This window comes from Phyllostomus discolor, chromosome 2, assembly GCF_004126475.2.
Source record: "Phyllostomus discolor isolate MPI-MPIP mPhyDis1 chromosome 2, mPhyDis1.pri.v3, whole genome shotgun sequence".
Taxonomy (NCBI): Eukaryota; Metazoa; Chordata; class Mammalia; order Chiroptera; family Phyllostomidae; genus Phyllostomus; species Phyllostomus discolor.
Window position 1 is genome coordinate 159,973,467 of NC_040904.2, and position 466,032 is coordinate 160,439,498.

At 48.5% G+C, this 466,032-nt stretch overlaps 20 protein-coding genes, 2 long non-coding RNA genes and 4 pseudogenes across 57 annotated transcripts; 13 read left to right on the forward strand and 13 right to left on the reverse strand.

Annotated features, from left to right (window-relative positions):
* Positions 1–4,630: 4,630 nt before the first annotated feature.
* B4GALNT1 (beta-1,4-N-acetyl-galactosaminyltransferase 1) lies at positions 4,631–11,407 on the forward strand. Of its 4 annotated transcripts, none has more exons than XM_028533161.2 (11): positions 4,635–5,024; positions 5,634–5,852; positions 6,393–6,557; positions 6,691–6,797; positions 7,238–7,278; positions 7,421–7,601; positions 8,598–8,696; positions 8,835–9,025; positions 9,507–9,647; positions 9,922–10,162; positions 10,711–11,407. In XM_028533161.2, exons 2-11 carry the CDS (start codon positions 5,635–5,637, stop codon positions 10,926–10,928), a joined length of 1,602 nt encoding a protein of 533 aa, XP_028388962.1. In that variant the 5' UTR covers positions 4,635–5,024; position 5,634; the 3' UTR covers positions 10,929–11,407. The 4 variants fall into 4 exon arrangements, with proteins under 4 accessions (XP_028388961.1, XP_028388962.1, XP_035874644.1 ...); XM_036018751.1 differs by lacking the exon at positions 4,635–5,024 and adding an exon at positions 5,035–5,185; XM_036018752.1 differs by lacking the exon at positions 4,635–5,024 and adding an exon at positions 5,042–5,222.
* An 82-nt stretch (positions 11,408–11,489) lies between these two features.
* On the reverse strand, positions 11,490–18,474 carry LOC114513766 (solute carrier family 26 member 10). 8 transcript variants are annotated; one of them, XM_036018746.1, is made up of 18 exons: positions 17,955–18,473; positions 17,381–17,491; positions 16,706–16,863; positions 16,364–16,528; positions 15,954–16,106; positions 15,023–15,105; positions 14,731–14,878; positions 14,519–14,632; positions 13,716–13,793; positions 13,532–13,627; positions 13,012–13,118; positions 12,832–12,901; positions 12,646–12,759; positions 12,479–12,512; positions 12,317–12,399; positions 12,163–12,224; positions 11,947–12,053; positions 11,490–11,642 (listed from the first exon to the last, which is right to left on the reverse strand). In XM_036018746.1, exons 1-18 carry the CDS (start codon positions 18,295–18,297, stop codon positions 11,524–11,526), a joined length of 2,145 nt encoding a protein of 714 aa, XP_035874639.1. In that variant the 5' UTR covers positions 18,298–18,473; the 3' UTR covers positions 11,490–11,523. The 8 variants fall into 8 exon arrangements, with proteins under 8 accessions (XP_035874639.1, XP_028388960.1, XP_035874640.1 ...); XM_028533159.2 differs by having other exon boundaries at positions 12,170–12,224; positions 12,479–12,509; positions 12,640–12,759; XM_036018747.1 differs by lacking the exon at positions 13,532–13,627 and having other exon boundaries at positions 17,955–18,474.
* Positions 18,475–18,553: 79 nt separating this feature from the next.
* On the forward strand, positions 18,554–20,387 carry LOC118499051. The gene is made up of 2 exons (XR_004901548.1): positions 18,554–19,783; positions 20,206–20,387. It is a non-coding gene; the product is annotated as an uncharacterized LOC118499051 (long non-coding RNA).
* A 214-nt stretch (positions 20,388–20,601) lies between these two features.
* ARHGEF25 (Rho guanine nucleotide exchange factor 25) lies at positions 20,602–27,445 on the reverse strand. 5 transcript variants are annotated; one of them, XM_028532643.2, is made up of 16 exons: positions 27,253–27,445; positions 26,855–26,969; positions 24,393–24,607; positions 24,165–24,260; positions 24,008–24,084; positions 23,758–23,824; positions 23,463–23,566; positions 23,200–23,269; positions 22,999–23,088; positions 22,814–22,906; positions 22,573–22,623; positions 22,302–22,379; positions 21,903–22,103; positions 21,591–21,771; positions 21,089–21,300; positions 20,602–20,801 (listed from the first exon to the last, which is right to left on the reverse strand). In XM_028532643.2, the coding sequence occupies exons 1-16, from the start codon at positions 27,349–27,351 to the stop codon at positions 20,682–20,684; spliced, it is 1,869 nt and encodes a 622-aa protein (XP_028388444.1). In that variant the 5' UTR covers positions 27,352–27,445; the 3' UTR covers positions 20,602–20,681. The 5 variants fall into 5 exon arrangements, with proteins under 5 accessions (XP_028388444.1, XP_035874641.1, XP_035874642.1 ...); XM_036018748.1 differs by having other exon boundaries at positions 21,185–21,300; positions 27,253–27,432; XM_036018749.1 differs by lacking the exon at positions 27,253–27,445 and adding an exon at positions 25,537–26,019.
* Positions 27,446–27,759: 314 nt separating this feature from the next.
* DTX3 (deltex E3 ubiquitin ligase 3) lies at positions 27,760–33,215 on the reverse strand. Of its 2 annotated transcripts, none has more exons than XM_028532046.2 (6): positions 32,715–33,215; positions 31,327–31,390; positions 31,061–31,135; positions 29,958–30,706; positions 28,835–29,052; positions 27,760–28,465 (listed from the first exon to the last, which is right to left on the reverse strand). In XM_028532046.2, coding segments are annotated over exons 3-6 (1,044 nt in total). In that variant the 5' UTR covers positions 31,062–31,135; positions 31,327–31,390; positions 32,715–33,215; the 3' UTR covers positions 27,760–28,389. The 2 variants fall into 2 exon arrangements, with proteins under 2 accessions (XP_028387847.1, XP_028387846.1); XM_028532045.2 differs by having other exon boundaries at positions 29,958–30,687; positions 32,715–32,907.
* Positions 31,798–41,628, forward strand: LOC118499050. 2 transcript variants are annotated; one of them, XR_004901546.1, is made up of 4 exons: positions 31,798–32,169; positions 33,291–33,328; positions 37,509–37,675; positions 41,462–41,628. It is a non-coding gene; the product is annotated as an uncharacterized LOC118499050 (long non-coding RNA). The 2 variants fall into 2 exon arrangements; XR_004901547.1 differs by lacking the exon at positions 31,798–32,169 and adding an exon at positions 32,860–32,991.
* Positions 34,095–45,313, reverse strand: PIP4K2C (phosphatidylinositol-5-phosphate 4-kinase type 2 gamma). 2 transcript variants are annotated; one of them, XR_003685828.2, is made up of 11 exons: positions 45,055–45,309; positions 42,396–42,493; positions 41,625–41,721; positions 41,109–41,252; positions 38,025–38,171; positions 37,801–37,839; positions 37,105–37,218; positions 36,464–36,731; positions 36,193–36,296; positions 34,889–36,010; positions 34,095–34,789 (listed from the first exon to the last, which is right to left on the reverse strand). XR_003685828.2 is itself a non-coding variant. In XM_028532405.2 (10 exons), the coding sequence occupies exons 1-10, from the start codon at positions 45,226–45,228 to the stop codon at positions 35,930–35,932; spliced, it is 1,266 nt and encodes a 421-aa protein (XP_028388206.1). In that variant the 5' UTR covers positions 45,229–45,313; the 3' UTR covers positions 34,095–35,929. The 2 variants fall into 2 exon arrangements, 1 of the variants encoding a protein (XP_028388206.1); XM_028532405.2 differs by having other exon boundaries at positions 34,095–36,010; positions 45,055–45,313.
* A 2,622-nt stretch (positions 45,314–47,935) lies between these two features.
* KIF5A (kinesin family member 5A) lies at positions 47,936–80,502 on the reverse strand. Of its 2 annotated transcripts, none has more exons than XM_036018753.1 (29): positions 80,103–80,464; positions 65,552–65,639; positions 65,384–65,457; positions 64,858–64,962; positions 64,584–64,632; positions 64,141–64,196; positions 63,822–63,909; positions 63,439–63,563; positions 62,847–62,951; positions 62,540–62,688; positions 62,281–62,429; positions 61,788–61,963; positions 60,697–60,765; positions 59,950–60,156; positions 59,515–59,661; positions 58,662–58,850; positions 58,202–58,319; positions 57,761–57,825; positions 57,540–57,649; positions 57,064–57,165; positions 56,480–56,540; positions 56,194–56,265; positions 55,929–56,033; positions 53,146–53,362; positions 52,739–52,892; positions 52,365–52,447; positions 51,933–51,960; positions 51,345–51,497; positions 47,936–50,258 (listed from the first exon to the last, which is right to left on the reverse strand). In XM_036018753.1, the coding sequence occupies exons 1-28, from the start codon at positions 80,229–80,231 to the stop codon at positions 51,380–51,382; spliced, it is 3,138 nt and encodes a 1,045-aa protein (XP_035874646.1). In that variant the 5' UTR covers positions 80,232–80,464; the 3' UTR covers positions 47,936–50,258; positions 51,345–51,379. The 2 variants fall into 2 exon arrangements, with proteins under 2 accessions (XP_035874646.1, XP_028389175.1); XM_028533374.2 differs by having other exon boundaries at positions 48,723–50,258; positions 51,345–51,458; positions 80,103–80,502.
* Positions 80,503–83,193: 2,691 nt separating this feature from the next.
* DCTN2 (dynactin subunit 2) lies at positions 83,194–97,744 on the forward strand. 3 transcript variants are annotated; one of them, XM_028533388.2, is made up of 16 exons: positions 83,194–83,425; positions 84,301–84,369; positions 87,757–87,765; positions 90,792–90,797; positions 93,134–93,230; positions 93,405–93,466; positions 93,754–93,852; positions 94,093–94,253; positions 94,448–94,598; positions 94,946–95,011; positions 95,200–95,238; positions 95,418–95,495; positions 95,587–95,658; positions 96,114–96,216; positions 96,325–96,416; positions 97,286–97,744. In XM_028533388.2, exons 1-16 carry the CDS (start codon positions 83,390–83,392, stop codon positions 97,370–97,372), a joined length of 1,227 nt encoding a protein of 408 aa, XP_028389189.1. In that variant the 5' UTR covers positions 83,194–83,389; the 3' UTR covers positions 97,373–97,744. The 3 variants fall into 3 exon arrangements, with proteins under 3 accessions (XP_028389189.1, XP_028389187.1, XP_028389188.1); XM_028533386.2 differs by lacking the exon at positions 87,757–87,765 and having other exon boundaries at positions 83,195–83,425; XM_028533387.2 differs by lacking the exons at positions 87,757–87,765; positions 90,792–90,797 and having other exon boundaries at positions 83,196–83,425.
* A 156-nt stretch (positions 97,745–97,900) lies between these two features.
* MBD6 (methyl-CpG binding domain protein 6) lies at positions 97,901–107,077 on the reverse strand. 7 transcript variants are annotated; one of them, XR_004901551.1, is made up of 15 exons: positions 104,951–105,144; positions 103,874–103,937; positions 103,566–103,702; positions 103,161–103,263; positions 102,864–103,026; positions 101,603–102,655; positions 100,761–101,422; positions 100,327–100,480; positions 99,983–100,152; positions 99,452–99,862; positions 99,296–99,348; positions 99,014–99,077; positions 98,704–98,873; positions 98,376–98,439; positions 97,901–98,115 (listed from the first exon to the last, which is right to left on the reverse strand). XR_004901551.1 is itself a non-coding variant. In XM_036018756.1 (13 exons), the coding sequence occupies exons 3-13, from the start codon at positions 103,676–103,678 to the stop codon at positions 98,799–98,801; spliced, it is 3,021 nt and encodes a 1,006-aa protein (XP_035874649.1). In that variant the 5' UTR covers positions 103,679–103,702; positions 103,874–103,937; positions 106,946–107,077; the 3' UTR covers positions 97,901–98,798. The 7 variants fall into 7 exon arrangements, 3 of the variants coding, with proteins under 3 accessions (XP_035874649.1, XP_035874650.1, XP_028389183.1); XR_004901552.1 differs by lacking the exon at positions 98,376–98,439; XR_004901549.1 differs by having other exon boundaries at positions 97,901–98,439.
* DDIT3 (DNA damage inducible transcript 3) lies at positions 107,065–111,359 on the forward strand. 2 transcript variants are annotated; one of them, XM_028531657.2, is made up of 4 exons: positions 107,065–107,268; positions 109,744–109,791; positions 110,510–110,682; positions 110,770–111,359. In XM_028531657.2, exons 3-4 carry the CDS (start codon positions 110,545–110,547, stop codon positions 111,136–111,138), a joined length of 507 nt encoding a protein of 168 aa, XP_028387458.1. In that variant the 5' UTR covers positions 107,065–107,268; positions 109,744–109,791; positions 110,510–110,544; the 3' UTR covers positions 111,139–111,359. The 2 variants fall into 2 exon arrangements, with proteins under 2 accessions (XP_028387458.1, XP_028387457.1); XM_028531656.2 differs by having other exon boundaries at positions 107,121–107,268; positions 110,525–110,682.
* MARS1 (methionyl-tRNA synthetase 1) lies at positions 111,299–130,921 on the reverse strand. Of its 2 annotated transcripts, XM_028531654.2 has the most exons (22): positions 130,736–130,921; positions 129,767–129,857; positions 129,531–129,609; positions 129,318–129,452; positions 128,901–128,976; positions 128,485–128,657; positions 128,204–128,310; positions 124,512–124,628; positions 124,158–124,361; positions 123,155–123,356; positions 121,088–121,162; positions 115,431–115,601; positions 115,092–115,187; positions 114,828–114,945; positions 114,232–114,445; positions 113,057–113,188; positions 112,842–112,946; positions 112,568–112,754; positions 111,960–112,031; positions 111,799–111,822; positions 111,622–111,714; positions 111,299–111,516 (listed from the first exon to the last, which is right to left on the reverse strand). In XM_028531654.2, exons 1-22 carry the CDS (start codon positions 130,842–130,844, stop codon positions 111,370–111,372), a joined length of 2,727 nt encoding a protein of 908 aa, XP_028387455.1. In that variant the 5' UTR covers positions 130,845–130,921; the 3' UTR covers positions 111,299–111,369. The 2 variants fall into 2 exon arrangements, with proteins under 2 accessions (XP_028387455.1, XP_028387456.1); XM_028531655.2 differs by lacking the exon at positions 111,799–111,822 and having other exon boundaries at positions 111,304–111,516; positions 130,736–130,862.
* A 106-nt stretch (positions 130,922–131,027) lies between these two features.
* ARHGAP9 (Rho GTPase activating protein 9) lies at positions 131,028–141,906 on the forward strand. Of its 3 annotated transcripts, XM_028533355.2 has the most exons (18): positions 131,028–133,943; positions 134,650–135,337; positions 135,626–135,849; positions 136,803–137,033; positions 137,218–137,331; positions 137,514–137,618; positions 137,869–137,930; positions 138,068–138,158; positions 138,345–138,440; positions 138,579–138,677; positions 138,906–139,041; positions 139,144–139,251; positions 139,578–139,676; positions 139,845–139,922; positions 140,070–140,123; positions 140,385–140,519; positions 140,914–141,019; positions 141,643–141,906. In XM_028533355.2, the coding sequence occupies exons 2-18, from the start codon at positions 135,022–135,024 to the stop codon at positions 141,812–141,814; spliced, it is 2,226 nt and encodes a 741-aa protein (XP_028389156.1). In that variant the 5' UTR covers positions 131,028–133,943; positions 134,650–135,021; the 3' UTR covers positions 141,815–141,906. The 3 variants fall into 3 exon arrangements, 2 of the variants coding, with proteins under 2 accessions (XP_028389156.1, XP_035874651.1); XR_004901553.1 differs by lacking the exon at positions 141,643–141,906 and having other exon boundaries at positions 133,676–133,943; positions 140,070–140,136; XM_036018758.1 differs by lacking the exons at positions 131,028–133,943; positions 134,650–135,337; positions 135,626–135,849 and adding an exon at positions 136,575–136,702.
* Positions 141,907–142,064: 158 nt separating this feature from the next.
* GLI1 (GLI family zinc finger 1) lies at positions 142,065–152,758 on the reverse strand. Of its 3 annotated transcripts, XM_028533175.2 has the most exons (13): positions 152,366–152,758; positions 152,003–152,149; positions 149,096–149,222; positions 148,785–148,877; positions 148,308–148,503; positions 147,911–148,055; positions 147,470–147,559; positions 147,244–147,381; positions 146,776–146,925; positions 145,971–146,135; positions 145,233–145,463; positions 144,397–144,664; positions 142,065–143,979 (listed from the first exon to the last, which is right to left on the reverse strand). In XM_028533175.2, the coding sequence occupies exons 3-13, from the start codon at positions 149,193–149,195 to the stop codon at positions 142,235–142,237; spliced, it is 3,321 nt and encodes a 1,106-aa protein (XP_028388976.1). In that variant the 5' UTR covers positions 149,196–149,222; positions 152,003–152,149; positions 152,366–152,758; the 3' UTR covers positions 142,065–142,234. The 3 variants fall into 3 exon arrangements, with proteins under 3 accessions (XP_028388976.1, XP_035874647.1, XP_035874648.1); XM_036018754.1 differs by lacking the exon at positions 152,003–152,149; XM_036018755.1 differs by lacking the exon at positions 147,470–147,559.
* Positions 152,759–154,974: 2,216 nt separating this feature from the next.
* Positions 154,975–159,003, reverse strand: INHBE (inhibin subunit beta E). Its single transcript, XM_028533028.2, has 2 exons — positions 156,261–159,003; positions 154,975–156,004 (listed from the first exon to the last, which is right to left on the reverse strand). Exons 1-2 carry the CDS (start codon positions 156,565–156,567, stop codon positions 155,247–155,249), a joined length of 1,065 nt encoding a protein of 354 aa, XP_028388829.1. The 5' UTR covers positions 156,568–159,003; the 3' UTR covers positions 154,975–155,246.
* Positions 159,004–160,304: 1,301 nt separating this feature from the next.
* INHBC (inhibin subunit beta C) lies at positions 160,305–170,623 on the reverse strand. Its single transcript, XM_028533319.2, has 2 exons — positions 170,092–170,623; positions 160,305–162,235 (listed from the first exon to the last, which is right to left on the reverse strand). Exons 1-2 carry the CDS (start codon positions 170,399–170,401, stop codon positions 161,493–161,495), a joined length of 1,053 nt encoding a protein of 350 aa, XP_028389120.1. The 5' UTR covers positions 170,402–170,623; the 3' UTR covers positions 160,305–161,492.
* Positions 170,624–177,969: 7,346 nt separating this feature from the next.
* Positions 177,970–334,148, forward strand: R3HDM2 (R3H domain containing 2). Its single transcript, XM_036018759.1, is given in 35 exon segments — positions 177,970–179,083; positions 214,851–214,918; positions 289,901–290,100; positions 294,457–294,498; positions 296,486–296,572; positions 297,091–297,217; positions 298,500–298,578; positions 299,216–299,275; positions 300,077–300,217; positions 300,655–300,763; positions 303,493–303,588; positions 306,469–306,500; positions 306,599–306,652; positions 310,773–311,005; positions 313,725–313,903; positions 318,616–318,717; positions 320,344–320,397; positions 320,399–320,548; positions 320,550–320,594; positions 321,169–321,295; positions 321,544–321,650; positions 321,652–321,708; positions 322,177–322,240; positions 322,243–322,330; positions 323,715–323,815; positions 329,001–329,053; positions 329,055–329,138; positions 329,140–329,172; positions 329,567–329,712; positions 331,738–331,837; positions 332,169–332,253; positions 333,122–333,139; positions 333,142–333,288; positions 333,291–333,397; positions 333,399–334,148. Coding segments are annotated over 35 exon segments (3,339 nt in total). The 5' UTR covers positions 177,970–179,039; the 3' UTR covers positions 333,519–334,148.
* On the forward strand, positions 244,421–246,517 carry LOC118499052 (annotated as a pseudogene).
* Positions 277,597–278,503, forward strand: LOC114514103 (annotated as a pseudogene).
* LOC114514322 lies at positions 292,612–292,695 on the forward strand (annotated as a pseudogene).
* A 2,092-nt stretch (positions 334,149–336,240) lies between the features above and the next one.
* On the forward strand, positions 336,241–342,696 carry STAC3 (SH3 and cysteine rich domain 3). Of its 3 annotated transcripts, none has more exons than XM_036018760.1 (12): positions 336,241–336,471; positions 337,179–337,245; positions 337,526–337,784; positions 338,020–338,117; positions 338,337–338,409; positions 339,271–339,368; positions 340,913–340,979; positions 341,163–341,212; positions 341,495–341,580; positions 341,733–341,784; positions 341,874–342,011; positions 342,236–342,696. In XM_036018760.1, exons 2-12 carry the CDS (start codon positions 337,180–337,182, stop codon positions 342,332–342,334), a joined length of 1,086 nt encoding a protein of 361 aa, XP_035874653.1. In that variant the 5' UTR covers positions 336,241–336,471; position 337,179; the 3' UTR covers positions 342,335–342,696. The 3 variants fall into 3 exon arrangements, with proteins under 3 accessions (XP_035874653.1, XP_028388527.1, XP_035874654.1); XM_028532726.2 differs by having other exon boundaries at positions 336,243–336,471; positions 337,520–337,784; XM_036018761.1 differs by lacking the exon at positions 337,179–337,245 and having other exon boundaries at positions 336,244–336,471; positions 337,520–337,784.
* A 6,587-nt stretch (positions 342,697–349,283) lies between these two features.
* NDUFA4L2 (NDUFA4 mitochondrial complex associated like 2) lies at positions 349,284–351,629 on the forward strand. Its single transcript, XM_028533153.2, has 4 exons — positions 349,284–349,405; positions 349,779–349,867; positions 350,697–350,757; positions 350,875–351,629. The coding sequence occupies exons 1-4, from the start codon at positions 349,349–349,351 to the stop codon at positions 350,929–350,931; spliced, it is 264 nt and encodes an 87-aa protein (XP_028388954.1). The 5' UTR covers positions 349,284–349,348; the 3' UTR covers positions 350,932–351,629.
* Positions 351,630–351,795: 166 nt separating this feature from the next.
* SHMT2 (serine hydroxymethyltransferase 2) lies at positions 351,796–356,791 on the reverse strand. 2 transcript variants are annotated; one of them, XM_028532392.2, is made up of 12 exons: positions 356,640–356,791; positions 355,449–355,646; positions 354,872–354,951; positions 354,493–354,693; positions 354,104–354,185; positions 353,821–353,943; positions 353,556–353,695; positions 353,063–353,228; positions 352,785–352,884; positions 352,544–352,699; positions 352,356–352,463; positions 351,796–352,263 (listed from the first exon to the last, which is right to left on the reverse strand). In XM_028532392.2, exons 1-12 carry the CDS (start codon positions 356,670–356,672, stop codon positions 352,136–352,138), a joined length of 1,515 nt encoding a protein of 504 aa, XP_028388193.1. In that variant the 5' UTR covers positions 356,673–356,791; the 3' UTR covers positions 351,796–352,135. The 2 variants fall into 2 exon arrangements, with proteins under 2 accessions (XP_028388193.1, XP_035874655.1); XM_036018762.1 differs by lacking the exon at positions 354,872–354,951.
* Positions 356,792–359,576: 2,785 nt separating this feature from the next.
* NXPH4 (neurexophilin 4) lies at positions 359,577–369,768 on the reverse strand. Its single transcript, XM_028532766.1, has 2 exons — positions 369,565–369,768; positions 359,577–361,120 (listed from the first exon to the last, which is right to left on the reverse strand). The coding sequence occupies exons 1-2, from the start codon at positions 369,619–369,621 to the stop codon at positions 360,257–360,259; spliced, it is 921 nt and encodes a 306-aa protein (XP_028388567.1). The 5' UTR covers positions 369,622–369,768; the 3' UTR covers positions 359,577–360,256.
* A 3,430-nt stretch (positions 369,769–373,198) lies between these two features.
* LRP1 (LDL receptor related protein 1) lies at positions 373,199–453,641 on the reverse strand. Its single transcript, XM_028531778.2, has 89 exons — positions 453,102–453,641; positions 444,314–444,436; positions 441,470–441,607; positions 439,603–439,722; positions 438,082–438,210; positions 437,698–437,961; positions 428,601–428,763; positions 428,270–428,492; positions 426,181–426,370; positions 425,565–425,708; positions 423,990–424,226; positions 422,424–422,604; positions 421,317–421,539; positions 420,165–420,366; positions 419,621–419,746; positions 417,031–417,171; positions 416,801–416,926; positions 416,222–416,338; positions 415,338–415,418; positions 413,525–413,692; positions 410,303–410,485; positions 409,694–409,894; positions 408,301–408,546; positions 407,231–407,428; positions 405,648–405,852; positions 405,303–405,467; positions 404,456–404,700; positions 404,058–404,189; positions 403,528–403,755; positions 403,148–403,322; positions 402,960–403,054; positions 402,666–402,815; positions 402,349–402,489; positions 401,862–401,996; positions 400,176–400,307; positions 399,797–399,931; positions 399,492–399,621; positions 399,226–399,352; positions 398,731–398,882; positions 398,513–398,637; positions 397,796–398,173; positions 395,989–396,178; positions 393,820–394,024; positions 393,259–393,451; positions 392,603–392,728; positions 392,271–392,399; positions 391,882–392,001; positions 391,575–391,688; positions 391,101–391,250; positions 390,902–391,024; positions 390,458–390,574; positions 390,190–390,318; positions 389,814–389,936; positions 389,578–389,718; positions 389,293–389,483; positions 388,329–388,512; positions 388,089–388,174; positions 387,794–387,913; positions 387,144–387,331; positions 386,820–387,025; positions 386,170–386,358; positions 385,493–385,641; positions 384,962–385,055; positions 384,707–384,823; positions 384,391–384,510; positions 383,731–383,853; positions 383,402–383,527; positions 383,059–383,175; positions 382,305–382,411; positions 382,076–382,208; positions 381,475–381,594; positions 381,248–381,370; positions 380,819–380,959; positions 380,592–380,726; positions 380,380–380,499; positions 379,027–379,295; positions 378,301–378,479; positions 377,717–377,823; positions 377,350–377,466; positions 376,761–376,937; positions 376,472–376,612; positions 376,187–376,360; positions 375,766–375,927; positions 375,225–375,399; positions 374,964–375,065; positions 374,740–374,804; positions 374,549–374,639; positions 374,312–374,456; positions 373,199–374,146 (listed from the first exon to the last, which is right to left on the reverse strand). Exons 1-89 carry the CDS (start codon positions 453,166–453,168, stop codon positions 374,006–374,008), a joined length of 13,635 nt encoding a protein of 4,544 aa, XP_028387579.1. The 5' UTR covers positions 453,169–453,641; the 3' UTR covers positions 373,199–374,005.
* Positions 453,642–453,806: 165 nt separating this feature from the next.
* Positions 453,807–457,916, forward strand: LOC114513217 (annotated as a pseudogene).
* Positions 457,917–466,032: the final 8,116 nt, after the last annotated feature.

The following is a 466,032-nucleotide window of genomic DNA, read 5'->3' on the forward strand; positions in this document are numbered from 1 at the left end:
TTATTACCTTTATTTAATTTATAGTTGTGCAACCACCATGATAATCTACTTTAAGTAATTTCCATTACACTCACAAGTTTCCTGCACCCATTTACAGTTAAGCCCCACTTGCGCCCCTAGCCAGGTACACTTTGATCTGCTTTCTTTATCAATTTTTTTCCTGGCACTTCATGTAAATAGAATGATAAAATATGTAGTTTCCTGCATCTGACTTCTTTCATTTCAAATAATTTTTAAATGTTTTTAATCCTCATCCGAGGATATATTTATTGATTTGAGAGAGAGAGAGAAGCACCAATGTGAGAGAGAAATCTTACAGCCCAGAGTTCTAGTGCCAAGAAAACAAGTCCCCATAACTTCTGACTGTAAGAACCAGTGGGGATTGTGGCTGAGTGAGACCCAGCTGTTCCTCTTAAAGGGCTTGGACATGAACTTACTCAGATTCACTTCCTCTGAGCTCCAGCACTGGGGCAGCAGCTTGAAAGGCACCAGGGACACACGGGAAAAACGGAATTGTCTTGTATTGGGGAGAGATGGGGGGGTGCAGCTTTCTGCCAGGCAAAAGTGCTGGAAGAAGCCACTGTTGCTTTTCTGAGACTTTGCTGCACGCCCCCCTGCATCTCTCTCTCTCTCTCTCTCTCTCTCACACACACACACACACACACACACACGAACACACACAGAGCCAACAAGTGGTGCCGTATCCGAGACTCCATTAACCTGGCTCACACTCTTTGCCCCATCCTGGGGATTCCCTGAGACCCCGTCCCACCCAGCTCACAAGCCCATCCAAGCTGTTTCCAGTAGCTTTTCCATATAACTGGCCTCTCTTGCCTCATGCTTCAGGTTTTCTTAAAATCTCTCAAGTAGTAACTGGCCTCTGAGTACCTCCTACCTCTTGCTAAGTGGCCCCAGGCCTGGCACTGGTGGCAGCCTGCCCTGGTTCACAGCTTGGCCTCTTCTGGCTATCTCCAATCCCAACACAGTAGCAGCCATCTGCAAATTACTCTGTATCTCGTGCTGGGTGGCCCGAGGCAGGGCATAGATGGTGGCTGACTTTGCACCTCTCAGGAGACCCCACGGCCAGTGCACCCCATGGACAACTTCAGACCACATCAGATTATAACCCTATCACCTCCACAAGCAGCATGCTCAAGGGGGGACTCAGTGAACACCAAAGCCCACTGAAGCAAGTCCTGCTCTGTAGGGTCAACTTCTGCACAGTAGCTCCTCTGCTGTAGTTGTAGCTGGTCCTCACAGACTATTGACCTAGGGGGTCAGTCCCTCCCAGTAATGCCAACAGCAACTAAGACTCAACTGCAAAAGCTGTGCACACAGCCCACACAGGGATACACCTGGAGTGCCCAGCTTGGGTGACTGGGGAGGCTGTACCACTGTGCCCTACAGGGCACCTACCACGTAAGACCACTCTCCCAAGTCTGTGAGATGTAGCAGCCCTCCCTAACACATAGAAACAAACATAGGGAAGCAGCCAAAATGTGGAGACAAAGAAACAGTTCCAAAATGAAAGGAGAGAAGAAATCTCCAGGAAAAGAACTAAATGAAATGGAGGCAAGCAAACTACCAGATACACAGTCCAAAACAATGGTTATAAGGATGCTCAAGTGCCCTGGCTGGTGTGGCTCAGTGCATTGAGTGCTGGCCAGCAAACAAAAGGGTCCCTAGTTCTATTCACAGTCAGGGCACATGCCTGGGTTGCAGTTGGGTCCCCAGTTGGGGGCGTGCAAGAAGCAACTGATTAGTGTATGTCTCACACATCGATGATTCTCTCCCTCCAAAAATAAATAAGTAAATAAAATCTGTTTAAAAAAAAGGATGCCCAGGAACTTAGTGAGTACTTCAACGACATGAAAAAGGACATAGAAACCATAAAAAATAACTAGTCAGAAATTAAGGATACATTGGCCCTGGCCAGGTTGCTCAGTTGGTTATAGAATCGTCCCGATGTGCCAAATCTGGGACCCAATATGTGGGTTCAATTCCTGGTTATGGCACATATGAAAATCAGCCAATAAATGCACAGGTAAGTAGAACTAGTCCATGTTTCTCCCTCTCAAATCAATTTTTTTAAAATTTAAAAAAGAACAAGAAAAGAAATGATGAATACAATAACTGAAATGAAGAATAATTTATAGGGAATCAACAGTAGAATAGATGACTCCGAGAATCAAATCAGTGATTTGGGACATAAGGAAGCAAAAAACACCCAATCATAACAACAAATAGAAAAAAAAAATCCAAAAAGAAGATGGTGTAAGGAGCCTCTGGGACAACTTTAAGCATACCAACATTCACCTCATGGGGGTGCCAGAAGAAGAGAGAGAGCAAGAAATTGAAAACCTGTTTGAAAAAATAATGACAGAAAACTTTCCTAATCTTTTGAAGGAAATAGGCATAGAAGCCCAGGAAGTGCAGAGAATCCCAAACAAGATAAATACAAAGAGGGCCACACCAAGACACACTATAATTAAAATGCAAAAGGTTAAAAACAAAGAGAGAATCTTAAATGCAGCAAGAGAAAGGTAGTTAGTTACCTACAAGGAAGCTCCCATAAGACTTCTAGTTGATTTCTCAAATGAAACTTTGCAGGCTAGAAGGAAGTGGCAAGAAGTATTCAAAGTGATAAAAAGCAAAGACCTACAACCAAGATTACTCTAGCCAGCAAAGCTATCATTAAGAATTGAAGGACAGCTAAAGAGCTTGCCAGACAAGGAAAAAGTAAAGGAGTTCATCACCACCAAACCAGTATTACATGAAATGTTAAAGGGTCTTTTTAAGAAGAAGGAAAAAAAATTAAAAATATGAACAATAAAATAGCAATAAATACACATCTATCAACAATTGAATCTAAAAATCAAAGTAAATGAACAAGTAAAACAGGAACAGACTGATAGAGAATATTTTGACAGTTGCCAGATGGGAGGGGGCTGAGGGGCGTGGGTGAAAAGTGAAGGATTTAGACGTACAAATTCTGGTAGGTACAAAATGGTCATGGGAATGAAAAGTACAGCACAGGAAACATTGTCAGTGATATTCTAATAAGTATGTATGGTGTCAGATGGGTATGAGATTTATCAGAATGATCACTTAGTAAGTTATATAATGTCTAATTACTAGGGTTTACACCTGAAACTAATATAATATTGTATGTCAACTGTAATTGAAAAGTGGAAAAAGAGAGAGTCGCATCTGAGTCACCAAATGTGTTACGAAATTCGAGTTTTGCTGCTTGGGCTGCATGGTTGTCACAGGGTAGTTTTACTGACTTGCAGCAAGTAAAGGAGACCAGATTCACATACAAAGCTCTGCGTCTCTGAAGAGAGGCTTAGCCATTGCTTAGCCATTGACAATATGGTCAATTACACATTGATATCTTCTTTGCAATTGGCTACACTTACCAGGGTGAGTTTCTGTGATGTTTACTTTGTTTACAGCTGGTCTGAGAAATACTGTGCTACATTTTAACATTTAGCAAGAATGGCATTTAGTAAGAATAGCCCAGACCAAAGATTTTCAACAGTCATGTGCCCCAAGAGGCACACTGGTGTGCCACAAGAATTTTTAGAGCATGCAGTACCTGACTATTTAGTCAGGGGCACTGACCTCTTTTCCCTTAGATTGTCAAATTTTAAAAAATGACAACAGTGAACACAATAATAGCCATCCAGCATGAATGAATTAAAAGTATACCTAGTTTTTAAAGATTTTATTTATTTATTTTTTAGAGAGGGGAAGGGAGGGAGAAAGAGAGGGAGAGAAAAGTCAATGTGTGGAATGTATGGTTGCCTCTCATGCGCCCCACCCTGGGGACCTGGCCAGCAACCCAGGCATGTGCCCTGACTGGGAATCGAACTGGTGACCCTTTAGTCTGCAGGCTGGCACTCAATCCATTGAGTTACACCAGACAGGGCAAGAGTATACCTATTTTTGTCAGATAGGCAAAAATATATTTTGTGTGTGTGCCAGAGTTTTAGTGACTAGTTGATGTGTGCCATGAGTTGAAAAAGGTTGAAAATCGCTGGCTCATACCCTTGAGGCCCTTGTCCTTTCTAACAGAATGGTAAGTCTTTCTTGCATAGTCTTGTTCTATTCATTGTAGGATATTTAGCTTAGCTGACACCTGCCCACCAATTGCCGGTAGCTTTGCCAGTCCTTGTGACCACCAAAAATGCCCCAAGTACTTCCAAAAGCCTGTGGAAGGTATTGTACTATCACCCGTGCAAAGCCAACACCCCCGCACCACACTGTAAATCACATAATGCCCAGCAATAATCCTCTAGAGTGGTTTCTGTCATCTACAATGAACCCTAACCCACACACGCGCGCGCGGGCACACACACAAGAAACTCGAACAAAAGACAAACCAAGATATCAAAGCTGATGATAAAAATTAACACCAATCAACGCCTACAATCCGTGAGAAGGAGGCTGAGAACGCATAGGGCAGAGAATGGGGTTGGGGGCAGAGGGTTGAGATGCCGGGGTTCAGAAGCGAAGGGCTGGGGGCTGGTGGGGGAGGGCGTACAAGGAGAAGGACCTGCGGGCATCTACTTCGCGTCCCCGCCTCCCCCCACCCCACCCCGCAATGTCCTCGGCTCCCACCAGAAGGCGCCCGCATTCCCCGCGCGTAGCCGAAGCTGAGCCCAGCGGCGCCGCCGTCAGAAGAGCGGGGCGGCGGGCGGCGGTGTGAGCCCTCCTGGGCAAGTGGGACAGGGTGCAGGGGAGCCCTGGCTTTGTTCCTGGGGCTGGTTTCTCGACTCCGTTCGCCACCCTGGCAGAAAACGTCCATAACCGCCCCAGCGCCTTTATCTACAAAGCGCAGAGAATCGGAAGGCGAACAGGGTCGAGCGCTCTGGGGAGGCAGGAGGATCCCGCACGCTCAAAGGCTGACGCGCGGCTCCCCCATCAGGCCGCCTCCAGCCCCATGAAGACCCCCAGGCCGGGGCTGAGAACCTTGAGCAGCCCGGATCAAAATCTTGCGGCGGCCTTAGAGCGTTAGACAGGTCAGTGCCCAGGCCGGGTGAGGACTGAGCTGGAGGTGGGAGGAGTCGCGCTCGCCGGGCTACTGTCCCCTAGCGCAACTGCCGGAGGCCACTCACCCGGTCACCTCCGCCCGGGGCACCTAGTAGCGCGGGAGTGATTCTGCATTTTCATGACAGGCAAGGTGTGGAGCCACCCGTTGTAGCACACCCCGGGGCCAGGTGATGTTCGGACCGAGGAACTGGGGGAGGGGGAACTGACTCATGGGCTAGGAGTGGGGGGTGCGACGGGCTTGGGGACGTCCGCTGCTCTGATAAAGAGAAGCTCTTCTACTCGTGCGCAGCCGCCTCGGAGCCCCCGCAGCCAAAGGTCCCTCGCATCAAGATGCTGGGCCTCGGGTGTGAGAGAAAACCGGGATGCGGGAGAGGGCGAGAAGAAAGGAGGCTGGGAGACACAAGGCCCAGGGAGTGACGGGAGTGTGCGGAGTGGGGCGGGGGCAACCACCGGCTGTGTCAATCCTGGCGCGCAGAATGTTCAGAGCGCTCTGGGAAGCGTGGGCGGGGGTACCAAGGGTCTGCCCACGCCTTTCCTCCGCTCCTTTCTCACCCTGCCACACCCTGCCGCCCACCCAGAATGCGGGTGGGCCGCAGGGCCCTCTGTGTGCTGGTTCTGCTGCTCGCCTGCGCCTCGCTGGGGCTCCTCTACGCAAGGACCCGGGACGCGCCGCACCTCCGGGTACCTCTTAATCTTTGGGCGCCCGCGCAGGGCCCCCCCAGGCCAGAGTTGCCTGACCTCGCCCCCGAGCCCCGCTATGCCCACATCCGGGTCAGGATCAAGGAGCAAGTGGTGGGGTGAGTGCCAGGAGTGGCGGCGGCAGTGCGTCACTCCCTGGGGGGTGGGGGGAGCTCTTGTTTCCTCCACTGCCGAGTTCTGATGCCTGGGTTTTCTCCGCTGGTTGTGGGGGTGAAGTGGGAGGTGGAAGGGGCTACCGAGTCTTGGGCCGGGGGGAAGTCTTCCCTCTCTGAACAATGTCATGGTGATGGGGAAGAGAGTGTGTCCAGTCGGAGGATGGCCCTGAAACACTTGCTGATGTCTTGATGGTGTCCACCTGAGAGGAGAGTCCAGATGCGGCCCCAATGGTGGCTGAGTGGACAACCCTGAAATCCTAGCGATCTGGCCCTGTTCTGCATCTCTGTGAAATCCAGATTTAGGGAATAGGTCCTCTTCTTCGTGGTCCCTCCTCCTGGGGACTCTCTGAAGAGCGGTGTTCAGGGGGACAGATACCGGGTGGGCAGGGCTGAAGGGGCAAGGTGTGGGGCGCCCAGTGAATGTTTTGTGGGACGGAAGGAGCTGTGCGGTCGGGCTCTGATGACCCTCCCTCCCCGCTGCAGGCTGCTGTCTGGGAACAACTGCAGTTGTGAGTCCAGTGCGGGGGGTCTTCGCCTCCCCTTCCAGAGGCAGGTCCAAGCCATTGACTTCACCAAGGCCTTTGACCCTGAGGAGCTGAAGGCTGCCTCTGCCACGAGGGAGCAGGAGTTCCAGGCCTTCCTTTCAAGGTAGCAGCTCGAAAGGAGAGCAGGACTCTGCAGTGGCAGGGCAGCGCGAGGCCTGGGGGTGGGTGTGACAGGAGGGAGAGCCCCGCCCCCGCTGACTCTGCCGCCCACCCTTCTCCCTCTCCTCCACCGTCAGGAGCCAGTCTGCTGCCGACCAGCTGCTCATCGCTCCTGCCAACTGCCCCCTACAGTACCCCGTGCAGGGTGTGGAGGTACAGCCCCTCAGGAGCATCTTGGTGCCAGGTGGGGAAGCAATGTCCTAGGGGATGACCTAAGCCACTGTGGGAGTGGCAGAGCCCAAGGTGGGGTGGGGAAGAATGAGGGAAGTTTGGAATGGGAACCAGGATGTCTGATGAAAGGGGGCTTGAGGTCTGAAGGGGGCTGCAGAGGTGGGAGATGGGGGCAGAAGGGACTCTTGGGTTACAGGAATTGGCTGGAGAGGTTTGGAGACAAGAATCTATTGTTTGCAGACTAACCAGAGGTTACGTGGATGCGGTAAGGCAGACCATATAAGAGCTACTGCTTTGATGGGAAAGAGATAAAAATGTGTTACTCTAGCCTACTTCCCACACTGTGCCCAGCTGCCCAACAAGAGTGATGGGGGAGAGGTTCTGTGTTGTGTGTGGCAAAAGCAGGAAGAAGTCATCAAAGCTGTCTGTGATTCTCGTCCTCCTTCTTCCCAGGGCTGAGTCTGCAGGCTGCTTCTGGTCAGGAGATATACCAGGTCAGAAGAAACAGGAGGGCAGGGAAGCCAAGTGGGCAGGATGCTGGGAGGGAAATATGGCTGTCAAAGGAGGGATGGAGGATTCAGGGAGTTGAAAGGTAGGTCTGGGGCTAACACCGCATTGTCCAATACCCTCTTCCAGGTGAACCTGACTGCCTCCTTGGGCACCTGGGACGTGGCAGGGGAAGTGACTGGAGTGACCCTCACAGGAGAGGGGCAACAAAATCTCACCCTCGCCAGCCCAGGGCTGGACCAACTCAATCGGCAGCTGCAGCTGGTTACTTATAGCAGCCAAAGCTACCAGGCAAACACAGCAGACACAGGTGCGAGGAGCTGGGTGAAGGCAGGGGCAGCCTAGGTGAACAGAGAGAACTCAGAGAGGCTGGAGTGGGCAAATGGCAGAGGGTGTGGGAGACACTGGGCAATGGCCAGAGCTGCCCAGTCACACAATGGGCATTTCAGCTAGGCCAGCGGGGCCAGGGAGGGAGAGAAGAGGCCTTTGTTCATCTGGGGCCAGAGCAGGCCAGAGGGAAATCTGAGCCTTGGATGTGTTCCCTCTTCAGGCCAACCATGGGGGCCCCAGGAAGTGACATGACCCAGGAGCCAGAAGACTCAAACTCCATTCCCAGCCCACCACTTCTACAGGGCAAAGGGCTTTATCTCCCAATGTTTGCACTTCTAGCAAAAGGGGCCTAACACAGCCCTCTTGCCTCTCTCCAAGGCTTGCTAAACCAACCCTGCTCCCACTTTGGGACTTTGCACTTGCTGTTCCCTCTGCCTAGAATGCTCTTCCCCCAGATTTTTGTATGGCTGGCTCCTTCTTGTCTTTTGAATCTCAGCTCAAATGTCTCCTCTTCACTATCACATTACTTGTCTTATTTTCCATTCAATACTTAACAGTATATGAACTTTTTAAATTTACTTAACCCGGAACCAGACTGACTAGGTTCCTAGTCCAGCTTCGTTGCTTAGTAATTGCCTAAATGTGGCAAATTACTTCATTTCTCTGTGCCTTCTTTTTCTGTAGTAGGAATCTACTTACTAAGGCTATTGGGAGGATTAAATTAGTCCATATATTTAAGGTAATTTACAAGGTGCCTGGCCCATAGCAAATGCTCAGTAAAGGTTAGCTTTAATTAAATGTTTTCTTGCCTTTCTCCCACCATTAGAATGTAACTTCCGTTACATTCTGAGGTAAGAACATTGTGTTCTTATACTCCAGGGCCTAGAAGGGCTGAATAAGCACTTAAATATTTATTTACTGAAAAGAGAATGTTGTTCCAGCCTTAAGAGCCACATCTCATGCCCTTTCTTCCCAGTCCGGTTCTCCACCGAGGGACATGAAGCGGCCTTCACCATCCGTATAAGGCACCCCCCCAACCCTCGGCTGTACCCGCCTGGGTCTCTACCTCAGGGAGGTGAGGCTGGTGCACGCAGGGACATGGATGGAGCCCCGGTGGGGAGCAAGTTGGGAGAAGCCTGCATGGGAGAGATGCCTTTTTGCTCCTCACTATCCACTCTCCTTGTCTGCGCCCAACTCTGCCCCTCACTCCCAGCCCAGTACAACATTAGCGCTCTGGTCACCATTGCCACTAAGACCTTCCTTCGTTACAATCGGCTGCGGGCACTCATCGCCAGCATCCGCCGCTTCTACCCGACGGTCACTGTGGTCATCGCCGACGACAGCGACAAGCCAGAGATCATTAACGGTCCCCACATCGAGCACTATCTCATGCCTTTTGGCAAGGTGCGCAGCGCGCGAGTCTGAACCACACACCCGAAGGCACCGGGAGGGGGCGCGCGCGCTCAATCTGCCGTCTCCAGAGTGGTGATAACACTATATCCGCCTCGAAATCACTGGGGTGCCAGTTAACCGAGAGGCTTCCCGGAAGGAATGTAAGCTCTGTGAAAGCAGGAATCGTGTCTATCTTATTCCCGCTGCATTCTTTAAATGGTTCTTAGCACCTAGTGGGTGCGTGAGAAATAGTTGAATGAATGCACGCAGGAATTCAATGCATTCCAAGACTCTCCCCCAAAACACTAACTCAGAGCCTCTGACAGTGGGAAATAGCATTTTTTACCTAGCTCCCCATTTAAAACAATTCGAAGTTTGGAGAGGTATCCAGGCTGTTGAGAGGGGTCAAGAGTGAAAAGAAAACGTGGCGGGGGCGGGGGGCAGGGTATGTCCTACCCCTACAGCTTCACCAACCATACATACCCTTAACCAGGGCTGGTTCGCAGGCCGGAACCTGGCTGTGTCCCAAGTGACCACCAAGTACGTGCTGTGGGTGGACGACGACTTCATATTCACTGCGCGGACGCGGCTGGAGAGGCTTGTAGACGTCCTGGAGCGGACGCCGCTGGACCTAGTAAGGGAAGGGCCGCAGGATGGCGGGGGGGGGGGGGGGGGCGGGGGAGAAGGAGGGCCTCCAGGGCGTTAAGACCACGTTTGAGGAGAGGAGTCGAGAGCAACCAGCCCTGGGACAAGAGAGGATGAAGAAGAGGAGCCTAGGGGACTACCCGGGTCCCGAGGGGTAGAGCGGCAAAGGACGGGGCAGGGTAACCGCCCCGGGGCAGAGGGAGCACAGACTTACCCCCTCCCAGTCTCCGCCCCCTCTGGAGCCACCCTCCTACTCCCGGCAGGTGGGGGGCGCCGTGCGCGAGATCTCCGGCTTCGCCACCACCTACCGGCAGCTACTGACCGTGGAGCCCGGCGCGCCAGGCCGCGGGAACTGCCTCCGGCAAAGGCGCGGCTTCCACCACAAGCTCCTAGGCTTCCCAGGCTGTGTGGTCACTGACGGCGTGGTCAACTTCTTCCTCGCACGCACAGACAAAGTGCGCGAGGTCGGCTTCGACCCTCGCCTCAGCCGTGTGGCGCACCTGGGTGAGTGGCTCCCCCTTCCGGCAGGGTACCCGTGGGCGCTGGGTGAGGCTCCACGCAAGGCGCCAAGGGCACCTACTACTCCTTCCTACCCGTGCCCACGGAGCCCACGGCTGCCACTCGGGGCCCCTAGAACAATTCTACGATTTACTAAGACCTGCGCTGGGGCAAGAGATGGAGCTCTCACCTCCGGGCCTGCACAGCTGCCAGGGTTTTGCAACCTGTGGTGGGCCAGCTGCATGCAGCCCCCTATGGCTGTGAATGCAGCCCAACAAACAGTCGTAAATTTACTTAAAACATTATGAGATTGTGTGTGTGTGTGATTATGTGTCCGACACCCCACATTCACACCCAGCACAGCTGGTGGGTCCACCTTGAACTTCCCTACCACTGTCATGTCACCTCTGCTCCACGCCAAGCTACTTCCCCTGATGCTTAGAAATGGAGTCTTTGCATGTTCACCCTCCATATTCCAAATCTCAGTTTCCCCTAAAGGTTAGCCTGCACCCTCAAAGCCTTTCATTGTGTACTCCCCTTCCCTCCACCCCCAGAATTCTTCCTGGATGGACTTGGCTCCCTCCGGGTGGGCTCCTGCTCAGATGTCATTGTGGATCATGCATCCAAGTTGAAGCTGCCCTGGACAGCAAAGGATGCTGGGACAGAGACTTACGCCCGGTACCGTTACCCGGGATCACTGGACGAAAGTCAGGTGGCCAAACACCGCCTGCTTTTCTTCAAACACCGGCTGCAGTGCATGACGACGGAGTGATGGCCACTCAGGGCCTTCCAACTGTCCGGCCCAGCCTGCCTCCTTGTCCCTGACAGGAATTTCTAGCAAACCCCACCACCCAGTGACCACTCCACTGACTGTCCCTGATTCCCTTCTGGAGCTGATCCCAAATAGGGGCTTGTCTTGGTGACACTCCTCCTTTCTGTGAGTGCCCAGGGGCATGATGGAGCCATAACTCATCCCACAGCCAGTGCCAAGTCCTCCCCCCACCCCTTCTCAGGGAGGTTGGGGGTCACTTTCCAAGTGCCAAAGAGCCCAAAGGACTCTAAGAACCTAAAGTGGAAACGCTCATCTCCTGGGGATTGAGTTGGGGGGAAGCCCCCAACACGTACTCCCAGGGCTGTGCCCCTCCCCCATCTCTGGATCCAGGACTGTGAACCGGCTGCAGCCCCACCCCCATGGAGAAAACGAATGGCTGGAGCTGTGGTGAGGGCTAGTGAACACACAGGTGAAAACCATTTTTGGTTGTGTCTCTGCAATGCTGTGGGCATGGAGGAAGGGGCACCAGGGGCCTGGATGCAGACACCCAGACTCACTTCATGAATCCCAGAGGCTCTCAGCTTCGTTTTATTAGTTACATTAGGCAAGGGGGCTCAGGGGCAAGGCCCTCCTCACACACACATTGTTGAGCCCTCCACACTCCAAATAACTGGGTCAGACCCATACCGTGCAAGTCTTCGGACCAGCGAGCTCCTGGAAAAGGGGGGGAACGTTTCAGGAATAGATTAAGTATCCCTCACTTCCTCATCCAGGATCTGGCAGTCCCCTGAGGGGAACACTACCGCCTTTGGAATTTTTAGTTCCTCATTCTTTACCCGTAGCTGGCGCCATTCTCTGTGGCTTAGACCTGATAAAATAACTCACCATTTCTTCCCTCCACCTCACTCCTCAGCCCCCTTCCCAAATCCCTCTGCAGTGTCCTCAGGCACTGACTCACACCTCCCTCGCTCATCCCAGCACCTCCTTGGTCCCATTCTCGTTGCTACTGCCCCCTCACCAGTCTTGCCAGGGCATAGGCAGCTGCATCCTGGACGCTCACAAACAGCTGCTCTGGGGTCACTCTGTCCAGGAGTCCTGCCTGGGTCAGTGTCCCCAGCACTGAGGCTGTGTGGAAAGGGGGTTGGGCTCTCAGGTTCTAAGTCCACACTGTCCTCTTCCCTCCCCAACGAGTCCAGTCGTTTCCCCAGTCTCCAGGTCCTTCCACATGCCACACCTCTCACCATGACACTGAGCCAGGAGAAGGTGGATCCCAGCATCTTGGCATCTGCTGGCCAGCTGCGGAGGTGGGGCAGTGGATTAAAGCCTAAATCCGGTAGTACACGTGGGCTGATAAAGGTAGTCTCTCCTCAACCTACCCCCTCCCTCACCTGTACCACTTCTCTGGCCCCAGCAGCATCTGCAAAGGTGATACCACCACAGTCTAGGACCACTGCTCGGACAGGCTCAGCAACTAGGATGGGAGAAGGCAAGAGTACCCAGATGCTTCCATGGGTCATGCCCAAATCTCTCTCCTTGGCATGCCATCTCACCTGCGTCAGGTGGGCCATCTGTCTTTGGAGTCTTCTGTGGGTAGGAAACGGTGGTCACAACTTGCGAGGCACAAGCATGAACATGCGCACCTCGAGCACAATAATCCCCCTCAGAAACCTTCCTGCCTCCCACTCCCAGAGGAGCCACATTCCCCTCTGACTCTCACCTTGCCTCTTCGAAGCCCCAGATGCCACTCTAGCATACGGCGAAACTCCCCACGGGTCCCAAAGTAGAGAGGTGTTGGATAGCTGAGGATGCAGAGCCCTGGCACCTGGAGGAGCTAAGGGGTCAGAGGGTCAGAGAAACACCCAGGTCTAGCCTTCTCTTCCTTCTCTGGCTGTGGCCCACCTACCTTGGGGCTCTCTTTGAGTGGCCGGTAGAGCTCCGTCCCCTCAGCCAGTCCAAGCGCCACACACTGCACCCTTGACAGGAAGCTGGGGTCAGATCCCCAGCCTGGTCCGGCTGCAAAGTCACCCCAAGCACTCCTTTGTCTCCCCTCCCTCATCTCGGCTCTCCTCATCTCTACTCCCACCTCTGGGTGCGGCAGACCACAGTCATCATGGAGAAGACCACACCTACGGCCAGGCCCAGGTCCACACTCAGGGTCACTACAGCCAGCCATGTGACCATCCACACAGCCTGCAGGACACAGATGGGAATGAAATGCCCAGAAGAAATGCCAGGCCATCACTGCTAAGGAAAAGGAGCCGGGGGCAGTGACTGCCTGGGCAAGTGATGGGGAGGGCTGGCTCAGGAGGAGGCAGAAAGAAAGACATAAGGAAGGGACAGGATTGACCCAACAGTGGATACACACCAGATGTAGTGACCTCAGACCTTGCATCTCTTGGGGAGTCACAAATGTTCAGGTCTGAAAGGGTTCAACACGGACCCCCAACCTTGTCTTGGAGGGAAGGAATTAAGAGGTATGCGTGTCGGAGATGGGTGGATTGCAGAACTCAGGACCATGACACTTAGGCTTTGGTCCAGGACAGAGGCTGGGGATGCTGAAAGAGTGGGAGGGAGCAATCGGGGGTAATGCTGCCATTTCTCACAAAATCCATACGGCTGGTGCGCCATAGTTGTGGAAGTTCCCGCATCTGGAAGAACATCTGGCGCATGCTGGAGATGTTGATGCAGGCCAGGACAGCCTTGGGACAGAGGACACAAACTAGCCACCCCAATATCCTGGAATATAACCGCCCTTCCCGCCACCCCCACACTTTCTCTGCTCCTTACCTTGGGCAGATAGTAGAAGAAGGGTCCCAGCCACAGCAGCACGGATAGGACAACTACACAGGAGAAGAGGCCTGCCAGCTACAGGGAAGAATGGGTAGAAGCAAGGAAGGAAGGAAAACTCACCCGCCTTCGTGTGGGAGGTGGTCTCCCTCTCCACTTGGCCTCATCTTCCTTGAAAACCTCTCTTCTCCTAAATCCCCTTCCGCACAAACATTTCTCTCTCTTCCATGGGCTTCTTGCTATTCTGCCATTCACACCTTCCCTTCCCTTTCCCACAATTAAATGCCTCACTCACTAGTCTTCCCTCGATGTAGTCAACTTCTCTATTTTTAAAGCCACTTAAAAGTCACTTAAGAGCCTCCATCTTAAAAGCCACTGTGGGAATTACCCTAAAAACAGGCAAACCACATGCTTAGTGCACTGACAAAGTAGTGGAAACCAAAAATATAAAAATACTAGGAGGGACTTTGATATGTGATATTTCTTTTTAAAAGAAAAGGTCCTTATGAAAGAAAATCAGAATTTTGTCTCTTAAATTTATTTTACAATTTAGCGTTATTTTTACTTTGAATTAAGCACGGGGCACTGTAAACTGTCTCCGTGCTTCCAGTTTACAAAGGTCTTAATGGAACTTCGTTCTCTTCTTTCTCTCCCATCTAGATAATCCCATCCCCCACGCACCCTCCCTCAGAGTCTGGCCTCCTCTGTATAGCTCCCACCTGTTTCTCTACCACTGCGGCCACCGGCACCTGGACGCCCCCCCCCCTTTCCTTCCATGGATGCACCCAAGGATGCACTCTTACCTGTGTGTTCCCACCAGCATCCACCAGGAGGCTGGTGGTGGCCAACGAGGCCGAGTTGGGAAAGCAAGAGAAGAGGGAGGAGATGAGGTTGGAGGCACCATGCGCCAAGAGCTCCTGGGGATACAGTGAGATGAAGAGAGAGACAAAGCCACAGGGGATAACATAGGGGGTTGTCTCCCGAATGAGGTTGGAGTCCCCAGTTGGAGTCACACCTGGTTGGCGTCAATAGTGTAGCTATGCTTGTCTGCATAGATGGAGGCCAGGGAGGCAGACACAGCAAAAGTAACCAGTGCGATGGGCAGTGAATCATCCAGAACCCTGGGTAGCTCAGCCAGGTTGGGGAAGAGAGGCTGGGGAAATCTGGAGGGACAGGGGTCCATGGTAAGAATGTGCTGGGTATAAGGATTATAGGAAAGATGGAGAAAAAAGGGTGAAGCAGGACAAAAGGTGTCGGGTGGGAGGGGTGTGGTAAGAGAAAGCTTGCATCCTTTCACCCTCTCTTACCCTCCAGGCAGCAGCCCCACTATCTGGACGTTGTATCTCTCATCCAGGGAAGAGGTGAAGCAGAGCACGGAGGCCAGAAGCACCTGGGAAAGACAGCATGAGAGGAAATGGGCCCCCTGGCAGAGGCTAGAAGGGCTCAACATGAGAGAGGATCAACACACAGGATCAGGTGGTTGCCAGAGCCTAGCACCTGGGGGAGCTGGGATGTGTTCCGGATGGGTGCTTGACAACTGATTTAGTGTGAAGGAGAGTGGGGATGAAAAGAAGAATGACACCTCCCTGGGGCTGTGGAGAGAGATGGATGGGAGGAGAAGGGGGGCTCCTAGGAGGGAGGGATGTGGGTATCAGGAGGCAAAACAGAGCCATTCTAAGTAGGGAAGCTTGGCTATGCCTGGAGATATATAGGGTATCTGTGGAGACGTGGGACGTTTATTTGTTGGGGAGAGAGAGAGAGAGAAATGTAGGTGTGGGTGGAGAGGAAAATAAACTGAATTACAGTGAAGGGTCAGGCGAAAAGAGAGAAGGACGTGGATGTGCTGTGCCGAGCGACACCGCGCGGGAGCGCTATGAGGAGGAGGAAGGCGTTCTAAGAGGTGCAGAGGAGACTCCACCAGAGAAGTGGAAACGTGTGTGGGAGAGATTCAGGAGTCAAAGTATTCTTGAAAGAAGCCTAGAAAATAATTTTGCCGTGTATAATGGGCACTTTTTGCCCAAAATTTTTAGGGAAAAATAAGGATGCGCGTTGTTCATGGGTTTAATGAGTACATACCATAGGTATAATAATGTGGGTGCGCATTATACAGGGCAAAACACGGGGTATATGCGTAAGCAGGACCTCTCGGCTGTGACCTCTCTTTACTCCGCTAGAGGGCGGTAACGGCCAGCTCCCACAGGATAGGCAAGGTCTGCGAGGCGCAGGAGCCATCCTCACCATGACGATTTCCCCTGGGATCGGGGTGGGTAGCTTGTCTCGAAACCTCACGTTCAATTCCTTGACTGGCACGAGGAGCGCCAGGCTGAGTGCAGAGATGGTCAGTTCGGCCGGATTGCTCCGAGGCAGCGCTGTCAGCACAGCGGCCAGCGTCTGTGGGCAAGGGCGGGTGAGCCGAGGGCCCAGAGCCAGGGGCGGCTGTCCCCAGCGCGGACCTAGCAGATCCAGGCAAGGCCTGCTCTCCCACCTCCACGGCGACCCTCATTCAGCCTCCTGGTCCTCACCGCCTTTCCCCCGCCCCCGCCCCCACCCCGTCACACACTGTCCATCCGCTCGTCTTCCCTTCCTTGTCGGGTTGCCCTCTTCCCGGGACTGCTAGAAGCCCCTTTTCCGCTGTTCTCCACTCCCACCTTAAAGAGGGCAAAGCAGCCGATCTGGCGAGGGAGGGGCAACCCCAAAAGGCTGGGCAGTTGGGACACGAGCACGTGCAGCGCGGTCCCGCTGGTCAGCGCTTTAACCACTGGCTCTGACAGAAAGGTGGACAGGACGCCGAGCTGCAGCGCGAACATCCCCAGCTGCCGGGAAGAAGATGCGCAGTCACCACCCGAGGAGCAGACCAGTTGCAGCGCAGCGCGCCGGCTTCTTCGCGCACTTCTCCTGCCAAGACCTGCGAGCGGCAGACGCATCCCACCCTTTCCTCTGGCCCGATTCCCCCGGGCGCCCAGCGGGGATCCCGCAGGATCCTCCCTCACCATCAACGCCCCGCTCCCGAAGGCCAAGGCCGCAGCCGCCTGGACTCGCTGAGCGTCCAGCTGTTCCCTCTCGGTTACGCTCAAGTTTCCCCCGAGGGGTTCGGGCACTAGCTGCTCCACGGCCGAGCCCGTCATGAGGCTGAGTACGGCGAACGTTCCTAGGACCCAAGGGCAAACGTAGAAATGACCAGTTGTGCTGTCCGGGGCACAGCGACAGCGCAGGCTGTGCGCTTGCTGCCGGTGTGTGGGCATCAGACCTCGCTCCCGCAGAAGGCAGCCGCTCAGGCGAAAACCGCAGGGCTCGGCCGGTGCAGAAGCCGGGCGCCCGTGGTGAGGGAGGTTAGCAGGGGGCACCAACCGGCAAAAACGGGCCCCAGACTGAATCTCTGCCTCTTCGTGCGGACGCCCAGCGGACTACGTGCCCCTTTGGGTGACTGCGCATCTCTTCTCCCCTCTTGCAAGTCCCAGAATTTTAACCAAATTTCATGGGGAGAAAAAGTCCCAGTAAATTGCCACCTCCTCGCACCCCCAACAAGCATTGCCTGGGTCAGAGGGTCAGGCAAGGGCGTGGTGGCGAGTAAGGGGAAAGGGCTAAGGGGCTTACAAGAACAGAAGCCTCAAATTCCAGTCCATTTTCACCCCACAGAAAAGGATAGATGTCAGTGGGTCACTCACCTGTGGACAGGTGTCTTCCAGTGCCCAACAAGGTGTAGATAAGGACGGGAAAGAAGGACGTGTAGAGGCCGAACACTGGGGGCACGGAGGTCAAGAGGGCAAAAGCCATGCCTGGGGGAGACGTGGGATGAAAGTTCCGTTGCGGTGGAGGGGTGGAGGGTGCCGGCTTCAGGGCGCTGCCCCCTTCCCACACTGTCAGAGGCTGGCGAGGAGACGCTAAACCTCGTCTCAGGAGGGAACCGAGGGGTTAACGGGCCTGGTGGGAGGTCGCTGGGTGGTCAGGGGCACAAATCCGTGTCCGGCCGAGTGCTGGGGGGCAGGGGTTGTGCCTCTCTCCAGTTCGCTGAGCCGGAAAGTGGCCAAGACTTCTCGCCGGACTGCGCAGATGAGGGGATCTGGGGGTGGGGATCTGATGGCGCTCCATAGTCCTTCCCCAGAACCTGGCCTCAGGTCCCCGACTCCGAACCTCAGCCACACAAACCCATCACCTCGCTCCCGGGATCCCAGCCCACCTCGCTTCCCCGAAGCCCTCTAGAGCTTGCGGCCCTGGCAGGTTGGTGTGGGGGCCGCTCACCCTGGGGCACGTGAACGATGCCCACAGTCACTCCAGCCACCGCATCCCCAAGCAGCCAGGCCCTCCAACGGTAGCGGGGCAGCCAGCGCAGTGGGGGCAGCCGCGCCAGCAACAGGCGCCACGCCCCTGGTCCGGAACAGGCGCGGGTCCGCCGCTTCCACCGTCTGCACAGCTCGGACCAGCGGGGCTCCGCCAGTAGCTCCCTCTCCTGCTCTGCGTCCCCGAAGAGCTGCTGGAACCGGGCCTCGGTAAGAGGTTCCCTGAGCTTGGCACTCAGAGGGGACTTAAGGTCGGAGGCCTCTCCTGGCCTCGAGCAGGTCCTGGCGCCCAGTAGCCCACTCATTTTGCTCTTAGCAACCTCCAACTACGCCCAGGCTTAAATACTCCTCCACCCGCTAGCCTTGGGTCCCGCCTCTCTGAAGCAGGGTCCAATCCGGCCCCGGAGGACGCCCTCGGTTGGGGACCCTCTACAAGCAGGACAGTGCTGCTTGAGGAGGGGGTGTCTCAGGCGTTTCCTCAGATGTCCTAGGCGAGATCGCACCCTGTAGCAGGTTCCTACAGGGGTGGCTGTGGAAAGGTTTAGGGACCAGAGGGATAGCCCAAAAGGCAAGCGCACCCAACTCTGACTATTTTCCACTCCTAAGCCTTTTCACTCTCTGCCCCTTCACCCTGAGTTCCCTTTGAATCTACACTTTGGGAGAACACGGAAGCTGGCTCCTCTCGGGTTACAGGTCATTCTTAGAGACACTGCATTCCCTGCCTAAGCAAGAAAATTCAAAGGATTTTAGCCCCAGTCCCTCCATCTTCCGGACCCAAATCCTCTTGGAGCACAGGTTGCCCCCAAGAGAGTGTAATGAGCTCTGTCGGCCTCTTCAGTTTCACAAACAGCTGAAATGAGAAGCAGCTACTTGTGTTGGGATGACAGAGAACCATCACCCCACATGTCCGCGGGGAGAGCCTGGGCCTAAATTCCCAGTTGAGGGCCTCAGGAAAAATACAGAACTGATAGGAAAGTTTTATTTTATTTCTTAGAAACCAAAAAACCTGAAACACCATTTATTACATTCAAGTGCAATTCACAAATTAGGCACTCAAAAGCACATTTGTGGTTAAATTAAGTACAATTTGTTGCCCGTCCACCCACCTCACGGAGTCCTGTGGTCCCTAAAGAGATACAGAGGTTCTGAGCTCCCAAATCCTACTGTTTGCCCCATCCCCTCCTCCACTCACAAGAATCTCAGTACCCCTCCCCATCACCTTCTGGTCCCCATCCCTGACCCCAAAGTCCTGGGGGTAGGGTACAGTGAGGGTGGATCTCCCCTCTTCAATTCCTTCTATTGTTCCCCAGAAGGCTTATCTGGGCTGTACGTCCTGTCCCCCTCCCAAAAGGTCCCTCCTCCCATTGTCAGACAGAGGGACCTCAGGCCCACAGGGAGGCTCCAGCTCCTCCTCACCCCCACCTCCACCCCAGCAGTCTATTGTCTGCTGAGGAAGCCCAAGTACACGTGACTAAGCCCAGGGGACAAATGGACAAAGTGGGCACACTGAGGACCAAGGACCCAGGACAGGGAATCTGGATATCGGTCTCCGCACATTTGGCTTTCTGTCCCAGGGGCTATCCCAGAAGTCGGGAGGGGTGAAGATCCCTTTGGACTCTACACTCTTGGGTCTATGGCTTGAAGAGGAATTCATTCCTGCTCAGCATGGATGTGCCTCATGACTTCCTAGGCAGCAAAAATAAGATCTAGAGCCAGAAGGGGCCATAGTACTCAGCATCCTCTCTACCGTCTCATTCTCCCTCAGCTGAACATGGAGGCCTCTGAAGAAAGGTACATTGGGCATTTGGTGCTTTAGAATCTGGGTGTTGGGGGAATGGTGGGAAGTCAGGCTGCTGTGGGCTTTCTGTGGGGTCTAGAACACAGGCCAGATGGGAGGGGAAGAAGGGCTTGGTAAAGGGGAGGATTTATCAAAAATCTAGGGCAGGGATGTCAAACTCATTTTCACCAGGGACCACATCAGCCTCTCGGTTGCCTTCAGAGGGCCAAACGTAATTTTAGGACTGTATAAATGTAACTACAGGTAGAAGCAAGGTGCAAGCCAGATAAAACAAGGCTGAGGGCCGGATTCGGCCGAGGGCCTTGTGTTTGCCACCTGTGATCTAGGGTGTTCCAGCGCCTGCAAACCCCCTGTCTGGACTGAGCAGTCTGCAGTTGCGGGTGAGAGACAAAGAGCCTTGTCCTTTATCTTACAGCCTGTGCCCTGCTCCTTTCACCAGACCCCCGCTGAAACTGATTCCAAGGGCCAGCTGCTCTCTTCCATACCACTTCGTCCCCCTTACCCCACCACCGCTTCCCCTTCCCTGTGCCAAGACAGCAGCCTCAGTCATATAACAAAACCTTTATTCTCAGAAAACAGGAAAAAAAAAAAACCAAACAAACAATCATTTCTATCTGGCCCTTGCCCCAGCCCTCCCACCCACCCACATATCCTCCTCTTGGGGGACCTGTGATGCATGCATAGGGGTGGGAGCTGAAGGAGCCCATGTTACTGGGACAGAAAGGAGTCCTTCTGAGTCTAGGTACCCTCCTCCAAGTTGACACCACTGCCAGCTTTGCCCACCTCCGACATCAAGAGGGAGGAGTTTCTCGGCAGTGCCAGAAGGGTTGCCCTGAAGTTCCTTGGGGAAGAGAGTGGCTGAGTCAGCACCACCCCCGTGGCCTTCGCCAATTACAGCTCATCTTCATCCAACTTGGCAAGTCTGGCCTGGCAGAGTGGGGTGTTTGGAATTGGTGGAACTGGTGGAACTGAAGGAGAGTCACGAGGAGTCTGGGGGATGTCACTGAGGGCCTGAAGAAAGGCACAAGCTGAAGGATCAAAAAATTTAGGAATCCACCCTCACCCGTTACTCTTTTCAATGGAAGCCCCTATAAAAGCCACCTCCTGCAGACATCTTAGCTGATCTGAGACCATTAGTTAAAGTGCAGGGAGGAAGGTAAGAGATGGGAAGTAGGAAGGGGCAGACAAAAGGAAGGTGGTGGAGAGGAAGGAAATGGGGGAGAGGGATTTGGGGATCCCAGAACAAGAGAGGCCCTTCCCATTCTACCCTTACAACCCGGGAGCACCATTCTTCATACCTGTGTTTCCAGGGGCAGGGGGGCTCTGGCCAACTCTCGTTTGGGTAACAGCAGCAGGGAGGGGAGAGAGCCATTGATGGGTGTGTGTGTGCTGACCTGGGACCGGTCTCCAGGCCGAATTTTCCCAGGGCTTCCTACTCCTGGCCCTCCTGACCGCCCCAGGCTGTTGGTCTGGCTCTCTCGTCTCTGGTACTCAATGGGAGACTGCAGTGCTGGGGCAAGGAGAAAAGCAGAAGGAGGGTCACTGCAGACAGAGGTCCTCTCCCTCTGGGGTCTGCTCAGGCCATCCTCCCATGGGCCCTCCCTCCAAAGCACTGTCATCCATGTATACTGGCCTTGAGGGATTCTGAGTTACTGCTTCTTGAGCCAGTAGTGGAAAAGTGGGAACAGGGGACAAGGAGAAGCTGGGGTCAGAGGGCAGGGCTGGGAGATTGGGCAGTGAGGGATTCAGGAGGTCAAAGGGCTGAAAGAGCAGGTGGAGGTGAGAGGGTAAGAGCTTTACCATTGAGAAAGTCTCGCTGGCTTTCCAGGATCTGAGCCACTTGCTTGACCCAGGCCCGACTAACTGCAGGGTCTGCAGTCTGCAGGACATAGCGCTGGATCCCCCCCTCTGGCCCTCTGGAGGTCAGAGCAAAGCGGCAAGGGTCACCTTGGAGGTTCCCCTCCAGTCCAAGACAGCTCACCTGGATAGGCAAATGGGAGATAGCACCCCCAAATTCCTCAGGCCACCTCTGGTTCCTGCCCTCTCCAACAAATCCAAAAGCCAGACACCGTGTCAGAGGCCTCACTGCACCCTAGCCAAAGCCCTCCCTACCTTGATGCTGCTCTTGTACGCATATCCGGGCTGTGCTCCACCTCGAGCTCCTCCTCCCAGGGCCTCACTGAAGATGACAATTTGCTCAAAGAGGAAGACACGCCGCTCACGACCCCGGGAGGAGAGAAGCCCCCCAGCCTCGGGCTCTGTGACCCAGAATGTGTCCTGGCACAGGAGCTTCCCCTGAGCAGTCAGTTTGCCCTAGAACCAAAGGACAGTGGTTTTCCAGCAAAAAATAAGAAGAGAAAAGGGGCAACTTTCTCCCCGCTCCTTCCCCTGACACTCCCAAACAACGGTAGGGCCAGCACCAGGAGAGGACAGTTCGCATAAGGACTGCCTGAGCACTCAGGCCCAGGCAGAAGAGCACCTGGCCTCAGGTTTCCCGCTCCATCCGCATACCTCAAACCCCCGCAGTCTCCCCAGGGTCATCATGTCGTTGCAGCGCTTGGGCACAATGCACATGACTTCCACTGCTCGCTGGGACACAGGTGAAGAGAGAAGCATCGTCATTATTGGGAAGGAGCAGCATTTTGACTTCAGACCATGTTTTGACCCCTGATGAGCCTCCCCCTAAAAATTGGACAGCACTATACCACCCAAGGAGCTGGGGGATCCAGAAGACTAAGATAAGGTGTGTGTGATGTGCCCTGGAAGACTTAGAAGTCCTCACCTCCAGCTCTTCAGTATCCATCCCAGCTCTACTATAATACTTGAGAAAATCCTAAGACGTAAAAAAGAAATGCTCAGGGAAGGCCCGAGGATGTCCTCAGAGGCTCTCACAGCCTTCCCCAAAGACACAGGTGAAGACTCCTAGGAAGTCTGGAGGAAGAGTTAGGAACCCTGGGGAGACAAGTGAGGAAAGCGCCGTGCCAAGCGACTGTGAGCCCCCGGAACAGGTGGGTGTTCCTGACCTTGAGCAGCAGCTGGTATTTCATGATCCTCTGCACTGGTTTGATGAGGAGGTCACTGAGCTGCAGTCGGTGCCCCAGCTGTTGCCGGAGCTCCTGGAGACAGGGACACGGGGTGGTTGTGCAGCCTGGAAAGCCTGCACACGATGATTCTGCCCCTCTTTCCCCCAAGCACCTCAGCCACTGACCTCGAAGTAGCTGTCCCCAAATTCTGACACCACATGCTCTGATTTTGGCTTATTCTGACAGTATACCACATACATATGCAGCCGGCGTTCCTAACAGGTGTAGAGTTTAAGAAAGAGCAGGGTGGGTGAGGAGGGAGAACACGTCTGCAGAGTCTCATCTACCCCCAAGCCCTCCCCCAGCTCCACCCTCTCAAGCCTCACATGTTTGATGAATAGCTGAGCCAGCCAATCAGGATCCTTCAAACACTGCTGTAGTTCCCCCAGGAAATAGCTAGAGAGATCCGAAGGAAAAAGGTAGGTCAAATATCCCCACCCATGCAACTTAGGGCTGTCTGCCCAGTAGTGTTCCCCATGAAGCCTGTCCAAACATTCGTCAGGCAACAACAGCTCCTGGGCCATGTGTGGGACACCGAGACAACCAGACATACACCCCTCCCCCTTTCTCTCAGGGCTCCACCACTCACTCTCGATGCCACTCGTATATTTGCTGGATGTTTCCAAACACAATCCTGTCACGGCCTCGAAGACTCTCCGGGACCCCCTGAGCAGCCATGGTGGCCATGTAACCCTGTGGGAAGTTTGGGGTGGGAGCATGGGTGTGTGGGGCCAGCCCTTGTGGGAACACCCCCTCTCCAGCAAGTCCAGGATGGAGAGCGGACTGGGAAGGTGGAACAGAGGAGCATCAAGGATATCTCTTAAAATTAGCCCTGGGCAGACGGAAAGGGTCAGGCCAGATCTGGGAAGGGAAAGGGGAGTTACCTCCACAATCTGCCCCAAGTCCTCCACGTACATTTTCTCTGTCTCTACCAGTTCACTGAGGACATACCTGGGAAGAAAGCAGGAGTGCGCATCCTTGATTTAGCTGTGTCCTCCCTCCTGGACTAGAAGTCCCTTCCTTACCACAGCTAACCTCAGAGGAAATTCCAATTCTCAAACCTAAAATGTGAGGGACGTTTCCTCTGGAAGTTGTGCAGTGGCAGGAGGGGAGCGAGGTTATAGGGACACTTACATACTCCTTTCCAGAGCCTTCTTTTTCTGTTCCTCTTCACTCTCAGGGGCTTGGGACAAAGTCTCTTCCTCAGGTGGCTGAAAGAAAAGAACATCCGAGAGTAAACAAATGGATGCCTTTTGGGTAAGGGGAACCACTCCAGACCATTTCCTCAGACCTTCGTCTTATCTCCAGGGCCCTCCAACAGTGTGGTCAGCAGGGTCAATTCTGGCAGCTCCTCTCCTGTGGCTAGAGCTGGTTCCAGCATCCAGTTCTAGGGGCCAAGGTCAAGTGCCAGAGGTCAGGGACAGTAGCTGTGTCTGTCCACTGACCAGTGACCCTCAACCTATTCTCTCTCCCAGTGTCCTTCAGGGATGTCCTACATTCTGTGATGCTCCCTGCTTACCTCATATGGTCCAGCCTGGCTACTGTCTGCTTCGGTTTCCACATTGAGACAATGTTTGGAGTGATCCAACCATCTTCTCAGGCCACCGACGGGCCCTGGAGGGCCCGGGGAGCAGGGGCCAGAGCTGAGGCCAGAGGTGGGGCCAGAGGGGGCAGCCAGGCCCGAGGCACCTGAAGCTGAGATACTCCCCTCACTGCCAGCAATGGAATAGGATTCTAATGGGGTGGGGAGGAACAAAAGGGGTGACAGCTATTCCTCCAGCTCCAGACTCAGGATCTTTAGAAGCTCCCAGAGCCTCCCCTCTATCACGCTCAGCCCCTTTTCCCCAGGCTCTCTCTTGCCATCCTCATTTGAGTTGGCCCAGACAGAAGATTTCACCAGGGCACCCTTGAAAGGAAGGAGAGTAAATATCTGGCTTCCCAGGCTTCGACCCCAGTTACATGTGGAGGTTCCCCCCATCCTGAGCATGGCATAGATATGGGGGTGGGGGCGGCCATCTGGGCAGACACTGGAAGCGGGGGTGCAGGGTGGCCATCTGTTCTCTTACAACCCTCCCCCTTCCCGTGGGTACAGACCATTTTCTGAGAAGGGGGGTATGAGGAGCTAAGAGCCCATCTGCCGCCCCCAGACCCCTCCTCCACAAACTGTAGTAATCACTATAATAAAAAGAAAAGACTTCTGCAGCCCACCTCCCCAACATGCACAAACCCAACAGAGGGGGCAAGCGGGGAGTGCGTCAGGGGGCTCTCTGGCCTGGGCTCAGGGAGAGGAGCAGGGATTTTTGAGAAAGCGTCTGGTAGACCCCTTCATTCCTCAGCCCTCCATCCCCCTGTCCCTGTTCAGAGCTGAAGTAGATTCTCAGCAAAAGGGTTTGAGGGAAGATGCGGTTCTAGGCCTAAAAGGATTGTGGATGGGTCCTCCAGATACCCACTTAACTACAAGAAAGCCCTGCCCCTTCCCCAATTTCCTTAACTAGTTAGAAATTGGCAGGCAGAAGGGATCTTAGAGATCATCTATTAAGTGTTTCCTGGAAAACACAGGTACAGTCTCCAGCTTCTAAATCCCTAAGGCCAGGGCAAACAGAAATCCTGAACCCTCAGCCCGCCCCCCATTCAACACTGAGCCCTGGAGACCTCACACTCACCACGTCCCCCCCGGGCGATGCAGCAGCCGCATTTTGCCAGCACTTTTCGGATCACATGGGGACAGGCACAGCGACCCCCCTTGTGCCCCCCGCGCATGGCGCCCGGGGCCCCCCGAACCCCCCGCCCGAGCCGGCCATGCAGGGGGAATCACGGGGGGCGGGGCGGGGTGGGGACCACGCAGGGCGCACACCCCCCCTCCCTCCTACCCCCGCTCCAGGCTGGGGGAGCGGGGGAGGGAGGGACCGAGGAGGGGGCGTCCAGGGGTAGGCGGAAGTCTAGTCTGGGAGAGGGCTGGGGGCTCTGCGGGGAGGGCGGCGCGCGGCCGGGCCGCGGATCTGGGCGGGGAGGGTTTCCGGAACCCTGTCGGTGCGGGGCCCAGGGTCCAGATGTCCAGCGGGGAGGGGAGGGGTGATGGGGGAGACTGGGCCGGGATGTGGCAGCCGCTCCAGCTCCGTCTCCGGCCTCTCGGGTTGGGGGTGGTTCTAGGCCCGGGCAGGGGAGAAGGCGGGGGCTGACTCCCCGAGTTCACGGGCGCTGCGCGGGTTCCGGCCGAGCGGCGAGCCGAATAACAGGCTCGGCCGCGGTGCCGCTGCGGGGAGGGGCTTCTGCGGCCCAGCTCCGCCCTCTCCCTCCGGTTCCCCCTTTCGCCAGCGCCGGGTTCCCGCCCCAATCCCCCCTCCCCCAGGCACCACAGCGTTCCCACTCCACGTCCCCAACGCCTCCGCCCCTCCTCCGCGTCCTGGGCTCCCCAGCCCCGGTTCCCCCTCCTAACAGCATCGCGGGCTCTGACTGCGGAGGGCTGGGGTGGGGATTAAGTCCAGCGGTGGGGGCTGCCCGGGTCGCCCCTCCGCCGCTGCGGTGGAGAAGGGCGCGGTGGACGCGGCCTTGGCCTGTGCGAAGATGTCCTGGGGTTGGGACCATCCCTACCCGCGCAGGGGTGGACCAGGCCCCTCAGTAAGGGTGCGTGAATGGGGAACACAGCCCAGATGCAGCCCTCTCACCGGACCCTTCTTTCCTCCAGGCCCGGGGACTCCAGCCGAGGCTAAGCACCAATTAAGGCGAAGTCCCGGAGCCTGGGCTGGCGAGGGGCCAGGGGTGGGGCGCGGGGACACTCCGCCTGCGGGGGCTCGAGGCCGGCTGCGTGGGGGACACACAGCAGACTAGAGGGCAAGAAGAAGCGTGGAGGTCTCAACGATTAAATGGGTCTCATGCAAATTAAATGTGCACCTTTATGCCCATAAGAGCATTTAAAAAAAAATAATTCGCCACTTTGCGCAGGATGGCAAACCGAGCCCCACCCCACCGCCAGCTTCTTACCGGGCTGCAGAGCCCAAGCGGGGACCTCACGTTCACGCTCCCCTCTCTGACCCCCCTCCGTACAGGCAGTCTCTGGCTCGGTCCCCTCCGGCCCCAGGGGGCTTCTCTCGGGGGGCTGTGGGGATAGAATGATTGTAAGGAATCCGCCCTTCACGCCCAGCCTTGACCTTCCCCCTCTCCCCTGCTGTCAAAAAATCCACATTGTTATCAAAGGGTCGCCAAGACTGGAGTGGAGGGAACGGTTCACCCAGAACGTGGCTGTGGCCCTCTTAATGGGACTCCTGGATTCCTGAGAGTGCCCCGCAAAATTTCTTTTTCCGTGTGATTGAGTTGTGGAGTGCAGCCCTCCTGAAGCCCCCTAAACACCGCCGAACCCCACCATACTCGCCCTTTCTTACCCCCTCCTGCCCGGGCAGGGCGCATGCGCGCAGCATGCCCCCCATGACCCCCAGTATCCGGTCAGTGCGGCCAGGGGCGGGGCGGTCCGGGGGCTTCATGCTGGACCCCTACTCAGCTCCAAGTTTCAGGGCTGAGGGGCACGGAAGCTGAGGGGCTCTGAGGCCTGCGTGCGTCCGGGGAGTTGCTGCTGACGAATCCGCCCCCTGCCCGGCCCCGCCCCTACTCCCACCCTAGCCAAACTTTTCAAAAGGGGTAGGGTTGTTCCTCCCTGCAACCGTAGCTCAACAACAAACCCCTTAATCCCGATTCCAGTGTGAAGTGTGACCCGGGGCTTCGCAGGGTCATCGTGGCTCGCACAAGGTACAGGCTGTTCCCCCAGGCCCTGTGCAGGCTTAGAGACTGGGGAGGCCCCCGGGGGTTTTCTAATCACTGCCCCCTTCCCCTTCTCAGCAGGTCCTGCTCCCCACCCAACCCCCCCTGGTTCACAGAACAGAATGGGTGTGGCATAGAGTTGCATATTTTACTTTATTTTTATTAAGTTAAAAGCTACAGTTTGGCGGTGGTTCCAGAACAGGGTAAGGAGGCTCCTTATTGGGTACAGAGAAGAGCAGGAGAAGACAGACGGACAGAAACAGAGACAGGAAAGGGCAAGGTTAACGTAGATGGGGAATTGGTTCTGAGTAACACAGCGCGGGCTCCATGGGGGCTCACACCCGCTAGAATCCCCCTCCCCTGCACTGAAGTTCAGCAGTGGAGATGTACTGGGGGGTGGGGGGGTTCAAGACCCCTTCCCCTCCCCACTCAGGTCCTTTCTCAGCTTAGTCACTGGCGCACAGCACATACCAGAAAAAGCCAAGGGCAATGGAGGGGGCAGGAAGACTGGGAGTATGTACAGGGGAGGAGGGAGGCAGAGCCTGAGGAACAGCCTCTGTCAGAAGGGAGCGGCTCACACTGCACTGAAGCACTTGGCCTGCGGGGGACAGAGAAAGGGATGGCCCCCTCCCTCTTTGAACTCCTTCCCCAGTCAGACAGGTCCCCGACTGTGTGGTATGGGGGGCAGAAGGAGAAAAGGACAGAGGCTTCTGTTGGGTCCTAGTGGAGGAGAACGGCAGGGGCCTTGGCAAAGGGGATGTCCTTCAATCGTCTGTGATACCCTTGGCTCTCAGCTCCTCTTGCACCCGGGTCAGGTAGGTGGGGTCCGGGTACCCAAACCTGGGAGCAAAGAGAAATGAGGGTCAGGGTTAGCTGTTGGGCCTTACTCACATTACCCCCAGGCTCACACTCATCTGGGGACCCCCTTGCGGCCCCTCTCGCCCCTCCCCTAATGTCATCCAAGCACAGAGAAAGGGATTGCCCCCTCCCTCTTTGAACCCCAATTCTGCTTATTTTTAGTAGGTTAAGCTGGGCACATCAGGACCAGGTTAAATGTAGGAGACACTGGGACAGGAGAGATGGTTGAATAGTTTGGGCTGGTCCTCTCCAGTTAGGAGGCTCCCAGAGAAAGGGGGTTGATGTTATTCCCTCAGTGGAAATGGACAGAAGGGGAGGAGCTGAGTAAAGGGAAATGAAGGAGTGTCCCACAGCTGGGGTCCCCCTGTGCAGCTGGTCTTGTGGTGGATGTCGTTCCAGGTGATGACATTCGGTCTCCCTGTGGTCATGGACGTGCCAATAGTGAAGGTGAGACGCTGGTCAAACGCCTTTCGGAACAGGGTCAGCACCTTGTTGCCCTCGGGGCAGTCTGGGAGGTAGGCCACCCGTGTGGTGCCAGGGTACCGAACTCCTGGGTTTGGGTGTTCAGCCTGGGAGGAGGGGGAGGCAAAGTGGGCAGTGAGCAGCTGGGCACGGTAAGGTCATGATGCCAATGGAGGGTCACCCTGGCCAGCCTTCTGTCTGCACACCCAGCTGATGCTGACAGGGCAGCGACAGGCTGACGGCCTTTCAGGCCAGGAGAGACTGGAGGGTCTGGGCAGCAGGAGCCTGTTTCTGGACAAAGTCCTTACTGTTAAGAGGTTCCTTCTCCTGGGCACAATCCCTAAGTTTCAACTCAGTAGCAAACAGATGCTCAGAAGTGATGGAAGGTGGCTGGTCCTTACTCCCCAGATAACTCAGCAGAAGTGTGAAGACAGAATGATCTATCTTTCACCTTCTCTTCTCTACCTGAAAACACTCCCAGTGCTGCATCCACTGTCTAACCTGTTCCATTTTCCTATTGCTCTTCTTCAGAGCTTCCTCCTCCTGCTGCAAAGCAGAACTGGAAATTACTCTTTGTCAAGCAGAAGGGCACCCGTGGGCCCTTGACCACTCCCACTGTAACCTTACACTGTCACCAGGGTTCTCCTCTCTCATATATCTGGAATGGAGTTCCACTGCCAGTTCTGTTAGACGGGTTAGATCCCTTCCTGCTGTGCCTGCCTGCGCCTGAGCCACCATCTCTGCAGAATTGGAAATTGCATTCAATTCCTTTCTCCGATACCTGACTTTCATGAGTGCCTTAGGGTTGTAGGGATGGAAAACCTGGGCCTTCAGGGGACCTCCTAGCTTCAGAGCATTGAGTGTGAAGACATACAGCAAAAGGCATGCAGTGGAAACAGCAAAACTGTATCACATCTGACAAACACACTCACCCTCCTCAGCTTTCATAGGTCAGAGGAGGAGCTGGGGGAGGGAGAAAACACAGGGTAAGGGCAGGCAGCAGTCTGCTTACCCCCTGGACACCGGGCGGGAAGACATACTGGATGACGATGGTGCCGTATTTCTCATAGCTGGGCAGTAGGAGTGTGGAGTCCTTAGAGACCAGCATCCGCCCATTCTGGGGCTGGTTGCCCACCAGCTGCCCATAGAAGCGGCCACACATGGGGCAGGCCTTTTTCACCTGCAGGGCCCGGGTGATGCAGCCTTCACAGAAAGAGTGCCGGCACTTCTCCAACGTCTTGGCATTCTGGATCTCCCCCAGACAGATGGGGCAGGTACTCTCTTGCTCTTCTGCCTCCTCCCGAAGGCGGGGAGGGAGAGGAGGGGGCAGGGGAGGAGGAGGTGGGGGAAGACCCCGTGCCCCTGGGGGCAGGAGTGGGGCTGCTCTGAGAGGGGGTGGGCCTGGGCGGTGCAGCTCAGGGTGTTCCCCCCCACCCCCCAAAGCCAGGCAGCCCATAAGCTCCCCCTGCCTCTGAGCTTTCTTCAGCTCTTTCTCCGCCTCTTTTAGCAGCCCCTTAAGAGCCTTCCGGGCCAGGTAGAGCCCATTGGGAGGGGCCGGGGGAGGGCCCTGTGGGGAAAGCTGGAGAACATAGATGTCAGAAGTTTCGCCATCTATGAGGATGGACACACGGTGCTCCTCCCGAAGCCGGGCCAGCCGGGCTGGGGTCTCCTTGCTCAGGAAGTCCCACACAGGCTTGGAGACAGTCACTTTGGTCTTGCAGGTGCCTCCACAGGCTGCCATTCTGGACAGGACGAACGACACTGCCCCCAGGGTGAAAGGCACTCAGGGTTGGGGGGTCCCCGTTTGACAAACATCAGTGCCTCCTACTTCAGGTTTCTTTCCAACTTTATATTACCTCTGTTCTCTGAAAGTCCAACACCCAACTAACTCCTTCCCCAAGTTCATTTTCTCTCTCCTCTTCTCTTTCAAACCCCAGCACCAACTGAAGAGTAAGAAAGTTTCTACAACATTCTCATCTAAACCAAGCATCATTCTTGGTTCTCCTTCCACTCCCCCCAGGGTCACAGCAACAACCTGCCCCTCCCCACTGTGGATGAAAACTGGGTTCTGTAAAAGGGGTGGGGGGAGACTTTTGGACCCTCCTTTTTGCTCACTTTGATCCTGAAGAGCTTAGAAATGGCATGCAGGCTCTCTTTCTGTCCCTGCTCCCTACTTGTAGGTGGTGTGACCTGGTGGGCAGACACGAAAAGGAGGGAAAGTGAGAAACCCCTTGCTCCGTTCCCACATGCCCCAACCCAGCAACCCACATAATACAGATGAGAACCTGAATGTAAATTACTCAGAATGGGATTACTTGGAACACAGATTGGAGGAAACCAATTTAAAGGTGAAAGCTGCGGTTCCCTCAGGATACAGGTACCTTGAAAGCCCATGGACGATGACAGCGGCAGAAATCCCTCTATTCCACACTCAGCTGACCAGGACTAGGGGAAGAGGGAGGGTAGAAAGTTATGATGACGAATGTTACCATCCTCCCCAATCAGCCCATAAAAAAAAGAAAAACTCCTCTTCCATTTCCTCTCCTCTCCTGCAGAATCCCATCCCCCTAGCCTCTTCCCAAGTTGTTAAAGAAGGAATTTCAACATGCCAACTTTTCTCTTTTCTCCCTCAGCTCTGAGGCTCTCAGGAAAGTCTAGGGAACAGATAAGAGAAGTGAGGAAGGGAAAGCCCACACATATGGAGGTCCTCCTTGCCACTTCCCTCAGATCACAGGGACAAGAATAGTTCCTATGTTCCCCCACTCCTCATTCTGCTCCACATTCCCACGGAATTTAGCCCGTTTTGCTGGGGGGCCTTCCTAGAGAATCCGCCCCCTGTCTCCAGCTGAAGTCTGTCTGGAACGCAAACTAAGTGGCAGCAGCCCCTACAATAAAGTTCTCACTGCCACCTTTTAAAGCCAGCACACCAAGTGCAAGCCTGTCAGCAACCTAGGCTGTATTTAGGAGGGGTGGGGCTCTGCTGGAGGAGTCTGATGTTCCCCTAAGTCTCGCCATGCTCAACTGCAGAGGTGTCCCTCCAGCACCCCGGAAGGCAGCTCAAATAGACAGAGGGGCTGTCAGCGTGACCTCAATCCCTGGACTGATCCTAAAGGGAGCAGCTCTCAGTTTTTGCCTTCATCGCAGTCCCCTCAAGGCCAGATGCATCTTGAGATTCAGAAAGTGAAACTGGAACCCTGGAGCCTCAGCTCTCACCGTCTGTCCAGGTGAAACACCCCTCCCCCAGCCCACCCATCGGAAGGAACCCAGGACCTAGGTGCTCTTAGCTCCAAGTCCTGCCCGCACAGAAAAGGGAGGCGGGGCCACAGCTTATGCTGGGTCTCTGATTCCTCTGGGGCAACCCAGGCTGGACACCGGGTCAGTCCCTCCCTCCGGACAGGGGCTGGCAGCCGGGAAGGACAAGGGTCCCCGGGGGCATCCACCGAGGCTGCTTCACCCCTCCCCCCACGACCTCCTGCAAGACACAACCCGGAACCAGCTCCCCACTCCTCCCCTCTCGCAAAGCCCCCAAAGCTCCACCACTGGGTGCGGGTGCATGTCGCACGATCCCTGTCCCCAGAACCTCTAAATGGAGGCCAAGGCTGGAGGATGACAGAAAGAGGCTCCTCGGGGTAAAGGGGGCCCCGGCGCCGCGCACGCACGGGGGAAGGAGGCGGAGGAGGGGGCGCAGGGGCAGCGGGAGAGCGCGTAAGGGGTGCGAGCGGGGTCCGGGGGGCGCGCGGTGGGTGTGGGGGGCGCCGGGCTCACCTACCTCTCGTCAGCGCCGCCATTGCCGATCACATGACTGAGGCTGTTGCTGGGATGACGGCCTGGGCCTTAGCAACAAGGGGGGGAGACCCCGAGAAGGTGGCGGGGGCGGGGGTGATTGTGAAGGGGGTGCAAACTGAGGGAAACAGCCGACTGCACCCCCCCAGGCGCCAATCACCGTCCCCCCTCAACCTTCCATCCTGGAGCCCCTGCCTGCCCCCCCAAACAAAAATGGAGGCTCCGTCCCAGTCTTTGCAGGGAGTGGCGTCGTGGAACTGGGGGTAGGAGGTTAAATCCCTTCCAGACGCCACCCTGCTCGCCACCCGCTCCCGGGACCCTCTCCCTTTTCTTCCCCGGCCAGCTGCGTGGCAGCTACAGGAGCTGGTGGTGGTGGGTGGGCGGGCTAGGAGGAGTGTCGGTCCAGGTGGATGGGGAAGACAGAGCAAATTGCTGTGATCCTTATGCTAGAAGGGCCTTCGAGGAATCATATGGGATAGAGAAAGGCACTGGATCTAAAAAACAAACAAACCACAGGACTGAACTATTTCAATCTCCTCCCTCATCTCTTGCCTTTTTCTAGATCACCTTCTGTGACCCTCACAACCGGCTCCCAGGGGGGTAAGCTGGTAAGTGCCTCTGATTGTTTTCTTTCCAGAGATACTGAGGCTGGTGCAAAAGGGGAAGAGAATACGTTTTTCAAAAATGCATTAGGGTGGGGGTAGTGTCAAGTCTGTGGTTCAAATAGAGTTAAAAACTCTCAAAGGGAAAAAAAAAAAAAGGTCTGCTCAGTTTGCTTCCCACATCAGAGCAATCTCCACCCCTAGTCCAACTTGCTTCCCTGGGGCCACATCAAGCCAGGGTTTTCCACCAGCCAGACCTCTCAGTGCAGCAGCACCGGCTCTCCCAGACTGGCCACAACCTCTGTCCATCACCCCCTTTTCTTCACTCCCCTTCTGGGCTGGCAGGTTTGGTCACTTTCTTCTTCACTTTCCCAGGACCCGTTGTACTATTCCTGCCCTCCAGGCAGAGGACTTCTTTCCCAGGAAGCCTAGGAGAAAACTAAATTTCTTCTTTTAGCTAGTGAGCTGACACTCACTCTCCCCTTTACAGAGCTGGGGATGTGACCAAGCCTAGAACCCTGGAGGACAAGGGAGGGTCACAGCATCTCAGTTCTCCCTAACCTGGTACGGTTTAACTTCCACAAAGTTGGAGACTAAGTTCCCATTCCCATGCACAATCCTCAGAGCCTGAGTTCATTGCCATCTATCTAGAAACAAGCATCCTTAGTTAGAGGCCCACCTTAAAGATCAAAATTCTTCATCTGGTCCCTGAACCCATACGCACAGGCTTCTTCAGAAAAGGGGAGGAAAAAAAGAGGCATTTCTGTGAAGGAATTTGGATTCGATAATTTAATTTCTATACAGCGACAGCAATGGGAGCAAATACACAAGACCTTTTGTATTAGTTAACAAAACAAAAAAGATGAAAGTCAGAAGCAACAAATGAAGACCATACTGTTCATGGCACATCAGCAGCCACCTGGTCAGAAACCCATTTCTAAAGAACAATAGTTGCTGGTGTTATGGAGTTTTATTGCATTCAACTGGGGAAAGGTAGATGGTGGGAGTGAAAGAGGTCTATCAGGCTCTGGACAGGAAGGTGTCACAAGTGCTCTGATCCTTTACTGGGATCCCTCTTGTTACTACCTTTGGAACAGAAGATGGAGGGGAGAAAGGACTTCTTCTTTATGACCTCATGACTTCTTGTGAGATGGATCAATCCAGCCAGATACAGAGCAAAGAATCTTTGCATCCCCACAGGCCAGTGGCTGGTGTCCGTCTTTATATTTTTTAAAAATGTAGAAGCTTCAAGGGGTATGGAGGACAGCTAGAAGAACGGCCGCCTTTACCCCAAAGGCATTGGAGGGCAGGGAGGACGCTATCTGGGCTCATCAGGGTCCTCTGCATTCTGAGAATATCATGCATCAGCTCAGCTGTCTTTGGAGGCTGGGTGACTGAGTTATGACTCTGACTCCTCTGGGGGTGGAGAGAGAAGATGACAAAGAAGGCCATCTGTCCCCTGGGAGAAACAGTAGCAGTAAGATGGGACAGAAGAGAACAGAATAATAAATCCAACTGGAAAAAGAGTTTGGGGGAAGGATATATGCGAGGCACACACCTCTAGGGAGCAGAGGAGGCTCTCATACTTGACACCTCCATCCTCTTGAAATGACCAGGGTGGACCCAGGTAGAGATATTCCCTTCTCCTGGGAATAAAACTTCAGGGGTGGCTAGACATGAAAGGAAATTTAATATGGGGAACGAACCTTACACCCCTGGCTTACCATCTTAGCCTCCAGAACTGGCCATACCACAGGGAAGGGTTCCAGTGCCAGAAGAGGTGTGAGGTCCTGGGGAAGAGCAGCAACACATGCCTCCCCCCAAGCCTGAACACCCTGGCCATCCATCTCTGGGTTCCTGTGCCCAGAAGTACAGAGGTAGGGGTGGAAATGGAGTGAGGAAAGATAGCTTGGAGAGACTAGTCAACCTCTGAGACTGACATTTCTCCAGTTCCCTGCATAATCACGACTCCCCTTAATTCCCACCTCCACGAGGTGTGAGCCCACTGAGCGCGCTCCTCCCCACCTCTGTGTGTAGACTAGCCGTATCCCCTCATATGTGTGCACGCCTGCACCTTCTGTAGTATCGTGTAGTCTTCCATCCCAGGGCCTACCGGGGAGGAAGTCTGCCACAGTGAGTTCTATAAAGTTATCAGCAAAATTCAGACATTCTTAGTTCATCCCACAGAGCAAAGTGCATCCAGAGTAGTGGCTTGAGCCAGGTCCATCTGTCCAGTTAGGTCCTGAAGCTGGCAGACAACCCCCTCCCCGCCGCTCCTCCTGTGTTATAGAAACTACAGAACATTTTACAAAAAAGTCAAGGCACTTGGGAGAGAATCAACAGTAACATGCTAATGAAGCAAGTTGACTTGTTGGAGGCAGAGAGGGAAGAAAACTGGACCAAGGAGAGAAAAGGTGATATATTTCTGAGGGCTTGGAAGAGCCTACTCAATAAGATGGAGTTATTCGGGCAGAAGGAGCTGTAGCCTGGATTCAGCAATGAGGAAGAGAAGACATAGTGACCAGAATATCCATATTTCCCCCAGGCCTCTCAGAACCCCACCACCTTGAACATAAAGCAGCAGTCACCACGAAGTCTCTTAGGCAAAAATGTTGGTAATAAAATCCAAGAATCGCTTAGCATACTGCTCAGGATGGACGGTAGAGATCTCTGCCCCAGCCTGTGAGAGGAGGTATGGAACACAGTGTCAGGCCACCCCACCCCTCCCCCCACCCTCCATCCCCCTCCCCACATGGCCATACCCAACACTTCACCCTTTTGCCACCCCACTGCTCTGGCACAAGAGGCTCTTTTCCAAGGAAGAGTCAGGGCAGGAAAGGAAAGGCCTCGTGGAACCCTCACCCCATGCTTGACAGTTTTGGCTGCATGAGCTGCTTTCTTCTTGGCGTCATACTGCGTCAGGATATCAATGAGGCCCATGAAATACACTTCCTTCTGGGGGGCCCCTGGAGAGAGTAACCACCAATGAAGAGCAAGTACAGTCCCAATTCCCTCTCCTCAGGAACCAGTCAGATCTGTTTCATGAAGCTAACCCACTCTCCACCCGACACCCCGGTCTCCGCCCCACAGGGACCACCTTCCCCACCTGTAACATTTCCAGGATCTCTCTTACCCTCTGCACTCCGGATGGCGTAGACATCAATGAAGGATTCAAACTCTCCAGGGCCCAGGGGCCGATGGGAATGGATGTAGCCGCCAATACCCTCAGGGGAAGTGCCATAGGAGCCCACCAGAGTAGGAGGTCCAGTCAGGCCACAGTCCCCATCCCCTTCTGACTCCTCCTCCCGCACAGGCCCCTCCTCCTCTGGTTCAGAGCCGCGAACTATGTCGTGTATGCCCAGCAGAAGGCTGTAGTCCATGATCTTCAGCTGTACTAGGAACTGAGACCCCACTGACAAATCAGATACCCTGATCTCCCTTCCCACTCCCAGGTACCACCCTTATGCCCCCCTCTACCCTTGAATTTCTGGGGCCGTACTGAGCAAAGGAAGTATACAAATTGAGGGTTGGTAGTATACCACTGCCCTTCAGTACCTAAATGTCCTGGTGTCTAAGATCATCCTTTTAGCTCACTCCAGCGATCCCCTCCATGGGCCACCTCTAGGTGGTTTTCATGTCTCCTACCTAACTCCTTACCATGCAGGAAACCCAAAGGATAAAGAGAAGGGGGGGAATTCCCTCATATCATGAGTGGAGAGACAACTACCCTGAGGAGAACAAAAAAGGAAACAAGGTCATTTCCCACATCATCACCTCCACATCTCTCTTTAGCTTCTCTAGAAATACTTTCTTCTCCTCTTCACCAATATAAACTTTTTGGTTCTTGTTGAGAAAATCCATATCCTTAAGGGTGGGCAATTCCTTAACCTGAGAATAAGTAAAGAGACATCTTAGGAATCTGCCCTTCCCTGAGGGTCCCAGAGAATCCTGCTCTATCCAGGGCTCTGTCTCTAACTCAGTGGTCTCCAGGGGGAGAGATCTTACAGCCCTTCTCCCACTGGACTCCACATAGGGATGCTGCCCCAGAGACTGTTCTCAAATCCAGCAGTCTTCCCGGATTCAGTCACTGCAGCTGTACCCCACAGCACATCCCACTACTTTCCGCTAATGGTTTTCATTGGGGCCCTCCATGCTGACTTTTCTTTCTTCTCATTAAGCAAAGCTAGCTGACTGAATAGGAGAGCCCAGAGTGAGGGATGGAGATTGAGCATTTTGCTCTTCATGTCTGACATCCTTATCCACCCCCAAACCTTCCACATGGAATAACCCTCCACAAAGCAGCTGTTCCCACTGCCCCATCCACACAATCCCTGGAGTGGCATAAGTTTACTTCCCCCCCTCCCCCATCAGGGTTTAAGATAAGAACGAATAGCTGGTAATCCCTGCCTCTTTATCCGAACATCTCTTTCATCAGCCCTCCCCCATCCCTCACCCTAAAATGAGTATCACCTTTTCCTTATCGCTGGCTTCCCGGGACACTAGGGAGCCCTGTGGAGAGACGCGAAGACCAAGTCAGTAGAAGTGGCTGAAAGAACAGTGAAGACGACTCCTGAGACGGCTACTCAAACCCAAAACTTTCTTTCCTTTAAAATGAATCATCCAGTGCGCTCCAAGGCCCTTCCCCACTCTCAGGCCGGTGGCCTTCCCCTCTGCCACAGCCGTCCTCTCCGTACCTTGAGGTCATACTTCCTGTGCACAGGGAGACGGTGGCTAAACATGTTGCGCATCACAAGCATGTAGCTGTCCTCATTGTCCACGCTGACCCGGTACATCCCTAGGAACTGGGGCAGCAGCGTGTTGCCATGACACTTCACAATGTACTGCGGCGGGAGGGGGGGAGGAATGGGGAGAGGCTGAGCGGTAGGTGCACAAACGGCCCAGAGACGGGCATTCGAACGCTGTCTTTCCAGAGTGAGCAGAAAACTTCAAGTAGAGAGGCTACGAGAAGGTCAAAGTGGCAGGAGCTTCCTAAAGATGCCCCTGGTTAACTGTGAAGTTTCTGAATCCTAATCTCCTCTGATTAATTCATTTGTGTAATGTCTCAGTTTTAAAGTATCTTCTCTCAGTTTCATATTTATCATTCTTTTGGATGAAGAATGTAGGTGTCATTATCTGTATTTTAGATGTTCTTTATATGAAAATGGTCACAGGGTTAGAAATTACTTCTGTTAATCAACAAATTGATTTTTATCTAGACCATTGTTTCTTGGTGCGCTAGATTCCTCTAGTAAAAATGTTTGCATGATGGTCTATAATTTGGATTCTTAAAAAATTATTCCTCTTTCAATGTTTCTGCCGCCCTTCCTCCGCACCCCAGTATTGCTGCATACTTCTCTTCCTAGCCAACCTTCTCGGAAAAGTAGTCAGCAATCAGTCTGCTTCCTTTCATTCACACCTCAAATCAGCCAAATCAAATATATTCCTTCACTTCCTCCTCTGAAGTCTTTCTACTCCTTCCTTCTCCCCCAAACCCCTCAGCTGCCAGACACAACGAGCATTCAGTCATTGTCATATGTAAACCGAATGGCACGTTCTCCTGCTGACTAGACCCTCCTTAAAACTCTTCGCCCTCAGTTCCCACTAGACCACTTCTCTGATTTCCCTCTGCTGTGTCCTCAAATCCTGTGTGGAATGGAGTAGGACATAAATAATTAAAATTTTCCGTGGGCTCTTAAAAGTTGACTTTAAAGAATATTTTCTCTAGTTGCTCCTCAAGGCTTTGTCCTCAACCTTCTTTTCATTTCACTCCATACTTCCCTTCAATAATGTTATCTAAGCTCCTGACTTTATTTATCTTTTTTAAAGATTTTATTTATTTATCTTTAGACAGAGGGGAAGGGAGGGAAAAAGGGAGGGAGAGAAACATTAATGTGTGGTTGCCTCTCACATGTCCCCTCCTGGGGACCTGGCCTGTAACCCAGGCATGTGCCCTGATTGGGAATCAAACCAGCGACCCTTTGGTTCGCAGGCCAGTGCTCAATTCACTGAGCCACACCAGCCAGGGCCTAAACTCATGGCTTTAATTACCACCTCTTCACCTATAACTCTCAAACCTAGACTTCTACTCTGATCCTCTTTCTTGAACTCCATTTCCCAGCCACTTAATGGACACTGATATCTGGATGAACTGCAGATACCCCAAACTCAACATGTCTAAATTAGGTCTTCCTACAAAAACCCGTTTCTTCTTCTGCTTCCCAAGTGTTGGTGAATGGGCCTCCAGTTCCCCCTGACTGGGAATTTGGAGTGTTTTTGCCTTAATCCCACAACTCTACCCTAAATCATCCTTTCCAGCTCCATCGCCATTGTTCCTCCAGGCCCTTGTCATTTCTCACCTGAACAATTATAATTACCCCCTATCTGGTACCTCCACTCCCAATATTCCCCCCTCTAATCCATTCTCTATCACATGGATATTTCTAAATTATATACATATCACTCCCCTGCAAATCACCTTCAGGGTAAAGTCCAAACTCTTTGTGTTGCTTATAAAACCTTTACAATCAGCCTTGGCTGGTGTGGCTCGGTAGACTGAATCATGGCCTGTGAACCAAAGGGTCACCAGTTCAATTCCCCATCAGGGCACATGTCTAGGTTGCAGTCCGGGTCCCTGGTTGGGGTATGCAAGAGGCACACACAGTGATGTTTCTTTCCTTCTCTTTCTCCCTCCCTTTCCCTTTCTCTAAAATAAATAAAACCTTTAAAAAAAAAACCTTCACAACCTGGCTTCTGCCTAACTATTTTTCCACAATACCATATTCCAGCCACACTGAATTTCTTGAAATTCCCTAACACTGAGCTCTTTCATGCTTCTGTGCCTTTACAAGTGCTATTTTCCTTTGCCCAGAATGCTCTCTTCCACAATACCCAATAGTCGGTCCCTTTCAGTTTTTCAAGAATCAATTCCTATGATATTCCCTCTTTAAAAATGTCTCTTTGGGCCTCCCAAGTGTATGTCCTTCCTTGAGTGAGTCAGGATGCTCTTCCTCTGTACCCCAGAGCATTCCGTACCAACCTCTGCTACTGCACACCCATTGCTGTGTGCTAATGCTAGCTTACTGGACTCTGCCATTAGAGTAAGAGATCCTCAAGGGCCATTTTATTCACCTCTTTCTCCACAGCCTAATCCAGGGCCTATTAATAAAAGACATTCAATATTTGTTGGATAAACCAAAGATTCCTTTTGGAATCTTTCATTTATTCCTTGCCCATTGATTTTAGTGAAATATTTTCCTTCAGTAGAAAGATATTCAGACAGTGTTTTTATCACCAAGATATTCAACAAACATGCCAGGTTAATCTACTCAGACAGAATAGCACCCTACTCCATTTTAGGGCTGGATATGATCTCGGCTTCTACCTTCCAGTTCATCCCAATTATGCACTCACCCTGGTTTTTCTCCCCAAACTGCATTTACTCCTGACAGAATACTTGGTATTAACACTTTACCCACTTCTAAGTCTATAGTTTATACTTTGTTATACCTGTGCCCTTTATGTATCAATCCACACTGGTTTTGGATGGAAAGTATCAAACAAGAAGGCACAGGCCTAGATTCTATTAAAACAAACACAAGTAGATGCAGAGGCTCTCTTCTGCTGGAAATTTCTAGTTTTTGAAAGACATGATCTTGAGTTTTTCTTGGGGAGCAAAATGGGTTGTAGAGAAGGAAAGGGATGGGAAGTCTCCCTGTGCGCTCCGGCAGCTGAGCTGTGAGAAGAGGGAGGAGGGAGAGAAGGCTGGAGAGAGGCCTGACCTGGTGGTAGTTGGAGAGGTTGCTGTGCATGTCGGCGATGTCCTCACTGGATACTTCTTTGATGACCAGAGTCCGATCATAGGAGATAAGGAAGCGGCCATCACTGCCTTCACTTTCACTCGGGGGACTTCGGGTAAGGGATACCTGTTAGGGACATGGAATAGACCAGAAGTTCTTTTCCTCCCCCTTTATAAGGAGATGCGAGTCCTAGTATAAGGGTCAACTGAGCGTGTCTGAAAGTAGACAAAACCCTGGCATAACAGGATGAGCAGGGGTTCTTAATCTGGTGTCTATATATGGACTGGAAGTGGTGTAAAATTTTAATATATATACATTTCCCCCCCCACCCCAAGGACAGGGTATATAGCTTTCACCAGACTCTTGAGGATGCTTGTGACTACAAGAAGGTAAAGAATCATAGTTACCAAGGTTCTCATTTCTCCAAACATGGCTGTCACAAGGATTCCCCAGTGGTTAGGGAGAAACAACTACCCTCAGTCCATTATAAACTCTCACCAAGTAATCCTGGTCATCAATGCCAAATCGATCACGAAGGTTCCTGAAGACCTGGGGACAATACTCCTTGAACTTGAAATGACTGGGTAGATTTTCCCTGAAATAGGGTTTTTCAAGGTAAGAAAACAAAGTAACAATATTACCTTACATTTATATAGAGTTTGACAGTTTATAAAGTATCTTCACATATACTACCTTATTTGATTCTCATAAAACCCTTCTGAGGTCTTTTAAAGATGCATTATTTCCATTTTATAGAAGGCGAGAATGTGACTCTGGGTAGTCTGCTTAAGTCACATGACTAGCAAATGGCTTAAGTAAAACCAGGTTCTATTCCCCATCCATACCACAGCATTTCCCAAATCTCAAGCAAGCCAAACACATCCTAAAATTGGCAATAGGTGCCACTTTTTAGAATGGCACCTTCTGATACTAGGAGGGCTTAGAGACTCTTTTTTCCCTTTCGGGGAGTCCCTATCAGAAGCTAATGGTAACAGCATCTAAATGTATTGACTCTGCGGAACTGCTAGGCAAGAAGAGAGATAAACTAGTACACACACATAAGGGTCTAAGGAACACTGAAAATTATTTTAATGTTTGGGTTTTTTTTTTGCACAACACTGAATTTCTGCATTGGGAAGGAGGTTAGACAATACAACTTATAACTTGCCTTCCAAGTGTAAAACCTTTAACTCATTGAATCTCAACTATTAAAATTATTTACTCTTTTCTACAAGGGTTGACAACAGAAGGATGGGCATTCCCACATACCTGTGGAAAAGGTGATTGTTGACCTTGATCTTAGAGCTGGCCTTAAAGTCATCTGGCAGCAGCATCACAGGGGGAGGCACCTGGCTGAGCTCATTGATCTGATAAGTCAAAATAAGAATAGGGAAGGAGTGAGTAGGAATGCGGAGAACTACTCATACACTGTGTCCGGGCATGAGTCAGAATACAGCAACTCAAACCTCATTCCTTTAAAAACACCGCTATGCATTCACTGGACAGAGGAGAGAGCCTGCTGCCCAACGAGGCCTGGAAGGACTGCAATAAGCAACCCTCACCCAGAGCCCCTCACACTCCCATCCCCGCGCGACTTCATGCTCACAGTAGTCATTCTATATCAGGCAAACCCTGAAAACAACTCAGGACTATTTTTAAAGCTGTGAAAAATTTTAGAGAGAAAAACCCTCAGCAGACTCAAGACAAACAGTTCCATGCTCCATTAAAAACAAAACAAAAGGCATTTTTAGAAGTACACAAGACAGTTAATGGGACTATGAGGGGTCAACAGCGACAAGAACGAGATGTCCGTGTCCTGCAGGAGGTATCGCCTTACAAACAGGACCGGTCCTTCCAGACCACTCTGACCCAGTTCTTGCAGTAGGTCCCACCTGCCCTGGTGTAAGGTAGAAGAAGAGCAGATTTCAGAAGGAATGCAGGCAGGCAGAGGATATGAGCTCATTAGGCATCTGTTCACTGAAGTCAAGACAACCCACAGCCCAAAGGATGCAAACATCACATGCTCTTCTCAGCCTCCAGAATCAGCATCTAATTCTGGGTGGAAAGGCAGTTACTGCACCAAGAAATCTTAAGGAGATGTGCTTTCTCCCCAGTGCTGCCCCAGTCTCTTTCACCCACCTTTAACAGTGTACCCATTATCTGACTAACCTTGAGTTTATGTAAGTTCCCCACCTAGACTGTGAGCCCTTCCAGCAGTAAGGACCTGCTCTAGTCTCCGGCATCTCTCAGCTGCCTAACTAGCACGGTGTTTGGCATACGGTGGTCCTGAAGTTTATTAACTGAGTAAATGGATGCCTTGTCTATCTTTACCTTAGCTCTCGACAGAGGCTGCTAAATGAGACTAACCTAAATCCCACACATTGCAGTGAAACCCAGATCATCTCATTCTCAGCAGAAAAGGAGGACAGAACGTACTCCTCCAGAAAAAAAAAAAAGCCACTTGAGATTTACAGCCTAAAATTCAGCTACAGTTCTTCATACCCCCTCTTCACCACCTGCTATAAAGTGGGCTGAATCATCACTAAGACATATGTTCAAGGAATTTCTCCATTCCAGACATTTGAAGTAAATGTGTATTGGATGGAGAGTACAGTGTTGAAGCTAAAGTATATAGACCTAGGGAAGCTGAGGCAGGTCTTATGTGTAATTCCCTTAACTCTTACTAAAGGAAAACCCTCCTTGTTAAGCTTTCCAAAAGGATGGATGAGTCACCTGTAATGTACACATGAGAGGCAGCCCTACCTCCATCAGCCTTGCCCATCCCAAGTGCCTTAGATTGGGTACTTGCTAATAAGACATTACTACCCATGGAGCTGGGGGAGCACTGCATAGAACTACAAATGCAAAAGGGGGCAGACAGACCCCAAGCAACATTTTAAATCACAAATTAAGAATGTGACAAAAACTATGCTTCCTCACCCCCTTTCACCTCTACAACCCCACTGTAATTATAACAATTCATGGAAGATGACATGAAATACTGCCTGTCACATTTGAGGTCATTGCAACCCTCCCACTCCAGATCTAAGGCAAGGGGACAACGGCTGTAATTCCTTCACCTGGGTTATCCTCAGGAAAGGAGATGCACTGGCCTTTTGGCCCCCTCCTGATTCCCAGGCTACACCCTCTACATCGGTTTTCTGCTTCTGAAGTTCACCACCACAGTGTGCCCATGGTCAGCACTTCTCAGACATCTCTTCAGTCAACGACGACCCCCACTTACACCAAACACCATCACTCCAGCCAACAATGGGGATGCAGTTAAGACCAAAGGCTGAGTGAGTGCAACCGCTAGGCTCAGGAAGGGGTCGCTTCTCTGAAATGCTGTACCTCTGGAGGGGAAAAGAAGGGACAAGCAGGATTAGAAGGTCCGGGAAGCCCGGAGCTTTCCTCAAAGCCAAAGTTCCAAAGTCAAGGGCGGCAGCTAGAAAGCAAGGCGGAAAGGAAATTGAACGATCCCCCTTATCCAGCTACCCTCCCTGCTCCCCTTCCACACACACTCTCACGGGAGACCTCACCACCAACAACCCAGAGGAGCTACTCCCCCTAACGTCCTTTCAGCGGGAGCCGGGTCCTGGCCGGTCTCCGCAGCCCGCGCGGGGCTGAGGCTGGATCTGGCAGGAAGGAGGCAGGGAGCTGGATTTCAGGTGGGGAAGGCGGAACTAGAGTGGCAGAGTAAAGGGCGGAGAGGGAGACAAAGTCTAGGGTTAAGGGAAAAAAGTCTACAGAGAAGATACACTGGGAGAACGCCTGGAGCCTGGTGAGCAGGGAACAGGACAGCCCGGGGGAAAGTGGCAGCAGCGCGAGGGGCGCCGGAGACAGAGGACAGGGACGCCCGAAGGCTCCGGAGCTTGAGGAGTTCGGGTGGGTCTACCCGGGAGGGAGGGGCGCTAGGGCCGGGTCTCACCGAGTGGGCTACGCCCCACAGGAACACGCCCACCAGCGGGTCAGCCGCCCGGAACACCTTCACCTTCTGCTGCACAAAATGCTTCTTTTTGGTTTTGGAGGCGAAGCCGAAACCCTGGCCGGGGGCCGCTGTACTCGCCGGTACGGTGGCCGGCGGGGCCGAGGAGGACGCCATGGTGCCCCGCGTACCCGACCGAGTGGAAGTCCCGGGATCCGGGCTTCCAACCCCGGAAGCGGTGCTCACCTGCTCTGCCGTCACGTGATCGGAGGCCGGCCCGCAGGCGCCGAAGCCGGCAGGGGTGGGGCCGGGCGAGCTTGGCTCCGCCCCCCGCCGCTAGCTCTTTCCAATGCTGGTGCGTGGCCAGGGCTCACCTGGCGCCGGGGGCGGTGCTTTGGCCCCGGAGGGCCGCGCGTGGTCGGCGCGGTCGCGAATGCTCTGTCAGGACACTGAGGCAATGGGGATGTGGCCCGGGCGGGCCTGTTTCACTCTTCAGTTAGGGGCTTCTGTGCGCTAAGTCGCTTTCTAGGAGTAGCCTCCTGCCGGAGGTTAATCAAAAACATTTATTAAGGTAGTAGAACCCTTAAATGGTTTTCATGTATTTATGTGCTTGTTTTTTAGAGAGGACCACTCTGCATCATTCTGGAGGATGCCTGGAGTACTGCAAAAGTCTAGGCACAAGATGATGAACGAAAACAGTAGCTGTTAGGATGGAAAGGAGAGATTGCATCTAAAGTTATAGTTTGATGTCAACTTGGAAAATTCCTAGTGATTTGTGGGATTTGTTGGAAAGGAAGACATTGAAAATGAATCCCAGGCTTCTGGCTAAGGTGAAGACAGATGGTAGCAACATGAAAAGGAGCAGTTTTGACAAAAAGACGAGTTCAGTATAGAACATGGTAGGGGTACCTGCGATCAATTGGACTTAGGGGGCCACGGCTCAGCAGAATGGGCTGTCCTGCGGGTACAGATTTAATTGTTGTTGCGGAATCTGTGGGCATGCATGACATCTCTCAGAGAGAACAAGGAAGGAACCAAGGGCTGAACCCTGGTATAGACCAGTATTTTAGAGGCTGGTGGGAGAAGGCTGAGGAGGGGTGGCTAGCCAAAGAGGTAAAGGAGCCAGGAGAGCTGGAGCACAGGAGCCAAGAGAGTGGAGTTTCAAGGAGTGAAGAGCAGTGACAGACGTCACAGAGAGGTGAAGCAAGACAAGGACAGAGAAGTGCCTATTGTACTTGTTAACTAGTGACCTTTAGAAAAAGCAGTTTCGCTAGAACAAGAGCCAGATCAAGGTGGGCTGTGGAATGAATGGGAGGTGAGGAAGTAGGGATGGGAAGCCAGGGACATTTTTAGGAAATTTGCTTAAGAAAACAAGATGGGGGGTATTTTTTAAAAGATTTTATTTATTTTAGAGAAGGGAAGGGAGGGAGAAAGAGAAGGAGAGAAACATCAATTTGTGGTGGCCTCTGGTGGGTCCCCTACCGAGGACCTGGCCTGCAACCCAGGCATGTACCCTAGACTAGGAATGAAACAGGTGACCTTTTGATTCCCAGGCCAGGCACTCAATCCACTGAGCTACACCAGCTAGAGTAGATGGGGAGTATCTTAAAGAGAAACACACAGTAAAGGGGGGGACTTTTAAGGGAGACCTTACAAAGAGAAGGAAAGAAATCATTGAGACAGAAGTTAACAAAGAAGATGCAAACTGCCCGAGTCTGCATCACTTTTAGTTATTTTACATGCCAGGTTCTGAGTGCCTAATGAATGAAGGATCTAGAAGGGACTTGCTTTAACCCAGAGAAGGGAGTTTTATCACTTGTCAGAAGGGAGAAAGGAAAGGATCTGTGCAGATATTTAAGTGTGGGTATTGAACATGAAGAGTTTCATGTTCAATAGCCTTAATTTTTCCTCTAAAAAAGCCAACAAAGTTGTTGCCTAAGAGAGGAAGGTGTGAAGGGGTCTTGAGCGAGGGTTAGGGTTCAGACCAGTTTCCCTGGGGGTGGGAGAGGAAACTGTTCGAGGATACAAAGAAGGAAGGTTAAGCATCAAGTGAAGTCTAGTTAGGTTTGCAGGCTCTTTGTTTTTTGTTGCCCCAGTGTGTTGGTTGTGCAGTTTTCTTCATTCATCTCAGCAGCTCTGAGGTATGAGTAGAGAAAACAGATAGGGGTATGCTCTAAAATGGGGGTCAGGAGGGTGACTGTGGTAGATGATCATGGGACAAGAGAACTGAGCTTCTGGCAGGGGCAGGATAGAGACTCATCGGAAAGGGACAGAATTGATGCTGGGATTGAGGTGATGGTCTGGGGGGAAATGAAGAGAACAGGATTCCATTTTTTTTGTTAAAGAATACCAATAATCTAGAGAGATGTCCACCAGTAGTGGAATGGTTGAATAAATTATAGGATAGGCATTATATATATATATATATATATATATATATATATATATATATATAATTAGGTAAATCTATGCATATTGACTTGAAGAGATTCCCCAGGATATATTGTCAAGTGGGGTGGGGGCAAAACCTGTGTGTAAATATATAGAAAAGCATGTGGGCCCTGGCTGATGTGGCTCAGTGGCTTGAGTGCTGGCCTGCCAGCTGAAAAATTGCTGGTTCGATTCCCAGCCAGGGCACATGCCTGGGTTGCAGGAAATTTCCCCAGTTGGGGAGTTGTGATTGATGTTTCTCTTATGCATTGATGTTTCTCTTGCACATCCATTGATGTTTTTCTCTCTCCCTTCCCCTCTCTCTAAAAATTAATAAATAAAATCTTTTTTAAAATAGGAAAACATCTAGAAGAATATATACCACACTGTCAAATGCCATAATATGCAAGGAAAGGAGAGACTAGGGAGGGAAAAGATTTACAACACCAACAAGTCATCACTGAATTTATTTTATTTAAAGATATTTATGTACATCAAATACACACTGGGTTTTGTGCAGTTTGGTTTGTCTTCCACGCTGGCATGCAACATTTTGGCAGCTGTTAAGTGGGCAGGCCAGGTGCCCCTCGAGGAGACCCTGGCTCTCTGAAAGGGATGCAGTGTGGGGGTGTGGGGCAGGAGGAGGGAGATGTAGAGTGAACCTTCTGCTGAAGGCTTTGTGTGAGTGTTGTTTCTGGTTAATGTAAGTGTATTATATTTCTCTTATGTCTTGCTAAAGAGAAGGCTGCTTCCTCTGTTATCTCTCTCCTCATCTGCCCTACACCTTCACATTTTCTTGTGTTTTCTTGTGTGCTACATTGGTGGTAAGATTACATAAAACCCACTGGATTCTTAAATGCCCTCCTGGCAAGTATTATCACAAGTCTACAGGTGCACAGGTATCTCCGTCCTCCCTGACTGGGTCTTGGAGATAGAATCCACGAACTCTCTCCCTCCTTGCTATGAGTTGCAAGCTTGGGACAGGGAAGTCAGACTGAACTCCTTTCCTCAGAGCAGTGGTTTCCCAACTACTATGCAGAACTCTCAGGGTCTCTTAGGACTGTTCAAGGACTCCTCCACGAATGAATGAAGCATTCACCACCAAACAAAGAAAATGCAAACCACCCAGGTCTGTATCACTTTTAGTTATTTCTTCTACTAGGGTTCTATATAGGATTTGTTTTCAAAATGTTTGAATATCACTACTTTGGATTTATTTCACATCCCTCTGGCATTTTCCCCCTGTATTCCTCCTTAATTTGTCAAAGGGGCCCAACAGATCAAGAGAGAAGGGACTTCTTCCCTTGAAGGAATCCTGGGCCAACACAGCCTGTATTTACTGACTCACACTCACACTGAGCTTTCTTTCCTGACTTAGAAACTAGGGGATGGTTGCCCATTGCTAGGAGATCCTGTTCTTCCATCCTAGGTAAGACTGAATAATTGGGCACCAGGCTTTCTGGATTTAGACTTGCTTGTGACCACCATTCTCTATCCCTGCAGTTACCTGGAAAACCGCCTTAGCACCATGTGGAAGGAAAGGCCATCTGAAACCAAAACAATAGTCCTATCAATTAGATGGAGGCTGAGGGGCTTGGGAGAAAAGACTCCCCCCAGTTCATGCCCTGGGGTTCCTCCACTTCTCCAAAACCTGCCCTGCCCCTTTCTTTAAAGTGCACTTACCAGATGGGGACATTATAGAAGGAACTCTTTATCCAAAAAAAGTTTTTAAAATGTATATTGGCTGAAAGGCAGGCTCCAGTATGAAAGGAAGGCATCTCAAGATAGACATTTTGCCAATGAACTGGAAGCCCCCAAACCAAAAGGTGGAGATGGGAAGAAATGCAGCCCAATATGGGACAGAGAAAGGAACCCAGCACATCCCCATGGCAAAATATACTTATGAATTCCCCAGGCTGTTCACCCTCGAACCCAAAGAAGCAATCATTTGACTATGCTCACCTACAACTGCTACCATGGAAAGATGAGCGACCATTTGTCAGACTGTCAGAAAGGTCTGCCTCCTCAGTCTTTCAAAATATTTGAAAACAACTCTAGGTTCTAGTCAGGAGCTCTGGGGTCGAGACCATCAAAAGGAGTTTTGAGGAGAAAGGGAAGTGGTCCCTTGAGCAATCCATGTTCTCGGCCATCCAGGGGAGAACAGGAAGAGGGAGGCCAAAGGCAGACTTCGAAGGGCAGGGGTGCATACCTGGAATCCCTCGGTTTGGGCGAAGGGCGAATGAAGAAAATTCTACATATCATTTAGTAATCCCTCCATTTTACCCTCCCCTGTGCTATATGTGAAAGAGGAGGGAGGAAGAATCTATTTCTGTATCTTTTTATGATGCTAAGACATTCTCCTGCTTAAGGCTTTGTGTGTGTGTGTGTGTGTGTGTGTGTGTGCGCGTGCGTGCGTATGTGTGTGAAGGGTCACAGCTCTGTAGCTTCCATTTTTCCTTTTATCATCTTCATGACTAATGCTATGCATATGAGAGACGCATATGTGAGAGAAAGAAGAAACATTCGCCCTCCTCCGTATTTTCCCAAATAAGGAGGGTATACTATGCTCAGAAATTGCTAAATACATCATTAGATACTTAAAGAGTGAGACAGAAGAGAGAGACATAGCAGCAGCTGTTGATATATAGATACAGAGTACAAAGAGATAAGACATCAAACATAGTACAGTCAAACAACAAGGGTTGGGAAGGGAGTTAGCATCAGAGACCACAGGTTTGCAGCATGCTGAGAGAAGAGGCCTCAGTCCCTCTTAGAAACTGGAGAGAAAGAGAAAGAGGTTGTGAGCGACCCAACTGCGGCCCAGCCACTGAACAGGAATAGCATGGCACTGTACAGACTGGTTTGTGTGCAGTCCTGTTCCTTTAATTCCAACAACCGGATACCACCCTCCCCACCCTCCTCCTCCACCCCTGATCTTCCTAACCCCTCCTCTATTCCTACTCCTTTGCTTCTCATGCCTTTCTGCCTGTGTGTGCCTGGCCTACTGTTCTGGAAAACCCCTGGAGAGGGCTGTGTGTGGATGCAGCCCATTAAGAGACTGGCTCTGTTCTTTCATTTCTAGTTCCCCAAGGATCACAGGATCCTTGATCCTTTCCCGAAGAAACCAAACAGGATCACAGCACCCAGGGCTGGGCCCTAAAGCAGCCATGGTGAGAAGCTTGGTGACACACAAGAACCAAGAAGGTGCCTGTGCTGCTGCAGGAGAGGACCAGGGGACTGAGGCGGGGGAGGGTGGGGAGGGGCTTGGAGGTGGGGACGCAGCTGTTTCCCACCTCTCCTGGGCAAGATGAGAGAGGAGTGCTAACACTGCAGCTGGATAAACAAAAAGTTAGACTGCTGGGCATTTCCTAAAACTTATTGGTAATAAACGGACGAGGAGCATAGGACACAGGTGCAGGAATAAATCAAACATCTCCTTTACTGGAGATGTCTTAGAAAATACCCATCCACCCCAAATTATTTTAGGGTGGAGGCAGAGGGAGGGTTGAGGTGATCTCTCAAAGTCTCCTAAAATCTATTTCGTTCTAAGACCTGTGTGCGGCTCTGGCTCCACCCTCCCTTTCTCACTTCTTTTGACATGTGGCAGTGCCGCCTAGTGGCAGAAGGGCTGTACTGTTGTTACTACTATAACCAAAAGGAAAGTATAACCGGGGAAGGGAGGTCAGTGTCCAGAGGACGTGGGGCAGCACAAATATGGGCGCTAGAAGGGAAAGACAGGAGTTGAGGGACAACAATGTAGTAAAAGCTTTGATATGATAAAAGAAATAGAGGAAGAAACAAAGAGGCTGAGGGCAAGAGAGCAGGTAACCTGAGGCTGGTCAGAGGAAGTGGCCTGAAGCTACCTGAAAGTGCAGGTACGCAGCAGCCTTAGGGGAGATTAGCTGGCTGCCGTCTCTTGGTGGAGAGGGAAAAGCTTGGCCTGGTCCTCAACTTCATAGCCGCATGGCAGGTCACTCCTGAAAGAAGAGACCCAGCCAATCACAGCACTGTCAGCTCTGTATAAATGAAAGCATTCCTTTCACTTTGCTCTCATGGCATTCCTGTGAGATAATGAAGGGCAGGGACTATTCAGATTTTACAGGAATAGAGGGAAAAGCAAGGCCAGAGGGATGGAGCTGATTTGCCCAAGGTCACGGAGTTCCCAGAGTTAGGAGAGAAACCAGGGCCTCAGGTGTCTGTGGCATTTCCCCAGGTCCATAACTGGAATGGGGAGAAGCCACAGATGGGGCTAGAGGAGGGGGTGGCATTCTGCACCGAGGCAGGGGAAGGACAGGATCTCCTGGACAACAGCGATGGCACACAAGATGGATTTTCATTTCCTCCTCCTTCCCCAGAAGGCTCCAGGGAATCTCTAACTAGGGCATGAGGGAAATTTAATCATTTCTTCTGGTCCCACCCAGAGAACCCGAGAGCAGTGGGGACTGGTGTACCTATTGTCGTTGATATCTGTGGCATTTCCTGAAGAGGTCATCATTGGGAAGGCAGGATTAGAAGAAGGAAAAAGAGACTGGGCATTAGTAGCAGTCTCCCGGAACCTGTCTCATCCAAACCCCTTAGAGGGACTGGTAACAATCTTTGGAGACAGCTGCCCTCCGAGTCTCTGGCACTCCATCTACAGCCACCCCACGCTGCAGCATTGTTTTGTCTTGAGAAAAAGCCTCCCTGATCCCTCACAAAGGAGAGGGGAAGGGGTAAGGTGGGGAAGGGTGGGGACAGGCACAGTAATAGGAGGAATCTACTTAGAAGAGGCCAAGACGCTGACAGATGAGCAGTGTTCAAACTGTAGGTACAGAGTCACTCTTCTTATACTTTTCAACATGTCCTGGGGATCCTAAAGGCTGTGCCCCATCTTTCTCACTCACCATTGTCCATGTTGGCCTTCTGGTAGGAAGCCAAGGGGCCACCAGAAGACATGGCCCCACTGCTGGCACAGGAGTTTGCAAAGCTGGATGGAGCAAAGGAAAGAGATATAGCCTCTGGCACCCCCCCTCCACTACGCCTAGGACACACCCACACACCCTCAGAGATGGAGCCATCCCTCCCCTCCCCAGAGAATAGAAAACAAAAATGGTTGCAGGCTTGGTAGGCAATGCCCACTTTCTATGGATTAACAAGAAAGAATCAATGAAGTTACTTAGAAAAAGAGTTGTCTCACCCAATTAACTGACCCAACCTTATGCCTTATAAAGTACAGAGAGCCTTGGCTGGGGTTCTGCCCTCACCCACGGTCACTCACTACATATCTGAGGTGGAGCCCGGCGCCGCCTGCAGGTACAGATTCTGGTAGTTCTGGAAGAGGCTGTTGGTGTAACTGATGCACTCGGGACTCCGAGTGCCATAGGGGTTGGTGGGTGAGGACGCTGGGTAGTGGCCAGGCCGGACGGGTTTGGCTGTGACAAAGACAGGAAAATGACCCTGAGGAGGCTTGTTACTCTGCAGTTGCCTTGGTCCCTGAGGTCCCATTTAGTAGTTGGAGTTGAACTGAGTTGCTTATAAGACAATTCACTTTTATTTGGGGAGGGGGCTGATGATGGGGCAGGTAGAGAAAGAAAGCAATAATCTAGTTACTTGATACTCAGGAATTTGCTGAATTGCCCTAGGTGGTAACCCCACCTTGCCTGCTGTCCTCCACTCCCCACTCACCGATCTGGGCAGAGTGGCCCCTCTTGCCGGAGCTCTTGTACCGAACGGCCTCCTTGATGCGGTCCACCTCCTGCTGGTACCGGCGCTTGTCCTTCATGGCGCCCTCCTTGGCCTCCTTCAGTGCACCCTCCAGGGCCTTAACTCTCTCAGCCGTAGCCCTAAGTCGTTTTTCCAATTTAGGAAGCTCACAACGCAAATCTGCATTGTCACGTACCAGCTGCAGGGTGAGCCCCAGGGAAGAGGTGGAAAGCAAGGCCAGTGACCCAAGTTGGAGCCAGCAGTGGGGTGTGGGGTGCCAGTGGGGAGAAAGAAGGAAGAAAAATCACATCAGAGAAGGCAGAGACCATGTTGTTTCCTCGAAAGCCTCATTCCCTTTACCTAACTTGCTGTCTTAGCCAGTTCTTTCTTCTCTCTGAGCAAATGATGGTCAGGCATTATACAAAGTCACACTGTTTTCTGGGCAGCAAAACGTGCCAACTCCACTGTAGCCCAGAACTCTTGTTATAGCACCCTGTCCCAGTCTCCTCCTGGCCTCGGCCCGCCCCACCCCATATCTTACAGCTTGTGCCAAACCAACAGCCCCAGGGTGACCATGGGGATGAGGTGCCCCTCACTCAGAGATGGCTTTATGGGCATGCACAGGGCAGGGCAAGGCAGCAAGAGCACAGTGGCAGTCCAGAGGGTGGACATGGCGTTGAGAGCAGGTGGGGTACAGTGCAGAGCAGGAGCAGAAGCTGAAATCCAGGAGCCCCCACCTCACGCCCACCCCCACACATACACACGATGCCCCACAGGAAGGAAAGAAAATGTTTGAGGTTCACAAACATTTGTGCTCATTACCTTCACAGTCAAAGATTTTCTTAGCTGTCCCTCCCCCATTTAAATTAAACTACTGTGGGGTAGCAACCACCCTGCAGCCAGAAGAGACGTCCTAATCTTTTTACAGGGTCTCACACATGTGACTGGGGGCACTACGGATTACCAAAGGAGCTGGCCGTGGAAGACAGCAGGGAAGTCAGCGTAGCTAGAAATGCTGGGAGGAAGGGCAGAGCTAGAAACACTTCTGTGCCCCTTTAATTTTGGACAATTTACAGATTATAAACAGTGTTTTGCTGGGACAATAGCTTTGCTTAATTAGTAATAGGGCTGTCGCCCTGGCTATTTGAGATCTGGCTAATGGAGGAGTTTTTCCATCTCTCTCATTTTCCTCTCTAGCCTCAGGTCTGCTAAGGTAGGGAACTTTGAGGAGTTCTCTATGCTATTAGTGAGTACCTTTTGGCTTTGGGATTTGGAGCAGAGGCAGAAGCTTCAGTTGGGGGTAAGGAAACAGCCTGTGGTTTCCTAGCAGTTGCCATGACATGCATGAATGTGGGGGACATTATGCTAAGTGAAATAAACCAATCACCAAAGGACAACTACTGTGACCCTGCTTTGACCAGGTAGTTGCAGTCAGTAGTCAGAATCAGAGATAGGAAGTGGAATGTAGGAGCCAGGGCTGGGGGGACGAGGGGAGGAGTTCCTGTTTAAGGGACGGAGTTTCAGGTCTACAAGACGAGAAGAGCTCTGGAGACGGACGGCGATGATGGCCGCGCGGCATTACCAGTGTATTTAATACCAGCGAATGTACACTTAAAAGTGACCAAGGCAGTCAATTTTATGTTATGTGTATTTTAGCACAATAAAAGAGTTGGGGGAAAGGCGATATAATATGCATTTAGATAGAGAAGGAAAATGAACACACAGAAACTGTAAAGAATGGCAGAACTGATAACAAATGATTCTTCCCCATCTTTCAACTTTCCTATAATGTTGTTATACTGTTTTATAATAAGCAAAGGGAAAGGAATGGTAGGAAAGCTCTCTGCAAGCCCAAATAAAACAAATAAACCCTTCAGACTATCACTGGGCTGCAGTTCTGGGATTTTTGTCACTATAAAAAACAATAATGTATTGTGTATTTACTATATATGCTGGGCAGTATACTGGGAGGAAAATGAGTTTAAGGTCCAGTTTAGCGAGAACATAAGTTTAAATGGAATGTTCAAGTGGATTTGAAAGGAGGAGAATGAAGTACAGGTTGGGGTTTATCTTATGAGTCAGTTAAGAGAGCCAGTTGACACCGTGGCACCTGTCTTCAAGGCTCAGCTATTTGGCTCTGTCTGCACCAAACATTTCCTGTCCATACTCCTTCGGACTGCCCCATCCACCTCCCCGCCCCTACCTTTGAAACCCAGTCATCCACCTAAGGAACCGCAGCAGCAAGGAGGAGGAGGGGGACAGAGAGGCAGTAACTTAACACACAGGAGCTTTGCCTGGCCCTGACCAGGGGCTGTCTGGCCATCTGGAGGACACCACTGAATTCTTCCACATGCCTGCCCCAGGCCTAGGCAGATGGAGTTCTGTCTGTGAGAGAAAGCTCAACTTCCCTGGCTTCTTCTCGTCTTGCTGCTTTCTATCTTTGGCTAAGGTCTGACCCATATTCCTTGTGTACAGTTACAACCCTGTGCTTCTGAAACCTCCACCAGCTCCAACCTTCCCCTCCAACAACGTGGGCCTGGGGGTTCCACTTCAGCAGAGGCAGGTTGGGAGCACTGAGAAGGGAAAATAGGCATGGGACAAAGAACCAGATAGAAGTGGAACCAAATATGGAATAGGGAAGGGATTAGTGGGAAAAGTATGGAAAACATGCAAGCAGACTTTCCTAAATCCAAGGGGCCTCTGAGGATTTGGGGTCCCAGGCACCTGGCCTCGGGAGTTCTCTTCACCCCACCCCCCATTCTTACCTGTTTGTGAACCTTTGTAAGCTGTTCCAGGTTGTTCTCAAGAAAGGAAATCTTCTGTTTTTGGGAATGAATCCCCCCACTGTCCTCGGGCTCCATCTCTGCACTCTGAGTAAAGATAGAGGGGAAGATGTGGCTGTCCCGAAGCCAGACAGGTCCCACCAAGACCAGGCCCAGCCAGCTGACATCAGGCCAAAGGGCTGGAGGGACCTGAGAATGGGAGGAGCAGATGGGGGCTGGGAAGAACCCGAGCGAGGACCGCACTCACTTTCTTGACTCGAGTCGTGACGTCTTGAACGAACAGCTTGCGAAGGTTGTGGAGGGTCTGGAGTTCCCGGGCCTGGAAAGAAGGATAAAAGACTGGGGTAGTCGAATACCAGGCCAACATTTTCACTCTGAAATTCCTGGAACCTTCGGTCTATCCAGTCAGGTGAGTCACTCATCCTTCAGGAAAAGGTGTGTCCTGCTGGCGCTACAGACTGACTCTGCAGAGGGCAGGAGGGAGGAGGTGAGGCGCCCACCCTGTTCACTCAGCACAGACGGAAACTACTCACAACTGTCTCCTCCAGACCCTTGAGGTCCTGCTTGGACTGCTCGTGCCGCTCGTACAGAAATCTGAAGGAAGAGGGAAGCAGAAGACTCTCTCAGGACTCTCCTCCCCCCTCCATCCCTTTTCCGTTTCTTTATTACTTATCATACAAGTTACCCACCTTCACTATGCAGAAATTAGAAAAGGAAAACAAAAGATAAGGAAGGCGAGTTTCATAAAAAGCTCATGATTCTACTACTTACAGATCAAACCACCATTAACATTCTGATGTCCACCTTTCCACACTCTTTTTTCTAGGCATGTGCATCCCACATACGCTTTATGGGATCGGGCCACTCATACTGCCTTGCAACCTGCTTTTTACACACACATCTCTCCATGTCAGCTAATATTCAAGAGAGGTCATTTCTGAAAGTTTCCTTTTTTATTTTCCCTTCCCCATCCCATCAAATTATTCTGGTGAGGCCTCTGCTTCCTATGGTCATCACATTCACATCTACATTGCATCCGGCCTCTGCAGGGGTGGCTGGAGCAGCAGCAGCCTGGGCCTGTGGGGCTGCCCGTGTGCAGGTGGACCTGGGCACTCACGTCAGCTCCTGGAGTTTGGCGCTCTTCTCATGTTCTTCATTCTTCAGCTTCTCATAGTCTGCCTGAAGCTTCTCTAGCTCTAACTGGAGCTTCTGATTCAGGCTGCAGAGGGTGAGCGGTATGGAGAGAAATAAAGAATGCGAATGACGGAGAAAGGGAAGACCAGCTCCTCAGGCATTTTCCCTCTTGTATGAGTCCAGTTAGAATTGATGCATCTCCCTTCAAATATCACAGGCAGACTCAGGCCACTGTTTCCACAACAAAGTAAGGGACCCTGAACTATCTGGTCATAAGAACCTGAAGGACTGGGCCTTACTCCTTGTACCTCCTTGAGCTGGGCTGCAAAATCATGTCACAGTTGGGGGAATGACACATGGAAGTTAAAGACTAAGATCCTGGGCCAAGAGGGAGCATGTGAGTGGGCAAAGCTGAGCCAGAGGTCCGGGTGGAGACCAGAACTACCCTTGGAAACTTACTCTTTGAGCTCATCAATGGTCTTCTGCTTCTCATTGATCTCGTCCCGAAGCCTGGCCAGCTGCCGGTGATGGGCCTCCCGGTGACTCTCCATTTGAAGCTCCAGGGCCTTCTGCAAACAACACCCCACGTCACGTTCAAAGCCAGACTCCCCAGCACCAGCTCAGTGAGGGCCAGCACAGCCCTGCCAGGCCCCAGTTGTCCCCACTCCTTCCCCACTTGCCTTCACTTCATCTGCATCCTGTGTGTCTGGCTCTTTGTCCTTCAGGGCCACTTCGTGCACAGTTTCTAAAAGAGGGAAACACAGTTTACACCACACCTACCTCCACTAGGAAGAACTTCATGTCGTGACCAGCCCTCCAGGCAAGGCAGGGGACATCTACCCAGAATGGGCCCACACAGGGAAGTCCTTCTGGATTAGGACAGTTCAATTTGATACAGCAGGGACAGAGGACAATGGAGTGTTTATGGTTCATGCACAATAAGCTACATGCAAAAGCTTGCTAAGTAGCATGTAAGTTGGTCTCCATGATTTTAGTCTCATGCTGCCGGGGCGGGGGGTGCTGTCAAATGGTTTCTTTTGATGTTTGCCACCCTCCCTTCCTGACCGCTCTGGGATCTCAGATCTCAGGATAGATGGGTTGGAGGTTTAAGGAGGCCTCACCCTGGGCCTGGAGCTTGGCCAGCTCATCACTCAGGGAGTCATAGGACTCTTCCAGGTGCCGCTTCTTTAGCTCCACGCTCTGCATGTACTCTGTGAGAGAGCGGATCTTGGCCTCGTGCTGGTGGGGGAAGGGTTGGTGAGAAGAAGATGGATGGAGCCAAGGCCACCACAGACCTCTGCAAACTCCTGCTCTCTCCCAGGCCCTCTGCTCCTATTATGTCTTCCAAGAGGACACAAAGTCAGGAGCTATGCTTCTAGAGGGAGCCTTTCTTTAGACCCCATCAGCTCAGAGGCCAGTATCCCCCCTGCACCCTTCACTTCTCCGGCCTAGACCCTCCCCTGCTAACCCAAACTCTTCTGTCCTTGACTTCAGTTGACCCTAAGCCCTTGACATAGAGGCAGGTGCTAGGAGTTGCATCTCATAACCACAGAGTCACCCACCTTCTCCCATGGTGCTCACCTGAGAGATGAGGAGCTGGCAGGATGAGAGCTCCCGCCCAGTCACTTCCATCTTGCGATGACATTCGACCTGGAGATTCTCCAGCTGCCGGCACCGCTTGACCACAGACTTGACCTCTGATTTGATTTTGCTGATATAGAGTCGGGCCACAGTGAACTCCTCCTCGATGGCCCCGCTGATCTCCACCGGCTGCGGGGAGCCAGGGACAGAAGAGGTGCTCCACTGAAGGAAAGCTTCTGTCCACTCCCTCCTACTCCGCCTATTCCCGCAAACACCCACGTGCCCAGGGACTCAGGTGGGACAGGTATTCTCCGAACAACTTTTAGCAGCTCTCTATCACCTGGCACTTCACACTAAATCCCTCTATCTGTACTTAAAGGTCCAATTCCGACAGTCACCCTCTTCCATCTTAGAAGGAATATGATTTTCTTTTGCAAACTGTTCTGCTTGATCACCCAGTGGGTCATTGTCCCTGCCACAGATTTGCACATATCATTTCTAACTCTGCTCCCCCCTCTCTAAATCCTGCTATAACCATGTCTCCATTGCTACTTTTTTTTTCCAAGAGAATTTTAATAAGTGTTTATTTGAGCCAAACTGACCACGTATGCCAGGGAGCAAGATCTTGTGTGCTCCTCCACTGCTTCTGTATTCAGCATACTTTAAAAGGTGTATTTTCAGTTGAGTCTATGCAAACCTCTGCTTGTTTTCCTGGGTCTAGTTAGCATGTTTCCCGGATCTCGGCCCCCCATTTTCATTATCCCTGAGGGCCTGAGCTCTCCCATCTTGCATTTTCCAGCAATGTCCAGGACAAAAATGACCTGAACAAAGCTGCTGCCTCTTTCCCACTCACCAGCTTAATCTCTCCGTTGCCCACGATGACACTGAACTCACTCAGGTCCTTCATCAGCCCATTCAGCACCTCAGCAATTCGCTTTCGCTGGTGTCCGCTGACCTCCTGTAGCCGCTGCAACTCAGACTCCAGGGACAGCATGGTGGCCTGGGGACAGCCCCTCAGGTCATCCCACCACCCTCTTCCTGCTCCCCTCCCCAGCCCAGGCAGAAGCCTCTCCCTTCATGCATGACCCTGATGGCTGTGGTGAAGAGAACGCAGGCCCTGCAGAAGGGCCTGGAAGAGAGAAGGGTCAGGAGGGCAAAGTGCAGTGAGCAGCTGTGGGAGGGTCTCACAACACATGGAACAGCAACACAAAGGTGCAAGCACAATGGTCATGCACAGTGGAGCATGTTCTGTGGCCAGGGAGCTCTTGGACCCCAGTTGGACACTCACCACCTTCTGAGACAGCTCATCCACCAGAAGCTGGTTCTGCTGGCTCTTTTCCTCCACTTCCTGAGACTTCTGGTCATAGTTCACAGCCAGCTCCTCCAGGGCCTGCAGCACTTCCTTCACCTCGTCCTTGGCAGCGTCATTCTCTGACTGCAGGTGGCTCAGCTCCCGCTGGACCTTCTCGTTATCTCCTCGAGTGGACACCAGCAGCTTTAAGGGAGAGAGGAGGCATGTGACGGGGTCTGCTGCCGATGACCACTTCTGTGGCCCCTGCTCTCAGGAAGCTGGGCCCCCCAACCCAGGCATAGCTCTAGGAGAGAGGCAAGGCCCAAAGTAAGAGTCAAGAGGAAGTGGGCTTTAGGCTTCTTAGAAATAGGGCAACAGCCCTGGCTGGTGTGGCTCAGCGGCCTGAGGAAGGCCTGTGAACTGAAAGGTCACCTGGGGGCGTGCGAAAGGCAATCAGTTGATGTTTCTCTTGCACCACACATCGATGTTTCTCTCCTTCTCTTCCTCCCCCCTCCCCTCTGTCTAAAACATAAATAAAATCTTTAAAAAAAAAGAAAAGAAATAGGGCAACAGGATGAAGAAGCACCTAGATGCCATAATTAAGTGCCCAGACCTCTACAGTTTTCAGGGTGACTAAACCCTAGCAGAATGACCCTTCTCCCATCCGATTGTAATAAGGTCCTTTCTATGCCTTCCAGGGATGGACACACCCCTCCTCTCACGTCTGGCCCTCCTCCCCATTACCTCTTCCTGGTCCAGCATCTGCTGCTTGAGTTTCTCTATGAGCTGACTCTGCTGGTTGATCTCATCGTCCTGTGGGAGGCAATGGGGAAAGATGGAAGGAAGGGAAGCTAGTCCTGCTGGTCTAGACTCATGGGGTTGAGGGAGAAATAGGATCCTAATAAAATCCAAATAATTTACATTTTGAGTTAAAAAAAAGCCATATCCTAAAAAAAGTCTTTTCCTCCACTTCTTTCCTCAACTCCTGCCCTCATTTTAAAATTCCTTTCTTAGCCCTGGCTGGTGTAGCTCAGTGGATTGAGCGCGGGCTGGGAACCAAAGTGTCCCAGGTTCGATTCCCAGCCAGGGTACATTCCTGGGTTGCAGGCATAACCCCCAGCAACCACACATTGATGTGTGTGTGTGTGTGTGTGTGTGTGTGTGTCTGTCTCTCTCTCTCTCTCTCTCCCTCCCCTCCCTAAAAAATAAATAAATAAAATCTTTTAAAAAAATTCCTTTCTTGCTGGAAGTTGGTATAACCTGGACAATACATAGAAAACTCCTTCAAATATTCATATCCTTCAACCTAGAAATCCTGCTCTAGCACTCCATCCTAATCAAATCATTGAAAAGCAAAATCTTATGCACAAGAGGCAGGTAGTTCTTTCAATAAAGTTAATTATTTGTAATAACAAAAACAGACACAACCAAGAAAACTAGAAGCCCTGTGATAAGTGAATGGTTAAATACGTTCTGATAAACAGACTGTTAGGCAGCCACTTAAAAATGCTTTTATGAAGAATTGTTAACCAAGTATGAAATTACTCATTATATGATATTGAATGAAAAAAGTCAAATGCAAAGTTACATATACGGTACATCTCAGCTGCACAGTATATGCACAGGGAAAAGCAAAATGTTAATAGCATTATTTCTGAATGGTGGGGTGACGGATGATTTTAATTTCCTTCTATGTATTTTTATTTATCTTCCACATTTTTAGTAATGAACATTTACCCCTTTTAAAATAAGACAAGGGCAGTCTAAGCTAATTTGTTAAGTCTCTCTTCTCATTCCACAGGGCTCATCTCTGTGCCCCGCCTGACTGTCCCCACCTTGTCATCAAGCTGCTTGTAGAGGCGGCGGATCTCCTCCTCGTATTTCTGCCGTTCCTCAGGCGCGATGCGCACCACTATGGAGGAGTTGTCGTTCAGAGGAGTTTCCTCGCAGAGCTCGGCTCCCAGCACTGCATCCTCCCCAGCCAGGCGCTCAGTCTCAGGCACGTTCTCTCCTGGGGAAGGGGCAGAACAAGGTGAGGGTTGGGAGAAGGGAAAGCTGTACCCACCAGTCCTTCCTCCCTCACTACTCAACACCAAGACCTCCAGGCCTCCGTTTCACTTGCTAAGTGGACCTTTTCAAGGGTGGAGGGATATGGTAGTCAGGCCCTCTCCCTTTCCCTCATGACTGGTCCATTGCTCGCCTCCAGAAACACGGCCCTCCTTGGAGACTGAACTGCCCTTAAGTGTCACCCCAGGCAGGGCTCTCGCTGGCTCCCTAAGCCCCTTCCTCCTCCCACCACCTGTCATGCCCACAAGACTCCTCTCTAACCATTGCGCCAGCGGCTCAATTCAGCCTCTAGCTTTGCAATGGTTTCCCTCTGAGCCTTTGTCTTCTCCTTCTCCTTCTCATATTTCTTCTTCCACTGCTCAGCTGTCAATTCCAGATTCACTGAAGCAGTGTTCTTAATGGTCTTTGCCCTGCGTGAGGAGAAGGGAACAAGGTGATGAGACCTCCATTACGGCTTGCCTGACGCTGAGGGGAGAGAGCAGCAGGGGCTGGGCAGGGGGCTGGGGACCCTGCCACTGACCGCTGCCCAAACATCAGGGTGGACTTGGTCTCTGCATCATTGTAGCTGGATGGTGAGCAGCAAATGAACATAGTTGTGCGGCAGTTTCCTCCCAGAGAGTCCTGGAGAATCCGAGTCATTTTGCTGTCACGATACGGAACATAGCTTTTCTGGGGGAAGAGGGAGAAGTGAATTAGAAAAATAAATGTAACAGGGGAATCAGAAAGGACAGGGCTGGGCTAGAAATCAGGCAATCCATGAGTAGGGGCATGGTTAGATGGCAGCATGAGGGGGAACTTGAGGGCGAGAGGACCCAAGGAACACTCACAGTGCCCTCAGCCAGGGCAGAGATCACGTTCCCTAGAGCAGACAGTGACTTGTTGATATTCTTTGCCTCATCCAGCACGGCTCCCTCTGCTCCGGTCTTGCTGACCTACCAGGGCATTCAGGGACAAGTGTGTCACGAGCCACTGCACAGGGAGAGGGCTCTCACTACCCCCCTCCACACAGGAGCTTCCAAAGAGAAGGCCCTTTCTCTATCTCCCTAAACTCTTTTGCCGAATCCACCCCCTCCCGCCTACACATCATACATATTATATGATCCCATTTACATGAAATGTCCAAAAAAGGAAAATCCATAGAGACAGAAAGCAGATTAGCAGCTTCCAGGGGATGGGGGAGGGGAGGACAGGAGTGACTGTTAATGGGTGATGAAAATGTTCTGGAATTGGGGGTGATGGTTGCACAACATTGCAAATGTCCCCCAAACCACTCAATTGCACACTCTTAAATGGTGAACTTTATGGAACATGAATTATGTCTCAATGAAAAAAAGTTACTTTGATTTTTAAAAAAGGCCACCTCTCCCCAAGGCTTCCTTCCCTCACTGCCCCTCTCCCTCCCTGCCCAAGACCCACAACCTTCTCACTCCCAGCCAGGTCCACCAAATACAGCTTCCCACTGAGCTTCTGTTCCGTCTCCATGTTCTCCTGCTTGATGTTGATAAGGAAGATGCTGTGGCTGCGAGAGCTGTGTTCATTCATGTCTGCAGGAGGAAGGCAGAGAGAGTCCTGGTACCAGCTCGGCAGACTGAAGCCCTCAGCCTGGCTTCCCCTGACCGCTACCCCACCCGTCGAGAGAGAGGGTCCCGCAACTACATTTCCCAGGCAGCAGGGTCACAGAAACAGGGTCCCTTCTCCTCTGGAGGATGGTCTTCCCTTGCTCTCTTTTGAATCTTTCAATCCCCAAAGGCACAGAGGGGAGGTGGACCCCAGACTCAAAAGTCTCTTATATCCCCACTCACTGGTGACAGCCACATGACGATTCGATTTCCCCTCGTCAATCACATCTAAAATCTCCTCCGGGCTGGACACAAAGCGTTCAGTACAACCCTGCAGGGGGCGAATGGACGACGGCCCATGAACTTTGACCTGCAAATTCGATTACCTACACACCTGACAGAATGGCCTTTCCAGACAATGCCCTTTTCAAGGCCCAAACTCTCCCCAGCTCCTTGGCACATCTCACCCCTCCAGGAGACCCACCCTCAACTTCTGGGTCACAATCCTCCCTCCCCCCATACCCACACTCAAAATATACTGGGTGCCCCTGTCCCCTCTCACCTTGACAAACGGCACCCGATTCTTGTCCTCGTGCACAGACAGATTTGTCTTGGTCACTGAATCAGACAACACAGATGAGGAAGGCCAGCACTTCCCCCTCCGCGCCCCACCAACCCCTGCACCCTGCAGCCCACTCAGATGGTGGTTTCTTCTATGTGCAAAAGGGAAGAAGACCCCTGTGAAGCCTAAACTCCCTGCAGTTTCTCCTCCAGGATCACAGCTCCAGGGGTCCAGCCCATCTCAGGTTATTTACAGATAGGTCTGCACATCTAAATTCCTCCTTTGACCCTCTCCGTTTTTGGAAATCTTGGTGACTGGAGGCAAGGGACTTGAGTATGGATGTGTGGGCCCTCGTGTGCCCTCCGCTTCTCTTGTCAAACAGTACCAAAACCCAAGAGCAATATGATCTTTCTTGTCCTTGCCCTCCTCACACCCTCACTCACCATCCAGAAGGTCACGGATTTTGTCCAGGTAAATCTCAAAGTAAGAAACCTGGTTAGGGAGAAAGGAGGAGTATGAAGTTAAGAGGGCCTCTCTTAAGGAATCTCAAGCTAATGTGACCTGCTCCCCCAGTGGCAGTGGGAGGAGAAGAGAGTATCTTGGGGAAGAAGGACTAAGGTACCAGAGGGAAGAGTAAGTTCGGGTGCCCAGGATCTCAGTGAGTTCATTCCCCACCCAGTCCCCATCTGAGGGCGCCCAGGGCCATGCCCCGATCACCTTGATGTGGAACTCAAGGTTCTCATCCATGGAGTAGATGTGGTTGAAGATATCTCGGGCAATTCGAGGAATGATTCCCATCAGCTGGGGGTCGTGCAGCTTTCCCTGGGGAGTAAGGGTATTCCAGAATAAGGCTGGGGCTCAGGCAGAATGAGACAACTCAGAGGCATGCAGTTGAACACAAAGGTGATAGTCGATGGGAGCCATCCTACGCTGGGAGATGGTCACTGCCTTGTCTAACTTTTTGTGGAAGCAGGGCAGAACTGAGTGACCCTTTGAACTTTCATTGCTGCTGCTTTTCCAGATCAAAAGAAGAAAACTGGAGTAGTGGAAAGGAGGATAAACTACAGCAGGCTGAAGGGACTGCATTAAACTTGCATTAGATTGTTACGCCTCAGTTCATCCTTGGACCCAGTGACCTCTGCACCAGGCAGCCCTTGATTCCTAGCCCTTCCCTCAATGGGATTTCCTGTTCTCCCATTAACACTCCCAGCCTCTCACCCTCCATGGAAGTCAGAGCCCTCACCTCCATGGTATGTGTTTTCCCTGAGGATGTCTGTCCATAAGCAAATATGGTGCCGTTGTAGCCAGCAAGGACATCTGGAAGAGATGGTGGAGAAAGAGCATTGGTGGAAAGAACTGGGGTAGGGAACGGGGAGCCTGAAAAAACACATTCGAAAACTACAGCCATTACCTTTGACAATCTGCATGGCACACGCATGGTAAACTTGCTCCTGAGTCGTGTTTGGGGGGAACACACGGTCAAAGACATACGGCTTCCCCTGGAGTGGAAATAGAAGACATCAGCGGGCAGGGTGCAAGGGATGCAAGGGGGAAGAAATGCTGAGACCTCATCCAGCAGCCTGAGAAGGCATTCGTTCTTCAGCCATCCACATGCATGGATGGTGGCTGGGAGGAGGGAAATTATAGAGAGAAAAACAAAATTTAGTGTTGACATCAAGAGTTGTGCCATTGAAGAATGTCACACAATGGGACTGTGTGAGGGGATCTCAGTCTGGGTGTGATGGTTTAGCGTTCCAATACCTTGGACCCCCTGTCCTCAGAAATCAATGGCATAAGACAATGGGGCCAGCCACAGGCTACAAAGAGTGCAGAACAATTCCTTAATTTTAAAAATCTACCCCTGAGTTAAAGACTATCTTCCTCTATAGCTCCACTATATCCTGATATGGAAGGGCTTTCAAGATGTTTTAAGTGAAAGATGCTAAGTTAGATATATATATATATGAGTGTTCCCTATTGTGTAATGAAATATACATATACCGAGCTGCTGAGCTATTATGGAAACAAGCTCCTTTTAGAAAGGATTACATAAAATCATAAATATGGGTCTCCCTTTAAAGAATTGTAAAGTAAGTCTCTCAGACCTACAAGTACTTTGCTTAATTCAGGTAACATGGTATAAATCGTGTGTGCTGATAAGAATGTTAAAGATACAAAATATTTACAACCCAGGGAGTCAAACAAACAAAGACTATATTTGATATCTAATCATACCAAATGGAGGATCTCTGGTGAGGTTAAATGAGACCATGGTTGTTCTCTGTCATGTGACAAATTTCTTAGTCGTGTTCCTGCCATTCAGTATCAAGAGACTATACCTTAGTCATCAAATTGTTTGACTACAGAGCCCATCTTTACCCAACTGAAGTGCAAGCTGCTATGTCTAAGGACACCAGCATTTGGGGGACATGTCTTAAATAATTAAGGAAAGTCATACAACTGGACTAGAGCTGAAGTTGTGCATCTATACATAGAATTTTTTTTGCTAGAAGGAATGACACGAAAGTATGAAGAGTGGTTATTTTGAGGAAAGAAACTGAAAGGCAGAAGGCTCTCATTTTTCATTCTGTATTCTAGATTGTTGTCATTTTTAAACCATGTTTAATATATTTTTAAAAATTGTAAGGTCAAAGAGGGGGAAGCAATATTGCATTAGCTGGTTTCCTTCTTTTTACTTCTTTGCCTAAAGGAAAATAAATATTATTTTCTAATATTAAAAGGATTAAAAAACTCTGGCTTGTGATAAAAATCTACCTGAAATAGTTAGCTGGTCTCCCTGGTGAAAGCCCATGAAGCCCGAAACCAGAATCCGCCAAGAGAAGGATGCTGTGAGGCGCTCTCTACAATGAAGGGAATACTGTACACCAACAGAGGCTTTCTAGAGCACAATTCCATTAAAAAGTTAAATATCCATACCATTTGTACTTTGTACCAACAACTCCAGTGCTAGGTATTCATTTTACAACCCTTGCTCAAGCACTGAAAGATGTTTGCTGAAGAGGTGTGTATATAAAAAGAGAAACAACTGTATGGGAAAACATATTTGCCAATGATACCTCAGACAAGGGTTTAATCTCCAAAATATATAAAGAACTTACATGACTGCACTCTAAGAAGACAAGCAACCTAATTAAAAAATGGGCAAAGGACATGAACAGACACTTCTCCAAGGAGGATCCAGAGGATCCAGAGACACATGAAAAGGTGTTCAATATCGCTAGCTATCAGAGAGATGCAAATTAAAACCACAATGAGATACCACTTCACACTGGTCAGAATGGCCATCATGCACAAAGCAACAAACAACAAGTGTTGGAGAGGCTGTGGAGAAAAGGCGACCCTAGTGCACTATTGGTGGGACTGCAGACTGGTACAACCACTATGGAAAACAGTATGGAACTTCCTCAGAAAACTAAAAATGCATCTGCCTTTTGACCCAGCAATTCCACTGCTGGGACTATATCCTAAGAACACTGAAACACCAATCCAAAAGAACCTATGCACCCCAATGTTCATAGCAGCACAATTTATAATAGCCAAGTGCTGGAAGCAACCTAGATGCCCATCAGTAAATGAGTGGATCAAAAAACTATGGTAAATTTACACAATGGAATTCTATGCAGCAGAAAGAAGGAGCTCCTACCCTTTGCAACAGCATGGATGGAGCTGGAAAGCATTATGCTAAGTGAAATAAGCCAGACAGTGAAAGACAAATACCATATGATCTCACCTTTAACAGAAACCTAAACAACAAAACAAAGAAACAAGCAAAATATAATCAAAGACACTGAAATAGAGGACAGGCTGACAGTGATCAGAGGGGAGAGGGAAGGGAATTTCAGGGGTGAATGGGAAGGGTTTACAGGAACAAATATAAAGGACACATGGACAAAAACTAGGGGCAAGGTGAAAATGGAAGGGAGGTGGGGAGGGATGGGTGGGTGGGCTGGAATGGGAGTAAAGGACAGAAAAATGTACTTTACAGTGTATTTACAGTGTAATACATTGTACTTTACAATGTATTTTAACAATGATTAAAATAAAATTTTTTAAAAAAGAAAGAAAAACTAGAAACAATTCAAACATCCATCAAGACTTTGGTTTTGACACCTCTGTATTCTACCCCCATCAAAATAAGCCAAGTTAGTTCACATATATTGACACGTCTGTGGTCGGTTGTTAAGTAAAAACATAAAAACAACATATATAATGTGATATATTTTAAAAACTATGTATATAATGCGTATGGATAGAATACCTCGGAAAAAAGATATGAAAGACTATACAAAGAACTGTTCATGGTGATTATCACTGGAGAGCAGAATGACAGGAATTTATACTTACTGCACTTTTTCCTGTGATATTTAAATGTTTTACAATGACAACATATTGCTTTTAAATTAAAAATATGTAGATGATGTTATGCCCTGGCTGGTGTGGCTCAGTTGGTTGGAGCACCATCCAGTAACCTAAGGGTTTCTGGTTTGATTCCAGGTCAGGGCACATGCCTAGGCTGAGGGTTCAGTCCCAGGTCCAGTCACATACAGGAGGCAACTAATCAATGTTTCTCTCTTTCACTTCGATGTTTCTCTCTCTCTCTAAAAGCAATAAAAAATGTCCTCAAGTGAGGATAAAATATGTATAGATGCAATTACATGACAAGGTATATTAAGCTAAAAAAATGGTTTTAAAAATAGTATCAGTGTAAGTGTAAAAAATGTGTAAAGGATGATTCCATTTAGTTAAAAAAGTATATTTTCTATACCTTGCATAACAAAACATGTTAACAAGGATTACCCTTGGAGAATGAGATTTTTAGATTTCTGTTCTTTTGGATTTAGATTTTAAACTTTTCTAAAAGAAAAATACAAAAATTTTAAATAAGAAAATTTTAAGTTTTTAAAACAATGACATTAATTTTCTTTTTTTTAAATCCTCACCTGAGGATATATTTTTATTGATCATTTAGACAGAGAGGAAGTGGGAGAGAGAGAGAGAAACATTGACATAGGAAACATGGATTGGTGGCCACCTACATGCCCCCTGACTGGGGATCGAATCTGCAGACTTCTGGTATATGGGACTATGCTTCAACCAACTGAGCCACCCAGCCAGGACAAGACATTAATATTCTTACTGTATTAAAAAACTCTCATTAATTAGTAAGAAAAACACAAAATTAAACATAAAAAATGAACAAGAACTAGCTACTAACAACAGAAGAAAATACAAATGTTCATTAAACTTAAAGATGTCCAACATTTCCCAAAAAAGGAAAATATAATGGTAACATTATTATTCACCTATCAAAACAAAAACTTCATTGTTATACACAGTGTAGATAAGGACTACAGGGTTCAAGGACGTATAATTTCCTTGAAATGAGCACCCTCATTCTTTTCTGGTAGGACAGTACACCCACACAAGTTTTATGGGTGCAAATCAAAAATACATAATCAAAGCCTTGAATTGTATGTATCCATTGACCCAGATATATTTGTAGCAAATACTTAGCTGCAAGAATGTTTACTATCACAATGACTGCAGCCACCAGAAATTTAAAACAACTCAAAGAGTAACATTTAGGGAACTGGTTTACATTAAAAAGTGATGGAATTATGGCATGTACATATATTTTATTCCTTGCTGCTATGTAAAATGATGTCATACTAGAACATTAATAAATCTCAAAAATGCATTGAGTGAAAAAACTCAAACACAATGAGCACATACTGTATTACTCCCTTTACATGGAATTCAAGAATGGACGAAACTTATCTATAGTGATAGAAGTCAACATAGCGGCTGCCCGGGAGTGGTATTGACAGGAAGGAGGCACAAGGGAACTTCTCAGGTGTGACAGAAATGTTTTAGATCTCAATCTGGGTAATGGTTACATGAATGTCAAAATATGTTATAAAAATCATCCAGCTGTTTGCCTAAGGTAAGTGTCCTCACTGTATAGAAACCTCAGTAAGTGCTATCATGAAATATAAAATCATAAAATAATGTTGTAATGGCTCTTAAAATATGAATGGATGCACAACCTCATTGTTAGTAAGAGAAATGCACATTGAGGCTATGAAATACAATTTGAACCTATCAAAATGGTCAAAATAAAATAGTTTGATAATGTACTGCATTGGTGAGGGCATATATAAATTGGGTCAACTCTATAAAAGGCAATTTGGAACTAGCTGTTAAAAATTTATTTTAATCCTCACCAGAGAATATGTTTATTGATTTAGAGGAAGGAAGAGAGAGGGAAAGAGAGAGATATTGATTGGTTGCCTCCCGTACACGCCTCAACTGGGGATCGAACCTACAACCTAAGTATGTGTCCTGACAGGGAATGGGACCTGCACCTTTCTAGTGTATGGGATGGTACTCCAACCAACTGAGCCACCAGGCCAGGGCTAGCTTTCAAATTTTTAAATACATATAGCTTATAACCTACACTTCCAAAAATTTACCCTACAGAAATACTGTACAGACCCTGGCTGGGCAGCTCAGTTGATTAGAACATCATCCCAATACATCAAGGTTGTGGGTTCAATCCGTGGTCAGGACACATAAAGAATCAAGTAATGAGCCTTGGCTGATGTGGCTCAGTGGACTGAGCACTGGCCTGTGAACCAAAAGGTCACCAGTTTGATTCTCAGGCAGGGCACATGCCTAGGTTACAAGCCAGGTCCCAGGTACAAGAGGCAACCAATCCATGTACCTCTCAAACATTGATGTTTCTCTCCCTCTCTTTCTCATTCCCTTCCCCTCTCTCTAAAAGTAAATAAAATCTTAAAAAAGAATCAACCAATGAATGCATAAGTGGAACAACAAATTGATGTTTCTATCTCTCTCTAAAAATCAATAAATTAAAAATAAATTTAAAAAAGGAAATACTGCACATATGCAAAAAATTATATATACAAGTTCATTTAACTGTTTGTAATAGTAAATGATTAGGACAACCCATTAGGATAACCAAGTTCATCAATGGCATAGCCCTACAACAAATTACACAGCTGTGAAAAGGTTGTCTGAAAGCGTGAGATAGCTCTTTATGTGCTGGTATAATAGGAACTAGGAGACTCATGGTTAAGGGGGGAAAAGCAAGGTACAGAACAGTATGTATAGTATGCAACCCTTTGAGTTTAAAAAAGTACATGTATTTGTATATGTATTTGCCCATAAATATATAGTATGCTTTTAGAAAGATCCACAAAAACCAGTGGCTAGGAGAGAGGGGTAGGAAGGAGGCTTCCTTTTCATTGTATACTATTTTATATCATTTGAATTTGTGACATGTGCATGTAAGACATTCAAAAATTAAACATTCCAAAAATAAAATTATGTAAAATATTTGATAGTTAAATAGTCATATCTTATTACTAAAAAACAGATTATAAAACAATAGTTTATGATACTTACTAAAATTAATATATGTAGGTAGGCAAAAAACTCACTGAAACAAATATACTCAATTGTTAACCGTGTTTGGGGAAAGGGCTTTTGACTGATGTTTAGTTTCTTCCTTGTGCTTTTGTTTTTAACGTTGTCAACAATTAAAATATATTAGTGTGGTAATCAGATTATGTTTAATCTTATTAAAGAAAAATCTACCTTTTTCTAAAGGTTTGAGTGGATTTATGGGTTATCCATAGGACTTTTGTGAATGTCCCATCCTTTATACCTGTACAGTTTGTCATTACATTTCATTAGAAAGAATAAAATCCTTATTACATAGAATAAAATCATTGTGTTACAATAAACAGATTTAAAGTGGCATTGATGCTTCTGCTCCTCAGTGGTAATATCTTTCTTTTCTTTTCTTTCTAACTGAACCTTGACTCCTGAACTGTAATGGAACTCATTGTTTCTTCCATCCTCTGGCCAAGAAATGGAAGCAAACCACCACGTGGGTCTCAGACCCAGACTCTCACCTCCTCACCAGTGAGGTCTACACATGCTTCTTGAAGCCAGGCACATCGCCAAAGGGGATTGACTATAACTCTCAAGCCAACCTTGGCGGCTCCCCCCCACACCGCCCCTCCCTGCACCATCCCCTTCTTCCCTTCTGGGAACAAAGGCGCCAACACACACACACACACACACACACACACACACACACACACACGTACACACTCGGTCTCATATTCTCTGTCCCTAACACTCCCAAGTAAAAGGATTCCACATTAAAATGGAAGGCGCTCTCCAAGTGCTGAAGGCACTTACTGCCTGAGGAACCTCTTCTCCTCAGCATAGGAGAGGAAGAAGGAAGAGATCCAAGAGGGAGCAAAGGTGGCGTGCTCAGTACAGTGAGGATAAAAGATATCCAAGTAGAAATGGGTGCACTTCGTAATTGCATGAGCAGGGAAAGCCACAGGTTATAATTTCAGGGTTCTGGGAAGGCCTGTTTCCACTTCCCTACTCTTAGTTGGGCCCCTAAGTTCCAAGCCTAGCTCTTCACTTCTTTATCTTAAGATTTTTGTTTCTGTTAAAGTGTAACTTTCTTTTAATTTTTATTGATTATACACAGCATAAATTCATTTCATCAGACCTTTTTATGAGAATAACTAGACCAGTGGTTTTCTACTTTTCTGTCTTTTGACTCCTCACATCACCATTATTTACATCTCTTACAAAGTAATTGACATCTGATTACTTTGGTCAGACTTTGAGGGAGGATAGGTACAGTTAGCAAAAGCCATTTCTTTTAAAAAAATTTTAAAATTGCCCTGGCTGGCGTAGCTCAGTGGATTGAGCACGGGCTGGGAACCAAAGTGTCCCAGGTTCGATTCCCAGCCAGGGTACATTCCTGGGTTGCAGCCATAACCCCCAGCAACCGCACATTGATGTCTGTCTGTCTGTCTGTCTGTCTGTCTCTCTCTCCCCCCTCCCTCCCTTCCCTCACTAAAAATAAATTAATAAAATCTTAAAACTTACAGTTTAAAAAATTTTTTTAATTATATTTTATTGATTATGCTATTGCAGTTGTCCCAATTATTCCCCTTTTGCCCCCCTCCACCCAGTATCCCCCTACTCCCTCAGGCAGTCCCCACACCATTGTTCATGTCCATGAGTCATGCATATAAGTTCTTTGGCTACTCCCTTTCCTATACTGTACTTTATATCCCATGGCTATTCTGTGACTGCCTATTTGTACTTCTTTTTTTTTTAAGATTTTATTTATTTATTTTAGAGAGAGGAGGGAGGGAGAAAAAGAGGGAGAGAAACACCAATGTGCAGTTGCCTCTTATGTCCCTCGTTGGGGACCTGGCCTGCAACCCAGGCATGTGCCCTGACTGGGAATCGAACTGGTGACCTTTTGGTTCACAGGCCAGTGCTCAATCCACTGAGCCACACCAGCCAGGGCTTATTTGTACTTCTTAATCCCCTCACCTCTCCACCAATTCTCCCCCAGCTCTCTTCCATCTGGAAACCATCAAAATGGTCTCCATATTCATGATTCTATCTCTGTTCTTGTTTGCTTAATTTGTTTTTTAGATTCAATTGTTGATATGTATGTTTTGCCATTTTATTGTTCATAGTTTTGATTTTCCTCTTTTTCTTCAGTAAGTCCCTTTAACATTTCATATAATAATGGTTTGGTGACGATGAACTCCTTTAGCTTTCTCCTGTTTGGAAAGCTCTTTATCTGCCCTTCTATTCTAAATGATAGCTTTGCTGGGTAGAGCAATCTTGGCTGTAGGTCCCTACTTTTCATGACTTTGAGTATTTCTTGCCAATCCTTTCTAGCCAGCAAAGTTTCTTTTGAGAAATCAGCTGAGGGTCTTATGGGAACTGCCCTGTAGGTAACTAACTTCTTTTCTTTTGCTGTTTTTAAGATCTCTCTTTATCTTTAACTTTTGGCATTTTAGTTATGATGTGTCTTGGAGTGGGCCTCTTTGCATCCATCTTGTTTGGGACTCTGTGCTTCCTGAACTTGCATGTCTATTTCCTTCACCAAATTAGGGAAGTTTTCTTTCACTATTAATTTCAGATAGATTTCCAATTTCTTGCTCTTTCTCTTCTCCTGCTGGCACCCCTATTATGAGAAGGTTGAACCTCTTGAAGTTGTCCCAGAGGCTGTTTATGCTATCCTCATTTTTTTAAATTCTTTTTTCTTTTTGTTGTTCTGATTGGTTGTTTTTTTTTTGCTTCCTTATGTTCCAAGTCATTGATTTGATTCTCAGCTTCATCCACCCTACTGTTGTTTCCCTGTAAATTGTCCTTCATTTCAGTTAGTGTGTCCTTTGTTTCTGACTGGATCTTTTTCATGCTGTTGAGGTCCTCACTAATTTCCTCAAGCATCCTTAGTGTTTTGAACTATGCACCTGGCAGATTGTTCTACCTGCATTTTGTTTAACTCTTCTGGAGTTTTGATCTGTTCTTTCATTTGGACCATGTTTCTTTGTCTCTTCATTTGGGCAGTCTCCCTCTGTTTGTTTTTATGCATTATACAGAGCTGCTTGACTTCATGTCTTGGTAATGTGTCCTAATGTAGTAGGTGTCCTGTGGGGTCCAGTGGCACAGCCTCCCCTATCACCCAAGGTGGGTATTTGAGGTGTGCCCTTTGTGTGGGCTGAGTACACCCACCTCTTATAGTTGAGCCTTGGTTGTTGTTGGCAGATCAATGAGGGGGATTTACCCAGGTCAGTCAGCTGCAAGGACTGGCTGTGACCACTGACCACCAACCTCCACCCTCCATGAAGAATCAGCTGTGCAGAGGCAGGGTGGTGGTGCTCTGATGTGGTCTGTAGCTGTCCACTGGGTACGCTGGCCCTGGGGTTTCCTGGGTGCTGCAGGCCAAGGTCAGCCCCCACCTGTATTTTCCTGGGGCCACCCTGCCAGACATATCTGAAATGGCTGCTACTTGTGCTGGGCTTGGAGATTCCCAGGCAAAGCCAAACTGTAAATCTAGGCTGGTTGCTGCTAGTGCCATGCCTGAGGCTCACTGAAGCCAGCAGCTGCTTGTTTGTTAGGATTTGGGAAATTGTGAAGCATGAGCCAAGACCAGCCATTCAAATGGAAAAGTAGCTTGGGTGGGCCTGTAAATTGGGTAGGCCAAGGCCTTTGGGGATCTCCAAGGCAGATCAAACAGTGTTAGCTAGGTTGGTGGTCTCAGATATGGCACCAGCTTGCCGGCTATGTGGGGAAAGGGTTTAGAAAAGGTACACTGGCCTCTGCTTGTCTTGATGCCAGACACTTTGGTTCCTCCCTATATGCCACTGGTGCCTTTCAAGCTGTTACCCCAGTACTAGGGCTCAGAGGGAGTTAGTCTGAGTAGGTGAGTCCATGTTTGGGTTCTTTAAGAGGAACTGCTTAGGGCTCCAGAAGTTTCTTCCACCGACTCAATTCCTGCTGGCTTTTTCAGCCAGAGTTGTAGGGATTTCCTGGCACTGGAACCCTGAGCTGGGGGTACCTGGTGTGGGGCTGGGACTCCTTGCCCTGAGATATCCCTCCCAAATTTTAAACTACCACATGTGGGTGTGGGACCAGCTCATTCCAAATCTGTGCCCCTCCTACCAGTCTGGATGGATGTGGTTGGTTTCTTTAATTCCATAGTTGTCAGATTTCCATTCAACTTAAATTCTGACACTTCTTAGTGATGGTTGTTCTATATTTTAGTTGTAATTTAATGTTGTTATGTGAAGAAGTGAGCCATGTCTCCTACGCCACCATCTTTACCAGATGTCACAAAAGCCATTTCTAATGCTCCCTCCCAAATGTCTGCCCTGACCACTCCGAAGCCTGGACCACCATGTAGTTCAAGAGATTCTTGAGCACAGAGTTTCCTTCTAAATTCCATTAAATGCAATCTTTGGCTCATAGGATGGTCTTCATGAATATTTGTTTAACAGATATTGATGGAGGAAGAGAGCAAGGAGATACTACAGAACTGGATGTTTGGATGAAACAACCAGTAGAAGGGGAAAATGGTAACCAATTCCTAATTGTGTCAAAGGCTAATTTATAGGAAGATAGCATATATAAAATACTAATAACATCTTACTCTTATTTGAGTTTACTATGTACCTGTCTCTGTGCTAAGCCATTTATATGCATTATCTCATTTAATGCTTACAGCAATCCTAAGAGGTAGATATGTTTATTATCTTACTTTATAGATTCAGATATTGAAGTTCAGAGAAGCAAGGCAGCTTCTCCACAGTCACACAGCTGAGACATGGCAGAGCTCAGTTGCAAACCCAAGCAAGCTGGTTTTAGACTCACACTGCCAAAGCGACTTGAAGCCAACACTGTGTCAGATCCTTATCATGGCTTTTCCTTACTCTCCCCCACATAGCCCTCCCTGACAACTTGGACATTTCTCCTAATGTTCCTGGGTAGAAATAAAGCTCTTTGTCCTTCCCTTTTTCCAATCACAACCTCATTTTTAGAAGTTTGCAGTTCTCCCACCCATCCTCTCTGAGGCGCCTCCCTCACCATCTCTACCTCAGTAATCCAAAGTCCCATGAGCTGGTACAATGTCAGAGAGGAAGACTTGAGGAACTGGAAACACTTGAGGAGACCCTTCTCTGTGGAGGAGTGTCCCTGAGACCCACTCTCTCTCTCACTGACTGCAGTCTAATAGCTCCTCACAGCCTTCTCCAGAAAGCCTCTCTGCATTCTCGAAGCCCAGGACTCTTTGCTGTCTTTTAACCCTACTCCCAGCCTCCTGCTTGTCTCCTTGTCCTTTTGTGTCTCCCAGCACCTTTCTGTAGCTTTCTATTTTGTGTACTGACTAAAGCTAATAGGACAGTCTACAGTTAGGGTCCAAAGACGACCAACCTTTCAACCCTCAGTAAAGTGCTTCGTACAAGCTGAACTTCCCATCACCAGACCTGATTTCCATGGTGACACCCCTGGGGATTGTTGCCATGGTAATGCTGAAGAGACACTGGCCACAGTGAACATTACCTCCCCTCTCCATTTTCCTTTATGAGACTCCCCCAAAGCTAAGGGGAGAATTGCTTGGTCCCTATCTTCAGATATCATAGGAATCCCCAGCCACCCCAAACAATGCTGACTCTGTTCCAATAATCCTACAGGTCCCAACCTAGCTTGAGGTACTTGATGGTTCCGGGATTTTGCCTCCTTAAGAACCCACTTAACCACCAGGAGACCCAAAGGAGGTAAAATTTTAGTGGCTACTTGGATGAAGGAGGGAATGAGGGACACAGAGAGTAACAGACAGAAGGGGGGAAGGAAAGACAGAGAAGAGAGAGAGAAAGAAATGTGTGTGTGTCTTTACTGTCACCCTTCCTACATTTAAGAGAGACACTTAAATGTGTCTGGTGAAAAAGTTATGCTGGATTCTGAGTAACACAAAGAGCCAAACAATACACAGAACACACAGGCAATGACCTGTCTAGGACCCTTCTACTAAGACTAGAGCCATTACTTTGGCTAAGCCCCACCCCCCCAGATTCCTGGGACAAGTCAGGGGAGTGAGGGAAGGATAAGGCTCCCAGATCTGTTCCTTCAGCTTATTCTCCTACCCTTTGCCAAGCAGAAAAGGCCCATGGAAATTAGGGAGTCTGAAGCCCAGAGATAGCCACAGTGCTGCAAAGGCACAGAAGAGAGCCGTTAGAGAAAGGAGCTGGCTGCAGAGAGATCACTCTCTCCCACCTTCACTCTTCCCTCACCTTCCCTCATATCTTGAAGCAGTTTCCTTCATTAATGCCTCAGAGAGTTTCCCCACATACTGAGCTGCAAAGGAAGAAAAGGGGAAGGGGGTAGAATCTTCCTTCCTTTGTTGGTCCCCTCAGGGGTCTCCTCAAAATCACTTACCCTTATAGCCCTCATCCTCCTGAATGACAAATGCATATAGTAAGGCTCAGAAGACAGGCTTCAAGGATGCTGCCTGAGACAAAATGGCCCCCCATAATCATGTATCTTGGAGTGAGAGATTGACAGGAAAGGCTAGGGCAAGGGGAGATACAGAGCAAGACAAAGGTATAGCCCCACAAATATCAGCAAAGCAGACAAGTAAGGGCCAGCTATGGAACTCAGAATCTGAACTGGCAGGGGACCCTGAGACTCTCCTCATCTCTCTTCCTTTCTCGCCTTGCACTGTGTCTCTCCTGTTCAGCTGCACAAATTGGGCAGGTCCATACCACAACTCCTCCCAACATTGCCCCATGCCTCGTGCTCACCACCCCAGGTCAAACAGCCCAGAGAGCCTAGAGGAGATGGTTTAGACTTACCTGAAAAACCTATAGCAAAGGAAACTAGGCTTAAAGGTAGAAACCTTTTGTGGATTTCCTCCCCAATAGCCACCTCCCTCCTGTTTCTCAGCCTTTATATCTCAAAGGGACCTCAAGCCCCAACTCTCACAGGTAATGCCTGCTGTCCAGAGTATTCAGACAGGGGACCCCAAGGGATGATCCACTGACCAGACCACAAGTCCTAAGGTGCTCGAGGCAGAAAGACAGGGCCCTCTCAATGTGGTAAACACACATTCATGAGCACACACACGGTGCCAACACCCATTTGAGTTCACAGTGTGGAAAAGAGAGCTCAGTGTGGTGACAGACTGAGGCTCCTGGACATGTAAGCAGGTCTCTTCCTAAAGTATGTTTACTCAAAGTCCCATTCTCGCTGATTCAAAAAGGCCGGGGCTCCCTCCCCTTCTTTCCTTCATTCCTTTAACAAGCATGACTTGTGCCACGCACGGTTTATCAAAGATACTGAAGAAGTGCTCCTGACCTTGAAGACTGTCCTGTGTGCTCCTCCCTTCTCAAACTGGCTAGTTTCCTGGCCCAGCACCCCTCAAGCCCTATAGACTCCATCCACTCCAGTCCTTTCACTCCTTAGCTTGACAGCCCCAACCAACCTAGGAAAGGAGGGGTGGGTGAGGCGTTCCCTAGGAATTTCCTTTGGGCCATCGAAGATGAAGGACAGAAATCTGTGGAGGCAATGTGACACAGAGGAAAAGACATGAGCTTTGGATTCACAGACTTAGGTTCACATCCATGAATTTACAGTGTGACCTTGAGAAAGACGTCCAACTTCTTTGGGCCTCAATTTCCTCATCTATAAAATGGATATTAATATCAATACCTACTTCAGAGTGTTGTTTTGAGGATTACATATGCAGAGTAACAGGCACATATTAGTAAACATTAGTTCTCCTTCGTAAGATCTGCTCCATGGGCAGGGGCTGTCACTGTGAGGTAGAGGTGGTTTGCTACTTTTATTGGATCATCAAGAGAAAGGATGAATAAGCAAGTACTTGTTAGGATCTCAGAGTCTGATTATTTTTTTTGTTGTTAGGGGGAGTTGGGTGGGTTTGAAATCCTCTTCCTACTACACTTGGGAGGGGAAAGACGGACATTTCCTTAGGATCCCAGAAGCCCCCCCCCCCAACTAGGTGTGGCATCAATGTATTTCTTTCTCAGAAAACCCTTCATCAGACCCGTGCCTTCCCTCCAAGTCCAGGCTGCAACTATATCAGAGAGAGATGGAGGGCTTGGTTCTAGAGCCGGTTTTCTCTTGTATCTCCACAGAGACCCTGCACTGTCCACCTCAGATCTAGCCCAGCCACTAGTCTTACCCCTCCCTTTCTGGGAGGAGGGGGTAGAGATGTGAGCCAATAACAAAGGGAAGATGTGCTTTCTCTAGGGGAGAGGGAAAACATCAGAAAAACACGGGACGAGCTGTAAGGGGTGGGGACGCTGCAGAGGGCAGCAAAGGGGAGTTGCGCGACCTGATCTCAGGGAAGTAGCCCTCTCCCACTCTGCGGAGACTTGGCCGCGGGCCTGGCCAGACCACACCCAGCCATCCTGGTGCTGGGGAGAAAACGGGATGCGGTGAAAAGGATGGAGGTTGAAAGGCGGGGAGGAGGCGCAGAGTGACAGGCAGGGGATAAGGCTCTGTGAAGGGTAGGATTCAACCCCTGCCCCCTCTCCGAAATCCCCTTCTGGAGCGGCACTCACCCCAATAATGACGCTGTCGTCCCCTTGGAAAATGGGGATGAACTTGTCTCCCCGCAGAACCTCGGCCTGGTTCAGGGGCCGAAATCGGCAGAGCACCTTGATGCTGCATTCGTTGTTGGTCTCCGTCATGGTGGTCGCCGGCGTAGGGCTGGGGCACTTCTTGGACAGCAGAAGTGGTGCGTGCTCCGAAGGCGGGAGCTCAGGGGAGGCCAAGGCGGAGGACAAGTGCTCGGTCTCTGTGGGCACCCTGATGAAGGCTGGGGAGCAGGGCCGGGGCGAGCTTCCTCTCTTCTGCGGCAGCAGGATGCGGGAGACCTAGGCGTCTGATGCTCTCCCGGCGCTCTGCCTCTCCGCCCCTAGCGCTGCAGCGCCGCGCTGCGGGCCTGGGCGGGGCGGCGACCGAGGAGCGGGGCGGGGCTTCCCTCGCGGGGGGGGGGGGGGGGGGCCAGCCATTCGTCATCCAGGATTGAATGGAGGCACCTTCCTCCCTTCTTGCCTCTTCTCCCTACATCTAACTCTGGAAGATAACCTTGCCTTCACCCCTTCCTTATCCAAGGCACTCAATGCACTCCGCCCCCCATCACCCGCATCCCTGACCTGTCGGTCCCCCCTTAAAGACCCCACCCCTCTGGGAGGAAAAAGGGGTCCGCGGTGGGCTTATAATCTGGGGAAGAAAATCACCAGCACTTCCACCCCCGTTATACTCCAGGGAATCCTCCACTGCTGTCACAATCCTCCCTCCAAATTGGGAGCATACTTGCCATTCCCTCTGCACACACCCCTCTCACAGATTCCCAACCCACTCACCCTTTAAGGGCAGCTGCCTATGCCACTATAGAGGTGGCTGTCCAGGTCCCATTTTTTTCAGAGAGGAGTACCAGCAAAGGTTTGGCTATTCCCTCCTCCTCTACATCCAGAGGTGCAGTCTACTATGTCCCCAACATATATGCCAGGGCCTCCATTTGAAGGTAGACGAACTCCCATTCTGGGCCATCAGAATTCAAAAGCAGATGAGATTTTCATTTTTGCCTCACAGGTGGGCCTGGGATGAAAGTGGGCTGCAGTAACTTTTTCAAAAGAAAGGGAGTCAGAAAGCAGGGAAGGAGGAGTGATAATGGGGTAGGTAAGGCCAGAAGGACTTTAAGAGTGGACTTCTAGGGCAGACATCTGCATTTGAGTTTTAGGCAGGTTTAAGTACCTATGTAAGTGTGTTTCCTGTCCCAGTTATTACTGGATATGGGCCTAACACTGCAGCCGCTTTCTCAGGCCTTACTTCTGTTTCTCCCCCTTCCCTGGGCCAGGACGAAACCTGGAGATTTCTTGTCCTTGCTGTCCTTAGGTCAGACTTCTGCTGCATCCTCTGAGAAGAACCATCTAGAAGCTGGCCAAATTGATTTTTCTCCACATCACAGGCCTCTGCTGGCCAACAGACTTAGACTGCAGGAGTTGAGGCTCTAGGCCAAGGGGAGGAGCAGGGTAAGGAAGAAGGGAGGAGGGGGTGGAGGTTTTGCCTAGCAATTGTCTAAGGTCAGTTAGACACTATGAGAGAAAGGGAGAATGGACAAAGCCAAAGTGGGTAAGGATGGAGGGTGGGAGGTGGGGAGTAGGGCAGGGGAAAGTTTCTCTCATAGAGAAACTGGACGGTGAGAAAATAGACACAACGGTATTCAAATGTCAATTAAAAAAAAAAAACTTTAAAAGGAGGGGGGCAGAGAATGATGGCCTGGCCAGACAAAACCTAATCACTCAGAACCCAGCTGGGAAGATGGTTTCCCAAATTGGGCTTGTACCTCTAACCCCCTTGAATCTTAAGGAAACCGAAGGCAAAGGGTTCAGCATAGGAAACTGGATGGCAAAGCGATAGGACTATGGAGAAAGAGAGATAGAGGCTTGGGGAGGAGCCATAAATTCTATGTATGCATAGAATGACAATGAGTTTCAAATTCAGGAAAATGGGCATTTCTCCAGTCATTTGGTCTGTCAACATTTCTAAGTTTTGTAGCATCCTGCAAGCGTAGGGGATATCCTGGGAAACATCCCAACCTCAGGTCCTCAGGGTCTCCAGGGTGGCATCCGTTTGTGGGGAAGTTTCAAAATGCTAGTCCATGGAGGGTCACTGGTCTGAGACCAAAATGTATCTGTAAGCAGCCCCAGCAAAACAAACACGTAGTGAGGTTTTCATAAAGCAGTATTTATGAAGTGTCAAAGGATTGTCTTCTATTCTGAAAGTATGTTCTTAAATCATGGCAATAGGAAATAGTAAACTTTCTTTCTTTTAATGTACTTTGCAAAATGAAAAGGTAGCAATACTATGTCTATTCTTACAAAGCTTTGTTCTTGTTTTTATTTTATTGAACCGTCAGATCCAAAAGTCTGAAAACTATGACGTGGCTAAGAGCACAGAGGGTGTTCACACATAGAGCCATCGCTTACCTGTTTATGAACTTGAGACAGGATTGCCAGATTTGAAGGTAAAAACAAGATAACCACTTAAATTTGAATTTCACATTTTAAAAAAATGGTTGTGTGTGTGTGTGTGTGTGTGTGTGTGATATTATGTCCCAAATATGATATGGACATACTTATAAAAAAAACCTATTAGCTATTTATTTGAAATGCAAATTTAACTAGGCATCCTGTATTTTATGAGCCCCCTAAATTGGGATTACTTAACTTGGTCATTCCTTACAACACTACGCCTTTTATTAAAGTTTACGGGATTAAAAAGGAGGAAACTGTATTTGAACAATGATTAAAATATAATAAAAAAATAAAGTTTACTTGTTTGGGAGTCCTAGCTGTGCCATACATAGCATGCATGTCTAGTTGTGTTATTTATATCTAACCATTTAACTTCTGGGGGTCCAAATTTACTTATCTTAAAAATAGGAATTATAAAAGCTCTTCCACAGACTTGACGTAAAAACTAAAGAAAACAGGTTAGATGAAATAACTCCCCAGGCGCGTTAGTGTCGTCCCCGGCCCAAGCCCTGGCCGGTGAAAACTACGTATCCCATAATCCTAGTCAGCGTCCCCCGCCCCCCACTCCCGCCCGCCATTACCTCATTCCCTATCCTAGTTCTCGCCTAGCCGGGCCTCTACAGGGGTGTGGTAGCGCGCTGTTCTCGCGACTGTTGCTTTATCCTGCTCCTGTGCTACAGCTATCGCGAGACTTCGTGCTCCTCCGCCTCCTCCGCCGTTCCCTTGGCCGCCGCCTTAACCCGGGACCCGGACCCAGCCTCTCCCCTACCCGAGCACCGGCCCCCCAAACCCGTCTCGCCGCCGCCATGGCGGACCCTAAATACGCCGACCTTCCCGGCATTGTGAGTACAGGGCCGGCCTCGGCTCCCCAGGACCGCGCCCCTCACCTCCTAAGGACCCCCAACAGGCATCAACCTGTGACCCCCTCCCGCCAGCAGTCCCTCCTCCGCCCCCGGGGCTCCCACCGCTGCCTCCCGGGCGGGCCGCATCATCTTCAGGACTCCTCCGATCCAACTGGGCCAGGCCATGGGACGGCTTATCAGGCCCCTCTTCCGGCAGTGGCCGGTTTCTTGGCCCAGAAATCGTCTCCGGGCCCTTACCACTTATGCCCGAGTGTTTCTGCCATGCCTGTCAACACTACCCATGTCTCTCCAAATCTTCCCATAAGCCCCAACACACGTACCAGGCCACTTAATGATGGCCTTCATCCTGTAAAGGAAGGGTTACTTTGGCAGAACCCTTCTGCTGGATAGAGAACTCTGTCCTCCTGGGAGTGCCCCACCCCAACCACTTAAATCACCTGGCACAGGCCGGCAGGTACCCTTTTGTACTGCCTTGCCTGCATTCTGGGTGCTGAGGTCCTGAGTCACTCTCATCCTTGTGCCGGGGTAGTGGTGTACAGGACCTAATCAAGGATAGCCCTTTCCCTACTTCTGACATATGATTGCCAAGGACCATTCCCCCTTCAGACTCAGAGCAGCATCCTTGTCATCACTTACACTCATCAGTTACTATCAAGTCCTAGTTGTCCCCACTGTCATTCCTATCTCTCTAAGGTGTGGGAACTGACGTGCAGTTAACTGGGCAGGTGGAAGAGAAGGGACAGGACCCTGATATCACAGCCTGCCTTCTTTGTTAACTATTCAAAGGGAATAGAGTCAGGAGTGTTGGTGGAAGCTGGGTAATAAGGTTGGGTGGTCACTACTTCTACCTGCAGGCCAGGAACGAGCCAGATGTTTATGAAACCAGCGACCTACCTGAGGATGACCAAGCGGAGTTCGATGCGGTAAGACTATGTGCTACCTCAGGACTCCTCTGGACTCTGACGTCTCTCCCCTAGGCAGGCCTTTTCTCTTTTCTGGGGAGCCACGGCAATAAGCGGGTATGCCAACCCAGCCTGGGTGGTGTGTAGGTTGCAAGGCCTTGGTGGGCTTGCAGCTACCAATAAGCAATCCTAGTAAAGACAGTCAGTGGAATTACAACTAACAAAACCTGATTCTTGGCCTTTGAAATAAAATTGGAATAGCTCAAAACAGTTAGGTTTGGGGCTAGTGACAGGCCCCAGGGTGCTGGTCTATGGTAATGAATCATGAATTCTGAGCTTTTATAAACTGCTTGAGGTTAAGCCTAGGCCTTCTAATTTTGATAAACTATTTCACTCAATATGTGTTCATTAGTATCCTACCAAGAGCTGAACTTTGAAATATAGAAGATATTCTATATTTCTCAAATACAGAATAGTCAAATATATGACTATCCAGTATCTATTGGGCAAAGAATAAGAAAATGATTGAGAGTTTAGGGACCTCCAAAGGTCCCTAAGGGACCTGGTCAGAGCAAAATAAATTTGAGGAAGAACATAAATGTTTGATATCAGCAGAGGAGAAGCCCTGGCATCACTTTCAAATCCAGGGAGAACTCTGAGGAGGAAGGAATTAACTTTGGATACATTTTAATGAGGGGAACCACTTGGCATTGTTTATCAAATTTGTTTATTGTGTTGATTTTTTTTTTGGTGCAATGCATAGGAAGACATGTCCCTGCTCTCAAGGGTTAGGTGGAGTTAGGATACATATAGGAAACACAGAAGAAAAAACAAAATTGAGTGAATGGAAATCAACATAGTAAAAGTTCTGTATGTAAATGCCAAGGGGGTCAAAGATCTGCTACCCCATAGTGCAGGATGTGTTTTAGAGCTGGGCTAGGGTCCCATGGATGGTGTGAGAGCTCAGTAAACTTGTGACCAAGAGTCAGTGGGAACAGGCTTAGTGTGTGTGTCTGTAAGTCCTGTGGCTATGGCTGTGGGGCTGGTTAGTTCTGGAGAATGCTGGTTGCTACTGGCTTATAATGTATGGCTTGGCGTACTCACTTATTCCTTATTTGATTTCCCCCATGTGGAAATGGTTCCTACTTTGTCATGACACCCACCCTGTCCCCTCTCTCAGTGGTATGTTCCTTGTGGCTTCTGTACTTGCTGGCATGTCAGTCTGTCCCCCAAGCCTGAGTATCTGGAGATAATGCAGATGTTGTCATTGCTCAAGCAACTAGGTGTGCACCTGTCACTCCAAGACATGTTCTGTTAGGAAGTTGTGTCTGATCTCCCAGGGCAGGAATGCATGTGCTGAGGATTACACTCTTACAGCCTCAGTTCAGTTACTGCTCAGCTCTGGCCTCAGCCTCTCCTATAAAACATCAAGCCTTTATGGTGAGAAAATGAATGGAACTTTGTCCCTTTGTCACTGACTATGATACAAACAGGTAGTACCATAGCAATCTCCTTTTCAAACAAAAAAATACATTGTAATTTTCCTTTTGAAGGTATTGGGATATCTCTTTTTTTAAAATATTTTGTTTATTTATTTTTAGAGAGGGAAGGGAGGGAGATAGAGAGAGAGAGAAACATCAATGTACGGTTGCTGGGGGTTATGGCCTGCAACCCAGGCATGTACCCTGGCTGGGAATCAAACCTGCGACACTTTGGTTCGCAGCCCGTGCTCAATCCACTGAGCTACGCCAGCCAGGGCAGGATATCTCTTAATAAAAAGATAACACCCACACCCAGGGGGATGGAAGAACCCAAATGGCTGGCTGTTTCTCCCTACTGAGCCTGAGCAGCGTAGCATCTGGTGGGGAGAGGGTACCATAAGTGTTCATTTCCTCTGGCATATTGCCTAAGATGCCTGTATAGAAGTGTATGGGATCTGGATGGTGAATAATCCATCACTTAAGACTCAGCTAAATGACTCTCACTAGGGAGGAGTGAGTGGAGTGGGGAGACTTTCAGCTGCTACAGGAGCCTTGGTGGGGGGTGGATACTGAGATGTTTCCTGATTTCAGCTAATGTCTCTGGCCCCTGCATGTCCCTATGGACTTTAGGAGGGCAGCTTTCGGGAAGTCAGCTGAGTAATGGTTCTGCCACTGCTCTTAATACTGACGTAAATATGCAACTTGAGGAGCAATGAGTAGTACTTAGACAATCCAGAAACCTCATGTCCGTGAGTCCTGGGTTCTCACCAGCAGCCTGTCCCCTTCTCACTTTCCCTGCTAAGACCTAGCATAGGTGACAGTGCACATCACCACTATTGTGACTGAACCATGAGGTTTTCAGTCATCTTCTTAACCCCTGGCAAAGAGCATGCTCTGCCTTAGTCTCCAGATTATTTGCAACTTTAATTTTATTGGTCTTTAGAATAGGTAATATCTGCACATAGAACAAAAGCTTCTCTTCCACCATCGGTCACCAGTCAGTTCCCTTCCCTGGAGACAACCAATATGACCAGTTTCTTATGGAACATGTGAGGGGGTGGGGACATCTCCAGATTTTTATTTTTAGGAACAGTCAAAAGGTGTTGAACCTCCCTTTTAACTTCCCTCCTCTGTTTGCTCCACCTGGAAGAAATGGGGCTGCCAGAGGAAATAATATCCTGTAACATTCCTTAAAGATCGTAACTGCTAGTTTAACTTAAACATAAAAGCTTTGTGATTCCCATAGTGGGGAGGATGGGGGAGGAAAGTAATAAAAGGTTTTAATTTTGGTAAAGGTGATCCTGTGTTTCGTACTATCCCTTTAAAATGATTTTAGCAGGAAGCAAAATATTTTAAAATGAATGGGCCAGAAAACTATACAGGTTAGCCCTTTCTTCCTCAGTGTAGGAGGATCGCCTTTCTGCATTTCAGACACTCCTAAGTTTTTTGGGGTGATGGGCTTGTTTGGAGACATCTCTTAAAATGTGTCGTCCAGAAAGCTAATTCCCAGTTCGAATTTCATCCCCCTGGGCCCACAGTCTGCCTTGGCTCTGTGAGGCATTCTGCTCATTGTTTTTGAACTGCTGGAGCAAAGGGAGTAAATTTAGAAAACCTTGCTAGATAGAAGTAGGACTTAGTGTCTCCCTTTGTGCTGTAACTATTCTGAACCCTATGTGAAAGGGGGAAAAACAAATGATCTGCCATAGTTTGGTGGGGCCCTGGCAGAGGCCTCAGTTCTTCAAAGGGTAGGTATTGCTGGACACCCCAGCAACTTGAAATGACAGATAGTAAGTTCTCTTCCTTACAGTTTGGGATATCATAGAGTATGCTTGATTGTGTTCATTGATTGTTGGCGCACTTGAACTTACCTGAGTTTTTCCTAATGCTTCCCCCATCCTCCCTCCTCACCACCTTGCCTGGACACTAGTTTGCACAAGTAAGACCATTCAATGCTTCTTCTCTGCATGTTTTTTTCATCTGCCATCTCGCATGCAATGCTCTGTCACTGTGCTATTGTTGTAGCTAATTTAAATTCTAATGAGTTCCTAGCTGGATCACTAAGGAGCCTGTTGGCCTTATGATTAAAGATCAAAAATTAAGGTTTAGAAGCACAATGATGATCCACAGATCATTGTCTCTTCCTCTTGTGAGGTCTGTAGAATAAAACTGTCTAATGGAGGATGGGATAGAAACATGGAGGCTAGGAGTGCTTTGGGAAATAAGGCATTTAGGGTCTAGAGTTAGAAGGGGTTGCTGTTCTTAGACTGAAATAGATTTAAGAGAAAAGGAATGACTCTTAGTAATTCCAGACAGGGGTGGAGAGCAAGGGGAACAACCACAGTCGTCACACTTCTTAGCTATATGTGGATTATGCCTGGAAAACACTCATTTTAATATTCTTCTATGATAAACCTATAGAGAAAGGTAAATAGGATTGAAGAGGGGTGTTAAATGCTAATTTCAAGGTAATAACTTGGGTTATTTGTGCTTCCATGAGTCTTTGTGTTTCTGTACTCCTCCTTTAGAAATGGATGGTTAGTCAGCACTGTGTTGGTCCATCCTGGACAGTTTTATTCTGCAGTACTGTCTATCTTCCTTGTTATCATGGTTCCAAAGTCCCTCTGGCTGCAGTGTTGGCATAGAGCCTGAACAGGCTCAGAGAGCAGCAGTGGCCTCTTCCTCTGTCTGATCTAGAACCTTCTGAGGCACAGCCATTTAACGAAATAGGCCTGGGGAGGCTGGGAGCCCATTAGTGAGTGGGACTGGGAATCATGTACCAGATAAGCTAGTACCTGGGATCAGGGCACTTAGAATTTTCTAGTCAAGGTGGCTGGGTGTAGTAGGTTTCCATGGTTACTGTTACTATTCCAGATTACAGGAATTATGCCTAAACTCTCATCACTCATCATTCCCCCAACCCACCAATAGGACAGATCTGGAGGTGGTGCATACTATTTACAAACTAATATGCCACTTTTCCTTCTCTTTGATTTTCTGTCCTCCCCCCTTCTGGCTGTTCTTCATGATTTGAACTTGAACTTATGGCCCATTGTCCTTCCTCTCTGAGTTTCTTCCAAGCTGGTTTTAGCTTGTTGGGGCAAGTAAGAGAAATGTGTATAGTGTGTGTGCCTCCCTCTCATGTATTTACACATGTGCACCTGCAGGTGCTTACACATACTCTGCAGAGACATCCAGCCTAGGCCACAGGACCCAGGTCCACCTCTACCCTGAGCTGAGAGAGGAGTCTTGGCTAGGGTGGACCCTGGCATCACAGAGAGAGTGGGGATGTTGAGGATCAGATATAGTTAGCTGAAATCTTTGGAGCAGGAAGCACTTGACCCTCCATACCTCTGTCTGTCCCTAAGTAGAGCTCCTGGAGAGGCAGGGTGTACAGCTGGGTTTTCCTTACTGGCAGTTCTTTACTGGTCTTGCCTGGGAGTGGGATTTTTATCTGTGTGGCCTGGACTAAAAGAAGGCCTCTTTGAAATATTCCCACGTTTCCCCCTCGTCTACCCTCCAGCCACTTGAATCTTGTAAATAGAGGGTTGAAGAAACATGTTCTGCACATGGGCTGGTTGCTGTGACTCTTGGTGTCCTCTGCATTCTCTGTGCTAGCACATCATGGCAGAATTGCTCTGGATCCCTCAGGGCTGCAGGGTGAGTTACCCACCACTCAAGATGGATTCAAAGACAGACCCCACGAGGGACCAGGATTTGCCCTGCCTCTCCTCTGACAGCAGAGAATGAGAACGGGGCTGCATTAAGTGCTTCATATAGGGTTGGCCAAAACGTCCCTTTTGTTTTTTCCAGAAGATGGCTCTAGCAGTGCTTTGTTGTCTTTAACTTCATTCGATACAATTTTGTTAGATTGTATTGTGACAGCTATCATATCAGTGCGCATTTTTAAAAAACTTACCAAAATTGGTGGATTTTTGTACAACCATTTTAATATTGAAAATGGAAGAAAATATGCAACTTTTTGGTGTATTATGCTTTATTATTTTAAGAAAGGTAAAAATGCAACTGAAACACAAAAAAAGATTTGTGTGGTGTATACGGAAGGTACCTTGACTGATTGAACATGTCAAAAGTGGCTTACAAAGTTTTGTGGTACTATTGGCATTTTGGCCAAGTAATTTGCTGTGGGGCTGTCTTACACCTTGGAAGAGGTTTAGCAGCACCCCGGCCTCTATCCACTAGAAGCCAATAGTGGGAGATAGCTGACTTAACTCAGAATACCCAAATCAATAAGATTACTGGTAAAAATGAAAAATATGTCTTTTATTTTATGGAAAAAAACTAAACGGACTTTTTGGCCAACCCAATTTTTCACTAAATTCACCATCTTTGTACCTGACATATTTTTTCCTACTGAACGTAAAATCGTACCAGACCACCCACATGAGCACCCTTATTGTGACTGATTCTGCCACCCAAATGTCTAATTCTTCAAAACTAGAGAAACCAGGAGACAGGAAGACCTAAGCCATGAACTCCCCCTTGAGAATTATGGACCCTCAATGAGCTTCGTGTCCTCAGAATCCCCATAGCCTCCGCTTCACATTTTGCCATTTCTGCAGCTCCCCCACTACCTAGCCTTCTCTTCCCCGACTCTCCTATTCCATGCCTCTGGTTTGCAACATACAACTACTAGTTCCCAGATGATCCTGAATTGTTGCTGTTAATGGCAGAGCTTCATGACATCCTCACCACCAGAGAGGAAAGGGACCCAGACTCTTCTTTCTCTTGGGGTATGTGCCAACCCGAGCTGAAATTTCTTGGCCCCTAAATTTTGTTAGGCTCCCCGGGCCCTGTGGTGCAGTGTGTTTGAAGACTGTCATGTAGTGCATGTGACAATTTGCTAATAACAATTTTGTCTTTTTTTTTCCCTCCCTCACCCCATTTCCCCACTCCCTTTCCTTTTAACTCTTTTGATTTTCTCACCTCTGGGGAAACCACAAGGAGCTGGTAAGAAGCCTGACCTTTCATCTGCTTTTTAATGGGGTGTGCTGTGATGGACAGTTGTTTTTCTGTTCCTTTGTCTCTACTAAATCTTTAATCTCTTCAGCTGACAACCTTTTTTTAATCTCACAAGCCCCTGTAATGACACTGCCCCCTATCCATGCCCCCAGATCTCTGAGACACTGGTAGACTAGTAGAGTAGGTGCCCCTGGAGGACTAAAGAGTGCTGTGCCTCTGCGTCTCCCCGGCCGCACCCTCAGAGAGGCCCCTCGAGGATGCCAGTGTCGGGCAGCCCTCCTGATGCAGGATGTGAAAGCCCTGTCCGTCCCTTTTGCTGTCCAGAACCTCTGAAAGTCATGTTTTGTGTGTTCATCTTTTTTAGTTTACCCCATTCCTATTTTTAGGAAAGTAAATAAGAAAGTAGGTTCTTATCTGCACTGTGCCTACCCCATAATAAGGGCTTAATAAATGGTAATTACAATTAATTTCTTTCCTTGGTCTGTAGACTGTCTCCTATTCCTCTTCTTGAGAGGTGTTTGTTTGTTTGTTTGTTTGTTTTTTAATGGATTTCTACTGCATTGGCTTTGCTTGGGTCACTCACAAGGAGGAGTGGCATATTCTTGAGTGTGAACTTCAGAGAAGATGGCTGTCTTTCCTGAGCATGAGTCTTCAGACACTTTACTTACAGAGGCTAGAAACCATACAGTTGCTTGGCTGGTGGGTGCGGGCTGTAACACTTCAAAGGTTAAAGAGGTAATATTTGGGACTCAGTTGTCTTTTCCCCTAGGCCCTTGTATGTGGAACATTGAACCCTTCTGTTTTCCCTTAATCTTTAGCTCTTGTTCCTCTGCCCAGCACTTTCATGAAGAAGAGGTAAAGATCTCTTTACCCCGTCTCCTCCCTTTTTTTCAAAGCTGCCACTCACACCGATTCTTTCTTTAATAGCAGACCAGAGATGAAGAACAGAGCTTTTGTCTGCTGCTCTTTTTCCATCATGTCTCTCCATCATCATCATTCCCCGTCCCTCACCCCCGCAAGTACCCGCAGGCAGAGAATCTTAGTCCTGGCTGCATGTTAAAAACATTAGAATCACCTGAGTAGCTTTGAAACTAGCCTACTGCCCTGGCCCTATCCCAGAACAATAAATCAGAATCTACAGAGGTAAGCCCAGGCCTCTTTTTTTGGTTGTTGTTTTAACATTTTCTAAGTGATTCTATTGTGCAGCCAGGGTTGAGAACCATTATTCCAGTTAAAGGAAAGAAGACTCATTTTGCCTTCCTTCTGTAGAAAGTAGAGATGTCATCCCCCAAAGAAAAGAAGAGGACTCCTAGGTCTCCTTTCTCCCCGCCCCCGCCACCCTCCTGTTTCAGTGATGTAGTGAGAGCTGTCAGACTCCTGATGACAGAAGGGCAGGCACGCGGTCTGAAGTGCCCAGTCTTGGTGTAGTTATTGGAATCTGAACAGTCAGTGGGTACCTAGTAAGGAGGGAACCTCTCTGCCTCAGTTTCTAAACTAAAATCTCATTCACTTTCTCTACCATGTCCCCTGCTTATGGGATAGCTTCAGTCTTGAGAGACAGCAGAGAGGTCAGGGAGAAGGGGCAGGTACTGGAGCTTCTCTTTGACAAGATGCTGGGCTATCTTCATTTCAGGACTCATATATAACTCTTGCCTACAAGTATTCTTGGCCAGCAGATACTGCTTCTAAGATGTCCCTTAAAAAATAATACAGTAATCCCTTCCCTCTTCTGTCTATCCCCTGAATTCCCTGGCTTCATAGCAGCCTGGAAACAGCTTCTGGTCAAGCCCTCTGCCAGCCAACTTTTTTTTTTTTTTTTTTTTTAAATCTAAGTGCTGGTGTCTTCCCTTCAGCAGCAGATTAAAGTCTTAATATTCATCCTTACAGTTAGTAGCTTGAGTCTGCCATCCCTCTTTTCCTCAAGCAAGAATGGAGGTTAGCTTGAAAATGGAATTCCTCAGCTGCAAGGAAATTGACTTTTGGGATGGGGAGGTTAGAAGAGGTCAAGTTGATTTCTTGCCCTGAGTGCACAACATGTGCCAGATAACCGGGAGGGCCCAATTGGGTAGGGTGGGGGAATGGGGAGGCTATGTAATTTCTGTTCCCGGTTGAATCAGGGCATTAATATTTATACGACTGAGACTCCAAATTTACCAGGAAGCTTTCATTTCCTAGGTCAAGCCTGGGTCAGCAGCTTGGAATGGAGCTGCCCCTTCTTTCCTCTTGGAAAGTAGGAACCAGTCTTGTAATATTTGGGGGATTTTGTGGGGAAGCTGTAGAGTGTGACTAAGTCTGCCCCAGGCCTGAACTACCTATTTCTGCAGGAGGAACTCACGAGCACAAGTGTGGAGCACATTATTGTCAATCCCAATGCTGCCTATGACAAGTTCAAAGACAAGAGAGTGGGAACAAAGGGACTTGGTGAGACTGGGCTGTAAATTGGGTGGGAGGAGGCGTGTCCTCGGGCCTTAGTGACTTTTGCTTTGGGAAAGGGTCCCTCAGAGAGATCTCTCCTGGGAGCCCTCATTGTCACCTAAGCCCATGACTACCTTGGGCCTAGATCAGTCCCTCAATTTCATCCTCTTTTGTTGACAGATTTCTCTGATCGTATTGGAAAAACCAAGAGGACAGGATACGAATCTGGAGAATATGAGATGGTTTGTTGTGTGTGTTGATGGGAATGGTTCAGTGATCCTCTCTAACTACAGATCAAGGGATACAGTCTCTCCGGTTGGGGGTCCTGAGGAGCCCAGCAGGATGCTGTTGAGGATGTTTTATCCCTCCTGTTTGCTCTGGAGAGTCTCCAAGCCTCTAGCTATCTCAATTCACTAGGGCATTGTAGATTTTGAGTTGGATATAATACCTTTACAATTCAAGCCCAGGGTTTGAGTAAATTCTTGAGGTACTGGGAAGTATAACATCACCTTCTGTGCTTGCTTTTTAGCTTGGAGAGGGTCTGGGGGTGAAGGAGACACCCCAGCAAAAGTACCAGCGACTACTGTATGAGGTCCAAGAACTGACAACTGAAGTTGAAAAAATCAAGGTAACTATAAACTCTCTTCTCCCCTCTCTGCTATGACTTATATAGCAGAGGAGGACCTCCCAGCAGGAGGAGAAAGATTCCCCCCTAAGCTCCCGAATCGGGACTGACGTTTCCAGTATAAGAATATACGCAAATCTACATTCAGTGCTATAGGTGACTTCCAGCCACAGCTGGATCTTGATCCATTTTTTTTTCCTTAGTTCACCATTGCTACCCTTCACTGTCTGCTTTTCATACCAGACAACAGTGAAGGAGTCAGCCACTGAGGAGAAGCTGACCCCTGTGGTGCTGGCTAAACAGCTGGCAGCCCTGAAGCAGCAGCTGGTTGCTTCCCACCTGGAGAAGCTGCTGGGACCAGATGCAGCGATCAACCTTACTGACCCTGATGGAGCTCTGGCTAAGTGGGTGCCCTACTTGGTTGGGAAGTCATTACTAACTGGGGTATAGAGGGACTCAGCCAAGTATTGAATGGGCTATTAAAGAAAGAGGTGGCCTAGCTCTTCCTTAATGCTGACTACGATGAAGTAGAGATGAGGGTGACTGGGCTGGCCTGCATCCTGAAGTCATGATGTTATTACATGGTCTCCTGACCTAGGCGCCTACTGCTGCAGTTGGAAGCAACAAAGAACAGCAAAGCGGCTGGTTCAGGGGGAAAGACCACAAGTGGAACCCCCCCAGATAGCAGCCTTGTCACTTACGAACTACATTCTCGGCCTGAGCAGGACAAGTTCTCTCAAGCTGCCAAGGTAAGTGTATGTAGTATTGGGGGAAGGAGGAGGCGCCAGGGAGTTGGGGAGATGTGGCCCTAGAGACCTTCCTGCCTTCTTCCAAGGGATCAGTCTTGGGGAGGAGATGCTTCTGATTCCTCTTGATGTCTCATTCCTCATGTTTCCCTCACCCATCTATTTTCAGTTAAGATTAAGATTGTGACTAGGGATACGTTCCTTGGAAAGGCGTCCCTTGGCAGATAGAAGGGAGAGGGGAGGGGAGTTGCAATCAGACAAGCAGGGAATAGCAGGATCTTACCTCCCACTGCTGCATCGGGGAACATGATGGCAAATCTCACCTAAATCTCACCTCTTTCTCCCCCTAGATTGCAGAACTGGAGAAGCGCCTGACAGAGCTGGAAGCAGCTGTACGCTGTGATCAGGATGCTCAGGTCAGGTGCACTCCTACACATAGTCTGACCCTCATATCCTGTACCCTCAGTCTGAGGTCCACGGCATTCCATGGAACCCTGGGAAGAGCCAGCAGGCTTTCAGCTAGAACGGAAATGATGGGAAAAGGTGGTAATCATATGGCGGTAGTAGAACCACTGATTTTTTTTTTCCTCCTTTTCCCCACCAGAATCCCCTTTCTGCAGGTCTACAAGGAGCCTGCCTTACAGTGAGTATGAAAGGAACTGGAGTGTTTGGGTTACAAGGGGATATTAGGGTTGGGTTGCTTGGAGAATGACTTTGAGGTCTATAGCTATATATTTAATTACTTCCAGTGGAATAGGGGGTGGCCTCTTCCTAGTCTTACTCTTTCCCCTTCATGAAGCTTGTCCCAACCCCCTCCTCCAGGAAACTGTAGAGCTGTTGCAGGCAAAGGTGAGCACCCTGGAGCCTGCAGTTTTGGACCAAGTGGAGGCTCGGCTACAGGTATTAAGTGGAAGACAAAGTGAATTAAAGGTAGCTTGGGGCTTTGGAAGCCCTTGATGCACTTACTATCAACCTTAAAATCTGTTTGCAGAGTGTCTTAGGAAAGGTGAATGAGATCGCCAAACATAAAGCCTCTGTGGAGGATGCAGATACACAAAGCAAGGTCAGCAAGACTCCTTTCCCCATCTTCATACCCTTTCCTGCTCCCTTGTGTTCTCCAAGTCATCTGGATGGTATTGGATGAGAGCACTGAATCCTCAGGTCCCTGTTTCTATTTTTTTCATTTTTTATTTTTTAGAAAGAGGGGGAGAGAAATATTGATGTAAGAAGCATTGATAGGTTGCTTCTTGTATGCCCCCAACTGGGACCAAACCCGCAACCTAGACACCTGCCCTGACCAGGAATTGAACTGGCAACCTTTCACACCACCACCCAACTGAGCCCCACTAGTCAGGGCAGTCAGGTCCCTGTCTTCATAAACTTGTACCAGCTGAGAAAGTCAGGGCAGTGCTTTGCTGTCTCCTCCTAGTTGACCTTACCCCACCCTAGTGAAGTAGTCAGTCATGTACTTCACTGACAGCTGGGCCATCCCCTCTGGGCCTTGTCATATCCCCCCAGGTGCACCAGTTATACGAAACCATACAGCGCTGGAGCCCCATCGCTTCCACTCTTCCTGAGCTGGTGCAGAGACTTGTCACCATCAAGCAGCTGCATGAGCAAGGTGAGAGGCCAGCTGCCAGGTGTCCTTAGAGGAATTAAAAAGTGGGCAACTTCTGTTTGCTTTCCTCATCTTGCATTCTAACCTCCCCGTACCTCTCTTCCTTTATAGCCATGCATTTCGGTCAGCTCCTGACACACTTGGACACCACACAGCAGATGATTGCTAGTTCTCTCAAGGACAACACCACCCTCTTGACCCAGGTACCTGCCCCATTATTGGTTTGCTGCCCCCCTTCAGCACTCACACAGACCATGTTTTCCAGCTTCATCTCAGAGGGTTGTGCCTTAGCCCCTTTGGTAGCATAGTTTGTGGCAGGGGCTTGGTGTGAGTCTTCATATGTTTTTCAGTGGTTGTGGAAGCTTTGATAACTTCACCTATGAAATTCTCTCTTGCTCTCTGGAAATTAAACCTACCTCAGAGTTATGTGGACTTAGGTTAAATGACATGGGTCAATTGTTAGTTCAATAAACATCAGCTTTTCTTCTGAAACCTACCCTTTCCCTCTGTAATCTCAGCTTAGCTTTACCCTCCCCAGGTGCTCATCCAGGTGCTCCTGAGCATAGTACAATGGAAGGAATATGGGCTTTCAAGTCAGAAACTAGGCTCCAAGCTGCTTCTGCCACTTCGTATTTGACTCTGAGCAGTGAGCCTCACCTTCTTCCTTCATCCTTTTAGCAGTGTCCACCACGTAGTGAGTCCTTGGTTTCTGTTGAGAGTTTGCAGTGCTGGGGGGAGCATTAAAGTTGAGAGACCAGCATTACAGAACCATCAAAATAAATGAAAAAATGTACTTGGTATAACATTCTTCCTCTAGTTTTCTGCTTTTGACCCAGAGAACCCCTACTTCAACAGTCTTTCTTGGCCCTTTCAAGAGACCTGCCTGCTTGGCAGACCCTGAGCTAGGTCCATGGGACTCCCAGGGTAGTTTGAAAACTTCTGATATAGCCTCCCTACACTGGGGTTCATAAGCTGTGTTTCCATTTCATTTCATCCTAAGAGAATTTCTTTAGGCCCCCATCCAGGTAAGCACCTGGACCTGACAGAATAAAACATCTCTATGACTTTTTAGGTGCAGATAACGATGCGTGAAAACCTGTCCACAATTGAAGGGAATTTTGCCAACATTGATGAACGGATGAAGAAACTGGGAAAGTGAGCCCCTTTGGGAGATGGAGAACAGGGGTAATATCTACCCCTTTGAACTGTTAACAGCTTACATAGTGCTTCCCCTTAATGACAACTCTTGCATCCCCATCCCATTTGACATTGGGAACAAGGGGTTCTTCTTGCATGTGAGGTTTAAACCCCTTCTCTGATGACTCGAGTGGTAGCTGGGGGGTATTACAATAGATGGTGGTCTCCCCTCAGGCTCTGGGGATAAGGACATGGGCCCAGTCACATGCCAGCTCATGTCCAGTACTGCTTTGTCTGGTGTGGGAAGGACTGGGTCCTATTCTCCAGCACAGCTTCTGTGGCTGGGTATAACACTGTACAACTGTTTCTGACCATTAAATGCTGTTGTGCTCTGTGTGGCCTCTGCTGTATTTCCTGGGGAAGAGGCAGCACTGAGAGACATTCATAGTTTAATAGGCAGTCTAAGCTACTCTCTGCTAGAAGAGGGGGATTTAAATGATAACTTGTTTATACCAAAGAACTAAAGAAAAAATGAGTACAGAGTCAGAGCCAGAGTTTCAAAATATTCTCATCTGTTAAATTAAGAGTGTCTCCCATAGAAAAGCAGTGGAGGCCCCACAGGGCAAGTACAAAACAGAATTAAAACTCCCAAGGGTCTTGTCTTTACAAAAGAAAAGGCAGGAGGCAGCCCCTGGACAGCTGGTCATGCTGGCCGCTCCGGTTGGACCATGTTGCATAATCCTCAGTCGCATCATCACAACGTCTCTGAGCATTTTGATGGGGAGGAGAAGGGGCAGTGTAGTGTGTATGGGAGGAGAGTCCCAGAGGGCCCTCTTTGCCCCCTTACCCCCTTTTTCTATCCCAGAGGAAAGCAGATGGAAGCTGGGTACACCTTGAAATGAGGCTATGTGTTTCAAACCTGGGGACAGGGGTAAGAAGGGATCTGTGCTTTGAGTAACCTGAGCCAGAGACAGAGGGGTGTTGGAGGGGTAAGGGGAGGATGCATGATGCTTATTGCTTTGTACCTTTCACTGGGAAGGAGGACAGCAGCCAACAGTAGCTCACAGGTTTGTAAACTGAGCCTGCTGGCTTCAAGAAGGGAGGCAATGAAGTCGAATTAAATATAAAAGTCATTTGTGCAAAAATAACTTAAACAAATAAAAGACCTGGGGAAGGGGGTGTTCCCCTTAGCCTAGTGGGGAGCAGGCCATATACCAATCCCCCCCAAGGCCTTTTCAGTGACATGGCTTTGGGGGGGGGGGGTTGAGCTTCCCTACCCCCTGCAATGGCTCAGGATGGGATTGTAGGGGAAGGGCTTGCATTTGTGCTCTGAGTGGGGAGTAGTGCCCCCACCCACTGTCCACAGGTGCAGGTGGCTGGCAGGGGCTCCCAAGGCTCAGCACTCAGCTTTCCCCAATCAGGGTCAGATCCAGCTCCAGGTATGGCTGCTATGGGGCCAGTTTCCTCCTCTTGTTTTTGGCAGGACGGCCAGGGCGGGCCCGGGGAGTCAGAGGGACAGCCACCTATACAAGAGGGAAAATCGAAAGAAGTGATCAGTTAGGTATCACGAAGTCTTTTTATCTTTCTCCCCCTCCAACCCTCTTTTCCTCTTGCCTTATCCCTTATACATTCCCTCCCTCCCAACCCACTGACACGCACTTACTCGGGTTGTGGTGCTGGGGTCCAAGGTAACGTCCTGGCGGGAGCTATTGCTGTTCCGTGTAGGGCTGCAATAAGGGGCACAGATGATCAGGAACACCTCCCCAAGCACCAGGTGAATTTCAGAGTTTGGGTGGGAAACTTTCTATATTTGGACAGTAAAGGCATAATATTCGTATTCAAAAAAAGTATTTGCCCTTTTGAAAGCTAAGCTACTCTTTAGCCATTTCTATAAACCCAGTAGGAAATGGGGAAAGGCCAGGGTTGTGGTGGGCCCAACACTCACTTGTATTTTCTCCTCCGGCCACGACGAGACTTTCTGATTACCCCTGGGGGCACCTGAGAAAAGATGGACTGTGTATAGGGAAAGTTAGGAAAGTGCACCATGGCTGCACCAATCCTTGGAGCCCTTCAGCCAGACCTCCTATCACTCTGCACTCACCTTAAGGTCCTCAGAATGGGGCCCGGGAGGGGATGGATCCTTAGGCTCAGCACCCCCTTCAGCCAGCTCCCCATTATGCTGCCAGTGGTGGGTCCTTTTTGGAGACCGTTCCATTTGTCCATTGAAGCCACCACGTGCCCACTTAAGGGCTAGTCGGCCAGGCTCCCGCCGGCTGCCAGGCTTTCGACCCCGGCCTGGCCTGGCCTCACCATTAATGCCCCTAAGTCCCCCTCCTCCCCTCCGGCCCCGTTTCCCTGACCCCCTCCCAGTGAGCAGCTCAGAGACTGGGGGGTCAGGAGAACTATGGGGTGGGGCTAAGGCACTGAGGGGAGGTCGGGCAGGCTCTGGTTCCAGGGCTGAGGTGGGGCTCTCAGGGGGCAGACAGGGGGCTTCTGGCTGCTCTGGAGGGATCTGCAGGCAAAAAAATGAAATCTCAGTTTCGAATACAGTTCTTCTGCTTTGTAACTCAGAATGCCCAGCTTTCAAATTCAGGAAAAAATTCATTGACAAAACATACCCCCAAACCCTCACCTGGAGACTCTGTAGCAGGCAGGCGAGGGGACTAGAAGCCTCTGAGAGGGGTGGAGGAGCTCCCCCCCCAGGGAGGAGCTGCAACCCCAGCTGGCCAGAGAGAAGAGAGCCAGGAGGCTGCAACAGGCTGGGGAGGGTTCCAGGGCTGCTGGTCAGTGAAGACAGGTCACCTGTTGAAGTACAGTCACGGATCTGCCTAGGCAAATCAATTAAGTGAAGCAAACCCTATTCTCAGACTTTACCCAGAGGTCAAAGACTTTCTTCCCCAGTTTATCCAGCTGCTACTTCCAAGTTTTACTGCTTCCTTTCTTCTCTTTCATACTAGTATCTCCCCTCAAACTTACCCAGCAGGCTGGCACTCAGCAGAGGGCTAAGGAGTTGGGGGGGTCTCCCTGAGTTGGAGGGGGCCTTGCCCAGAGAGGAGGCTCCCAGGTCAGTAGTTGCCGTGGTGACACTGGAGGTAGGTGGTCCAGGTTGGGGGGCACTCAGGACACAGGGCTAAGGATAAAGAATGGCCATAACACATGTGTAAAGTATCCCATACATTTATAATACTTTCACATGTACAATCTCACTGAAGCCTCATGTGAATGAAGTAGGCCACACTTATTAAATACAGACCCAGTTCCTGCAGCTGCCCTACCCTTAGCCAAGCACTAAGCCCTTCCCAAAGGCCCTGAAGAAGAGCTCACCATAACACCAAACACCTTTGATTTCCCAGTTCCCATCTCTGATTCTACCTCTTATTCTGTCCCACCCAATCACCCTCTATCCTCACCTGGGGGGGTGTCCCCGAGGGGGGTTCCAGGCTGGCAGCCAGCAGCGCAGAATTTAAAGCTATGAGGGTAGGGGGGGCTGAAAGTGGGGGAAAGAGTAGCGGGGACAGGTCTCCCAAACCTGAAAATGTCTCCCCACTTGGACCTCCAGCTCCCTCTGCAGATCCCTCCCCATCCCCAGCTGTGGGGCCTAGGGCCAACAGAGGCAGGAAAGAGGCAAGGAGGCTGCTAGGAGGTGCAGAAGGGGGCGGAAGGAGATCTGAAGGGGGTGGTGGAAGCAGGGAAGCCACCAAAAGCGAAGGCCCTTCAGGCTCGCCTGGGGCTAGGGGAGGGCCAGGTCCCCCTGGGGGGGGTAGCAGGGGCTCAGGAGGAGGTTGTCCCCCTCCCCCAGCCAGCATGCCAAATAAACTCTGACTGAGTAATGGAGAAGGTGGAGGCTGCCCCAGACTCAGAGGGAGAGGCAAGGCCCCTAGCATCCCCGGGAAGCCGGCTCCACTCAGTGCCAGGCCCTGCTCAGGGCTAGGGAAAGGGAAAGCCTCCCCACCAGACAGGGGAGGCAGAGGACAGGCAGGGCCAGCCCCCATCCCGAGCCCTTCAGATGGGCTTTGAAGTACAGGGCTGGGGACTAGAGGGGCTTTGGAGGCAGCTGGTGGGGCAGGGGCACCTGCAAAGGAAAAGAGAGATTCAGCTCAAGGGAGGCTCTTTTCTCCCAGTGTCCAAAGAACCCAACCTCCCTGCCCCTAACCCAGAAAACCACCAGAGAACGCTAAACTCTCCCCTAAATGCCTTGGCTGTGTCTGTTCACCCCAGGGGAGAAGGAGCTCTACCACACTCACTCACATACCTGGCACACTGCTGAGGCTGCCACTGGCGGTCCCAGGCAGGGAGGGCAGGATGGGGTGCCTGGGATGGGGAGGGCTCCCTGAGGAGAGGGTTGGGGGAGGAGGAAGGTGTGCGTCTGACCCCAAAAGGTTAAAGCTTCCATCAGAATGGGAAGGGCCAGGGGTGGGGAGTCCCAGAAGGGACAGCACAGAAGGGAGAATTGGTTGGGATGGCTCAGGGAGAGAAAAGGGTTGGGGGGCAGGAGCAGGGACACGAGGACGGCTCCGTCTAGGGGTTTGAGGGCCTCCCCTTTCTAGCATTCGCAACACAGTTGGGGGTCTGCGGCTACGGCGCTGAGTGGGACGGGGTGATGATGACTGGGAAGCTGAGGGCGCCTGGGCACAGGGCCTTCGGCCCTGTAAAGTGCTGGCAGGGGGCAGCGGGGGACGCTGTGCCTTGGCCGCTGCAGAGAGTAGGCTGCTAGCAAGGAAAGGGGGTGCCCCAGGCCCTTCTACCGTGGGGGCCCCTCCCAGGGGTCCCAGGACCAGGGGCAGGTGCATAGTGGCTGAAGACACTGGTGGCTGAGTGGTAGGACCAGGGGGGCCAGGGAGGACAGGAATATTATTGCTTGGGGGCAAAGGAGGGGGTGTTAAGGCATCACTACAGTGGAAGAGAGGAGGGTCTGAAGGTGGTGAGGAGGAGGTATGGGGGGCTGGAAGAGAGCCCAGGTCAGGGGGTACCAGACTGGATCGGAGGGCAGCTCCCCAGTTGTATGAGGGGGCATTGAGGCTAATAGCAGGTGGAGGAGGTGGGGCTGGAGAGGGAGCATTGCCCCTTGGGAGGAAACAGGGGCTGCTGCTGCCTCCAGAGGGGAGTGGGTCAGGAAGTCTTGGCGGTGGAAAGAGCCCCCCAGGGCCTGCTAGAGGGGGGAAGGCCTGTGGAATTGAGGGTGGTTCTGGGGGGAGGGAGCCAGGACCCCCATTAAGTGGAGTTGTAGGAGGGACAAGACAGGGAGGGCGGGCAGTGGGGGGCCCTGGGGACACAGTGTGGAACATTTGGGGGCTCGCTCCCTCTCCTGCAATAAATAAGAAACGATGGGTTAGCCTGTAGCTCCCCTTCCAAGAACTTTCTTTTGTTCTCATAAATTCCCAACCTGCCTCTGCCCTCTCACCAAGCAGCTCCCCAATCCACCCTTCTTTCTCCCTGTCATAAAGCTCCTCCCACCATTCCTCTTCCAGGCACTTAAGTTGTACTCAGTCTTCTGTAATGTGGAGAAGACTCACCAGGAGAAGAGTGTGAGCAGGTGGTCTCCATGCTGCGGTACAGGGTTGCCATAGCAACAGCTTTCCGGCGGTGGTTGCACAGCTTGGTCATGTCCTCCTCTGATGCTGGCCCCACCCCAGCCCCACCCAGGGTCACCGGGGCCAAAGGGTCAAAGTTGAAAACCTGTAAGGTAGAAGGCATGGACAGGGACCCTGAGGAGGTAGAAGCTATGACAAAGGCTACCTACCATGGACAGTGATTTGCATTAAGTCTCTAAGCTTATCCCTGTACTCTCTGGCACCCCTCATCACTCTGACCTTGGGGACATTAAGTGGACACTCCAGACCGCACTTGCAGGTCCCATCGCTGAGGAGGTAGCTCCGGGTTTGCTCCAAGGAAGACAGCTCTGTGCCACTTGGGCTGGAAAAGGACAGGGTCAGAGAGTATGGGGTTAGTTGACACTGAATCAAGAAACATTCCTAAATGATACTTCCTTAATCAAAGACCTTCCTAGAAAGGATTGAGCGTAAGATATGTATAAAGAGACAGAAAGAGGGAAAACAGATTCAGAGACAGAAACCACAAAGGTTGAGGAAGGAAGGACAAGAAGAAGAGCAACAGGGTACCAGAGACCTGAGCTTTGAGAGATGGAGTGCGAAAGAGAAAACTCAGGCAACTGAAGGGCTTAGGGATAGAATTTGGGGAACTTGGAGGATCTCTACCTGATATAGAGCACAGAACCCTCTCGAACACAGCGCTGCCAGCCGATCGGGACAGATGTGGCCACAGGGCCCCCAGCTCTGTCTGCTCCACTGCTCTCATTGCCCCCATTCATTGTGTGTAATCAGCTCCCACGTGCCTGATAACACATCCATGTGGGCATTAGGATTCAACTGGGCTGGGTACCTGAGGGAGTACTCCAGGAAGGCAAGGTTGTGGGGAGACCCAAGAGAACCCAGAGATAAGGGAGAACCCTCAAAGACCTAGGAGAGAGAAAGGGGGAAGCCCTCTGCCATCCCACCATGGTTACCTGAACATCTCTGCAAACATTGTGGGGTCCAGTCTAAAGCCGGGGCCGCCGGCTTAGCCCACACCTGCAAGCCAGAAGAGAGAAGGGACTGTCAGGAATCTGTCCAACTCAAGAGAGCACAACAGTTCAAGGTGTACTCTCAAGGGAAAGATCCTTAATGAAGTGCCCATAAAAATCTCGGGGACATGCTAGCTCAGTCCACAACCAACCTTTACATGTGCAGTCCCTTAGGGACCAGAGTCAAAGCTTCAACCTCCAAGGACCAAGAATCACAGCCCAATCCCTACATATATAAAGAGCAGGGTCCTTTTGTCCCATCAGAGACAGAAGACTTCACCCAGGAATGTGGGCAAATTCCCATAATGCCAGGCCACTAGGAAGTTTCCCAAAGAGCCTAGCCCCTGATGTTCCAGTACCTCCCCCCTACCACCACCCACACACACAGGCAGATCATATAAAACGTAGAGATTGCCCCACAGGTCACCAGGCCATTGCCTAACTGCCACCTTGGGTGGTACCAACAGAACTGCCCCCACCCCATGCTGATCTGGTTCATTTGGGTGTTCTAAAGAAAGACTAGAATCACAGCTCTTGTCCCAGGATCCTTAGAAGCTCCTGATTTCCCCCCAAGGCTAAGGCAAGGGGTTTCAGCACCTCCTATCCCACAGACTTAAAATTAACTCCAACAAGGGTTCTCCTCTAATATGTGGGGCCGCCCCTCAAACCTGCAAGTATCCTTCTCAACCTCACCATCGCTGCCCCCCCACATTTGCGGCTTCAAAACTTTCCCTCTTATAACAAGGCGCCCTGTCACCCAGACTGCTTCCCTTAGCTTGGGGAGGAGGGGAAGGCGCACGAAGTAGGAAGGAACTTGGGGAGAGGGCGGGCGGAGGGTGGGCAAGGCACTAAGGGGAGGGAGGTGAAGAAGGCAAAAGTCAAGCAGTTAAGAGGGGGAGACGGTGGGGGCAGGTGAGGGCGGGGGAGTAGGGATGGGGCCAGGGAAGGGGGCCGAGAGGACGCGAAGGGGGCAGAGGGGAGGGGGAGGGGCGGGGTGGGGGGGCCGGGCCCTGCACTCACCGCGGCCCATGGTTCGGCCGGCCCCGCCCTGCGCAGTCGCGGCCCAGAGAGTGAGTGGGAGGGAGTGGGAGGAGGGTCGGTGGAGCCCGAGCCTCCGGTACGGCCCCAGCCGGTCCTAGCAGGAAGCGCCGCCGCCGCCGCCGCGGATCACCGAGCGGCCTCCCGCGCATGCGCCATGGGGGCCAGGGGCAGCCCTGGGGATTCCGTTCCCAGAAGGCACCGCGCAGGCTGCTACCGCCGCCGCCGTCGCTGCCGCCGCCGCCACCGCCACAGCCGCCGCCGCCGCCCGGACGGGAGAGGGGCGGGGTCGGGCCCCCGCCCAGCGGACAACGACGAGCCAACAGGAGGGGCCGCAGTGCGCATGCGGGAGCGCGCCTACCCCTCCCCCACAACTCCCCATTAATCCCCAAGAGAACAAACACCCCACGCGCCCCCCCCCGCCCCGCCCTTCCCTCCCCTCTCCTCTGCTCCGCGGAAGGATCTGACTCTCTTCCCAGACCACTGGTGGCCAATCCCAGCTTTCCCCAGGGAGGAACCTTTCCAAAGCCACAATCTGTCGAGAGAGCCAGGAATGCCCGGCCCGGGAGGGGCCAGCCCCCAAAGATGAAAGTCGCGGCTTGCCCTGCCCTGCCCCAAAGGCTTCTCGAGTTCTGTACTGGGTGGGACTTGACCCACCTCCCCAGGTCAACGTGTCACAACACGACCTCGGCCGGTCAAGTCACATGACCTCTGCCTGTCACTGACAATCTGGTCATGTCTTTGAACCAGGAGAGTGCATTTGGTCTAACCCACTGCCAGCCCCATTTACTGAGGAGAAATGGAGGTCTGGAGCAATGGAGCACGCCTGACCAAGGACCTGTCACTGTCAGATCACCACCTATACCAGCCATTCAGCTACACCAGCATTCTGACAGTTTCCACTTGGACAAACTCTGGCTGTCCCATGAAAGTACGACAGGATCTGTAACTGCCCCCACATGGCCTCTGTTTTCTACCTAAAAAAAAAAATATTTTGCGTTTTGCATGGTGCTTTTCACTCTTGTTCAAGCTGCCTCAAAGTTCATAGTCCCCTCTTTTTACTTTCACAACTCATTTTTTATTTACAAACAAGAACAGTGAGGCACAGAGAGATTAGGTGACTGGACTGGGATTCCTGGGCAAGTGAGGGGCAGCTGAAGCTAGAATCTGACATTTCCTAACAACCTCAAGGCCGACGTGCGCTAAAGTGCACGCAACTAGGCTCTACTGTGGCCCAAATACCTTGGTGGCAAGAGGCCTATGCCCATCCCCTCAGATCAGGAAGTCACAGGACTTACTGCCTGGTTCAGTGAAAAGGGTGGGTTTTGGTCTTTGGTGAAGGGCACTAGAGCAACATGAGGGGAGATGAGTGGGGCAACAGAATCAGGCCTCCTCAGGAAAAGAACCTGAGTTCTGGCATGCTAAGGGCTCATACAAGTTAAGGGTGCTCTTCTGAAAGGAGCTGAAAATGACTACCAAAGGGATTCAGGTACCTCAGTCCCTTTTTAGGTAGTTAGGAGACTAAAAGATGAGATCCCTTTAAGAAAACTCGAGGTGTAGAAAATCTTGGCGGATGGATGCAAACTTTCAAAGCAGGGAGGTTTAAAAGACTTCGTGCCCATTATTAGCTGGGAAGGAGCCAAGCAAAAACGGGACCTTTAAGGAGGAAGTAAAACGGGGGCTAATGGGGGGGGGGGCGGGGGGCGGGCCAATAGCTCCTGAGGTAGGCAAGGTACAGTGAGGTTTCTTTCGTCAGCCTATGAGACAGCCAAGGTTGATAGCCGTTGGGGCCGTTGGGTGCAGGGAGCTGGTGCCCCGCCTCCTCTACCCCCCCCCCCGCACCTCCCACTACCCTCGTAGTCCCCTGCGCTTGCGCGCGCAGACACTGGTTGCCAAACATTGCATCATCCCCGCCCCCCTTTCCTCCCCTCCCCCCTCCAGTTCTCCGGTCCGCGCGCGCGCGCATGACTCACTCACCTCCTCTGCGGATCCTCGTGACCCAAAGCCACTTCCGGGTCCAGCAAGACATTGATCCCCAAGAAGGAGGGAGCTATGGGGCGGTACCGCGCGGCTCCTGAGTGGCGGTTGTAAGGGTGAGGCGGGGCCAACGCAGGCGTGCCGCTTTCTGATTAGTTGGCTTCTGGATCCGCCCCTGAGAGGAGGGCAAGGCCCTGTTAAAAGATCACTGCTCTGGGATACCGAGGTCAGAGGCTGGAGTCTAAGACACAGTGGATATAATGTTGAAAATGAGCGGGTGGCAGCGACGGAGCCAAAATCAGAGCTGGAATCTGAGGAGGGAGGTGAGTATCGATTGCCCATCTACCTTTTACCCTTCGGTCTTCGCGACGTTGTCGGCTCAAAGTCGGGCATCCGTTCTTTAGGATGTGGCACCACCTCCTCTATAATGAAGTTAGCGACGATCCGAGGGAGAGATGGCGAGATCCTTTATTCGGGAGAGGTGTTACAGGCTCTGCTTCCTTCGGACGACAGCGTCACCCCACCTCTGCCTGGAGCAAAGGGGCCTAGCTGCTCTTGGGAGATTTATTATATTCTCTATTGTTGCTTACCTCAGGCCTCCTTGTTAGGCCTATGTGGTGGGAGGTGGAGCAGCAAGACACACCCCCACTCCCTAGAAGCATGTTGGACCGCCGATTATGCCGCTGCCTCGGCTCGGCCACCAGCAACCCCACCCCCAGTCCTGTATCGAAGGCAGCGTCTCTGTGCCAGGATGGCTACAACCGTAGCTGGGGTTCGTGAACCTACACAGGACAGCCATGCTGAACTCTAGCAGTGGACAGAACCTTCAGGAGAATGACACAGCCTTTTAGAGGCCAAGTACCCATGGACAGGGAAAGGAGATGGGTTTTTTCCTTTATTCCAGAGGTCCGTGGGCCTCCTGCACAAGAGAGCATCTTGGATTTCTTAAGTGTGGGAAGTCATTTGGAGTCTCCCCAGAGTATTGTCCTTCCCTTGAGATTGGTCCCTGTATCTTTTCCTCTGTCCTGTCTCCAACTATCTCTGTGTAATAATTGCATCAGGCCAGCCCCCGTTTGGCTGTACAGCCCTCTGGCCTGGGGCTCCACTGCTGATGAAAGCCCCGTTCCAGGCACTGGAAGGCAAGGAAGTTTCCCCAGGGAGGACAGTCCTGCAGAGAAACACTTGGGGCGATATTGCATCTACAGTCCCCAGGGATAAGCAGCTGCTGCTCTGCTCTGGACTTCACCCTCCCTTCCCTGTAAGAGAAATTGGGGAGAATTTATCCATTCATTCCTAACAGGAACCTACTAAGTGCAGTTTGGGGCCCAGAATACATCCATGAACAAGAGGGGAAAAATATATGCCCTCACAGAGCTTACAGTTCAGTGGGAAGAGGCATACAGTAATCAGAGAAGCACCATAGAGAAAACTAATGAATGGAAGGATAGAGAATACTTTGAGTGAGGGTTACAGTTTTACATTGGGTGATCAGGGATTCCCTCACAGAGATGACCATTAAATGAAAGACCTGAAAGAGGTGAAGCAGTAAGCCATTCAAGTATGTGGAAGGAAGAGTTTTACAGGAGAAGGAACAGCAAGAATAGAGGTTCCAAGGTGGGAGCATGCATAGTATCTTTAGGGAACAGAAAGCCAATTGGCTGGACCAGGGTGAGCAAGAGAGAGAGTGGCCAATGAGAAATCCAGGGCAGAGAAGGAGCAGACTGTGTGGGCCTTTTAAGCCATTTTAAAGATATTAGTCTTTTTTTAAAAAAAATATTTTATTGACTTTTTAGAGAGAAGGAAAGGGAGGGAGAAAGAGAGAGAGGGAAACATCTATCATTTGCCTCTCTCATGCCCTGACTGGAGACCTGGCCCACAACCCAAGCATGTGTTGTGACTGGGAGTTAAACTGGCGACCTTTTGGTTCACAGGCCGACAGTCAATCCACTGAGCCACACCAGCCAGAGCAGGATGTTAGCCCTTAATATGTGTGAAATTGGAAGTCATTGGATGGTTTTGAACAGAATGACAGGACCTGACTTAAGTTTTAAAAAGCCTACTTTGGCTGCTGTGTTGTGAATAGACTCAGGGAGGGGTGGCAAGAGCAGAAACTGGGAGATGTTCTGCAGTCACCCAGAAGAGCTAGTAACTTGATAACAGTGGAATTGTTGAGAAATATTTAGATTCTGGGTTTCTGGAGAATGAGTTAAGAAATTTTGCTGGTGGTTTGGATTGGATTGTGAGGTGTAAGAGGAGAGGAATCAATGACGATTAAGATACCAAGGTTTTTGGCTGAAGCAACTAGACTTGTCATTTACCAGATGGGGAAAATTTTGGAAGGGGAAGATTAGGATTTTGTTTTTGGCCATATGAAGTCTGAGATGCCAATTAGACACCCAAAGGAGATGGCAAGTAAACAGGTAACAGAGTTGGAGGTCCATACTGGGAATGTACATTTAGAGAATGTCAGTGCAAGAATGGAATTAGGAAAATGTCACTTGATTTGTTCCCTTCCCTGTAGTACAGTCCTTACCCTGGCCAGTTTGAGGCCTGCCTTGAATTTAGAGAAAGCTGAAAGGGCTAGGGCTTTCCTATTATGTAATCCAGACTACAAATGTCAGCAGCTAAAAATAATGGAAATTAGGCTCTCCTCTGTCCTTGGAAATGACCACAGGGACTGTTAACTATCCATACTCTGTAAGACAGGAAGGATCAATAGGAGACTGAAGATAAAAGTAAAAGAACCTGTCCGTCCCCCTTCCAAAAATGGCTAACATATATATTTTTGATCCCCACAGTGTTCCAGGAGGAAGTGTATCTTCATATATCACCACACCTGAAAGCAGGTAAACTTAACCAACCCTTTCCCAAAACCAACTCTTAAGAGATGCTGGTTAGGCTTGCTTTACTGGGACCCTAAGAAGCTATGAAAACACCTAGAGAAGATAAAAGAGGAGGGTTTGAATCTTAGCAGGCTTTTGCTGTCCATCCACCTGGCTTGCCTGTAACAAGGACCAAATCTCTATTCTTAGAGCATATCCTAATTGAAAGCTGGCTCTGAGTAAGCATTGGCCCCAACAAAGATAATTGGTTTGTCTTACTACACATCAATCCCCATCAAGGTTAGACTAACCCATAGGACTCTCCACACAAGAGAAAGAAGCACAAATGGCATGGTAATTACTCCTGGAAACTACCAACGGAGTTCCTCGGTGTGGCTAACTTACCAGGATCCCATAAGAATGTATATCTAGGCACTTGCTGCTTCAAGTGTGGGGCAAAAGCAAGGAGGGAATATTAATATAGACCAGGGGTAAATTTTAAAGGGCCAGATAGTAAATATCTTAGATACAGAGGGCCACACAGTTCCCATCACAACTATTCATCTCCAGTGTTGTAGCATAAAAGTAGCCATCAAAAATATGTAAATCAATTGATGTAGCTGTGTTCTAATAAAACTTTACTGCAAAACAGACAGCAAGCCAGTTTGCCAAACTGTGGTACACACTGTTTGACTGCTTTGAGGTGTTTGTTCCATCCCCCAATCCCCCCCACTATCCCGAGTATATCCTTTTCCAGAGCCTGATACAGCTGCAGTGATGGCAGCCGAGTCTTTGCCTTTCTCCTTCGGGACACTGTCCAGCTGGGAACTGGAAGCATGGTATGAGGACCTGCAGGAAGTGTTGTCCTCAGATGAAAATGCAGGTGCCTATGTCTCACCCCCTGGAAATGAGGAGGTAAGAATGTTACACCTAAGTCCAGGGGTGGGGTGCTGATCTTCCCTTCTCAACTAAAAGTGCATACCTTTCCTTATTCCCTTAAAGGAAGAATCAAAAACCTTTACCACTCTTGACCCTGCCTCTCTGACTTGGCTGACTGAGGAACCAGGACCAGCAGAAGTCACAGGCATCTCCCAGAGCCCTTGCTCTCCGGATTCCACTCAGAGCTCCCTGGCTCAGGAGGAGGGAGAAGAAGACCAAGGAATATCCAGGAAACGGAAACGAAGTGGTCAGTCCCCAGCCCGGGCTGGAAAGCAACGTATGAAGGATAAAGAGCAAGAAAATGAAAGGAAAGCGGCACAGCTAGCTGAAGAGAATGAACGGCTCAAGCAGGAAATCGAGCGCCTGACCAGAGAAGTGGAGGCAACTCGCCGAGCTCTAATTGACCGAATGGTCAATCTGCACCAAGTATGAACACTTGGGACCGTTTACTTCCCCCTCAGGCCAGTACCATCCTTTCCCAGACATGGCTACTAACCACCTTCTCACTAGTGTCAGTGATGTGACCCTCAACTCCATACTTACAATAGGGGGAAAGCTTGGGGTAGACAACAAGAAAGGGTCTTGGCATGTATATAGAGATTGTACATTTATTTATTACTGCCCATATTCATTAAAGTGACTCTATGAGCCAAGTTCTCACTTTCACTTTTTCTTCTTGCTTTTAGGGGTTTCAAGGGGTTTCCCCTCAGCTAGAGCCAACTGCTTCTTCAGATCCAAGAGTTTAGCCACCTCTGCAGCAACCTGGTTCTTGTCTGCCTTTTGTGCTTTCAGTTCTCGGACAATGTTGCCCTAAAAGAAGTGGGAGGGGGTGAGGGAATAACAACAGTAAGACCAGAAAGGATCTGTGTAGGGTTCAGGTTTTCTAGTCTCACCCACAGGGTTCAAGCTTCATACCTGTTTTGTCACTTCATCCATCAGCTCTTGTATTTGCTGTGGTCCAGCTGTTGTCACAGTCTCTACAGCTGCTGGCTTGGGGAACACTTTTGCCTGGAAAACAACAGACTTATCACCTGCTACCATAAATATCTCTTGACCTCAAGTTTTATGTAACATCTAAGGGAAAGTGATTACCTTTAATGCCAAGGACTCTTCCATCTAAGACAGGAAAGAAAAACTGTAAGTGAGGAAGTAGAGAGCCAAAGATGGAAAGAGTGATAAGGCAGGACCACTTAAGGACACCAAGGAGATGACACTGGCTATTGCTGGCTGAGAGCACAGCCTAACTTTCTCACCTGGCCCCCACCGAAGCGCTGCCTCAAACTTTCAATCTGGTCATTTTCCAATTTTTGGAACAAGGGACTGACCTATAAAAAAAAGTTCCAGAATCATTCACTGATTAGGTATAAACTCTACCAGATGATACAGAGGGCCTCTCCAACCCCAATCACTGACACTGAGGGACTCAATCTTTAGAAGGAATGTGAATGTAACACTGAACAAATACTGATTTCAGTAAAGAATCCAGAAAAAACCCTGACAGTCACTATGAAAATCCAAAGTATTAATAGAGTTCAAGACTAAACTGCCTGTTAGCATTATGGAGACCAGGTGACCATGGTATCACTTCAAACATCCGTGTATCAGTTACATGTGCAAGCTCTTTGGTTCTGGCATGAAGGACGATGAGGAAATATGGGCAACAGAAAACACTGGGCTTGTGAGTCAATATATCAGAAACAAGCCCCAATGCAGAATGGGAATGAGTGCAGAAGGGTTTCAGAGAATAGCTGTGCTAATCCCATGCCTAAGTAAGTTCTCTGGCCCTCCCCAAAGGCAGCATGACAAATGTTGCCTTTGGAATTTTAAGAGAGACTGGCTCTTCTGATCCTCAGAGACCTACTGTGCCAATGTGATGTCCTGCTGGTAAGGTGCACAGGAAGTCTGTGGGCAGGACACTGCAAGCAAGAGGTGGGAGCTGCAGCTGGGCCGAGATGGTAGAGCTCACTGTGGGCATGTATGGCTGGAGCATGATGGACAGCAGAGCAGCTATATTCACTGCCAAGCCTGTCACTGTCCCTGCCCGCTGCCTAGGGAAAAAGAGACACTAGTCAGGACCTCCAAGAGGACACAGCCTACCAGATACTTGATCCCTGTAGCCAATGCTACCTCCTTACCTGTCAGCCTCGCTGCCTTTAATCCGCTTCCAGGGTTCATTCACCTGAATGTACTGGTTGCCATGACGAGAGATGGTAAGGATACTGCGTAAGGCATCCCGGATCCTGGGAAGGGGGGAGGCAGGCCAAGGTGTAAGGTCCTGGAGGGACTAGTTAGTATGGGGCTCCCAACATGCTAGCAGATCACTGAGATGAAATGGGTGTAGGTTACTTACCGAACCTTCTCTAGCAGCTGGTGATAGTGCTGGAGCTCCAGGGTGACATGGGCCAGCAGGCGCTGATCATCAGAGGTAAGCACCATCTTGGGCACAGAACCCCCAAAAAACTTAGAAACAAACATCCCAGCTCTTGACAGGAGTAGGGAAGGAGGGGGGGAGAAAAAGAGGAGTTATTTTTCAGTCTCCTTATGGAAATTTGACCTGATTTTCATACTTCCACATTCTCTTGGAACTGATACCTCCTGACTCCCTCAAGCTGCAAGGCAAAGCTTAACCAAGTAATTCCTCATTCTCTCCCCTAAGAATGTGGCTCTGCACAGGAACAAAATGGACAGTTCACATACAGATAGCCCTTTTCTAAAGAAACCTGATTAAGTAACCATTTTATTTTTTAAAAATCAACACTCAGAATGATCAAGTTGAAATACATGTAAGTTGTCATTAAATACTCTAATAGGGACTATCTGTTAAATGCAGTTAATGACCAAATCTGAAAGGATAGGTAGCCATGAAGGATATTTCTTTTTTTTTTTAAAGATTTTACTTATTTTTAGAGAAAGAGGGAGAGAAACATCAATGTGTGATTGCCTCTCCCATGCCCCCTAACTGGGGATCTGGCCTGCAACCCAGGCATGTGCCCTGACTGGGAATTGAACTGGTGACCCTTTGGTTTGCAGATCAGCACTCAGTCCACTGAGCCACACCAGCCAGGGCATGGATATTTCTTTAGATCACAGAGTAGCTAATGTAGGGACCAAAAATGAAATGTGAGCTAAAGTAACAATTCCAAAGAGTACAGCATAAGCTTCCTACCCCTACACTAAAATAAAACCTTTCTTCAGCCAAACTTTTCAACAGTCTGCAACTGAACTATTTTTGTGAGAACACAATTCTAAATTCTACACAGAACATTAAAAGAGAACAACTTGCAAAACTTTGTGACCAACTTTGCTAAATCACATCTCTACAACCAACTTCTCCCAAACATACATAGCCTACTATGTTCCAGTAGCAAGTCTCAATAGAAATCCACTTTCCACATGGTCCTATGCATCCCTCCCAGCCTCCTGCCCATTCACTAGGCAGCTCTGGATTCCCATCTCTCCCACTTCGTGGAGCAGACTTAGCCCCACCCCAGCTCATCTGCTGGATGATCCCTCATCAAGTCCTACCTATTGATGAAGTTGCCTAGGTTGTTAAGCAGCTCAGAATTATTCTTTAGTAACATATCTGTCCATGAGAAGGCACTGTCCTGGCCTTCAGGCCGAATGTATAGCAGATAGAAGCGCCAGATGTCAGCAGGGATCCCTGTGTCCTGGGCCATGTCCCCAAACACTCCTACACCCCGGCTCTTTGAGAATTTTCCATCCTCATAATTCAAATACTCTGGACAAAGAAAGAGAATGAGAGAACCATCTGCTCAAGTCACATTCTTCCCTCTCTGACCTACTAACTCTCCTTTCTTCTTTGAACTCAACTGTGGGTGTCTAGCAACACTTCTTAAGTAGCTGGCCTGCAGAGAACTTGGGATATCTTGCCTCTCCATTCTGGCCTTTCCCCACTTTGCTTCTACCCGTTACAAAGTTTTAGCTTTGGACTCTTGCTTTCTTCAGGTTCTTGTTTCCTTCTGGGTTGAGTTCTCATGTTTAAATTATTTGCTATCTCATCTCCATTCCTAACACAAGACCTACCACCTTTCCAAAATCTTCCAAGTACTGCCTCAGCCCTCATTCCCTAGGAATATGCCTAGTCCAGTATTCCAGGGTACCTGTAGCAATGAGATGGCTGACCAATGTGTAGTTGTCCTCAGCTCCTAGGGCTGAACAAGGAAAGACTAAGCCATGGAAGGGAACATTGTCTTTAGCCATGAACTGATAGAGGTTCACCTATAGAACACAGTTGGAAGAAGAGCTTCTGAGACCACCTTCAAAGACCAAAGAAAGATTAGATACCCAACCCTAACACCACCTCCCCTCCACCACATACACACATGCATGCACCATCCCCACAGACAGGCTAACCAAGAACTTACTTGCTCTGGGTTCTTCCACCATCTCTCCCATTGATCTGTGTAGTTGGCAGTGATGGACAAGTATCCAAAAGTGGCATCAAACCAGACATAGAATACCTGGATGGTCAAGAGAGAGGCATAGGAGGACAAAAAAAGCATTAGAGATACACTTGAAACCTATATAATTTTATTGACCTACGTAACCCCCAAAAAATTTAGTTTAAAAAAATTGGGAAAACCTCACCAACCCAAAGTCTCAGAATGAAACAAGACACATAGTCAACAGTGCATTCTGCTAGCCCAGAGTCTCAACCCCAAGGCTGAATAATACAAGATGTGAGCAAAGCATGGGATTCTTACCTTGTCCTCATAACCTTCCAAAGGTACAGGGGTTCCCCATTTGAGGTCTCGGGTTATGCAGCGTGGCTTCAGGCCATCCCGAAGCCAAGAACGAATGATGAACCGGGCATTGGGTGTCCAGTCACTGCCGGGCAATGTCTTCCCCAACCACTCCTCGAGTTGGTCTTCCAGCTGAAGTGGCAGAGACAGAGGGCTACTCTAGAAAAGTCTCATACGTGGTTTGTGTAACAATAAATATGTACACCCTTTTTGAAGTAGTTTGGCAATATAATATAAAAATTAAAACTCAAAGTGTTGCAGGTTCGATTCCTAGTCAGGGCACATGCCTGGGTTGCAGTCCACGGCCCCCAGCAACCACACATTGATGTTTCTCTCTCTCTCTCTCTTTCTCCCTCCCTTCCCTCTCTAAAACTAAATAAATAAAATCTTTAAAAAAAAAAGAATAAGGTAGATCTATATGTAACTGGCATGTATATATCTCCAAGATTCCTTACTCATTAAATAAAGCAAACTGCAAAACAATAATAAATGCTATAATCCTATTACTACAAAAGTAAATGTTAATTCATAGAATAACATAAGCCCCCAAAAATTTTTGGAGGAAAATATGTATCAGTGCTTTATTCTCAGATACAATTATGGGGAACATCCACTTTTATACCATATACTTCCAGCTGAAATTTTAAAAACAAGCTTATATCATAGTTTCTGGAGCCTGACAATATACTCTGTTGTCAAGACTATGAAGAAACAGACACACTTAGATTGCTGGTAGGAATGCAAAAATGGAACAACATCTATTGAGGAAAATTTGACTACATATGCATTTACTCTTGACATAGCAAGTGATCACTTTTAAGGAATTTAACCTGAAGATACACACCCAGCAATTCAAAAAAATATATGCACAAGGTTATCCACTGCAAAACTATTTGTAACTATAAAATACAGTAAATCCTCACTTAACATCAATAGGTTCTGCAGCTTTCAATGAAATGATGTAACAGAACCAATTTTGCCACAGGCTAACTGATATAAACAAGAGTTAAGTTCTTACAGCATCTCATTAACCTTATAACAAAAAAAACACAGAACAAAACAACATTACTCAAGGCACTGCTGTACTGTCAACTACCTAAATGGAGAACACAGAAAATCAGTTAAACTTATGGAACCTACACAAATGTAGTAGTATGCAGCTGTTTAGGGAAAACCACCACCAAATAAGGATGATCTCTATGAAGTGATATCGAGCAATTTACAGGACATACTGTTAGGCAAAAGACAAAATGCAAAAGAGGATATGCAATATGCTATATTTTGTATAAGAAGGGGGAAAACATATATACATATACACATGTCATATATATATACATGGCATACATACATACATATATACACACAGACATATATAAGCTTATCTTTACGAAAGTAAATACATGAAGGATAAACCAGAAAACAAAGCTGATCACCTACAGGCGATGGACAACAGGTGGCATGGACAGGAAAGAGTATGACACTTCTCTCAGTATAGCTTTTTGTATAATTTTGATTTTTATAAGCATATTCATTTCTACATGTTCAAAGAATTAACAAGTATGAGAGAAAAAAACTAAAAGCAAATTAACTAAACTTATTAACCTATTTCAGTAACATAACTGCACTTAAGGGGGCAAAAACTAAGCTAAGACAATTCTGAACATATTATTGAGTATATGCCCTCAGTTGGTGGAAGGATCACAACTACCAACAAACCCTAAACTCTTTCTAGTAGGTTTTTTGGCAGTGGTCTGGGCGAAGCAATTCTGAAATTCTAAGTGTAATGTGAGATAGAGCAAATGAGAAAATGTTGCCGGGAACCATGGTACTTACTGTGAAATAAGGGAGACGCAAACACGAAATGAGGGAAAAGGAAGAAAAACCCTGTGGGGCTGGACTGGAATTGTAGATGTCTGCATGAACCTAAAACGAATGCCTAAATCTCTGTGCTGAAAGAGCCTAAAAGCAAAGGCACCCCAGTAGCAGTGAGCACACCTGTACTTATTCTTTAGTACTATTCCCTCCTGAAATAAACCAGGGCTTTATGGAGAAATGATTCTAAAGCTAGAATGAGATGAATCCAGAATATCTTGTTATGCCAGAAAATAAAGAAGTGCTTTAAAAATGGTGGGAGATCTCAAAAACACAGAGAAACAATCTTGAAGAGGCTCCCACTGGACAAGTAAGGGACAATTTGAACATGAAAATAATTTAAGAGAGAAATGAATTTTAAACCTTTGAAAAAAACAGGAATCTGTCCACACTGCTAATAGATAATAAGTAAATGAATGAAGGAGAAGGATAAATTTGAAGGGAGTGATAGAGTTGGAAAATCTTTTTTTTTATAAGTTTTGTTTTGTTTTGTTTTCTTATAATGTATTTTTTAAATACTTTATTTATTTTTTTTAGAGAGGGAAGAGGGGGAGAGAGAGAGAGAGAGTAAGCTCAAGCGTGCAAAACATCAATGTTGCTGGGGGTCATGGCCTGCAACCCAGGCATGTACCCTGACTGGGAATCGAACCTGCGACACTTTAGTTCGCAGCCCATACTCAATCCACTGAGCCATGCCAGCCAGGGCTGAGTTGGAAAATCTTAATGAAAATTGGTTCAAGTAAGAATGATTAAATAATAAAGGATGATATATTTAGAAGGGTCTTTAAGCATAGAACAAGGCATCTGCATGGTCTTAAAGTGCATTCCCACAAACTGCTTATAATTGGCCAGGGGGAAAATATTAATCATACATTGGAGAAACTAAATAACACCTTGGCTAAACAAAATGAACATCACCAATGATGGGAAATTGACCAAGATGTGGGTCTGGAAAGGATATAACACTTTCACGGTAGTCCAACTGAGGATGCATAACGTTAATCTAATCACGAGAAAACGCCCAACTAATCCAAAATGAGGAACATGCCCTGGCCAGCTGGTTAGAATGTAGTCCCAATATGCCAAGACTGTGGGTTCCATCCCTGGTCAAGGCACATACAAGAATCAACCAATGAATGCATGAATAAGTGGAACATCAAATCAATGTTTCTCTCTCTCCCCCTTCCTCTCTTTCTCTAAGAAAAAAAGTATCAATTTAAAAAAATGAGGAATATTCTACTTAAAAAAGGGATCGGGTCCTACAGTCTTAAAACTGTTAATGTCATAAAAGGTAAAGAAAGGCTGGAGAACTATTTCAGATGAAAGAAAACTAAAGAGATACAAAAACTAACTGCAATATATGATTCTGCCTTCTGGCCAAGATGGAGGAATAGGTGGTTACACTTTGCCTTCTTGCACAACCAAAAGGACAACAACAAATTTTAAAACAAAAGATAACCAGAACTGCCAGAAAATCGAACTATATGGAAGTCTGACAACCAAGGAGTTAAAAAAAGAAACATTCATTCAGAATGATAGGAAGGGCAGAGACAGCAGTCAGGGGAGAGAGGACATGTGGTAAGGAGGCAGCTAGCAGACTGGTGGTCCCACACTGGTGTGCGGATAAACTGGGAGGAACAACCGGGGAGCAAGACAGACCGAGCCACCCAGGGCTCCAGCGTGGGAAAAGAAAGCCTAAAAACCTCTGGCTATAAAAGCTTATGGGGGAGTGTGGAGGCAGAAGAAACTCTCAGCCTCACAGGAGAGTTTGTTGGAGAGACCCACAGGGTCCTAGAGTATACAAACCCACCCATCCAGGAATCAGCACCAGAAGGGCCCAATTTGCTTGAGGCTAGTGGGGGCAATGACTGAGAGCCGGCTGACAACAAGCAGCACTGTTCTCTCTCTGACCCCTCCCCAACATATAGTGCCACAACACAGCAAAGAGTGTTGCCCCACCCTGGAGAATACCTAAGGCTCAACCCCTTACACCATAACAGCAGTGCAGAGACAAAGAAATATGGCCCAAATGAATGAACAGATCAAAACTCCAAAAATAGACCTAAGCCACAGAGATAGCCAACCTATCAGATGCAGAATTCAAAACACTGGTAATCAGGGTGCTCACAGAATTGGTTGAGCATGGCCACAAAATAGAGGAAGAAGTGAAGCCTATGCAAAGCGAAATAAAGAAAAATATACAGGGAACCAATAGTGAAGGGAAGGAAATCAGGACTCAAATGAACGATTTGGAGCATAAGGAAAAAATAAACATTCAACCAGAACAGAATGCAGAAACAAGAATTCAAAAAAATGAGGAGAGGCTTAGGAACCTCCAGGACAACTTTAAACATTCCAACATCTGAATCACAGGGATGCCAGAAGGAGAAGAGGAAGAGCAAGAAACTAAAAACGTATTTTAAAAAATAATGAAGGAGAACTTCCCCAATCTGGCAAAGGAAACAGATTTACAGGAAGTCCAGGAAGCTCAGAGAGTCCCAAAGAAGTTGTACCCAAGGAAGCACACACCAAGGCACATCATAATTACATTACCCAGGATGAAAGATAAGGAGAGAATCTTAAAAGCAGCAAGAGAAAAGGAGAGAGTTACCTACAAAGGAGTTCCCATAAGATTGTCAGCTGATTTCTCAAAAGAGACTTTACAGGCAAGAAGGAGCTGGAAAGAAGTATTCCAAGTCATGAAAGGCAAGGGTCTACATCCAAGATTACGCTACCCAGTAAAGCTATCATTTAGAATGCAAGGGCAGATAAAGTGCTTCCCAGATAAGGTCAAGTTCAAGAACTTCATCATCACCAAGCCCTTATTATATAAAACATTAAAGGGACTTATCTAAGAAAAAGAAGATGATCAAAAATATGAACAGTAAAATGACAACATACTCACAACTACCAACAACTGAACCTAAAACAAAAACAAAAACAACTAAGCGAACGACTAGAACAGGAACAGAATCACAGAAATGGAAATCACATGGAGGGTTATCAGTGGGGAAGACCAGGGGGAGAGGATGGGGGAAAAGGTGCAGGGAAGAAGAAGCATAAATGGTAGGTACAAAATAGACAGGGGACAGTTAAGAATAGTATAGGAAATGGAGGAGCCAAAGAACTTATATGTACAACCCATGGACATGAACTAAGAGGGGGAATGCTGGTGAAATGGGGGGTATAGGGCAGAGGGGAATAAAGGAGAGAAAGAAATTGGAACAACTGTAATAGCATAATCAATAAAATATACTTTAAATATAAATAAATAGTTTTTTTCCTGTTTAAAAAAAAACTTGATTCTGAACTAGTGTCTGTGCTAAAGAAAAAATAATGCTGTAAGAATATTATTGAGGTAACTGACAAAACTGGAATCTGGATGGGTCAGATGACTATATCAATGTTAAACTTCTCGAAGTTCTTAACTATACTGTTATTATGCATGAATGTCTTTTAGTAAAGAGAGTAAAGAGGACATATATGTGCAGTTGATTCATACACATATGATATTACTGAACAGACATAAAGAAAAATGAATGGCAGTAAACACCTCTGGTAAGCAGCCTGGGGTTTAGTGGGCCTGGGCCTTTCACTTTATGCCATTCATTTGTTATGTATTTGTATAATGTATAATTTTTAAATAGAAATTATAACATTTGAGAGTGATTTGGAATAGATTTGTGGCTGAGGCAGAGGGGGTAGACAAGGCCACGCAGACCAAGTTGAGAGAAAGGTCCACTTACCTTGGGCAAGTCCAGAAACAGGTGCCGAGAGGATTTCACCACAGGGCATGACCGGCAGACTTTACACTGAGGTTTCTGTGAAGGGAAATTCAAGAGAAGGGGTGACCCAAGATGGGACACTCAGGATCAGGCCTGCAGGTCATGGGGAGCGGTCCAGGCAAGGGGAAAGTCAGAGGGATGAACTCTCAGTCTGTCATTTAGTTTAGCATCATGCTCACACTCAGACAACTCAACTGCCTGGGCCTTCTGTGAACTTGGAGACTCAGGTCTCCAGGACATAACATTTGTTATTCCGAGTTTTAGATCTCTGTCCTATCACTCCAGAGGGTAGAAAAGAAGCATCCTCTGAATGCTACACTAAATGCAACTGTGAGGCAAGGCAGGAATGACAAAAGAGAAGACATACAGCTCTCTGCATGGCAAAAAAGTGCAGACCTCTACAAAGCAAAATGTCAGGAAATACTTATTTTCATGGTACAAATTGAGTATAAAATCCCAGAAAGGTGATCATGAGCAGTTACGTGGGGCTAATCAATGAAAGCTTCCAAGTGAATTTTGATCAGGATTTTTGAAGGTGAAAAACTGTAACTCTCTCAGGACCTCTTCTCCCCAACTCCACATGCCTATATCCAACTGCCTACCTAACCTCTCCTTGGGTGTCTAAGAGGCATCTCAAATTTAACAGACTCAAACACATTCTACCAGAAAGCCCATTCTTCATCCAATCGCACTCATGTTCACAGACAGTGCTATCATCTACCCAAGCTGCTCAAGCCACAAACTTACAAGTTGTCATTTTCTTGACTTCTCCTCACCCTGAATTCCATGTATCCAATGCTGGAGTCTGCCTCCACAACATATCTCAAGTCCTTCATTTTTTTCCCCATTTCTACTGCTATAACCTAGTCCAAGCCAACATCACCCCATTTCGGAGCTACCACTCTAGCCTCCAAACTGGTCTCCCCACTTTCATGCTTCCCTCCCATCCGTTTCCCACCAAGCAGCTTGCCATTCAACTCCTACAGTGACTTACTAGGTCTTGGTAATCCAACCTGGTCGCAATCCACTCTCCTTCTCACTCACTATGCTATACCTACACTGGCCTTTTCAATTCTGCCTCTGAGCTCCTTGATGCTTTGAGCCTTTGCATTGGAGCCTTATCCTTCTGCTTGGAATATTCTTAACCTCACTCACTGCCTTGGTTGCTGCTTCTCATTTTTCAGTTAAACTCAGTCCAAATGTTACCTTCTTTGAGATGCTTTCCCTAATCCCCTACCTTAAATTTTCTGCCACAAGTCACTCTCTAACACATATTCCTGGCAATTTATTCTGTAATTCCATTTTTGTCTTTAGGCTCCTCCCTGCACTAAATAAGTCTGTCTTGTTCACGGCTACATCCTCAGCACCTCAGCACTGTGACTACCCTATCATAAGGACTCAAAAAATTTGTTGAATGAGTAAAGTAACAAATAAGTAAACATGGAGTAGAAGAGGAGACAGTATTTTATGGAAGAGAGAATGAACTAAACAAATGTAGATCAGGTGGTCTGAAGCAGGAGCAAAAGTAGGGAAGTGTAAACTCAATTTCCTAGCACAGTGCTACACCCATGGTAAATGTTCATTTGATAGTTATCCAATGAGCTGAATGATGAGTTGCTGAGATGGGTGGAGTAGGAAGAACCACTGGTGAAAGGTCTGGAATACTAAACCAACATTCCTGCATGGAAAAAGATTGGGAGTCCCTTAAGAATAGAGACTGTCACCCTGATGGGTGTGGCTCAGTTGGTTGGGCGTTGTCCCACAAAGCAAAAAGTAACCCGTTTGATTCCTACTGCTGATTCCTAGTCAGGGCACGTGCCAGGTTTGCAGGTTTGCAGGAATGGGTTCGGGGCACCTACGAGAGGCAACTGACCGATGTTTCTCTCTCACATCAATATTTCTCTCTCTCTCTCTTTCTTCCTCTCTTCCCCTCTAAAAATAAATAAAATCGAACCCTAAAAAATAAATTTTAAAAATCTTAAAAAAAAATAGAGATCCTTCTGGGCTCCCATAAGACCCTCTGTTCACCTTGAGCTCAATGGCATTAATGAGTTTGCCACATTTGTCACACTGGTCACCCCGGGCCTCCTCATAGCCACAGAAGGGACACACGCCCTCCACAAAGCGGTCAGCCAGGAAGCGGGCACAGCGCTCACACCGCAGTTGCTCCACAGTGTCTTGCAGCACAAAACCTCGGTTCCACAACCGTTGGAAAATGTCCTGGGTGATTCTGGTGAGGTGAACAAGGGCAGGGGAGGGACAAGTCAGAGAAGTCAGAGGAAGTGGTACACCCCTCCTCACTGCTACTCCACCTAGGACCCAAACTCATTTAGTCCACAAGCCAAAGAAATCAGGCAGAACGCCCTGCAAGGCAAAGGCCATCTAGTCATCTTTAGGGAGTATGACCCCGGACCCCTCACACATATTCTCCAACTCCTCACACAATCTCTTCCCTCGACACTTTAGAATTTCTTTTTCAAATACAAACTATATGTTCTGTATTCATTAACAAAAATCTCCAAAAGTATAGAACTGTGCTGTTCTATAATTTTACCATGTCCTAAAAAATTAAAATTACATCAGTCCACTATTAAACCACACGGCACTATTAGCTGAAAGCCTGTCCACTATGTAGAGGTGTTATCAGGATGAATATCAGGCAAAAGAAAAAAGAGCATATTTGATATAAACACACACAGGAGTGGGAAGGAATGTCCTCAGACTCTGCGGCAGCCAGGGAAGAGAAGGGAGGTGGTAGAGGGACAGCATACTTCCCATAAGCCTGCATCCTGACTTTTCCCTCCCTCAGCAGCTCCTTTAGCCCCTAGTCAGGCTCCTATACAAATCAAATCCCCTTAATACTGCAGGGAATACATTCCAGGGCAATTTCATATCTTAAGTTTAAGGGTGGGGGGGGAATGCCTAGACAGCCATCTTGGTTCCTCTGTCTGCAGGATATTCTCATGGTCCCCAGCCCCAGCCCTAGCCCCAGCCTTCACCCTCCATGTCTGCTCGATTAGGGAAAACCTACTCAGTCTGCTGTGGAGTGGTGGTACGACCAAAAATATCAAAGGAGATGTTAAACCAGCGGTAAATGTCAGCATGGATGACATGGTACTTGTCGCAGATCTCCTGGGGGGTGAGGCCTTCCTCCATAGCCTTGGTCTCCGTTGCTGTACCATATTCATCTGTCCCACACACATAGAGGGTGTTCCACTGGCGGAGGCGGGAATACCTGGAAGAGAATATGGGGGTGGTGTGTCTGGGGGGGGGCATCTCAGTCCCTCCCCATGCCCCCAGGACCCCTCTAGCCTGCACCCTTGAGGCATCCTATTCCTTGGGGCCTGCTGCTCCCTCGGGTCTCCCCCATAGCACTTGGCTCCACCTGGCAAAGACGTCAGCACTGAGCACGCAACCAATGATGTTTCCAAGGTGGGGGACGTTGTTGACATAAGGAAGGGCGCTGGTGATGAGCACATTCCTTTCTCCAGCCACAGGCAACCTGGTAAGGAAGAGAACAGTCCATGGGGGACATGTGAGGGTCAAGAGGAACCCAAAGTGCACTGGATACCCAGATACAGATCTAGGCTACTGTCTTGGCTCATGTATATTTGAAGTCTTTCCTCAAATGGACCCACTAGACCATAATCTTCCCTAAAAGCCCCATGATCCCCTACAGTAGGAATACAGGACCTGCCCACAGTGAGCAGCCTCATGTACTGTCCCCTAAAGAGCCACATTCCAACACAGACATCTGGGCCACTTTATCCTTGTGACTATTTCTTTTCCATTAGTTCATTCTCAGGCTCCAACTTTCTGGGTATTGACAAAACTCTTCCAAGGCTCTGTGCCACCCAAGAACTTTCCCAGGGCTGACTGAACTCTGCCCTTCTTCCCAGATGCTATGTTAATACTATCTCTAGTCATTACCTGAAATCCTTACAATTCGCCACCGGATTCCTCTCTCTAATCCACATCAGTCATTTCTCATGGCCTGACTCAAACCAGCAGCACCAGCTCCCACCTTTATAACCACCCTCTCTTCCCCACTTTTCCAGGATCATTCCTAGTCATGTCACTCACCTTGCTGCCTGAAGCCACTCAAACCACTATTCTTCTTAGGGTTCATCATCCTCAATAGTTTAGCTGCACACATCATGTATCTACCCTGTCTCAGCCCTAACACCTCATCAGGGCCCTCTTTTATCTTTCCAACCATTCACAACCTATAGTCACTGGACACTGAAATCCAGTTTCGAAATCAACTCCTTCCGGAAAGCCTTCCTTCACTGGCCTTCCAGTCTGTCATCCTTGTGTCCCAAACCCCTGAGCACTTGGCAGCATACTAAGTGTTCCTTTGACTGTGTGCCCTATAAGTTCTCCCTGATGATGGGTATACTTGCTACTGTGGCTGATAGAAAGGTATGTCTGGGGTTCTGCCCTCTAGGGAGTTACGGTCTATCCTATAACTGCTGCCTAGAATCAGTGCAACGAGAGGTACAAAGTGACAAAGGAGTTCAAAGGAAAGCAAGCACCAACTCCAGCCTAAGATTAAGAGAAGACTTCACAGACGCAGAACTACTTGAGTTGGGCCTCAAGAATGGTAGGAATGTGCCTGATCAGTGCACTGGGGATGTCTTTTGGTCAGAAGGGAAAGCACAGAAGACAGTTTGGTTCGGCTACAAGATCTTTAATGCCAACTGTCTCCTCTTCTACATATGCATAAACTCATGTTAGCCTATATAAACACCTGAAAAAGTCTGTCTCCTATGCATTAGTACCTCCAAAGTGCTTAGTAAAAAAATGAATCCACAGTAGAAATACTGTGGAAATACTCAATACGAGCAAATGAACAAACGATGGACTTTCATCATTAATGTATTCAAATTTTATCAGTATCTACTGAACTCTTGGCCCTGTGTCAGAAACTGGACTACATAAAAGTGAAGAGATATAGCCTCTACCTTCAATAAACTGATAGGTTAGAGGACACAGACATGAAAAGAGATAATTACAACATATTTTGACAATGGGAGCTCTAAGAAAATAAAGCACTCAAGCTCTGTGAAGAAGAAAATGAGCCGTGGCTGGTGCAGTTCAGTGGATTGAGTGCCAGCCTGCAAACTAAAGGGCTGTCAGTTCAATTCCCAGTCAGGGCACATGCCTGGGTTGCTGTCCAGGTGCCTAGTGGGGGACACACGGGAGGTAACCACACATTGATGTTTCTCTCCCTTTTTCTCTCATCCACCTTTCTAAAAATAAGTAAATAAAATCTTTAAAAAAAAGGAGGAAATTATAAAATTAGTCACTCAAGGAATATCTTACCAGTTAGGTAAGATACAGACATTGTAGGGAGAGGGAACAGCATGTGCAAAGCCACCACGGAGAGAATGTGGTATGTCAGCCTGCCTTCCTCTCAAAACTCATCCTGGCTCATCTGTACCTTGACTGTCTAGCCTCTAGCCACTGTCCTTTTATAGCAATTCCTTAAAAAGAACCAAATTCTGCCCTGGCTGTGTAGCTCAGTTGGTGAGACCATCATCCTGATATGCCAAGGTTGTAGGTTTGATCCCGTCAGGGCACATACAAGAATAAACCAATGAATGCATATATAAATCAATGTTTCTTTCTCCCCGTCCCCATTTTCTTTCTTTCCCTTTCTCTCTCTCTTTCCCATCAATACATTTTTTTTTTAAAGAACAGAAAAAAAAAAGAGCCAAACTGTCTTGCTCCTCAGGCCTTACCTCTGCCTGGCTAACTCCTCCTTACCTTGCAAGTCTTAGTGGAAACATCAATTTTCAGAGAGGCCTATAGGTTAATCTCCTGTGTTATTTATACTCATGGAATCCTGAACTTTTCCTTCATAGGATTTACTAAAACTTGTAATTACACATTTGTGAGTTTTTAAAATACCTACCTACATTTCTAAATTCAAAGATCCATGAGAGCCCTGGCTGGTGTAGATCAGTGGGTTCAGCACTCACTTGCAATCTGAAAGGCCATAGGTTCAATTCCTGGTCAGGGCACATGTCTGGGTTGCAAGCCAAGTCCCCAGTTGGGGGTGTGTGAGAGGCAACTGATTGATGTTTCTTTCCCTCTCTTTCTCCCTTCCTTACCCTCTCTCTCTAAAAAAAAAAAAAAAAAATCCATGAGAGCAGAGGTCTTGTCTGTTTTGTTCCCTTCTGTAAATCAAACACGTAGGGCCTCGCAAGGAGTGGACACTCACATCTTCATCAAATGACCACAATCTCAGAACTACAAATATTTCATTTTGATGGAAAAATGTGTGTGTGTGTGTGTGTGTATTGTCTTAGTGTAGCAGGAGAGTGATAAATATCAAGCCTCAGGCAGAGGCCATATCATGAAAGGCCTTGTGAACTAAACAAAGGAACCATCTATAGAATTGTTAAAAGGAGGGTGAGCTAATACATGCAGCTTTAAGTAGTCGTTCTGGTGGCAGTGTGAAGTATGTGGCAGCAGGAAGAAAGGTAAGAGATGGTAAGGCCTGATATAAGGAAGTAGCTGTGAGGAAGAAGAGGAGAAGGGATAGATTCGAGGACTACTTAGGAGTTAGAATCCATGACTTAATAATGGGATAAATAATACAGAAGGAAGGCATGAGAAAAGAGTAGAGATGACACCAAGATTTCTGGCTTCAATTTTTAGGTAGAAGATGGGGGATTATTTGCTCAAATAAGTGAATAAAGGAATGAAGCTGACAGGGAAGATAATCGGTTTGCTTTTGGACATGCTGTGCTTGCAATGCCTGTGGAAGTGGAGGATTCCAGAAACAGTCTGACAAATATGTCTGGAGTTCAGAGTAGAGATCTGAACTAGAACAACAGATTTGGGTACTATCACCAGGTTAGTAACTAAAACATGGGTGCAGATGGGACTGATGGACAGTGTCCAAAATTATAAGCCAGAGAGAATAAAACTTAAAAAAGAGAGAGAGGGAATAAAAAGGAGATGGGAAATTAAAAAGGCCAGCAGCATAGGGGACCTGGCAGGCAGGCACTGATTTTATCAGCAACTTCCACTTAAGAAACCAAGCCCCACTCATCTGTGCCTACTCACACTGGATTCTGCTTTGGCCGAAGGGGAGGCAAGCTTCCCAGGCCCTTCTCCCAAGTAGTTACGGCCATGGCGATCTCCTCCTCAGACAGGGTGACCAGCTCCTCCTCCTATGAAGAATGGATAGAATCCCTCACCAGCTGAGGAGGGCCCAGAGAGGAAAGAAACTCTCCAACAACTGGAAAGCGTAGTGGCCATGCTCAAAGTCCCTCTCCAAGCCACCCCCCAAACCCCCCGCCTCAGGCACTAAGGCTCTGTGGGGACCACTCTAGTAGGTTCCAAACCTCAGGCTCATTGCTGACAGCCCTCCCTTCAAGTAGGCTGGGCTGGGGCTGCTTTTGGAGGTAGGGCCGGAGGGCCAGGATACCCTGCTGCTTCAACACAGTCTCTGCAGCTCGCTGGCATGGCTCCTGAGAACTCAGTGTTTGAAACCAGCTATGCAGGGCACCCAGCTCCTCTGTGGACATGGGAGAAAAGAGGGAATCAACAAGACCAGGAATGGGCAGGCATAGATGAACCTCCTCCCCATCTTTTTGAAGTTTCTCCAGTTGCCGTCCCCAGTTCCCTTTACCATCTTTCTGTTATGGCTGCAGTGTCAAGTTATACCTCAAGTGGGTACCAATATATTGCCCATTGTATAAGCCCTACACCAAGCTCCTAGGGTTGGGGCTAGGAGTAAAGTAATATGCACAGTGCTCACCGGGGAGGTAGGCTGGGTCTTGGAGTAATGGATACAGTGCTCCCCACAAAACAATGTCAGCTAGAGATTCTGTCTCCTTTGTTGGGGGGAAAGAAAAAAGTATACAGGCAAGACACTCAGTTTCTGCCCAACAGTAACAAAATATGTAACATTTCCTAAGCACTTACTATTGTCAAGTGCTATGTTAAGCAGTTAAAATTATCTCACTTAGTCCCCTCAACAGCCCAATGAGGTGGGTACCAATATTACCCATTTCAAAGATAAAAAAATAGACAATTAGAAAGTTTAATGATTTTTTTCAAGGTTACACTTCTACAAGGTGGCAGTATTGAGGTTTGAACACTCTGAATATTGTCCTCCTTCTTAATTCTTACACCATACAGCCTTCCCCAATTCCCACCTCAAGGCCCAACTTACCCCGGCCAGGAAAGGACAGCTCCGACGACTCAGGCTATGGTCAATGTGAGTCAGGGCTCTCCGGACTGGGCCAAGAACATCTTCCCCCTTCTTGCCTTGGACCACTAAATAGTACAGGGCAGCAGACAAAGCTGGCTAAAATGCGAGGGACAGAGGTCAGGATGGCCATGCAGAGCAAGGGCCTGCCCGTCATCTCCCATGCCTCAGCCTCACCTGCAGTTCAGTTGCTTCCCATTCCAGCCACTGGTTGGTGAGGTCATCTTGCTCCCAGCCAGATAACAGAAAGAAGTATCTGCCAGAGAGACAGCAAGAGAAGGTGGAATTAGGAGCCCATTTGTCTAGCCCATCCTCACCCCACAGTGAAACTATGGTTGTGTATAAGGCCACACAGAGGACAGTAAGCCCTCATTTGATTCAGCCACCTCCCTGCATTGAGCATCAATACTGACCTGCAGATTGCACTAGTGGAGAAGAGGTAGTTGCCACTATCCAGTTGCAAGACAGGGACCTTAGGCCGGGTCAGAAATGGGACCACATGCTCTGATGCAGGAGAGAAAAATGGGTGAAAAACAGGAAAAAGGGAAGAAATACTTTGTCAACTTAGGACAACTCTACAATGATCAGGGGAAAAAGGAAGAAGATGAGCAGTCTCAACCCAGGGGTTCCAGGACAGGACCCCGAAGGAGGTGGGTCCAGAAGGAGCTGGGGAGACCAGCAAGTGCTCTGTGGAGGCTACCAGCTGGAAAGAACAGATGGGGATTGCAGAGAGGAGGTGGTGGTATTGGGATGGTGCTGCAGCCACGAACTGGAACAGTTAACAGTAACTAGCATATTTGAGAATGACCTGGTAGCTATGGAAGAACAAAATTAACAGAAAAAAAAACAGCAAGAGAACCGCTTAAGACATCCAAACAGTTGACTAGGAATGAGAACGAGCCAAAACGAGTGTGAGTGTGTGTGTGTGTGTGTGTGTGTGTGTGTGTGTTAGGAGAGAGTGGGGTTTCCCAGGAAAGAAAAAGGTGTCTGGGGGTTGTACTGCGAATGACTGGGGGTTGTAATGCGAGTGACTGGGGGTTGTAATGCGAGTGACTCTTGTGAGTGTGTGTCGGAAGCGGGGGTGTCTGGTAGGTGTGGGAAAAAGCTGGAAAGGGGAAAGAAGTTCACTGGGGTGAGTAAGGTCCTAGGATGGCGGGGAAACCACAGACAAGGGAAGGGGGCTGAGGGTAATTAGGGATGTGATTGATGAATGAAGTGATTGGGAAGGAAGAGGGGATGGAGTGACCACGGATAATGGGGCAAGAGGTGGACGGCAGTGAGTGGCAGGGGTTAGCGTTGCGCGCAGAAAACTGCGGACTGGGAGTCCGGTGTCTTGGGTCCCGCCCCTCTCCCCCGCCGCCCGCCGGCACCAGCCCGACTACCTTCCGGGCCCACAGTGCTGATGAGCAGCTCCGCTCTGCCCTGGGCCCTCCCCGCCGCGGCCAGCACGGGCAGTGTCCCCGGGGCGCCCTCGCTCACGAACAGTCTCATCTCGCCGTGGATCCCACGCTGATGCAACCGGAACCGGCCTCCCGCCTGTGGGCCGAGGGATCAGCCAGAAGCACGCTGGGAAATGAAGTTCTGAAGCAGGCCGTACACTGTGCACCGCTCGGGGAAACAGGCTATTTCTCCCATCATGCAACACTAGGAAGCAGGAAAAGAGTATCATAGAGAGGAAGAGACCGCCACGGCAGCGCTAAGAGCAGCCCGTTTTAGCTGGGCCGGCGTGGGGAGACTTGAAGGGTAGAGGCCTGCGCACGTAGGTCGTCTAACGCCGCAGGAGGGCGGTGACGGAAACCTGGGTTTACAGCCTCCGGTTGCGAACACTTGACTGTGGCTAGCCACAAGGGCAGACGCTCCAAGTTCATAAGAATTAGAGTCGACGGTTACGATAAACTGACTTTAGTGACGCAGTGGAAATCAGCATAGATATCCTATTAATTTAAAAAAAAGAATGGAACTATTAAATATTGATTTAATATAAGTCTGGAGCTCACAGCTAGACAACCTCATCGAAGGGGAGGGCGCATGCGTAGGGGAAAGTCAGATTGAGGGGTAGTGAGAAGACAGTTTGACAATAAGTATATATTAGACAAGGAAGCACATATGGATAATTAAGAAAGGAATCTTTGTATCCCTTTAAGAGTAGTAATAGTACTTAAGAGCGAGGCACCGTTCTAAGCACTTCACATATATTAATTTAATTCTCAAAAATTCTATTGGGGTTCTGGGCCTTTTGAAGCTAGGTCATAAGAATTGCGGCAGCTTCTCCCCATGCTTCTCAGAACACTATGGGAGCCCTAGGCTGAGAGGTCTCCTGCTGACATTCCCGCTAACGGCTGCGGCTGATCCCAGCACTCCGGTCATCCCCGTCAAGGTTCTCAGACATGTGAGGGAAGCTTTCCGGATCAACTCATCTGCCTGCTGCATACCACACTGGACAGAAGAAATCACCCAGTTGAGCCCTACCTCAATTTTTGACCCATAATAGTATGAGCTATAGTAAAATTATTATTATTTAACAAAATACAAACAAACCAACAAGCCATGAGATAGGTTTTCTCATTCTCGTTTTACAGATGAGGACGCGAGACACAGAAAGGTTACTCTGTATCATGAACTATACAAGACATTAAAGACAGAATTATTAAAAAACAGATATAGGCTTCTGCCTTGGCAGAGCTCACAGACTTCCTGGGACACTTCCCAGGAAGTGTCAATAATCAAATAATATTTAAAGTGTGCCAAAAGTTATGATGGAGGATGTAAAGCTTGCTGTGTAAACTACTGGTTAGGGCCCCTACCCAACTCTCAGGCATTAAAAGAGCCCTTTTTTTGCAAGTGACCTTTCAACTGAGATATGAATGGTGAGTCAGAGTTGGCCAGGTGAAGTTTGGTGGAGGTGTAGAGAGGAAGTGTTTCAGGCACAGGAAAGAACATATGCAAAGGACCAGAGACTTCGGTGCACTTCAGAAGTATAAGGATTTAGTGTGTGGCTGGAGTTTGGAGTGGGGAGTGTGAAAAGGCTAGGATAAAGGAAGAAAGTGTCTGTAAATCAATTGTAAAATTTGGGCTTTACTCAGAGGACAATGAGAAGCCTTTGAAAGGTCAAGTCAGGAGAGTGGCAAGGCATTTTTGTGTTTTAGAAAGGTCACTGTGTCTGCTGTGGCAGGAATGGGCTGGAAGGAAGAATGATTGTATTCTAGGAGACTAGTTATGAGGTTATATCATCCTTGTAAGGAGGATGCTAAGGAGGGTGGTAGTTATAGGGGTTAAAGGAAGTAGGTAGATTGGAAAGGTTTAATAATCGATTAAATGTGAATGGTGAGGAAACAAGAAAAATTAAGGTTGGCTGTCAGGTTTCTGGCACGGACAGTTGGGTACACCCTCTGTGTGCACCAACAGATGATAGTACTTCCCCTATGGTAGTGAATAGCACACTGTATTTCAATTGTTATGAGAGGGCAGGGATTATATTTATCATCTTAATTGACAATACCCAGCCCACAGTTCCTGCCTGGCACAAAAGCTAATAAGCATTCTATAAATATATACTGAATTTAAATTTAACCGAGTAGGGGTACTAGAAGAGAAATGGGTTTGGGGAAAAGCTGACAAGATCAGTTTAGAACATAATGTGTTTGTGGTGCCTGTGAAATACCCAAATGGAGTTTTTTTAGTGGACAGTGAAAAGACTGGAGCTTTAGATAAAGATCTAGAATGAAAATATAGTACTCAGCAGCATATGAAGGTCATTTGAGCTAGAGAGGTTAAGACTACCTAGGATCTACAGAGTGCAAAGGGCACAGGATCTCAGACAGACCAGTGGGGTTTAAGGAACAAGCAAAGGAAAGTCTTTCCTTATGCAACAGAGAAGAAAGTGCTAGAAAGGTAAGAGGGACACTCACAGTTTTTACAGGCGAAAAAAGATCCATTGTTTTGGCAGCTTCTGAGATATCCAGCAGCATTATGAATGCAAAGTGTCCATGCAAACTCAGGGATGACCCAAGTGAAGAGTGACCTTAGAAAGGTGAGAGTCAGGAGAGAGGAAATGAAGACCTCTGTGTGTAGGCAACTCTTTAAGAAGTTTGATTTTAAAAAGGGAGAGGAGATACAATGTTAACTGAAGAGCACAGCCAAGGGATGTTTGTCTAAAAATGGGGAAGACCTTTAAAACCTGATGGGAAAGATTCAAAAGCTAATGAGAAGGATTCTGTAAAGAAGTAGAGGATAAAGTGCAGGAGAGAACTTCAGAAAAGGCAGAGAAGAATGGGATTTGAGTGCTCAACAAATATTAGATGAATGAATGAGTTGGTAAAGTTGGTCACTATTTTGGAAGTGGGAATGAAGAGTTGAGAGGTACGATTCTCCACATTTTGCAAGCCGGGCGAACTGAGGAGGAATGTCACTGGGGCAGAATCCTGGTGCTGGCAACCCAGCCCTCAGATCACACGTCCGGGGAGGAGAGCTGGCAGTCTGACGTCACCAAGGGGGAGGTACCCCTCCTCTCCAAAGCCAGACAGAAAGCCTCACAGAAAGCCTCACATGGTGCTGCGGAGAAACAGAAAGTGGGAAAAGAGGAGTGGTCAGGTAAGGAGGAAGCACAAGTGTGGGTTTTAAACCTCTGACAATGGATGGGGGAGGTCAGCTCCCATCTTCTCGGGAAAAGCTGACATCAGTCACCCATCCACCCCAATATGCTGTCATAGCATCCTGTGCTAGTTGTCCATAGCCCCTGATTCTATTGTAATTAATACATTTATTATGTGGTTAGTTAAGACCTGTCCTTAAGCTCCAAGAGGGCAAGGCGTGTGTCTATCTCCTTCCCCTCCCTTATCTCCAATGTCTAACACTGTTTCTTTCACGTAGGAGGTGCTCAGCCTCCTTGTTAACAGCATGAATGAATGAATCTACATACTAAACTAGAGCCCTCACCAAGAGCTTAAATACAGAGGATTGTATCAAGGCTTCTCAGCTCCCTGAAACATGTCCTAGATTGGGAGGATGGTGGAATTTTTCACCTCTGCCTCTAATTCTGAACCACTCTGTGTTTCTCCCATCCACTCTCTTCTCTCCAGTTTGGTCTTGCTACTTCTCTGGCTCTCTGTTTCTCTGTTTCTGTGTCTCTCTGACTCTACACAGGAGGCACACAACTTTAGGTCTTTAGGTAATGGAAACATTGGTGCCTGTGTCAATTTAAAAAGGGTCATGAACATTTTTGTCTTTGTCATTAGCTGGTTTCTCTTTGCCTGTGTTCTGCCTCAGACCTGATTCTTTTTCCTCTTCTTGTGTACAGCTCAAGAGTCCCACCACCAAACTGGACCAACTCCTCCTATCCTTGGATCTTCTCATGGGCCCCAGAAAGAACTTGGAGGAAAATCACTGAACTATGTCGAGTCTGATTTCCTGCCTTGCTGGCCTCGCAGCCCTGCTGACCACATCCTCTGTCACCTTACATACTTCCTCACCAGTCACATCGCTCAGGAGTTCTCAGCCCCCATAACTTGTCACTGACCCCCACTCAGGTCCTCTGCTTTACCCTCTTCCTGTCCTTACCTCCCTCTGACACTGCTGTTAGAACCATGTTGCTCTACCTAGAAGTAGCCAGTTCTGTCCCTTTCTGGATAGCCAACACCCCTTTTTACCACGGGTGACAGTATTGAACACAATGCAGCTGGGCCAGTGGTGGCCAAGTACCTGGGGGAGCCTAGGGCTGGGGCCCCGAAACACTTCTCGGGGATCCCAGCTCTGTGCCCTCTATGACTTCACTTACACTGCGGCAGATGGTAGGCAGGTATCTATGGCTGAAGGGGACAGGTTCCGACTGCTTCGCAAGACCAATGCAGACTGGTGGTTGGCAAGGCGCCTGGGAGAACCATCCAACTCTCGTCCCATCTTTGTACCAGCTGCCTACATGACGGAAGAATCTGTACTTTCCCCGAGCCCAACCACCGTCACCACCAGGCAGTCCCTCTGGACTCGTGGTAAGTCCTCCCCATCGCTTCCTTACCTCCCTGGCTTCTGTGAATTATTGGAAGTCTCCTTCTCCCTCCTGATCCTGTCCTCTTATTTACCTGTGATCAGCCTACTCCTCATCCCCATCATGGTGTCCCCATTGCCTCTCTTCCCAGTCTCAAGTCTGTGAGGTCTTGTTTTATTTTTCAACATCTCACCCCTGCTCTTGTCTTCCCTGTGAACCCCCAGGATGCAGCACCCAGCCAAGATTACACCTCTGACCACCAGCCCCCTGCTCTCCTCATTTCTGTTTCCAGGTCCAAAGTTGTTTCCTGACTCACCAGAAGAGCTGCATTTATCTCAGGCAACCCCAAGCAGAGCCCAGACTACATCACAGCAGCCTCCTTCTCTTCCCCCCAAAATGTGTAGAAGTGTTAGTGCTACCAATCTGGGGCCCACTCTCCTGATGCCCTTCCAGGATGGGCCAAATGGAAGATCTCTCTCCCAGGAGGACTTGCTGACAGAGACCAGTGCCAATATGGTGAGTCACAGCTCTCCTCCTGAGCACCTGCCGTCAACAGATATTTACTGCTGGGCCCTGTTCTAGGCACAGTGGCAAATAGGACAGACACACTGTCTGCTTTCAAGGGGTTCCCATGGAGTGATAATGCGTAAATATATGTTGGTACTGATTAGAGCTACCAAGAAGGTAAATATGGTGGAGAGTGACCGACGTGGTCTAGGAAGGCATCTCTGAGGAGATCACATTTAGTTGAATCTGAATAAGGAGAAGTCAGAAACAGCCGAGAAGCAAACGAGGGGATGAGAAAGAATTCTAGCTGAGGGACAGCAAATAGCAAAGATCCTTAAGGATACATGGAACCTGGCAGATGACAGATGGATTGCAATGAAGCCAACCTCGGCTATGCTTTCTCTCTCTTCCTTCTGACTGCTGGCCCAAGGCAGGGTCTGTCCTGTGTTGGGTCTTGCCAGCTCAAGTCACCAGTAAGTCCCCTCTAGAGATGGAACCCCCTTGCTCTTCCTGAAGACTCAGCCCCTCCCCTCTCTTAGTTACTGGTGGTTGAAAAATGGCCCCTCCTTTCCCATACCCCCCTCCTCTCTGTCTTCTTTTACTCTGGAGGATGTGAGGGTGGGAAGCACCCCTCAACCACGCCCCCCCCTCACACACACACACACACACACACACACACACACACACAGCCTGTTCCCCTTTCCTGCAGCCCTGGGGTGGGGGTGGTGTGGGGGAGGAGGGAAGTTGGCAACAGGAAGTGAGGAGAAGAGCAAAGAAGACTGTGAGGGAGGGAGTTAAAAAAAAATCAGCTGGGGACCGCTTTCTCCCTCAGTACCTGGGTCACCCCAGGCAGGATCCGGTGGTGAGAAAATGGTGGGGGAGGGAAGGAGGTGGTTAGGTGGAGAGGAGTCTGTGGAGGGCTCAGGCAGAATAACTACCTTTCTTCCCCCCTTTCCTGGCAGGCAGGACCCCGGCCCCTCATGTCAGAGCCCCCTGTGTACTGTAACTTGGTGGACCTTCGCCGCTGCTCCTGCACCCCACCCCCAAACCCTGTATGCCCCCCGCTGCAGAGGCTGGGCACCTGGGAACAGTACCTGGACCCTAACTCCGGACGCTGCTTCTACATAAATTCACTGACTGGCTGCAAGTCCTGGAAGCCCCCACGCCGCCGCTGCACTCGAACCGGGGAGACGGTGAGACCTTCTCTCCTGCTTATCTTTGTGCCCCAATCTCCTCCTTCTCCCTACTGTATCCCGAAGGAGTGCGTTCTCTTTCTGGGGCTTTCAGAAGATCAGAAAAATCAGAAAGTTGTGAGAAGGGTGTTGAGAACTGGCTGAGGTGGCATCTGGATGTAGCGTTACCTCCCCTCCCCCCCAGGACGCTGCCTCCATGGAGGGGACACAGACCTTGAACGGGGACAATGGTGTCCTGCAGCCTCAGGCAAAGGGCTCAGACTCTGACACAGGGTCTCCAGAACTGCCCGCCCCCCAGGTGAGATCCCTTCCTGCTCCAGATTACATGTAGTCGTGAAAAGCCATCTTTTCACGACTTTCTCTTATGCAAGACATTCTTTACTACACCCCTGTCACCCACATCCGCACCCCTCTTCCCCAGCAGCTAGGGACTTCCAAGTCAGTGTTTCCTCCACCTGTTTCTCCACCCCCCTGCCCCAGGGTTCACCCTGCCTCCGGCGACGCACCTCCCAGCTCGACCCCTCCGACAAGCCTTCGGCCTGGCAGCCCCTTCGGCCTCTGCCGCAGGTCCTGGACGACCCCCATGTAAGCCTCCCACTTGCGTGCGAATGCCAAGAATCTCCTTGCCCCATGCCCTGATTCCTGCTCCTCCAGAAAGATCTTCCTCTTTCTGAGTGTTCTCTGGGCATCCTCGCTTCCCCAGCTTCCCTGGCAACTCGAAAGGACCCCGCCCTAGGGGAAAGCCGAGGTGGGGAGCCTTGTGAGGGCCAGTGGGTGACTTATCCATAGCCCCCCCCCCCCCCCCCCCCCCCCCCCCCCCCCCCCCGCTTCCCAGGAGGTGGAAAAGTCGGGCCAGCTCAACGTGACTAAGATCGCTCAGGGGGGACGCAAGCTCAGGTGAGGAGGACTGGGAAGACCTCTGGGGTCTGGGTGGTCGGCCCGTGCGTTGGGTGGAGCAGAGCGTTGGGAGAGGGCCTCTCCTAGTGCTTCTAAATGACCTCTGCACCGCTTCTGCTGCCCCTCCGCCCCTGCAGGAAGAACTGGGCCCCATCTTGGGTGGTGTTAGCGGGTAACAGCCTAGTGTTCTACCGAGAGCCACCCCCCGCCGCACCCTCCTCAGCCTGGGTGAGTGTGAGGGAGGGGAGGGCGGGTGCTGGGGGGACTCCGGCCACCTGTGGGGCGGAGGTGGGCAGGAGGTGTAGAGGAAGGTATAGCATTGGGAAGGAGCACTGCCTCGCACGTCTTCCCGGTCCACCCGGAGACAATGAGGGAAACCGCACGGTTGCCTCGGTTTCCTCCCCGGATTGCCAGGGACCAGCGGGCACGCGGCCCGAGAGCAGTGTGGACCTACGCGGGGCGGCCCTGGCGCACGGCCGCCACCTGTCCAGCCGCCGCAACGTCCTGCACGTGAGTGCCCTCTCCAGCACCCCCAAAGCCCCCTCCCACATGAGGGTGCGCCCTCAATTCCCCGCAAGATCCATCTCGGCCTCCCTGCTTTTCATGCTCGTCCCGCTGACCCAAGCCTTTTCCCCACCGGCTCCCCAGATCCGAACGGTGCCAGGCCACGAGTTCCTGCTGCAGTCAGACCTCGAGACCGAGCTGCGGGCCTGGCACCGCGCACTGCGGGCGGTCCTCGAGCGCCTGGTGAGGCGGGTCGGAAGGGGCGGGACAGAGCGAGCGGCTGGCTCGGGCCGGGGCGGGGCCCTGGGAGTGGGGAAGTATTCAGGGCTGCGGAGGGCAGGGTGGTCTCCAAGCAGAAACCCTAGGGTGGGGCTAGGACGTGGGACCTCAGCAGCCGGTTAGGGTTTCCTCGCTTCAAGCCGCGGGTGCAGATTTCTCTCTTCTCGGCCCACCTCACCCGTCCTTTTCTAGGATCGGGAGAACCCGGTGGAGCTGCGTCTATCAGGCTCGGGCCCGGCGGAGCTGGAGGAGCTGAGCGCTGGGGAGGACGAAGAAGAAGAGTCGGGGTTCAAGCCACTGCGGCGTTTCGGCGTCCTCAGGAGCTCCAGTTAGAGGCGGGCCCGCCTGGGGGGCGGGGCCTGGGGGCGGCTCTCCAGGTTCCTCCTCCGGGCCGCCGCGCTCAAGCTACGATCCCACCTGCCTCCCGCAGGTCGCTGCCCAGAGGGAACTGAGCAGAACCGCGTGCGGAACAAACTCAAGCGGCTTATCGCTAAAAGACCACCCTTACAAAGCCTGCAGGAGCGGGGTCTGCTCCGAGGTGAAGTGGGCTGGGCCAGCTGGCACCTTTTTCCTTTGCGCCTCCCGTAGTGTTTTTACGTTCTTGATCTGGGCACCAGCCCATTTCATGGATGAGAAAACTTCAGTGAAGCTCACAGTAGAATTTCCCAAAACTAAATCAATGGTCTTCTGAGACCACTGCTTTTCCCACCACCGCTGATTGTTGGGAGGTGGGTGTCCCCTTGTCCAGACCCAGGACGGACAGCCTGCAGGGCGAGCCCAACTTTGAGGTGAGGGCCTGTGCCAAGAAGAGCTTCCCTGGGCGACACTGGCACTGGCTTCCCACCTCACTCTGTATCTCCCCAGACCAGGTGTTCGGCTGCCAGTTGGAATCACTGTGTCAGCGGGAAGGAGACACCGTGCCCAGCTTTGTGCGGCTCTGCGTTGCTGCTGTGGATAAGAGAGGTCATTTTCCCGGGGACCCCAGAGTCTGCCCTTTCAAAGGGCCAAGGCCCAGAGTTCCCCCTAGTTGTCATTTTAACTTTTTTCTCTCTTTACCCTCGGATCCCTCACCAGACCTCTCCACACATGCTCGAGCAGCAATTCTTATCTTCTCCTTGCCTCATCTCCTAGGTCTGGATGTGGATGGCATTTACCGGGTAAGCGGGAACTTGGCAGTGGTCCAGAAACTTCGCTTCCTGGTGGACAGAGGTGAGGAGGCCGGTGGGCAAGCGGTGGTACTGAGAACTTCATGTCTCAGAACCAGGTGGTTCTGAACGAGGGAGCTGGCAGAGCAGGGGGGTCTTCTGGCTGGAACTGCAGGCCTTATCTCTTAATCTCTTCCTATACTTGTTACAGAGCGGGCGGTCACCTCCGATGGGAGGTACATGTTCCCAGAACAACCAGGACAAGGTATTTACACGGAGTAAGGATCCCCTTAGATCCTTAAAAGTCCCCCATATCCTCCTTGCTCCCTGTGGGTTTCCCCATGTCCTCCTCCTGGAAGGGTTGTCCCCATCCCTACCTCTGCTGTCTTGCCCCTTGCGGGCCCCCTGGGCATTCTTGTGGTCTGCCTTAGCCGCATTCTTCTATCAAACTCCTGATCTCTCAGTCTCTATGTCCCTGTGGCCCTTCATGAACCCTGAACCCCTCTACACCTACTTCTCCTTCCAGAAGGTCGGTTGGATTTGGACAGTGCTGAGTGGGATGACATTCATGTGGTCACTGGAGCCCTGAAGCTTTTTCTCAGGGAGCTACCCCAGCCTCTAGTACCCTCACCGCTGCTGCCTGATTTTCGTGCTGCCCTTGGTAAGGGATGGGAGCTTTGAGAAATGCCCTTGATATTGGGGGGAGGCATGAGTGGTAAAGAATGGAGCAGAGGTCCCCTTGTACTCTTCTGTCTCATCCTGAAGACAGAGATGGTAAATAACTTTCAACACATGTGCCAACTCTAGTTGTTGTTTTTGTTGTTGTTGTTGTCGTCGTCATTGTTGGTGTGTGTGTGTGTGTGTGTGTGTGTGTGAACGTTTAGAGGGCTGAGGTGAAAAGAATTCTAAGGCTGCAATTGGGCTCAGTGAAAAAGAAAGCTGTGTTGGATAAATGATGTCTTCCATGGGCCTGGGAAAGAGAACTGTTACCCGCCCTGCACTGGCGCCTTCCCTGAGCTCACCCCTATGCCCTTCCCCTTACTCTTTCTCTCCAGCGCTCCTGGAATCAGAACAGCGTCTCTCTCAAATACGAGAATTAATAGTCTCACTGCCAAAGCCCAACCATGACACTCTGCGGTACCTCCTGGAGCATTTATGCAGGTTGGGAAAACGGAACATCTTTGTTCATTCAGGAAGAGGGTGGGGTGGAGCATGCAGCAAGCTGTCTGTTTGAATGGGGCTAAAGTAGGGAAACACCTCAATTTGGAGCAGATTGAAGAAACCAACAACCTCTATGCAAGGGGTCATATTATGAGGCTCTAAAGCTGCTGGTTAGCATCAAATAGGGAAATGGGGACCAATTCAAGCACAGCAATGCTGTGTGAGAAATAAGGGAAATCTAACCTCCTCCTTCCCTCCGCCTCTTTGTTTCCCATTGGAACACTGGTTAGGGCTTATTTGGCTGAACTGGACCTGGGCAGTGACTTCTGAGAGAGGATAGCTGTTTGAATTAAAGCCTTCCAAATTGTGAGCAGAGAGAGCTCTGGGGGAAGTCTCTGAAGCTGGGAAGAGGTAGTCGTATCCTAGCCTGTTTCTTCAAGTTGTATCCTGAAGTTTTGTCCACTGGTCCTATCTCCATCCCCTTGAGGCCCTGTCTCCTTGGTCTCCTTTGGCCCCCACATAGAGGGGTGAATCCTTCCCTGTTCAAATCTTTGAAAGGTTAGATTTATTCGAAGTGGTGAGGCTGATGCCTTATCACCCCTTCTCTTGGCCTTTGCCCGCAGGGTGATAGCACACTCAGATAAGAACCGCATGACCCCTCACAATCTGGGGATTGTGTTTGGACCAACCCTGTTTCGGCCTGAGCAGGAGACATCCGACCCAGCAGCCCATGCTCTCTACCCTGGGCAGCTAGTCCAGTTGATGCTCACGGACTTCACCAGCCTCTTCCCCTGACTGGGGCAAGAAGAGAAAATGTGTTTCCAATGGTGCCCTTTGATGGTATGGTATGTTCTGAGAACATTCCTTTAAATCTTGTGTCTCCCAGATGACTGTCTCATCTTTGTGAGTCTGACTTAAGGGGTTGGGATGTGCTGAGAGAGCATCTCTAAAGAGGAAAGTGTGTGTGTGGGGGGGTTAACCCCTCCCCAAGATAATAGCACATAAAGCAGGGCTCTTTCTGATGCAGTTCCTTTATTAGGAAACAGTGTCATTATCAAATTTCTCCCCCAAATATATACAGATTGTATACAGCCTCCAGCCCCTACCTCCTGTCCCTGGGGCATCCTGGGGAGCCGTGGCTCCTTCTTCCGACTTCTCTGGGGGGATAGACACCCCTTAGGAAATGTGGATCTGTGATGGGTGGGATTCCACACTTTAGGCACTGGAATTGAGGAATTGTGTCTCACCAGGCAAGGATCCCAGTAAGACACTCATGTTGCCCACAGCCATGTTGGGGGCTCCAGAGGGAGGTGGGGTATGTTCAGAGCTGTCCCCCTGACTATGGGAAGGGGGAGGACTCAGCCCCTGGGCCTCATCCAGAATAGCCACAAAGTCCAGCTGAGTGTTGTCAAGATCAAGAGAGTCCAGGGGGTTGCACACCTGCCCTTCAGGAGGAGGGTACAAGGCAGGCCCTCCTCCCAACCTGCCCATCTCAGGGTGGCCACAGCTGGGGTTGGTGCCCCCTGCCTTAAGCGGCCCAAGGCAAGTGGGCAGCGGGGGCAGAAGTCGAGGTGGTGCTGCTACCCTATGGGGAGGCTTGTTTCCTGCCACTGCAAAATTTTCATGGCATGGTGAAGGGGTAGGGTAGGAACCTGACTTGTGATTGGGCAAGTTAGGTGTGAAGCCAGGTCCATATGTGGCCGCTGGGGCCTTGGCAGGGCTTGGGCTAACCTGGGAGCCCCCCAGAAACTTGGGACTCTGGTAGAGAGGTTCCCGGACTGGGGAATCTCCCTGGCCCCCGCCCTCCCACAGCAGCTCCTGCTGGGACTGAACATAATTACACACAAGCTGAGCCTTAAGCTGCCCTGTAGGGTGAGTGGGGCGATCAAAATCCGGGCTGGGCTGGGGTTCCGAAGGAAGATAATCAGGGGGTGGCTGGTTGTAGGGGCCTGACTGGGGATATTGGGGTGGGGGAGGCTGGGGGTAGTGGGAGAACAGAGGCTGCTGGTGTGGAGGCCCCTCATTGGTGTGGGCATTGAGGCAGGGTGCCAGTCCTGTGGAGTCAGAGCCCATTGGACACCCCTGTTCTGGCTTGACCTGCACGTGTCCATAATGTTCAAGACGAGGACACTGGCTGTAGGTTCCAGCTGGAGCCTTGGGGCCTGGGTACAGCCCGGAGTGGGCAGGGTATTCACCCCATGTTTCTGGGGTGGGGTCGGGATAGGAGACCTGCTGGGGACAGGGGTTGTGGCTGTAGTTGGTGGGTGGACCAGGTCCAAGAGGCAGGGAGCCTGGACCCCTAGCTCCATAAGGCTCAGCAGCTGCCCCCTCAGGTCCCCCATAACCCAGAGTATCAGCAGGTGGGAAGTCCATATAAGGGTTCAGACCACTGCCCATCATGGAGGTTGCATTCTCGGTCTGCTCCCGCAGCCCTCTGGTATGCATGGTGACATTCTCACTGATGCTGTGGGGCTGTGGTGAGTAGACAGAGGTTGGGAGCTGAGGATCAAAGTTCCGTCCTCCCCCTGCTGTGGTGGGGTGTGTGTGAACACAGCCCAAGCTCTTGAACCGCTGGACTCTGGCTGGGGCCGGGTGGTCAGGAGCCCGGGCTGGGTCACTGGCCCTCCGAGTAACCCCTGCATTGGGGTTGTATCCTGGATACTCAGTTCGGCTTCTCCAGGGAGGTCCAGGAAGACTCCCAATTCGATCCAGGCTGGATGCTGCAGTGGGTGGAGTACCACCTCCCCTGGCTGAGGCATATCTTGCCCGGAGCAGGTAGTGCTGGGCAGGTGTGAGGCCAGGCAGAGAAGATGCCCCATTCTCTGGCGGGGAGCCCGGGGGGAAAGGGGAGGCCAGGGAGGAGCGGCGGCTGACAGTATAGGCTGAGCTGACGCTGCTGGAGCTGCTGCTGCGGCGGTCAAGAGAAACTGGGGGACCCAGACGGCGGGACACAGGGGTCCCTGCAAGTGATAGAGAGAAAAGGCAGGGCAGTCAGGAAGCCCCCTGAATCTAACCCTGCCTCCCCCATGGGACAGCCTTGTCCTGGAATCCCAGGGAAAGGCTCCTTAACTCCAACCACTAGTTCTGTCTCCTCCATTTCCCATACCCTTTCTGCTCCTGTCCCATCAGCGATTCAGGGCCACTGTGAACAGCTGTGCAGGTGGCACACTGCACAGTCCTAGGGGACAGCATTCACTTCCCACACTTTGTATATCACAGTTTTCTAATGGATGGAAGGAAAGTGTCTTAAAGTAGCGGGACCCTTTTCTAGTGTACAACAGTGCTATATTGCACCCCTAAAGGGTAAAGTCCTCCTTCCACACTCAAGGAAGGTCCAGATCTCAGCCCAGCAACCACCCACCACACTCAGGTCTCACCGGTGTGGGTCAAGCTGGGCAGTTTGAGGCCCCGGGGCCCTATTGGTCGGAGTTGATGTAGCTGGTCCAGCCTGAGGTTCTCAAGGCGGCGAAGAGTGGACAGGCCGGTGCCAGCAATGCAAGGCCCCTCATCCAAGCTGGACAGGTCCTCAGTGCTGCCCCCTGTATTTCCAGTCATTTCCACACCACTGTCGGTATTGGCGGCGCTGCCTGCTGGGGAGTGGTCACTGCTACAGGACGACTGGGCCCCAGGGCTTGGCTGTGGCTTCTGTGGGGAGATATGAGGGCTGAGGGTGGCACCCTTTTCCTTTCCCCACAGCTCCCTGAACTTGGTGAGTGACTAAAAGCGTGTGTCCTGGTGATGACTGCTGGGACTGAGGGGAGGCTTACAGGTGTAGAGGGCTGAGCAGGGGAGGGCAGGGCAACCTTGGGGAGAGACGTTGGTGGTTGGTAAGAAGAACCGAGGCTGGAGCACAGACCACCTGGGCTCAATTAGTCCTCTTAGCTCTATGACCTTGGGCAGTTTCTCTGTGCCTGAGTTTCCTCATCCGAAAATGAGGAAAATAAGTTCCTTTCTCATGAAGTGGTTCTGACAGGCACATGAAATCATACATGTAAAGAGCTCAGAACAACATGATGAGTCCTATATAAGAATTTGCTGAATGAATTAAATAAATACACTAAAATCCTTAGGTGTGGGGTAGCCCAAGGAGCAACACCGAGACATCTGAAGGAGGGCTGGCCACAGGAGAGGGACAGGAGGGGACAGGCGAGTCGGGAAGGTGCTAGCAGGGCAGTCGCAGGCGTGGAGACAGAGGGCTGTCCGGCTGTCTCACCATAGCACCTTCGGGCACAGTCAGTCTACCCTCCTCCCTCACAGGGCCTCCGTCGCGCTCCCTCTTGGGCTCCACTGTGGAAAGGGAGGGTGTGCGGGGCAGGGGGCCGTCCCCTCGGTGCCGCTTGGTCACATGGGCGTCAGGACCATGCACTGTCTTGACATGTTTCCGGAGCGAGCTGGGGTCGGTGTAGCGTTTGGTGCAGCCGGGGAGCTTGCACACGTACGGCTTCTGTTGAGTGGAAGAGGAAGACAGCAGGCAAAGATGTGAAAGTGGGAGAATGCAGAAGGAATTCGATAAGTTGGTGGCAACCAGTGAGGATGAGGGGGTAAGAGGGGGAACACACAGCACCCAAGGAAATGGGAAGAGTGGGGCCCTTGGAGAGAAAAATGAGAGGACTGGGGAAAGATGAGGAAAACTGACTGCCCAGGCCTGGGGAAGATGAGCAGGTGAACCGGGGTCTGTGAGGCCTGACGACTCCAGGGACTGAAGGGGCCAGTGGTCTCCTTTAGTCAGAATGGGTCTTTTTTAGGTTAGCCCTTTGGCTGGTCAGAGGTAGGGGGTAGAAGGTGGTAAGTGGAAATTCTTAGTTTAAAAAAGGCCTTCTCCAGGTGAATTATATAGGTGGGGAGAACTCACCTCCGTGGAGTGGGTGCTGGGCTAAGGGATTTCTCGTGGGGGAGTCTCCCCAGCAGGTGGCTTCTCAAGTGGGGGGAGTCTCTTAGGGAAGGCGCTCACCTCATTGGAGTGGGTTCGGTTCTGGTGCTTGGCTCGGTCGCTGGCATTGCTGAAGGCCTTGCTGCAGCCCTCGTGCTCGCACATGTATGGCTTCTCGCCCGTGTGCGACCGCAGGTGTGTCTTCAGGTTTTCGAGGCGTGAGTAGGACTTCCGGCACCCCTCAAACTGGGGGGTGTAGGGGTCAAAGGATAGCTCTCAGACAGGACATGGAATTAAAGGAACCCTAAATCTCAAAAGGGACATACATCAGAGAATATAACTCAAGATGGGAGAGTACTGGGGCTTTAGAATTCCCATAATTAGAGGACATGGACAGACAACAGTTGGGGAAACAGAAGAAGCTGGAGGCACTCTGCCTGCAGGGACATGAAGCTGAGGCCAGAGCATCTCCTGGCCAGGCCAGGGCAGGTCTCCCTGCATGGAGATCCGAGACTGTTTTAGGATGGAGTAATCTGAGAGTGTCTTCTGCCCTCGATGTAAGGCCTCTCGGTTCAGCAGTGTGGTGTAGTGGGCACAGTGCCTGGAGTGCACGGTGCTTTCAGGGGTCTCACAACAATGTTTCAATTTTATACTAAAAGCAAGGGAAACATTAGCTTGTAGGTCCAAGAAAGCATTCTAATATATAATACCAATGTTTAACTTCATACCAACACAGTCACAAAATATAAATGTTTAAAGTTTGTTTATGGAAGAAAGGGCCTACAAAGGCATAAGTGCCTAGGGCCCCCAAAAGTCACAATGAGGCCCTGCCTTGGTGGGGCCACAGTTTAGGGAGGACCCTGAGCTTGGGAAGAAGGCGCCTCACCGTGCACTTGTGTGGCTTCTCGCCTGTGTGTCTGCGCATGTGGACCACCAGCATGTACTGGGCTTTGAAGGGCCTCAGCTCCCTGGAGCAGCCCCCCCAGTGGCACACGAACTCTTTCCGCTCCCCGTGGATGTGCTCGCTGTTGATGTGCTGAGGGAGAAGACGCGGAGGCTCTCTGAGCTTCCCCTGTGCCTGGAGACCCAGACCTCCTTCCCTTGACCTCCCGCCACACCACATCCTTCCAGGGCTCTGCTTCATGGGGGAGATTGTGTGGGAAGGACATCGTAGCCCACGCCTCTGTTCTTCCAAGTTTGTACAACAAAGCCACAACTCTTGAGTTTCAGCCTGCTCATCGGGGCACACCTGACCTCAGCATCCTCTGACCTCAGCTCTCAGCCTGATCCCCGTGTCCCACTCAGAATTTCCTACAGGTTCCAGCCGGCATTCCTGCCACCCGCTGGGGCTCACATGCACCAGCTGTTCCTGGGAGTCGAACTCCTGGCTGCAGCCATCCCAGCGGCAGTCAGTCTCGTACACAGATTCAGGCTCAGGCTTCTCCTCTCTCTCCACATCTTCCCGCCCATCCAGCATCCCCAGCAGGGGGTCCTAAGGTAGGGGAGGCAATCCTAGGGTCACTTGGATGACAGCTTTTGTTTTACTCGGGTTCCAGAAGTAAAGCCATTCCTGCCCTTACCTGTGTGCCGGTGGAGTTGGGACTGGACATGTCACCTTCCAAGGGCTCCTCTGGGCACTTGCTGACCAGCATGTCCAGCTCAGACTTCAACTTCCCCAAGGAAGAAGTGAGGGTGATGAAGGTAGAAGCAGGCAGAAGAAAGAGAGACCTCCCCAGCCAGGTCTTCTTGCCCCAAGTGCCCCCACCCATGCAGCCGGAACCCCTGAGTTTGGGAGAGATTTCATCCTCAGACTGCACTGGTGAACAGAATGGACTAAAGGTGGTAGCTCGTTTGGAAGAGTCTGATTCAACCCTAAGAGTGAACCCCAGCACCCAGATCCCTTTATTTTTTCTGGTACTAAAACTTTTGTAGCCCCTGCCCTTCCTTCACATTCCCCTATAAAGTCCTCTTTCTGCCCCCCTGAGCTGAGAGAAATCAGGTGGTAACATGAAGGCTCTCACCTGGCAAGTTGGGAGGGGTCCCCGGGACTGAGGATGAGGCATCATCCCTCCCTGGGTGGGGTTATGGGGGCCGCAGGGCTGGACCCCAAAGGATGGTGAGGTCCCTTTTTGGTGATTCATCTGGGGTGGGAATCCCAGAGATGGGCTGAGGAGGAAGGGGGGAAGTGGTTACTTAGGACTGTCACCTCAGAAAATCTCAGGAGTTCTGGGACTCTGTGGGGGTGCCTGGAAGATGGTAAGGAAAGGGACTGAGGCAGTCCTGGGAGGAACTGAGGAGGGCTCCAACCCCTTTAGAATGATGAGGATTCAAATAGGGTCTGGTAGTTTGGAGGGCTTGAGGCTTTGAATCGGGTGTGGTAGGGTCTTTCGGGTCGTCTTAGCCCGAGGCCGTCTGCACCTCATAGTGCTGATAGAGAGGTGACCGTAGGAGCCCCCCGGGGAGGCACAGCGTGAGTTGATGAAGGCCACGAGGGAGCTGGGTGAGGTTCGGATAACTGTCTGCAGGTCCAGGCTGGCGTCTGACAGAGGTGAGATGGACAGTGCCCGCTTCTTGGTCAGTTTGACTGCACTCCGGGAGGGAGGAAAGAGTGGGGCTGGGCAGGAAACAGGGGAGACAGATATAGCAAAGGCATGGGCCTCTCCATGCACCCAACCTGTGCGACCTCTCAGCAAAAAAAAAAAAAAAAAAAAAAAAAAGACACGTGACCCTACCTTGCCCTATTGACCCCATCTGTGACCACCTGATCATACTCTGACCCCTCAATCCCATCTCCAAGTATTTCCTTTTTCAAATTAGATATCCTGCCCTCCCGCTTTCTCCCTCAGGACAAGTCCCAGAAAGGCGAAAGGAAAGAGATGTTGCCTGAAGCCTCACCCTCCGTGCAGCTGTTGGTCTCTCTGGCTGGCCCATAACTGTGGGGGCCAGACATAAGATTGGCCTGGTGGCAGAAGGGCAGACCAGACAGTCCTGGAAAAGAAAGACAGCTGGAATGAGGGATACACAAGGCTTCACTTTCCACACCCACATTAAATGGGGCTGATCCCATATTCCAAGCTCACATTACATGGGGCCTGAAATCTTGTAGATGGAGAACTGGCATGGGGTAGGAGATAGAAGAGGGATCCCTGGGGCTGCGTGAGAGATCTGCCAATCCTCAAGGCCCAGAGATTGGTATGTGTACTGACCTTCTGTCCCCATGCTGGGGGCCCCCTGACTGGGGAGGGGCCTGAGACAGCAGGGCTCGCCATAGCTACTGACTGGCGGTGGGGTCATCGAGTTGAACATGGTGTCTCAAAGGAGAGTGTGGGAACACTGCAGGAGGGGAAGGGAGATCTGCAAGTTATCAAGGTGGGCAGGAAATAGGGAAGGTCAGATAACCAGCTTAGGCACAGAACCCTGGGCAGAGCTTCTCCTGTGCCCCCAGCCCCACCAGGACATCTACAATGGGAAATCAGATCGAAAGGAGCATCACTCAGCCAGGGTGAGGATAAGAAGTCCCAAAGAGGGAGGGGCAGTCTTGGCGATTTTTGTGAGAACTTCATGGGAAGTTTGCCAGTGTGTGTGTGTAAGGAAGAGTGTTGTGGACCAATTGTGCCTATATGAACTTCAAGTGATTTTAAAAGCATAGACCCTCTATTACTTCTTGCTCTGACCATGGGCCAGCTTTGAGGGGTGGGATGGGACTCAGGCAGAGCCTCTGACTCCCAACCCTGAGCTGGCTGTTTCGCCCGAGTTTCTTTCCCATCCCTTCATTTGTTACAGCCCGCCTACAACCCCTCTAGTGTCCAGCAGAGGGAGCCCTCGCCAAAGCCCAGACGGGGAGGCTGGCGGGGCCGGGAGGGAGTGCGGAGGGTCTGCCCTTCTTCAAGGCAGAAAACAAGTAGGACGGGACACCGTTTCTGAGCGGAACCTCCCGGTCCGTCGCGTACAAAGGATGGAAGCTGGTGTTATTCTGGGGTGGTCTGAATCTGGGCTCCCACCTAACTCTTTTAGTCAGTTTTGGGGGACCGGGAAAGGGACTGTGAAGGAAGACTACGGGAGATTTAAAAAACAAAAACAAAAAACAAAGTCATCATCCATTAGGAGCAGTGAGAGAGGGGAGGGGGACGCCGAACGCTTTTCTCCTCAAACTCGGTTTTCACTCCACCTCGGGTTTTCCGGTCTCCCGGGACCGAGGGCGGGGTGGGGCGGGGTGGGGTGGAGAAGACCGGGAGCGGGCCGGCCGGCGCGGTGGGTGATCCCGGGATGCAGGGATTCAGGGTGAGGGCGGGGTGAGATGGGGAGCGGAACCCGGGCCCCAGGACCTGCCCGAGCCCCGCAGCCCAGAGCGCCCCCTTCCTAACTCCTCCTTCCCTAGTGGAGATGCGGATCCCGCATCCGAGACCTCCCAACTCGACCTTGGCACTTTGGGGGGGGGGGGCACAGCTGGCTGGCAGCTGGGTGGGGGACACTTCTCCCGCCTCCTTCTATGACTCACCCAGGGGAAGGAGGCGGGGGGATCGCGAACGACCCCCAAAACGCAAGAGACTCCCCAGAACGTACCCATTCAGTCATCTTTTCGAACCACTGCCCAGCCACAGGGGAGCCGCGATAGAAGCGGGACGACATCCCTCCTCGCCCACGCGTGCCACAGCCCACCCACAACTCCCCTTTACACGAATGAAAGGAAAATTTTGCCAACGTTTCCAGCTTTAGTTACGTTTTTCTGGGGTGTGGATGTGAGCACAGGATGGGACAGGGGGCCAGCTCCAGGGTTCTGCGGCTGGAGCCCTTAATCACTTCTGTGTCTCCCTATTTTCCAGAGCCCCTCTCGCACCCCCGCTCCCCAGCGCCCAGGAGCCGGCCCCGCCCCCTTCTCCGTGTCCCGCCTTCTCCGCCCCCGTGCCTCCTCGGCCCACCCAAGTCGCCGCCGCAGGCTCTGGCTGCAGACGGCTCCGCTTCCCCCGCCCGCCCCGGAGCCCAGTCGAGCGAGCCGCGGGGAAGGGGGGGGGGGGGGGAGTGCTGAGAGGCGGGACACATTCTTCCCTTTCCCCTCAGTGTATCCAGAAAGCTGGCAGCGGCGCCCAGGGGTGGGGCACTGTTGGAGGGTGGGGGGTCCTAGTGGCCGGGTGGAAAAGAAAGAAGAATCCAGAAACTATAGAGAGAGAACGTGACTAGATAAATAAAAGAAGGTGCGTGTGGAGAGGAGAACCCTCAGGACACATTAGGTTCCTGGGTATCCCAGCTGGCTTCCCAAGGGTTAACCCCAACAGACCCCCGGGAACCCCCTCAGTGACGTAAAGGGCGGGGTCTGTGCCGCCAGGCGGGGATGCCCGTGAGATACTGGGGGAGGGGGTCTGGACCCCGCCCCCCTAGGGAAAACCACCCCAACTCCGGCCCTTACAACTCCCCGGAGAAATCGCCCCACCTTCTCCCTCTACCAGGCCGTGAAGACCTATGCTATGAAGACCCCAGTTCTCTAGCCCCCTAAAATCTTCACTTCTCAGTCTCTATGGGATCCCCTTTCCCTAATCCTGTCCCCAAAGCTAGCTGCCGAAGGCGGATTGTTTCGGGGTCACGGGGCTTGAAAGAGGTTTCAGAGCGGGGAGAAAGGGCAGGCAGGGTGGTCTGAGTCAGAGGAGGGGCCTCGGTCCCCAGCTCCCGTTTGGGAGGGGGGCCAACAGGGATGCACCGGCAGGCAGTGGCCAGTGGTCCCGCCCAGTCCCAGTAGGGGTTTCCCTGCTGCTGGCCCCAGCTGTCCTGGTGGTCCTGAGGTCAGAGGGTCAAGACAAGGGCTTATGGGCGCCTCCTGAACCCCCTGTCCACAACCCTTGGGACTCAGGTGTCCATAGCCCTTGAGGAGTCTTTCTAGGGCCTAAACTAGACACTGGTCCTGCCAGCCCCCTTCCTTGTCTGGAAAACACACCTTTCCCTAAAACACATGCACCAGCAAGCACATCTGTCACAAGACAGGTCAGGGGTTCTAGCCCAGCCACCCCCAGTGGTTTTGTCACCTCACGCACACCCATCCCCACTCGACCTGGGGTTCTCTCTTTAGCTGTTCCCTCCTTTCCGAAACACTGACGTCCTCCTGTTGGCGCTCAGAGACACACCTGGAGTTCCCTCTCTACACGCAGACTTCCAGCTAGCCGTCCCTCCAGCCTCTTCATCCCAACCTCATGAAAGTGAGATGTTTCTAATGTATGGGAGAGGCGGAGACAGACAAAGAGATCCACGGTTGCCTGAGACAGACACACAGACTGTCAGAAGAAAAAAAAAAGGTATAGAGAAAGGGAGATACAAATGAAAAAATTCTCCAAACTTTCTAATATCTCAGCCCAGGCTCTCCCACCCCAATTTTGCCTTGTGCCCCAGTTCTCCCTCTAGGCTGGGTAGAGTCCCTGGCCAGCAGAGCATCTCTTCAGACCCCCTCCCCCACCTCTCCCAGGTGGTCCCCCGCCTCCCCCCCTTCTCACCTCCGTCTGGGCGCTGGGCTCGGGATGCGCGGTCCAGGGCTGGATCTGGGCTGGGGGGTGTGCGGTGGCGAGGGGGGTGCGGACTGGGCCAAGGCAGCGCAGCCTCAGTGCCACCCCCACCCCCCCTAACCTGGCCCCCAGCCCTCCCGCCGGCCCAGCCCGCTGGGCTGCGAGCCGGGACCACCCGCGAGAAGCGCAAACTTTTTTTTCCCCTAATGCAAAAACTTTTTCTTGCTCAAGCCTCTGGCGCGCCGCCGCTCTTCCCGCTCGCCCTTCAACTCCCTCCTATTTCCCTCCCTCTTGCCGTTCAGTAGGGTGAGGCGGGGTAGCTGGAAGCAAGAGAGGGGGTGCCGGGCTTATTGCACCCCCAGGACCCCCAGGATCCTCCCCCTCCCTAGAGGGACCCTATGCGGCCTACCCCCCCACCCCCGCCCCACACGCTGCTGGTGGTGGGCAGTAAATCCCGGCATGGATTTTTGGATCGGCTGCCCAGGAGGAGGCCTTCAACCAGAACCAGAAAACATATTGAGAAATATATTGCGGGACGCGAAGGGGACGACGAAAATGTTCATCCCAGAAAGATAATATTGAAGGTAGGGTCGTCGACTTTGTTTGGTGCTAACTGAGCATTCCGCCACCCTGCAGTTTATCAGCTGGCCTCACCCTTTGGAGGGAACCTAAAGGGTTGGGATGGAGTTGGGGTCTGGTGGAAACAGAATTGTGACAGCCTTGGGTTGGGGGGTCCTGGGCAGGAGGTGAAGGGTCTATGGAGCATAAGAAGAACAGAGGCTGAGGCCCTGGGTGCGGAGTGCGTTCTCATTACGTTACTAAGGAACCCTGGCACTTAAGTACTGTCCCCGAGGAACCCCTGCTCTCCCTGGTCTGGAAGCTCTGGAGCCCGCGGACACCTCCGCACCTCTGCGCTGCCCGCTCTTCTTCTGCTCTTCAAGGCTGTGTGCTCCCTCTGCTGGCCCCTTTGGCACACGACACCCCCTTACAGTCCAGGCAAAGGAAACTGAGGAAGCCGAAGGAGTGGGCTTTACAGGTGCCACCCACCAAAGCCCGGTTAGAAGTCCAGGGAGGGAGCGGGTTGTATGAGCCCGAAGACACGGAGGGGCATACTGGCGAAGGCCGCTAGTGCAGAGCGGTAGTGTCTGACAGGGGGGTGCTCTGTTTCTTTGGATTTGTGTTGCCATGGTGACCAGATACAGGGGAAGGGGCAGCTATTTTATTCCCTCTGACCTTCCTTTAGGAGAAAGGAAAGCATAGTGGGGGAAAGGGGTCACTTCTTTTTTGTTACGCCTTAGACAGACCTCCCGCATCCTAACTCTGCTTCCAAGAACCACCTCCTTGGGTCTGGAGGGCTAGTAACTTAACTGTTTAGTCTGAGGGTCAAGGGGAAAAGGTGAAACTAGGAAGAGGTCTGACAGACACATATAGACAGCAGCTGTGCTGAACAGATAAAAAGCCCTATTTGAGCCTCCTCCCCCAGTGACTTTGACCCAGACACAAGTCCTACCCAGAGGGTCAAGCAAGACCAGAGGTCACTGGAGAAGAAGGGACCCTGCACATGCTCCTGTCCCAGCCATGTGCCCTGTCTTTCCGGGTGCTGGTTTAGAGCACAATGCTCTCTCTCCCCACACTGCTTTCTCTAGATCAGCAGTTCTCAAATATTTGGTTCCAAGACTACTTTACAGCCTTTAAAATTATTGAGCTTTTAAAAAAATTCTCACCCGAGGATATATTTTTATTGATTTGAGAGAGAGAGAGACATTGATTGGTTACCTCCTGCAGGTGCCCCCGCTGGGGATGGACCCCTCACCCTAGGTGTGCGCCCTGACTGGAGATCAAACCTGAAGCCTTTTGGTGTATGGGATGATGCTCCGACCGACTGAGCACCCAATCAGGGCAATTATTGAGTCTTTGTTTATGTGGTTTATATCTATTTACCATATTAGGAATTAAAACTGAAAAAAATTGTAACACAAGAATACACAAGCACACATACCATTAACAATGAAGTCAGAAAGATGATGTAGTCACATGTCACATAGCCTCTGGAAAACTCCACTGTACGCTTTTGAGATGGTGAAAATAAAAAGGCAATCAGCCTCCTAGCATTATTATGAAATTAGTTTTGACCCTGTGGACACCCCTGAAAGGGTCTGGAGAAATTCCCAGAGGTCCCCAGACCACACCTTGCGAGTCATTGTTCTGGGCCATCGCCCCAGCCCTTTTTCATAACTCGCACTTGTTGATGCCGCCCCATTTTTATTAGGAAATTATAAATGTTTTTCTCTCCAGTGGTCCTGAGCCCCCACTGGGAAAAAACAAGGAACTTCTCAGGCTCAGCACTCTTCTCCCCTGACTCCCATTTCTGGGGCTCTCCAAACATCCTTCCTTAGCCCCTTGCCCAGCTCCCTCTCGACCCTCCCTTGAAGCACTTCAACTGTCCGACCTTGGCCAGCCTGTTTCCCCTGCCCCCAAACCTGCTGCACTTCTGCTTCTTCCTTGTCTCACTTGAGCACTCTCTCTTCTTGGGAGGGACTAAGTCATTTTTCTCTGCCTGCTCCATCCCTCCTTCCCTCCCTTGCCTCTGCCATTTTCTTATAGAGCTTAGGGTAGGAAATCATGCTTTCTGGGTAGATTCCTTCAGAAGACACACTTTCCCCATCTTTCCACACATCGGTCAGCCTGGAATAGACCAGAATCTGGACAATAAAGTGTCCATTTGGGTCTCATGGGGGTCAGCCCAGTCATACCACCAGGTGGCCCATTGGATGAGGGTGCAGATCAGGAATCTGATGCCTCCAGCCACAGATGCCCTTTACCTAGGAATTCCCAACTTGATTTCTTTACTTCAAATCCTCAGGTCCTCTTGCTAGCTACAGCCACAGGCCTCCACCACCATATCTGGCACATCTGTTTTGACCACATTGCCATCACGGTTCAGGTAGAGGAGAGAGAGAGGTCTTCGGGCAGTAGGGACACAGCAGGAGGTACCCAAGGACCAAGGGTTGTTGGCCTTGAGGAGACTGAAGACAGCAGAATGGAAGGAGGCAGCAATGCCCGGACTGCCAGCCAGGTGGGAGGGGCACTGCCCACTGCAGTAATTCAGCTGGTACCCCTCAGGTTGCAGGATCCAGTCCCGCCATCCCAGTTCCTGGAAGTCTACATAATGGTCTCGCCTACAGCATAAGGGTGTCTCAGGCTCACATGTGTAAGTCCTCCTCCTGGCCCTGCCTGCTCCCAGCTCAGTGGGCCGAATCTTAAGCTCCAGGAAGGGCCGCTGGTTTCCCTCTGTGTCCAGGAGCCGTTGAGCTTGTCCAGCCGCTGTGCTGTTGCCTTCTAGGGGTCTGCAGTCCAGTTGAAGTCTCAGGACAGGAGACTCCTCACCCCTCAAGCCACTAGAGGGCAGAATTAGGGCATGCCAGCCAGGGGTTGTAATTTGGTGTTCAGCCAGGAAGGAGAGGGACCCTCTGTGCCTCCTCCTTAGGCTCCATCGGAAGATCCTCAAGTAAAGAGTGCCCGGAAGGGTGGGGAGCACATGCAACCACAGGCGAGCGTGGTACAGATGGTGGGACCGAGGAGTGGACAGGTGGAAGGTGAGCGTGGAGCTGCCGACTGAAGTGGAGGAGTCTGCCAGAAAGATGGAGAAAGGACTGAGGGGCAGGGCAGAGATAGAGCTCTCCTCTGTAACTCCCCTAAGCCCTGCCCGTTGCTCTCCCCAGCCCCCTCCTGTAGAAGAAACAGCGACAGCCTTGCGTCCTCTGCAGTCAGTCACTGCTCCAGCTTCTCTTCCTCCACCCACACCCGGCTCTGTCTGCCTTTTCCATCAGTCTCCCTCTCTGCCTCCCCTTTCCTTCCGCTTTCTGCCCATCTCTTCCTCACCCACCTGTGGCAGTAGCAAAACTGATGACTTCCTCCCCATTCGTCGGATCCACACTCCCCTGCTGCAGTCTCCGGAGAGCTCTGGTCAGTGCTGCCTGGGGTGGCGGATTAGCTATCCTGGGACGACTGGTCAGGTGCAGCCCCTCCAGGATTTGCTGCTTGGCTAGCTCCAGGACCAGAGCTCGTTCTGCTTGGGGTGGCAGTGTGGGGACCCCACAGGAGGGACACACAGACCTTGCCCCCTGTGCCACCAGTGTCCACAGCAGCACCCACAGCAGCACCAGCTGGAGATGAACACCAGGGACCCTCATGATCCTGGTGAAGGGCCCTGGGTCAGCACAAGAGCCTCGGTTGGCAGTTGCTCCTTGTGTTGAGTCTGATTTTGTGGAGAGGCTAATGAGGGCACAGCAGCAGCAGACACCAGTGCCACACCTACCCTTAGCCAAGGGTAGAGCCACCTGTCTTCTATTGCCTAGCAGAAAGTGGATGGTCCAATGGGTAGCAGATTGTTTAGCACAGTCTGCCAGTTTGACCCTCACAGCTCAAGTCTGGTTACTGACTGGAGCCTCTTTAGAACCTGAAGCCTGGGGCTCCCTCACCTCGTGGTCAGCTGGCAGACCTACCCTCTGAGCCCCAGATTGGCCAGCTCTGCTGCCTATCAAGCCCCTGCAGGGGGTGGATGCCCCCACCACCCCGCCCCTGGAGCTCAGGTTTCACCATCTGGCCCTGGTCACTGAGATTAAAGTAGGGGTATGGGGGTTGGGGGGCAATGTGGACATGCATGATGCAAGAAAGAGGATGATTTCACATGGTCAGTCCTCAAGGTCTGGGATTTGGGGGAGGGAACTCCATATAGCAAGGTGGGGCAGGGCAATTTCCTGTCATCCCTTCAGCCTTTCTAGGTCATTCTGTGGCCACAGCTGCAGCAGTTTCCACAATGCAGCTGTGAGTTCCAGTGGTTATTTCTCTAGGGTCTCTGGGCAAGAAGGAGAGCTCAGGTCTCTATTTCTAGCTATGGATCTGTGGCAGGGGTGAGAGGTTGGGGAGAGGGGGTGGGAGGGACGGAGTCCTTTTGCCCAGGCCAAGGTGGCAGTGCCACGGGGCACAGAAGTCACCCCTTGACCCTGCCTGTGCTGGCTGCCCAGAGTCCAGTTGGACTGGAGCACAGTGTGGAGGAGGGCAGAGGCACGGGGTTGGCATGTTACTGTGATGTCTGGGAAAGCCCAGAGAGGTGGGGGGCAAGGGTGATGCAATCTTAGAGGAAGACAGAGTCCATTCAGGCTGGCAGAGGGCATGGGACTTGGGAGGGCCATAGCCAGCTGCTGGTTCTCTTGCAGGGGACTGTGAGAGTTGCCTAAATGTGGCACATCCTAGAGATGGTGCCAGGGCTCTGTGAACTGGAGTGGGAAATGGGTGGTGTAAGGGCTTTTAAGAGTAGAGCAAAACAGAAAGAGTGCGGCAACCTTAGTTGCAGTTCCAGCCCTACTTAACCACACTTCCTTACTGATTTGAAATGGGAGGGCCAAGTCCCCTTCACCTTGAACTCAAAGGGAAGGCCTCATGCTAGCCTTTCTCCTTATGCCCCAGTTTCTTCAAGAAGAAGGGAGGATGTGAGTGTGATTTGGAAATGTGCCCCCATTCCATTTTATACATCTCTCCACTATTCAGCCAGTGGGGGCTGTCAAGAGAGACTGCTAGATCTGGCGGAGAGAGGTGGTGCTTTGGGGGCTGGGTGTCAGTACCGTTAATGTCCACCATGTGGCAGTGCGGAGCTACTGGACAGCAGCTGGCTTAGAGTTGACCAGTTTCCCAGAGAAGGGGCTAACTCTGGTGAGCAGAGAGATGCAGCGCTTCCCAATCCTCTCACTCAGGGGACTCTGACTCTCCAACAGAAGAGAAGCTGGTCCTTCTGCTCTCTCAACTGGCCACTGCCAGAGAGCAGATGAGGACCCACGTCACTGATACCTTTGGCTTTGGATCTCATTGCACTGACAGGTGGCAATGGAGCTTGGTGATGGGTGCAAGGCTCTTCCTAGAAACTCAGGGCACCATGTAGTGAGGAGCAGAGAGAAGGGACAGTGAGACTTCATAGACCCTCCTGTCCACCCTGCATTTCTACCCATGTCCCGAAACACTCAAGCCCCTCTGTCCAGTGCTCTCCCCAGCTCCCAGCTTCCCTCTCTGTTGGTCAGGCTGGTGACAGCCCTCCAACCCCTGGGGTCTGGACTGTAGAACTCCAAAGTAGAGGTTTCTACCCATGGCAGTGTTTCAGAGGGCTTACCTGTTGGTGCCAGGAGACAGAGCCAAGGGAAGCAGCAAGAAGTGGCTGCAGGAGTTGCTGACCCCACCTCTCACCTACCCTCTCTGTCAGGTGCCCCCAATTTCCAGCTCTTCCTACCCTCTTGCTGCTGTGCCTGGCCTGGCCCTACCCCCCCCACTGACACTTACGTCAGAACCCAGCTATAAATATGCTCTTAGCATCTTAGTCACTTTTCCCAAGAAGAGCTCCTGGGTTATAAATACCCCAGCCATCTGCCTCACAGGCCCGCCCTACCACTAACCTGTTTGGGGATGGGGGGTAGCGACAAGACTTAGAGGTGGGTAAGGAAGTAGAAGAATCCTGAGTGATTATCTTGCCCAAATGAGAAAAGCTTGACAGTATAGAGTTAGGGGTCGGGGACTCCAGAAGAAAAGGTTTGGAAGCAAACAGATTCACTCTTTTTCCTTGTTACAAAAGGCAGAGCCAAAGAAGATAGGGAACAATACTGATCCTGTATTCATTTAAACATTTGACATTTTGTTCACCATGGATTTTTTGCATTAATTTTGATGTTTTAAAAATACTGAAAGAAGATATTATTTATCTTGATTGATGAATCTTTCTGTCATTCCCTCAAAGTTTTGCCCCTAAGGCAAGTGCCTCACTTCACCTCACCTTAGTCTTGGCCCTGGTCACTGAAGTTGTAGTGGGTGGGAGTGAAGTTAGATCTGGGAGGGATGTGGGGTGGGGAAGAGGTACCGGAAGATTTCCTTAGTCTCTCCTTAGATAAAGATCTCAGGTCAGAGGTGGGATGACTTCCATGGAGTTTGCCCCGGAAGGAAGCGCTGCAGCTCAGACCTGCAGTCCCCCAGGGTGTCCCTTTCAGACTTTCTCCCCTAGGGTTCCTGTTCCAGGGCACTCAGACCCTGGCAGAAGGGGATTATAAGCTGAGCAAACACAGACATCACGTAATCCAAAGGACACATGGGTTTTGCAAACACTCGGCCTTGGGCTACAGACAATATTGACCCCATGGTTCAGTGCTGTCCAACTAAAGTGAAGAGATGGTGGAGGAAGAGGGCAAAGGTCTAGAGCAGCGATTTTCAACCTTGTTCATCTCATGGCATGCACTAACTAATCACTAAAATTCTGCTGCATGCCAAGAGTCATATTTTTTGCCAATCTGACATAAAATAGGTATAATTTTGATTGATTAAAAAATATTAGTAATTACCTCCTTTGTTTGCTCCAACATGATTTTTTTAAAAATCAGGTGTCTATACTCGTACAGAGGGATTTCTGCTACCAAGACACAACCTTATTATGTGACATGACCCATAAGATGCAACTCCATTATATGACCTATGTATTTATGGCCCAGTACAGGGCATACACACCAGACAGTTGTTGTGGGTTGGCTATTGTCATTTTTTTATTTGACAATCTAAGGGAAAAGAGGTCAGTGTTCCTTCATGCTTTAAAAATTCTTGTGGCACACAGCTTGAAAATCACTGGTTTAAGGAGAACCCAGTCAGAGCAAATGCCTCCCTCTTTTCACTCCAGGCCTTCCTTTTTTGTCCCCTGCCCCACTCTGGTGGCCCTCAGCCAGCTCCAACTTCCGAGTAGGACTCCCGGATGGAGCCCCGGGGGCTGGTGAAAGGAAGGCAGCCGTCTCTGAGCTATTCTCTGCCTTTCATCATGTGTATGCCCACAAGTCATCAGCCTACTTGCCCATTGAGCAGCGATCTGTCTTAGGTCTTGGAGTGAGTGCAGGACAAGGAGAGAAGCAGGTAAAACTCAGGTCTTTATTAGCCTTGAGACCAGCAAAGATGATTCTGAGAGGATGGAGGGGGCCTAATAAAGAAGGGCAGACAGCCTGGGGAAGGAAGCAGCATGAAGTATGGGATAGACACAGTAGCTCAGCCCCAGGGAACTTGTGTGAGGAGAGAGCAGAAATGGCAGGGAGGGCAGGCTGTGTGTCCTCTGGCATGTCAGTCAGGGTCCTGGTAGGGGACAGAAGACCCACTCAGCTATCTGTGTTTGCACCACTGAGAAGACTTAATGAAGGACTTCTTTACAGAGGTATGGGCAGGGTGAAGGGATGCCGAAATATCTAGGGACTGGCAAGAGTGGAGAGCCATTATAAGCCTCTAGTGTGGAAGCAGTGACATCAGAATCCGAGCAGAGCTAGAGCTGTGGAAGAAGGGAGCCAGACAGGAACTGTAGGGATGTGGTCATAGCCAGTCACACAGAACCCTGGCACTTAGGCTGAGGGAGCAGGGATAACAAAGACCCTGAATTCTTGCCTGTGTCTCCCCTTAGTCAAACTCAGCAGGAAGCAGGGCCCAAAGGAACTCAAGTGAATTAGCCTACAAGGGCATAGAACAGGGAAGAGAAGGACAAAGAATGGATGTGGGTATGCTAAGAGAGCCTTAGCAGCACAACTGGGCAAGCAAGAAGTAAAGGGGCTCAAGACACAGAGAGGAATGAGTCTCATTTTAGAGAGTAGTGATCTAATCTTTAGTGAAACCAAGCGGGGGGTCTCTCTGGAGATCCAGAAAATCAAGAGAAGAGGCTGGGTCAACTTATCCAGAGTGGAGGCCATTGAGTGGACAGGGCAGGGAGGCACAGTGCATTTTGGGGTGGATTAAGAGTGGGCTAGGGAAGTCTGCCTTGGAACAAGATTGCATTGCTCATGGTTGGAGGTTGATCAGAGTCTCTGGGATGGTGGTTGAGCACGTGGGGCTTGCTGGACAGACCATGTTCTAGGAGAGAGACTGGTGGTTGTGAAGATGGTACGGTGACTCTCTGTAGATGAAGATCTCTTCAAGTAACAGTTGGGATAATTTCCATAGGTTGCCCAAGAAGAGGTAGTGCACTTTCTGGACAGAGGCAGTAATGGAATCTGTCCCTCTTCTTGAGGAAGGGCACCTCTGTGGGGTATATTTGTCTACCCCACCTTGGGCTGCCCATGGACTAACTGCACCCACAGGCCTCTACCACCATGTCAGGTATATCAGTCTTGATGATGTTGCTGTCCCTATCATAGTAGAGCAGAGACAGAGGGCGCCAGGCTGTGGGCACGCAGCATGAGCCCCCTCCAGTGGTGCCTGTAGCTGTGTTGGCCTTGAGAAGATTGAGCACTGCTGTGTGAAAGGAGGCAGCAATGCCAGGCATGCCTGCCACATGCACTGGGCACTGCCCTGTGCAGAAGTTCATTGTATAGCCCTCAGGCTGAATGATCCAGTCATGCCAGCCAATCTCACGGAAGTCCACAAAGAACTCTTGTCGACAGCACATCCTGGACCCACCCTGGCAATCGATGCCATGTCGTCGAACCCGGTGTTTGCCCCCAACTCTCACCCGGGCTGTCACAAAAGGTCTACGGGCAGCCCCACCCAGGACAACTGAGCTCTGGGCTACCTGGCCTTCAAGTACAAGTTCCAGGGTCAGGTGTCCTTGGCTGCAGGCAGCCTGAGCTTCAGGTCCCAGGAGGAGCTGGTGCCAGCCACTGGCATCTACCTCCAGCAGATGCTGAGTGGCCAAGGTGAGGTTGGCATCACGTGGGCCTAGCACAAAGACCCTCACCTTCAAAGTCCAGGTGGTATTGGGTGGAAGCTGCACAAAGAACACGAGGCTAGCCTGCAGGATCTCCACACTACCAGCACCTCTATCAGAGAAGTGGAAATCAAGACGAGTATGGTTGATATTGGAGAGGCCTGTGGACATAAGAAGCCTCGGTCATTGTGGACTTCAGAGTGTCAATTTGATCAGCTACCTCTCTGTGCTCAGCATGCTTGAACACTGTGTTCATTCTTGACTGCATTGTTAGCATTGTTAACCACCCTTTCCTTCTTGAAAATCTTTTCTCTCTTGGCATCCATTACACAACTCTCTTACGATTCTGCCTTGATTTTCTTTGCTGGCTTTTCTTTTCCTGACCATCATTTTAATGCAAGAGTTCTCCAAAGTTTTCCTTTTACACTGAGAGGAGCTCTTACCCACACACATGGTCAGTTAAAACAATTTTTATTCTGGTGATTCCCAAATCTGTATGTCCAGTCCAGACCATTTTGTACCTCTGAACTGGAAATAGAGATTTGGGAGTCACCAAGTTTCAGGACACATGAATGTCCTGCCCAAACATTATATTCAGTTTGTCCAAAATGGAAATCCTTATTTTCTTTCTTATAGAATTCTCTTTTTATTCCTAGAATTGGTGGCACCACTGCCTTCCTTGTCATCTCTAGAAACCCTATGGTCACCTCTCTCACTTACCATGACCAGTCCCTCACTACAATGGTTCTAATGTGTACGCATTTCTCCCTACCCCTATTACTTACTATTGCCCCGGTTCCCCTCTGCATCCCTCGCCTGCCCTATTGCAACCCTTTAGTTGGGTTTATATATTCTCCACTCCACTGAAATTACTTTTGTCAGGTTCACCAACACCTACCGTGTTGCTGAGTCCAATGGTTCCATCTCTTTATACTCATCTTACTTGACCTATAAGCAGTGTTTGACACACTTAACTATTCCCTCCTTCTTGACATGTTTTTTTTTCTTTCCCTCCTGGCTTTTGTGACACTGGTCACTCCATCTATGTCTCTTTTGCTGACAACTCCTCTTTCTCTGCCTGACCTCTATGTTTTGGAGGTCCAAACCTCCCTTCTCTTTCTCTTCTGTATCTGCACCCTGTCTCAGAATGGTCTGAGCAATTCCCATGGCTTTAAGTTTCATCTACATATCCCTCCCTGGTCCTGCCCCCTCCCCAAGCCTCAGGCTTTTATATCCACCTACTGATTTGATAATCCACTTGGTTATCCAATGATATCTCAAATTTTTCATGTTCAAAGAGGAACTCTAGTTTTATCTTCCCAAACCTGGTCCTTCTTCAATCTTCCCTTTCCCTATAAATGCATTGCTTAAGCCAAAACGTTGATTGCTATCATCCTCTACTTGGAAATTAGCTGCAAGATCTGTATTGCTACCTCCAATTTATAATATAATTTCACTTATTCCATCTCCTTTACTATACCTTAGTTCAGTGATTTTCAACCTTTTTCATCTCATGGGACGCATAAACTAATTACTGACACACCAAAAAAGATATTTTTGGCTGATCTGACCAAAAAATAGTTCTAATTTTGATTCATTGACACTGGATGACTGTTGTTGTGTTGGCTGTTGTCATTTTTTAAATTAGACAATCTAAGGGAAAAAGGTCAGTGCCCCTGACTAAATAGTCAGATGTTGCATGTTTTAAAAAATTTTTGCAGCACATCAGTTGAAAATCACTGCATTAGTTCAACTCAGAATCATATTTTTCTTGAACTATGTTAACAGCTTCCTAAGTGGTTTACTCTTGCCCTCCAAACCATTCTCCACATATCAGCCAGAATTATCTTTTTATTACATAAATGTGGTCAGCTTAACCTCAGCTTAAAATCTTTTAGTCTTCTCATTGACTATTTGAATACAATAGAAATCCCTTAACATAGAAAACTTATGTGATTAGACATTGTGACATTTTGTGACTATATTCAACCTACAGCTTTTTTTCTGTTCCTTGAACTCACCAAACATGGACCCACTTCATAGCCTTTGAACTTGCTATTTCCCCTGCCCGGAATGTCTTTCCAAGACCGTTTAATGACTGGCTCCTTTTTGGCATTCAGCTCAAATGTCTCCTTTTCAGGGAGGCTTCACCAACTAGCCTGTCTGAGGCAGCCTTCAATTCCATCCCCATCTCTCTGAAACATCATCTTGCTTAATTATATTTGTAGCCACTATCACTCTCTATAAAAATCTTTGTTTTTTATTTGCTTGTTACGTGTCTCTCCTTCCCTCCTCTCCTCCCCCACCCCAAACCAGCTAGAATATAAACTACATGAAGGTAGAGATTGTGCTGGTATGGTGCACCATTGCCTGGTTCACTTAGTACTAAACACCTAGTCTACACTCAATACATTTTTCTGAGTGAATGGTATTTCATTTCTTTAATTCTTATTTTACATTGACACTAGAGTTATTTTCCAAAAACTTGGCTAGATTATGAAATTCATCATCTCAAAAACCTTATTGGTGAATAAAGTCCAAACTCTTTTAGGAAGCAGTCTTATTCCCATTATGATTTGGCCTTAGCTAGCTTTTTTTTTCCCTCTATCAAGTAAAGAGTGCTTTACTGTGGAAATGCCACTGAAACTTTCATGGATATAAAAGGGCAGAAAATAAAGTTCAACTAAGCTTCACGTGAGTTGGAAAGTCAAGAATAAAGCTGCTCTTGACAGCTCTCAGAGCCAACACGATCTCTCTCATCTCAGTCTCTATGTAAGTTTACTTCATTCTTTTCTCTCTGTCAATATACTTCTGCCTCTCGGTCAGCTTCCTAAGCTCGAAAAATGGTGGCCCAGGTCCTAAATCTATAGAACCTTTTACTCACCTCCTCCTAGCTAAGTGAACTAATCTTCCAGTGTCCCAATTCCAAAGTCCTAGAAGAGTCTGATTGGCCCAACTAATCTTTTCTTGCTAGGTCACTAAACACCTTACTGTTAGGACCTCTTGAGTCACCCTAGTCATGGCAAGCAGACACATGATCGGCAAGGGTTGTGGTAGACTATTACATTGTTGGCTCCCAATGAACAACAGCTCCCAATATTCATGGCTTTGTGCAATTTCTTCCCATATTAACTCTGGGCTTGGCCATGTGACTTGATTTGGCCAAAGAGACATAGGCAAGCACAGTGCAAGCAGAAGCTTGATAAGTACACACTGAGACTTCATTGTTTTGGAAGACAACAACCATGCTTCAGAGAAACTTGGAAGAGATACTGAGTGATGAGAAGCCGTGTAGAGAGAGACTTTGGAGGATCAGAGGCCATCTTAGATGTTCTAGCCCCATCTGAGCTCCTGGCTGAATGCAAATACATGAGCAACCTCGGCTAGGCCACATGGAGCAGAACCACCCAGATAAGCCCAGTCAAACCACGAAATCATGAGAAATATTGAGCTTTTTCTTTTAAGCCTCTATATTTGGGCTGGTTTGTAATATTAACAGATAACTAAAACAGAAACTAGCATCAGAAGTAAGGTGTTCCGTAATAAAGACCTAAAATATGTAGTATTAGCTTTGGGAGTGGGTGGCAGGCAGAGGTTGTAAGGATGGTGAGGAGACTGTTAGTAAAGGTAAGAAGAGCACCCAGAAAATTGCTTTTGGAAGCCAGAGAAGGGGGAACTGTGTTATGTACTGGCTATCGGCTCTGGTAACTTGGAAGCTAGAAATGATATCTAACAAAGTTGTGAATTTAGCTGAAGATATTTCCAGGCAGAATGTAGAAAGTGTCATTTGGCTTATTTTAGCTGCCTTATTATAAGAACTGTCTAATTTTCCAGCAGAATTTGGATGCAATATTTTAAACAAGACTTGCTAGATTGAACAATAAAATACTTTTTCATTCCTCGTCTGTCTGGCAAAATGTTCTTCAAGTAAGAAATGGTCTAAGGGCAAAAATCAAATCCAGGGCACTGCCAGTAAAACATGGTCTTGGTATGAAGATCAAAACAAATAAAGGTCAGCCATAAGACCCTTTACTAAAATCTAACATCTTTGTTAAGATCTAAAACCCAAGATGATGTTCTATAGATCCACTGAACAAGACAAAAGGGCTTCTAAGAATCTTAACAGTTGTTTCCCACAATGCCCTGATTTGTAACCTAAGTAGAGGTCTGTCTTGACAGAGTGGATTGCCTTTTGTCTAATTGAGTAGACTATAATTTATGTAAGAAGGTCCATAAAGTTTTTTTAAAGATTTTATTTATTTATTTTTAGAGAGGGAAGGGAGGGAGAAAGAGAGAGAGAGAGAAACATCAATGTGTGGTTGCTAGGGGTCATGGCCTGCAACCCAGGCATGTAACCTGACTGGGAATCGAACCTGTGACACTTTGGTTCGCAGCCCAAGCTCAATCTACTGAGCTATGCCAGCCAGGGCTAGAAGGTCCATAAAGTTTTAAAAAGTTTTACTAGTGAAAGCAGTACAGTTTGGACTAAAGGGACAGAGACAATTCAGAATGAAAAGAGGCCTCTGGGCCCCCAACTTCTTTGGACAGGAAGAAGGCTGAGAAAACTACTCAGCCACAAACACAGGTCATTGCTTATTTAAAACAGAAGACATTGCAGAAAGTTGAGCCAAGGGCTGAGTGAGTGGCTCTAGAAGTCAAGGAAAGCAGTGGTGGGCTGTCCTTTTTTTTTTTTTAAATAAAGATTTTATTTATTTTTTTAGAGAGGGAAGGGAGGGAGATAGAGAGAGAGAGAAACATCAATGTGCGGCTGCCGGGGGTCATGTTCTGCAACCCAAGCATGTACCCTGACTGGGAATCGAACCTACAATACCTTGGTTCGCAGCCCGCGCTCAATCCACTGAGCTACACTAGCCAGGGCTGGAAAGCAGTGGTGGGCTGTCCTTAAGAGGAGAGGAAAAACCTATCAGGGAGCAGAAGCAGACCCTAACCAAGGGAATTATGGATTTGGGATAGACTGAGATATGTACCTGGCTATATTAGAATTTTCATGGATCAGTGACTGCTCTGTGCCTCCCATTTCCCCATCTCCCATTTTGAACAGGAATATCCAGTACAGTTATCCTGGCCCTGTCTCAGCATTGCATATTGGGTGTGTGGGAGGCAGTTAACTTATATTTTTAGGTCATAGGCAATGAATGGTATGCTGGTAAATATTTAACAACTGGGTTTTAGAGGGGGGGAAATGCCCGTAATCTATGGTATCTGCCAATTTCTGTGGTATAAATTCTTTCACCATGACTGATTTCAGACTATCAATGTGATGTCACCGGATGCAGAGTTGGGACATGTTTACAATCAGCCCTCATGAGCCAGGATGAGCGAGTTCCAGGATAACCACTGAAGACCCCTATCCTAGTTTCCCCAGAGCCCCAAACTCTCTGTCTTCATGCCTCTGGCAAGAATAATTTTCAGGTCTTTCTTTCACATTATGGTGTAGATAACTTAGATTGAAATGAAAACTTCAAGCTAAAATACTTAAATGTGAAAGGTGAAATGCAGGCATCGGTCATTCTCACCTTCAAACCTTATCTCATCAGGGCCCCTCTGGCCTGAACATTGTAGTCATTCATTGATTAGCAAATATGTGGAAAGTATACAGACTTTGAAGTCAGAGAGAATTGCTTGAATTCTGCCCCTTGCAAGCTGTATGACCTTGGCCATGTAAATGATCATTTTTGAATCTCAGTTTTTGCATTCATAAGTTGGGAATACTAAAGTCTACTTTATAGGGTGGTTGTGAGAATTATATGAGATGAGCCAGATACACTTAATACCTGGTAACCATCATTATTGTCGCAATGTGCCTGAAACTAGGTTAAGTGTCAGGGATTCAAAGGTGAAAAAAAACCCCAAAGCAGCCAGGATTTCAGTGTTCAAGGGACTCATACATGGTTCATGGCCATCTGTCCACCAATGCTAAGACACTCCAAACTACTTTTCAACTCCAAACGCAGTCTACTTCTTCAGACTTTTAACCATGTTTTCCCCCTTCATTTAAGATGTCATTTACCATTCTCTACTGATTGAAGTAAAATCTGCTCTACAGCCCTGGCTGGCGTAGCTTAGTGGATTGAGTGTGGGCTGGGAACCAAAGTGTCCCAGGTTCGATTCCCAGCCAGGGTACATTCCTGGGTTGCAGGCCATAACCCCCAGCAACCGCACATTGATGTTTCTCTCTCTCTGTCTCTCTCTCTCTGTCTCTGTCTCTCTCTCTCTCTCCCCCTCCCTTCCTTCCCTCCCTAAAAATAAAAAAATAAAAATAAAAATCTGCTCTACAATGGCAGCCCATTTGCAATGTATTTCTGACCAGGTCCCAGAGAGTCACTCCTGGTCCAGCAAGCTCTTGTGACCCCATGTAACATTTATTTCATCCTGCCTTATATTCTAAATTCATTTATTTTTAGCAGCAGCAGCAGCAGCAGCAGCAAAACCCCTCATGGGCAGGAACGGAGCCTTCTATTTCCTGTTTCCTCCCACCTTAGCTTTCTAAGTATACTACTTGTATTAGTTCATTTAATTATCTCAGCTGCCCTTTAATTATCCCCATTTTACACAGGAGAAAACTATTAACAACCCAAGTCATGCAGTAGTAAGTGTCTGACCAAGAATTTGAGCCCAAGCTATCTGGCTCTAGAGTTGTATTCTTAATCATGGACAGATTAAACACATCTTGAACTAGAATAAGTTCTTATCCATCACTGGGACTCTAAGCTGTGGTCAAGCTGACCTACTGTGTAATTTGGCTGTTTAACACAACCAATGTTTGCTGGGTATCTACTATGTTTGGGAGAGGCAGAGTGATGCTGTGCTCAAGGCCATGGATTCCAGAGCCATGGCTGGCTGCACCACTTACCAGTCACGAGACCTTGGGCAAGTTACTCAACTTCTTGCCTCAGTTTCATCACCTCTAAAATGGGGATAACAATAGTACTTGCCTCACTGAACTGTTGTGAGGATCTCAGGGAATTAGTATATGTAAAAGGCTTAGAAAACAGTACAGTAAACATTGTCTAAGTTATTTCTACTATGCACTAGCCTCTGACGATAACATAAGGAATAAATGACAGTTCCTCACCTCAAGGGGTTGATATCCTGTTGGGAGACAGGCTTTATAGAAAACCTGGAAGTAGGCAATTTCACACAGAGAGTTCAGGTTCAATGTAAGAGTGTGGGGGCCACCAAGGAGGGAGCACCTAACCCTGAGGTCAGGGTGGGTTTTTCTGAGGACAGGGGTGCTAGGTCTTGAAGTGCTGACCATGGAAAATGGGCCAGGAAGGGAAGGGCCTTCCAGACCTAAGAAAGCACTTGTAGAAAGCTCAGAGGCCAGACAGATCACTCTGTGTTCTGTGTTTAGGTACTGTCGCCAAATTCTTGATTTTTCCCTCCGTCTGCCGACTAATTCTCCAACTTCTCTCCCCTCTATGGAAGTAACTCTCTCTTCTCTTCTATCTTCTATCTACCTTTCTATGTCTCATTTTGATCCTGTTCAGATGTGGGTGACTGAGGTATCAAGGCAGGAGGGCAGGGGTGGAATGGAGAGGTATTATAGTCCTGGTATTTTTCCTTTTGCCCTTTTACCCAAGCGAGGGATCTGGAGAAGGGAAGATGGTGAGGATGGAGAGGCTGGATCCTGGGCCACAGGAAAGACAGAATCCCCAGCTTACAGTTTCTGGGTCCAGGCTGGGGGAGTGGATGGGCACACCACAGCCTGGGGAAGTTTGTGAGGCCTTTAGAGAGATGAGCTAAAGGTGATGGATACAATGTCTCAAAAGAAGTGAAATTTACCCACTTTCCAGTTGCCCATTGGTCATGGTTTAACTACAAGAGAGAGAGATGGGGCAGGGGGGTGGGAACCCTGGATTAGGAGATTATAGGTCCTGGGAGAAAAGAATTTGGATGGTTTGGGGGAGAAAATCAGGGGTTAGGTTGGGGAAGACAACTGTTCCTTTTCTTGATAGGTCAGATTTTGAGGAAGATCTGCAGATCAGGAACCCACCTGTCTCAGCAAAGCTGATGATCTCATATTCCTGTCCCCTGTGAGCCTCCGGAAGCACCCCCTGTGGGGGCCCAGGGAGGCGCTGCAGCACTGTCCTCAGAGCAGCTCTGGACACTGGCCGGCTCAGCGTTGGGCGCTGGCTGAGGTGCAGCTTGTCCAAGATGCTTCTCTTGGCCAGGTGGAGAAGCAGCTTCCGCTGGCTCTCCACGTCCAAGGCATGCTTCCCACATGCCAGACATTGACTGTCAGCTCTGGGAGTGGCCACTGTGGTCACTGCCAGGAGTAGGAAGGCCAGGAGGAATGAGATCATTTTTGGGGTAGGCCCACCTTGAGTGACACAGTTGAAACACAGCCACAAACCCTCAGGCTCAGGGTCTCAATATCTATGTTCAGGGCTCCGTGCTGGCTACCAGAGGCTCAGGAAGGAGAGTGTGTCCAACTGGCATGACTCCTGTTGCAGGGGATGGAACAGCCAAACATCTGACTTGAGAGAGGAAGTCAGTTACAGGTAGAACTTGGCAGAAGCCACCAATGTGTAATCAGTGAAAGCACAGAGTGGGGGATGATAGGGGAGGTTGTTGGTTTGTTTGGGGAAAGAAGTGTTCCTGGGTCAATGCTGGGAGATGCTGGGTTGCCCATGTGAGCTGACATGCCTGGGGACAAAGGTTAGAGATGAAATTCCTCTTCAGATCAACGGCCTTGCTGGGAAGCCTGGTGGGGAAAGGGAGAGATCACAGGTTTCAGGATAGAATATTAAAGAATGGCTTTCAAACAGGAGGGGGGTCATTGACAGGCACTTTAGGTCACTGTCATGCAGGTAACAGAGTTTGAGAGTTGCATTTTTTAAAAAATATATTTTATTGATTATGCTATCACAGTTGGCCATTTTCCCCCTTTATTCCCCTCTGCCCTGCACACCCCCTCCCACCTGCATTCCCCCCTTTAGTTCATGTCTATGGATTGTACATATAAGTTCTTTGACTTCCACATTTCCTATACTATTCTTAACCTCCCCCTGTCTATCTTCTATCTACCATTTATGCTACTTACTCTCTGCACCTTTCCCCCTCTCTTCCCACCCACTCCCCTGCTGATAACCCTCCATGGGATCTCCATTTCTGTGGTTCTGTTCCTGTTCTAGTTATTTGTTTAGTTTGCTTTTGTTTTAGGTTCGGTTGTTAATAATTGTTTGTTGTCATTTTATTGTTCATATTTTTTATCTTCTTTTTCTTAGATAAGTCCTTTTAACATTTCATATAATAAGGGCTTGGTGATGATGAACTCCTTTAACTTGACCTTATCTGGGAAGCACTTTTTCTGCCCTTCCATTCTAGATGATAGCTTTGCTGGATAGAGTAATCTTGGTTGTAGGTCCTTCCTTGCCTTTCATGACTTGGGATACTTCTTTCTAGACCCTTCTTGCCTGTGAGGTTTCTTTTGAGAAATCAGCTGACAGCCTATGGGAACTCCTTTGTAGGTAACTCTCTTCTTTTCTCTTGCTCCTTCTCTCCTTATCTTTAATCTTGGATAACTTAATTATGATGTGCCTTGGGGTGTTCCTCCTTTGGTCCAACTTCTTTGGGACTCTGAGCTTCCTGGGCTTCCTGAAAGTCTATTTCCTTTGCCAGATTGGAGAAGTTCTCCTTTATTATTTGTTCAAATAACTTTCCACTTGTTGCTTTTCCTCTTCTTCTGGTACCCCTATGATTCGGATGTTGGAATGTTTAAAGATGTCCTGGAGGTTCCTAAGCACCTCCTCATTTTTTTTTTTTTTTTTGAATTCTTGTTTCTTCATTCTGTTCTGGCTGAATGTCTCTTTCTTCCTTCTGGTCTACACCGTTGATTTGAGTCCCAGTTTCCTTCCCGTCACTATTGGTTCCCTGTACATTTTCCTTTATTTCACTTAGCATAGCCATCATTTTTTTCATCTAATTTGCAACCATATTCAATCAATTCTTCAAGCATCTTCATCACCAGTGCTTTGAACTGTGCATCTGATAGGCTGGCTGTCTCTTAGTCACTTAGTTGTATTTTTTTCTCGCGCTTAGATCTGATCTTTCATTTGGGCCATTTTTTTGTTTCAGCATGCCTGCTAGCATAAGGGGTGGAGTCTTAGGTATTTACCTGGGTTGACCAGGGCGGGTCAACCCAGTCGCTGTGTTGTGATGCTGTAGGTAGGGGAGGAGTCTGAGAGGGGACAATGGCACTTGTTTCACTCTCTGCCAGTTTTCCGTCACTTCCCTCACTTCTCACAAGCAAATTGGGCACTTCTGGTGCTGATTCCCAGTTGGGTGGTTTTTTGTACGTTCTAAGACCCTGTGGGTCTCTCCAACAAACTCTCCTGTGAGGCTGGGAGTTTCTCCCGCTGACACCTCAGTCCCCACAAGTGTTTTCAGTGAGAGGTTTGAGGCTTTATTTCCCTGTCTGGAATTCTGGGTTGCGAGGTCTGTCTCACTCCCTAGTTGTTCCTGACAGTTTATCTGCATGCAAATGTAGGACTGCCTGGCCCACCAGCCCTACCTTACTACAAGTCCTCTCCACCCGACTGCCCATCTCTGCCCCTCCTACTGTCTGGATGAATGTTTCTTCTTAACTCTTTGGTTGTCGGACTTCCATACACTTCAATTTTCTGTCAGTTCTGGTTGTTTTTTATTTTAAATTTGTTGTTGTCCTTCTTTTGGTTGTACGAGGAGGCACAGTGTGTCTACCTATGCCTCCATCTTGGCCAGAAGTCAAGAGTTGCATTTTTCTTCACCTGGTACTTCTCACCCTCCCCACCCCATCCTAACCCAAACTCCTTTTAGCCCTTGTTGGGTTTTGCCCAGCAACGCTCAAAAACATCCAGTCTAAAGGGTTGGGAGAGGAGGGGAAGTGTTTTAACTAGGTCTTCTGTGCACTCAGAGGAATGTCTGAAGGTGGGGAAGGGGCTTGAAAGCTAGATTCACTCTGGGGTTTCTTCTGTTTAAGGAAAGACATTTTGAGCTATTTCAGAATTCCTGCCTTTCTCTCTCAAATGTACTGAGTAGAAGATCTTCAGGGAAGGGCTTTTGTTTCCACAAGAGGGATTTACCTGGCAGGAGTGGCAGGTAGAGTTAGGAGCATAGGTTTTTAAGTTGATGATGTTGGTTAAATTCTGTCTTTTCCCTTTATCAGCTGAGTGACTCTTGACAAGTTACTTGACTTTTCTTGTTTTAGTTTCTTTATCAGAGAAATGGGTAAAATTATTACCCATGATTCCAAAATCCCCCGAAATCCACCCGTGTTGTGTGTGTAACTCATATGGTGGTTAAAATTGACCTGAACAGAAATAAAGTTATTTATGGTCTTTTAAAAAAATCATGCTAAAAAATAAAAAAGAAAAAATTATGCTGAGACTATTAGTACATTTTTTTACTCCAAAAACATTATTTGGTTATGAGATGCTACCCCTGGGGATGTATATAATATACATTGTATATATACCATTATACCTTCCTAAAACTTGAAATTTTCTGAATTCTGACACATGTCTGGTTCTATGGTTTTTTAATATGGGATTATAGATCTGATTATTTCAGAGTTTTGAGATCTAAATAATTTTGTAAAGCACTTACAGTGGCTGGCACATAGTAAGTGCTTAATATAAGTTTATTATTATTCTTGCTACACAGGTTTGTGGGCCAGAGTAGCCTCACCTCTACATGTGCTGAAGAAATTCTGCCAATATCTGTCCTTCCGGACTTTCCTTTCCTAGATCCATGTTCCCAATCACCATCTGTAGTGAAGTCACTTAGTAAGTCATCTCTGCTGCTTACCATTATATTCCTAGCACTGCTCACAGCACCTGATCTATAATATAGGTACTTAAAAATATATGCATAATTATATATAATATAAATACATAGCATATTTATTTAGAAATATATTAATATACTAATAATACCAATATACAATTATATATTAATGCATTATAATATAATGTATACATATACCAATAATAAATGATGTATGTTTATCTGTTACTATAAATAAATATATTAATACACACACATATATATATTTATCCTCACTGGAGGACAAGCTTATTGATTTTAGAGGGAGGGGAGGAAATGAAGAGAGAGAGGGAGAGAAACAGTGTGAGAGAGAAACATCGATTGGTTGTCTTTCCTATGCACCCTGACTGGCACTGAAACTGAAACCTAGGCACATGCTCTGGCTGGGAACCGAATCTGTAGCCTTGTGGTTTACAGGATGATGCTCAACCAACTGAGCCACACCAGCTGGGTGGGGGGTGGTAAATAAATAAAGAAATAAATACACACGCGCGCGCGCACACACACACACACACATTTGAGCTCAGGAGGGAGGACACAAAAGTATGTGCCTGGGGGAAGGCAGTGGGGGAGAAGGCATGGGTGGGGTGGATGTGGGGTGATAGAGAGGGTGAGAGGGTCAGGGTAAGAGGGTGAGGAAGAAAGAGAGAGAAAGAGAGAGAGAGGAAGAGAGAGAGAGAGTGCTGTATTTTTTTAAATGTATAAATGACAAAACTTAGGCTGCTTCTCAGCAGTTGTATTCAAGTCACCTTGATTGAATTTTTGTGTGTCACATTTTCTTAACTATCTTCTATAGGGGCTGATTTTTAAAAAAAACTTTAAGGGACATGATAGATGTAGGTTTATTATTTAGTTTCTAGTATAAATTTATTTATTTAAAAATAACAGTTTGTTGAGGTGTAATTCACATAACATAAAATTCACCATTTAGAGTATACAATTCAGTGGTTTTTAGTACATTCAGAGTTTTGCAACCATTACCACTATCTAATTTAAGAACATTTTCATCACCCCAGAAAGAAACCCTGTATCGATTAGCATTAATCCTCCACTCTCCTTACTCAAGCCTACAGGGAATAATCTTATCTCTAACATTTTAATGTTCCTAATTTCATTCTTGGATGATAACCTGATCTCGAGTTTGGGGAAGGTAGTTATATTGTTATTTGTTCCATGTCTTAACTACAATACAATATGTAGTTCCCAGACTCCCTCAAATCCTAGGCTGACTTCAACTACTCTCTTCTCTGGCAAACAGTTGGAGAATGAATGGTAAGCAAAAGGGGGAGAAGCAGAGGAGGGCTTCTCTTAGGGGTGAATGCCTCATGTTTCTGTCTTAGCTGTTCTTCAGTTACTGCATTTGTCTCAGAAACACCCAACTGCCTCATTCTGTATCATGACACACAGGTTGTAACCTGCCCTTTGAAGCTATATTTCTAATAGTGTAGTGATTGAAGAGCAGGCTCTGAAGATAAACTCTCTCAATTCAAAATCTGGGATTTTTGTGTCTCAGGTTTCCTTAGTTTATATACCTATATACTGGGTATAATAATAATACCTATTGTTTTGAGGATTCAGATGAAAAATAGATGTAGAATGCTACATACTGCCCTGGCTGGCTTAGCTCAGTGGATTGAGCGCGGGCTGGGAACCAAAGTGTCCCAGGTTCGATTCCCAGTCAGGGTACATGCCTGGGTTGCAGGCCATAACCCCCAGCAACCGCACATTGATGTTTCTCTCTCTCTCTCTCTGTATCTCCCTCCCTTCCCTCTCTAAAAATAAATAAATAAATAAATAATTTTTAAAAAAGTAAAAAAAAAGATAGTTAAAAAAAAAAAAAGAATGCTACATACTCTTGGGCCATCACTGCCCTCTACCTCCAACTTAAAAACTTGGAATTTGATGATCCTTGAAGGAAAAAAGAATTTTATACCTCTATGACTTACCTCCATTCTTGCCTCTCTGATGAACTCCCACTTATATTCTGCAAGGATAGCTGAAATTTCACCTGTAACTTACTCAATCTTCCTTACCTCTAAGAACTAATTGCTCCTTGTGTTTCTATCTCACATTGAACACCTTCTGTTAACAGCACTTGCATTGTACTATAATAATTATTTTTTACCTACTGCAGTTCTTGTCGCATAGTAAATATTTAATGGTCAAATTCTATCATTGTAAGACTATGATGTTTTTTTGAGGTTGGTAAATTATCTAAATACCAGTAACCAATAACAGATAGATTGATTCTCCCTAGGAGGGACAGAATGGGGGAGTTTGCAAATTTAAGATGACTCAAGAAAAATAACTGTATTTTAGGGGGTGGTGGTAAGAAGCGGTTTTAATAGGATGGACTTCAACCTGCTTTAGTTAGAATTAAGTTTTCACACCTAGAAAAAATGAACATTTACCTACTACATGATCTGTATCCATTGATATTGCACATATTTATTGTAAACATGCCCTTTTGGGCGCAGGAGTTGCTGTCCTAAGTCAAAGGCTTGCTTTGAAAGTGCTCTGTAAATTTAAATTTAGTTACTAGTATTACGTTTAAATCTAGGGTGAATCTGACAAGCTTGACGGGTTTAAGGTGGACTAAGGCTTTCAGTAGATGTGAATCGATAGCTTGAGACACAGATACAGAGGGAGCGAGTGAATGAGGCAACGAGTATGCTCGCGTGTACCAGCTGGGTGGGTGGGCGAACAGATAGGGGGCGTCTGCAGACGTGGAGAGGCACAGGGGAAGCACAGACGCGCGAGGAGCGCAGGACGTGGTGACGATACACCGGACGTGGTGACGTAGCGCGCAGGCCGCAGCGGGGGGCGGACTCTGGGCCTTTCTTCCCCTTCTGATTTCCCCCCTCCCCCCTTTTCTCCCTTTCCGGGTTTGGTTCCCCCCTTTTCTCCCCTCTCCCCCTCCTTCCCGAGCCCCTTTCCCCTCCCCAGTCCCCCCTGCTCCCCTGCCCTGGGCCCTGGGTAAACCCCCGCTGAGAAGAGCCCGCCCCCAGAAGCGCGCCACCGCTGGCCGTCGGGGCCGAGCCGCAGCCGAGCGGCCGTGGGCCCGGGCGGCGGGCGGAGACGGGGGCGCCCTCCCCCCCACGGCCCGCGTGAGGTGAGGCCACCTCCTGGCCGAGGGCGGATGGCACGGGCGGACTGTGGGGAGGGGGCGTGGCGGCCGCGCGGACTCGCAGGCCAAGGTCCTGGGCCTGGGTTCCCCGCGCTGGAGCTGCCCAGGCCGGGGGTGGTGGGATGGCTGGAGCCTCTGGTGAGGAGGGCTGGGAGGCTAGAGAAATCCCGAGTATGTGGGGAAAGCGCAGGCGAAAAGCGGGGTGTGTGTGTGTGGGGAGGTGGTTGCGGGGTGGAGGGCGGTGGGGGGGGGGGGGGGTTAGCGCCACCTGTGGCCTGTGCAGTGGGACCTAAAAACTGTTGCGCCCTTGTGTTTGGGGATGATTAGCTGCAGGTGTATCCTGGGACTCCTTTTTCCTTCGAGCATTGGGAAAATGGGAGGGAAAGGTGTTAGAGTGTTTCACATCATTCCGGTGTTTATGTGGGGATGGAGATTTGAGTTGAAACATACAGGGAGATGTTTCTGGAGCTTAAAAGTTGGGCCTGCACTGAGCCCAAAACTCACTCGAACCTCTGAAAACTTACCGATTTCGGTTTGCTGTAGAGCCAAAAATTTTCTACATTTGTAACCGTTAACCTAGAAGTTCCACAGAATATTTATTTACTCAGTGAACTGATCTTGTATAATGATAAGAAATAACTGATAACAGCCCCAGAGGTTCATTAAACCAAAGAAAGGTGTGGGAAAATTTAAAATAAGATCACAGTTGGACGAATGTTCTTGTATATATTTTTTCCAATAGACAACTAAAATTGAGAAGCCTGAATTCTGGTTGTTGGTGGGAGGCATGGGAACTGGGAAGGAGAGAAGTGACAGGTTCCACTTTAAAAATGTCACAAATTCCTAGCATTTTACTGCATTTTTGTATAGTCATGTTGGCTCTTAAATTAGCTTTGTGGCTCTTCTTTCTTACTAATGCTTTTTTTTTTCATTTTCTTCTTCCAGTATTTTCTTTTTTTCTCTTTGTGGAGCCTGGGGCATCAACACAAAAGTTTAGTGGCAGAAAATGATAGGTTAGGTTAATTCAGTTCACTCTTCAGTTGTGTTTTTTCCTCCTGTTGCTGTTCTCCACAGGTTTGAGATAACTGAGAACCTTTCTTGAAGGTCTGATGAACTGTCAACAAGTCAAATTTCAGAGTTGCAGTTCCAGCTGTCTTTATGTTCATTATATGATCTATACTATAGATTGCCACAATTTGAAACAACTTTAAAAATTTGCATATATAAAAGCAGGGTGCCTGCTATTCTTTAATAGCAAGGAGTCAGAAGAAGAGATGGCTTCTTTTTTCTCTCAGCATAGAAACCACAGGTTTTACAGTTGCCTTTAAAGTCCTAGATCTGAAGCACCCTTTTGCCCTCAGTGTGTGCAGTGGTCTCCTGGCTGTTCCTTGAGCACACCAGGCGCACTTCTGCCTCAGGGGCTGTGCACTTGATCCCTGGATCACCTTTTTCTTAATACAGCTGCACAGCCTTGTGCCCTCAGCTCCTCAGATCTTTCCTCAAATGTCACTCTAACAGTGGCCCCTGCCCCACATACATTTACTTAACTCCCTATCCCATTATCTGTTTTATTTTTCTCCTTACCCCTTATCAGCCTATAACATGCTAGATCTTTAGTCTCCCCCATTGGAAAGTAAGCTTCATGAAGTCAGATTGCTAATAACTGTGTCCTTAACACTTAACCTAGCAGTTGTTATGCAGTCAATGCTCAACACATTTTTTGACTGAATAGGTAAAGAAGAGTTTATTCTTGAACTATCTCACTGTCATGAATTTCTGATCATGATTGGTTGTCCTTGGAGGTGTGGAATGGATTTTCAGTAGGATTTTGTAAGTTATTTATTAGAAGAAATTGAGATTTTTTTTGGTCAGTTGTCACCTCATTTCTCTTGATAGAAGTCTTGTGCTTTCAGGTCATTGAATGAAAGCACTTTGAGGGCAGAGAGGATGAAGTTTGAGGGATCTTTGGCATTGGTGGTCTTTCTTAGAGGAAGATTATCTCAGATCTCATGTGGCTTGATTTTTACCAACCGCTTCAGGCTCTTCCCTTGAGGTTTGTTCACATTCCTGATGAGAGATCACCTCTTTACCTCTTTGGCCCCAGAGAGCTGAGGAGGCTGGTTCCACTTTGAATTTTTCAGTAGACTGAAGATATTAGTATTTATAGCCTGGGCTATATGGATTTGATGCACTTCCCCCTGCCCCTTCATTTATGTAGATAGTTGAGCTCAAAAACTGTAAGAATAGCTTTCTCTAACAATGGTGGAGTGTTCAGTTATGGGGAATATCTTATCCTTTTTTTCACAAATCCATTTTAGGGGCATTTTTAGCAACTAAATTCTATATTAAGTCTGAGGATAAAAGGAACTGGCCCCCTGAGTTCTGTGGATTATCCCTCATTTATTTTATCCTTTCTTGTTTCTTGATTGATGCATTTGTTACCTTCCTTGACCTTCTGGCCAGAGTGACCTGGATGAGATTTCTCTTTGGGACAGTCCTGGCCACTGTTCTCCAGCTTAGGAAGGCAAAGGGGTGAGGTAGTCCTTTTAAGTCTCTGTAGGAATGCTGGTGGCAAAGTCTAAGGTTTTTGCTTAAACTTTGCCCCAGGACATTGAAAGCTGCCAGGCTAAAGAGAGAATGGGTGTGTGTGTGTGTGTGTGTGTGTGTGTGTGTGTAGGATGGGGGTGTGGGCGGAGAATTGGGGATCTTGTATTGGACTAGATCTGGTTTGGATACTATTATTGTAAAGAAGTAACAGCATCAGAAATATACTAGTGCTCATTTTGCAGATAATTTCAGAAATAATTTAGGCAGATTGATAAAAGCTTCTACCAAAACTGTTGTCCACTTTTAAATCCTTTCACAAAGTTTCCAGGAAATCTTTCTCAAGCCCCAGAGATACATAACTCTGCGCCATGTTCTCACCTCTTACAGGTAAATACTGAGTACTGACAACAGTTCAGTGTAGGTAATGGTTTCTGAATGCTGCACTGTTAATTCCTGTGCCAGCTCTCTCCATGAACTCAAGAAAAGCTTTCAGGAAAAAGATTTGGGGGAAGTGATAAAAATTGTTGCATTTTGGTTGCATGGTTCCCAGAAGTGTGGAGGAGAGAATTATGTGAAACTGTGTGTGTGTGGCAGGTTGGGGGGGGGGCACGGTTAAGATTTTTCTATGCCTCATAAGATTGGATGAGGGACTCTTGAGTGTTCCTCTGTGGAATGTGCTGCCAGCTTACAAGTAGGAAAAATAACTGGACTCATGGCTTGAATATGTGTGCATGAATACAGTTGGCAGGTCTAATTTTAGAGACCTTCTTCATACACAGTAGCCTCAGGATTTTCCTCCAGCTGTATTCTTCTCACCCTCTGTGTAGAAAGCATTCCACTTATTGGACTTTTACCGGTTAACTTTCGTTCTTACCATGGTTGCCCTTTTAGCAGTATAGCACCTGTTCCATCTCTCCAGTGAAGTTACCTTGTCCACTGCTTCCTAAGTCTGAGTTTATTTCTGTTAACAGATACAGATAGGAAAGATTTCATAACCTTAATCTGTTTTGACTCTTCTTTGAATTCCTTATATTTCCTTAGCATATTATCTGTTTTCTCCAACACTTTAAAAAATTAATGTAGAAAGCCCTTAATTATAATAATCTGCAGTAATTTTATTATTTTTTTAAAGAAGCTTTTTAACAAAAGATTTTACTTATTTATTTTTAGAGAGGGAAGGGAGGGCGAAAGAGAGAGAGAGAAACATCAGTGTGCGGTTGCTGGGGGCCGTGGCCTGCAACCCAGGCATGTGCCCTGACTGGGAATCGAACCTATGATGCTTTGGTTCGCAGCCCAAGCTCAATCCACTGAGCTATGCCAGCCAGGGCTGATTTTATTATTTTTACTTGGGTTGTATAAAAGGAAAGATTCTAGGATGCTTCCTAAATCCAGGTGTTCTTTTTGCTTTTCTGCAGGGTATCTTGTGAGTTGTTTAGTCCAGGTGTTTGAGCCCATACTGGGAAAGCTGTTTCAGCTTTCTTATTTTGACAGCAAGTTTCCTAGAATACTTTCCTGTGCTAAAAAACAAAAACAAAAACAAAACAACCCCATCAAATTGGGAGCGCCTGGCCTAGAGTGAGTGAGAGTAAGGAGAAAATGTGCAAAAGCTTTAGATAGTCATGTCTTTCAATAGTCAAAACACTTTTTGTATTTTTAAAGGACTCATTTTATTCTATTTCTCTTTAGTTTGTTAACCACAAAAGCATCAAAAATCATTTCATTTCCTTTACTTGCTTACTTAATTGTCATACTGTGACTTTTTCTGAATTGTCAAGAACTTCATTTTTTGGGGGGGGGGATAATTTTCAGGCCTTTTTGGGTATTTTGGGGGGAAGGGGGAGAATGAAGCTAGTTGTTAAATGTACTGGTAAGGTCTCTTCCTTAACTAGACCAATGTTTTGATTATTTCATTTTTCTATAGGTATCAATAGTATGTTTTACAGCTCTTTTTTTAAACATAGAAGACCTCAAAATCTTTTGCAAGCAAATAAAAATTATAGTTTTGCACCCATACAGTTATTCTGAGGTCTTTATCTTATAGAGTGAGAAGTATAAAGATAAGAAAGTTAATCGGCAGGATTTAAGAGGACCCCCAGATTATTTTTTATATTATATTTTATTGATTATGTTATTACATTTGTCCTGATTTTTCCTCCTTTGCCCTCTTCTACCCAGCAGCCCCCTTCCCTCAGGCAATCCCCACACCATTGTTAATGTCCATGGATCATGCAAGATTCTTTAGCTATTCCCTTTCCTACACTGTACTTTACATCCCCACAGCTATTCTGTAACTACCTATTTGTACTTCTTAAACTCCTTACCTCTTCACCCATTCTCCCCTTCCCCTTCCCATCTGGCATCCAGCATAATTGAGACTCTCTGTGCTTCCTGGACTTGCATGTCTGTTTCCTACACCAAATCAGGGATGTTTTCTTTCACTATTATTCAGATGGATTTCCAGTTTCTTGCTCTTTCTCTCTTGGCACCCCTATGAGGTGAATATTGGACTTAATTAAAGTGGACCAGAAGATGTTTATACTATCCTCATTTTTTTAAAATTATTTTTTCTTGTTCTGCATGGTGGTTTTTGGCCTCCTTATGTTCCACATCATTGATTTGATTCTCGGCTTCATCCACTATACTGTGTTTCCCTGTAAATGTTTTTTATTTATATTAGTATATCCTTAATTTCTGACTGGATCTTTTTTATGCTGTTAAGGCCCTCATTAAGTTTCTTGAGCATCCTTATAACTGTGTTTTGGACTCTGCATCTGTTAGATTGTTATCTCCATTTCATTTAGCTCTTTTTCTGGAGCTTTGATCTGTTCTTTCATTTGGGTCATGTTTCTTTTTTTCTTTCTTTTTTAAAAATAGGGTTATTTATTTTAAGAGAAGAAAGGAGGGAGAAAGAGAATGAGAGAAACATCAGTGTGTGGTTGCCTCTCGTATGCCCCCTATTAGGGACCTGGCCTGCAACCTAGGCATGTCCCCTAGACTGGGAATCAAACAGGTGACCCTTTATTTCGCAGTCCAGCACTCAGTCCACTGAGCCATACCAGGCAGGGCTGGGCTGTGTTTCTTTGTCTCCTCATTTTGTCAGCCTCCCTGTATTTGTTTCTATGTATGAGGTAGAGCTGCTATGACTCCCTGTCTTGGTAGCATGGCCTAATGTAGCAGATGTCATGTAGGGTCCAGTGGCACAGCCTCCCCTATCACCCAACCTGGGTACTCAGGTGTATTTTTCGTATGGGCTGAGTACACCCTCCTCTTGTAGTTGAGCCTTGTTACTTCTGGCAGATCAATGGGAGGGATTTACCCAAGCCAGTTAGCTTCAGGACTGGCTGTGACCACAGACCACCAACCTCCGCCCTCCATGGAGGATTAGCCATGCAGGGGCAGGGTGGTGATGCTCTGACATGATCTGTAGCTGTTCACTGGGTGCACTGGCCCTGGGTTTGCTGGGTGGTGCAGACCAAGGTTAGCCCCCATCCATGTTTTGCCTGGGCCACCCTGCCTGACATATAAAGCAGTCTGAGATGGCTGCTATTTGTGCTGGGCTTGGAGATTCCCAGGGGAAGCCAAGCTGTGACTATAATCTGGCTGCTGCTAGGGTGCACCTGAAGCCAGCTGTTGTTTGTTGATAGCATTTAGGAGCCGAGACCAGCCATTTTTTATGGAAGAAAGCAGCTTGGGTAGGCCTATAAGTTGGGTGGGGTAGAGCCTCTGTGGATCTCCAAGGTTAGTCACACAGTGTTAGCCAGGTTGATGAAATCTCAGATATAGCACCAGCTTGCTGCCTCTGAGATGAGGGCCTGGCAAAGAGACAATGACCTCTGCTTGCCCAATGCCAGACACTTTGGTCTGTCCCTTATACCACTGGTGACCTTCAGGCTGCCACCCCAGTGCTGGAGCTCAGAGGGAGGGAGTCTGAATAGGTAAATCCATGAGTGGTTCCTGTGTTGTGATTGTTCAAGGCCCTGACAGGTTCACGAGATTCAGGCAGATGGAATATTCATGGAGCTTTGGGGATGCTTGACATGCCTTTATTCAAGGGTGGGTGAGCCATGAGTGCTGCAAGCTGCATGTCCCCCTGCATGTCTCTGCGTGTCACCTGTCCCCTCTGCATGGCATCGCAGTGGCACACTGCATGTCTCTTATCACCCATTGTGGCCCTTGTCCCCTAGAGTGGCACCCAGCATGGAGTCCCTACCCCCTTAAATACTAGAGATAAAGCCATCAGAGCCAAAACAGATGGAGTAACATAGCAGATTCTGTGCATGCCATCCCACTCAAGGCTATGGGAACACTTATCAGACACAGTGTCAAGGCTATGAGAACACTGCTTATCAGGCCCATTCTCAAGGTTATGGGAAACTGCTTCCCTTAGTTGCCCAGACACCTGGGTGAGGAAGCCAGACTGCCTCCATTTATCCTACAGTTCCCCAAGAGGAATTGTTTAGGGCTCCAGCAGTCTCCTCCACCAACTCAGTCTCCACTGGTGTTCGTAGCCAGAAGTGGGGATTTATCTTCCTGGCATTGGGGTACCTGGTGTGGGTCTGGAACTTCTCGCTCCCGAAATATCCCTCTTGAATTTTTATCCGTTGTAGGTATGGGGCCAGCCCGTTTTGCATTTGTACCCCTCCTACCAGTCTGGATGGTTGTGATTTCTTCAATTGCATAATTGTCAGACTTCCATTCAACTCAATTTCATAGTTGTCAGACTTCTATTGAACTCAATTTCTGATGTTCCTGAGTGATGGCAGTTCTATATTTTAGTTGTAATTTTGATGTGGTTTGTGTAAAGAGGCCAGCCATGTCTGCCTACATTGCCATCCTGACCCCAACTGAGAACTCAGTTTCTTTCTATGTAGTTGCTTTTTGTTGACTGTGAGTCAGTGAGAAAGAAAGAGAAAAAGATGGTCTGCTGGCTAATCAAGTTATATCTTGATCTTTTAGAAGTATTTTTGTGCCATTAGTCTCCTATACAATTCTTGTCTAATGTATAGGATAAACTTTAAATTTCATAACGAGTTCCCTCTGCCACTTAGTCCATTATCTTCCTTGTGTGGATGCTTTTGGAATATATCATGGTGATAACATTTGTGCTGCAGTGTTAATTATTAATGATGATCAGAACTATATTTCATATTTATACTTTTTTTCTCCCTAAAAGCTCACTGGACCTTAAAGTGTTCTTAATAATTATATTAAAGTTTAGATTTCCCAAGTACATAGTTCACATTTTTTGTAGGGGCAGTGTTTTGTTGCATGTCAGTTGTACGAATTATGTGTGAGTTTGGTATGTGAGCAGCATTATGGACATTAGGTAATTCTTCATCCCTTGGAGAAGGTTGGTTCAGACTTGTGAAAGTTTCTGTAAGTTTATGACAGAACTAGGAGGAAAGTAAGGAAGGCAGTGACAATCCAAACTTAATAATGGATAAATTTTAAATACATTTTCTTTCTATACTTAGAAATTGTTCTTTTGCCTTACCCTTCCTTTGTGATTCTGTTGGAAAAGGGAAGAAGAGAATCTAGGCTAGTTCCCAGCCGATAACTTCCAGGAATAATGTGCTAGGGGTAGCAGGTGAATGTAGACCTAAGTGACTGAGTGTCACTTAGGGTTTCTAATGCTATTGGTGGAGGCAACTCCAGCAGCCATCAAAATCAATGGAAAGAACATGGTGAACCTGTTAAGTCTAATGGACCCCTTTTCATCCTTATTCAGTTTTTTTTTTTTTTGGTACCATGTGTCACTGTCCCTTTCTTTCTTGAAATGTTTCATTGACATGACTTTTCCTCTTGCATTCCTGGATGTTTCTTCTGCTCCTCCCTTATATATATGTTTTCCTTAGGGTTTCTTTTGTATTCTCCTTCTCTACCTCTGATTCTTAAACCTTAACAGCATAAATATTTCTTGGAGAATTTGTTACGGATGTGGCTTACAAAAGCCTTCATGATCTGACCTATACCAGACTCTCTGACTTACCTTGTACCACACTTTCCTGTTATTACTAGCTATAGCCATAGTGGTTTTTCTTTTTCTTCCCCAGGACCTTGCACTTATATTCTTTCTCCTTGAAATTCTGTTTCCCACATCTTTACCTGACTTACCTCTTCTCATTCAAGTCACAGCTCAATGATTTCTCCCATAGACTTTCCCTGACCACCTTATCCAAAGTAGTTAACGTAATACTCAGGTTTCTCTTCAGATCATATAAATCTTTCACCTTTTACAAAATAGTTAACCTCCCCCTTGTGCTTCATCACATTCCTCTGTTTCATTATCTCCATGGCACTTTGCCAATATCTTAAATTATCTTGTTTTCCTTGTCTGTAGTCCACACTTAGAACTTAAACCCTGTGAGAACAAGGACCTTATTTATTTATAATTACTATATTCCTAGTGCCTAGAATAGAATAGTCACTCAAACACACATTGAATGAATGAATGAATGAAATGTAGATTCTTGGGTCTTATTGCCAGAGATTTTGATTTAGTAGGCTTGGAATGGAGTCTGGGAATTTGTATTTTCACAAGTATTCCAAGTGTTTCTAATGTCTCTGTTCAGTTGTCTTAAGTGACAAGAAAAACGTTGCTCTACACATCTGTCCATCTCAGCTACCCTGATGACTTATTTAGCATCTATTACTATAAGATGACAATTTGTGAATCTTTCTCTCCAGTTTTATCTCTCATCTGAGTACTAGGCTTTGTCTATCCAGTGGTCTTTTGAATGTCTCCATTTGACTGTCAAACAGTACCTCAAATTCAACATGACCAAGCAAAAAATTATTTTCCTTTGAAATGTATTTTTTTCCTGAGGTATTTTTTCTGTTCACAATGCCACTAAGTTGCATAAGCCAGAGACATGGATGTCATATTTGAGTCTTTAATATAATAACATAAAATTATGTAGACTCTTACTGCTCAGTCTCTCTGAATCTTTCATTTTTCTCAATCAGCATTGTGACTTCCTTAATTCTGGAGACATTACCTCTCATCTGGATAACTGATGCTTTTAACTGGCCTTCCTGCCCTAGTCTTGCTTTTAGTCTTTCATGTAGTTCTTTTGTTCAGAAAGTGAAACCTTTAGCCAAAGAAACTTAATCTGTTGTTCTTCCTCCGGCTTTAAAGCCTTTTTTTTTAATTTATTGATTTTAGAAAGAAAGAAGAAGGGAGAGAGAAAGAAAGAAACAGAGAAACAGAAACATGGATTTGTTGTTTCACTTATTTATGTATTCATTGGTTGATTTCTGTATGTGCCTGACTGGGGAATCGAACCTGCAACTTTAGTGTATCAGGACAGTGCTCTAACCAACTAAGCTACCCAGCCAGGGTCTTGCACATTGGAGATCTGGAAGGGCTGGCAGTGGGTGATGCTCCAGCTGAATCTTAAAGGACTGACAGCAGTTAGCCAGGTGAAGTATGGGGAAGAGAGTTCTAGGGCAGAACTATGTATGTAAAGGGTGGAGGTTTGTGGCAGAACAGCATGAGGCCTTTGACAAACTGCAAGGAGCAGGATGCCCTTACACATGGGCTGCTTATGGGAGTAGTCAGAGAAAAGGCTAGGGAGATAGTCAGGAGCCTGATCTTGAAGGTCTTACATGATAGGCTAAAAAGTCTGAATTTTGTCTTTATGAAACCTATTGAAGGATTTTTTTTTTAAAGATTACTTTTAGGAATTTGGGAACTAGGCTGGGAAATAGAGTGGAATCAGTAAGTAAACTGGAATCCAGTTTAAGGGGAGTCAAAGTAATCCAGATAAGAAATAGGGTCTGAAGTGGGCCTGCCAGGGATGAACAGATTTAAGAGATATTTAGTGGGTAGATCTGTTAGACTTGGAGGGGTGTGTGTGTATGTGAGTATAGAAGTGAGAAGGTTGAGTTTTGGATGACTCCTGGTTTTCTGGGTTCCATCCCAGGGTTGATGGTGACATTATTTATGAATTAGGGCATCCAGGCAGTTGTTTGTTTGGGAGTAAAGATGAAGTATTTGGTTTTGGAGTGGTTGAATTTGAGGTAACTGTGAAACCATGTGGAAATGACTAATAGGAAGTCAGATGTACCAGTTAGGAGTTGGAGAGAGATACTGGGCTGGAGAGACATTTGGTGGTCAACAGTATATACACTGTAGTGGAAGTGATGGGTTTGGACCAGCCAAGGATGGTGTTAAGACTGAAACTCTGAAGGCTGAGGAGACTTGGAGAACAGTTAGTTAGTTAAATGTGTGCTTGGTAATGATGGAGGAAAATGGAAGAGGCCAAGAAGGTAGATTTAAAACCAATAGAGTGTGTTTGATAGGCTCTTAGACGAGAGAGTTTCAAGAAGGAGGCAGACAGTTGTTTCAGGTGTGGAGTGAAGTTCTGGAGTATGTAGAGAAGGTGAAAGCCAGAGCAGAGGTAGAATTATCTCCTTAATTAAGATAGAAGGAAACGGTCAAGAAAGGTGTAGAGGCAAAGGTTTGGTATCTGAACCAAGGGATTTAAGGGAGTTTCTGCCTTAGGGCTTTATTATTCCTTATGATGTGGGGTATTTCTCCTTTTGGGTTAGAGGGCTGGTGTATTAAAACTGAAGGAGTCGGTAAAATAGGGGTCTTGAGAAGAGAGCCCAACTTTAATAGCTGCTTGAGAGAATGGGAGGGATAGCTGACTAGGGGTATGTATGTATGTATGTATGTATGTCTAGGCAGGCAAAGGTAGGGTGGAGTGGTATAAGGTGGAAAAGTTGTTCAAGCAGATAGAATAGCCTGGGCAAAGACTTAGGAGTACTAAAAAAATATGGTACATATGGAGAGGGAGCAGTATTTTGAATGGCTAGAAGGATATATATAGAGCCTGATTTTATATTAGGCTTTAAGAGCTATATTAAAGAATATGGAATATTTTAAGGTAAAGAGGAAACTCTGAAGATTTTAATCAGAGAAATGGAACAGATTTCCATTTAATCAGACATTGTTTTACAAAGGTAATTCAGGTAGCAGTTTGGAGAAATAGGGGATTTAGAGTAGAGGAAGAGATGCTGGCTAGGAGGCTGTTATAGTAGGTTGTGCAGATGTTGAAATCAAGATAGACCCAGGGGATCCTGGGTAAGATACAAACCCCAAATCTCAGTAGCTTGAAACAACAGTTTGTTTCTCACTTGCACTACACGTCCATTAAGGATAGGTTAGAGACTTTTAGTAGTTCAGGGATAGAGGCTGACAGAGCAGTCATCATTGAGAACACAGCCAGTTGTGCTGGAGGCAGAAAAGAGCTCTGAAGGTCTTTCCCTGCTAACTAATTTCTCTGCCCAGAAGTGATTGGAGTAGAGAAGAGGGGACAGGAGCTGAGAAGATCAGAGGGATCCAGGAGATGGTGTCAGAATTTGGAGATTGTTAAATGTGGGAGGAGAGGGAAGGAATTGTGAACAGATGACTGTTTTTATCTTGGATTGCTAGGTAGAATTGCTAACTGAGATAGGAAAGGGGTAGGATTTAGGGGCACCTATATAAGTAAAGCAAATATTAACAGAACTAAAGGGATAAATAGGCAGCAATACAATAATAAGGGGGGCCTTTAATACCCCACTTTCATCAATGGATAAATTATACAGATAGAATATGAATAAGTAAACATTAGCCTTACATAACACATTAGATCAGTTGAACTTAACAGACATATACAGAACATTCCATCCAAAAGCAACAGAATACACATTCTCAAGTGCACATTGAGTATTCTTCAGGGTAGATAATATGTCACAAAACAAGTCTTAATACACTTAAGTTTTAAATCATTAAGAATCTTTCCTGTCCAAAATGGTATGAAACTACAAATCAATTATAAGAGGAAAACTGGAAAATTTACAAATATGTACAGATTACCATAAATATGTACTACTGAACAACCAGTGGGTCAAAGAAGAAAGCAAAAGAGAAATTTAAAAAATACCCAGAGACAAATGAAAATGGAAATATAACATACAAAATGCAAAACCTATTTGTTGCAGCAAAAGCAGTTTTAAAAGGGAAGTTCATAGTGATTAAAGCCCACATTAAGAAGTAAAAAATATCTCAAATAACCTAATTTTACAACATCAAGGAACTAGAGAAAGATAAACTAAGCTCAAAGTTAGTAGAAGGATGAAAATAACAAATATCAGCAAATATAAATGAAATAGGTGGAAAGACAAAAAGATCAGTGAAACTAAGAGCTGGTTTTTCAAAAAGATAAAAAAGACAAACCTTTAGATAGATTCACCAAGAAAAAAAAGACAATTCAAATAAACATGAAATAGGATGTTACAACTGATACCACAAAAAACACACAAAGGATTGTAAGAGGCTACTATGAACAAATATACACCAACAAATCAGACAACCTGACGAAGTAGATAAAGTCCTGGAAACATTCATCGTACCAAGACTGAATCACGAAGAAATAGAAAATACGAACAGACCCATTACTAATAAAAAGTATGAATCAGTAATCAAAAAGCTCCCAACATACTAAAGTTAAGGACCTTATCGCTTCACTGGTGAATTTACCAAATGTTTAAAGAATACCAATTCTCAAATTCATCCAAAAAATAGAAAAGTGGGGAGCACTTCTAAATTTATTTTATTAGGCACGCATGATCCTGTTATCAAAATCAAGGACACTAACAAGGAAATAACAGGCCAGTTTCCCTGATGGTCATATATGCAGAAATCCTCAACAAAATATTAGCAAACTGAATTCAGTAATACATTAAAAGGATCATACACCATAATCAAGTGGTAATTTATTTCAGAGCAACATTTGCAAATCAATGTGATAAACCACATTGGCAAAGTAAAAGATTAAAAATTATCTGATTAACTCAACAGATGTAGAAAAAGTATTTGATAAAATTTCATATTCATTTATGATTAAAAACTTGTAGCAAAGTGGGTATTGAGGTAATCCACCTCAGCATAATAAGGGCCACAAGCTAACATTATAGTCAATGGTGAAAAGTGAAAGTTTTCCTCAGAATTTTCATTCAACATAATATTCAAACTCCCAACTGGAGCAGTTAGCCTAGAAAAAAATAAAAGGCATCCAATTTGGAAAGGAAGAAGTAAAGCTATCACTATTTGCAAATGACATATTATATATAGAAGATCCTAAACACTCTACCAAAAAAATTGTTAGAACTAATGAAAGAATTCAGTAAAGTTGCAGGATATATATTATCAATATACAAAGTCAGTTGTTTATATACACTAGCAATGCATTATCAGAGGAATTAAGAAAATAATCCCATTTACAATTACATCAAAAATAGTAAAATATCTATGAATAAATTTAACCAAGGAGGTGGAAGACCTGTATATTGAAAACTATAAGAAATGGATGAAAGGAATTGAAGACAAATAAATGGAAAGATATTCCATGTTCATGGATTGGAAGAATTAATATTGTTAAAATGCCCACAGTACCCAAAGCAGTTTATAGATTCAGTGCAATCCCTATCAAAATTCCAGTGGTATTTTTCATAAAGGTAAAATAAACTTCTAAAATTTGTATGAGCTACTAAAGTCCCTGAATAGCTGAAGCAGTCTGGAGAAAGAACAACAAAATTGGAGGCATGGCTCTTCCTGATTCCAAATTGTGTTAATAAAGCTGTAGTAATCAAAACAGTATGGTATTAGCATAAAAACAGACACATAGGTTAATTGAACAGAATAGAGCCCATAAATAAACCCATGCATAGAATGGTCAGTTAATTTACAAACAAAGGAGCCAAGCCTAAACAATGTGGAAAGGATCGTTTCTCCAGTAAAATGGTCCTGGGAAAACTGCGCAGCCACATGTAAGAGTAAAATGATCACTATCTTACATCATACACAAAAGTTAATTCAAATGAATATTAAAGACTTGAACTTAAGACCTGAAGCAAAAAACCTAGGAGAAAACAGGCATTTAGCTCATTGATGTCTGTCTTGGTGGTTTTTTGGATTTGACACCAAAAGCAAAGGCAACAAAAGCAAAATAAACAAGTGAGACTACATCAAACTAAAAAGCTACACAGCAAGGGAAACCATCAACAAAATGGAAAGAACCTACAGAATGAGAAGAAATATTTGCAATTTAATTATTTATCTAATAAGGCATTAATATCCAAATCTATAACGAAACCCATACAACTAAATAGATATTTTTCTAAAGAAGACATACAGATGGCTGACAGATAGGTGAAAAGATGCTCAACATAACTAATCAGGGAAATGCACATCAAAACCACAGTAAGGCCGTGGCTGGTGTGGCTCAGTGGATTGAGTGCGGGCTGTGAACCACAGGGTTTCTGGTTTGATTCCCAGTCAGGGCACATGCCTGGGTTGTGGGTCGGGTCCCTGATTGGGGGTGTGTGAGAGGCAACCACACACTGATATTTCTCTCCTTCTCTTTCTCTCTCCTTCCCCCTCTCCTCTAAAAATAAACAAGATTTAAAAAATTTAAAAAATTATTAGACAAAACACAATAGGATGTCCCCTCACACCTGTTAGAATGGCTATCAAAAAGATAAATGTTGGTAAGGATGTGGAGAAAGGGAACTTTGGTGTACTGTTCATGAAAATGTAAATTGGCGCTGCCACAGTGGAAAACAGTATGGAGATTCCTCAAGAAATTAAAAATAGAACTACCATGTGACCCAGCAGTTTCACTTCTACGTATATATCAGAAGGTAATGAAATCACTATCTTTTCAAATGTGTATACTTTATTGATTATGCTATTACAGTTGGCCCAATTTTCCCCCCCCTTTGCCTTCTCCACCCCAGTATCCCTATTCCTTCCGGCAGTCCCCCCTTAGTTCATATCCATGGGTCATCTGTATGATGTTCCTTGGCTACTGTATTTCCTAATCTGTTCTTAACATCCCCCTGCCTATTCTGTACCTGTGAACTTCTACTTAATCCCTGCACCTTTTCCCCATTCTCCCCCTTGCCCCCTCCCAAGAGGTAACCATCCAAATTTTCTCCATATCGTGTTTCTGTTCTGCTTGTTTACTCAGTTTGTTTCTTAGATTCAGTTGTTGACAGGTGTGTATTGTCATTTTACTGTTCATAGTTTCTATCTTTTTCTTAAATAAGTGCCTTTAATATTCTGTATAAGAATGGCTCGGTGATGATGAACTCCTTTAGTTTTTTCCCTTAGTATGGGAAGCTTTTTATCTGCCCTTCAATTTTACATGATAGCTTTGCTGGGTTGAGAAATTTTGGCTGTACATACCTGCTTTTCCTGACTTTGAATATTTCTTGCCAGTCCTAGCCTGTAAAGTTGCTTTTGAAAATCAAAGCAAGCTGAAAGTCTTATGGGAACTGCCCTGTAGGTAACTAACTACTTTTCCCTTGCTGCTTTTAAGATTCTTTATCTTTAAACCTTTGGCATTGTAAGTATGATGTGTTCTTGGAGTGGATCAGAGAAGTTTTCTTTCATCATTATTATTGTTATTATTATTATTTTCTAAATTGTTCAGTTACAGTTGTCCTGTCCTTTTCCCCATTGCTCAGCCTTGCCCTGTACGCCCCACTTCCATAGTCAATTCCCCCCCACCATTGTCCATGCCATGAGTTCTCTATTTGTGTTCCTTGGCTTGCCCATTTCCCTTATTTTCCCTGTTATCCCCTATGCCCCTTCCCCCTGGTCACTATCAGTTGTTGTTCTTTGTTTCCAAGTTTCTGGTTCTGTTTTGCTCATTTGTTGATTACGTTCCACTTATAGGTGAGATCATATGGTATTGTGTCTTTCACTGTCTGGCTTATTTTCACTCTGCATAATGCTCTCCAGTTCCATCCACGCTGTCAGGAAGGGTAGGAGTTCTTTCTGCTGCTTAGTATTCCATTGTGTGAATGCACCACAGTTTTTTGATCCACTCATATAACTGATGGGCACTCTGGCTGTTTCCAGCATTTGCCTATTGTAAATAACACTGCTATGAACATTGGGATGCATAGGTTCTTTTGATTTGTTGATTCAGGATTCTTAGGGTATGATCCAAGCAGTAGACTTGCTGGACCGAAAGGCAGTTCCATCTAGTTTTTTGAGGAAATTCCATCTTGTTTCCACAGTGGCTGTACCAGTTTGCATTCTCACCAACTGCACTAGGGCTCCTTTTCTGCACATCCTCACCAGCACTTGTTTGTTGATTTAGTTATGATGGTCATTCTGACCAGTGTGAAGTGGTATCTCATTGTGGTTTTAATTTGCATCTCTCTCATGGCTAGTGAGGCTGAGCATCCTTTCATATGTCTCTGGGCCCTTTGTATGTCCTTGGAGAAATGTCTGTTCAGGTCCTTTGCCCATTTTTTAATTGGATTGTATGTCTTCCTGGTGTGGAATCATGTGAATTCTTTATATATTTTGGTAACCAAATCCTTGTCCAAGGTATTGTTGGAAAGTATGTTTTCCCATACAGTTGGTACCTTTCCATTTTGTTGATGTTTTCTTTAGCCATGCAGAGCTTTTTAGTCTGATGTAGTCCCATTTGTTTATTCCTTCCTTTATATCCCTTGTCCTAGGGGATGTATCAGTGAAAATTGCTGCGTGGAATATCTGAAATTTTCCTGCCTATGTTTTCCTCTAGCATTTTTATGGTATCACAACTTATATTTAAATCTTTTATCCATCTTGATTTATTTTGGTATATGGTGTACATGGGTCATCTACTTGCATTTTTTTTGCATATACTTGTCCAGATCTCCCAACACCATTTATTGAAGAGGCTATTTTTATTCCACTTTATGTTTCTTCCCCCTTTGTCAAATATTAACTGACCTTATTGACATGGATTATTTTTGGACTCTATTCTGTTCCATTGGTCTATGTGTCTGTTCTTTGCCAACACCAGACTGTTTTGATTACAGTGGCCTTGTGATATAGCTTGGTATCAGGTATTCTGATCCCTCCTCCTTTGCCTTCTTTCTCAAAATTGCTGAGGCTATTTGGGGTCATTTATGGGTCCATATAAATTTTTGAAATATTCTATATCTGTAAAATATGTTGTTGGTATTTTGATAGGGATTGCATTGACTCTATAGACTGCTTTGGGTGGTATGGGTTTTTTAATGATATTCTTCCAATTCATGAATACAGTATACACTTCCTTTTATTTGTGTCTTCCTTAATTTCTTCAGTGTTCTCTAGTTTTCTGAGTACAGGTCTTTTATAAACTGTCCTTATAACTAGTGTTTTGAACTCTGCATGTAATAGATTGATTATCTCCATTTCACTTAGCTCTTTTTCTGGAGTTTTGGTCTGTTCTTTCATTTGGGCCATGTTTTTTTGTCTTTACATTTTGGCAGCCTCCCTGTGTTTGTTTCTATGCATTAGGTAGAGCTGCTATGACTTCCTGTCTTTGTAATGTGGCCTAATAATAGTAGGTACCCTATAGGGTCCAGAGGTACAAGCCTTCCCTATCACCCAGTTGGGTACTTGAGGCGCACCCTTCATGTGGGCTGAGTACTCCCTCCTCTTGTAGTTGAGCCTTGTTTGCTGTTAGCAGGTCAATAGGAAGTTTTTTACTCAGGCCAGGCAGCTGCAGGGATTGGCTGTGGAAACTGACCACTACCTTTGCCCTCTGTGGAGTATCTGCTGTGCAGGGGCAGGGTGGTAGTTTCCCAACATGGTCTGTAGCTGTCCACTGCATTCACAGGCTCTGGGGTTTCCCACATGGTGCAGGCAAGGTCAGCCACCATCTGTGTTCTGCCTGGGGCCTCCTGCATGAGCTGTAAAGCAATCTGAGATGGCTACTACTTGTGTTGTGCTTGGAGGTTCCTAGGTGAAGCCAGACTAGGATCCAGAGCTGTCGGCTGCTAGTGTTGTGTCTGGGGCCACTTAGCAAGAGGTGTAGAGGCTAGGGGCTCATGGAGGCTGGTTGTTCCTTATTTGAGTGGATTTTGAAAGTTGTGAAGCATGAGCCAAATCCAGCCATTCATATGGAAAAGCCACTGTTAAAAGCTTGTTTGGGCCTGTATGTTGGATGGGATTGAGCTTCAGAGCATCTCCAGAGTGGGGCAAACAGTGTTAACCAGGTTGGTGGAGTGTCAGATATGGCACCCACCTGCTGGCTCTGTGATTCTGTGTGTGTGTTGGGGGGAGACATTCAGAAAAGGTACAGTGGCCTCTGCCTACCCTTTTGTCTGGGAAAAAGCTGTCCCCCACTTCTCACCTTGATACTAGACCCTTCAGTTGCTCCCACATGACACTGGTGCCTTCAAGATGCTACCCGGGTGCTGGAGCTCAGAGGGAGTGGGTCTGAGTATGCCTAGTGGGTTCTTTAAGAGGAACTGCTTGGGACTCCAGAAGTTTCTTCAACTGACTCAATTCCTGTTGGTTCTTTCAGCCCAAAGTTATGGGGACTTTTCTTCCTGGCATTGGAACCCTGGGTTGGGAGACATGACGTGGGGTGGGACCAGTCTGTTCTGTGTCTCTGTCCCTCCTGCCAATCTGGATGGATATGTTTTCTTTATTCTGTAGTTGTCAAACTTTCCATTCAACTCAGTTTCTGATGGTTATGAGTGATGGTTGTTCTGTAGTTTACATGTAATTTTTATGTGGTTGTGGAGGAGGTGAACCATGTTTACCTATGCCTCCATTTTGACTGGAAGTCCCTAAAAAATAAATACACACACACACACACACACACACACACACATTCTCTCTCTCTCTTAAAGGTTTTCTTTATTTATTTTTAGAGAGAGGGGAGGATAGGGAGGAAGAGGGAGAGAAACATTGATGGGAGAGAGAAATATTGATGGGAGAGAGAAACACTGATCAGTTGCCTCTCGCACACCCCCAGCTGGGACATGGCTTACAATCCAGATATGTGCTCTGTCAAATGAACAACCTTCGCTTTGCAGGACAACACCCAACCTTTTGAAAGGGGGAAATTGGTCATATCTAGAAGTTATAGATAATATTTTACTTAACACCAGTAGTAACCTATCTGTTGATTATATGGTTTATATATTTCTCTTTTATGTGGATGACTGATTTAAGATTACTTAAGAAATTAGCTGCCTGGTAATATAAAAGTGCAGGTATTAAAATGAGTTGCATGCCTTCCAAGTATTTCTGTTACTTGACTAAATTTAGAACTGTGTAGAACTGCAGAACCGAAGTCTGGGGATTTTAATAGTCAAGACAGACAATATTCACCTTTTCCGAATAAGGAAGAAGAATCATAGGTTCAAATTAATTTTTGCACTGTCACCCAGACTACTTAATTAAGACAGAGTCCAGTGAAAAGCAGAACTATTCTGAGAATTTTATTTCAGTGTTGCTGAAAACTTGTTAGAGCCTAGGCTCTGGGTGTGAAAGGGATAAATTTTTTTCTCCTCCTGGGTAAGTTGCTGGAGGCTGTCCACTGTTCTTTCCCCACTGTCTTCTTCAATAATACTTGATAAGTATAATTCTTATAGTTCATTTGGATGAATGAGTTAATACATCTGACCTAGAGATCAGATGAGCTAAATTACACTTGAATTACTTGTGTGTGAATTTTATGACGCTGGAATTGTTTTGCATGTGTGTGAATTAAGAGTAGTGTAGGATAAATATACACACACAAACACATGCACACATATATACACACACATATATATTAGAATAATAAACACCTTTTTAAAAAAAGATTTTATTATTTTTAGGGAGAGGGGAAGGGAAGGAGAAAGAGTTATCAATGTGTGGTTGTCTTTCACATGCCCCCTACTGGGGACCCAGCCTGCAACCCAGGCATGTGCCCTAACTGGGAATCAAACTGGCATCCCTTTAGTTTGCAGCCTGCACTCAATCCACTGAGCTACACCAGCCAGGGCAATAAACACCTTTATCACATGAGCTAAAATAGAAGGGAGGAAATTTACATCAGGAAATTGGCCTTTCTGGGCCTTGGTTTTCCTCAGCTAAAACTCCAGCTCTTTCCTTCTATCACATAGCCATCTGTGTGGCAACATTTGGCCTGGTCTTGAAGCAGTGCATGCAAGAAGCTTGCCTGCTGGAACTGCTCTCTAGCATACTGCTAATTGTTGCCATTCTTCTTTTTATCATATTTCTTCTGAATTTCTTCAGTTTTGTTTAAACTCTCTCATCAGGAGTCAGCTTGGCCCCCATCTTATGGCTCAGGGACAGTGCCTAGTGGAATGTGTACTGCTGTTGGTAGTGTCCTGTCAATGAGCACAATGTAGTTCGTTTCTAGGGCACTGGTGTATACCAGTTCGTTGTTGGATGCCTGGTAGACCACATCAGTAATCCTTGCTTTGTGTATATAACACTCAGGGCCCCAGGAGAAGTTGCCCACATCCAGCCTCAAGGCATGGACTTCTTGTTGCCTCCCCACATGCAGACTGTGTGTGTGAGGCGGAGAGGGGAGCAGTCTTAGTGTTGGCGGCAGGGCATCCCAGTGCATATTTTGCTCCTGGTCTTGCTGTGCTTGTGCCAGTTGTCCTGAGTGATGCCCATGTCTTGGTACCAGCTGGAAAGATTTAGTATAGGATGTTTTGAGGAGAAACTTAACTGTATATAAAATGTGAAAATCTATTGACTGTTGATAAAGTTGGGTAGAAATTCAACATAAGAAGTAGCAAATAAAAGGAATACTTTTTTGACTAATTTAAATATAGTGAAAAGAGTAAGATTTTACACATGAAGTGAATATGATGTGCTTACTGCCTGCTTTGGCAATTGGAAATTTAAGACTTTGTTGCTACTATAGTAAGAAGTTTTAAGAACACTTGAAAAAATGCCAGAAAATTACCGTAAACCAAGAAAAATCCATAAAAATTGATTATATGTTTTTTCTGATCTTGGATTTATACAAATGGTGAAATGTTGAATATTGAAACCCAAATCTATATATTATTCTTGTTTCCCCTACTCCCCTTTCCTCCTGGGGCTTCCATAGATGAGTTTTAGAAAAGAGGGACCTGTGTTTCTTAGAGAAATGATCTGCCCTCGAAGGACTTACTGTTCAGTGAGGCAAAATGTTATGCAGGAGAGTTTTTATTTTCTTCTTGATTATTTTTATTTACAAAGGACATGGATTTCTTTTATAATTAGAGGAAAAAATGATTACTTAACATTTTTTAAAGGATAAAGGGTTATAAATCAACTCTTAATATTTGAAGTACTCCAAAAGACTTAATTCTTTAGCACTTTTTTTTAAAGAATTTATTTATTTTTAGAAAGATGGGAAGGGAGGGAGAAAGAGAGGGAGAGAAACACCAATGTGTGGTTGCCTCTCCTGTGCCCCCTACTGTGGACTTAGCCTGCAACCCAGGCATGTGCCCTGACTGGGTACTGAACTAGCAACCCTTTGGTTTGCAGCCTGCGCTCAATCCACTGAGCTGCATCAGCCAGGGCTCTAGCACTCTTGATTGATCTCTAGTTAGGTGGCAAATTCTTTGCTTGCTGGGCTTTGTGACTGTTAGGTAATCTCTTTATATTACAGCTGAAGTTTTTATTAAATAACTTGAGTGTATTTAATCAGTCACATAGCTAATAGAATTTCTTTTTAAAAAAAATTACTGCAATTGAATTTTATTGTTTTTTTTTTTAAAGATTTATTTATTTATTTTTAGAGTGGGAAGGGAAGGAGAAGAGAGAGAAACATGAATGTGCGGTTGCTGGGGGCCATGGTCTGCAACCCTGGCATGTGCCCTGGCTGGGAATCGAACCTGAAATGCTTTGGTTCGCAGCCTGAGCTCAATCCACTCAGCTACGCCAGCCAGGGCTTAAAATTTCTATTTAAACCTAGTAATATACAATTCTTTTTCTGTGAAAGAGTTTAAATATGCCCATTTGAACTCTGGGAGGAAAAGCTTGTGCTTATTATTAGCTTGCCTTACCTTGCTGGAAGCTTAGCATTTTGAAGTCACAAAGGCACCCCTGCAAAATTTGAAGACAACAGTATTATATGCTTTTACTAGAGTAAACAGTTAATTTTCTTTATTTTTAAAAAAGTTTATTTATTTATTTATAGGGAGAGGGGAAGGGAGGGAGAAAGAGAGGGAGAGAAACATTGATGTTAGAGAGAAACATCAATTGGTTGTCTTCCATACCTGCCCTGACTGGGGATTGAACTTGCAACCCAGGCATGTGCCATGCTCGGAATTGAACTGGTGACCTTTTGGTTTGTGGGATGACACTCAACCAACTGAGCCACACCAGCCAGGACAGAGTATACACTTAATTTTAGCATAAAGTAGTCTTTGGGGAGGCAGGGGAGAATACTGTATTTTTTCCATAGGTCCCAGGAAATTCAAGACAACTTGAGTGTCAGATAAGGTTCTGGGGACCATTAGAAAGCTTAGTATCATTCTGGGGCTATGGAATCAAAATATTTTTGTGTATTGGAGGACCTTAAAGGTTTGTTGTGGAAGCAAATCATGAATATTTAATGATCAAAATAACAGTAGATAATGGACTAGATTGTGTAATATAGTCCATATTCTACAGAATGCTATAGAATTGAATTGAGCCTTAATTGAGTAGTACAAACAAATGAGAAAGAAGGTAAGAGAGAAATTAATACATAAAAGAAGAAAAACCCTAGCCTTTGTAGTGGGAACAAAAAGACATTAAAAGGCTTTAAGCCCTGGCGAGGTAGCTTAGTTGGTTAGAGTGTTGTCCCAACACCAGGCTGCGGGTTTCATGCTGGGTCAGGGCTCCTACAAGAAACAATAAACTAATGAATGCATAAACAAGTGTAACAATAAAGCAGTATTCTCTTTCTTTCTTCCTCTCTCCCTCTTCCCCCCCTCAAATCAATAAATACAAAATTAAAGAAACAATACCAACATCATTTGCACATCTAAAATAATTAACAATAATTCCTTAGTATTAATCACCACTTAATTGATTACTTATCATTTTTAAACAGCCTATATGTTTATAATAGGATCCAGATAAAGTTTGTAGTTGGTCAGTATATCTTTTTTAAAATTACTTTTTTTTATCTTCATCTGAGGAAATTTTTCATTGCTTTTAGAGAGACAGGAAGGGAGAGAGAGAAACATCGATGAGAGAAAACATCAGTTCGTTGTCTTCCATAGGCACAGGGACCAGGAATAGAACCTGAAACCTTTGGTTATGGGATGGTGCTCCAACCAAGTGAGCCACACCAGCCAGGGCTATCTTTTCGAATTAAACTACAAGTGTGGGGTGGTGAAGAATATTCTATTACTAGTAGAGTTTGATGATCCTGCCTTAATTTATGCTAAGGCACTAAAATTTAGATTGACATTGCTTTTGCACCATGGTGAAAAGTGTAAATAACATGTTAGTGTCATTAGGAAAATGGTTTGATCTCTTAGGTCTGCTAAGACCACACTAGAACTGCTGTTCTAGATGGAAGATGTGTTATATATCCAGAGATCCTGAGGTAAGCAAAAGCATCGCTTTCTAGGTCAACTACAGGTAATTTGTTATGGAACTCAGGATATATGGAAAGAGAGAGAAAAGGTACTCAGGGGGCCAGATCATAAGGGAATTTAAGTACAGAATTTATCTTATTCTGTGCAGAATTTATCTTATAGGCATAGGGAGTGTAGAATTTATCTTATAGGCAATAGGGAGTCTTCAAGGATTTTAAGGGGCGACGGTGGAGGTACACACACACATATGTGTATGGTAGGGGTGTGGGTGGGTGATATCATCATATTTGTATTTTTCAAAAGATCACTTTATCACAGTGTGTCTTGTGGTAAGGAGGCTACTGGAAAATAAGGAGGTCTAAACTAAGCCACTGACTTGGAACTATAGAGGGCCAGGTTACAGACCAGTGCAGGGATTTTAGAGCATGTCTTTCCTAAAGCAGAACTAAGCCTAGCAGGATCTGTTGGTTGCTGGATGGGCAGAAGCACAATCAGCTGCAATCCATTGTCAGGGTCAGTTCTAGGATGTAACCTCAAATATTCTTGTTTAGGTAGTTTTCTCTGGAAACTAAACCTAAACACCAGAAATGCTATAGAATCTCTTTTGTAAAAATGGTTTCCAAAGGTAATCAGTATTCTGACTTCTTTACCATAGATTAGTTTTATCTGTTTTTAAAAAAGATTTTATTGCCCTGGCTGGCGTAGCTTAGTGGATTCAGCGCAGGCTGTGAACCAAAGCATCGCAGGTTCGATTCCCAGTCAGGGCACATGCTTGGGTTGCAGGCCATGGCCCCCAGCAACCGCACATTCATGTTTCTCTCTCTCTTTCCTCCCTCCCGTTGCTCGCTAAAAATAAATAAATAAAATCTTAAAAAAAAAGATTTTATTTATTTATTATTTAGAGAGAGGGTGAAGGAGGGAGAAGGAGAGGGACAGAAACATCAATGTGTGAGAGAAATATTGATCAGTTGCCTTTCTGATCTCAACTGGGGACCAGGCCTGCAACCCAGGCGTGTACCCTGACCGGGAATTAAACTGGTGACCTTTTGGTTTACAGGACAATGCCCAACCCACTGAGCCACACTAGTCAGGGCTGTTTCTTAATTTCAGATTAATAGAATCATAATATATACTCTTGTGTCTTTTTTCCTCAACATTGTCTTTGAAATTCATGAATGTAGTTGTATATAGCAATGGTTTGTTCTTTATCATGGCTGTCTGATATTTCATTGTGTGACTATACCGTAAGTTTTCTATTGAGTTGTCAGTTTTGGACTGTTATGAATAATACTTTCTATGACATTTTTGTACATGTCTTCATAGACATAAACTCACCACTATTGGTTATAAATCCAGGAGTAGAATTTCTTGTTCATGAGATACCTGAAATGTTTAAGTATTGCAATTTTTCAAAGTGGTTATATGAATTTATTTTCTTGCAAGCAGTGTATGAGAGTTCTGGCTGTGCTGTATCTTTGACTACATTTAGCACTGTCAGTTCTTTTCATTTTAGCTAGTCTCTGGGGGTATAGCGATGTCTTCTGTGCCTTTAATTTGCCTTTGCCTGGTGATCATTAATGTGGAATATCTATTCATATGCATATTGGCCTTTTAAGTATGATCCTCTTTTGTGAAATCCCTATTAAACTTTAGTCCATTTTAAAAATTGGGTTTCTTGTCTTCTTATTGATTTGTAGAAGTCCTTTTTTAAAAGTGCTTTTTTTGGTTACCCTTGCCTGAGCATACATTTATTGATTTTAGAGAGAGAGGGAGGGAGACAGAGAAACTTCAATGTGAGAGAGAAGCATTAATCAGCTGCCTCCTGTAAGTGCCTGGAACAGATCTGCAACCTAGGCATGTGTCCTGACCTGGAATTGAACCCGTAACCTTTGGGTGCATGGGACAGTGGTCCAACCAACTGAGCCACACTGGCCAGGGCTGTAGAAATCTTCTGCATATTTTATGTATGACTCCTTTGAGGGATACATATATTTGTACATATCTTCTCCAAGTATTTACATGTGGGATAGGTACAGAGACAAGTTGATGAATCTGAGCATTCTGCTGGGATTCTATGGTATATGTGTTATCAGTGGAGGGTGGTTCTGTATAATGTTCTTTAGAGATAACGGTTTGCTTGTATGATAGGAATGCACATGCTGATTTTGAGTGACCCATTAATATTTTGAATTGGGCTCAGCTGATTGTGGATATTTCTGTTTTCTATCACTGTGGACCAAACCACCCCAAATCTTAATGACTTAAAACAGCTATTTATAGTAGTCCACTCTTATCTACAGGGGATGTGTTCCAGGACCCCCATTGGAAGCCTGAAACTGCAGATTATACAGAACTCTATATGTACTGTTTTTTTCCTATATAGACTGGGGCAGAAGTAAGTTTGCAGTTGTTCAGATGGAAAATAATATAATAATTAATACGTAATAATACAAGAAAAAACTCTGTTTTGTGTACTCTCAAGTGTATACCTACTTATGTGCCACTCTGTACATACACAATTGTAAACCTACTTGAGAGGTTTATACTCTGTAAACCTTTGTACATAGCCCCACTCTGTACATAACCTGGATAAGATTTAATTTGTAAATTAGGCAAAGTAAGGAATTAACACAATAACTATTAATAAAATAGAACAATATACTGTAATAAGAGTTATGTGAATGTGCTCTCTGTCTCTCAAAATATCTTACTATACTCTACTCACCTTTTTACTTAAAGGGAGCATTTTACAGATTCTCTTTGGCATGTCCGAATTGCAACATCATTACTCTTGTGCTTTGGAACCATTATTAAATAAAATAAAGGTTACCTGAACTCAAGCACTTTGATGCCTCAACCATTGATTTGTTAATTAATGGCTACTAAGTGAGGGTAGGTAGCATATATAGCCTGAATATCCCAAGCAAAAGGATGACTCATGTTGTGGAGGGGATGGAGCTGGACAGTATAAGACTTCATCATTGCTACTCAGACTGGTGTACATTTTAAAACTTAAAAATTGTTTATTTCTGGAATTCTTCAGTTCATGTTTTTGGACCGTGGTTGATTGTGGGTAACTAAAACCATGCAAAAAGAAACTGCTGGCGGGTGTAGGGGTATGCTATATTTCCTTATGATTACCTGGGATGGCAATTTGGGCAGGGGCAGCAGTTTGGGCAGGGCTCATCTTGCAAGGCTTGTCTCTATCCCCATGGTATCTTCTGGGCTCACTCATTCTGTGATTAGTTGGCAGGTTGTCTGGGGGCTGGTTGTACCTGGATAGCTTCACTCCAGCATTGTTTAGCATTGAGCTGGAGCTCTCAACCAGGGTGCTATGGCTTCTCCCACAGGTTCTCTTGCCTTCCTTGCATGGTGGCTAGGGTTCTAAGACTGTGAGAGTGGAAGTTCTCTGAAGGCCTAGGTTCAGAAATTGTAGTGTCACTCATGCCACATCCTTTTGGACAAAGCAAGTCACAAGGCCAGCTCAGATTTAAAAGATGGGGAAATGAACTCTACTTCTTTTGTTTTTTAAAAATTATATTGTATTGATTATTCTATTATAGTTGTTCTGATTTCCCCACCCCCTTTGCTCCCCTCCACCCAGCACTCCTGACTCCCTCAGGCAATCTTCCCACTGTTGTTCATGTCCACGGGTCGTGTGTAAGTTCTTTGGCTACTCCATTTTTTGTACTGTACTTTATATCCCCATGGCTACTCTGTTACTACTTATTCACACTTCTTGATGCCCTCACCCATTCTAGCCCCCCCCCCCCCCCAATCTCTTTAACCTTTGGCATTTTAATTATGATGTGTCTTGGGATGGGCCTCTTTGCATCCATCTCGTTTGGGACTCTGTGCTTCCTGGACTTGCATGTCTATTTCCTTCACCAAATTAGGGAAGTTTTCTTTCACTATTTTTTCAAATGATTTCCAATTTCTTGCTCTTTATCTTCTGGCTCACATATGAAGCAAATTTGGATTGCTTAAAGTTGTCCCATAGGCTGCTTACATTCCTTGTTTTTTTTTATTCTCTTCTTGTTCTGATTGGTTGTTTTGTGCTTCCTTATGTTCCAAGTCATTGATTGATTCTCAGCTTCATCTGCTCTGCTGTTGTTTCCCTATAAATTGTTCTTCGTTTCAATTAGTGAATCCTTCATTTCTGACTGGATCTTTTTCATGCTGTTGAAGTCTTCACTAAGTTCCTTGAGTATCCTTATAACCTGTGTTTTGAACTCTGCATCTGATAGATTGTTTATCTCCATTTCGTTTAGCTCTTTTTCTGGAGTTTTGATCTGTCCTTTCATTTGGGCCATGTTTCTTTTTTGTTTGTTTGTTTGTTTGTTTTTCATTTTGGCAGCCTCCCTGTGTTTGTTTCTATGTATAAGGTAGAGCTGCTTTACTCCATGTCTGGTGGTGTGGCCTAATGTAGTAGGTGTCCTGTAGGATCCAGGGGCACAGCCTCCCCTATCACCTAAGCTGGGTACTTGAGGTATGCTTTTCGTGTGGGTGGACTACACCCTTTTCTTATAGTTGAGCCTTGGTTGCTGTTGCAGATCAATGAGGGGGATTTACCCAGGCCTGTCAGATGCAAGGATTGGCTGTGACCACTTACCACCAGCCTCTTCCCTTCTTGGTGGATCATCTATGCAGGAGCAGGATGGTAGTGCTATGACGTGGTCTGTAACTACTTACTGGGTATGTGGGCCCTGGGGTTTTCTTGGTGGTTCAGGCCAAGTTCAGTCCCCACCTGTGTTTTGCCCAGGGCCACCCTGCCTGAGTAATAAAGCAATCCAAGATGGCTGCTACTTGTGCTGGTCTTGGGCATTTCCAGGCAAAACCAAGCTGTGAATCCAGGTTGCTAGTTCCAGGCCTCAGGCTCACTGAGGCCAGCTACTGCTTGTTTGTTTATATGGGAAAACTGCTTGGGTGGGTCCATAATTTCATCGGGGCGGAGTCTCTGGGGATCTCCAAAGAGGGTCAAAGAGTGTTAGCCAGGTTGATGGAATCTTAGGTATGGTACCAGTCTGCCAGCTGTATGAGGGGAGGACCTGAAAAGGGACAATGTCCTCTGCCTGCCTTGATGCCAGATACCTCAGCCTTGCCCTGCACACCACCGGTGCCATTCTAGCTGCCTCCCCGGTGCTGGAGCTCAGAGGGAATGAGTCTGAGTAGGTGAGCCCATGTGTGGGTTCCTTAAGAGGAACTGCTTGGGGCTCCATGAGTTTCTTCCACTGACTCAATCTCCACTTGTTTTTTTAGCCAGAAGTTGTGGGGATTTCCTGGAACTGGAACCTTGGGCTGGGGGGCCTGGTGTGGGGCTGGGATTCCTTGCCCCCGAGATATTCCTCCTGAATTATAATCCACCACACGTGGATTTAGGACCAGCCCATTTCACATCTGTGCTCTTCCTATCAGTGTAGATGGATGTGGTTTTATTTATTCTGTAGTTGTCAGACTTCCATTCAACTTGATTTCTGTTGGTTATGAGTTATGGTTCTATATATTAGTTGTAATGCTTTTGTGATTGTGTGAAGAGGTGAGTCATGTCTGCCTATGCTGCCATCTTGACTGGAGTTTGAACTCCACTTTTTTTTTTTAAGATTATTTGATTATTTATTTTCAGAGATGGGGAAGGGAAGGAGAAAGAGAAACATCAGTGTGTGGTTGTCTCTCATGCGCCCTCCACCAGGGACCTGGCCGGCAACTCAGGCATGCGCCCCGACCAAGGATCAAACTGGCAACCCTCTGGTCCGCAGGCCCATGCTCAATCTACTGAGCTACACCAGCCAGGGCGTGAACTCGACTTCTTTATTGGAATTGCTGTGAATAATTTGTGGTCATGTTTAATATACAACAGTGGGCATTGTTCTTCCTTGTCTCCCCCTTTCTCACTCTCCCTCCCTTTTAAATGAAGTGGATAAGTTGGCGGAGGGGGTGTTTGTTTGTTTTTCTTTGTCATGAATTGTCTTTCTTGGAAGTTCATGTTAGAACAAAACTGTCTTGGTTAAAGGATGTCTTCCATGATTACTTGGTGTGGCCAAGGACCAAATATTTTCAGGTTCTAACTTTCCAACCATTTTCTAAATTACCATAATAAACCAAATATCTGTTAATGCTGAAGAGATTAGGTTCTTCTTCAAGTGATTTTTATCTTTCTTGTTTAAATCCTTTGTAATTAAAAAAATTGGTAATTGCCAAGAGTGAATGCTCTGGTTCTCTTATGGGCTTTGTTCCTTGCCCATCCATGGCTTGGTAGTCATCCAGAGTTACTAACATGGGCCTGAAATGACTACATTTTTTCCTAGGTGCTCTATGAAGTCAGAGAAGGAAAGGCTTTGTAGCAGGAAGAGTTGTTTAGGGCGCAGTTGTCTTGAACAGACAGTGTTTTATATGTATATGAAATAAATAAGAATCTTGGACAAGGTGCAGATGTCACTGACCTGTCAGCCCATCAGGTTGAATCAACTGAGGTCCTAGATGAGGTGACAGTGTCAACATAATGAGCTTCTTCTCCTGAGTTTATTGGTCCTCTCATTAAGGTAGCTGTCATAGCCCTTATTTTAGAGCAAAGTCAGAGTCATTGTTCAAGATTCATCTGGCTTTCAACATTTATTTTGGAGGGGGAAGGTCACTTTCAGTTTAGGAGCATCATCAGAAGTGACATGTGGCTGTTTTTCAGATCACAGCTATTTTGGTGTGCCCAAGTGTTAGAGTTGTTAGGATCTTTAAAACTTGTCTCCAGGTGACTAGAGGCTATTCTGTTTCTCCAAATAGGTTTAATTAATTGTCTTGGTATAAGACAAGTAGATTGTTTAACTGTGGTTTCTGAGTTATCTAATTGCCCCAAATTAATGATAATTTGTGATAGGGGGGGGGGGATAAGTACTCAGGTGGCATTATATGCAAAAAGATGGATGTTCTGCTGCTAAATGCAGCTGATTAGAAGGCTCGGCGAAGTATTCTTTTTCTGGTGACAGAGTCACGATACGGCTTTGTACAATGCACTATTAGTTAGATAGCTGAATTGAATCTTGTATTCCTGTGAATTATCTTTTAGGCATGTGGAGTGCTTCACAGAACTCTTATCCCTGATTCTTTCACAAGTGTTTGCAGCTTGGGTCAGTTTAGCATAGTTGTTCTGGGCTGTGAGGCAGTATTCAGTGCAATTAGTGCTGATAGCCAGATCTTTGGGAATTGCTACTGCCTAAGAACATTGGATTTGGGTCCTATAGACTCAGAGAATAGTGTTGCCATATACAATTGCCATCTCATTTTCTGAGTGCAGTTTTTTTTCCTTCAGACAAAGGGAGCTTCCTAAGAATACAAGGAAATCCTTAGAATGAAAAGGAGAACACAGGATTTTTGACAGCTTGACCACTCTTACTGGCTGTACAAAATAATTCTTAAAAACTAGGGACTTCTGGCCAAGACGCAGATGTAGGTAGATACACTTTGCCTCCTATCACAATGAAAAGAAGGACAACAACAAATTTAAAAACACAAAATAACAAGAACTGCCAGAAAATTGAACTGTATGGAAGTCCAACAACCAAGGAGTTAAAGAAGAAACGTTCATTCAGATTGGTAGGAGGGCAGATGACAGGTAGCCCGGGCAGAGAGGATGCGTGGCAAGGCAGTGGCTAGAGGACCGGGCGGGCAAGGTGGCGGCTGGTGGACTGGGCAGTCCCACATTCACGTGTGGATAAGCTGGGAGGAACAACTGGGAAGCAAGACAGACTGCACAACCCAGGGTTCTAGCTCAGGGAAATAAAGCCTCAAAACCTCTGGCTGTCAAAACCTGTGGGGGTTGTGGTGGTGGGAGAAACTCCCAGCCTCAAAGGATAGTTCGTTGTAGAGACCCACAGGGTCCTAGAATGTACACAAAGCCACCCACCTGGGAATCAATACCAGAAAGGCCCAATTTGCTTGTGGGTAGCAGGGGAAGTGACAGAAAGCTGGCTGAGAGCCAAGCAAACAGCATTGTTCCCTCTCAGACCTCTCCCCCACATATAGCACCACAACCCAGCAACCTGGGTTGCCTTCCCACCCAGCAAATACTTAAGGCTACGCCCCTTACCATGTAACAGGCACACTGAAACAAACAAACAAAAATGGCCCAAATTAAAGAACAGACCAAAGCTCCCAAAATAGAACTAAGCAATAAAAAGATAGCCAACCTGTCAGATGCAGAATTCAAAACACTGGTAGTCAGGATGCTCACAGAAATGGTTGCAGATGATTGAAAAATAGAAGAAAAAGTGGAGGCTATGCAAAGTGAAATAAAGAAAAATATACAGGGAACCAACAGTGAAGGGAGGGAAACCTAGACTTAAATCAATGGTTTGGAGCAGAAGTAAGAAAGAAATATTCAACCAGAACAGAATGCAGAAACAAGAATTCAGAAAAAATGAGGAGAGACTTATGAACCTCCGGAACAACTTTAAACATGGGGTGCCAGAAGGAGAAAAGGAAGAGCAAGAAATTGTAAACTTATTTGAAAAAAATAATAAAGGAAAAGTTCCCAAATCTGGCAAAGGAAATAGACGTCCAGGAAGCTCAGAGAGTGCCAAAGACATTGGACCCAAGGAAGCACACACCAAGGCACATCATAATTACATTAGCCAAGATTAAAGATAAGGAGAGAATCTTAAAAGCAGCAAGAGAAAAGGAGACAGTTACCTAAAAGGAGTTCTCATCAGACTATCAGCTGATTTCTCAAAAGAAATCTTGTAGGAAAGAAGGGTCTGGGAAGAAGTATTCCAAGTCATGAAAGGCAAGAACCTACATCTAAGATTACTGTATCCAGCAAAGCTGTCCTTTAGAATGGAAGGGCAGATAAAGTGCTTCCCAGATAAGGTCATGTTCAAGGAGTTCATCATCACCAAGCCCTTATTATATGAAATGTTGAAGGGACTTACCTAAGAAACAGAAGATAATCAAAAATATGAGCAGTGGAATGACAAACTCATAGCTATCAACAACTGAACATAAAAACAAAGACAAAAACACACTGAGCAAAAAACTAGAACAAGAAGAGATTACAGAAATGGAGATCACATGAAGTGTTATTAGCAGGGATGGTGAGGGAGGAGAATGGGATAAGAGGTACAGGGAATAAGAAGCATAAATGGTAGGTACAAAATAGATGGGAAGGTTAAGTATAGTATAGGGAATGTAGAAGTCAAAGAACTTATATGTACAACCCATGGACATGAACTAAGGGTGGGTAAGCTGGTAGGAGGGGTGGTACAGGGCAGAGGAGAATAAAGGTGAGAAAAAGATGGGACAGCTGTAATAGTGTAATCAATAAAATATATTTAAAAACTGTTAAAAACCTAAAACCTGTTAGATTTTTAAAGGTATTGCTTAGCTTTGTAAATGACCTCAAACAAATATAAATCTGTTTCAGTGCTCATTATGTGTCATGCACTGTTTGGCATTGGTGTTGTAGATAATGAAGAAAACATGCAAGATTTCTTACCTCACTTTTCATAGAAATCCTCAACAGATAGATCTACTTTAATGAAAAGGAGAATGAGGTGATCATGATTTAAGTTTTGAACTAGCTTATCCAGAAGATCAGAAAAGACCTCCCTAATCTTGAATCCAGTGGAGAAACAGCAGGTTAACATTTCCTTAACGTGCTTGGTCACCTGTGCTTGAAATGGGAGTCCCCAAACTTCAAGTGGCCTCTTTATGAATGCCTTGTCCTTTAAAAGGAACAGGCCCTCCTGCTTCTTTCCACATACATCCAGTGAGGGTTTTATTACACTAGGTCTCCCTTCTATATATTCTGACTTTCAGAAATGCTGAGGTATGTTATTCATTTTTTACCTGTGATGAATTTGACCCAGCATCTCTTGACACTCACCTTCAGGACCTTAATAAAGTTACTTACTTCATAAGTCCTGTAAGTGTTCAGGTCGTCTGATCACCCAGAGTAGCATGATTGACTTGCTATTTAAAATTCCTGTGCTCTGCAGAAACAAAACAAAACAAAACAAAAATACTTAAAAACCACTTCTCACATCTTCTAATGAAGCTCTCCTTTCTTCTTTTTTTTTATTGTTGATCATGTAATATCCTTCATTACTTGAGAGTATTAACCCACAAGTGTCTGCCCTTTGTTCTCTAGTCTAATTTGAGATTAGACAAAAGCGTTACCGTATATGAAATTCATCTTAGGGCTCTTCCCTAAATGCAAAATAAGGCCATGTATAATATTTCCCCTAAAACTACAATATATCAATGCATGTTTGACAATTTTTTTAAAGGACCATGGTCAAAACCAAAAGTATATTTTGCATATTTAGACACAGCCATCCATTAAGAACCTATGTTCTCTTGACATATTTATCAAAATAATTTTTGTTCTAAGTAGTAGAAAATAGAAAATCTGTCATCTATATAATTTATCACATTCATTGTAAATTTAGGGGGAAATGCATCATACAATTATCATGATTTTTGTTTTGGCACCTGTGAAAATAAAGTTGCCATTAACAAAAAAAAAAACAAATAACAAAGATTTCTGGTCTCAAAGAGCTTAAATTCTTGTATGAGAAGATAAAAATAAGTAATAAATAAAAACTATAGCATAATAAGTGCTATAAAGAAAAAAGATGTGGTGATGTAACCAAATAGGGTTCAGTAGGATCCTACTGCTCACTGGCAATAGGGAAAAATCTAGAGAGAGAGTTTGGTGGAAAGGAAAAGGCATCTTTTATTTAAAGCATATACAGTTTGAAATAATGGCAGGTTTCTGCCTGAAAGCCTGTTTCCTGTAGGACACCCAGAGACAATCACCCCACCTACCTCTGCCAGCTCAGTTCAAGGTTGCACTGGGAACCTCTTCTTGCACCAAAAGTCACTAGTGTTTAGGAAAGGTAGGTGGTGTAGATGATTTTAAGTTGATGTCTAGCTTCAGGCACCCTTCTGGCTCAGTGTGTTCAGATGTCCTACTCGGGGCTGCTGTCTTCTTTCTCTGGCTTCCTGTGTAGGGTAGGGGTATGGGGCTCATCACCTAGCCTTATGGCTTCCACTGACAACAACTAGTCCGCCAAGTCCTGTCACGCACATTTGTGTGGTGAGTCTGAGGGCCTGCTTGGGCTGGGGTGAGCAGAGCAGCAGCGATGGTGGGCACTGCTGCCGACTGCCCCCACTTGAAGAACGTACATGTGGCAGGCTGGTGGCTGCTGTGGCAGTGTGGGGGATGGGCATGGGGCTTGCGGCCGAAGCCTCCTTCCCTCTCCTCCCCTCCCCTCTCACTGGTCTAACACCTGCTGCACTCCAGGTAGGCCCTAGAGCATTTGGGGAGGGGTGCCGGGAATGTTCCCTGACCACGCGGTCCTCAAGGCCAGGGGCCCAGGAAATCCAGCATTCCCCCATCTCCGGCAGGCAGGAAAGAGGAGAGAACAACGAGCTAGCATTTCTGTGTGCTCCCCTTTTAAAGATTGCCCCCAGAATCCCCTGCGACAGAAGTAGCTGCACCATCACCCTGGTTGCCAGGGCAATATACACTGGTTCAGCACCCACACCATGGCTGCCGCCCTTGTGCCAGCCTTGGCGCTTCCCCACTTCTTACCCATTTGCAAGGCGAGAGGGTCCCCCCATTACAGTGATGTGATTGAGAGTAACGGAGAAGGGGTTACTTCAGGTTGGGTGGTTAGGAAAGCTCTCTTTGTAGTGACATATGTAGTGTTGTTACTTGAGGGGAGACAGACCCATTATTTCCTTAACGGGAGAGGAGTGTTCTCGGCAGAGGAACAGCAAAAATACAAAGGCCTTGTGGGAAGTATGTGGTTAAGTATGTTCCAGAATAGGCGGGTGGCCCTGACTGGTGTGGCTCAGTGGGTTTGGATATCATCCTGCAGACTGGTCGTCAGTTACATTTTTCAGTCAGGGTACATGCCTGGGTTGCAGACCAGGCCCCCGGCTGGGGACATGTGAGTGGCAACTGATCTGTTTCTCTTGCACATTGATGTTTCTATCTGTCTTTCTCCATCCCTAACCCTTCTCTCTAAAAATGAAAAAATAAAATTTTTAAAGAAAAAGGAAAAGAAATAGGCACCCAGCCCCTGGCTGGGTAGCCCAGTTGGTTAGCATGTTGTCTCCACATGCCAAGGTTGTGGGTTCCATCCTGGGTCAGGGTACCTACCGTAACAACAGTCAACCAGTGAATGCATTCACTAGTAGCAGCAGGTTCATATCTCTCTCCCTCTCTCTCTCTTTCTCTCTCTCTTTGTTCCTCTCTCTCAAGTCAATAAATAATTTTTTAAAAAAAAGTATAGGCAGGGGCCACATTTTGTAGGACTCTAGACCAGGGGTGTCAGACTCATTTTCACCAGGGGCCAAAATGGCCTTGCAGTTGCCTTCAAAGGGCTGAAACAATTTTAGGACTGTATAACTGTTAAGGAGTTGAAATCACATTCAACCCTTTGAAGGCAACTGCAAGGCTGATGTGGCCCCTGGTGAAAATGAGTTTGACACCCCTGCCTAGAGCCGGGAGGATGGAAAGCCATTGAGCAAGAAAGCTAAATAATCTGATTTACATTTTTAATAGATTTCTCTTGCTTCTCTGGGTATAACAGATAATAGATTGCCCAGAGTTGAAGTAGAGGGATTAGTTAAAGAAGCTCTAACATGTTATTAAGAAAAACCCTGCAAGCCATTATGAAGGTTATGGAGGTGGGTGGCAGAAAAGTATTGAAATTTTATTTAAAAAGTTCTACTTTTATTTTTTTGTAAAGAATACAAATAGGTTAAGGAAAAACAATAACAACAATAAGTACTAGTTAGTGTGTGCTTTGAATTGTGTTGCTCTTGATTCTGTGACTCAGAGTTGGGGAGTGAACTTGAGGTATGGCAAGCCTCTCAGTGTGAACCTAATATGCCCACTTAAAAACCAGACATGTCTGGGCATGGTTTGAGGGCCTGTGGGGAAAGGTAACCAGTAATTTTTTGTATAGGGGAAAACAAGGCATGTGCGGGGGGAAAAATCACCATACAAGGCAGTGTTTTAAGACCAAGGTTGATGGTGAAAAGGGAAGGGCAGTACCGGCTGGCTATGCCTCCCAACCCTAACCAAACTACCACACTCTCTAATGCCCAAACCCTGAAGTGCAGGGGCTGGAAAGAAACTAGAAGAGCTTTTTCATAGAAATCTTAGTATGGTACTGGGAAGGCAGCTGTTGGTGATGTGATCACAGGTTAGAGTTGTGAAACAAAATGGTGAGTTAAGGATACTCCTCACTTCAGCACAGAATACAGTGGGGCTTAGATATTTTGTGGACTTCCAACAACACTGAGTGGCTTGGGCGTATTAAGGATTCCAGTGGTAGCACCCATCACTCGGGTTTTTAAAGAGGATTAAGCAGCAGCCAGCCCTCAGTTCTGTGGGAGCAATAATAATACTGCATTCGGGGTGAGGAGATATTAAATTATGTGTTTGTAGTAATTATTTATACTCACAGAAGAAAATTCTGTTGTTGGCCTCTCTACTTTTTCTTCTCACTAACTAAAAGATTCTAGATCTGCTAGCCTAGTTCCTAGACTTGTGTAAAAGGATAATGGGTGATTATCCCCATTAAAAAAAAAGCAGCTGAAGAGTATCAAGTAGTAAGACTGGATGATTAATTTCTATCGGAAAGTTGACTGAGAACTACTTATAAGAAAAGGATCAGTAGAGGGAAAAGAGCCAAAGGAGAAGTGAATTGAGTGTGGAGGTGAATATAGGGAGCAAGTATAGAGTTGGGAGAAACATTGTGAGCAGAAGGAATTGGGAAAGGAGACATTAAGAAGCTGCTATGGATTTTGAAATGGATCTCCTTTTATTTTCTTAGAGAGATTCCTGAGATTTAAATTGCTTTTAACTTACTTTTTTTTTTTTTTTTGAGGTTAGACTTGTTTCTTATATGTGATGCCATTCCAGCACTGGACTCATGGAGGCTGAACATTTATTCAGGTAATAATAGGTAGTATTTATAGAGCACTTTTTATGTACCCGGCAATCAACTAAGTGCTGTACTTGTATCTTTATGTAATCCTCACACAACCTCATGGTTGTGTTATTGGAAGTGTTATTGTACCCATTTAACAGGTGAAGAAATTGAGCCCTAGAGGCTACATCAAGATTGTGTTCAGCTAAATTAAAACATAAAAAAGGCTCCTGTATTTAAAGTGAGAGACAAATGGTACCCTTGGGTTAGATGATGTCATACCTCACCTGGCTGGCATAAATATTACAAATGTAAAGTTGTTATGATTGACTGAACTTCATTTCCATAACTTTTTCTCACTAGTGAATATGTTACCAAACCCAACCTGTCGGGGGTTGGGTGTCCTACCACTCACTGTCTACCAGGCAAATCTCCAAAGACAGAGTCGGTGGAAAAGAAAGGAGCATTTTATTTAATGGCAAGTTTCTGCCTAAAATATCTGGGTAACAAAAGTAAGGGGAAAGAAAAAGTATGACATCAAAATTAGCTATTTAAATATTTGTCATCACAGCTACTACATAGGTTCAAGAACTGAAAATAACACAAGAACAGAAGTCTGTTCACAGTGCTGACTGTTATCACCAAGGCCTTTGGAAATAGTGGCAAGTGTCTGCCTCAAAGCCCGTTCCCTCTAAAACACCCAAAGAAAAATCAGCCTGTCACCCTCTGCCAGCTCAGTTCATTGTTGCTCCAGGGACCTCTTCTCCTACCCAAAAATATCATCAATGTTAGGTGGTTTAGCTGGCTGTAGTCACTGTCCAGCTTCAGGCATCTTTCAGAGTCTGTGCCCCAGGCCTCTCTGCTCACAGGCCTGCACTGGCCACTGTTGGCAGGTCTGGTGGTGACTGTTACATGCCCCCCACTGGGTGAGGGAAAGAACCAACTGACGTTTGCTTTCTGGTCCATTTCAGAAGTCCTTTCGCAGAATCGCATGCATGCCAAAAGCCAGTAGGAGAGTCCAGCTCTCCAACCAGTGAAGGCCAGTGTCAACCATATTTGCCTTTTCCCCTCTTCCAGCCACCATGATTGGCAAGGGCGCAAAGGCTCCAAGTCACACAAGTGCAGCTCAAACCCCACCCCCATTTCCGTGGAGGGGTGGTGTCCCCGCCCCCTCCTCCTCCCATTACAAGTACATTATACTTTCTGTTTGTCTTTAAAACAATAGGCATATGTTTGGTTTAAAAAAAAAAATTCAGGCCCTGGCTGGCGTAGCTCAGTGGATTGAGAGCGGGCTGTGAAACAAAGTGTCACAGATTTGATTCCCAGCCAGGGTTGCAGGCCATAACCCCCAGCAACCGCACATTGATGTTTCTCTGTTTCTCTCTCTCTCTCTCAAAGTGAATAAAAAAAATTCCGTTTAGTGTTTTAACCATAAATAAGGCTTTTCTAACTTTTTAGAGTGTAGATAAAATGTTTTGAAATAGTTTAAAATTATTTGAGTAAATATTTACAAAAGGTAAGATATCTATAACTGGGGAATTCTTAAGAGGAGATTAATATACATAGTAGTAGGAGTCCTTTTTGTTGATTTTATCACACTAGAGATACTATTCACAGGTATTTTTTTAGCTTTCAAGAACTTATTAGAGCCCTGACTGGTGTGGCTCAATGGATTGAGTGCTGGCTTGCGAACCAAAAGATCACAGGTTTGATTCCCAGGCAGGGCACATGCCTTGGTTGCAGGCCAGGTCCCCTGTTGGCGTGGGAGAGGCAACTGATTGATGTATCTCTCACACATCAAAGCTTCTCTCGCTATCTCCTCTCCTTTCCCTCTCTTAAAAACAACAAAAAAAAGAACCTTATTAGAGTTTGGTATAGGAGCTTTCTTGGTGTATCTAAATGTTTGTTTACAGATCACATTAATTGTATTACTTGCCAGAACTGGGAGGGTTATAACACTGCCAACTGAAGATCAATCAAAAAAGAAGATTGAGCATCCCTGAAATTATAATGTAGATTAATTAAAGCATTTTTAAGTTTAAAAAGTTCAGATTTATCTGCTACTTTGATTGGTTCTCTGTGTTTAAGTTTGCCAAGTGCTATCTGTACACAGGGTGAAGTAAAAGTGTTTCTATCACTACCTTGTCAGTTATTGAGTGACCAGCATGAGTATGCTGCCCTAGTTTTCTTTTTCCATCTTTTTTTAAACTTGAAGTATGATTGACAGATAGTAAACTGTATATATTAAAAGTGTACAATTTGTTAAGCCCTTCTTAAAGATTTTATTTTTTAGAGAAGGGGAGGGTGGGAGTTAGAGCAAAATATTGATGTGTGAGGGAAGCATCGATTGGTTGCTGCTCGTCACACCCCAGCTGTGGACTGGCCACAACTCAGGCATGTGCCCTGACTGGGAATTGAACCAGCAACCTTCTTTGTGATATGATGCTCAACCAACTGAACCACACCAGCCAGGGCCACAATTTGTTAAGTTTTGACATAGGTGTTCACACATGAAACTATCACCACAGTACAGATAATGAACATAATCATTATCCGCAGAAGTTTCTTATCCTCATTTGTAATGTCCCTCAATGTCTGTGGTCTCTAGGCAACCACTGATCAGCTTTCTGTCAGTATAGGATAGTTTCCATTGTCTAGGATTTTATATAAATGGAATTGTAAAGTGTATGCTCTCACATGTATTTATTTTGGGCTTGGCTCTTTTTTCTTTTACTAAGCATGATTATTTTGAGATTTATCTATGCTGTTGCATGTGTCAATAGTTCATTTCTTTTTATTGCTGAATAAGCAATCTGTTTTATAGCTATAACAGTTTGTTTATCCTTTCACTTGTTGATGTCCATTTGGGTTGTTTTCAGTTTTCAACAACTACAAATAAAACTATGCTATGAATACTTGTGTACAAATCTTTGTATGGACATAGCTTTTTCTCTGAGTTTTTTTTTTTAATTTGAGGTAAAATTCACATAACATACAATTAACAATTTTAAAGTCTACAATTCAGTGTTATTTAGTATGTAAATATACTAAATATGCCATGAAACCACAATCTTTCTTTAGCTTTAAAACTTTTTTTTATCATTCCATAAACCATCTCGTACCCATTAAGTCAGTGGTTTCTACCTTTTGGCACCAGGGACTGGTTTCGTGGAAGACAGTTGTTCCACAGACTGTGGGCAGGGGATGGTTTTGGAATGGTTCAAGCACATTACATTTATTGTGCACTTATTTCTATTATTATTACAGTGTAATATATAATGAAATAATTATACAACTCACAATCATGTAGAATCAGTAGGAGACCTGAGTTTGTTTTCCTGCAACTAGGAGGTCCCATATGGGGGTGATGGGAGACAACGACACCTGAAATGTGTTGCTTATATGTTCAGTCTGCTCCATGATCTTGTTTTGATTGCTCTCACTGCAGAAAAGAAACCCTACATCATGAAGATAGGATATGGGAAATGGAGGCAGACTTTTCAGTGCTTTTGTGGCAATTTCAGGATATTTCACCTTGACTTTAATCCAGAATGTGTGGAGAATTTGAAGTCTCAAACATATTTTAAGGCCACCATCATTTGCCATCTCAAGCAGTTGATCCTCTTCTAGCATGGACAAAGTTGATTCACCTGGCCTATTCACAAATGGGTTACAGATCCATTCCTTCCCAATTCAGGGGTCTTTTGTGGTCGGGAAGTAATGCTCAAACTCTTTTGAAAGCTGAGGTAGGTGATCATGCGCCAGCTGGGAGAAAGAAGGCCCTGGCTCAGTCTCTTTCAAAAATCTCTGTTAATGTTTGAAACATGTCAAAAATCTAATGTTCACTTATCACCCCCATAATTCCAGTTTAGCTTTGAGTGTAGCTGCTTTATCTGCTGACTTGATCACAATTGTTCTTCTCCCCTCTAGTGACAGAGTTTGTTGGGCAGGTTGAATATGTCACACAAGTAAGCAAGTTTTGCGACCCATTCTGTGTCACTGAAATGTGCTACCAGTGGTGACTGTTCTAAAAGCAATCTCTGGAGCGGCCATCATAACTCAAAAACTCTAGCCAGTGATCTTCCTGTAAAAAGCCATCCCTCTTCTGTGTATAAGAGAAGACGTGTGTGCTCTGTGTCCATCTCCTCACAGAGCTGCGCGAACAGATGTGAGTTAAGGGCATGTACTTTAATGTGGTTGATCATTTTAATCACATCCTGCAAAAAGTTAACATTCAGGTGACATTTTTCAGCTAGCCAGCATTTCTCTATGGATGACACAGTGCATAGATTCACATTCAGAAGCAACCTCTTAGACCCAAGTAGGGAAACCAGAACGGTGTCCAGTCATGGCAGCCGTTCCATCGTTCCTTCTGTTCATATACTGACACAAAATGACCAGTTCAGTTTTCCTGATACGTAATCATTTGAAGACTTGAATAGCACTGCAGCTGTGGGGTTGGTTAGCAGCAGAAGTATACATAACAGCCCTAGCTGGTGCAGCTCAGTGGACTGAGTGTCAGTGTGTGGACCAAAGGATCACCAGTTTCATTCCCAATCAGAGCACAAGCCTGGGTTGTGGGCCAGGTCCCCAACTGGGGGTGTACAAGAGGCAACTGATCAATGTTTCTCTCGCACATCAGTGTTTTTCTCCCTCTCTTTCTTTTTCCCTTCCCCTCTCTCTAAAACCCTTACATTTAAGATCTGATAGGAGGCGGAGCTCAGGTAGTAATGAGAGTGACTGGGGAGCACCTGTAAATACAGATGGAGCTTCAGTCACTAGCTAGATGCTCACCTCCTGTTGGTTCCTAACAGGCCACAGACTGCTATCAGTCTGTGGCCCAGGGGTTGGGGGCCCCTGCATTAAGTAATCACTCCTATTATTACATTTTATAGATTAGGAACCTGAGGTTTAGAAAGAATAAGTAACTTTCCTCAAATCCTCCAACTGGAGGATTTGGAATCTAGGGCTGTTTCTTCACTTCTCTATTTAGTTAAATATTATTTGTCCTTCAGGAGTAGCCTTAGACATCTCTTCTGGAAACCTTTTTTCTGGTATGATGTAGATGTGTGCTCCTTCTATGCCCATTTAACCTTGTGAGCAGCTCTAGTTACATTATACATTATAATTTACTCATTTGTTTCCTGCACTGTTGATATTCCTGGTAGGTGCAGAGAGGGAACTTAATTCCTCTGGCACACAAACACTAGATTGCATCCCAGAATATTTGTCTCTAAGAGGATAATGCATATTGGGGACCTTAAAACCTAATGTTACTCGAGGCCTACTTGCTCTGTTCATTCTATGCAAGCAGGTCCCTCAGTTTTGGATCCATAAGACAGGTGGTATTATTTACATATTCCAAGTTTTCAAATTAGTGAATGTATTCTTGTTGTATTACTTTAGAGAAGATTAAATAACAACAACAAAAATAAGAGACATTTAAATAGCATTCCATGTGTTTAAACATTTTACCAATTACCATAAACAATTAATTTTACCATAAACAATTTACCATAAACAATTAATATACAATGTATATTAATTCATTTAATCTCTACAACCCCATGAGATAGTTACTTTTATATTTGTTTTACAGATAAGGGAAACTGAGGCATGAAGAGAGTAAGTAACCCCAAGATTATACACCTTATATGTGGCAGAGCTGGAAATCAATGTCTAAAATTGTATTGTGCAGAATACTGATCAGATTCCTGCAGTTACATCTTTTGCTAGGATAAAGGCGAGTGAGGATTAGAGCTCAAGTCAGATAGCAACAACTCTGGTGTGATGATCTTATAGAAAATGATGATTTAGTATACATTTTTAAAAATGTTTTTTTGTTCACTGATAAGTGACATTTATTTATTTTTGTATTCTTTGTGTTTTCTTTTTAAAACAAAAAGAATGAAAAGATAGTTCTTGTTATCTTTATTTCAAAATCATGATCAAATTTCTGAGCTTTCAGTCTATTTAATTCCCACTTGCCCAGAGAATAACAGCAAAAAGTGTTAATTTTAGTTGAGACTTAGGAGGTTGATAATAATTTTTATATTGGTTGATTTCAGAATCCTGTTATCTTTATTAGAGAGATACATCTGAACTTTATCGTTGTGGTGGGATTTATCTGCACATACCTCCTTTTTTGCCCCTGCAATCCCTTGAGCGTTGCAGTGATGTTAATTTTGAGAATGCTAAATAGCTTCAGTAATTACAGACCTTGCTGCATTTGCATTTCTAGACATTTATATCTTTGTATTTTTGGTCTAGAATAGGATGTATTGGAACTTGTTGGATTTTGTGTCTTTTTTTTTTTTTTTAAAGAAGACTTTGTATTTTGTTCAGGGAGAAGTTATATTAATCCATGTAAGTCCAGCTGTGGAATTTAGGGCTAGTGGGAATTTATTTTGCCAGTGCCCAGGAATATCATACTTTTGCTAATAGTATCTTGAGACCACCAAGAGTAGCTTTTCTTCAAGATAATGCCTTATGTTGTACATGTGTTTCAGACCAACATGGAGGATACAATTTTATTAAAATAAGCTTTTAAATAAATACCCAGGTTAGTTTTGGGATTTATGTGATACAAAAACAAGTCTGTAACATGTTCACCTTATTGACAAACCTTTTAAAAATGATTTTTAGAGAGAAAAGAAAGGGGAGAGAGAGGAAGAGAAACATCAATGTGTGGCTCCCTCTCAAACACCCCCTACTGGGGATTTAGCCCACAACCCAGCCATGTGCCCTGACTGGGAATTGAACCAGTGATCCTTTGGTTTGCAGGCCAATGCTCGGTCTGCTGAGCCACACCAGCCAGGGCAAACTTTCAGTTATCAATCATGCAGGATATACTGCTGAGCTATCTTTTCTTCAGCCATCATTCTCTCTTCCTGAGAATATCATGTATAATGTTGTCAAGGTCATTTCAGTTTGTTTCAGAATAGATTTGACTCCACATTACCTACTTCTGCCACAATATTCTAACCTTTAGTTTGGAACTGAACATTCATCAGAGTGATAAGTATGTTAAGGAAAGTTGAAAACCAAAATAATGTTTTTGACAGTGTGATAGGATGTAGGATATGTTTTGTAGACTTGCTTTGAGTTCTTAGGAGTTGACTGGATTGGCTCATGCAAAACTCAAGGGGTTAGGGATAAAAGCATAAGAGACATGTAGAACGGTACCTTTTCCTAACCTGCTCTTTTGGATTTCTTTTTACTTCCCATCATATTTGGAGCTTAAGAAAGAGCTTTAGGACTATTTAGTTAATTAAATTTCCTCTCTGGTAGGAGTATATGAAATTACTGAGTGTTTTTAGTATCCCTGTACAGGTAGGTAACTAAGTGAAGTTGAAGAGAGCAGAAATGTCCTCATGATAAAAATGCACTCTGTTTTTATTAATTTCATTTTTAAGGAAGCTGTTCTGAAATTAGAGGAAGCAGCTAAATGAAGTAACCATATATAAATAATTCATTTTCTGGTTATGCCAGGCTTGCTTTTATATTATATCAGTGTTGGGGTATCAGATAGCCACTGCGTACTTGCTTTTTGTAGTAATAGTTTATTAACAACTACATATTCGTATGTCAGGAGCTGAGAGTAAGGAGTATAGCAGTGAAGAAAAAGGAAAACTCCTTGCCTTTGTAGAGCTTATATTTTTCCCAGTTTTAAGGAGATGTAATTGACATATGGCTCTGTTAAAGTTTAAGACATACCACATATTGACTTGATATGTATATGAGGTTTATCTGAAAAAGTCCAGCCATTGTTAATATAATAAGAATAGTAGGTAGAAAATAGACAGTAGGAAGTTAAGAATAGTATAGGAAATGTAGAAACCAAAGACCTTACAGTATATGTATGATCCGTGAACATGAACTAAGGTGGGGAGGGGATGTGGGTGGGAGGGGATGTGGGTGGAAGGGGGTGTGCAAGGCAGAGGGGAATAAAGGGGGTGAGAATGAGACAACTGTAATAGCATAATCAATAAAATATATTTTTTAAAAAACCTAGCAGCCAAGGAGAGTGGCCTGGAATGTGCATGCATGAACAATGACAACTTCACTGTACCTAGTGGTGGGGGGCAGTGATAGACATTGTTGAGCGAACATGCGTACAGTGTGGCCATCCCATCACATTCAAAATGACTGAGCAAATAGAGCAATGAATCTGCATCAAATTTTGCATTAAGCTTGAACATTCCTCCTTGGAAGCTATTTGGGTGACTTAGGAAGCTCACCTATGGGCAACTGATGATTGGCAGCTTCATCACAGCAACGCGCCTGCTCATGCATGCATCTGGTGCTGAGTTTTTGGTGAAACGTCAAGTCACCCAGGTGACTCAGCCACCCTACAGCCCAAATTTGGCATTCTGTAGCTTCTGGCTTTCCTCAAACTAAAATCATCTTTGCAAAGGAAGGGATTTCAGACCATGTATAAGATTCAGAAAAATGTGATGGGGCATCTGGTGGCGACTGGGAAAACTGTGAGGTTCCAAGGTGCCTACTTTAAAGGGGCCTGATACATCATTGCTTATGTACAGTGTTTCTTGTATATTCTTCAATAAATGTCTCTTTTTCATATGTGGCTGGATACCTTCTGGACAGACCTGATATTACAGCATGATTACCACAATAAGTTTAGGTAACATTCATCTTTTCTTTATAAGTTAGATAAAATAGAGCTTACATTTCAATGGGAGAAATGTTTGTAAGAAAAATAATACCAATGGACTCGCCCTGGCTGGCGTAGCTTAGTGGATTGAGTGTGGGCTGCCAACCAAAGTGTCTCAGGTTCAATTCCCAGTCAGGGTACATGCCTGGGTTGCAGGCCATGACCCCCAGCAACCGCACATTGATGTTTCTCTCTCTCTCTCTCCCTCTCTCTCTCTCTTTCTCTCTCTCTCTCTTTCTCCCTCCCTTCCTTCTCTAAAAATAAATAAATAAAATCTTTAAAAAAAAGAAAAATAATACCAGTAGACTTTCATTTAGTCAATGACAGAAATCCCTGAAATGATACCCACAGATAGTTGTGTTTTGGTTATGATTTCTCTTGAAATTGGTTCTACTCTTTTGCCCTTAAGGTGTATTTTTGCCCATACTGGGGAAAGGTGGGATGGCAGAACCAATAATAGTTTTAGCTTGTCACATATTTGCTGTGCATTGGGCACCCTGCAGAATTACTTTGAAAATATTTCATTGCATTAAAATCCTATGAAGGTTTATCTAGCTTATTTACAGGTCAGTAACGTGAGACTTACAGAGGTGGTTACTAATCTGATATCAAGTAGCTTGTATGTGATAGGTAGGCCTGCTTCTAATAATTTTAAGTCCCAGGGAAAGATCATGAATGGAAGCACATATTCCATGTCTAAATATTTAAGTTATAAATCAGGATTTTTAAATAACTTAGAAAAATTGTTCTTATTTTACCTAGATAGTGTACTTTCTTTTTCTTTTCTTTTTTTTTATTTTAATCATTGTTCAAGTACAGTTTCTCCCTTTTACTCCCAATCCAGCCCACCCACCCAACCCTTCCCACTTCCCTCCCGTTACCACCCTCCTCCTAGTTTTTGTCCCTGTGTCCTTTAAATTTGTTCCTGTAAGCCCTTCCCATTCTCCCCTGAAATTCCCTCTTCTCTCCCCTCTGGTCACTGTCAGCCTGTCCTCTATTTCAGTGTCTTTGGTTATATTTTGCTTGTTTCTTTGTTTTGTTGTTTAGGTTCCTGTTAAAGGTGAGATCATATGGTATTGTCTTTCACTGCCTGGCTTATTTCACTTAGCATAATGCTTTCCAGCTCCATCCATGCTGTTGCAAAGGGTAGGAGCTCCTTTCTTTCTGCTGCATAGAATTGCATTGTGTAAATGTACCATAGTTTTTTGATTCATTCATTTAAATAGTGTACTTTCATAATGACTTAGAGCCCAGAATTCTTGGACTTCTCAGACTTCTAAGACAGTAAGGGATATTGCAGGAAGACCCCTAAATCTAGGCTTCTATCTATACCTCTCTTATAATCTGTCCCTTGTACACCATTCAGAACATGGAATGTGTATAATAGTGCGTATTATCTATGGGAGGACAGAGTTTGAGAAGAGATCCACTGAAGGCTCTGGAAGTGGGCTTGGGACTGCTTGTGTAGGGAGAGTATAGTTTGGGATGGTAGAGTCAGAGGCTTTAGGTAGGTATGTCCTCTTGGTCCTATAAACATCTTGCCCTGAGGAGATAGGTAAGTTAGAAAGGGGTCAGAGTGGCTCTGTCTAAAGTGGGAGACCAAGAAAATGGTTCTTTTACCACACACATTGGTGGTACTAGTGCCAGGACTCAAATCCAGGTCTGTCCGAGCATACTGTGTGTTGACAACAGTAAGAAAGCCTGAGTTTACGGAGAGAACAGTGACAGCTTGCTGTGTGGGGAGTGGAGCAGGGATGGAAAACAGCTGGTCCATCCATGTTAGGTCATGTCTGGAGAAGTGCTTTATATGGACCATGTTTTAAATGAGCCAGTCTGTCTCTCTGAAAATACTATTTAGTGTTGAGTCTTAGAATCTAGAGAATTTAAGAATTGGGGGGAAAAACTTTATCTTATTCCAAGCACATTCCCATCTTTGTGTAGTTTAAGTTGAGTGGTAGTTATAAGAAGACAGTCAATTTTTCTTCTAAAGGTAGGTGAGGCAGAAGCATTGGGTTTGTTTTATGTATTGGTCTTTAGTTTATACTGAAGAAGAATTTTTTCAGTACTATTTGTTTAGTTAGAATAAAACAGTATATAAAAGGACCAGATTATGGTTTCTTTTATACTTGTATCATACATCATAGGTAGAGTAGGCATCATTATTTGCTCCTAAAATTTTCAGTCATCTGGAATCAATCTCAGACTTATGAAGAGATGTATATTTTGGTGGTTGTGGGGAAATGCAGTTTTGATGTAAAATGTTATTTCTTTTTTCTTTTTTTTAGATTTTTATTTATTTATTTTTAGAGAGAGAAGGGAGGGGAGAAAGAGAGAGAGAGAGAAACATCAGTGTGCAGTTGCTGGGGGGGCCGTGGCCTGCAACCCAGATATGTGGCCTGACTGGGAATCGAACCTGTTGACACTTTGGTTCTCAGCCCACACATCAATCCACTGAGCTATGCCAGCCAGGTAGAATGTTATTTCTTCATCACACACATTGTTGATTCTGGTCATTCGTACAATCCTTAGTACACCAGACTTAAGATTGTCCAGCCACACTCTCCATCAGACCCTATACTTGAAGCATCCTTGAGTGGATTGAAACCTGCACAGTGTACACACGCCCATGATCTTGGCCTGTCCTCATATAACTATAAATTCATCAGTTCTGTCAGACTTGGAGTTTAATTTAAATCTGATGAGAACATGATCATGGCTTCTGTCTTGTTTTCAAGCTATCCTTTTTTGTTAACAGGTGAGAATCTTGTGTTTTTATTGTTGTGTAATCTGATCTGCTAGAGGTACAGAAATAATAGAAAAAATCTTGAGTGACCATGTACCCTAAATACTAGAGGATAATTAGTAGTAAAAGTCTAAGTTGATGTTGGACCTAGAACTTGTTGGTATGTAAAATGGAATTTTAACCCCCTTCTAATTTTTTCTTAAAAACATGTCTTCCATATTGGATTTCCTTTCTCTCTCCTCTTTTTTATCCTCACCCAAGGACATTTTTCATTGCTTTTAGAGAGAGAGAGAAACATTGATATGAGTGAGAGATGCATCAACTGGTTGCCCCCCGTACATGCCCAGACGGGGGATCGCATACTCACAGACTGGGGATGGAACCCACAACCTAGGTATGTGTCCTGACCAGGAATCAAACCCAAAACCCTTCAACTTCGGGTAGACACTCCAACCAACTGAGCCACACTGGCCAGGGCAGGTTTTCTTTTTCTATAACTACTATCCGGATAGCACTAATGTTTATTAGGTCTCTTGTTACCACATTTACCAAGTTCCTGAAGAATACTTGTTTTTTGAAAAAGCGCATTAGAATTCTGGCATCTGTTTTGAGTGACAATTTCAGCAGCATCCTGTATTGCAAAGGGCCTGGGAATTTGTTGACACAAATTTGTCTTCTCTGACTCCTGCCTGATTCTCCCACCTAGGCTCTGTGGCCTATGGTTTATTTTTAAATCTGACCGTTGTGCTCTGTGTTGTGGTTTTTCTTTCCTGAATTATTTATCACTGTTTGGAGCTAAATGGAGCAGTACGTTTCTTCACCACTGCTCATTAGAACCCATGTGTCTGTCTTCAACTTGGTTGACAGATTTGGTTCATGTTAAATCCCACTGGTCCATCCTAGGAAGGCTGCAAAGACAGTGTGTTAACAGGCCACAATGGTGTCATACTTAAGAGTGTTTAGACTTTTAGATTATTTTGTTTTGGCAGCACTGGGAAAGATAGAAGTTATGCCATGCTCTTCCCTTAAACTTCTCAGAGGTAGAGATTGTGCTGTGATGACATTTATTTAATGCTTTTATAGTTTAATTTAGGAGAGGTAAGAGAAGAATACCTATGAAAGCACAGCACTGAATTTAGGTTTCTTGAATTATAAATCGAGTATTTGGGAGCACTTTGAAATTCTCTGGTCTTGGGCTATGGGGTTATAGGATATTTATTTGCTATGTTTGGGAGACTTCTTATTACCTGTTCTCTCAGCTTTTAATGCTTGGAAGAAGCATGGCAAAACCTAAGAGTGGACAATTATTTTGAATGATAGTTTCTGTTTTCTGATGTTTCAGAACTGGTGTTTCTCTTTGGTCTTCATCTATGTTTTTTTTCCTGCATCCTGTCTTTCATGAAAATATTTTTCTCTTTCTCAATGTTGCTGCTTTTTTTTCTTTGTGATATGTGAGCACACTATTACTTGTGTATTCTTATTTTTTAAAATATTTCCCTTTTCATATCACTGTAGGCAGAAAGGGAATACCTGTCAATCATTTTGTCCCCCTACCCTGTTGGCCAGCCCTGAATTTGCTCATATGTTTAAAAAAAACGATGGTATAGATTTGGCTTCCATTCTTGAAGTAATGATGAATACTTTTATATTTCATACCAGAACAAAGTTTTTGGCCTTCTGTTGCTGCTTTTGGTCAGTGCCATTGGCTGAGAAACTGATATCTCACTGCTCAGTGATTCCAGTTTTATTATTGTTGTTGTTGTTATTATTATTATCACTTCATTCCCCTGTGATAGTGGCTCTTAGTTACATAAATCCTACATCTCTCAGCAGGTCTTAGAACAACCCCATTCACTAACTATTCTCCTGACATTTCATTAAACTCAGTTCTTTGGACTGCATCAGCCAGTTTACTAAACTAAATTTACTATCTTTCCCTTGTGCTTCTGCTCTCCTCCAAGTTATCTTTATTTGCTCTTTGTCAATACATTTATTTTTATTTTTTATTTTTTTGCATTTTTAAAAATTGTTCAAATACAGTTGTCTCCATTTTCCTGCCACCACTTTTCCCTGCCCCACCCACCCCCACATCCCACCCTCAATCCTTGCCCCCTTTGGCTTTGTCCATGGACCTTTTATACGTGTTCCTTGATGACCCTTCCTCTTCTTTTCCTGTTATCACCCTCCCCCCTCCCCTCTGGTTACTGTCAGCTTGTTCTTCCATGAGTCCTTGAAAAATCCATTGCAAAATTACTTTCTTTAGGAAACTTAAGGGGAGAATCAGAGATGAATGGACTTGTTTTTCTCGTTTTGAATTTCTGTTGGTTTTAATTTTTCGTATATATTAAAAAATTCTAGATTCTACTTGAAAGGGCAAGAGCAATTATCTTGTTTTCTGTGGTATCTTATAAACTGCTCACTGCTCTCAGCACATGGTAGGCTGCCATTTGCCTTACAACAAGGCAGACTCACTGGATAATAGGGTATCAATGTAGGGAAATAGAGATTGTAAGTATTGGGGATTCTCAACTTTGTGTCCTTTAGAATGATAAGAATATGAAGACTTTACAGTCTTACTTTGAATTATATAATTTTTAGAGACTAAAATAATAACAGATTACAAACTGAAAGTCCAAAAAGACATGCTTGGTTTCTAAAATAGCCATCCAAGCTTTGTCTGCATGACAAAGTTAGAGCATATTTATTATGGGCATGCTAGGAAGATGGCTCACTTGAGCACAAGTCTATCCCTGGCAGTCTGATAGTGTAGTTCTTCATCCTTAATCGGCTTGAATTTACATTAGTCTGTGAAGGTCTTTTAGGTGACATTCAGAACCAGAATTGCATATTTTCTGCAGAGCTATTAACCTTATATTCTACCCCTGCCTTTGACACTTTTCGTGAAAGTTGAGTTTACCTTAGAGATCTTAATTCAGAAATAGGATCCCTGACCTTTTAAAGAAGTAGAGGTATGTTTCATTTCCTGACACTTTTTAGATCATTTGATGGTGTTAAGGTGCAGCGTTTATAGGGGTAGGGATGGGGAACTGGGGCTTCCTGAGTGAAGGCTAGGAAGGAAGAAAGCTACCTGAGGCTTCTTATTTTCCTGATCCTTCTGTATGAAGTCCATCTCTTGACCACTTGTGCTGCCTTCTTAACCCCACCCCAGCCACTCCAGGTGAATCCTCAGTCCCAGCGCTGCTGACTGCAAAGTTAGGAAGCAGTCACTCAAGCCTACCTTCACTTCTGATACCAGTTGTAGAGTTCAAGGTTCCCCAAGACCATCATTAAGTTCAATAATGTGGTAGAAGGACACACAGAACTCACTGAAGGCTGTTACTCTCAAAGTTATGGTTTATTTCAGGAAAATGATGAAAATTAAAATCAGCCAATGGAAGAGACACATAAGATAGAGTCCAGGAGGGTTCCAAATGCTGAGCTTCCAATTATCCTGTCCCAGTGGAGTCATGGACAGTGTTAATTCTTCCTGACAATAATATGTGACAATACACATGGAATATTACCAACTGAATAAGCTCACTCGAGCCTTAGTGTTCAGAGTTTTTGTTGATACTTCATCACACAGGTATGGTTGACTGCCTACATAAGCTGACCTCAGTCTCCAGCTCCTTTTGAGGTCACATTAATACTGTGATCCAAAGTCACATTGTTAGACTATCTGGCCTAGATTGAAGCTCCCAGTAAACACAAACTCTTAACAAGCAGAATATTCCAATGGTTTAAGATTACTTTCAGGGATCCAAGGCAAAGACCAGCTGTCTTTGGGCAAGATTAAATTCTTTACTATGCATTGTGCTAGTTGAGTCCTCAGGCCCAACCAAAAGAAATGGGAAGGGAATGAGTAAAATTTTTGAACCATGTGAATTTAGTTTTTGGTCAAAAAGTTAAATATATATAAACTAAATTTAATTAAAAAGTAGATCCAGCTCTGGCTGGTGTGGCTCAGCAGATTAAGTGCCAGCCTATAAACCCAAGTGTCGTCGGTCGGATTCCCAATCCGGGCACATACCTGGGTTTCGGGCCATGTCTCCTGTAGGGGGCACATGAGGGGCAGCCACACATTGATGTTTCACTCCCTCTCTAAAAAAATAAATAGATAAAATCTTAGAAAGAAAGGTAGATCCAAGTTGATAGAGCTCCCAGGCCCCCAAGAGAAGCCAACTCAGATCATCCCTGGTGTAGCATACACCAGCCCTAGCTTCAAAGAATTCCCAAAGATAGATTACCAATAAATATGTGTTAATAATAATGATAATGATATCACAGATGTCACTGTGAGCAAACATGAGCAGAAACAACTGAGCCAGAGCCACAGAAACTTCAGATATTAAATTATTTGACATAGAATGTAAAATAAGCATATTTAGTGAAATAGAAGAGTGAATAAAAACTATGAATAAGAAACAAGAATAAAGCAAGGCTGGTAGGGTTTAAAATAAGGAATTGGATACTTTACAGATATTTTGCAAATAAAAATATATAATGACTGAATATTTAAAACTCAGTGGAAGAGAGCTTAAGTTTGAGTCATAGTAGAGTAACACAGAAGTTGATTTATGCTCCTGCCTTAAATAACTGGACAAAATATATTTTTAAAATGTCTTAGCTCTGGCTGGGTAGCTCAGTTTGTTAGAGTGTTTGCTTGATATGCCAAGGTTGTGGGTTTAATTTCTGGTCAGGACACATACAAGAAGCAGCCAATGAATACATAAATAAGTGGAACAACAAATTTATGTCTCTCTCAAATCAATTTAAAAAACCTCTTTTAGACATTGGACAAAGGGTAGCACAGAACAGTGATACCTGAGAGGAGTACAAAAAAATAGGTTGAGCCCTTTGATGGCCCCACCTTTTGGCCTGAAGAAAGTGTCTAGGTTGTAGCACCTAGGATGGGAAGGGATACCCAAATAGAGCAGCCATAGAGCTCCCTAAGGCCAGGAGACAGAGGTAAAAGTTTAGGAATGTCAAGGCAGCTAGAATTTGTATGTAGAGTATTTGAGAAAAGAAAGCTTCACATGAGAGAGTAAGAGTTTCCCCTAAACCTGCACTGTCTATCTAGTACAGTAGTTGCTAACCACATGTGGATATTTAAATAAAAATTCTTTTTCTCAGCTGCACTAACCACACTTCAAATGCTCCGTAGCCACAATTCCATCATCAAAGAAAGCTGTATTGGACTTTAGTGCCTTAGCATTTTTAGTTGAGTGCTAATCACTTCATGATTATTGACAAAATTAATCCAGGGCCAGAAAAATACCACTAAAAGGCATTAGACAGAACAGTCCTTGTTATAAAGGCCATATGTATGTTGTGTTTCCAGTAGGTAGAGTAGAAACATTTCTAACAGCTGGGACATTGTTGAGTCCTTAGAAGGATATTGCCCCAATAATGGTGTCATATTCATCCTAGTGTAAAGACTAACAAAGCATAAAACCAAGCCTCAGAAGGATTAAGTTGTTTCTACTTCACCGATTCCTGAAACAAATCTCAAAATTAAAAAGTTAAAGAACTCCAGCAAATAATGCAAAATTTACAACATTTGACACCCAATCACAAATTATCAGGTATACAAAGAAGCAGAGAATACACTGCATATTGAGGAGAACAACCAGTCACTAGGATAGGACTAGAAATGACACAGATGATAGCATTAGTAGACAAGGACATTGTAACAGTTACAACTATTTCATATGTTCAAAATCTAGATGAAAGATTGAGTATATTAAATCGAGACAGAGAGGATACAAAATTACCCACATCAGACTTCTTAAGATGAAAATTACAGTTTCTGAAATGAAAAATACAGTAGGGTTAATAGTAAATAGACATTGTAGAAGAAAAAATTAATGAACCTGAAGACATAGCAATAGAAACATCCAAAATAAAACATAGGGAGCAGATCAAAAATATAAATATATAATGATAAATGAATAATGAATGAACAGTGGGACAATACAGGCAACTAAGAATATGTGTAATTGGAGTCTTGGAAATGTGGGGGTGGGGCTAGAAAAATATTTGAGGAAGTAATGATAGTACCTCTTCTAAATTTAATGAAAACTATAAATTCACAGATCCAAAAAGCTCATTTAAGATTTTCTCTTCATCACTGATTTTTAAGCAGTTTGATTATGATAGCTTTGGTGTAGCTATTCATGAGTTCTTTGAGCTGCTTGGATTCATGAAAACCCAAAAGAGAAAAGTCATGAAGAGAACTTACGTCACGGAACATCTTAATTAAGTTGCTTAAAACTAGTGAAAATAGAGAGTCTTCAAAGCAGACAAAAAACAACAACAAAGAAAAAAATAAGACACCAAAAAATCCTGCACACTTATATACAGAGGTGTTATGGGCTTTACTGTATCCCCCCAAATTTGTATGTTGTAACTAAGCCCCAGTCATACCTCAGAATATGACTATAGTTGAAGAGAGGTCTTTAAAGGGTCAATTAACGTAAAATGAGGCTGTTATAAGTGACCCTAATCCAATCCAATCTGACTGCTTCCTTATAAGATGAGGAAATTTAGATACACAAAGGGACACCAGGGGCATGCATGCACAGGGGAAAGACCATATGAAGACACAGTGAGAAGGTTACCACAAGCAAGCCATGGAGAGAGGCCTCAAAAGAAACCAAACCTATAGACTCTTTGATGAGAAAATAAACAACATGTAAGCCATCCAGTCAGTGTCACTATGTTAAGGCATCCCTAGCAGACTAATATACAAAGTAAGAATTGTGGCAAACTTTTGGACAGAACTCCTACAAGCCAGAAGGAAGATATTGGAATAGTAACATTAAAGTGCTAAATGAAGAAAACCTGTAAACCTAAAGCATATATGCAGTGGAAATACTTTTCAAAATTGAAGAGGAAAATATGCAGAATGGGCATATGCATATCGTCTAGGATCATAGTACATTCATGGTTGGTTAGGGCTGAGGATTGGAAGAAAATGGGGAGTTATTGCTAATGGATATAGGGTTTCTTTTGGGGAAGATAAAAATGATATAAAATTGATTTTGTTAATGGAAGCACAACTCTGAATACCCTAAAAGCCATTAAATTATACACTTTAAATGGGTGAATTATACAGTATGTGAATTTTATCACAATAAAATTAATGAAGATGAAATAAAGCTTTTAAAAATATAAATAAGTCTGACAGAGAGGGTAAATGAAATACTTGCATCCTCCCACAACCACTTCAAAATTACAGCTAAACTATAGAACAGTCATCATTTAGAACTTCCTGAAATCTAGCTGGACAAAAGTCCTATAACTAAAGTTACGAAGAAGAAGCGACTTTGAGACTGGTAGGAGAAGTAGACACACAGGACAGGCCTGGTTTTACACCCACATGTGGGGGTTAGAAATCGGGGGATATCTCAGCTGCAGAGGTCCCCACTGAGGAGCAAGGTGTCCCAGCCCCACACCAGACCCCTGAGCCTAGGGTTCTAGTGCCATGAAGAGAAGACCCCATAATTCTGGCTGTGAAAACCGGCAAGGATTATGGCTGAGTTACATGGAGGGCTTTTGGAGTCCTAGGCATTCCTCTTAAAGATCCCATGCATGTTGAAAGGTGCCAGGGACATACAGAGAAGAACTGAATTGTCTACCATTAGGGTGAGGGCTGGAGGGGCAGCTTTCTTCCAGATAGAAGTGCTGGCAGAGGCCATTGTTCCTTTTCTGAGCCCTGCCCTGGCAGAGTCAGCAGGTGGGTACCATATCTGAATCATCAACCTGGGTAACATTGTTTGCCCCATCCTGGTGATTCCCTCAGACCCTGCCCCACCCAACTTTGACACCCACCTAAGCTGTTTCTACAAGCTTTTCCATATAAATGGCCTGTCTTGGTTCATGCTTAAGACTTTCCTAAAGTCTCTCCAATAAGCAGAATCTGGCCTCAGAGTGCTACATGCCTCTTGCTCAGTGGCCTCAGGCCTGGGACTAGTATCAACTGGCCTTTGTTCACAGCTTGGCCTCTCCCAGGCATGTCCAAGCCCAACACAAGTAGCAGCAATCTGTAGATCTCTAGCTCATGCCAGGTGGGCCTGAGCAGAGCACAGCCAGAGGCTGAACTTTCCCTGCACTTTCCAGGAGGCCCTCAAGCCTGCTTATGTGGTGGACAGCTTCAGACCATGCTGAAGCACCACCCAACCACCTCCATGATTAACATACTCAAGGTGTGGTTTCAGCAGGCACCAGAACCCCGCTGAAGCAATTCCTGTTCTATGAGGTCAGTCGCTGCACAGCAAATTCTCTACAGTGGTTGTGGCCGTCCTCGTTGCCAGTTGGTGTAGAGGTTAATTACCTCCCATTGAGGTGTCAACACCTGCCAAGGTTTAGCTACAACAAGAAGGTACACACAGCCCACACAGGGTGGTGATGGTATACCTGGAGAAATTAGCTTGACCTAGGAGGTGACCTAGGAGGTTGTGCCACTGGGCCCTACAGGACACCTACATAAGACCACTCTACTAACACCAAGAGATGTAGCACCTATATACCTAATACATAGAAACAAACAGGGAGGTAGTGAAAATGAGGAGAAAAAGAAACAGGTCTCAAATGAAAGAACAAAACTCCAGAAAAAGAACTAAACAAAATGGAGAAAAGCAAACTACCAGATACACAGTTGAAAACACTGGTTATAAGGATGTTCAATAAATTGGGGAAGAGTAGATGAATGTAGTGAGAACTTCAGCAAAGAGATAGGAAACAGAAAAATTGAGATTTGCCCAATTAAAAAAATGGGCAAAGGACCTGAACAGACATTTCTCCAAGGAGGACATGCAGAGGGCCCAGGGATGTGTGAAAGGTTGCTCAACATGACTAGCCATGAGAAAAATGGAAATTAAAACTACAATGAGATACCACTTCACACCAGTCAGAATGACTGTCATAACTAAATCAAGAAACAACAAGTGCTGGTGAGGTTGTGCAGAAAAGGGAACCCTAGTGCACTGTTGGTGGGAATGCAGACTGGTACGGCCACTGTGGAAAACAGCATGGAATTTCCTCAAAAAACTAAAACTGGGACTGCCTTTTGACCTGGCAATTCCACTGCTGTTACTATACCCTAAGAATCCTGAAACACCAATTCAAATGAACCTATGCATCCCAATGTTCATAGCAGGGTTATTTACAATAGCCAAGTACTGGAAGCAACCTAAGTGCCCATCAGTAAATGAATGGATCAAAAAACTGTGGTGAATTTACACAATGGAATACTATGCCACAGAAAGAAAGAAGGAGCTCCTACCCTTTGTGACAGCATGGATGGATCTGTAGAGCATTATGCTAAGTAAAATAAGCCAGGCAGTGAAACACAAATACCATATGATCTCACCTATAGGTGGAACCTAATCAATAAAACAAACAAGTAAACAAAATCTAACCAGAGACAGTGAGATTAAGAACAAACTGATAGTAATCACAGGAGAGGTGGGAGAGCATAATGGGTGGGAAAAGGGGGAAGGGTTGTCAGGAACATGTATAAAGGACACATGGACAAAGCCAAGGAGGGTAGGATCAAAGGTGGGAAGTGGAGATGATTTGGATCAGGGGGGAGTTGGGAAGAAATGGAGACAACTATACTTGAACAACAATAAAAATGGAAAAAATAAAATTAAAACATAAAAATTGAAATAGGAAACATCTAAAAGAACCAGTCTGAAATGAAGACTATACTAACTGAAATAAAGGATACATTTCAGGTAATCAGTAGTAAAGTAGATGAAGCAGATGATTAAACCAATGATTTAGAAGATAAGGAAGCAGACAATACCTAGTCAGAACAGCAAAAAAAAGGATAGCTTAAGGAGCCTCTGGGACAACTTCAAGCATTTGAGGTTGGAGGTGTGGTGCTGGAAGGGGAAGAGAGAGCAAGGAATTTAAAACCTTTTGAAAAAATAATGATAGGGGTGGGTAGGGCAGGGGAGAGTAATGGGGGAATAATGGGGACAACTATAATTGAACAGCAATTAAAAATAATAACAAAATTTATCTCACCTGGTGAAGAAAATAATATACAAGTCCAGGAAGCAAGAAAGCCCCAAACAAAATGAACCCCAAGAGGCCCATAGCAAGATACATTATAATGAAAATGCCAAGGGTTTAAGAGAAAGAATCTTAAAACAGCAAGAGAAAAGCAGTTAGTTACCTACTGGGAGACTCCCATAAGACTGTCAGCTGATTTCTCAACAGGAATTATGCAGTCCAAAACGGACTGGAAATACTCAAAGTGGTGAAAAGCAAGGACCTACAACCAAGAGTACTCTACCCAGCAAAACAATCATTTAGAATTGAAAGGCAGATAAAGAGCTTCCCAGACAAGAAAAAACTAAAGGAGTTTATCACCACACACCAGTATTACAAGAAATATTAAAGGGTCTTGAAGAATACAAACTTAAATACAAATAATAAAATGGCAATAAATACATATCCATTAACAATTACTTAAAATGCAGTTGGATTAAATGCTCCAATCAAAAGACATGGTGGCTGAGTGGATAACAAACAAGACCCTTACATATGATGTTTATAATATACTCACTTCAGATTGAAAAGCACACACCAAAAGTAAAGGGATGAAGAAGATATTTTATGAAAATAGAAAGTAAAAATTAAAAAGCTGGGGTAGCAATACTTACACCAGACTAAATAGACTTCTTTTTTTTTTAAAGATTTTATTTATTTATTTTTTAGGGAGGGAAGGGGGGGAGGGAGAGAGAGAGAGAGAAACATCAATGTGCGATTGCTGGGGGTTATGGCCTGCAACCCAGGAATGTACCCTGGCTGGGAATTGAACCTGGGACACTTTGGTTCCCAGCCCGTGCTCAATCCACTGAGCTATGCCAGCCAGGGCGACTTCATTTTTTAAAAAACATTTTTTAATTATATTTTATTGATTATGCTATAACAATTGTCCCAATTTTTCACCCTTTGCCCCAGTCCATTCAGTTCCCCACTTCCCTCAGGCAATCCCTGCTCAATTGTTCATGTGCATGGGTCACGTGTATAAGTTCTTTGGCTACTCCAGTTCCTATACTGTACTTTACATCCCCATGATTATTCTGTAACTACCTATTTATACTTTTTAATCCCCTCACCTCTTTACCCATACCCCACCCTCCCACCCCCATCTGGCAACCATCAAAACTTTTCCATTTCCATTATTCTGTCTCTGTTCTTCTTCTTTGTTTGTTTTTAGATTGAATTATTGATAGATATATATTTTTTGCAATTATATTGTTCATAGTGTTGACCTTTTTTTCTTAACTATGTCCCTTTAACATTTCATATAATAATGGTTTGGTGACGAACTCCTTTAGTTTTTTCTTGTCTGGAAGCCTCTTTATCTGCCCTTTGATTCTAAATGATAGCTTTGCTGGATAGAGTAGTTTTGGCTGTAGGTCCCTACTTTTCATGACTTTGAATATTTCTTACCAACCCTTCTTTTTTAAAAACATTACTACTTTTATTTATTTTTTATTTTTAAAAATATTTTTCAGCCCTGGCTGGCATAGCTCAGTGGATTGAATGCGGGCTGCAAACCAAAGTGTCCCAGGTTCGATTCCCAGTCAGGGTACATGCCTGGGTTGCAGGCCATAACCCCCAGCAACTGCACATTGATGTTTCTCTCTCCCTCTGTCTCCCTCCCTTCCCTCTCTAAAAATAAATAAATAAGATTTAAAAAAAAATACATGTTTCTATTGATTATACTATTACAGTTTTCCCAATTTTTCCCCTCTAACCCCCGCCGCCCTGCCCCCCAACCTTCCAGCATTCCCCCCGCTTAATTCATGTCCATGGGTTGTACATATAAGTTCTTTGAGTCCTCTGTTTCCTATACCATTTTTTATATCTCCCCATCTAGCTTATGCCTACTAACCATGCTGCTTCTTCCCTGTAGCTTCCCCCGCCCCCGATTCTTGCCTTCCCCCTCCCCACTGAACTCCCTCCATGTGATGTCCATTTCTCTGATTTTGTTCCTGTTCTGGTGGTTTGCTTAGTTTTTGTTTTCATTGTTTTTCTTTTCTTTTAGGCTCATTTGTTGATAGTTGTGAGTTTGTCGTCATTTTACTGTTCATATTTTTTATCTTCTTTTTCTTAGATAAGTCCCTTTAACATTTCATATAAGGGCTTGGTGATGATGAACTCCTTTAACTTGACCTTGCCTGGGAAGCACTTTATCTGCCCTCCCATTCTAAATAAAAGCTTTGCTGGGTAGAGTAATCTTGGATGTAGGTCCTTGCCTTTCATGACTTCAAATACCTCTTTCCAGCTCCTTCTTGCCTGTAAGGTTTCTTTTGAGAAATCAGCTGATAGCCTTATGGGAACTCCTTTGTATGTAACTTTCTCCTTTTTTCTTGCTGCTTTTGGGATTTTCTCTTTATCTTTAATCTTTAATCTTGGGTAACTTAATGATGATGTGTCTTGGCATGTTCCTCTTTGGGTCCAATTTCTTTGGGATTCTCTGGGCTTCCTGGACGTCTATTTCCTTCACCAGATTGGGGAAGTTTTCCTTCATTATTTGTTCAGATAAGTTTTCAATTTCTTGCTGTTGCTCTTCTCCTTCTGGCTATAATTCGGATATTGGAGTGTTTCAGATTGTCTTAGAGGTTTGTAAGACTCTCTTCACTTTTTTGAATTCTTGTTTTCTTCATTCTGTTCCTGTTGGATGTTTATTTTTTTCCTTTTGTTCCAAATAGTTGCTTTCAGTCCTGGTTTCCTTCCTGTCACTGTTGGTTCCCTGAATGTTTTGCTTTATTTCATTTTGGGTATCTTTCATTTGTTTTTTTTTTTCATTTTTCCACCAAGCTTATCAGATCTATGAGCATTTTGATTACCAGGGCTTTAAATTCTCCATCAGATAGGTTGGTGATCTCCTCCTCGCGTAGCTATCTTTCTGAGGCTTTACTCTGTTCTTTCACTTGGGCCATATTTCTTTGTCTCAGCACTGCTCATATGTTTTAAAGGGATGGGGCCTTAGGTATTCACCAGGGCATAGCAGCCCTCTTTGCTGCACTGTGGTGCTGCCTGTGGGGGAGGGGCCAGAGAGGGAACAGTGCAGCTTGCCTGCTTGTCTCTAGCACCCTTTCCAACCAACTCTCATGTGAAACTGGGACCTTCTACCGCAGCAACCACCATAGCCCACAGCCACTTCTCAGTCCCCTTAAGTCAGCTCCTCACATGCAACCCGTTGAGTTCAGCAGCCAGTCCCGCTCCCAAAGTCCACTGTGTCACCACCATTTTTCTGAGTCTGCCTGTGCAGTCCACTACCTTACTGGTCTGATTGTTCTGGTTGATTTTTTCTTTAATTCCTTTGTTGTTAGAGTTCCATGCAGTATCATTTTCTGGCACTTTTGGTTGTTTATTGATTTCAGATTGGTGGTTATCCTCCTTTTCATTGTGCGAGGAGACAAAGGGTCTGTATGCCTCCATGTTGGCCAGGACTCTCTTACCAACCCTTCTAACCTGCAAAGTTTCTTTTGAGAAACATATGACATTCTTATGGGAAATCCCCTGCCTTTTGTCTTCCTGCTTTTAAGATTCTCTTTCTCTTTAACCTTTGGCTTTTTAATTACAATGTGTCTTGCTGTGGGCCTCTGGGGGTTCATTTTGTTTGGGACTTTTCTCACTTCCTTTTACATTTGACATTTAACCTTTGACATTTTAATTATAATGTGTCTTGGAGTAGACTAGGGAAGATTTTCTTCATTATTTTTCCAAACAGATTTCCAATTTCTTGCTCTTTCTCTTCTCCTTCTGGTACCCCCATGATGCAAATGTTGGAATGCTTGAAATTGTCCCAGAGGCTGTTTACACTATCCTTGTTTTTTTTGGATTCTTTTTCTTCTTGTCCTGATTGGTTGTTTTTTATTTCAATTAGTGTATCTTTCACTTCTGACTGGATCTTTTTTATGCTGTTGGGCTCCTCACTAAGTTCCTTGAGCATCCTTATACCCAGTGTTTGGAACTCTGCAACCAATAGATTGCTTATCTTCATTTCATTTAGTTCTTTTTCTGGAGTTTTGATCTGTTTAATTTGGGCCATGTTTCTTTGTCTCCTCATTATGGCAGCCTCTCTGTATTTGTTCCTTGTATTAGAGCTACCATGACTCCCTGTCTTGGTAGTCTGGCCTAATATAGTAAGTGTGCTGTAGGGTCCAGTGGCACAGCCTCCTTTATCACCTGGACTGGGTACTCAAGGTGTGCCCTTCGTATGGGCTGAGTACACGCTCCTCTTGTGGTTGGGCCTTATTTGCTTTTGGCAGGTCAATAGGAGGGATTTTACTGTGGCCAGTCAACTGCAAGGATTGTCTCAGCCCACCGACCACCAGCCTCCACCCTCTGGAGGTTCAGCTGTGTGGGAGCAAGGTGATTGTGCTCCAACATGGCCTGTAGCTGTGTACTGGGTGCACAGGCTCTGGGTTTTCCCAGGTGGTACCAGCCAAGGTTGGCCCCCATCTGTGTTTTGCCTGGGGCACCCTGCCTGACATATAAAGCAATCTGAGATGGCTACTACTTGTGCTGGGCTTGGAGATTCCCAGGTGAAGCCAAGCTGTAAAGTTTGGCTGACTGCTGCTAGTGCTGGACCTGGGGCCACTTAGCAAGAGATACAGGGGTTGGGAACTCATTGAGGCTGGCTGTTGCATGTTTGAGAGGATTTAGGAAGTTGTGTAGCATGAGCCAAACTAGCCATTCATTTGGAAAAGCAGTTTGAGTGGGCCTGTAAGTTGTGTGGGAGAGTCTCAGCAGTCTCCAGGGTGGGACAAACAGTGTTAGCCAGGTTGATGAAGTTTCAGATGATGGTACCCACCTCCCAGCTCTGTGGCTCTGTAGGGAGTGCATTTAGAAAAGGGACAGTGGCTTCTGCCCTTGTTTCTGTCTGGGAGAAAGCTGCCCCCTAGCTCTTGCCTTGATGCCAGACACTTTGGGTTCTCCCTGTATGCCCCTAGTACCTTTCAAGCTGCTACCCCAGTGCTGGAGCTCAGAGGGAGTGAATCTGAGTAAGTTTGTATAGGGCTTCTTTAAGATGAACTGCTTGGGCCTCCATAAGTTTCTTATGCCCCCTTAATCCCCACTGGTTTTTCCTTCCAGAAGGTGTGGGGACTTATCTTCGTGACACTTATCTTGGGCTGAGGGCCTGGTGTGGGTCTGGAACTTCTTGCTTGTGAGTTGTCCCTCCCAAATTTTTATATACCACACGTGGATGTGTGACCAGCAGGTTCTGCATCTCTGCCCCTCCTTCCAGTCTGGATGGGTGTGGTTTTTTAAATTCTGTTATTATTAGACTTCCATCAGCTCAATCTCTGATGGTTCTGAGTGATGGTTGTTCTATATTGTATTTGTAATTTTGATGTGGTTGTATGAAGAGGCAAACCGTGTTTACCTATGCCACCATCTTGACTGGAAGTCTCTAGATAGACTTTAAAACAAAGGCTATAACAAAAGGCTAAAAAGGACCCAGTCTTTCCACTACTGGATATTGATGGACAGTGTTCATCGGTAGATGAATGAATAAAGAAGTGATACGTACATGCAATGTAATATTACTTAGTCATAAGAAGAGTGAAATCTTGCCATCTGCAACAACATGGATAGACTTAAGAGGGTGCTGTGCTGAGTGAAATAAATCAACCTTAGAAAGATAATGCCAGTGATTTTACTCATATTTGGAATCTAAAACACACAAAAAATGAACCAGCAGAAAAGAAACAGACTGATAGATAATAGAGAACTTTTTGGCAGTTGCCATATCAGAGAGGATTAGAAGATGGGTGAAAAAGGTAAAGGGATTAAGTACAAGTTGGGTGTTACATAATAGTCACGGAGATGTAAAGTACAGCCAGAGAATATAGTCAGTAAGATTATAATAAGTTTGTGTGGTGTCAGGTAGGTACTAGATTTATTGGGGTAATCACTTGGTAAGTTATATAAATGTCTAATCATTGAGTTTTACGTCTGAAACTAATATAATATTGTATATCAACTATAATTGAAAAATAAACCCCTGGCCAAGTCACTCAGTTGATTGGAGCATCATCCCATTCACCGAAAAATTGAAGGTTCAATCCCTGGTCAGAGCAAGGACCTAGACTGTGGGTGTGATCCCCAGTCAGGGCATGTACAGGAGGGAACCAGCTGGTTTCTCTCTCTGTGTCTGTCTTCTTTACCCTCTCTCTAAAATCAATAAAAATATCCTCAGGAGAGGATTAAAAGAGAAAAAGAAAAATATTTAAATATAAAAATATATGAGCTGGTAGAATGTTTTTTCATTTCTTTTTTTTTTTAAGATTTTATTTATTTATTTTTAGGGAGGGAAGCGGGGGGGAGAGAGAGAGAGAGACAGACAGAGAGAAAGAAAGAAAGAGAAACAGAGAAACATCAATGTGCGGTTGCTGGGGGTTATGGCCTGCAACCCAAGAATGTACTCTGGCTGGGAATCAAACCTGGGACACTTTGGTTCCCAGCCCGTGCTCAATCCACTGAGCTACGCCAGCCAGGTCTATTTTTTCATTTCTTATTTCAGTGGGGAGGCGTTAAGATTCATGCTATAAGTTTATTGGCAAACATCTAATATGTTGAATTCACAGTTGGATCCATTTTGTAATGAGTACACCTAATAAAATGTTTCATGGATTAACTAAACATCCTTATTAAGCAGTTGGTCTCTTAATATAAAGAAAGGTGTGGCAAATCCAGATACAGAGTACATAGTCATCATAACTAGTAACCACGATTTGTTTTCCACTGAAAATGGCAAATAACTTCCTTGGGCCCTCATAGTGACTCCTTTGGACCACAAAGGTTGTGAACCTCCGAATTCTGCCCCAACATTACGTAAAATGTGCAGAGACTGAAAGTGGAGGAAATGGTAGTATCAAACCAAGTCCCACATTTTTCATGACCTTGTTTCCCTGTGTCACAAGAGCTGATAGAATTAATCACCATAAAACTACCACTACAAGATACGTTAAAGGCAGGATAAAACTATACCAGATGGAAACTTAGATCTACAGAAAAGAATGAGGAAAAGCATACATCTATATAAAAAATAGTAGGTTTTTAAAAAGCCACTTAAAAGATAATTAACTATAACAAAAGCAGTAAAACTGTATTGTGTGATTTATAACTTGTGCAGAAATAAAATGTGTGACAACAATTGCCCAAAATGTTGGGAGAAGTAAAATAGAAGTGTACTGTTCTAAAGTTCTTACACGAGCAGTGGTACATTATTTGAAGGTTGATTGTGATAAGTTAAAGACATATACCCTAAATCCTAAAGAAACCACAAAAGGAGATAAAACTGAATTATAAAAATGCTTAGTCTAAAAGACATCCAGAAAAGAGATAAGGTGATTGGACAAATAGAAAACAAATAGCAAGATGGTGGGTTTAAATCTAACCATATTAGTAATCACTACAATTAGTAGGTGGGAATTATCAGATTGCATTTAAAAGTAATACCTAGGTAAGTGCTATTTATAAGAAACCCAGTTTAAATATATTTAAAGACATAGACTGAAAGTATAAGGATGGAAAAAGACACACTATGCAAATACTAATCAGAAGATAGGAGTTACTACATTAATATTAGACAAAGGTTTTACAGCAAGGAATATTATCCATGAATATAGATGGTTGTTTCATGATGGAAAGAGGGTCAGTTCTTCGAGGGGACTATCATAAATATTTATGCATTTAATAACAACTTCAAAATACATGAAGCATAATAAAACAGAAAGGAGAAAAAGAATCCACCAGTTGGAGATTTTCAACATTACTCTCTCAATGATTGATAGAAATTAGACCAAAAAAATCAGTAAATACCTGAACTATTTGACATATACAGACTTACTCCTCCCTACAACAGTATGGTATATATTCTTTTCTAATATTAATAGAATGTTTGCCAAGATAGACCATATTCTGGGCCATAAAAATTTCAATAAGTTTAGGATTTAAATATACAAAATATGCTCTTTTTATCGTAAAGGGCTTAATTTAGGAATCAGTAACAAAAAAATATCTGGAAAATTCCTGAGTCTTGAGAGTCGCCATGGTTTCTTGCTTCAACAGTGCTTGAACTGAACCGGCACTCAACCCCCATCCCAGCCAGCCACTCACATCCATCCTCTACCACCTCCTCACAGCACCCTCAGCTGGCCTCAGGCCTCCTGCCACTGCTCCAGTGCAGCAAAGCTGCATCTCCTTAGCTGCCCATCATGACATCCACATCCACCTTGCAGGTGCACCAGAACTACCACCAGGACTTGGAAGCGGCCATCAACTGCCAGATCAACCTGGAGCTCTACACCTTCTACATCTACCAGTCTGTGTCTTACCACTTTAACCACAATAATATGGCTTTGAAGAGCTTGGCCAAATATTTTCTTCACCAATTTCATGAGGAGAGGGAACATGCTGAGAAACTGATGACTCTGCAGAACCAGTGAGGTGTCTAAATCTTCCTTCAGGATATAAAGAAACCAAGCTACGATGACTGGGAGAATGGACTGAATGCAATGTAGTATGCATTATACTTGGGAAAAAGTGTGAATCAGACACCACTGGACTTGCAGAAACTGGCCACTGAAAAAATGACCCTCATCTATGTGACTTCATTGTGACTTCCTACCAGAATGAGCAGGTGAAATCTATCAAAGGAGTGGGTGACCACGTAACCAACTTGTGTAGGTTGGACCCCCTGAAACTGGCATGGCAGAGTATCTCTTTGACAGACACACCCTGGGAGAGTGAAGGGAGCTAAGCCTTAGACTGGCTTGCAGCAGCCACCTGGCCACCAAAGCAGTACGTGCATGTTGGAGTTACCTTTACCTTTTCTATAACTTGTACCAAATCTTCCACTTATGTCTCCATTGTACCATTCCTTCAGATACAGTAACTTGGTACCCCCCCCAAAAAATTCCCAAATATTTGGAAATTAAATGTTCTGAATTAGACATGGGTCAAAAAAGAATAAGGGAAATTAGAAAATATTTTTAGAAGAATGAAATGAGAATATGACAGCAATATTTGTGGGATGCAATGAATGTAGTACTTACAAGGAAATTTATAACATCAAACGTTATATTAGAAAGATCTAAAATCATTGACCTAAGCTTCCACCTTAAGAAATTAGGAAGAAAAAAAAAGCAAACTTAACATCATGTAAGCAGAGGAAAGGAAATTGTAAAGATTAGAGCAAAGATCATTGAAATAAAAATAGAAAAGCAATAGAGATTATCAATAAAACCAAAAGCTGATTCTTTAAAATGATGAACAAAATCAATAAACTTTTAGCTAGACTTAGAAAAGCAAGGGAGAACACATTACTAATATCAGGAATGAGAGATGGAACATTACTGATGATTCTATAGCCATTATAAAGATAACATTGGATACCTCAAACCATTCCATCCCAGTAAATTTGACAGTTTACATTAAATGGACAAGCTTCTCAAAAGATGCAAACTGCTAAGGCTCAATAAAAAAGGAATAGATAACCTGAGTAGGCCTGTATCAGAAATTGAACTGTAGCTTACAATTTTACCACAAAGGAAAACTCTAGGCCCATTTGGCATCTTCACTGCTGATTCCAACAATATAAGGAAGAATTTATACACTATTTTTATATAAGCTTTTGAAGAACTTAGAAGAGGAGGAAATACTTTCTAACTTATTTTATGTGCCCAACTTACTCTGATACCAAAACCAAAGAGATGAGAAAACTACAATACCGATTATGATATAGATGCAAAAATCCTTAACAAAATTTTAATAAATTGAAGACAACAATATATCATGACCAATGTTGTATCCCAGTATTCAAGGTTGATTTAGCATCAACATTCAAATAATGTAATGCACTGTATTAACAGGCTAAAAAATAACATAATTATCTCAAAAGAGACAGATAAAGAGTTTGAGGAAATTCAACTTTTGTGTTTAAAAGTCAACAAAGTAGAAAAGAACTTCCTCAGTCTGATGGAGGTATCTTTGACAAACCTACAGCTAATACTGTACTTAATGATGAAGTACTCATTTCTTTGCCTCTAAGACAAAGGCAAGAACGATTGCTCTACAACTACTTTTTATCATAGTGCTAAGGATTCTCAATAATGCAATAAAGTAAGAGTGGTGTTGGGGGATTAATAAAAGGTATAAGGTTGAAAATGAAAAACTAAAACTTTTCCTGCTGCAGAGGATAGCATCATGTGTATAAGAAACCACAAGAAATTTATAAGATTAGATTAACTAAGTATAGGAAGTGTAGGAAGGTTATAGAATATGGTCAGTATATAAAAGTAAATTGTTTACTCCTCTGGCTGTGTGGCTCAGTAGATTGAGCATTGACCCTTGAACTGAAAGGTTGCTGGTTTAATTCCTGGTCAGCACACAAGTCTGGGTTGAGGGCCAGGTCCCCAGTTGGGGGTGTGCAAGAGGCAACCACACATTGATGTTTCTCTCCCTCACTTTCTCCCTTCCCCTCTCTCTAAAAATAAATAAATACAATCTTTAAAAAAAAAAACCCTTGTACATGTTTACATCAGGCTTTCTTTGTACAGGTTAAAAGTTGTAAGCAACCCAGATATTATTCAACAGGTAAGTAGATAAACTGTGGTTTATTATACAATGGGGTACTTCCAAGCAGTACAAATGAACTGGTATTGATAAACTAGGATGTGATATTATAAAAGCTATTAATTTTAAAAAAGTTTTTGACAGTCTGTTGGGTATAACATGGTATTTCCTCATTTTAATTTGGATTTGCTTAATTACCAATAGAAAATTAACTCTCTTCACTTTCATTATTGGCCTTTTGGTTTTCTACTTTTGAGTCTTTACAAACTTTTTTTTATTGATGACACTATTATAGATGTCCCCATTTTCCCCTTCTTTGCCCACCTCCATCCAACATCCATCCCCCACACCCTGCCTTCACTACACTGTTGTCTGTGTCCATGGACTATGCATAGATGTTCTTTGGCTAATCTTGTTACCTTCTTTATCCAGACCCTCCCACATCCCTCCCTTCTGACATCTGTCAGTTTGTTCCATATATCCATGCCTCTGGTTCTGTTTTGTTCATTAGTTTATTTTGCTCAGATTCCACATCTCCACAATCATTAGATTCCACATATAAGTGAGATCATATGATATTTGCCTTTGACTGGCTTATTTCACTTAGCATAATATTCTCCAGGTCCATCCATGCTGTCATAAAGAGTAAGTAAGAGTTTCCTTTTTCACAATTGCATAGTATTCCATTGCATAAATGTACCACAGCTTTTTTGTCCGCTCATCTACTGATGGGCACTTGGGCTGTTTCTAGATCTTGCCTATTGCAAACAGTACTGCTATAAATATAGGCTTGCATATATTCTTTCTTTTTTAAAATATAGTTATTGATCATGCTATTACAGTTGTCCCAATTTTTCCCTGTTTGTCCCCCTCCACCTGGTACCCCCATTCCCTCCAGCAATCCCCCCTCCCTTAGTTCATGTCCATGGGTCATACATATAACTTCTTTGGGTACTCCTTTTTCTGTACTGTTCTTAATATCCCCTCTGTCTATTTTGTACCTACCAACTTGTACTTCTTAATTTCTTCCCCCTTTCCTCTGTTCTCCCCCTTCCCTTTCCCAGCTGATAACCCCCCAAATGATCTCCATATCTATGACTCTGTACCTGTTCTGCTTGTTTGCTTAATTTCTTTTTAAAAAATATTTTTTTTATTTATTTTCAGACAGAGAGGAAGGGTGGGAGAAAGAGAGGGAGAGAAACATCAGTATGTGGTTGCCTCTCACATGCCCTCTACTGGGGACCTGGCCTGCAACCGAGGCATGTGCCCTGACTGGGAATCAAACTGGCAACCCTTTGGTTCGCAGGCCTGTGCTCGTTCCACTGAGCCACACCAGCCAGGGCTGCTTTTTTAAGTTCAGTTCTTGATAGTTGTGCATTTGTTGCCATGTTAATGTTCATAGTTTTGATCTTTTTCTAATATTGTTACCTTTAACATTCCATACAACTGACTTGGTGATGATGAACTCCTTTAGTTTTACCTTATTGAGGAACACTTTATCTGCCCTCAATTCTAAGCGATAGCTTTGCTAGATAGAGTAATCTATGTTGTACATCCTTGCTTTTCATCACTTTGCATATTTGTTTCCAGTCCCTTCTAGCCTGCAAAGTTTCTTTTGAGAAATCAGCTGACAGTCTTACGGGAACTCCTTTGTAGGTAATTGTCTACTTTTCTTTTGCTCCCTTGAAGGTTCTCTCTTCATCTTTATCCTTTGGCATTTTAATTATGATATGTCTTGTGGCCCTCTTTGGGTCCAACTTGTTTGGGACTCTGTGCTTCCTATGATTTGGATATTAGTACATTTGGAGATGTCCCAGAAGCTCCTTACTCTATATTTTTTTAATTCTTTTTTCTTCTTGCTGTTCTGATTGAATGCTTTTTTTCTTCCTTATGTTCCAAGTCATTGATTTCAATCTCAGCTTCATCTCCTCCTCTCTTGGTTCCCTGTGGATTCCCTGTTGATTCTCTGTGGATTTTTCTGTATTTCCCTTAATGCAACCTTCTTTTCTGCCTGGGTCGTTTTTATGCTGTTCCGTATCCAATAATTTCTTTGAGCATCATGATAACCAGTATTTTGAACTCTGCATCTGATAGGTTGCTTATCTCCATTTCATTTAGTTCTTTTCCTGGAGTTTTGTTCTGTTCTTTCATGTGGGCCATATTTTTTTGTAGCCCCAATTTAGAGCCCTCCCTGTGTTTGTTTCTGTGTTAGGTAGAGCTGCTTTGACTCCCTGTGTTAGTAGCATGGCCTGTTGTAGAAAGGGCACCTGTAAATTGTGTGGGGTGGAGCCTTAGGTAGTTGCCTCAGTGGGGCAGCCTGTTTCACCACTTGTGGCTCTGTATGGGGGAAGGCTCAGAGAGAGGACAACACTGCTGCCTGATGTCTGGAGATTGCCTGAGAGGAAGCTGTCTATCCAGCGCTCACCCCCTTCCCAGTCACTTCACTTTTCTCCCCTTCTTCTGGTATGCCTCTTGTGGCCTTTGAACTGTTGCCCTGGTGCTGAATCCCAGAGGGGGTGGGTCTGCATGAGTCCATTGTGGGCCCTTTAAGAGAAATCTCTTGAGAATCCTTGGTTTTTTCCACCACCCCAATCCCCACTGGTTTTTGCAGCCAGAAGTTATTGGCACTTATCTTTCTGGCACAGAAACCATGGTCTATGTGGTCTGGTCTGGTGCTGGGATTGCTCACTCCTGTGGTATCCCTCCAATTTTTATCTACCACACATGAATGTGGGACTGCCTCTCCATGCCTTTGCATCTCTGCTCCTCCCACCCATCTGGATGAATGTGGCTTCTTTCAATCCTTGGTTGTCAGACTTCCATGCCCCTTGATTTTCTGATGAATCTGGGAGAAATTTGTTTGTGATGTAGTTGTGGTTTTTGCTGTAGTTGTGTGCAGAGGCGGAGCATGTTTGTTTACCTATGCCTCCATCTTGGTTGAAGTCTTCGGGTTGCATGTATTCTTTCCGATTATTTTGGGAGTGTTAGGATATATTCCCAGAAGTGGAACTGCTGGGTCAAAAGGTAGTTCCATTTTTAATTCTTTTGAGGAAACTCCATACTGTTTTCCACAGTGGCTGCACCAGTCTGTATTCTCACTAACAGTGTACACTTTTCTCCACATCTTCCCCAGCACTTGTTTGTTGATTTATTGATGGTAGCCATTCTGGCTGGTGTGAAGTGATACCTCATTGTAGTTTTAATTTGCATCTCTCTGATGAATAGTGAGGATGATCATTTTTTCATACGTCTCTTGGCCATCTCTGTGTACTCTTTGGAGATGCATCTGTTCAGGTCCCTTTCCTATTTTTTAATTGGGTTGTTTGTTGACTTGTGTAAGTTCTCTACATGTTGGAAATTAACCCTTTATCAGATGTATCATTGACAAATACATTCGTTCTCCCATACAGTGGGTTCCTTTTCATTTTGTTGATTGTTTCTTTTGCTATGCAGAAGCTTTTTAGTTTGATGTAGTCCCATTTGTTTCTTTTTCTTTTGTTTCCCTTGCTCTAGGGGATGTATTGGCAAAAATACTGGTATGAGGGATGTCTGAGATACGCTGCTTATGTTTTCTTCTAGGATTTTTATGGTTTTGTGACTTACAGTTAAAGTCTTTTATCTATCTTAAGTTTATTCTTGTGCATAGTGTAAGTTGGTGGTCTAGTTTCATTTTTTTGCATGTACCTGTACAATTTTCCCAACACTACTTACTGAAGAGACCGCAACAAAAAAACAACAGAAACACTAAAAGGCATTAAAATTGATGAGTTCAAAAACTGTTTTTGAGCAGTGGGAAAAACGTCTTGATAGGTGTATTGCATCAAACAGTACTTTGAAGGTGACTGAAGTTTAAACATGTAAGAATAAATACACAATTTTTATAATAAATTCCAGTTTTGGGGGGCCCTCATATATTTGCTTCTGAAAGTTTTAAGGATTTTTAAAAATTTTTTAAAAATTTATTTTAGGAAGAGGGGGAGGGAAGGAGAAAGAGAGGAAGAGAAACATCATGTGTGGTTGCCTTTCACATGGCCCCCACTAGGGACCTGGCCTGCAACCCAGGCATGTGCCCTCACTGGGAATTGAACCATCAACCTTTTGGTTCTCAGCCCACATGTAATCCACTGAGCTACACCAGCCAGGGAGGATTTTCTTTTTATATGTATGTTTTTAATCCACCTGAAATTTGTTTGTGCATGGTATTAATAGGACCTGACTTTTTTCTGTATGCATAACTAACTGCCCCCAAACCACTTGTTATTGAATATTAATTATGCCTTCTGTAATATAATCAAGTTTTGGGATATATGTGGGTCTGTTCTAGGATCTCTATTTTTTCCCATTGCTCTGCTCAGTTTCCACATGTTTTAATTATTATATTAGAAGCTTACACCTAGTAGGGCAACCTTCTCTAACTTGTTGATTTAACTCAAACTCCATCGGTAGTTTTATTGGAATTGTACTGAATTATATGTTAACATAGAAAGAACTGGCTTATTTGCTATATTGAATCTTTTCACTTAGAGGTATATTCTATAACTCCATTTGTTTGGGTTTTTTTATTTCTTCAATAGTGTTTTATAAGTTTTTCATAAAGCTGTTTTTCTTTTATTAGATTTATCCCTAAGTAGTAATGGTTGTTATGTGTATGGGTTCTCTCTTACCTATTGTTCTTTGAGTATAGATGCATTGTTAATTTTAGTACATTGGTATTGATTTAGCTGAGCTTTTTTTAATGCCAAATGGTTAGTCCTTAGATTTTTTTGGATTCTACACAGTTGCATCATTGCATTTAGGACAGTATGTATTTCTAGTTCTTATACCTCTTATTTCTTTTTTATGCCTTACTGCTTTTGTCTAAGCCCTCGCATTCAAATATTGACCTTAATGAATGTTCTTTCCTGTTGAGCCTAGTAATGATACTAGCTGCAACTTACTAAATTGTGTACTTTGCACCACTTACTGTATGAGTGATTTGTTTCTGTTTTCTGTAATATCTTTACAGGCAGGTGCATTTATCCGCATTTTATAGATGAGGTTCAAAGAAGTAGAATACCATAGCTTGCCAGTTACATGATTAGTGAGTAGTAAGCCTGAGAATTAGTCAGTGTTAGTCCTGTGCTTTACCTTGAGGAAAATTTCTCAGTAAGAAGTGGAAAGCCTTGCTAAAATGAAATACTGACAATATCTATGAACTCTTCATCTGCTGTGTGCTATAGAAATTGTATATACTCCTTCAGTACTTACCATTCATCACCTTACATATTGCTTCCTTTTATATCCTAATGTGAATGAGCACTGTTGGTTTTTAGTCTTAATTATGACTTAATTCAGAGTATGTCTTATTACATAAGCAGATTTTACCAGCATCACCAGCAGCTTCCTGTTCTACATCTTCTCTCTCATTTTATTATTGTGCTTTGGACATCTGTCATAGTTTTATTTGCCACCCAGATGGGGGAAAGTTTTGGAAGTTTACCTAAAGCCTCACTCTCCCCACCCATTTAAACTTTTTTTAAAATTTTTCTTATGGTAGATTTAAACATAAATACAATAGAGCAGCGATTTTCAACCAGTGTGCTTTAAAATATGCAATGTCTGATTCTTTAGTCATGGACACTGACCTGTTTTCCCTTAGATTGTCAAAAAAAAAAAAAAAAAAACACCAACACAACAATAGCCTTTTGGTGTGAACGAATCAAAATCATATCTATTTTTTGTCAAATAAGCAAAAAATATATTTTCTGTTGTGCCACAGAATTTTATTTTATTTTTAATATATTTTATTGATTATGCTATTACAGTTGTCCCATTCCCCCATTCATTCCCCTACACCCTGAACACCCTCTCCCACCCACATTCCCCCCCCTTTAGTTCATGTCCATGGGTTATAAGTTCTTTAGCTTCTACATTTCCCATACTTTTCTTGCCCTCCCCTGTCTATTTTCTACCTACCATCTGTGCTACTTATTCTCTGTACCTTTTCCCCTTCTCTCCTCCTCCAACGCCCCTGTTGCTAACCCTCCATATGATCTCCATTTCTGTGGTTCTGTTCCTGTTCTAGTTGTTTGCTTAGTTTTGTTTTTGTTTTTGTTTTTGTTTTATGCGTGGTTGTTAATAATTGTGAGTTTGCTGTCATTTTACTATACATGTTTTTGATCTTCTTTTTCTTAGATAAGTCCCTTTAACATTTCATACAATAAGGGCTTGGTGATGATGAACTCCTTTAACTTGACCTGAGAAGCACTTTATCTGCCCTTCCATTCTAAATGAAAGCTTTGCTGGACAGAGCAATCATGGATGTGGGTCCTTGCCTTTCATGACTTGGAATAGTTCTTTCCAGCCCCTTCTTGCCTGTAAGGTCTCTTTTGAGAAATCAGCTGACAGTCTGATGGGAACTCCTTTGTAGGTAACTGTCTCCTTATCTCTTGCTGCTTCTAGGATTCTTTCCTTCATTTTAATCTTGGGTAATGTAATTATGATGTGCCTTGGTGTGTTCCTCCTTGGGTCCAACTTCTTTGGGACTCTCTGAGCTTCTTGGACTTCCTGGAGGCCTATTTCCTTTGCCAGAATGGGAAATTCTCCTTTATTATTTGTTCAAATAACTTTCGACTTGTTCTTTTTCTTCTTGTACCCCTATAACTCGGATGTTGGAATGTTTCAAGATATCTTGGAGGTTCCTAAACCTCTCCTCATTTCTTTAAATTCTTCTTATTTCATTCTTTTCTGTTTGGTTCTTTCTTTCTTCCTTCTTGTCCACTCCAATGATTTGAGTCCCAGTTTTCTTCCCATCACTATTGGCTCCCTGTGCATTTTCCTTCATTTCACTTAGCATAGCCTTCATTTGTTCATCTAATTTGCGACCAAATTCAACCAATTCTGTGAGCATCCTGATCACCAGGGCTTTGAACTGTGCATCTCTTGCACCGTGTGCATCTCTTGAACCTTGCATCTCTTGCAGAGATGCAGCCAGCATCTCTGGCTGTCTCTTCATCCCTTAGTTATATTTGCTGTGGAGCTTTGATCTGTTCTTCCGTTTGGGCCATTTTTTTTTTGTCTTGTCGCACCTGTTACGTATGGCGGGGGGCCTTAGGTGTTCACCAGGGTGGGGCCACCCAGTTGCTGGTTTGTGACGCTGTATGTGGGGGTGAGGTCCGAGAGGGAACAGTGGTGCATGCTCCACTCTCAGTCAGATTTCAGTCCCTTCCGCTGCTTCCCCCAAGCAAACTGGGCCTTTCTGGTGCAAATTCCTGTGTGGATGGGCTTGTGCACACTCTAGGACCCCGTGGGTCTCTCCAGTGAACTCTCCTGTGAGGCAGGGAGTCTCTCCCAGCACCTCAACCCCCACAGGTGTCCCTAGTCGGTGCCTGGAGGTTCTATTTCCCGGCACTGGGACCCTGGGTGGTTCGGTCTGTCTCTTTACCCAATTTCGCCTGGTTTATCTGCATGCAACTATGGAACCGTCCGGTCAGCCAGCCACCTTGCACACAGTGCCTCACTTCACAATTGCCTTCTTGCTGGGTCTGCCCATTGTCACCCTGCGCCTGGGGTCTGCCAGCTACCATCTGCATGCCCAGGGTCCACCTGCTGCGGTCTTGCGTGCCCAGGATGCCTTTCGTGCCAGGCACCACCACTTTTTGTGCTGTGACCCCTCTCTGTCCAGCTGCTTAACTACGTCCTTTCTACCGGTCTGGATGAATGTGTCTATTTTAACTCCTTGGTTGTCTGACTTCCATACAGTTTAATTTTATGTCAGTTCTGGTTGTTATTTTGTTTCTAAATCGTTGCCCTTATTTTGGTTGCTCAAGGAGGCACAGTGTGTCTACCTATGCCTCCATCTTGGCCAGAAGTCCTCAGAATTTTAGTAATTAGTTCATGTATACCATGAGATGAGAAAGGTTGAAAGTCACTGCAATAGAGAATATTGTAACAAACTACCAGAAATCCAATATTCACTTTCAAACAATCCACACATACAATTTTTTGTTGTGGTTAATTGAAGTTGAATATTTCTTAAAGTTTTTGTTTATTTTTAGAGAGAGGGAAGGAGTGGGAGAGACACTCCCAACTGGGGGCCTGGACCACAACCCAGGCATGTGTCCTAGCTGGGAATCAAACTGGTGAGCCTTTGGTTCACAGATGGGCATTCAATCCACTGACTCACCAACCAGGACTGAAGTTGAACATTTTAAAGGAAATCCACTTGTCATTTCACCTGTAAATATTAATTCAGGATGCATCTATAACTAATAAAGATTTTTAAAAAATAACCACTATGCCTACTTCTGGCAAAGATGGAGACATGGGTAGATATACATCCCTTCCTCACACAACCAAAAGAAGAATAACAAACAACTTAAAAACAAAACAAAACAAAAAAACAACCCCGGAACTGCCAGAAAATCAAACTGTATGGAAACACAACAACCAAGGAGTTACAGAAGAAATATTCATCCAGACTGGTAGAAGGGGCGGAGATGGACAGCTGTGGTGGAGAGGACGCACGACAGGGTGGCAGCTGTCAGACCAGGCATTCCTACATTCACGTGCAGATAAACCCAGAGGAGCAACTGAGGGGTGAGGCAGGCAGTGCAATTCAGGATTCCACCATGGTAAACTAAAGCCTCAAAACCACTGGCTCTAAAAATCTGTGGGGGTTTCAGCAGAGGGAAAAACTCTCAGTCTCTCAGAAGAGTCCGTTAGAGGGGCTGGTGGGATCCTAGACTATAAACAAACCTACCCACCTTTGAATCAACACCAGAAAGGCCCAGTTCACTTGTGGATAGGGGGAGATGTGACTGAAAGCAGGGTGAGAGCCGAGCAAGTGGCATTATTCCATCTCTGATTCCTCTCCCACATACAGCACCACAATGCAGCAACATGGGTTGCACCGCCTTGGAGAATACCTAAGACTCAACCCCTTACAACATAGCAGGTGCATGGAGACAAATATGGCCCAAATGAAAGAACAGATCAAAGCCAGAAAAAGAACTAAGCAACAGGGAGATAGCCAACGTATCAGATGCAGAGTTCGAAACACTGGTAGTCAGGGTGCTCACAGAAATGACGGAGTATGGACGCAAAATAAAGTAAGTGAAGGCTATACAAAGTGATATAAAAATATACAGGAAAACATCAAAATAAAGGAAAAAAAGAAAAACCAACAGTAGAAGGAGGGAAACTGGGACTTAAATCAACGGTTTGGAGCAGAAGGAAGAAATAAACATTCAACCGGAACACAATGAAGAAACAAAAATTCAAAGAAATGAGGAGAGGCTTAGGAGCCTCCGGGACATCTTTAAATGTTCCAACATCCGAATTATAGGGGTACCAGCAGGGGAAGAGGAAGAGCAAGAAATTGTAAACTTAACTGAAAAAAATAATAAAGGAAAAACTTCCCCAATCTGGCAAAGGAATTAGATTTCCAGGAAGTCCAGGAAGCTCAGAGAGTGCCAAAGACATTGGGCCCAAGGAAGCATATACCAAGGCACATCATAATTACATTAGCCAAGATTAAAGATAAGGAAAGAATCTTAAAAATAGCAAGAGAAAAGGAGACAGTTACCTACAAAGGAGTTCCCATAGACTATCAGCTGATTTCTCAAAGAAATCTTGTAGGAAAGAAGGGGCTGGAAAGAAGTATTTGAAGTCATGAAAGGCAAGGACCTACATCCAAGATTACTCTGTCCAGCAAAGCTGTCCTTTAAAATGGAAGGGCAGATAAAGTGCTCCCCAGATAAGGTCAAGTTAAAGGAGTTCATCATCACCAAGCCCTTATTATATGAAATGGTAAAGAAACTTACCTAAGAAAAAGAAGGTGATAAAAAATATGAACAGTAAAATGACAACAAACTCACAACTATCAACAATTGAACCTAAAAGAAAACCAAACCAAGCAAACAACTAGAACAGGAATAGAATCACAGAAATGGAGATCACGTGGAGGGTTAACTGCAGGGAGGTGGAGGACAGAATGGGGAAAAGGTATAGGGAATAAGAAACATACTATTTTGGTAGGTACAAAATAGACAGGGGAAGGTTAAGAATAGCATGGGAAATGGAGAAGCCTAAGAACTTATATGTATAACCCATGGGCATGAACTCAGGGAAGGCAGTGCTGGTGGGAGGAGCGGTACAGGGTGGAGGGGGATAAAAGGGAGAAAAAAAATGGGATAACTATAATAGCATAATCAGTAAAATACACTTAAAATTGTGTATAATACTCTCATGTATTTTTAATTCCTACAGTATCTGTAGTGATTTTTTTCATTTCTATTATTATGTGTGTGTTTTTTTCAGAACACATAATATTATGTTATTTATCTTTTTATTTATCTTTTTAAAGAATTAGCTTTCAGTGTCTGATTTGTTTTTTATCTTCAATTTCATTGATTTCTGCCTTTTATTATCTTCGAACTACTTGCAATTTATTTTATTATTTTATTTTATTTTTAAATATATTTAAAGTAGAAAATTAATAACATCTTCCTACTTGCATTGGCTAGCTTCGGCTACCATAACAAAATACCACAAACACAAAATTATTTCTCACAGTTCTGGAGGCTGGGAAGTCCAAGATCAAGGTGCTAGCAATGTGGATTTCATTCTGAGGCCTCTGCTTTTGGATAGTAGGCAGCTGTTTTCTTGCTTCTTGTTCACATGACTTCTTATGTATGCTGGGGGAGACAGAGAAAGAGCAAGATCTTTGGTGTCTCTTTTTAAAAGGGTAGTAATTGTGTTGAATCAGGACTCCATCTGTATGACCTTACTTAACCTTAATTAATACCTCAGAGGCCTGTTCCAAAGCAGCACTGGATTAGGGTTTTAACATGTGAATTTTGGAAGGACACAGACATTTAGTACATAATACTGCTTTTCTAATATAAGCATTTAGTGCTACCTATATGTTTCCCTGTATGTACTTAATTTAATTTATATCCCACAAATTTTGATGTGTTTGCACCCTTGTTCAGTTCAAAATATTTTCCAATTTCCTTTGACCTTTGGATTATGTAGAAGTGTGTTTTTTAACTTGCAAGTGTTTGGAGATTTCTCCTATATTTTTCTTATTGATTTCTATTTTAATTTCATTATGGTCAGAGAACATACTTTGTGTGATTTTAGTTCTTTCAAGTTTGTCAAGGTTCTTTTATGACTCAGCATATATGGCCTATCGTGTTGAATGTTCCCTGAGCATTTGAAAAGATGTATTCTGTGTTTAGTTGGAATGTTCTAAAAATGTCAATTAAGTCCTGTTATTTGATGACATTGTTCAGTTATATATCCTTGCTAATTTTTGGTCTAATGGGTCTGTCCCTCCCTGAAAGAGAAGTATTGAAATATTCAAGTGTAGTTGTGCAGTTGTCTGTTTTTCCTTTCAGTTCTCAATTGTTTTGTGTATTTTGAAACTTCTATTAAGTACATAGACATTTAAAATTGTCTTATTGGCAAATTGTCCCTTTTATCATTATGTAGTGTTCTTTTTTATCCCTGGTAATTCCTTTGCTCTGAGATCTACTTTGTCTAATATTAATATAAATACATTTTTAAAATTTATTGATTGATTTTATTTATTTTTATTCCTTTTATTTATTTTGTTACTGTATTTTATTGATTATGTCCCCATTTTCTCCCTTTTGCCCTGCTTCCTCAGGCAATCACCACAACGTTGTCCATGTCCATGGGTCATGCAGATGTGTTCTTTGGCTGCTCTATTTCCTATGCTGCACTTTATATCTCCATGTCTATTCTGTAACTACCAATTTGTGCTTAATGCCTTCACCTTTTTTGCCCATCCTCCCAAACTCCCTCCCATCTGGCAACCATCAAAACATTCTGTATCTGTGATTCTGTTTCTGTTCTGCTCATTTGTTTATTTTGTTTTTCAGATTCAGTTGTTGATAGACATGTATTTGCTGCCATTTTATTGTTGATATTTTTATCTTCCTCTTAAAAAAGATCCTTTAACATTTTACATAGTTCTAGTTTGGTGGTGATGAACTCCTTTAGCTTTTTCTTGTCTGGGAAGCTCTTTGTATGTCCTTCGAGTCTAAAGGATAGCTTTGCTGGGTGGAGTAATCTTGGTTGTAAATCCTTGCTTTTCATCACTTTGAATATGTCTTGCCAATCCCTTCTACCCTGCAAAGTTACTTTTGAGAAATCAACTGACAGTCTTATGGGGTCTCCCTTGCAGGTAACTAACTGCTTTTCTCTTGCTGCATTCAAGATTCTTTGTCTTAAACCTTTGGCATTTTAATTATGATATGTCTTGGGTTGGGCCTCTTTGAGTTGATCTTGTTTGGAACTCTGCATTTCCTGGACTGGTATGTCTGTTTCCTTCACCAAGTTAGGGAAGTTTTCTGTCATTATTTTTTCAAGTAGGTTTCTAATTTCTTGCTCTTTTCTCCTACTGGCACCCCCATGATGAGAATGTTGACATGGTTGAAGTCCCAGAGGGGCGTTATACTATCCTCATTTTTTGGATTTTTTTTCTTCTTGCTCTTCTGAGTGGTTGTTTTTTGCTTCCTTATATTCCAAATCTCTGATTTGATTTTTTGGCTTTATCTGCTCTACTCTTGATTCCCTGTAAATTGTTATTTTAATTAGTGTATCTTTCATTTGTGGTCAGTTCTTTTTTATGGTTTCCATGTCCTTTTTTATGCCATTGAAGTTCTCACTAAGTTCACTGAGCATCTTTATAACTTGTAGTTTGAACTCTGCATCTAGTAGCTCGCTTTCTCCATTTTGTTTAGCTCTTTTTATGGAGTTTTGTTCTGTTCTTTCATTTGGGCCATGTTTCTTTGTCTCCTCATTTTGGCAGGTTCTCTTTGTTTGTTTCTATGTATTACTTAGAGATGCTACATTTCCCAGGCTTGGTCAAGTAACCTAATGTAGTAGTTCCAGTGGCACAGCCTTCTCAAGCTGGGTACCAAGCTGGGTACTTGAGGGCACCCACTGTGTGGGCTGTGTACACTCTCCTGTTGTAGTTCAGCTTTGTTTGCTTTTGGCACATCCAAGATCAGCCACCACTTGTGTTCTGCCCAGGATGACACAGTGTTAACTACAAAGTGAACTGCAGATGTCTGCTGCTTGTGCTGGGCTTGGAGGTGCCCAGGTGAGGTCAAGATGTGAACTAAGCAGTGCCAGGCTTGGGGCAACGTATTGAGAGGAACACGGCAGGCTCAGTGAAGCTGCATGCTGCTTGTTTGAGAGAATTTAGGAAAATCTGAAGCATGGGACAAGACAAGCCATTCATATGGAAAAGCCAGTGGAAACAGTTTGGCGGGAAAGCTGGGTGGGCCCTTAGGGAATCACCAGGGTGGAACAAGTAGTGTGAGCCAGGTTGATGGAGTTTCAGATATGGTGCCTACCTGCCATCTCTGTGGCTCTTTAGGCAGAGGGCTCAGAAAAGGAACAGTGGCCTCTGCCAGCCCTTCTCTCTGGGAGAGAACTGGCCCCCACCTCTCACCCTGATGCTGGATGATTCAGTTCCTCCCCTTATATCTCTCATGCCTTTCAATCTGCTGCCCTGGTGCTGGAACTCAGAGGGAATGAGCCTGAGTGAGTCTATGCTTGGACCCTTTAAGAACTCCCATGGAGTCTAGCAGTTTCTGTCTTTCACAGCCTTAATCCCCTCTGATTTTTATAGCCAGAAGTTATGTCGACTTCTCTTCCTAGCACTGGAATCCTGGGCTGAGGGACCTAGTGTGGGGCTAGGACCCTTCACTTCTTAGATATCCCTCTCAATTTTTATCTGCCACCCATGGGTGAGGGATTAGCTCATTCCATGTCTCCACTCCTACATCACAGTGTAGTTTCTTCTTTAATTCATAGTTGTAGGACTTCCATTCAGCTTGATTTCTGACAGTTCTGAGTGATGGTTGTTCTATAGTTTAGTTGTAATTTTAATGTGAATTTGTAAGGAAGTGAGCCATGTTTACCTACGCCGCCATCATGGCCAGACTAATTTACTGATTGATTTTAGTGAGAGAGAATGGAAGGGGAGAGAGAGAAACATCAATTTGTTGTTACACTTATTTATGAGTTTGTCATTTTCTTCTTATATGTGCTCTGACCAGAGATGTAACCTGCAACCTTAGTGTGTCAGTACAGTGCTCTGACTAACTGAGCTACCCAGCTAGGGCCCATTCTATCGTTGTTGTTTTTTTTATTACTTTTTTTATGGTATATATTTCTAAGTGTAAATTAATAGACTTTATTTTTAGAGCAGTTTTAAATGTTTACAGAAAAATGAGCAGAACCCTCCCAGTACACACATATTTCCCCTATTATTAACATACTGCATTCAGCTCTGGCTGGTGTGGCTCAGTGGATTGAGTGCCAGCCTGTGAATCAAAAGGTTGCCATTTCATTTCCCACTCAGGGCACATGCCTGGGTTACAGACTGGGTCCCCAGTGGGAGGCCTGCAAGAGGCAACCACACATTGATGTTTCTTTTCCTCCCTTTCTCTCTTCCTTCCCCTCTCTCTAAAAATAAATAAATGAAAATCTTTTAAAAAATTTGCATTTGTGTGTTACATGTGTTACAATTGGTGAGCCAGTATTGATAAGTCAGTTATTACTAACTAAAATCTATAATTTATCTTAGGTTTTATTCTTTGTGTTGTACAGTTCTATGGGTTTTAAAAAATGTATGATATTATATATCCACTATTAAAGTACCATACAGAATACTTCATTGTATTTGCTTTTAACTTGCCTATACCATTATATTTGAAGTGTTTCTAATTTATTTAGATAACGTCTGTCTTTTAATTGGTATTTTTAGACTATATTTAATGTAATTATTGATATATTTAGATTTATGTCTACAGTGTTATTTGTTTGTTTCTTTGTTCTTCCTACTTTTAAATCCTCTGTTAATTTCCTTTGCCTGCTTTTTTAGTCATTTGAACATTTTGTAGTGTTTTAACATTTAAATATATCTATTAGGTTTTGGCTTTATCTTTTTGTATAGTTTCTTTAATTGCTGTAGGAGTCTGTCTCCTCAGTACACATATACACACACCCACATATGAGGAGAGACCCAAAAAACCCAGAATTTATTTGTAAAATATTGTATATTTATTCTTACATGTTTAAACTTCAGTTACCTTCAAAGTACTCTTCATTTGATATAATACACATCAAGATGATTTTTCCACCCCTCAAAACACTTTTTGTACTCATCAATTTTGATGCCTTTTAGTGCTTCTTCCATTCTTTGTTTCACCTCTTCCACATCAGCAAAACGTTTCCCTTTGAGGACTTCTTTCATCAGGGAAACAAAAAGTTGCTCGATGTAAGATTAGGTGAATAGGGATGGTGGGGTATGGGGATCATGCTGCTTTTGTTCAAAAACTGCTGAACACTCAGGGCAGTGTGGCCAGGTGCACTTATAAATTACCCATCATGAAATGAGCAAATGCATTGAAAGAGTCTTCAAAAAAAAATTCATTGAAGCTAAATTCAGCCTCTCACAACAGTGCCAGCTGGTACACTGATACAGATGAGTTTCTAGAACACTCACCTAGTGGGGGAGGCCTGTACTATGAGGGGCGTACCCTCCAGAAGATAATTCTGGTTTTTGGGGGTACCTCCTTGTACATATGTATTTGTGTATATACACACACTTTTTAAAGATTTTATTTATTTATTTTTAGAGGGGGAAGGGAGGGAGAAAGAGAGAGAGAGAGAGAGAAACATCAATGTGTGGTTGCTGGGGGCTGTGGCCTGCAACCCAGCCATGTACCCTGACTGGGAATTGAACCTGCAATGCTTTGGTTCTCAGCCTGTGCTCAATGCACTGAGCTATGCCAGCCAGGGTTACACACACCTAACTTTTAATGGTCTACTTAGAATTACTGTTTTGCCACTTCAGGTGGAATGTTGAAACCTTACTGCCACATTGGTGTCTTTCCTATCTGCCTTTATTGTTGTAGTTGTCTTATCTATTATATTTGTTTACATACATTGAAAACTCCATACTACAGTTTTATAATTTTTGCTTTTAAATATATTTTAAAGAACTCAGTAGGGTGAAAATAGTCTTTGTATGTCACCAGATATTTAACATTTATATATATTTTCTTTCTTTGTTCCTACTGTCCCAAGTATAGTTGTGTTATTTCCCATCTTTTTGAGAACTTTTTTTTTTAAGATTTTATTTATTTATTTTCAGAGAGGGGAAGGGAGGAAGATAGAAAGGGAGAGAAATATCACCGTGTGGCTGCCTCACAAGCGACCTGGCCTGCGACCCAGGCATGTGCCCTGACTGGGAATCGAACAGGCAGCACTGTGGTTCGCAGCCCAGCACTCAGTCCACTGAGCCACACCAGCCAGGGCTTTTTGAGAACTTTTTTTGGCTATTCTTTTAGAATAGGTATGCCGGCAGTGAATTATATCAGTTTTCCATCATCTGAGAATATCTTTATGTCATCTTCATTCTTAAAGACTATTTTCTTTGGATATAGAATTCTGTTTCTAGTTCTTTCCTTTTAGCACTTTAAAGAGTTTTACTTCTGCTCTTCTTAGTTTCTGATAAGAAATATGAAGTCATTCAAATCAGTGTTTCCTTAATAAGCAGCACATCATTTTTATCTTTTGCTTTCAATTTTTTAAAAATTTATTGATGAGAGAGAGAAACATTGTTTTGTTTTTCCACTTGCCCAGGCATTCATTTGCTTCTTGTATGTACCCTGTGAGACCATTGAACCCACAACCTTGGTGCATTGGGATGACACTCTAAACAACTGAGCTACCTGGCTAGGGTGCAAAATTTTTTCCTTGTCTTTACTTTTTATCTGTTAGATTATGATGAAATCAGGAGTGGATTTTGTTGTATTTATTCTCTTTGGGGATTGTTGAGCTTCTTGACTCTAGGTTTATATCTTTTGTAAAAATTGTTTTTTTCAGCCATTATTTCTTCAAATATTTTACTACACAGTTTCTCCCCTCCTGGGACACTGGTAGTCCAAATACTAGAGTTTGTGGTATTGTTTTCTAGAGCCTAAATGATTGTTTTTTTCCCCAATCTCTTTTAATTTTCATATTTTATATTGATTCGTATTTGGTATTTCTGTTAAAATTTGATCTGTCTTCAAAATTATGTCTGGTTTGAATTTTAATTTGTCTTCAAATTCACTGATTCTTTTGTCATTTCTGTTCTATTGAACCCACCAAGTGAATGTTTCTATTTCGGTTGTTACATTTTTTAATTCTAAAATTTCCATTTGGTACTTTTTTATATTGTCGATTTCTTTTGTGAGGCATTCTATCTTCCCATTAGTTTCTAGAGTGTTTTTCCTAATTGTTGGCCATTTTTATAATAGCTACTATAATAGATATCAGGTAACTTCTACATCTGTGTCATTTCAGTGTTGTATCTATTCATCTCTTTTCCCATGCAAATTGAGATAATCTTGGTTCTCTGTATGCCAAGTAATTTTGGATTGTATCCTGGAAAATTTGAATATTGTATTACAAGAGTCAGGGTCATGTTTAAATGCCATAGTGAATGTTGACTTTTATTTTAGCAGACATTTGACCTGGTTGGGTTCAGCTTGCAAGTCCTATTCAGCCTTCTTCAGTCAGTGGTAATTCCAAAGCCATTTCCATTTTCTAAGCTATTGCAATGCTGTTTAGATCTACTTTGTATGTATATTACTCATTAACTCATCTGGGATGTGGCCAGTGGTTATTCTCGTAGTTCATAGTAACTTTATTGTTAAGAGGTGCACACTGAATTGTTTCAGTATGAAGGGTCATTTTGAGAACATCTCAAATAGTTCCCCCAAAATTTATACATGTATACATGTACACATGTATTAAATCTATATGTGAATCTAGATTACTATTATACTGTTTTTTCAAAGCCTGTATTCATTAGAAATTTCTGAAAAATTTAGAGGCAAACAAGAGATATATGTAAAGAACATACCATTTCTCTGCTTAGAAACTCCCACTGGGTTCCCATCTTGCTACGTGTGAAAGTCAGATTCCTTTCAGTAGTCTGGCCCTTCGGGATCAGTCTTCTAAACTCCCTAATGTCTTCTCATTTCATTCAGAGAAAAAAAACAGAATCCTCTTTTATTTCTTCTTCTGTATGACCCTTAACGGATCTATCTCATATTCCTAGAGCATATCGTAGTGTCTGGGCCATAGTAAGAACACAAACACACAGCAAATATGTTTTTAACTGACTAGTTGTCTTTGTGACAGGTTTTATTGTTTTCCTCACATGCCTGGGCCCTACCCATATGTTATTTTGTGCTGTTGCAGACCTCGCACCACCTATAATATCCATGACTTGTAGCAATAGAGATCATTACTACTGTTCCTTAGGTTCTTAAAAATTGGGGCCTGGCATCATTTCTATGTCTTCTGTCCCAAAGCCATGCATACTTTCAAGAACTATTACTGTTCTTTCCTGGTGTCCTTTGTACCACCTACTTTATTTTTTTTAATTTATTGACTTTAGAGGGAGATAGGGGAGGGAGGGAGGGAGAGAGAGAGAGAGAGAGAGAGAGAAAGCAACATCGATATGTTGCTCCCCTTATTTATGCATTCATTGGTTGATTCTTGTATGTGCCCTGATCCAGGATCAAACCTGCAACATTTGGTGTATGGGGACAGTGCTCTAACCAATGGAGCTACCCAGCCAGGGCCCACTTACTTTATTTTAATCTATTTATCCTCACCCCCATTCTTATAGTCTGTTCACATCCATTTGCATCAGTTCTATCAATAAGGTGTCTTCACAATTTCCTAATTTTCCCATTTTATGGCCAAAGTCTTCTCACCATCCTTTCAGGGACAAATATAGAAGAAGGAACAGACACTACTAGTATCCTATGTTGCTTACCTTCTTCCCCAAAATGAAAAATGACTTTACTAAATATAGCTTGCTGGAGAGAAAATTCTCTGTAACTAGGTTTGGTCTTAATTTCTCAGCTCAGTAGCTTTTAGGCAAAGACTATTTCTCTGGCCTCAATTATTTTGCAGGTGAGAAAAAGGCAAAGTAATTTTAAAAGTGAACTTTTAATTCAATACATATGCCCAACTCGTTATTCTTCTCTAATAAGACTCTATTTTGGCATCCCAGCATATGCAGCAGAAAAGAGCTGCTGCTGTGTCTTTAAAAACCATCCTCAGATCAGTGTGGAGGCAGGCTTGTCACTGAAGTGCTTGAATGAGAGCGAGAAGAGGAGGTGGGAGGGGGTGTTCTTGCAGCCTCTGTGTGTGTGTGCGCGCGCTCACGCGCTTGCGCGTGCACACGAGTGTGACTGTTGGCAGAGCTCTAGGTGACATCCCTCTGAACAGCTGGGCCATGGACTGCCTCAGAGCTGCTTGTCAGAGCAATTAGCTTGCTGGAGACGCAGCAGCAAGGATCAGTAGCGTTTCATTCAAGGGTGAAGGGAGCAGGAAGGGACTGTGGGTGGGGGAAGAGGCACAGGTTTCCCAGAAGGAATTTCTTCCAGCAAAATTCCGGCAGAACAGATTCTTACAATGAGGTCTCCATTAATAATGTGAGCTCGCTGTTGGTTTAAGTGCAGATCCATCTGGGGTGAGTTTTGGATAATTTTTCTTTCTTTATATAAAAGTCCTTGAACTCCACAGACTGATTAAGGAAGAAGCTAGAAATATAGGTATCTTTTGTATCTTGGCCAATTTAACTGTATTACACACACTAAGGAAATTAGAGAATGTTCAAGTGTTAAGTTTCATGAGGGCTTTGTGGGCATTTTTGTTTGCTGTTTTTTATCTTTAAAATATTTTTTAAATTAGGTTTTCTAGAACTTTTACTTTATCCAGATTCCACCTCTTCCATTGCTATTTCAAGTAATGCTTCATTCAGATTTGGCTTCTGAGAATAGTGGTGATCTCTTTTCTCTTTGGTGATGCTGTTGACGCACATTGCAGGAAGCAGGGAATCCCCTATAAATATCCTTCCCTGTGTCATTCCACAGCTCTCCACACCCAGCTGGTGAATATGTCTCTCTGTCCTATGTCTTTACATAACTGTCCCTTAGTCTTTGAATGTGATGGGAAGAAATGTGTCGCTTTTGCTGTGTCTAGGAAGCTTTTATGATTAGGAACATCTTAGGAGGAATTTTTTCAGTCTTTTTACCGAAACATGCCTTTTGACTTACTGTCATAAGAATTTGACTTGATGTCATTCTCTGTGGGTTTACTGCTTCTTATTTTGGATTACTTGTTTATTTTTCATAATTAGCTTGTTTTTGTTTGCTGGCCTTGGTTTCTAAAGGGTGCCAAGATGGGATTCCCTCTACCTCCAGTGACGTAGTGATTTTGTTTGCAGTCTTTTTCTTCTAAGAGGGAGGGGACAGAGAAGGAAGAAGAAAAATCCATCAGAACTGGTGCGTTCTCCCATCTATGCCTTGATAACTGGGTGCGTTGAACAGAGCTGAAGGCAAAGTGGGATGTTGTTAATGATAAGGGATGCTATTTTGTTTGTTTCCTTTTAGAATAGGCTGAGGCTACAATCAGGATCGCTGAAGCAGCGTGCCTGAATTAACCCTGCATATCCTACTGCTGATGAATTTTACCTAGTTGTTGTTTCTAAATATGAAATGAAAATGGCTCATAATCAGGTTTCTGAAACCTATCATCTATGAATAATTCTAGGTTGAGTTTTGGAATTTGGAATTTATCTTATTTGCACTGGTCCTGAGCATGCAGTTTGTACACACTGTTTAAACAGACCTCAAAAATAGGTAGTTATGTAAAATTCCTTGCCATTGTGGTTAAACTCTCATTTTGAATGTATAGAGCTAAAGCAAAGCTTTAGGAAGAAATTGTTAGATATACTCTTAGGTGTGAACCTAACTTATCGTTTTTAGATTAAGTACTTGAGCTTCCTGCTCCTTTTTATGCAACTCCATTTTGATACCAGTGATCTCTGGAGGGCTGCCTGCAAAGGTCATTGTGAAAAATTCAGTAGACTGGAGCCTGGGAAGATTTAAGGTTTCCTGTCTGTGGATGTTGTTTGGACAGCATATGTGGGAAAGTACCTTTAAGAACTTAATGTTTTATTTCTTTCCCTTTTTTAGATAGGGGAAAAGAGGGAGAAAGCGAGGGAGAGAGACATCCATGTAAGAAACATCAGTCGGTTACCCCTAACCCACAACTTGGGCACATGTCCTGACTGGGGATCTAACCTGAGACCTTTCCATTTGTGAGAGGATACCCAAGCAACTGAGCCACACCAGCAGGGGCATGCTGTTTTATTTTCTACCCTGATACTTTTTACTGTTCTGTGCTTTCATTATTCTAAGTTATACATGTGAAGTGAAAAGAGTAATGTCTGTTTTTCAGTTTATATTATGCAGTCCTATTTTTTATGATTATTCAATTATAGTAATATGTATTACAGCCATAAATATTTCAAACTAACAAAATTCTAATTTTATTTGGAGAGAAGGGTGGGTGGGTAGAGATAATCCTAGAGTACACTAGGGGCATTCTAGAAAATAACCTATTTAGAAACTTGCCAGAGACTGGAGCTTTAAGGGTTAAGAGAAATTCCATTGCATCGTGGCATCTCAATATTGCAGCAAATATGTGGATAATTTCTTGCTAGCTTTTCAGGAAACCCCTGTGGTGGACAACCCTCATTAATCGTTGCTGGGAGACTGCTCTGACGTCACTGGGAGCAGTTCCCTGTCTGCAGCGGGGACAGGAATAGCCAGCCTTTGAGGGGGAAGAAAAACTGCTGTAGAAATTAAAAAGATGAGGGCTTTGTTAACTTGGTTTTCCTCTCATTTGAGAATGGGTGGGATAGACCTAAAGTTTTTCTTAAATATTTCAGTTATTAGCAATAGAAATATTAAGAAGTCTTTTTATTTCAACTGAAAATGACTTCTTTTTTGACCTTTGTTTTCTAACCAAGGTTTTGAAAAGGTCAAGGAAAGAAAAGCTGTTGAAAGGTATTGGAGAAGTTCAGTTTCTTTTCATTATTCCCTTTTTTTTTTCCTTTTTTTTTTTTTAAGAAGGAAGAAAAGATCAAAAACAACTTTTGCAAAAGATATTTAGTATAATCCTATTTGGGATCATTAAAAATGAGATATATGTTGGAACAACTTTTTGGCAAAATTGATAATGATTATTTCTGTGCCTGAGAGTTAGTGTATATATTTCTCTCTGATGTTCTCCTCTCCAAACCCACCCACACCCACTGCTGTATAGTCTGTTAGGAGCTTCTTTTTTGGAAAAGTATAGTGGCTAAATGTTCTGACTGTGGTTTAGGCTGCTTGAGTTCAATTCCCAGCTATGCAAATTGCTGGTTCTATAACCTTGGACAAATTACTTAGCCCCTCCATTTTTTCATATGTAAAATATGAAATGAATATAATAGCATCCACCTACTAAGGTTGTTTTGAGAATTAAAATAATTAATACATGTAAAGCCTTTAACATAGTTCTTGGTCATCTTAAAGGCTTATTTAGCATTAGCCATTATTATTAATATTTATTAAACAGAGTAATACCATTTATATCTTCAGATCACCTATAATTTTTGAGGAAGTAAAGAGATTTTCAAGCCATTAAGGATATTGAATTTTTAAAATGAATGTACCTTATTTAGCCATGTAAAATGTGCACCCACGTTTTAGTGCTAATTTGCATTATACATGAGAATTAGTACTGCCCATGTGTAATGCACATCCCTGTTTTTCCCTTAAAAACTTTGGGCAAAAAAGTGCGCATTATACATGGCAAAATACAGTATGATCAAAATGATTAAGCTTAAATTTGCCACAGTTGATCAGTATCTTTTCTAATTTGATGCTTATCAGCTAAATTGCTAACGTTTCCTCAGATTAACAGCTCTCTTTCTTTGAACTTTTGACTTCTGCAGACAGTGCTTCATTGTTTTTGTTTTGGTTTGGTTTGGTTTTTATTTTCTACCACTGATTCTGATCTACTTTAAAATCTTAGGACACTTACCTTTGTTGTGTATCTCTGAAATTTTGTATCTTCTGCTTTTCTCTGTGTGAATTGATGTGATGTTCCTCTCCACGTATTGGGTTGGCCAAAAAGTCCGTATGGTTTTTTCCATAAAATAAAAGACACATTTTTTTCACCAGTAAACTTTATTGATTTGGATATTTTGAATATGTCGGCAGTCTCTCACTATTGGCTCCTAAGAGGACAGAGACCGTGGGTGCTGCTTGAACATCTTTCAGTACATAAGACAGCCCCACAGCAAAGAATTATTTGGCCAAAATGTCAATGTTACCAAGAAACTTCGCAAACCACTTTTGACACGTTTAATCAGTCTCAGCATCTTCTTCATATATTGCACAAATCTTTTTTTGCATTTCATTTGTGTTTTTACCCTTCTTAAAATAATAAAGCACAATATGCTGAAAATGTTGTGTCTTTTTCCATATTCAATATTAAAATGGCTGTACAAAAATTTACTTATTTTGATTTTTTTTAAATGCACACTGATATGACAGCTGCCACAATACAATCTAACAAAATACTTTTGAATGAAGCTAAAGATTACTAAGCAGTACTAGAGCCATTGTACGGAAAAAATGTAACAGACTTTTTGGCTAACCTAGTATTTGTGAAAGTATTAAGAATATGAAGTACTATGTATTAAAAACTCTTTAGCCCTGGCTGGTGTGGCTCAGTGGATTGAGCACAGGCTTGCAAACCAAAGGGTTACAGGTTCAATTCCCAGTCTAGGGCACACATGCCTGGGTTACAGGCCACGTCCCCAGTAGGGGACACATGAGAGGCAACCACACGTTGATGTTTGCCTCCCTCTCTTTCTCCCACCCTTCCCCTCTGTCTAAAAATAAATAAATAAAATCTTTAAAAAATAAAGATAAAAACTCTAAATTTTAGCTTTAAAAAATCTAGGATCTTAAATGAACCAAATGTCAAATCACAAATACTAACATAGCTGGTATCTCCATGCCCTTTTTACCTTCTTTTAACTTCCCATTAAAGACCTAGTGTTATTTTTTTATGGCTTTTGAGGCTTTCCCTTTAAATTGCTTTCTAAACTACCCAGGTACACCCATAAGAGGTAGTAAGGTGGTAACATTAATCGCAAAGAGAAGACCTCCTTGTGTGACTTTTTTAATCCTTTCCTCCCTATTAATTTTCTTAAGCCAGTGAGTCTTAAGGAGTATGGCATACATATCTTCTCCAGCAGAAAAGTGGGGACAGTCAATATTACTAAAAAGGGCATGAGCTGAAGAAAAATAAAAAGAAGCTTGTCTGGGTGAACGTCCTTAAAGTCCAGGCACTGCCATGGGATGTGCCAAGTGGACTTTATATGTTGCTGGGGGAACAGTTGGAAAACACTGTATTTATATAGTGTGACTGCCCTTTCTTCTGTTACCTGAAGTGAATTAAGAGGGGATTCTTTTTTATTTACAAAACTCCTGAATGTATTTATTCTAGGGAGTTGATGAGAAATGTAAATGAAGATTTAGACAAAGAAACTCATCACAGCATTATTTTATTATAAAAATTAACAGCTGTTAAAAATTTAATAATAAGGAAATAGTTAAATTATGGTATAGGAATGTAGTCAAATATTAGATAGCTATTAAAATGACTGTTAAAAGTAATGAGAAACTGGTTACAGCTTTAATAATAGTAAAAAGCATTGTATAAAAAATATTCTATATAATGTAAATTACATAAGAATTAATTGGATGTGGAAACATATCCAATATGGATACAAACAAATTCCATACAAGTAAGGAAATGAGTTTAGAAAAATATATCTCAAAACATTGCTGATATTAATAGTAGTTATCACTGAGTTATAGATAATGGGTGATTTTTCTTATATGTATGTTTTTTATTAGTATAAAGAAGTCTATAGTACTTTTCTAACCATAAAACAACAATGAAAAATGTTTAAATCTTTACTGTTAGTATCTGAATGTAAATTTTCAAAATGTGTTGTGGTGAAGATATATGTGATGATATATGTAAATCCCTGAGCATAGTGTTTGGAACACAGTAAATGCTCAGTAAGTAGTAGCTGCTGCTGTTAATTGTTTGAGGAAGTTAGCCCCCTGTTACCAGAGCCTGAGGCTTTCATACTGGGAGGCAGTTATCACTGAGAAAATGTCCTCTTCTTATAGCTTCTTGTCCTTCTGAGATTAATAAAGATGCTGTCCTTCTTTGCATACAATACTGGTGCAGGATCTTTAAAAAAAGGAAAAGGTCATAGGACCAGAGGGAAATGTTTTATTTTTCTTTTATGAAGGTATAGAGGAAACTGATGTAGACAGAGATCTAGTAGTGATTTTATTTGCAGTTACTTTTTTAGCTTTGATAGAATTTGTGACTTCCACTACAATTATTTTTACCCTACTTTTTGGGTTGTCTCCTTAAGAGTTCTTGGGGAATTTGAAATAATAACAGGAACGGTTTTGCTGTTCTAGAAATTTCTGGTACTCTGTTGTTGCTTCTTATGTTAATGTGCCCTTATGGATTGGGTCCCCTCGAACTCAGTGCTGACAAAAGAGATATAGACCTCCATCTGCTTTGGACGTGTTTGGAAACTGACATGTACCTATAAGAAACTACATTCAGTGTGTGAAAAACATACACATGTTGATAACTGTTTTTACTAGGCAGTAGTGTCAGATATTCTTTTTTTTTTTCATTTTATTTATTTTTAGAGAGAGGGGAAGAGGGAGAGAGATAGAGAGGGAGAGAAACATCAATGTGTGATTGACTCTCACGTGGTCCCCACTGGGGACCTGGCCTGCAACCAAGGCATGTGCCCTGACTGGGAATTGAACCAGCGACCCTTTGGTTCACAACCCACGCTCAATCCACTGAGCTACGCCAGCCAGGGAGATAGTCTTAACATTGACTGTTTATTCTTCATATTCACTGTAATTCTTAATATGTGCCTTATACAATGAGTACATGTATAGTAAATCATCAGAGAAGGAATGACTGTGACTCAGTGGATTGAGTGAAGGCCTGTGAACAAAAGAATTGCTAATTCAATTCCCAATCAGAACACATGCCTGGATTATAGGCCAGATCCCTAGTAGGGCACACAAGAGACAACCACACATTGACATTTCTCTCTCTCTCTTTCTTCTTCCCTTCCCCTCTCTAAAAATAAATAAAATCTTTTTAAAAAGGAACGAATGACTACAGTTTCTTAATATCATGGAATCCTTGTGCCTAAGACCATTTTCTCTCCTATAATGTACAATAATGTGAATGTACTTAATGTCATTGAACTGTATACTTTAAAATGATTAAAACAAAATGCAACAATGTGAGCCCGGTGAAAATATAGTTTCCAAGCTAATTTTAACCCTGACATCTCAGATTATACTTCTCCTGAGAAGTATACCGCCATATACTGGGAGGTAGGGACCAAAGTTACTTGTAGCCAGAGATACCGCATCAGTTATTGGTGAACAGCATGCCAGGAGAGGGGAATACTTTATAAGTCAGGTGGATTTTAGAATGTTAATGAGCACATTAGGGAGAATGATGATGTTTTTTGTCTAGTCTCCTCATCTAGTTTATAATTATATGTTTTCTCTTCGAGGATGTCTGCAGCTGAGGGAGAAGGAATAGGGGCATATGTATGTGAAGAGCAAATGTATTATTTCCTCATTTGGACATGGCCATCTTTTTCTTATAGTAGGGCAGTGGTGGGGGGAGCAGGTAGTATAGAGAAGAGGACAGACATCATATTCCAAGGACTGTATGAGCTGACTGTGATTTGAGAATATAGAGAATGAGAGCCTGATGATCTGTTTTAATACTCATTTTAATATTCAAAAAAGTTATGGGAAACTGACAAAGGTTAGCAGTCTCAAATTAAAACTTCTAGGTCTCTGTATACTGTGGAATGGGAAGCTTCAATATTGTGATTTTAACTAGGCAGCACTCCCCTTATACTAATCCCTCATTTTGTCCTGGTGTTGGTTTTTCACAGTTCAAGGATTTATGAAATTTTCTACTGAAATTAAACAAGGCAAAATCTCCAGAGTTTCAGAGATCCCTTGTTATTTGAATAGATTCATTGTCATTGCTATTGACTTTTCCCACTATTCATTTTTTTAAAGATTTTATTTATTTACTTTTAGAGAGAGAAGAAAGGAGGGAGAGAGGGAAAAAAACATCAATGTGATGCCCCCAACTAGGGACTTGACTGGGAATTGAACTGATGACCCCTCAGTTGGCAGGCCGGCACTCAATCCACTGAGCCACACTAGCCAGGGCCCCACTATTCATTTTTACTATATCAGAATGGCAGCATTTATCATTTGTAGAGACTATTCTTTAATAGTATTTATAGCAGTTTCTGTGGAAAATGCTTTATTTTTTAAAATATGATAAGGGGAATCTCATCTTGCAGCTCTTAGTCTGTTGCCATGTAGCCCTGGATCAGATTGGCTGACCTGCGGGCCAATGAGCAGATAGAACATAAACACATCATCATTTAATCTGTCAAAATTATTTCCTCAGTGATATATGACATTAATACCATAACTGTATGTAGAGCTGTGAAATAAAATGTTTCAAGAATGGTATATGGTGTTTTATCTTTTCTATCAGAATTTGCTGTTTATTATAAACATTGTAATGATACATTATCTTCTTAATGTAATTTGATTGGAGAGGATGTGGTAGGAAATATCTATCACCTATTTGTAAATCATGCTGCTGCTGCTGCTGCTGCTGCAGTCAGTTGGGCTTATGCCAAGTCTAAGTCAAACTCTGGCCTTCTAGACCAGAAGAAATTTGTCTTTATATCTGAAGCAGCCTTGCTTAATTGGGTAACTTTAAAGCTAAGTCAGGATTTGGCAGCTTTTTCTTAACTTGCTTTTCCTTCTTTTTCTTCCACTCTAATATGATAAATCCCTGTGGATGTTACATTTACATACCACTTGGTCTGGAGTTGGATTCCCTGGGAGTAGCTTCTGTGCTTTCCATAGTCACTTTCCTAGCTTTTTAATCTTTATTGGGAGATTTCACTCAGCTTACTGTGAGTTCGTTGTCATAGCAGATCATAGCATGTGTGTCTTCTACTATACCTTATTGCTTTAGAGACTAAAAATAATTCATTCATACAAAGAAAATTCCCCCTCTGGATCTCGTAAATGAAAGAAGTCAAGAATATTATGTTTCTCTTAAGTTTTACTTCAGGGATACTTGAGAAATTGTAGTGGGTCTTGTTCTCTTCCCCTTTAATGGTCCCATGCATGGATATTTATATATTCGAAGGATTGAAAGAGGCTCAGGTCCATAAATTTGTTCCCTTCTTTTGAGCTACTGTGAGCCTCTATGAGTGAGATGTCAACTTTTTGTTATGCAATTGTCTTTTGTCTCAGAGGAAAACGAACTTCAGACTCATCAATTAAGCAAAGAGGAGCAAAAAGTCTGTTTAGTATCTTTCTGAGTAACTTTTTGTGTGTCAGGCCTTAAGAAGTAGGATAGGAAGTATTTGGTGTTTTGTAACTTTAGTTATTGTAACCAGAGAAAGGCTCACTGGAAAGGCATTTGAGTAAAGACCTGAGAAGACTGAGTAAGCAAGCCATGTTGTTATCTGAAAGATCATTCCAGGCAGAAGGAACAGCAAAAAGCCATCACCCTAAAGTGGGTTCAGGGAACAGCAAGGAGCCAGTTTGATTGGAATTGCATAAGCGGGGTGGGGGGGATGGATAGGAAGATATGGGATCTGAGGGCAAACTAGTGGTAATTTTAAGGTTGTGTAGGTCATTTTAAGGAGTTGAGCATTTGCTCTGAGCCATTGGATGGTGAACAAAGGCATAATATGATCTAAAAATGATTTTACACAATTACTTTGATGCCTATGCTTAGGGTTGAGTTGGAAGCAATTTTGTCAGGGTATAGGAAAAGACAATGTAAACCTTCAAGGTGCTTTTCATCCCTAAGAGTCTATGGTTTTTCTGGATAGTGGCATTACTATGATACAGCTAAAGAAAATGGAAGCAGCAGAAGGAAAACCTCACTGCTGTTCTTTGTTTAAAAGAAGAGGATACTTGGAGACTTCCGGCCAAGATGTAGGTGTAGGTAGACATGCTTCACCTCCTCACACAATCATAAGAAGGATCACAAATAGCCTCAAAACAAAAAGCAACCAGAACTTTCAGAAAATTGAACTGTATAGAAGTTTGACAACCAAGGATTTAAAGCAGAAGTATTCATCCAGATGGATGGGAGGGACAGAAAGAATGTGGTATGGCAGTGGTGAGGGGGCGGCCAGCAGAACAGGCAGTCCCACATTTACATGTGGTAGATAAAAACCAGGAGGGACACCTGGCGAGTGAGTGATCCCAGCCCCAGGCCAGACCATGCAGCCCAGGGTTCCAGCGCTGGGGAAATAAAGCCTCATAAATCCTGACTGTAAAAACAAGTGGGAGTTGCAGTGGTGGAAGCAACTGCTGGTCTCTCAGGAGAATCTGTTTAAAGGACCCCACAGTCCTAGAACATATGAAACCCACACACTCTGGGATTCAGCACCAGGACAACAGCTGGAAGGGTGCTGGTGACACGTGGGAAGTGGGGGAAGTGACTAGAAATGGGGCAAGAGTCAAGAAGTGGCATTCTTCCCTCTCTGATCCCTCCCCCACATACAGCACCATAAAGCAGCAAAGCAGTTGGTTACCCCACCCTGGCAAATACCTGAGGTTCTGCCCCTTAAAATGTAACATGTGCACCAAGACAGGGAATCAAAGCAACTCTACCTAATACACAGAAACAAACACAGCAAGGCTGCCAAATTGAAGAAACAAAGACATATGGCCCCCCCAAAAAGAACAGATCAAAACTCCAGAAAAAGAACTAAGCAACAAGGAGATAGTCAACCTGTCAGATGCAGAGTGCAAAACATTGGTTATCAGGATGCTCAGAGGACTCATTGAGTACAATAAACATATAAGGAAAGAAATGAAGACTACACTAAGTGAATAAAGAAAAGTCCACAGGGAACCAACAGTGAAGAGAAGGGAGCTGAGGTTCATATCAGCTATTTGGAACATAAAGAAGCAATAAACAGTGAACCAGTACAGAATGAAGAAACAAGAATTCAAAAAAACTAGGAGAAAAACTTCCGGCCAAGATGGAGGTGTAGGTAGATACACTTTGCCTCCTCGCACATTCAAAACAAAGACAACAACAAATTTAAGAACAAAAAATAGCCAGAACTACCAGAAAATCAAACTGTATGGAAGTCCGACAACCAAGGAGTTAAAGAAGAAACATTCATTCAGACTGGTAGGAGGGGCAGAGATGGGCAGCCAGAGTGGAAAGAACTTGTGGCAGGATGGAAAGAACCCCCCATGGAAGCTGATGGACTGAGCAGTCCCACATTTGAGTGCAGATAAACCAGGAGGAACAAGTGGGGAGTGAGGCAGACCGTGCAACCCAAGGTTCTAGCGTAGGAAAAGAAAGCCTTAAAACCTCTGGCTGTGGCAGTTCCCGCTTTCCCCGTGTGTGAAAATACTCTCTTCTCCACACCCTCAGGCCCCAGGGCCAGAAGAGGCTTTGGGCCCCGCCACCTCGGCCACGCTTGTGGTGCTCCATCTGCATTGGGGCCCCTAAGGACTCGGGGTGCAGTTCCGAAGGCTGAGAAGTTCCAAATGAAGGCGCCAGCAGGGTTGTTGTCTGACATGGATCATGGCAGCAATGGATGTGTGAGAAAGATTACCCGTGTGAATCTTGACAAACTTATTCATGACTTCTCACATATAGAAAAGAAAATTATAGAAACCACTGGAAAGAACAATATTCGGATATGCAGTTGGAAAAAACTGTTTGTTAAAAGGAATGCAGACAAAGGAGATCTCACTTAAAGAAGAATGTGCTACTCTTCATACTATGATAAAAGGGCTACAACAGACAATTAATTATCAACATAATTTGAAAGTGAAAATGAACAACTAAAAAGAAGTGCTGATCTTATGAAAGAGAAGTTAAAATCTCATGAACAGGAATATAAGAATAATATTGCCAAACTTATGAGTGAAATGAAAATCAAGAAGTACATAAGGTAGAAATAAAGAAACTATCAGGATATGCAAAAAAAGTTGAGTTAAGTGAAAAAAAGAATAAAGAACTGATAGAGAAAATGGAGGTGGAAATTTCAGAGTTAAATGAAAAGTTAAGAATTCAGGAAAAGGAAAAACAAAATGAAATCATCAAACTACAGCTAGAGTTTCATGCCAAACTAGCAAGAGTTCAAAGTCAAAACCGTATCCAGATTCTACTGTTTTGCCACAGAGCATCTACAGAAGGAAGCTTCAGCATCTTCAAGAAGAAAAAAGCAAGGAGATTGCTATTCTTCGTAACACCATCCATAACTTAGAGCAGTGCCTCTCTGTTGGCAAAAATCCTCACCTTAAATATAGACGGTTTTAAGTATAGCAGTAAATCCATTCGCTGATATTTAATATCTTTAAAAGCAGTTGAAAAATTTACTTCTATTGTCAGTATAACATACTGCCTAAATAATAACAATGAATGAGACAGGGTTAAACTTTTTACATTGAATTTATTGAAATAAATTCACACTTTGGCCAAAAAAAAAACCAAACAAACTCTGGATGTAAAAACTTGTGGGGGTTGCGGCAACAGGAGAAACTCTGAGTCTCACAGGAGAGTTCATTGGATAGACCCTCAGGGTCCTAGAACATACACAAACCCACCTACCCAAAAATAGGTGCCAGAAGGGCCCGATTTGCTTGTGGGTAGTGGGGGAAGTGACTGAAAGAAGGCTGCTTACCCAGCTCTTGGCTGGGTAAGCAGCATTATTTGCTCTCGGACCCTGCCCCACATACAGCACCACAACACATTGACGTGGGTTGCCCCACCTTGGTGAATACCTAAGGCTCTGCCCCTTATTATGCAACAGGTGCACTGAGACAAATAGTATGCCCCAAGTAAAAGAACAGTCAGAGCTCCAAAAATAGAACTAAGTGATGAAGAGACAGCCAGCCTATCAGATGCAGAGTTCCAAACACTGGTAATCAGGATACTCACAAAAATGGTTGCAAAATAGAGTATGGTCACAAAATAGAAGAAGAAGTGAAGGCTATGCAAAGTGAAATAAAGAAAAGTGTACAGGGAAACCAAGACTCAAATCAATAATTTGGAGCAGAAGGAAGAAACAAACATTCAACCAGAACAGAATGAAGAAACAAGAATTCAGAAAAATGAGGAGAGACTTACGAACCTCCGGAGTAACTTTAAACATTCCCACATCTGAATCATAGGGGTGCCAGAAGGAGAAGAGGAAGAGCAAGAAATTGTAAACTTACTTCAAAAAATAATGGAGAACTTCCCCAATCTGGTATAGGAAATGTACTTCCAGGAAGTCCAGGAAGCTCAGAGTGCCCAAAGACATTGGACCCAAGGAAGCATATACCAAGGCACATTGTAATTACATCAGCCAAGATTAAAGATAAGGAGAGAATCTTAAAAGCAGCAAGAGAAAAGGAGACAGTTACCTAAAAGGAGTTCTCGTCAGACTATCAGTTGATCTCTCAAAAGAAATCTTGTAGGAAAGAAGGGGCTGGAAAGAAGTATTTGAAGTCATGAAAGGCAAGGACCTACATCCAAGATTGCTGTATACAGCTGTATCTGTCCTTTAGAATGGAAGGGCAGATAAAGTGCTTCCCAAACAAGGTAAAGCTAAAGGAGTTCATCATCACCAAGACTTTATTATATGAAATGTTAAAGGGACTTATTTAAGAAAAAAGAGGAAAATCAAAACTATGATCAGTAAAATGACAGCAAACTCTCAACTGTCAACAACTGAATGTAAAAAAAAAATAGATACAAACTCAGGAAACAACTAGAACAGGAAGAGAATCATATACATGGAGATCACATGGAGAGTTATTGGCTGGTAAGGAGAAGGGGGAGAATGGGGGAAAAGGCACAGGGATTTAGAAGCATAATTTGTAGGTACAAAATAGACAAGGGGAGGTTAAGGATAGTATAGGAAATGGAGAAGCCAAAGAACTCATGTGCATGACCCATGGACATGAACAAAAGGGGGGGAATTGCTGGAGGGAAGGGGGTACCAGGTGGAGGGGGGAGAAATTGGGATGACTATGACAGCACAATTAATAAAATATACTTTTAAAAATATTGATAATGTAAATAATGGTAGTAAACAACAAAAAAAAGGAAATTTGTTCTGTTTTACTCTAGGAAGTAAAATGGGCATTTTGGACCAAGGATGTAGAGAAGCCAATAGAAACTATAAGGAAGACCAACTAACATGTCAGTCCATTGATCTAAGTGCTTGTAGTTCTCATTTCAGGGTGGGCACAGCCATGATAGATAGTGAGCAAAGAAGAAGGTGCATGTCTAAAACATTTTAATCTTGTTTCTTTTTTTTTTAAGATTTTATTTATTTTTTAGAGATAAGAAGGGAGGGAGAGAGGAAGAGAAACACCAGTGTGTAGTTGCCTCTCAAGTGCCCCCTACTGGGGACCTGACCCACAGTTGAGACATGTGCCTTGACTGGGAATTGCACCAGTGACCCTTTGGTTCGCAGTCCAGCACTCAATCTACTGAGCCACACCAGCCAGGCTCTCTCTTTACTTTTCTAAGGAATTGCTCTGGACATCAGCCAACTCCTGTGGCCTTCCTTACCACACCAGTGAATTCTTTTGTATAGAACAGAATGATTTTCTCATGCTTCCCTGCTTTAGAAAATTGACACAATCACTATTTTCTTAAAGATTTTATTTATTTATTTTTAGAGAGAGGGGAAGGGAAGGAGAATGAGAGGGAGAGAAGTATCAATGTGTGGAATGTGTGGTTGCCTCTCATGTGCCCCCCACTGGACACTTGGCCTGCAACCCAGGCATGTGCCCTGACTGGGAATCGAACCAGCAACCCTTTGGTTCAAAGCCCTTGCTCAATCTACTGAACTACACCAGCCAAGGCTTTATTTTTCTTGGCCTAGTACTAGTGAAACCTATGATAGTTGACTTCTGAAGTCCTTCAAGGATTTCGTGACTATCACTTAACCATAGCTTTACATGTTTCATTAAGTACTTTATACCCTGTTCCCCCATATTATGCCTTCTCTCTTTGCAGAGGAAGAAATGTTGATCCCATATCTCTCATTTATAGCTAAATAGGGCCTTCTTTCCTGCCCTTCTCCCAAGGGCTCTTGAGCCATTTATCTCTTTAAGCATGCCATTTTCATACTTTTTTTTAATGTTTTGTCCTTTAGACATTTAATGGAAAGGACATATAATTTTGGAATCAGGAAGATCTGGATTTGAATTCTGGCTCTTTACACATACTTTATAGCCATGAACAATTTTGACTTAATATTTCATTTATATAATGGAGGTAATATTTTATACTTTGTGAAGGTTAAATAAGATACTCTATGTAAACCGTAAAAAATTGAAGTCATGAAGAGTGACCCAGATTGAGTGGAAAGATGGGAGAGTTTACAAACCTAAGTTTGAACCCCAAAATACGTCCCCCATTGACATTCAGAGTCTGAAGGGGGAGGGGCCTTAGATATAGAGACCCCTCCCATCCCACACATCACAACCTAAAAGTCTCCTGAATGTCCATTTTGGGACACTGAGAACTTTGGCTTCGGGATCAGACACAGCTAGGTTGGAATTCTACCTTTGACCCTCTAGTATTAACTTGGAAACATTATCTAATTTCTTCAGGCTTTGATTTCTTTATCTGAGGAAAGCTCTAACAGAGAGTTTTCTTGGGATTAAGTAATGTTAGAAACAATAAATGAGATACCACCTTACACATGTTAGAGTGGCTATTATCATCCTAACTAGTATGGCTTGGTTGGATGTCATCCTATAAGCCAAGGATCGCCAGTTCAATTCTGGTCAGGCCACATGCCTGGATCATGGATTCAGTACCCCACTGGGGCATGTATGAGCGGCAGCTGATTGATGCTTCTCTCTCACGTTGATGTTTCTCTCCCTCTCTTCCTCTCTTTGTAAAAACAACTAAAGTTTTTTAAAAGAATGGCTATTATCACACTGCTGTTGTGAATGTAAACTGGTACAGCCACTCTCGAAAACAGTATGGTGTTTCCTCAAAAAAAGTAAGAATGGAGTTACCATGTGACCCAGCAACCCTTCTTCTGGTTATCTACCCCCAAAATATGAAAAGATTTATTTGCAAAGACATATACACCCCTATGTTTATTGCAGTGTTATTCATGGTGACCAAGACATGGAAACAACCAGAGTGTCCTTCAGTAAATAATTGGATAAAGAAGATGTGGTACATATAAACAATGGGATATTACTTAGCCATAAGGAAAGAAATACTGCCATTTGTGGTAACATGGATGTACCCTGAGAATATCATGCTAAGCAAAACAATTCAAAAAGTTAAGAACCATACATATTATTTCATTCATATGTGGAATGTAAAACTGAAAGAACAAATAAACAAGAAAAGCAAACAAACAAAAACTCGGACACAAAACAGTATGGTAGTTACCAGAGGGAAGACAGTGGGGGGGGGTAGTAAAGGTTAATGGGGGTCAAATATATGGTAACAGAAGATGATCTGACTTTGGGTGGTGGGCACACAATGCAGTATACAGGTCATGGATCAGAAACATATACTTGAAACATATATAATCTTATTAACCAGTGTTATCCCAATAAATTTAATGGGGGAAAAAAAAGAAAAGAAAGTGATAGCAAGAACATAGACTTTAGAATCAGTACCAGAGTTCTGTTGCCTGGTTCTGTCACTTAGTAGTGATGTGACCTTAGGAAAGTTGCATACCTCCTCATGGTGGATGTGAGTTGATGTGCATGAAGAACAAGGTTTGTAATGTTGCTCAAAAACTGTAGTGCTGCCCTGGCTGGCGTAGCTCAGTGGATTGAGTGCGTGCTGGGAACCAAAGTGTCACAGGTTTGATTCCCAGTCAGGGCACATGCCTGGGTTGCAGGCCATGACCCCCAGCAACCGCACATTGATGTTTCTCTCTTTCTCTTTCTCCCTCCCTTCCCTCTCTAAAAGTAAATAAATAAAATCTTAAAAAAAAAACAACTGTAGTGCTTTTTTTTAAACTCCTTATGCTAATGTCAAAGAGGGTAAGAATAAGCTTGTAGCGCATAAGCACCTAAACAGTTTTGTTTTTAACCTGCCATTTTAACCCTGTGGATGTCTTTCCCCCACTGTCTTGACTCCTAAGGGCACTTTTCCTTTGTGTTGGGTGTGTGTGTGTATATATTTAAAGTAACATGCCATCTTAAGCATTCGGTTAAGTTTTGAAAATTGTAGTATACCCCCATATAACCACTACCCCAAACAAAACAGAATATTTCCATCACCCCTGAAGGGTTCCTTATGTCTCTTTCTAATCAGTATTTTATCCCCCAAACTATAATCATCACTTCTGGTATAAATCACTGTAGACTAATTTTGCCTGTCTTGGACTTCATATAAATAGACTTACATTGTATGTATTTTTTTGGAGGGAGATCTGCTCTCTTTTGCTTAGCATAATGGTTTTGAGATGAGTCATGTTTTTGTGTATGTTCATATATACCCATCAAAGTCCCCTTATGTCTCACTGTTGATGATTTAATCACTTGTTCCTTCCCAAATCTGTCACAAAAAGGAAACAGAATTAACCCAACTGATCTACCTAATTAAGATCTGCCTCCTAAGAGCTCAGGGATAGGGTCACTTTCTCTGATCATGAGTCCTCGGAGAAAGGCAAACACCAAAAGTTAATTCTTTTTTATTGTTCTACTGTATTGAATATTCTACTGTATTCTTTGGTACTGAATATACCACAATTTGTTTATTCATTCTCTTGAGTCCCTAGATTTTAATCAACTTAAAAAATATGGGTATCAGCTGCAAATCATTTTCTCTTGATATACAAATTCATAAAGGACAAGAAAGTTTACAGGTATTTTGCCACAGGGTATGTCAGAATTTTTAGCTTCTAGTTACTGTCTTCTTGCTTGCGTTCTCTCTACTTGGCCATGGATTAAAAGGGAGAAATGCAACTGCCCTTCTGTTTCTGGCTGTTCCCTATATAATGTATTCTTCTTGGCCTAATGCCTAGAAAGTTGTTTATGGAGTTGATAGAAGGATATATAATCTCACTGTGCTGTGGAAGGTACTTTGCTTGGTAGTCAAAAAATTTATGGGGAATATGCAGTATTCTCCCTGAAAATTGCCATATCTTGGCTCCCAGTCATCATCCCCTGTATCTTCTTATTTCCTCTCTCCCTCTCTTTGCCCCCCACTTCTGATAGTCCTCTCTCTGCAGCTTTGAGCCCACTCAGTGTCCTCAGGAGACACCTTGCCTTAAAATTGTTCTGTTTGCCTGGATGAAGTGTACAGTGTGCACAAATAGGTTGCAGGGCAGCACAAACCTAAGCTCTCCTGGGAGCTTAATGTCTGTGCTTTGTGTTCTGGTCAAGTTACATATGAAACAGTTCCTTTCTTCTCCCACCAAAAACCTCCCAAGCCTTAGTTTCCCCTCTGTAGTAAATAAAGCTTGAAGAGTGGAAATTATTTCTCTGTGTTTTAACACTTTTATACTGGCTTTAGTCTTGCTTTTTATTTTTTAAGCTTTTTAAAGTATATAAATTGTCTTGTCCCTGAGCTACAACTTTTGCTTGTTTTGGCCCAGAAAAACTTGTTTCCAGGAATCCTTATGCCCTAAAAGTAAGAAGAGCTTTCTACATAGGATTACAGAAATGGAAATGACTGTAGTTAAAGGTTATTTTGGAGAATGAAGAGTACCTCAGCTCAAGAAATTCAGTTTTGAGCTCAGTGTATCTTCTGATGGATCTTGACTCTAGAGTAGTGGCATTCTGACCCCTCATTACTGGCGTTTGTTAGCTTGAGCGCAGCTTCTTTTATCCTAGAAGCAAAATGGTGAGGAGACTTAAGACCACATGATATGAAGCTTGGAATGTTTAGAAAAGGAAGTAAGGTAAAGCTGTCTTCTGTGAGATGCTGATATGGAAGTGAGAGTAAGCTTGTTCTTTATCACTACCACAGAGAACTCAACTGGGGCTAGTGGGAGGAAGTAACAGGAAGATGAGTTTTGCCTCTTTATAATCCCCCCTCCCTCAAAAAAAAAAAGAGAGAGGTTTGTAGAGGTGAAGACTTTCCCTTCCCTAGAGGTATATATAAGCAAGTTTAAATAGCATTTTTCAGAGTTACTGATTATTCAAGAACCAGACTGTAGAGGATTGTGGGTGTAATAGGTTGGAGTTTAGTTCCCTTCCACTTATGAGATTCCATGATTACTTTGTATCTTTGATAGACTTTTCATTTTCTTGGCTGGTCTTTGACCATCTGTCCCCTTAGTTAGAGGCACTATTGCATAAAGGTTAAGAAAGCAAGCACTAGAGCCATGTTTCATAACACTGAACCCTAGCTCTTCTTTGTACCAGTTGTATGCCCTTAAGCAAATTATATAACATCTCTGTGCCTTGGTATTAACATTTCTGTAAAATAGTGATGATGATAATATGTATCTCATAGGATTATTATAAGATTAAATGAGATTCATGAAGCACTTTAGGATAGTACCTGGCACAGTGTAAACACTCCAAAAATTTTAGCTGATTATTATTATTATCTCTGTCCCTGTCAGTTGTTTCTACTTAGGGAGCTGGGCTTCTCTGTCTGGTCCAGGTAATTTCTCTCTTAACATACCATTTCTGATTCTCTCAGGATGCTTTTGGCTAGAAGGAACAGTAAGCTCATCTCAAATAGCTTAAATGATAAGAGAATTTATGACTTTATGTATGAAGAAGTTCAGAGCTAGGGGGATCCAGGCCGACTAATTGTCTGCTGTGCTCTGCAGCATCGAGGATCCAGGCTTATTGTCGCTGGCTTGCCATCCTCCATGTGTTGGTAGGATGTTGCCATAGTCCAGACGTCATCTGCATATAAGACCACTAATCCACATTCAAGAATATGTTTGCTGATTTTAGAGAGAGAGGGAGACATTGTTGTGAAACATCGATTGGTTGCCTCCCACATGTGCCCTGACCAGGGATCAAACCTGCAACCTTTTCGTGTATGAGATGATGCTCCAACCAACTGAGCCACTCAGCCAAGGCAATAACTACCATTTTTTTTCTAGTGGCTTTTTAAAAAATAATAAATTAGGAAGCCGTTCTTTGAAGCCACCCACCCAGCAAAGTCGTCTCATGTCTTACTGTTGATGAATCACTTGTTCCTTCCCAAACCAGTCAGAAAAAGGAAGAAGAATTACCATGATTGGCCCAACTGTTTAAGATCTCTCTCCCAGGTCTCATGAATATGATCGCATATCCTGATCATGTATCCTTAGAGAAAAAGCAGACACCAGAAGAAGTCAAGGCTAGATTGCCCAGAGTAAGAATTACTTTGTTTTACACAGCTCTTCAAGATGCCAGGGATCTCAGTGGAGATGACTGTCAAAATTCTTGAAAATAGATGCATTAATCATTCTCTGTTTTATGGATGTCTTTAAGTAAAGCTCAGATTTTCTATTTCTCAATGACTGAATGAAACCATGTGGCTCCTTAAAACTTGAGTTGGGCCCTAGCTGCTGTGGCTCAGTGGATTGAGCGTTGGCCTGCGAAGTGAAGGGTAGCTGGTTTGGATCCCAGTCAGGGCACATGCCTGGGTTGTGGGCCAGGTCCCCAGTTGGAGACTTGCAGGAGGCAGCTGATTGATGTTTCCCTCTCTCTCTCTTTCTTTCTCCCTTCCCTTCTCTCTAAAAAGTAAATAAATAAAATCTTTTTTTTAAAGGCAAACAAACTTAAGTTTGAATATGTAACCCTATTTCATATATGATTGTTATGAAAAATCATTTTTTGTTTGACTGGGTTTTTTTCCTTAGTGCTTTGACTGAGAAACAGTGCTTAGACATTGTGAAGTTAGTCCAAATGTCCAGATAGTTGAGCCTTTTCTGATCCACATGTAAAGGGCAGATGCAAAGTTGTCTTTCTGATTTGAAGAAATAATACCTAATTGATAATTAAGGCCCATCCTGGATAAAAGACACAACCAGTAACTTTAAAATTTTCCATATCACCTTCTCTCTTTTTTTTTTGGAGATATGATTGGCACAATACAGCTCTGTGTAAGTTTAAAGTATACCACATAATGACTTGACATACATACGTTGTGAAATGATTACCACAATACGTTTAGCTAACATGCATCTCCTCATATAGTTACCAAAAATTTTTTTCCTTATAATGAGAACTTTTCAGATCTACTTAGATTCTTAACAAATTTCAAGTACACAGTACAGCAATATTAACTATAGTCATTATGTTGTACATTACATCCCTAGTAATTAGCTTTACCTTATAGCCGGAAGTTTGTACCTTTTGACCACTTTCATTCAGTTCCCCACCCCTCATCTTCTCTTTCTGACAGAGAAATTTGTTTGAGGCTATTTAAGCCTAAACAAGAAAAATATTGGTCCATCATGTGACAAAAGAAGTAAACTTAATTTTGTGCGACTCTCTGGCAGATTTAAGATAGAGGTTGAAGCAGTTTATAGCTTGTAGTAGGGTGCTACAGTATAACAGTTGAGACTGTTTATACTGTAAACAGTATAAGAAATAGTGAAATTATCTGTCCCTGGTGTTTCCCAGGAGAGGCATGCAGGCCCCTCTCAGGAAGTTACAAAAAGGAGCTCTTCTCTGGGGACATGGGGGAGATTGTATCAGGTTGTATCTAAGAACTCTTCCAATTCTGATCATTAATGATGTTTCCTAGCTAAGAAATATTGAGAAGGCATGTACTGAGTTTTATCATATTTCAAACCCAAGAGAATGGAGGCTTGATTTATCCATGGAGGGGACAAGTATATGTGTGTATGCAGTTCTTATGTACAGCCACTGATCCATAAAGCTCTGTAAGTTATAACTTTTTATAGAAGCCTCTAAGAATGGAAACAATTAATTTAAAAAGTAGAATATCAGTCATTTTCTTTTGTAGTCAGTTTCTTCCATTACATCTCATCTTTAAATTCAGCTGTATGACTGATGGTATCAATGACTGTCTGACCTTTTAAAGGGAATTTATGTAGCCACCTGCAAACTAAGTCTCCAGGCAGCTAGCTGCTCAAGAGCCACCACAAGGGGAACAAAGCAGTGATGTTGCAGACTGTCTGACTTATGCCAGGATGAGGTTATATTGCCTGTGCTTCTGAAGAGCCTCTGGGTCTTAACCTTTAAACTGATTTGAAGAACAGAAAAAATCTGGTGTGACAGTTTTTCTTTTTCTTTAAGCATTATTGTTTAGCTCATTTCTAAGGCCACATGGAATAGACATGACATTTAGGAGGGTTTTCAGTCTTTTTTTTTTTTCCAGTCTTATATTTTTAAAGGAAGGGAAGTATTCAGAGTTAAAATACAGTCATTGGCCTGACTGGGTGACCCAGCTGGTTGGAGCATCATCCTCTGCACCAAAAGGTTTCAGGTTAATTCCAGGTTGGGGCACTTACCAGAAGCAACCAAGTTGTTTCTCTCTCATATCCATATCTCCCCCCCCCCTTTCTCCCTCCTTCTCTCCTGTAAAATCAATTAACATATCCTCAGGAGAGGATTAAAAAATAATAATAAATAAAATGCAGTCATTAACCTTGTAAGGTGAAACCTCTTCAAATCCTTGTTGGAGCTAAGAAAGCTAAGCATGTTTAACTTCAGTGGTTGTGGACATGAATCTGTATAGAGCATTAACTTTTGTTTCCCAGTGTGTGCTTGGAGAACTGTGTGGACTTCATTACAGGACTTCCCAGGTAGCAGCAGTGGGTGATGAAGAGCCATCTACCCCTGCACATCAGAGGCTCTTTACCATTGGAATGCAGTAGATTCACTGAACCCAAATAGTGAAGAGCAAAGCAAAAATTCTCTCTTCCTTCAGGGAGAGACCCAGTCTTTCTGAAAGACAGATGACAAGAGTGCTCCTCTTACTTTTTCAGCTTGCTACTACAGATAAAGGAAAGAATTTAAGATTCTGTAACATTGTTTGATTTTGCTGCCTTTTGATGGGGGAGATGCTTGAACTTGGTAACAATGTTGTGTTTTGTGGTAGCTGTGAAAGTTCTTTAGGAAAGAAAAGAGAGTGGTCCTCTGTGACAGTGAATAGAGCTTTATAATACTATATTTTTCATTCTGGAGAGTCTAGTGAGTTAACTCTTTCAAGTCAAGCTGAAAATGTGTGCATATTATTTCTGTAGGGAACTAGAGTGGGAAATTAGTGCTGAGAGAATTCATACGACATTGCTTTAGAACTGAATTCTGGTGAATCTCAAAATAATTATGTTGCCCTGGATGGGTAGCTCAGTTGGTTAGAGTGTCATCCCAATACACCAAGGTTGCAGGTTTGATCTCCAGCCCAGGCACACACAAGAAGCAACCAGTGAATGCATAAATGAGTAGAACAACAGATAAATATCTGTCTGTCTGTCTGTCCCTTCCTCTTTCTCTCTAAAAATGAATAAAATTAAAAATACTCAAAATAATTATGCTAAGTAAAAGAATCCAGAGAATATGTGATTAAAATTCTAGAAAATACAGGCGAATATGTAGTGACAGCAGATCGGTGGTTGACTTGGAAAGGTAGGGAAGGAGGAAGGGTTTATAGAGGACTAGGGGGAATGTTTTTGGGGTGATAAATATGCTTACTACTTTGGTTGTGGTAATGGTTTCACAGGTGTATGCTTTTGAAACCATTGTAACTCATCAAACTATGCATTTTAAATATATGCAGTTTATTGTATACCAGTTTTACCTCCATAAACCTTTTTTAAAAAGGAAAATAAACATCCAGGGGCAATGTTTATCAAAGGACCCTTGTTTGGGTCACAGGGAGGCTGCTGAAGACTGATATGTGAAATACAAGCCTTGTATGGTGTGTTAAGTATGGATGCATACCTCTTATTTAATGCATTTGATGTTTCTTTAGGAGTCCATAGAGGCTACTATATTCTACTGAAGAAGATGTCTAACAGTAACACTACTCAAGAGACCCTGGAAATAATGAAAGAATCAGAAAAAAAACTGGTAGAAGAATCTGTAAACAAAAACAAGTTTATATCTAAGACTCCAAGTAAGGAAGAAATTGAAAAAGAGAGTGAAGATACCAGTTTGCGTCAGGAGACACAGGTAAGGGTTAGACATGCATCATATGTACACTCTCTATACCTGAATGGAAGTGTCATTGTAGGTGGCATTGGGGATGTATAGGAAGGTAGTCGCTTATGCAAATACTTGATTATCTCTGAAAACACAACTTCAGCTCTCAAGAAATATCTTCTCCCATTTTTGTCATAGACTCCACAACGAAGTCTAAAGAAGACAGTGAAACCCCTAATCCCTTTAGGTCTGAATTACACTGGTTCTTGCTACATTTTGATATTTTTTAACTATCAAAAAATCAACTATACAAACACACTTAATAAGTCATAATATGGCTCATAGCATAAACTCTTAAAACTAGAGCTGCCTGGCTTTACATATAGTGTTAAATCATATCTTGGTTGTGTGAAAGCAGTCAGCATTTTCTGGGTTAGAAATAGTCTCTGAACTTGCCACTTGGTAAATGTGAGAGGAATTTCACTCTTTGGTTGCCATGTTGTTTTTCATCCAGATTCAAATGGCAGTGCAGCTATGATGGCATAGATGACGGTCAGCCATGCTTCCTCTTCTTTGGCACCTGTCCAGGCTAGACTCAAAGCCTCATCTAGCTTACCTGTTCCAAATCCTCCTCTTCTCCCGTAGTCATTGCTGGTTTCCATTGTCACCCTAGCCCAAACCACATAAATCCTTTCCTTCACACCCAGGAGTGAGACTAGTCTTTACTAGATTCTTAGGAATTAGACTGTTTATTTAAAAAGCAGTAGCAACAATATTTTGGAGAGTCTGGAAACTTGAAGCATAATTTCCCTTGACAATTCAATACACCTAGGCCTTGTCTTCTTTAAAGAGTAGAACAGCAACAACATAAAGGGATGAATTAAAATCAGACAGCTCTCTGAAATATTTTGTTCTCTAGCTGCCCGCTTTTCTGTCTTTCCTCTTAACAGTTTGCCAGATCTCTGTCCTGGCTGCTTCTCTTTCCATTATCTTTTGCATGTGAGTTGTCATTCCCCACGCATCCCTCCGGAGTTTGTGGAGACAATCTGCCACTGTCCCATCCATACTTCTAGACTCCACTGGCACGAATAATGAATTTTAAATCTCAGGACAGATATGTGATGAATGTTTAATTATGCGCTGCCATGTTACATAGAAGATAATAATTAAATGAACTTCTCTGTCCAAGTTAACTCTGTTCTCAGGAGACTATTTTAAGTGGTATTCTGAACTCCGGCTGTGTGTACTTCTTGAAGACAGGTAGAAAAGAAAGGATATCTATAGGTTTTATATGCCTTTTGGACACTCTGTTGCTTTAAAAATGTCTTCACCTATATACACAAATAGGCTGTGTAGGAGGTTGGGCAGGGAACCTGTTTGCCCTCTAACTCCTTTTGCAGCTGCTAGAGCAGGTGAAGCTGCTGCTGCCATCTGCTGGAGCTCCTGCTCCTTCTACAAAGTCTTCAGTGTTTTCCGCCACTCTTTCCCCTCTACCATTTCTGAAAAGGTCATGTATCCCTCCAAAAGCACTACAAGTTATGTTCTTTCTCCTGCCTTCCCCCTGACTCACATCCAGGAAGTCTCCCCAAGAATCTTACTGATGCTGTCAAGGGAGTGCCTGTATGAACTGAAGGTAGCAAGTTTGTGGAAAGGGGACTTTGATTTTTTGTACTGTGTAAGACATATTCTTAGAATCAGCAGTTGGAGCTCAGAACATCTTTTGCATGGGAACAGTTCTATAAATGCAGGTTCTGAGATTCAGTTTAGAATGGGCAAAGCTTTGACTTAACACATACTGAACTTAGGTGGGTCCTTTAAATAACCAGCTGGGTATGGCCTCCTAGCTGAGCTTTCTGCCTTTAAACCTGTAATCCCTTCTGATTCATCTACCATACTGCTTTAGAAAGATGGTTATGAAATAAAGATCTCATTGTGTTAATTCCCCTCAAACTTTCTGTGTGTCTTACTGCTCTAGGCTAAGTCCCAGATTTGTCAGCATGACATATTGTGACCCAATTCCTTACCTGCCAGTCACCTGCCTCTGGCATCCTGTGTTTCAGCATTATGTGATTCCTTGGTCCTGTTATAAATGGGGTCTAAAAAGTTTGGGGACAGCATACTTTTGTACATGCTTTCTCTGTCCAGAGGTCCTCCTTGGTATTCTTTCCCTGGCCACCTCTAGCCCTCAAATCCCCCCTGCCAACAGTTGCATAATACCGATTTATCCTTCAAAATTCAATCTAAATGTGCCTTTCTCCTGGAAGCCTTCCTTGACAACATTACTTACCCATTGCAGGCCTACATTGTATAATTCTTCAGTTAATGTCTGTCTCCTTTACAGAACTGTAAGCTCCACAAGGCTCAGGGTTAGGTCAGTTTAGGCTTACCATTGTCTCTCTAAGGCCCAGCTCAGTTCCTTGCAGGCACTCAGTATTTGTTAATGTATGAATTTGTGAATTGCTACGTCTGAGTTAGATACTTGCGCTGTGTGTTCCTGTAGCACTCCACGAGTACCATCTCTAGTGTACTTAATGTATTGTTATCGCTTCTCAGCCTTTTGGCTAAGATCAAGTTTAGTATCTGTTCCTATCAGTTCATTGTAATTGTCTATTTGTCTGTCTTCTTCAACAGGATTATGAGTTCCTTTTTGACAAACTTTGTGTCTTTTATCTCTGTGTCCTCCAGTAGTTAGCATGGTGTCTGGTAGATGTATTAGGCTTTTAACTGTTTGTTTTAACTGTATGTTTGACTGTTAAATGAAAACTGTCTCTTCTGGGAAAGAAGCAGATCTCTACATACATTGCTTATAGGGTTATAACCTCTTTGAAGGACAATTTAGTAATGTTTTATAAAATTTTTAAATGAACTACAGATATACTTTATTGGTAGGTATACTCAGTGTTGTAGTCATTGAAACATTGTTTATATTAACCAAAGATGAGAAACATCCAAAATGGTGAAATTTAAGGGACTGGTAGAGTAAGTTATGGTACAGCCACACAGTGGGATACCATGTACCCATTACTAAAAACAGTAGATCTTCTATAAAATGATATCCATGAAAAAAAGTTCATAAAAGTGAGGTTTAGAACAGTATGTACAATATACTTCTATTGGGTTTTAAAAAATTTGTGTGCATGTAACAAGCTTATATGTACAATAAGCTTATTATATATGTATAAAGGATCTCTGGAAAGATGATAAGAAATTCATTATTAGTTGAGGGAGCCAGGTAGCTGGGAAACAGATGCCCTCATTAATACCTCTTGAATGTTTGTACCGTGTGTGTTATTGCCTATTTGAAAAAAATAATGAGAAAATACTGCTTCATATTTCTGGGCTATGACTTCCCTTACTGTAACAGATCTTGCCACTGACCAGATCAGCCGCCGTTTCTTATTCTTTATGTTCACCCTCCCGTTTCTCCATTTTGCATTGTAGTTGTCTTGTTCAGTAATAAGTGAACAGAACAAAGGAAAAGGAAATCCTTATTTACCCAGGACTATGCTGGTACCCTGACTCTGTCTTACTTTCCCTCCCCCACACACCAGCCTCTGTTCTCTTCTACCTCAGGGGCAGTGAGTTCCATCCCAAACATCTTAGAAACCCTAAGTACCTCATCCCATATATAACTTTACCCAACCTCTTCCCCCGAGCCCCATTTTGACTTCTCAGCTATTCGGAAACCACATTAATCAATCAGTTGTTTCTTCTCTCATCCCACCTCTGGCCCCCATTCTTCATCTTCCTCAGCTTCTATGCTACTCCTTACCCTCTCTCCTTATTTTCCCTTTGCTCTGAAGGTCTTATCCCTATATTCCATTCCCCCTTCTTTTTATCCTGTCCTGTCTTATACCCCTAACCCAGACAGTCTATAAGAGCCACAACCTGGAACTTAGAACTGGGAAAATTCTCAGAGGGAGGCAGTTGGCAAGAAGAGTCTTTATTCTATTTCTGCACTCATAGGGACAGCTGTTTTCAGAGTACCTCAAAATTGAGACTCCGAATGCATTGTCCTATAAAGACGTTATTTGTAAGTGATCGTTAGGGATCATATTTTATGTCCACAGGCATCCTAATCAGGACAAGGTTCTATGGTGTAACCAACAGTAATTTTTATCAGTCTGTGAAATAGGTCAACCATTCAGTATCTTCCCATTTTTAATCTCCATGGCGAGTGCTGATTTGTCTAAGTGGCCTGTGGTGCCTTCCTTGTCATGGTTGCTAGAGCTGTAGCACAGGGAAATAACCACACCAAGGGGTCTTATCATAGTTTGGCTGTTGTAATAGTAGTTTTACAGTTGGTGCTTTTTCTCTGTAAAGTTGTATTGCTTTTAATTTGTGTTTTTTTCCTACCTTTAATATTTTCTAATCCCCTTCTAACAGAGGCGGACATCCAGCCATGGTCATGCCAGGAAAAGAGCCAAGGTGAGGGCTTTTTCTCTAAAGCTTCCTTTCTGGTGTTATTAGTAATACATTTCACAAATGGATTTACCACTAATATCTAGCGTATTTGCATTATACATAGGCAAAGTTTTTTGCCTGCACTTTGTACCCTAGCTGCGTTGCGAATATGCATACACACAAATACACATACTGAGAGACATGCACGCACACGTTTCCTGTTGTAAGTTCTGGCTGTAAGTTCAGTCACATTCTGTTTCTGATACCTAGAAAATTGCCCAGCTGGAGCCTCCCACAAAGTCTCAGCAAACTGGTTCTGGTTCTACTGCAATGCTAGTTTCTCTGCTCAGCTCTGGCTTCTCCAAGAGAATGGCTATTATATGAGTCTTACTTTTTTCTCTCAACATTTTCTCCATATGAAATTTTTCCTTTTTTTTCTATTTTCACCAATAACTTTATTGATTTGGCTATTTCCATATGAAGTTTTTTAGATAAATTGTGCCCCATTAGTAGAAACAACTCACCATTTCGGACGTCCTAAAAATACAGCCATTTTTTTAAATGTTTTACTTTTTTAGCTTGTGACAGGGAGGAAGACTTCACTTTTAATCATGGTATGATAAAATTGGCACATCACAGATCATTTTAAGCAGTGTTATCAGGGACTGTGTATGTGTGCTGGCATATTTATTTTAGTTGGGAAACCATAAAATATTAAACTTTCTTGCAGTGGGAAGAATTATCACCAGAAGTAATAGTTAAGGGTGCCCACCCTTTTCCTCCAGGAAAGTAATGGCAGGATTTGAGAGTGGCCCTGCCATCTTGTTGATTGGGTTGGAAGAAGGCTGCTGTGTGTGGTGCATGAGCTCCGTGCCCTGCCTCACACGGCCTGGTCCGCAGTGGTGGGCTTGGCACTGAAGGTCTCACAGAGGGTGTGCACTGCCATTTTACTTCCACTCAGACTTTTTGAGTTAAGTAAGACGATTACTATCTTGATTTTACAGATGTGAAACCTTGACTTAATGAGATTGATAAGTTTGACAGAGGACATTTATTAGTGAGTGGCAGAACTAGGCTTGAAGTCAGTTCTTCAGACTTGCAAGTTTTTTTCACAATACTGCACTACCTAAAATATATATACCATGTTTTGTGCTTTTGTATTCACTATAAACATTGATTTTACTGTAAGAACTCAGTAAATGTTTTTATAAGTAAATTTCTTATGAGTCACTCTATAATTTTTAGCTTTGGAGATCCCTAGGAGAGCAGTGGTTTGCAAAGTGGATTTCAGATCTTTTGGGGTATTCTCCAGTCAACACAAGTAAACCAAATGGATTCACTTTTGGTGACTTCTCAGTTGTTAGAATGTTTTCTGTCTTTCTCTTTACTCTATTTTTAGATACTTCTTTCTATCTTTACCACCTAAGGTTTAGAGTCATCTAGCATCTATTGTCTACTATATGCTAGGTGCTATTTATGGTACATATGTTTACATACTTTCTGTCATCTAATTCTTACAACAGCCCTTTAACTATTTTTATCCCAGTTTTATTGAAAAACGAGACCCAGAGAGACCAAGTAATTTGTTCAAGGTCTCATAGCTCATAAACAAAAGCCAGGAGTTGAAGCTAGGACTTCTGGCTCTTAAATCCAGTGTCTTTCTGCTAAGATTTACTGCTGTGTATTCTTAATAAACTTCTGAGTCTGAAATTGGAGCACTGGGCTAGAGAGAGAGAAAGAAGAGCCAAGAGAAGTGGTTTTCCTATCATCTGTCTAAAGTAGCTATTTAGTTTTTATATGTCTACTATTATAAGCAGGGGAATTATCTTTCTTTTGCCGTAGGGGCGTGAATTATCTTTAAGTGAATAAGGAACTAGCAAGTAGGACCTGTTTTTTTAAAAGCCCCATTTAATAGAAGCAGCAACTAAAGCCAAAGAGGATGTGTACCATTCAGCCAAAAGCTTTCTGAATGTCTACCAAGGGAATATATATGTTGTTTGTTTTTTCTCAGTCTAATTCCAAGCTCAAGTTGGTACGTAGCCTGGCAGTGTGTGAGGAGTCCTCTGCCCCATTTGCTGATGGGCCACTAGAAACCCAGGTAGGTCCTTTATAAGAGTAAGTGTAGCTTTTGAGTTTGGCACTTGGTTGGTAATCTAGTAGAGCACCCACAATGTCACGTTAGGCTTGGAAATCAGGGTAGAAGGAGCTTTAAAACAAACCATTACAGTAAAGTATGGCCTGGGTGAGAGCAGGAATATAGGTCTTCACACTTGGACCACCCATGATGATGCAGACAAGGAGATTCCAGAGCTGGATCTTATTTTCCCACCCACATCCTTTTTCTCTGGTGGTTAGAACCATGTCCATCCAATTTCTACACCAAGAACAGCCAGTGTAACTTGAGCTGCCCATAAGGCTGTGGTTGTCAGTGGAAAAGGCTTGGCCTTTTACCCTTTTGGTAGAACAAAAGCTGAAGCAATTTAATTTAAAAAATACTCTCTTCTGTAAGAGAATGCTGCTACCCCAAGATTTATCTTCTTTGAAATTTCAAAGGAGCTATGGGAGAGTTAAAACCCATTTCCCCTTTGATTATATTTCTCTCTACCCTTATCCAAGGATATAATTCAGTTGCACATCAGCTGCCCCTCTGACAAAGAGGAAGAAAAGTCCACAAAGGATGTCCCGGAAAAGGAAGACAAGGACAAAAACAGAGAAAAGGTCCCAAGGAAGATGCTGTCTCGAGGTGAGGACTCTCCCCCCATTCTCATCTGTCCTAGGGCTTTGTTCAGCAGTGCCCTTTCCTTCCATTGTGAAGTCTGGTGCCTGCCGGCCTAACTGGCCCAGCAGTTCATTATATCCTACTTACTTCATGGTTGCTTGGGATGGTGCCTGACAAGGTTACTTTTGGGACAGTTACTTTCTTTACTGCTCTAGCTAACTCTGTCTTAGGGGCTCATATGCCACAGATAGCTATTCCATTAACATTGGTGCTACCATGGGAGGACATTGTATTCAATTCTGATTTTATTTTTGCCCTGGAATAAACAGTGACATGGATCATCACTGGTTGCGGCTTTTCCAGATACCATTTATATTTTGGGATGCTTGACGTAATTTTTTTAACAATGCAGATTTGCATATTAAGCTCTCTTTGGTTTTAAACTCTTGGGCTGATAGCAAAAAGACATGGTCCATAAAAATGATGCTCGAGCCCTGGCTGGGTAGCTCAGTTGTTTGGAACATCATCCTGATAACACTAGGGTTGCGGGTTCAGTCCCTGGTCAAGGCACATAAAAGAATCAACCATTGAATGCATAAATAAATGGAACAATGAATTGATGTTTTTCTCTTTCTCTTTCTTCCTTCTCTCTCTTTTTAAAAATCAATTTAAATTTTTTTCTTTTTTTAAATTTTTTATTGTTTATTCTGTTACAGTTGTCCTAATTTTTTTCCATTTTGCCCCCCCCCACCCAGCCCACTCCTCTAGCCCATAGTCAGTCCCATCTCTGCTGTCCATGTCCATGTGTTATTTATACATGTTCTTTAAAAATGTTTTTAATGTGTAAAAAAAATTATAGTTGAGAGGAAAAGGGCAACCTTGAGATTAAAATTTTATAAATGAATACAAATTATCATCTAAATAGTCAACATTTGAGCTTATTTGCTGAGATTCTGGAAAATTCAGCCTTGACTCCCCTTACCTGGAACTTATTTTCCTTAACTAGAATAAAAGCAGCTTTGTTTTGGTTAGGGCATTCAGTGATACTTATCAATGGTAAGGTGGTTTTGCACTATAATTCTGATGCAACACTGTGACTCATAGTCTACTTTCTGTAATTGTCATGAGTAATTTTGGGGGGCTGGTAAATCAAAGTCATTCTGGATTTTAAGCTAAAACCCCTGAAGTTTGATTCTGCTTTCCTGTTCTCACTCTCCTGATCAGTTTGTGGGTTTCTGCTTAGGATTAGATAATCATGCAAGACAGTTTTATTTATTTTAAATTTCTCTTGTTGTGGTGGTTTTAGACTCCAGCCAAGAATATACGGACTCCACTGGAATAGACCTACATGAATTTCTTGTAAATACACTGAAAAAGAACCCAAGGTAATAACATGATTTGATGGAAGGGGGGAAAGGGCCTGTGGCCAGAAGGATGTCCAAGAGGCCAAATAGCTTCTCAGAATTTTTCCATTAGAATCTAGGATACCCATTCTACCCCCCACCATTCCTCTTCAGTGCAGTTTTATATTCTGTGGGGGATGCAGAATACCCTCAAACTGAGGCTTCAGCTTTCAAAAGAATTGAGAAAAAATCTGTAGGAGAAGAATGCAGAGAGAAAGAAATATGTGGCTTGGGAGTACAATTAAAAAGCACAGAAGAAAACAATTGATTTGTACATAAGCTAAATCATAATATTTTTAAAATTCTATAAATAATCATAGAATGTAGAATAATGACTAGATTTCTAAGTATTAAGTATGTGTTTATATGAATATGACTGCCAACAGAATTAGGTTTCTGATAAAGGTAACGAAATGCAGTTAGCGGGGTCTGCAAAATGCGTGCTTGATTGTTTTAGAAAGGCCAGTGAGGTGCAGCAGGCCCTGCACTTCAGTCTGCTGTTGGGGCTTGGCTCTGTTTCTCCCTTTGGTTTCTGTAGTGAGCAGGTTGCGTTCTAAGTCCTCGCTCCAAATGTCTATGGGAGGCTGCTTTTTGTTTTGTTTTCATCTTTTCTAAACAGGGACAGAATGATGCTGCTAAAATTAGAACAGGAGATTCTGGAATTTATTAATGACAACAAGTAAGTTACTTAAATGAAATTCAAATTTAGAGATGGGAGGGGCACCAGAAGAAATTTAGGTACAATTTTAGGATATCCTTCTTTCGACTTTTCCTTGAAGTCTGAATTTTTAAGTAATTATTCACTGGAAACCAAAAGCAGTTAGAGGAAAGTAATTAGAATGGATTAAAAAGTATGTGCAGCGTGGGCTACAAACCAAAGCATTGCAGGTTCGATTCCCAGTCAGGGCACATGCCTGGGTTGCAGGCCACGGCCCCCAGCAACCGCACATTGATGTTTCTCTCTCTCTGTCTCTGTCTCTCTCTCTCTCTGTCTCTCTCTCTCTCTTTCCCTCCCTTCCCTCTCTAAAAATAAATCAATAAAATTTTTTTTAAAAGTTTAAAAAAAGAGAAAAAAAGTGTTTACATTTTAAAAGTATATGTGCAAAAATCAAGTGAGATGTTTAAGTTATTACATAGACTTCAGTTGAAAGAATGTATATCTTTTCAACAGTTAGCCCTTATCTCATATTTTATTATTCTTGAATTTCTCCCTTCTTTCTTTGTCGACTGTCATCCAGGTAGATGAGACCTAGACTTAAGGAGTAGTCTTAATGAGGATAGTAGGTTAGAATGATCTACAAATTACTTAGCTAAAGAAGCTGAGAGAACCTTTTTGGTTCCCAGTGAGTAAATGTTGAATATCTTTCTTATAGTATGTCTATTTCTTCTAAGAAATACCCCACTTTAGATACTTTTTTAAACAATTACAATTCCCCGTTTATCCTTATTTTGCTTTTTTTTCCCCTGGTTTTCCCTTCAGTAACCAGTTCAAGAAGTTCCCTCAAATGACCTCTTATCATCGGATGCTCTTACACCGGGTAGCTGCCTATTTTGGGATGGACCACAATGTTGATCAAACTGGAAAAGCTGTCATCATCAATAAAACCAGTAACACAAGAATGTAAGGGAGGGAACCACAGACTGGGAAGACTTTCCTAGGATGGCTTCTGGGGTGGGAGAGGAAGGTTGTAGGATCAAGATTTCCCTTTCTGGGGAGGGGTGGTAGGGAGGGGGCTATATTATCAGTTGCTCCTCTTTCCTCACTCCAGTGAGGCCTTGGAATTAGATTCCAGAGGCCCTGGTGTTATATGAAGACTGGCTCCTGGCCTCTCTTCACCTTTACTGATAGGACAGATACAGTGTTGGAGGAAAACAAGTTATAGATGTATGAAGAACAGACCCTGAGGATTTCATTAAAACCTTCATGTGACTTTTTGATGCCTGATTATAGAAATCCCCTGAACAGGAGTTGTGGAATTTGAAAGAGCTGTACTAGAAGGTCTGCATCCTAACAAAAGAGTTTTTTCCCTCCCTTCCACATTTCTCTACCAATCCCAGCCCTGAACAGAGGTTCTCAGAACATATAAAGGATGAGAAGAATACAGAATTTCAACAGAGATTCATTCTCAAGAGAGATGATGCCAGTATGGACCGAGATGATAACCAGGTAAAGATTGGAAAGGGGTGGGTGTATAGAGAGGTTGCAGTAAGAGAAACTGGGAGGGCAGAAGAATTTTTGTGGGACGGTGAAAACTCGAAATGTCTTAGTATGGAAAAATACACTGAGCTATACTAAGTTGGCTTTGGCTTAATGTTGAGGGTTGACTACACTTGCTGAGCTGAATGCCACCCTTTTAGCCCCAGAGAGACATGGTGCTGAGGTTTGCTGGGTTTTCTCATTTGGCCTGGAACTCTCTGGTTTTGCCACTGACTTCTAATTCCATGTCATTTAGGGACAAAGCAAAGTCCCTTCCTGCTTCAGCTTTGATTGAGCTGATGGCTTTATTCCTTTTTTCTTTACTACTTAGGGATTTCTTTGGGAACCACCCAAAACTACTTTATCCTACTTCCACTCTTCTCCTAACTCAGGGCTGGCCTTGTACTGGCAAAGTCATGATCTGACTTGCCTACTTATAAAGGTGTTTTTGATCCCTTTCTGCAAATTCTCTTCCCAAGTCCTTCTACCAAGGTGAGTGAGTTCATTTGACTTTTGATGCTGGGAACCACAGATGGTATCCCCTTTTTGATACACTCCTGTGGGAATGAGAAGTGACCAGTCTGCCCCATCCTTTCATGTATGGGCCTGGCTGTTGCCCTGACTTTGAGCCTGCACTTTAGATAGTAAGTGATTATTTGGGGGTTAGTTTTCTAGCCACTTAACAGGGTTTAGACCGAGCCTGCTTCTGCTTGGCCTCCAAAGGAGGTTAGGTGGAGAACCAAGATTAAAGTTTGAAGAGCATGATTGGGTAGCACCAATTTGAGTCTTCCCGATTAATGATTATATCTTACCTCTAGAGTCAAAATTAGTTTCCTTGCGATATCATGTATTCTTGAGAACAGGACTTTTCCTGCTTGTTACAGAATTTGAAGAAGTCCTTTTGAGAAAAGTGCCATTATCTGCTGTGGACAAACCCATTGGGTCTGATTGAAAACAATGAGATACACAAAAAGGCAAAATTTTAAAAAACAAGAAAGAGCCTTTCCATCCTGATGCCCTTCTCTCCATTTTCCCAAACCCCTTTTTCTGTGGATCAGGAATTATTCAGGCCTTAAGGCACATTGAAACGGTGTGGAATCTGTCCCTGTTGCAAACTTTTCATCTCTCAGCTTCAGGCTTGATCCATACTAGGTTAGGCTCTATATACTTTCTGTCTGTGGTATTAATAATAGACACAGTAATTACTTTTTTATTGAGTGTTTTTCCTGACCTAGACTCTTTTCCTAACACATTTTGTACATTATCTCTTAATCTTCTCCACAACCCAGTGTAGATGGGGGGTTATTAGCCCCCCTTTAGATGTGAGAAATCTGAGGCTAAGAGATGTTATTTGCCTGAAGTGAGATTACTCAGAGGTGGCAGAGCTGAGTTCCCGCCTGACCTCAGAGCCCATTATAGTCTTTCTGCTCTGCCACTGGTGTGCCAGTGCTAGGATCTGAGGACAGTATAGCACTGTAAGGTCCTGTGTCTTGGAATGGGATATGTAAAAGGACATACAGTAGAATTTAGGCTCTTAAGCTAGTGAGAAGTAAATCTAGTCAAAAGTTGATACTTCAAAAGTTATGCCTAACTCTGGTGAAATTAGGAAAATCAGCCTAAAGTAGCAGTCTCCCTGGTTGCTTCATATGAAGCTTTTAAAGCCTCTGGACTGAAGGTCAGAATCTTTTTATAACCTGACAACATTCATTTGATGGGTTACCTACCTCAGAGTTCCTTGCCTTCAAGAGCAGTATAGAAAAAGACACTATAATACCCTACCCAGGATAGTGCTCACAACTCACAGGCCAAGAGAGGAAAAGACAGCATTGGAGAGTTGGGAGGTAGACTAGCCAGTGGGGTGATCTGCTCAGCTGTCCCCTCTAGTCACCTCGCTATATCTGTCAGAGAATGTAAGGCTCTCTGTCCTCCATTCCCTTCTTTTCTCTTCCTGTCACTCTCTTGCCTCCCTCCATTGTACCTTATTCGTCTGTTCCTTTCTCTGTCCATCCTTCTTTCTATTCTGTTCCGTTCTTTCTCTTTACCTCTTTGTGTTGCTCTGTTCGCTTTCTTCTTTATTTCTGTAATTTCTCTCTCCCTCCCTCCAAGAGCTATAGTTACGATGAGAAAGAAATTCTTAAGCATTGAGTTTAGCTTCACCCTTGGGATTTTATTTCCAAGGCCCTCTTTGCTGAGCTGTGTGTGACTTGGATCTTCAGGCCATGGCATTCATTCATGACTAAAGAAGGGGTAGTGTCAGATGCTAGATCCGCAAAACTCTTCTTTACATTCAATTCTGCTAAATATCTGTTTCTTCTCCCTCTCTTTCTCCTTTCCCTTGTGTTCCCTTCAGAGCAGTGTTGTTTATTCCCTCAGCTATTCTTTTGATCCTTACTGATTGGAGAGTACCGATTACTATAAGGAAGCAACCCAGTCCTCATAAATAGTTGTTGTTCTTGATCCTCTGGGGATGGGGGTTGGGAGATGGAGAGGCCCCAACTATCCAGAAAACCTGATCTCCCAAACTGCATGGTCAGATGTACCCAGTGAAACCTGTTCAACACTGGAAATTTTATTTCTTTTTTTTTTCCCATTTTTTTTATGGCAACTATAAACTCTCCCGGTTTCTCTTCCTTGCTGGTGTGCAGTGAGCTTGCAGTACGAGGAGAACTTAACTAGCTTAATTCTGCTCATCGATCTAGATCAGAGTTCCATTGCAGGATGGAAGGAGGAGCAAGTCAATAGAAGAGAGAGAGGAGGAATATCAAAGGGTCCGAGAGAGAATATTTGCCCGAGAGGTAAGTGTAGCTTCTGAGAGTTGTCAGCCCATAGCTTTTAGCTCTTAATCTTTGGAACTGTGAATGGAATGAACCCTCCGTAAATGTGTTGTTTTGTGTTTGTTTGTTTGTTTGTTTTTTTAACCAAAATCAGCCAACTCCAGATTTGATCTCTAAAATTAAATGTATCTTATTGGGATGCTGCAGATTTTTATTTGTATTATTTTTATTACATTCTGTAGTACGGAATATAAAGAGAACAAATGGAGTGACTGAATTTGGTGGAGATGAGTAGATGGAAGATAGAAATGGTTTTGGCAGGGCTTACGGAAGGGCTCTGAATCTTGCCTGTCAAACCCTTCTCCCACTTACCCTCTTTCACTTCCACTATTCATTCTAGGCATCTTTGCTTCTAAGTGGAAGGCTCAGTGTCCACACAGCCTGTACATTCCTCTTGTTTGGCCAGCCTCGTTTTTAGGATATGTCGGTGATTGTTAGAGCACAGGTCTGGCATCCATTCTGTGAGCTCCACATTCCATATGCACAGAAGGTACCACTCACTAGTCCCTCCAGTCTCTGCCTGAACAGAAAGTCTCTTTCTTCCTATATTTCTTAACTTGCTTCTTAGAATAGGACTGGCTCCTTGGGCCAAAAGCCAACATGAATCATTGCAAGCAACTTTATTCTGAAAAATTGTGGGCCATATCAAATATACTTGATACCCCTGTCTGTATCTAGTGGCCTTTGCCTACCAGACTGAGGAGAAATATAGCAGAAATTCAGGAAAGGCTGTGGATAGGCAAGAGAGGAACAAATCTCCAGAAAATGAAGGATCCAGATAGCAGCACCATCTTATAGTCAAATTAGGAAACAAAAGAGGAAGAGCCAGCTCCCCTTTATTGTCAAAAGATGGCCAGTTTTAATCCACATACTTTGATGGACAACACTCTCCACTCTCCCCTCCGTCAGGAAGATTGTGCACTCATCATCACCTAGCTCAGAAAAACACTGTCTCCAATTTCAAGAAAACTGACCTGCTCTATGAACTTGTTCCCCTGTCTCAGGACACCCAAGTGCTCTAAGGATCCTCACTGGGGACAGATATATGACAAACCTTCTGGCCCAAAGTCCAAAAAGAAGGAATCTTCTTACCGTCTGTTACATTCTGAGTCAGGAAAATCAGTCCTCTAATTTATACAATCAGGATAATTGGATAATCCTCCAAAGAGGTTCTCTAACCTTTACCTACACACCAGTTACGTGGAATGAGAGGAGAGAGGTCATTTGTACATGGCTGTAGCCACCATGTACAATTCAGTGGTGACCCTGAATTGCAGACAGAGCAGGTTGGTGGATGATAATAGCAAAAACTTACCAGACACTCTTCTTAGCACTTCACATAAGTTATTTAATCCTCATGCTAGTCTTATGAGGTAGATTACATTATTTCCCTCATTTTATAAATGTGGGACTGAGGCAGAGACAGGTTAAGTAATCTAAAATCACACCACTAGTTAAAGAGCTGGTGTTTTAATTCAGTTAGTCTGGCTCCTGAGTCCATGCTCTGAACCCCTAAAGTAAACTGCCTCTCAATAGCTTGCTCTGCTCTAAACTCTTTGGCTTAAGAAGTACCAGTGACATCAGAGCATAGCAATCTGTGATGTGCACCCCTGCTTCACTGACACGTGGAAAATGACTGTCCTGCCATGCCAGCCATTAGCAAAGCCACAGATATTCTGAAAGTACAAGCAACTTCTAATGTATTGGGGCTAATTTTAACAACACTGGAATATGTCTACAACCATAACAGAGTCAGAGTTAGCTCACCTCTCCTTTTTTTTTCTCCTGATGTTTAGTCTTTCACGCCTCTACTAATATGCATATTCTTTGTTAAATCCTTGCGGATTTATCACTTTCAGCACTTCCTACATCTTGCTGTGGTAGAGGCATCAGGAATCCCAGAAGTTCTGGACAAGTGAAAAAGGCCAAAGCCCACCATACTACAAAGATTCCCGTGTGGAGAGGAACCTGGCCAGTCAAAGGGAGATGATTAAGGGTGGAGTTGTAGGTTGGGACAGAGGGGAGGAAGACGCAGTGCAAACAGAAAGGGAAGTGGCAAGAAGGGTGTTTGGATGGAAATGCTAGTGCTGCAGCCTTCTCTGGAGCCTGAGCTGTATGTTGGGGAAACTGCCCCCATACAGGCTCTGCTCTGTGTGGAGCCCACCCTGCTCAGCAGATGGACACTTTTGGTACCTTTTTCTAAGGCATGGGAGTCCGCCAGAATGCTTACCTCACTCAGCTCAGTGGCTTTGTCAGGAAATGATCCCCAAAAGGAATGTTTCGGGCTTTTAATTTTCTCATTTTTTTAGGCTTTAAAAAGTACCTGCTTCCCCAATTTCTTACTCTCCTTGGGTCTCAGGTCAGAATGCCTTTCATTTTGGCCCGTGTAGAGGGCAGAAATGGAATAATCATTGAGGATGATTTCCAAGACAACTAAATTTCTTTCTCTTATCTACCTTTTCCCTTTCTTTGAACACACTCTTTACTTTAGTGCACCAGTTATTATGTTAAGTTTACCTCTAAGAGAGAATAAATTGAGAGCTTAAAAAGGAAATGATATAGGTTAATCACTTTCTTCTTCCTCCTTTCCTTCTAACTTTATCAACCTCTCTTTTTAAAAATTCTGAGAAGGCTAAAAATGCTTAATGCTCTATCCCGTTAAAGGTGAGAAGTCAGGTTGGGTGTGTGGGTGTGGGTCATCCTGTCCCTGCTCCCTCTCTCCCTGTTGGGGGGTGAGCTTGGTTTGAGGACCTTGGGTATTCATAGCATCATGGACACCCTTTTCGGTTATGCCATGCTGTTTTCTTATAAGTTATTTTCCGTTTTCTCCCCCTCACCTAGACTGGCCAGAACGGATATCTAAATGACATCAGGTTAGTACCACCTAGCATGTTCCCTGCTTCTCATTGAGCTTTGTCAGTGAGGTTAATATAATCCTGTAATGATGCTTTTCTTTGATGTTAACCAACAGACTCTCCAAAGAAGCCTTTTCTTCTAGCTCTCACAAGAGAAGGCAGATTTTTAGGTACTTCTGTGTAATCTTTATCTCTCCTTGTTTTGTTTTGTTTCATTTTTTTAATTGTTTTGTTTTGCTGTAATCTTTTCAGCGGAGTGAGTTTGCTCCATGCATGGCTGCTTGTGGAATAAATCAGTCTGTGGTTTTTGCAACATTGGATATTTTTCCTCATTAAGACAAAGGCTTCTGTTCAGTGACTTTATTTTTATTGTTGCTGATTTCATTTTAAGTTCTAGATAGGTGGTGAAGGGGACCAAATAGTTATATGGGATAGGTACAGTTTCTTCCCAGAAATTTGCTGGAACTGGGCATTTTTGGAGGATTTCAACATACTAAGGTAAAAGAATGGGTATCTTCTAAGCTTCCTTTTCTGAATCTGTGGAAAGATGTGAACAGCTTATCCCTGACCCAGCATAGGGAATGTTTTGTGTCTTTAAGAAAGAATAATACAAACATATGTGTAAAAACATACCAACACCTCTCTTTGTCATTTTCTCTTTGAAACATTGTAATTGGTAAGATAACCCATTTCTGAGGCGCTACAAGGACCTCAGAAAGGCTTTGTCTGCCTTAGACCACCTTTACAGCATGTCCTTCACATCATTGCCCATGATAAAAGTTGCTGTATTAACTTCTCCAGTGCTGAATACTCTCCATTCAAAGGAGTCGGGAGAGCATCCCTTATATTGTCTCTCCATTCCACCCCAGCAGGTTACACAAGGTGGTGGTGAGAGAGACACTACTTTAAGACCTGTCCTGGCACCAACTCATTTTTAGTATGTTCTTCCCATTTACTCGAAGGAAACTCTAGAGCACAGAAAACCTGAGTATTTAATGCCAGAATTCAGGTCTAACCCTTTCCAAAGAGCTGCTCTTGTTGAATCCTAAGCTTGATAGGACCTAACTAACTCAGATTAGTTAGAGCTGTCATCCCCAGTATTTCAGTTGTCCCTTCCCTGTTGTCCTTTGTAAAGCTAGTCACACCATCTGCAGATTGGAATAGAGAGATTTTCCATTCTTGGGATGGAGGATTTCTCTCCCTTTCCATATCTTTTCCTAGACTGTCCTACCCTGAGGTCCATCAGAAAGCCTTAACGGGGCAGAGGGTGCTCTGCGCTGGTGGTGGTGATCAAGATAGAGTCCCCTTTGTTAAAAAAAAAAAATTAATTTCTGTTTCATTTTGTATAGTTCAGAGTCAAAAATCATCCCAGAATACCTATAATAAGAAGTTTTAAACTAGCTTCTATGTGTGACTTCATGCATAGTGCTTTACAATTGCTAAAGTATACTGTGTCTGATTCAGTCCTGATTTGGTAAACTGGTTTAAATGTAAGAAAACAAAAGCAGAGAGATTAAGTGGCCAACCCAAGTTTTTAGGGTTATTAGTGGCAAAACTAGGACTGACTCTTTTTCCAGTGTACTTTTCATCACACCACACCAGCTGTCTACAAACATCATCCCTTCCTATCTGAGTAGTATTCCATTCAGAGCCCTAATTCAGGTTTACTTAGTGCTGTGGAGCATCAAACTATATCAAACTATGCAGATAATACCTTGAAGGATCTAGTGAGCAGGTGCAGCCCTCTCCTATCCAGACCTCTTTTATGTTGCTGCTTTCTATACTGAGTTTTGATTAAAGATCTAGATCATTTAAATGCAGTTCCATGAACTCTTAAGGGGGTATTTCTTTTTCTATTTGGGTACTAGTCCAGAACTCTAATGATTAGAAGATGATCTTCTTTAACTGCTTTATACCTTTATTCCCAAATTTGTGAAACAAATACTGGTATACCAGATTTACTCATCCACAATTGGCAATAACTATGGCAACTTCCCCATTCTTTGAAAGATTCTACTCCACTGATAAAAAAGCCACAATGAGTGTTCCTGATGTTTGTTGCCACCTCTTCCACAAACCTCTCTACCCACTCCCTGGATGCAATAAACTAAACTTTTGGCAACACTAAATCTACTTGTAAAAACTAAGTCGGCTCTGATTTCACAGGAGTATGAGTGTGAATGTTCTCTGTCCTTCACCCCCCTCTCTCTAACACACACAACCCGATCCAGTGCTCAGAAATGAGTTTGGTAGTTTTCCCTAACTGTCTTATTTTTAGTGAAGTGGAAAGACATGACCAGAGATTGGGTTTAGTTGTAAGGAAGGAAAACTGATCTTTTTCCTGGCCAAGACTCACCTCAGATTCTCTAACTCTCAGGTTAGTCAGAAGATCATCAGACAAGCCACATTGTGAGCACTTGGCCATCACTGTCTTAAGGGAGGGAACTAATGAGTACAGAAATGCTGCCACTGTGACCCAAGCTTCCTGGGTGTTTGGTTTAAATTTGATTCATTCACTGTCCTCTGGTAGAAAGAAAAAGAAAATAGGAGAATTGTCCTAATACATACTGCAGTATTTGATTTGGGTATAAAAGGCCATTAGGACTTTCTGCAGAATTCAAGCTCTATTGTCTGATAAGCAGCCTCATCCATTGCCAGTGCTATATCCCGTTATTCCCACAAATACACACACATCTTCATTGAGTCCTCTCAGCAGACTTGCCTTTGTCCATTGAGACAGAGCTATTGGCTCTCTCTTGGGGGCCGGTTCTGTTCCTGGAGACCCCCTCATTTATACTTCTTTCTTGTTTCCTATTCTACTTTGACATCCCCAAGAAAAGGGGGTAAAGTTTTGGAGAACCAGGAATATTTTCTAGTCCTCTATTCTAAATATACAGAGAGAAGTTTTGAGGTTCCATATAAATCTACATGGGATTTGGAGAGCAATTAGCATGTTCCTACCCAGCTGTGCCTATGTGTTGTTAGCCTACCATGATTGGCTTGGCTAAAAACTAAAATAGTTACCCTAGCAAAGATTTTGCCCATCTTTTCTGCAGTATCTTTGGAGCAGATATTCTAAAAGAAAGGTATTTTCTTTAATATTACTCCCTTAAGAAAAATACCTTATATATTAGAATAATTCTGAGCCTCGTGTCTTTGAAGCTAAGGGGATCGGGATGGGTTTTCTATTTGCTTTAGGTAGAATGGTGGTGAAAAAGAGGGAGTCTGAGCTGCTGTGAGTTTTGCTTAATTGTTCCCCAGTACATACACAACATCTTTGTAATTGTTGACATTTGGTTTCCTTAGGTCATCAGTTGTTGGGAGTGAGCGATGTGAAAGGAAATCTCTGATTCTTGGTTGCTTATTAAGCAGCAGTAAGAGCTCAGCAAGACTTAGGGCTTTCAAGCTAATGCTGTCTACCTTGAGGATAGCAATTTATAGACACAGGCAGTGATTATAGCATCAGGACAACCCTGATATTTCTAGAGCAATATAAGAGAAGACAAATCCCTTTTCTCCATAGTCTTGTGCCTTGCCTAGGGCAATAGGGCTATTAATATGGAGACACCTAGGCACAGTCAGCCTCCTGCTGCTTGCCATCCTGAGTCCCAAGGGCATATTTGCTTGATCATGTGGAGGACTTCAGTCCTTAGAGACCCTGGAACCAGTTGTTCCCAGATACCAACAGAATATCCACAGAATAGGTTAGGTCAATTCTAGACTATGACATTGAGTTCCGGAGTGCCCCTTTAGTGCACCATACTCCTCTTCCCACCCTTGGAACAGTGGTCAGAAGAAACACCTCTGCTGGCTTAGGCATGTTATGTGGACGACCTGTTGTGGGATTTATCCGTGTCATGGGCTACTCTTGGCTTCTGGCACTAGTATTTCCCAGGAGTCCTTTTGTTTTAGGAACTTCCAGAAAGAGCTGGTACGCCTCTCCACTCTCCACTATTTCCTGCATGTGTGGGATCCCTGCAGTGGGAGGTTGGGGGAAGAGACCACAGCCAATCTCAGCATCATGTGTGTGGTTTCCCATCCACCTCTGGTCTGACGTATTAAATTAGTTGCCAGTACACTGTCTTCCAGATTTGCCCCTGTGCTCTTTGTTACTATAGTGGATATTGTTCTGTCTGCTCTCATCAATTCTTGGTGGGCCAGCCAACTAACAAGAAGTTAGTGTCCATCCTCACCCCTTCTTTGTTATTGAAAGAACAGAAATGAACTCTCTCCTAGCCCTTCTGCAGAAGTGGTAGGTGGGAGGTGCCCTGACCACTGTGGTCTCTGCAGGGGGAATCGTGAGGGGCTAAGCCGCACCTCAAGCAGCCGCCAGAGCAGCACAGACAGCGAACTCAAATCCCTGGAGCCAAGGCCTTGGAGCAGCACAGACTCTGACGGATCCGTTCGGAGCATGCGGCCCCCTGTTACCAAAGCCAGCAGTTTCAGCGGAATCTCTATCCTCACCCGGGGTGACAGCATCGGGAACAATAAAAGTGGCAGTGCAGGAAGGATCTCCAGGCCAGGTACTACAGTTTCTCGCCCTTTGTGTCATGCCTATCATTTCTTGCTTGTCTTCTATAAAATATCACGGATACTTGCCCTGGCTGGTGTGGCTCAGTTGGTTGGAGTGCCGTCCCGTATACCAAAATGTTGCATGTTTGATCCCCGGTCAGGGCACATATTTAGGTTGCTGGTTCAGTCCCCAGTCGCGGTGCATATAGGAGACAACAAATTGATGTTTCTCTCACATTAATATTTCTCTCTCCCCGACCCTTCCTTTCTCTAAAGTCAATAAACTTATTTTAAAAATAATAAATAATAAATATCACTGATACTTTTAACAAAACACTTGTCTCAATATTATGTCTTAGAAACCTAACACAGCCAAATGAGGGGGAATTTTATTTCTTGAATGAATCCATTCTCCTTTAGAGTCCCCTCTCTGATTTTCTTTCAAACCTACTTTCCTAATTGAAAAACACTGACTGGCCTGGCTGGCGTAGCTCAGTGGATTGAGCACGGGCTGGGAACCAAAGTGTCCCAGGTTCGATTCCCAGCCAGGGTACATTCCTGGGTTGCAGGCCATGACCCCCAGCAACCGCACATTGATGTTTCTCTCTCTCTCTTTCTCTCTCCCTCCCACCCTTCCCTCTCTAAAAATAAATAAATAAAATCTTAAAAAAAAAAAAAGAAAGAAAAAGAAAAACACTGACTGGGATTAGGTTATTTTATCTGATTTCTAATTGAGGTGGGCCATCCCTACCAGCCCAAGTTCAGGTTACATACTGAGATGAGAATGATAGCTGCTTTTATTCTGTGGCATCTTTAGAGTTTAACTATTTGTAATTCGCTGGCAGCAGCCAGTAGGCTAGAACTCTGAGAGATACTGCTGTGACTGCTTCTCTGGAGCTTAGTCACTGAGAAATAGCTCTGTTTCACATGCCAGCCCTGTAAACAACTTCTTAGCTCTTCTGATCTGCTGTGTATCCTTCTCCATCTATTCCTATTGCACTGTTAGCAGAGAGATATTTAGCTCTTTATGCCCAATGGACCTTTGTTTTACCATTCTCCTGCCAATGAAGAATTGCTTGATTCTCATCCCAGGAGTTCTTTAGGTCTTATCCTCAGAAGACATCGGTAGTGGTGAAGTGCCCTGGCTGGGTAGCTCAGTTGGTTAGAGAATCGCCTCAGTATACCAAAGTTGTGGGATTTAATCCCCGGTCAGGGCACGTACAAGAATCAACCAATGTGGGGGAGGTGAGTATAAAGGAAGTGAATGGTAATGGAAAAGAAAATACAGTAAATAACTCCTAAACTATTAAAAAAAAGAACCAGCGAATGCATAAATAAGTGGAACAACAAATTGATGTTTCTCCCCCCTTTCTCTCTCCCCTGTGTTTTTCTCCCAAAATCGATCAATCAGTTTTTTTCAAGATTTTATTTATTTTTATTTTTTTAAGATTTTATTTATTTATTTTTAGAGAGAGGGGAAGGGAGGCAGAGAAATATCAATGTGTGGTTGACTCTTCCGTGGCCCTCACTGGGGACCTGGCCCGCAACCAAGGCTTGTGCCCTGACTGGGAATCAAACTGGGGACCCTTTGGTTTTCAGCCCGCACTCAATCTATTGAGCCACACCAGCCAGGGCAAAAAGAAAAAAAAATTTTTTTAAGAAAGTATTGGTGAAGATTTTTGCCTCTAACTGCTGGATCTCTGCTTCCCTTCCCTGTCTTTATACAGGCCTTTATCTTCTCTTATTTAATTATGACACTAGCCTCCAAGCTGGTTTCCCTACTCCATTCTCAGCCCCTCTTAAAGCCAGTTTACGAATCTGTAACATATATCTAATCAAATCACTCTTCTCTTTAAAACATTCATGTTTCTGCATTCCCTGCATAGTATAATCCAAATTACTTAATAAAGCATAACTTCCTGGCTCTGGTTTGCCATCTTAGTCTTATTTCCAGATATCTGTCTTCCTCTGACCCTCCTATGATTTCTTGAATATGGCATTAAGTTTGTCCCCTCTCAGTCTTACAAGCTTTCTGTTTATCCTTCAAACCCATTTCTTCTGCCATTTCCTTTTAAACCCTTCCCTCTAACCCTTCTAGGAGTTATTGCTTTCTTGCCTTTGCTTTCATACAACTTGTTCATATCAGTGATGCATCCCTCAGTTCATTATACAATGCCTGGCACATAGGAGACATTCAGTAAAAATGCTTTGTGTGAATGCATGCATGACTTGGAAAGCTTGGAAATGGGGAAAATAGACAAAGGTTGGGTGTATTTGTGTAGATAGGCATGTGCTTGGAAAGGCAAGACTACCTTCTCAGCAGCTTTTGTGAGATGCATGTTGAAAAGATGTCAAAGAGATGACAGGTCTCTACCTTCCAGGAAACAAACAAACATGTTTTTGGCTATCTAATCATGATGGACATATTCTAGACACTTCAGGGGAGGTGACTAAGCCTCCCATTTTGTTTAATTCTACAATCAAAACTCATAGTCAAGGTGGTTACTGTCCTTAGGGAGCAGGAACCTACTAAAATGAGGACTTCCATTATCCAGGCAGCTGAAATGCATCTATACTAATATGTGGATCTCCCCAAGACAGTTGGGGAAATGGACAGAAAAGTAAGGAGAAATGGCATGGAAAGACTACAACCCTGCAACTGGGCCTTCCAGGGTTGATTTGTTCATGACTTATGCTTACAGCTCTTGGTGGGTCTCTTCTTTGCCTTAGGTATGGCACTAGGTGCCCCAGATGTTTGCAACCAGGTCACCTCATCCCAGTCTGTCCGAGGCCTTCTCCCTTGTACTGCCCAGCAGCAGCAGCAGCAGCAGCAGCAGCAACAGCAACTTCCTGCTCTCCCACCCACGCCTCAGCAACAGCCACCCTTGAATAATCACATGATCTCACAGGTGAGTCACCACTCGGTGCCAGAGCCCTCTCCTCTGAGATTCAAACAAGCTCTGGAAGTACAGTCATGCCTCTTGTGCTGTGGGTGGCAGGAAAGATCTGTTTTTGGAGACATGCCGCTCCCTCCCCCATTTCTCACTTGTTAGTTTTGGGGAGAGAAGAGTGAGGGTGAAGAGTGGCCCAAGAGCTCTTGGTAGAGTCGGTCTGGGAGATTTTTGCTTTATATTTTTCTTCCTCTTCCTCCTAAAAATTGACAGTGGGATCTTTTAGCCCATTCCACATTTCTGCCATACCCCATCTCCCTCTACATCATGTATAATTAATAAGGTGAGTTTGCTCACTGTATCTATGTATGGAGCTTGAAAAGATCACAGCTCCCACCATAGTCTTACTGAACATGCTTATGTGACTATTGATCCATAAACATATTTATGTGTTGAGGTTGCGGGGAAAGGAAATACCACTCAAGACCCCTGCGGTACCTATGCCATAAAGCACAGAAACCCTCCAGTGTTTCCTTTGTTCTCCATGCCATAAAAGAGCTCTCTTTCTCCTTCTGTTGCTGGATGTGTAGATGTTGGTACCAACTAGGATGTGAGTAAAGTTTTGCCTCTGGGAGCCATCCAAGCCATCAGCATGAGATCAAATCCTATTCTAAATGAAACCTTGGTATTCTAGGTTTAAAAGTCTCCTTAATACCCTGAGGAGAACTGCTCTGAGCTCATCATGAATAGAGCCCATGCTTGATCCTGAAATATTCTCCAGTAGTCAGGAAGCCCATGTTTGTACTCTGTTGTGCTGTAGTTTAAATTATTGTTTCACCTGCCAGTCTCGCTCATCTCACTGTTTAGTCAGTCCAGCTTGGCCTCAGATATATTTCTTCCCATAGGTACAAGAAGCAAATTCCAAGTACTCACACCCCAGGAACTGGAAACTAAAGTGGGAAGGCCCTAGAATGGCCTAGTACTACCCCATTCAAATATTATGAAATGAAGCTAAATAAAGAACAGTGAAGACCTAGGAAACCCTGCTTTGTGGGTTTTTTTTTAATTATTTATTTACTTTTTAGAGAGAGGGAGAGAAACATTGTCTCTCTCTTGCCCCCAACTAGAGACCTGGCCTGCAACCCAGACATGTGCCTGACTGGGAATTGAACCAGTGACCTTTTGGTTCACAGGCCAGTGCTCAATCCACTGAGCCACACCAGCCAGGGCCTCTGCTTTGTGTTTTAATGTCACTCCCATGACAGATCATTCTAGTCCCTCATCTTAGTCCCTAAATCAGTTTCTCTATAATCTTAATTTAGTTTCCTCTTCTACAGCCATCTGCCTCATTAAATCTCATTCATATCAGCTTACCTCATTCCATACTGAAGCATGGCATGTGTGTGTGACTTTCACTGTGTCTTAACTCAAACCTATAAGTGGGTAAAACTCTGTGCTTCTCCCTCTGGCTGTCTTCTCCTATGCTTCTGTGTGTGTGCGTGTGTGTGTGTGTGTGTATCACGTTTGTAAGGGCCCAGTATGTATTTTTTTAGTTTTCTAAAATGTGTGGATTTTAGTAGAGTTTTGCTCCCCTTTCTCCTTCTTAATCTTAAAACTGCCTCCTCCCTCTATCCATATCTAGAAACAGACAGCAAGAATGGAATGGGGATAAAGAGATAAGTAAAGAGAGTAACCATTTTGGACTGGTAATAATTTTAGACAGAATGTCCAAGTGGCTGGCCCTGAATCCCAAACTTTTACTTAGATTCTGTCTCTGCTTCTGTATCATTGGCGTCAGTGAGTCAGCTGTTAGTATTGGCTGACCTCCTGCAGGGAGTAAGGTACTAGTTTGGGCCATGTGGACTGGGGACAAGGGAACATTATTTGGTATAGAAATGTCTGCTCCGTAAGAAATTTATTCCTGAGGTTAATTGTGGTCCCAGACTCCAAACCAAAAATGCTTATCCTGGTTAAGTTTTGGTGTCCCTGAAGCACTTGTGGTAGCTGCTAATATTCTATTATCCCCAGCGCTTGTGTAGTCCCCTTTTTCTTCCTCTCCTCTTGTTCTGTTTCTCTCTTTATCCTTTTTTCCTCTTCTTACTGCATTTTTCTTTCTTCTTTTCTTTTCTTCTGCTGTCTCTTAGTGCTGGTGGCTCTCCAAACTCAAGTGCTGAGCCCCAGAATACTTACTGTTCAGTTCCTCAAATGGTATGTAACAGAGCAGGGATGGAGAAAGTGAGTGCACGCGCGCGCACACGTGTGAGCACATGCACACACACACACACACACACACTACTGTGCTTACTGTAAATGTTTTCCTTTGGAAGAGAAACTGAGAAAAGGTAGTTACCTTCAGCTCTGCAACAAGAGGCCTTTGCCCCAGCTTGGAGGCACTGCTGACTAAACTATGCTCTGTCTCTTTTTGGCAGGCCTCTGCTATGAGAGCGAGCCTCCATATCGTATTTCAGTAGAACATGTGAAACCAAGGAATGAGGCTGAGAATTAAAGGACCAGAGGCTACCTTTTGCCCAGTTTACTTAAAGTGGAATGGATCCCTAAAAAAGAAGCACTCTGAACCTCTCTCCTGGGGCCTAGTCGGGCATCTAAGAACCAATGATCTAGTCCAGAATTTGCCAGTAGGTGGCAGTCACACCCCTCAGGCTTTTCAAAAGTTCCCTAACTGGAGTTTAAGACTTTCCGAGAAGAAAACTGTAGCTGAGGGTAGTGATGGTATAACTTAAAAATACAGAGACAGCTACCCTTACCACTGCCCTTCTCAATTGGGGGAGGCCTAAGAGAAAAGCATCATTTCTTCTCTCTTCACTTTCTACTCAAAACTCACAAATGTGAGGAAATCAGGCAGCCTTATTTTACCACTTCAATTTCTCTATGGCCACTCCTTTTCCCCCAAAGAATTAAGGCCTGAACCACATTAGCCTTCCCCTAAGAGAAAGAAGAGGATAAGGATAATAGAAAATGAGTTTAAAAGCTACCAGCACAGGTATCTCATGCTGAGCAGCTTGGCCAGCAGTTATATTTGGAATACCACTACAGAAAACAGGTATGCCAGGAAAACTGAGAGTTTATTTTCAAGGCAGCATCTCTCCAGGTCACACAGTGAATTCTCAGTAACTTTTTCCTAACCAAGTTGACTTACATTGTATTTAACCTATTTTGGGAGTCTTCTAATTCCTGTACTCTGTACTCCTGGAAGTTAGTCCCCTCTGTGAAAGGATCTCTCCAGAGATATATGGCAGGAGAGGATATTCATACTCTGGTCCTCCACACTTTCTGTTACTCTGAATTTGAAAGGAAAGGGGAGAATTATACAAACAAAAAGATGTTTGTGTAATTCTGTTCAACTTTTCTGTCACACTGTCCCTACTGCTACAGTAGAGTAGAAGGAATGTATGTTAGGCAGAACTAGATCCCTATCTAAACTTGCCATATTAGTGTGATCCTGGATGTGTGATTTAATTTCTCTGAACCTTACTATCTTAACTGCAAATACAAGTTACCATATCTCCTTATAAAATTATTGTGAAGTTATTCCTTGGCCAGTGTGGCTCAGCTGGTTGGAGCATCATCCCTTAACCAAAAGGTTGTGGGTTCCATTTCATGTCAAGATGCATTCCTAGGTTGCAGGTTCAGCCCCCAGTCTGGGCACATATGGAAGGTGACCAATTGATATCTCTCTCTCTCTCTCTCTCTCTCTCTCTCTCTCTCTCTCTCTCTTTCTCATTTCTTGGGTGAGGATTAAAAAGAAGATTATTGTAAAGCTATTATGAGATAAAGTATATAAATGAGACAATGTATGTAAATGTTATTTCCTTCTCTCTTCCTAGCCTCTCCCTTTTTCCCCCTCCTCCTACCACTATGGGGGCCCTGGCTGGAAAATTGATGAGGGGTTGAAATGGCTGGAGGAGAAGAAGAGAGAGAAAAAGTAACTCCCCGTTAGTTGGTTTAGACATAACCGTTTTCCTAATAAACAAATCCTCCTGTTTGAAGCTAGTGAACAGACTGATGGAACCAAAAGTTAAAACTAAGCTATTTACAAATAGCTTTTTTATTCCTAAATCCTTCTCCCTGTTTGCTCATGGGGGCATTTTTCATACTGCCCTCACAGCCTGGAGATGTACAGAACAATCTTGGAATAGGAGGAAGTAGCCAGAACCAGGTGCTAACTGGCCATTTTCTTCTCTGCCCTCGGGATAGAGATGATCCTTGAGAATGAGCACTTCCTCCCGGAAAGCTGTGCTGTGAAATCAGCATCATGGCCAGGAAAGCTGAGCCAGGCCTTGGATGACCCTACAGAAGCAGGAATCCCTTCTCAAGTGGGCATTCGAGGAGGGTTGTGATCATGCTCCTCAGGAATCGTGTTCAGAAAAAAATGTTTTGGGAAAAGCTATGTTTGGAATCAGGCAGCAGACCCTGGCTCTGAGAGCTCTAAAATTGCTCACAACAGCTGCAGGGCTCTGAGAGGCTAATGGGGTGGGGTGTGCAGTGGGTCTCTCCTGATAGGAGAGATTGCCTGTTTGTCAGAGAAGTGAAAGCCACAGCTATCCTGGGCTTGGTCTCCAGCCTGCTCAGCAGCCTTACTATTAATGTGAAATTTCTTTTATGATTAACTTTGTTGTTCCTTCCCTTTCCTTCCCTCTCTGCCCCGCTGCCTTTCCCTGTGCCTCCCTTTTCTCTCCCCTTTTCCACATGCCTCTCTGCTGGTCCACAAGCCAGTCCCAGCTCTGCAGCCCTCTCCGCAGCCTGTTCAGTTCTCTCCAGGCTCCTGTCCCCAAGTCCTTCTGCCAGTCTCTCCACCCCAGCAGTACAACATGGTATAAACTTCATTCCCCCTTTTTGTCTTGTCCATGTGTGGCCTGTATCTCTGGGTATGTCTGGGTCAGTCTGTGACAACCTTGCAAAGCAGCTGTGCTTTTTGGAGGGCCATGGTTAAAAGGTGTTTTCTTCTTGAAGGGGCCAGCACAGGCGGAACTGTGCTCCCATTCCATTGACTTCACCGAGCAATTTAGCCATCAAAAGATGCCTAAATGTGAGATAGAGAGGAACACGGAGTTCCCCTGAGTTTCAGGAGGGGAAACAAAATTGGATGTTGGTCTAACCATTATTTCCTTTAATATAAAAACACAATTACAGAATTCCCTGGTGTCACTGGTAAAAACTTAAAATTACCCATCTCTTACCATGTTATTTTACATTAAAAAAAAATGTTTCCTAATGCTTAACACTTGCTATTTAGTTTGTATCTTGACTACAAATCCTTTGAAGATCTAATTTTTCTCATACTTGATAACTTCTATCATGGTTACAGGAAGGCTGATTTCTTTTTAGTTTGTATTCATCACACCTGTCTGCTTTTTTACTAGAATATCCTCTCCTCCCACCTCTTATCTCCATTCTGAGAAATTCTAGAATATGGACCTCAGAATAATCAACCATTCCATCCTGTTGTCATCTCTTCTGCCCTAAGGTAGCAAAATAGCTAGCTAACTTGAAGATCAGGTCCCCTGAAATTGAGTGAAACCACAGGAAGCATTACTTTGGTTTTACGAGGGGAGAGAGAGAGGGAGGGGAGGGAGAGAGGGGAGAGAGAGGAGAGAGAGAGAGAGAGAGAGAGAGAGGGAGAGAGAGGCTATTGGATATAGATGAATGCTATATCAGGGAAGCAGAAGGTACGAGTAAAAAAAAAGCTAACAGACTCTAACCTCACCATCAAGTGAAAGATGGAACACCATCATTTCTTGCTGCTTAGAGAAGAGGGTTGAGAGAGAAGGCAATTACAGACTAGCCAGTCAGTCTCACCCTCCAGCTCAGCCCCGCTGACCCTGGCCCTCCTTTCAGAGGTGAGAATTGGAAGTGGTTTCTGAAGGGCAGGAGAACTTTAGGCAAAGTGTCAGAGAACAGAGGTGGAAATGACCTCAAGAGTGGAGCAAGGAGGTAAGCAGCAGGAGGAGTGGGAGCCCACCAGTCTTTTCCACTGCATAAGAGAGCTGGAGCCACATGAAGTGAGCCACCTGTAATCCACTACGGTGTTATCTGGTCCTTTATTATAAAAAATGGGATTTTTGGCAACATAGGGGTACTTGCATGGTTTTGAAGGCATGAGGAAGACAGGAAATGGAAAGACCTGCAGTCTTTTTTTTTTAACTCACTAGTTTGTCCTGTTTCCTTCTATATATAGAAGGTGTGTCATTGCTCCCATCTCCCCAGGATAATGCTAATAAAAATCATAATCAGAGTGGCCATTGTTACCCTCATATGTGGTAAGGAGACTGGCCTCCCAGGGCCCAGAGGCAGAAGTGTCCCAAATTTGATCTAAGTAAGGAAGGCTAAAGAGGGGGTTGTTGTTTTTTTCTGTCTGTCTGTCTGTCTGTCTGTTTGAAGCCAAAGACATGGGGTTTGATACAACCTCAGTCCTTGAGTCTCCCCCACTCTCTCAACAGGCAGATGACCTCAGCAACCCCTTTGGACAGATGAGCCTTAGCCGCCAAGGTTCTAACTGAAGCATCTGACCCATCCACAGCTCTGGTTCCAGCCCCCACTTAGCTCTCCCAGCACCCTCAGCAGACTAGCTTCACAATCATGGCTTCTACGGGTCAGCCCCTCCCCTCTTCCAACTATTCCACCTCTAGCCATGCACCACCTACCCCAGCAAGTCCTGCCACCCCAGGGCTACAATGCAGCCCCTCAACAGGTGAGCAGCTCAGGTTCCCAGCTTAAATTACTAATTCAATTTGTCCAGTATTATAACCCCCTCCCTCTTTCCTCTGATTTAGACAGGCCAGAGGGGACACCCATCCATCACCTCCATTTCCCCACCTTGCACTTGAGAGTTGTCTTCAGTCAGAAGATTGTCTTTCCAGATGAACTAAGTCCTTCCTGTTCGGTTTCAAATTTGCATACTAATGCTACGATTACTGACCAAATATCTCCATTTACAGATTTTTGACCATCAACCCTGATGCATTGAATAGTTTGGGGCCTATCAGTTAGGGTGGCATCCTAATACAGTAAGGTTGCAGGTTCAATCCCCAGTCAGGGCACATACAAGAAGCAATCAATGAATGTGTAAATAAGTGGAATAAGAAAATCAGTGTTTCTTCTCTTCTCTTCTCTTCTCTTCTCTTCTCTTCTCTTCTCTCTCTCTCTTTCCCCACCCCATTCCTCTCTTTCTCTAAAATCAATAAATAAAAATTTTAAAAACCAGTTTGGGGATTTGGGGGCTGATTTTCAGTGACCTCTCACACATCTGTCTCCTCTCACCATAGATCCAGGTTTCTTACTATCCCCCTGACAGTATCCTAATTCCAACCAGCAAATACCGACCTCTCTCTCACCCGGTGGCCTACAGCCCCCAGCGTGGTCAACAGTTGCCTCAGCCATCCCAGCAGCCTGGTAAGGGGAACAGCTAGTATAAGGAAGAGAGTGAATAGAGGAAGGGTGGAGACTGGGAAAGAGAGAATTACCTTCCCTTTTAAAAAAAAAAAAGAAGGCAGGGATGATTAGAGTCCTAAAGAGGCACCCAGGATCTCCAAAAAAAGAAAAGGTAAATTAGACAGGTGGAGAGAAATTGCTGATGGAGTATGAGCTCCTAAACATCATTGAGACCATGCTAATCTCTTCTCTGCCTTGCCCATCCCCAGGTTTACAGCCCATGATGCCTAACCAGCAGCAGGCGGCTTACCAAGGCATGATTGGGGTCCAGCAGCCACAGAACCAGGGCCTGCTCAGCAACCAGAGGAGTGGCATGGGGGGGCCAGATGCAAGGCCTGGTGGTTCAGTACACTCCACTGCCTTCTTACAAGTGGGTGCATTCTGCATTGGGAAGATCACCCAGTCCTCGGGATGAGGGAAGGAGGGCAGCCTCCCGCATCATCCAGTCTGACAACTCTAATGCTAAAATGTTGTTCACTTCACCCCTAAAAATTTTAGGGGTTTTTTCCTCTGAGAGAAAGCCCCAGAGAATCTGAGGAGAATCTTGATTTAAATTGTTTGTTTCCTTATACAGCCATGCAAATAAGTATATACCCAAAAGAGTGAGCCCTAAAGGAAAGCGGCTCCTTTCTCTACATCAGATGTTCACGGGCGGTATTTGGAAAAGAGGGAAGTAGAGGTGGCTCTGTAGGCATTTCCTTTAGGTAGATGAGGAGAATAGGAGGGGTCTCTAAGAGGCAGAGAATGAAGTTAGAGTGTCTCAGTCTGGTGATGACTGGGCTGTTCTCTGGATAGCCTCATTTGGAGTACGAGTAGCCACTTTCCCTCTTGTCTCCACTCAGGTCCCAGTGGGTAATGACTCACAAAATGTGGTCCAGCCGCCTTTCCAGCAACCCATATTGGTCCCTGCAGCCAGTCTGTACAAGGGGGCCTCCCAGGAGGGGGCGTGCCGGTCTACTACAGCATGATCCCTCCGGCTCAGCAGAACGGTACAAGGTGAGGACTCTCAGAAAGTCCTGACATATTTCCCATAGACCTTTCTTTGGCAACTATTGTACCGTGGTTTTGTTTTCACCGGCCTAAAAAATGAAAGGTACATGTCCCAGTGGTGCCCTCAGGTAGAATATGAGGGAGTTCATTCTCCTTTTCTCCCCTGTGATTTGACATTTCCATGAGAGCTTGTCAGCAGAAAAAAATTCCTGTTTTAGAGACAGAGGCTTTATAATTTCCCGTTTTTTGTTCTTTTAATCAGTGAGATTCAGAGGTATGTGATAGAGATTGCTTATCATTAAAAGAAGCAGTTTGGAGTATATATATGTAAAAATTTTCTGCATACCTCTGTTTATATACATGAATGAATCTCAGATGGTCTTTATACTTATATGTATCTTGTATGTATCTTAGGATAGACCATAGCTGGTAGAGTTTTAGAGGTAGAAAGCACCTAAGAAATATCTTGTCTTCTCCCTTTGTTTTATTTTTCTCCTTTTTTTTTTTTTTTTTTAATAAATGAAGAAGTTCCAGCTAGGGATGTTAAGAAACTTCCCCAAGTCACATAGCTAGTTAAAACCAGAGCTGGAACTAAAACTCAAGTCTGGGCCTACCAGTATGTATTTCTGTGTGTCTCTCTCAGTGTGTATATGTTTATTTCTGTATTTTTATATGTATGTCTCCTGTTGTCTTGAGTTTTAGGGGGGGTCCGTATTTGTATTCACATTGATTTTCATCTGTGTTTGCCATTGTGTAAAATATCCTAAATCACACATCACCTAGTTCTTTCTACCCATCTCTCTCTTACACTGTATTATCTGTCTCTGGCTCTCTCTCTCTCTCTCCATAATATATATACATACACACATATACACACGCACACACTACATATACACACATATATAATTAATTTGGGAGAGAGAGAGACATCAGTTTGTTGTTCCACTTATTGATGCATTCATTGGTTGCTTCTTGTATGTACCCTGACCAGGGACCTAACATGCAACCTTGGCACATTGGATGATGCCAGGCTCCTGGCACTGTCTTTGTGTGTCTGCTTGTGTTCTCAGAGTGTATGTGTGTTGTGCTGTGTGCATGTATGTGTGTGTTTGTATCTGGTGTTTCCACACTGTCAGGAAGAGCATGTGTCACTAACATTCCATCTGGATCACTGATTAGCAGCTTTCTAATTGAAAGATGATCAAGTACAAATATATATAATAACTTTGAACTGATCAGCAATTTTAGAAATTGCATGGCAAATTGGTTTGAGAATGGCCTGGAGCTCCCTCCGCTTCCCACGAGGGAGGCCCAGGAAGCAGCAGCTGTTTGCCGTGAGCTGTGTTCTCCCTCTACCAATTTACCACCCCTCTCTTTTCCATCTCCCCAGCCCTTCTGTGGGGTTTCTGCAACCTCCTGGCTCTGAGCAGTACCAGATGCCTCAGTCTCCCTCCCCCTGCAGCCCACCACAGATGCCACAGCAGTACTCAGGTAAGACAAAAACGTGGGGTTCTTGGGCACCAGCAATTGCAGTGCTGCTGAAGACCTTGTGCTCTAGGTCTGGGCAGGGCAGAGAGAATTCAGAAGTTGGCTGTGTACCCGGCCCTGACCCCATCAGGAGGAAATGCCAAAGTCATGGTGGTGTTTCCCAGGGGCACTGAGGTTGACCTTCCAAGAAAGGCCAGGTTGGTTGCCTGAGCCCCATTCTTGGGAAGCCACGTGTCTGATTGGGTTTATTCTCTTTTCTTCTTTTTTTTTTTTTTGTTTTCTTTTTCTGAATTCAGCATTTCATTCACCACATGCCTTTGAGACATCAACTGCACTTACCTGTCTCCTGCACTCATTCTTCCGATTAGACACCTTTTGTTTCCTCTCTTGGGAGTGTGAGAGAGGCTGATAAAATGCTTTTAAGTCACATCTTAGATTTGTTTAGCAGTTTTTTTGTATGTGGCTCACCTACATTTTTACCATTTTATTCTTACCACAACTTCATGAAGAGGAAATTTAAGTCTCAAAGAGGATAAATGACTTGTCTAAAGAACTTAAACTTTTGTCTTTTGAAATTTCCATATCCTGTGCTGCATCCTTAGTAACACATATTCAACAAGCTTCTGTACTCTTATCCTTTCCCTCCGGTGGTAAGTGAGTGATATTGTATTAAGCAGCTGAAGGCCCTCTTTGGAGGTGCCACACCTCTCCCAGGTGAAGAGGTTCATACCATGCAGCCTCTCACTGGCTGCCTGTGCCTAGAGCTCCCCAGTGCAGCCACCCGTGCTTATCTCCCTTTCTCCCTGCCCTGACACAGCGTCGCCTGCAGTTAAGCCACTTCGGGGTTCTAGAAGAGAGATCTTTTTATATATTTTTTAACTTTAAAATGTTTTTAAATTAATTTTTCCCATCACCATTTATCCCCCCCATACTCTCTTCCACACCCACACAACACCCTCAACCCTGCCCCTGCAAGGGAGGAGGTCTTACTGTCACTCTACTGTGGGAATATCAGAGTGCCCTCTCCTGGTAAGAGGGAAATATTCTTGCCAGTTTGCCCATTTAAAAATGTACTATTTTTCACAAAAGATTTTTTGCACTCTATATTAGATGCTGTGGAGTAGATTCCAGAATAATCTTGCTCATAAGACAAGATCAATTGTTACCTTCCAGGAGCAATCACTTCTGCCTTCATCCAAACCAAACATGGATCTCTAATGGGCTGAGAGATTCTAAATTCAATAGCCCTTACCCTTCATTACATTATTGGTCTCTCTAGCTGTTTCTCCTAGTGTTCACCAGGGGCATTTGACCTTGAAATTCCCAGCAGGGTATGGAAATGGTAGAAACCAGCTCCAAGAACCACTGTAGCCTTCGACGGTGCTTGACACTGCAGGGCGTTTTCTCTCCCATTAAAGCAAGTGTATACATGTGCACATGGATACACTTCCTTGGTGGTATGTCAGTGTGTCTGCTGTGCCTCCGTGGTTATATATCTGATCAGCTTCAAATGTAAGGTTTTTGGAAATGGAACAAACCTAGTAAAAAGAATTTTTCATTATCTACTGTGGATCTAGTGCTGGGTAAAGTAAACTGAAACAGCTGTTCTGAAAGTTGGCAGCACTTAGAGATCTGGGCTGAGATCGGAAGGAGATAATCTAGGCTCTTCCCTAATCAAAAGAAATGGAGGAAACCCACTTTATCATCCAGTTCCCTTGCTTCTTTGGAATTTTCTGTTATATTTCCTTCAGAGCTACCCTGATCGACCCTCATCTTTGGACTGACCCCTCGTACTCTTCCTAGATGATGGGAGCATCATCTAAGAGACCATATTCACTGAAGACCAAAAGTGTTCAGTCCCTGTTCATGAAAATCTAAGAGAAAGTGGAAGAAAAGAAAATATACCTCTTCTGTCTTTCTTTCCAGTTTACCCTTTACTGGGAAGGAAGATAGAAAATCAGCATAGCCCACAAAGGCTGCTGTGTCACCTTCAGAAGACAGTCACCCGCTCTTCTTTCCTTTAGCAACATGGTCACTTTTCCAAAAATAAAGGCAGGGATTAGGATTGGCTGTTCCTGGAACAGCTGTTCTGGTTTATTAACCCATTTTTGTAGTTGCCCGATTGACTCCCAGGCCCTGACCTTACTGCCTCTACTGTGATATTAGACATTACTGTAATCCCAGGATACACTTTTCTTTCCACTGAAACGGTGGCTTACAGGTGTTCTGAGGTTTCTACAAAGACGCTGGCCTGGGGAAGGTGCACCCAGACTCCCAGCTCACGGTGACACAGCAGTGCGGCCAGAGTGAGGGACGTGCAGACATGGCCCCTCACATGCTCAGTGGCTCATTTTGCAGCTGAGGGTTACCAAGGCTGATACTGTTTTCTCCTTCTCTCCTGGAAGAAATCCCTCTACCCCACCAAAAAAAAAGGGGTGGAAAGGCCAGATACTGCTGGATTCTATTTTGTAATTTGGGAAAGATGCCTGCGGATTTTGTTTCTCTGGACATTCCTTTCCATAGATTTGATTCCTGGTGGTAAGGAAGAAGCTTTATCAGTCTTCTACCTCACTGATTTAAAAAAACCAACTAAACAAAAACCAATTCTGCCAGACATAAATGTCATCTGTTTGTATTTATGTGGTTTGCTCTGCCCAATCGACCTTTCTGCTCAGGTTTAATGATGCCACTTAAAAAGCCATTCACACGTCCCCTCTCCTTTCAGAGCTTTCCAGCTGAAATTGATTTCCTTATTCAACCCCCTTCTCCTGCTTCCCACTCCAGTGCAGGCTCCTTCCTCCAACCTGATTATATGGAAGTGCTGTTACTGGGCAGTGGGGGTGGTTTTGTTTTTTTTTTATTGCCATGTCCATTAAGAAGTAGCGACAGTTCAGCTGCTAACAGATGCCACCTGCTTTTGGCTTGAGGAAAAGAAGCATAAAAAATCAGCTCATCAGCAGAGTAGTACTCTGTGTCCTCGGCTGAGTGAAGGAACAATGCTCCAGGCCAGTGGTGAAGGACTCGTTATGGGGAGGAGCTGAGGACAGAAGCTGTGACTGATAACCCTGGCTTTGTTTTTGTTGGGAATCAGAGAAAATAATATGAGGACTTTGTTCTCTTTTTCCTCCCCTTGATGCCCCAGTAGCTCCTTATGGCTACATGTTGGTATTAGAAAGAGCTTCCACCGCTTTGTTTATGCTCACATCCTACACACTCACACACCCCCCCACCCTTTCCAGGCCTAGGGCATCAGGCTCAGATTATGAACTGCCTTCCAGAAAAGCTGTAGATTTGATTATTTTTTGCCTTGGCCCCCTCAGGTAGCAAGGAGATGTTTGAATAAGGTCAATTGTGATTTTGTTGGTAAAGGATGCTGGAGCAAGTGGGGTCTTAGGATCGGGAAATAAAATGCCCAAAGCAGCTATAGTAAGGGAAAGTTGTTAAATGTATTGCCACGCCACGACTGTGCAATTTTCTGTGGTCCTTCTACAAGCCACACTGATGAATATCCTGTCCCCTTTGGCAAGGGATAGAGAGGTGCGAGCTTGTCACTCTGAATACTTGTGCTCTTTGATTAGAGGGAAACTGGGCTGGGGCAGATTGACTGGGGAATAGGATAGGACAGGTGCTGTGTCTCCTAAGCTGCACTCTTAGGCCTCCTGCTGTTTCTTTTCCTTTCCTTTGACCAGTGCTACCTGAGAAAAGCAATCACACTCACTTCCCAGCAGGACTGGTGCCCAGGGCAGAGGCTGCAACATTTCCCTTCACAGGAAGCAATGTGGTGGGCAGTAGCAGTGGCAGCTCCGGAGCACCGAGCCATGAAAACCATAGCACCTGCAGCAGGTTTTTTGCACTAGCAAGCCCCAGTCCCATTTCTCTGCCACCCAACACACACATGAACTCAGCTTGTCTGTCTACAGAAGTATATCCTGGGAGGTCAAGAGCAAATCTTCACACTGGACCATCCCTGTGGGAAGCAGAGCTCCTGCCCATTCCTACAGCAGGAACTATCTGTCAAATTGCTCCCTGACCCTCCCTCCCCTTACCTTGCTATTTCACCTATGAGGAAGATTCCAGGACTTAATGTTCCTCCTCATGAGCCTTTCCTTCCCAGCCTGTGAGAAGGTAAGGCTCTCCATGGTTTGCCCTTGCTGTAAAAACCTCAGGATCTCATCCTGTCAGTCAGCTGAACCTGTCAGTGAAGCCTTCAGAGAGGATCTGACTCCTCCCCTCCCTACTCCATTCCTGCTGTCACTGCTGCAATTCAGAACCTGCTCATTCAGTTTCCATTGCTTCCTAACCAGTCTTCCTGCAGCTAGTCTCTCCTCCCTCTAGCCTCCTTACATGTAGCCTTTGTGTTAGCTCTCCGAAGCACAAGGGCTCTTTCTAATACTGCAGGGTAAAGACCCTCACCAGAATGTGCTTCAGACTGACACCAACTGTTTGCTTACTGTCTGACCTCCCTAGTAAACCATCCATTCCTCCATCCCGTGAGGACAGAGACCAGTTTTGTTTGTTGTACCACCCAGTGCCTAGCATAGGAGAGCTGACACATAGTAAATGTTTGATAAATGTTTGGCTGAGTAAGTGAATAAGCATATCTCATCTCATACTACTTCTCCCACATAGTTCCTGTGCCTTAGCACCTCAAATTGTCATTTTCCTGAATATGACACATCTCTGCCATTCCCTCTCCTTAAACTGTTTCCTGCTCACCCCACCCTTGCCCAAGAAGCACCTTTTGGGTCTGGCTTAGTGAAGCTGTGTGCATCATTTTCTCCAGGACAACCAGAGATCACTGACTTATCTGCAGCTATACGAGGAAGCTGCAGGTGCCTGCAGCCCTGGCCAGAGCCCCAGGCTGGGACCTGTACCACGCCCATTTAGTTTGAGCGATCTAACTTGGGCATTTGACAGATGGAGTTTTCTGTCAAAGTACCCCTCACCATGTAAAGGTCAGGAGAACACGGGCATCTGTGACTTATGTCCCTTCCACTCAAACTTCACTGGTTTGGGGAGAGGGAGTCAGACACTAAGGTCAACAGCTATGTCAGGTTCCTGGCAGTAAGTGGCTTAAGTGACCACGAGGAGAGCTGGTGGATTTGTTTATTGGCTTTCCCACGTAGGTTAGCTTACAGGCAAAATATAATTTGAATTCACAGCCAACTGCTTTCTTCCTGCCACTCAGGAGTGTCACCTTCTGGACCAGGTGTGGTGGTCATGCAGCTGAATGTCCCTAATGGGACCCCAACCTCCCCAGAACCCATCCATGGTCCAGTGGAGTCACTGTAAATATTACAGCATGGACCAGCGGGGGCAGAAGCCTTGGAGACCTGTACAACCCTGACAGTAGCCCCCAGGTGAGTCCTGAAGCCTGGCTTTGCCTTGGCAAGGAAGCTGACCAGATTATTTGCCATTGATTGAGCAGCCTCTTTTACATGCCTTTCCCTGGGCGCTTTTTGAGGAGATACACAAATAGAGGAGAGCATCTTAAAGTACCTAAGATCCAAGGTGGCAGATGGAACACATCCTTGAAATGCTGAGAACACTTAAAATGGTATTTTAAAAGTGGATATTAAAATGATACTTACCAGTTAGGCACTGGTATGAAGGGGGCAGTGTGAAAGGGCAGTCTGACTTTGGCAGAGTTCAGCAAGAGAAGTTTCCCGAGGGAAGTGAATTTTAAGCCAAGCCATAGAAACCATCCAGAGATAATATTTGGGGTTACGTGACGTGTACTCTTCTCTCCCACAGGCCAGCACGCAAATGAGCAGCAGCCCCATCACCTCTCCTACCCAGTCCCCAGCACCCTCTCCTGTCACCAGCCTCAGCAGTGTCTGCACAGGACTCAGTCCCCTTCCTGTCCTCACACAGTTCCCGCGGCCTGGGGGTCCCAGCACAGGGTAAGGGGTTAACTTAAGGCTGCCTGCTGTCACATTCACCCTTCACATCCCACTGCCAAGTGGGGAGACTGAGAGGGTAGCCACAGGCTGGGAGCCAGTGTGGCTGACCAGCCAACTCTGGGAGCCAACTATTTTATTTTATTTTTTAATCCTTACCCAAGAATATGTTTATTTATCTTAGAGAGAGGAAGGGAGAGAGAGAGAGACAGACATCAATGTGAGAGAGAAACATTGATCAGTTGCCTCCCATACATGCCCAACCTGGACTGAACCTGAAACCTAGGTATGTGTTCTGGACCAGGAATCAAACCTGTAACCTTTTGGTGTACGGGGATGACACTCCAACCAACGGAGACACCCAGCCAGGGCTCTGTAAGCCTACTCTTATTTTAACCTCTCTGTCTGGGCCAAGGACATTGGCCTCTTTTTAGAGATGGCCATAGTTAACTTGCTCCAGACCTTGCTTAACACAAATAAATAAATAATATATATTTATATATAGTTATATATATAAATAAACACATAGCTATATACACACATATATACATATACATGTATGTATGTATGTATAAATAAAGTCTTACAGATTCAGTATTACCAAGTAAGGTGGCTATCAGCCAGGGAAAAAAAGTTCACTGAGCTTAGTTTCTTTCTTTCTTTTCTTTCTTTTTTTTTAAGATTTTATTTATTTTGCTGAACTTTCTAATGAACCAAAGAGTTCAACCCATCAATACTGAGTCTGAGGCCCGGGAATATGGCCCATGTCAGAAACAGTATGGTTTTATAAGAGGGAATACTGGATTTGAATTAAAAGACTTGGATTCAGATTCTGCTTCCACCACCAAGTAGCTTTGTGATATTGACCATGTTACTTAAACTGGGAACCAAACCTCAGTTTTGTAATCCATAGAATAGGCTTAATCACACATATGGTGGGAATAAGCTTATCTGCTTTCTGCCTTGGTTGTCACACACAGTATAAGGTCATCTGTTGTGATTAAAAACTTTTAGCCCTGGCTGGCATAGCTCAGTGGATGGAGTGTGGGCTGCGAACCAAAGTGTCACAGGTTCAATTCCCAGTCAGGGCACATGCCTGGGTTGCAGGCCATAACCCCCAGCAACTGCACATTGATGTTTCTCTCTCTCTCTCTCTCTCTCTCTCTCTATCTCCCTCCGTTCCCTCTCTAAAAATAAATAAATAAAATATTTTTAAAAAATAAATAAGTAAAAATAAAACCTTTAAAGTGCTCTGAAATCTATTTACCAACAATAATAGCTAACACTTTACGGTGCTTAGTGTGTATCAAGCATTGCTATGCTTTACATGTTTTATATTCATTAACCTTCCCAGCAACACTAATGAGGGAAACACTACCCAACATCCATTTCTAGTAACAGGGCCAGGATCTGAACCTCAGCGGTATGGCTGCAAGTCTGTGCTCTTCTCCACTACACTGTATTCTGACATAAGTCAGAAACTTGGTCCCTGGGTTTAGGGTGTGGAGAATTTCTGTAAGAAATAAAAACATTCACCCCGGCTGGTGTGGTTCAGTGGATTGAGTGCTAGCCTGCAAATCAAAGGGTTGACGGTTCGATTCGCAGTCTAGGGCACATGCCTGGGTTGCAGGCCAGGTCCCCAGTAGGGGGTGTGTGAGAAACATCAAATACATTGATGTTTCCCTTTCTTTCTCCCTCCCTCCCCATTCCTCAAAATAAATAAATAAAATCTTTTTTAAAAAGAAGAAAAAACATTCATAAGGGTCTGTAGGTTTCTTCCAGGGCCTTTTGTCTACAATTAACAAAGCCCTTCAAGGGTGAGGGAACCTAATATTCCTTCCCATTTGTCTGAAATACATCTGAGACCTAAGGGGTTTAGGTCAGAGAGACAACTCTCTAATCAGTCATGGGCACTCCTATTATAGAAAAAGTAGGAAAAGTATCTATCTCCAAGGCCCCCTGAAGTCTCACTGAAGTCATATTATGAAGTTCAAACTCCCATGAAACCATCTGCTCTCCCTCCCTAGGTGATGGGCGCTACTCCCTCTTGGGCCAGCCATTACAGTACAATCTGTCCATCTGCCCTCCTTTGCTCCATGGCCAGTCGACTTACACGGTGCACCAGGTAAGGGTGTCTCCCGTCAGACACCCCTTCTCATCCAGGCCCGTATCTCTGAGCCATCTACCTCAACCAGCTGAGTGGACAAGGGAAACAACACAGAGAGAATGGGCAAAGTGGGAGGGACCAATACTGATTCTTCCAGCCCATCCCAGTGTTCAGAGGGAGGGTCTCTTTGTTTCCCAGCGGCAGCTCATTGGCCATTCTGACGGCCAGGTGTTGGAGGGGTCCTCAGGGTTGGCTGCTGCTGCTTAATCTCTCAGACGCACACTGGGATTCAAGGCAGTTAATGTTATTTACCCAGAATGCGTATTATCTTTTGATGTTGATGTTGAAGGGACAGAGTGGACTGAAGCATGGAAACCGGAGCAAGAGACAAGCACTCAAATCTGCCTCCACTGACCTAGGGACGACAGACGTTGGTGAGTGACAGGGTGCTGAATCTCCAAGAGAATGTGCTCACCCCTCCAGTCCTGCATCATCAGCCCAGGATGGCTGGGAAAAACCAGCTTAGGGTGGGGGCTGGGAATGGGATCCTTTTGTACTATGAGCAAGGAGAAGCTAGAGAAGTGAAGTATCGTTGTCCCCCTTACCAAGGTCCTGGGGAAGACGATGGTAAAAATTGGGGGTTGCTGAGCCTATTACTAACACAGAGTCTTGTGGCAGTAGTCCTGACTTCAGTCTAGGATGTCTACGTTTGGTAATTCTACACCCGTTTTAGGAGATGATTGACGAGAGAATATGGGGGAATAACTCTTCTCCTACAGGCCTTCATAGGAGGCCTACAAGATCTCTCAGGAGTCCCCCTACTTAGAGCAGTTTGCTAAACAAGGAAAGGAGGGAAACCAACTTCCCTAGATGATAAGAAAGAGGAATCTCTTTAGGCCAGCCTCTGGGAAGGGATCTACGGAACATATTTCAGATCAGGCTATTGACTTGATGAAAGAATATCAGCAAAAGCCATCCTTCCTTCATTACAGCTCCCTGTGAGGGAGCTGAGGTATGGTCTCCAAATCTTAAATCTGGGATCTGATTGCAGTCTGTTCTGGCCTACATCGCTGGGCTGGAAGAGAGAAAGGTTCCTCTGCTTCCTGTAGTTGCCTTGGTCAGAGTCTGGGTGGTAGGGAATGGGGTTGATGGGGGAAGGGGACAGGGCAAAGTGGGAAATGCTGGGCTTTTGAGGACATTGTACACAGGCTTGGTCAACTGGAGACTTTCTCTGCAGGGCCACTGTCTGGCCCTTCCTACTCTAATCCTTGCCCAACCATGGTCCTCTTTCCTCCCTTCCAGTCCTGGGGCGGGTGCTGGAATGACGGATCTCCCTGAGGGCATCACTCGGACTGAGGCGGACAAACTCTTCACTCACGTTGCCATGTCCGGCGCCAAGATCCAGTGGCCTCAAGGGACGCTCAAGGGGCTGCCTGGCGGGGGTGGGGGGGACAATAGTGGGACTGCCGAGAAGGCCGCCACGCGTACCTCGCTGCCTTGTACACCATCGTGGCTGTGTTCCCCAGCCCCTTGGCTGCCCAGAATGCCTCCCTTCGCCTCAACAACTCCGTGAGTCGCTTTCAAACTTCGAGTGGCCAAAAAGAACTATGACCTGAGGATCTGGAGCGAGCCAGCTCCCAATAAACAGGAGGGAAGGGTACTCGCAAAGCAGTGGTGGGGGCAAGGTGGAGGGAGTTGAGGCGCCCTGAAGGACCGTGGACAGAGGGAGAGAGGAGGTGGCGGGCCCTGTGCTGGAGCCTGAGACAGCAGGGACGAAGACAGAGGCAGACACACTCACACTGGCACTGGACTCCTCCTCACCCCCTGCCGTGGGTCCTCCCGTTTTCCCTGGCGAGCCTCTGTCTGCTTCCTCCCCTTCCCATCCTCTTCTATTATTTTTTATCTCCTCTCCCACCATGAAATGAATTTCATATTTTTTGGTCAGGTAGAATTGGGAGGGTCTTAACACTCCCCTATTCTGCTATTTCCTTACCATCCCAAGCTCCCTTTTCTTTTTGGTCTTATGAATATATTTATATGGACAGAATTAAGCAAATGAAATTGAACTTCCCTTTCTTCTCACTTCCCCCATCTTGTCACCCCAACCCTGCAGAGTTGAAACTCGGGCCTCCCCCCGCCCCAGAACACTCGTACATCGTTTGTTTGAGGTTCGTGCCGCAGTAACAGATATAGTATTTAATTGCACATACAGATGTTTGCTGGGTATATTCACTGTAATTTTATTTAATCTGACTTTTTGTTTGTTGGGGGTTTACTTGGGGGGAGGTTGATTTTGTTTTTAAATATATAAAAAAAATCTGTCACTGGACGTCAGTCCCCTGTGTTTCTCTTGCCACTGGTGTGGTAGGGTTGGAGGTCCTGGGTGGGCATGGCCCCACAGCGTCGGAGGGATGTGCCGTGGGCTGGGGTGGCCTTTCCAGCGCATGAACACATACCTTCCTGATACTGTTCCCATGTCCATCCTCCCTCCTAACACATCATTCCCATAGGTGCCTGGGTCTCTAATGAGACCTTGGTGCTGGACTCTCCCACTCTGCCCACTTAATTGTGGTTTGTCAGGCACATCACTTCTACTCGAGCTCTGCCTGGGTCCTTACCAGTAAAATAAAGAGTTGGACTAACGAGGTGACCTCTGAGGTTTTTTTCCATTCTGTCAGTTATGAGGCTGAGCTGCAGAGGGAGTAAGTGAGATCCAGATCTGGGCTGAATGCTGGCCGCTTACCTGTCCGTCCAATCTGCCAAAAACTCCCCTGGGATGGAATACGTGGCCTGCCTTAATCCTAAAGCCAGAATACTGGGTTCTCCCTCGCAGGAACAGTAGGGATGTTTCTTACAAGAAAAGCACCTTGTAGTACTGAGGTGCCACGTTATCCAAGTGTGTTCAGCAGCCCCTGTCCTGTGCAGCTGAAGAAAGGTGAAGAGCCCTGGCTGGCGTAGCTCAGTGGATTGAGCGCGGGCTGGGAACCAAAGTGTCCCAGGTTTGATTCCCAGCCAGGGTACATTCCTGGGTTGCAGGCCATAACCCCCAGCAACTGCACATTGATGTCTCTCCCTCTCTCTCCCCCCCCCCCCTCCCCCCCTTCCTTCCCTCCCTAAAAATAAATAAATAAAATCTTAAAAAAAAAAAAAAAAAAAGGTGAAGAACAGAAGGCACTTGCCTGCATGATGGAGCTTTTCCTGTCTGAGGCTTCTCAGTGCCAGCCTATATTGCAGCCCATCAGACCACAGTCATTAAAGAGCCTGTAGACCCAGAACCTTCCAGCAGCCCCTTTCAGTCTCACCCACCCCTTATAGAGGAAAGAGCAGAATTGACAAAAAAACATTGCCCTGGAAATCTCTTGGGTCCAGTTAACAGTATCTCTAGGCTCCTCCGAAGCTTGACTGGCCCTATCTCCAAAATAATCCTTTACTTCTTAACAGATACAAGGAATAAAGCAGCACTACATCGCCACCTCCAAATTTTTCTCCTCTGAGATGGGAGTACCCTTTCCCAGCAGAGCAGGAGGAGGCTGCGAGCCTGTGAGATAAGAATGCCAGATTACTCGCTGACCCGTCAGTTCAGTTCGTACACGGGCACCAGAGGAGGGAGATGGAATCAGGCATCAAAATGACTGGGGAGTGTGAGGCCTGACCGTCTACCGTGTCCAACAGTTTGCAGTTCTCCTGGGGAATGGGATATTACAGATGATAAAAAAGAAAAAACCCTCCCTATGTGGCAGCTCTTACAGCCTTCTGTCCCGTGTCAAGACCGTCCTACCTGATCATCAGACCCTCACTCCCACAGAACCTCCCCGCCTGGCTTTTTTAAAATAGCTCTTAGAAGTCCCTTTACCCTGAGGACAAGATTTCGGAGAAACAGGAGGAACGTGCCTCTGGGGACAGTCAGAAGAACAAAGCAGTACTGTGTGTGTTTTACTCCCTGACAGGATGGCCAGAAGGTACCTTCCCACTTCCCACAGAGAAGAAAGCAATCCAGTGTAGCTGAAAGAAGAGCTCCGAAAATTCAAATTTCCCTTTCTTCACCAGTTCCCAGTCCTTTCCTTCCTAAAGGTTTGAGGCTAAATTGACACTAGGTGGTATGGACACATGGCCACAGGATGAGGGATGGCAATGGCTAGGAAGTTAAAGGTGTAGTTCTGAAAGCAGGGCCTGGGGAGGCAGAGTCAGGGAGATTTCACCCTTGGCAAAAGGGGATTGGGAAAGCTGTTTATAATTAATCTTTATCTTCAGTCACCTAAAATTACCCGAATGAGTATACAGCATGAACACTGTCGCCTCCTGAATTTAGCCAGTACTGATTGCCCTGCACACCACAGATGAAATACCAGGGGAGAGCAGCCCTGGGGGAAGGGAGGAGTTAGGGTCCAGCCCTGCCCATACCTCCCGTGTCCAATTTCTCTGTGTCAGCTGTGTCATTCAGCTGTCCACTTTCTTCCAGCCCTGTCACTTCAGTTCTGACACCAAGGCAAGAGCCTAGGTCTACAAATACCATCTGGGTAGCCAGTGTGAGCCCAGAGGGGATTGGGGGGGCTTAGCCCCCAAGGGAGAGGACCAGCCCTCCTCCAGCACCACCATCAAGACCGCAGGGGTTCCCTCTTCCCTCCAGACTGGATTGACAGGGAATCTCAAACGTGAGTTGCCTGTTCATCTTCTTTCCATTTTCCGGACGGCTCACCCTACCTTTCCCAATCTGTAGTCTATTCAGCTTCTCCATTTCTCTCCTTGTCTATGAGTAGTTTGGGTTTTAGGAGTGAAGTTATTCTACTCCAGGACGAAGAGCTAGGATTGGAGGGTGAGGTGGGGGTGGGATCCAGAGAAGGGAATAGTAAGGGAAGGAAAGGCTCATATTACTGTGAAAACTTAAAATAGCTGAGGCCTGAGGCAGGCTGGGAACTAGGCACTGGGCCCCCAGAGCTCAAGAAAGGAGGAGGAAGAAACGTCCCAGCCTACCCTTCCGCACGTAAAACCTCTGGAAAAAACGGAGATCCGGGAAGGTGCGTCATATCTCTACTGCCCCGGGAGAAACAAAGTGCGGGTAGCAAAATCCCCAGACCAGGCAGCTCTGAGCATGGTTTCAGAGTATAGACTGGGGGGGTGCCCTCAGGGTGGAAGAATGGGTATTGCTTGAGGAACTAGTTGGGAAGTTCTTCAGTCTGTTGGGCTTTTCTCTGGACCCCCATGGAACCTTCCTGTTCATAAGCTCTGTGAAAGGATCTCTAACCAAATTTCCCCCGAAGCCTCCCCTTCAAGGACCACTCTAGTGCTGAGGGACAGGAATAAGGGAGGGAAGAATGGCAGTCAGGGATTAAATGTCATAGTGGGGTCCAACCTCTTGCAGCATGACAGAAAAGGAGATGCTGGAGTCCCCTCAGCCCTCCTTCCCAGCAGAGACTCGGAAAAGTGGGGTGAGTCTGGGCCTCTGGCCACCAGCTGTGGGGAGCTGGGGAGCCATGGCGGCCCTTGAGGAAAAGCGTTTGAACTGATCCTCACTCGTGCCTCCTTCACCGTTAGAGTGCCTGCCAGCCTCCGCAGCTCCCAGTACCCCCAGTGCTGGCCTGTGCCCTTGCCCCAGGCTAGAAAAATGCCTAGTTAGCTTCAGCCTTACCTACTCTAGGGAGCATGACATTTCTTGTAACACTGGGTTTCCTTCATTCCCTCCCTCCCTCCCTCCCCACTCAGCTACAGCGGCTGAAGCATTTATTCAGGAAGCAGTCTCCTGGGACAAAGCAGATGGAGCCTCCCCCAGAGCCCCAGGCCAACGGGGAGGCAGTGGGCGCTGGGGGTGGGCCCATCTACTACATCTATGAGGAAGAGGAAGAAGAGGAGGAAGAGGAGGAGCCACCCCCAGAACCTCCCAAACTTGTCAATGATAAGCCCCACAAATTCAAGGATCATTTCTTCAAGAAGCCCAAGTTCTGTGATGTCTGTGCCCGGATGATCGTGCGTGAGTCCTGAAGGGAAGCAGAGGGCACATGATGCTGAAGGCAGGGGACTGGGAAAGGGTGTAGGAGAGGAGGGTTTGTGTAGCAGGCCGGCTGTGGCAAGATTTGGCTTTAAGAAAATACTGCTAGAGTGCTGGGTCCCAGACAGAAAAAAGACCCAAGAGCTAGAGTAGCAGCAGCAGTACGAAGGGAGAGGGAATCTGGAACCTCACCCAAATGTTCTCCCCTTCTCCCAAGTCAACAACAAATTTGGGCTTCGCTGTAAGGACTGCAAAACTAACATCCACGAGCACTGCCAGTCCTATGTGGAGATGCAGAGATGCTTCGGCAAGATTGTGAGTAGGCTTCCGGGAGCGAGCAAGTAAGAGAAAGGGGACATGTTGCCAGCTGCCTCCTTGCCAGTTCCTCCTTAGGTCATCCTCTCCGTTTCCCTGCTTTTTCTTTCTCAGCCCATCTCTTATTTCAAGAAGGGGTGAGCACTCATGGGAGAGATGGGGTTCTGGGCCCTGCCTTGCCCTCTCTAATGCTTTTTCCCATCCCATCCTGCCCTACAGCCCCCTGGTTTCCATCGGGCCTATAGCTCCCCACTCTACAGCAACCAGCAGTACGCTTGTGTCAAAGATCTCTGTAAGTGACCCACGTGGACCCTGAGGGAATGGGCAAGCTTAGAGATGGTTTCAGCACCACCTCTAGATATAGAAACCAAATTCCGAAACAGGAAGATTCTATATATCATGGTTCTCTCTCAACCTAACAGTTGAGCCATCTTGGAGGCAGAGTCCGTATTCCCCTATTTGATAGCTGAGAGAGAGAGGATTTAGCTGGGTCTCCACACAGCTAGGAAGAGACAGAGCCAGGACTGAAACTTTCATCTGCCTAACTTCAAATTCTGTGTTCTTCCCATGCAAAACCATTTCTAAGTGAACAAGGACTCTAGACGGTCCTCATCCCAGAAGAATGCCAGGCTCGAGGCCAGACCAAGAGCTGTGGACATCCTGGGCAGATTCATAATTTGTATTCTTTGACGGTGTGCCACTTATTTGGAGGAGAGGCTGAATTGTGTGTGGAGCATGGGTGTGCCACTGGTGGTAGCACCCTGGCTTGCTCATGCCACTGAGTAGAACAAACAAGCCAGAGTTCAAGGACCACTCTCCTTACAAGGAGAACAGTGATTCCAAGCATTCCCCAATTCCCAACAACTTAGCAAAGTTGTCTTTCTAACATCATACAATGCTCTGCCTGAAAGGAGTGCTGGCATATTTTCCTCCATCACATTACATGTCCAATTATATTTTTAAAGCTCTTAATAGACTGATGACCTAGGTATGCCCAGCTGACAGCTTCCTTGATCACACACACACGCACACACACACACACACACACACACAGATCTACTCAGTCCTGCCTCTCCCTTAGGAAGTCTCTCTTTCCTCCAAGTTGTTCCCAGCCTCCCCAGTAACGTCTTCTTTCTTCTCCCATTCCCACTAGCTGCTGCAAACCGTAATGACCCCGTGTTTGAAACCCTGCGCACTGGGGTGATCATGGCAAACAAGGAACGGAAGAAAGGACAAGCAGATAAGAAAAATGTGAGTACCACCCTCTTCCAGGGACCCCATGGAGCAGATCCTGTCTCCTTTCTGGAATGCTGAAAGAATCTAGGGATCCTTTTCCCCTAAAATTGCACATAACCCAACAGACAAATGTTTGCATGCAATTTTAGAGAGCCTCAGGTTAAGAACTTCTGCCATGGTGTATGTTGACTCTGGGAGCTCCCTTCTGAAATTATCAGATTAACCACCAAAATCAACAGAAGGCTAGGCCCCAGGTCCCTGACGTAGCTGGACAAGAGGCCAGAGCTCTGCTTTTGGATCTGAGGAAAAGAACTTGCGAAGTAATTCCAGAGTCATGCAGTGGTCTATGAAGATCATCTGGTCTGACCCATTTACCACATAGGCGAGGTAACTGAGGCACAAAGCTACTGGCCAAAAGCAGCTTCGCTTCCTTTTGTAGTAGTGTTTCTAGATTCACAATGCCACACACTTGCATTCACTTCAGCAAGGAATCTGTTGGCATATCCATATATCTTTCTGGATAACCAGGATGGACTAATGGAGATAATGGTTACAGTTAGCCGGATTCCTAAAATTGCTTGCCCGACAGTACCCAGGGGATCCTAGTCCTTTAGGGAGTGTCCAGCTAGAGGGAGATTTCTGATGCTCCATCACATGATTTGGTCCCTGGTCCTCACCTGTGAACATTTTTCTCACTGATGCAAATGAAGATATAAATGGTGTACCCCTCAAGTTAGTGCGAAACCTAGAAGGGAAAACTTACATACTGAATAATGTGTTCAAAAATCTTATAGACTGGAAGAAAGGCCCAAAACTAATAATTTGAAATTTTGTAAGAAAAAATGTACATATGTGTTCTTGGATTTAAAAAAAAAATCAAATGCACAAAAACAGAACTAGAGATCTGGTTTCGAAGTAGTTGATGTGGAGGCTGGGTGTGAAATAGGGACCTCTGCGGAGTGAGCTATGACTGTGAGGCACTGACAGTGTGATTTGGCTGCTTCCAGAAAGACTGGCACATTCGGATTCTATTTTCTTAAGGAAATTATAAAAACGGTGCTGCCCATTTTTCTCTTACACAGTGAAGTGTTTTTAAGGGCAAGCATAGTAAAGGACATAGAATTGGCATCTTAGGGAATGATCCGGAGAAACTGAGAATGATTAGAGAAGAAAAGACAGGAAGGACATGTCAGCTGTCCTCCCACCTCTAAAGGGACTATGCTTGTTCTGTATTTAAATCAGGACCAACAACTAAAAGTTACAGGGAGACTGACATAGGCTTAGTGTAGGGAACTGTCCTGTAAATAAATTGCATGGTCTGTTTTGCAAGGCACTGAGCTCCCGTCATGAGCTACACTCAAGCACAAGGTGGGTAGCCTACCTGCCAGGATGTTTTTGAGAAAGTCTCTGCAATAGGCAGGCGGTTGAACAGATATTTCCTCCAAGGCTTCTTCCAACCCTGAGATCCTATTATTCTATAGTTCTCTGGCCTGACTGGAGAGCCAGGGCAAACGTGGGTTCCCAAGACAGCATCTTCCTAACTCTGGTGCCCCCTCCAGCCTCTAGCAGCCATGATGGAAGAGGAGCCAGAGTCTGCCAGACCAGAGGGAGGCAAACCCCAGGATGGTGAGCAACACCCGTCTCCGTCCGCAGAGGCGGAGGAGGGTCAGGGGCTCAGCTGTGGCACGAGGAAAGGCGGGTAGGGGGCACGTGAGGTTTGGAGATAAGGAGGCCATGCAACAGAAGGGGAAGGGCATGAGGCCAACCCTCCAGGAGCCGGAGACAATTTGTTGCTGTTTCCCATCCTAGGAAACCCCGAAGGGGATAAGAAGGCTGAAAAGAAGACACCTGATGACAAAGTGAGAGTCCTTTCTCCCTGCAGGGACCATAAGCCTCTCCCCATCCCAGTTCTTGACACTACTCAGGGCCTCAGCCAAAAGCCCATACTTAGCGCATGGGTGCCCATCACCCTTCAGCTGCCTTCTCCACCGCCTTACACACACAGGCAGTACACTCCTCCTAGTGCAGGGACCTGGGAGACAGTCGGCCTGCAGTGTGTCTGGAGAAAGCCCCTGCCTTGAACTCCTGCCCCTTAGTGTGGGACAGAGGAACCCTGAGACTCATCCCTATTTCACCCCCAGCACAAGCAGCCTGGCTTCCAGCAATCTCATTACTTTGTGGCTCTCTATCGGTTCAAAGCCCTGGAGAAGGACGACCTGGATTTCCCGTGAGAGGCCTTAAGATTGGGGTGGGGTTGTACTAGGTATGGAGAGGGGGGTACCCAGGGCTTGGAGTCTATTGGGGCTGGACCTGGGTACAGCCAAGGGACTGGGTATGTAAGGCCCCTAAATCTCAGAGGCCCCCTCCTTCCTCCGCCAGGCCTGGAGAGAAGATCACAGTCATTGACGACTCCAATGAGGAGTGGTGGCGGGTAAGAGAAATGACTGAGGCTAGGGTGGGACGTGGGTTGAGTTTAGAACCTGATATTGCAAGACTTATTCTCCCTCCCCTCTCCTCCAGGGGAAAATAGGGGAGAAGGTCGGATTTTTCCCTCCAAATTTCATCATTCGGGTCCGGTCTGGAGAACGTGTGCACCGGGTAACGAGATCCTTCGTGGGGAATCGCGAGATAGGACAGATCACTCTCAAGAAGGACCAGGTTATTTAAAGAACAACAACAAAAACAAAACCCAAAACAGATAGCTCTGGTGCCCCAACCCAACGCCAGGCTGGCCAGCCGGGAACGCCTCTGCAAACCACACTCCCCACAGACGTTAACCTGTTAATGGATCTAGGAGGGGCCTCCATTACTCTGGGCTCCCCTGCTCCCCTCTCAAGCATTTTCCCTTGATTTCTCTCCTCCCTAATCTTTTAATCCTTTAGATCGTGGTGCAGAAAGGAGATGAAGTTGGCGGCTACGTCAAGGTCTACACCGGCCGCAAGGTGGGGCTGTTTCCCACCGACTTTCTGGAGGAGATTTAGGGGTGCAGGCGCCTGCTGGCGGGAGATAGCCATGCCCCGTTCTGGGCAGGCCCAGTAGAGATTGAAGAGGAAAGGGGCGAAAGTAACTATACTTCTGGGTAAAGGAGGAGAGGGAAGGCCCGCCAGAGCATGACGGGGCTCTTGGGAAGGGTCTGGTTCCTGCCCTCCTCCCCTGGTCCCTGGAGTCAGAAACCGGTGCCTAGAAGCAGCCTTTCCCGCAACTCCTCAGGTCCAGCCTTTGAAAGCTGGAGAAAGAAGAATGTGTCTCCACTAGGAGGCGCCCTGGGGTGGCGGCGGCGGGCGGCGGGAGAGGTGGGAGGCGAACTGTTCAGTGTTGAAAATTTATTAAAGTTTTGACAAAAGTAAGAAAAGTTTGTTCTTTAATTGGGGCCAAGGAGAGAGGGAGGAGAGGGCCTACACAGGGGTGGAAAATCCTCCCCAACTGTCTTATTTTACTACCATCGAGTAACCCGAAACCCACCTGTGCTGAAGCTGGTGGAAGGTAGAGAGACAGGTGCATCCGCCAGCGGTGGCCTCCGTAGTCAACAAAGAAAAGGGAGCGGGGCTGGGGTCCCCCCCCCACCCCGCCGCTGCAGCAGGGAGCAGGATCTGGGAGCAGGGTACGTGCCCTAGCTCTTGGCGATTTAGCAATGGACAGCCCCTTACAAATCGGAACCTGGCTCAGTGCCGAGCTGGGCCGCCAGGGGGCGATGCAAGATCTCGGTTGGAGAGCGAGGGACCAGGCGAGGGGGGGTGCGGGGAGAAAACTAGAGACAAGGAGCCGGAGACCCTGGGCCTGGGAGGGGGTGGGGTGCGTGCCGTCTCCATGGCAACACTTCCTCAAGTCCTCCGGGAACTAAGCAAGCAAGGCCCCGGGGCTTAACCCCTCCCGCACGGCCCCCGCCCCAGCCTTGACAGGTACCTAGTGAGAGGACGCTGGGCAGACAGCTAACCCGCTCACGCGGAGACCCCCCCTTGCGGCGCGCCGTATGCAAATATTTTTATTTGCATATGTAGACATGCAAATATACTGGCCCTGGTCAGGGTGGCAGGTGGCAGGGAGCGAGAAGGTGTAGGGAAGAGAGCTGAAGGAGACAAGGAGTTTGGAGACCTGGGAGCGGACCAGTGAGAGGCAGGCTGGGGTGGTCGCTGGAGTAGAGTAGGCAGAGGGTCTTGAGCTTGATGGCGGCTGGGGGAGGGTCAGCCGGCCGGCCAGGAGATTCTCTTCTCTTCTGCCCGTTGTCTGCCAGGCCTGAGGTTGGCACCACCTAGCAAGGTTGGCAGCGGGAGCCCAGGCACCATCTGCTGCTGGCGGGGGAGGGGGAGTGAGGACAGAGGCTCAGCTGGGCTGGGGAAGAGGAGGGCCCGGGACGGGCGCGCCCCCCTTCCTTCCAGAAGGCTGAGGTGTGGTGGGGGTAGGGAAGCACACAAGAGGACTTGCTGCAGCACCGGGTTCTGTTTGCTGTTCCCTTTGCTCTTGACTGTCCTGGACTCTGGGGCGGAAGGCAGGGTCATAAAGGAAGACTTAGATAGCACCCCTTTAATCGTGCTTGGGCTGCAATAGGACCAGACCACATCTCCTCCGACCCTCGACCACCACACATGAATCAAGCCTTTTCCCCCCATCTCTCTCCAGGATCTGCCTACCCCGAATGGGGTGGGGGAGCACCTAGGGCTTTGGTCGCATCTCTTCATCAAGCAATCTGATGTACTCAAAACCAGAGCCCCCCGAGATCCTCAAGGGGGGCCCCCACAATGCTGAAGCAAAACCAATTTACTGGCTCATTGGGCGGCGATGCTGGTGTGGGGGTACTGAGAAGCAGAGAGAGCGGCTGTTCTACCCCCCCCCCATACACTCGGGGGGCACCCCCCTTCCCCGCCTCGCAGAGCCGGCAGCTGTCCCTAATTAGAACGGCGGTTTAATTGGATTTATCAGCAGTTAATAGGAAATTAAGCAAAGGGCCCGAGAGGGAGGGCAGGAGGAGCGGGAGGGCTGGCTGTGCTGAGCTGGAAGGACGGGTGCTGGGGTGCCAGGGGTGGGGCTACAAGGCCCAGTATCGCGACTGAGCCCCATGGTCGTGCCCTCCCCACCCCGCCCCCAGTAGCTGCCTGCTGGTTGAGCCCTGGCCCGCTGGCAAAGAGCTGGTCTCAGGAGAGGGCATTGGGAAGACAGCGACCCTGTGTGAGCCCCAACACCCCTACTCCGGAAAGCGGCCGCCTGGGTGATGGATGATGCTGCCTCACGCTGCAAAGGTCATAAGTCCGGGCCAAGGAGTGGACTGCATCAAAAACAGACGGGAGGAGGGGCCGGTTACTAGGGTCCTGGGCACAATCTGCACCCTACTCTTCCTCAGTGCCCGCCCAACTCTTAGCGAGAAAAGTGCCCCTTGTGTCAGAAGATCGGGCAGCACAGGGGGGTGAGGGGGATACAGAGTGACCCTGTCGCCCACCCCTTGCCTCCTGGACGTGTTAGGGATCCTGGGAGACACCCTATGCAGCTGCGACTGGCTCTCTATGGCTCCTGCTCTTCCCCGCTCTTGCTGGGGTTGGGGTTGGCTCGGTTGGATGAAGCCAGGGTGACCCAAAGTCTGCACCAGCCGCCTGCCCCCGGGGGACCCAGAAAGGAAGCTTGCAGGCAGTCAAATAGGGTGAAGGGTCAACAGCCCCAGGCGCCTCCTGTCGTCAGGACATCATTATATGGCTAGGCTAACAAGACTTGCTAGCAGGGACCCCAGCGACTTCTCTGCCACACTCCACCACTGCAGGGCACAGGCAGCAGCTCCTACCTATGTGTGGGTATCTGTGCGTGGGTGAGTGGGTCTCTCTGTGCCCCTGGCAATTATAGGTGTCTATGCCTCTGGTGTGTAGCATGAGTGTCTGTGCCCCAAATGTGTGAGGTGTGTATATGTTGGGGTGTGTCCCTGTTGTGTATTTGTAGGGCTTGTCACCATTCTGTACCCGCTCCCACCCTCTATGATTTTTGTCTGTCTAAGCCCCTGGGTGTCTAAGTGTGCATGTGTGCTTTGCCGCGCCTGTGCATTCTTCACACCTGGATGTGCCCCGTGTGTAGGCATTTCTGTGGGTCTCCGTGTGCAGGATTGTGTGAGAGATCAGGAAGAGTCTCTGGTGAGTGTGTTGCTCTGGCATCTCCACCTGCAGGTGTGTGTTTCTGTGACAGTGTGTGGGCGTGTGCCTGGGTGTGAACTGCACAGCGGCGTGTAGTCGAATGACAGTGTGACGCACGCGCGCTGGTGTGTGTATGTGTGCGTGCGCCGGGCGCCTGGCTGCGCCTGCCGCCCCCGCCACTTCCTCTCCCTATTTCTATTCCTCTCTCCTCTCCGGGCGGGCTTGGCTCCGCCGTCCGCATCATCTCCATCCATTATTGAAGAAACAGCCGCGTCCGCTCCAATCACATCAACACCCCCGCCCCCCTCCATTCTGCTCGCCCCGCAGCCCCTCTGGGTGCTGCGAGGGGGTAAGCCGTGGCGCAGAGGGGGCGCCAGGCAGGAGCGGGTTCATGACCCTGTGCCCCGAGCCGGGCCAAGCATCGGGACGCCAGGGTTCCCGGTGGAGAGCGCTTTGCATAAACAGATGGCGCGGGCGTCTTTGTCTTGCTCGCTCGTTCACTCTCCGAGCGGCTGCCGGCTCCTCGGCTGTTTGGCTGATGCAATCATGATCCTCTCAGAGCCTTGGGACCCGGCGCCCTTAATAGCGGCAGAGAGGGTCAGGGGCCCCAGGGCTCCCGAGCAGATAGATACTGGGCACTGTGTCTTCCCTCCTGAGTATCCTCCACGCACTCCCCACAGCTGCAGAGGGAAGATGGAGGCCGTGCCGAGGTGACGGGCGTGTGGAGGTGACCGGGAAGGGGACACCAGGCAATGCCCCGAGGTGTCCCCAGGCTGTCCCGTTGGACTGCTACAGCCCCCCAGGAGCAGCAAGGCGGAGAATAGGACTAGAGCTGGTGAATGGGAGGAGGAAGAGACAGATAAAGGCAGTGACAGAGAAGTAGAGTGAAGGAGAGTCAACGGAGAGACACAGAGAAACAGATGCAGAAGGACAAAGCCAGGTAGAGAGCTGCAGAGAGAGAGAGACAGACACAGCCAGAATGATAAGGAGCAGAGAGACACAGACAGACACAGAGACACAGAGATAGACAGGGACAGACAGACAGGGCCTGAGGAAGATAAAGGCAGCCAGAGACTAGGACAGGCAGGGGGAGAGGGAAGTCTCTGGGCAGAGATGGAACCTGGGCATCTGTGGCTGCCCAGCCTCACGAGAGGACTTAGTCTGAACCTCGGGTGCCTGGGGCTGGCGAGGCGGGAGCTTCCGAGTCTTCTCTCCGGCCCACCGCGGGATCCACTGCCTTGGCTGCGGGAGCGGCGGGAACCGGGGACCCGGCGGGGACCCACACTCTAGGCGCTGACTTACCTGCTGAAAAGCCGTGGGGCGCAGAGCCGACGCGGCCCAACAGGGGGCGACCGAGGCATCTCCCCTGAGCGCTTAAGAGCAGCTCCGCCTCCAGGGGGCGTCCGCGCCCACGGCCCCTGCAGTCAGCTCGCAGCTCCGAGTCCGGCTTCTTTTGACCCGAGGCGCCGCCTGCACACGGAGTAGTGTCCTGTGCGGTGTAACGTTCAGAGTCCGGTCCCGGTGGGACGCCCGCCCACCCCTGGCCATGCCTAATCCACAGTTAATGACTTCTGCAGTCCCTCACCCGCTAGGTCAGCTTGGCCTGAGTCCTTCTGGTGGGAAAGTGAGGGGAGAGATGGGATCTGGAACCCAAAAGTTGTGTCCCAGCTCGGCCCTAGAGATCTTGATCCAGAGATGGGAGGGGGCTTAGAAATAGGGTCACAAAGAAGGGATCAGAGACTGACACCAGAAGCAGGTGAAAGGTCAAGGAGCCCCAGAGAAGCCAGAGCAGAAGCAATCATTGGAGAGTGGGGATGAGGCCAGAGGCTGGAGGGTCGGAGGCAGCGACTCTAGGAAAGGAGTGGGGCTGAGGGTCCGGGACGTGCTAGGTCGGAACTCACAAGAAAGGACACAGGACACCAGGCCAGGGCCTGAGAAGCAAACGGGCAGCAGCGCAGGGGCCAGACGTCCCTGTCAGGGTCCTGGTGCACCAATTGTGCCATATAGAGCCAGATGTGCAGCCCGACTGTGTGGCCCCTCGAGCTCGAGTTCCAGGATTGATTTTTAGTCCCAGAGTCAGGAGTGCTGGGGCGTACGGGTAATAGGACACCCTACTCCACGGCCCGCTGTAGTGAGTGTTCAGGGAGGGCCCGACTCTGCGCCGCTCTGGGTTCTGACATCCCTCAGTCCTCCTCCCCCGCCCCACACGCGCCTTGTAGCGAGTCTCTGTCTCTTTGTTTTCGCCCTGTCTCTGACACTTTATCTCATTATCCGCCGGAGGGAGGCGGAGAACCTGGGACTCCGCAGCCTAATGACAGCCGCAATTGTCAGAGCAGGGGACCCGGCCCATATCAGCGCCAGGGAAAGGGAGGAACCCCCCAGGTAGGGCCCCTTCCCCTCCTGTACCCAGAGTGTCCCAGCGGTGGGTGCACAGTTCACTCCTGCCTAAGCCGCCGCAGAGATCTGGAGGGGAGGAATTGGGGAGCTGCTGCAGGATCCGGATGCCCAGGGGGCGGCAGAGAGAGATAGTGGGGAGGTTAGCTTGGGACTGGGAGAAGTGGTTAGGGGGGGCTCCTGGGTCCCTGGAACCCAGTTCCTCAAAGACCAGTCAGTGAGCCTTCTCACCCTGGCAGCATTGCATACACCTGGTTTCGCTGCAGAAAGGGTGGCAATCTATCATTTGCCCCCCACCTGTTTCTGTGTGTCTTGTTCTCTTTCCTCCTCCAACATCTTGTCTATCCTTCCTTAACTGTTTTCCTCACCCCATTCTCCTCCTCTCCATCACAGCCAGAGGCAGAGTGGCCTTCTTGGGTGGCCCCACCTTCATCCCTATCCAAGATAGGCAGGGCCAGCAAATTTCTCAAGATTTATTCTGTACCAAGCCAGGTTTAAGATATCCCTGAGTCCCCTCAGCCTCCAATGACTACTCCAGGTCAACCACAATGCAGCTTGGTGAAACCACCCAGGACGAGAGGGGCTGGGGCAGCTTTAGTTCGGCTGGGCTGCCTGTCCCCCTCCTCCTTCCCCTGCACTGTGGTGGAGACAGAACCAGGGAGTCCTGCTAGCTCCCGGATGCTCTAGAACAGCTATTTTTCAACCTTTACATCTCATGGCACACATAACTAATTACGAAAATTCTGCAGCTCACCAAATAATATATTTTTTTGCTGATCTGACCAAAAAAAAAAAAAAGGTACCATTTTGATTCATTCACACTAGACGGCTATTGTTGTGTTGGCTGTTGTCATTGTTTTTACTTGACAATCTAAGGGAAAAGAGCTCAAACCCCCTAACCAGTCAGGTATTGCATGTTTTAAACATTCTTGCAGCAGAAGTCCAAAAAAAAAAAAAAAAAAAGGAACAAAAGAAAAGAAAAAAAAATGTGGCACACCAGCGTGCCACAACACGGCGTTTGAAAGTCACTGCTCCAGGGTCGTCAGGGCAGCAGCGCTGATACCCTCACTCTCCCCCCCGCCCCTCCTGGCGCCGCGCGTGAACATTCACATCTGCACTGTCTGGAGGTCTGTCTGCCAGCCCGTCTCACGGCGAGTCCCTCTCCCGCTTCTGAATCCTGTGTCAATCAATCTGGGTCAAAGCCTGTGAGGCCTCCCCCTCGGACCAGCTCAAAGCCTCAAGTATGATGGTGTTCCATGGGCCAGGATTCGGGCATTTGTAGGAAAGAGTGGAGAACAGAAGTCCCTCCAGTCTCCGGCAGTTCTTCCCGCTCTGAGCCTGCAACTGAGGGAGGAAAAGAAATGGGTGGGGTTGGGGTGAGTCGGTGCGGTGGGCTGGGCCGGGCTGACCCCTCCCCAGTGGGGGGCGGGACCCCAGGAGGATCAAGCGAGCAGAGCGGAGCCGCAGGAGAGGACCAGAGGCTGAAGAGGTGATATGGCGGGAACCAGTCTCGGGACGCGTCTCTACCGCCAGATCAAGAGACACCCTGCTGTGAGTTGGGCCTCCAGAGTCACTAATTCTAGCTCTTAACTTTCTCGCTGACCAAGCAGTCCCCAAATCTCTTAGTCCCCTCCTACTGCCTAGTTTCCCCAATGCCGCTAACCTTTTTCCAGGGTGCCCTCAACTCTCCCTGCAATACGCACCCGTGCCCCTTGACCCCCCCCCCCCCACAGGTTCGTAGTGAGGTTGGGGGGACGAAGGCAGGAGCTGTGGTATATGAGGTGCGAGCTCCCCTCTCCCAGAACGGCGGGGGCTCCAGTCCCCCGGCAGGGCTGAGGGCGGCTGGGCAGAAAATCCTGTAACGGGCAACTGGGAACTCTGGGGAGGGGGCCGACTCTGAAAGTGTCCTCGGTCTTCCCCGCAGCTCATCCCGATGATTGGCTTCATTGGCCTGGGCATGGGCAGCGCTGCTCTCTACTTGCTGCGGCTGGCCCTGCGCAGCCCCGACGTCTGGTAAAGGCCGGGCTTGGGATGCTGGCGTGGGTCCTGGACGGGGCGAGAAGGGTCAGGAACCAGCGTTCTCAGGAATGGTGGGAATGGGTGCTGGGCGGGAATGGGTGCTAGGCGGGGACCGGCCTCCAACACACCTGCCCCTGCCCTGCCCCGCCCGGCATCGTGGGCTGGAACACCCTCCTAACCTTCGAGAGCCCATTCCCCTTCGGCCCACCCGACCTCACTCTCCTCTGTGGCTGCAGACTCGGCCCACTTCGGGCTGCCAACCAAGCCCGGCTCCCCTACCCGGTTGCCAAGGCGACGCCACTCTGCCGGCGGCCAGCGGCCTTTGGGTACCTCAATATCCACGCTGGAGTGCTGGGGGTGTAGCCAGCTGAGCATCTGGGGGCACCTTCGGGGGCCGGGGTGACCAGGAGACTCTACTGCCAGGCCAGAGGCAGCGGAGTGAGGGGCGGGGGCTCCTGTCAGGAGCAGCCCTTCCTTGTTGGAGTCCGAGGCCCTTCACAGAAACCCCAGCCCCTGGGGATCTTTGCCTGATTCCCACTGCTCTACTCTGCCGGCTTGATCGAGGGTGGCAAGGGGCAGTGGGAGTCCCGGGGCCGGGCTGTCAATCCCTCATCTGTCCTCATCTGAAAATGGTGACAGCCTTCTTGTTTTGTCAGCAACCGCTAACACGCTCCTTCCCTGTCAGTCTCAGGGAAATGGACCTCCCCAGGGTAGGACAGGGCAGAACTGGGGGTGCTGGGGTAGAGAAAGAGACTCTGGGTGCTACCTTAGGCTCTAGAGCCCCAGCTCCCAGGGAGGAAACCCGAACCCTCCCTCTTCACAGCTGGGACAGAAAGAACAACCCGGAGCCCTGGAACCGCCTGAGCCCCAACGACCAGTACAAGGTACCCACGCTGGCTCTAGGGCTGCACCTCTACCCTCGTAACTCTCGGTCCCTGGGATGGCCCTCTGTACCCAGAGAGGCCTGGGGGACTCATTGCAACCCCCTCCCACTTCCCTAGTTCCTTGCAGTTTCCACGGACTACAAAAAGCTGAAGAAGGACCGGCCAGATTTCTGAGCCCAGCTGGGGCACATCGATGTACATACAGCAACTTCAGCCAGCCTCCTCATTTCCTCCTGTACCCGATGCCCCCACGCCACCCCCAGGGTGCCACTCTGGCCACCCTATCCAGCCCGAGTACAAAGTCCCCGTTCCCACGAGGAGGGGAGGCAGCTCCACCCCCACACTCTTCCCTTGCTCCCTGCAGCGGAAGCACCTCTGACCCTCAGCTTGAGTCCCACGCAGCGGGGGGGGGGGGGGGGGGGGGGGATATTAAGAGGTGGGGCAGCAGCTGGGTGGATCCATCCAAAAGGCTCAAGCTGGCCCCTCCGCTGGGCTATGGGTGCCTTGTGGGGTGTGGCACAGGCTACGTGTTGAGCGTGGCAGAGGTGAGCCAAGAGCAAGCAGGGGCCTCTGAGTGCCAAGCTACGTGGCTGGCCCCACGTTAGCCCAGATTCTGGGCTCCATCCCAGGGAGGCGCTGCTCTAGCTCGATTGGGCTCGCTGCCTGCTGCCCAGCCCGCTCTGGATGAGGCACCTCTATGCCCAGGGAGGAGCAGTGTGCTCCTCCCCTGTGCCTGCAGAGCCAACCAGCGCCCCCTCCAGCCTCACACCTGGGCCTCCCCCTGCCATCCCTCCCCTCCTTGCTCCCCTCCATCCCCTGGGATCAAACAGAAGCAGCCGTGGGCAAAATACAATTTCATTTAACAAATTGAATTTGCTGCGCCTGCTAATCACGTCTGGTGTCGGCTCTGATCACAGACAGAGGAGGCTGCAGCCTCCGGGGCCCTTGTGGTGGTGGTGGGAGGGAAGGGTGGAACACACGGAGGGGGACAAATCACTGCCCAGCCCCGGGGCCCCCCCACAGCAACAGAAGCTTGGGTCAGGTTAGCATTTTATTAGATTAAAAACAGAAAGGAGGGTGTTTACCCAACCTTTCTCTGGCTCATGGGTAACTCCCCCATTCTCAAGAAAGGGCAGGGGGCCTATAACACTGAGATAATGGGAATGTTGGGGGCAGAAAGCCCCCAGCCTCCTTCTTCTAAGCCTTCTTACAAAAAGAAATTTTGGCTACAAATTCTGGGGAGGGAACTATGCCTGGCTCTTCCCCTAAGAGGCCTTCCTTCCTCCAGCAAAAAATTGGAAGACAGGTGACCCCCTCCACTGGTCCAGGCAGAGGAAGAGAGTAATTTTAGTCTGTGAGCCTCATTTCCTTGGTGTCTTCAGTGTTCATCAAAGCCAGGCATGGGGAAGGCCCTGGCAAACTGTTCCACCCGTTGCCTGAGGTCAGCCAGCCGCTGTCTTGTCTCTGGGTCACTGAGCAGGAAGGATTTGAAATCCTGCAGTTTGGCTAGAGAGGGGAGAGGAAAGGTGGTCAGAGCTCAAGGGAAGGCAGGGAGCGCAACCGGCTGGGCTGGCGCAAGGGGCGTCCGGCCTGCTCACCAGTCTTGCTCTTCACCTCCAAACCAATTTTGACCCCTTCATCTATGAACTCCACAACTCTCCGGAAGTCATCCTCACGAAACTGTCGAGAGGTCAAGGCTGGGGCACCTGAGAGACAGGCAGAAGAGGATCAGCATGGCCCAAGCCCACCTGGCAGCCACCCTTACTCCTGGAACCTGGGGTCTCACCTAGCCGAAGGCCCCCTGGGGTGATGGCACTGCGATCTCCAGGACAGGTGTTCTTGTTGGCCGTGATGGACACAAGCTCCAGCACCCGCTCGGCCCGTGCCCCGTCCAGGCCCTTGGGCCGTAGGTCCACCAGCACTAGGTGGTTGTCAGTGCCACCTAAGGCAGGGGGATAGTAAGCGGATGGTGAGCCCTGGGCCTCTGCCTGAGGCTACAGAGACTCTCACCCAACCCTGTGGCTCACCAGACACCAGCGAGTAGCCTCGATCCAACAGGGCATCGGCCATGGCCCGAGCGTTCTTCAGAACCTGCAGGGAGTACTCCCGGAACATGGGGGTGCTGGCCTGCAGATGAGACAGTGGCACCTGGGACCCCAAGTCCTGCCCTCCTACTCTTCCACCTCCAGCATCGCTGTGGCCCCAGCCACGACCCCTCCCCTCCCTCCCAACAGCTCCAACTCCAGTCAGCGAGGTACAGGGCCTGAGTGACCAGGTGCCTCCCCCCAAGAGGAGGCTCCCCCACCTGCTTTAGGGCCACGGCCACTGCAGCGATGGCATGGTTGTGGGGGCCCCCCTGCAGGGACGGGAACACAGCAAAGTTGATTCGGTCCTCAAATGTATAAGGGATCTCCCGGCCAGTCTTGGGGTCCACAGACCGTACCCCTTTCCGGTAAAAGATGAGTCCTGACCTGCATGGGAAGAGGGTGGTAGAATCTAAGCTGAAGAAAAGGGGTAAGGAGTGGGAAGAGCAGAGGAAGCTGGCCGGCCTGGGCCCCTGAGTTGTGCTCGGTTGTGCTGGGTGTGCCTGACGCCAGTGGTCTAGGGGAGCAGACCCACCTTCCCACCCCCAAAAACCCCTGTTGGGGAATTGCCACCAAGGCTGAGAGAAGGAGAATCCTCAGACTGGGTAGAACCCTTCAGGCAGAATGAGTTCCTTTCAGATCCAGCCCAACAGTGCCCTGGAAACAGGACACGAAGACAGCGACAGGCAAGGCCCAATCTCAGGGGAGCCTGACCTGGCCCCTCGAAGGGTCTTGTGAGTGGTAGTGGTGACGACCTCTGCATGCTTGAAAGGTGAGGGGATCACTTTGCCAGCCACCAGGCCACTGATGTGGGCCATGTCCGCCAGCAGGTATGCCTTGACCTCATCACACACCTAGGCAGGGACAGAAACAGGCCTCAGTCTGGGCAGGGCCCAGAGAGGCCTGCCTGAGGCAGTCCCTCCCCCACAGTCTCCCAACCACCCCTCGGGGAGTGGCAGGCACTCCAGGCTCCACTGACCTCTCTCATGCGGGCATAATCAATGAGGCGGGCATAGGCGCTGGTGCCAGCTATGATGAGCCTCGGTCGGAAAAGTCGAGCAGTGATTGCCAGCTGGTCATAGTCAATGAGGCCAGTTTGGGGCTGGACAGAGACAGAAAACTAAAACCCTTAGAAGGAAGCAGGGCAACTCACTCTCCTCCTTGACCCTGAGGGCGGTCCAAGGCTCAGCCCCTTCTTTTCCCAGGAGAAGATTCCCAGGCCCTGCGCAGCTCGCTCCCCACACACTAGAGCACTCACTTACGTTCAGTTTGTAGGGCATAGACTCAAAGAAGATGGATGTAGCCGAAATCCGCTTGACATCAGACATATAGCCATGGGTAAGACTGGGAGGGAAGGAAAGGAAGTAAGAAGGCTTCTAAGCAGAGTGACACCCAGACTTAACCGCTCCTTTCCTGGTCTGCTCCAAAGGCCTCCTCTGGAAAACTGCTCCTAGCATGGACCACCCTCATTGCTCTGTCCACTCTGTGCTGAGCGCTGTTACTGGGGTCTCATCTTCTTCCTGCACCATAACTTGAAGGACAGAGGGAGGCCTGTTCCATCTGCATTGCACATATTAGGTGTTCAATAAATGACTCCTCTCTTATGCCCATGCTGCCCACTGAGCCCATCAGCCACCCCATCCATACTCACTGGCCCCCATCGGGCAGGTCCAGCCCCATGATTCGGTCGTGAGGCTGCAGAAGGGCTGTGTAGGCAGCCAAATTAGCCGGGGACCCCGAATAAGGCTGGACATTGACTCCCCACTGTGCAGGATCCAGGTCAAAGGCCTCCAAGGCCCGGCGCTGACACAGCAGCTCGATTTCATCCACTACCTCTGCTCCCCCATAATATCTGCACAGGAGGGGGCATATCAGGGCACAGAGAAGGGTTTCCACCATGTCCCTTGACCAATGGCAAAGGACCAGGAAGGCTACTTCTCTAAATGCAGCGGGAGAGTGCAGGCAGGTGCCCCCCAGCGGGAGCAGCATCCCTGAAGCTGCCCTCCAGCCCTCTGGTGCCTCACCCTCACCTCTTGCCAGGATAACCCTCCGAGTACTTGTTGTTCAGACAGGACCCCAGGGCCTCCAGCGCAGCTCGGCTGCAGAAGTTCTGGGGTGAGGGGTGGGGGCAATGTCAGAAGGTACTGAGCCCCTTTCCCTGGACTCCCACAGCCCACCCTGCCAGAGTCCCGGGCTGCAAGGAGCTGAGCTCTACAGAAAGCTCTGTTCACTCAGGGTTCCTTGCCAGGCTTAGGGCATGGCCAGAGGCAGCAACCTCAGAAACCCGGCTGCCAGGATAGGCATTCCCAGCAAGGCCACCTTCCACTCATACCTGTGCTTCCAGACTCCTCTTTTCTCTTGGGAGGGAGGAGGGACCAGACTTGACTGTAGGGGCCCTGGAAGGCTCTGGAAGCTCGCTAATGCCCCCATCCCATAACCCAGAATGGCTCTGCCTTTGCTTCAGAGGACAGTAAGAAGAGAGGGAGGTAAGGCCCAGCAGGAAGACCCTGAGTCTGAAAGGGAGATCTGTAGAAATAGCAGTAAGATGACCTGTCACTTCCTGCACCCATGGTGTCCCCAGCCTCGGCCCCTCTCCTCAGGCCCCACCTCTGAGGCAATGAGTTCCAGGCCGCGACACTGCCTGTCCTTCTCCCTCTGCAGCAGCTCCCACATCTCAGGGTCACTGTCTGACAGACTCTCCTGGCCTGTCCAGCCCCTGGTTGCTTCTCCATTCTGGGTCTGGGCTGCCTCACTGTGCTGGCAGCGTATGGCCATCCTGATCAGCTGACCATATCTCTGCAGAGGCTAGAGGAGGAAAAGCCAGGGTCAAATAAAAACATCAGATAGTCTCCCAACAATCATCAGTGATGTTTAGCAGGCCCTCTGGCTCCAAATCCAACAAGCCAGCTGAGCTGTCCAGCCTGCCTGTTTCAGTTTTCACCACCCCCACCTCCAAAAGCCAGTTCTAGAGCCAAGGTTGAGATCAATGTCCAGGGGGTGATTCTGATTCAGTCCATTCACCTCACCTCAGAATCTTCCTCCACCTCGACCCATGAAACACTCTGCAAAGCTACAGGGCAAAGTTTAAAATTTGTCTTCTAGAAGCCAGTGGTTCCAGAGCCTCACCACCCAAAGGAACAAAAGGGTCTTCCCTAGGTAGGGGCTCCATAAACTGATATCCCAGTGGGGGGTGGGGGGAAGAGGTCAAATTGCAAGGGATTAAGACAACAGGCTTAGTTAGAGGTGGTTTTCAGAACAATTGAGGTAGCAGGGTAGATCTTTAGCAGTCCCAGGGCAAGAGGGGTGGGAGTTCTGATGACAGGGAAGCCAAAAACCACATCCAGGCCTCTGGCCTGCTCCTTTTCTACCTCCTTCTAGCCCACAGAGCCGCGCGACCCCTGATGCAAGCAGTGGGGCTTGGTTGCATCATCTGCAGGGCTCAGAACCTAGAGGAAAGACTCAGCTTGCCTGTCCAGGCTGGGAACTCCGCTGTTCGCCAGCACAGGATCTACAGGGCATCCGTTAAGTCCTCTCCCCCAATACCATGTGAAATGAACGGTCACATGTCCCTGGGGCTTGTAATTACCGGAATGGGGAGTGGTCCCAATTATATAGCGCACACCCGGTCTCGGGACCACACCCACAGGTCTCGGGGATTCCCCTAGTTGAGAGTCCGCTTTCAGGGGGCCCAGACCATGTGCGTGGAAAAGCCAGCAGACCCCATAGTTTGTGAATGGATACTACGGTAGGAATGCAGCTTTCTACTAGCCCCCCCAGGCTCCGAAGCCCCATTCTTACCCGAGGTGCCCAGAGCAAAGAAAAGGGCAGCATGCTAAACCGAAGTCGCAGGAGGTCAAGCCACCAACTCTAGCTTGAGAAAGCAAAGGGTCGGAAAAGACTGAACCGAGAGCGCATGCGCAACAAGAGCGAGCGGGAGAAGGAACAGGATTTCAGAGTAGGACCCTACGCATGCGTGGGGCGACTCCTCTATGGTCTTCTGGGAATTGTAGTTTTTTCCACCTTTCTTCCACTTCTTTTCCCCTCTGTAGCCACAGGGTCAGAGGCTGTAGCCTGAAAGGGAGAGATCTGCTGCCTCCTCTCCTCACTGTACTGGAGAGCTTCAGGGTTTCTTTTTTCTTTCTTTTTTCCCCTCTGTCGTCCAGACAACAACAATTTATTGGATGCCTACTGAATACCTAGATTTGTTAGGTTCACTGGAAAATACAACTATTCCTATACAAGCTAGAGAGCCATGGTGCCCCAGAAGGTACCTAGTATGGAAGGGTGAGAGATATGAGTTCAAGTTCCAGCTCTGGGACCAACTAGCAAATTAACCTACATGGGCCTCAGTTTCCTCACTTGTAAATCCATGATAAAATAACATGTGGTGGGGCCCTGGCTGGTGTGCCTCAGTGGACTGAGCACCAGCCTGCAAATCAAAGTATTGCTGGTTTGATTCCTGGTCAGGGCACATGCCTGGGTTTCTGGCCAGGTCCCTAGTTGCAGGTGCGCTTCAGGCAACCAATCGATGTTTCTCTCACACATCACAATCACAACGTTTCTCTCCCTTTCTCCCTCCCTTCCCCTTTCTAAAAATAAATAAATAAAATCTTAAAAAAATAACATGTGGTGAGGTTTAAATGAGACTTTATGTAAACATCTCTAGAATGAATTGTCCTCCCTTCCTCCTCTGACCTACTAACCTGCCTTCTCCTCGGCCATCTCCTCCTCCTGGAACGTCCCAGAGCTGTCGTTGCACTTGCTGAATTTTATTAACTGTTCACCTCATGCCACCCTAGCAATCGGTCAGCTCCCTTTATTTCTCTGGGGCTATCAGTACTTGGAACAGGAAGCGGTCTTGCTTTTAGACTGACTTTCTCTGGCCTCATCCTTTGGGGGTGGGACTCATTGACCTTTCCAGGAGGCTCCCAAACCTGGGCATCAGAAATAGCTAGGAAATAGAATATAAATATATGAATGTGGAGCCTCTCCTTAGTGGTTCTAGTTCAATGGATCTTAAACAGTAGTGGGCATATACCCACTCATGCTAACACAACAAAACCTCTCCTCATGATTCAAATAAGCAGTGATTTTGAGAACCATTGCCTCACACAACAATATTACACATTAATTAGTTCATTCATTCATTCATTCATTCAATATACATATTGAGCTCCTACTCTGTGCCCAGCATGCCATAGCCCTGGACATACGAGTAGATTACTGACTGCTGGGACATGAAGCCATGAACAGGTAACAAAATGCACCTCGTGCAGTTATAGGCAGGGACACCTCACTCCGCTCCCACAGGTCCAAAGAAGAGGGTGGTTGGAGGAGGAGAGGATGGTCTTGGAGGAGGCAGGTTTGTGAGGAAGAGGAGAGGACAATCCATCACAAAGCAAGCTCACATGCAAAATCTCGCTTTATCTCACACTATTTTATTATTGCTTTACAAGTCAGGAAACTAAGGCCCAGATGGGTTAACTAGCTAATCCCAAGCATTTCCACTGGACTCTCATACCAAGCCTCATTAGTCCCCCCTTAGATCTAACCTCCTCCCCCACCCAACTCTCCCCCACCTGTTCTCAGGCCTTTCCAGCAATAAGCCTGGTGTTAGGAGTCCACTGGATTCTTCTTCCTCCAGTCTCTGCCCCAGGACCCCTTCCCACTTCTCCTTTCAGTTGATCTTATTATTCATCCATTCACCTATCCATCCCTCCATCCATCCGGCATCTATCCATCAGATATTTATTTTCCCCTTACTGACTTTTCACTCCCAGGAGTGTCTGGGTCACACTCACCTTTGACTCAGTTTCCTGCTGAAACCCGTGGGCAATCCCCTGAAGACCAGGGCTCTCTCTGGTCCGTACCTTGACCCAGGACTAAAAATGAAGGAAGGCTGAAGACAAGGCGCCGTTCCGTGCGGCAGCTTGTCTGTACCCCCCTCCCTAGTCCCGGTCAGGGGTCCCGAGGGAAGGGGGGCGGCTGAGTTTGAGAACTGCTAATGAAGCCGCAGCCAATTAACGCCCGGGCCAGGGTTGGGGGCGATTAAAATTAGCAGCCGCGGATGCTGGAGTGAGCTGGAGGCGGGGGTGGGGAGGGTGGGCAGCTGGCTGAAGGGGGCCTTGTTTGCCGGAGGCTTGCAGTGGCGACGAAGCCCGGCTTTCCAAACTCTCTCTCGTCCCTCCCCCCACCCCCTCTTCTCAGGCTTCACTCCCTCTCTCCTTCATCCGTCTGCAAACTCAGCGCCCACGAAATTAGGAAGGAAAAGGAAGATCGATGACTCCAGATGCCGCAAACACCGTTCCCCCTCCCCCACCTGCCGCCTCCGGGCAGCCCCGCGGAGCTTAGCAGGTTGTCAGCGCTCTGCTTATGGTGTCCCTGCATCTCCTTAAATGAGAATTCAGGGCCTTTATACCTCCTCCCCAAATCGTCCCAAATAGCTCACTAGTGGTCCCCTCTCAAGTTTAATTTAATCTCCATCCTATCTGCTGCAGTTTCACTCTGCCCGCCTTTGGGAGGAAAATCCCACTTCATGGAGGGATCCTAACCAAGGGTCACCCTCATGCCTATCTGATCTGGTTTTGGATGACCTCCGAGGTGCTAGCTCCATCAACATTTGCCTCAATTTCCCTACGAGCCACCGGATGAGGAGGCCCTGACCAGGTCGGTCTCTGCCAGACATAGAAATCCACACTTTCACCCCTTACCTTACAAAGGTCTCACACAGACTCATATTGGATTTCACTTTATTTTTTGTTCCCTTTCCCATCTGTTTTGGAGTAGAAAAAAAAAATACCACCGAGAGGAAGCAGCCGGAAAGGGGCAGGTGCAGCAGGACTGCAGGGACCGGAGGAAGACAGGCACAGGGCAGAGGCCAGAGTCATCGCCTCTGCCCGGGAGTCTGCTTCCATGACCCTAAATAGGGGTTTGGGGAAAGAGGAACAGGCATATGGCAGGCAGAAGGGAATGGGGACAGGCCGCGGCTTACACGTCTTTACAGTCTTTTCGTGGGGACAGGGTGAAGCAGGAGAACAAGAGCCTGGGGGTAAGAAAGTCGGGTGCGATGAGGGTGTCAGGCCAGGCGTTATTAAAGCTGCGGGCAAAGGGAGTGTCCAGCCCAGCGCCGGGGGCACAAAGGGACTCAACGTGGACATAAAGGACGCTGGGACCGCCTATTCTGGGGCTGCTGTCTAGTTCCCCCACTTTGGGGTGTAGCTGAGGGGGCAGCAAAGGCATTCCCCGTAAGGACAAGGGGACCCACGCCAGCTGATAGTCCCCGGAAGGGCTGTTCCTCTCCGCCCCCAGAATGGAAGGGTGGAAGCGGCCACAAGAGTTTCGGGGCACAGGGAGGAGTCTCAATTAGGGGGGTGGGATTGGCGGGAAGTTCAGGGCCGGGGCGAGGGCAAAGTGCACTATCCGAAGTAGGGGTGCTCGCTCTGGAAGTTATAGTCTGGGCACACCTTCTGCACTAGTTTGTAGTCAAAGCTGAGGAAGGAGACGAAGATGCAAATGACTTTGAAGGGCTTGGCACAGAGCCAGGCGGCCTGACTCTGCGTGTGCTCGGTGAAGCACACCTGCGATGGGTCGTACAGGCACGGGCGGTGCTTGCGCGCGCGGTTCGTCTTCTCATACTCCACGTGACAATTGAAAGCGCGTGACTCTTTGGCCCCGGGCACTCCCAGCGCGCCCCCAAGTGGGCCGGCCAGAGCGCCCCCCAGGGTGCCTCCTAACCCCGCCCCTGCGGCCGTGAGCCCCAGCGGGGGCCCCAGCCCAGGGAGGACCCCTTCCAAGGCCAGCGTAGACTGCAGAGGGTGGGGGGCGTGGCTCGGCAGCCACAGGCCCCCAAACTCCACGCGTTTGGAGGGCGGCACGATACTAACGCTGAGGTTTCCCAGGCTGGACGAATTGTGGCGGAAGTACACGCTGAAAGTCCCATTCACGTGGTCCACGATCTTGCCGGTCACCAGCAGTGAGAATTTGAGGGTGTGCACCCGGAAGTAGAAGTCCCCCCAGCCAAAGATCTTTTTGGCGCGGCCCGCTTTGATAGACGGCTTTCTCTTGGTGCGCTGCACGGGTAGCGCCCCCGCAACCCCCACCCGGGACAGGGCCTCGGTGTGGTTAGCCGGCCAGGCCCAGCTCCAGGCGCGGGCGGTGCCCAGGCCGTGGGAAGACTTCGCCGCCTGGAGCCGTTGGCCAGGGCCGCCCCCTTCGGCCGCAGAGGAGGGCAGCTCCAAGTACTGCGGCCTCCCGGATTCCGGTATCTGGGCACTGACGGCCTGTGGGCGAAGAAAGAGAAAGAAAAAAGGGACGCTGGAGTTGTCCCTGGCCCCCCTACCAGGGCTTTACCCATGCCAGCGCCTTTGCACAGCCACTAGGAGACCAAATGGAATCGGTCAGCCCTCAGCGAGAGGTTCAGGGAGTGTGCATTGGAGTAGACCTGCAGCCCTTAACGCTCTGTGGTCTCGGCCAAGTCACTTCACCTATCTGGGCCTCAGTTTCTACACCTGTAAAATGATACTGAGGATCCTCATGTTCTCCAATGCAGCTGAGAAAGCCCAAGCCAATGTGGGCTTGAATAGGGGGACTGGCCCTCGGTCTCCTCCAGCCTGGAGACTGGTTGGTTCAGAGCAGCAATTTTTCAACCTTTTTTATCTCATGGCACATATAAACTAATTACTAGAATTCTGTGGCACACCAAAAAATATATATTTTGCCAAGCTGACCCCCAAAATAGGTATCAATTTGCTATTATACCAGATGGCTATTGTGTTGGTTATTGTCATTTTTTAATTTGACAACCTAAGGGAAAAGAAGTCATGCCCCTGACTAAACAGTAAGGTAGCGCCTATTTTAAAAATTCTTCCTGGCTGGCATAGCTCAGTGGATTGAGCATGGGCTGTGAACCAGGCATCACAGGTTCAATTCCCAGTCAGGGTACATGCCTGGGTTGCAGGCCATGGCCCCCAACAACCGCACATTGATGTTTTTCTCTCTCTCTCTCCCTTCCCTCTCTAAAATAATAAATAAATAAAATCTTAAAAAAAAAAAAAAAAAAAGCCCTGGCTGGCGTAGCTCAGTGGATTGAGCATGGGCTGGGAACCAAAGTGTCCCAGGTTCGATTCCCAGCCAGGGTACATTCCTGGGTTGCAGGCCATAACCCCCAGCAACCGCACATTGATCTCTCTCTCTCTCTCTCTCTCTCTCTCTCCCCCTTCCTTCCCTCCCTAAAAATAAATAAATAAAATCTTTTAAAAAAATTCTTGGACACGCCAGTGTGCTGTGGCACGTGGATTGAAAATCACTGGTTTACAGCAATGGGCCAGGGAGAAGCCGGACTCAGGCAAGTGAGGCCATGACCCCTGTCAGCACCCAACATCAAGAAAGAGGTGAAGACCTCCAGATGGCCCTGCGGAGACTACAGCCCCCACCTGGGCCTCATCCTCTACACCCCCTTGTGGGGAGGAGTATGGGAAACCGGTAGAGTCGAGGAGGAGAGCAGTGGAGAGAGTCTGGGAGCTGTGGGTTAAGGCTTGGGCAACACTGGGGTACTCCTCCTCGCTTCCAGTGCTCCTGCTCTGTGGGGGAGGCTGCCTGGTGGTTCTTCCCTGGGCTCAGAGGTGGCAGGAGGAGCCGCCCTAGCTCGCCCCCACCCGTCTCCTTGTGTCTCAGGTGGCGGCGATCTGGGAGACAGCGCAGGCAAGAGTACAAGATAGATAGAGAGGCGGGAGCAGCGGGGCCAGGCCCAGGCTATCAATTATCTGGGGGTGGGGGTGTAGGGGTGGCCGGGAGTGAAGGAGACAGGCGGTCAGAGCTAGAAGAAGAAATATGGAGATGCTGCTCCAGCAAGGGACTGGGAGGGAGAGAAGCCGTGCTTGTCAGAGTGTGTCAGTCAGACTGTGCTAGCTGTGGCTGTTAGGGTGGCCTTTACTGCCTGTGGGTTCGGAGTGGGGGAAGGGCACACTGCCTGAGTCACTTTGGGGTGGTTGTGGCTCCGTTAGCCCAGGATGGCTGTATTGCGTGTCTGTCTACTTGGAGTGGTTGTGTGTGCGCGCAGCTATGGTGGTGGGTGTATGTTGGCCCGGGGTGGCTGTGCTGGGGACTATGCGTGTGGCCCATGTCATCGCATGTGCCTGTGTGTCTGTCTGTGCCCCGGTGTATCAGTCTGTGGAGGATGTGTGTGTGTGTTTGTCTGCCTGCTTGTGGTGACTGACTGTGGGCTGTGTTCGTCTGTGATGCTACGTGTGCGTGCCCAGGCGGTACATGTGCCTGCATTGCGTGTGGGCCTGGCTTAGCTGTGTGTGTGAATCTGAGTGAAGCTGTGTATCAGTTGGTGGTGGTTGCATCTGTGTGGCTGGTATTAGTTGTACACCCGGGTTGGCTGTGTGTGATTCTCTGGGTGTGTCACTTTTCCTGTGTGAGTTCCTGGCATCCTGTGTCCCTGTGTCCAGCTCCTCCTGAAGGGTATGTGTCAGTACATCCATGATGATGGAACAACGCTCTCTCAGCGTCCCCAGGAGGGGCCGCATGTGTGTGAGTTGTCTATGAACAGTCTCTGCTGACTGAGCCCTGGGTAGGTGAAGAGGCCTGACAGCACGGGTGTCCCCCTCTGGGTTGTGTACACCCGTGTGTATACACCACACGTCCACCGGGGACAGGGACGGCAGAGTCAAGCTGCTGGGCTAGAATCTCCACCGCCTGGTCCCCATCCCTGCAGCGCTGCGATCCTGGGTTATTAATGCAGCCGCCACCGGATCATCATACATATTTATCGCCCCCCTCATTCCTCCTCCCATCCATACCTCCTCCCAGCTCAGGTGAGGGGTGCGGGGGTGCATGAGTGATTGACTCAGACAGATGTGCTTGAGCTGGCAGCTAACGCCCTGAGGGTGGGCCTGAGAGGGGCTGGGGGGAAGGGGTCCTAGGTCACAGGAGGAGGGGGAAGGGCCTCCCAGAAGGAAAGGCCAAGGCTCCAGGAAGTGGGCTTGGAGAGGGCAGAGCTGGAGCCCCAGGAAGGGCTTTGGACGAAGTGTGTGAAGCTTGAAGCTCCGAGGGCGAGTGGAAGGGTGGGGCTCGGGGGGTCCATCTGAACTCTGACACCTCACCTCCTCACCCTCTGGGCCTAACCACTGCATTTTCCAGGGACTTCCATCAGTCCCTGAAGCATGCTGCTGCAGACCCCAAATGCCTCTGAGCCACCCCGCCCCAAGCACACCCCAGCAGCACCCCAAGTCCTGCACCCTGCCTAGGAGGCTGATTCCGTCCAGCAACCTCTCCCAGGCAGGGGCTGGGCCAAGGGAGCGGGTTTGGCTGGGCAGGGAGGGTGCCAGGTGTTCGCCCTCTGATCCCAGACAAATTGCTGTCTGTGCTTCTCTGGTCCTGGCAGATCCCTGGGCTTGGGGCACCCGCACCCCCACTGGCCCATAGGAGACAGCCAAGATAAGAAGAAAGAGCTGGGGGCGGGGGTGCGGCCAAAGCAACCTCGCAGTGGGGGTGGGAGCTCGGACAGAGAGGGGCGAGAGTCTGCGAGGAAACGAGCCGAGAAATGGGAACATGGAACAAAATAAAATCAAATCCTCCCTCTGGCTCCCTTGCCCGCCCGCTCCCGCTCCCTCTCCAGCTCTCCTTCTCTCACTGTGTCTCCGTCTCTCTCTCTCCGACTCTCCTCTCAGTCTCTCCGTCTCTTCCTCACTCTGTCTCTAATTTCCCTTTACGATTCTGTTTTTCTCCCCGATTCTGTCTCTGTGATTCTTTCCCTGTCTCAGATTGTCTGTCTCTCACCGGCTGTGGGCGGGGGTGGCAGTGAGGGGAAAACAGGGTGACAACGGAGCCCCTCTTTGCCCAGAATCCATGGTACTGCCCACCCCCACCTTCTAGGACCAACAGGAGAGCAGGGTGTTGTCCGAGGAGGGGTCCTTCTCCATCCAGAGCTGGTTTAATTAAGCTAATTGAGCGCGGTGACATTTGCAGAGGGGAGAGGCTAGCCAGGCTGTCGGCTGCAGTGGGGCGGGGGGGGGGGGGGGTGTTCGGTGGCAGACAGGGATGAGGGGTGGGTGGGGGGTGTGCTTCACCAAGCGCCTCCAGGCCCGAGCAGGGTGGGAGCAGAGCCAGGAGCGCTTTGCCCCCAAGGCAGCGAGCCCACACACTGGAGGGGAGTTGAGGCTGCCTCTAGCTGCTGAACAAACTCTGCGGGGGGGGGGGTGCTGTTTTGGAATGGGACCGCTAGGAATGGGGGGAGGATCAGACTGTCGGCCCCCCAGCCGCATTGCAGGGCGCACCTCTCCCGGGCCTCCAGACTGGTCGGTAGCTCCTTTCCTGCTGTGTGGGTCAGGCGGGGCTGTTGAAGATTCCTGCGGGGGAGGGGAGGCACCCTGTGGTTGGGGAGGGAACAGTGCTCCAGCCTGGGTCCCGACGAGGAGGGAAGAGTGTCCTGAGCCCTTGCACCCAGCAATAGGCAGGGGCACTGCAGTCAGGGCCGGGGGGAGTGGCTGGGTCTGGCTGGGAACGAGGGATGGAGACAGGGGTGAGGACAGAAGTGGAGTGGGCAGGCCAGGCCAGGCCAGGGCGAGGGCTGGGACAGAAGTGGAGAGGGACTGGGAGCGCTGACCTGGAAGGCACGGGTACTGGGCACACAGAGGAGGATGGAGCCAGGGTAGGGACAGGGATGAAGCCTGGAGCGGGGATGAAGAGGAGATCAGAAATGGTGGACAGGCACTGGGCAGAGACAGGGATGCTGGTGGGGTAGGGACCAGGGGGAGGAAGATGGGGACAGAATGGGATGGGAACCAAAATGAGCAGGAGGAGGACGGGGGTGGTGGGTGAGGTCTGGGCACTGGGGACAGGCAGGCATGAAGAAGGGACAGGGGTTGGGGGATGGGGTGCGGGTGGGAACAGAAATGGGGGGTGGGAATGGTTGTTGGGCAGAAACAGGGATGCTGAGGGGGTACAGGCACCCAGGGGATGGGGATCGGAAATACAAACGAGGACTGGAATGAGAAAGCCGGGGTAAGTAAGGGAGTGGACAAAAGGGACAGAGACAGGAGCTGAGGACAGGTGTGGGAGACAAGTCAGAGGAAGAGGCAGAGGGGAAGGACTAGGCTGGGGGGTGGGGACAGGCAGGTGGAGGTGCAGACACCTCCCTCCAGACTCTATTAGAGTGTGAGGGGGCGGGGTCCGCTGCCGGGGCCAGCTCTGCCCTTGGGCCGGAACCCACCTCCCCCTCAGCCCCGCCTGCCCGCCTGCTCTCGGCCTGCAGCGCAAGGCTCACCGTTATCTGAATTTTGATTTTATTTTATTTTATTTTATTTCCCTGCTTCCTAGAGCCGGCGCGGTCCCCCCGGGAACAGCGCCCCCCGCCCCCGCCCCGCGCCTCACTTTATTATTGCAATAAATGTGCCTATAAAGGCGCGGGCTCCGGGGCGCGGTGGGGTGGGGGCAGGCGGGAGCCGCAGAGCGGGGATGTAATTTCCCGAAGCCGAAGCCGGAGGGGGAGTGGGCGGGGTGGAGATGGAGGAGGGGTAGGCGAGGGAGAGGGGGGAGACTCGCCAATTTCCAGCGCTCAAGGCAGCGTTCCCTGCTCTCCATCCCCACCCCACAGCTCACTTCCACCCCACGCCCGGAAACTCCCCGCTGCGCCCCTGCATCGCCCGAGCCCTGGGACCCTCACGCCCCCCACCTGACCCTGCCCTTTCTCTGTTATCTGTCCTCCTCCAGGACCCCACCCGGGTGAAGTTGCAGGGCTCTGTCCGAAGTTCCCTGTCTCCTTGCCAATGACTTGCTTCTCTCTGACCCCTGCGATGCCCTCTTCACTTACCTGGTCTCTCCATGTTATGTCGCCCCTTCCCAACGATCCTGTCTCCGACCCTGGGGATCCTTTTCACCTTGCTTCTGCCCCTTGGTTACCTCACTACCCCACGTCTCCTTCCGTCACCCGGTCCTGGGTCTCCAGCTCCTCCCTGGCTCTCACCCACGGACACTCTAGGTTTCTCCAGTGGGCACCCCTCCCATCCTCACAGGCCTGGGCCCAAGGGGGCTGTCTCAGCGAACCCCCCTCCTGTGCCCCTAGCCCACCTGCGCCCTGAGTGTCCCCAAATCCCTACCAACATCTCTGGGCCCTATCCCAGGCTGCACGTGCCTAAGTGGCCCAGCCAGAGATTAGGCGGGGGGCTAGAGAGGGTGATGGAGGCGGGAGGAGTAAGCTGGACGTGTGGCTGAGTCCAGCTGGTTCTGAGACTCGATTGGACTTAATCCTTCCCCCAGGCAACATGGAGCTGGACGGTCCCACAGGGCCCCACCCTTGCCCTCCCCAAGCTAATTAGTAATTAGTGATTAGTGATTAGTAACTATTGATCGCCTGCTGCTTCTCCCAGTAGATAGATGCTTTGGCAAGGAGTGGGGAAGACAGAGAGGGCGAGAACGAGTCAGAGAGACCGGGCTGTATTAGAAAGACCCTGAAGAAGACCTGGCCCAGAGGGCAGGGCCCCAGGGTCCGTGGAAGCCAGGAGTCCCAAGTCCTGAAAGGAGACAAGGATCCTGTAGCGCAGAGTGGGGAGAAAGACCTCCGGCAGGGGGGCCAGCGAGCAGGGTGGGAGAACGCAGGGTTGTTGTTGGGGACAGTTAGGGTTTCCCAAAGAGCTGCCCTGGAAACTGTTCCCCACCAGCCCCTTACCCAGTGTCCACCCACTGCCAGCCCTGGCACTGAGACAGCCCTGACCACACACACGCCCGGATACATGTACACGTCCTGAGGCTTACAGCCCAATATCCACACTCGAGTGCACTCCAAACCACCAAGACACCGACACACAATCTCCAGACCTCGGAGACTCACACAGGGCCGCAGCACACAGGTGCACTGGAGCCCCACCTTGGGGTGCACACATGTGCACAGGTCACACTCACAGGTGCACACGAGTACACAGATGCTCCAATACACACACTTTTCTACACACACTCCCCCCACACAATTGTACATATCCTCACACCCACAGCCTGTGCACACAGGTAAACCCCTTCTCGCATGCACATGAGCCTGGCTAAATGGCAGCTGCACACTCCCCCACTGACTCCTGCAGGGAGACCCAGGGCTGCAGCCTCGCACACTCGGGGAGGTCCCCATCGCTCACATCCTCACGCTCATGCTCCCTCAAGTCTCTACCAGATGTTTCATCCCCCTTCAGGGGGCAAAGGAAATTAAACCAGATCTGTCCACCGGGGAGTTTATGTGACGGGGAGAGTGGTGAGGAGAGTGGAAGGAAATAGACAGAAGGGGGCAGGGGAGTACCATTCCTCCTTCTGCTCCCCCAGCCTTCACAAACAGAAGGTTTGTGGTTATGGGGCCACAGACCCCCTTGCAGTCCTCTAAGGGCAGAGCTGGGCAGCAAGTACAAAAGAAGTTCCAGCTAGTGGAAGCAGTTTCTGGGGGGAGGGGGCTCCTCGGCCCATCTTCCAGCCCCTCAAGGTCATCAGGCTGGTTTGAGAGAATCAGGGAGTTGAATCGCCAGCTTCACTGGGCACCCCTGCCCTGCTGGAGTGGCTAAGTGTGATTTGGCTGAGCAGGTGTGTGTGGGTCCCCGTGTGAGGGGCAGAGTACACCCCTTCCAGACTCTTCAGGGGCTTCGGGGTGGGTGCAGGGAGTAGGGGTTTGGGAAGCCACCTGCCTGCCCCCAGACTAGCTAGGTTACAGTCGGGGCGCAGGAAACAGGGAAGCCGCGGCCAGGGGAGCTGGTTAAAGGAGACAGAGGGCCGGGGCCTAGGTCCCCACTGTGGGACACGCAGCGGGGCACGGATGGCTGCACTGTGCAGCAGGCACTGGCACTCACCCCCTCAGAGCCAACACCGCACGCCGTACCAGCGCACACTCGCACCTTGGTCCCCAGCACTAGTCACCCAAGCCTGGCTGCCCCGGACACATACGTGTACACAGGTGAACACACGCTGCCCCACACACTACACCAGCACAAGTGAGCACACCATGTACACGAGTTGAAGCCTCCAAGTCAGGAGGGAGGCAGGTCAAGTCTGGGCCCCCTTAGCCTCTGGGTCCTCAAGGAAAGAGTCAGCCTAAGGAGATGGGGACAGGGAGGGGACCGGAGGAGGGGCTCCCCTTCCAGACAGCCCCTACCCACTGTCAGCCGGCGCCAGAGAGGGGTGTGTCTGTGAGGTTGTGCAGGGGAGCCTGTGTCTCCGCGGGAAATGCGATGGGAGATTGTAGCCTAGTTCGGCCGCATCTGTGTGCGCCCGTGTGTGCGCGCGTGTGTTCGGGCGGTGTATGTTCGGAACACAGTGCCCACCTGGCATGGTAACAAGTGCAGAGAAGAGAAATGCGAATGCGTGAGTGGAGGGGTGGAAGGACAGACAGCAAGGGTGGCGAGCGAGGTTGGCGCGGCAAGGCGGCAAGGCTGACACCCTGCTGGCTTGTCTGTCTGTCTCGCACTCCCGCTCCGTCTGGCGCACTCGCAGGTCTTGTTTCGTCCCTTCCCCCGCCCCTCCCGAAGCCAGATCCGAGTCGGGGCCCCGTCCCTGCCCCCGCCCCTGCCCCTCAGCCAACTTGCGTTGGGAGAGCGCCTGTCCTGGATCGGGGAGTCTGTAGTCTGCGTCTCCCACGCCGCACAAAGTTGGGATGCTCAGGGCTGGAGGCGGGGAGGGTTCACGGAGCCCCTAGCATTCTGGGACCTTTGCGTCCCGGACCCCGGAGCTCGCGTTGCAGCCCTGCTGCCCTTACCTTCCTCAGGAGCCACGGGCCAAAGAGCAAGAGAAGCCATTCCGGGAGCAGCCGCATCTTCCCAGGCGGCGAGCGGGGAGGGTGGGGTGGGTCCGGGGGAAGGCAGTTGCCTGGCCGAGGGCAAGGGGCTCTGGGCTGGCGCGCCGGGGGTGGCTGCGGGAGCCGCGGAGTCGCGGCGAGGCCGGCGGACTGAGCGCGCGGAGCGAGCGCGGCGCTGGGGGCGGGGCGCGGGCGGGGGAGAAAGTTGGGTCGGACTCGGCGGCGGGCGGGGGCGGGGCTCCGCGGCGCTCCAATCCCGGCCGCGCCCTGCGCGCCCCCTCCCGCCCGGCTGGGGGCAACGAAGGTGACTTTCACCCTGTCACGCCCCGGACACGCCCCCGGCCCAGGTGTGAAGTGGCGAGGGCGGCGGGACTGGGGCGGTGAGCCTGAGAGGCTGGGTGTGTGCACGGCGGAGGAATAGGGCAGGGCGTGGGGCTCGAGCCCTGGGACAGTGTCCCCAAAGGGCCCAGCACCACCAGGGTCCCTCGATGCTCCAGGCCAGGGTGGGTCCCGGAGCCACAGCAGGGTCGGGGCCGAGGTGAAGGCGGGTGGAACCTCGGGCGTCTGCCGCCGCCTTGCAGCGCTGACGGGGATGGATGGGCGCCCCGCGGCTCATTCGGCCGAGAGATGAGAATCATTGATCACGGACGGAAACCCCATCACGTCTGTCAATAGGGCTGACAAACGGCGCGCCGCCTGCACCCCTGCCCCCGGGGCACCTCCACAGTCTCAGGACTCCTCTGCTAGACTGGCCGTTCACCTTTGCCCCTCGCCCCCAATCGTTGACCCCCACCCCGCGTGTCCCAGAGCGTCCCTGCGTGGGGGTTGGGCAGGAAGTCCCTTTCAGAGCCGCCTTGCCTGGCCTATTGGTGCAATATCTATCCCTTCCCTCTCGGTGTCCCATCTTTCACCATGAACTCCTCTCCATCCTCGTCCCCTTCCTCCTCTGTCTCTGTCCTTGTCTCCGTCCCCAGCTTCCTCTCTGTCCCTATCCTCTTGGCTGTTTCTTCACCGCTCCCTCCTCCCCCTAGTCAGTCTCTCTCTCACCTCTCTCTCTCTGTCTCTCGCTCTCTCCCCCTGCCCGGGGAGTCCTCAGCTGTCAGATGTTGCTATGCACTGAGGCTGTGGCTAAGGTGGTGGTATGACCGACACCTAGACAGGTAGAGATAGGGACAGAGAAAGATAGGAGCAAGCTGAGACAGAGAGACAAGCATGGAGATAGAGAGACAGGCACACACCCTGACACCAACCCTCCCCCCAGGTGTGCACATAGATGCCTTCACAGAGGTGGACCATACCATAGAGGTGAGCACAAAGGCAGAGAGAAACACATTCACGCAGAGACCAGCACACACTAGAGACACACTGACACACAGATGGACACACTTGGTTTACACACACACAGGAGCACACATAGAGACAGACAAATGCACAGCTGCACCATGAGACAAGTATACCCAACCAGGTACTCAGAGCCCACCCTGCTTCCTTGCCTGGGCAGAGAGGCAAACCTCTAGACAGAGATGGACACACACACAGGTGTACGCTGGCACTGGCAGCCCAAAAGGCAAGCCCAGGCGTGTACAGATAGATAGAGGGATGTGACCAAGGCACACACAAAGGATCAGGGATGCAGGGAAGATGAAGCAAAGACAGACAGTAGCCAGGAGGCAGGAACCTGGGTGCTAGTGGGGCAGAGAGGAGAAAGGCAGGAAGGGGCAAGAGTGGCCAGGCCCTATGCGTCAAGGCTCCACCCAGGTCCCAAGGCTGCTGCAGGAGTGGGTGGGGGCAGTGGGCCCCCCCCCCCAGGCCTCAGGTGCCCAGGACAGATGCTCATCACTAGGGTCTTGATCATTTAGAGCCCTGACCCTACCCATCTCTCCTCCTTTTGCCACCATCTCAGGTGACACCCTTCTCTCTCCAGCCACACACACATACACCCACCCACACACACACTCCCCACTTCCCCTGTCTCGCCTCTGTCCCTGTATCTCTCCGTCTTTGTATCTCTTATTTCTTTCTGTCAATATCGCCTCTGCCCCTGGTTCTGCCCATCCCTTCTCCGTCTCTGTTTTAGGCCTTCTCTGTCATTCTTGCCAAGTGGGGAGTTTTCGAGGACTGCCTCCTGGTAGACCCTCTCCTGGCTGTTCCTGGAGGGCAGAGGGAGGATGCTGACTGGAGGGGTGTGCATTCCAAGCCGCAGCTGGGGGCCCCTCTCGCTTTGCCCAGGATCTTGAGGCGACAGGCAGAGAATCAGTGGCTCCCCGGGGGCGCCAGATGCACGGCTGGCAGAGGGAGAGTGAGGGGGTGGGGCTGGTGGTAGTGCGGTGGGGGAGCAGGCAGGCGCTGGGGGAGGGAGAGGAGCCGGCAGGCTGAGGGTGGAGGGGGTGTGGCGGAATAGCCCGAGGGAAGAAAGTGAGAGGCTGGGCTGGGGTCCACCCGCAGGTGCATAATTAGTGCGTGCTGGGGAGCGGGCTGTGCTGGGCTACAGGAGCAGCGCTGCAGGAGCGCATACGCCACCTGGTGGACAGATGGGTACACAAGCCTCCCTCTCAACAATCAAAGGACTCCCCCTTTCTGTCAGCAGGGTCTCTCAGTCCCGGGGTGGCGGGCGGCTTTGGGGAGGACTGAGGCAGCGGAGGATCTCAGAGCCGACTTGGAGATGGTATCTCAGGGGTCAGAGGGAAGGGGACGGCTCTTGTTTCTAAAGGTGCCTGAACTAGGGAGGAAAAGGGGATGTGAGGCAATGCTCCTGGCTTTGGGAGCTGGGTTAGGGTTTTTTGCAGCTGCCCTCTCTAAGCTCGTCTTTTCTGTTGAGGGGACAGTGGGGCTCAAACCCTCTGTCAGCGTAAAGCTGTGTGACCTTCTTCAAGAAGTTCCCTTCTCTGGGCAGGGCTTGAAGTATACCTGGGATCCCTTTGCTTGAGCTGTCCTTTCCTGGCCATCTCTGGCATGTCTAAAATGATTGGTGAACTGGGTCTGTTGGTAGCCGTGGGGCCAGGCAAACTGGTTTTCCCTATTCTCCTTCACTCCAAGGCCCTCCCTTCTCCTGAATTCAGGGTTCTACTCTTGGCATCTGATTAATTCTTCTCCATGAAATGTGAGATGTTAGTGCTTTAAGAACATCAGGCAGAGATTAGCTGTATGGGACCACCCTGAAGGATTAGAAATCCCTTCACAAACCCAGTGTGTTCATTTCTCATTGTGAAATTTTTTTGCTGTGGGAGATAATTTGGGTAGGTGGTGGTGGTGTCTCACGAAAACAATGCAGAGAAACAGATCTTGGAGTATCTCAGAGCCAGAGGAAAACAAGATCCAGAGAGGTGAAGTCACCTGCCCAAGGTCACACACGCAGGAGAAACAGAGCTTTCTTGTCAGGTCCGGTGCTACCCCCTTCTCCTGCCACGGCGAGATGGAGAGGGGCAGAGCTTGGGGGAGAGGGGCACTCCAGATCACGCTCAAGCCTACCTCCAGCACGGAGCAGGGCTCCCTCTGGTGACTGAAGCAGGCAAGTACAGCCCAGCTCCCAGAGTCTCCCACTCAAAGGTAGACACAAGTGGCTTTTTTCTTTTTCTTTCTTTTTTTTTTTTTACAATTTTATTTATAACAATATCTGTGTTATTTAGTTGTAAAGGAATTCAGCAAAAATTATTAAAACCTTCGTGTCCCCAAAACGGGGCTGCCCGTTTTGCCCTTCCTTGGTGTACCCCACCTCGTCCCCAGCGGGGAGGGGAGGCTGGGGTACTGTTTACCAAAGAAAGTCTCCAGCCCTGGGGGCCACGGTGGGGGCACTGGCGAGGGGATGCCTGTCTGGGAGGGGTACTGAGTGTGGCCATCTTGAAGATGCCCCTGGAATGGGGGCTGGAGCATGGGATGTACGCCCCGAGAAGTAAAAAACTCCATCCTTTCTTTGCTACCTCAGCCAGAGCCAAGTCTTCCAGACAGGGGCAGCAAAAGACTCTGCTCCCCAGAAGTCGCCCTCAGGGAGCTGGGAGGGGTGGGGGGGCGAACTACAGGGGAGAGCCCTGACAAAGTGTCTTGTACAGGTAGGGGGAGGTGGCACAACCAGCTCTTCCAGTGGGGGTGCATTTTGGTGGGAAGATGGGAGGCGGGGGCCCCTCATACCTGTAAGCCAAAGGAGCCCCCAGAGCCTTCCATGTCCCCCCTCCCTGAAGGCAGCATGGGGGGTGCTGAGGAGCGGGCAGGAAGGAGAACGGAAAGAGATAATACTGTGCTCGCTTGCTCGCTTGCTCACTCACATATAAAAAGTAATTCCTTCATTTTTACATTTATACATCCCGGCAGGGCCGGGGAGGGCTGGCTGGGCAGGAGGGGGCTCACGGAAGGACTTCTCTGGCAGGGGGCAGGAGGCTCTCTGGGGAAAGTCCAAGGGGGCAGGGGCCTATGCCAAAGGGTCCCCTATCTCGTCCTCAGGGCCCCGGCCCAGGAGTTCTCGCTTCTCATCCGTGCTGGCCAGGGAGTGGCGGCTGCCGTGACCACCCATGTAGAGTGTGGCGTATACGGGGTTGGTGAAGTTGGTGGGCTGCAAGGTGACAGAGGGTTCAGGTGGGACTCAGAGGCTGGGCTCCATGGCCCTCGTCCCCCACCCCCACCTCTGTTCCATTATCCAACTCAACACCCTTAGATACCCCAACCACAGCCTCTTGTCCCTGCCCTGGAAACCGCCTCCTTTGTCTTCCCAGCCCACCTTGTCAGGGTCCAGGGCAAAGTCAGCATCCAGTAGACCCCCTACATCATCAGGCTCCCCGCCTTCATACATCTTATAGGTGGGATTCCCAATCTCCACGTTCATGGCCCCGTTGGTCATCCGCTGGTGCTGGAAGCCCTTCGCCCTGGAGAGAGGCAGAAGTACAGGGATTGGGGGTCTCGAGGGATAAGGCCAGGGTGCTAATGACAAGAATTTTCCAGACTCCCTATCACTCACCCCCGGACTCGCCACTTGTACCAGAACACCACTCCGGCTACCAGAAGCAGCAGCAGCAGCAACAGCAGAGGGATTAGGATGGAGGCCATGTCTATGAGGGAAGAGGTGGGAAAGAGTTCAAAAGGCACAGGAGGCACTGCCCCTCCCCCTCCAGGGCCCCACGCCCTGCCTCCCCACCCCCTGACACCTACGTCCAGGCTGCTGTTGGCTGACCACCTGCTCTTCACACCGGGGTCCTGCCATGTGGGGTGGGCACCTGAAGACAGGAGGGCAGAGCTGAGCAGGCATGACTTCCAGAGCCATGACTTCCCTCTCCTACCAGGGAAAGAGAGAGGGGCCACAGGGTCCTGATGGCCCCGCTGAGATTTGGGGGAGGGGATGACTCAGGCCTCAGAAAGGCTTAGGCCCAACTCACTGGCACTCAGGCATCATCTTGCTGTTCATGGTGCAGGAGCCGCCATTGCTGCAGTGGCCAGCGCAGGTCAGGCAGCTGGGGGCCACCCGGCCGTCAGAGCAGCTGCAGAGAGAAGTGAGGTGCTGGGTGCTGGGGTGGGGCTGGCACAGGGGTGCCTGAGACACTGAGGAAGGGGCAGGGCAGGGCTGGGAGGAGAAGACGTAAAGCTGGGGCAGGGCAGGGTCTCTCGAGGCACAGCCGTGGGGGCTGGGCCTCACTCACTTGCAGGTGACATCCCCACTCTGCTTGTTGATCATGCAGGTCCCATCCAGGCAGCGGCTGCACTTATCCACGCGGCACCTGGGCCCTTCGAAGTAGGGGGTGCAGCGGCATTGCCGGGAACCGTCAGCCGCCATTTGGCACGTGCCGAGGTTCTCACAGTAGTCAGAGCACTGCCCTGTGGTTTGGGGGGGTGAGGAGATGCGTGAGGGTCCTACATAGGTTGTGTGGTGGGAAGCTGGGGGAGCCCTAGGTCTTCTAGGTGATGCCCACCTCCCCCTGAGCCCCCAGCTGCCCCACCTCACAGGCTCCAGGGTACGAGGACATCCTTGAGCATCCTGACAGCGCCCTACTTTTGCTTGAATAATCCTGACGCCAGGGAGCTCACTTCCTCAGGGGAAGGGCCGGCACTTCCACTGGGGAGCACCAGCAACCCGGGCCTGGTTGAGCTATGAATGGCCCCCCTCCCTAGAACTCAGCCCTGTGGCTACCACCCCAGGCTCTCCCCTCACCGGTCCCCAGGGCCCAGGGATGGCTGACTCACGGTACTGGCAGCGGTCACCCAGGAAGCCAGGCAGGCATCGGCACTGGGGCTGGTTGCCCTGGTTGACAGTGCAGGTGCTGTTGTTGGCACAGTAGCCTGCACACACCTGCTGGGTGCACTTGGGGCCTGTGAAGCCTGTGGGGCAGCGGCACGTGGGCATGCCTGGAGGGAGACAATGTGTGAGCGGCCCGTGACCCACTGCACCACCCACCCTCACTGCAGAGGAGCAGGGCTTCAAGGTCCGGGGGGAGGGAGGCAGCAGAGGGATGGGACACTGGGCTGTGGTGGGGAGGTGCAAAGGGAGGCAGAGGTGAAGCAAGGCAGGGCCGGGGCTTGGGCTGGCAGGAGGCGGGGCCAGTGGGGGGGGCCCGGGGGGGGGTGGTGGCCGGAGGAGTCCTGTGGAGAGAATCACAGGTCATACCGGAGGGGGAGGCAGCGCAGGTGCCCCCGTTCTGACAGTGCTCCCAGCACTGGTCCAGCTCACACTTGTCGCCCGTGTAGCGGGGCTGGCAGCGGCACTTGGGCTGCCTCCGAGCGTTCAGGAAGCAGCTGCCGCCGTTGAAGCACTGCAGGCTGCAGGTTCCCGGCCGCGGAGCTGTGGGGAGGACGGGCCGTGGTGGCCGAGCCAGGGAGAGGGGAATTCAGGGCTGGAGGTAGGAGGGGCCCGGGCCATGATGGGGGGGCCAGGGGAGCGGTGCGAGCATACCGTCCGGTGGGGGCGTTGGTGAGGGCACGGCCACACAGGTGCCGTTGTCCAGGCGCTTCCCGTTGGGACAGGTGCAGACAGGCCCACTGGGGCTCAGCAGGCAGAGCCACTCACACTTCTTCCGGTCACAAGGGTTGGTCACTGTGGGGGTGGGCCGGAGCGGGGCGGGGTGGAGGCTGAGCCCTGTGGACCCAGAACCTTCCCTGCCTGCCAGGAGCCCAGGCCACAGCCTGGAGACCCAGTGCCCCCAGGCCTCCCCTGCCCCAGCCCCGGCTCCCCCACTGCCCACCTTCAGGCTGCTTGTGCTGGTGGTACAGGACCACGTCGGAGGCGTGGCTCAGACCCCCCGTCAGGTTGATCAAGGGGCTGTGTCCAAACTTATGGATCTTGAAGACACGATTATTGATGTATGTGACACCATAGATGTAGTCCTCAAAGACATCGATGCTGAAAGGGTGACTTAGGCCTGGGGGGGAGGGACAGGGAGGGCGCTCAGGCCCTGGTCGAGCTCTCCAGGATTCATTCTGACCTCCACGGCTCCCAGGCACCCCTAGTCCGACGTGTCCAAAACCAATCTCCCCCCCACCTCTTCCCCCTCCTGTGGCTGCTACCAGCACAAGGGCTGGTCACCCCGAGATTTCTGGGGTCAGTACTGAGTTCTGCTGCCTCTCCCACATTTGCTAAGTTCCTGTTGCCACCTCTGTTGCCTCTGCCCAGCTTGATGTTCGTTGGCATAATGAACACATGGACAAGGGGGCCACGGGCTGGAGTGGGCCTCGGCCGGCAGGGCTGGTGCACGGGGAGCATGGCCGAGAGTGCATGACGGTGCCACCGCAGGACTGTGGGGGGCCCGGCTGGGGGGTGGGGTCAGGGCTGACCTCGTTTGCTGTCAGCGGCCACAATGGGGTCGGTGCCGTTGAGCCGAATGCTGCCGATGACGGAGAGCTTGGCGTCTGCCCAGTAGAGCCGTTCGTTGTGATAGTCCACGGCCAGGCCTGGGGAGACAGAGAGCAAGGGGAGGCCCCGCCTCTCCCACCGCCCGGCGGGGGAGGGGGAGGGCAGAACTGTCTGCAGGCCTGTCGGCCTCACCTGATTCCCAGAACCCCTGCCTATCGATCGCTTCCTTCAGAAAACCTCCCACCACCACCTGCCCCATCCCAGTCCAGCCTCCCTTCCCTCCCCAGTTTTCGTGCGACTTCTGCGAATCTGACCCTTCCACACCCTCTGTCCCCTGCCGCCACGGACCTGTGGGCCACTGGATGTTGTCTTCTACTAGTGTTTCCCGCAGGGTCCCATCCATCGCTGCAGTTTCAATCTTGGGGTGGTTCCCCCAGTCTGACCAGTACATGGTGCTGGGGATGCAGAGGGGTGAGTGTGGTTAGGACCTGAGGCTGCCAGAGGAGGCCAGCGAAGACCAGAGGAGACCAGGCCACCAGGTTCCTGGCCTCGGCACAGGGACTTCTGGGTCTTAGAACAGGGGTAATCTATCTGCCTCCTCCAGGGAGACTCAGGGGGAGTCGGCTTCCTGGCCTGGTTAAGAATCCTTTACTCTAAAACCACAATGTGCTGGTCCAGGGTCAGCTATGTGGACAGAGCCGCCCCCTGGAGCAGAGGAGCGGCCCACACCCTGGCTGCCCATGCCAACCCACCAAGTAGAGGTCAGGCCCCTGTCTGAGCAGGCCAGCTGGGGGTCCTGGGCAGAGCGGCTGGGGAGGGAAGGCCTGAGGCCGAGGAAGACTCAACCTGGTCTGGGAGGAAAAGCGCACACCCGGGGTGCTAGGCCCCCATCCCCGTCCCAGCCCAGACACCTCCCCGACAGCCCTGCCCACCCCCTCAGCGGGTCCACCACGATGGCGTGGGGTTCATCAATCATGCCGGAGATGAGCGTCTTGCGGTTCTCGCCCTTCATCTGTGCCACCTCGATCACGTCTCGGCCCGAGTCAGTCCAGTACACGTTCCCGGCCACCCAGTCGATGGCGATGCCCCTTGGCATCTTGAGCCCTGAAATCTGAATGGGGGGTCACACTGTCAGGAGCTACCACCTTGTGTCTTCCTGCCTGTTATCCACCCCCAACTCTGCCAGCCTATCTCTGCTAGAAACTCACCCCAGACAGAGAGCTAACCCCTGGCTTTGAAGAGATTCCATGGACACTTATCCTGTGGACCACCCTTAAAGCTTTCACACATTCTGCTGGGTTAGATATTACTACTCTGCTTTACTGAGGAACAAAGTGAGGCCCAAAGATGCCAAACGGGCTGGCCCAGGTTGACACAGGGAGTGGCAGTGACGATCAGGAACTGGACGTGGCTCTGAGGCTGGAGGCCGGTGGGCCCCTGGGCCTTGCTGCTCGGGCAGAGGCGTGGCAGAGCCAATGAGAGATCCTCCTGGCTCCGCCCACCTGCGGCCCGCGCCTGCGCCTCACCCTGACCACACTCGCCCTCCAGTCTCACCCTCTGCCCCTCCACGGTCCTTTCCAAGCTCGGCCCAGAACCAACTGTGCTTTGGGGTCTCTCCACTGAGTTCATATAGACCCCATCCCCGGCTGGGCGCTCACATTAAGGTGGGTGACACCCCGGTCAATCTCTCGCCGGTGGCGATTGGAAGTGGTGGGCGGAGCAGCAGGGGGCAAGCTTCGGTAGGAGATGGTGCCGGTGTGCCAGTTGGTCCAGTAGACACGGCCAGCCTTGACGTGGACGTCCATGGCGTCGATGCGGACACTCTCGTCCCCCTGGAAAGCCTGCTCGTAAGCTGAATGGGGGTGACTGGGGAACAGGCTGCGGATCTCGTTGTCATCAGCGATGTACAGGACCTGGTACTCAGAGCCTGGAGGGCAAGAGGCCAGAGGGCCCGTGTGGGGGAAGGCAGGCGCGGGAGGCCAGGGCCGGGGCTGGCGGGCCTGCGCCGGGAGGGGCATGCCTGAGGTGTGCTTGAGACCCGGCCGGCCCCCTGCACACAAACAAGTCCTCTCTCCTGGTCAAACCGCCCTGTCAGCAGCCTCTGCTCATCCCGCCATCGCAGCGCCGCCTCAGCCCTCGAACTGTGGTCTCCCCTCCCCAAGTCTATCCACTGTGGCCCGCTGCTCCAGAAAGCCGTCTCCGCTCTTCCAACCCCGAGGCTTCTGCCTCCTCACGGCCTCTGGCTGGCATCACCAGGCTCTCTGCTACACGCCGTCTGCGCGTGCTCCTGGATGCACTCGCACGTGGGCTTTTGTGCACAGACACGGGCGGGGTGCAGGCATGCAAGTGCATGAGAGAGCACTTGGGTGTGTGGGTGGGGTCATGTGGATAGGTGTGCCCTCAAGGGTGTGTGTGTGTGACATGGGTGTGTGTGTGTGTGTGTGTGTGTGTGGCATGTGGGCATGTTCCCACACATGCACAAGGGAGCTGCAGGTGTGTGTCAGAGCATATGGGCAAGAACTTAATGTTCAAAGACAAAAAGGTAAACTACGTGAGGTGGCGGACGTGTTAATTAACACGATGGGGCAACCCATTCACAAGCCGCACGCATGCCCAGTCATCACCTAGCACCACAGTAAATATCCGACAGTGTTGTCAGTACGTCTCGATAAAGCTGAGAAGGAAAAGCATGAAGGGAATATGCCGGTGGGGCACATGTGCGACTCTGAGTGTGGCAATGTGCGTCTGTGCACGGCCCTGGGAGTGGGAGCAGGGCGAGGAGGCACGGGTGGGGTGCTCGTGTGCGGCCCCCACCCCGACTCCCTGGGGTGAGCCGGCCCCGGGCCATGCCCTCTGTGCATGGGTGGCCGCACCTGGCACCTGTGGGCCTGGGGATCCGTGCTGGGGCAAGGGTGCAGGAGGAAAACCCCCATTTCAGGTGCCCCCTTCTAGGTCCCAGTGTCACACAGCCGGGCCTGCTCTTCCTGTCCCCTCCCCGCTCGGGCTGGTACCTTCGGCCTTGCAGGTGTTGTGTGTCTTCATGAAGTTGCGAGCACAGCTGCAGAGGTGGCTGCCCTTGGTGTTGTTGCAGAGCTGCGAGCAGGTGCCGAAGCGCAGGCACTCGTTGATGTCTGGGGGTTACACGGGAGGGTTGTGGAGGCACCCCATGTGGCTGGGCTTTCTGCCTGCCCCACCCCAACCCTTTCCTGTCCTGCCTTCTTACCCTGGCACCCCGGCTGGCCTGGCACCGTGTGGAAGCCGGGGCGGCAGGCGCAGTAGGCGGCTTTCTCCGTGTGCACGCAGCGTGCCTCGTCCCCACAGATGCTGGCGTTGGTGGCGCAGCTGGTCAGCTTGGGGTCTGTGGGGGACAGAGAGTGCAGCCTCTCCCCTGAGCCGCCCCAGGCCGAGGGTTGGGTCTCCCACCCCCCGCGGCCGGTGCACCCCTCTCACCGGTGCTGCAGTCCTCCTCGTCGGAGCCGTCCCCGCAGTCATCAAACATGTTGCAGCGCAGCGAGAAGGACAGGCAGCGCTGGTTCCGGCACAGAAACTCCTTCTTGTCTTTGCAGTGGGGGGTCTGAGCGGTGGGGGGCTCTGGGGAGGGGAGGGCCTTCAGGTCCTGAGCGTTGGCCACCCTGCCCCTCCCCCCAGAGGGGCCCCCAGTCCGTTGCGGGTGAGGGAGGGACCCAAGCCTGGCCATCTCTCAAGCTTGCAGGGGAAGCAGGTCAGATTTCAGTCTCTACCTCAACACTCCAGGCTCTCAGCCGTGGAACCTCCACTTTCCGAATGAGCCCAGTCCGGGGAAACAGCTCCCACCCGGCCCACCCCTACCTCCTACCTCACTGCAGGCTTCCCACGCTCTTCCCCGCAGCCACGGCTCACCACAGTCCTCCTCATCGGTTCCATCGCCGCAGTTGTCGGTGCCGTCGCACTGGCGCCCGATCCACAGGCAGACGCGGTCATTCTTGCAGCGGAAGGGCCGGTTCGGAGGGCACACAAACCGGGCTGCGGGAGCAGAGCCGCAGTCAGCCCCGGGGGCAGCCGCCCACCGGAAAAGCCCCTCTCTGCTCCGCCCCGAGGCTCCTCCGCCCCCGGCCTCAGAGCCTCACCACACTCCTCAGGGTTCTCATCTGAGTTGTCCCCGCAGTCGTCCTCGCCGTCGCACTTCCACGCCAGGGGCTTGCAAAGGGTGTTGTTGCACTGGAACTCGTCCAGGGGGCACGTCCGCACTGCACTCGGGGAGGAGGGGGGCGCTGAGCCGCAGGCTGCGGGCGGGTGGCAGGGCCCTGCCCAGACCTCTCCCTCCCCCGGCATCCACCAGGCAAGATGGCACCCAAGGGTGACTTTCTACCAGCCGGACGGCTGCAGCAGCACTGCCTCCTCTGGTGTTTAGGGGAGAAGAGGCCTTTTGGGGAAGGGTGTCCAGAGGGGCATAGAGAGCCCTATTTCTCTGGTGGTCATGGCAGGACACTGGGGTCTGCCCTGTAGTTCAACTGCAGGTCCAGAGGAGGAGCACTGGGCTGCGAGTCCCTGTCCTCAGCCCACAGGGTGGAGCCAGGATGCCTGCCCTCACTGTTGGGGTCCCTGTCCCGAGACCCAACCTACTCTCACCCCCGCTTCACAGGCCGGCTTGGAGCCCAGGCAGGAGAGCAGGGGCAGGAGCTGCCCCATTGCGGGGTGGGGCGTGGGGGGGCTGGCGGAGGGACTCACCGCCGGTGCCGCAGGCTTCCTCGTCGCTGCCATCCATGCAGTCAGCGTCCGCGTCGCAGCGCCAGCGCAGGGGGATGCAGTGACCGCTCTTGCACTGGAACTGGTCCATGTCGCAGCGGGGCGTGCAGTCTTTCTGTGGGCCAGGGAGCAGGCGAGCTGGTCAGACCTGGGGGCCCCTCCTCGACCTGCTGCACCTGCTGCGACCCCGTCCTCTGGTTTCCCCGCCCACCTCGTCCGAGCCGTCCGCACAGTCATGGTCCCCATCACATTTCCAGCGCCCGGCGATGCAGCGGCCATTGGCACAGGAAAACTCACTCTCCGAGCAGGGCCGAGGGGCTGGGGAGGATGAGACAGGCCGCAGGAGGGTGGGCACGGGCACGCTGCCCTCAAGGGCCACTGCAGCCCTGGGCTCAGTAATGCCACCCACTGCTGTGTTTCTGAAGGCCACAGGTGACTGCACAATGACCAAAATGCCCAGCCGATCCTGGGCGGCCACTGGCTGCTGTCCTGGGACCAGCGGGGCCAGAGGGCGCTGGCCTTCCCCTCTGGGACACACGCGAGAGAGGGCACTGTGTGTGGGGAGGGGGGGGCAGGACAAGACCACCAAGACAAGCACCAAGGTTCAGGAAGCGGCCAGTAAAGGGCGACGGGCTGAGGCACAGTGCGGGGATGGGTGGGCTCCGGGCAGAGGCGGGGGTGTGGTGGGGACGTGGCACGCCAGAGACACCTACCTCTGCAGCCCCGAGAGGACAGTGTGGAAATGGAGAGAAACATGAGATGAGGTGAAATGGTACAAACTCAAATACACAACATGGAGCAGGGAGGGGTGAGGCGGGAGGGGTTCCTGCCCCCCAGCCCTGGGTGGCAGCCACCGGCCCTGGTGCAGCTGGGTGCTGGTGGGGGCGGGGGCGTTCAGAGGGGAGGTGCCAAGGTCTCCTGGGGAAGGGCCCCGGTGGGGCGGGTGGTGGGGGGGAAGCACGTACTGCAGCTCTCCTCGTCGGAGTTGTCCCCGCAGTCGTTGTCGTAGTCACACTGCCAGCGGCCCGGCACACAGCGGTTGTTCTTGCAGCGGAACTGGTAGGGCTCACAGGTGCGCTCGTCTAGGGGAGACAAGGTTGGGGGCCAGTCAGGGGCTCACACGGGTGTGGCCAGGGTGTCCAAGAGGAAGGAGTGGGTGTTCTGGCCTGAGACAGTGGGGCAGCAGTATTCCAGGCGGCTGGCCATGCGGGGACCCAGTCAGCTGGCTGCCCAGGTCTGCCTGCAGCAGATGCACCCCACCCCCATGCAGGGCACCCTCCCCTCGGAGTCCGGGCTGGCGAAGCTCACCACACTCTTCCTTGGGCTCGTCCGAGCCGTCCCCACAGTCGTCCTCTCCATCACACTTCCAGCGTGCTGGGATGCAGCGGCCAGAGTCCTTGCAGCGGAACTCATCGACCCCACAGGTCATCTGGGCTGCAGGAGGGGGGCACCAGTGGTGACCGGAGGCTACTTTCAGGAATGTGCTGTGAGGGGGTCGTGGGTGGGACTGGCTACTGAGGGGGTCGCGTGTGGGGCTGGTAGGAGCAGCAGACGCCATGCAGCTGCAGGGGCTTGGGAGCGGGGGCGGTTCTTTGCAGAAGGTGGGCTCTGGGTTCCAGGGGCACCAGGCAACTCACTGCAATTGGCGGGCTCATCGCTGCCATCCACACAGTCGTTGTCCCGGTCACAGACCCAGACTCGGGGGATGCAGCGCTTGGTGATGGAGCATTGGAATTGGTTGGGGGCACAGGTCACCTCGGCTGTGGGGTCGGGGACAGAATGACGACTTGCCCTTTCTGCCTCCCACCACAGTTCAAATCACCATCTTTTTCCTCTTCCAAGCCCTGCCCCTCCCTGTTTGCTGCCAGCAATTTCTTGGGAGGGAGGAAGGAAGAGTTTATCTCCGATTTTGGTGCTTTTTGTTTGCTAGATCTGCACAGCACATCTATCTCTCTACCGAGCCCCATGATGATTGTATGAGCAAACCAGGTAACGTCCATATAATGTCTATTCCCCTCTAGTAACATTACTGGTGGGCCCTGGCTGGTGTGGCTCAGTGTATTAAATGGCAGCCTGCATATTTAAGGGTCACCGGTTCAATTTCCAGCCAGGGCACATGCCTCTGTTGCAGGCCAGGTCCCCAGTAGGGGGCGCTCGAGAGGCAACCACACATTGATGTTTCTCTCCCTTTCTCCCTCCCTTCCCCTTTTTCTAAAAATAAATAAAATCTTTAAAAAATGACTGGTGGGTAGATTTCAACGTGAGCTGTCCCCCCCACTCTGTGCCAGGGCACTCACGGCAGTCCCTCTCGTCCTCCCCGTCCCCGCAGTTGTCCTGCCCGTTGCAACGGAAGATGCCGGGAATACAGCGGTTGGTGTTGGTGCACTTGAACTGACTGGGCAAACAGACGTGGATGTCTGGAGGTGGGGAGAGAGCAGGGTAACAAATGGTGGATGGCAGAGCCTGGAGCCTGGAGCGGCGGGAGACCAGCCTGAGAGGAGGCTGCTGTGGGCTGTGCTTCCTCGCCCCGAAAGCGCAGTATGACACCCCCAGATCACAAGGAGGGGCACAGGAGGGAAGAAGAGCAGCTGGGGGGGAGGGGCAGCGCTTTACCGCAGTTGGCCTCGTCACTGTTGTCCTGGCAGTCGTTGTCCCCGTCACAGATGAAGGCAGGGTTCGTGCAGATGCCCGTTGAGCACTGAAACTGTCCGGGGCGGCACTTGAACTCATCTGCCGGGAGGGGAGCTCAGTGTCAGAGGGGCTGTGGCTGGGCACGGCCACACAGGCCCTTGGAGTCGAGGGTTCCTGCGAGGGTGGGGGGGGAGCGGGGGAGCAGGGAGCCCCCGGGCGCCCCGCCCCGGCACTCACGGCAGTCCGGAGGCTCGTCCGAGTGGTCCCCGCAGTCATCCTCCGTGTCGCACTTCCACCAGAAGGGGATGCACTTGTCGTTCTTGCACACAAACTGGAGGGCAGGTGGGGGCAAGAGGGGTTGGTGGGGGTCTGGGGAACTTGGGGGGGTTTCTTTCGAGGGGCTGGGATGTTTCAAAGGAGAAGCAGGGTCAGGGTGCTCTGGGAGGAGGCTGGGCTGGATGGAGGGCTGGGAGGAGGCGAGTGCAGGGAGGCCGGGCGAGAGGGTGTTGGTGTGGAGGTCGGGGTGGGGGCACTGGTGAGGGGGGCTCCGGGTGAGGGTGTGGGGGTGTTTGTGTGAGGTGACGGGTGTAAAAGTATTGCTGTGGGGAGACAAGAGGTAGGCAAGAAATGTGGGGGTGTTAGCATGGGAAAACCAGGTGCGTGAGGACATTAGAGAGGGTGCTGGGGTCCGAGGAGGAGTGGGGGGGCTGGTGTGAGGGGTCAGGGGATCAAGGCATTGGCGGATGGGGTCCAGGGGAAGAGCCTCACCTGGCTTGCTGTGCAGTTGGACACACAGGTGCGTCCATCGCTGCCCAGGTAGAAGTTGGTGGGACAAGCGCACTTGTGGCCGCCCCCAGGGGACAGCAGGCACAGGTTGCTGCAGCCACCGTTGTTGACCTTGCAGGGGTGATTGGGCACTGCAGCAGAAAAAGTGGTTCGAAGGCGGCCAGTGGGGCTGCTCATGGACCCCACCCCGCCCCCGCACCCTGGGTCACTGGGCCCCGGCAGAGCCAGGGCAGCGCTCGCTGCCAACACTCCTGCTGTCCTTCTGAGGCCACCTGCCCCGTCTCCCAGTTCGAGGGGAGACGCATCCTGTTCTTTCAGGAGGGAGCTAGGGCCAGAGACAGGAGAGCCTCTTGCGGCTCCAGGTCAGGCCACACTGGGGCCCACACTGCCTCAGCCAGGCCCTTCCTTGCAATGGCCGGCCTGCCTGCCTGCCTTCGGGGTCCCTGCACCCAGGCCCACCCTGCTGACCGGCCTTAGGGACTTGCTGCTACGAGACACCAGGGCTGGTCCCAGGCTGGGCTGAGCTCCTGAGAGCCGGACTAGAACCTGTCCACAGTCTCTCGAATTCCCCAGCATCTGGAAGGCACTGCTCGGTCCACGCTGTGGGGGCCCCTCACGCCAGCTCACCCTTCACCGGCACCCACCCCCTGGCGACCTACCGTCTGGCTGGCGCAGGGCGTGGAAGACGTGCAGGTCCATGGGCCGGTGCAGCGTGCTGATGAGGAGGGTCTTGTTGGCGCCCGTGGTCTTGTGGGCTCGGTTGATGGACTTGGTCTCCCAGTCGGTCCAGTAGACGTAGTCCTCAAACAAGGTCAGGGCGAAGATGTGCGGGATGTCCTGGTTCAGCACTGCAGACGGGGGAGGGGAGGGGACAGGTCAGCACTGGGAACATCTGGGCACCTGCCTGACCGGACCTCCTGAATCCCGCAGCGGCCCTGGGAGGCCGGGGCTGCCAGTCCCAGACGGTTAGGCGGCTTCCCCAGGTCGCACAGCTGATACGTGGCAGGGCTGGGGCTCGGATCCCGGCCTGCTGCACAGCAGGCTCCCGCACGGCAGTGTGTTACGGCCGCTGGTCAGGAAGCGGGGTGCGCCATCCCCAGGCCCCCCATGCCCATCTGCCTCGGCCCGGGCGTCGGGGGCTGTGTTTGGGAGGGGTCCTCATGCCCAGGCCGACTCCTTGGGTGCACCCTGCAGTGCGCTGGACCCACACACCCCTGGACTGTGACCCCTAGCTTTTACACCCACCCCCTCCCCAGAGGCCTGGTCCCTTAGAACTGCAGCCCCACCAGGCCCGGGAGCTGGGACTGACCAACGTGGCGGTTGGAGCCGTCCAAGCTGGCGAACTCGATGTAGTCCTCCCGGGCGTCTGCCCAGTAGATGCGCTCCGTGACGTAGTCCAGGGTCAGGCCGTTGGGCCATGTGATCTTGGTGTCCACGATGACGCTGCGGCCAGACCCATCCATACCGATCCGGCCAATGAGTGAGTGGTCACCCCAGTCGGTCCAGTACAGATACCTGGCAGGAGTGTGGGCCGTGAGCCCGGAGAGATCCAGTGACTGGTCCCTCCAGCTCTCAACCGCATGCAGCGGCCGCCTCCACAGGCTCCCCCAACCAACCCTCCTTGCTCGCTTACCCGTTCTGCACATCCACCACCAGAGCCCTGGGCTCACGGAGGCCAGAGTTGACCAGCACCGTCCGATAGGCCCCATTGAGCTTAGACACTTCGATGGTGTCCCGGCCTTTGTCACACCAGTACAGGTTGCCGCCCACCCAGTCCACAGCCAGCCCATCGGGGTTGCTGAGGCCGGTCCGGTGCAGCACCTTCGGACAGGGAGGGAAGAGCCTGAGAGCCCTGGGAGAGGACCCTCCGCCTCTCTGGGGCTTGGCTTCCCCACGTATCACGTGGGGAGCTCACCCCCGAGGACAGTGGAAAAGACCGGCTGTGGGTCTGGTGTCAGCTGAGGCTCTAGGACGAGGGTCTAGATGAGAGACCACCCCCCAACTCCACAGTGCCTGGGAGCATCAATTTAAGGGAGATCAGAGGTAGAGAGAAACTTACTGAGAAAGAGCAAGAGGAATCTCCTAGACCTTTCTTTGGGCTGAGAGGAGAGGAAGAGGTGAAGACAAGCAGAGTCACGCAGTGACTCAGCAAGGGAAATAACTGGGGCCGGTGGGTGGGGAGCAAGGGAGTTGGCCTGGAAACAGAGAGCACCCTTGGGGCGGGGCCCGAGGGGCTGGGTCTCTGCACCCCTTGTGCCTGGGAGCCAGACGCGCCGGCCTCACCTGCACGCTGCTCCCGTTGAGGTGCATCCTGCGGATCATGCTGCCCTGCGTTGTCACATCCGTCCAGTAGATCATCTGCTCTCGGTAGTCGAAATCCAAGGCCACGGCATTGTTCAGGCCCTGGGTGGGAGGCAGGGACAGGTCTGACTGCAGAGCCAGGAGGCGGCGGTGGAGAAGGCCCTGCAGTGTGAAGATGTGGGCCCAGCGGGGGTGGGGGGGCCCATGGGGCTGCACCGGGCCAGGGCCATCACTCTGGGCCTGGGCGCCGGTGGGCACAGGAGGCTGGGTTTGCTACCTGCTTGAGCAGCGTGTAGTTGGAGCCGTCCAAGTTGAGCTTGCGCAGGTAGTACCGGTTGGCGAAGATCAGAAATGGCTCCTCATCTGGAGACAGAGGATCCTGGCTCAGCCACTAGCTGGGGGGGGGTACATTCTAGCCCCCCCAGGTCCCCAGCCTGTCGTGAGCGCTGCTGTGTCAGCCCTGCCTCTACAGCGCCCAGCCACCGAGGCATCTCACGCTCTCCACGCCCCAGCTCACCGGTCACAGCCTTGCAGCTGTGGGGGTCGCCGCTGCGGGGGGCATAGCCCTCCACGCACAGGCACTTGTAGCTGCCGTGGGTGTTGATGCAGAGCTGGCTGCAGGGGAAGGTGGTGCTGCACTCGTCCACATCCGCACACGTGCGGCCGTCGTCCTTCAGCCGGAAGCCAGGGCGGCAGCGGCACTGCGGGCACAGGGAGCCTTGTCTGGGGACCGGGCAGGGGTCTGGGCCTCCCAGGATCTGACAGCCTCCGGCCCCTGGACCTGGGGTCGGAAGCCCTCGTGGGACTTTGGTTCTCGCCACCAGCAAAGCCCAGACTTGCCAGGGGAGGCAGGTGGCACATGGGTTCAGAGTCCACGGTGCCAGTCAGCTGGCCATCACCCCACCAACACTGGAGTGAGTCCCCAGCGGCCACCGTATTTCCACGCCCACAGGGTGGTGCTCAGGCCTCACCTCGTGTGACCCGTGGGCATCATTTGACAGAGCTGACCATGCTCCTCTCCAGTGCTCTCTTCACTGGCTGTTCTCCAGCCCCAGCTGCTGCCCCTTCTCAGGTGCCTCAACCCAAGTCCCTACCCTCCCACCCACGGGGTGGCCATACACAGGGTTCAGGCCCTGGGCTTCCCTGCTTTTCCATCTACACTCACTCCCTTGGGGGTTCAGACTCATGGATTTCAATGTGGTCCTGTGATGAAAACTCCCAGATTCTACTCTCCAGTCTGGGTCCACCCTTGAACCCCAGCTGGGTGGGTCACCCACTTGACACCTTTGTTCTCTCACAGCCCTTCCCTCAGGCACCAGCAAAGCCTGCGGCTCCGCCTTCCAGAGGGATGCAGAACCCACCCAAACAGAGTCCTGTTTTGCTCACTGCTGGTCCCCACTGCCTGGAAGGCTGCCTGGAAGAGCAGTCACTGCCTAGGCCCTCGTTGAACATACGAATGAGTGGGTGGGGGCGGGGCACACCTTGAAGCCGATCTTGAGGTCTTCACACTCCTGGCTGCAGCCGCTGAGCTTGGGTCTGAGACACTCGTTGACGTGGCAGCCCCGCTCGTCGGAGCCATCGCCGCAGTCGTCCTGGCCGTTGCACAGCAGTGCCTCGGCCACGCAGCGCCCGCTGCTGCACAGGAACTGCGAAGGGGCGTAGCACTTGTGCTCTAGGGAGGGGCAGAGGAGGCGGGTCAGCGGGGGCCTGGGGACCAACGTGGGCGGCTGGAGGGCGGGGAGGGCGGGGAGCAGGCGCCGGCCCACCTGGGCTGGTGCAGTGCGGGTTCGCGGGGGCCTCATCGCTCTGGTCGTGGCAGTCGTTTTCCCCGTCGCACTCCCACTGGCGGGAGCTCAGGCAGCGCCCGTTGGCGCAGCGGAACTCATTGGGGCCGCAGGTCGGGTACTCTGGGGGAGCAGGGGTGGGTGAGTCGGGTGGCCTGGGCGCAGCCCGTCAGTCACAGCGGGGGCAGGGCCTGTGTCCCCGCATGGCCCCGGCTCACCGCACTCCGGGGATTCGTCGGAGCCGTCGGCGCAGTCGCGGTCATGGTCACACACGAAGTGCTTGGGGATGCACTGGCGGTTCTGGCACATGAACTCGCGGTCGTCGCAGGTGCTGTTGTACACTGTGGACAGAGGTGGACACGGCCCCTCAGTCCCCCCGACCAGCCGCTGACGGTCACCCCCCAGACCCCCCTGTGGCCCAAGTGGTAGAATAGGCAGAGCCCTGGACAGGGGTTCAACACCTGAGTTGTAGATAGGGCTCTGCCACTAACCACCTGGGGGACCCCTGCCGAAGCACTTCCTCTTCTTGGCCTCAGTTTCCCCTTGTGCAAAGTGGGACTGTACTACTTGCTGTCCACCCCACTCCTCACTCACAGCAGCCGGCTGTGACGCTCTCGTCGGCACCGTCGGCGCAGTCCTTGTCTCCGTCACAGAGCCAGCGCTCCGGGACGCACACGTGGGTGCCCGGGCAGGAGAAGGAGTTGGGGCCACACGTCTTGCCTTCTGTGGAAGGAACAGGGAGCTGCTGACTCAGCTGTGCTGTCCCTCCTTGGAGAGGCTGTGTGTGGGGGGTGGGGGGTCTGCCCCCACCGCCCCCCCCCCCGTCCCTGGCACCTCCCCAGCCAGCACCCGGCCCCCTCACCGCAGTGAGCTGCCTCGTCTGAGCCGTCCCCGCAGTCATCGCTGCCGTCACACAGCCACTGCTTGGAGATGCAGCGATGGTTCTGGCACTCAAACTGGGCCTCTGAGCAGAACTTGTCTGGGGCAGTCAGGGGCCACAGTTAGATGGGGGAGGGGACGGCAGGTCACGCAGCTGGGCAGGCGGGTACCGCAGGGTGGATGGGAGGACCCACAGCACCCCTCTGTGGGGGCTCAACAGGAGCTAGGGAGACGACCCCCCTCTCTCGAGGGTCTGGGTGGGGTTCCTGCAGGGAAGGCCCTCAGTGCCCTCTTCCCAGGAGGGCATTTTCTGGTGGGAGCTGAGAGGTGGGGCCTGGACAGGGTCTCAGTGGCTCTGGGGAAGCGCTGGCCCCTGGTGGGTCCTCTGGGTTCCCCACTCCGGTGCTGGGGTGCTGTGGCCACTCACTGCAGTGGGTCTCATCCTCTCCATGCTCACAGTCGTCCTCCTTATCACACGTCCAGCTCATGGGGATGCAGCGCCCACTGTGGCAGGCGAAGTAATTCAGGGGGCACCTGGGGCGCTTCACACCTGGGGTGAGAGAGGCATGAGGGCGCCGCTCCTTCCGAGCGCCCGCCACCCGCCGCGTCCCTGACCGCCGTCGGACCTGGGCAGTCTCGCTCATCGCTATAGTCCCCGCAGTCGTTGGCACCGTCGCACACCCAGCTGGGCGCGTAGCAGAGTGAGGTCCGTTCACAGGGCTGGAAGCGCACACCCTTCACCCCCAGGCGGAAGTAGCTGCTGCAGTCGGTGGCACCTGGCCAGGGGCGGGGATGAGGGGGTGACACCAGTTCCCTCCAAACACCATCCCAGGCCACTGCTGGCCACATGGGGTCTTTGTGTGTTTTGGAAAGTTGAACGGTGTCCTGCAGGTGGGATGCTGTCCACACCTTCCACTCACTGCCCACCCCCCGAATCACAGGGGAGCTCAGGCCTGGAGGCAGGGACAGGAGTGGGAACAGGCAGTGAGGGGGCTGAGGCCGCCCCTGTGAGCCAGAAGGAAGGCAGAGAGGGATGCGGGGCAGGATGGGGGAGCAGCACTGCAGGAGCCAGGGAGGCCGGGGAAGGGGGCAGGACTCACTGCAGTTCATCTCGTCGGAGGCGTCATCACAGTCCACGAACTGGTTGCAGCGACTGGAGTTCCCAATGCAGGTACCGTCCCGGCAGCGGAACTCGCCCACACTGCAGGCCGTCTCTAGAACAGTGCCCACCCGGCACCATCATACTAGGTCCTCTCTGCAGGGTCCAGGACGGCCCAGCCAGAGCGCCCCGCCCACAGCCTGCAGCAGTGCCCTGAACCAGACCCCTCCGCGCCTGGGGCCCGAAGCTTGGCCAGGTGGGGGTGGGGCAGAGGTGCAGGGTCCAAGACTGGGCAGCGCCCCACTCACTGTTACAGGGAATCTCGTCGGAGCCATCCCCGCAGTCATCCACTCCATTGCACCACAGCATGTTGGACACGCAGCGACCGTTGTTGCACTGGCGAAAAGTCTTCTTGCAGCGGCGGGAGTCTGCGTGTGGGGGGTGGACCACAGGTCAGTGGCAGCTACAGCGGAGGTGCTGCCTCTGCGTCTGATGGGACGTCATGTACTCTTTCCCTCAAGAAACTGTGCATGTAGCCCCTGCTCTGGGCCTGGCACAGGGCTCACGGTGGCTCTGCCCTCCGTGAGCTCCCAGAACTCCTGGGCCATGGCGCTGGGTCATGAACCTTTTGCTCCTCCCACTCCCATGCTCGGCTCTGCTGGCTGGAGGCCCCTGGCTGCAGGAGGTGGCTCCTTACTGCAGTAGGATGGCTTCTCATCGGACTTGTCCTTGCAGTGGGAGACACCGTCGCATGTCAGGCTGAAGTTGATGCACTCGCCGTTGGCGCACTCGAACTCGTCTTGCGCTCGGCAAGAGGAATTCACCGCTAGGGAGGGAGGAGGAGGAGCTTCGTGAGCCAGCGCTGTGGGGTCCCAAGCACCCCTGTCCCTCCCTCCCCACCAGAACTGAGGTCAGCCTCAGTTTCTACTTGGTGAAAGGTTCAGGGGCTGGGCTGTTGGGGAGAAGCTGGTCCCCAGTGTGTGCCCAGGGTCCTCCGCCGGCGCCCTCCTCCCTCACTGCCTATCTCACCCCGGCAGGTGAAGTCCTCCTGGAGGATGCGGCCTCCTCGGCAGGAGCAGTTGACGTGGCCTTGGTGGGTGAGCAGACACAGGTCCTGGCAGCCCTCGTTGTTGAGGCGGCATGGAGAGAGTTCACCTGGGGCAGGGAGGGAGGACAGGGCCTAAGGGAGCTGTCTGCCAAGCACAGACGGAATGCCACGCCCACTCCCGGGGCTTCCCTGAGCTTCCAGGCACTGGCTGCGACCGGCATGTGGCGGAGGGCCAGGCGCGGGGAGTTTGGGGCGCCTGAGGTGGAGTGATACGGAATTCCAGGTGCCGCGAGTCATGTCTATGGAGTCGACAGATCACATATGTAGTAAGGGGGCCCAGGGCCTGTGTGAGCGGCCAGGGAAAGCTGCAGGTCTGCACAGCGGACACCCAGTCAGCCAGGCCCACTGTGGGGATGAGTCTGCATGTGATGCAGAAGGAGGAGCAGGCGAAGCCTGGGCTGCGAGTGTGCGATCAGGTTCCGGGGAATACGTGGTTCTGGGGGTGGGGGACGAGGAACCACAATGTGTGCTGAGACGTCCACAGACTCAGATGAGACCACAGGAGAGTGGTGTGTGCGTGCGTGTACACTGGCAGGATAGGCAGGACAGCAAGGCTGGTGGCAGTGGCCCCACTCACAGCTGTTGGTGTCATTGGCCACAGCGATGATGCCCATGGGCTGTTGGGGGATGTCCACGCGCAGCATCTTCATGTCGCTGCCCACGTACTTGTTGGCCCGCTGCACGGCCCGCCGCACCCAGTCCGTCCAGAAGATGTGCTCCCCGTATACGGCCAGCCCGAAGGGGTGGACCGGCTCCGACTTCAGGATCACCTGTGGAAACAGTTCCTTCACCGTCGCAGGTGTCCCCCTGGGCCTCTCTGCCGCCTCCGCCCCCTGCAGCCAGCTCCCTGGCCTAGGCCCCTAGACCCAGTCACAGAATGGGAAGGACCCGCAGAGGCATCTTGCCATGTCCCTCACTTAACTGATGAGGAAGCCAAGCCTGGAAGGGGAGTACTACACAGGGCCACTCGGCTAAGTGGCAGCGTCAGGGCCTGCACGGGACGCCTTGGGTTTTCCTGGTTCTTCCTGCCATGTGGCCTCTCTCCTTGCCATTCTGCCTAGCTGGTGTCCCTGGCTGACCAACCATCCCCAGACCCCGCCTCCCCGGTGCCGCCGGCCCGCCTGCCCTGGAGACTCACATAGCGGTGGGAACCATCATACTCGCACCGCTCGATCTTGTCCAGGGTGGCGTCAGAGAAGTAGAGCTTCTCCGCACGGTGGTCAATGGCCAGGCCGTTGGGCGTGCGGATGTCCTTCTCGATGAGAGTCAGGGCGTTGGCTCCCGACAGGGCCGCTCGCATGATGCTGGGGTGCTGCTCGTTCCAGTTGGTCCAGAACATCAGGCTGGGGGAAGAGAGGGACACGCGGAACAGGGGTCAAAGCCAAGGGGTCCGTGTGGGGGCCCAGGCCAGGGCGTGCAGACGACTTGAACCCAGGGGTCGGCCAGGGTGTGAACTGGACCCCAGGTCCAAAGGCAAGCTTCGAGCTGTTAAGACCAGCACAGCCCAGCACCTGGGGAGGGTCCGGCGCCACAGTCCGTGCTCACACACGCTCCTCAGGGTCTGTGGAGCGAGCACCTGCCTTCACTGCGACGGCGCAGCCAGGCAGCCATGTCAGTGAGGCTCTGTGGGTCCTGTCCCGGCCCTGCCACTGACCACCTGGGGACCCCACCTCTCAGTGCCTCGGTTTCCTCTGTGATGTCGGGACACTGCCGCCTATCCCATAGGGTAGTTTGAGGACTGAATGAATTAATATTCATCTTAAAGACACCCAGTAAATGCTCTGTGACCGTTTTCTATTATTTTATTGATGCTCTCTTCTCCCTGCATCCAGGAGATCCCTGTTGAGTGTCTGTTTTGTCCTAGGTCCCAGAGAGGCATGGACTCTGCCCTCAAGAACTCTTCTGAATCACCTTCTCCATAATTTCAGGCCTTTGTGAATCTGGGGTCTGAGCCCCAGCTCTGCCCTGGAATGAGCCTCTTGGTCTGCTTTCAGGAGAGAAGGTGGTGGGGCCGGCCGGCCCCGCCCTGCTCCTCTCCTGGGTGGTAAGGCTCTGGAGATGGGTGTGGAAGACCTCAGGGCTGGTGGCACACTGTGGCGGGTGTGACAGTGTGGTCCTCAATCCACCTGCACTGGATTGTGATTCCAGGTCCTCAGTACCAGGGACTGACTCACTGAGGCCTGGGGTGGGGCTGGGGAACCAGCGATCCCCAGGCCAGCCTCAGGCCTCCTGGAGTTTGAGAACCACCAAGCTGCACAGCAGCCAGTCCCGTCTCCAGCTTGCTGAGGACCTGCCATCCTCCTCCCCCAGGGCCTCAGTGCAGCTCCTCCCTCTGCCCCTCTAACGTTCTGGCCACAGAGTTATCTTCGGCCAGTGGGCTTGTATGGCTTGTGTTCTGGGCTCCTTTGCAACCTTGGCCCAGCCTGCTGGGCCGTCCTCGGGCCTGCACCACCCGCCCTGCCCCCATGGGAACGATTTCTTTTTAAGATTTTATTTATCTGTTTTTAGGAGGGGGGAGGAAGGGAGGAAGGAAGGGAGCAAAACATGGATGTAAGAAACAGCTGCCTTACATACATACGCCAACTGGGGACTGAACCCGCAACCCAGGCGTGTGCCCTGACTGGGAATCGAACTAGCAACTTTGCACTTTGAGGCATGAAGCCCAACCAACTGAGCCACACCGGTCAGGGCTGCATTGGGATGTTTTGATCAGGTGTGGGAAGTCCCTTAAGGCCCCTCTCTGACTGGCGTCCCCTCCTGTCACTCTTTCTCAGAGCACCCCCTATCTGTTCTGCCCTTCCCACCCCTAGGCCCTGTGCCAGCCCGCCGCCTCCACAACGCCTCTCAATCATCATGACAGCCCTGAGCTGCTTGTCAGCGCTTCCCGCCGGTAGGGCTTCTCTCCCCAGCCGGGGGGCTTGAACGGGCCCAAGTCACGGTGTCCATACAACAGGTGTTCCGTGAACAGCCTTTGCCTGAAGCTGGGAGTCCGAGAAATACATAGGGCCTACTACGTGCCTCGAACATGGCTCTCGGATGAATGAATCAAACAACCAGCAATTTAGAAGGCCCTGCACAGCCCCTGTTCTGATCCTCCCCGAGGTTCAGGCCCCTGAAATATCATCATCCTCATATGGCAGGGGAGGAAACTGAAGCTCAGAGAGGTCATGTAGCTGGTTCAAGTTCACCCAGCAAGGAAGTGGCTGAGCTCAGGTTACAGCCAGCCTCTTCCACACCTCCTGCCTAGGCCTGTGGGGGGCAGTTTCTGCCCCTCTGTGAGCTGCCCCCTCATGGCCCCGGAACTCACTTCTGGCACTCGTCCAGCACAAAGGCCCTCGGGTGGTCGTCTCCCGACATGGTGATGACCGTCTCCCGCTCGAAGGCCCCTGTGCGCGTCTGGTCCACTGTGTGGCGGGTGATGGTGGACGTTGTGTAGCTCGTCCAGTAGAGAGTGTCCCAGCCACGGTGATAGGCCAGGCCTTCCACGGAGCCCACATCTATGAGGAGAAAGGAAGAGCCATGAGTTGAGACAGGGCCAGAATGCCGGGCTAAGGGGGACAGCCTGGGGCACCCACGTTCCTGGCATATGTTGGAAGAGCTGTGTAGGACCCGGGGAGCTGGTGGGGGCACAGCCCCTGCTGCCCCCAATCCCTGTGGGATGACTGTTTCCCACCCGAACGATGCACGGGCCATCTGCCGGACCCTTCCTCCTGCGCCCCCCCCCCCCGCTGATTCCAGGCTGCAGCCAGACCTCCCTGGAGCTTGAGTTCTGCTGTGTTGGGTGCCAACTGGGTTTCAGCGAATCAAATCCTACTTGGCCTGTACTGGGGAGCTTCTTAATTTAAAAAAGGACCCTGAACTAGATTGTTTTGCAGACATCTTAAATTCAGGTGAAAGAATTAAAAAAAATTTTTTAAAGACTTTATTTTTAGAGAGAGAAGAAGGGAGGGAGAAAGAAAGGGGAGAGAAACGCTGATATGCAATTGGTTGCCCCCCGAACGGGGGACCTGGCCTGCAACCCAGGCATGTGCCCTGACCGTGAATTGAACTGGAGACCTTCTGATTCACAGGCCAGCACTCAATCCACTGAGCCACACCAGCCAGGGTTCAGGTTAAAGAACTAAGTGCACAGTGAGAGAGAGACAGTGCACTAGTCTTTAAGAGAAAAAGACTTCAGGGTTTTAGTGGCTTCACGCTGTATGACCGTGTGGTTGCCAGAAGGCTGCCTTAATGGAAGCATTGTAGCCTGAACAATGGCCCGAAGGGAGGGAACGCTCTGCCAGTCTCTCCCGATCACGCCCAGATTGCAGAGTATCGAGTTCAGTTTTGGACACTACATTTTTAGACAGACATGTGGACTGGGCTACGTGAAGCAGAAAGTTTCCAGAGGAGGCTGAAAGGACGGGTCTGTTCTTATCACCACTGTACACCCGACACCTAGTGCAGTGTCTGGCAGGTCTTTATGGGTGGGGGAATGAAGAAATGAACGAATGAATAAATGACCAAATGAATGAGTCAAAGGACCTGGGGGTGCATGGAGTCCCAGCCTGGAGAAGACAAGGCCTCAGACGAACAAAATACAGTTTCAAACAGCTGAAAGGCTGTCCTGGGACAACAGCTGTGGCACCCACCACCCTTTGTGGGATGGGCACCACGTGTCCTGTGCCGAGCTGAGCGTCCAAACCTGCTGCCTCAGGTGTTCCTGCCTCTACACAGACAAGGAACTGAAGCCTGGGAAGCACAGGCAGCTTGCCCAGGTGACGGAAACCCTGTGCCCGGCGTGAACCTGGCCCAGCTCTGCAGCCCATGCCGTGGGCGCTGGACGCACAGAGGACAGCTGGGGCTATTTCTGTGCGGCCTGGGGGTGAACCAGGACCAGAGGGGGATGCAGAAGGCTGCGTCTGAAGGAGAAGAAATGTTCCAGGAACTACAGCGGGCACAGTGTGATCCTCTGGCAGCCTGTCGCGGCTGGCAGGGACCCGGAGGCAGGCGCGAGTCCGATGGGGCAGGGGTGAACTGGCTGAGGTCTGCCAGCTCTTCTACCCTGAGTCAGTGCTGCTCCTCCCGCACCCTGCGCCCTTCCCTGGGAAGCTTCGTTCGGAATCTGGGCTTACTCTCCACGATGGTGACCCGCCCTGTGCCGTCGTCGTTGATCTGCTGGATGTTCCCGAAGTGGATGTCACTGAAGAAGATGCGGTTGGGGGTGCCCGGGGAGGTGCCTGCTCGGTAGTCGAAGGCCAGGGCGATAACGTTCTTCATGTGCTCAGGGTCCTCGAAGGGCTGCACGGGCGCGTTGAGGTTGCGCTCGTCCGACAGGTGGATGCTCTTGAGGATGGTGCGCTCCGAGTAGAGCAGGTAGCCCGCATACTCACGGCAGGACGCCCCGTCTTCCGCCAGCATCCCGTGGGCACAGGCACAGGCCCGCTGCCCGTTGCCCCGGTACAGGCACAGCTGCTGGCAGCCGCCATTGGCCGCCGCACAGACGTTGGTGCCTGGGGGGAAGGCACAGGGGAAGGAGGGGTCACGGAGGGCAGGCCTGCCTCGGGGAAAGGCTCACTGGTGCTCTGTCATCTCGGCGGGGCGGCACGGCGCCCTGCTCTGCCTCCGGATCCCCAGTTCAGACAACCCTCCAGGCCCCTGCGGTCAGCAGCAGGTCGGTCCTAGGGCTCCTCAGCTCCTGCTCGCCACCCTTGGGTCCCTGGGGCCGCTGGAAAGTGTCCCTCTGGGTCTTATTTCTCTCCCAGCCCCCCTCACTCTGGGTTCTCTGGGGTGCGCACTCAGAGGCCAGGGCCCCTCTGGCCGCTCCCGCCAAGTCTGGGGCCTGGCCTCACCTTTCTGCCGGTCCCGGTTGAAGACCTTGATGTCTTTGAGCTGGACGCCGATGCCCGTCCGCAGGGGCACAGAGTCGGTGGCATTGTCTTTGCTTCCACGCTTGATGGAGCCATTGGCGTGAGTCCTAGGGGAAGGGAGGGGCCGTGAGCGAGACCTCGGCTGGGGCGGGGAGGGAGGGGACGGAGAGCAGAGGGGCAGGCCGGGAGGAAGCCCTCACCGGTCGCTCCAGTAGATGAAATCCTCGAACACAGACACGGAGAACATGTCCATGTTGTTGCTGGACAGAACCACCTCGCGGTTCTCTCCTGTCTCCAGGTCAATCCGTTCGATCTTGTCCGTCCGGGCGTCGCACCAGTACAGCTTCCCGTCCTGCGGGCCGGAGGCACCCACCTCACTTCCAGGGCCCCGAGCCCCCACTCACGCCTCCTCCTCCTCCCTCCACCTCCTCCCGATCTCTGACCTGCTGACTTCCAGAGTTCCTGCCAGTCCCCACTTCTGAGTGACCCTCCTCCACCATCTCTGGGCCGGCAGGAGCCCTACTCTGGATGGGGGCTGGGCCAGAAGGCCCCACAACTGCCTGAGTCCACATCTTCCTACCCAGTGGGGAGCCACCGCAGGGAGACTCACAGAGGGTGGGGCACGGGGTCAGGGGAGCTTCCGCCCAGGGCACGGGGTCCACCCCTCGACCGCTGGGCCAAGCCGGTGTCCGAACCTGGTAGTCCACAGAGATGCCGTTGGGCCAGCTGATGCTGACGTTAACCAGCACCACCCGCTCGGTGCCATCCAGCCGAGACCGCTCGATACGCGGGTACTGGCCCCACTCAGTCCAGAATAAGTACCTGTGGGGCAGAGGTAGACATGGGGCTCCGTCACCAGAACGTGGAGGAGAGAGACCCTTGTCAGTGTGGGCTGTGGCCAGAGTGACTGGGCCAGGCCAGAGCCAGGAATGGGGACTGGCCAGGCTGTCCAGCTCCTCACCCCTTCTCTGGGTGAACAGTGATGGCCCGGGGCTTGTCCAGACCCTGGGAGATGACCACGTAGCGGAAAGAGCCATTGAGCCGGGCGACCTCGATGACGTCGAAGCCCTGGTCGGTCCAGTAGATGTTGCCTGAGGAGGGGTGGGTGGGCACTCAGTGGGTGGGGTGGGGGCGTGCATACCTGGTCCCCTCCCAGCCCCCCCCCGCCCCACTGCCCCTGCTGCTCCCCCATCTGCTCCTGCCTGCCCCTTCTCCTCAGATCCCTCCTTCTGCATTCACTTCCCGCCATACTCTGCCACAGCTCACCTGCAATCCAGTCCACCGCGATGCCCTCCACGCGCCCAATGCCATTGGTCACCACGTCCTCGCGCCACGTCTGATCTCGCTTAGCCCGGCTGATGGTGCTGAGGCCCATGTCCACCCAGTAAATGGTGTCATTTTCTGGAGGTGGGGAAGCCAACACGGGATGCCCAAAAAGGTAGGGCCAAGGTGGGGGGTCCAACTCACGTGAGGTCGGGAAAAAGGTGAGTGGGTGCCAGGGGACAGGGGGCTTGGCAGGGCAAATAGAGAGGGGTGGGGACAGCCATGTGTAAGTGCCCCCCTCCAGCTGAGGTCAGGCTGCCTGACACTGCACCCCCAAGAGCACACCACCCTGGAAGGTCATGCCCTGCATCAAATGGCTCACCAGCATGGAAGTCGATGCCGACAGCCAGGGAAGTCCCTGACACGGGGACCAGGGCATCTGACTTGTCATTGGGATCCAGGGGGATTCCTCGGATTCCCTCATGCACGGAGTACAGGAGAAAAGAGCCCACACCTGAAACAAGGATCCTTCAGGCATGGGCCTCATTGACACCTCCTTAAGGCTGGCTTCTGTCACACTCAAACCTGCATCCCTCCTTTGCGTCCCCTTTCATATCTTTCTCCCAGCTATCATTCTTCCCCTTCAACACACGTCCACACCCACGCCCTAGCCTGGGCAGGGAGTCAGGAAAGGAACGTACTCTGGGGAGCTACCTGCAAGACCTCTAGCATCCCACCAGAGGGCAGCAGAGGCCTGGCTGTCTCTCCCTGTGCTCCTACCTCTGGTCCTGCCTCCCTCAATACAACCCTGCACCCCCAAAAGCATTACGGAGAATCTGGGAAGGTTCAGACAAGATAACCATACTGCAAGACTCCCACATTTAGATTTCCACCCAAGTTTCCTCTTTGTCCTCTCCTCTAACACCTGAAACTCAACATTCCCAACAGCTTGCTCCTGAGCCAGTGTCATGCTGGTTTCCCACTTCTCATGAGGCATCATATTCACGCATCCCAGAATCCTCTCTTGCCTTTATCACTTGATACAGTGTGTCCCCAAATGAATCCCCAAATGGGCCAGGCTGCTCAGGCTCCATGAAAAAAAAAAAGATTCATGGTTGAGTGAGTTGGGGGAAACTCCAAACACTAGTCTTTTCTTGAAAAACGTTCAGTGCAGATGAGCATATTCAAGGCTCTCAGACATTCTACAGCAAAAAAATACAACTCTTACATTTTGTTCAGCCCCATGTTAGTTTCTGTAACAGCCACCCACATCAAAGAGGGCGGTACCCAGGAGTGAACTTTGGGAAACGCTGCCGGGGGCGGGCTCACACAGCGGTCGGCAAGTTCTTGTGAAATGTCTCCTGGTTTTGTCCCTTCTCTTCTGCCCCAGCCAAGGCACCATCTCCTAACACCGGGGTTACTCTGACAGTCTCCTAACAGGTCTAACTGCTTCAGTTTCTCCCTCCCCCATTCAACCGGCTCTATGCCGCCAGGTCAATCTGCCCCAAACATGGCTTTCCAGGCAGGCCTGGCCGAGGCCCTGTGGCCCTGCCCCCCCTCATAGCCCCTCACCACGACTCCCCCACACCCTGCCCGCCACCTGGGCCTGGCACCTCGGGGCCCTGCACACGCCCTCTTGCTGCTCTGGACCACATGCCTGGGATGTCAGCCCTTCTGCTTTGAGCCACACACTCGAATCCCACTCGTCCGATAAAACCCAGCCCATGGCACACCCATTCCATGGAGGCGGCCCTGGCACTGACTTTTGACGTCTGTTTCTCCAAAATCCTACTGAAATCAGAGCTACTTCGTGATCCAGTTTCACTTACCTATCAGCCCCCTTCTGGTTGAGGCTGCAGAGCACAGGGACAGGACTTCTGTCCCCTGGCTGCCCCCGCAGCACCCAGCACAGGGGGGCTTACTTACTAAACATCCAGCTCAGAGACCCTTAATAATACAAGATGAGAGCAGCCCTACTGCCAAGGTGAGGACAGGAGGGGGGGCTGCAGGGCAGGACCGATGGGTGCCAGGGACCTGGGTCAAAGTTGGGGGGGGCAGGGGCACTGACCCTCACAGGCCTGCTGGCCACTCCGGAGGCTGTAGCCGGCCGTGCACATGCAGGAGCGGGTGGACTCCGACGTGGGCAGGCAGAGCTGGGAGCAGTCCCCATTGTTGACACTGCAGGGGTTGGTGCTCTCGTGCCCTGCGGGGGGTCGGGGGAGCAGTGTAAAAGGGTTAGCAGCCCTCCTTGGGATCTCAGTGTCAGGCTCGTGCTACCCAGGGAGATAGTCACTGTCTCACCCTGGACCTTGTGAGAGTCACCGCCCCACTCCACTGCCCCAGCCCCAGCCCCAACCCAGTGGCTAGGGTGGCTGTGAGCCTATATGGCGCTTCATTGAGAATCAGAAAGGGGAGCCCCTTTGCGAGGTGAGAGAAGCCCATCCCATTTTCATTCCCATACACTAGCTTGCCCAGGGGTTCCTGCAGCCACTGCTGGCTACAGCCTTGACCTCTGACTCCCATCCCGTACCCTCTGCCCCTTGCCCCCGGCTCACCCAGCTGGATGCTCTCATCATAGACCTTCATGTGCATCACGAGGGTGGTGCTGTTCCGCAGAACCACGGCGCCCGAGCCATCAGCCTTGTTGCAGGTGCCCATCTTCTCCGACACCTGATCTGCCCACCATAGCTTGTCCCCTGGAGCGGCAGCCGGGGGGATGAGATGCTGGGGCAGGCCCTCCGCCCACCGTGCCCAGTTCTCCTGAAGGGCCTGGCAGGTTGAGTGGGCTGCCCCTGGGCCAGCTCCTGTCTTCCCAGCCAACCCAGCCTGGCCTGGCCTGCTCCTGTCCCTGCTCCCACCCAGTGGCCCTCACCCATGATGGCCAGCGCCGTGGCCTTGCCCAGCTGGTTCCGCATGGCGTCGATGACCTCGAGCCCACTCCCGTCCAGATTGCAGCGGTTGATGGTGTGGTTCCCGGAGCTGATCCAGTAGAGTTTGCTTTCAGGGAAGTCAATAGCCAGGCCTGGAAGAGGGCAGGTGGGGAGCATGACATCGGCCCCAGCCGCTGCTCGCCCGGGAGTGCATGCAGGGTGTGTGGTTTGGGTGGGAGGGTGGCGAGGACACGCACTACGCTGGGAGTTCGGGAGACAGAGGGGCAAGTGCATACCCACAGGGCCCCTCTGGCCGCTGAAGAGCAGGGTGCGGTTGCTGCCGTCCATGTTGGCCATGCTGATGTTGTCGCCGTCGGTCCAGTACAGCTTCCTGTGGGAGGGAGGGGTGTGGGGAGGGGAGGCTCAGAGTCCTCTTCTTGCCCACCCGCACTTCACGCTCCCGAGTCCCGGGCCCAGAACCCACCCTCGGAGCGGGTGGACGACCACGCCGTGGGGCTGCTCCAGGCCCTGCACCACCGCATTCTTGAAGGAGCCGTCCAGCCGGGCCACGTTAATCTGCTTCTTGTTGGTGTCGTAGCTCGTCCAGAACAGGTTCCGGGACACCCAGTCCACAGCCAGCCCATGGGCGTTTGGCAGGTCTGGGGGCACAATGGGGAGGCAGTGGTTGGGGTTTGCAGGGCAGAGGTTGGGCAGAGGGGGGCAGCCTGATTTCTGTGGGAACAGGGATCAGAAAACCAGGCTGGAGTGCTTCGAGGACCCAGGGGGACCGGAAGTGGGCGCTGGGGGCCAGGGCGGGGAGAGGGGCGCCCGTGCCCACAGGGGCCTGCAGGGGCCGGACGGAACCTGCAGAGACGACGGTCTCCACGCCTGTGCCGTTGATGAAGGCCCTCTTGATGGCCTGCGTCCGCACGTCGGACCAGTACACGCGCTGCTCGCGGGCGTCGTAGTCCAGCACGGTGACGTTGTCGATGTCGGGCACCGTGTAGGAGATGATGTAATTGTAGTAGGGGGCGTCCAGGTCCACTCCCCGGATCTCCATCTGACGTGCGTACAGCAGGAACTTCTTAAACTCTGTGGAGCACGGGCGGGTCACGGCGGGCAGCCCCTGCCTCCGTGCTTCCCACCCAGATTCCGCCCCTCCTCCCTCCTGCTCCTCCATTCGCTGCTGACGCTTAGCGACCAAGAAGCGCCTCTCTCGGGTATAGCCTCCCTGCCGGAGCCCCAGCCTAGCCTCACAGAGGCGGTCCCTGGAGCGCCCCCATCAGGTCCGTCATGACTGGACTGTCTACCTCCAGTTACAACGGGAAGCCTAGGTGCTGACCCCTTCCTCTGCAGCCTCCGCCTACCCCGGCTCTGCTGGGAGGGCCTCCTACCATAGCAGGTGGTGTTGTCCTTGTGGAGCTTCATGAGGTGGGGACAGGCGCAGGAGACTGTCCGGTTGTAGTTGATAAGACACAGGTGGGAGCAGGGGCCACGGCCCCCATTGGCCTCACAGGGGTTAGGAGCTGGGTGGGAGGGGCGAGGAGAAGCAAGAACAGCCTGTGACTTGCAGGCCCCTCCTTGGCCTTTCTCACCTGAACACCGCTCCTTCACCCCTTCTCATGGTCCCTGTTTCAGCGCCACCTGCTGGCAGCCCTTCTCTGTCAGCAGGCTACCCCTTGCCCCCCGCAACCCCCCACCCCGTTCCAGCTCAGACCCCCACCAGTTCCCATCGCCCTCTCCTTTCCTGAGGGCCTCTAACGAGGCCGAGGGCTCCTCTGGACCCCCTTACCCATGGGCTGTCTGGAGGGGTGGTACACCTGCAGGTCAAAGGGCTGGGTATTGGTTCTCTGCACCACCGTGACATTGTGGCCGGTCCACTTGTTGGCCTTGGCCAGAGTGTTTGTTCGCCAGTCTGTCCAGTACACCTCCCCCCCGTACAGTGTCACTGCAAACGGGTGGGACAGGAACTCGTGTCCCCGCAGCACCTCCATGTGGCCGGAGCCGTCGTAACGTGCTGAGTAGATGGCATCTGACCTGAGAGTGTGGTCGGGGCAGAGTGAGGGTGCTGGCGGGGGCTGTAGTCTCAGGGCCCAGGCCCTGGCCCACAGCCCCCCACCTCAGCACACTGCAGCCACCCTCCTGCCAACCCTCTTGCTAGAGAAGGCAAACAGAATGACCAAGGTGGTGGGACCATGTGGGGTCAGGTCTAGGACCCCAGCCCCCAATCACCAACTCCCACACTCCTAGCACTTCTCCCCAGGGTGGTCATTAGTGCACAGCACTTTGGTGAAGGTTAGAAAAAGGCACCCCCTCTGCGGAGGCAAATTAGAGAAAGTTCCCTCTTTCCCTGGGCAGACAGAGCCCCCCAGGAAGAGTGCACAGATCCGTGAGGGCAGGAGGTTGCACTTCAGCCCTCGGAGCAGCCTGACAGCTGGCCTCCACCTTCTATCTCCTAGCCCCGCGTCTCTCTTCTCTGCAGCCCTGTAGCCTCGCCCCTGGCTGCCCTGGTTCTGGATCTAACTCCTTCAAGCATTCTTATCACCCTCCCCACTGCCAGGTTCTGGGACCCCGGTTCACCCTGGCCCTGGAAGGGAGGGGCAGATGGAGGCCTCCTGGGGCTGGTAGGGCACACTGACCTAGCATCGATCCAGAGGATGCGCTTCTCCAGGTAGTCCACAGTGAGCCCATTGGGCCAGCCACCTGAGCCCGTCTCCCGGTGGATGGTGCGGCGCCCAGCCCCACTCATGGAGGCTGCCTCAATTCGGGGCAGGCTGGCGTCCCAGTCTGTCCAAAACAGGATCCTGGGGAGTGGGGAGCAGGTCAGGAGGGCCAAGGCCAGGGGCCTGGGGGACGGGTTGTGGTGGGATCCTAGGGAAAGGGCCGAGGGGGTCGAGTAGCATTGAGGAGATGGGTGTCCCTGGCCAGGCTGAACCAGGCTGTGGGGAACCATGGGCCAGCACAGGGCTAGGCAGGGTCCTCACCCGTCCCGGGGGTCCAGTGCGATTGCCCTTGGGTGCTCAATGTCACCAGCCAGCAGGGTGGTCCGAAGGGTACCATCCAGCTTGGCCACCTCAATCTGGTCCAGGTTACTTTCGACCCAATAAATGTTGCCTGCAATCCAGTCTACAGCCAGGCCCTCAGGTGTGGCCAGGCCGTACTGAATCACCACCTCGAAACTGGTCAGGGCTGGAGAAGAGAGGGTTGTGGGAGGTTAGAGTCCCATGGGGTGGGCTGGACTAAAGTCGAGACGTCCTGGGGACCCCACGTGACCCATCCTCAACTCTCACACCTCTGTCAATACTTCTGATGAGCCCCAGATTCAACTGGGGTTCCCAGACCCCACTCTCCTCACCCAGGCCCCCCACCCCACCAGGAGGTCAAGCAAGAGAGAAGCCTGGCTTCCAGAACTCTGGGGGAGGGGATGTGGCTACCACCTCTGCTTGCAGCTCTCTGGAAGGCTGACCCACGGGAGGAGGTGGGAGCAGAGGGTGGAGGCTTTGCAGGACAGGCCTTGACCCAATATGAGGACAGAGCTTTCTAGAAGTCACTCCATAAACTGTCTTGGAGGTTTTCTTATGGAAAAATGTATTTATATGGACCTAATTATTAATAACATTTTAAAACAATTTTATTTATTTATTTTACAGAAAGGGGAAGGGAGGAAGAAAGAAAGGGAGAGAAACATCAGTGTGTGGTTGCCTCTTACATGGCCCCCACTGGGAACCTGGCCCACAACCCAGGCTTGTGTCCTGACTGGGAATCAAACCGGTGACCCTTTAGTTCACCCCCTATGCTCAGTCCACTGAGCTACATGAGCCAGGGCTGGACCTCATTATTTTAGAAACTGTTGCAGTGTGAACACAATCCCAGTCTACTTAGCCATCGCCTTGTTGATGGACATTTGACATTTGAGGTGCTTCCAACTTTCCTCTACTACAATGGATACAAACTCCTATAGTAAGATGCATTTCTTTCAAGTCTTTGCTCAGATGTCACCTTCGCAGGGAGGGCCTTCTTTAACCATCCAATTTAAAATGTCAACCCCCATTCTCCCTACCTCCCTTGCCTCCTTTCTTTCGATCCACAGCGATACCCTTTTCTGTCCCATCCCACAGTGTACCAGCTTTTTAGAGCGGGTGTTCCCACTGGCACGGCAGCTCCGTGAGGACACTGTGGCCTGATTTGATTGCTGCTGCCCCCCATGGCCCAGTGTGCATGGCCGTGTCGGCTGAATGGAAGAAGTCTGTGACAGGTCAAGCCACCTTGGGACAGAGGCAGAGTCCAGGTACCCCCAACCTTCAATGACTTTTTTACTTTCAAGCCTGTAATTCTAGGATTTGGGGAGCTGAGCTCCAGGCCCTTTCAAAGAAAGGGTGATCATTTTGTTAATTATCAGGCTGGCAGCTTTGCTGACGATAATTACGGGGCGTCAGGCACTGAGACCACAGCAAAATCTAACCTAATTAACAAGAGTGTGGGGGATGGGGGAGTGAAGGGCTTCTGCTTTGGGCTGAGCACCCAAGTGGCCCCTGGGGAGCACTTCACCCCGCATCAGTGCCGTCACCTCCATTGTCCAGCAGTTTCCCGCGGTAGATCTTGTCCTCCACCACGTCGGTCCAGTAGAGGGCGCTCTGGCTGAGGTGGAAGTCCAGGGCGATGGTGTTGCGCAGGCCGGGCACCAGGACGCTGTAGTCCCCTTTGTGAAGGTCAATGCGCCGGATTTCATGGCGGTTGGAGAAGATGATGAACGGCTTGAAGGGATCTGAGGGGGGTTGACATAGGGGTCAGCAAAGGACTCGCTGCCTCCATGTCACCCGGTCCAGGGTGTGGACGAAAAAGGAGACGCATGAAAAACGTGGCTCAGGGGAGGCAGGCCTAGCGGGCCCCCCCTACAGTGAGATGGAACGTAACCACACGGGAGGGTCTGAACACGAGATTTCCCGACTAAAAGCGAGTCATAGCAGGTAGTCACTCCCAGGCCTGTAGCTTCCCTGACAAAGGTCAACCTTTACCTCACGTGAGCCTGTGTATTTTCTTTTTGCATCTAAGGTAAACAGACCCTTGAAATGTCAGAGTGATCTTTTCCAGACCCCTCAGAGCACAGCCTCGCCCCCAGAGGAGACCACAGAGCCCTTCGTTGTCCCATTGTTTCCAGTACACCGCCTCTACGTGCTATAAATTTTACAAACTGTCCTGTACTCACCGAGGTAGAGAGGTGTGTCTCTCCATTTTACTTTGTATCTAATCCCACAGATTTCCCTGCCCCCTTAACCCAAACCACCAGTGGATTTCATGTAACCCTCCTTATGTTTATTTCTTTGATGCTAATGCATAAAACAAGATGCAAAACTGCCATTCTCTGGAGCACTTTTCTCCATCTGTTGAGAGTCTGCTTCCTGGCGATTGCTGATGGTCTGACTCAAACTCAAAAAATTCTCTACAGGTTTGGATGTTTCTTATGACTGTAGGAGGCAGGCAGGGTCTGTTTGCTCTGGGGCTGGGCCTGGATGGAAACCTTAGCCTTTGGCATTCAGCTGCCCGAGCCCAGCCAACCAGCCCTCGGGAGCCTGCCGCGGCCTGCCCAGTTGCCCAGGCACCCCCCCCACCCCGCCCGGCCACCCTCCAGTGCTTTACCCAGGCTGCGGCAGCTCTCGCCATCTGGCTCCAGCACCCATCCCTCGTAGCAGGAGCACTTCACGCTGAACTTGTTCTGGTCGCACTTCTGGCTGCACTTGAGGTGCTTGGCACAGTAGCTCTGGATCTGACAGGTGTGGTTGTCAGGCCCCAGCTCCATGCCCAGAGGGCACGAACAGACGATGCCTTCGCCAGGTGCCACGGAGCAGTTGTGGCTGCAGCCTCCGTTATTCAGGGAGCATTGGTCTGGGGGCCAGGATGGGGGTGGGGGCAAGATCGGGGTCAGGATTGCAGAGGAGGCAGGACCACGGCTTTGCTGGGCAGCACAGAAAGAACCCCGGCACCCTGCCCGAGTCATCCTTCTTTTCCGTTCCAGCCAGCCCTCTGCCCCGCTGTCTCCCAGCCTTTCTCAGGACCAGGGCTGGGACCCCAGCACCCACCACTGGGAGCACCCCTCCCCCTCCCCCATCACAGCTGCATCTCTCTGGTCTCTACTTGTTGCTTCTTGAGCCCATGGTGGGGGCCCCAGCTTTTTGCCTCTCCCTGGGAGGGTTGGAAGTCCATTCCCTTTTCCTTGATCCCTCCTGATTTGGGGTGAGGTGCAGCACGAACTGCCCCACCCTGGGTCCTGACACACCCTGGGATCTGCCAGCACTGACAGATGACCCATGGGCAGCTCCCAAGGCCTGTCCTGACCCACCTTATCTCTCACTCCTCTCCTTTCGGGAACCCGATGCTCTGTCTGCCTGGCTCACAGGAGATAAGGCTGCTCCGCATCCCCAAGTCACACCATGTGGCCCCTGCTGACCCCCGTTTCTTTTGATCTTGAAAGCACACCCTCCTCCCCCAATGTCCTCACTCACTCTGAAAGATCTGCCCATCTTTGAGAACCCAATTAAATCCCCACCTCCTCCGGGACGCCTGCCCTGACCACATCAACACTCAAGCTGCTGCCTTTCTCTTGAAAGCCAGCTCTGCACTGCTCAGCGGCATGAGTGTGGGTGAGGGGTCTGTGCCTGTGGCGAGGTGCTGCGCTGCACTGCCTCCACAGTACTTTGGGAGCTGGGTGACCCTGGAACAGTTATTAACCTCTCTGTGCCTCAGTTTTCTCATCTGTAAAGTGGGGATAATAACAGTATCTGCCTCACAGGGCTGGCTACTCTGCAGATTACATGCTGTGATGGCGTGCTGTGCTTACCACAGCCTCCCGCTAAAGTGAGTCGTAAATCAACATGGGTTGTGGGTAACTGCTCTGGGCACTCCTTGCCCCGCAGCCAGAGCTGCCCTTCCCTGGTCTCAGACCTCTTCTCACACAGCCTGCCCTGCCCCGCTTGCCCTGGCCCAGGCCCAGACTCCTCACCCGGCCACCCACCCCCCGCTCCCCGGGCCTCACCGCAGAGCTCTCCCTCATCGGAGCCGTCGCTGCAGTCATCGTTGCCGTCGCACAGCTTGTCGGGGGGCAGGCAGACGGAGGTGTTATTGGCACAGGGGTGCGAGGGTGGCCTGCAGACCAGGGACTCACAGTTCTCCTCGTCCGAGTTATCCTCACAGTCACTGTCGCCGTCACACACCCATGCTTTGCTGATGCACCGAGCTGAGGGGAGGGTGTGGTGTGAGGGGCCGGGCCTGGGCGGCAGGGCTCCCCACGTGCCACCCAGACTCAGCGGAGTTCTCTAACAGCCTCATCACCGTGATGCCTTGGGGTCCACGGGGAACCTCGAGGCTTTTCCTGTCAAATTCACACAGGCAATGCAGACGGCAAGGGTCTGCGGGAGGTGCTGGGGCTCAGCTCTGGGGAGGGTTTTGGCTCCCAGGGCTCTTGGGGCAGGCCCTGGCCCCCCACACGTCAGGCAGAGCTTCTCCTGTGCAGCTGTTTGCCTCAGTGTCCCCACCCCCACACCTCACAGTACAGTGCTGTCGCCCTCACTGCCGCTCTGCTCTCACACGGCTTTCTCCTGTCCCTGCTGCCCCATGCCAAGCTCTGTGCAATACTTGTTTTTACCAGAGTCCTTGCAGCCAAACTTGACGTTGGGGTCGCAGACGTGGGTCACTCCCTCGCAGCTCTTCTCGTCACTGGAGTCCATGCAGTCAGTGTCCCCGTCACAGCGCCACCGCAGGGGGATGCACAGGCCGTCCAGCCGGCACTGGAACTCATCACTGTGGCAGCCGCCAGGAGGTCTTGTGGCTGCAGAGGGACAGGTGCAGGGCATCGGGTAGGGGTAGGGGCTCCAGGCCAGCCGTTCCCCTGGCTGCCTTCCTAACCCCTCTGCTGCTATGCCCAGCCCGAGGCTGTGAGCAGAGACGGGGACCGGGAGCTCTCTGGGCACCGCCGACACTCCTTGGAAGCACTAAGAGATGAGAGTCGGGGATGTTCCACCTTCCAGGACCCCAAAGACCATCTCACCTGACCTCCCTGTTTTACACTTGAGAGCTTGATTGGATAAGCAATTTGGTTGGCCAGAACTCAAACGCTCCCCACCTTAGCCTAGCCTCTGTTTCATTCGTTCACCCCACAGACACACCTATCGGTCGCCTACTGTGTGCCAGGCACTGTTTGCCAACATGAGCCAGACAAAGTCCTCATCCTCATGGAGCTGAAATTCTAGTGGGGAAGACGGACAGTGAAAATGTGACACAGACATCCAGCATGGAGCTGCAGGTTGTGACCAGAGCTATGGACACAAAGCCGGTCACAGCCAGAGAGGGATGGAGATGCTACTTTACACAGGACAATCAGGGAAGGCCTCTGAGCAGGAGGTGTTTGAGCAGAGGCCCGGATGGCATGAACCACGAGAATACCTGGAAATGTATTCCAGGCAAAGGGAACAGCTAGTGCAAAGTCGGAGATAGGAGGCCCCACAGCATATGGGGAAAATGCCCAGGGCATGTTTGAGGCTGCACTGCCGGAGCAGAACGAAGGAGACGAGAGGCAGGAGCCTGGGTCAGAGAGGTAAGGGGGGCCTTGCAGGCCACGGAGTGACACTTGGTATTAATTCTAAGTATGCAGGGAGCCAGTGCAGGCTGCAGGGCAGGGCTGGGGCATAGTTTGACTTAGGCTCTGTGGGATCACGTGTAGGCTGCTACGCCAAGATGTGACTCAGGAGGCCAGGGAAGGGGATGGAACAGCGCCTGCTGAGGGCACGCCAGTCTGACCCTATATGCATGCTGCTGCTGCTGCTGCTGCTGCTGGCCCCGCACTCCCCCTGTCTAGCCAGGAATATGGCTGAGGCTCTCATCTTGTGCCTTGGACTTCAGTAGCAGACTCCAAGCTGAGTTTCCTTCCGCAGGGACCCTGAACCAATTTCTAACCTAACCCCCTTCCAGCATTATCTTCCAAAAGACCTCCTATGTCATGTCACCCTCCAGCTTTGAAATCCTTTGAAGGCCCCCCATGCCTGCCTTTCACCTGCTGTGATCTGCCCCCTCTGACACAGCCTCATTCCTCGCTGGCCCCTCGGGTCTGAGGGGCCCCACCTGGCTCCACTCGCTCCTGAGAGGGCACTCGGTTTCACCCTCTAAGCCTTACTGCTGGGTTCTGCAGGCCACCCCACCCCCACGCCGCAGACCCTCCTAATTGCCCACTTACCCACAGACTAATCCCTCATCAGGGCCCAGGTCAAATCCCACCTCCTCCTCGATGGTCCCAGACCGTTTCAGCTCACAAGCATGGCCGACCATCGCTACCAACCATGACATGCCTGTGCCCGTGTGCCAGGCCCCACACCATGTCTGCCCACTTCCTGGGGCAGGAAGCCGAGGCTTAGGGGAGTCAACTTGCCCAAGTTTGCCCAGTTTGTAAGTGTGGGACTTGGAAGCCCTTCCCACCAGGCCAGCCTCAGGCCTCCAGAGACCCCTCCTCAGAATCCCAGGGCACTGCTACCTACTCTCCTCACCCAGCCTTTGTCAGTGGTGGCTCTGGAGGCTCGGCGACTGCCTCCCGGGCCTGGGCGAGTCTCCCCATCCTCCCCCTCAGAGCCGCCCGTCGTGAGTGCTCAGGGCTCAGTACCGTCCCCACCGTGTGTGCGCCTCAGTCGGCAAGGCAGGGGCTGCGAGCTGGTGGCCCGGGGCCGCCTGGGCCTGTGGAAGCATTCTGGCTTCCAAAACCCCTCAAACCGAGTGCCGGTTGTTACGGTGTGATTTGTGTTCCCCGAAAAAGATGCCGAAGTCCTAACTCTCAGTACCTGGGAAGGCGGCCTTATTTGGACGTAGGTCTTTACTGGTGGCCGATTTCAGAGGGATCCTTAGGGTGGGCCCCCTCCAACAGGACCCAGTCCACAATGAAGAGCAAGTGCGGGCACAGGCACACACCCACACAGGGAGAACGCCGTGTGGGGGTGAAGGCAGCCGTCGGGGCGCCGCGCTGAGGACCAGCTGAGGAGCGCCAGGGGCCGCCAGCGAGCCCCGGAGGCGAGGAGACAGGCTGGAGTACATTCTCCCTGACCTCGCCTCGAGGCGCCGCCACTGCTGACTTAGGTCTGGAACTCGTAGCCGCCAGAACTGTGAGAACTGTCGTGACAGCTCTCGGACACTAATACGTGTATTTAAAAATGGGCGGACTTCACATAAAAATCCGCATGGCTGACTTCTCTTGAAGTCAGGGTGATCCTGGGCCTGCACCCTTCTGTAGTAACGTTCCAGACACCAACATCCCTTGCGAGGCTCCATGTCCGCCGGCGAACTCAGCCCCTCTGCCCTCTGGCTGCGTCCTGGAGGCCAGGGCACTGGGACCCTCGCAGCCAAACCCCCGCCCTTGGTTCCCACTGGACTCATTTACCCCTACACCTCTGAGCATCCCCTCTCCAAGCGACCAGGTCCCAAACGGGAGCTCAGTGCTGAGCGCTTTTCTGTGCGTGATCTCACTGAAACCCCACATTGGCGCCGTGATGTCGGTGCCATTATTACCCCCACTTTGCAGATGAAATGTACAGCTGCCATCGAGATTAAGTAACTTGCTCAAGGCCACCCGGAGAGGAAGTAGCAGAGCTGGAGCTCAAACCCAAGGCCACCCAGCTGCGAAGCCTGTGATCTTAACAGTGTGTGACAATGACTTGTCGGCAACCTCCCTCTCCCACGGGCATGGAAACTCCTGCAGGATAAGAGCCACGCCTGGGCTATCTCTGGCTCCCAGGTGGCGGTGACATGCAGGGAGGAGGACAGACAGATGGACGGCTGAGTGACTGCCACGCGGACAATCTCGCCCCGCCCCACTGGCCCAGGCGCCTACCCTGGTTGGTGCAGTTGGCGTGAGTCTCGTCGCTGTAGTCCCCACAGTCGTTGTCCCCATCGCAGGTCCAGTGCTCTGGGATGCAGCGCCCGCTGTTGCACTTGAACTGGGTGCTGGAGCAGGAGTGGCTGCAGCCGGCCTCGTCACTGTTGTCCCCACAGTCATTGTCTGGTGGGGAGGCAAGAAGGGGAGAAGCAAGGAGCAGGTCAGCAGGCAGTCTTCTCTCTGACCCCAGCTTGGGGCCCCCACTCCCACCTCCTCCTCACTCCCACCCCGGCCCCCCCAGCCGCCCACTGAGAAAACAACAAACGGAAAAGACACAGAAACTGCATAGACTGCAGCATGCACCATGGCCCACACGTGGGGAGGGGGTGGGCGGGGGCTCCAGGAGGGCCCTTCCCTGAGTCCTGGGAGGCTGGCGGGGAGGACGCAGGACTGCTCCTTTGGTTGGGGCAGGGTGTGGGAGCGGGGGTCTGTTTGCTTTGGGGCAAGGGCAAGGATTTCCCTGGTTTCGGAGGGGGAGAGATGGGTGGAGTGTAGGTGAGGCCTGCCCGCTGGAAAGGAAAGGGCTTACTCAGGCCCCACACTGAACTTGGGCACTGTTGAGACCCACGCGCCCCGCTCACTAGGGGCACTGCTCACAGCTGGGAAGGGTCAGGGCCACCGGGAGGCACCTGGGCGAGGCAGAATGATGTCCTAGGATCCAGGTCCCGAGGGTGGGGGCTTGTGGACGTCCCTCCACATTTCCAGGAGGATCGGGAAACCTGGGGTTTGGCTCTTCCCTTCGGTCATGTTCCTGCCTCTTTCGCACCTGGATATGCTTCTCTAATTCTCTCCTCCCCCTCTTTCGTGGTCTCCTTGTCCCCTCCTCTCTGTCGCCTCCTCTCCTCCGAGAGGTTCCCTTCGCCCACTCTGCTTCTTTCCTCTCCACTGTTTGCCTTCTCCTTCTGTTGCCTCCTCTCTCTCGCTCCTCTCTTGAGCTTTCCCCTCACACCCTAGGACTCTGGGCGGGGAGCTGCCTGGGAGTCCTGAGAGGCGGCCAGAGGCCAGCTGGGCTCTGGGGGTGATGGTGCATGTGCTTCTATGCACTGACCGGCAGGCTCAGGACAGGTCTTTTCGTCAGAGCCGTCCCCACAATCCTTCTCTGAAACACAGAAACCGCCAGGGCAGCCATTGGCACACGAGACACGGCACAGACAGGGGGCAACACAGCGCTGACCCCGTCCAACCTCTCACACGTGAGCCAGGGCTGGAGCCACTGGTGCAACACGTCACAACACACAGACACAAGCAGAGCCCCGAGACAGCATACACACGGCGATCCACTGGCTCCCGTGGCTCAGGGCTGACATCGCCTGGTTCCTGGCTGACCGCCAGGCGGGCTCCTGAGCCTAGAGCCGGAGCCTGGAGGGCTCACCGAGGACTTCAGGAGATGGGGTTTGCAGGGAGAAGGCAGTCGGGCACTGGGCTCTTGGTGCTCTGCACCCACCCCGGCCTCCGCCCCTCCCCCCAGCCCTCCTTGCTTATCTCTCCCTGGGCCCTGAGCCTCTGCTGGAGGACAGACAGCTCAGGCCCTTCCTGAGAAGGAACGGCACAGAGAGGCGACGGGCAGGGTCCCCCTCAGTCCATCTTGGTTCCCTCACACATTTCTGGCTCATCCTCCTCTCTCCCAGCCAAGCCGGTGGGGCTTCAATGAACTGGAGGGAGGCCCCGGCTTGATTCTCAAACCCTTTGGGCCTCACAGCCCCGGGGCCTGGCTGCAGCTTCTAGCTTTCCTGGGAATCAGGGCAGGTGAAGCGGGGCAGGCTCTTACCATTGTCACACCGCCAGTTGATGTTGATGCATCTGCCGTTGTTGCAGGTAAACTGAGTCAGGGGGAAGCAGGTGGGATAGGCTGTCAGGGAGAAAGTGTGACTGAGTCGGGCCCTGAAGGTTACACGGCATCATAGCACCACAAGCAGGGAGGTGCAGGGGCCTCCTGTGACCAGGAGCCCTTCGCGCAGCCACAGACGGGGGAGGAGGCTGAGCAGCAATGCCTCAGCCTGAAACTCTGCCCATGGATCCCTACCTCTCTCAGCATCCTTTTAATCTATTTATCTCTATATGGAGAGTATGTTTATTAAAGGGCTTCGCATAGGAGAAGCCACAGGAGAGAGCCCTGGCAGGGCTGCTCTGGCTCTCTGGAAACGCTGTGGGAAAGAAGTGGGCCCAGGCGGGGCTGCCGTCAGCTCACTGGGGAGCCAGAGAAAAGGGAGCCTTGGAGGCAGGGTCAGGGGGCTAGCATGGGACGAGCTGCTACCGCCCATTGCTCCCCTGGTTGCAGGTCTCATGGCAACCCTTAGAGTTGAGGAGACGCACGCCTATGGGGGAAGAGGAGGAGGAGGGGAAAGGTGTGGGTGTGGTCTTGGAGGGAGAGCCCGCTGAGCATCCTCTCTGAAAGCTAGCAGTCACCAAACATGGGCCCTATGCAGAGTGTTTTCCACGCGTGGTCTCCCTGAACCCCCATGTCGGCGCTGCGAGATAGGAGCTATTATTATCCCCGCTTGGCAGATGAAAACGCACAGAGGCCACTGAGATTAAGTAACTTGCTCACGACCACGCAGTGCTGACTGGCAGGGTCTTTCTAACCCCCTGCCCCTGGGATGCTCTCACAGGTCACTCCTTCGCGCCAGCCTGGCCTGCCTGCTGCCCTCTTACCGCAGGAGGCTGACTCGTCCGAGCGGTCCCCACAGTCGTCGTCCAGGTCACACGTCCAGGAGATGGGGATGCAGCGGCCGCTGGCACAGGAGAACTGGTTGGGTGGGCAGGTGCGGGCTGGGGACAGGAATGGGTGTGAGTGCTGAGTCCTGGCCCCATTTCTTAATTTTCCTGTCCTTTTCTGTTATTCTCTGTGGAATAGGAAGTCTTCCCAAGAGTTTCAAAGCCATTTCTCTTAGAGAAATTCAAAACCACCTGCGTGGTCTCGCGGTGGCTGCGTCACCTCACCTCTCGAGGGGCCTCTGGTATCCTTCCAGAAAACCCACTCTGCCTGGCTCTCACCTCCCCCACCCGGAGCTGAGCTCTGTTCCCCGCTGGCTCAGCCCTCTCAGCCAACCCTGACCTTCAGTGGCAGGGGACAGCACCCCTCTCCCACTGCTCGGGGCCCCACCCTCGCTGCCCCGGTGCCCCGCACTCTCTTCTTCGCCCTCGGGCCCCTCTGCCTTCCCGAGCCTGGCTCCCGCTATCCGCCTCCCTGACTGAGGCGTGCCCAGTGGGGTCCACCCTGCGGTTCCACACCTGAACAAGTGGCATTGGACTCGTCCTCGCTGTTCCCACAGTCATTGTCGCCGTCACAGAGCCAGCGGTTGGGGATGCACCGGTTGTTCTCGCACTTGAAGCGGTCTGAGGGGCAGGTGTGCTGATCTGGGAGCAAACAGGTCAGAGGTCACCGAGATGCTGGGCCCTGCTCCCCCACCGGGCCGCCCCGCAGGCCCAGTGCCCCACAGAGGGGCCGGCCAGGGACTCACGGCAGAGGGCGGGGGCCTCGTCGCTGTTGTCCAGGCAGTCGTTGTCGCCGTCACACTTCCAGCGCTCCTGGATGCAGCGGCTGTTGGCGCAGGCGAACTCGCCCGGCTGGCACTGGGGTGGGGGCACGTAGGATGGGTTCGCTGTGGGCACCACAGGGGCATGAGGGGGAGAGTCAGGCCCAGGTCATGGGTTGGGGCTAAGCCCCCTGTACTTTGCTTGTTTCCTTATTTAAAAATAATACACAGGGTGAATTTTCCTAGTATATCATTCTTTTTTTCAAAGATTTTATTTTATTTATTTTTAGACAGAGGGGACGGGAGGGAGAGAGGGAGAGAAACATCAGTGTGTGGTTGCCTCTCATGTGCCCCCAAATGGGGACCTGGCCCACAACCCAGGCATGTGCCCTGACTGGGAATCGAACCAGTGATCCTTTGGTTCACAGGCCAGCACTCAATCCACTGAGCCACACCAGCCAGGGCCTAGTATGTAATTCTTTGTGAACAAATCATCTGGGTGGAAACCACAACCACCTCAAGCCACAGGGTGATGTTTACCCTAACACGTCCCGTACTTCAGCACGGCCTGAGAATAAGCAGCTGCCGCGAGAATGCAGAGCCCCCCATACTCTGGTGCCTGCTGAGCAGACCCCTCCCCCCTCCCTGCCATTTCCACAAACTGTTCCTTGAGAGGTGTCTCCGGGGCCTTCAGGGCCCTCCCCTGGTCCCTGGACTTCTTCATCTCACAGACGCATCCGCTGCACCAGCGGGAGTGAAAACGGGCCCCAGACCCCTGCAGGCTCCAGGCTTCTGCTCCCCGCACTCACCCGCCTCACCGCTGTCTGCCTGGGCCATGGAGAGGTACAGTCCCCGAGTCCGTGTCCGCGTCAGTGACCTCACAGCCCAGGACACCCACATCAGACTGTCCCGGACCTTCCGGCTCTGTGCACTGCTTTCCGACCCATCTCTCACCCCCCTCTACTCCTTGAACCTCCCCCTGGGCCCTGTGGGTGGCGATTTTCTCTCCCGGGCGGCCCATGGACTGCTGGGCCTAGAGGTGTCCGCCTTGCTTCTCGCTGCTGCTCCCCACTCTTCTCCCTCCCTCCTCTCTGAAACACCCATGTGGGCTCTCATGCGACCAGATCATCATCCCAACCCCGACGTCCATGGGCCCCCGGCCATGCCCTGTCATCCTGAAGGGTTTTTAGATCCTGACTCAGTGTCCCTTTCTCCGAAACCACTCCTGCTTTACTTCTCAGTGATTTCAACGTCCATGTAGAGGAACTTTCCGTTACCCTGGCCACTCAGTTCCTCTCTCCACCAGTGCTCTTGCCTCCACCTGGCCTCAGCCACTCACTCTTAGCTGGGCACTAAGGCCTCACTGACCCGCGTGCACTTCTGGGACTCTGTTGTAAGGAACCCAGCCGGAATATGGGAAGGCATGGTGTGAGAAACAGCAGAGATGGGATCTAGCCCTGACTGCCATGGCTCGGTTGGCTGAGTGTTGTCCTGCAGAGCGAAAGGATCACTGGTTCAATTCCTAGTCAGGGCACATACTGGGTTGCGGGCCAGGTCCCTGGTTAGGGCACGTGCTAGAGGCAACCAATGGATGTTTCTCTCCCTCTCTCCCCCTTTCGCTAAAAATAAAATAAAATCTTTAAAAGAAAAAAAGAGAAAGAAATGGCATCTAGCCCTGACTGGTGTAGCTCAGTGGGTTGGGCATCGTCCCACCAACAGAAAGGTTTTGCTGGTTCGATTCCTGGTCAGCGCACATGGCTGGGTTGCAGGTTTGGTATCTCTCACACATCAATGTTTCTCTCCCTCTCTCTAACCCTCTCTTCCCCACTCTCTAAACATAAAGAAATAAAATACTTTTTAAAATTCCGCTTATGTGTTCACGACATCCGGTCATAGGACAGAAGCAGGAAACGGGACAGTGCGTGCGGCACGCCTCCGTGTGGGAGAGGAGAGCGCTTGGAGAGGCCTTTGGGAGGGTGGCGTCTCAAGTGGGTGGGGGTGTTTGGGGTGATGGGTTCTTTCTCCGTTTCCTATAATGTTTGTTTATTTCTTTCCGTAATCAGCAATCCCTACTTTTGTTTTTAAAATGAGGCTATTTAGAATAATGTAAGGACAACACGGAAACTGCTGTCACACACGCGGACTCGTGGAGGCAGCAGACGTCTGCCGTGCGGTGTGATGGTGGCTCTGTGAAACCCACCCACGGAGCCCGCCGACAGGCGGACGGCACAGTGGGGCTCGTTGGTCAGATTTGGGCTTCCTTTTCTCTTTAATTTCTAATACTTATAACTACTGTTACATTACTTTAACAATAGGGAAGAAATAAATGTGAAAGACTATTTTCTTCTTTCCACAGTTGCCCTGCTCATCAGCCGGTCTGCCCGCATCTGTGTGCCCACTGGCGTCCCCCACTCCTCCCCCCTCCCCCGTCCCCAGAGCCTTCTCTCGCCCCATCCCTCACCTCCTATTGCCCCAACAGGGCCCTCTTCGCCTCCTTCATCTCTGAGTGGCCCCTGTGGTCCCCTCCTATTGGGGCCGGACTGCCTGCCTCCCACCCCGGCTGGGCCCCTCGTACCCAAGCAGGTGACACCGTCTGTGTCCAACACCTGGTCCTCGGCGCAGGCGCACTGGCGGCTCCCAGGGGTGGCCAGGCACAGGCTGCTGCAGCCGCCGTTGTTCACCCGGCATTTGTTGGTGCCCACTGTGACGGAGGGCCGCAGAGGGGTCGGGGGAGGAGGGGGAGGAGGGGAGGAGGGGAGGAGGGGGAATGAGGACATGGGGGAGATGCATTACAGTGAGGAGACGGACAGGGAAGACACATGGAGAGGACAATGAGCATGTTGAAGAAAAGCAGACGTAGGCACGGGGCAGGGCGGGAGATAAGGAAGGAAGGGCAGGAAGGTACGGGCGAGGCCAAACAAGCTGCTGGAAGACCTCACAGGACACTGGGCCCGATAAGGAATGTGGGTCTCACTCTAAGGGCAAGGGTTGGAGGTCTCTCTTTTTGAGAGCCTCTAAAGTCAGAGCCTGGGACCCCAGGGAGAGTGCCTTCACCGTCCTGGGAGCCTCACCCCCCATCTAGGTCCCACCCCGACACCAGCCTGAGCCCCAGGGGGTACCTTGCTGCTGCTGGGCATCATACATTCGGATCTCAAAGATGGGGGGTCGTTCACTACGCAGGAGGGTCACGGTGGGGGGTGCACCTCCTGCGCCCCGCTCCAAGCGGTAGACACTGCCACTCCGGTACTCGGTCCAGAAGAGGTAGTTGCCGTGGTGACACAGGCCAAAGGCATGATTCAGCTCAGGACCCTCATACACGATCTAGCAACGGAGGGGAGGTTACTACTAAGGGGCTAGAGCAAGGGTCTCAAACTCATTTTCACTGGTGGCCACATCAGCCTCCAGGTTGCCTTCAAAGGGCCGAATGTAACTTTAGGACTGTATAAATGTAACTGCTCCTTAACAGTTAAGCGAGAGCTCAGCACCGGGTAGAAATAAGGTGCAGGGCTGGATTCAGCCCACAGGCCTTGTGTTTGCCACCTGTGGGCTAGAGACAAACAGGGGAACTCGGGAAGGTCCAGCAAGATCACCAATTTGCTTCCTCTTTGTCTAGATCCTGGGTGTGGGTCGTTTTCCTCCATTAGCCTGGGAGCCCCTGAGGCTGCTAACAGCTTTGCCAGAGGTGCCAGATCCTAAACCCAGCAGGAGGCTAACGGCGAGCTTGTCCATGCGGTCTTCTCTTGGGTCCATTCACATCCTTCACATCCCTCCAACACACACACACGCACACAATACTGAGCCGACAGCCAGAGCTCATCTGCTTATTTCTTCAGCCAACAGACACTTGCCAGGATTTACTAAAGGTCAACCTGCGATAGGTAGGCACTACGAAATGAAAAAGACGTGGCAACCCAGGGTGGAAGAGGGGACGGGAGACAACATGCCAGAGGAGGTGGCCCCGAGCAGCACACCGTGTGCGGAGGGGCCGGGGCGGAGGCAGAAGGAACTGCATGGGAAGAACACAGAGATGTGCTGGGAATGACAGGCTGTGGTCAGGCCCGCGGGCAGCACGCCGTCACGGAGACACCCTGGCAGAGGCCATCCTCTAACACAACGCCTACGACACACGAGCACACAGCTGTACACATCCACGGGACAGAGGCAAACACACAGGAAGCCCACACGGTCACACACGCAGAGCCTCGTCCACACGCACAAGTGATCCAGCAAAGCACTTATGAACACCCACACACAGGTGCACACCTGCCTACCTTCCGGTCTGTGCCATTGAGCAGTATGGTCTCAATGCGGTCATAGAAGGCATCCACCCAGTAGAGGCGCCCGGCTGGGATGTCCAGGCTCAGCCCATTGGGCCACAGCACAGTCTTGGAGGTGACAAAGATGTCTCGGTGTGAGCCATCCATCCAGGCCCTCTCCAGCCTCCCTCGCCGACTGTCCTTAGGGTCCTCCTCCCAGTCTGTCCAGTACATCCACCTGTAGGCAGCGACGGTTCAGCACCCCATGAGCTGCCACCAACAGCCTCCCTGTGATCCCAATCCACATGTGTTGTCCCAGAGCCCACCACAGGGGCCTTCCTGCCCTGCTCAGCCCTGGCCCGCACATTTCATTCATTCATTCTTCCCCTCAACAAATGTTTGATGAGTGCCTCCTGTGAGCTGGGCACAGTCTGGCACTTGGGGACCAGACCGGACCAAGGTAGCCAAGGCTCCTTCTCTTCTGAGGTTCGTGTCCCACCCAAGTCAGCCAACAAGGTCTCGCACACGCACACTGGAGAATGATGGGAGCCAGGAGGAGCCAGGAAGAACACGAGCAGGTGGCAGCATGGAGAAGGACCAGGCAGCAGGTGAGGAAGGCCGCTCTAGGAGGCGGCCTTTGAGCTGCGGTATGAATGCTGGGAAGGCCCTAGATCTGCCATCGCTCGGGAATCCTGGGCAGGGGCGCTGCAAGAGCAGATGCCCTGAGGTAGAAACAGCTGGGGTATCGTCTGAGGCACAGACGTGGGGCAGTGGAAACAGAACTTCCAAGGGCAGGAAGTGAGGTACCAAAGAGGTCCAAAGAGCTGCAGGCAGACCCTATGGGACCCCGGGCCTGATAAGGAGTGTGGATCTCACTCTAAGGGCAGGGGAGCCAGGGAGGGGCTCTGAGCTGGGAGTGACAGGATCAGATTTCTCTGTCTGCCTCCAAGGCATCACTCCCGTTGCCTGAAGACAGACAGGGGCACATCCCCTTTCAGCTTCCAGTTCCTGCCTAAGCCTCCCACCTGGCGGTCCTCCCCTGTTTACTCTCGGTCTCACCTGCCACTTCTGAGACCCACAGCGTGCCCGGCCCACCCAACCCAAGGCCCCAGGAGGACTCACCCATTCAGTGGGTCCACCACAATGGCCCTGGGGTGTGTCATTTTGCCCTCGATCAAAGTCTTTCGGGTCTGAGCAGCCTTCTCCAGCCTGGCCACGCTGATGGTCTTCTTGGGCCCATCATCCGTCCAGTACAAATTGTCTCCCATCCAGTCCACGGCCACACCCTCCACATTGTGGATGCCTGCAGGGAGTGAAGGGGGCGTTGATGGAGAGCCTCAGAGGAAGCTCCAGACCGCCTGCCCCCGCCCCTGGGGATGCAGGCACTTTGGAGCGACTCAGCCGTGGTGAGGGCTCGGTGCCTTCTGTGCACAGGACAGCGGGGATGATGGGGGTGGGAGGTTGGAGGAAGGAGCTGGAAGATCATTCGTGTTGCCAATCTGTGTTGAGGCACGAAGCCTCTCAAAACTGCACGTGGGCAGCCAGCACACCTTGGGGCAGACGTGGCTCTCAGGCGAGGGCGTGTCTGGGCCTGAGCTGGGGGGCAGCTGAAGCAACGTGCTCTGGGCGCAAGTGTGACGCCACATCCCAAGGCCTGAAAGTCCTGAGCTAACAAAATGAATAAATCAGGAAGTGATTTTTTACTTAGCTAAAGGCTGCATCTCCAGTGTCCTTTAAATAGCAGTTCCCCTGGCATAGGGAACCCTAATGTTTTTCCTGATGAGGAGTTACTTTTGATTTCTCCAAAGTCTTATGATTGCTGACTGCCGACGTTCTCTGACCCGGGGTGGGGGGTGGGGGAAGCAGGACAAAGGCTGGTAGCTGGTGTCAGCCAGACTGATCAGGCAGGGAGCCCTACCCCGGGGGCCTGAGTGTAGGTGTGGGAATTCCTAACACTGGCAGGGAAGGGGAGAGCTCAGCTCAGAGCCTCCATGCAGACGGACATTCAGAAGTCACTGCACTGCCCTGGCTGGTGCGGCTCAGTGGGCTGAGTGCCAGCCTGCGAGCTGAAAGGTTGCTGTTTCGATTCCCGGTCAGGGCACATGCCTGGGTGGCGGGCCAGGTCCCCAGCTGGCGGTGTGGGAGAGGTGACCAACCCATATTTCTCTTGCATATTGTTGATGTTTCTCTCCCTTTCTCTCTCCCTCCCTTCCTGTCTCTCTAAACATAAATAAATAAAATCTTTTTTTAAAAACCCACAATTTTCTCAGAATTCGTAAGAATGCAGCTTTTGGTGGCACAGACCCTGCGTGTGCACATGGGTGCCGGCGTGCCTACTCTGATTCGAGGCCTTGGGGCTCTCCCAGAGTGTGTGCTACACACAACTCCAGGGCTAGCAGCCGATGGCTGGGAGACCCTGGGTTTTCCCAAGGGCTGGCAGGGCCGGCCCACGCTGCCTAATCTATCCATCTTCCTGCCTCTTGTTGGCTCAGCCAAGAAGGGGTCGCACAGAGGTCAATCTGTCATCCTCCCATCTCCATGCCAACCAGCCGGGCCGGCCAGTCCGCAGGACTGTCCATGCCGAGAGGGCACCAGGAAAGAAAGGTCTAGGCCCCGGCCGCTTCCATCCCAGGTGGGTGACGTCCCTTGGGAGCCTCACGCTCTCGCCTCCCCGTCCCGGGCCCTCACCGTCCTTCAGGATGGTCTCCCGCTCGGTGCCATCGATCTTCTGGCGGCCAATGAGGTAGCTGGTGGTGTCAGCAAAGTAGATGAAGCCGGTCTCAGCATGGAAGTCCAGTGCCCGGGGGTTCATGAGGTTCTCGATGGGGATCATGTGCTCGTCTGGGACCTTGGCCCCCATGTCCATGCCCCGGATGATGCCCGGCCGGCCCTTGCCGTACACAAGGAACAGCTCGTGTTCCGGCTCTAGGGCAGGCACAGACAGAGGCACAGGGTCAGACACACACGTGCGTGCACACACGGCCACCACCCAGCCTCGGGGGGCAGTGGCCCAGGGGCTGCGACGCCCCAGCTATCCTGGGGCAGGGGCTGTGGGGGCAGCAGGGGCTCTGGGCCCCGCGGACAGACACATAAATGTATAAGGTCCCCAGGACAATGCCGGGGGCGGGAGGGGGAGGTGGTGGTGATTTACATGTCCTCTGGAGGTGGGAAATGGGGCAAGTGTAGCAAGGAGCGTGTTTTCAGCTAAGTGAACTGCTCAGTAGTGAAATTAGTGGCCCAAAGGGAGCACCTTCAAAATATGTTGGCATCTGATCACTTTCGACTACTTCCTCTGCTGCCGCCCTAATCGAAGCCACATCACTTACTTCCTACACTGCAGCAATGGCCTTTTGCCACACCCCTGCTGCCTGTCCTCCACCCACCTAGCAGCCAGCACGGTGACTTTACAAATGTGAACCAAACCATGTTGCTTCTCTGCTCGAACGTCGCCAAGCTGGCCTCAGAGCCTTGGCGCTGTCGTTTCCTTTTGCCAAAAACGCTCTTCCTTCAGGTAGCTCCTCCTCCGCACTTCACAGAGTACTAGGTGCAAATTTCATCTCTGCAGAGAAGCCTTCCCTGACTGCTCTGTCTCGGCTGGAGCTCTCGTGTCCTCGCTAACTACGCTCCATTTATTTTCTTCCTAACACCTACCAACGCCTGGAGTTTTACATTTACTTGTTTGTCTGTCTCCCTTGCCAAACCGTATGCCCCTGGAGGACAGAGATGACATCTACCTGTTTGCTGCTGAATTCTTATTTTAGGACAGTGCCAGACACATAGTACATGCTCAGTATTTACTTGAGGAAGGAAGGAAGGAAGGAAGGAAGGAAGGAAGGAAGGAAGGAAGGAAGGAAGGAAGGAAGGAAGGAAAAGAAGGAAGGAAGGGAAAGAAGGAAGGGAAAGAAAGAAGGGAAAGAAGGGAGGGAAAGAAGGAAGGAAGGGAAAGAAGGAAGGGAAAGAAAGAAGGGAAAGAAGGGAGGAAGGGAAAGAAGGGAGGAAGGGAAAGAAGGAAGGAAGGGAAAGAAGGAAGGGAAGAAAGGGCCAGTTTACAGTTTTCAATGGAGCTGGAGAAGGACAGTGGGAAAAGCCTTGTTTTCAGATGTGGATGCAAGTTCTGTTACTGCCCCTTACTAGTGGTAAACCTTTGGGTAAGTTCCTTCACCTCTCTGCATCGCAGACAGAAGTGGCAGGGCTATGGGAGGCAGATAAGGACGCCCTCCCACCCCACCCCAGCAGCCACGCACGACCTGTCCCGTCACTCACTCTTGCAGGACTTCCCATCACTTCCCAGGCTGAAGCCGGAGCGGCAGCGGCAGGTCCGCGCCTTGTGGCTGTTGGCCAGCAAGCAGATGTCGGAGCAGCCACCTGGCTTCCCATACTGGTCATTCTCACAGGCATGGCTCCTCACTAGGGGCCGAGTGGAGAGCTGGTCAGGACCCCTTGGAGCCCCTGTGCCTCAGCCTTGAAGGCTTCCTGAAGTCTGCCCACACTCCCTCCCGCTGTGGTCTCTGTGCCTATAGTCCAATTTGAGGATTTAGAAGCCACAGGACTGGAACTCTCCTGCCCCACCAGAACCTAGCCACTCAGGTGGGGGCTGCTGTGGTCAGGGAGAGTCACACAGTTGCCCATGGCCAGGTGCTTCTCCTCTAGACCAGCCAGAGGACTGGGAGGGGCAGGCACTCTGTGACCTTAGTAGGCAGGGAAAGAGCTCCCTGGGGCTGGGACCTGGAGGCTGAGCGGCAGGGAGGGGCTGGCAGAGAAGCTGAGAGGCCGGAGGACGTAGAGTCTGGGGTGGATGGCTGGGAGAGACTGTCTTGATGCGAGAGAGCCTGGGGTTCCCGCAGGAGGGCCCCCGGAAGGGCCGTGGAGCCCTGCGCACCTTGGGGCTGACGCCGCTGGTGGTAGATGTGGAGGGCGCCACCCTTGTCCACGCGGGTGACGACCTGGTAGTCAGTGCTGTTGAAGCGGTTCACACGGATCACGCTCGTCTTCTGCTGGGCGTTGGCGTTGTCCGAGTTGGTGGCATAGAGGTAGTTCTCAAATACGGTCAGGCCGTAGAGATGCTCAATCTGAGAAGGGTGGGAGGAATGGTCAACACGAGAGAAAAAAATCCTCCCTCCACCGAGGAAGAGCCCCCCAGCTTCCCATCTGAACTCCATTGGTTGCATTCCCAAATTCACTCCAGAGCTGTCTAACTCCATGCTTTTCTCCCTCTCCTCTGGTTGGACTGTGCTGTGCTTGTGATCTTTGCCTATTGAAATCCCATTCACCCTTCACACAGCATCTCTTTGAAGAGCTTCTGGAGTCTTCTAATCAGACATGGTTTCTCCTTCCGCACTCCATCTCTCTGGCCATTGTGCCTTGTCTGGTGATTTGTGGACTGGCTTCACCCACACTGTGCAAGCCCCTCGAGGGCAGGAACCACATCCCCCACAGGATCAGACATAGGGCAGGTGACCACATGATTCTGGACTAAACTGGACTTGGGACCTAATCTCTGTCCACAGAGTATTGGGAACTGCCCTCCTGGTTTCAGAAGCTATAATCCCGAGTTGCTAAGGCTGAGTAAAGGACCTTGGGACCATAAGCCACTTAGGAGACAAAGCTTATCTTCCTTGTAGGGGCACCACCTGTGCCCCCTTTCTCTTCACCCTGCTTGGATCTGGGTGGATGACTGGTTAGCCAATGATGGGAAAGATTCCTCATAAGAGGGACGACCTAAGACAGGCATGGTTATGAAGGGGCCCTCAGGGAAGGACTTGGGGGGCTATAGAGAAAAGGGGTGATGGACCCTTGCCCCTCGGCTTTGACATAGCCTGAGTCCTCATTCTGTGTGCAAGAAGTCTCCTAATCTCTTGGCTACCTTACTTCCCCTGCCTGTCTTAAGCCTGAAACAATGCCCTAAACCTGAAACCATGCTGGAGATGGGTGCGGCCCTGTGCTGGAAAGGGCGGGTTCCCTAGGGTGATCAGGCCTAAGAAAGAACACATAAAATCCTATAACACCTACTTTGCTGATACCCTCAATTTAAATGACAAGGGTCCAAGCAGGAAGTGAGTTTGTTCCCCAAAGTTTTATGGCCCTTTAACTTTCTGACCCTGACTCAGAATAAGCCCTCAGAGCTCTTTGAATGTTATCTATTGTTTAATCATATTTGCCTGACAATGATTGATGAGCTTTATTCCTGTGCAAATTGAACGGATATATAGTCCCAATAAAAACTTGTCAGGCAAGGGTCGATGCTCTCCTCTTGAGAGAGTGGCTGGGGCTTTTTCTCCTCTTGAGAGAGAAGCCGAGCTGTCCCTTTCCTTCCACAGGACTCGGTAGTCCGTGTGACTTTGTCTCATCTCATCCATAATGTGCGGACCCCAGGAGCCAGGATCCATGTCAAGAGAGCACACTTAGCCCAACTGCAGCTCCCAGCCTTGGGAGTGTGGAGAGGACAGACTGGCCCTAAGCAAGCCCGGCAACAGCCCCCGCTGCCCACATAACTAACTCGTCTAAGGTAACCGACTGCCCCAGCTTGCCCGAGTCTAATGGGTCTGCCGGTTTGTCAGTCTTTCTGGACGAACACCAGCACAGTCCCAGGCAAACCAAAATGGTTGGTCGCCCTTTTGTCCCAGAATGGAGGGCCACCTCTGAGCTGGTGGGGCTTCTAGACTTCAGTGCTATTTCCTATCTGTGTCACCTCAGGCAGATCACGTAACCTCTTGAACCTTGATATTTGATCTGCCAAAAGGGAACTGAGTCACTCGCCTGCTCATCACCGAGGGGTTGTTGTAAGGATCAAGTGAGAAAAAGGAAGTAAAAGGTGTCTAAAATGGCTGTTCCCATGAGGGCGGAAGCCATATCCCGTCCTTTCCCCTAAGTGCTCTGACCACCCCTCCACTGACCCCCGGAGGGCTCAGGGCCACCCAGGCACCACACTGCCCTCCCCAGGGACTCCCCTGTGAAGGCGTTCCCCTCACCAGGATGCCCTGGATGATGGTCTGCCGGCCCTTGCCCTCGTAGTCCACCACTTCAATGTAGTCCAGGTAGGCGTCAGCCCAGTAGACAAGGCGGCTGACCAGGTCCAGCGTGATGCCATGAGGAAACACAATCTTGCTATCGACCAGCTTGGTGCGGTTCTGCCCATCCATGTCGCAGCGCTCCACCTTCGGGATCTGCCCGTAGTCAGTGAAAAACACTTTCCTACGGGCAGACGGCTCGTTAAAAGGGTTCTGGACGTTGGGCACCCACCCTCCACCATAGTCTCTGCCTCCCCGCTTCCAGGACAGAGCCCCCGCCTGCCCCTCTTACCCCATGGCAGGGTCCAGTGCAATGCCCTTGGGGTTGTAGAGCTCCAGGTCTAGCAAAGTGACACAGGTGTCTCCGTTTCGGTTGCAGACGAAGATCCTATCATCGATGTCATCCACGAAGTAGAAGTTGCCCGTCAGCCAGTCAATGGCCATCTGCTCTACGTCTGGAGAGTGCAAATGGAAGAGCTTCGGGGGGCGGTCCTCCCACACACATGCCCATCCTTTGCTGGTGTGGAACCCACTGCTGGACGCCCACTTCCTCTGAGGCACCCTCCTTCACCGCCCAGGCTCCGGCCGTCTCTCTTCCCTGAGCTCTTATGGGAGTTACCGGCAGTGGCACATTTTGCCTTGTGATCTTTGCCATCTTCCCACCTATCTGGTTTCTCCAAGGAGAGGTCTCTGAGTATCTTCCTGCACAGTCCCACCCCCCCATGCCGGGTCAGGGTAGGCACTCGGGGGGTCCTGGGTAAGTGCTGGCTGGTGGGTTGATTGACAAGCTTCCCTAACTCCAGGCCCTCCTTGAAGCCCATCTTGGAGTCCCCAGAAACAGTGAGGACAGGTTCACTAGCACATTTTAGTTGTTGTTTTTCTTAAAAAATATGCCTTTACTCAAGATAAGAGCAGTCAGGATAATTAAAGCATCACATGTCTTTATTTTTGGCTGGACTTTCATATGTGCTAAGTTGAGTTAGCCCATGCTAGCCAGAGGACTGACTAGAAGCTGTTACTTGTTGCGTGACTTTTAAAAATGGAAAAACAAGGCAATTATCAATAAATCCAAGCTGAGAAAAAAGAATGCCAAAATATGGGGTCCATATGGGTGGAAAAAGGAAGGCCCATGGTGGCCAAAGGTTGGAACCAGTGACACGGGCCAACATCCTTTGTTCACCCCCATTCCCATTTCTTCCATGTCCCTATTGCTCAATTTCCACAGGGAGGGCCGGAGGGGAGAGAGCACATAAGAGGAGCCGTCAAAGGAAGGGCTCTGAAGGCAAAGAGGGGCATGGCAGAACAAGGGGGGACCTTCAGAAGGGTGGGTGTGTGGGAGGAGGATGCAGTTTGGGTACCACCCTCAGTCTGGAGGGTCTGGAGAAGATGCAAGGGGCCAAAAAGAGCTGAGGAGAGGAGGGGGGGATGAGGGCAGCCGGAAGTATAGAAGGCAGGAAGTCTTCTAGCAGGGACCCTGCAGGCCTCCTCTGGGCCCCTCCTCTCCAGGACCCACCGGCTCTGGTCCACCTCTGCCTGCTCCAACTACCACCCTCAGCAGTGCTGTCTCTTGCAAACTGGGAAATTTCCGAAATAGGGACTCCCTGGGACCTCTGCCTTGCATTCCACCTCCATCGATTTCCCCAACAGGAAAAGAAATCTCTGGATGACCTGCCTGTGGCTGAAACATATCCCCACTACTCACACTCTTCACAGTGGGGATTATTCTGCCCCCACAGCAGCTGTAGGTGTGATGACTGGGCATTCAGCTCAAACCCTCTGTAAACCTTCCCCTCCCCACAGGGACTCAGGGTCTGTTTCCTAACAGTGGGTGGGGGTGGGGGGCAAAGGGAACAGGCACATGGCTCCCAAGGAACTTGGCTGGGCCCCCACACTGACTCACGGTCACAGGACTTAGGCTGAGCCGGGCGGGTGGGGCAGAGGAGGGGAGGTTGGGGAGGAAGAGCCAATTTAAGGCTCCCATCAAACTAGTTTCCTCTTCAGGTCCCTCCTGTTGAACCTCACTCCAAGGTGACTAGAGAAGGTCACATGCATGAGCCACCTCTGTCAGTGCTGATGCACCCCAGCCCAGCCACTCTCTCCTCTGCACCCGGAGCCGACATGGAAGGACAGAGGCATAGAGCAGCCTGGGGACATGGGTCCCAGGCCAAGTGGGAAGAGGACCCAGTGCAGGGGTGAGGTGACCAAAATGCCCCCCCACACACTGTTACCACAGAGAAAACAGATTAAAATGAACGCTGACAGGCCACCTCCAGTGGAGGCCAAAGTCCCAAAGGGGAGGGACCTGCCCACAGCCCCAGGCAGCTAACAGGGTAGTTGAAAGGCAAACAGGGCTGTGTGCCCTTTACTTGGTGGGCACAGTGGGGGTTGGGGGCTGCTGGCACATAGACAAACTCCATCATTTGAAGCTGTTTTCCCAGTACCAGCTGGTGCAGTGGTGTCTTCCTCTCCAACTTCCTGAGGCTTGCCTGAGTCACTGCCCAGCTCCAGGGCTGGCAACACCCTGCCCTGCTCCCCACCCGCCCTTCACTCAGCCTAGAGGGGAGGAGGGAGAAACCTGAAGAGATCTAATGCCCGTCCCCCGATCCAGGTGCAGGTCCATAATCATTCCCCCCCGCCCCAGCCTCAGGAGGTGACCGACCTCCGGGCCTCCCTCCTGGCCCGAGTTTCCTCCAAGTTCCAGGAAGAAAGGCACGGGGACCATCCTGCTCTCAGATATTTATCCTTGGCTGGTCTCTCCTTCCACCTCCCAAAGGCCAGGCAGGGCCCCACTCAGCAGGCCAGTAAGGAGTTGGCAAGAACTAGAGTCCCCAGCCCGGCCTGGCCTCCCCTTTGGTATTTTTGCAGCTGGAGACTATTAGTTGCAAGCAAAAATCCTTTGTTATCCAACCCCCTCCACCACATTATTTTCCTCTCCCCTAAAGTCCAGATTCCTCTGCCCGCCCCACCACACATGTGCGCACGTTCGCGTGTGCACACACACGCTTGGCCACTTGCACCACTCCAAGGCCAGCGCAGGGATGGGCTCCGATTGGGAGAGGGCGCCTTCTTTCCCAGGCTCCCCCACAGGCAGTGTCGGGGCCACTTCCCTCTGCCCGTGGCATGGGGGTGGGGGGCAGGCAGAGGCCTGGAGCTGGGCCCGCAGGACCTGGGCATTCTGGCCCCACGAGCCCAGAGGGTAGCTGCTTCTTCACAGTCCAGCCTTCTCCAGGCTGGCTCACCCCAGCGCACCTTCCAGAGGGGCTCTGGCCAAAGGCCCCAAATCCTGGGGACGGGAGAGTCTCAGGTAAACCCAGGTGGAGAGCGGCTGTGTTGAGGGAGGAGTCTGGGGGTGGTCTGGAGCCCTAGGAGTTAGGGACTCCGGTAGAGAGGAGGCTGCTCCTATAGGGAGCTGGGAGGGAGGTGAGACAGACAGCCGGAGGATGGACCGCAGCCTGCCTGTGATGTCGCAAAGGACTTTCAGTTCCAGGCCCCAAAATAGACCCAGAGCGTATGTTTGTAAGGGCTGAGCCCTCCTTGCACCCCAACCCCGATGCTCAGCACTCTGTGCTTCCCACAACTTCAGTTTTTTGCAACTTCTCCATCATTCACAATGTTCAAGAGGCATTTTCCCAAGTAGTGGCTGCTTTTCCAAAAACAAAGGCTCCCCATTTTCAAGAAGACCCCAGCTTTGGCTGCAGGATTCCAGTCACTTTCCCTAAAATAAATCTGGGGAAGGAAGGGAGCCCCTGTGCCCTGAGGAAATATCCTCAACACATTCACACACCCAAATATTGTGGGTCAGGGTGCGAGGACCCTGCGTAAGGAAAAAGGATCTCAGTAACCATAACCATAACCTCAGGGGACACACTGCATCTGGCCCTTATTTCAGGAACCTCCCCACCTCACACTTTACTCTGCTCTTCCCTGGGGCCAGCCTGGGTTTGAGTCATCGTTGTACCACCTTCTCTGGGACTATGGGCAAGTTACTTAATGGCTCTGAGTTTCAGTTTGCTCACCTGTAAAATGGGATGGTGTGTGAGCAGCACACAGCACAGGGCCTGGCAGACAATAAACAAGCCACAGACAGGAGCTGCGGTTTGTACCCTTCACCTCCACCCTACGTGTCCCTACCTTCTCCACCCAGTTACTATGCGCCTCCAGCCAGAGCCCTGTGGCCTCCTGGTTAAAGGCAGACCCTCCAAGCGGGCAGCTCACAGGCCTCCTCAGACCCAGCAGTTCCTTTTATCACAGCCTGTTCACCTGACTACAAATACGGAGAGGCCAGCGCACTGTCTTTTATCTGTGTCCCCGGCTCCCGACACACATGCACTGATTCATTCAGCAAATATTTGTTGAGTACTGAGTCCTCACGCGGTTGTCCTAGAGTCAGGACATCACTTTTTCCCTTCCCTTTTACTGCCAGACTCCTCCTTCTCAGGCCTCCGGGTGCCCAAGATGGTGGGAGAAGACATCTGTCTGGTGTCGCCCTGCTTGGGAGGGCGGGAGAGGGCTGGGCAGATGATCGGGGGTCTGGGGCCTGGCAGGGACGCTGCTCAGTGTCATGGCCTCGTGCTCCTGTTCCCTGCCAGGGCCTGACTTCGCTTCTTCTTGTTCCACCAACAAGTTTGGGGCTCAACCACACAGTGCCACCTCTGTCCCTGAGCCCCCACTTCCTTCCCCTGCCTGGCCCAGGTCCAAAGAGTATTCAGTCCTGGTCCCAGGGATGAGATGCCTGGATTCTGCAGCTCTGACTCAGAATCAGAACCAGGGTCTTTCCTGCTGTGGAGAAATCCTTGCTAGGCTCTACAACACATCTCTCTTGCATAAGTTACTTCCTTTGGCTTGAAAACAGTGCGTGTGTGTATGTGGCGGGGGGTGCTCGGGAGCAGACTGGGTGGGGAGGCAACTTCAAGGAGACAGCAAGGGAGAAGAGGACAGGGCTGGAGCTGTGCCAGAGACACAGGGCTGTCCCTGGCCTGGAAGAGAAGAGGAGGGCAGTTAAAGGATTAGAAAATTCAGAACCAGAATGGGAAGCCCAAGCACCAGGGTGCAGAGGGCACGAGGCCAAAGAGAGGGGTGGCTAGAGCCCCTCAATATTCTGACACCCTGTGGGTAGGAAAGGCCGAGGAAGGGGGTGGCTGGCTTCAATACACCAGGTCTGTAGGTGTTCCGCAGGCGTGGGACAGGAGGCTGAGAGGGCTGGGGGTGCCCAGCTCAGCAGGAAGGCAGCTCCCCTTCCAGCTGCCCCGGACGGGGTTTATCACAGATTCAGAGGAGCTGCTCTTTGCCCACTCTGTGCCCTCCCTGTAGACCAATCCCTACCCCATTTCCTGTTGTGATTTTAACTGTGAGCGCATGCACACGCACACACACACACACACACACACACACACACACACGAGAGGGAGGGAGAGGAAAAGTGAAGCTGGCCAGCTGGAATTGGGGACCCATTTCGCAACCTTGCTGCCTGCAGCCTAGGGGGCCTTTTCTGTGCCTCCCCACCCACATCTTTCCTCCCCATGCAGCACGGTGGGGGGAGGAAGCCCCAGGACCCCCGAGGGCCCCTCCAGAGCATCCTCTCACACAGTCAGAAACCAAGTGACTTCAGCAAACCTTGTTTCCTTCAAGACCTCTATTTACAAACTCAGAACCTCCCCTCACTGCCCCCGCCCCGCCCCACCTCCCCCGCCTTCTCAGGACCGCACTCCCGCAGTCTGGCCTCATTTTTTCTACAGTGGAAATATCCTCAAAGCTGAAGGGAAGACAGGTCAGAGGAGCGCAGCTCAGGCAATGCAGGGCTGGGGGTAGAATGGGAGACTTGACCTCCAGCCCAGCCAGGGGGCAGCCCTGCAGGGGGCGCTAGACAGAGCCTAAGGTTCCACAGGTGGGCAGTAGGGGGTGTAGGCCAGGCCTGGCTCTGGTGCTTCCAAGCTTGTTGACCCCTCTGGGCCTCAGGTTCCAGAACTTCAGTCTTATGTATCATTTTCAAAATGCTCACCATGTTTATGTACAGTTGTACTACTACACTACTACTTACCTACTATTTCTTTAAATCAACTTACTTATTTTGCCTCATCCTAAACAATCTACAAAATCATAGATTTGAACCCTGATTGGTGTGGCTCGGTTGGTTGGGCGTCATCCCACAAACTGAAAGGTCACAAGTTCGATTCCCAGTCAGGGCACAAGCATGGGTTGTGGGTTCAGTCCCTGGTTGGGGTGCATGAGAGAGGTAGCTGATTGATGTTTCTCTCACACATTAATGTTTCTCTCCCTCTCTTTCTATCTCCCTACCCTTCTCTCTAAAAATAAATAAATAAAACCTTTAAAAATAACCATAGATTTGATATGCTAGTTACAGGAGCTTCCTAATGAGTGTTAAATAAAAACATTACTATACTTCCTGACTGGTGTGGCTCGGTGGATTGAGCATCAGCTTTCAAGCCAAAGGGTCACGGGTTCAATTCCCAGTCAGGGCACATGCTTGGGTTGCGGGCCAGGTCCCCGGTAGGGGGCATGTGAGAGGCAACCATTTGATGTTTCTCTCCCTCTCTGTCTCCCTCCCTTCCCCTCTCTCTAACAATTAAATAAATAAAATATTTAAAAAATTACTACAATAATTTTTTTAAAAGGCACATCTACGTGCAACCTGAAATCAAGGTGTCCCTGCTTTGGGAAAGGCAATATTAAAACCCGAGGTGTGGGCCTTGGGTCTCTCGACAAGTCTGAGTTCTAAGGCACTCACCGTCGTGTCCTCAGTCATGGAATCAGATTCCTTAGGGACCTCCCGTCCTGCTGGGACACTGGCAGAGGGGAGGATGGGCCCTGGGGAGACATCCCAGGAGGGTGGGGGAGGGATCACCCCGGTCTAGGGCACTGAAGGCACTGGGGCTGGGGGAGGAGGCCCAGCAGCCTGGGCTTGGGTAAGGGAAGAAAGTGCACTCGCACACCTTTCAGAATGCTGGGGGTGTTGGTCAGTGGATACCCCCCACGCCTGAGCACAAAGGGAAAGAGCTGGGGGTCCAGACGGGAAAAAGCAGGAGCTTTGGTCCTGAACCTTTTCCACAAGCCTCTTCAAGAAGCTGCACCAGCCACCCCAGGGCCTTGGAGGGGCCTCCGGGGCTCGCAGGACTCTGAGCAGGTCTGGCTCACACACACCCGGGACCCATGTGAAACAGGCTGATTTCCTGGCCTCCTTCCTTCTTTCTATTCTATTTCTGTATTCAGAGTTTTCTTTGGGGCAGGCTCCCCCTTCTTCTCACACCAGCAGATGGGCTTCTCTGGGCCTCTGGGCTCCAGCACCTCTCAATTGTCAGGCTCTTCCCTCCTACATGAGGCTAAGCCCAGGGGTCTGAGGGAGGTCACAGTCATAGCCAAGAAAGGGATGATTGCAGGGATGGCTCCCCCAGAGGGCAGAGAGAAAGCGGGAGAAAGCAGCAACCTTTCTTCTTCATCCCCATTGGGAAGCTAATTACAGGCCAGCAGCCCACTGCACAGGTGAATGCCTGGGACCAGCCACCCTGCACACCAGGGCAGGCCATTCAGCCTCCCCTGCCTGGGAAGGGGGGTGGTAAACCGGGGATGTGGGGAGGGCGCGAGGGGAGAGACGCTTCCTACATCCTCAGCTCAGGGCCCATAATTAGTTTGTGGGATAAGAGCAAAACAACCATCCTCAGGGTGACAGCCAGACATTTAGGCGGCATGGGGTGTGGGGTCGGCGCAGGGAGGAAAGCACAGAGGCTGGGGCAAGAGGAACCCACTTCTTTACCCCACTAGCATTTCTCCCCGGAACCTTGATCTCTTCTGGCCTCTTGGACTCTGCCCCAGAGGGGCCCAATGAATCTAGCAGCCTGGGAGGCAAGGCTATGTTTGCCAAGGGAGGGATACTCACCTGAGGTTATTTCCTGCTTCTCCTGGGGAGGAGAGGGGCCAGGCCAGAGCAAAAGCTAAGAAAGTTCCCATCAGGGTACCAGGGTCTGGCCTTAGGGCCAGGGAAGGAACTGTCAGAGCTGTTTGCCCAGACAGGCCTGTTGGGTGGGGCCATCCACAAGGGGCAGGGAGAGGGCAGATATCTCATGGGGTCTTGCTCCAATCCTACCCTGTCTGCCATGGGGCTCCCTGAGCTGCCTACCCCCAAGAGTTCAGCCAACCATGTGGGGCAGCCCCCAGCCAGGCACTCCAAGGAGGACATATGTCTGATCACAGGGGAGCCTGGGTCACCAACAGCCCAAGGACACCATGAGGATGCTCTGGAGAAGCTGGAGCTGAGGTGCAGACCATATGATGAGGCCACAGAGGGTAAGGCCTCTCAAAGGACCCCTGCTCCCCCCAGAACTACACCCTGTGTCCTCCTGGGTCTCTGTCTTCTGTAGGGATCATCACACTGGAACCTGATTAAGGAACTTTAGGATCTAGACAGATCCAAGGTTCACGATCCTAAATCTTTTGTGTGCCATCCTCCAGTCACCTCTGGCTTTCACTCCCAGTTATCTGATCCAATCAGATGACCTCAAACCCATTTTGCAGATTAGAAACAAAGCAGAGGCAGGGAAGCCTGGTTTACTCAGGGTCACAGATCAAGTTACCCTCCCCGGGGGGTCAGATCAACCACAGGCCCCATCTTTCCCTCAGCCCTGTGGTGCATTTCCTGGGAATGAGATGATGCCAGATGTTTTATTTGTTTTTATAACGGCATCTGAGCCAAGCAGGACTGCTCCCAACAGGGTATCTGTGTCCTGGTCCCATCCCAATGACACCCCTCCCTTCCCTACTACTACAGCAAAGCGCAGCCTAGGGAGGGAGGCCAAATGGGAACATTCAGGGTATCCTAAAACATTCAGGTGGCCCCGGCACTCACCGCTCCTCCTTTGGTCTCACCAACTGCCACAAAGTCCCCCAGAAAGAACCCCGGGATCCCTACACCCATGCTGCAACAGGAGGTCTATTTTGGTGACATCCCCAAGGGAAATGATGGGACATGAAGACAGACCCAGCCAGGCCCCGGCTGCTTTGCCCTCAGCCACAACCTAGCAAGGTTCCTCAGGCTCTAGGCCACCTCTTTCCCAGGCAACGCCTCCCACTTTGGGAGATCCCCTTGCTGGTCTAATCAACACCTCCTCTCTCTGAGGAGAGACTGTCCCTGGTCTCTGGAGACTGACCAGTCATTTCTCCTCTGAGAGCTTCCTCAGACTAGAGCCAGAAAAACACAGCCCTTGCCCCAAACAGGCATCAGCCTGTTCAACCCCCTGCCCCGGCCTCTATCAGGGACTTCTTGTTTAGCCTCCTGCTCCAGACAGGGGTCATCCTGTCTGACTCTGCCTTTGTCAAAGCCAGGCCCCACCTCCCCTGCCCACCACCCGTGACCTTCAAGCCGGGCGCAGGAAACTCACGGTGCAGGCTAAGGGAGATGTTGATGGTATGCTCATCCACGAAGCCCTTCAGGCCAGGCATGCGGGCGCATTTGAGCTGTGTCTGGGCAGCACTGTCCCCAACGTGCACCCAGCACACCGTCTCATTGGCGTAGCTGAAGTCCATGGCTGTGGTCTGCCGTGTGCTGGTGGGTGTGATGGTAGACACCTGCGCCCCGTTCAGGTACGTGGCCAGGATGTTCTGAGAGTTGGCAATCAGCAGCACAGGGGGCCGGTCCACCGGCTCTGCAGATGGAGGAGAGGAAGGTCAACGCAGCAAGGGATTCTAGGGCCTCACAAGCCATTCTCCATCAGGGAGCAGCACTGAGGGCCCCCAGCATGGAGGCCACACGTGACCCCACCCACCATTCTTGGCCTTGCAGGAGCGGTTGTCTGGCTGCAGCAGGTAGCCTTCCACGCAGCCGCACGTGAAGGAGCCATCTGTGTTGGTGCAGAGCTGGCTGCAGGTGCCGTACACTGAGCACTCATCGAAGTCTGTGGGGAAAAGGGCAAGGATGTGGTCATTTCCAGGTAACAAGGGCTGGGAAGAGTGTGCCCTCAGACTCCACCACTGGGTGTGTCCCTCACTACAGCTTCTTCAGGGGACAACTTGACAGAATCTATTAGCAAGAAATGTGCAAAGTCACTCAGCAAGTCCAGACTTGGAATCTATTCTAGAGAAATATCCACCTATGTGCACATTATCCATTCATTCAGAAAATATTTGCTCAGTGCCTACTAGGTGCCGGTACTGTCTCAGGCACTGGGGATGCACCAGTGAATAAAATAAATTTCAACTGCTGCCTTCATAAAGCCTAAAATTCTGATAATAAATGAAATACTACTTACTACAATAATAAATACAACACAGAGATAAATTCTATTTTTTGAGGTGCCAGTGCACCGGAAAGTGACTGGTACCACAGAAAAATATTAAGCAGGGAGTGGGGGAAGAGAATTTGGGCGGTGGGGGTGGGATTTTAGAGTAGCCAGGCATGGCCTCACTGAGAAGGTGGCATTTGTGCAAAGATTCGAGGGAGGCAAATTTAAAACAGAAAAGTTTGTGCTGTTTGTAACGGAGGGAAATTGGGAGCATCCTACTCATCAATAGGTGACAGCCAATTAAACTGTGGTAACAGTCAGACATCACAGCGGTTTTTAAAAGAACGAGGTAGATCTGTCTCTACATATCAACACAGAAAAACCTCTAGGGCCTACTGAGTGAAAAAATTGAAAATGGACATGTACGGGATAGTTTCATGTCAAAAAGAGCGCATGAACATGCACAGCGCGCTTACTGAGATTTTCCCGGAACGCACGCACACAGGCGCACAGGACAGCCGGGAAAGAGAGAGCAAACAGATCCCAGAGTCGGCCTCCACGGGGATGAGAAAGGGGCCGGAGATGAAGAGGATTTATCAAAGTGATTTCAGTTTGGGGGTGTTTTTTTAAAGATTTTATTTCTTTATTTTTAAAGAGAAGGGAAGAGAGAAAGAAAGAGGAGAGAAACATCAATGTGCGGTTGCCTCTCGCACGCCCCCTACTGGGGACCTGGCCCGCAACCCAGGCACGTGCCCTGACTAAGAATCCAACCACCGACCTTTCGGTTCTCAGGGGGGCGCTCAATCCACTGAGCCACACTAGGCAGGGCAAAATTTTATCTGTAGTACTATAATTTTCTTTATTATAAAACTCACATAAGACCTATATAATTTGAAGATGAATTTTTAAAAGTCTGGTAAAATCAAGTGGGCTCACAGTCACGCCTGGAGGCGATACAGACCCAGTAGCCATGCCTCCTCTCTGGGACCTTCCATCTGTCTCCTACCCAGCCAGGCCCTGCCGCCCTTGTCCCCCAGCAGCATGCAGGTGCATGTGCTCACTTACCTTTGCAGGTCTTGCCATCTGCCTGCAGCTGGAAGCTGCTGTTGCAGTAGCAGGTGGGCCCGCTGAGTGTGGGGACACAGTGGTGCTGGCATCCCAGCTGAGAACAGTTACTTAGCTGCTCTGTGAGAGGGCGGGAGACACACATTCAGGCCCTAGGGCCTGGCAGCCACCCCCAGACAGTAACTTTCACCCCATTCCCGTCAATCCTTCAGAAGCCACATTCAAGATCTGCAGTGCTGGAGATGAAAGGGACTTAGGAAGCATGTACTATATTTGGCAAATGGGGAAAATGAGACCAGAGAGGGTATAAGACAGGCCCAAGGTCACATAACCCATTACGGCTGAGAACCATGTTCCAGCTCTGGCTACCCTGGCCTCCCTCTGTCCCCATGGAGAGAGGTGTGGCGGCTTGCTGGGCTCAGAGGGAATGTGGACAGTGAGTCTTATCCCCTTCACATGCCTGTCGTTTGCGCTACCCAAGGCCTATGAAGTGGGCTCCAGGGGTGAGGGTGAGGAGCAGACCTGGAATCAAGTCCTTCCCCACAGGATCCCAGCCCTGGCTTGGGAGCACCCCTCAAACCTATCCTGTAAGCCCCAGAGGCCTCTGAGAGGAGGCGAAGTGAAGCCCAGGTGGAGGACAGCAAGAGGAAAAAAACTGGTTCCCTCAGGATCCTTCTCTAATCTTTTTCCTGCCACTGACCCACTTCCACAGGGGAGACAGAAGGGAGTGAAAAAGGAAGGGGGAGAGGTAGGAGCAGCTGCCCCCCCCAAACCAGCGACCCAATTAATGGCCTTGCGTGGGGCCAGGCGGCCTACCACAAAGACCCCTTTGTCCAGCTGCTTCACACCCCCACATAGGAGTGAGGGCTGCCCCAGATGCTAAGACGTTCAGAAGCTCTAAGCCTGCCAGGATGGAGCTGGGATGGGGGGTTCAGACCCCAGTTCTTCTGTTTCCACCCCACCTCCACCCGTGAGCCCAAACATGCCACCTGGCCAGCCTTCCACCACGAAGGCAGTTAAGTATTGTTTGTCCTGGAAAATCTAGAACAGAGTTCCTCTTTTTGATATGAGGGCAAGGAGGATGAAGAGAATCAACTTCTGTAATATCAGAGAAGGAAGTTCAGTCCCTAGGTTTTTGAGGTTCTTTGTTGCCTTTGAAGCTGAAAAGGTATTCAAGGTATTCCAAAGGAAGTACGCTTGAACATGCACCATCTAATAAGATGGGATGTGCGTGGTAACTGAAATCAACGCCTGGACCCACACTCTGCATCGCATCCCAGGAGCTTCAGACAAAAACATGCAAAATCAACCAAAAGAGAGGATTAAAAACCTCCCGCAAAGCCCCCTGCTGCATACTCCCTGCTCTCAGGGAGCAGCATGCAGCTGTGTCCCCTCTCACAGGCCCGAGGAGGAGGTGAGCATAACTCCAGGCCCCCAGCTTTCATCACAGCACCTGCTCTTCTCTGTCCACATTCATGTTTCAGGTAAGAAACCATTTGGAGAAAGAACCCCACAACTGACCAAAAAAAATTATATGAAAACACTGATCTACTGTAAAGCTTTCGTTTTCCAGGCAGGAAACTGGAGTCTGAGGCGGGGGCAGTGACTCGTCCAAGCACACACACAGAGGCGTGCCCCGGCCAGAGCCTGTGCTTGCAGCTCGTTGACCAAGCTCCGAGCCCAAAGGGCCCATGGATTTGGGCCACTATCTGGTGGCAATTCCCTGTAAGGGCAGAGGACAAGGCCTTATCTCCACCGGAGGTTCAAGGACAGTCCTCGGGTGGCAAGGCTCCAAACCCGCCAGGTGCCCCGCCTGCTGAGAACTCACTGCACCCACCTGGGACAGGAGAAAGAGAGGAGCCCTTACCTCGGCAGTGGGACCCCTCATCCGAACCATCCAAGCAGTCCTGGACCCCATTGCAGAGGCGGGACATGGGAACACACAGCTCAGTGCCCAGGCAATTGTGTTCGTTCGGCTGGCATCGTTGGGCCTTGCTCTGTGGGCCTGGGGGCAGAGGGAAAGGTCAGCGTGACCAAATGGGTTACAGCAGCTGTCTGACCAGCTGCTCACTGGGAGAGGAGGTGAGGAACTGAGACTTGTATTTTGGACATCTGCCTTTTTCAGATCTGAGGAGGCCCCAGGGGTGGTTAGACTGTTCCAAGTAGAGCTACTCTTCTTCACCATTCCCAATGGGAGTCACACACCTGGGAGCGGTCAGGTGGAGGGAAGAGCTAGGCTTTCAGCCAAGAGCCCATTGTCCAAATGCCCATGCCTGCTATGGACCCAACGCCGCCACATTCTATACTCAGGAGACAGCCGAGGTCAGAAGGGAAAGGTTTGGGTGAGCTAAGGAAAACAGAGTCCAGGGCAGAGAAGCTCAAATGGTAAAGAAGATCTCCTTCCCATAGCTTCCCGGGCCACAGAGCATGGGTGGAGCATCAGCCCAGGTCTTCTGGACCTGCACTGCCCGGTATACAGCATCGGGCACAGGCGGCAGCTGAGCACTCACACTGTGATTTGTTCAAAGTCTAAGGGCAAAAACACACTGGCTTTTGAAGACTTCTTAGCACACACAAAACAATGTGAAAGATTTCATTAACACTTTATATGGGTATTATACTGAAATGATAAAAATTTGGATATGTTGAGTAAAATAAAATTAAAATTAATTTCACCTCGTTTTTTCCTTCTTATTTTTTAAAAAGCTTGTTTTTTTTTTTTTACTTCCTCACTCAAGGACATGCTCATTGATTGCAGAGAGAGGGGAAGCGGGGAAAAGAAGGAGAGAAACATCGACGTGGGGAACACTGATGGGTTGCCTCTTGCACATACCCTGACTGGGACTGAACCCGCAACCCAGGCATGTGCCCTGACTGGGACTCAAAGCTGTGTGACCTTTCGGTTTTAGGGGATGACACCTCAACCAACTGAGCCACACAGGCCAGCACTATGTATTCCTTTTTAAATGTGGCTCCTAGAAAATTTTGAATTACCGATGTGGCTCGCATTGTATTTCTATTGGATAGCACTATTCTAGACCCCAAGCCCCAGAGCAGCTTGCCTGAGAGAAGGGTTTGGGAAGGGTCAAAAGCCATGGCCCGCTGGTGGTGTCTCTGGCACTTTCTTTGTTGCCCAAGAAGATGGGCTTGGGGTGGGGGTGCAGCTCCTCAGGGGATGCTCAGGAGAGAGGCTCAGGAGAGGGGATGGTGCAGGCTAGGAGGCTGGCTGAGCCCATGAGCTGAAAGACAGACTCTTGCCATCGGCTCCCAAACCTGGACAGGTGTGCGAGTGAGAGACGGTGCGAGCAACCTATCTCGTGGGCCTGGGCAGGAGCCTGCATGTCCCGGGGCGGTGTGTGTGGGGGAGGGGGGGGGTGTCAGTGCGGGCGTTTCTGTGCGTCTCTATGTGTGGTAGTGCTCTGCCTCAGACGTGCATTTCCACGCACTTTGGGGAGTGGATCTGGGTCTGTGTGTGTGTCTGGGGACACTGGTCTGCGTGTGGGTTGTGCTTCTGCATCCCCCATTTGAGTGTTGAATCCGTGTTGCTGTAAGAACACATCTGCGCAGGCGTCTGCTTCAGTATATGTCGGGGCGGGGGGCGAGTCAGTGCCCAGGAGGGGCTGCGTGTGATGGGTCTGGGACCATGCAAGAACGGGGATGTGTAAAATGTGGGGTTTGCATCAAAGAATGAATGGATAAAAAGAGCCGGATCCGGGCCCTCTGCACGGCTTTCTTAACCCTTAACACCAAGCATCAGGTCAGAAATGTGGGGTGTAAGGGTGGCATCAGACAAGAAGCCGCTCCAGGCTGAACCCCACCCCCCCATACAAACACTTGCAGAATGTCCCCGGCCCCCACTCCTCCAGGGCAGGGTATGGGGGTGAGACCGAGAGAACCAGTGGCTCCCTTTCCAGCCCTAAAATTACCCCTGATAATTATGGGTGAGAGTGTGGGGAAAGCTGGATGGAGCTGGAACAGGATAAACCCGGGAGAGAAAACAGAGACAGACCTAAGAATACATGGGCACCTAGACCCTGGCCCAGATTAACTAAGTGGCAGAGAGGCTGAAGGTGGAGACCCCAGCACTCTGCCAGCTGCCCAGGACTCTGGGGTCTAGCCAGCAAGTCCTCCACACCCCGCCCCCCTCACACACACACTGGCAGGGTAAAGACTGGGCGGGGACCTTTCTCCCAGTTTAAACAGCTGCCTCTGATTACACCACTTACTGGGGGCAGGGAAGGCGGGGGTGGTGGGAAACGCACAGGGGTGGGACTTATGGTACGGTGCCTGAGCAAGAGTTGGTGGCCTTTGGCCTGGGAGTCTGAGGACAGAGAGGGGACCTGGCTAGACCTGTGAGCATTCAGCAAGGGTCAGGAGGCTCTAAGGTGGGAAGTAGAGGGACCAGCAAGAGAAAAGGGAGGTTGGGGCCTCTCCTCCCAGCAAAGCCGTCAGTGCAGAGAACACAGTCTCTGGCAGGTGTGGGGTGCAGCAGCTGAGGGAGCAACCCGATGCGCCATTTCTAAGCACATCAGGCACCATGCCGGGCACACTGAAGGGAGAGGACAGTTTTAGCTGCATCGTGAACAAATCATCACAGAGCAAGGTCTACACCAGGCTAGAGATCAGCTGTCCTCGTCCCAAACTGCCTGTTTCCATAAGGAAACAAAGATAAGGCAGGGGTTTGCAGGGAGGGACCCAGAAAAGGACTTACAGATCTCAGGGGCCTCATCGGATCCATCCGGACAGTCCCTCTCACCATCACACCTCCAGCCCTTCGAGATACAGGTGATCTGGTCTCTGCAGGCGAACTGCTTGGGGCTGCAAGTCTTGGGGACTAAGGACGAGAAAAGAAAACAGGGTGCAGATGGAGGCTGGAAGCCAATTCTATGGCACTAAAGACCCCCTCATTTGGCTCCTCCTCCTTCCACAGCATCAGTTCCCATCCGGCCCAGACTCTCTGAGCCACAGTCCATGAGCCAGGGGTGGGGGTGGGGTGGGGGAGGACGACGGTGGGGGTGGGGAGCAGGTGGCTGTGCGTCACTCCTGGAACACTATGTACCTGTCGTGGGGCGAGGGGGAAGATACAGGAAGCATATTTTACTGCCCCCCACCCCACCCCCTGGGGCTGCCTGTCTAGTACGCCCCTCCTCCAGCCCTCAGGGTCAAAGCCTTCGCTGTCTCGTTTATTCTGGCCACGCACCAACACCTCCGGTTTTGCTGACTGAGAGTGAAGGATGGGGCATTTAGGGGGCATTGACATGTTTTCTCTTTATCTTCCTCTCCCTCCCACTAGCAGCCCAGACCTGGTCTTTTCTAACCTCTCTGCTCCTCTGCCCTCTGGGACACTGCTGGTCCTTGGAACCCATCACCCCGCCCACCTCCAACTCCTAACTAATCACCAGGCTCACAGACGGGAAGTGTAGGTGGGGGTGTCCCTGGTACAAAGGTAAGTTGGAGATGGTATCAGTGGAGGTCCTGGAGGGCAAGGCCGTGCAAGGGGCCAGGGAGGGGCAAGGCAGAGAGCCCACCTCCACCTCGGCTCTCTAAAGACACAGCCTCCCTTGAGGCTAGCCCTCAGGCAGGACTTCCAGCAGATGTCCTCAGAAGAGGCACGTAAAGATTGCTCAGGATGATGGAACTGGAAGGCCAAGGCAGGAGAGGATGGCGGGGGTGACCCGTGGGAGCGGATTTCGGCCCAGCCACCTGGTTAAGTCACCACACCCCGGGTCTCTCTGCCCTGTCCCTGAACCCCCACCGGCCTCCCTCTGCTCCACGCCATTCTTGGACCTCATGCTCTAAGGAGGAATTTAAAATGGTTAACACTAACTCTTATTGTGGGCTCAGTATGTGCTAGGAACTGTGGTAAACCAGTTCTTTCCACGTAGTACCTTATCAATCCTCTCCACATTATGACAAAGTGGGCATACTACAATACCACCATTTTAGAGGTGAGGAAGACAAGCCTCACAGGGGGTGGGGCCACAGGGTGGGCAACAGATAAAACCAGGGATCACTCAGCTTCGAGCTGACTTCAAGCGTCTAACCAGTGCGGTCTCTGCCGGCCTTCCCCATACCCACTGAGATGCTCAGGAGCTGTCCCTCCAACCCCATCACCATGCCCTCCGTGGGAAGAAGAGGACCCTCTCTCCTTCACCTCCTCCCCCCAGGCCTGGGTTCTCAGTCTCCAGGATCTTTATTGCCTTTTCCTCGGCTTGTATCGATTCCATTTCTATTCAGCCGGCATGCACTGGAGACCAGCTCTGTGCCAGAAACTGCACCAGGCGCTGGGGTGCCGAGGAGGAGCAAAATGCCCCCTCAGGAGACTCGGCCTCCTGAGAAGACAGCTGCACACCACTGCCTCGATGCGGGGCAGCGTGAGCTCAGGGCTGTGGTGGAGTATAAGTACAGTATGTCAGGACTCTGAGCAAGGGGGGCAGAGTCTGGGGGAGCCACATGGAGAAGAAGTCCTCCCTCCCTCCCTCATCTCCATCTCTGGCAGAAGGGACCACACTCAGGCCCCTGGCCAGGATGAGAGCTGAGTTCAGGAAACACATCCAGGATGGCCGGGCCAGCCCCCACCCCCAGCCCCCCTTCATTACCCCCCACCCCGAGCAGGGAATAAAGGCCCCTTGAGGAGGTGGATAATGCGGAGTTCATTGCCCCACTGGGCCAGCTGTGAGGTCTTCCCGGAGAAACAGCCCGCCAGCCTAGTTAGCATGCTGGAGAATGGTCCTCTTCCACTGGCCAGCCAGAGACTGTCTGCGGGGGGGCGGGGGGGGGGGCAAGGACGCACAGGGGGATGGAATGGGACTCAGAGGCAGATAAGCTGTTTGGAGCTCAGAAATAGCCCCTGTGCCACCCCCATGCCCCCCCAACCTGGACTTAGTCCACACCCCCACGCCTCCTGGGCCAGAACTCACAGCCCCGGGCCTGAGGTCACTGGTTGGTCACTCCAACCTCCCCTCCATTCTGTGTCCCAGCCATAATCCCCCCTCCTTTGGCCCCTACTTTGTCCCCCTTGCTGTCCCCCACCCCCATTTTTGGCCTGAACTCGACAGAGGAAACAGCAGCTGGCAAACTCCGAAAGCAGGAATGAGAGAGATTCACAAACCAGATGTGCTCTTGCAGAGGGGGGAGTGGGGGATGGGAAAGTGAAAGAAGAGGAGCCTTCAGGGCCTCTGTTCCTCAGCAGCATCTCTTCAGGCCCAGGGTCGGGGGACAGGGGGCGCACATCACCCAAGAGCCAGGGCAGCCCAAGGATCGTGGAGAGATAAGCGAAAGAACTTCCTGCCAGGGGACGGTGGAGAAAGCCCCAGGAATCTGGAGTTTGAAGGCTGAGGCCTGTCTTTGATTTCCTTCAGGGGAGAGGGGAGGAAAGAAACAAGTAACCTACTTCGGGGCAGTCTACACAGCCAGGGGAAGCCCTGCTCTGAGGTGGGAGGGAGCCGCAGTGGGGGTGGGGTAGGGGACTGATGGTCTGCTTGGAGCCTCCAGCCAACCCCGTGTCCCTCTGTAGAGCCTTCTGCATCTGATGCCAGCACCCCGAAAACCCATTTTGGTGGCCTGAGCGTAGGTGAGGGAACAACATGGCCCTAAATTCAGCCCTCAGTTTGGGATTAATCACCAGCTTCCCTTGCCTCCTAGCCCTGGTGAGAACTGGGGCTTCTTAATGATAAGGGCTGACACTTCAGGACAGTGTCACTATGAGTCAGCCACCAACGGACCTTAAACCTTCACAACCCTGTGAGGCGGGTCTGTTGCAATCCCCATCATACAGATGAAGAAACTGAGGCACAGAGCGATCAGGAACTGAACAGGTGGTTTTCTCACTGGCCATTACGATGGAGCCAGATGGAGAAGGATGAAGAAACGAAATGGCAGGGGAATATTTTGGTCCTCCGGAGCTGGGAGTGGGGAGCGGGATCCCAGGGGGTGGTGGTGTCGGAGAGGAAGGGAGGAGAGGAGAGGGACAAGAACAGGACAGAAGAGGGAAGAGAGAGGAGGGAGACGAAGGAGGAGAGAACTAAAAAGGGAGGAGAGCGGGTGAGGTTGCAGAAAGAACACCAGGACACAGGGGCTGTCTGTTCTCGGCTTCGCCTGGAGATGAATGTGACCGCCATGCTAAGTCTGGCCAACACCCCTGCCTCCCCTCACAACCAGGCACCCGGCCCAGCCATGGCCCCCAGGGCCACCGAGCTGGAGCCAGGACAGGAGGTGCAGGGCTGGCTGTGTGTCCACACACAACACGGACCACACTCCCCTGCTGGAGCCTTGGCAGTCTGCTGTCGTCCTCTCCTCTCTGGTTCTGGGACCTTGAGGGTGGGCGGGGAAGGAGCATGATAAGAGTGTCTGGCCGTAGAAGAGAGGGTGAGGACAGTACAGGCCCTGAGGGAGTCTTCTCCAGAGGAGGGGACCCATTCGCTGATCCCCTTGGGAGCAGAGAGAGAGAAGAAGAGAGGTGAGACTTCAGAGGGTGCTCCTTTCTGAAGGGCCAGGAGACCTGAGGCAGGAAACTCATGAAAGCCCCTTGGGGCCCTTTTCAAGAGCAGGACAGCAGAGGGAGATGCATGGACTGTGCGGAGGGGTGTTTTCTAGAGGGCACTACCCGATCTGTCTAAGGGAACAGAGGAGCCAGGGGCAGCCAAGGGGTGGGGGGCAGAGCCTGCAGGAATCTGAACTTTCAAACATATGAGGGTGGGGCAGCAAGGGCCTCCCAAACCCAAACCGAGAGCTTTTCATTGAATTTTATGTATTTTGGGTGTTACCCGGTGGCTCTTTCCCGCAGCTCAGTGAGGCTCAGATACATTTTTGTCATTCCTGAGTCTGGGCCTCTGCTTTGCGGCCTGGACAGACAGACGGACAGGATGGCCTGGACTGCCAGGGGAGGGGAAGGGACTCCCCCTCCATCTTGAGTCAATATTGACTCAGCAGAACATTAGCCTGACAAGTGACCTCCCCACCATCTTTTCCTTTCCCCACAAGTAAAACTCGGACCCTGCACATGTCTCCAGAGATCTTCCTGTCTCTCACCAGGCCTTCATAAGCCCTCCTCGCCTACCCCCCAACACACAGACAGGGCTTATCCGCAGCAGAAGCAAGGGCTCTAAGCTCTTGACCCATTCCCCACACCTTTCTCCAGTTCTCAGGACATGAGGAAGTTCTGCCAGAAGTCTAACCTCCCTCCTTCCTTCTGAAATATCTCCTTTCTCCCACTTACTCAGCCCACAAAGGGTATCAAGTTCCCTTCTTGCAGAAACATTCTCTCCAAAATCCATTTCCAAAATTAGTGGAGGAGAGGAGCTCGAAGGAAAGTGGGGAAGAACTTTCACTGCAGTAGTGGGTACTCCCAGTCTGGCCTGGGAGGGGAAGAGTAACTACAAAGTGTTGAGGTGGGAGCTGAGGAGCACGTGAGAGAGCCCAGGAGAGATGCCTGCTCCAGGGTAGCTCTCAGGATACCAAGGAGCCTGGCTGGAGGCGGATGGCGGCGGATGGAGACAGGCAGAGATAAAGCCAGCAACAGAGACTGAGAGACGGGGACAGAGAATGCCACGAAGGATGGGCAACAAGAGAGACGAATCAAGAGGATGAGGGACCATTTCTGAAAGGCTAAGAGGGCACACACCAACAACAGACAGACAGAGGCCAAAAAGAGGATGACGGGGTCTCAGCCCAGAGTCGCCAGGACAATGGCACAGTAATCTCGGGATGAACACGAAAAATAAACACCCCTGAGACTCAGGGCAGGGTGGGGGCAGCCTGTATCCTGATTTACGTGGACAGAGTCCCTGCCCTAGCAATGTCTGACCCCAGAGAGACCCCGAATAAGGACTACCGCCTCCCATAGGATTGGGAGAGTCGGAGGGAGAGAAGGCTCTTCGAATGGGGAAGCCAAGACCTGGGGAGACTCGTCTCCGCAGGAGGAGCAAGAGGGCCAAATGCCTCTCCCCCACGGCCCCTCATCTCTCTCCCAGGGAACTTGGACGCTGGTGCCGGGGCCACCACATGGGAAGCACTCCAGAGCCAACTGCTTCCTTCTCCAAACAATGCAGTATCCTGCTAACTGTGCTGGAGTCTGGGACTGAACACAGTGGGGTGAGATGAGATTCTCCAAATGCTCACCCGCCACAGTTAGCTCCATCAGATCAGGGACCCTGGTGCAGTCCCACTCCCCTGGGTAGTGAGTGCCCCTGTCCAGAGCTGGAGGGCTTGAAGCCTGGAGAGTCTGTGAATTGGCCAGGGGGTGGAGGTGGGAGGCTGAAAAGAGACTACTGAGGGGGAATAAGCTGGGTTTGGGGTTCTGATGTGCAAGGCCGAGACTGCAGCAGGAGGAAAGGAAGTTCGACTTGGGTAAAGAAGGAAGCTGTGAAAAGTTGGAGCATTTGGACAAGATCTGGCTCTGGCCAGGGCCCTGACTGACATCCTTAGGAGGCCCAGTGATGGGGAAGAGGTTGGGGACACAATACTGTGGAGAAAATGGAGGAAGGGGGAGCAAGATTGGAAGAAAAGGGGGTCTTGTGAAGCAGCCTCAAACACCGAAATATCTCCTCTGCATCCAAAAATCAATGTCTCACGTGTCCCTGCTTTGAAGGATGAGGGTAAGGGGAGGTGTTCCAGGGCCTGGGTCTGACCGGGGGAGAAAGGAGCTTAGAACCTCCTCTCAGAGAGCCAAGGGGAAACACCTCAGCTTCATAACTGGCTTCAACTGCCCAGCTTGTCTGACAGCTCACGGGTGTGTGTGGGGCAGGCAGGAGAGAGGGAAGCCGTCAGACTTCTTCTGAGCCAGGTCTGTCTGGGGTCGCACTTCCCACTACAAAATGTTCTTTTTTTTTCTTTTTTTAAGATTTTATTTATTTGTTTTTAGAGAGGGAAAGGAAGGGAGAAAGAGAAGGAGAAAAACATCGATGTATGAGAGATACCATTGATCAGTTGCCTCTCGCACGCCCCTAGCTGGGGTGCTGGCCAGCAAGCCAGGCATGTACCCTGACTGGGAATCGAACCCGCAACCTTTTGGTTCACAGGCCGGCACTCAGTCCACTGAGCCACACCAACCACTACAAAATGTTCTTAATCTCAGCAGGATCCTCAACAGCCCTTCTTCCCATTCCTACTCTGTCTGTTTCCCCATCTGCCCTAGAGCAAGTAAACTCAATTCTATCTACTAGCAGGGAGTGACGCTGCTCTCCAAAGAGAAGGGAACTCTGGGGTGGGCTCAGGCATAGTAGAGAAGGTAGAAGGAGTGGGGAAGACCCCAGGGCTGCACCCTTGCAGGAAGAGCAGCAAGACCTGTGAGAGCAGCAAGAAGGAAGGTTAGACCCTAAATTGGGTAAGCTGGGACGGGGAGGTTTCCTTAACAGCGAAGGAGGAAGTTCTGTGTCTGGAAATGAGGGCAAAGGTAGGGATAAGAGGATGCCTTAGGCTGCCTGGATAGTGCTGGCCCTATTGGCCTGTGCAATGTCCCTGTCTGACCCAGAGTGAGTAGGACCCATGATTCATATTCTCATTCCCAAGGTAAGAACAGTAGTGTTTTGGGGAGGGGTCCTTTCCCAGGGACTTAGGATATAGTTCGGTTTGAGCTGGGGTTACCACTGAGGACTGAGTGAAAAGGTCAAGAATGGGTAGGGAGACAGTTAGGGAGAACATGTCCGGCCTCCCTCTTCCACTCACCACCAGCCAACCTGGTGTGGCACGCAGAACTGCTCTAGAGCTCTGGGGGCAACGCTACCTGGGCCGTTCCTGCCTGGGCCAGGGAACTTTTCTGCTCTTCACAGAGACCTACCCCTTGCTTCCAACACCATCCACCCTCCAGCGTGCGGCTCCTGATGGTCTCCCGCTATCTTAAATTGTTTTTTCTACCCGTCCCCCAGGCTACATAAAAACTTCTCTGCCTCAGTCCCCTCCACAAGGTTGATGACAGAGGAAAGAAGATGTATGAGTGGAAGCCATGGGCATGGGCAAGGTTTGCTGTGAGGACTGGTCTGGAGGACATCAGGGCAGCCCTCTTTCCTCCTCTTGGACAGAGATCATTGAGGTAGCTGGGGGTGAGGACGGAGGAGCATACAGAGGTCCCCACAATAGCATAATTGAGGGCCACTGAATGTACTGTTTTCTGGGCACAGCTACTTCCTGATCCCCTAACCTTCCTCTCCCAACTGAAGCAATTTGGGGTAGAGGAGAGGGAGAGATAATCTGGTTTCAGAGAAAAACTTTCCCAATCCCAATCTGGCAAAATTTAGAAGATGGAGGAGGGGTGCGTAATGGTATTGGGCCCAGTGTTTTCCAGATGACAGGGCTAAAATGACGGGAAGCGGTGAGACCCCACCCCTTCTCAAATCAGGGCCCCAGCCCAATCCCGAGTAACCCCAGCTCAAAACTTGGGCAAGACTTGAACCAGTGATTCACAAGTAACTGGAAAAAAAATAGCCGACATATAAAGGGGAAGGGCACCCCATTCCCCCAAAAGGACATAGTTCTAGCCCAAGTCTAGCTGCAGTATATAAAGTGTCTGTATATAGTGGTTGGGGGTGGGGGGGGGATGGGAAGGAAACGGTGGAGAGAAATAAACACATTTACCAAAGAAGCAGGTAATTTGGGAGTGGGGTCATAGCCATAACCCACATGCAACCTCCAACTCTCCTCCTAGTCCAAACTGCGATCAAGCCAGTAGTCAGAGAGAAAGCAGCCTTCTTCCATCCTCCCACCTCAGCATTCCAGGCCATTCTCCAGTCCCCTTCCCCAACTATGACATCTGACGTTTTTCCTTTCAAAGCTCCCAGGAATTAAGAAGGAAAATTCAAAGTCATATAGCATCGCCTGCTTCTCTTCCACCCCCCAATACAGCCCCATCCAGACTACTGACAGAGGCCCTGAGAGGGGGAAGTGCTCACTTCGGAACCCAGGCTGGCAGCTGGCTGGATCCTGGACCCAGGCCTCCAAGCCTGGTCTCCCAGGCCCAGATTCCACACCCAAACAGGGGGCCTTTCCGTGGCCCTCCCTCTCCACCCACAGCCATCTCGGGCCTGCCTGCCCTCTGCCCAGCAGGGAACCCCAGTCCCTGCTCACCCTTCCAGATACAGAGGCCACTGCAAAAGCCACCCCCCTCCGCCCTTTTGCAGCCCTATATTGCAAATCCAGATTCCTTCACAATTCAGATGAGGGTTGAGGGGTGGAAGATGTAGGGGAGGTGGAGGCCCTCCCGAACCAGACATAGGAGGAGAAGGCCTCTGGATTCTGGGATCAGAAAAAGGGGGAACCCTCCTCTCTTCCCAGGCCTCTGGCCTTTGTTTGGGCTGGGGCCCCCCCAGAAGCATCATTTGCCCAGGGCCACATCCTCCAAATCGGACCCCCATCCCCACCCCCAGTAGGGCCGTTGCTGTGTCAGCTGGACTGGGATAACAAAAGGCACCCCCTCCCGCATCTCCCCTCCCCATCCGAACGCAAGAGTGGGGGCTGGGGAGTGAGTGTCCCCAGGGATCCAAGGGGGCCCGCGGAATCTCACTTACCGTCGATAGCGGCGGCGACCAGAGCTGAGAGCAGGGGCAGCAACAGCAGCTGCAGCGGGGTCAGCATGGTGTGGGCTGATGCAAGCAGCAGCCCCCTACTCTCTGGTCCTGCTACTTCTCGCCGTCGCCCCCCCCAATTGGGGGGTCCCCCTTTTCCCTCTTTTCCTCTTCTATTCTTATCCTATCTTTCGGCAACGCACCAGGGGCGTGGGTGAAGAGGCAGAGTTCGGAGTCCCTTGTAGAGGGTCTGCTGACGAGGGTACGCCCCCTGCACCCAAATCCAAACCCTTCACCCCCTGCTTTTCTCTTCGCTCCTCTTTCCCCCTCCCTAGCTCACAGCCCCATCTCCAAGCCGCCTCCGGCTGCAAAAATGCACAATTGGGAGGAGGCGGGGAGGGGGGTGGGGGCGTGGACCGGGTGGGGGAGCCCTTGGAAGGGGCCTGATGGAGCTCTGCAGGCTCCCCACGTTTCAGCCTCCTTAGTGCACGGGCCTAGAGCTCACACCACTGTTCCCCGGACTGAGGTGCCGCGGGGCGGGCTGAAGGGAAGAGAGGGAGGGGATGGGGAGAGGAGGGAGGGAGAGAAGGGGCGGGGAAAGAAAAAAAAGGGGGGGGGGAGAACGAGCTACGCGGCAGTCCTGTGACTGCGCATGCGCCGATTTGGCGCGCTGCCCTAGGGTGGGGGGAATCAGGGCATCTAGGAGATTTGGAGCTCTGGCCGGAGGTTCGAGAGTGGGGGTCCCGTGGCGTCGTGGCTGGTTTGGGGCCGGGAGCGTCCTCTCCCGTGACCTGGCCTTTCTGCCCCTCGCTGCAAATTGCTGAGCGGACTAGGGGTGATTGGGCAGTGGGCGAGGAGAGCAGAGCGGCTTCTTTCTGAAACTCGGTGTCAATGTCCTAGGATTTCGGGACAGGTCTGGGGAATCCAAGATCCGGAGGTCTGGGCAGAGGCCTGATTTCCTAGAGGTACCCTGACTGTGCCTCGCCTGCCTGGGATGGGGGCAGGGCCAGTCCTCCGGAAAGATACGGGGAAAGGCTGAGTGATTTCGAGACTCTGTAAGACTGTAAGACTGGGACCAGGACTGGGGCCTGTGGCGGTCGGGGGCGGGGTGGGGGAGGGGCCGCGAGGGCCCGCCCCCACCTAGCTCCGGGCCTCGGAGTAAACAGGGACACCCGCGGGGACACGCCGGTGCTTGTCCGCCCGCCTGGGACTCGGGGATGGAGCCCACCTTAGTACCCGCCCCGCCCTACTCGCTTGGCACTGGGCGCGGGAGGGACAAGCTCTGGTTTGGAGGGAGGTGAGTCACCAGCGGGTGGGGCCACCCCTTCGCCCCAAGAGTTCAGGGCTCATTTATTTTTTTTGTTTGGTGTTTTGTTTTTTTATACCTTCTGACTGGGCTTCCCACCAAGTTGAGGTTTTAGATTTGGAATAAGATGAGGGACTCTGGACTCGAATTTTAAGGAGGTGTCTGCTGAGTGCCGGACCTTTGTCCCGGCCCTGAGCTGGTACAGGAATGCTGCTTTGAATCCAGAAGGCTCTGGGGCAGTTTCCAGAGCCCCTTGAATGTGCTTCTGGCCACTGCCCCCTTCTGGGCGGTGTTTAAAGGCTGTGCCCTGGGTGTCTGATTTTCTGGTGTCTGGAATTCAGAGTTCAGGGAGACAGCAGGCGACTTTGACTGCCAGAAATTGACGTTAGAGATGAGAGAGGGTTTCACCACACTTATCCCTTTTAAAATTCTAGTCAAGGAAGAGCCCTAAGTCCTCCAGTCTGTCCCTGGCAGAAAGCAGAGCAGCATGGAGGACTTGTCTGTTGCTGGCAGTGACAGCAACGAAAGAATCCAGAGGGAATTAGACCTTTCCCCTAAACCAGAGCTTATTCTGGGCTAGGTTTGCTCCAGTCCAAGGCCACCTACATTTAGTCTCCCAGGCTAGAAATCTCATACTCTCTGCCAGTTATATCTAATCTTGCAAGTCTGTGCTCAAGGCCTGTCCTTTTTTCTCCTTCTTCTTCTTCCCCCTCCTCCCCCTCCCCCTCCTCCTCTTCTTCTTTGAATTAAAGCTCAGATTTCTTCCATTTCCACTGTCACAGGTTCCTCACGCTGAGGTGGGATCATATTCATCCTTCTATGCAACCCTCATGGGCAAACCCAACGATGGGCACATGGCAGGGACACACTGAATGTTTTTGATGAATGCCTACTAGATTCCTCCCTCTCTTAAGATCCTCTACCAATATTACCTCCAAGTGAAATCAGATATACACGGATTTCAGACCTCTTTGAAAGGAAAAATCTAGATGGAGTGACCATATGTAGCTTGTGAGGGGGCAGTCTCATCCCTCTCCCTGCCAGCTGCCTTATTACACAGGTGAATCCTTCCAAGTCTGCTTTCCCTGTTTAGTGTCTCCCTGGCTGGGAAACCTCTACTGAGTGACTATAGACAACTAAATCATACATGAACTCTTCTCCCCGTCATGGGCTTCCAAAGTCTGGCCTCAGCCAGCACGGCCAGCACGCCAGCACTTTTTATTTGCTACCTCCCAACACCTATTAACTCCTGAATGTAAATATATATTCATTTTTAACTTTGTATTATAAAAATGGTAATATACAGTGGTTTAAAGAATTCAGAGTATAGGAAGGTACATGGTGAAAAGTAAGCTTGCTATTCTCCATACTCCCTTTCTTCAGTCCCACCCTCAGAATAACCACTATTGACAGTTCTGTGGGTCTCCTTCAAAGAGGTCTGTTGTTTGTTTTTTAAAGATAAACAGGTATACATAAACATCCTTTAAAACCACAAATGAGCTCATGTAATATATACTATTTTATAACTTGCTTTTTTCAATTAACTTATGTTGATCCCTTCCACACTGTACACACCTCTAGCCCTCTTTTTATGTTGGCTATTTGGAATCTTCTTGCTTGGATTCTCCACAATCCGTTGAGGTTGTTGGACACTTGGGTTATTTCCAGTATGTGAACTGCTGAGTGTGTCTCTGTAAGATGAGAGAATGCATATTTCTACCTGAGCCTTTAATTATCTGTTTTCCTAGCTCCTCCCTCCCCTCCTCAGAAAAAGCTCTCCTGTTATTCTCCCTTTGCCCATCTCTCCTATTCCAAACTTGCACTCAAGATAGCCTCAGTACCTAGATATTAACACTTAATTTGGAGGGTTCTGTGTCTACCGCCAGACCATAGACTCCTTAAGGGCAAGGATGTGTTTTATTTCTTTGTATCCACCCACTGTTAGGAGCTCTTGATTGACTGATGGGATGTCTGTGCTGGTAGAGGAGACAGCCATAATTAATTCCTTTCTAATGGATGTGGCTGTAAGCATCCTCTCTGTATTTCTCCTAAAGCACTCATTATGCAATCCCTCTCTGCCTTAGCTTTTTCTCCTCTCCCCACTTCTATTTTTAAGGAGTGCTTTCCATCTTCAAATCCTTGGGTTGGAATTATAACCAAAACGGAAGGAAATCAAACTGGGATTTTCTGCAATCCATAATCAGGATACCTACAATGGTGACAGTGGGCAAAAAAGTTGGTATAAGAGAGGATATCTTCTTTTTTAGATCGCCCAACAAATCATTAATCATCTTTTCCTGTCTGAGTGTAACAGAACTGGGACTGGGGCATTAAGGGGGCTGCCCTGAGAATGAATGTCAGGCCAGAGACTGACACCACCTAGTGGTCAGCTAAAGAAGTGTAAATAGGAAGGGTGTTTGTGAAGAGTCTGGAAGAAGGTGGGAAGAGACCCAAGATTTATTGAGCTAGTGCTTACCATGTACCAAGTCACACAGTGGATTTTACATGGATTAGCTCACTTGAGACCCATAACCACCTTGTGGCATAGGTCTTATTTCCAGTTTGTAGATATAGAAAGAAGCTCAAAGAGATTAAGGAAATTTGCCCCAAATCACAACACAGATTGGAGCCCAGTTTTCATACATTTAATGGACATGTATTAGGTACCTCATATGTGCTGAGCACATTGGTGGGCACTAGGGACAAGAGATGGAAACAGTCTCAGTCTTCAGGAAGCATACAGATGAGTGGGTTTGTGCAACAAGATGATTGATAGTTATAACACAGCACCTTAATGTATATGATAAAGGAAAGCACAGAGGGCCATGGGAACCAGGGCAGGAAGCTTATTCTGTATGAGGGGGTCAAAGCACATCAGTGTAGATGATGCCAGGCTACATATTGAAAGAGAAGAAGAAAATGACGCAATGACAGGAGGAAAGTGTGTTTTAGGCTGGTGGGCAGGCAAAGGCATGGGAGAATGAGGAAGTTTAAAACACTCAAGGAAGCTTTCTGATCTTCCATCTGTGGCGTACCTACTGCCAAGATGCAGATTTTTGTGGAAACCCTTATGAGGAAGACCATCACTCTCGTGGAAGAACGCTTGGATACAATAGAAAATGTAAAGGCCAAGATCCAACCTAAGGAAAGAATTCCATGTGGTCGGCAAAGACTGACCTTCGCTGGCAAGCACCTGGAAGATGGACGTACTGTGTCTGGCTACAACGTTCAAAAGGAGACCACTCCTCACCTTGCATTGAGACTCCGTCCGTGGTGGTGCTAAGAAAAGGAAGAAGCCTTATACCACTCCCAAGAAGAATAAGCGCAGAGAAAGAAGCTTAAACTGGCTGTTCTGAAATAGTATAAGATGGATGAGAAAGGCAAAATCATTGCCTTCCTCCAGAGCCCCTTCAGGTAAACGTGGTGCTGGAGGTTTTATGGCCAAACGCTGTGACAGGCATTGTTGTGGCAGATGTCAGACCTACTGCTTCAACAAACTGAAGTGCAAGTAATTGCATGTGGGTTAGTAAAAGACATGAACTAACAGTTAAAAAAATTTTGAGGAATGACTAATATGATATGGCTGAAGTTCAAGGTACTTGTTAGGGAGGGTGATGGATGAAATATTAGGGAGCCTAACCACAAAGGGTGATTTTAGCCACATTAAGGACACTTTTTTTTTTTCTAGAAGTAGGGAGTCAGGTGAAGATGATGAAGTGCTTAATGCATCAAAGTTAAAGAGGAAGAGGATTCCAGACTAAGGAGTTAGGATCAAGTTTACTAATTAGTTTATCATGTCTCCCTGGAGGATAGGGACAGAGGAAACTGGGTCTGGAAATTTTGGTTCACATTAGAACATTCTCAAAGTTCTCAAATTTGGGCAGCACACTAGAATCACCTGGGGGAAGCTTTTAAAATCTCAATGCTAAGGAAACTGGAAGACTTACACTCCTTCGCTTTAAGACTTGTAGATTACGGTCATCGACTGTGGTACTACCGCAAGGATCAACAAACAGACCCATAGAACAGAATGGGGGATCAGCAACAGACTCACACTTAGAAGTTGCCTGATTTTTTTTAAATTTTTTCTTTAATTTTATTTATTTATTTTTAGGGAGGGAAGGGAGGGGGGGAGAGAGAGAGAGAGAGAGACATCAATGTGTGGTTGCTGGGGGTTATAGCCTGCAACCCAGGAATGTACCCTGGCTGGGAATCGAACCTGGGACACTTTGGTTCCCAGCCCACGCTCAATCCACTGAGCTACGCCAGCCAGGAAGGATTTTTTTAAAAGACTTTATTTATTTACTTTTAGAGAAGGGAAGGGAAAGAGAGAGTGAGAGAAACATCAATGTATGGCCACCTCTCCTGCGCCCCCCACTGGGGACCTGGCTTGCAACCCAGGCATGTGCCCTGACCAGGAATTGAACAAGCAACCCCCTGATTTGCAGGCTGGCACTCAACCATTGAGCCACACCAACCAGGGCAAAAATCATTTGATTTCTGACAAAGGCACCAAAGCGATACACTGGGGAAAGGGTATGTCTTTTCAGCAAATGGTGCTAGAACAACTAAATATCTATATGGGAGAAATAAGTGAACTTGACCTATCTCACACCATATACAAAAATTCATTCAAAATGGATCATAGATTTAAGCTATAAAAGCTAAGCTACAATAAAGCTTTTAGGTGAAAACAATATTTTCATGACTGGGAGGTAGGCAAAAATTTCTTAAGTCACATAAAGCAATAACCACAAAAGAAAAAAAAGTTGATAAAAGAAACATCAAAACTTAAAACTTTTGCTCATCAAAAGATGTGAGGTAGCTTTGTCGCAGAGCCCCCTGTCTGCCACAGATGAGAATAAGTCTACCAAGACATGACCTGCTTGGGGAGGAAAGGTGGCTGATCTCTCACAATAGAAAGACCAAGAGCCTTTTCCTCAATGGCTTTTATTGCCATTGGGTTATTGGGTTCGTTTACACAGGAATTCAGGTAAAGCTCATTACTCATTGCCGGGAAGTAAGGATCAAATAACAAGGAACTCTGAGAATCTATTTTGAGTCAGGGCCAGATAGCTAAAGAGCTGTAAAAAACTTTAAGGAACAAACTTACTTCTTCCTTGGACTCTTATCATTTAATTCAGAGCATTCTTAGCAAAGCAGGTTTCACAGGATTTTACATATTCTTTCTTAGGCCTGATTGCCTAGGGAACCCGCCCTTTCCAGCACAGGGCTGTACCACCTTCTGTCATTGTTTCAGGATTAGGTGGAGCAAGGGAGGTAAGGCAGCCAAGATATTAGGAGATTTCTCACAGACAATGAGGACTCAGTCTATGTCAAAGCCGAGGGGTGAGGGTCCATCACCCTCTTTTGCTGTAGCCCCCAAAGTCCTTCCTTGGGGGCCTCCCATGTGATCGTGCCTGTCTTAGGTCGTTCCCCCCTTGGGGAATCTTACCTGTCATTGGCTAACTGACCAAGCATTGGGGGCCAGTTATGGATGAAATAAAAGGAGCAGAAGTGGCGCTCCTGCCAGGGAGATAAGCTTTTGTCTTCTTGCTGGCTTACAGTCCCAGGTCATTCCCTCAGCCTTAGCCTTGGTGGGGGTTATAGCTTCTGATACCAGGCAGGGCAGTTCCCAACAAAAAGACACCATTAAAAAAAAAGGACTGGTATCTAGAACGTGTGTGTGCGTGTGTGTGTGTGTGTGTGTGTATTTCCTATAACAACAGTAATAAAAAGATTCAAATTTTTAAAAACAAATGGACAAAAGACCTGAGCAGACACTTCACAAAAGAACATATATCGATGACTCATAAACCTATAAAAAGTATTCAATATTTTTTCTCCCTCCCTTCCCCTCTAAAAATAAACAAATAAAATCTTTAAAAAAAGTATTCAATATTTTTAGTCATCAAGAAAATGCAAATCAAGCGCTGACCCACGTGGCTCAGTTGGTTGGGCATCCTCTTGCAAAGTGAAAGGTCGCTGGGTTCAATTCCTCACTGGAGTGCATGCCTGGGTAAGGTTTGAACCCCATTGGGGCATGAGCAAGAGGTGGTAAACCGATGTTTCTCTCTCACATCATTGTTTCTCTCCCTCTCATTCTCCCTCTGTCCCCCTCTCTCTAAAAAATAAATACTAAAAAAAAAAAAAAGAAAATGCAAGTTAAGACCACAATGAGATAATTATTCACACTCACTAGAATGGTTAAACTTTAAATAACTGACAACACCAAATGTTAGTAAAAATGTAGGGCAACTGGAACTCTCATACAGTGTTGGGAATGTAAAATGTACTCTCTATTTAGAACAACATGTAGAAGTTCCTTCTAAAACTAAGCATACACCTACCGTATTACCCAGCAATTATACTCCTAGTTATTCAAGAGAAATGAAAACACATTCACACAAAGATTAGAAGAATGCCCATAGCAATTTTCTTCATAATAACCAGAAACTAGCTACAGCCCTGGTGTCTATAATTGAGAGAAAAAAGGATAAACAAATTGTGGTATATCTCTACAATGGAATACTACTTAGTAATAAAAATGGACAAACTATGGATACATACAACACAGATGAATCTGAAAACATGGTGAGTAAAAGAAGCCAGACATAAGAGCACATTGTTTTATTCTATTTATATGAATTCTCAGACAAAACTAATTAATGGTGGGAAAAATCAGAACAGTGGTTCTCTTGGGGTGGGGAGAGCTGGCAAAGACAATGATCTTTATCTTGATAGGGACTTGGATGTCATACATCAACCAAATGGTAGGGCAGGGATTTGAACCTGGTGACCTGACACCAGAGGCCATGGTTTTAAACACCATATTACATTGCTTTGCCCCCAGGATGCTGCAGCCTTGGGTCTGGAGGAGATTACACAGGAAGAGTGGTCTGTGAAGAAGGAGACTGAGAAGGAGCACCCAGAGAGGAAGGAAGAAGACCAGGAGAAAGGGATCATAAAAACCAACAGGGGTACAGCTTACTCAAGAGTAACTAACAGTGTGGAATACGGCTGAGAGTCCAGTGGAAGACGGGCAGGGACAGGCCATTGTCTTTGACCTTAGGAGGGCACATGTGACATAGGCCAGAATGGTTTCACTGGGCTGGTAGAGACAATGGCCAGCTGGCAGTGTACCGAGGAGGTGAGGGAGGGAAGACAGTATGAATAACTTTCCCAAGAACCTTGGCTGTACAGGGGAAGAGAAGGTTGGGGGGTGTGGAGGGAAGACAGTAATTACAGTGCTAGTTAGAAGGCTGGAATTTCCTTGCAGAGGCTCAATCCTGACCACAGCCAGCTCCATTCAGAGATGTTTGACTTTGCCCACCCACCAGGGCTGCTACTTGTCCTTCTGGGAGGTGAAGGTCTGTTGGCCACAGCAAGCCTCTGACAGCCCAGGGCCTCATTTGGAACCTTGAGATCAGCTGACCCTGACATTGCTCACATCCTGTCATCCTTGGCAGGCCTCACTGGGCATCTGCCCCTCTCCACTAAGCCCAGGGCTTCCTCTTCCTGACCACCCTTGTATTGTTCCCTACCCCTATCCTTGCATAAAACCTTGGGCCACCTTTGGCTCAGACTGTCCTTACTCTTCTTTGCTTGTCTGAGGACACTCTTTCTTTAAAGAGATATCACTTATTCTTCCAAGTGCACAAAATTAGTGGTGTTGGGAGCTGGGGCAATCAGCCCACTCTGGGCTCTCCATTTCCTGTAGTTAGTATGGCTCGATCAAGAGTTCAGTTAGGGATGCATCTAGCAGCAAGTAACAGAGGACTTGATTAAAGCACATTGAACGATGAAGAAGGTCAGAGCAGGTTGAAGGCTGGTTAATTCTTGGAGAATGTTTTACCTCTTTGCACTGCTACTCTATCCTCAATATTATAATTTCTCTCTTTACAGTTACAACGTGGTTGCAGCTGTTCCAGTCTCACATGTGGAGATGGTATTAAAGAAGAACAAAATCTTTCTAAAGAGCCCCTTATGGTCCTATTGGCTAGGGGAATGGAAATACTATGATTGGTTAGACCAATGAGATTCATCCCCTGAACTCATGGGAGGGAACACCTGTACAAAATCCAGACTTTGCCTGCAAGGGAGAAAGGCTTGCTGTTGAGTAGGCACCACCAGTGTTTGCCCTCATAGTCATATATATTCCTCTTCCTTTATAAAGACCAGCTATTTCACCTTCCATTGAGAAAAAGTGTAGCATGCAGCTTAGGGGCAACAGTGATTATGTTAGAGTAACTGGATTCAAATCCCGGTTTACTTGCCAGCACTTTGGCCTTGGGTGGGTTACTTAACCTTTTCATACAGCAGTCTACTCATCTATAAAATGAGGACTATCAACGCACAATGCAATGGAACTTTCTGTGAAGATGGAAGTGTCCTGTATCTGCACTAATATAGTAGCCATTAGCCATATGTGACTATTGATCATTTGAAATGTGGCTAGTGCATCTGAGAAATTGAATTTTTAAATTAAAATTAAATAGCCATATATGGTTAGTGGCTACCGTGTTGGGCATATAGTTCTATCTCATAGTATTGTAGGAGAAAATGTACAGAGCATGGATGTTTTTAAAGTAGGAATTGAAGTAATACATAAAGCATCACTAAATCTTTCTTATTATTTTTGCTGTCACCCACTGACATCCGGGCCACTTTCCCACAACCCTTGAGGGCTTTGGCATCAGACTCACTGTTTTCCTGTCTGCCTTCAGGTCTTTTGCAAAGCCAGATAGCTTCAGTGTCATGCAGGTAGTCCAGCAGCCCCTTGGCCTCTTGGTTTCTTGCCTTTCTCAACTCTAATGACTCACTTCCACGTTGCCATAGACACTCACTCCAGTAGCCACAGCCTGCACCTCCCAGGAGAACTGGACTGAAATCTCAGCCCCTTGTCTCTGACCACAGCATTCCAGCCCTCGAGCTCTTTCTCTCTTGCTCCCAGGCAGGCTGGTCTTTAGGTCTATTGAGACTTTCAGTTCCTTGACTCTGTTCTTTCCTTACCCACTGGCTCCTCATATCTTTACTTCTCTGTAAACCAGCCTCAATTCCACACTGCTTCTCCTTTACTCCTCCACTGAATGGTCTCCTCTTCCATCTGAACTGTTCTCCTGGCTTCAGACTTATACCTTAAATTCTTCCTCTAAATTACAACTAGGGTGGTCTCTCTACTAAATCTCGTGATATTACTCACCAGCCCCAAATCTTCTAGTGCTCCCATTGCCAACTACTACCCATTTCCAGAAGTTACCATAATCCCATAGGATACATACTTTTGCATATACTAGATCCTCTTCCTAGTTTAGCTCTTCTCTTGTTCTCTTTGCCTAAATAATTCCTATTTTTCCTTCAAGATTTAGTTTGGGCATCACCTCCTCCAGGAAGACCTCCCTGGTTTCCCCTATCTTTTACCTAGTCTACATGCCTCTTCTATGTACTCCCATGGTACCCTGTGCTTCACTGGAGCCATAGCCCCAATTATCCTGTAGTATCATTTTTTTTGTTAACTAATCAGGCTTCCCCTCTCAGCTGTAAGAGCCTAAAAACAGACACCCAACACATTTTTGTGGAATTAACTGGACACAGATTCTGGGCAGATTGGTTTTGTTTGACATCAGCTTGACTTCACTTTTTTAAAGGTGGGAGAGATTTGAATATGTTTAAATGCTGAGGTTTAAGAGCTGTAGTAATTAGAAATGAGAGGTTGCAGATCTGGGGGATCAAGGGCATAATAAATGCAACAGTGCCTGGGGAAGCAGAAGGGAGGGGCCCTGAGCACAGGTGGAGGAACAAACCGTGGGTAGGGGCAGAGACACAGACATCCTCTCCTCTGAGCCTGAGGGGGAGGACACAGGTGTGGATGAATGTGTCTGTTGGTAGGGAGTAGGAAAGTAGAAGTTTACTAGAAGTAAACTGGGGAGTTTACAACTGAGGGCCTCTTTTCCCTCTAATTCAGGTGGTGGGTGGATTGGTGTCAAGGTGGATGGAAATTTTGGGACAATGGCAAAGGTCTGAGAGACAAAACTGGCTAGGGCCCGCAGCTTCTTCCCACACTTCTGTACCTTTCCCTTCTATCCCTCAACCCTCCACAAATCCCAGCACGCTGCCTAGTGCTCCTGAGCGTGGCCCCACTCATCTTGTCTCTTGGCTGTGAAATGTATTGAGCTCCTGCCATCAGTGGATCTCTAAATTTAGTGTATGTGAAACATTTAGCCAAGCCCTGGCTTGTGTGGCTCAGTGGATTGAGCGCTGGCCTGTGAACCGAAAGGTCACCAGTTTGATTCCCGATTGGGGCACATGCCTGGGTTTCAGACCAGGTCCCTGGTTGAGAGGCCTGTGTGAGACAATTGACAATGTGTCTCTCATATATTGATGTTTCTCTCCCTCTCTTTCTCCCTCCCTTCCCCATTTATGAAAATAAATACATAAAATCTTTTAAAAAATAAGCATTTAGCCCAGTGTCAGGTACACGGTAAACACTCAGTAAATGGTAGTTCTTGTATTTACTAGCAAGATAAAAAAATGTCTTTTCTAGCTACACAGCAGTGTTTACAGAATGATATGATTCCCTGTCCTCCGGGAGCTTATGTTATCGTCAGAGTGATTTGTGATGTTAACCAACATCCAAATGATGCTTTAAAAAATCACAAACCCGCACTAAAATGTCTTTTACATCAAGACCTAGAACTCAGACACTACTTATCCTTACTTCTTTGTGTGATGCCTTCTGGTATTTTCCATTCTATTCTATTCTATTTTATTCTATTCTATTCTACTTTGTTTTTAAAAAGTGGTGATCACCCTGGCTGGTGTGGCTCAGGTGGCTGGAGCATAGTTCCATACGCCAAGAAGTGGGAGGTTTGATTCCCAGTCAGGACACATACCTAGGTTGTGAGTTTAATTCCCAGTTGGGACATGTAATGTATGGGAGGCAACCAATAGATGATTCTCTCTCTCTCTCAAATCAATGAATATATAAAATAATAAAAAACAAAGAAATGATCAGTGTTCACTGTTATGGGTCACACTGTGTCTCTTGTGTATGACATTCATACACATTCATTAGTGTATGAACGTTCATACACTAATATGTGGAATTCTTATGTCCCTCAAAAATTCATATTTATATGAGGTACCCCAGCACATCAGAATGTGACCTTATTTGGAGATAGGGTCTTTACAGAGGTAATCAAGTTAAAATGAGGTCATTAAGTTGGGCCCTAATCCAATCAGACTGGTGCCTTAGAAAAAAGGGGGAAATTTGGAGATAGGCTCACACGCATGTGAACAGAGGCAGCCATCTACAGGCCAAGGAGAGAGGCCTGGGGCAGATTCTCTCTCACAGCCCTTTGACAAGACCACCCCTGCCAACACCTCAATCTTGGACTTCTAGCCTCTAGTACTGTGAGACAATAGATTTCTTTTGTTTAAGCCACCCAGTTTGTGGTGCTGTGCTATGGCAGCCCTAGCACACAAATACACTCACCGAATTGATCTTGTGACTCAGTTGGGTTACAACCTGCAGTGGGGTTCTTTTCCTATCTTTTCTTTTATGTAGTCTTAACAGCCACTTGGTGGGATGGTAGGACCTGGAAGAGGGCGAGGCGATCATGGCACTCA

Bases quoted from the DNA above. Each gene is read 5' to 3' on its own strand.
- B4GALNT1 (XM_028533160.2), top strand. From the start codon at position 5,635: ATGCGGGTGGGCCGCAGGGCCCTCTGTGTGCTGGTTCTGCTGCTCGCC. The intron at 7,279-7,420 runs GTCAGAAGAAAC...ACCCTCTTCCAG, and splicing joins CTGGTCAGGAGATATACCAG to GTGAACCTGACTGCCTCCTT. The intron at 9,026-9,506 runs GTGCGCAGCGCG...ACCCTTAACCAG, and splicing joins ATCTCATGCCTTTTGGCAAG to GGCTGGTTCGCAGGCCGGAA.
- LOC114513766 (XM_036018741.1), bottom strand. From the start codon at position 18,297: ATGAGTGGGCTACTGGGCGCCAGGACCTGCTCGAGGCCAGGAGAGGCC. The intron at 15,106-15,953 runs GTGAGGATGGCT...TGTCTTTCCCAG, and splicing joins TCCCAGGGGAAATCGTCATG to GTGCTTCTGGCCTCCGTGCT. The intron at 14,633-14,730 runs GTGTGACTCCAA...CTGTATCCCCAG, and splicing joins ACACTATTGACGCCAACCAG to GAGCTCTTGGCGCATGGTGC.
- ARHGEF25 (XM_028532643.2), bottom strand. From the start codon at position 27,351: ATGAAGCCCCCGGACCGCCCCGCCCCTGGCCGCACTGACCGGATACTG. The intron at 23,825-24,007 runs GTAAGTGTCCCT...CTTTCTTCCCAG, and splicing joins AAGGCTCTGGAAAGGAGTAT to GTATGTCCTCAGTGAACTGG. The intron at 22,380-22,572 runs GTGAGGACTTCT...CCTGTGTCCCAG, and splicing joins TGGATACTGAAGAGCTGGAG to CGAGCAGTGGAAGTCATGTG.
- DTX3 (XM_028532045.2), bottom strand. From the start codon at position 31,089: ATGCCATTTCTAAGCTCTTCAGGATCAAA. The intron at 29,053-29,957 runs GTAAGCAGACTG...CCCTCCTCCCAG, and splicing joins TCCCGCCCGGTGTCCAGGGG to GCTGAACACCCAAACCCAGG. The intron at 28,466-28,834 runs GTGGGACACTCC...CTTTGCTCCCAG, and splicing joins TGCACAGGGGGACCCCAGCT to GTTTGGGTACCCGGACCCCA.
- PIP4K2C (XM_028532405.2), bottom strand. From the start codon at position 45,228: ATGGCGTCCTCCTCGGCCCCGCCGGCCACCGTACCGGCGAGTACAGCG. The intron at 42,494-45,054 runs GTGAGACCCGGC...TTGACTTATCAG, and splicing joins TGTGGGGCGTAGCCCACTCG to ATCAATGAGCTCAGCCAGGT. The intron at 36,011-36,192 runs GTGAGGGTTCCA...CTCCTCTCACAG, and splicing joins CCAAAACTGTCAAGCATGGG to GCTGGGGCAGAGATCTCTAC.
- KIF5A (XM_036018753.1), bottom strand. From the start codon at position 80,231: ATGACGGAGACCAACAACGAATGCAGCATCAAGGTGCTCTGCCGATTT. The intron at 60,157-60,696 runs GTAATGGGGAGG...TCTCCCTTAAAG, and splicing joins AGATGCTGGACCAGGAAGAG to CTGCTGGTGTCCACTCGAGG. The intron at 57,166-57,539 runs GTAAGTTTCCAA...CACCCTCTGCAG, and splicing joins ACCATTGATGAGCTCAAAGA to CCTGAATCAGAAGCTCCAGT.
- DCTN2 (XM_028533388.2), top strand. From the start codon at position 83,390: ATGGCGGACCCTAAATACGCCGACCTTCCCGGCATT. The intron at 93,853-94,092 runs GTAACTATAAAC...TTTTCATACCAG, and splicing joins CTGAAGTTGAAAAAATCAAG to ACAACAGTGAAGGAGTCAGC. The intron at 95,496-95,586 runs GTATTAAGTGGA...ATCTGTTTGCAG, and splicing joins AAGTGGAGGCTCGGCTACAG to AGTGTCTTAGGAAAGGTGAA.
- MBD6 (XM_036018756.1), bottom strand. From the start codon at position 103,678: ATGAATGGGGGCAATGAGAGCAGTGGAGCAGACAGAGCTGGGGGCCCT. The intron at 102,656-102,863 runs GTGAGTCTTCTC...TATTTATTGCAG, and splicing joins CTGCTCACACTCTTCTCCTG to GAGAGGGAGCGAGCCCCCAA. The intron at 99,078-99,295 runs GTGAGTGTTGGG...CCCTTATTGCAG, and splicing joins GGCCGGAGGAGAAAATACAA to CCCTACACGGAACAGCAATA.
- DDIT3 (XM_028531657.2), top strand. From the start codon at position 110,545: ATGGCAGCCGAGTCTTTGCCTTTCTCCTTCGGGACACTGTCCAGCTGG. The intron at 110,683-110,769 runs GTAAGAATGTTA...ATTCCCTTAAAG, and splicing joins CACCCCCTGGAAATGAGGAG to GAAGAATCAAAAACCTTTAC.
- MARS1 (XM_028531654.2), bottom strand. From the start codon at position 130,844: ATGAGACTGTTCGTGAGCGAGGGCGCCCCGGGGACACTGCCCGTGCTG. The intron at 129,610-129,766 runs GTCAGTATTGAT...TCTCTCTGGCAG, and splicing joins TCCACTAGTGCAATCTGCAG to ATACTTCTTTCTGTTATCTG. The intron at 115,602-121,087 runs GTAAGTGGACCT...CTGCCACTTCAG, and splicing joins TGTTTCTGGACTTGCCCAAG to CTGGAAGACCAACTCGAGGA.
- ARHGAP9 (XM_028533355.2), top strand. From the start codon at position 135,022: ATGCAGCTGGGCCAGTGGTGGCCAAGTACCTGGGGGAGCCTAGGGCTG. The intron at 137,619-137,868 runs GTAAGCCTCCCA...CCCGCTTCCCAG, and splicing joins AGGTCCTGGACGACCCCCAT to GAGGTGGAAAAGTCGGGCCA. The intron at 140,124-140,384 runs GTATTTACACGG...TTCTCCTTCCAG, and splicing joins CCCAGAACAACCAGGACAAG to AAGGTCGGTTGGATTTGGAC.
- GLI1 (XM_036018754.1), bottom strand. From the start codon at position 149,195: ATGTTCAACTCGATGACCCCACCGCCAGTCAGTAGCTATGGCGAGCCC. The intron at 147,560-147,910 runs GTGAGAGCCTTC...TCCTTGGGGAAG, and splicing joins GACCCCTCCCAACTTGCCAG to TTGAAGTCTGAGCTGGACAT. The intron at 146,926-147,243 runs GTGAGCCCCAGC...CTTCTCCCTCAG, and splicing joins CCCAGGAACAGCTGGTGCAT to CACATCAACAGCGAGCACAT.
- INHBE (XM_028533028.2), bottom strand. From the start codon at position 156,567: ATGAGGGTCCCTGGTGTTCATCTCCAGCTGGTGCTGCTGTGGGTGCTG. The intron at 156,005-156,260 runs GTGGGTGAGGAA...TCTTTCTGGCAG, and splicing joins CAGTTTTGCTACTGCCACAG to ACTCCTCCACTTCAGTCGGC.
- INHBC (XM_028533319.2), bottom strand. From the start codon at position 170,401: ATGATCTCATTCCTCCTGGCCTTCCTACTCCTGGCAGTGACCACAGTG. The intron at 162,236-170,091 runs GTGGGTTCCTGA...TTATGTCCACAG, and splicing joins CATCAGCTTTGCTGAGACAG to GCCTCTCCAATATCAACCAT.
- STAC3 (XM_028532726.2), top strand. From the start codon at position 337,180: ATGACAGAAAAGGAGATGCTGGAGTCCCCTCAGCCCTCCTTCCCAGCA. The intron at 338,410-339,270 runs GTAAGTGACCCA...CATTCCCACTAG, and splicing joins CGCTTGTGTCAAAGATCTCT to CTGCTGCAAACCGTAATGAC. The intron at 341,213-341,494 runs GTGAGAGTCCTT...TTTCACCCCCAG, and splicing joins AGAAGACACCTGATGACAAA to CACAAGCAGCCTGGCTTCCA.
- NDUFA4L2 (XM_028533153.2), top strand. From the start codon at position 349,349: ATGGCGGGAACCAGTCTCGGGACGCGTCTCTACCGCCAGATCAAGAGA. The intron at 349,406-349,778 runs GTGAGTTGGGCC...TCTTCCCCGCAG, and splicing joins AGATCAAGAGACACCCTGCT to CTCATCCCGATGATTGGCTT. The intron at 350,758-350,874 runs GTACCCACGCTG...CCACTTCCCTAG, and splicing joins GCCCCAACGACCAGTACAAG to TTCCTTGCAGTTTCCACGGA.
- SHMT2 (XM_028532392.2), bottom strand. From the start codon at position 356,672: ATGCTGCCCTTTTCTTTGCTCTGGGCACCTCGG. The intron at 354,694-354,871 runs GTGAGGGTGAGG...CCTCCTGTGCAG, and splicing joins GAGGGTTATCCTGGCAAGAG to ATATTATGGGGGAGCAGAGG. The intron at 353,696-353,820 runs GTCAGTGGAGCC...GTCCCTGCCTAG, and splicing joins ATTATGCCCGCATGAGAGAG to GTGTGTGATGAGGTCAAGGC.
- NXPH4 (XM_028532766.1), bottom strand. From the start codon at position 369,621: ATGCGGCTGCTCCCGGAATGGCTTCTCTTGCTCTTTGGCCCGTGGCTC. The intron at 361,121-369,564 runs GTAAGGGCAGCA...CTTCGCCCACAG, and splicing joins GCCCGTGGCTCCTGAGGAAG to GCCGTCAGTGCCCAGATACC.
- LRP1 (XM_028531778.2), bottom strand. From the start codon at position 453,168: ATGCTGACCCCGCTGCAGCTGCTGTTGCTGCCCCTGCTCTCAGCTCTG. The intron at 398,638-398,730 runs GTGAGGGCTTCC...CCCTTCCCCTAG, and splicing joins TTCATCTACTGGAGCGACCG to GACTCACGCCAATGGCTCCA. The intron at 384,511-384,706 runs GTAAAGCGCTGC...CCCCACCTCCAG, and splicing joins CAGTGACGAGGCCAACTGCG to ACATCCACGTCTGTTTGCCC.